This window comes from Dermacentor andersoni, chromosome 7 (assembly GCF_023375885.2).
Source record: "Dermacentor andersoni chromosome 7, qqDerAnde1_hic_scaffold, whole genome shotgun sequence".
Lineage (NCBI taxonomy): Eukaryota > Metazoa > Arthropoda > Arachnida > Ixodida > Ixodidae > Dermacentor > Dermacentor andersoni.
The window spans coordinates 41,272,291-41,678,442 of NC_092820.1; the positions used below are offsets into that span (position 1 = coordinate 41,272,291).

The window sequence follows — 406,152 nt, forward strand, 5'->3', positions numbered from 1 at the left end:
TAATTAAAGGTGCAAAATATAAGGGGAAGCTTCAAAATACGCTCTGTAGCACTGCAAAGTATAACATATATTGTATGTGTACAATAAATGTTCAAAAACACAATGCATCAATGTCCCATTTGCCTTCAAGTTTATTATCAAGTTCAAGTTTACTGAAGTTTATTATGATCATATGTACAACAGGAATCTACTGATACACCCACAGTCAAGGTGGCTGTTCGAGATGAGCTGGCTGCCTCAGTGTAAGAAAAAGAAATTGGGGGAATGTCGACACCAGTGCCACTGCTTCTTGCCTCTGACCTGCACGTGCCTTCGCGGCATCTTTGTGCACAAGAGTGCTGGCGTGGCGAGGCGTAGGAGTCATCCGAGAGAAAGAGTATCGTTTACATGGAGAAGTGGCTGTTCACATTGCCTGTCGCTTTCCCTCGAATGTTTCCTTGGCGACTAGGGTGACACACCCGCAGTCAAGGTGGCTGTTCGAGGTGTGCTGGCTGCCTAAACGAAAGAAAAGGAAAGAAATCGATGAATGTCGATACCAGTGCTATTGCTTCTTGCCTCTTACCTGCATTTGCCTCCACGGCCTCTTGGCTTGCGGAGTCTGTATGAGGGAACTGCTGTGGCTAGGCGAAGGCATTGTCAAAGGAAAAAGAAAAGGCCATTCAAATGGGGAATTATAGAAATAAATGCAGTTCTTATGTCTGTTTCTTGCACTGTTCTTGCCTAAAAGTTTTCAAAGACAGTGTCCAGAATACACCAGCACTTTGACTGCTTTTGCTGTTTACCTGCAAGTGTTGCTGTGAGATCCTTAGTATGGCTACGTGCAGCATTGTAACACTTAGTGGAGGCATTTGAAGTGGTTGCCAAAAATATAAAGAATCATCCTTGTCTGCATGAATGCTTTAAATTTCTAGATGCAGTGGTAACTATTACTATTGGTGCAAGGCCCCCCACATCTATGCGGCAAGTGCCATAGCTCGAAACTGAATTTTTCCTTAAGTGTTTCACAAGGTGTCTGATATGTCCACATTAGACGTGATCCGTTTCTTATTATTTATCCCAGTGTGGAGAGAGCATCATTAAATAGTTTTTTTTTTATTTTTGCATGGCTTGCTTTTTGGTTTGTTTCTGAATTTATCAAACAGTAGTCTCATGATGCTAAAGTGACTCATGATATGACAGTCATCAGCTTTAGTTTTTCAGAAAAACAACGCATTTCCTGACCCATTGTGTGCTATCCCATTACTCGCATAATTTCTCAGAGTATTCTACCTATACTGATTTGCTTGATTTCCACTAAAGAATCTTGCATCTTCAAATACCATTCCTTCCTTAAAATCATTCGACACTTCTCATAATTTCTGTACCTTGGGCTTCGATACTCTGTATTCACCATTTTTGCTTGTTTCCGACTAGAAATGTCTTCTTTAATTTCGAGCTTAAATTTTACCTTTGGAACACACGGAAGGCCTTGCCATTGCGTATCTGCATAAAAGGGAAACATGTTTCATGCGAAATCCAATTGAAGATTGATGAATGCAGCTTGCAGTGTGATATGACTGAATGATCCATAAAATTAACTCATCTCACTTGGTAAATTAAAGCACTTATTAGTGTGATGTACAAGATACGTTACACTAACGTGGTGGGTTCTCTTGCTTATACAGCAAAAGAATCGATGCGCGAGAAAAAAATGATTTTTGCATACCCCTTGTACACACTGATTTAAGGAAAATGAGCTGGAGCTGTCCACATAAGCTACTTATTTTACCTGCGAGTATGGTCAACAAAAATGTGTCCCAGCTGCTTAGTGGTATTTGAGATTATGTCAGTATTGCATATGTGCCTGTTGTCTAAAATAACTGAATTTTGAAAATGCTCGCAGGGATCTGATGTGCATATCTGCAGTTTATGGATACATGTAAAAGACTCAGCATCAAGTGCAAGTGAACGGACCTACAGGCCCGAAGTCGATCATGCAAATAGATTCGCTGCACAAATTTGTGACCAAAAAAGATATTCCACATGAAATGGCATGCAAGGAAGTGTTGAAAATATTGCACAGTTAATAAAACGCCTACGCTATTAATATGTGGGTTGATACACTCGTTATGCAAAACGGAGGTGAGGCGTGCAGACAGGACACAAGAATAGAGTATTTACAAGCAAACATGCAACACGAGCGCCGCCCACTTCTCTACTCTTGTGTCCTGTCTGCACGCCTCACCTCTGTTTTGCATAATGAATCCTTACCAACTAGCTCAGCTTTCTGTCGTTCTAAGTCTCGATGCACTCGATTTCGTCCGCATTAGGCACTCGCCTCTTGATTACTTCGTGGCACAGAAATACTCGGCATCAGGCTATTTTTCTGCTGTGGCCTTTGTAGAAGCATGATTGTTCAAAGTGCAACAATTAAACAGATTCTTTGAGTTACTTGTGGCTTCGCCAGTACAATTCCGGTGCGCTGGTCCGCCTGTCCAGCAATTTCCTACTGAAGGGAAACCTGTAAATAAAAACGCCGCTCCGCATGTAGAAAAATGCTCTACTGTGACGCTTCTCAAACGATTGTGATGCCCCACAAGAGCTGCCTACTCGCGTGATATTCTCAACAAGGAGATACATTCGTTTACTTACATGTGAAGGTATATGCCTGGGCACTTCGGGGCTTCGGTGTCACAGAAGGCACGAGTGTGCCATAGCGTCCGATGTCGACGCGCGATCGCATGTCAAACCTAATTTGTACGAAACTACTACGCGTCCAAAAAACAGATTCGAAACCGAAATTCGCGTCATCCTTTATTAAATGAATGCGTAGTTCGTGATTTACATAAGTCACGGACTTAGTGATCGCTTTCTGTAAACTCAATATTAACCCACCACCTTCATAAAACCTCAGGTATGCGTTTTTAGATGACAAAGCATACGGTGACCTGTACTTGTTTTCAGCTCTTTCAATAGTAATTGCGCTGGCCACATTGACCAGTAGCAACAGGGCGGCGCCCTAGAGGTTCCCACTTTTCCGGCCCAGCTTTTCCTCTAGAGTTGTTCTACTAACTCTATGAACCCAAGGCTGCGGCGACGCCTCTGCAGTGGAGCTCGATGGAACGGCGCTGCCATCTGGCGGCTGTCACAGAAGTGGCGACATCGGCTGTAGGCGCGCGGGCGCAGAGTTTTACAACTGAAGCTAGTCTAGTAACGTTGGGACGAATCGTCTAGCCATATACAGCTTCCCTGTAAAATGTTGTCATTTTCAAACTTAAATATATTGGCCTTCCAAACTTTATTGTGGATTGGGTTTCCGCTTACTTATTTAATCGCACACAGTTCGTTAATAAAAACGATTACTACCCATCCAAACTTCCGGTTACATCAGGTGTTCCTCAGGGAAGTGTTTTAGGACCTTTCCTTTTTTAATATATATTAATGACATTGTTCATGTCATCCCTGAACCTGTCGAAATAAGGCTATTCGCTGACGATTGCGTTATGTTTAAGGAAATAGATAGCGTAGACGATCTGGTGCTGCTAAATAATTGCATGAATAATGTTTATCAATGGTGCAACCAATGGGGTATGAAGCTAAACTCCGAAAGAACAGTGTGCATGAATGTAACTAGAAAGAAAAATTACTTCTCGTTTCCATATACGCTATCATCTAACATACTCAAAGAAGTCAGTGATTATAAGTACCTTGGCGTAACAATAACCAAGAATCTCAGTTGGAATAACCACGTATCTAACGCATGCGCATCCGCCTTCCGTAAGTTATGCTTCCTCAGATATAAACTTCGACAAGCCCCTCCATCCGTCAAGCTGTTGGCCTATATAATTCAATCATTAGACCTGCCCCCGAATCGGCATATATTATTTGCGACCCACACACTAAGAAAAACATTGATGCTCTAGCAATTATTCAACGTAAATTCATTCGGTTTATCTTTTCTCGATACCGCATGACGGACTCCCCAACCTTTATGATGCAACAAAATGATATCCAGGAACTTAACTACGTCGCAAAATTCTGAGATTAAAGTTTTTTTTTTTTGAACAACTATCTCGCATTAGACCCTGCTCCGTACATACAACCTCTGATGCCACGATTGACTCGACATCGTCATGCTGAATCGATAACACCATTTAGAACACGTACTAACACATTCAAGTTTTCATTTTTTCCACGAACGATTACAGACTGGAACGCTTTGCCGCTATGTATGCTTCAGAACAGTGACTCATTCGACGCATTAACGTCATAATGTGAAGCGCTTTTCTTTTGTTTTCTTATTCCAAAGGACTGTTTTTCCTAAAGTTGCAATGTTTATAATTGTTCTCACGGCCATAAGGTGCTAATTTATGTGTCATCTTTATGTATATATTATTTTTTTCCTCTCTCTCTTCATGATCTATGATGATTTCTGTTTGATGTTCTTACCAGTGCTTGTATAAACCTTTTTGATGCCTTTCCTGCATAGGCCCTAGCTTGGGCCTGCAGTATTTTGTAAATAAATAAATAAAACAATACCATTACGTTTAGTAAAACGAGCCTTCATTGCGAAAATGTCGCAATGCTTTCGCATTCATCGACGTAGGGACACCTAAATGCAATTGACTTTTTTAGTGTGACTGTGGATCCCTGTGAAGTAGTTAAGAGTGAGTCGTTTCAGAATGATCGACCACGATGATATGAAATATGATAGAAATTTGCTTGCTTTGGGAGAAATGTTCTTGTGAAATTTCAAGGTGGCATGTCTCCTGAGGCCACCGTAAGAAATTATTTTTCTCCTCATCGACGTACTTCTTGCCTGCAGGGCAAACTAAACTAAACCGTTCGCTACTTGATTATTTCTGCGCGCACCAAGATCGAACTTGGTATAATAAAAAGGTCAAATGGGCGCTGCAACGAACATACCGCCCATTCTCCAATATAGCGCAAGTCTTCACTCAGCTTTGCATGTCCGACTCTCGCCACGCCATCATTGTCGCGCCATTGTCGTCATACAGTCATTTCGTTGTCATATACGATCGTCGCGATCAATCCATCGTCTTCGCGGTCGTCACGCCGTCGTCGTCATGCACTCGGCGCCATGTCATTGCGTTCGTGCCGTTGTCATGCCACCGTTGTCAGTGTATCGTCACGATAAAGTCGTCGTCATGCATTTGTAGTCATACCGCCGTCGTTCCAACGTTGTCATTCGACCCTCGTCATGTCATCGAGGTCACGCCGTCATCATGACCCGGTCGTCGTCATACCATCGTCGTCATGCCTTCGTTTGTCAAAGTACTCGTCGTCACGATGTCGTCTGACCATCGTGACCACTTCAGAAAATCCAACCCGTTGCCGTCATGCCGCCGTCGTCTTAGCACGTTCGCAGCTCCATCGGCGTCAATTCTACGTTGTTATATCGTAATATTGTTTTCGACATTGAGACGCGATTATGCCGCCGTTGTGATGCCATCGTCATCACTGCGTCCTCGCCAGAAAGTCGCCGTCATAGATTCGTTGTCATAACGCGTCGTCGTCGTCGTTTCATCGTCGTCATCTGGTTGTCGTCGTGCCGTTGTCGTCGTGCGATCGTCGTAGCGCCATTTGTGATCATGTCAGATTCGTCATCTCATTTCCGTCATGCCGCTTTCGTCGTTCCATCGAAGCCATTTCTTGCTCGTCCCTTTATCGTTGTCGTGCAGTCGTCAGTGTTCGTGGGTGATCGTGACGAGCGAGCGCCATAGCAACGTGGGCCAATACCGGAGACAGTGCGTGTCGCATATAGCCGAAGCAACGGAAGATTTAGAATGACCGCTACAGTTTCTACATAAACGTGTCTTCAGCAATACGGCGAGTGGCTACATTGCTTCAATGATAATCGCATTACCTGCGACAGCCATCGTGAGGTGGATTCTGCAGTAATATTTTTTACCGCTCGGTGTGCCATACAGCAAACTGTGGTTAAATAAATGCGTCCGAGCTTTCTTCATGAAGAAGCTGCTGAAGTGGTCTGTGGAACTTATCGTCCGTAATTACGGGGTTTTAGTCTGTGGACTGGAATGTTTGCGTCCCGGCACCTCTTAGCACTGTCTTCGTGTGGCCACAACCGCAGCAGCAGCATCCACCGCAGACGCGGGAGCAGAGCACTTTGCGTCCCGAAAGAGTCTTCGGGTGCTGCAACCCAGACTCAGGCTACTGCAGGCGTAAGACCTACTCCCCATCCCCAACCCGAGTTCGATCTCCGGAGAGGGTATAGAGTACGACATCGGCTAGCTCCGGAGAGAGACTTCTTTCACCTTATTTGCACGTTTATACGCGGAAGAAAGCAGACACGACGAGACACACGCAGATGTTTCCAGCTTATGCTCGCATACGCTGCCATGGACAAGAGGGCTCGCAAGTATCTGCAACCGCCGGTGCATCTCGCGTTTGTTCGACTGAAGACGTGGTTCTACGCCAGCGTTGCTCTTGTTTTTTCCGGGCATGACGTGTAGACGTGTGCCGAAGCTGGAAAGCGAACGGTAACGACGGTTTGTAGCACCTTGTAATATAAGACGATTAGCAGCACGAAAATAAGATGAAAGTGGGAGCCAACGTTTAGACAGGTGGACTCGCCTTTTTCAAGGCGACATATTTCAAAAAGACAGGCCCCCTTGTCGAAACGTTGGCTCCCGCTTTCACCTTGTTCTCGTTTTGCTCATCGTCTTGAATTTCCATCTCCCGCCTTGCCCCTGTTTTCCCTTGTGATCTAACGCACTTGAAGCGTTCTCGCGCTAGAGTAATCCTTCTCTCCAAGCAAGAAAAGTAACAGAAATACTTGCACTGTAAACAGTTTAGCACCACAAAAGGTATCAGGGCACCGCACGGGCCGGTTTTACAGGTCCGGGCACTGCCCGAGCTCGCAAGTACCGCGCGTTGGCCCACCCGAGCCCGGGCCCATGATTTCAAACCTGGCCCGTGCCCGGTTTGGCCTGACCCGGCCCGGCTCATTTCTGTTCGACCCGTTAGACATTGAGCCTATGCAGCTAGGTCGAGTTCTCGGTTATTGTGGAAATAGCGTCATGTGATCAACGGGCTCCGGGTGGTCTTCAAGCTGCATAAAAGCAGCTTTTCTGCCTTGCTGACTACTTTAGCTGCGAGAAAAATAAACTTTTTATTTATTTATTTATTTATTTATTTATTTAGTTATTTATTTATTTATATAATCATACCCTCAAGGCCAGAGGCATTATAGAGGGGAGTGGTACAAAAAAAATGTGCTATATAGGAAGTAAACAAAACGCAGCGATTAATATGAACAAGACACAATGCTAGAATAAAAGAGATTTATTTCTATAGAATGCTAGCTGCTGTGTCACAAAAAAGAAATTCCTGGTTATGCAATGTTAGCTAAGGTTTCACGAAAACGGCTGTCATCAGTAATATTTACGATATCAGCGCGAAGGTGGTTCCAACGTACGCATGTGCGAGGGAAAAAAGACTGGGAAAAATGCTTTGTATGGCGTAGATAGGTCCCAACTTTACGACAGTGATCAACACGCTGTGATACATAATGGTGTCTTGTAAAGAATTGCGTGTGCACTGTACGATGATGATAAATGCTATGAAAGAGTGCTAGACGTACAATTCTACGTCGAACAGACAGCAAAGGAAGACTAAGATTACGTTTCATGGAAGAAATGCTCGCAATTCTAGTATAATTGATAAATATCAATAGAAGTGAGGTATTTTGGGCAACTTCTGAGGCCGTTTTCAGGTTACCCTGGCCTGGATCCCATACAGAAGTAGCGTATTCTAATTTAGCACGTATTGGAGTTTTGTAGAGTAGGTGTTTCAGGTTAGAAGATGAGCTAACACAGTTACGGTGCAAGTAGCCCAGCAAACGGTGAGCGTTGTTAATAACATATTCGGCATGAATTCACCATGACAGGTTTGTAGTTGCATGGACGCCTGGGTACTTGTAAGAGTTAACTGTTTCTAAAGCAATGCTGTTTAAATGGTTATAGTGGCATGTTGGCGAAAAGCACGAGACACATGTACTTTACATTTGTTAATATTTAGTTACATTAACCACAGTTTGCACCAGTTAGATATTGCGCCAATGTCGAGTTGCAACCTGTTAACGACAGTTTCATTGGTTATTTCACGAAAAATAACACAGTCATCAGCGAACAACTGTAAGTTAGAAGACAGTGAAGCAGGAAGGTCGTTAATATAAATGAGAAAAAGTAGAAGGCCCAGAACTGAACCTTGGGGTACCCCAGAACGTACATCGCTGAGAGAAGAATTAAACCCGTTAACTGTAACAGAGTGTGGTTTGTTAGAAAGAGCTTAATTCACGTGAGAAGGTTGGGATCTAGATTTAGTTTATTTAATTTGTACAAAAGAAGTCTGTGGCGAACCTTGTCAAACGCTTTAGAGAAATCTAAAAACATACAGTCGGCAAAAGAAGAACGATCCAAAATTTGATGTAGCTCGTGAGTGAATGAAGCCAGTTGTGTTTCACATGAGAAAGTTTTGCGAAAGCCGTGCTGAGCTCGGGTGAAAAATGAATTATACTAGAGGAATTTAACAAGGTTAGAAAACGTTATATGTTCAAGTAGTTTGCAACACGTACTAGTCAACGAAATGGGACGGTAGTAAATTGGTGAATTTTTGTTACTTGACTTGCGTAGGGGAACCACCTTCCCGATCGTCCATTCTTTAGGTAGTGTGGACGTATCTAGAGACTGCTGACAAAGCTTTGTAAGAATAAGCGAACTAGCAGCATTAGTACTTTTTAGGAATTTTATGTTGAGTCTTTGCCGGGAGAAGAGCTAATATCGAGAGAATTAATTACTTTTAGGACACCAGACGCTTCAGCAATAATTGGAGGGATTTGTATATAGTCATATTCACGTGTGGCAGGCAGAACACTTTTACATTTGGTGGCAAGGTTTTTGACAAAGGTATCGTTTAAGAGAGTAGCGCATTGCTCGTGTGGAAGACGGAAACCCGAAGAGTCGTCCAAGGCGATGTGGTCACTAGATGGGGCATTGATATTTCTCCAAAATCTTTTAACGTTATTTGTTGGCATTGATGGAAGAGTGGTAGACAAAAAGTTATGCTTAGCAACCTTTAATGCAGTTGTGTAAGTATCAACTGCTAATTTGTAAGTAGCCCACCTCGATTCGGTGGGTGAGCTTTTAGCCAAGCGAAAAAAACGTTTCTTTCGGTTGGCAAGCCGCTTGTATGGGGACCATACCAGGGCTCTTGTGGATTTAGAACAATCTTGCGAGTCGGTATATGCGTGTTGGTTAGTTCGTTTATTTTAGCAACGAACAAGTTCTATTTAGTTTGGACTGAATGGTCGTCAAAATTAGGGAGGAAGTCGTCTAGAAATGAAGTTAATTCTCTGTTAATTGCGTCAAAGTCGGCCATGTTGTAATCGCTTATAATCTTCCGTTGTTTAGTGGCTTTGGGACTAGTTGAGTTGAAAGCGAAATGAAGAAGACAATGATGTTTTGTGCCAAGTAAATGTGTGATTGAAGATATCAGGTCAGGATGAGAGGTTAGAATTAAGTCATGTGTATTTGCTACATTGGCAGAGGGTCGCGTAGGATCGGTAACGAGTTGTGAAAGCGAAAAAAAACAGAACGTGTCTGTAAAAACTCCTCAGCTTGTTGGGAAAAATGCGACAGCGAAGGTTGGTCATTGTTCCACGTAATATTTGAAAAATTGAAGTCGCCGGGGACTACTGTGGGCGATGAAGGAAAACGATTGCGTACATGGTAAATAGTCTCATGGAATTCATTGGCAAATAAAGATGACGTAGAGGGTGAGCGGTAGAACACACCTATTAATATGGTTTGGTGGCCAAGTGTTATCGAAGCCCAGACAGTTTCCGGGGCCCCGATAATGCTGATAGGAGATGAAGGTATGTCTTTTGATACTGCCAAGAGAACACCGCCTCCTCTGTGCGCAGTGCGATCACAACGGTATAAAATGTACTTCTGTGCGCAATGAAAAAGTTCAACGTCACTGACATGAGGTGGCAGCCATGTTTCGGTTAAGGCAACGATTTGGTAAACGTTGTTAAACAGGACTGATGTCGGAGGACGTGATGCCGGTAGACAGAAACTACCCTTAGCGTTTTCCTACGATGATACACGTGTCGTATGTGGTGAATGATTGTGAGCGTTGATTGTGTTGTCGCGATGTGTCACGAATTCTCGAACAGAGGCAGTAGTAGCGTTAAAAAAATAGCACTTTCCATTCAGATACAGCTTGGCGTGAGAAGCTTGAAAGGTTCAGAAGAGGAAGCCTGGCTTTTACCAAAATCGAAGAGCTTCTTTCTAGCGATGCGTGTAGCAGGCGATAAGTCTTCGCTTATAGTCACGCATTTTTGTTTAAACAGGTTCCGCATCGAAAGAAGCCTTTCTTTGGTTTTAAAAGTACTGAACTTCATAATTATTGGCCGACATTTATTTGGTGCAAAACGACCAATTCGATGTGCTCCCTCCATGAGATTGGAAGAAAATCATTCGAGGATCGAGGTAAAATTTGCAACTATTTTCTGTTCACGCTCATGCCAACTTTCCTTGGCGTCCGGTAGACCATAAATGATTAAATTGCCACGACGTGACGGGTCTTCATGTTGATTCACTCGAGGTTGTAACAGTTCATTTCTAGTGGTGAGCTGTTCTAGTGATTTTTGCATTGTTACGAGTTGTTCGTTGTAACCGAACACGCACAGACTATTATTCGAATATTTGGTATGAAAACACAGGCATAAAATAGACAGTTAGGAAAACAAGGAGGGATCAGGCTAGCAACAGCCACTGGGCATGGCACAACGTCTGCGTACATCTAAAGAGGAAGATATAGAAAAGTACATCCGTTGATCACCATACTCGTGCTTTAAAGTGTGATATGAACGGCCGTGCTACATTTTCTGAATAGTTGTGCGGCAATATACTATATATAGCGAAGGTATGTGAATACTCCCTCATATATCGGCGCGCGTTTGTTATTAATTTTGAATCTCATACAGTCATTGGGTTGTACAGTGATGGAACTCGAGCCAAAAAATTTGGAACGAATGTAAATTTATATACGCTGCTCTGTTGTCTTTGGGGATTTCCCTGTGCTAGTAATGCCCGCCTATTCGAATATTCCAGCTCAGAGACAATAATTATGCTATCTGCCACCGACAATTTATTAAAATTTCCGTAAAACTCAAAAGTGATTGCCTGCAGAACACCCGTCCTATAGGGTATTTGAAGAAGGCAGCACTGACTGTAAATTCAAAGTAACAATAATTGAAACCCTTATGCGTGTCAAGAGTTGACTGTGTACGCAGAGTTACGCCTCAGGTTTACACGGTCGCCCGTCTCCTCTACGCTGCAAGTGCGAGTACAAAGCTGCAGCCGCGCAACAACAAATCTCATACAGCCTGCACGGTATAGCTCGGGCGCTTCCTGACGGGAGATTAAGAAGAGGATAAAGCGGTCGAACACATCGCGCGCTCGTGCGAACGCGGAAGGAGAAGCGCGCTGTGCTTCTTCGCTGCTCGCTCTTTGCATCTGCGGGCTGGCGTTCGAAGCCTCTCGGCGATTAGCACGGGTCCTTCTCGAGAGCACCTTTCGAGTCGGCGAAAGAGTTCGAAAGAGAAAGAGCATCGTGACGGCCGCCGTCATGTCCGCGCCGAAGGAGCCGGGCAGCCGGCGCACACGGCAACGCGAGCCACGAGACTCCGCGCCGCCGACCGACTCGAGCGAGATTTCTGCGACGCCGGCCGCGCACCGCGCCGCTGGAGGCTCGGCGCCTGGGCGTCGTCGTCGGGCGTCGAGTCCCGTCGCGGCCACCAGGACGGCGCTGGCCGCCGCTGCATCCGGGGACTACGGCGTGGCCGCCGAAAGAGCCTCGCCACGACGGGCCGACCGGTCGACGCTCGGTGAGTGAAACTTTTACTCGCACTACATACAAGTCGCCCAAAAACGTGAAACTAAAGGCACGTCGGACGTCTGCCTCCAACTTTCTTTCCAGTTACGTTCGACGCAACTGGCAGTGTTTCATGGAAGTACGTCCGACGTTTCTTGTTGGCTTTGACACGATTCTGTGATATGGTGTCTCCCTCCCCATGTTAACTGCTTAATCATGTTGTGGTCTAGTTTGGCTAGATGGCGCATCTCTTTCGGTCACCTGTTTGGCTTCCACTAATGAGGTGGTGACATCTGGCAGGGAAGTCTTCGGGCATTAAACGGCCACTTGTCGGTCCAGTCCTTTGCGTGGTTTTTGCTCAAGAGCGGTCGTCTCTCCGCCTCCCTCGCTCGTGTCGGCGTTGCCGGCGCTCTCCGGACGCCGGGCCCCCGCCGCCTGCCGCTGCCGACACAACAGATTCACGTTATTGCACGTCGACCGTAAGCAAGCTGAACAGCTAAGCGCACGTTGTTACGTTTCGCCTACAACGCGCGGTAATGCCGGCGCGGATGCAACGGACGCCGGGGCTTTGTTCAAAACGGCGGACATTTTGGCCTGTTCGACGCCGCCGCAACGCCTACCCGCCAAGCGTGTCCAGGCGTGTTTCAGTGCCACGTGTCTTCGTGTGTGCGTGTGTGTGTGTGTGCCCTCGCTTGTCAAAGCGCGGCAGCCGGGGAGCGGAGTTCCCCGAATGAGGAGCCTGGACGTCTCTCGGCTCAACTGTTCGCGCCGTCGTGCGGGTGAGGGTTGGCGATGCGTCACTACACTCGGTTCAGCAGGTCTCTCGGCCCGACAGTTCGCGCCGTCGTGGGCTCCTGCTGCGCCGTCCCGTGACCTTCATCCCGTGACCTTCCCTCCTTCCCTTTTGGACCGCGACGCCGGGAGTATAAGAGCAGCTGCCCCCGGACGCCAAGAGAGAGGCTCCGATTTGTACTGTTGAGTTACGTGCTCTCCCGTCTCTCCACTTCGGTCGACCTGACCGGCCGCTCTTTTGCTATGTTAGAATAAACAAGTTGTTCTGTTACCAGTCTTCTCATGCTTTGCCGGGACCTTCGGATGCTTCCAGTGCCCCAGGCCGCCAGGCCAACGCTACCCTTGGGGCTTGCGACCCATTGGCAATAACGGGCGTCAGCACCGAGACCCCAACAACTCGGGCCAGCGGTGCGGTTCCAACATCTGGTTGCCAGCGGTGAGATCGCGACAACGGAGGCCAGCAGCGAAGAGATGCGGTTGACTGTATGCTGAGCAGCACAACGACCATCCGGGAGCAGCGCAACGAGCCCTGTGTGATGACTGGTTGCCTGCAGCGGAACGACTGCGCTGAAGTCTTGGCTGCAAGGTTTGGTGAGTGCGGGACTTTCTTCTTCTGAGTTTTGCCAGGCTTTTGTTAGTGTTAGAAACAGAGCTGGTAATTGTGGTTGTCGTTGCTGCCGGGTTAGTTTGCGGCAAGACAATAGTAGGCAGTAGAGAAAGCAGCATTCAGAGCAGCCATGGATTTGAAGTCGTTGCGCAAACCGAAATTGCTGGAGCTTGCGAGAGAGTTGGGTCTGGATGTCTCAGACAAACTCAGAAAACCAGAACTGCTAAGGGCTATTCTTGAGTTAGAAGCTGAGGATGACGAGCTGTCGGAATGCCTTGAGACCATTGAGGAGAGGGAGGCGCAAAAAGAGAAACAGGAGCGCGAACGTAAAGAGCAACAAGAGAAAGAAAGAGAGCGCGACCGTCAACACGCTTTGGAAATGAAGCGTCTCGAGTTAGAGATGGAACGCGCTCGTAATGGAAGTCAGGCACACGGTGCAGGAGAACGAGTATTGTTCAAAATGACTGACCTGATGCGGCCGTTTAAGCTTGGAGAGGACATTGGTTTGTTCCTGGTTAACTTTGAGCGAACGTGCGAGAAGCAGGGGTTCTCTCGGGAAACGTGGCCACAGCGCTTGCTCACTTTGCTACCCGGCGAGGCGGCCGACGTAGTCGCTCGCTTGGAGAGAGAGGAGGCAGAGGATTTCGACAAAGTGAAATCGAGTCTGCTAAAAAAGTACCGGCTGTCAGCGGAGGCGTTCCGTCGGAAGTTTCGGGAAAATGAGAAAGGCAGAAGTGAGTCATATACAGAGTTTGCGTACAGGCTTATGTCAAACATGCAGGAGTGGCTCAAAGAAGAGAAAGCGTTTGGTGACCACGAGAAAGTTCTGCAGTGTTTCGGGCTAGAACAGTTTTATAGTCGGTTACCTGAGAACGTGCGGTACTGGGTCTTGGATAGGCCAGACGTTAGTACGGTGGCTAGAGCCGCTGAGTTAGCCGAGGAGTTTGTGACGCGTCGGGCTCGTGGAGCTAAGGACGGTCAAAAGGGTGAATTTGGCTCCAAGTTTGAGAGGCCAAAGTTCACGCCCTTGAGAGCAAAGGGGGATACACGTAGTGCGGATGCGAGTGAAAGCAGTCCGACCGAACGTACGGAGACGGCGGCAACCGAAGCCGAACGCAGAAAGCGGTTCGAGATGAGGCAAGCGCGCGTTTGTTATACGTGCCAGAAGCCGGGTCACTTTTCGGCGCAGTGTCCGACCGAACGTAAGGAGACGGCGGCAGCCGAAGCCGAACGCAGAAAGCGGTTCGAGGCGAGGCAAGCGCGCCTGTGTTATACGTGCCAGAAGCCGGGTCACTTTTCGGCGCAGTGCCCAGAAACAAAACCAAAAGTCGTGTTTTTTTCATTAGGCAGCACTGACGAGAACATCAAGCTTCTCGAGCCTTACATGCGAGACCTCCTCGTGAACGGGAAAGAGTGCCGAGTGCTTCGCGATACCGCAGCTACAATGGATGTAGTTCACCCCTCTTACGTAGAACCCGATATGTTCACGGGCGAGTGCGCATGGATCAAGCAAGCAGTGGAAGCTCATAGCGTGTGTCTGCCGGTAGCAAAAGTGCTTATTGAAGGACCTTTCGGAGCACTTGAGACGGAGGCCGCAGTGTCATCTATGCTGCCCCCCCAGTACCCGTACCTATTTTCGAACAGGTCCGATCACCTCCTGCGCGAGAAGGGACTTTTGTTTGGTGAGGCTAGCGTTCAGGCCTTAACCAGATCGAAGGTTCGGGAGCTCGCTGCAAAGGCGGTAGTTGCGGGGCCGACGTTGTTGAACGATGAGAAAGGGTCGGAGGCGCAGCAAGCTAGTATTCAGAGCACGCCCGAACGGGATAAAATTGAGCCTGTAGCGTTAAAGGCACCAGATACTGGAGAGGAAATTCCCTATGCGGGAGAGTTAGAAGAGCTTCCGATCGAGCTTCCGGGACTAGGCTCAGTGACGAACAGGAAAGACACCGATCAAGTCATTAGTGACTTAATAAGTAAAGCATCGCTGTCGCCTGGGCAGAAAACCGAACTACACCAGCTCTTACAAGAGTTTCAAGGTCTGTTCTCTGAGAGGCCTGGTAGGACTTCTGTCCTTACTCATGACATAGAACTTACCTCCCCAGAGCCAGTACGATCCAAGGCGTACCGGGTGTCACCCCGCCAGAGCGATATTATGGAGGCTGAGGTAAAGAATATGCTACAGCTCGGTGTTATTGAAGCGGGTGAGAGTGATTATACCTCCCCTTTGATTTTGGTTGAGGTACCGGGCAAGGAACCTCGTCCTTGCGTCGACTACCGCAGGCTTAATTCCATCACTAAGGATCAAATTTATCCGATCCCTAACATCGAGGAGCGCCTTGAGAGAGTGAGTAGCGCTCAGTTTATTTCCACCCTAGATCTTGTCAGGGGTTATTGGCAGGTTCCACTTACAGAAGAGGCTAGTAGGTATGCGGCGTTCATTTCACCCATGGGGACATTCCGTCCTAAAGTTTTGAGTTTTGGTTTGAAGAACGCGCCATACTGCTTTTCAAGCCTCATGGATAAAGTGTTGCGGGGACAGCAAGAATTCGCTTTACCGTATCTAGACGACGTAGCGATATTCTCCGCATCCTGGCCGGAACATATGGCGCACTTGCGGGCAGTGCTAACCCGCCTGCGCGATGCGGGCTTGACAGTCAAGGCTCCCAAGTGCCAGTTAGCACAGGCCGAGGTTGTCTACCTCGGACACGTGATTGGTCGGGGTCGTCGCCGCCCCTCTGAAATAAAAGTGGCCGCTGTGCGAGACTTCCCGCAACCGCGCACGAAGACCGATATTCGGTCGTTCTTAGGTGTCGCCGGCTACTATCAGAGGTACATCCCCAGGTACTCTGATATCGCGGCTCCCTTGACGGATGCTCTAAGAAAGACAGAGCCGCAAACAGTCGTCTGGGATGAGACGAAGGAAAGAGCTTTTAGCGCCCTAAAGAGCGCCCTAACAAGCCAGCCTGTGCTACGATCGCCCGACTACACAAAAGGGTTCGTTGTTCAGTGTGATGCTAGTGAGCGAGGCATGGGCATTGTACTGTGCCAACGGGAAAATGGAGAAGTAGAACACCCCGTCCTGTATGCTAGTCGTAAGCTGACCAGTCGTGAGCAGGCGTATAGCGCCACCGAGAAAGAGTGTGCGTGTATCGTGTGGGCCGTTCAGAAATTGTCATGTTACCTAGCCGGCTCGAGGTTTATCATTGAAACGGATCACTGCCCTCTCCAATGGCTGCAGACCATCTCTCCCAAAAATGGCCGCCTCCTGCGCTGGAGCCTCGCTTTGCAACAATATTCCTTTGAGGTGCGTTACAAAAAGGGGAGTCTCAACGGTAACGCCGATGGCTTAAGTCGAAGCCCCTAACGTGGGAATCAGCCTCAAAATTGCTTGTTACTGATGTTTTTCTTCCTGAGGCAGGATTTTTTTTAACTTATTGCTTTTGTGTAGTGTTTCAAAGTGATGATGTGCTTTTTAGTGCAATTTTTCCGATTTGTGGACGCGTTCTGAGTGCTGCTAAACTACTGTAAGGAACTAGGCAGCAGTATAAAAGGGGAAAGAGCCTGGCAGGGCTTAGTGAGGGTTGTGCCGTGCTTGCTGACTGAGCGGTTGACTTTCAGGCGTGGTTCTAACGCTTGCCGGAAACGAGAACAAAAATGTCAACTCTCCCGAAGTCACTTTGCAGTGTCCTGTGTGCACCTGAACGTGAGAACGAGGGCTTCTCTGTGCGCTGCGCTCAAGAAACGCCCAAGGACGCCCAACTTCGGTTATGAGCATCATCGAGCGACATCCCTCCGGACAGCGGATGCAGTCCCCTGACCATCGGGATCTCCTTCCCCCGGCGGGGCGGTCTGTTACGTTTCGCCTACAACGCGCGGTAATGCCGGCGCGGATGCAACGGACGCCGGGGCTTTGTTCAAAACGGCGGACATTTTGGCCTGTTCGACGCCGCCGCAACGCCTACCCGCCAAGCGTGTCCAGGCGTGTTTCAGTGCCACGTGTCTTCGTGTGTGCGTGTGTGTGTGTGTGCCCTCGCTTGTCAAAGCGCGGCAGCCGGGGAGCGGAGTTCCCCGAATGAGGAGCCTGGACGTCTCTCGGCTCAACTGTTCGCGCCGTCGTGCGGGTGAGGGTTGGCGATGCGTCACTACACTCGGTTCAGCAGGTCTCTCGGCCCGACAGTTCGCGCCGTCGTGGGCTCCTGCTGCGCCGTCCCGTGACCTTCATCCCGTGACCTTCCCTCCTTCCCTTTTGGACCGCGACGCCGGGAGTATAAGAGCAGCTGCCCCCGGACGCCAAGAGAGAGGCTCCGATTTGTACTGTTGAGTTACGTGCTCTCCCGTCTCTCCACTTCGGTCGACCTGACCGGCCGCTCTTTTGCTATGTTAGAATAAACAAGTTGTTCTGTTACCAGTCTTCTCATGCTTTGCCGGGACCTTCGGATGCTTCCAGTGCCCCAGGCCGCCAGGCCAACGCTACCCTTGGGGCTTGCGACCCATTGGCAATAACGGGCGTCAGCACCGAGACCCCAACAACTCGGGCCAGCGGTGCGGTTCCAACAACGTTCTCCTCGCGTCAGAGCTCGTACTGCGTGCGCTGCGATGCAGCGGGCCTGTTTCGTCGCACCTTCTGCAAGTCTGCGTGCTCGTCATTGCCGTAACTGGCGCATCTGCTCACATAGCATTTATGGGGGATTTCACAGCAAGAAAAACGCATGCTATTCTGTGCCCTTCGACGCGATACTATGACAACGTGTGCTTATCGCAAATAGAGCAGTATACTACAATTACGCGTCGTTAGCGATCCACTGATCGGTGGAAATCCGTTCGTTGCAGCATTTCACAATTGCGCACATCTCCAAGTCGGAACTTCAATCCAAAAATGAACAGAATCGTTGACCAACGAAAGCACACAAGCGCAACTCTTCACCGTAGAGCTAGCTCCGCCGATCGCTCTTCAACAGATCTCGTTCGCGAGAAGGCGTGATGAACCGTTGTCCCACCGCTTGCTTTGTCGCTCAAGGCAGTTCCTTCTTGACGCTTCTTTGGGTAATTTCAGCGCTCGGCAGACGACTAATAAAAACTTAAAAATTGACATCGCGAGTTACGGCGTCGTATAGCACGTCGTGGTTCTGCATAAAGGAATTTTCGGCGACGTTAGACACACTTCTGCTTTGATGCTGCTTCGCGTACTCGCGCGCGTAGGAGTGAACGCTGTGTAGATGGGGTTCTGCGTAAACACGATCGAGAATATACGTACTGCAGCCGACTTGATTGCAATTAGTGCCAATGCGGCTGAAGGCTCGCTTTTGTACTAAACATGCAGTGGCTGTTTGTGTTCAATAAGCCATAGAATAAAGGTTATAGTACAACGTACGTAAAACGCACAAGAATTTGTTTTTAGAAACGCCCAAATCAATAAAAATCAAGCGGCTGAAAGCTGCACAGTTTGCAGTAACTTATTAACATTACAAGCACCGAAACTCTGGTAAGTCGGCCGTTTTGTGTGCCTTGCGGTAAGATCTCCGATTGCTACGCCGGGTACCTGACTTAGATGCCAATTCATTAAATTTGGTTCTTTCGTTTCGTTTTTGTCGGCGACAGTTTGCCCGACGTGGCGAAAGCCTTTTCTCCACTTACATCTGACAGGGCAAGACGACAGGAAGCAGTGACCACCGGGTGACACGTTTAAGTTTTTACGCCGTTTTTACATGCGCTACAAAGCACATGTGAAAACAGCGCAATAAACGTGCTTATACGTATCATCCAGTGGTGCATTGGGTATCGATGTCGAGTGGTCCTGAGAAGGCGTTGCTTGGTGTGCCCTGTCATTAGCACATATAATTGGCCAGAATGTTTTCGCTAAGTCAGAGACGCGGCTAAAAAAGAAAAGAAAGAGAACAGGAAACAAACAAAAGGAAGCTTACGATGGGAAATTAAACCCTGGACCTGGCGTCAGGCAAAGGCGTTACCTCAACGCAACTTCATTCCTTTTGTTGTTGTTTTTCACTACGTTACATCAATAGCACCGCTGAAAGTTGCTGATTTGCTTTTACAGTTGCATATTAACCACGGTTTCAAAATTGTTACGACCTTTGGCGTATTACTTTTGTTGATTACTGCGCTTCGAAGGCCTATTCTTGTGCGCCTTACGTAAGTGTATTGCGCTCTAACCTGCTGTCCTGACCCGCATTTAATACCGCTTCCAGACGCCTCGTTCGTTAGGATAGCGAGCCCTCTGCCGCGCTCTAGCACGGATTGCCGTCGAAATGCGCTACGTCACGCACTCCTCCCACTTGTTTGTGCAGGTTCTTAGCTCGCACGTGGGATGACGGGAAAGTATGCGTGTATGAGTATCAGCTCTATTTACTTTAACCACTGTGTGCTGAAGCTAGTGTGAGGTTTCGAAGAATGCCACTGTGGAAGAGCTTTCTCCTTGTGGATCCGCCACTCTATGGTAACATTAAGGTGACACGCCCGATTGTTCACGCGTACCTCCGACGTAGCTTTAGACACTTGGAGAAGTAAAAGCTGAGAGCCTCAAGCCGAAAGGGCAACATTTCAAGATATACGCGTCTATCCGAGGAATGGCGAGTCCTAGAGCGTCGTGAAAAATTGGAGGAAAACGAAATTAATTGGCCCTAGCTTGCAGCTGCTTCAATTTAACGTGTCCAAGTCTAATTTATTGGTTATTAGCGAAACGTGAAATACCTAATTGCAAATTGTAATTTATGGTGCGCGTATGCACTCCTTTTAATGTAATGCTGCAAGAATCACGCAACTGCGCCATCGTGCCAGCGGATTTTTTAAAAATTTTGTATATTCCAAGGAAAAAAAATGAAATTACATCGGTGTGAGGGCTTAATTAGTAGGCTACTGAGCGTGCTGGATCTGCGTGGTTATTGAAAGGTGTTGTCACCTATGTCACGGTTTCTTTAATTAACAAAATACTTACTGGTGCGCTCGGTGGCATTCGACATCTTAGGTCAAAATTATAGGTTGACGTTCTTTCGTCGCGATTACAGCTTGTCCTGCCTAGTTCCGCGCAGTTCTGGCAAATAAAGGAATGACAAACGTTTGATCGAACAAGCACGTACAAGCAACGTGTAGTTTCGGGAATCGAGCGCAAGACTTGGTCGACTCAGCGAGGCACGTCCGGCCACGTTCGTGTGCGGTCATAAAAACGAGCATTAACCAGCTTCAGCGAGACTTGCTGGGTTCGCTGCCGGGGAGATGTGGTCGTGCTCCGGCTTCGTGAAGCCGGAGACCACGGCAGGGAAGTCGCCATCGGGCGAGGTGCTACGGCGGTGAGCAGTCGCCACATCTTATATGTCCAGTGTCTTTCTCGGTGCCGCGTGCAGCTGCGATGTCCAGTTGCCGGGTGACGACGGCGTGCTTACGATCGAGTGCGAGCACGAGCTGGAACGGCAGTGGGAATTCTGGAGGGGCCACGCGCTCAAGCAAACACAATAGCGTCGGTGGCGACAGCAAACGCTGTGTGTGAGGTTCCACTGGCGACTCCCTGCGGCCTTATTAGAACCGGCAAATTGGCGAGGAGCTTGCCAAACCGGCTGTGGCAACAAGCGGGCAATGGCGGTGTAGGTTGTCATGTCGACAAGCTGGTGCAAACGGACGTCAGCTCCAAAGTTGTACAAGGGTAGCATACATGTGCACCAAAATTACGCCGTGGGCGACGTCGGCTCTGGTGAAAGGTATGCACTCCGTGATTGAGCGTCTGTGAGCACTCACCGTACGTTGCGGGGCGGGTGAGTAACCATGCTTTTAAACTAAGAAACGGCAAGGCACAGACCTCGTCATTCTCTGTATCGGTCAAGAAGTGGTATCTTGTGATTCGGCCGGCGATGTTCATCAGGTGGCTGTTGAGATGACCCGATCTAGTTATGTGGCTGTCCAGGACCGTGTGCACTCGAATAACGTATCTGATTATATCTGTAAACGCATCCATGGTTCACGCTCGCAGTCGTCCTTTGGAGAAGCTTGTACAATAATTTCAGCCAAAATTTTTGTAATTTCGGTTTTATTGCCGTGTCTTCATTCACTGTGCAGTACTTAAAATACAAAAGATCTACCACCCATTTCAATACAGTATGTTTGCACTTGTTATTTTGCTCTGTGCTTATTGGAATGTATGCTGCTGTTCCTGTAGTTTCTTTTCGTGACTGTTCGAGCGAAGTATAATGCAGTCGTTACAATAGTATGAATATGATGTACGCTGCTGCCACGCGTAGGAGGGCAGCCACCCCGTAACCTGCTGTACGCAGCAGCTTTTATGTGGCTGTTTCTTCTTTATCGCTGAAGGAAAATACACTGACTAACTGTTGTGCGTCGTCTCGGAAGGCACGACATCAGCAGACAAATTCGCGGCGCACTGTGGACCTCCATGATGTCTCCATGGTCTTGAGCTCATTTGAAGCGGAACGAGACAGAAATGGCGAGCGAAGGCATCGCCAACGAGGTCGTGAGAGAGGCGCAACAGTATAGCTGACTGCTGAGCATGGCGTGCTCCTCAACGAGGGGCAATCCCAAACTGTGGGCACCCACATCAGTGGCTTAGTGGGTATGGCGGCACATTAGTTGGTATGGTGTGTCGACCGGACCACCAAGTCAGGCCTCAGCCATGCCGGGACGTGTTACGTATGCGTAGTGGAGCACTCTGTCATCTTGAAGGGTTGTGCAGGTAATGACTGGCGTGGTCACCTTCGCTGGAAGCTCTTGCATTGTCCGTCTTTATTGGCTATTCGTGTGTTGCCGTTTTCGCGCTGTGGTCGTATTAGACTCTTTACAGATAAGCGAGGGATTATGGTCGGCTACACCACGGCGTCGACCAAGCGGCCTCCCATACGGCGTGAAAATTTCGTCGCTGTCGCGGTAGACTCTCCTCTACGTTGCGCCACAACGCATACCAAGCGCAAGAACCACGAGCCTCACTCTGGGAGACATCGTCACAACTGCCTAACGCGATGGTCAGCAGCCCGCCTACACCCGGTGGTATACCCCCGTTCTTCGCATCACGAGGCCATCACGGCGGTGATAATATGCGGGTTTAAGGATATTCGTATCCTTACCGCAATTGGTTTGAACAGAGAATAAAATTGCGACGGATCCAGCGCAGTTGTTGAAAATCTACGTAAAACAAACAAAATAGTGCGCGATCAGGTCAAATCTTCGCTCTTCTTGCTTCTGGTGCTGTGGTGGCGTTTAATATTACGCTTCTTTTTAAGAAATCGCACTCCTTTAAACGCGTACAGCAACAGTACGGGAACTTAGACAAATTAGTGGTTTATCATTGTTAATTTGGCCAGCTCGTGCGTACATATTCTTGATAATTACTCAAGTACTCTCTTCGACGAAAGCCAGTGCTTGTGTTGAGAACATACCTTATTTCTGTGTCCTTGTCTGTCTTAGCGATGTTGGTTTTCAAGCATGCATAGCATGGCGATTCTCTTTGCACACACATAATAATTTCATATTGTCGCGTTTATAACAAAATGTGTTGTTGAAAATGATCAAGTTGCAAAGTCGCAAAGCCGTTTGAAATCAAAAGGACGAAGTTTAAGTGAATTCATGTACTGCCTTTAATTTCCGTGCTGAACCGCCACACAAGCAGCTCCCGTGGAGAGCGCGGGTGATTCTTGTGGGAGGCGCCATGCTGCTCTTCGGTGGCGATGAGGAATGAATCTCGCGTTTCTGCTGGTGGGTCTTGTGGGTCGTCGCGTGAGAATTCCACGACGAATATGCGCGTGAGCAAAACTTGCAACTGCTGAGAAACGTTTTATTAGGGTGCCGCCCCCCCCCCCCCCCCGCCCCCATAGTGCGATAACGTTCTTAGCGTGCCATTTCCGAGTGTGCCGAGCGCCATGAAGCGTCCAATAATCGTGGGATCTTGAGCTGCTGTGATGTCGACTCGTGGTTTTTGTCACCGCTGGTCTCCAGCTGCGAGTCGCCGCCGACGCGCCGCTGCCGACGCTCCAGCCCGACCTGTGCCGGCAACCAGGAGGAGGAGGCTGCTGGCCGACCCGCCTCCAGCCGCCGAGCCAAGGACCGGAGGCACAGCGGTAAGCGATAGGAGGAGGATGCGCCTGCATGCGTAAACATAAGCAGTGAATACGTTACGCAGGTGTTTTCGAAAAACTCAGTGATTATTATTATTACAAGAGAAAAATTAACATCAAAGTTAATTTCTTTTTAACTTCGTGCTTAAATCCCAGAGCCGCTACGACAGTGAGAAGTAAGAGTTTTCTTAGAGAACTTTCGCCTATACGCCTTTGCGGCGCACTGAAATTCTCTAAACTTGCTGACTTTGGCGACAACGCAATACACCGAGTGCACCCTTAGTCATAAGAAAATCAGCTAGGCCCAAACAGACGCTGTCGATTTCCCTGACATCACGGCGAGCCAACGGGAACTAGAACGCGTCTTCCGTTTTGACGTCTTTTCTGGCTCACCGAACGTCCTTTCGCCGGGAGAGCGGCTCCTTCTTTTTCCGGTATTGAACAAGGGCTAAACTTTCATTTCTCTTTAGTGACCCTTCATTAAAGCGGAAACTTTGCCTCAGGAGCCCCTGGAATGGTACCTTTTCTAACAATAACCGAACCGCTAGTATAACTTCCCTGAGAGCTAACCTGTCCCTTCCTTCTCTAACACATCACCTGAAAGTTTCACGACTATGTTTACATTTCATAAGCTATGACATCATAGCACCCTTCACGATGCACTGATTACTCGCCAACAATATGCGTAGCACGGCATCCATCGTCAGTACAAAGTCGGAATTCAATCATGCAACACTAAGCATTTTTTTGTCTTTTGTTCGACGTACGTCCCTTGATTGGAACCACCTTCATTCAGAAATAGTGGCCATCTCTAACAAGAAACATTGTGGCGAAGCCTTCTCTAACATTGTATAACTAGGAGCAATATTGCTGTGTAACTACGAGACTCACTGTAGTCTGTTTATATTTGTCAAGTTTTGCACGACTACTCCCCTCTGTAATGCCATATTGCCTTGAGGGTACGTGAATAAATAAACAAACTAATTCGCTCATTAAGTAAACACATATAGGAACAGATAAATCGTATTACTCGCCTTCCACTGCACCGAAGTAGACGACGTTTATGTTTCATTCAGACCAAGAAGTTAAAATCTACTCCTGCGGCAAGTGGATATCTTATGGTATTGAAAACATTATTAAAAACATTATTATTATTTCTATTAATTTATCGTTTCTTTCTTTCATTCATTAAGCACAAGTAATTTCCCCTGTGTTTTCTGGTATCAGTGTTTCTTGGCTTCTTATGATATGACTGATAAAAAATCGGGCCCCTCGGTTATCCCCCTTTCCTCTCGTTTATTACATAACGAGGGTCCTGAATCCGGCAACACTGATGCCTTCAGGTAGCATGTGTGGGCTCATTGACCGGTTACCTTCACCCAAAAATATCATGCTCTCGTGACGCCTGCGGCAGAAAGGATGTTGCACAACCGCCGAAAAGCTCTGTGAGTCGTGGCACTGGCTAACACTCCCAGGTTTCTGCTAGGAAACATAAATACCCAAGAAAGTGGATGGGGAAACAGCGCTGGGGCCCGATCAGCTTTCCGAACCCCATATATATACATATATATATATTGCACTTGAAGAAACTTCGTGTGACCTCGAAGAATTAAGCGCTGAAGTGACGGCTTTATATGAGTATGTACAAGGCCTCATAGTAGGAGACAGTTCACTTTCACAGCCTGAGTCCTGTCGGTGGTGTAATCTTCCTTCTTGTAATTGTCGCATACTTGGCTATAACTAATACTGCTTCGCCTTTCATGCAAAACTGTAGCCTCTCTCTTTTTCTTCTTCACTGAGTCCGAATATAAGCACTGCTGCGCATCACTGCTGTTTATTCAGATGTCGACACAATCCGGCTACGGCTCATTTCGGTTAATGAGTGTATGATACAGTGTTCTTCAACTATCATGCACCAAGAGTTAAAAAAAGAGCAGCTGCGTTACTTGAAGAAAACCTAGTGCATATTGTTTCCAGTACAGTGGAGTAGCCGCCAGTAATTCTTTCGTTACTGAGATTTAATTCAGTAATTCCAATTATCTTACTCGATAAGTACTGTCCTAATTTTCAAAGTCTCAATGAGGCATTTGTAGGCACTCCAAAATGATATTGTTACGTGTTACGTGTTACACAAGAGCGAGGCACTCGCGCTCTGTGATTGAATAATTGCGCTCCGCGGGTGATAGAAGTCAGCTGGCATAGGCTGGCGTTGTGCTAGCGCTGCTCCTATGCCGTGACCACTGGCATCAGTTCGAACTTCCGTTGAGGCAGACGGGTCAAAGTGGGCCAAAATTGGAGGCGCGGTAAGAAGAGTAGTCAGCTGCAAAAAAGATGCGGCATGGTCAGGTCCCTGAGAAAATAGGGCGTCTTTCTTCAAGAGGTCGCTAAGGGACGTGCGATGGTCGCCAAATCCTTCACAAAGCGTCGGAAATAAGAGCACAGCCCTACGAAACTACGAACGTCCTTGGTAGACTTTGGGGCAGGAAAGTTCGTAATGGCGCGAATTTGGTCGGGGTCAGGTCGCACGCCTCTGGCGTCCACGAGGTGTCCAAGGACGGTGATTTGGCGGCGAGCGAAGTGACATTTTGACGAGTTCAACTGGAGACCGGCGCGGCGGAACATGTCAAGAATCGCTGAAAGGTGGTCTAGCTGGGTGTCGAATGTGGGCGAATAAACGATGACGCCGTCCAGTAGCACAGACAGGTGGACCACTTGAACCCCTGAAGCAAAGAGTCCATCATTCGTTCGAAGGTGGCGGGCGCGTTACAGAGACCGAAAGGCATCACCTTGAACTGATAAAGGCCGTCAGGGGTAACAAAGGCAGTCTTCTCTCTGTCCATGTCGTCGACGGATATCTGTCAGTAGCCGGACCGTAAGTCGATAGAAGAAAAATAGATGGCACCGTACAGGCAGTCTAGAGCGTCATCAATACGTGGCAAAGGGTACACGTCCTTTTTTGTGATTTTGTTCAGGTGGCGATAATCTACACAAAAGCGCCACGTTCCATCCTTCTTTTTGACAAGTACGACGGGAGATGCCCAGGGACTACAGGAAGGCTCGGTAATGTCCTTTGCAAGCATCTTTTTGACTTCCTGTTGGATAACAGCTCGCTCCGACGCAAAAACACGGTATGGACGTCGGTGAATAAGGCTCGCATCGCCAGTATTTATGCGATGGGTCACGACGGACGTTTGTCCTAAGGGTCGATTGTCAAAGTAAAAAAATGTCGCGATAGCCTTCAAGAACGCGGCAAAGAGCTTCAGCTTGAGCATGTGTAAGGTCAGAGGAAACCATCTTCTCAATGTCGACGTCATTACCGTGCGATGACGTCACGGTATGGGCTGAGCTGTGACGATCTTCCACTGTGAATGGCTCGATCTCATCATCCTGCAAAGCGCTAATTATAGCCAATGAAATCCCCTGAGGCAGAACTTGCGCGGTTAGCGCGAAATTGACAAGGGGAAGGCAGGTGCGGTTGCCAGTAATTGTCAGCACAGTGTGCGGCACGGTAACACCATGTGTAAGTATAACTGCCTGAATTGGTGCGACCACGTAATTGCCGTCAGGTACAGCTGGTGAAGACAACAAGTCGATGTGTGTCACAGAGTGAGGCGGTAGGCGAATAAAATCCATGCAGCTCAAACGGCTTGGAGGCGGGTCCACAGGGCCGGCAAGAAGAGGCAAGTCAAGGCGAAGGGAGCCGCCCGAACAGTCAATGAGGGCAGAATGATTGGCAAGGAAATCCAGACCGAGAATGAGTTCGTGAGAGCAATGCTCGATGACGGTGAAGAGAACGACGGTGTGTCTCTCAGCAATGCTGAGTCGGGCAGAGCACATGCCAACAATAGCGACAGTCCCTCCGTCGGCGACTTGTACAACTCGGTTCGGGGCGGGTGTCAGAACTTTCTTGATCCGACGGCGAAGAGCAGCACTCATAATGGACACATGCGCTCAGGAGTCAATCAACGAGCGCACAGGAACATTGTCGACGAGAACGTCCAAAAGATTCTTGTTCGTGGGTAAGGTCAAGCGAGGTTTTCGTGCTAATGTCGTCATTGCAGCTTCACCTTCAGACGCTGCACTGTCTAGTTTTCCGGTCCGGGGTGCGACGAGTAGGTCGGAGAAGGAGCACGGCGAGACGGGGGCGAACGAGATTGACGGCGGGAAGGAGAAGGCGAGCGGGAGTAGCGGGGTCGTGTCAAAGGGGTCGCAGGGTCAGATGATGGGGCGGGCATAGAAGGAGCGAAGGAAAAGGACGTGCTAGAGGGGCGAGGGTGGTAATCAGGAGAATAGCGTGTCGGAGAAGTCCAGCGGCTGCGGCAGTGGCGAGCGACATGTCCAATGCGTCGGCAGTTAAAACAGATCGGCTTGTCGTCCACGGTTCGCCATTCGGAGGGGTTGCGCTGTCCATAAGAGTAAGAGTGCATAAGAGTAAGAGTAAGAGTCCATAAGAGTGCGCGGTGGGGCCGTGCGTGGAGAGAGAGGTTCCGAGCATACGGAACGAATGGAGTGCAGGCCGACGTTGGACAACTCTTGACGGACGATGGCCTGGATCAAGAAGATTGCCACCGGAGAATAATGAAGGGGCCGCCGGTTGTGCCGCTTTAACCTCACGACGAATGATGCGGGTCAAGTTGTCACATCGCGACGGCTGGTGGAAGAGGCCGTCACAGGATGACGTAGCAGCTGTGTTGGGAAGTCGCGTGATGTGCTGGGATACCCGGCGGCTTTTAGCATGCTCGAGACGGCGGCACTCCTTGAGGATCGTATCGATGCTGGTGACGTTCGTAAACACCAGTAAATTGAAGGCGTCGTCAGCAATAACTTTGAGGACATGATTAACCTTATCGTCCTCAGACATGGTCGGGTCAGCCTTGGCACAAAGGGCCAAGACGTCGAGAATGTACGACACGTAGGACTCGGTCGACGTCTGTACACGTGTGGAAAGGGCTTTCTTGGCATTGACTTGGCGCCAGAACGGATTGCCAAAAAGGTCGCGGAGCTTCTCTTTGAAGAGATCCCAGCTCGATATCTCCTCTTCGTGAGTCTGGAACCATGCAAGTGGAGCTCCGTCGAGGTAAAAAACGTTCGCAAGCATAATAGTCGGATCCCACCTGTGATGGTGCTGTCACGTTCGTATAAGTGGAGCCAGTCGTCAAGATCAGGACTGCCGACTCCGTTGAAAACACCAGGATCCTGAGAGAGGGAAACGGCGACGTAGGTCGGGGCTGCAGGCGGAGACGCTTGCGTCGATGAAGTGCCGCCAGCAGCAGCCGAAGTTGCACTGTCGCCGTTGCGACCGCTGCGAAGCTCCATGACGGGTACGGGGAACGTCCACCTCCACCAAATTAATGTTACGTGTAGCTGAAGCCCAATGCTATATACACTTTATTTACAGGGACGCTAAGAGAAGGCCAAAATGGCGACGCTATATCAAGCGGGCCCACGTCGTCTTCCCTCCTCCTCAGTGCAGCCACACTGTGGCGGCTGTTCCATAGCAATATCTAACGGCGCTGTTTTCAGCGACGTACTAATAATTGCGTACAATTTTTTCCGACTGGCAAAGAAACCTCACGAAGTATGAAAAATAGCGCGTGAGCGCGCTCCCACCCCCATCATAAAGCAGCGCCATCAGATAAGCCGATTGAAAGCAACAGCATTGCCTGTCGCAAACTCGAAGAGACAGCGCATCACCTTCATAATGGTGCAGAAGGAGCACCAACAGCAGGTTTCGCGGCTTTGCAGCTGTTACTTCCTCTCATTTCTACGTCACACTTATTATCCGCCTCTCAAGGCCGACTGGTGGCATTGATAACAAAAGCCCCTTGATAAAGTGGCCGAAGCGCCGCTCTGACCACGTAGAACACGGGGGGAAATCCCAGCTTTCCTCGCACCGCATCGAAAGAGTGCGTGTGAAGCTATATTTCGCGCCAGGAACTTGCTTCGGACCAAAGCGAAATTAAAGTAACCGTTTTATTTTTCACTAAAGTGTATACGCGCCGCAAAAACAGGCTCGCGTCAAAAAATAAAAGCGAAATAAGCAGAGCGGGAATCAAACCACGTGTTGAAAAAAGGAAAAACCGATGCGTTCAACAACGTAAATAACCACTTCTAAATGAGCCGAATCGGCAATAGAGACGCCTGCACACGCACACACAAAAAAAGAAAGAACAATAAACAAAAAAGAAAAAAAGCATCAGGTTTCAGCGTGCCCTTTTTTTATGAATTCGCAAGCTCTGCTGAACACCAGCCTAGGGGACGTGTTCCAATAGGTCTCCTTTCGCAGCTACGTAGTACTGAGTCCGCTTTGTCACGTTTTCAGTGGCTTTTTCGATGACCGACGCCGAAACTCTACTGCAGGTATCCGTTATCCTTGCCTGGAACTAATCTGACGTCCGTCTCGATCATTTAGGCGCGGTCTTTCACATAAAAGAAAGAAATCGAGTGGAGAGAGGTCAGGTGACCTAGCCGGCCAAATTACAGGCCCGTGCCTTCCAATTTATTGCGCATGAAAAGTCGCATCCAGCCAGTTTTGTGCTCGGCTGCTGCTGTGCTGATACAACGGAAGTGGAAGACGTGACAGCGGGACTTCGCTGAGAAACTCATCCACCACTCCTTCAAGGATTTCGTTCACGTAACGCTGTCCAGTCAATGTGTGATCGAAGAAGATGGGACCGATTATGGCACCGGCGTAAATTCCGAACCACACATTGAGCGACCACTGGTACTGGTGCCGATTATGCTTAACCCAGTGTGGATTGGAATACCTGCAACAGTGTGCATTATGCAAATGTACCTAGACGTTTCTGCTAAAATTGGCTTCATCTGTGCACACGATGTTGCGTAAAAAGTCCGGTGGCTCATGGGCTTTTGTGAGAACCCAATTCGAGAAATCTCGGCGATTCTACGAGTCCCTATCTTCTAAGCATTGGTGCTGGTTTGGGTGGTACGGGTGAAAGGCCGTCATTTAGAATCCTCTAAACTGATGACTTGGAAACTGGTACCTGGGCGGCCACGTCCCGCACGCTGGCATGAGGGTTTGAGGCCATAAATGCTAGAACATCTGTTCGTGGCTGGGACTCAAAGATGGAGTCCTCCGCCGCTGTTTCTTGAAGCTGCCGGTTTGTGTCAGGTTTTCATAATTTCTGATGATAGTCGATGCGTTTGGTCTACCACCACACATCCATGGCCTATTTGCATATATTTGCGGCCTTCCTGTTGTTGCCATTTGCAGCTCTAAAGGTAGGGATCGTGTTTTCCTTCTGCTCATCACAGAAAGACATGGCGACTGGGACGAAACAAAACGCACCTTTTAAACCTTTGCACTGACGTTGCAAATTCGCTTTTCTGGTGATGGGTTTTGTGGCAAAAAAAAAAAAAAGACATCCATGCACTTTGTCTACGCTAAGACAACAGCTATCACAGCTTGTTTCCAACTAACACCAAACCCGACGTGTTACTTCCTGCGGGACGCGGCAGATAAGGCACCAGATCGATCACAATAATTTTCTTTATTTCCTTATTTCGTTCTGGATAACTCGGAGGGAGCCTGCGCGAGGGCGCTGCTTTATAATGCGTGTGGCAGCGCAGTCACGTGATATTCTCCATATTTCGCAGAGTTTATTTTTCAGTCGGAAAAAAAATTTGTACGCAATTAGTACGTCGCTGAAGATACCGCAGTTAGTTGTCCCTTGGCAGTGCCTTCAGATACCTCACCGACACTTTGATAATTAAGATAGTAGGCCTACAGTTAGATAATTAATTACAATTGCTTAATTAAAGCTCAGTAACGAAAAGATTACTGGCAGCTACTCCACTGTACCGTAAACAATATGCACTAGGTTTTCTTCGAGTAACGCATTGCTCTTTTTTAAAATCCTGATGCTTGATAATTAATTTGGCACCATGTATATATTTTTGACATTTGCATACAACTGACGGTGTTTCCATCTCTAATAAATATTGTAAATAATTAGAAATGTTTATTTTTTTCATAGTCGTTAGCACTGCTTACCGGAAAGAGAAGCAATACTGAGACGCAACATTCACGTGCATTTCACACGCCATTGACAAAAAACACTGCCCAAGGGGTCACTGAAGTCTATAGGGTTTTTGATGGTGAAGAAAGCACGCAAAGCAGTTTGAAGCGTTGTGAACATACAGCAACATATTGATTCTCTAGGCATAGGCTATCCATACCTTTAGAAATAATTTTTAAGTTGCAACCTCCATCTCTCAACCTCCATCTCCAACCTCCATTTTCAGAAGCATGCATCGCAGATATACCGCATACATTAATGTGAAGGGGAGAACAGAGGCTGTTTTTTTCTGCCACATGTTGCTCGCGCTAGCGAACATCCCATAGTGCTAAAATCACTCCATTTATCCATCTGTTTAAGAACTCGCCAATAAACTTTGTAATTTGTTTGATGGCACAAATATTGCTGTGGCAGAAACAAACCGGTAAGTACGTGTTCAAAGCACGCCCAATTGCAGCAAATCCTAAGTGTACTACATTGCCTTTAACGAAACTTGGCGCTTGGCCGCACTACTGTTTTCCGGTGTTCTGTAGATGCTCGCATTATAGTTGCAGAACCTGTTTACCAGCGCGTCCGTGAGAGACGAAGTTGAGGTTGCGAGTTTGTGCGCCGGGACCAAACTCGTCGGCTTCCTAATCTTCGCCCCCACGGCAGGTCGCTTCGTAGAATTTTTCGTGAAGTAGTTCCTCCGATCCGCGCAGGTAACAACGCCGTCCCAATGCGGCGACACCTTGGCGTCTCGGGCAGCTTCTAAAGTCAAGCGGGCCGCAGCGTCGTCGAAGTCGCCGCAGGCGGGTCCGGGTGCATCGTCTCGCCGGAGCGGGCCCCCCTCCGTCGAGGCTGCCAGCGAGAGCAGCACGGGCGCGGCACAGCTGCACGATGGCTCGCCGCGCCGTGCCTCCGTGTCCGCGGCACGGCGGCTACCTCGTGTTTCAAAACGTTAGTACGGCAGTTAGTCGTATAATCCGTCACCGGGCAGATGACTTCCGAGCCATGTTTAACGCCAGACGCTTACGCGCAGGAAGAAGGAAAAGAGAAATAAATAGTATCCAAACAGAGGAAAACGCATTCAGCGCCAAAAGTCAAGAAAGCATCGCGTTCGGTTCGATGGGATCTGCTGTTTTGGTAGGTCGAGTTGCTGCGCGTACTATACGTGGGTTTCTTTCTGTTTCGATCGCAAATGTTTTTCATAAACCCGTGAAAGCGACTCGAATCATGTCGCCACGTACAATTTATGTGCCCATGCACACATCGTCTGCAACTAAGACCAAATCAATCACTTGACCAATTAATACTATTAACAGTAATCGCCTTCTTAGTTTCAAACTTTACGGCACGCGGTTATATTGGAAAGTTGAAGGAAATCGTCATAAGCTCAGTTCTACGTATTAACGCTGACCTCGGTTTATTCGTCGAACGCACCTCATTTCGCACGCCGCACTTGGAAGCGTGGCTCGCGGTGCAACCGTCCTTCGACGGGGCAGCGCTCCGTCCTGCTGCATCCACTCGCGCGAGGTGCGACGCCCAGCTTCCTTTGTGCCCCGCTACGAGGCCCGCTCCGCGAGCTGTGCCTTGCACGGTCGTGCCCGTAGTCGGGTAAATTCAACAAATAACTTCACGCCGTATATTTCTGCTTACGTACACGGCGTTTTGAAATGTTGATGCACGGAACTAGGAGTCATCCGAGTGGAACCACCTACCGGCAGCTTTCCTTATATCTAGCACCATTGAGTAGTTAAAAAAAAAAAAAAAACGGTCGCGCGTCCATTTTGCAATAGATTAGTATATACGGGCTTTTTTATTATTCTTCACGATGTGATCCTGCATGACGATGCTGCTGATTTTGCACGTACATGCGCTATTCTTTTCTTAATAACATTTATATATTGTTCTTCCTAACTGTTTTGTCATTTGTTTGTAGTGTAGCTCTTGTGAATGTTTCTATATAAGTTTATACTTGTGATGCCGCATTTGTGTAGTTTTGATATTTGCCTTAACATCTTTATTGCGCACTGCGTACTTTTTTTTAATATTGTGTAATCTGAGTTTCCTTCACGATATATCCTGTATGAATCCTGTATACGTTGCAAAAATTTTTATCTTCACAAGTCAGATATTATTTTAAATAATCTTACGTAATATCCTTACGTTCCTCTTTGTAACCGCCCACTGCCCTCTCATTGCCCTTACATGGGCCATGAGGGTACTGCGAATAAATAAACAAACAATAACAATTTCGCTCAGCTTTACAAGCAATGGCACCAAGCATAGGATAGGGGTAGTTACTTGCAGTTGTTAAGTGAAAACAAAGAAATGAAAACTAATTGATTCTCAAAGTGGATGAAGAAACAACTGGCCGCAGTTGGGGTACGAACCCACGTCTTCGCATTACGCGCGCGGTGCTCTTGCCAGAACTCTTAACACTCCCAGAGTGACTTCTCGCAGACAAACATCCTGTAAAATGGATGGGAAAACAGCGCTGCAGTAGCTCAATTGGTAAGAGCATTGCCGAACTTTATATATAGTGGCTGAGGAAATCACGCTGGCCGAGGTAGTAAAATAAAGAAAAAGAGAATACGTTCCGGCTGGTGGACCAGCCTTTGTCCAAGTATATATATATATATAAACTAAGTCGCATTCCACTAAGTCATGTTGCTGGTCGTTTTTACCTTTTACCTAAAATACATGAGATGAACAACCCAGGTCGTCCCATCATTTCTGGTATAGGTACAGTCACAGAAAATTTGTCCAGCTACGTAGATTCCCTGATTAGTAATATCCCAGTTACGTTTGCCTCTTACGTAAGAGACATTACCCACTTCCTGTCAGATATAATCGATCTCATTATTCCTCAAGGTTCTCTTTTGGTCACACTTGATGTAGCATCTTTGTATACTAACATTCCACATTCTGATGGCATCATGGCAGTCGTCAATTGCTACGAATGTGTATCACCCGAGAAACTCATCGATAGCGACGCATTGGTAACTTTGCTAGCCCTTATTTTAGAACTAAATAACTTCGAATTTGAAGGACAGCACTATGTGCAAGTTAGTGGGACGTGTATGGGTACGCGAATTGGCCCCAACTACGCCAATATATTTATGGGTCAGGTAGACGATAAATTTTTGCTAACCAGGACGTTAAAACCTTTTTATTGCAAACGTTACATTGACGATGTTTTTCTGATTTGGCCTCATGGGGAACAGGAACTGCTTTCCTTCATATCTGACTTTAACAATGCCCATCCATCCATATAATTTTCTCACACGTATTCTGCATCTACTATTAACTTCCTTGACGTCAGCGTTTCAGTGCTGAACGATAAACTATCTACTGCCCTATACAAAAAGCCGACAGACAGATGTCAATATTTGCACTTCGATAGCAGTCACGTTAAACATTGCAAGACTAGCATTCTTTATAGCCAAGCGTTTTAAAAGAATTTGTTTTGAGCAATCAGAGTTTCAAAAAAATTGCGGTACCCTAAAAAACGCTTTAGCCAAACAAAATTACCCACCACAATTAATTGACGATGCAATAAAACGCGCTGACATGCATGACCGAAGGACGCTTCTTTGCATTACGAACAAACCGACTCCCTCACCCCAGACAAATCTTGTCCTAAGCCACACTGCGTCAGTCTCAAGTGTTTCGCATGTATTAAAGAAACACCACAATATTCTAATGCAAAGTGAACACCTCAAAAACATATTCTCTGATCCGCCTAAAGCAGTATACCATAAAGCTAGAAATATTCGAGATATACTAGCATCATCATCTAAGACTGACTGCCCTGATGCCATCGGATGCCATCCTTGTCGAAAACCGCGATGTAAAGTATGCCCCTACATGGTCACATCGCAACAGGTTACTAGTACGTCTTCAAACTTTTGTTTAAAAATCAAAGGCGATTTCGACTGCGACACAAAAAACGTAATATACATGCTTGAATGTACGCTGTGCAAGAAACGGTACATCGGACAAACAGAAGGGCCTTTCAGATTCCGCTTTAACAATCATAAGTCCCACGCTAACACGTTGCCCAACCTGCCCATCTCAAGATACGTGCATCTTCCTGACCACTCATTCGATAAACTTAGGGTCACGTTACTTGAATCTGGATTTCGTTCAAATGTATCAGCTGTCCTTTGAACGATTCAGATGGATTTTGTTCGCCCATTTTATTCGTTTTTCATGTAAACATATCTTCATTTGGTTGATATGCACATGTATATTAACTGTACTGACATTATGCAATGTATTCTGATGAAGGCCGGACCCCTGCCGAAACGTCAATAAACCGCTTCATACGCGCGTCTACTTCACTGTAAATATATATATATATATATATATATATATATATAGGGGTTTTCTTCAAAGTTCAGCACGCAGGACCCGACGTAACATACGCGGGAAAGAGACGACGAACTTTTTGGAAGACTTCTTTTACTTAACGTTTTCGGCTGGTGGACCAGCCTTCGTCAGAGTACAGTAACACATGCGTTACTGTACTCTGACGAAGGCTAAATATATATATAATGTTGGGAGCTAATAAACAATGACACTAAGTACAGTACAGGGGAAATTACTTTTACGTACTATTTGAATTCAAGAAATGATAAGTTAAAGGCAATGAAAGTGGATGAGAAACAACTTGCCGCAGGTAGGGAACGACCCACGTCTGCACATTGCACGTGCGCTGCTCTCTCTCGATATGCACATGGTATCGCAGCTAGCTTTAGCCAGAGTTTAGAAATATACAAGTGCAACGCAGCTGAATAGAATAAAGGTAATGTTGTTTGCCATCGCTTGGAGATACTCAATCTATTTTTCATTCCGCCTAATTAGATAATTAGTCTTATTCAATTAATTACAATTTGATGGAAAGTGCTAATGAGAAAATTGTACAGTGACAGGAAATACTCCCGATACAGCTTTCTGTTGCTCTATACGTGCTACATAAAGTGTTTTTTCAGAGCGTGAGAAAAGCCCGCAAATGCACACAAAATTGCTGCGCGACTGGCCGCTCGTGGCACTTTGTGTGTATTTGCGGGCTTCTCTCACGCTCGCAAAAACACTTTTATGTAGCAGGTATTGAGCAACAGAAAGCTTTATCGGGAGTTTATGATGTCGCTGTACTATTTTCTCATTTACACTTTTCATCTAATTATAATATTGCAGAAGTTCATTAAGACGTAACAATCTAACTATATGGAATGCAAAAATAATTTCAGTGTCTCCAAGCGACCGCAAACACTACCTTGGCTCTGTTCAGCTATACGCGTGGCATTTGTATATTTTTAAAATCTAGCGAAGGTTAGCTGGGACACCATATATATATATATATATATATATATATATATATATATATATATATATATATATATATATATATATATATATAAAATAAATATAAATATATATAAATATATATAAATATATATATATATATATATATATATATATATATATATATATAAAGAGAGAGAGCACGACGTTTCAATACAGGGACTGTGTTCATCACTGGCAAGTGAATGTTAATCATTGATGGGTTTGTCTGTTCACGATTTCCATTGAACCGCGTGAAATTCTCTCAAAGCGGAAAACATCTGCTGTACGTAAGTACGGAACGCGAATTCACTCTGGACAAAGCGGCAATCACGAGTTTTTACCGACGGCTTCCTTTTTTTTTAACGCGAAAGCGTAACATGACTGAGACCGTTATATGGGCTAATGACGCAGGCGGCGCCCCGGTCGAAACGAGTCGGAGTATCCTCACACACACCCCGAGGACACGGAGGGTTCTCGAGCCGTCCACGGCCCCGAAAGCTGCTCCGAGCGTCTCGGCTCGAGTCTCGTCCGCATTCCGCACCGCCATGGACGCCGTGTTCCACCGGAGACCGCCGGTCAACGGCGGGGCTCCGAATGGCGTGCCGCTGCTGCAGGCGAGCGCAACGCGCGTGCTGCCCAGACCTGCGGCGCCCAAGCCGGAAGACGAGTGCCCCGCGACACGTCGCTCCTCTGAACGCACCTTACTGCGACCTTCTGCTGAAGCAAACGAAGACGCGTTATATTCCCGTACTCTGCTCGTAGTCACCGGGAAACATACAAACCAACAACTTCCGGTCTCAGTGCATAATGCGCCCGTTACGACTGTTGCGCCCGTCGAAATTACACCGGGCGCCCATTTGCCCCGGGCGCCGCTCGAGTTCGTTCGGGGACCCGGGTTGTCGGCGGGTGCTCCCGGGCCGCGAATGGCGCCGCTTGCAGCGCCACAAATGTTTAGGGGCGCTGATCCGCGGATGCTCAATGACCCGAGCTTTTCGCAACGCCATCATTTCCCTCCACATGTGCCATTGACGGGTGCGGTCCTGAGCGCCTCACAGATGGGAATGTCCGTAACTCAAACAGACCCTTCACGCCTAGACCCTGCACAGAAAGTGAACCTAACGCATCTGACAGGGCCTGACGCGCTGAAGGTATCACAGCATCCGCCGACATCAGAAATGGCCCATGTTGCGCCGGAAGGTCATATACGGCCGACAATGCCTAACGTTATACCGGGAACATTCCTTTCACGCCCGGAAATGGTGGATGCAGCCACGGAAGTGAGCGAAGCACGATTGACAAGGCTGGGCGCGCTGCGAGTCAAAGCCGATCATGTGATGGTCACTGAAGCAACACAGACAATGCCTGAGATGCAGCAGAAAACATTTGAGCACCCACCATCTGCGGAAACGCTCAATACTGGCCCAGGAGTGCGTTACGCACAGCCTACTAACTGTAATGTGGTGCCGAATGAAGCCCAGCAATTAGGGTCTGTGGAAATCGCCACAGTACCTCCAGCAGTGAGCGGAACACTGCCCGCAAAGCCCAATACGTTGCCGATAACGAATAACACGGATAATATGTTGTCCAACGGAGTGCCACAGACGGGACAACTGGTCAGACCTAACGAGCTGCCAGTTAGACCCCAGCACGTGACGACTGCGGCAGTGAACAGCGTAGCGCCACAGGTGGGTCTACCAACAAGACCCGATGTGCCACTGGCGAGAAGTCAGCATCCGCCATCATCGGTAGTGGCTAACGCAGCGCCAAAGTGTCTCGAAGTGCAACCTATTAGGCCTAACGCACTACCGGTTAGACCTGAGCATATGCCGTCCGCGGCGTTGGTCAGTGAAACACCGGAACTGAGCAGGGCACAACTCCCGAAGCCTGACGCGCTGCCGGTAACAGTCCAGCACCCGTCGCCTAAAGAAGCAGACAAAGTTGTGGCACATCCGCCAGGCCTTGCCAACATCAATGATCATCCACTGACTGAAGATATACCGGCCACTTCAGCCGCGTCACTGCAAGAAGCTATGAAAACCTATTTAAACGTACCATCGGTGACGACGAACGATGTCGTAAAAGGGCCAGCACAGGCAACTGCTCAGCAAACTCCGACACATGCTTCCCAGATCCCAAAGCAAGCAAAGGAGGGTGGGAAACTGCTATACTCCCAAAGAGCAAGTATAAAGAGCATGGATATCGAGGATCTGGAGCAGAAGTTCGGGCAGCTTGGAATAATGTTCGCACATGCTATTGCAGATGTACTGCAATCGCCACCGGAAAGCGAGCACATGACTGCCCTTAAACAAAACGAGACAATTGGTTGTGCTTCGCCCGAGCACGGAGCCGGCACACAAGCCACCGACCTGCAACTGACAACGAAGCTGATGTCAACCAGCGAAAGTGACATAGATCGCGCGCACATTCACTGGTCAGCAAGCAATGCGGCTGCTGCCGCGAGGACATCGGCTGCAGAGAATCAGCACCAAATTCCACGCCGAGAAATAGGAGCTCCTTCATCGCACCTGCCAGAAGACGATGGAAAGCTGAAACAGCACTCGCAACAGAAGGAAGCTTTAGAAAAAGAAATTGGGCATGGAAATATTACTGCACCAACCGAGGCTAATACCAGAGCTACTGTCATGGTAAGCTCTGCTGTCCATGTTCCAGAATCGCGGCTTTCACTTGCTCAGCAGAGCCAACACACCTCAGCTGCCACCTCTCATGGCGATGACCGAAGTACACAAAGCCAACAAGCTGAAATTGTACAAACTGGGCTTTCTTCACAAGTAAGCCCCGACTCTGCTGGACCAAAGAGCTCTTGTGTTTCGCTGCCCCCAGAAATTGGTACACTTTCAGACATGATAAATACCGTAGTGTCCGAAATTCCGTGTGAGACAGGCACTGCACAAAATCATGCGAGTGCATCTCACTTGCCCTTGCACTCCAAAGAGCCGCGAAGGAACTCTTGTTTTTCGCTACTGGGAGCAATTGGTACAATTTACAACGTGATCAATGCCGTCGTTTCCGAAATTCCGCGTAATACCGACATAGCACAAGACGAGGCGAGCACGTCTGATTTGCCCGTGCACTCTAAGGAGCCATCATGGGGAAAGGAAGCGGATAAAGAGTTCCACTCTAAAGTCGCTTCAGCGCTCACCGCAACTGCTGCGGCACCTTCTCCCGCAGCACCATCAGCTGCCGCATGCAGGTTAGTGTTGGCGGCCGACAAACGGCATCCACCTGAAACACCCGTCACGACACACGGAGAGAAAGAGGCCCAGCAATCGAGTCCGACCGGAGCGAGCGACGAGCGAGACAAGAGTCGGCTGACCGCAGAGACTGCCTGTGAACCGATGGAATTGCCAACGTCAGACATTGCGCTTGCCCCGCGAAAGGAAGCCTCCGCAGAAGACCAAACTGTCTATGCACAGCCCGCAACGCGGCCGCTTGTCGCGTCCCAACATAAAGACAAAGGCCGGAGGAGCACAGGAGTTCTCTCACCAGCCTCGCCACTTGGAAAGCTTCCTGAGACGCGCGGTGCGAAAGCGCCGGTCCAGCAATTGAGTCCGACGGTAGCGAGCGGCGAGCCAGACAAGAGTCGGCTGGCCGGAGCGACTGTCTGTGATCCGATTAGAGTGTCGGCGTCAGACGCCTGCGTTGCGCTTGCCCCACAAAAAGAAGCCTCTAAGGAAGTATTAACCGCCTATGCAGAGCCTGAAACACGGGTGCTTGTCGCGTCCTACCATCAAGACAAAGGCCGAAGGAGCACAGGTGTTCTCTCACCAGCCTCGCCACCTGAAAAGCTTCCTGAGACGTACGATGCGAAAGCGCCGGTCCAGCAATTGAGTCCGACGGTAGCGAGCGGTGAGCCAGACAAGAGTCGGCTGGCCGGAGCGACTGTCTGTGATCCGATTAGAGTGTCGGCGTCAGACGCCTGCATTGCGCTTGCCCCACAAAAAGAAGCCTCTAAGGAAGTATTAAACGCCTATGCAGAGCCTGAAACGCGGGTGCTTGTCGCGTCCTATCAAGACAAAGGCCGAAGGAGCACAGGTGTTCTCTCACCAGCCTCGCCACCTGAAAGGCGCCCTACAGCCAGAGCTAAAGCGCCATCTGACAAGTCACCTGCAACAAGCCCAGTAACGTCATCAAAAGAGGGCGAAACTGACACGAATAGACCAAAGACGAAGGCGCGTGCTCTTCGACCCCTCCTAGCGTCATTTGGACACTGTGCCGGATCAGCGTCGAGGTCATTGTCGCGCGCAACGTCACCTAATTACGGTTCCTTCTCGCCGGGTATTGTTTCACCGGGATCATCATTTTCCCCAGCTTCAAACGAAGGAAGCGTTAAAACGAAACCACTGTATAGAGAACTGCTCGCCGCGGTAAGTCCTGACGCAGATGCAGGCCTCAAGATAGCGCAGTCCACGATGTCGCCAAGTTCTGGCATGCCCTTGGTAAATTCTCCTTATGCAGCCGCATTGTCACCAAATGTTCTGAGCGGCAGTTCTTCGCCACATGCATCGAGGGCTTATGCCACGAGTCTCCCCGGCAAAGTGCCCATTTACAGATCGTTAGTAGCTTCTGTAGGACGACCTCGTAGCACCACTACACCTGCTTCGTCCCCTCAATCACACGATCATGAACAATTTGTAACAGAGCGCCGCGAACTTCAGAGCCCTTCGTCGAAATCTGAGACCAAGGCAAACAACGTTAAGGAATCTTCGGTGAAAACATTGCAAGCGGAACTTGCTGATATGGGCAAGATTCAAACTAAGAAGACGTCTGGGAAATCTTCACCGGTAGGACACGCCAGTGAGAGCAAAACTACAGCCAAAGCTCCACCACCTAAGGAGTCTTCGGTCAAAGCAGTACCAGCAGGACCCACCAGTAAGAGTAAAACTGCACCTAAGGAACCTTCGGTGGAAGCAGTAGGGACAGGCCGCACCAGTACAAGTAAAACTCCACCACCTAAGGAGTCTTCGCCGAAAGCAACAGTAGCGGGACACACCATTGGAAACAAAACTCTGCCACCCAAAGAGTCTCCGGTGAAAGCAGTACCGGCAGGACTCGCCACTGCGAACAAAGCTCCACCTAAGGAGTCTTCAGTCGGACACACTAATGCGAATAAAGCGCACGACATTAACTTGTCGGAAATTCCAGGTCGCTCTGACAAATTCCCGGAGAAGCGACTGGCTACAGAAGAGTTGCAGAGCGTTGGAAACAAAACTCTTCCACACAAAGAGTCTCCGGTGAAAGCAGTACCGGCAGGAGTCGCCACTGCGAGCAAAACTCCACCTAAGGAGTCTTCGGTCGGACACACTAATGCGAATAAAGCGCACGACATTAACTTGTCGGAAATTCCAGGTCGCTCTGACAAATTCCCGGAGAAGCGACTGGCTACAGAAGAGGTGCAGAGCGGCGCTTACAAAGACGTCCCTGAGGAGCGCACCAGCATGTTAGAGACAACGCAGCAGAGTTGTAGGACGCGAACGAGCTTCGCTAGCGTCACCACTTACAGGACTACAGATAACAGCATGACTTCAACAAAGACTGAAAACGTAGATCCTACAACAACCTCGAAAAGTTACGATCAGAAAAGTGTGATTGAAGGCGAAGCAAAGCTTGCCAAGCACTTTTTGCCGAAAGACGTGGATCCTGCAAGGGCAGGCAGCGATACACCATGCTCAGCGCCAGTGCCTCACATGGAAGCACAGAAAGAGCAAAGGTCTTCATATAGAGAGAGTTCGGAGAAGGATGAAAAATGTCGCAAGCCATCAGCGGCGGAGCGTCCCGTGGACCCCAACATGGTGCTTGTGCCGAATTCCAAACCAGTTGCAGGAACGCAATTGTCGCAACAAGTGATTGGGAGGCCGCCCGGAAGGAAGGCCCAAAACATTTTTCTGTTTGCGGGGTTGGAAGGGGAAGCCAGGCTTCCTAAAGTATTTCCGGCAGAGGCAGTCTCCAAAGGGCAGGAAAACCAGAAACCCAGTTCACCACAAACCATCGGAAAACCACAAATCAAGCCTTCTGAAAAAGCACCAACGCCGGCATCCGTAACAACTGCGCACGGTGCTCAACCTCTGAAAGCGTCTGCACATTTGAGCCAGCCAGGGATGAGCGGGGCTGGTGAGGCATTGCCGCAACTAAAAAATAAGCATGGCGCGGCTGAGCCCTCGGCGGAAGCTTCTATGGTTAAGCTGTCTGAAATCCGAGAGGGCGACGACAATGAGTTCGAGTTTCCGGCGTACAGACAGTACACTGCAATGTTTCAATCCCCTCAACCCGCCGAAGTCATGTCGCCATCTGTGTCTTGGGAACAAGGCGAGCTCAAGAAAAAGAAAAAGCACAAATCGAAGAGGCACAAGGGCGCTGACGTTGCTGGAATGGGACCGGAAGGCAGAAAGACGGAAGAGCCGAGTCCACAGACGAATGCGGCGGGAGCTGTGGGTGCAGCACCGGAAGGGAACAGCCAGGCACCACACGCCATGGAGCACGACCAGGATTACGGTTACATGTCGTGCTGCCTGACGGTTCTGTTTGTGTTAGCCGTGATGCTTCTACTGCTAGGGCTCGCTCACGTGGTCGACATTACTTGGTCCACGGTTGCGCTGAATAACACCGTCACGGAGGCGACTGGGGCCAGTTCTGTGGCCGCCGCCGGCCTCTTGTTCTGCTCGTCCGAACTCTGCAACCGCGAAGCAGACTACATCAAATCCCTCTTGGAGGGCAGCACCGCGGGGCCGTGCGAGAATTTCTACGAACACGTGTGCGGGTCCTGGGCTACGGCGCACCCGCTGGGCAAGAACAAGGGCACCGGCGCTATGGTATCGACCGACACCATCATTCAAGATCAGCTGGTCGCAAGTCTTCTGGCGCTGCTGCCGTCGACCCAGGAGTCTGACGTCAGCTTGGCCGTGTCTCTATACAATGCGTGCGCTGATCGCAGCAAGGAATCCTCAGCGACTGCGTCCGTGACGCGTCTCCTCAGCTCTTGGGCGATAAAGCAGTGGCCGAGAGAAGCTGCTGCCACTACGCGAGAATCGTGGACCTTTGCCGGTCAAATTATGCGAGACCTAGGCTTAGCCACATTCCTTGATATGGTAAACGGCGCGGGTCCCGGTGAGGCTACTGTCGTCGAACTGAGCAAACCTAAGCACGTCTTCTCGTGCAACGACGCTTTAAGACCCTCTGTGGTGATGCAGTTCCGCGACGCTGTGAGCGACATCGCCTCCGCGTTTAGCGAAAGGCCAGACACAGCGCTTATCGACGAAATTATGACTGTGTTCATTCGTCTCGCTTCGAGCCCGCGAGAGCCTAGCGTCGCTGAACTAGAAGAGCTCAAGTACGGCGGCTACGTCGTGGTTAAACTTTCCGAAGTAGACGCGGCGATCACCGAATTCTTGCGCGTGGCGTTCGACGGTGCCTCTATGTTCGATACGACGACGACCGTGAAGCTAAAGTCATCCCGATACGTCCGGAACTACCTCCCCGCTGCGCTGCGCGAACTTCCTGCCAGGGCTGTTATGAACTACGAAGCTTTCCTCGCGCTCGTACGGTTAGCCCCCTTCCTGCCGGAAAAGCACTCAGCATTGCGCCAGCTGTTCTTCATGGATCTCCGTGGCAGGACGCTCGCCGATGCCGCGGACTCCAGTACGCTGTGCTTAATGGCTGTGGAGACCGTACTGCCTTCCTGCCTCGTCAAACTCTCGGCGAGCCTGTTCCGTACGGACGACGAGCGTGGGCTTATTGCAGACAGGCTGGCGCATTTGGAGAACGTCTTCAGCCGCCGCATTTCTAACCTGGCCTGGATCAGCGAGTACGAGGCGCTCGTCCACCGCTATCAGCTCAAGCGACGGCGAGTGGCACTCTTCGGACACGGGAACGAGTCTTGCGTAGACGCCTCTCCCGCAGCCGGCTACCCGGCGGAAAAGCCCGCTGAGTTCTACCACGCCGTCGCACGTTCCCAGCAGCGGGCGAAGCTACAAGCCAAGAGCACCAGCAGCCTTCCACCCACCCTGTTGTCTCCGATGCGTACGCATGCCAGCTACGACGCGTCGAGACGGCGCGTCCCTGTTCCCGTCGCACTGTTCAACGCATCGGTGCCCAGTAACGACAGCCTGTTCACGTTGCACCTGTCCCGCTACGCTGTGCGCTTCTACCACGCACTGGTGGAGAGGCTGTTTGACGCCGCCTACGAAAGCGATTCGCTAGGGTAAGTATGCGCCTATTTTAGAGCGGCACAATCGGCGCCTCGTTGCCGGTACTGTACGTCCTCTCATCTTTTTTTAAAACCATGTCTGTGTTCTTTACTGCGGACGTGAAATATTACCTCGTTCGTCCGACTGCGATCATTCCGACTGCGAGCACGCTCAAGGAACTACTGGTGAGGTACTCCTCGCTTAGAAAAGGCCTAAAGTGGGACAGTACTCGAACATTGTCTTGCGTGTATATAGTCGAAGGTTACTTAGACTTAGTTCCTTAGTTGCAGTATAGTACACGAGCCGGCTTTCAAACTGCTAAACGTGCCTTTGCACCATGGTTGAGCTCTTTCGTATAGTGTCCCTTGTGCTATACAGCTATTATAGTCGTATTACTTCGAGACACGTGGTTGCGTATACGAGTAGCTGCGTTCCGAGACGTGGAGGATCGTTCCTTTATGAACAAAAAGAAACGCGGACAGCCAGCGCGTGCATACTGACAAGTGCATACTGTCAGCGCGGCCAGTGACGGGAGAGTGAAAATATATTGGGTATTTCAATATAAGGGGTGGGTCCTTATCCCAGGCAGCCTTCTACCGTCTTGGCTCGGCCGAGCTTCTCGACCAGCAGGAGTTGATCTTCAGGAATGGAGCTGGGCAGCAGTATCTCGCACTGCTCCGTGAAATGGGAAGGAGGTGGTAGGTCTGGGTTGTTGAAACGTTCCTATGTTGTGTGTCTGAGATGCCTGGCTGATTGCAGTATTGCGCGTTGGATGGTCTGGGGAGTAGCATATGCATCCTGGCCTGTTAATCTGTGTCTTGATTAGTCTGTTGCCTTGCTCTTTGTGAGGTTTGGGTGCCGCGATTGGTGTGTTCTGTTGAGTTTGTACTCGAAGCAAAGAATACGACGACGAAAGACAACCTGATTTTTTGGTAGCTCGTGAAGGGTGGGAGTTCCAGTGTCTATTCCGTGGCCTGATGGGCGAGACATCGGGTCGTAAGATGGGCGCGTTCGTTCTCTCATGAAGTAGTGGACCGGGGTCCCCACGATGTGAACCGTTCCTGCCCGGTACCTTGTTTCGTGGGTTCCACCCAGCCTGATTGCGGCATGCCTCTTGTCAATCCGTGGCTATGGTGGATGTTCTGGTTGGCTTGAGGGCGAGAGCGATGGCAAGCTCTTCTGTGTCTTTTGCCGTAGCTCGCGGGATGGAAACGCGCTGGTCAGGTGCTCGCACCCGTCCGTCACCACGGCCACCCTGGCTCTTTTGCCGCTGTGGTGGCTGCGTTGGTGTACCTCGTTGTGGGGATTCGTGAGCACGCATTATTTGGTGCTTATGCTCTTGCCTCACTCTGACTCTCACTGTGGTTCGGGTGTATGTTTCGAGGGGTCGGGTGCACAATTACGTGTTGACGCCGCGATTTCGGTATCGCCTGCGGCTGAGGCTGGTCTCGCGGAACGTACTTAAGTTAGGTCAGCACTTTGCGGCCCGTTTGTGTTTGAGCTAGCCTTGCCCTTTCATTTGACAAGTAGCCTCCAATGAGTTCCTCCACGGTGTCATATGTAGCCACATATGGAGGAACTTGTCTGTGGATGCGCTCTTAGGTAATCCGAGTGGTTGTTTCAGTGTCTCGTGTATGAGCATTACCTTTTTTCATGCCTCTGTGTCGGGTCGTGATTCTGCAGGTTGTACACATGACTTGCTCGGAAGTATTTGTGAGTTGTTCCACCATTGCGTTGTTATTGCCGTCCGCCAGGGTGAGCACGCTCAGGATCTTGAGGGTCTTGCTTGGCTTAATGTCATGCCTTTCGAAGATAACCTTGATGTTGTCTACGTCCTCCTTGGTTGTGTGCCGCCTCACCAGTAGAAGCTTGGACTTCTGCGGTGAGCAGGACAGCTTGCAGCTATTTGGGCATTGATGCACCGTTGCGGCGGCGAGCTGGAGCGTGTCGGACAACCTCCATCAGCTCTATCCGGAACACGGTGATCCAGAACAACGAATACAGTGTGGGAGATACGGGGTTCTCCTCCGTACTCTTGGGACAAAGGAACGACAGTACATAGTAGTGCAAACAATCACAAGGGCATTTATTGCACCTTTCATAGATCAATGCCTGCTAGCCGAGTTGCTATCCCCAAAACATGCCGATGGGCGCGCGACAAATCTAGAAGTCCGACTTACCGCGACCGCATTGCGAGCGAATATGTCCGCCCCATGCTGGATCCCAACGCCTGGTCGTTCGCGTGTACGGTCACGCGAATGGTGTCCAAGGCGGCCACGTGAGACGGTCTCGCAGAAGCATGGGTCGGCGCGGCACGGCACGTCCGTACCGCTTCCTTCCCGAACCCAAAGAGACCAAGCGCCTTCCCTTCCGGCGCCCAAGTAACCCCGCAGCAGCGCGACAGTCGCGCCATCTCTCGCACCGCGCTTGTTTCTCTCGCACCGCGCTCCGACCGCCAGGCCACGCGAGCCGTGCGGGAAAACAGCATATCAGGGGATGCGCTATGCGGGAAAAACATCAGGGGACGCGCGAGAGTCGCGCATCCCCACAACAGATACACTCGATTATTACCATGCGCCTCCTGTATCCACAGTAACGCAGCTTCGCTTCAGTGTGGGAGTCGGAGGCTTCTCGGGCATCTCGCTCTTCAATGTTTGCTCTTTGACTCTGCCACCTCTCAATAAACCACACTGAATACCTACCTCAAAAGAAGCAAAGTGTAAGCGCACTTTAAAACAGCCTTGGAAAAGCATACAACCAGTTCACCACTGAAGCAACGAATGGCTACATTTATATTGTCCGTTATTGTCGACTTCTATTTGCCAGTAGCCAGACTTGAGGTCCATCGACGAGAAGTATTTAGCGTTGCAGAGCCGATCCAATGCGTCGCCTATCCGTGGAAGGGGGTATACGGCCTTCGTGATCTTGTTCAGACGACGATAATCGACGCGGAGGCGTAGGGTTCCATCCTTTTTCTTCACCAGGACTACAGGAGATGCCCACGGGCTTTTCGACGGCTGGATGATGTCGTCGCGCAGCATTTCGTCGACTTGTAGCCTAATAGCTTCAGGTTCTCGCGTCGAAACTCGGTAAGGGCTCTGGCGGAGTGGTCGAGCGCACTCTTCGGTTATTATGTGATTCTTTGCAACTGGTGTTTGTCGAATCCTCGATGACGTCGAAAAGCAGCCTTTGTATCGTCGGAGAAGACTTCTGATCTGTTGCTGCTTACTAATAGAAAGACTTGGATTTACGTCGAAGTCTGGTTCAGGGGCTATGCTCATCGGGGTAGATGCGGCAGAATCCGAGAGGACAAAGGCATTGCTGAATTCCACAATTTCCTTGATGTATGCGATTGTCGTGTCCTTGTTGATGTGCTTGAACTCTTGGCTGAAGTTGGTTAGCATAACTTCCGCTTTCCCTCCGTGGAGTCGAGCGATCCCTCTTGCGACGCAAATTTCACGGTCGAGCAGTAGATTTTGGTCGCCCTCGATGACGCTTTCTACGTCAGCGGGTGTTTCGGTGCCGACGGCAATAATAATGCTGGAGCGTGGCGGGATGCTCACTTGATCTTCGAGCACACTCAAGGCGTGGTGACTACGAGAGCTCTCGGCGGTATCGCTTGATCTTCCGACAACGTTATCGATTTTGACTTCAGGTCTATGGTTGCGTCGTGTTGGCTCAAGAAATCCATGCTAAGAATGACGTCTCGTGAACACTGTTGGAAAATAACGAAGGTGGCAGGGTAAGTCCGGTCATGAACGGTAATCCTTGCCGTGCAGATTCCAGTCGGCGTAATGAAGTGTCCTCCAGCGGTCCGAATTTGCGGGCCTTCCCATGTATAGTCTTAACTTTTTTCAACGGGGCGGCGATGTGTCCACTCATGACGGAGTAATCGGCCCGTGTATCGACTAAGGCGGTGACTGCGTGGCCGCCGAGAAGCACGTCAAGGTCGGTGGTTCTTTGTCTTGCATTGCAGTTCGGTCTTGGCGTCGGATCACGGCTGCGTCGCGTTGACCTGTGGCTGGTATGTGACGTCATCAGGTTGTCCGTCGTCGTATTCTTTGCTTCCAGACTTCGTCGGGACAGCGGCGTGTCGTTATGTCGTCGAGGTAGTTTCTTCGGCGTCTTCATCGGTGGCGGAGGATCTTAGTCAGTTCGACGAAGAGCAACCGCGCCTCCATCGGTTGCTGCTTTTAGTTTTCTGGATATGGGCTCGCTGACCGGCCCCGGGCTGGGCCAGTGTATGGTCGGCGCTGCGGCGACAGGTAGCGGCGACAGGTAGCGGCGACAGTGCCTGGTGATTGCGAACGCGACGGTCGTCGAGAGCTCCACTGAGTGGCGGCGAGGTAGTCGGCGATATCGCGAGGTCGTTCGCCAATCTGTGGTCGCGGCGCGTTAACGGCGAACCCTTGGAGTCCCATCTCCCGGTATGAGCATCGGCCGTAGATGTGCCCGGCTTCTCCGCAGTGACAGCAAAATGGACGGTGGTCGGGGGCGCGCCAAACGTCAGTCTTCCTTGGAATGCCGCGTGGGGTGACGGGTTGGCGTGCTGGCGGCGGGGGTGGTGGTGGACGACGGAACTGTGTCGTCACTGGGCCCTGCCGTGGGCGCGGAGGGGGAACATAACGGCGGGCTACAGCGGCGTATGTCATCGCTTGCGGCTGAGGCTGCGGCGATTCAGGAGCTACTCCGAGTTGTTGTTGGAGCTCCTCACGTACGGCGTCGGCAATCGAAGCCACTTGAGGCTGTGATGACAGGAACAGCTTCTGTAGCTCCTCCCGCACGACCACTCGAATAGTCTCGCGCAGGTCGTAAGTGTAGTGACTGAACTCCGGCGTCGAGTTAGTGCGGCGGTTGAATTGCCGGTTCCGCATTTCCAGTGTCTTCTCGATGCTAGTGGCCTCGCGAAGAAACTCGTCGACAGTCTTCGGTGGGCTTCGTACCATTCCAGCGAAAAGTTCCTCCTTTACACCACGCATCAATAGGCGGACTTCTCCTCGGACATATCCGGGTCGGCATCGTGGAACAGACGGCTCATTTCTTCCGTAAAGATGGCAACGTTCTCGTTAGGTAGCTACACTCGGGCGTCCAGCATAGCTTCGGCCCTTTCCTTGCGCACGACGCTCGTAAAGGTGCGCAGGAAGCCTCTACGGAACAGGTCCCATGTTGTCATGGTCGACTCCCGGTTCTCAAACCACGTTCTGGCTGCGCCTTCTAAGGCGCAGTATACATGCCGCAGCTTGTCGTCGGAGTCCCAGTTGTTGAAAGTCGCGATTCGTTCGTAGGTCTCCAGCCAGGATTCCGGGTCTTCAGTAGCTGCTCCATGAAAGGTCGGTGGGTCCCGAGGTTGTTGCAGGTAACGGGGAACGCTGAGGCAGCCATTGGGGTTGTCTTGGCCACGATCTTCTTTGTCGTCTCAGGTAGAAGTCCGTGCTCTGGGTGCAGTCCTTGCTGTCGGCAGCTAGCACGCTGGTCTTGGGCGATGTTGGTTTTGTCCTCGGGCTTCGGGCTTGGATCGCGGCTTTGCGGGGGCGTTCGGTACATGAACGCACAAGCACCTCCACCAGATGTCACGTGGTGGTGACGTTGAAGAACACAGTAGCAATACTGTGAAAGACTAACTTTTATTGGGCGAACCTGTGCCCACAAAAACAGGCTACACTTATAGCACAACGATAGCGGCGAACACGGTCCGCGATCGTCAAAAATCTGATCAGCTGGTCAAGCGCGTCGGCTTTTATACATCAGTCGTTGAATGTTCCAGAGTAATCGTTGGGACCCGCGTGCCATCCACAAAGTTCTACATCATTCGCGTCGCGCCCACATGCGATCAGATTACACAAGGGTCCGTCACACACAGCGGATGGAAGCAGCGATAACATTCCAGAAACTTCCGATACATGCAGGCGCGTCCTGCGCTGTGCGATAACATTTGTTAGGCGGTGAAACGTGTCTCCCGATAAAGATAAACAAGTACATGTGTCAATATGCGCAAAGTAGTCGCAGGGTGGCCGGATCATAAGAAATCTCCAGACAAACAAAATTGGGGTTAAAGTGCAAACTACATGCCTTCTTAAGTCACGGATCGCAGCGTATATACGAATATTCTTGGAATGAAAAACTGTAAGGTCAGTGCATTAAGCCAGTACTAGTATATAACCTGTACGTCCGAAACTCAAAATAAGACATACGTAATTGAAATAGCAAAGAAGCTAAAGATGGGACAACTACCGATGGAATGGCAGGAGAATGTGGGCAGCTGCGGCTGTATAACGTAAAACTATTCCATTCTGAGCTTATTCCAAAGTCCGGACGCCAAACTTCCGTAGCCACCGATACAAGCATCGGGTGGTGACCCGCAGCGTTGTTTGAATAGCCCAATCAATCGCTCTCTCCGCTTATAGGAGGCCACTTTCGTTTGCTTTCAAAGCGAATAGCATTGCCCACTTCGACAGATTTTTCTTTTTTTTTCCTTTTTTATCTAATTACCTGCCAAGATGAGAGGAGCGCACAGGAATGGAAAGAGCTGGTGCAGTGAAAGTAGATAACCGGACGAGGGAGATTGGTGCCGGCGTCTGTGACTGGTCCGGTTCCTCTTGCTTAGCTAGCGGACACCGGTCGAAAAAGGCGGCGGCGTGCAACGGAAAATTAAAACGCCGCTAAAACGGGTATGTGGCGAAACGTAGATGTCAGAGCGATGTTGCATATATTGCCATGCAAAAATGTGTATCATACGAAAAGGAATGCATTCCTGCCGGTGGCTCTAAGTAGCCAGTGCCAGAGCGATCGGTGGAGTGCTATCTTCTATTCCTTTCGCAAGGAAGCCCCACTGTCCGGTGATTCCGAAAAAGAAATATGAAGGTCTTGCTCGGCATAATAAGGCAACTTCAATGAGTACACGTCACTTTGACGTGGTGAGTTATTTTTGGTTCTGTGACATTGCGTTGCAAACAGACAACGTGGGGGCAGCCCGAAAAAAATATTAAGGAATAGCGGTGCACTAATGGCGAAAAAGTCATAGGATCGGAAAAAAATCTTCTGTTCTTTTGTTCAGCGTAATTTTGCATAATGAGTGTACGCGTCTTATTTGTCGTCTCGCAATTTTCACAATGCCGCGTGACAGACAGGCCAAGTGGTCCTGGCCAAAATTTTTTCCTCAGCCGTAGAGGGATATTAGAAAAAAATGCAATAGAGACAGATTATAATAGTGACGTTTAACACCACTGATTATATACTTGAGATTAGGCCGGACAGGATATGTAAGGAATGGAGCAGATAACCGGTATTCAAGCGTCGGAACGGGCGCTGAGGGAACAGAGGCACAGTCTGGGACGGCCAAGGATTGGATGTCTTAACGTCTTGAATTTGAATTTATTTGCTGCAAACTGCAACAAAAGCGTGGTGTGGGTGACCAGCAAGAAATGTTTAGAACTGCTTGATGGGACCTGATCACCACAACATTTGAGCAGCACACAGAGATTTGGTGATGAGTACAAAAAAATATCAATCTATACAATGCAATAGATTTCATCGAGCAGGTTCCGCAAATCAAACATGTGCCTACAAAAAGAACAAGTTCAAATCAGACATAAAATCGTAACGAAGCGCAATGAAGCAGCACGATATAAAGCAATACCCGAAAGCGTTCAAGGCTCCTCGCAAAATTGCATCACAGGCCGGAAGAACTTCAGTGAAGTGGTCTCTTATTCAAAAATATACTGCAGTTCACGTAATGATGAGTTCACTTTTGAAGAAATTAGGAAAAGGGATTGGGGGGAGTCGGCGGATGCATGCGAGAGAACTTCGTCCTGCTAGCAGGTACAAACGCGCACCGGTGCCTATATTGTAGATCAGCTCACCGATCACCCATCGGCTACTGTATATGTTGTACAACGGTGTTTGTGGTGTAAAGGCTATTGTGCTTCGACGGGTGATGCTTGCGTTTGGTACAAGGCCAGTATAGTTCGCTGTGTATCCTTCCATGCAGTAGCCCCATCGACGCAAACTTGCTAATGTGCAGAGCATTCTCGCTGTTTACCGACGCATATTGTGCCGATGTCCTGGGGAGGTGGCAGCTGGCCCTTCTGGGAATAATTACCGTGTTGATCTTTTTGCATCACCACGACTGGTCAACTGTTCGGAAGGACAATAAGTAAATGAGCTGCGCTGAACTAGCTTGCCGTCAGCGAAGTCCTTAAGCCAGAGAAGACGCAAGAACACAGGGTGGACTCGGAGTTCCCGCTCTAGCCCTTGGGTAAGCACAGCAGCTTCTCGGGGCAGCTTAATCGTGTACCAATAAAAAGGAACGCACGACATTTCAAAGAAATAAAAGTCCCAGCTCTACAAGTTCTGCAAATTTTAGGAAGAAAAAAAAGACCCGAATGTGCGGAAGCCCGTGACGTCATACTAACATGCTGTTGCTGCAGATCAAGCGTGAACTTCAAAAGCGAAAGAAATACTTTAGCCTTAATGTCCTGCGCTAAAGAGCGGTCTTTTCCATCTACATTAGTTGATATCGAGTCCTGAAAAAAAAAAAGATGGCTGGATCTCAAGTGCTGATATTCATGCTGGGGTGCAGTTCCGCAGACGACCTTCAGAGGCGCCTGGAGCTTCTCCTGAACTGCTTCGAGGAAGACCTCGGGCAGCTGCCGCGTAGCCTCCGACGCCCAACGCCACCGCCCGACCCTGCGCTGTCCAGGGGCGCAGTGCTTGAGCAGACGGTGGCACTGCAGATTGCATACGGCGCCTTCAAGGTGCGCTTCCCCGATAGAAGTTGCGACCGCGCCTTCTCTTAATCGTATCGTTGCCCTCCTTACGGCTGCAATGGTCATGCTCCAAATAAAAAAAAAATATTGCCCGTTGCACATGCAGCGGTAGTCTTTTGAGCCGCGTCAGCATTCTCAGTGTCATAAAACTTGAGAACTGTGTTCGTGCATGTCGGTTGGAAAAGTCACTATACGCCGTGGCTTGGCAAACAGCCTCGCGAGAAATCTGGATTACGGTCACGAGAGCAATTTCCAGTTTTAATGTCACTACTACGCGGTTCGCTTTAGGAGTGCACGCGCCCAGCCCTTGTATACGCGAGGAATTGGAATGCATCATGTAACCGCACAAAAACAAGGGACAAAGAAGGAACACACAAGACAGGCGCGGAACTTCAACTAAGATTTAATCCTGGAAATCTCACATTTATACAGGCATCGTAATCACACTTGCTAATCATCAGACAGCCATCACTCGACGTTGGCATGCGGGCGTGAGTGCCGCAAATTTGCTTGTAAATATTTGAACTCTTTATCGCTCAATGACACTGAAGAGCTGCTTACGCAGCTCCCAGATTGCATTTTTATACAGTAAGCTTCATAGATTTTTCGGCTCAGTTGTGACGCAAACATCTTCAAGACTTTAGTGTCGCGGAACCTAGGCGTGCAATTACGACAGTGGCGACAATGGTCAGCCAGTTTGCCACCCCCCGCCAATCCTTCTACTCCTGCGCGGTGCTCCTGCAGTCTGACGTTTAGGCACAAGAGAGAGGTATCTGATACACTACCCCTATTCTGCATGGGACGAACCTGTCGACGTGCTTGATATCACATTCATTTCTTTTGTTCTTACCCTGCACCATGTTGCACATGCCCGCCAGTTTTTGGGCGCCGTGAAAACCACCGGTACTTCACATTTTTCAGCCACCTTTTTGAGGCGGTGGGAGATTTGGTGGTAGTACGGGATGGCAACAGGTCTACGACGTTGCGGCTCTACGCTTGGGCGGAGCTCTGATGGGCCCCGCGCTTCCTTGGCGAGGGTTTCTAGCACCGAGGTGACCATATCATGCTGAAATCCTGTGCTGTGCAGTCTTTGCAACTGTAAGAACACGCTATGTTGCATTTCATGCTGGCAGGACTTTGTCCCTTGTTTTTGTGCGGTTACATGATGCATTCCAATAACGACCACCAACTAGCCCGCTTATCCCTGTTAAGTATACGCGAGGCCCCGTTGCGCACACATTCAGCAAAATTACACCCTCGAGGGTGAGTTGGACGTGGAAATACCATTTTTGCACCCTTACTTCCCTCACTATTCAAAAAGTTTGCACCCTTTGGGGCTTGTCCCACCACAATAATCGTCATCTGCCTTGCGCACCTTTCCTTGCCTTAACGCTCCGCGCCCAGTACTTCAGGCCATGAACTACATGCGCGTCATCAGCTTGACATAGCATTCTCGACAGGAAGGTAGCGAGCGCAGAATTTTGAAGAACGGAAACGCAAGCAATGCAGGTGACGAATATCGCTGTGGGACAAGATCGGCCCCAAAGGTGTAAACTATTTTTAGAATGCTGATTTTTTGGTGCACTTGTTAGCAGCACACCCGCCGTGGTTGCTCAGTGGCTATGGTGTTGGGCTGCTGAGCACGAGGTCGCGGGATCGAATCCCGGCCACGGCGGCCGCATTTCGATGGGGGCGAAATGCGAAAGCACCCGTGTACTAAGATTTAGGTGCACGTTAAAGAACCCCAGGTGGTCGAAATTTCCAGAATCCTCCACTACGGCGTGCCTCATAATCAGAAAGTGGTTTTGGCACGTAAAACCCCACAATTTAATTTTTTTTTGTTAGCAGCACAACCCTAGTGCACCCTTTCGTTAATTTGAGAGTGCTAAAATGGTGTTTCGTGCGAAACATACACCTTACAGAACTTAAGGGTGCTCGGGTAGTCAACATTTCTCAGCAGTTTGTGCCAAGTCATTGTTCGAGCACGTCATATTGGTCACAGTAGGCTATGGCTGTCAACCGGCTACATCACGTACAGAGTTCTGCATATTTCGCTTAACGTGTTCGAGAAAGGTTTTGCGCTTACCACTGCACTGTTCTTGCTGAAATTTAGCTGAAGAATCGCATTTCGGGGTCCACGTTGTTCAGTGTAACACTTGCCACAGTTAATTGCCTTTGTTTACCAAAAAAAGTGACAATTTGCCTTCGTTTATGGGGATGGGACACGCGGCACTCCTCCCTGAAACGCTGCTTTCTGCAGCTGCCGGCAGGCGGCGACACAAGTTTATGTTTGCGTCGTCATGGCAGCAACTCGCATATACCCATAAGCGAAGACATCTTTACACTTTTTTTTAATCAAAACCAGGCAATTTACTTTGGCAAATGTTACACTGAACCAGGTGGGCTCCAAAATGCTATCTTTCTGAAGAATTGGAGTAACAACACTGCAGTGGCCAGCGCAAAATCTTTTTTCGAACACGTTAAACGAAAAATATTTAGGACCCCGTATATGGCTTTCCCTATGGTGAAGTGTAAATATATACCAGTGGCTTCATTTAGGTTCTTCCATCTTGATGTTGTTTTATAGATGCCAATTGTCAGCGAATTATTGTGTCAGGCAATCATAGTTCTTCAGACCCGCGCTCCATCACCGACGCCGACACAATGTTCCCCGCAATGAGTCTTGCGCTATGTCATACGGTATTGGTTGGAACAAATAGTCACAGGTGCATGCGGAGCAGTGCTCTACCCGTAGGAACATTTGTGTAGAGATGGCACGCCCCGGGGCGTAGTGGAAAGACTACATTGTCCTCTTTTCCCCTTCCTTCCTTTAACGTCATACTCCTAGCCTTGCTTAACTTGTTCCACCATGGTTCTAATTCATAGACCAGCTCATCATAGATCTGCTCATCTAGTTGTGTCGCTGGAGCTGTCAAGAGGTAACACTTCTGAATATATCTAGTTTCACCGTTCGAATCCACGCTGGGCGGCTTGTTTCTTTAAAAGTTCTTTGCGAACCTCGCGGGGTTTTGGGGTCGTGGGTTCGGCGGCCTGGCTGTTCTCCTGCAGAATAGGAAAACCAATCACAGCGGCATACGCGCGTGGCGTATGCCGGAAAAAAACACTGTGAGCTACCACACCCAAGTTTTCTGATCCCCTATTGCGAACTCTGCTTTTGTACGTCTCCGTTATTTGTCGTTTCCCTACTTTTACTCCGCCAATCCTCCAATCGCCTCTCACTAATGCCTATTGCGGACATGTTTATTTTTCCACTGGTCCCGCTGAACCCAAGCGCTTCAAGGAGGCCAGTGGTGCCTAAATCGACCGCTGGGTAGACGTCTTTACATTCTACGACCCAACCATAACCAGCACCATCTGTAGGGCATGCGGGGAAGAGGACGAGATCATTGAACACTATAGTAGTGCTACGGTGCAAGAACCTCTCCGCTTTTCCGCCAGATGACGCCACCTGATCCCGCGTGTTGGCATTTCGACCAGCTGGCGATGCCACATCAGGCAACTGGGACGAAGTGCTGCTGGCTGCGGCGAGCGTGACGAAAAGACAGCTCTCCGAGTTGTGGACCCTAGTGCGCCGCTAATGAACCGGCTCTCTCTCTCCTTTTCTTTTTTACAACGTTGTCTTTTTCTTTCTTTCTTTTCACTTTTTTATTATTTTCCTTTCTTTTTGGCCTGAGTTGGTTGGAATACTGTTCACCCGTCACCAAGGGTGCTGCCACAAGTTAGTTAAGCGGTGGCGCCGGCCGTCGGGGCGAAAGCAAAAGAAACTATAAAGCTCGCTTTAGCGCATCCGGGGTTGCACGGTATTGAATAAGTAAATGCTTCTTGCGGATAAAATGGGTTCAAATTGCGCTACATACGTATGCGCATGCTGCATCTGAAACCATGACGCATGGCGTCCGTCGTACTCGCTAGAAATCAGCAACTCTGCTTAATAGTATAAACTCCATGCAATAAGCGATCTTGCGCGCGACAACGACAAGCAACGATGGCTGTCGCGTTCGCTCGTCGCCTACAAATCGTACCCCATGCGAGCGATGACTTCGAGCGTCGTCTCCCTGGTGTTGCCTATGAGGGCAGCAGTAGAGGCGCCGAAACTAGCGTGACGCGTGTTTTATTACCTTAAGTTGATGTGTTTTACTGTAAAAGGCAGCATAAAATATTTCTGAAGGTCTTCCAGTAGGTTCTTATCCTTGCACTATAATAATTCAATCGTTTTTTCGTTTTGTGCCACAGTCGATAGTACTTGAGTGATGTACATCCAGTTGCGGCTTCGCGCTATTGGCTAGTCTCTCATAGCACTTCCGGGCGACGAGCGACGAATTCCAGACTGGCAGAACCGAGCGATCACAAGACCGGGCGAACTGTTCAAGCGACGGCCCGATCCGCCGCACGAAGCCGTCCCTCGTCGCTGTCGCGCACAAGATCGCGCTCATGGGGTTAACAAAATGCTCGGTATGATTTGGGTGTGCCCGTGCTAGTGTGTTGCATGTATCGACATAATGGCGCTCAAGCTATTTCATTCTTATTCTTTTAACACGAAACTGCTCTTCTTCTGTAACCTCTCCAGGAACTGTTGGCGGTTCAGCGTTCTCAAGTCGCTGACCGCCGGTACGCCAAGCTCCCAGACATGTCGTCCGAGCGTCTCTTCCTGGTGTACTATGCTCTGGACAACTGCGAGAGTAGCGACGAGGACTACCTGGAGCACGAGGGACACTTGCTGCCCGCCGCATATCGCGTCAACCTGCCGCTGCGCCACCTGGTGGAGTTCGCGCACGTCTTCGGCTGCAGCGCGGACTCGGAGGGCATGACGCGGTTCCCGCTTGGCAGGCGCTCCTCCTGCGCCGTTGTCCTGCCCGACTCGTGGACTATGGGCGGCCATCGCCGCTAGGTGGAGCCACCGACGCGTTGCAGGGTAGTGCGGCCCGAACGTCGTCGCCACACACATGGGGCACGCATTATACACGGTCACAGAACCAGCGGCTGGACACTCGTAATACGATGCCGAGGGCTTGTGCTAATATGCTTACGAGACAAAACATTGCGGATATACTTTGAGGCTTTATTTCGACTCTGAACAGTCAGCCTGCTTTCTAATTGATATATTTCTCAACGCCTTTTTTTTTTTTTTTTCAGGCAGTTGTGTTTCCTGGTCGGTTGTGGTTGACACGCCATGCACATCTGGCCAGGGCCACCACTATTGCTACTCTTCAATCACTATAGTTGTGTATCTGTCACTTCGCGTCTCGTTAACGCCGTTCCAGCGCTTCTTCTCCCTTATAAGTTGTTTTAATCTTCTTCCCTGCCTCAAGAGGCATTGTGCGCTGCATTGCAGAACGATCACGCGCGAAGTTCGACTCGCGCGATCTGGTATAACAACGCCGCGAGGATGCGTTTCCCTGAGTGAGCATGGTGAACGCCGGCATGAATTGTATGGGACTGTTGCTGATATTCCTGATATTCTTGTTCTTTCAGCGTGTATGTTTTACTTTGTCTTTTTGCTGCCACTCTAATATAGCAAAACTACTTTCGGTCGTGCCTGCGGCCCCAAATGCTTGGGGTCAATGAATAAATAAACTTTATGATGCCGTCATAATCAGGTGCAGCTTTTTGCGTCTTTTTTCACTTCTGCCTCCTTTCGCTTCAGCAGTTCGAGCATGCAGTTTGAACATGCAGTCGACTTCGTTCATGGTCCCGTCACATCTGTAAATCGATTAGGTGCTTGTTAACCAAGTGCCTGACAATAATTTCGCTTCCGGAATGCGTCCAGATCTGACAATGCGTGCGCAACGCCCAACCAAGGACCCAAGGGTTGGGGGACGCAAACTCCCGTTGTTGGCAATTTTCACTCTTTTCGTGCTCGCTTTAGGCTCTCTTGTAGGCTCGGCGGTTCGCCTCCCAACGCTTGCGTCTTCTAGATTACCCACGGAGGAAGGAAACTCGGGAGAGGCCCTGATGTCACTCTTTGTGAAGTGAAAGTGAAGCCGGAAGTTGGCGTTGCTCATGGCGTTGCTCCGCCTATCGGGCCAGCTCTCCTCTCTTGTTTACATTTCTCGCCGCGAAACACGGAGGAAGGAAACTAAGGAGAGGCCCTGACGTCACTCTTTGCGAAGCAAAAGTGAAGCCGGAATTTGGCGTTGCTCATGGCGATGCTCCGCCTTTTGGGCCACCCTCCTCTCTTGTTTACGTCTTTCGCGAAACCACGCCGCGCTGCGCGTGGTGTCGCGCGCTCGCGCAACATCTGGCAGAGCAGGGTGCAGGTAACACAGCGCAACAAGACACGGTGACTAACGCAAACCCGCCCACTCAGCGCCTTTGCCACGGCCCGAAACCTACCAGAGCAACACGTGTGAGCGCTCAAAACCATAACAACGCCGCCATTGTGGCCCAAAAGGCGTGGCCAAACAACAAAAAAAATAAAAAAGCAGCAAAAAATGAGAACCTACTACGTCATTTCCGCCACACTTTTCTCCTAGCGCGCGGAGGGGGTAGGGCCTCTCCTTAGTTTCCTTCCTCCGTGCCGCGAAACCACGCCGCGCTGCGCGCAACCGTGCTGCTCGGACCTGCGCGCTCCGCAGCAATACTAAACAATCGTTAGCACGTTAGCATGATTCCGCCAAAGAGGGCAAAATTTCCCGCGGATATTCCTTCGTCCGTTGCCATTGCCGTAGCGCGGTACATTGCGTACAGCCTTGCATGCGCGTTCATTTCACGAACTTTAGTTCCTCCTGTCCCACCTGGCCATGGCAACATCCGGTAGAGCACCGTCCAGATAACGCAGCGCAACAAAACACGGAGACCAACGCAAACCTGCCCGCACGGCGCCATTGCCACGGTACGAAACCTACGGAGCAACCCGTGTGAGCGCACAGAACAATAACAAAGCCGCCATTGTGGCCCGAAAGGCGGGGCCACTACAGCAAAGAAATAAAAAAAAACAGCAAAACAAAGGAGAACCTACTACGTCATTTCCTCCACACTTTTCTCATTTTCACTTTTCAATTGCAATAGATCCCTTAACGTATATCATTTACTCTGGCCGTGCTTGGCCACAGAATTGGCAGACGGCAGAGGCAATGCGTGCTCTTTCACGTTTCCTAGGTGACACATGCCTGTGATACCAGTCGTGTAATGTGCCCTTCACCTCGTTGCTCCCATTATCATCCCCCATCGTGATCCTTTTTCTTCCCCTCTTCCCCTTCCCTTACGTAGAGTAGCAGGCCAGATGCTCCATTATCCGGTCGACCTCTCTACATTTTCCATTCATTAAAATACTTCTTCTGGCCGTGCTCGCAAGCTCACATAAACTACGAACAGGACAAGCGCAAGTTTGAAGAAGCAATCCGGAGCGAAGAACTCGCTCCCCAGCTCTGGGCCGTCCAGCAGGTCCACGACGCCGCCAGAAAACTCAACCTCCCGGTTCCTTCGTGGGAGACGCCCACTCCATGAGAGCCCAAACCTCTCGTGGCCTGCAGGACCTCGAATAAAGTTGATTTCCTTCCTTCCTTTCTCCTAGCTCGCGGAGGGGGTAGGGCCTCTCCTCAGTTTCCTTCCTCCATGAGATTACCTCTCCAATTGTCACCGATCTTGGGGGGCGTGCGCTCCGGAGATGGGAATGAGGGACACCGAGCGGCACAGCACGCATGATTTCCCAGCAAAAAGTGGCAAAAGAAAACGAAGACAAACAACACTCGATTAACCCCAATATATGTGAACAACCTTAAAACATGTTCTAAGCGAAACACAAACCTAATCATTAATTCTAAGGTTCTTCCCACCACATTAATTCTAGTCCTCGCTTGTCGCAGCAGTCTGACCACTTTGGGCTCTCTGTCTGCGTCGCTACAAATGTAACGTTCTTGCATTCAATCGAAGGTTTGTGTTGCCTGAAAGTCCGAGCTTGGTGGCAACTCGTCCGCGGTCGGTACACCCGATGATCTTGTAGATGTAGTCGCCTGAGTATCAGCCGGACAATCCGACTGTCTCCAATGTCTGTTTCCCAGTCGTCGTCGATGACGTGGCAACGAGACCTAGCCAATTAGGCCTAGCGACGGGTTCGAACATAGCTTACGTCCAGTGCCTTGCTCAAGTGGCGACGAGGCGCTCCGGGCACTGTCTGACGTGGCGTTGCTGGCCTGCCTTCAAATAGGGTTTGCATCTGGAGTGCCCGGGACTACCGTGGGAGGCTGCAGAAAGTCCGAGGAGCTTTGCTCAAACGTCGTCGAGGTCGACGGCCATGCCTCGGGATGCCAGCATTACGGCCTCTGGAATCGAGCACCCGCTGCTCGATCCCGTCGCCAGTGCGGTGCTGGCGAGGCAACCTCCTTTAGCCACGCAGACAATGACAGCTCAGCGCTGCTTTTCCCCGGCTCGGGTGACGCGCCTCGTCTCTCCGGAACTTTCTCCTCGTGCGCTCGTGCCATTTCGAGCCCTTTCCTCTCGCATGTCTCTTACACATGACACTAATAGCCCATTGCAAGTGGGAAGGGCTGATCTTTTCTAACATCGCACATAGGTGCATGACACTTGACGTATGACTCATGACGCATGACATAGGTGCATGACCCAAACTCTGGATTTTGGCAAATCTGCTCTTTGAAGATCCTAAAAAGCACAACATATTCATCTCAACTTTTGTGCGCTTCTACCAAACACCGGAAGGCGAGTGCTAGTTTCGGTTTCAAGAAACATGAGCGCTCCAAGCAGTTGCCGGACATCCTAAATTATTTTTTATTTCTCTTTTTGTGAATTTGAAATTGGGCGAAGCGCGGGAAGTGGTTGTCTTCGCGCGGCTGTCGAGCTTACCTCCGCTCACTCTTGCCACTCGCTCAGCAATATCGCAAGTCGGATCGCGCTTGGTCATCTGCTTCGGTTGTCATCCCAAGTATGAAGATGGGAAAGATAAGACAGAGGAGCTTGATCAGGTGTGCAACCAACGGAATACGCAGAAAACCAGGTCAACCAAGCATTGACGGCAAAAGGATGCACACACGTAATTTCTTGTTGCGTTTTGATGCACCATTACTAAGATATCGTACTGAAGAATGTTGAAGCTTTCTATTTTATTTCAATTTGGAGGACGGTGCCATACGCTCAGTCACCGTGCTTTAGGCTCAGCTTCGCTGTGTGCAAGTGTTTGAGCACCTGTATTATAGACGAGGTGCAATGTTATTTGTTTTTCCGGCAAAATGTATTTAATGATACCAGTAACACAAGTATAGAGTACTTAATGGTAACTAAGTACTAACTGGTAATTCCCCTTGCGATGAAGAGTGCTATTAAGTTTTTTTTACAATGGTTGGTTCCTTTCTTGCTGTTGTGTCAAAATAGTGTCCTAATACTCGTCGTGTTTTTCTGTATATGAATATGACGCAAAGAATGACGACATGCAGTTATATGCCTTTGTAAGCGCTATAGAAATAGACTCCTTCATTAGCCATGTGGTTCAAATAGTGAGAGCAATTTTAGTCTAATTCCTGTTCATGCATGCAGCCAGTTTAAAATTCTGTGAGTCCTTACTTCTCATACTGTCAATGAAATACATTTATTGTACTCTACCTACTTTCAGTAAGCCACAAAATGTGTCGCCGTCATAACTACCTGATAGTCAAGTTCCGTGTTACCAGTCCGTGATGGTTAATGTTGTCATTGGTTTGGATCTTCTGGAATCTATGTTCGCCCATTATGTACAAATTTCAGTTGTCAATTCAAATTGCTTCTGCAGATTGACACTCTCGCACTGCGTGGAGGTCAGTCTTTTTTCAGTGCGATATATGTGAATAAAAACAAAAACGTTCAACTTGTGTTTTGGCTGACTGAGAAATCGGCCAGCTTTAGTTGATCCAGTTCAGAAAACACGAACAAAATTAGCGATCGATGGTGCCAGGAAGCTATTTTTCTTTGTACTACCCCCCCACTATATCTATAGACTAGTTGAACTGTAGCCCTACACTTAACCACAAGTTAGAAGTAATTCCCGATGAAGACGACGAATTGTCCCTGCTAAGGTGGCTGCTCCTCGCTCCTGTGAAAAATCTCGCCGTCCGCGTAAATACGTTCCATACTTTGACAGATAAGACCTCAAGCCATCCGAGGACGCTCCGGACGCTCATGCGCAGTCTGCTTTCCTGGCATTCAGCGAGTGTCACTCTATTGGCTCTGCAGCTGAATTGGGCACCGGGACCAGGCCGAGTGCTTGCGGTGACGCGCTGGCGGCAGTCGATTCGCCGGCGGCGCTCGTCACGACGGCATTACCGGCTGCACAATTGACACCTGAACCTGGATCCCAGCTCCTGGTTCCTGCTCCAAGTCCTTCTGCTACAGCCCGCCCGCCGCCTTCCCAAAATGCACACCAGACCGCAAGTGTTCTGCCCTCAGGGCGGAGCCCGGCGTCTGCTTCCCAGTCACCGATTGGGAATGGGGCTCCAACTGTTGTGCACAACGAACCGAGTACGCCTGTGTACTTGTCTTCTGCGCTGCATGTCTGTGCCGTCGGTCCCCCGTGGTTTTCAGAAGCGTCCTTCGGAACAATCTGCACCAGATTCGTCTTCGGCCAACAGCGGAAGCCAAGCGTTCCTGTCTAACGACTGACCACCAAGGTGTGTCGACGTCGGGCTCGGTTTGCTATAAAGCAGGCATTGAAGCTCTGACCCCCACAAGCCTCACTGAGATTCCGAACAGGATTATTCAGGTGAATCTAGACGCTTGTCGTGGCACCACAGGCTTCCGCGGCTTCACGGCCAGGAAGTCAAATACCATCGCTGTGTGGCTCCCGACATTGGCTGCTGTCAAGCGTTTGCAAACACTTCAGCGTCTCTCGCTCACAAGCGAAGTCATCGTGCCGGTCTAGGTGTACCTGGTAGAGGGCTTGGAGTTACAGTGCTGTGTCGTTTACGACGTTGACGTTGGCGAGGACCACACTGCTCACCAGCGGGAGCTCTACTGTCCTACTCACTGTGTCATTCAAGCACGTTACATGGGAAAGGGGTGGTCTTGCATCGTCAACCTGCAGGGCCCACCAACTCCCTCAGCCCACCTGTACTACTGTGGCTGCATTCTACGACCTCGACCATATAAACCCAGTGTCGTCTATTGTTACAACTGCTTCCGACCTGGCCACATGCGCCGATCCTGTCCGTTTACAGCGCCAGATGAAGCTGTAATAGCTGGCACAGTGTCTTACCAATGTGGACTCTACAAGATCGACGACCACAAGATCACTTCTCCAACTTGTCCCACAACGCAAAAGGCCACGCAGAAGGTTCGTCGCGGGATTCGTAAGCAGTGACCTCAGAATGCTGCCACACAACCAGTGCCGAGATCTAAGAGGTTTGTGGTGCTCCAGTGGGATGATGACGAATGGCCGGAGCTTTCCGAGCCCGACCCGCCTGCATTCCATTGCCAACCGACTTACAGTGGCAAAGTTCGCAAAGACCGCCGTCGCCCGCTGGTTAGACAGAAGCAGAGCGTGCCGAAACATCCGCGTTATGATATGGCAGCAGTTGGCAATCAAACTGCCCGCGTTTTAGCGGAGTTTTCCAAGCTCCAACAACACCGCGAACTACTTGCGCGTCACCGACGTGCAATGCAATCTCACACCACTACAAATATTGATTCCGCTGCATCATTGTCTCTGTCACGTCCATGCTATATTGTTCGCTGAGCAGAAGATCTACCAGATCTTCTGCTCCATTGTCGGATAACTCTACGACATCCCTTCTGCAGTTCCCAGTATCCAACCTGACACCTGTGATTTTACAACGCCTGTACTCGTAATCAAAGTGGCGAGTACAGGTGTTTGTCGTGTGCTGCAGCGGAACTGTAGAGGCCTCTCCACGAAAGTGGGGGAGCTTAAATCCCGTCTTCGTGTGAACAAGCTGCAGGTGTGGGCCCTGTTACTACAGGAGACCAACGCCTTGCCTGCCATTCCGAGCTTCAGTGGCTACGTGTCTCCTTTGATGAGTGACCGTCGCGTGCACACAGCTGCCCTTCCAGAAAAGGCGGCAGTGTATGTTGATACGCACTACCGTCAGGTCTGCCTTTCTCTTGAAAACTGGTGTAACTCATATCAGGAGGTAGTGGTAGTAGCTGTGAAGTTACCCAACGCAATTGTTGTGGTAGTGTCATACTACGTAAGGTGGCTCTTCTTCACGCATTAATCTGGGCTGGTTATTGAGTGTCCGTCGACAATGCCCAGCGTGTCCTATTTAGTTGGTGGTGATTTCAACGCCACTCACCCAGATTGGCGGTACCGCGCTTCTTGCCCCCGAGGTATACGTGTGCGGGACGCCTTCGCGGATGCGTTGTTTGTACTACTGAACCATCCAGATTCAGCAACGCGGGCTGTGCCTCAAGCTCGATGTACAACATACGCACCTGATCTTACGTAATGGTCGGGTCCCGGCACTCCCACTTGGCACCTGGAGCCCGACAGCTGGGGTAGTGACCACCAACCTGTCATCATCGGCCTTTATTGAGTTTACTCCGCTCAGATGGAGACCGACGACACCCGCTCCCCTGACACGATGGACGCCGACGCTTCGTCCTGTCAGGCCGAGGACGACACCAACTGGTTTCTCGTCGCTCGGAAAAAGAAACGCTTAGCAGAAGCTACTGTGAACTTGCCACCTCCTCCGACACCCGAAGCACCGCGCAAGAGGAACGCGCGACTCCCGCCACTGCCTGTCGACGACTACAAGATTGTGTTCCGCCCGAGAGACGGCCTGAACCTCGGTGCGTGGCCTCATACTTCTGTTGCCCGAGCCATCGGCATAGCAGCGGGGCTGGACAGCGCCGTGCTCAACGAGCTCATCATTCGTATCCGCACTGAACAAAACCTTGCGGTGCTCAGCACACCGGACGAGAACCTCGCGGCACGGCTGCAGAAAGTTCGATTCATCTCCATGGGCGTCACTCAACACGCCGTCCAAGCGTACGTAGCCGCCCCAGACAACTCCTGCAAGGGTGTAGTCTCAGGCCTTGAGCCCAACACCACTACGACGACGCTGCTAGAAAACCTCCGCTGCTCAGAAGCCCCTGTCTTACACGCTCGCATGATGGGACCTACGAATACGGCCCTGATCACATTCTCCGGCACCCACGTACCCCGCTTCATCCGTATGTACGGAGCGGAACTCCGCTGTCACGTATACCGACCGCGCCAACAGGTGTGTAGCTTGTGCTTGTCGATGGGCCATCGGGCGGACGTCTGTCCCACGCCCGACAAACTCCGTTGCCCGGCTTGTGGCATCTCAAACCCACTGAAGGAGCATGAGTGCACACCTAAATGTATTCACTGCAACGGCGCTCATCCCGCTACTGACCCTCGCTGTCCATCGCGTCAACTGCCGCAACACAAGAAATCGCGTGTGCTTCGTGAAAAAAACAAACATAAGGACGAGCGCCCCCCGCCCGGATCAGCGCAAGGCCAGCCTGGGACGACGACTCAGCAGAGCGCTCAGGAAACTATGACCCAAGTAGCAACAACACCGGGGAACTCGGCGGAGAACCCCTGGACTAGAGGACGCAGCCGCAGTCGCGGATCACCCGGGGATCGCCGCCAGACTGACCGGAGTCGCTCCAAGGGCCACTCCAAGGGCCGGACTCCCAGTACCAGCCGTTCGAGGGACCGTGGCCATAAAGGAGATGGATCTGCCAAGAAGGAGCAAGCGGTAAGCTGGGCAGCGCAGTTCCCACCTCTGTCTCCCTCTCCACATCTCCACACCCCTTCAGTCACACAACACGTTAAACCTAAACCCACACCGCAACCCATGGTGACCGACAATGAGCCGCATCTTAATGACTCTGCACAAACCTCTCGCACGAACTACTGTACACAACAAGCACTGAACGAAATGGCCGTCTCTCTAAAGACAGAATTGGTTGCCATAATGCAGGCAGAAATGCAAAAAATGAAGCAGCTCATTATGGCTGAAGTCACAGCGCCGCTTCAACAGCTAATACAACAGGCCCTGCAACCTGCTGTCCAGCAGATCGTGGCCGATATTAAACAACAAATAGCGGCTTCACTTGGCCAACTTTCGATCCATCCGCCTTTATCCAAACGCTCCCTGTCCCCTTCACGTGAAACACAAAGACCACATCCTTACCTTCGTCCTGCCCGATTACCGTCACCGGACCGAAAGCCCGCCTCACAGGGCCCGGAACACTCACTTCCCGGTACCTCCCAGGCCGATGAGCCGCCACCCGGACAGTCCCCGGGTATAAAACACAAACAAATAATACTTGATCATGGCCAGCAACCGTAAAGGGACAAGCGCTACCCCCCAACCCCTAAGCGTGTGGCAATGGAATTGCAGGGGCTACCGCTGGAAACGCGGATCCCTTACGCAATTCATTGCCACACAGCCCCATCCCCCCGATGTAATAGCGTTGCAGGAAGTGCATTGTACTCCTACACTTCCCGGCTACAACACACACACAGACACAATAAATAGCAACACACCACACCTCACAGCCACTTTAGTGTCCAAACATTTGACCGTTATCGAACACACCCTCGAAAACTCCCCCATACCGCATGTGCTTCTCGAATTGGTCCCGTGCTCTCGCTCCCATAGCAGCCTGTTTGTGCTTAATATCTACAGCGCACCTAATGCGAGGAAGCATGAGTTCGGACATCTTTTTGCACATCTATGCAAGGTGGCTAAGCAGATGGTCATTGTAGGCGACTTCAATGCCCCGCACCCGGCCTGGGGGTACCAAACAGAAACACCGAAAGGACGCCGGCTTGCTCAAGTTCTTGCGTTACATCGCATGACTCTGCTTACAGAACCAGATCAGCCAACACGATTAGGCAACAGCGTAAGCAGACACGTGCCCTGATCTCACCATGGTCAGAGGGGTAGGTCAACACTCTTGGTGCAATCTCGTGGAGAACTTGGGCAGCGACCATTACATTCTAGCTACTGAACTGCAGGTACAACCAACACGCACTCCTGAACGTACTGTTAAGCTAATCAAATGGGATAAATTTAGGCGTAATCGGTCCTCCCTAGCTCCTCAGGACACCCTCTCCCTTCAGGAGTGGATCAAACAACTCCAAACTGATCTAAAAAGGGCAACTCAACACATCACTGCGACAACAGAGACACCCGATGTGGATCTCCATCTGCTTCATCTCTGGGAGGCCCGTAGAGGCCTGACCCGGCGGTGGCGCCGGCAAAAACATAATCGGAAACTTCGTCTGCGTATTGCCCGCCTAACTACGGAGGCAGATGACTACGCGAACACCCTCACTAATAACTTTTGGCATAGCCTTTGCGATCGCCTCAGCGGCACGCTAAGCACACCTCGGACCTGGTCGCTACTCCGCGCATTATTAAACCCTACGCAAACCAAAATACACACTAGCAACAGAGTCCGCACCATCCTCCACAAATCAGGCCTCGATGACACTACTCTACTTCACACTCTACAGCAACGCTACATTGCTACAGGCACCCGCCCCACCTACAGAGACTACCCACACATAGACGCCACCTCCCTAGACGCCGATATTACAGAAGCCGAGGTTAGGGCGGCCTTGCAGGGTATTAGGCGCAACACTGCACCCGGCGCTGATGGGATTCCATACACACTCCTACGTAACCTAGATGATGGGGCCATTAAAGACTTAACTGAATTCTACAATGACCACTGGAGGAATGGCACGCTTCCACAGGAATGGCACCATGCGGACATCATGCTAATTCCTAAGCAAGGCAAGCCACTGTCCCACCAGAATCTCCGACCTATATCCTTAACTTCATGTGTAGGTAAACTCTTCGAGCGCGTTGTACTTTCGCGGCTACAACCCTTCCTCGAAGACAGCCAATTCTTTCCGGATACACTCTTCGGCTACCGCCCTAACCTCTCTGCGCAAGACATTTTGCTGCAGCTTAAGGAGGACGTTGTGGATGGCCCCACTACGGCACAAACCAGAGCTATTCTGGCCCAGGACCTCAAAGGGGCTTTCGACAACGTCTCCCACGATCTAATTCTCGACAATCTGGCTTCTTCCCAATGCGGCACACGTACCTATAACTATGTCAGAGCTTTCCTGTCGGACCGCACAGCCACTATTGGCATAGGAGAGCTGCGGTCGGACGTCATCGCACTCACAGGTAGAGGAACACCACAGGGCTCGATCTTATCGCCCACCCTCTTCAACGTGGCTATGGCTAAGCTGCGCCCCTTACTAGACCAGATACCCACCATCCGGCACGCTCTCTATGCCGACGACGTTACGATCTGGGCAACCCAGGGATCCGACGGGGCCATCCAGGATGCTCTCCAGGAAGCTGTACGTGTCGTGCAGAACTATGCAGCCACAGGAGGCCTTTCCTGTGCAGCCGAAAAGTCCGAATTGCTCCTCGTGCACAGGCGGCACCGCAGAACCTACGAATCCCCTAATATCTCCCTGTTCTTACACGGCAGCCCCATCCCTCAGGTAACTAGACTCCGCATCTTGGGCCTCCACATTCAGTCGGATGGCAAAGCCTCGCACACTACGCACCTTTTGAGTCAGCAGATAGCACAAGTCACACATATGATAAACCGCATTACTAATCGTAGAAGAGGCCTTCGCGAGAAAGACGTCCTACACATAGTACAGGCTCTGATAATCAGCCGGCTCACATATCACCTCCCCTATCACAATCTCACCCTCACTCAAACTCAGAAGATGGACGCCCTTCTGCGGAAGGCAGTGAAAGCGGCTCTTGGGCTGCCTCCACATGCTTCCACAAAACGGCTTCTTCAGCTTGGTATCCACAACACCGTAGGCGAGCTTTTGGAGGCTCATCGCAATGGTCAGCTCCAACGTCTCAGACGCAGCCGTCAGGGCTGCGCTATACTTTCTCGCCTTGGCTACCCTGTCCCTGAGACACCCACACACGTCCCACAATATCGCCTCGCTCCCGCTCTACGCGCTAGCATACAAGTAGCTCCAATTCCCCGCAATATGCATCCCGAGCGACACGCCGGCCGTAGACGCACCCGAACTCAGGCCCTGGCACGCATTTTTGGAGACCGCACCACAATTACACCGGTTTTGTACACGGACGCGGCCCGCTACCCAGAGAGGCGGGCCATGTGTTTAGCTGTAACTGACAATACAGACGCGCTTAGGGTGTGTGCCACAGTTCTAACAACGCACAGCTGCTCAGCAGAGGAAGGGGCAATAGCCCTGGCCATTGTCCATGCCTCGACCCTCTCCGCACAAGACACCCCCATCACCATAGTGACAGACTCGCAGGCTGCCTGCCGGGCCTTCGCGCAAGGACTCGTGACTGCACACACACATCGCATTCTCTCCTCTGTCCCCCCTCCCACGTTACACAGGGTGCGTATCGTCTGGACTCCTGGACACACCTCTCTCCATGGTAATGAACGCGTTAATGCGGTAGCCCGAGGTCTGACAGGCCGGGCACCATCGGAAGAGCTGTCTAACCCAGACGACGCACCGCCAGAGCCCCTACAGTACACTGAGACGCTCGAGTACTACCGACAAAGTCGCCATAACTATCCCCCTCCTCATCCTTCGCTTACCCTCCTCATCCTTCGCTTAATAGAGCAGATGCCGCTGTCTGGTGGCAACTGCAGACCAATTCATTTCCTTGTCTCCACATGCTACATATCTTTCATCCCACCCTGTACCCTTCCTATTGTCCCCACTGTGGGGCCAAAACCACGGTGTATCACTCCATATGGGAATGCCCTAACCCTTCAGGTGTTCCTCCTATACCCAACCCTACCCTTTCCTCTTGGGAGTCTGCGCTGCTCAGCACAAGCCAGCAGGAACAGCAACGGCTGATCCAGCGGGCTCGCGAAGTCGCGCATGGCAATGGAGCCCTGGACTGAGGGCCCCACTCATCGAGGAAATTTTCTACTCGCTTTATGCAATAAATGTTTATTCTCTCTCTCTCGGCCTTTATTCGTCGCAGGCGCTCCGATTGCGCCGCAAGTGTACTGTGGTCAACGGGGACACCTTTCGCTCCGTTCTCCAGGACACCTCTGTGGACTCGTCACCCCTACTTGTTGACCGCATACAAAGCGTGCTCAATGAAGCTACAACCATCAGCTGGGTAGACGTCGATCGACCGGCACCGGATATCGGCCTGCTCAACTTGTGGGCTGCTCGCAGACAAGCTGAGCTAGCCGCATCCCGAGACCCCATTTCCGCACAAGCACGTACAAGACTGAATTTCGTTACTGCTAAGGCCCGAAGATATGAACGCGACCTCTCGCAGTGGCACTGGCATGCGCGGTGTGAGCTGTTTTCATCCAAGACATCGAATGCTTCTCTCTGGCGAACGTTCCGTGCCATGGAACACGGTTGCCGCCATCCAGACGTGGCGGCCACAGCCTGCTTCGCTGCTGGCTTGTCGCCGGATGATTTCGCCAGAGAAGCAGCCCGGAAATTTTCCCCCCAGTACGACGTGTTGTCTCAAACAACCAGTTGTGCTTCCTTGGCAGGCATTCCAACACATGTTGACAAGTTACCCTCTACAGCAAACTCCAAGGGAATTGAAAGCTGTTTCGCCATGCCTGAGTGGCTTGCAGCGATAGATAGTACCAGTCGCAAGACAACACGCGGTTCAGACTCAATTACTTATGAGGCTTACAAGAACCTGAGTTGCGCTGTGCTGCCTCAACTGCTCGACACCGTTAAGAAGGTATGGCTAGATGGCGTTGTCCCTCCGGGCTGTAAATCGGCTATTGTGATCCGGATTCCGAAACCAGGCAAGCCGCCGACCGACCTTGGCAACTTCCGACCCATTTCCTCTACGTCAACGTTGTGCAAGCTTGCTGAGAAAATGCTAGCCACACGACTGTCGTGGTGGCTAGAGCACCATGGTTTCTATCACCCTGCTCAATTTGGCTTCCGTCCATCCATAGGTACTGAAGATGGGCTGGCTGTCTTGGCATCCTCTGTTTTAAAATCAACTCGCAGCCACACTGTCCGTACTGTCCTCGCTATGGACGTCGAAAAGGCGTACGATAACATCAATCATGCTGCCATCTTGGCGTCAATTGACATGCTGCACTTTCCCCCTATGGTACGGAATTTTGTCAAATCTTTCCTTGAAGACCGACACTTTGCAATTCGCCTCAGTGGTGACGCCGTCGGCTCATTTGTCCCTCTTCGCCGCGTACCCCAGGGATCGGTATTGTCACCCACATTATTCAATATTTTCTTTCATACCGCTTGCATGCGCTTACACGATGTACCCCACATAAAGTTCTTGTACGCTGATGACATCACGGTTTGGAGCACTCATCGTGACCTGGAGACTCAAACCGCTTCCTTTCAATCAGCTTTACATATTACGTCGACTTACGCTTCTTCGGTTGGCTTGAGCTTTCCGTCAGCAAATCTGCTTACATGTCAGTCGCCAATCGCTGGGGCCGACGTAAACTCTCTGCAACTCCCATTCGTCTTCATCTATCGGTAACCCCACTTGAACGATGTTCAACTACAAAAATTCTGGGTTTGACGGTCTATGAGTCGGGAACCGGAACTGCTTGGCTCTCCATGACTAAAAAGCAGGCGATTCAGACGTTGGGTCTGATTAGGCGCATTGTTCCTAAAACGGGCGGCGCCCGCTCATATGTTGCGCGACAGTTGGTGAAGGCGGTAGTGCAACCACGCCTTCTTTATCAAGCCCAATTCCAGCATTTGACGAGGGCACAATGGTATCGCCTTGAGGCTGTTAATTGCGAGGAAATGAGGGTCATTACTTGCCTTCCTCGCATCACCCCGATCGTGGCTTTCCAAGAAAATGCACAGCTGAACACACTAGATGGCCGGTGCAGCAGCGACGTGATGCTCGCAGGCTTAAGGCCAGCCTTTCCCACGCAACGTGTGCTCTCAGGGCTTACGCTTTCTCGCACTCCCTTCTACCACCGCCACCGCCAGTTCTTCCTCCCTGGAGTTTTTTACAGCTGGGTGATAACAAGCCAACTGATATACGTCGCCCGACATCAACTCACGCGGCGGCGTCTCTTCATGACCGAAATGTAGCTCAAGACGCACACCTTCCGCTTCGCTCCATTGTGCTTTACGTTGATGGCGCTGAGCCGTGCTCCCGCATGGGTTGCAGAAAATAGCGCTAGCCTTTTCTCCTTCCCCACAAGAACCACCTCTCTCTCTGATACAAGCATTCGAGACTGTGAAACGACCACTGCACTTTATTGCCCTTGCGCACCTGCCCTTAATAAGACGTCCCGGTTTAAAATCTAAGAGCCTCCTTCCTCCTTTTGTGTTGATTTCCTTGCTGTTCGAGAGGCGTTGTGCTCTGTGGTCGCCTTTCCCATGGTCCCCATGGCCCGCATCGTCATCCGCACTGATACCCTCCAGGTGACGCGGCTTCTGCGACGCGTCAGTCGCAGCCTTGAAATATGTCAACAGATCCATCTTCTGGTGGCACGTATCCCACAGCCAATATCTATCGAGTGGATCCCACGCGACCTTCTGAGCTTCCAAAGCCGTGAGGATTCTGCGACCCGTTTACCGCCCTCTACATCGGCACTGCCTCAGATCCTTCACCTAGATGATGCCACCCTCCTTTTAACAAGAAAGGAGCACCTCCGGCGCCGTACACGTGCCCTCATACCTGCGTAGCGGTATCCCTCCCCCGCGGTCTTACCCGTGCAGAAGAGGTTGCGCTTCGGAGGATCCGGGTCGGGGTAATTGCCCTCACATCCTGCGGCGACTCGGAAGAGGCAGCACTTTCGCCAGTCATATGCTCGCCCTGGGTGTCCAGTCTGCAAGTCACGAAATGCTGAAGCCGACATCCACCACCTGTTGTGGGTTTGCCCTGCATTGAAACCGACCAGGCTCCGGCACCTCGCATAATCCTAGCGATTACACTGCGTGGGCGCAGGGACCACATTATCGATCCCTCTTGGACATCATTAGATCCGTAAATTTTTTTCATTAATTTAATCATCCTTATTCGCCCGCATCCCATACCCTTGTATGCCTTGAGGCATTTACCCTCGCATTAAAAAAAACACAAGTTAGGAATTTCAAAGCGACTACTTGCACGAAACGACGAAATTGCATATCACCTGCGAACATTGGTATTTAACGACGGTTTACTATATATATATTTTTCGTTATAATAGCTTGGCACTGGTGTGTACGAGCGCTGTCCCAGTGCCTTAAAAAATGGATAGAAGCTTCCAAGGTAAATGCGGCAGAAAAAAAAAGCGCCTCGTAAGCACGGCACACTTCAGCGGGTCCTGCTCCCCGATTTGGCCAATGTCGCCGCGCGGCCAGTGGGCCTGCCAGAGAACACGAACACAGCCTGCTTGCATGCGAAGTGGGAAGAGAGGGTTTCGCGGCAAGCCTCCTCCCGCCAGCGCGCCTTCTCCCTCCCCTTCTGACCGTATCTGTGACGTCATGAAGGCACTGCATTGTCTGTGGATTAGTCCCAGTTGGATACCCGCCATAGTGGTGGAAGCAGCGCTGCCGCCGCGTATCGGCATGGGACCAAGTGGCCCAAGGGAGGTATAGAGAGCTTCCGCGCCCTGCTTCTGCTTCAACCGGTTACCGTTTGCAATTCGGTCTGCCCATGAACACTTCCAGAAACAGATGTCATGCACATTACGAGGCATCAACAGGGTTGTCTGCCACATGGATTAAATCCTGATCTGGGGTTCTAACGAACATGAGCACAATGAGACACTCAGAAATGAGCTTCAGCTACTCGTCAAGGCAGGACGGACATTGCACGAAAGCAAATGCTTGTTTAATGTCCAACGCTTCACGTTCCTTGCAGAATGGCTATACCAACACGAAATACGACCCGACGAAAGGAAGTTTAAAGCCATTTTGAAAACGGAGAGCCCAAGAAACAGGACCGAGCTACAGATAATTATTGGAATGGTAACATACCTCGCCAGATTCGCTCCAAGTATCTGTGAAGTCCTATAACCACTTACTCTTTTGTTGTCAAAGAAGCAAGATTTTGCTTGGGATGCCTCACAACAGCAGGCCTTCAACAGATGAAAGTCGGTGCTCTCGTCTCACCCTGTCCCTCAAGTTTACGATCTATCAAGAGAAACAATCGTCAGTGCAGATGTATCGCCCTTCGGACATGGGGTATTAATTAGGCAGAAGCAAACGAATGGCAAGTTTTCTGTCACGCTCAAATCAAGAAAGAGGCTTTTGCTTTAGTGTGGGCATGTGACAAGTTCAGTGACTACCTTGTCGGCAAGCTGTTCAAGCTGGAGACGGATCATAAGGCGTTGGTTACCATCTTCGCTTCGAAGAGCCTTGACGACCTGACACCCAGATTGCAGAGGCTAAAAATAAGAATGATGCGATACCAGTACGGGATTGCCTACGTTGCAGGCAAAGTACTTCGGAGAGCGCCTTTACGGAAAGCAGAAAAAACAGAGCTCGAAGAAAGCGTCGAAGCTTTCGTATGCTTCTTGAAAACTTATTTTTTCATAAAGGAGAGGTAGAAGTAAGCATGGAAGTGAGAAGGTGTAGTGGTTTTCAAGGACGGAGGATACATTTCAATTACAGGCTTGGACGAGAAGTGGGCTGGCGACTTGCTGGTCGCGCGGTTGTGTGTTTGTGGGGCCCACGGGTGCTCAAAAGGCCAGAGTAGGTAGTAATGAAGAGGAAGTTCCCCTAGAGGAACCTAGAATAGCATCACCACCAACAATAGAAAAAGGAGGAACACAATAAAGAGAGCTCGCCATGCAATAGCCTACATAAACATGCAGGACGGCAGAAGAAAGAAAAAGTGGGTAGAGAATGAGGAGCAATGAAATAGAGAGCGAATAGAGGTGCATGCGGTTACAGAAACGCACCTTAGAAACTCGGAAGAGCTGCCAGTGACTGAGAATTATGTTTTGGAAGGCTGCAACAGAACTAAATCGGAAAGAAAGGGAGGGGGTGTCGGAATGTTCATCCATCTGGGAGCCAAATGGAAAAGAGTAAATTCAGAATGTCAAGAGCATCTTTGGTTATTATGCACAATGAGCCGAAAGAAAACTTTGCTGGGCGTAAAGTATTTGTGGTTCGAAAATAATTTCAGAGATAAGAATCAAGAGTTAGGGAATGCCTAAGTGCTGATATTGAAGGATGGTGGGCAGATTGTTCTACAAAAACTGGCCACCCTGTATACGCAATGTCTCATGACTTCGAGCGTACTACCGGAAACTTGGAAGAACGCTAACATAATCTTAATCCATAAGAAAGGGAACGACAAAGATCTGAACAATTATAGGCCGATCAGCTTACTGTCCGTTGCCTACAATGTATTTACTAAGGTAATCGCAAATAGAATCAGGAACACCTTAGACTTCTGCCAACCAAAGGACCAGGCAGGATTCCGTAAAGGCTACTCAACAATAGACCGTGTTCACACTATCAATCAGGTGATATAGAAATGTGGGGAATATAACCAACCCTTATATATAGCTTTCATTGATTACGCTAAAGCGTTTGATTCAGTCGAAACCTCAGCAGTCATCGATGCATTACGGAATCAGGGTGTAGACGAGCCGTATGTAAAAATACTGAAAGATATCTATAGCGGCTCCACAGCCACCGTAATCCTCCATAAAGAAAGCAACAAAATCCCAATAAAGAAAGGCGTCATGCAGGGAGATACGATCTCTCCAATGATATTCACAGCGCGTTTACAGAAGGTATTCAGAGACCTGGATTGGGAAGAATTGGGGATAAGAGTTAATGGAGAATAGCTTAGTAACTTGCGATTCGCTGATGATATTGCCTTGCTTAGTAACTCAGGGGACCAACTGCAATACATGCTCACTGACCTGGAGAGGCAAAGCAGAAGGGTGGGTCTAAAAATTAATCTGCAGAAAACTAAAGAATAGATATATGTTTAACAGTCTAGGAAGAGAACAGCAGTTTACGATAGATAGCGAGGCACGTGAAGTGGTAAGGGAATACATCTACTTAGGGCAGGTAGTGGATCAGACAGCGGATCCGGATCATGAGACTGAAATAATGAGAAGAATAAGAATGGGCTGGGGTGCGTTTGGCAGGTATTCTCAGATCATGAACAGCAGCTTGCCATTATCCCTTAAGAGAAAAAAGTGTATAATAGCTGTGTCTTACCGGTACTCACGTACGGGGCAGAAACCTCGAGGCTTACGAAAAGGGTTCTACTTAAATTGAGGACGACGCAACGAACTATGGAAAGAAGAATGATGGGTGTAACATTAAGGGATAAGAAAAGAGCAGATTGGGTAAGGAACAAACGCAAGTTAATGACATCATAGTGGAAATCAAGAACAAGAAGTGGGCATGGGCAGGACATGTAATGAGGAGGGAAGACAACCGATGGTCATTAAGGGTTACGGACTGGATTGCAAGGGAAGGGAAGCGTAGCAGAGGGCGGCAGAAAGTTAGGTGGGCAGATGAGATTAAGAAGTTTGCAGGGACAACATGGCCGCAATTAGTACATGATCGGGGTAGTTAGAGAAGTATGGAAGAGGCCTTTGCCCTACAGTGGGCGTAACCAGGCTGATGATGAAGTGCTGATATTAAGGTTTCCGGTAATGATGCCGAAATTATCCTATTAGGTGAGATGAATGCCCATATACAGGATCTATATGGCTATACGGACAAAAACGGGAAGTCAGTGCTAGATCTTTGTGAGCAACATAACCTCGTTATCGTGAATAAAGGCCTAAATGTGGTGGGTGGTTGTGGTAAAACTTTATTTCCCAAAGTTGGGGTCCTGAAGGACACTAGGCTAGGCGCCAGGGGTAGACGGCACCTGCCACGTCGGTACAGAGAGCCCGAAGCTCTCCGCCGCCGTGCGGGCCCCCTGGACAAGCTTGTCGTGCAGTGAAGCACTTTTTAGCATTTTGTCCCAATGTTCCTTGTTCTTGACGTCACTCGATGCACAACCACACAGCATATCGTTCAAGTCCACACGGTCACTGCAATGTTCACACGCATGTTGTCCGTCGTGTCTGGGTCGATGTGCTTCGTGCGCCAGGGATTGGGTTATGAGTTCGTTTGGAGCAAGCGTAACGGGACCGACTGGCTGCGCGTTAATTTCTTATCCGGGACAGTAAACTCTCGTCTGCCTAGATAAAAGTGCTTAGTGAGCTCGTTGTAAGTGAATAATTGATCCCTGTACTCGATATGTGGAGCAGCGGGGAAACGCGGAGGGACGCGGTCGATGAGTCCTCGCGCCGCTTCGTGTGTGATCTAGTTGAGATTCTGCAGGCCGCTCCCTAAGCTGCCCATGTGTGCCGGGAACCATACGATGGAGTGATCGGTGATGTTACGTCCGCCTAAAATTCGTAGCGTTGTCTTGTCTATCCCGCCCTTGGCGAAAGCTCGAGCGGCTGCTTTAGAGTCGCTGTATACAGTTGTGAAGCTCGAGTCTTTCAGAGCTAGTGCTATCGCTGCTTGTTCAGCTACCTCTGGCTTCTTGGTGTAAAGCGTGAGTGAGTTGCGCGTTCGCCGGTGTCCGCCGATTACTACTACCGAGTAGGCGTGCTTTTCCGGTATGTACGCTGCATCCACGAAAGCTGTCTGGTCGGGAAACCTTGCCACGTCTGCCGCGAGGGCTCTGGCGCGGGCGAGTTTTCTTCCTTGATTGTGGATCGGGTGTACGTTTCTCGGGAAGGGGAGCACTTTAATTGCTTCTAGCATGACTTTAGGTAACTGCAGGACGTTGTCCCTTTCTGCTATGGTGTTCAGACCGAGCTTAACGATAATCTCTCTGCCCGCTTTGGTGCTTGATAGGCGTGCGGTTTGTGCCGTGTGCTGAGCCTCGATGATTTCGGCAAGGGAATTTCGCACTCCTAGCTGAAAGAATAGATCAGTGGAGGCATTATCGGGGAGCCCCAACGCTGTCTTGAAAGCTCGGCGTATGTTTACTTCGAGCCTTTTCCGATGTTCTTTTTTTCCAGTTGAGCATCGCAGCCACGTATGTGATGTGACAGAGTACGAAAGCGTGGACCATTCTAATGGCGTTGTCCTCGCTCAGTCCCCTGTGCCTATTCATGATGCTCCGAAACATTCGGATCGCGTTCGCAATCTTGATCGTGATGCTGTCCAGCATCACCCAGTTGGAACCGTTACTTTTCATGATTAGTCCTAGAATTTGTATTTTGTCAACCGTAGGTATGCGATTTCCGTTCCTGTCGTGCAACTCTATGCATGGGGTGTGGTGTCTGCGCCAGTCGTTGGACGGGCGCCCTGGTCTTGGGGGGTGGTAGATGAGCAGCTCGGATTTTCTGGAAGAGCAGCGAAGTCCCATTAGGGTGAGATGGGCTTCGGTAACCGAGATGGCTTCTTGCATGCGAGCTTCCAATTCCGCATCGCTGCCACCGGTGCTCCAGATGGTGACATCGTCTGCGTATATGGTGTACTCCACATCGGCAATTTCACCCAGTGCGCGAGAGAGCTTTGTCATCGCCAAGTTAAATAAGAACGGCGAAAGTACTGAGCCTTGCGGTGCTCCCTTATCGCCCAGTTCAAAGCTCTCCCAGACGTGCTCGCCTATCCGGAGAGTGGCCGTTCGATCTTCCAGAAACACCTTGACGCAGCGGTAGAAGCGTGTTCCGAGATTGTGGTCAGACATGGCTTTGGGAATGGCTTGATGATGGATGTTGTCAAAAGCTCGTTCCACGTCGAGTCCTATATTAGCGCCTTGGTGTCTCGTATGGGGGTGATTTAGCAGACTTTTCTTCATTCGTAGTATAGCGTCATGCGTTGAGAGACCCGGCCTATAGCCGATCATATTGTAGGCGAAGTACTCCTTTTCTTCTACGTATTCGATAGTCGGCTCAGGATGACGTGTTCGGCTAACTTTCCTAGACAGGACGTTAGTGAGATCGGCCTCAGGTTTGGTAGCCCCAGCAGCTCGCCCGGTTTTGGGATGAGGACCCGGTGGCATGCTTCCACTCTGCAGGTAGGTGGCCGATTTTCCAGGCTTCATTGATTTGTTGCGTTAGGAACGTGACAGAGGTTTCCTCTAAATTTCGGAGAGCCCGATTTGCGATCTGCTGCAGAGTTATTGTTGAGTTCGTGAATTGCGAAGCGTACTTCACTTTCTGTGAAGTCCGTATCTAGCTCTGAGTTTGGGGCAGCATCATAGTTCTTCCTTTGTAAGGTAAGGTTGTAAGGTTGCCACGATTTAAGCGGTAAGTACCGTTTGGCAATATCTTCTACAAGTGCTTCGGTAGTACTGCTTTGCTTCGCGCGGTGTACTAATTAGCTTAGCCTGATCCGTTGCATAGTATTGGACTTCGTTCCATTTTTGTCGAAGAGGTGTTTTATGAGCCTCCACCCACTCTATTTGCGCATTTGCCCGTTCAGGGAGTTACAGACTTCGTCCCATTGTTGTCGGGAGAGATAGATAGAATAAACTTTAATGTCCAACGGAAAAGGTGATCTACCCACCCCCCGACACACAGTCGGGAGAGAACCACGCAGTATTCTTCAATGGTCTTGTTGAGTTCGGCGAGTTTCCTTCGTAGTCTTCTGTTGAAACGTTGAACCTTCCACTTGGCTAGTATAGAATGTTTGGTTTCGAGAAGACTGGCTAGCCGACTGTCCATTCTCTCTACCTTAACGTCCTTGGTAATCGTACGCAACGAGGCTACGATGTCTGCCTTGAGCTGCTCGGTCCAGCTCGTTATCGTGTGCTTTGTTTTTGCTCCTGATGAGTTGGATGGCTGCGTCAGTATTGAACGAAATTCGTCTCAATCAATTAGTTTGTACTCCCTTTGCTTCTTTCCCAGGAGCTCTGCATCAATTCGGAGAATATAGTGGTCACTGCCAGGTCTATGCTCGAGTCGTGCCAGGCACATTTCTCTAGGCCCCGGACGAAAGTGAGGTCCGGTGTGGTGTCTCGACATGTGGAAGTGCCACATCTTGTTGGGGTTTCCGGGTCTGTGATCAGGCGTGAAGTCGAGATCGGAGGCTGTCATGTGAAGACACTCTCCCTTGCTAGAGGGATACGCGTAGCCCCATGCCTGGTGTGGGGCGTTAAAATCTCCACCTACAATCAGCGGACTATCTTTGGCGATGTGCGCAATCTTGCCCAGAATGCCTCTGAACCCTTGCCTCGTATCCTTAGGGCTGCTGTACACATTTGCAAGGAAGATGCTTTGCTTGTTCCCTAGGTGGTCGTTCGGTATGATCTCTATAGTAAGGTGTTCTAGATAGCAGGCTGTGTGGCGGATTTCATGCCGAATGTACAGGATCTTCATTCCAATAAGTAAAGCGACGCCTCTGTCTTGCTCGTTTGTGTGGGCTTCGGCCTTATAGCCCGTAAGGGCCAATTCGGTTGTATTTCTTGTATCAGGACGACATGTGGCTTCTCGGTTTCGTTTCTGATTTAACCATATGTAGGTGGACCGCCTTTTTTGAGGCGATCCCCCTGCAGTTCCATTGCGAGATGTGGAGATTTCGTGTCTTATTTGTCACTTCCATGTTGACCGCTGTAGCCCCCCTCGCATGCAGTGAGGCCATCATGAGGCGGGCCTTGCGCACCCATGTGTTGTGAACTCATCCTCTCCATGGCCGATACTACCATGTTGTTTAGATACATTTACATTTTCTGTACTCGCGTGCTAAATATGCCCATTTTCTCGTTCATTCGCGCCATGCTCTTGTACATTAGGCTCATATTCTCGCTCATGGCGTCTATGGCATCCTTGACGTCTGATCGCACGGCCATTCGCGGTTGCGTTACAGCTCGCTTCTTAGGAGGCGGTCATTCTTAGCGTTCTTCTCCCTGCCTTTCTATCTCAACGTGTTGGGGAGTTTCGATGTCGGTCGGTGGTTCGGGAGTGCGCGTTGGCCTACTGCTGTTCGCTTTACGTAGTTCAGTTAATTCGAGTGTTAGCTTAGTATAAGCGGCTTCTAGCTCTCTTAGTTCCTGTTCTAACATAGCTATCCCTCTTTGTCTGGGTTGCGGGACTTCCTTTGGCGTGGTCATCGTAGCGCTTCTGACTTTGTCCGCCCACGTGCAGTCACCTCCGTTTTTCTTTCCCCCGAAGCGCACTTGTGACCTTGAACCACTCCTGCTTGCCCTCGCAGATGTGCGGCTCCTCGATCGAGAACGGGAGCGGCTGCGTGTCGGCGTCTTTGACGTAGATCGGCCTCGTTCCGCGTGTTGCTTTTCTTCTTCGACCAGCTGTGCCTTCTCTTGTTGCTCCAGTCGCGCTCGTTGTCATCGTGCGCGTACTACGTATGAAGTGAGACAGCGTTTCGTACACACCATGTCCGCCGTCGCGTGCAAGCCCCCGCACAGTATGCATTTCGGATCGCACACTCATGAGATGAGGTTCGGTTAGGAAGTCCACAGCCCCTGCATTCGGTGGAGCCCGGCTCGGGGCAAATGTCCGCACGATGTCCGAGTTTGCCGCATACGTAGCTTATGTCCACTTGTTTGCGATATAAGCAGCAGGGTACCAGTGTGGGTCCATATCTTACGAAGTTTGGGACGCGAAGTCCATCAAACACAATGATCACTGATCCTGAGTTCTTGATTCTTTTCGCCGCTAGTGCCAATGGGTCGCGGTCATTCACCAAACAAAGTGTGATGGGCAGATCACGTGGGAAGTGGAAAACCGGCAATCGACCATTGAATATGTCGAAAGAATTCATGATAAGTTGAGACAAATGGTCATTGGCGAGGAAGGGTATAGCAGCATATAGGGAGTGAACATAAAGAAATAGAGAGAGAGAAAACATTTATTTGTAATGAGATGGGGTGACTTCCTCGGAGGGTGGAGCCCGTAGCTAAGGGCCCCATTGGCTCGCGCCACTCCGCGTGCCCGCCGGATCAGCCGTCGCAGCTCTCGCGGGTCTCAGCTGGTCAGCGCAGTCTCCCAGGAGGAAGGTGAAGGAATCGGGGAGTAACCCGGAGGGTGTGGGCACTCCCTGGTGCAATGATATACTGTGGGCTTTGCCCCGCAGTTGGGACAGTATGAGGGATATTGTGTAGGGTGGAAGAGGTGAAGATAAAAGAGGCAGGGAAATGAATTATGGTTTGAAGCTGTCGCCACGCGACGGCATCTTCTCGGTTAATGGAATTGTGTGGTGGGGGAAGTGTCTCCTGCTACCTCTGTAATGTTGTAGCGTTTCAGTGTAGTTCAGTGGTTCTGTTGGTGCATCGTCTGGGTTGGACAGCTCTTCCAATGGCACCCAGTTAGCGAGCTCTCGGGCTACCGTATTAGCGCGCTCATAACCATGGAGAGAGACGTGTCCAGCTGTTCAGATGATACGCATCCTGTGTAACGCAGTGGGGTGTAATAATGTAAAGATGCGGTGTGTGTAGGATGTCACCCTCCCTTGTGCCAAAGTCCTACAGGCGGTCTGTGAAGCAGTGACCACTGTGATGGGTCCATCCGGTGCCGGTATGGTTGAAGCGTATACTATGGCTAGGGCGATAGCAGCCTCTTCCACCATGCCACTGTTCCCAGTGTTGAGCGTTGTCGAAGCCCTCAGAATGCCTGTACTATCTAGTACGACTAGACATAGTACACGTACGTCTCTGTGGATAGCGGGCCACGTCGGTGTATAGGACCGGTGTGTTCGATGTGTCATCGCCAAAGAGTCGAGCCAGGGCTGGTGCTTTTGCCTTTCTTCGGCCTTTATGACGGTCAGGGGAATCGGGGAATCGGGGCCGCGTGAGTTTTGTTGTGAAAGCTAAGCGCAAGAAGTGGGCGGTCTTCCTGTTGTGGTTTTCTTTGTGTTTGGTATCCTAGCCAGGATAGAACGAGGCACCCTTGCATTGGTCGTTGAAGACGTGGCAATTGGATGTTAAGATGACCTTCGACTAGTTCGCGGATGGTGCTGCAGGCACCCCGAGTCGTAGTAGGAGCTGCATGGAAGCATGTTGGGGTAGTCCCAGCGTTGCCTTTAGTGTTGTACGGAGGAGGGCGTCCATCTGATGCATCTCGGTCTGAGTCAGGTTATGATAGGGGAGGTGGTAGGTTAATCTGCTAGTTATGAGGGCTTGCACAATTCGGTGTACATCTTTTTCTTGAAGTCATTGTCGGCGGTTTGTAATGCGCTTTGTCATGTGCGTTACTTGGGTGATTTGTTGGCGGAGTATGTGTAGGGCATGTGTGGCCTTCCAGTTGTGTTGTATGTGAAGGCCTAGTACACGTATTCTGTCTACCCTTGGAATAACGTTGCCATTGAGATGCAATGGGATGGCTGGTGGAATATCAGCTTTATTGCGTTTTTGTAATACAAGCATGAGCTCCGACTCCTCAACTGCGCAGGTAAGCCCTCCGACTGTTGCATACTCTTGTACTATATTTACTGCTTCGTGTAGTGCGTCTTGAATGGCGCCGTCCGACCATGTGGTCACCCAGATTGTTATATCATCGTAACGCACCATTTTGAAAATGGAATATGCAGTTGAGAAAAACAGCAAGGAGCGCAAAATGGCCAGTTCAAGTTTGAGCACTGAAGAAATAGCAAATATAGTCACAAAAGTCGACGAAGAACTTGGCAAATGACCAATCAGTGAGTGGTAATACAGTGAGCTTGTAATTGTAATTACAACAGAAATGCGGAAAGAGAAGCGACATGCTCGTTGGAAAGGTAAAGAGAAACAGATCAAAAGCTGGTGGAACAGGGATATACGAGAACCGATCGCCGAGCGACGGAAAACATCCCGAGAGCACAGGCAGGCAAAAAAAGCGCAGTTGCCGCAGAATGAAGTAGCCAGAAAATTGGAATTATACTGGGGGAAAAAAGTTATGGCTCAAATACTGGTTCAAGCAAAGGTAAACGGTGAAAGTGAACGTTGGTCGCCAGAAATACATGAGAAAAAGAAGGCCGCACCTAGAATATTTGTGAACCACATAAACTTGTTAGGCAGTTAGGAAGTCTGGAACGATACAATATAACCTAGATGAGGATGGAAACAAACTGGAATGGGACGCGGCGGTAAATTGCATCCGAAAAATAATATCCGAATCTTTCCAAGGCAATGACGAGGTTGTATTTGAGGAAAAAAAGAGCATGAAAGAGAACCAGATAGAAAAGGAGCTGGTGCTTACAAATTTCAACTGGAAGAAAGGTGAAGAGAAAACTCCTAATCGCACAGCTACAGTGCTAGACGAGGTTCCCGTTAGGCTGATTAATGAACTGGGGCAATAAAGTAACGAAGCTCTGTTGAAAACAGCAGAAAAAACATCGAAAGATAGACGAATACCAGATAGTTAGTGACAAAGTAGAATGAATTTAACTTATAAAGGTAAGGAGGAGAAACATAGAATTCGCTCATGTAGACCGTTGAACATTACATCGGTAATATACAGGTTAGCAATGCAGGCGATTAAATTAAAGCTGCAAGCATGGACAGAGAATAATGTCATATTGGGAGAACTTCAGATCTGCTTTAGAATCGGTAGGCGTTTAGATAACTTATTTGATCTTACTCAGTGTATTGAAATATCAAGAGTAGAAAGCAGAACGTTATATGGGGCCTTTTTAGACATTACAGCAGCGTATGATAGCGTAGACCGCAACATCTTGTGGGATATATTCTGGAAGGCTTGGACCACGATTGTCTACAGCTTTTGAGAGAGATTTACCTACAAAGTACTCTTTGCGTTGAATGGGAAGGGATGAGGAGCGACGAGAAAGTAGATATCAACAAGGGACTGAGGCAGGGGTGCCCTTTATCCCCACTAGCTTCTGTTTACGGTGTACATGGTGAGGAGGGAACGGGTGCTACATGGAAGTATTATCGGATTGAATCTCTCATACAAACAGGCGGGCACCGTAGTAGATCAGCCAGTTCCAGGTTTGTTTTATGCGGACGACATTGTGTTGCTAGCTAACCAGCAAAGTGATGTGCAGCGTCTGGCTAATATCTCTGGAGAGGAAGGCGAGAATTCAGGTCTGAAATTTGGCGCTAATAAATCAGGTGTTATATGCTAGTCAATGAAGACAGTGGCCAACAGTGTCAATACAGGGCCATGATATACTCGCGTGAAAGGATATAAATACCTTGGTATACCTATAAACAAAGGCAATAGATATATGGAAACACAGGAACAAAACAATAACAGTAAAGGGGAAGAGAAATGCGGCCATAATGAAACACACAGAGCGCTATGGGAATACAATAGGTACGAGATGCTGCGGGGTGTGTGGAAAGGTGTAATGGTTCCAAGACTTGCATTTGAAAATGCGGTCGTTTCCTTGAAGACAGGGGTGCAGTCAGGGCTCGATGGCAACCAATGGTCAGTGGCACGCCTCGCATTGGGCGCTCATGGGAAGACCGCAAATGAAGCTGTGCATGGTGATGTGGTCTGGGCAAGTTTAGAAGTGAGGGAAGCTCACAGTAAAATTTATTATGAAGAATGACTGAGGAGTATGGAAGAAAGTTAATGGGCTGGTGGAGTGTTCAGTTGTTTATTTTGCACAGCTAGAAAGAACACTGGTTCGCAATGGAGGAAAGGAATTAGGAAGCTTACCAGCAATTGTAGTATGCGACATGCACAGTGAGCAACATGGCAACAAAGAACGTCAAACGGAAAATGAGAGAGGCTGAGATAATCTGACGGGTGGCGGCAATGGAAAAGTAACTATTTAAGAAAAAAAAAAAAACGAAATCATATGAAACAAACAATTTATGATACACTCAAAGGGAAGCTCATTACTTTTCGAAGCGAGATCAGGATGCCTTAGAACACGCACTTATAAAGTGAGATACAACAAAGAAGAAGATCGAAGCATGTGCTTGCTGCGGTAAAGCTTGGGAAACGATGGAGCATGTTTTATCAGAATGTGAAGATATCTGCCCAGCGTTCGATTTAGGCACCTCTGATCCCCTTGAAGCCCTTGGGTTCAGCGAGAGCAGGGGGAAAGTAGACATGTCCGCACTAGAGATTAGTAAGAGACAATTGGAAGATTGGTGGAAGAAAAGTAGCTAGGGAGACGACAAACAGAGGCGTACAAAAACAGTTCCCAGTAGGGGTTCAGAAAGCTTGGTGATGGGAATTCTTCGTGTTATTTCTTTCTTTATAACATAGGTAGGACATTAGACAACATAATAATAAGAGCTTTGTGGTGCAACCCTCTGCCCGTTCCAAAGGTTCCCTTTGGAACGGATGTTTTGGATGCTCATAGCATCCATCCAGCTTGCCGCAAAGTTACCTGTTAAATATGTTCAAAAACCCCGCGCTCATCTGCGAGAAAGAAAAAGATGGCTAGAGTAGTATTGTGATCATTACTGACAGATTTTGTCAATTTGCGTATAAAATTTATAGAAGAAATCTACAAATACAGTACCTTTATCCCCTCTCATAATGACGAGTGCTTAATTTTGCACATCTATATGCGCACTTGCGGGGGTCAAAGACATTACGCGCCACCCACCACCAAACTACAAGGATGTTGTTCGTGCTATCTATACACACAAATATACAGCCCAAGGCAACCAATAGTTCGCCAGTTTTCCCGCCAGGGTTGATCCATTTGATTCAGCAACCTACCATGAACCGACTCGTTCCTTCGGTCGTTCGATGGGTTCGGCTGTCGAAAGTTGTGGCAGGTTGTGGTTTGAGGTTGAAGTGGGCAGTGGATTTTAGAATGCTGTAGGTTTTGAGCGCTGTCTTTATGCCCTTAGCAGTGCTAACCCAACTTTTTAAGTGTTCTCATTCGCATAGTGGTGACAAAATCGAAATGGCGGTAAATGTTTTCGTTCGCATCTTCCCAAAGGCGGTAAAAGAACCGCAGTGACAAACTCTGTAAAGTGCCTGCCAATGAAGCCACTGCACACATCATGGAAGCAACGCAAGTCGACCACCCGTGCTGCCGTGTCGACACCACCTCGAAAGACTTCAGCATCTCAGATCAAAACGTACGTGAAGGCATGGGGCGTAGTTGCTAGTAGCTTTTCGTCGAGCATTGGCCAAGGTTCTGACTGTGTTGCAGAAGTGGCGGAGCGCATTTTTTGACGTGGGGTGCTTTTTTCGTCGCGACGATAGATTTTTTTTGTACAGCTACTGCTGGACGAGAGCACATGTGACCGGCGAGCGGAGGCCTCTGGAGAGCATAGCGCATGACTCCTACGTATAGCATATGTAGCCGCTGTGCGGATCGACATGCAGAAGGTGTTGTTAGATGTTCTAATTGTAGCATTGAGTGGAGTGTAACAAGTCGGAGGGACACATGGGTCGGAAAACAAGCGAGAAACGCTGTTGATTCTGAAAGTAGAGCTAAGCACTTCTCACTTTCCGGTGGACCGCGGTAGGAATTCGGCGTTACCACTTTGCCCGTCGATTTCTACCAGCTTCGATTATATATGCCTTTAAAAAGAGAGTTAAATTGAGCATGAATGCATGTTTGTAATTTACTTTTCGAAAAATAACGCGTCTGAAGGCGAGGTGAGTTCCCACAAACTTTTTAGCTTGTAACTTAGCTCGCATTTCGAACCACACTAAGAATTGAGAGATTTTATGTCCGTCCTTTGGTAGCAAATGGACACTCACCTGTTCACCGTTTAGTATCCCTGCTGTTTCATTTCCTTCTATTCTGCGAAACCTGCTGTATACAACTTTACAACAATGCAACAGTGTGCAGTGCACTCAGCGAGCATCTGCGGACACGAATCACGAATAAAATCTGATAATCTAATGGCAGTGTTGTAATTTCTACAAGATTGGAAAGTGAAAGGACCCACTCAAAAATGTTTTATTAGTACTTGCAAACAAATATGCAGCCTTAGAACAGCTAGATGTAGATGACATAGAAATAATGAATGAAATCGTAAATAGGCTGGCTTCAGAAGCAGGAATTGAAGAGGCAACGCACCAAGACAACCAGTAGGTAAGCTCTCCCAAGCAACGAAGGACCTAACAATAAAACGACAAAGAATGAAACAGTCCAACTCAAGAGATCAGATAGAATTGGCGGAATTGTCAAAACTGATCAACAAGGAGAAAATAAAGGATATTCGATATTATAATGTAAGAAAGACTGGTGAAGCAGTAACAAATGGATGCAGCATGGAATCAGAAGAAAACGTGGCACAGGACAAGCCAAAATGTATGCACTGAAAGATAAGTAGGGCAATATCATAAGCAATTTCGAACATATATTGAAAGCAGCAGAAGAATTCTATACTGACCTGCACAATACCAAGAGCAGCCAGAATACCTCCATTGAAAGTCTTAGTGAACAGGTTGCAGAGGTTCCTTCTGCTGGGACTCCCCTTCTCTTTCGTGGGTCTATCAAAGCTCGAGAGGGGCATTGTGATTGTTTAACAGTTGGCACACTGTCATACTGATTTGCCGATTTCGCACATCATGGCTTACAATCATGTTTGCAATTCTCAGTATTGTGAATGCATTTGCCCAAAATAATCATAGAGTCCTGTTAAGTTTTTGGCTTTCACATATACATAATCATAATTGCTCATTGTCTTCATCTGCCTCGTGTTCAGCTAGTCTTAAAGGTTGACTGTATAAAGCCATCCTTCTTCTAACAGGCATTGGAAGTAGGACAATGTTTGAACCTCTAAATATTTACGAATAGCAGTATACACAATTTCAATATCTGGAGTTCGGCTTACACTAAAAGAGGTAAGTACAAAGAAACTAGTAGCCCTTTTTAGTACAGTTCGGACCTTGTCTAATTATTGTGCTATAAGTAAATGCACAAAAAATGTACATTACGAGAATTCTTTTCCTTCAATTGTATTCATTTCATATCATCTGTTGTGCTGATTTTATAATGACACCACAGCTTTGTGTGAACCAATGACAATAAACAAAATAGTTGGAAAACATTGTTACATCTGGCCCCTGATGCCTGTTCACATTTCATAGTTCTGCTGATGCAGTTAAATCACACTGATGTGCATTTTTGGTGAATACTATGTGGCTAAGTGCATAAAAGAAAATAAAGGTAAAAGAGTTGGTTTATTCGGCGGAGCACTTTCTAAATTGCACTCGGTTCACTCAGTCTTGAGATGATGTTCATTGTGCTAAATTTAGAAGTTAAATATTTCATAGACATTTAATTCCTATGCATATGTTGCACTTAAAGTAAGCAATACCTGTGATAAGAAGCAGATGTTCAATGTTCCCTTGCATGCCTGCCAACTCATTAGAATTATTTGTAAAGTTTAAAATTCTGAGCTCAATTCTACTATTTTACAAATGTTACATCAAGTTTTACAAAATATAAATTCTGTTTGTGAAAACATTTTTAAGCTGTTAAAGGATGAAGTGGTGTAAGAAATAGTGATCGTATCGATATCGCGCTCTTATAGGCAGTGCACGATGCCTATGCCTTCAGGTACTTATTTCAAACAAGTTTATTCAGACAAGTTCCTGAAGTAGACGAAATTGACAACAGTAAAGCCACTGAAAAAGTCACTGTGATCTAAAAACAATGTGTTGCTTGTCACTCTCAACTGTTTCAAGCTTGCTGCTGCTATGTCTCAAGTTAAATCATTGTTGGTGAAGTGTGTATGTCTCCTACAAAAGGTGGGTGTGCTCGGAGCACACTTAAATGTGTGTTAACCCTGCGCCCCCCGCCCCCTTTTTCGTGTCTGCAGGATTTTTAAGAATTTCAAAGTTCACAGATTGGCAGGGATGTGTTTCTCGTAATGGAGTGAACTGCACTTGTGTTGAAAAACCTGTGCTCAACCAAAAGTAAAGGTCTTTGTACTAGTTGATCATTTCACAAAATAAGCAGCATCAGGATCAACAGCTTCTCTGTTTTCTGTTCCCTTTGATTACCCCTACCTCCTTCCTTTTTTGCTCTTTCTGAGCTGCGCTACAAGCCTAGAACAGTCATGACATACCAACTCGCCCAAACTGCCACGCTTTTGAGCTTCTCTAGAGTATTTGCTGGAGCACAAAAGGCAAGAACAAGTAAACAGTTGCCTGACGCTGTTATGTCTCAACTGTGCAGGCGCCTGCGCAAGCATGCCACATCAACACCCTGTCGGGCAGCACCCCTCGAGTCTGGCCTGTCGCCTATCACACATGCATTATCATCTGCAGGTTGGTGCACAAGCTTCTGTGCCTGTTTGCTTGTATTGTATGTTGCATGTTTAAGAAGAACATGTTGCTGGGATAGTTGTTGCATGGAAGCAAATTGCTAGCTTTAATTTCCAGTGAGGCTAACTTAGCAGGACTCTTTGAGGAACTATCAGGCATTGCTTACAATATCAGTGGCCTTAGTGAGGTTAGAAGAACTGGTGAGGCTTATACATTGCTCACTAACGGCCACATCCTCAGCTGTAGAGGTCTCCCAGATAGGAGGTTATACGGGGTAGGATTCCTAATACATAAGGACATAGCAGCCAACATAGTCGAATTCTACAGCATTAACGAGAGGGTAGCTGTAGTTGTAATAAAACTTAAGAGGTATAGATTAAAGGTGGTACAAGTCTATGCTCCGACCTCCAGTTATTCCTCCAGTTATTCCGACCTCTGCCCTCTGTTCACTTCGTGCTCAGTAGATCAGTTTTATGAAGATGTGGAATTAGCCATGAGAGAAGTGTAATCTCAATATAATGTAGTAATGGGCGAATTCACTACAAAAGTGCGGAAAAAGCATTTTGGTGAACAAGCAATTGGCAACTATGGTGTTGGTTCTAGAAACACTAGAGGAGAGATGATGGTAGAATTCGCAGAAAGGAATAAGCTACGAATAATGACACCTTCTTCCAAAAGCATAGCAACAAGAAGTGGAACTGGAAAAGCCCTAATGGTGAAACAAGGAATGAAATCGATTTCATACTTTCTGCGGATCTCAGCATAATGCAGGATGTAGAAGTGCTAGGTAGGGTAAAGGGCAGCGATCATAGTCTAGGATTCACCTGAATTTGAAGAGAGAAACTGTAAAATTGGTCAAGAAGAAACAGGCCGACCTAGATGCACCAAGGATAAAAGAGGACCAATTCAGGCTGGTATTTGCAAACAAATATACAGTCCTAGAACAGCGAGATGTAGGTGACATAGAGGTAATTAATGAAACCGTAACTAGGCTGGCTTCAGAAGCAGCAATAGAAGTGGGAGCTCTCCCAAGCAACGAAGGACCTAACAATAAAACGACAAAGAATGAAACAGTCCAAGTCAGGAGATCAGATAGAATTTGCGGAATTGTCAAAACTGATCCACAAGGAGAAAATAAAGGATATTTGAAATTATAACTTAAGAAAGACTGAGGAAACAGTAATAAATAGAAGCAGCATGGAATCGATGAGAAGAAAACTTGGCATAGGACAAGCCAAGACTTATGCACTGAAAAATAAGCAGGGTAATATTATCAGCAATTTCGAAGGTATATTAAAAGCAGAGGAAGAATTCTATACTGACCTGTACAATACCCAGAGCAGCCACGATACCTCCATTCTAAGTAGTAATGAACATGTTACAGAGGCTTTCTCTATAACTTGCGATAAAGTTAGAAAGGCCTTAGAAGACATGAGACGAGGAAAGGCGGCAGCAGAAGATGGAATAACAGCTTATTTAATTAAATATGGAGGAAACGTCATGCTTGAAAAGCTTATGGACCTTTATACAAAATGTCTCATGACTTCAAAGGTTCCAGAGAATTTAAATAATGCGAGCAGTATACTAATCCATAAAAACGGAGATGTTAAAGAATTGAAAAATTATAGGCCCATTAGCTTACTTCTAGTATTGTATGAAATATTCACCAAGATAATTTCCAATAGAATAAAGGCAACACTTCAGTCAACCAAGGGAACAGGCTGGCTTCAGGAAGGGATACTGTACAAATACTGTACAATGGATCACATCCATGTAATCAATCAGGTAATCGCGAAATCTGCAGAATACAGTCAGCCACTCTACATGGCTTTCATAGATTACGAAAAGCCATTTAATTCAGTAGAGATGCCAGCAGTCATAGAGGCATTACGTAATGGAGTAGAAGACGGTTAAGTCAATATCTTGGAAAATATCTACAAAGATTCCACAGCTACCTTAATTCTACACAAGAAAAGTAGGGAGATACTTATAAAGAAAGGTGTCAGACAAGGAGACACAATCTCTCCAATGTTGTTCACTTCGTGCTTGGAAGAAGTATTTAAACTATTAAATTGGGACGGCTTAGAAGTAAGGATGAACGGCGAATATCTTGGCAACCTTCGGTTTGCAGGTGACATTGTCCTGTTCAACAACACTGTGGATGAGTTACAACATATGATTGAGGACCTTAACAGAGAGAGTGTAAGAGTGGGGTTCAAGATTAATATGCAGAAAACAAAGGTAATGATCAATAGCCTGGCAAGGGAACAAGAGTTCAGGATCGCCATTCAGCCTCTAGAGTCTGCAAACGAATATGTTTACCTAGATCAATTACTAACAGGGGACCCTGATCATGAGAAGGAAATTTGCAGAAGAATAAAATTGGGTTGGCACGCATACGGCAGACATACTCAGATCCTTCCTGGAAGCTCCCCATTATCAATAAAAAGAAAGGTTATCAATCAGTGCACTCTACCGGTGGTAACATATGGGGCAGAAACTTGGAGACTGACGAAGAAGCTTGAAACAAGTTAAAGACAAAGAGCAATGGAACGAAGAATGATAGGTCTAATGTTAAGAGACAGTAAGAGAGAGCGGTGGGGATCAGAGAGCAAACGGGCATAGCGGATATGGAGCTAGGCAGGTCATGTAATGCGTAGGTTAGATAACCGGTGGACCATTAGGGTTGCAGAATGGGTGCCAAGAGAAAGGAAACGCAGTCAAGGATGGAAAAGGCTAGGTGAGGTGATGAAATTAAGAAATTTGCAGGTGAAAGTTGGAATCGGTTGGCGCAGCTCAGGGGTAATTGAAGATCAGAGGGAGAGGCCTTCATCCTGCCGTGAACTTAAACGTAGATTGATGATATTGATGATTATGGCGTGAAACGGATGACCACAAACCAAGAGACGCATACAGTAACGGAACAGGTGCTGTCTAACAACTTCTCATTCAAAACTGAGAGAAAAAACATGCAAATGTGCTCGCAAGCGCGTTATGCCGACAATTTTATCATTATCGTTTATGGCTAGTTCCACATGCATAACCGACATATTACTGCATTTCACTCCTGTGCTGTGATACCGATAGTATTAACACTTTTTCCTCGTCTATTTCTCTTTTTCTCTGTAATGCACTGTTGATACTGTCACATTTTTTTTCTTCATGTTTTCTGTAGTAGCTTTATTGCCAGTTTCATTTATGGTGCTGTTCAAGTCATTACGTTATCATTGCTACCACCGCCGATTATCATCATCAGCCTCTTTTAAGCCCATTTCCGAACAAAGGCCTCTCCCAAAGATGTTGAATTTCTGTTGTCCTGAATCTTCCACCACTTAATTATTTGCAACCTCTTCGCTTCACTCAGCGCCCTTCTTGTTTCTCTGAGAGACCACTGGTTGTTGGTGGCACTCATACGGTAAAGCTTTATTTGTTCGTCTTAAATTCACAAGAATACTTTAAACCTGCCTTTCATCCCTTAATCATGTTGCTGTCTTTTTCTTTCTCTTGTTTTTTAACGCTGTGATCTAATGTATTTTTAGCTCAAGTAGAAGAGGAACACAAATGGTTAAACCATCAACATTTTTATGCAATGGGTTCAGAGTTCAAAGCATTTCACTGACAATATCATGCAGACAGTGTTTCTCTTTTTGATTGTGACCGTACACCGTATTGTCCCTGTTATTGATTTGTAGCTTGGCACAAGAAGCACTTACTGTATCCAAAAATTTCTTGATGTTGTTGCGGATTCTGTAGTGAAGAGTGTGGTCTAATCAGATTGTGTGCACGATGCTAATGCTGTTGTACATTCTCGAATGTAAGTGAGCATGAGCGATTATCCTGGAACGTACTGTGAAACATATATACACAGCGGATGCACTTGCAAAAATTGTCCGTATTTTATTTCCTGGCATTGACGTCATATAATACCCCTGTCACATGGCAAATCAAATGTCTTTTCCAACGAATGACATTTGTTGAGGTTAATATCATTATCGCCACACGCTGTCACATGGTGAAAACTAATGTTATTTGAAAGTGATGACAAAGATGATAGTAAAAACAAAAGAGACAAAAATAGCATCAAACCCACTTTTGTCAAGTAATTATTTTCCATTAAGCTGAATTCTATTGCAATATGCGATCCTTCATTTCACACCATGCTTTTGGATCACTAACTTGTCAACACGGCCAACCAAGTCGAGTCAAGCCAGGCTGAAGGTCAGGCAAGCTACTTGGCGGAAAGCACAATCGGCGCGTCCGCTACCTCTGCTGAAGAAGAACAAGAACGGCAGGCGCACGTCACTGCCGTTCTGATGTGCATGCGGGCTCCTAATATTCACATCGTCGGCGCCTGCCATAAAAAAACCCGCATGCATATATTTCAAGTCAATTGAAGTGCCGTGGCCGATGTTCCAGTGAACAAACACGACTGTCACAGCCGAAGCAAAAGACGGCCATCTAATCACTGGCTTGAGAGTAGCATTCTGTAATTATGCACTGTGATGCACTTAAGTGTCATTAAAGTAATGATTAGGCAATGCAATCGACAGTACAATATTTATCTTTTGTTTAACAACAAAAGAGTATGTACTGCTTGCGAAGCTGACTGGTAGGCTCTTGGTGCCAAGGGTACACATTTAGTTTCAAAACGAATGTGAATGAGTTTGGTGAACTCATTTGTTTGGAAATGTCATTTTCAACGAATGTCATTACGTTTTGCTGTGTGACAGTAAACAAGTTTCCTTATGAGTGAATGTCATTCATGGTAATGACATTAGATTTGTCGTGTGACAGGGGTATAAGGGGCCATCACTAATCAAGACATACCAGTATTGATTCAATTCGTTGGTGAAAATCTGGTGGAACGTTGAGATGAGAAAATAAGTGCTGAACTCCCAGGATTGTCTGTCTGCACGGGGTGCCTTTCTGGCAAATTCAGGTTCTTAATGTTTAGTTGCCTATTGCAGCTTGTCATTAAAGTAAGTGGTTACATGTAATTGGTTACTGAAAAAAGGTAATTAAATTACAGTGAGCATTACTTACAGGAACGGAGTAAGTCTAAAAGCAGTGAAGAAGGAACTAGGAATAGGCAAGAATCAGATGTATGCGTCAAGAGACAAAGCCGGCAATATCATTACTAATATGGATGAGATAGTTGAAGTGGCTGAGAGTTCTATAGAGATTTGTACAGTACCAGTGGCACCCACGACGATAATGGAAGAGAGAATAGTCTAGAGGAATTTGAAATCCCACAAGTAATGCCAGAAGAAGTAAAGAAAGTCTTGGGAGCTATGCAAAGGGGGAACGCAGCTGGGGAGGATCAGGTAACAGCAGATTTGTTGAAGGATGGTGGGCAGATTGTTCTAGAAAAACTGGCCACCCTCTGTATGCAATGCCTCATGACTTCGAGCGTACCGGAATCTTGGAAGAACGCTAATGCTACTTCATAAGAACGCTACTTCATAAGAAAGGGGACGCCAAAGACATGAAAAATTATGGACCGATCAGCTTACTGTCCGTTGCCTACAAAGTATTTACTAAGGCAATCGCAAATAGAATCAGGAACACGTTGGACTTCTGTCAACCAAAGGACCAGGCAGGATTCCGTAAAGGCTACTTAACAAGGCAGGATTCCGTAAAGGCTACTCAACAATACACCATATTCACACTATCACTCAGGTGATAGAGAAATGTGCGAAATATAATCAACCCTTATATATAGCTTTCATTGATTACGAGAAAGCGTTTGATTCAGTCGAAACCTCAGTAGTCGTGGAGGCATTACGGAATCAGGGTTTAGACGAGCTGTATGTAAAGATACTGAAAGATATCAATAGCGGCTCCACAGCCACCGTAGTCCTCCATAAAGAAAGCAACAAAATCCCGATAAAGAAAGGCGTCAGGCAGGGAGATACGATCTCTCCAATGCTATTCACAGCGTGTTTACAGGAGGTATTCAGAGACCTGGATTGGGAAGAATTGGGGATAAAAGTTAATGGAGAATACCTTAGTAAAAGTTAATGGAGAATACCTTAGTAACTTGCGATTTGCTGATGGTATTGTCTTGCTTAGTAACTGAGGGGACCAATTGTAATGCATACTCACTGACCTGGAGAGGCAAAGCAGAAGGGTGGGTCTAAAAATTAATCTGCAGAAAACTAAAGTAATGTTTAACAGTCTCGGAAGAGAACAGCAGTTTACGATAGGTCGCAAGGCACTGGAAGTGGTAAGGGAATACATCTACTTAGGGCAGGTAGTGACTGCGGATCCGGATCATGAGACTGAAATAATCAGAAGAATAAGAATGGGCTGGGGTGCTTTTGGCAGGCATTGTCAAATCATGAACAGCAGCTTGCCATTGTCCCGCAAGAGAAAATTGTATAATAGCTGTGTCTTACCGGTACTCACGTTACGGGGCAGAAACCTGGAGGCTTACGAAAAGGGTTCTATTAAATTGAGGACGACGCAACAGGCTATGGAAAGAAGAATGATGGGTAAATAACGTTAAGGCATAAGAAAAGAGCAGATTGGGTGAGGGAACAAACGCGAGTTAATTGCATCTTAGTTGAAATCAAGAAAAAGAAATGGACATGGGCAGGACATGTAATGAGGAGGGAGGATAACCTATGGCCATTAAGGGTTACGGACTGGATTCCAAGGGAAGGGAAGCGTAGCAGGGGACGGCAGAAAGTTAGGTGGGCGGATGAGATTAATACCTGTGTCACACGGGCACATTTGGAAGGCCTTCCAGTCGACGGCCTTCGAAACGGCACAACTCTATCGACTCAAAGGAGTTGTCGCGCTGCTACACGGCACTTTTGAAAGGCCGTTGAGTGGTTCAGGCGTTTCTCGCAAAATTGTGTGGCGCTGCGGATCTTTATTTTCATTTTCATGTCACGAAAGATTAAACAACATTAAAAATACTTAAAAGCACTATAATTTCTTTTATGTTGGTTTATGCATTTAAAAAAATTGTTCATACATTGCCATACATATATGTTTAGTTTTTAAGTTCTTGAGTAGCGAAACCAAAAGTATCTAGTAGCGATGTAGCGAAACTGCGACAACGTTTACGTCGCTGTTGTAGAGAGTACGTGCAGTTCGCACATATCAAGTGGTAAAAATACTTTATTGAATAATTAATAACACTCATATATAGCATTTTAGAGCATTTTGGTTTGATTTATTCTTTCTAACCGTGCGTACGAGCCCACTGTGAACAAGAGGGCATGTTCGCGCTGTTTCCGTTTCCGTTGCTCAAAGGCCATCGAGATTTCGATAGAATTGTAAGGTGCTCTGTTGACTCGATAGACTATTGACTCGGCGGCCTTCAAAACCGCCCGTGTAGCAGCTCAAACTTGACCTTTGAGTCAACTGACTATCAGTTGGAAGGCCTTCCAAACGTCCGTGTGACACGGGTATAAGAAGTTTGCAGGGACAACATGGCCACAATTAGTACATGACTGGGGTAATTGGAGAAGTATGGGAGAGGCCTTTGCCCTGCAGTGGGTGTAACCAGGCTGCTGCTGCTGCTGCTGATGATGATGATGAGCATTATGAGTAAATAAAGTGATCATTAAGTTACAAAACTAAGAATAAAATTAATGGATTACCAGTAATTATTTACTATAATCTTTTACGTACAAGTTTGATAATGAGACTGTTCTGTCATGGGACTCTTTGGTGATAGTAACAGTAGTGTGTGCCTGGCCACTGATATATCAGAAAGGAGTGCATTGTCATTGGCGTGTTAACGTGTGGCACTTTTCTTAGTTTTTGAGGTTACGCCAATGTTTTAATTTGGCATACATTGTTCATTTGCAAAGCCTGAACAAACCATGCCCGCGTGTATTTTATGCACTCTTCTGAATTCTCCTGGCATATGACAGACTGGGAACTTCAATTAGCAAGGTTGTGCTCTTTATCATCACACACTACATGAAATGAGTGACATCAAGCAGGTTTTTGCTCAATGTGGTGTTTGCTCAAAAGGTGTTTGCTCAAGGTTTCAAAGTACTTGTACCAATCTCCTCTTTTCAAATGTATTGGAAGCTCTTGGGCTGTTGAAAGCCATAAAACCACACAGTGCTTCAAGAGCTGCAGTCTCCATTCCAAGGATGCGAAGCTCTTTTTCACAACAAGCTTGTTAAGCTGCAAACTGCTCCTTGAGGCATTCATTTCTGGCTTGTCTTACAGCAGCGCACTTCCTGCGCTCAATAGCCCACTGCTGCTCCATCCCGGCTCTCAACTCCGGCTTTTGCAGGCCCATGCTCTCTCCCTTCTTGACAAGCTCTTATAGACCCGCCATGTTTTCTGCCCTTTGCTGCGAGCTTGCGAACGGCCTCACCCAGTCGCGGATGTCGTCTGTTATCCTGTCACGAAGAATTCCATGACCTCATCCTATGGCCCACCGAGTATTCATAGATAAATAAATGTCACCGTCACAAAGCTATGTGACTTCACGTACAGGTTATTTTTAAAATAAAATATAAGCTGACAGAAATAATCAGAAAAGATGAAGCTGTTTGTAAAGCTACCCAGGTAACAAATTATATTCAGGGCACACAGGACTAGACAATAGAATATACACAAGAAAGAGAACTGAAGTGGTCACAGCAGGCTCCCACCTGGATCTAGGTGCACTTGATCAAGCCCCTCCCAATGTCTGTGGTTGGCGAATGGCGTAAGGGCATCAAACCTGGGCTGGGCTGGCGTCTTCCGTGTGTCAGCCAAGTTCAGGTCAGTGAGCCTCAACAGGTCATTTGGCTGCTGCCACCGCACGCCAGGTTCAATATTGTGCTGCCCTCAATGCCAGGAGGCGCTTTAATGTGCACTTTAGGCGCTTATTGCCCTGACTAATTGTGCCCACTTCTCTGGTGAACGATTCCCCTTGTGTACTTTGGACGCTTGCATTAACTTCAGCTCTCTTTCTTGTGTGTTTTTTAATGCGTTAGCATTGTTAGGGTGCTTTATGCACTTTTTGGAGGCTATGTATGTTTGTATCTATGTATCTAACCATTCTCCTGCTTATCTAGGTCACTGGGTAGTGCGCGGTTAATAGTTGTGCATCAGGCTGCTGTTCTGAGGTAGCAGGGTTTGAAACCAACCATCCGACCTACTGGAGTCACTAAATATGTGCCAATGTGTGCATACGTGCCACTCTTCAACTAACCTCTTTCACACTGACATGGGTCACTGTAGATGCGGGACTGGGTAATGCTCATGCTCACCGTCGACAGTCAGTGCGAGATGGGTTCTGCCGCAATTTTTCTTCTTTATTTATCGCCCTGCACAATTTTGCAAGCTCGCTTGGGGGGGGGGGGGGAAAGATCACCTTACTTCAGACTCTTTCGCCCGCATTCAAGATTGCGGGTGAAATGAACCTAAGGAATTATGGACATATTCCTTCTAGCATAGGACTGTAGAATAAATGTCTAATTTCTTACATTCCTGCAGTTTCACATAACTTGAAGAAAGGGGGTGAAAGGGCTGCGTTAAGGTGGTCTTTTCTACCTTAACACAAGTTTACCAGATAAGTTTGTGCAGGTACTTATGTTCATAAAGGGCCTCGTGGGACTGTAAACAGGAACGGAAGCCAATGTGGGGAAATTAATTATGCCTAATTGAAATTAGGAGTAATAAGTGAAATGAAATTCAGTGGATAATTAACTTGCTGCAGGTAGTGATGTAAGTGTTGAAAAAAAAAAAAAGGAAAATTTCGGAAAAAAACTGTTCTTTCTTATTTTTTTTCCATCCAGTATAAAACTTAAAAAAAAAAAAAAGCTTTTCCTCAAAATTCTTCTCTTACAATGCGACTCCTTCTGACATATCTAAATGTTTAGTCAAAAGAAGGGGTTTGGAGTGTGCAAAGCACCTGAATCCATCCACGTGATAGCAACGACTGCTTCAACCCACCCTTGAGCCCCCTCATCTGTCACATACTGCAGATTCCCCCTTCTGCGGCATGTGAAAGAAACTGGTCCGAGTTCGAGAACACGTGCTTGGTGTGCACATTTCCAAACATCAGTTTCCGGAAGGCTTTGTCCGCTGCACAGCGAAGCATTGACATGTCAAGTGGAAATGAATCCGACACAGATTAATACAAATGTTGGTCTTAAGGCTTTGATGTAAAATCAATGCATTGGCGTGAAATCGTGCTAAGATGTTGAACCCGGAAGCTCTGTTGGGACTTTTGTGATGCAATAATGTAACAGTTATATTCTTTTCAGTGTTAGAGAAATAAATGTGTCGGGTTTTTTATAGCTCTGTGTGAAATCGTCCTTTATTTTTTATTTTTCGTATTTTTTCTGAAAATACGTGAAAGAAACCAGTTTCTTTCACGGCCCTCAAAATTTCATGAAATTTTACATCTCTAGCCACAGATAGAAGCCATAGCCACATCCTTTGCACTATGTCTGCAGTGCTTTTCCCTATGCTTTTTCCTATGACTTCTCTGGCATCGTTCTACGTTTCCTATTATCGTGACTGACGAAAAATTGAGCCCCTCAGATTCCCTTACTCTTCTCAATCATAGGAATGCCTGGTACGTTTGTCATGAAATACATGACAGTAACGTGAAGTTATGTTGACATTCAAAGGTTCCCCCCTTTTTGTCCTTGCATTGACGTTACTCCCCGACATCACTTGTTCAAATGGATAAATCTTTCTATAAAAACTGCAGCATCCAGAGAAGCGGAAGGTGAAGACCCCCTGGACCTCGGTCAATGGGGCCTTCCAGCCGAGGTGGTGGCTGGTTATGCCCGCAGGGGCGTCCAGCGCATGTTTCCCTGGCAGCTCAAGTGTTTGCGCACAGGAAATGTGCTTGCTGGTGCTGGAAACCTCGTCTACTCTGCTCCGACAAGTGCTGGTAAAGGCATTCTTGTCACCTTGAGATTCTGAGGACTACTTTTATTAATGCATTAGCATTGTTAGAGTACTTCATGCACTTTCCGGGGACAACTATCTATCTATGTTTGTACCTAACCATTTTCCTGTCTACCTGGGCCACTGGGTAGCCTGTGGTCAAATGGGTAGCACATCGGGCTGCTGTGCTGAGGTAACAGGGTCCAAAGCCAACCATCAGACCTTCTTGGGTCACTAAGTATGTGGCAATCGGTACATATGTGCTGCTATTCAACGAACTTGCTGATGTGGGTCGCTGTAGATGCTAGAGTATAGCAGGAGCCTCTGTTTGAAGGAACTCTGACGCTCACTTGGAGCCCCGGGTATGTGCCTAGTCTATCTGAGCTTGTCTTCAATGAACCTCTTTGATGCCAATCTGGGTCACTGGGTAGGTGCCAGCACGTGTGTGTCGCTCAAGGAATGTATTTGGAGCCAACTTTGATGACTGTGTGATGTGTCATTGGGAAAGATCCCTTAAATTTCTCCTATGCTGCGTGAAATTGAACCCGCGTCACTAGGGTTCCTCGACGGCAGCAGCCCAATGCATTAGCAGGCTGTGCCACAAATGCACTGGGTATGTGTCACTTTTCAATAAATGCCTTTCAGGCCAACGCTTTAGCGAGCTGTGCCAAGAATGCATTGCGTATGTGCCTCTCTCCAATGAACCTGTCGCCAACTTGGGTCACTGAGTATCTGCCAGTGAGTGTGCGGCAAGCATGAGAATAATTTTCAGCGTTTGCAGGCAGCGGTGCACTGCATTCGGACTTCTCAGCAGTGCCACTAGATGCCGCAGCGTGTCCCGAAAGAAATTGCAAAAGAGGAGCCCAGTTGCCACTTGCTGCATCGGTGCAGCATGCACTTTGGGGCTGTGCACAGGCTTTGTGGCAGCAGCGCTAAATAGTGCCGAGTGTTCTTATGGAAGCGCAAAAGAGGAATCCCCCTGCTGTACACGTCTCGTACATTACTTGTCTTGATGGTGGCAATATGTTGTGTCGCTACAGTTGAGCCCGCTTATAACGAACCTGAGTGACACGCGGAATTCGTTTGTTGTATCCAGAAGTTCGTGATATGTGGGCCACACACAAAAATTCACATCAATCAAGACAGAAATTTATTGAGAAAAAAAATCGGTGATCGTTGTCTGGCTCTTCAGAGCACATCCAATGACGGCGGTTTCAAGCTTGATCAAAGCTGCGATGTGTTCGTCACCCAAGGCCTTAAAATACACAAGATTTCTAAGTGCCTCAGCATGGCTCACTGCTGTGGTCGCGCTTACGGGTGCTGGCTCCGATGGATCGCTGTCGTCGTTCGATGCTTCGGCGTCGCTTGATGTCCGCACTTCCCGGATGGCGGTCTCGTTGCAAGACGACTCCGCAACTTCAGCAGCATCGTCTACATCAACAAAATCTTGCCAATCAAGATTGCAGCCGGCCAGGTTAGCGTCGACAACGCGTCGCCACAAGTCGTTGTCAGGCTATCTTTGTTGCGTGTCTTCAATGCCCGTTTCAGGTGCGTCGGCGAAGCCGGCCTTGCGAAAACAATTCCGGATGTATTCAGGTGTCACTTCCATCCACGCCGCTTTGATCACTTCGACCGCCGAGTACAACAAGACATGCAGAGGCACATTGGCAGCGGGACACCACACTGACAACACTAGCATAACCAGCACAACCACAAGCAAGAAAAAGACAGTCGCGCAGTCATGTGAGGCGCAGCGCAGCCGCGTTAGGGGGGGGTGGGACAGAAGAGGGGGTATGAAAGCACGTGATCACGTGCTACGTTAATTGGTGGAAAACTTCGCCGCTGCGCTGACGACGACGATGGCCACTGGGGGTCCCATGGCGAATGAGCTGTCGCTTTCGCGTGTTCACGTGGCTCATGCGTGCTGGGCCGGCATTTTCTTTCTTTTTTTTTTTTCGTTTTCGCGGCGATCTCATCGCCGCTCCTCCCTGCCTCCGGCAAGACGCTGCGGGAAAGCCAATTCTCGAAGCGTGCATAGCACAGGGTCAGCGGCTCTCACCACGTGGAAGTGAGTGAGTTAGAACTTTATTTAGGTCCTGAGGCAAAATCAATCCGGCGGCTCCACCCAGGTCGGGGCCAGGTCGTGGAAAGTGGTCCGCGACACCAAGGCATTCGCTGTAGCCAATTGGCTAGGCTCACGGGCGTTCGTTGTTGCTGAGACCGAGCGCCATAGCCCTAATGTATATTTTGACGGTCACGCCGGACTTGTTCGTGATAAGCGAGTGTTCGTCTTAAGTGGGGCCGTTATAAGTTGACTCGGCTGTACATTGATTCAATGCTAAATGCATTACCGTCTACAGTCATCTTGAGATGGGCTCCACCGTATTTTTTGTATGGCCCATGTTTTGACCAAAGCGTTAGGGAAAGAAACGTGCTTCAGCTGTAGCACAGTGCCTCTCACCATGTTTGGGCTTGGCAAACGTATAAGTGTTTTGCATAGATCATATGCTGATCTCACTGCATGCTCAATATCTGAGCACTGTAGTGCTGACATATTTTTTGCCCCATCTGGCAACGATGGTTCTTTGTGTGAGATTTCAGCACAGTCTGGTAGCACATGGTTTTGAGGCTTCACTATTACAGAAACAGTGTGTTGTCATTGTTTGCTAAGCATCTAGGCTCAAGAGTGATCCTGAACATATGTGAGCCATTCTGATGTTGAAGTAATAAGGAATTTATTAGTAGTAATAATTGCCAATGAAAGCAGTGAGCACAGCTGACTATGTATGATTCCATGTCGTGCTACTGAGTGTCCTTTCTAGAGCATTATCAAATTTTCCAACCAAGAGTGTGGCTATGGCAATTCTGAAATGCTACACACGTTTGACCATTCCATAATGTGGCTCTCAGTGCCACAAGCTATGAAACGTCTGTGATCAGTGCTAAAATAACTTTGCAGCAGTTGGATAAAATCTTATGGGTGCCTTTGCAGCAGTTTCGTTCTCTTTTGCCAAGCTTTCTCTTTTTTTAAGTACATTGAAGAGTGTGAGTAAATCAACTGTCATGCTGGGCTTAATGGCTATAGCTTTCTGCTGTTGATGAGGAGTTCATGTGTCGATTTCTCAGCTGCATCAGCTGCATTCCGACGGACGCGGCAAGCAAAATCGTTTCTATACCACACTCGGGGTTTGCAACATTGTTCCAAAAGCCGGGTGTATTAATGACTGAAAGAATGGTTTACTCAGACTTCATATAACAAATAAACTACAAAAGGGTACAAACATTTCGCCACCTATGCAGGTGGCATCTTCAGTATAGACTGACGCAAATGAAGGGAGGTCCAGTCAAAGGTTTGCGTTTGAGACCATTACAATTGTTGACACATTGCCTTTCTTTCTTTCTTGCAGGCGTTCCAATTTTTTGTTATTGAAAAAAAAAAGACCACAGAAAGCATAGGTAGCTTTAAACACTGTTATCAATTTTCCTGATATCCTTCACAAGTTTTGTAAGTACAGTTAAGTTAAAGTTGGCTAATTAAACTTAATTACATAATTGCATGGAATGAAGCTATCTCATCATTAACATAATCAATGGCCATCAAAATTCAGTGGGCCTATTCCTGTAAAGCCCTTAATTACTTTTTAATTATTGGATACATTTAATTGGGACAACTGGTATTTATCTTGGGTTCTATAATGAAAAGAGCAGAAGAGCAGCACCATCCCTTCTGTGTCTTTCATCCCATCTTTCTACACTGCTTGTGGTCAGTTATCATTCGTGTTGTGATGTTTAGAAAGAATACATTGGGGCTTTCGAGGGAAGCCTTTCCCAATCGGCTCGTATACTGCAGGACAAAGCAGATGAACTGCTTTGAACTGTGCTGGCTGTGTGGGGCTTCAGTGCCTTCCCTTTCTCTTTGCACTCAGGCAAGACGCTGGTGGCCGAAATCTTGATGCTGAAGCGCATCCTCGAAACAAGGACCAAGGCCTTCCTCGTGCTCCCATTCGTGTCGCTCGCCCGTGAGAAGGAGCTAGTGCTGGCCGTAAGTGTTCATCACCCGTTTACTTGAAAGGCTGGATGACCTGTTCAAGTCATTTACGCGACGTATTGCCAGAAATAAGTATCACCACACTGGAACACTTGCTAGACGGAACATGCTCAGGGATGTCCTATCTACCTGAGATTTTCATACTCCATTCTTGGCACTTGTAATGTGTTATATGTATGATCAGCTTTGTTGTTAAACTGTTAAGGCGTCTCACTCCTGTTAAGGCATAATTTTGTTCCAGTACAATAGCTGGTGTTAAAAGTACACCAGGGTTACCCTAACCAATTCCTTTGTCTGCCCACTGTTTTGTATTGTTTGCCTGGTGAGCTGTTGCCAATAGAGGTCTGAGTTTTTTTGTGGCAGCAAGTATATGAACACATGAGGTGCATTTCTGTCGCCGCTGCGAGGTTCCGCATGAAGTCCAAGGGCGATAAACTTGTCGCTGTGTGCTGTGTGTTGTATGTGCGAGTGAAAGCGGGCGAGGGTGAGCCGGCGATGACGGCTCAGTCTCCCGGATGCAAAAGTGGGGAGGAAGTGCGCTGTCTTCCGTTGAGCGCGTGGCTCCGGAGGGAGCGGAGAAAGGGGGGACGCGCTTTACTCTGGTGGCTGCTGCGCAGCTGCTAGCGCGTGCCCGGGCTGCACTATCTTGAAAGCCACCTGCGACGGAGACAAAGTCCGCCACACGCTGTGTCTTCGCGGCTTAGTTCGCATTGGGGGGGATGCGAGACTCAGCACAGAGGTCAAGTGGCTCGCTTCTGCTGCCGCGCTTCCTTAGTCCAGCATTCTGACAGCGAGTTTCCACGGTCGTTGGCTCAGATGTGTTCATGTTTTCTTGTGCATGTGTGACACCATGCTAGTAATTTAGTTAGTATGCCTATGTTTACAAATTTATGTGGCTGATAAAACTACTATCCTTACTTCGTATAGCTGTCCACTAATTACTATTGCAATCGATGCCACGCCTTTTGGGCAGAACTACGACTTTTTTTGCCTTTCTTACCATTCACATATTGCACACCTTAATTTACTGTGGAATAAAGAACTCTGCTTTTGCTTTCCATTTCTGGTCATACACTGCACATTGGTTGTCTGAGGGCAACTAAATATATTAGTGTGCCAAAAGCATGGCCTCGGAGATTATGGTGCACCATACTGCATTAATAAGTGGTGTCCAAAACATTGCGGCCATGATGTATTTTCAGCTTCTGTAATACCTTTTGTTGCCTGCAGTAAGTAAAACCTTGGTAATTCGGATTTCATGGGACCGAAAGAAATGTTCAAATTGACCGAATGTCAATTTATCGAGGGTACCGAGAGAACAATGCCCAAATGCTTAATACACTAACACGTTTTTTTTTTTACCGAATGAGTTGGCAAATCCTGTTTCTATTTTGCACAAGAGCAGTCGGCAAGCTGCAATTCTAGTCTTCTCGTGACTGATTAGTACTCGCAACGGCAAAGACCTTGTGACGTCCTTGTCTTCATCTGAGATGTGCTTTTCACTACCGTGTGCCCATCCCGATCATTTTATTGCCAGTGGGCTGGTCGGCAACAAATCGTCCATCTATCACAATGTAGGTGGCAAATTTGACGCCAGCATGTGGGCTGTGGTATCGCCTATGGATTGCACCGAGTCAAAACGAAACTATTGCTCGCCGCATCTGCTGCGAATGCAAGTGCACTTGCCATCGATGCAATCATGGATGGATGGCGACTACACATTTCTGAAGGCACGCAGCCAACGTGCTCCGAGTCAAAACGAAACTGCTGCTTGCCGCATCAGCTGCCAACGAAACTGTGGTTGTCATCGGTGCTGTGATCGCGAATGCTGACCATGCAGTTCTGAAGGCATGCGCCTAACACACTCGCAGTCAAACCGAAACTACTGCTTGCCTCCACCACCGTAGATGAAAGCACAGTCACAATCGCTGCGATCACGAATGGTTGCTAAGCGGTTCTGAAAGGCACGCAGCCAACATGCGTACAGAGTCGAAAGGAAACGGCCTTTAGGCACTACCACTGCAGGCGGTATTGTGGTCACTATCGGCATGATCACGAATGGCGACTACACAGTTCTCAAGGAATACGCCCAACGTGGTGTAATGTGCACCACCAAATGCAAAGGATAAGGGCTATAAGGACAAATAAACGCGAACCATTCTGGCGTTCCTGTTGTTTTCCGCTGATAAATGGCAATGTGGACTTTGCTGCTTCGTTTTTGGTTGGACGCTAGTGCCGCTTTTGCTCTCTTACGCCGCGCTCCGAGGTTTGTCTGAATGAACTGGTGCGCGGCAAAATACATCCAAATAAACCAAAGTTTGATGTTATTAAATATTCCATACGCCTGCAGGGACCAGAGGACTAGTCCGAATGATCTGATCTTCTGCATTAAGGGGGGTTGAATTTACGAGGTTTTACTATACACAAAGGCATGGCCTTCTAGCTCAGTTTGTCACTTTGAGGGGATCGTCGTTCGGGGTTGTGATTTGGACGCCACGTGTAACAGAATATCGTGCAAGGCTGATGCATGTGCAGAAATTCATCACGGCATTATGTACTTGGAAAGTATTAGTATTTAATAAACACAGAGCAGTGCAATAGGACCCTGGTAATATTGTGATGGGGGGTCAGATAGATAAAAGCGAAGCACGATTTATAAACAGACTACAGTGGAACCCCGTTCATACGTTTTTCACCGGACCGGGAAAAAAAAACGTAACAGCCGGGAAAACGCAACAGTGAGGAAAGCTCCGAAAATGAATGAAAAAAGTGCAGCTTCAACTATAGACAATTTATTTCCACAGAGTGCGCTAAAGACTTAAAAAAGTCTAGAATAGTGGCTTGCCGTCTCTTTCGCTCGCTAGAAATCACCACGTTTCTCAATAGCCTGGAAGGCCGCATTGCTGTCAGCGTCGCTGTGAGGTGCGACGTACCTGCGGAGGAGGTCCAGAGCCGCGACGGCTTCTCCAAAGCTGGGATTTGGCAGCTCCCCGGCATCATGTAGCTCGTGCTCCACGTCGTCACCGCGCCACGGCAATGGACGAAGGAATATCCGCGGGAAATTTTGCCCTCTTTGGCGTAATCATGCTAACGTGCTAACGATTGTTTAGTATTGCTGCGGAGCGCGCGCGTCCGAGCAGCCCGGTTGCGCGCGGCGCGGCGTGGTTTCGTGAGAAATGTAAACAAGAGAGGAGAGCTGGCCCGATAGGCGGAGCAACGCCATGAGCAACAGCAACTTCCGGCTTCATTTTAGCTTCATAAAGAGTGACGTCAGGGCCTCTCCCGAGTTTCCTTCCTCCGTGGGTCGACCCATCCAAAAACCATACGGTGACCGTAATCACAGTGATGATAGTGAGAGCTTTTTTCACGAATGGCCACTTAGTGGCGGCCTCTCGAACTGGCGTGCGGCTTCTTGCAGCCAGTACTATAGCCAAGCCCGGCCAAAACTCGTCAAAAGCCAAAATGGTGGTTGGAGCGCGTTGCCTACTTTAGCCCAGGCGGGTTCGGGGTGCTAAGTTGCGACGTATCATGCGGGAACGTTTTCACGGCTACTACGTAACAGCGGGGTTCCTTATACATTGGATCCTATAGAAGCTATGCCGGGATCGGATGAAAACGACGTAGCAGCTGGGAAAACGCAGCAGTGAGGAACGTAACAGCGGGGTTGTACTGTATATACAGTACAGGGATGGCCAAGATGGCTGAACACGCGCAACGTCCCGGTCATTGTCATCTTCGTCATTAGTCCAAGGAGGTGGCTCCTAGCATCTAAACTTCCCGGTGGGCGGAGCGCCGTCTCGGCTCAGATTAATTGCACAAGGAGGCGTTGGAAAAGTATGGCTTCAACCGGGATGTGTGCACGACATCACAAGAGGACAACGTAGATGGTAAAGAACTGTCCAGTGGCGCGATCTCAGGTAATGTCACTAAATTGCCTTAAAACCTTGTAAGGTCCGGTGTAACGTGACAAAAGTTTTTTGGAATGACTTACACGATGGGATGGAGTCCAGAGAAGTACAAGAGATCCAGGAGAAAAGCAGATGTGTCAGTGGTTGTAATCATAGTGGTCCTTCTGAAACAATTTCAAGTCAGATTCATGAGCGTTCATGAGCGGTCTGACGTGCCAGTTGTGCTCGCATGGCAGCATCGCGGGGCATACTCTGTGCTATGTTGTTTGACAGCAGGAAGTAATGTGTCATAAAGCAATGCTGGGTGGCGGACAAGCAGTAGGTGAAATGGTGAAAAATTGGTGGTGTCATGATGGGATGAGCTGAATGCAAATGTGATGTATGTACATAATGTACATTATGTACATCGCCAACATATTCGTTAACGTGCGGTTCAGCCTCTCAGTGAGCCCGTTGGTTTGTGGGTGGTATGCAGTAGTGAGCTTGTGCTCCACAGAACAGGAACGAAGGAGGCCATCAACAAATTTGGACAAGAAGCAGCGGCCTCGGTCTGTGAGCAGTTGCCTAGGGGTGCCATGATGAAGGACAATGTCATGAAGTAGGAAATCGGTGACAGCAGTGGCGCACCTGGTCGGTAAAGCTTGTGTGATGGCATACCACGTAGCATACTAGTCGGTCGCAGCTACAACCCGCTTGTTCCCTGAAGTAGACGTAGGGAATGGGCCAAGGAGGTCGAGACCAATGCGGTAGAACGGCTCCAAGGGTATGTCAATGGGCTGTAGAAGGCCCGCAGGTAACGCCGAGGGCCATTTATGTCACTGGCAAAGGTCATGCGTAGCAACGTAGCATCGAACAGATCGGTACAGACCAGGTCGGAAAAGCTGACGCTGCACGTGACCGTATGTGTGGGTTACTCGAAGATGGCCAACGGTTGCGCCATCGTGGAGTTCCTTGAGAACAGTAGTACGAAGTTGCTTGAGGAGAACAAGCAGAAGCTCCAGGCTGTCGGGAGTGGTACTACGACAGTAAAGAATATCGTCGGGAAGCTTAAACGGAGCGACGGAGCAATGGGCTGGGCTCACGAGAGTGGAGGCTGCCTATTATAGATCGTAATGTGTCGTCGCTTTTCTGTTGAGTGCAGATGTTGGCCAGATCTGAAATAGCTGTCACGCTCGGTGGCATCAGGAGGGTTGACACAGTAGCGGGATAAAAAGTCAACATCTTGGTGCATCCGGCCACACTTGCACAGAACGTCAGAGGTGTACTTCTGTAACCATAAAGCCCAGCGACCAAGCCTTCCTGTAGGATCCTTCAGTGACGAGAGCCAGCAAAAGCCGTGGTGGCCCATGCCGACAGAAAACTTGAGGCCATATAATAAGTAAGGGCGGAATTTTGCCACAGCCCAGAATAAAGTGAAGCATTTGCGCTCAGTTATTGAAAAAATCCGCTCTGATGACAAGAGAAGGCGGCTGGCGAAAGCAATTACACATTCCCGGTCGTTCTGTCGTTGGGCGAGGACTGCACCTATGCCATGGCCACTAGCGTGGTGGGAACTTCTGTAGATGCCGAAAGGTCAAAATGTGCCCAAATAGGCAGTGATGTAAGTGAACTGACCAGGGTTGGGAATGCGGTTGCTTGGTCATGACCCCTAGTAAACGATATGTCCACCTTGGGTAGGTCAGTAAGTGGCTTGGCAATGTTGGCAAAATTTTTGACAAAGCGACGGAAGTAAGAGCACAATCCAACAAAGCTCCGGACATCTCTGACTGAGCGACAAACAGGAAAGTTTGGTCGGCACGCACCTTGTCTGGGTGAGGTTGGACATTACTAACACTAACAAGGTGACCAAGAATGGTGATGTGAGGCCGAGCGAAATGGCACTTAGTTGCAGGCCAGTGCAGCAAAACACATTGAGATTGGCTGACATGTGGGTCAGGTAGTTTTCAGGAGTAGGCAAAAAGACAACCACATCATCTGTATAGCGAAGACAAGTAGACCACCTATAGCCCCTAAGGAGAGAATCCATCATTCGCTTGAAGGTTGCAGGGACATTACACAATCCAAAAGGCATAACCTTGACACTGGCAAAGTCCATCTGGTGCGACAAACAGTCTTCTCGCGGTCCCTGGCATCAACAGTGATCTGTTAGTATCCAGAGTGCAGCTCGATAGAGGAAAAGTATGTGGCTCCGTGGAGGCAGTCCAAAGCATCATCGATTCGGGGCCGTGGTAAACATCCTTACGTGGGATGTTGTTCAAATGTCGGCAGTCAACACAAAAGCGCCTGCTGCCGTCTTTCTCTTTGACTAGCACCACAGGAGGTGCCCATGGACTAGAAGAAGTTTCTATAATGCCTTTTGTGAGCATTTTGTCAACTTCACCTTGGGTCACCCGACGTTCAGCGAAGGAGACATGATAGGGACAGTGGCAGATAGGGGTCACGTCCCCTGAGTCAATTCGATGCTAGACAACAGATGTTTGGCTCAAAGAATGAAAATGGGATGGTATGACTCCAGGAGATGGCGGAGGTTGGTAGCTTGAGCAGGAGAAAGGTCAGCAGGTATTATTCTGACAAAGGCATCGTGTGGCGAACTGGTTGTGGTACAAACGAAGGATGAACTGGAGTGACTGGTGGGATCTAACATGGGGTTGAACATGATTGCGTGACGTAATGCACACTCCATAAGTTGAGCAGCGTGGTGTGGTGACGTTTCTGACAGCTGAAGGTGTTTCCTAAAAAGAAATTACTCACCGTATTGCTGCCGTGTACGTTGAATGTGGTATTTCATTGGCCACTGTGAAGCGTTAGAGCAAACGGTTCAAAGAAGGGCGTGAAAGTTGCAAAGACGATCCAAGACAGGGCCAAAGCCACCGTGCAGTCAGCCCCAACAAAATTGCAAAGGCTGGTGGGTTGATGAGACAAGAACGGAGGATAAGCATCGCTGAACTGGCAGAGCGTGTGACCGTCAGTCACGGTTCCGTTCACGCCATAATTCATGAACATTTCGGTTATCGGCTCTTGTGTACGCAATGGTCACCCAACATTTTTAACCACCGCCAGAAGACGGAGAGGTTTGGCGCTGCCTTGACTTATCTGATCCGATATCGCAATGACGGTGATGACTTTTTGTCTTCAATTGTGTCTGGGGACGAATCATGGTGCCACTACTACGAGCCTGAAACACGACGACAAAGCTTACGGTGGAAACATTTGAATTCACCACCGCAAGGAAAGCAAAGGCAGTCGTTTCTGCCGGAAAGGTGTTGACTTTTTTTCGATCTTCAGGGGCCATTATTGATCAAATTTTCTAAACCTGGAGAGAATATCAATCGCTTCTGACATTGCTAAACGTTGGATCAGCTGCATGTCGCAACCAAAAACAAACGACGTAGAAAATTGAGGAATGTGGTCATCTTGCTCCACGACAATGCCTGTCCCCACGTCGGTGATGTGCTTAATACAAAACTGGTAAGGTTCAAGTGGGAAACGGTGCAACATCCGCCATACAGCTCAGACCTGTCGCCTTGCAACTTCCACATTTCGGAGCATTTGAAAAAAAGTTCAACAGAATTAGATTCGTGTCGGACAATGTCGTGAAAAAGTCAGTTAGTCTTTCTGAAACAGCAACCCAAGCAGTTTTATCAGGTGGGAATCACACGACTCGTTAGTCAGTGGGACAAATGTCTAAATGCTCATGGAGACTACTTTTGAATTAAGTACCCCGTTTGTCATATATTCGCATTGGCTCACTTTCATTTGACTCGCCCTTGTAGATTTTGCAGAACTCCTGCTTTTTATATGTGCTCTCTGTTGCGACTATAATTTTGGTGCAATTATACTCACAATACACGACCGGTGACAGCTGCTCTTGGGCAATACATTGTAACAAAAAATAGCGTCATTGAGATTTTTCCCAGGTCGTTGCATATGCACAAAAATGTAAACAAGGTTTTTGAATGACAGAGAGAGAGAAATGCAAATGAGAGAAAGACAGGGAGGTTAACAAAGTTTCTATAAAATATTTGTCCTCAACTTGGTCGTTTCATGGCCTTTACATTTTTCATATCAGTGGCACGCACTACTTTGCCAGTTTCAAACTGATGTAGTTATAAAGTTCGTGTGATGCTTTCTTTACTTATTAAAGAGACAGAAAACATGGAAGCATTGATATAAATTATTTTGGGCACAATCTTTGAGACATGCTAGTATACTTTTTTATGAAAAAAAAATATATTTTATGTGTCTTGAGACTGCGTAGCATTCAAGGATTCGTTTGCAGCATCTTTTGCAATGGCATTGCAGTTATTATTAATGTATTTGATCCCTCGATAAATTCTCTAAAGAGGAGGCCGAGCTGCAACGTGAGCCCCCCCCCCCCCCCCCAAACAAAATTTCTGGCTATGCCACTGGTGACTACCTTCTTGAGGCGACAACGAAGACCAGAGCTCATGACAGAAATATGAGCCTCGGTGTCGACAAGGGCAGAGATAATCATGCCATCAGCGTCAATGACCAGCATACAAAGCCAAGTCGGCAGATTAACTAGAGAGTTTTGGGGCAGAGTCGTGGATGCAGCTTTACCTCCGGGCGCTGCATCATCTAGGTTTCTGAAGTGAAGGAGCCACAGTTGCTCGGTGACATAGTGCGGTGAGGTGGCAGGGAGCTTGGGGTGGATGGCGAAAAGGTTGCATACGCGACTGGTGACCTCTAGGTGGTGGTGAGCGGCTGGACCATGTTGGGGCAGTGTCAGGGCTGTATGGGTGTGCCGCAAATGGTGGCTCAAAAGGGCCGCGATCAAGGCGGCAGGCATGGGCAAAGGATGGAGTGCGTTGCGGGAGCGACCAGCAGTTAAGTAGCGAGCAATGTGCCTGACACGGCGGCAGTTAAATCAGATAGGTAAGTCGATCGTCGTCCGTTCTCCAATCAGCATGGTTCTGAGATAGTGGAGTGAACCTTTGATAATGAGGAAATGATCTCGGGGTCCCAAATGTGGACATATGGCTGTCCACGGCACAAGCAACGGGAACTCCCAAATTCGCGAATTCGTGTTGCATGATGGCTTGGACGAGTGAAACCGCTGGTGTGTTCAAGTCGCCGGCATTAGAGTTGGCAAAGAGGCTAGCTGAAGCCATCGCTTCGAGTTCGCAACGGACAATCCTTGTCGATTCGGCCGAAGGTGGTGAAAGCTGAGATAGCAGGCACTTTGCACATGAAGACGTCACAGTGGTGTTGGGAAGCCGCGCATATAGTCGCTCAATACGGCGGCTCTTGGCCTGCTCGAAGTGCTGGCACTCCTCGATCGTGGCATTCACGGTCGCACAATTTCTGCACATGAGCGGATTGAATGTGTCATCCGCTATCCCTTTCAGGACGTGGCCAACCTTGTCAGACTCTGGCATGTCGCCATCAGCTTTATAGCACAGCGCCAGTACATCCTGTATGTACGACAGGTGGACGATTGGACTCGAGTTTGCAGCTGTTTCTTCACAGCGATTTTTCGACTGGAGGCCTTACCCAACACGTCACGGAGCTTTTGCTTAAATGTATCCCAGCTACCATCTTCGGCCTCATGATTGTCCTACCCCAACTTCGCCATTCCACTCAGGTAAAAGACCACATTGGCTACTAGCATGACCATCAGGCTCCAGAGATTGTGATTGTTCACCCGTTCTTATTGTGTCAGCCACTCCTCAACGTCGGTGTCATCGGTCCCGTTGAACGTGCCAGGGTTTAGAGGGTGGGCTAAAACACTTGTGGCTCGCGGCACAGACGAGATTCTGGCTGGTCTGCCGTGGTGGTTGCACCGCAGTGCTGAACGCTTCGGAACTCCATCGTGTGGCGAGAGTACCCTGCTGCTCCACCAATGAGTGACGGGGCGTCAAATAGATGAAAGGGAAGCACGATTTATAAACAGAGACTATTTACAGGAATGGCCAAGATGGCTGAACACTCCCAACGTCCCATCCATGGTCGTCTTCATCGTTAATCCAAGGAGGTGGCTTGTAATAATGCTTCTTAACGGACCGTGGAAAAAAAGCTTTACAGTAAGCAAGGGTGCAAATCACCACAGCGACCTCAGAAACGGGTCTGAATGTCTGCCAGTACAGTTATTACATGTCTCCGCACTTGTACTGACTCCGGCAATGGCACGTGCACACATGTATAATTAAGGGAAACACGCAGTGTTCTATGACAGGGGCTTCTTTCTATTCTGGATATGCTTCACAGCATAACACAGCTCTGTTGCAGTAAAGCTGACTAGAGAGAGATGGCGATTCTGCAACATAAAACCCTTGCAGGCCCCAAAATAAATGTCGCCCGGTGCTGGTCTGAGAACTAGCCTCCCCACCATTATAGTACTTTTTTGGAACTGCTGTGCCATCCCCCATTTTGATTTTTTTTTCACGCTACCCAGTTCTAACAATTATCGGTTATAACAATGGAATTTTCGTGGCACTTAAATATTGTTATAAGTGGGTTTGACTATTACAGAAAGGTGATGTATCAAATTGGAACATAATACGTGGGAGTCAATGGTATTTAGGTCGGGACCCCAAAAATATGGTGTAGCAGCCGAGAAAATGCGACAGCTAGGAATATGAATATCAATGAGTTTTCGCTGTATGTCAGTTCTTGACCTGTTCCGCTACCATGAGCAAGCTGGGATGCAGTGAACGCACGCATTTATTTTTTCCTCGTTTCAGTGTCATGTCCACTTTTGCTTGCATTATTCAAATGATGCCTAATGTCGATACAGAGGAGGTGTGGTTAGCTGGAGCGCCAGTTCTTAAATATACAGGTTGCCGGTTCAAAACCAGCTGATATGCATTGTTTTATTGTGATAGCAATTATGCGGACACTCCAAGTGCATTTATGCCGTCGCCGTGAGGTTCTGTATAAAGTCCAAGGACGACAACACTGTCACCGTGCGCCCTACTTTGTATGTGCGAGTGAAAGCGTTCGTAGGGCGCTGACGATCGTGGCTCAATCTCGCTAGTGGGAAAGGGACGAATGCGAAGTGGAAACACGCCGTCTTCTCTTGTGCACGAGGCACCCAACATTGCAAGGCGCTGGGGCGAGGGGAGGCGGCGTTCCCTCCGGCTGTGCACGTGGCGGCTGCGCGCAGTTGCGCGGCCGTACCTTGAGAGCACTCGGCATTGGGGGCAGAGTTCTACATACATTGGTGGCTCGTAGCTTTGTGCGTCCTGTGGGTCCTCGGTGCTTGCGATAGATAGCACGAATGTCCCTTCGCTCACAAGTTGCTGCCGCGTTTCGTCACGTTTTGACAGCGAGTGTCCACAGTCATCCAGTGTGATGTGTTCGTGCTTGCTGTGCATGCTGACACCACGCTTATTTAGTTAGCAAGTGAATGCTTACAAGTTGATACGGCCGATAAAAGTACTATGCTTATTTCGCATGGCTGTCTGCTAATTTTCTATCATAATCGATGCTTTGCCGTTTGGGCGGAACTGCGTCTTTTTTCCTTCCAAGCCTCTTTTGTTTTGCTATCACTTGCAAGAGCTGGCTGACAAATCACTTGCTCGCAGCTCCCGAGTTGGTGGTGTGTGGACTGGCGTGTCGTCGTGTAGGAAAAATACTTTATAAAAACTTCACAATAAATCTTTAGAAAAACATGCGACAATGGCTCAGTAGCCACATTCTGTTGGTGAGCATAAGGTTTGGGGTTCGACTTCTGATCGTGGCCAAGTGGGTGCAAGGCAAGACTGCTCGTGTATTGCGATGCCTTGGATGCACGTTAAGGAACTCCAGGTGGTCCTAATTAACTGGGAGCACTCCACGACAGCGCCTCTTGTAGCCTCTGTGAGTGTTGCTTTGGTACTTGTTTGGCACAGTGTGACACTGTGAATCAACCGTGCAGGAGCTGTTCGGAGGTTGTGGTGTGCGTGTGGGCGGCTTCCTAGGCCAGCGGAGACCACCGGGGGGCCTCTCTGCTGTGGACCTGGCAGTGTGCACCATAGAGCGTGCAAACAACCTGCTCAATGGGATGCTGCTTGACCAGGGGACCCTGGGGGAGTTGGGTGAGTTTGATGCTCCCTGCTTGGCCAGTGTGGGCAATGCCTCGTAGTGGATGATATCAGAATTTGGATGATACGAATGTGCCACTGGGTCATACTATAAGATATTTGTTGTGTCTGAAATTTCCATCATCTGGGGGCAATAACTAAAATTACCGTATCGACCAAGGAGGTCTTAAAAATAATTGCTGGAGTGAAGTGATGTCCCGAAGGTGAGGCCGCACCACAGCCATCTTAGGAGGGGCACGATAAAACATTAGCTTATGGTGAAGAAGCGCTTTGCTCACACTTCCCACAAGTTAATCTTGGCTTATTTTACCAAACAGATACTTATCTACATGTATCTCTGTATTACTGGTTTTAGTTATGAAACCCGAACATGCTGGCATATTTTATTAGAGATAACATCATCAATACTCAGATGAAGTCACTATTTTCATTGGGAACAACCAGCTTTTATTTTCTAATTAGCCTAGCACTACAATAACGGAGCCAAATTGCTTAATTTCTTAGTGAACATCACCCGACAAGGCTCTATTCCAGAGGGGAAGGGCAAGCGTTGGCTTCACTTTGCCTGGTAAGCAGCTACGGGAGCTTCCACTCCAGCAATTTCTTTTAAACCTCCTTGGTGTAGACTCGTGTAAGGGCCGGACTTTTTTTCCCACAATTTTGACGAGGTGCCGCCCTTACACAGGACTGAATCCTGGGGTCGAAATGGTGCCGGCACAGCCTTCACTTGTGCACGCCCTGGAGCCCCATTTGTGCTATGGTACAGTCCACTTATAGCAGTACCACATATAGTACATACCTGCCAACCCTCCCGATTCGCCCGGGAGACTCCAGATTTTTGACTGAACTTTGCGATTGTACGATCACTGTCTTATATCTCCCGAAAAGAGGTCTCTGTTCGCACAATAATGGTTCCTGCGAAACTGGCACCACGGAATCCACAGCCACATCATGATCATCAGCATCACCAACAACGGCTGCACTAGCACCATCGCTATCATAGACTAAGCAGCCGACTACGGTGCCTAATAAGCCGACCAAAGCCAGAACCAATGTAGCTCTTGCATTTTATGTATGCCTTCCTCCATGGTGCATTTTATGTATGCCTTCTTCCATGGTGCAGTTGTGGTCTGTACCATTGGGAAAGGCTGTTCATGTCACCAAAATTTTTTAGCACGTAACAAAATGGACTTTAGCTATGGAATTTATTAAAGGTACGCGATTACAAAATTCATGTTGAACATGGCGGTGCCAGTAAGAACCTACTGTGCAATAAAATTAGGTGAAAGCTACCTCTTACAGTTGATCATGAACATTGTCTTCTTTTCTTTTTTGTACCGTTCACACTTAGGCAATTACAAGGTTGGCTGACAGTTTAAAAATATAACATGCACCTCAGCCAAATAAGCAGAGCATAAACAAACAACCAAGTGTAGATAACGTTCCAGTCTAAAAACAACTTAATCAGAACTTATTTTGGGACCAGAGTTCGTTGGAATCTCAACCATGTAATACACTGTACATCATAGAAAATAGAACAGTAATAGAGCACAAAATCGAGTCACCAGAAGATGAGGCGAGTTGAGCGTGCAAACTTGCAGAAACTAGCAACTGCGCTGAGAGCAATAAAAGCAACTGTATATCTAAATTCAACAACGGTTCAATATTGTGAATTGTGGTTGTCTAATGAAAAAAATGGTGCAGTTACCACTCGTAAAGTTTGTTCAGAGTTGCAATGTAATGTAGCTTAATGGAGGAAATAACGACATTGTTACTGGGAGATCTGCTAAGAAGGGAGTTCATTTACAACATATTTTTTGGCCAGAAGCGGGGCCTTAATAAAGGTGGCAGATGATAGACACAACTTCGTCCTTCTCTTGCCCGCTATATAGCTCAGCATCTTTGAGATGTGCAGGATAACTGACTCATAACAGTACGTCTTGTGTTTTATAATAATTGTCCTACAAACAAATCACACCATTTTCGGTTGACTTTGCATTATTTGCAGCAGCACAAAGCTTTTAGTTCAGTTGAATATATTTGACTCGATTTGCATTTGCTAAAACGAAAAAAAAGTTAGCTTATAGCAAACAAAAAGAAAGAAGGGGCAAAGTTTCCTCGTCTAAATTTTAAGCCCGTACAGCAGTGCTGAGACATCGGACATCAGCAAGATGCCGTGGATTTCAGAGTACTTTTCACATGCGTGGGGCACCTATTGCCATCTGGTGGGGGAGCTACAACCCACATCGTGGGGTGGCCCGAGCTCGTGTGTGTGCTGCAGATGCCCAGCGGTCAGAGCTGGAAGATCATATCTCAGTTTTTTTTTTTGCAGTCCGAGTGCTTTTCTTGTAGGCTGCAGCTGAGTCTGGTAAACTCGCTAATTTGAGCCTTCGGCTCCTTTACAATGCAGTGTAATCCTTTATTATCTCAAAACTATTCGATGGTCTTGAGCAGGTGCTGTCCAAATTTCATGTCAGGGGAAGCTTGTGCAGAAACTTGAAGCATTTTTTCCCATCTTTTCTGGTATACCTAGGCTTTGCTTATGGTAAGACTGATACTATTTCTGGTATTGCAGAAATGTAATTTACTAATACAGTAGAGCCTAATTCATATGTTCTGGAAAAAGAAAATGTGAAAAAAGAATGTGCTGATCGGGAAAACCTACAGCCCGAAGTCAAAAAAAAAAGAAAAGGGCAGACTCAACTGTAGTTGACATCTAGTACATAGCGCGAAGCGTTGAAGCACGAAATGCCAATGCGATATGTGCCAAGCTGGAGAGGCTTGAGCTTGCATGAGACGCACATTTCCGTTTTTGCGGCTTCGCAAGCTTACGTTTGCACATTGCGAATTCGGCCTGGCTCGGCAGCTTTTTCGGGTAGGGTATTTTGGCGAGAATTTTTGCGTGCCCACTCAGTGAAAATCGTTAAGGCCCTAGATGACTACATGCTTTGTTATTTTACTATTGTGTAGTGTTTTAAGATGGCAACGAGAAATAAATGCAATTGAGCTGGTGTGCGATGCTGGAATATGATGCCGCCAGAGCAAAACATGATGCTTAGTTTGCGCTGCTTGCACCAGGGCATGGCGGGGCATTCGGCTTATCGTCTATTAAGAGCGTGCAGTATGCTTCCAATGGCACTACGATGCACGTGTTGTGAAACAGATAGGTGAACCTGCCCAACAATGCACAATACTAAGGGGAAGAAACTTGTCGCATAAGGGCTAGGGGCGAGATCTGTGTATTTGACGTGTGACAATCTGCGACGAGATTTGTTGATAGCGGAAGAGAAAACTGAGTGCGTGCTGGCATTTTCGCATGACATGGATGGGCGAGTACTGCAGAGAAGCTGCCATGGTGGCTGCCTACTGCTCTCAATCTCGCGTGCCTCGCGTCTTTTCTTGCTCACACGAGATCTAGTGGCCGAAGAGCGTATCATATGATCACACTTTGGCGATGTGCTGAATGTTAGTGCAGAAAAATTGCATCTTCCAGGAACGTATTAACTGGTCAAAAAGAAGCGTCACTGTATTTGGATATTTATTGTGTTGTCGATCGCGAATGTTGGCACTGGGAAATCATATCATGGAACCACCAAGCGCAGTTAAAAGCACAGGATTTTATTTGTACGTCCCTTCACTTGATCTACTTCGTCATTTCTAACTCCTCATCCTTCTTTTCAGCCGTACCCCACTACTCGTCTTTAGAATGTCGGCTGGCTCAACAGGGAACTGGTGATAAGCTTTCACAAGATTGATTTTCAAATATATTGTTGTGCCAGTTAAATAGACAACGCAATCCTGAATATTATGTAGCAGGTATCGGTTGGGAACAATGACCGCATTCAGTGCGCAATAACCACCACAGGGCTGCCAATCATTGTTCTTAGGCACCGTGTGTGGTGTTGACGACCACGAGCTTCATGACGGTTGAATGATCGTTAGTTACAACATATGCTCGAATTCATTGCGGGCAATTCGAAGTTTATCAGGACCGAGTCGGCGGGGGCGCTAGTGAATGGGCGGACCTGTGGTAACAATATAATGGGTTACAGTGTGTTAAGGGGTTTTATCCATTGTAGACTGTGTAGCAATCTCCGAAAACTTGTTGAGTGGATCTGCATATGATGAGGTAGTCAGTTTAATGAAAGTAAGGTTGAGAGCAGTAGCGTGTGCGACAGAAAACCATTGACTGACAGACTCTTAAAGTTATCCACAGGCGACAGCGGCTCATGTCCACGAGCAGATGAAAATGGCTCAATTAATCTGCCCCTAAGATCACGTAGCGGATGTCTGCTATCCAAAATAGCCATGGCAACCTTCTCTTAAGACGGAGATCGAGGGTAAGAGACGTCCGTCCGTAAGTTGCGATGACGGAAGAGTTCATAGCTTGTAGGGGGTTGACTTTGCGTGGAGACGCCGCTCAGCTTTTCACGCAGGAATTATACTGACCTCTACGCCCATGTCTATCAACAACTGAAGTTCTCTGGTTCGGTAGGTCATACAGTTGAACCTCGCAATAACGAAATCGGTGAGGAATGCGAAAAAATGCGCTTTCGTGAGAATTTTGTTGCTGCAAAACGAGACAGCACAGATAGGTAATGCGTCGCAGAATGAAAACTTACTGTCGAAATTCCACGAGGATATAGAACTGCATTGCCGGCAGTACAAAGTGCGCCGCATGCGTCGATCTGCAGTGGCAGCACTGCCAGGGAGCAACAGTGCTCCACGTATGCAGCAACATTTCTGCAGTGCATGCTGTTGCCCGTAGGCGCCGACGCATCTGGCGCCGAGCGCAAGGGTTGTCATATCTCGTATACCTGAAGGCAGCCAATCAAGATTACGGCCCCTTCGCGCAAATCTACGTCCGGCACCGAATCCGCACATGATGCCTGTCGGGTGGCACCAAAACCAGCGTTCTTGAAGCAAGGAATGCCTACTCGCGGACGATCACTCAATCATGGCTCGATGCGTGGCACTCCGTGCTGCAACCGCCATCTCAAGCGCCATAAACTATTTCACGTCTGTGGGATGTGGATTTTCTTATTTTTGCTGCATTTTTCTCGCCGAAGCACACATCACGCACTGCACTAGGTGAGCAAAAACTGTCATCACATGCCGGTAGCAAGATGCTGCCGCTTCAAGCAGGCGATCAACAAACAAGATGGCAGCCATGACGTGTTGTCAGTGCACGCGATCGCTTCCGACGCTTCGTTGTTCTTGTAACAAAAATGGCAGCGCCCGCACAAGTGTAGTGTGGTGATATTTCACGCAATTTTAGTGCAAAGCAATTGTATGAGCATATTTTAGAGCCTGCTATGCTTGCACGAGTAGGTAATATGCAGGGTTACGTTCCGGCAAATCTCGTTGATGCGGGATTGTAGTACGGCGACATTTCGTTGCCAAGGGGTACAAAATGCATTTATTCCATGGTGTTCGCCAGGGATACGAAAATATTTCGTTGTTGCGAGAAGTTTGCAGTCGCAGGATATTGTTATCGTGGGTTTCAACTGTATGAATAAGGCGGCTTGACCTATGGCCATGATCTCCCGCCACTGTTATTGACAACCGGCCTGAGTGTTTCCTGTGTGCCATGAACAGGGTGACACACATTGACGAGCCATGGCACAAAAATGTTGGTGGTAGTAGCACAGGCCTTGTGATGGAAAACTGTGCTCAGGTTGTTGAAACGGTCATTGCATGGAAGGTAGCGTGAGAGGCTGATGAGTTGGATAATCCAGGGTTGGTCATTGAAGTTGCGAGTGTTGTGCAATTCATGATGCAAGTTGGCGACTTGAGAAGTGAGCTCCTTTACTGTTTCCCAAAGGGAATCCGCTTCAGGAAGTGGAGAGCTACAGACAACTTTGATGACTGCCGGAGCGACGTCCATCATATTGTTACGTGTAGAAAGACACAGACAAAAGAGGCTATTTACAGACTATTTACACTAGAATGGAGCCAGAGCGCCAGGCCGACATTCACTCGCGCCAAGGGCACAGACCCACTTCGTCGTCGTTCTCACGGCGGCTCGTCTCTCGGGTATTTACCGATCATATCGTAATACTACCCCCCGGCGGCAAAAGCGCCGTCACGGTGCAGTTAAATATCGAAGGCACGTGGAGAGTTGTAGGGCTTGAGTCGGGCGACGTGGACAATGTCACTGGTTGTCACAGCAGAGGACGTAGTGGGCGTGGCGAGAACGATTTCGTAGGTGACATCTGTAACTTGGCGAAGCACGCGATATGGGCCGGTATAACAGGAAAGCAGTTTCTCACAAAGGCCAACTTTACGTGATGGTGACCAAAGTAACACGAGGGTGCCGGGGACAAAAGTGACATCACGCTGACGGAGGTCGTAGCGCTGCTTTTGTTTGTCTTGAGAGACTTGTAGACGAGCGCGCGCAAGTTGGCGAGCATGGTCAGCATGGGCGATAGCATCACGGGCATAAGCGCTAGTTGATGCTGTGTTGGACGGAAGCACAGTGTCCAGCGGTAGCGTCGGTTCACGGCCATACAAGAGGTAAAAAGGAGAAAAGCCAGCAGTGTCGAGACGGGAAGAGTTATACGCAAAGGTGATGTAAGGTAGAGCCTGGTCCCAGTCGCGGTGGTCGTCTGAAACGTATTTGGATAGCATGTCTGTAAGGGTGCGGTTCAAACGCTCAGTGAGGCCGTTCGTTTGAGGGTGGTAGGAGGTGGTAAACTTATGCTGTATTGCGCAGGCACGCATGATGTCGTCAATGACTTTGGCTAAGAACGTACGGCCACGGTCTGTTAGCAATTGACGCGGAGCACCATGAATCAAAATGATATCATGCAGGAGGAAGTCCGCAACATCAGTTGCGCAACTGGTCGGAAGAGCGCGTGTTACGGCATAGCGGGTCGCGTAGTCCGCCGCGACTGCAACCCACTTGTTTCCTGATGTAGATTCCGGAAATGGGCCGAGAAGGTCTAAGCCGACACGATGGAAGGGCTTGGCAGGGATGTCGAGCGGCTGCAGGTAACCAGCGGGGAGCTGGGAAGGCTTCTTGTGTCGTTGGCAAAGTTCACAGGCGGCGACGTAATGTCGCACGGAATGGGCAAGGCCCGGCCAGAAAAAACGGCGACGTACACGGTCATAGGTTCGAGATACGCCGAGGTGTCCTGCCGTTGGTGCGTCGTGAAGCTCTTCTAAAACGGTTGAGCGGAGGTGTTTAGGCACGACAAGTAGGAACTCAGAGCCGTCCGGATGAAGGTTACGACGGTACAGAGTACCATCGCGGAGGACGAAGAGGCGTAGTGTGGCGTCGGCCGGAGTGTGTTCAAAACGGTCGATGAGTGCTCTGATGTAGGCGTCACGACGTTGCTCGTCGGCGAAATGAAGCAGCTGCGACACAGAGAATATGCAAGCAGCACTGGTAATATTGGAGGAGTCAGGGTCGTCAACAGGGTAACGCGACAAGCTGTGAGAGTCTTGGTGCAGGCGGCCAGACTTGTACACCACGGAATATGAAAATTCTTGTAGCCTCAAAGCCCATCGACCAAGCCGGCCTGTAGGATCTCTTAGCGATGAGAGCCAGCAGAGAGCATGATGGTCAGTGACTACGGAAAAAGGGCGACCGTAAAGGTAAGGACGGAACTTCGCTACCGCCCAGACTACAGCAAGGCATTCTCGTTCCGTAATGGAGTAGTTGCGCTCCGGTGGTGTGAGGAGGCGGCTCGCATAAGCAATAACGCGATCCTGGCCACGCTGACGCTGGGCTAAGACGGCACCTACGCCATGACCGCTGGCATCTGTACGCAATTCTGTAGGGGCATCAGGGTCGAAGTGGGCGAGGATGGGTGGTGAGGAGAGAAGAGTAACGAGACGAGAGAAGGCGGCGGCTTCTGCAGTACCCCACGAGAACTGTACGCCTTTCTTCAAAAGATTAGTGAGGGGTCTAGCAATTGCCGCAAAATCTTGAATAAAACGACGAAAGTACGAGCATAGCCCTACAAAACTTCGAACGTCGGCGGCTGTCTTCGGAACCGGATAGTCTCGGACAGCGCGAGTTTTGTCAGGATCAGGCTGTACTCCGGAAGCGTCAACGAGATGGCCCAGAACAGTAATTTGGCGGCGGCCGAAACGACATTTGGACGAGTTAAGTTGCAGCTTCGCCTTTCGAAATACATCAAGTATAGCTGTGAGACGCTCAAGGTGAGTGTCGAACGTGGGTGAGAAGACGATGACGTCGTCGAGGTAGCAGAGACATGTGGATCATTTGAAGCCTCGGAGCAAGGAGTCCATCATACGCTCAAAGGTGGCAGGGGCGTTGCATAATCCAAACGGCATTACTTTAAATTGGTATAGGCCATCAGGTGTGATGAACGCAGTTTTTTCTCTGTCCATATCGTCAACAGCAATCTGCCAGTATCCAGAACGAAGATCAATAGAAGAGAAATAGCTGGAACCGTGGAGGCAGTCAAGGGCGCCGTCTGTACATGGGAGCGGGTAGACGTCTTTCTTAGTAATGTTGTTCAGATGACGGTAGTCTACACAGAAGCGCCACGTGCCATCCTTCTTCTTAACCAACACTACAGGTGACGCCCAGGGACTCGAAGAAGGCTCAATGATGTTTTTGTCTAGCATTTTGTTCACTTCGCTTTGAATAACTTGGCGTTCCGACGCAGAAACTCGGTACGGTCGTCGGTGAATAGGAGTAGCATCGTCAGTAAGAATCCGATGTTTGATCGCGAGCGTCTGGCCTAAAGGGCGATCGTCGAAGTCGAAAATATCTCTGTAGGCCGATAATACTCGATAAAGGTCTTCAGCCTGCGCAGAAGACAGGTCCGTCGCAACCATTTTCTGTATCTTGGGATCGGCGGCCGAGGCTGGCACGAGAGGCCTGCTAAGCTCGCAAGAAGGATCGGTTGATAAATTTGCCACGTGATGGTCGCCGAGACAATCAACGTTGGCAAGGCAAATGCCTTGTGGTAGAATTTGCTTCGCCAATCCAAAGTTAAAGATAGGCATGAAAGTGCCGTTCGCAGTAACAGTAAGTATACTGTGAGGCACGGTAACGTCATACTGTAGTGGAATGTCGCGCAGAGGAGTGACGAGGTACTCACCATCAGGGACTGGTGGGGAAGACAAGAGTTCAATATAGGCTATTGATTTTGGCGGCAGGCAAATAAAGCCAGTGGGGCGTAGGCGGCACTGGGGTGCGTCAGAAGGTTCTGCGAGAATCGGTAACTCAAGGCGAAGGGTACTGGCAGAGCAGTCAATAAGAGCAGAATGCGCGGAGAGAAAATCGAGGCCGAGAATGAGGTCGTGGGGGCAATGAGCAATCACGGTGAAGAGGACAGGAGTGTGGCGGCCGGCGATGCTAACACGTGCCGTACACATGCCGATGATAGGCACAGTACCACCATCCGCAACGCGGACGACGCGTGCCGACGCTGGGGTGAGGAGCTTGTTCAGTCGTCGTCGGAAGGCAGCACTCATAATAGAAAGATGTGCCCCTGTGTCGATGAGTGCCGTGACAGGATAGCCATCAACGTCAACGTCAAGAAGGTTTTGGTTCGTGTTTAACGTGAGCAGAGGATTTGAGGGCAGTGTCGACAACGCAGCTTCACCTCCAGAAGCTGCAGTGCCTAGTTTTCCGGCTGGGCCCGGGAGGTGATAGGCGGCGAAGAGAAGCGGCGGGGTTGGGGCGAACGGGACTGACGGCGTCGAGGTGAGGGCGAGCGGCTGTAGCGAAGGTTCGGAAGAGGAGCATCAGCGGCAGTGGGTTCACGGCGGGTGGCATAGGGAACAGAAGGTCCAAAGGTGCGGGAGTAAGTGGCGGCGTATGTCCGAGGAGGCGGAGGCCAATGGTTGCGGCAGTGACGAGCGACGTGGCCGATGCGACAGCAGTGAAAGCAGATTGGTCTGTCATCAGGGGTACGCCGATCGGACGGGTTGCGGCGAGATGTGGCGGAAAAGGACTGTCGGGGACGAGGAGGGCCGGTGGAGAACTGGGGAACGCTGGGTTGAGATGTTGAACACACGGAGTTCAGACCCATGTTCTCAAATTCTTGTCGGACTACGGCCTGAATCATGGCAATCGTGGTTGCTGGCGGATCGGGAGGCGTCGTGGAGAAAGCTGGCGAACAGGCGGCCTCAAGCTCGCGGCGAACAATACGGGTGACGTCGTCACAGGTGGTGGCCTGACGCGATCGACCCTCACAGGTCGACGTAGCAGCGGTGTTGGGTAGCCGCGTAATGTGGTGTGTGATACGACGGCTCTTGGCTTGTTCAAGGCGACGGCATTCTTTAATGATGTCGTCGATTGTCAAGACATTGCCGAAAACAAGCAAATTGAAAGCGTCGTCGGCGATGCCTTTTAGGACGGGTGACACTTTATCTGATTCAGACATAGCATCGTCAGCTTTGCGGCAGAGAGCCAAGACGTCGAAGATATAGGAAACGTACGGCTCTGTAGATGTTTGAACGTGAGACGCAAGAGCCTTTCTCGCGGCAACCTTGCGGCTAATGGGGTCGCCGAACAGTTCCTGTAGCTGTTCTTTGAAAGAGTCCCAACTGCTGATGTCTTCGTCATGCGTCTGGTACCACACGCGTGGCGTGCCGCCAAGATAAAAGATGACATTGGCGAGCATAATGGTTGGGTCCTACCTGTTATTAGCGCTGGCATGTTGATATAGCTTGAGCCATTCGTCAACGTCCTGTCCCTCCAGGCCAGAGAACACACCAGGGTCGCGATGTTGGGCAACCGTGACGACGGGAGCAGTCGGACCAGCCGAAGCCGTTGCAGAGGCGGGCTCATCACCGGGAGGCATGGTGACAAGCTCGACGTACCGACCACTCCGGAGTTCCGTGGCGAGGACGGGGATCGCTGACCTCCACCAGAATGTTACGTGTAGAAAGACACAGACAAAAGAGGCTATTTACAGACTATTTACACTAGAATGGAGCCAGAGCGCCAGGCCGACATTCACTCGCGCCAAGGGCACAGACCCACTTCGTCGTCGTTCTCACGGCGGCTCGTCTCTCGGGTATTTACCGATCATATCGTAATAATATCATCATCCAGTTTGGCGAGTTCTGACAAGGGCTTATGCTTAGCTGTGACGAGAGCCGTGCGTACATTGGCTGGAAGACGTTGAACAACTCGCATAATATGCCCGTGTCCAAGGAGTCTAGTTAGTCACAAATGAGGTGTTGCAGGTGACATAGAAACTGAGTTGGACGTCGGTCACTGAGGTCTTCATTGTTCAGAAGCTGCTGGGTGCGCCGAATTGCAGGCAGGACAAGAGTGCGAAGAAGAGCCTCTTTAATTGTTGTATATGGCATTTCCTGATGTGGGTGGACGAGGATGTCGCATTATAAGTATCTCGGCCATGGCTGGTAGCGGCAAAGCTTCAAGTGGGAGTTCGTATTTGCGAAACTTCGACGCGACATAATGACTGCGGAACTTGTTCTCAGTTCGTATGAACCATAACGTGGGATCAGCAAGCCATAGCTGCGGTAGCGTAATGGTAGCTGTAGTTCCTATAATGCCCATAGAAGGTACCTGACCGGTTGCAGAGGTGGTAGGTGTGTTTGAGGTTGTGTGAATTCTGTGTTTGATCCATTGAAGGTCGTGTTCATAGTCCGAGTCACCAGTAACTGTGGAACAACCAAGCAGAATTAGGAGCACAGGGTTTTATTTGTACGCCCCTTCACCTGATTTACTCCGTCGTTTATAACTCCTCTTCCTCCTCTTCAGCTGTACTCCACTACACGCTCATGTCTAAAGCCAGCGACATGCTAGAAGAAAAAGAAACATTTGCCACCGTACAAAACAGGATCTTATCAACGAGGTTCTACTGTACATCTTATCATTCATTTTAGTACCCCTTTAAATGAGAGTTATTTAGGTAGCTGTTGTGAAATATGCTGCACTTTATATTCTAACACTTGAACAAACAAAGGATTACCCTAAAAGATGGTCAGTGTAGGCATAGCCTGCCCACTTTGGTTGACGTGTTTCAGGGATCCTCGTGGTTGATGAACTCCACCTGGTTGGCGATGCTCATCGAGGATATCTGCTTGAACTGATGCTTACAAAGGTAGCCTATGCACAGAAGAGGTAAGCTGCCTGTATTTACACTATCTCTCTTTACTCTAACATCCCCTAATGTTTGCAATGACATTACCGCTGCACCAATTGCACCGAACTGTGCGATTTGCACCGCCCTGTTACATTCTGCTACATTACAGCAAAATATGCCCATCCAGTGCCATAAGAGTTGCTTGGGCTTTTGAAGAAAGAACTAAGTCCTCAAGCGCTGTTTCTCTGCACTATCGAAAGCGGCATGGTATGGACTAGCGGCTGCATTAGCTATGCTGTGGACAGAGTCAAGCCTGTCCATTTAAGCCTGGATCGTGCCGCTGTTTCTTCTGTGGGCTGTTGTCTATCTTCCAGGGCTGCGTGAATGGTAGATTTCGAATCAAATCAAGAAAGAACGCCAGATATCGAATTGAATATAGAATATAAGAAAACTTTTTCACAAAATTTAATGCCCATGAATTTCGGGCAGAAAAATATGGGGCTGCACAAGCTTGGGAGTCTCCTAGCATTGCACAGCAAGGATGTAGCAAGCTATCAGTAACTTAGGTAGATAGAAATCAAGATATGGTGTACGATCTACTGTTGTTAAAGGGAACACCAAATTAGTATGCCAGCACTGAGAACAGCTGAATTATAGCATATGAAAGTCTGTTGAATATTCTTTTTATCAATAGAATTTCTGTTAAGTAAGATCAAATGCTCTTTTTCTTCTGGTTATGTTCTGTTGTACTGAATACCAATGAGGTTCTCAGTTTAATACTGGACCTGTGCTTTGTAGCAGTCTTTTATTTATTGCATACAAAGTTTTCTTTCCAGTTCTCAAAAATTAACAATAGCTATCCCTACTTTACGGCAGGTGGGTTATCATAAGGCCAACTGCGTGACAAACGAAAGGACCGTGCATCATGTGACTCTATCGTCGCTTTGTGCGTAGCCAGTGCTGACACTACAGAGCAGGTGCCATCAGCTGCGTTTCATTGTGAGGTTCAGCGTTATTTGCCACTTGTCAAAAATTCTGAAATCTGGAGGGTCGCAGTGAATTTGTGCCACCGTCAATACCCCCCCCTTCCCCCCCCCCTTTTTTTATTCATCCACCGTTTACAGAAATGCATGCAACCAGGTCACCCGCTGCATAAATCTAAAGCTAGTCATTTGACAGCTTGCTTGAAGCTACAAAAAGAGGTAGATGTGCGTCTACAAGCGGCGTTGGAAGCGAGAGGTCACCGTATGGTGCATCGCAAGGATGGCTGCCGTGAATGACTTTGTTGCCATCCCTTGCACTCACTGTCATTTGCAAAGCGGTTTGCCGGCTTTCCGAGTGTCACGTGGCTGCTGCGAATAGATCTGCATCGATTCTGCACTGAACCGTAACTTTAGTCACTGATGGCTGATGAAGCAGCGTGGATTAGGCTTAATGGTCTAAGCAGCGTGACGAAAATTCGCCGATGACCCAAGTACATGGTAGTAACGGGCTACAAGCCATCGCAGATGCTTACGGCTAGCATGTTCGTACGGGTCGCTAATGAGTGACCGGTCCTGAGATCATGTGTGTGGGTCATATTGATGGCGGTTAAAGCGGCGTGAAGTTCGTCGCCGCGTATACAACACAATCTCTGTGCCTATCAGTGCCTAATCGCCATATCTTCGCACATGCTTTCGAACTTTAAGAAATATGAGCTGCTTTAGTTGCTGTTCCCTCTGTCCATGTTGCATCATTATTCTGACTGGTCCTCTCGACCCGGATGAACCTTGTACTAAAAAAGGCAGCACCAGCCGACATGGCGGCATTCTGTGAATTGTGCTGTTCGGGCGCTGTGTATGTGACCGCCGCATTGGCCTAATGTTGAGGAGTGCTCACAGTGACGGATCACTACCGGGTCACCCAAGGCAACCCATTCGCGGCACACTCAGTGCTCCTTTTGCATCAAAAATGAAGTGAAACGCTTACTTGGGTGGCATCGAGCATAAGAGGCTCTGCGGCGCACGGGACGTGTGGCACTGCACGATTATCTGCACCAAATATATCAAATATTGAACAAATGGAATAGCAGATATTTCATTTGTGAATCGAATTATTCCGGTGTGTGGGTTGCTTAGGCCGGCCACAAGTTAACCAGGCTGAGCCCAGCCTACTGGGCTCAGCCTGGTTAACCTCCCTGCCTTTCCTCTATGACTTCTCTCTCGTTCTCTCTCGGGCAACAAAACAGCGTTGCTTTTCAGGCGGCAATGAACGATCACACTGGTCCAGAGCCAGGCCTCGTGCCCCTCTCGTGTATGGTCAACGTAAAACAGTGACTGCAGTTTTGGATGCTATATGGTGTCTCGCTCTATTTTTGTAAAATAATGCGCACGATGTTGCAGACATGGTGGCCGAGAACAATCTTCTCGCTATTGAATTTGTTGCCTGTTCTACACTTTTGTAGGCAAGGTGTACAGGAATTACAGGACTTTCATCACACTTGTTTGTTGTGTCACGTGGTGAGGAAAAGGATGCAATAAAAGCAGTCGAACTTGTGATGACAACACAAATGGCATTTATGAAAACTACCACATACCAAACTACAACCACCCAGAATATTAGGACACGTCACGTGACACACTTACTAAGCTAGCAGTACAAAGACTGACATGAGTCCGCGACACAAATGGTTCAAAACAGCTCACTGTACCATGTACAGGAGACAAGAGGTTTCTGGAGTAGGGGTTGATGACATGCCGACGTAGAATCCACCTCGATATACGACGGTGAAGAGAAGATGGCTCTCGATAGATCGGGGACATCCACTCAGCAGTCAGCCTGCATCCAATTCGCAGTGCACATTGCAGGAATAGCCAGCCTGCCCGGCGGACGACTTGCATGCAAGCCGCAGTGCTTGGCGCACGTGCGAGCAATTAGCCAGGCCATGAACAATGCTTTGCCGAACGGCCGATCGAGGAGACGCTTTGTCCGCAATCCGCAATGCTCGCGGCAAGGAGTTGCACAGCAGGGCATGCCACGTTCCGAGCTGCGGTGCTCGTGCTGGCGAGTGCCTTGGCCAAGAGCAACGATCGGGCGGCAGCTCCATGGACGGATGCGTTCCCTGGAGCCTCGATCGCCGGCGTCCGACACTTCGGCCTGCTGTCTTCTGTCTCTCGCTGATTAGGTGCTTGCCTTGCTACGAAGCATTTCGCCACGTGCTTGCCATAAGTGGCCCAATTGTGGCACGACGTATCTTCGGAGTGTACATGGCCATTGCTCATTTGGCGAGATCACTCACGTGCGTGGTCCAATGGCAAAAGCAATCGTTTGCGTTTCATTGTCATCAACATCTTTTTCTTTCATTCATCACACAAGGCAATTTCATGGCTTTTAGAATGCCATACGGCTGCTACTATTTATTTTGGTTGACTCTGCACCAAACAGCAACTTTGCCACTGGATACTGACGAAGTGCAGCTGTTTAGGCCTAGGTGCATGGTACAGCTGTGACAAAAATTCGCTGCCTGCCAACATGGGGAAGGGGGGCAGGTCGTTGCGGCAAGGGGCCCGCCAATATGTCTGAACCAGTAAAATCAAAGGTCACGCACGACGCTCGTCAAGCTGCCTGATGAGCGAAAGTGAATTGCCCTCACAGTCTCGCTGTATTTAACCTATTGAGGCTCGATTTTTATCGACTTATGCGACCGCCCAGGGTCGATGTCTTTTATTGCAGATTTCAATTCTTAGGGACTTATTTCAAAAAAATTTCACCGCAGTTTTTCTAGGGTGACCGTAAAGCGAGAAAAAAATATTTTGCGTTGGTATATATGTACTCTTCATTCATGAATAACAACAATAAAAAACGAAATAAACTTATAAGGATAAAAAATTTGATGCATTTTTAAACACATAGTTAAAGGCCTTGAAAATGCGCACACGAGAATATTTAGCAAGACTCAAATCTTCCTGCTCTTACACTAATATCTAATATGTACATCCATAGCGTAATTGAACTGCATAGGTGCACGCACTCAAGAAAACTGTTTGGTTGTGTGCCCGTCAAAAAAGCAAAACGTGCGACAAACTTCCGCTAATCTTCATCTTATCGTCAACCAGAGGCAATTAGTTCTTGCGAGTGTCAAAAAAAAAAAAAAAAAGCAGCGGAAACGCATGCACGGCAGCATCCTTCCTACGCGCACCCCTGTGAGCACTGAACGAGCGAGAAAGAAGTGGTCGCCCTTTGAGCGATTAGTAACAAGATAGCCATCAGTTCTGCAAGCACAAGAAGCCGAAACCGTCCACAAAAACAAAACCCGAAGCGCCACCCGCCCGCGTGCTCACCAATGCCTGGGCGGTACTATATAGACGTGAACTAACGCTAAAACAAACCATGCAACTAAAACCGAGAGAGGGAGGTGCGCGAAAAAAATTCCCTGTATTCCCACGTAGTGGCAGCACATGACAGAAAAGAAAAAGTTAGGAAATGGGCGCGCTTTTTAAACGTACAGACGGCACCGTAAATATACGGCATCGACCATTTTCGGACTTGTTCGTGGCGCCGTATATTTACATCATTGACCTTCAAAGGGTTAAAGTAGATGGCATATCAGTGAAGTAGCAGCACAGAGCAAAATAAGTAAATTTTTTTATCCCATTCGCTTTTTAAAACCCAGTGAAATTAATTGTGCTGCTAAAGTTCATGCTTTTTAGGCTGCCTGTGTGTCATCTCAGTGATTTCTAATTTTAATTATTTGAGACACTTCAGTAACTCAACCTGTAACTAAACTTATGCTCTCATATCATATGTATAATCAAACCCATGCATTTTATACTGTACTTTACTACTCTTTCTATTTTTTTATGGTTTATTTTGAATTTCCTGCCCGGTCATCTCAGGTGGTGAACTGGAGGTGCTGTGTGAAAAGCAAAACAGTGTCACTTGATGCTCGTGCCACTAGTAACAGATCACCAATTCCATATGGGAGGCAGAAAGGGAGAGTGGGTCTATTACCATTAGCCTCTGCTGTATTATCAACACACCCTTTTTTCACAGAAAACTCAGTCTTAAGGGATACATTTCTAGCACTGAGATCACACTGAAGGTTCTCAAAAGGCTTCGCACATAGCACATCTAAGTTCTACTGTGCTTTTCTAAGCCACTGAAGTGCTTTTTAAGCAGATCTTAAGACACCACCGGTTCATTGCAGTCTACAGAGGACTGCGATGAAGGCGGAGGCGTGGGGGATCATTTTTAGTGTTCGGATTGAGTTTATCAACTAGTTGCCACTTACTGCTTTCTCATGGCTTGCCCACTGTAATATATAGTTTGATGTGTGGTGTAGTACAGTCGAACCCACTCATAATGATACTGGTTTTAACAATATATCGGTTGTAACAATAAGAAGCTGCTGCACCGTCAACTTTTGCATGTTTTCCATGGTGAAATAACCCGCTTACTACAATGCCCTGATGCCACATTATCGGTTATAACGATGAAGTCTGGCTGCTGGGTGTCCGAGTTTAAAAGTAGTGAAATGCGAAATTCTTGAAAAGAAAAACAAAACAAAACAAATTCGAGCCACTACATGTTGGCCCGCTGCATGATGGGCCGCTGCTTCAACAGCCGCCGCGCGCTCATTTTCCAGCCATCTCCGCGCACCTCTCACCCGTTGCCCTTTCACCCCTCCGAAGACGAACGGGCTGTGCTCATAGCTGTAAGCCGCGCCACCTTCCGAAACACGAATGTACCGTGCCAACTGCACTGCTCGCAGATTGCTCGCATGTTGCTCGCTGGCTCCTCATTCAGTGCAGTTCTGCAAACGGCTTAAATCACTCACGTTCGTCTTTGTTGGTTGCATTGAAATCGTTCCTGGCCACACGGTTTCTCAGCCTCGTTTGACCAACAGTTGGTTTGACTTGCCACCGAAACGGAAGATGGCTGATGCACCTATTGATCATCGGCTATGCACGACGCTGCTGGTGAAAAGAAAGCGCATGGCTATAGATTTGGAAACTAAATGCTTCTAACCGATGAGGCGATTGTTGCGAACATGCTTGCATCGGATAACGACGGTGACGACGCCAGCGATGACGCGGTAGGGCAGGCTGTCTCAACATTGTCCTCACAGAAGGCTGGGCAGATTATTCAGTACCTTTGGGGCTTCGTTTTCGCGAGGAACCTTCCGCTGCACTACGTGGAGCACTTGGCTGCCTTGGAGAAGGATGTCGGCAGGCTTCACGTTAAGCACGCAGGGCTGATCGACATAGGGCTTTCTCATGCAAGCCAGTGAGAAGTACATGACGAGATGCTTGTGGCGATCTCACCTCGGCGTTTCTTCTGGATTTCTCAAACTGACCCGCGGCAACTTTCTCGCATTTTTTAAAAGGCCCCTTTTGGAGCCACCAAAGCAATGCCTCGGTGGTGCTGACATATCGTTCGGCACCCGTGACGCCTCTTAAAATTTGCAGTTGTTATAGCAGTGCCAATCTTTAACACCGATAGCTGTGGCTTGCTGCACGCGATTGGAGTACCCAGCAAGCAGTTAAATGAGTGAACACAATCAGCAGTCGGATGGAGGAAAGTGGTGGGGAGGGGCACTGGCCTGCCCACCATTATAGTTTTCTCGCATCAACTCTGCCATCCCCCTATTTTGATTTTTTCATGCAACCTGGTTATAACTACCGGTTATAACAATGGAATTTTCGTAGCACTTGAATATTGTTATAAGTGGGTTCAACTGTGATATAGTTTGCAGTCGCTTTCATAAGCCTCCTCCAAAAGTCCATTTTACTGCTACAAAATGGATTTTTGCTTGCTCCAAAAGCTGCTCTGAACTGGCATGGGCCAGTAGCATCACTGTGTTTGGCTTACCTTCATGACACACATGCATGTCGGGAGCCAGTTAGGTTACACTCACAAGCAGCTTTCTGTGGCAATGAAGCGGAAGCTGGGGGGAGGAGCTTCTTCACATGTGTTACTGTGCCAAGCACTTCGGCAGTGTTTTACAGTTCCTTATGGTTTTGGGGAAAAGATATTGAATCAGCGTAGCTTCCACATGCGACGTATTTGCCCAAACGAAAAGAAAGGCAGAAAGATCAGTCAAATTTAACATTCAGTGACGTATCTTGTCTTATTTTGCTGCTGTAAATAAAATGTTTGTTTTCAAATCCTGAGCTTAAACAAACGGGGTTGGGTATGTGGGACTCTATTCAGGAGCTCTCTTGTGCGTACTTTGCCTCTGTAACTCTTGCTCCATTACCACAGAGTTAGTTGTCCTCAAGTATATAGGTTAACATTTTCTTGTCTGCAGGAAAATAGGCAGTATTTAGGTAGTCTAGTAAAAATTTTTACTGCTACAGCAAATGCTTGATATTAGAATGTGTGGTATCAGTTTTTAGAAGAATGTGCTTTCTAATGGTATTATTTTCAAGTGAACATTTATTAACAATTCCTTGAAAAAAATATTTAATAAAAAAAATTTGTTGCAAAAACGGGAAAACACTGTAAAGGCATGGGTTCTGCTTTGCACCAAGAGAACATTAAAAATTCCAAAATATACATTTTGATGAAAAAAACCTATACAACATTCCTGCAAGCTTTTGTATCTGCAGACGTTCTTTATGTACAAAGGAAAATGTTAGCCCTAGTGGCTATCGTGCTCAAGCGGCGGCTCTTACGAACCGGCGCGCAGTACTGCGGAGTGCAATAATTGCATAATGCTGAGGTCCACTCCCGCCCGCCTTCTTGCACAAAACTACTCCTTGCGCTGTCACTGGCAAGTGGTCCTGCTCAAACGGCGTTGACACCCTGCAGATAAGAACTATGTGCCTTTAGAACACACTGGATATCTTTAGAACTGAGTGTGGCAGCAACGAAATGGTTTGCAGTAGAAAATGAAACCGGTCTGCAGATACCTGTTGACGTTCCAGGGCTACTTGATGAACTTTTGCCGTCCGTGCTGAAGTCTGATGAATCAAAATCATTTTCTGAGTCTGTGCTGCTAGCACCATCAAAAAGTTCTGACGCAGATTCATTGAAAACCATTGAAATTTGCCATTTTCTAAGGGCATCTGCGCGCAACGTCGATGCCATGTTGGGAGTGACGCTTATCATGCCAGACTAAAAGGCACTTATAAATGCACCCGCAGTGAAAAAACAAACAAGTGAAACTAGAAAAATAGTTCCTCTTTTATGCTCTGGATGACTAGCTGTTCGAAAGGGCCCGAGTGCGGCAAAATTTTTAGTTGAAACCATCAATAACGGGCTATCAATGAGTACAGATGCAGACCGGAAAGTGTTAAGAGATGATGCAAGTGTTTTCACCTAACGACGTCGATAAATGAGTACAAGAGGAAGTTGCTTCCTGCTCTTGACTTTGGCATGTCAGTTTGCTCATCGGTGTACTGTGTGTAACTGACCTGCAAAATGCTTATCATTCAACTTTCGAGCGTAGCACCGAATAAATGAACACAATCACTTGTATGCATTTTGATTCACAAGCCCACACCTGCAAATGACCTAGGGCTTTGAAGCCCAACATAGGTAAACATTTGCTCAATATCTCTATATAAGGATATGAACATGTTCAATTCCTCAGTCTTGTACGGTGCCTTGACCTTGTGTTGTAAAGTGAATTTGAGACGTTTCCACACTGCATATAGCCCTGAATATTCACCTGCTCAACTGATAACACCACTGCAAAATCACCGTCAAGTGGATTCCTGGCCACAGTGCCATACCATGAAACCATGCCATTGACTTACTCTTCGAACAGGTTACAAATCAAAAAGACCCTAGTATGCTTAACAAAACATGCTGCAGGGCTAGTTGTTGATGTATTATAAGACGAAAACCTTAGATGGCTCATGGATTGAAAATTGGACCACTTGACATAATGGCACCGAAATTGGGGGTTGAACCCTCAACCTTTGGTGGGAGTAGAACCCATGACTTTTTTTTGTTAATTATGGTGAAGTGAATTTAGGCACAGTTCATTAAGGTAGAGTTAATTAGGGCACTCAAACCCACAACTTTTGTTGTTAATTAAGTCAAAGTTAATGAAGGGCAGTTAATTAAAATATTGTTATTTAAGGTACTTCTACCTCAGGACCTTTGTTGGGAGTTGAACTGCCTTGGAGATATGGGCGAACCGGCCTTACCTCCAGATTGGATTCCAATTGACATAGTGCAGGCTGAGAGTCAAACTCACTATCTTTGGTGTTAAGGCACATTTAATTAAGATTATTAAGGTAATATAACCCACAACCTTTGATGTTAATGAAGGCAACATTAATTAAGATACAGTTAATTAAGATAGTCTATTAAGGCATAACCCACTTAGAGATATGAACTGGCCATATTTCCAAGTTGGATTCCAACTGACATTGTGTATGTTGAGAGTCGGGCCCACTACCTTTGGTGTTAAGGTGAAGCATATTAAGGCACAGTTAATTAAGATATAGTTAATTAAGGCACTCGAACCCATGACCTTTGGTGGGTGTTGAACCCACTTGGGGATATAGGCAAACTGGCAATATCTCGAAGTTGGATTCCAATTGACATCGTGAAGGTCAAGAGTCGAACCCTCAACGTTTGGTGTTAGTTAATGTGAAGTTAATTAAGGTGCAGTCATTTAAGATAGAGTTCATTAAGGCTCTCCAATCCACAACCATTGGTGTGAATTAGGGCTAGGTTAAATAAGGTAGAGTTAAGCGTATGGTAAAGTGACTGTCAACTTTTTTTTCCTTAGGAAAGTAATCCAGCGCTACTTTTTTAGACGAGGACCTAGAAAGACATGAAAGGAAGGGGCCCCCATTCTGTCATGTCTTTCAGTGCCCTTGTCGTAAAAGCTAGTACTGGATTACTTTCTTAAGAAAGGGAAAAGTAAAACCCTAGCACATCCCCCTGTACTGCTGACCCTGGACTATACCTCCTAGCCCGTAGTCTACGTAGCTAGCGCATGACACCAGTTGCGCAAGCTATCCGATTAGCTACCCAGCTTGCATCATTGATCATTTTGCCAACTTTATGGTGAACAAATGTTGTTCATAGTAGTTGACATGTTTGTTAATTTGTTTCTATAAAACAGAGTAATAGAAAGAGAATACACGACAATTTATCACTACGCTCGAGCACTTCTGGCACAAGGCAAGTGTCTTCTGCTTGCATTACAACGTTCTCAGTGTTGACGCGAGCTGCACGGTCGGTGTTGGTCTCGAGGTTTTTTTATTTTTTTGCGAGGACCATGAGCTGCCGTTGTTGCATTATGGGCTGCAAACCTAGCTATTGGCAGCATGTCAAGCTGTGACATTGTGTACCTATGCAAGGCAACAGGCAAGCAGAGGGGCTGCAGTGCATTGGGCTGTTGGTAATCGATCGGCACTAGGGTCTATGTGTTTGCGGCTGTAACTTCATGCCGGAGGAGTACTACCACTATAGAGACTTCTGGCATGCCTAGTATTCTGGTAAATGCAGGCAGACTGGGCGCAGGGGCAAATGTGAGTAAGCTGCAGGGTGCAGCCACCTGGTGGCGCAGAGCTTAACCAGACACAGGGTTAACGTAGTCGAACCCGGATATATCGAGCTCGAAGGGTATTGCGAAATGGTTCGATATATCAATAATTCGATATATAAGATTACATTTTTGATACAAAATTCTTCAGGCAGATTTTGCAGCTGTTTGTTATACACAATAATTTGTTATATCAGGGTTTGATATACCTGGTTTCAACTGTATAGCAGTAACCAAGTGTCCATGTCTTTTTAAATAGTTAAGATGTTTTACATTTGGTTACAGCAGTAGCTCTGTGTTTGGCTGGTTAAGCTCTGCGTCACCAGGTGGCTGCATTGTCCAGACCACTCACGTTTACGCTAAAGCCCCCTTCATCATAGCAGTAATAATATGGGGGGGGGGGATTTAATTTCTTTCTACGCCCATCCGTCAAAGTGCCCAGCTCACCTGTGGTTACTGGAATACTGGACACACTTGGCGCTGCGACAGAACGCTTGCAACTTAAGCTGTTTGGATAGCTCTTGTGGGGAATCGACGGCCAGGCATCCAACGGAGAGGTTAGAGAGGCTTTGTGCACTGGCTCCAAGACGACTGGAAGTAGACAACACGACGCCACATTATTACGCCATTGAAGGCGGAGCTTAGCCTGGATCGCTCGGGGAACAAGGTGAGGGGGAAAAAAGCATAGCTAGGGAGGAGGGTAACTTGTAATCGCCCTTGGGTATATTTATTGTGATAGCAGTTATATGGACATTGCAGGTGAATTTCCACCATCGCCATCGGCGTTGCTCTGATGTTCTGTATAACGCCTAAGTGCGATAACATCGCCACCACCCGCTGTATGCTGTAGGTACGAGTGAAAGCTTGCGAGGGTGAGCCAAGAATGATGGTGGCTTGACGGGGCAGTGTCTTCGCGTGCTTGCAAGGGAGAAAGGTGGGGAGGGTGAGCACTGTCTTCTCATGTGGGCGAGGGGCGGAGCGGGAAGATGTGCGCATGCTGGGAAGGGGGCAGGTTAGTGTGCACCTCCTCTTCTACTCCAGTGGCAGTGGCCGAGCGCAATCAATTTGACCTACCTTGAAGGCAATCTGCACTGGGTTCGAATGCTAGCAGACTGAGATAGCTGATGGCTTTGTTACACTGTGTTCTCACTGTTTAGTTTGCATTAAAGCGAGAAGCAGCACAAAGGGGAATTCGCTCACTGCTGCTGCTGCTCTTCATCACACCAGCATTCTGCCAGTGAGTCTACAGTCATTGTGTTCATGTTTGCCTTTGCGCGTGTGACAACGTGATTGTTAATTTAGTTAGTAAGTGCATCTTTACAGCAGTTTATGCAGCTGATAAAATGACTATCCTTACTTCTTATAGCTGTCTAATAATTTGCTATTACAATCAGTGCTTTGCCTGTTGGGCTGTGACTTTTTTTGTTTCTTTGATGAATCTAGTTTTTTATATGCAGTGGTAAGGCAATCTTACTTTCTTGAAACATGGTTTAAAAAATAACTTGGTTCTCGTGGAGATTTCAAGAATTTCATTCACTTAGTTATATCCGATTTTGTTATAGTGAGGTTCAAGTGTATATCTAAAATATATTTTTTTTTTCCAGTGTAGCATACATTAGAACCCCGTTGACATGTTTTTAAAGGGATCATAGAAAAAAAATGTACCCGGAAAAACGTAACCGTGAGGAAGGGTGCAAATCGCTACAGCACATCAGAAACACACTGAGTGGCTGCCAGTGTAGTTATTAGATGTCTCGGTGCTTGTACTGTGACCAGGAATGGCAGATGCATGTGTCTGTAATTATGGGACACGTATGGCGTTCCGCGACAGTTGCCCCTACCACAATATTTTGTGTACACTTCACATGATAACACGGTTCTACTGTGCCGAAGCTGACTAAAGAGAACCGTCAATTGTGCAATGCAAATAAGACCCTTGCAGGCCTCGAAGTAAATGTAGCCCTGTATTTCGTAGAATTGGCCTTGTGTGCATGGTTCCTGGTAGGTTTTAATCAATGCTCACTTTTTCAGATGCTTCTCCAACTGTAGCTGTGCATGCTTTCCCAATGCTTCTGCAGTGCTTGGCTTATGCAACTTTGCTCGTTTATTGTAAACTTCAGTAGCTTGTTGCAATGCATTGACAGCTTGTTGTACCGAATTGGTCGCTTGTTGAAATGAATTTGTTGCTTCTTGCAACATGCAAGAGTCACTTTCTCCCTGCACCATTATATTTACATGGTGGCCACTTTCAAATGCAACTTAAGATTTGGGAACATTATAGAATGGGGCTGTGTCAAGTGGGAACATAATACATAGGAGTCAATAGGATTTAGATCGTGAACACGAAAACATGACGTAGCAGCCGGGCAAATGCAACACCAAAGAGCATATCAATGGGGTTCCACTGTATATAATGCCATGCTGTTGCCTTCTCACTTTTTCTCGTTTTATTTTTAATTTGGTAAATATTGCTATGTGCATAACAGGTGGCTGTGTTGTGGGTTTGCCACTTCTGTGGAAGCTGAGGATGTCGAAGTGAGCTGGGTGTCAACAGCGACGAAGACATGCTCTCAGTGAAGGTGTCGGGCTGAAACTGTGATACCTTTAGATTAAAGTTAATAGTTATTACTGCCATACATACTAACGTGACTATATGTATGCTTTTTGATCTTGCACAGCATGTCTACCAACCGGGAAGACCGGAAATTCTCAGGGATTTTGAATACTCTGGAAATACTCAGGGAAAACTCATGGAATTTGTGCTTCTGTCAGGAAAAATTAGCTGTAATTTTATTGAAATGGAATGAAAGTTGCACTAATGCTTGCTCGAGTAACAGAGAGGAATCGTAACGGATCGTCTTTGACACAATGTCGTGGGCTGGAGAAGTTGCCAGTGTACAGTCAACGATCGATTTTCCGGACATGCCCGATAATTCGAACGGCTTTGTGGCACCACCACGTACCCCACAGAGTCAATGTATAAGAAAGTCTGAAATTTCGGACACAAGAACCCTTCGTCATCTGATTTTTCAGACATTTTGCCTTAGTCGAATGCCCGAAAAGGCAATAATAAAAGCCACCACCACCGCCATTTTGTTTATCTTGCGGACTTGAACCGGTGCTCTCCCATGTAAAAACCCGCTGGCAGCCATAGCCATCACGGGAGCAACTCTAGGCCTAGCTGCTTCGACGTTCGCTATTAAGCTTCTTGCCATTCGGTGCCGGGTTTTTCATTGAAAGAATTCGCCGATATCAACAATGGCACCGATTCCGCCTTTGTAATCCTCGCGATTGGCTTCGAAACTCGGAAAGCACGACGCCTTGAATGATACCAGTTCCCGGAAGTTAGCTTCACCGCAATGCAGCAATGTTACACGGTGAAGCATACGCGAAGTATTGCGGTGAAGCTTAAGCGTAGGAAAAGGCAGTTGTCATGGACACAGTATGTATTACTTAATTACAGGGTGTCTACCAACCGGGAAAACCGGGAAAACCGGGAGTTCTCAGGGAATTTGAACAGTCTGGAAAAACTCGGGGAAAACTCGGGGAATTTGTGCTTCTATCAGGGAAAATTAGCTGTAACTTTATTGAAAGGGAACGAAAGTCGTGTTAATGCTGGCTCCAGTAACAGAGGAATGGCAACGAATCGTCATTGACTCCGTGTCATCGGCACGATGTATTGCCAGAGTAGTTAACGACCGATTTTCTAGACGCCCGATTTTCTAGACGCCCGATTTTTCGGACATGCCCGATAATTTGCACGGTTTTGCGGCACCACCACGTACTCCATATAGTCAATGTATATTGCCCTGACTGCAGGTCTGAAATGGCATTAATCAAAGCCGCCACCGCCGCTATTTTGATTATCTCGCCGCCTCGAACCGGCACTCTCGCAGGCAGATCCGCTGGCAGCCGTAACCACCACCGCGGCAACGTTAGGCCTAGCTGCTTCTATGTTCGCTATTAAGCTTCTTGCCGTGCGGTGCCGTGTTTTTCATTGAAAGAATTCGCCGCTATCACCAATGGCACCGACTCCGCCTTTGTAATCCTCGCGATTGGCTTTGAAGCTCGCAGAGCACAGCGCGTTGCGTAATGCCAGTCTCCGAAAGTTAGCTTCGCCTCACTACACTTGTGTTAGGCGGAGAAGCATAACAAGCGTGGGAAGGGGGCAATTGTCACGGGACACAGTATGTATTCCTTAATTACACATGCGTGCACCCCGTATCCTGTCACAGTACAAGCCCTGATATGCCTAATAAGCGTACTGGCAGGTCTTCAGAGCTTTTTCAGACGTGCCTGTGGTAATTTTATCCCTTAAAGGCAGTTAAAGACATGCATTAATGTTTTTCAGACTGCCCGTTTTTTTCAATTTTTTTGGCGGCCCCTCGGAAGTCCGAAAAATCAAATGTTGACTGTACAACTGACCAAGAGGATGCTTCAGATGATCCATGTGGTGAAAGCGTGTTAGAAGGAGGATGACAACAGAAAGGACCGACGCACTGAGGAATTAACGGGAAAGGAAGGGCGCCGCCACCTTTTTGAAGGAGCTTGAGCTAAAAAAAACTAAGTGTTGGCTGACGCTGAGACACAGGTGTCCCTCATCCAAACCAAAAGAAATTGTTTAAGCAGTGAAACCCAACACTGAGATGTTGTGTACGGGCTGAGAGTATGTCAGGACAGTTGAGGTTGACTTCCCAGCTGCTGAGAGAACCTTAGTTGTGACAAAGTTCAGGACCTCATACAGATGAGCTTGCTATCAGTTGATAGAAATAGCTGATATTAAAAAAATATTTACTTATGCATGCATTTCCTTTTCATTCGTATTTGAAAATGTTCGACTCAATTTGGAATGGGCTTTACCATTTCTTTTGCTGTGCATTTTACTAACACCTTCCTTCTGTTTTCTTTTTAAATAAAATAGATATTACTCCTTACTATTCAAACTGGATTAAGTCATTTTTTTGTTTCAGCATGATTACTAGAGAGTGACAGCATCGGGCAACGTGGTGTCAGCCTGTCTTGACACAAAACAAAGTTCTGGCTCATTCAGGGAATTTCGCAAAGGTGCTCAGGGAAAACCTGGAAAACTCAGGGAATTTGAAAATGTCAACTTGGTAGACACCCTGTAATTATACATGTGTGCACCCGCCGTCACTTGTGACTGTACGAGCACCGATATGCCTAATAAGTGTACTGGGAGGCCTTCATAGCTTTTTTTTTGGATGTGCCTGTGGCGATTTGAGTCTCTAAGGGCGCTAAAACACTTGCATTCATTTTTTCGGACTCCTTTGCGGACCCTAGGAAATCCGAAAAATAGGAGGATGACTGTACAACTGACCAAGATGATGCTTCAAATAGTCCGTGGGGCGAACGTGCGGCGGAAGGAGGACGAGAACAGAAAGGACTTGTGCTTTGAGGAATGAACGGGAAAAGAAGTGCGCTGCTGCTTCTTTTAAAGGGGTTGAGCTCAAAAAACAAAGTAGTGGCTGACGCCGAGATGCAGGTGTCCCTCACCCAAACCAAAATAAACTCTTTAAAGCTGTGAAACGCAGCACTGGTGCGTTGTGTGCGGGCTGAGAGCATGCCAGGACAGGCGAGTTTGACTTTCCAGCTGCTGAGAGAGAATCTCACTTGTGACAAAGTTCGGGCCTCATACCAATGAGCATGCTATCAGTTTATAGAAAGAGCTCGTATTGGAATATATTTGTTTCCGTATGCATCTCCTTTACATTCGTATTTGAAAATGTTCGATCGATTTGTAGGGGTATTACAATTTTTTTAGAAGATATTTTTTAGAAGCTGTGCATTTTACTAACCCCTCTTTTCCGTTTTCTTTTCGAATAATATAGACACTATTCCTTGCTATTCAAACTGGATTAAGTAGTTTTCTTTTACATTTTTTAACATGCTTACCAGAGAGCAACAGCATTTGGCGGCATGGTGCCAGCCCGTCTGGAGATTAAACAAACCTCTGTGTCACTCAGGAAATTTTGCAAAGGCACTCAGGGAAAACCTGTAAAACTCAAGGAATTTGGAAATATCAATTTGGCAGAAACCCTGTTGCGAGATTTGATGGTTTGGTTACTTGTAAGTGGAACTTCCATCTAATCAGCTGAACAGATTCTATAAATGTCAAATGAAGTGTAGTGCATAACACTGGTAAATGAATAGCAGTACATGCCCACCAGCCTCACTGTCGTAATTTGTGTTTCACAGAGGCCTGGTGGGACCACGGGGCATTCAAGTGGTGGCCATGAGTGCCACCCTTGCCAACCTGTCTGCCCTGGCAAAGTGGCTCAGTGCTGACCTCTACCAGACTGACTTTCGACCTGTGCCTTTGCGACAGCTGTTCAAGGTCTGCGTGTGTCTGTGTTTGCGTCTGTCTACATACTGAGCAAAGTGTATATCCCCAAAACTGTGCAATGGTCCTTTTTATTTATTTATTTATTTATTTATTATTTATTTATTATTTATTTATTTGAATACTCTCAGAGCCACTAGGGCGTTACAGAGAGGAGTTAGCACATGAATGACTATGCAGAAATGGCGGTCTTGAATGAAGACTCGTCGGGGTTGCTGACGATGGAGGTGGGGACCGGGTTCTACTCGGAGGCAGTCTTTGATATGAAGGGATTTGCACACTGGCGTGTGCGGCAGCTAGGCACATGGACTTTCAGATTGTCATCAATGCGGGAGAAAATGTATGAAGGGGCAGTGACGAGTTCACATTTTAGCTCTGGGATATGATAAAAGATTTCAGTTGAGCACCTTTCTGTCTACTTGCTAAGTCAAGTAGTTTGAGAGAATGCTTGATTGCTGACACGCTTGCATTGCAATCGTAGTTGTGCACAATAAAACGGCCACATCAATTTTTCGTTTATTCAGGGGAGGAAGATAAGGTAGAACAAGGATCCCAAATACATTAGGCGTATTCGAGTTTTGACCTGTCGAGAGTTTTATAGAGAGTTAGTTTTAGAGAGCTCAGAGTAGAAGAGAAATTACGACAAATAAAACCAAGGCTACAATTAGCATGAATAATTACGTAGTCAATGTGAATTTTCCATGAGACGCTATTCATAATATGGATACCAAGGTATTTATGCGAGTTAGCTAAATCTAGGGGTACATTGTTAAGCACATATGAGTAAAGATCTGAGAGGCCACCTGAGCGTGAAATTCTTATAGACTTGTGCTTATGAAAGATATAGGTGCACGTTAAAGAACCCCAGGTGGTCAAAATTTCCGGAGTCCCCCACTACGGCGTGCCTCATAATCAGAAAGTGGTTTTGGCACGTAAAACCACATAATTTTTTTAGAATATTGAGCATCATCAGCCACTTAGAACACCAATGCAAGACATTGTTATGATCGGTTTGAAGGAAGACGTTATCATCGGGATTGGCAACTTAGTGGTAAATAACATGGTCACCAGCATATAATCTTATGGGTGAGGAGACTTCATTAGACAAATCATTAATAAAAATAACAAATGGCAATGGTCCCAGGACCGAGCCCTGTGGTACTCCAGACGTGACAGAACAAATGGGTGAATTACAGTCATTAGCAGAGACAAATTGGGTTCGAGAGGCTAAAAAACTTTCGATCCATTTGAGCACATTTGAGTTGATGTTAAGTTGTATTAGCTTTAATAGGAGAAGGTGGTGCAAGACTGTGTCGAAAGCTTTGCAGAAGTCAAGATAAATGCAATCAGTAAAATAACTGCAGTCAGTGGCAGAAAACAAACCATTATTAAAGAGCAGAAGTTGTGTTTCACATGAGAAGTACTTCCTGAAGCTAGGCTGAGACATGGCAAAGAAGTTATTGTCCTCAAGAAATTAGATAAGAATGCAGTAAATTATGTGCTCCATCAGCTTACATGGAATACTAATAGGTAATAGGGCTGTGGCTGTCAGGGTTGCTTGAAATACCTTGTTTTGGAACAGGCACCACCTTCCTCACCTTCCAGTCGCTGGGCAGCTCTGAGCAGTGTAATGACTGTGAAGAAAGATCTGACAAGATAAGGGATAAGTAGGTGTTAGTGCTTTTCAAAAACTGAGCAGAAATACCATCAACACCTGGAGAGAATACTTTCAGCTTCTCAACGAGTCGAGATACGCCATTACAGTCAACAAACACCGGATCCATCTGAGAAAATCCAGGATTAGGGATTTTAGGCAGAGCATGGGAAACATTGCTCAAAAAAGAACCAGTAAAAATTTTCTGCAATGCAGCGCAACACTGACTGCTGGACATGACAACACTGGATTTGTTAAACAGTTCAATAGACTGTTTCCTGGGACCGTTAAGAATGTTCCAAAATTTACGCTGGTTGTTTCCTAGTAGTGAAGGCAGGATATCAGAAAGGAATGTGTTCTCCGCACAGTGCATTGCCCATTTATACTCTGAGAAAGCTGAATAATAAGCTGATCAGTGACCAGTCTTGATGGGCGAGGGCTTGTCGATACAGACGCTTTTTGTGTTCCGAAGTCTGTTTAGAGACGGCGTAAGCCACGAGGAATGAAAGGTTGTGTGGACATTGTCCAAAAGCACTTATTTTTCTATAAGTGATAGAACCAAGTTTTTGAATGCTGCCCAGTTATGGACACAGCGATGCGTGAAATTATTTAAGTAAACATTAGCGAATGCATCTAGTTCCACACTAATTGAGGCAAAATCTCCTCTTGCGTAGTCCCGAATGACTTTTTTGGGGTTGGCCTGTCGCAGGATGCATACATTACATACCAAGTGAAGAATGCAGTGATCGCTTAGTCCAGACAAATGAGTGAGTTAAGAAATAGTGCCAGGTGACGTGGTTAGTATGATTATGGTTAGTAGGCTCTAGGTGCAGTGCACGTGGGATTTTTAACTAGTTGAGTGAGATTAAAATTGGCACAGAGATGAATGAACTTGGCACTTTCAGACGAACCAGATGAAACTGCTTCGTATGGACTGGACCGCACAATATCAGCAAAGTTAAAATCGCCAAAAACATAAATAGTACAGTTAGGATGCAAAACGGCAATGCTGTGCAACATGTCATGGAATTTGTCACAGAATCCCCTGGGCGTATTTGGTGGTCAACAGCAGCTGCAGATTGTTACATCCTTATGAGCAAGGCACACACATGTGTAAGCAAGCTCTAAGGAGCACTGAACAGAGACAGCCTGTGACGATGAACTCGTAGATACTGCTATCAAAACGACCGCACCAGTCTGAGGCATGAAGTCACAGCGCTAAAAAACAAATCTACGTATTGGGACAGGGAAGAATTTCTTTGTTATGAACCGTTTGGGAAAGCTGTCTCAGTCAGCACAAAAAACGAAGGACGTCTCAGTCAGCACAACTAAAACAGCATCAGCATCATCAATCACTGACGTTTTATCACACTTGCTTAGCACAAATCTTATGTTCGTGAAAAGGAAGGCAAGCTGGTTGACTGGAGTTGGCGCAGGGCTTACAGTGCGGTAATACTACGTGGAAGCACCGTCTTCATTAGCAGAGGCATTAGAAGAGGTGGCAGTGGGTTGACCATTATTTGTTGTCGAGTGTTCGACGAAAACTCGTCTGGTGAGGAAACATATTGGTGCCAAAAAACATTCACTCGCCAAGAATAAAATAAAGATAAAAATCTTTAATTTTATTCTTGGCGAGTGCAAATTTTTTGGCACCACCATTATTTGTTGTTTTAGTTACATTGCAAACATTGTCTGTTTGAGGGCAGTACATGAAGCACTGTTTCTTTATAAATCGCTTGTTATGCCGCAATGTGAATTCACTACCGCTAGCCTTCCTCGAGTCAATCAGCTTTTGATGATTAATTTCTTGTTGCCTTGCAGAAGTCCTCGCTCATGGAGATTCCTGATCCTCTTAGCTTGCCTTTATTTTTTAATATTGCGTCTCTAACTTTGTAGGAGCAGAATTTAACTATCACAGGCTGGCACTATTTAACTACATGGTATCACAGCCTGTGTGCTCTGGAAATTGAGTCATCAGGAATTTGAATCACTAATGAGGAAGATACAAGAGACAAAATTTTATCTTCCAATTCTGCCCATGTTTCGGTTGCAATGTCTTTCACGCCAGAAAATAAGATATTGTCTTTTCTTGAGCGATCTTCAAATTCATTTAACTGATTGCGAAGTTCTGAGCATTCGCGGCGCGCACGATTGCTAACTAGTTTCTCAATTTCAGAGTTTTGTGACTGATCAAGCGAATTGATGCATTCTTCAAGTGCCGTGAGCCTGTTAATGAGGACAGAAATATTTAGGTCAAGTGCCGCTTGGTTTGATTTCACCTCAAGTGGCTTTACCAACTTGTTATGGCAAGTGTCAACGTGGGCGTTGATCGCGTTAACAACGTTTAAAAGCTCGGGCGTCAGTGTGGCAGAATTCTTGCCTGGACCAGGGTTTTGTTCGACATCTCATACTAACAAAAGTTTGACAACTGTGAAACGCTCCGATACAGACGTGTAAATCACACTTGGGCACGGAAAGAGCAGCAAAAATGGGTTATCGGATTTCTTAGAATGATGTGAAGGACTAGTACTAACCTGCACAAGAAAGCAGAATGGATTGATCAGCAACCGCATGACAGCTGCTCCTCCGTGCCCACTGAAGGCGGGGAAGGGTTGGCTGTCATTTATAAGCTTGATAGGGAGTGCTGGCATCGTCGCAGAATGGACGCTAATGAAGTACGCACCTACCATGGGCGAGGTCAAGAGCATGGTTCACTGTCTTGTGCAGCATTGATAGCAGCTGCATCAGGTTGGACAGAGAATGTCCCGTCGATACCTGGCGACGCTTGTAACGCCATGGTGCTCGGCAAATGTGACTTCAGTGTGATTCAAGTTTTCATAGCAAAATGCTGACGAAAATTTGCAAAGCATGACATATACATGAGGTGCAGAAATGTACGCTTTGAATTATAATTTGACCATATCGAGAAAATATAAATTTGCTCGGGGCAACTCTGAGATATCTATTCAAATACACGTAAAATGCAGACGTTCTCTTATAAGACAACTGCTGCACTGATTTGAATGAAATTGGTTGCATTTGAGGAAAAAGAATAAATTGTGTTGACTTTTAGAAACAGAATCTTGACCTAGTGCCTGGAATTGTTATGAATATTCCCGAAAACGGGTATGTCTAAAATGATATTGAAAACTAGTTTACAAATCTGTAACTCTGCACCAAAACAAGGCATTGCAGTTTTGTAAACTGCATGTGCTAGAGCATCTTAAGCGGACAAATTTGATTTGTACAGAATTCTTAGGTTACATGAAACTGCTATACTAATATGTTAACAGGGGTTTTGCAAAAGTCTATCACAAACTTGTGGTACATTTCAAAACGAACATCAATGTTGTCTGCTTTAGATGTCTTAATAGGTGCAGCTTACATAGTTGTGATATCAATGTTTATCACTGTTTGTTCATTGCATATTTTTTGCAATTTTCAGCAATTTTTGATAAAAATTACTGCCTAAAGAGAAAAAACTGCTGTCTAAAGTATATAGATGTGAAATTTTTCTTTTAAATGCAGCAAACTTCATCAAAATGTGTGCAGTGGTTGCTGAGAAAAATGATTTCTCTGTTTGCACGTATTTAGGTAAGAGCTCCGGAGCTAAATCTCCTTCTTAAGGCTATAGACCATTTTTTCATGGGCGCCACCATATTGCGTAGGCAGTGGCACCGTCTATGGACAGTCGGCATGCTGGTTTGGGCGAGTGCTTCGTGTGGTATGCCAGGTATACACTCAACGACAGTTTATGGTGGTTTATTTTTGTGCTTGTGCGGTCTATTTAGTAAGAGGTGACTTGTGGGAAACATTTCTCCATGATGTAGTCAAGTTAGCGTGGCCAGAGTTAGTGCAGTGTTGAGGCCAATGGGGAGCACCTAGTACAATGCGTGCATGCGTGTTTGAGCCTACATTCAGCCTCCGAGATCAGTTGAGTATTTCTGAAAATTCATTTAATTAATGTGATTTTACTGCAGCATTCTCAGTATTGTTTTAAGCTGTGGTTTAGCAGCAATGAGTAGTTAGGAAACGTGACAATCCTAACAGTGTGGTTACCATTTTTCTACAGAAGAAATTGTGCTCTTTACTTTGACAAGTGGTAAAATTGTTATCTGTAGACGCATTGTACGAGGTTTCCACCAACGAATGAAATAGTTTTGGTTAGTAATAAGCATCCAAAGCAGTGGTAGATGCTAGCTTATAGATATATTTTTTTCTGTACAGTGCATGGTTCAAGCATACGGCATGGTCATGCAAGCTGTTACTGTCGCATTAGCCATTTTTTTTTATGCGAGGGAAAACGATAACTACTTTTTTTTTTACTTTTCTTTTTGTCTTGTTCCCATTCTCTACAATGCACTCGGCTGTCTTAACGGGACCCTGAAACGATTTTGACCATTTTGTACAAATGTACTGAGTCGTTAGAGTTGGTCCTTCTGATCATCAATTGACGCATCTAAATGTTCCGCGTAAAGCGTGTGATTTTTCACAACGTATTAAAAATGTACATTGCTGCTGATCGCAGCACGCTGCTCGGCGGAATTTTCAGCTGCCCCTACCCATATGACGTAAATCACCCAATTGACATCAGTAGGGCAAGCTATCTGATTGGCTGCCCAGGGCACGTCATTGTTAATTCATGGTAAGGTTTGTAACAGCGCACCCAAGACAAGGACAACAGAAGGAATAAAACGACGACATGGCGCTGTTTATGCGTTCTGTTGTCCTTGTCTTGGGTGTGCTGTTACAAACCTTACCATGAATCCCAACCAACTGGCCCAACTTGCCATTCTGATGCATCATTGATAATTTTTCCACCTTTATGGTGAACAAGTGATGTTCGTAATAGTGAGAATGTTAGTTAATTTGTTTCTATAAAAAGAAAGTAACAGAAAGAGAATGCACCAGAGCAATTTCTTACAACACTTAAGCACTTCCGGCACACAGCAAGCGTCGTCTGCTTGTGTTACAACGTGCTCAATTTTAACGAGAGCTCCGTGGTCAGAGTTGGTCTCAGTATTTTCGGGAGCACAGTGCGCTCGTCTGCAAGGCAGCAGACGAGCGCACTGGCTGCAGCACATCGAGCTGCCGCTATCCGATCAACGCTAGGATTTGTGCGTTTGCGGCCGTCACTTTACACCGGAAGATTACTAACGTAATAGCATTTCGCAAGTCCGGTATTAGGGTAAACGCAAGCGCAAGGGGACATGGCCTGGCTGTTTGACCATGCCGTTTCACGGAATGAGCAGAGGCGCAAATGTGAATGGTCTGCACGATGAAGCTACCTGGTGGCACAGAGCTCAACCACACACAGTAGCAGTAACGAAACATATTTTTTTTTATGCTGGTGTACATTTTTCGTAGTAGCGTAATCGTTAACACATTGTTTTTGTAAATGTTTAAGATGTTTTACACTTGGTTAGAGCAATATTAGCTCTTTGTTTGGCTGGTTAAGCTCTGTGCCATAGGGCGGCTGGGCCGTAGAGATCGACCAGGCAGCTCATGTACGTCTACGCTAAAGTGCCTTCATCAGCTTGAGTTTATATATGCCTCCACCATTCCGTCGAAACGCCCAGCCCACCTGTAGTTACCGGAATACCAGACACGTTCGGCGCTGCGATAGAATTCTCTCAACGCACGCTGCTCCGATAGCTCTCACTTGGGGTCGACTGTCAAGCATCTGGTGGAGAGGTTGGAGAGGCTTGGCAAGCTCGCTTCGATAACCGGAAGTCGACGACACGATGTGCCATCATGATGCAGAGCCAGTGAAGGCGGAGCTTAGCGCCGATTAACTCGGCGAACGAGTTGAGGAGAAAATGCATGGCTATGGAGGAGGGTAGCTTGTAATCGTCTATAGCTCTCTTAATATGAGACGTTTCACCCAAATTGTGGTGCGAATGAATAACTTTAGCTGTACCCTACGCGCCTACAAAATTTGTCCGAACTGTTTCAGGGGCCCTTTAAGGAAACCCCTTAAGGAAACCCTTTAAGGCCGTTTAGATATTACTGTTTTAGAGGGCAAAAAGGCAATGCTGAAGCACTAAGCTTATATGTATCATGATGGTTTACCAACCGTAGTGATTGCTGTCTTGAGCAACGTCATTGGCCTCATACAGGAACCTAATGTAGACATAGCCTAGTTATTTCAAGTCTACTAGACTCTAAATCACAAGACTTGATCGTCAAAACAATGGAAACACCAAAACATATGGCTAATTTCAGGTCAACTAGACTTGAAATGTGTGAGGATGATGCCGGTGGCTGACGCATGTTTTATAACAATTGGCACTTAGATGTTTCAGGGTTGCATTGGGTTGGCTGTACTCGAGCATTCTTATGTTTCAGTTCCCACGCCAAGTAATCAGACAGTGAGAAGATTTTCCAATTTACACTGGCAATTTACAGACTCCAGTTCTCTTTGTTGAGTGAAAACCAATACAGCCAAAATAGTTCACAACATGGCTGATTATGTGTGTTGCATTTTTGTGCAGCCAGAAGAAATTTCCACATACTGCAGCGACTGCTGCACCTGAAGGGTACACAGTGGTTGTTTGATGACCTTGTATGAACTGACATCACGTAAATCATGGAGAACAAAGCTAAGACATCTCCAAATTGTTCAATCGCAACAAATTCAACCAGGGCTGTGCCAGCTCGCACATGCCAGAGAGGAGGAAAGGCTTGCTGCCCTTCCCTCCTCACTCGATGAAAAGGTCAATTGTAGCTGTACTGCAATTCTTGTGTTACCGAGTATGAAGCTCCTTTCCTCACCCAATCTATGGGATTCCCATTGTGCAAAAATGAGCCTTAATGTATTTGGCCACAACATGCCTTACCAAAATATGAGGCACTGTCAAAATATAATTCCAATTTGACAATAAACAAAGTTCAAATACAGTCACTTATCATTATTCAAACATAGCACAGACCACCTAAAATTCAGAATAAGCGGGAGTCCTGAATAACGGATTAACCAGAAAAATGACTGTCTTTGTTCTGTAAGTGCCCAGAAAGGCTTGTCAACATGCTGCTGCTCCAATTTACCCTTGCATGTGACCTGGCTCCTCTGTATTTTGACCATTGTCATACTGTCACTTCAGATAGTGAAAAGTGAGGTCATGCACAAATTCTCTATCCCCAAACAATTTGGACAGAGGTCGACTGCACTTTTGACAGCCACATAATCGTAAGTTTCTTTCCAACAGTAATTGTCCAGCATTTCCCCCGCATTACTGCTACCTTTGTATCAATCGTTATTGCAGCAAACGTATCAATCCTACTTGTGAAGAATTAAGGTGTATATCAAGGTTCCTTATGTCCTGGTTGAATTCCTATATTTTGTATGTATTATGAATGCTTCTGCAGCAAAGACTACTACAAGGAATTCACTTGCAGAACAAAGGGATCCGTGCATCCCCAAGAGCTGATTTGTTGCTACACAATGAGTGCACCTCAGCATGCCACCACTGAGCTGCAGTGGTTAACAGCACAACAAAGACCTCAAAAGAGGGTCAAGACTCCCCAGTAGCTACAGTAGTCTGAGAAAACAGACACTTCTTGGAAAGCCTGAGAGGCTGTGCATTTTTCGTACATAGCTCTGTAACATGTGCATAAGGCTAATGAATAATGTATAAATGCTGGGTTCACGAGGAATTTGAGGACATAATGACGACTTCACAAATAGCAAGGATATTTCAGACAATGATTGATATATTTGTTCAAAATCTTTTGACATTGTTTCTTCTATCTATGTTTTCTAAGGCTGTTGAACAAAAGCATCTTGAGCCTGAATTATTGACAGAATTCTGCATCAATAATGGCTGCATGTTCGGATCAGACAGTGAATGTCGGTTTTGGCCGATACTTTCATAATAAAGCCTCTAGCGAGTTTTTAGGATTTTGTTGCTGTTTGTTACTCTCCTTCTCAGTGATGCCCTGCATGCATAGCAGTGTAGCAGGTTTGTACATGAAATTAGGATGCTACATTGAGGGTACTGTGGCCGCAGAAGTTCAATCAGACAATCTTGGGTGGTGCAGTCCCTATGGGAGCAAGCAAATAAATTATACTTAAGAGGAAGCTTTAGCTCGGGCCCAACTCCGACGCGGCCTATTCAAATACATGTAAAAACGCAAAAACGTTTTTCTGAGATAACCCCTGGACCGATTTTAATGAAATTTGTTGCATTTGAGAGAGAAAGTTAAATTCTAGTGACTGTTGGAAGCGGAATTTTGATTTAGGGCTTTAATTTTGTTAAAAGGATTTTCAAAAATTCAGACGTTTGAAAAAAATAGAAGCACGAAGTTTACAAGCTAATAGCTCTGCATCAAGAACAGATATCGCGATTCTGTAAACGGCATCCACTAGACCATTCAAAGCGGACAAATTTGATGTGTCAGTTTGCATCTTACATGAATTTGTTACGTTGTTTACGAAGGTACTGCAAAAGTTGTAATTACACATTACTCCATTTTTTGATGTTCATGTGTAACATATCAGTTTTGTCCGCTTTAGATGTGCTATCAGGTACAATTCACAGAATTGCGATATCATTTTTTCTTGCTGAGTTACGGAGTTGTAAACTTGATAGTTTCGTTTTCTGAAAATTTGCGATTTTCGCCAAATTTTTATAAAAATTTGACGACCTAAATCGAAAATTCGAGACCAACAGTCACTAGATTTTAAGCTTTTCTTTTAAATGCAGCAAACCCCGTCAAATTTGGTGCACTGGTTGCCGAGAAAAACGAATTCTCCTTTTACATGTATTTAGATAGGAGCACCCGAGCTAAAGCTTCCTCTTAAGGGTGGCACCTGATGACATCATCATGCACAGAAAGTAGAGCTGCTTGCTTTACTACTTGGAGCTGCTCGGCAGGGGCCATAATTGCTTTTTCAAGGTTCTCACTCATAGTGGCCTGAACCTTGCTGGAAAAACACTGGCAGCACTTTCTTGCTTGTTCCTCTTTGTCTTTAAAAGGCAACTCCGGTATTTTTGTTAGCCATATTAAGATATTGTCATTTTCAAATGGCATTGACAGTCCTGTCACTGATAGGGTGGTACAATTTGCTTAGAAATTGATCAAAAATTTTAAATAACCAATAAACTAGATACTGAAACCGAAACGGGTGGCTGCTTCATGTGATGTCATGATGAGTCAATGACATCGGATCCTACACTACCATAATGTAAACACACAGTACACGTGGCGCTAACGCCAAAGAAGCTAAGCTGATGGTGTCTCCTAATGACACAGGAAGCTTAGTTTCCGAACTATACAGTGGCGATTTAGGTGACGATTTCAGTGGCAGTGGGGTGTAGTCTCTGACGTCTCAAACGCAGTGTGGCCAGCAGAAGGTCGTGTCGGGAACGCAGCCAATTTTTAAAATTCATTTTCAGGAAAACTAAATGACTTGCGGCCATACAGTTTGGCACAGATAATCACAGTGCAAAAGAGAACATATATCCAAAATATTGTTAAGCTGAGTGGACATCGAAAAATCACTGGAGTTGCCCTTTAATGACAATTGGCCGTAAACTGCTGTCTTACCCCCCCCCCAAGAAAAAAAAAGAAGGCTATGGAGGTGTTCACAAAGGTCTTGAAGTTGACACATAAGGCAACTCGGACAGCGTACGGATTCACTTTGTGTGTCCAACTGGAAGCATATTCTGGAATAAATGTGCTTGACAGGTGATAGAGGGGTTGCGAAAGATAAAGTGCCTAGGCAGATCGAATGAGAATGTCTATGGGGATTTGAAGCCATTCCTTCAGATATCTTTTGCACCTGGTAATTGGTAGCTGTAGGTAAGCTAACAAGATGCCTAACCTTACCAAAATCATAAATGCAAACACCTTTCATGAAAACCTGTCTTTGGTATATATTCATTGAACAAAGGAAAATGGGCTTCGGCCTTGCCTGTGTCTTTATTCTAGTGTAAGAAAGTTTGCTCAAAGGAGTTTCCATTGATCATTCTGGTGACTCAAAGAAAGGCCAAAGAAGTAACGGAATACAGTGGGAAAGTGAGTAAATGATTGGTGCAGACGCAGAAACATAGCCACACAGAAAAGTTTAAACGAAGGCGTTATATTTCACTGCCACATCACAGCGAAGTTGCCATGAAAAGTAGCACCGATAAGCTTCACTGTTCGTCAGAGGGTTCGGAAGAAGGAAACTCGGATGGCTACTGAAGCAGAACAGCAGTGCCACCGTGAACTATGAAATGTTTGCAGCTGGGCCAGCATTTGTGCGAAGGTCCTGACCTGCGACCTGTCCGGCGTCTGCCAGCCAGTTCATCAGATGACCCAGAGGGCCTCCTCGCATTGTGCCTGGAGACTTGGGCCGAAGGGCACGCACTGCTGGTCTTCTGCCCGACACGGCGCTGGTGCGAAGCATTGGCAGCCTCGCTGGCACGCACCGTGCAGCAGCTCGTCGCCGGCACTCGCAACCCAGGCAAGTCAGCGTCTCCTGCCCATTTTGAAGAGGCACTTGAAGCAAACAAGCAAGGAGTTGGTAAAAAAATATTGTTCAATTTGAAAGGCTACAAACTAATGCAGTTTAAGTTAAATTTTATTATAATTTTGGCAGATACAAGAGACCAGCATGTATGTTCTCAGCTGGGCTAATTGGTTTATGTTCAACTTGGCAAACAGTGCAGATGACGTGACGAGAGATAAAAACAGAATGATACGAACAAGCAATACAAAGACCATGCGTCTGTCTTGTTCGCATCTCTTGCACCGTTGTCTGTGCTGTCTTCCATGTTGAACTAGAGAAATGTTTCATCATCTGTACTGATGAGACAAATATCAGTTTTACATTAGGAAAATTCAGGAAGATTGCTCACCTAATGCAATTAGGTTGAAAAAAATAAAGAAATGAAATGCTGGTGTACCACAATTCTGTCGTGTTGCTACACTGAGTCTAGAAAGCTTTTGAGTAATTTTTGAGGTCGATCAGCTATGAGAGTGTAGCTTATGGATGCCTTGCCTACCTTGTGGACAACTCCATCTGATTGTGGAGATAGCTTCTGCTCATGTATAACTGCAAGAGTAGTTTGGCGAAGTTTGGTGCTGCTTTCTGTTCCTCTGAGCTTGTGTTGCTTGCTTACTCTTATAAAGGCAGTCACAGTGAAATTGTTAAAAGTGTTGAGCATTATTTGCTTTGTCAGTTTCAACAATCTTTCAGTTATGAAGTTTCTCATGAGCTTCTGATGGGATCTGAGCAGATCGGCCAAGCCGTGACAGATGGTCATCGTCCAGCTTTCGAAAAATGTAAAATGTGGCATTGCGTTTGTGTCGAAACCCAGATGAGTTACTTAAACAGTGCAATAAAATATTGATACTGCATGTGTCATAAACTACCGTGTCTCTAAGATTACATGCTATAGACAAGCTGTTCAGCATGACATCCCGAGCATGTGGCAGTGCTGCCGTCACATTCACTTCAGGCAAAAAAAATAAGTTTAGACAAGTTTTGATGATGGAAATTTTCTCTGAAGGGAATATTAATGTGTGTGGCTTAGCTTTCACAACTTCCTTGGCAAAGGTTATTGTTCAAACTGGTGAGCAGCATAGTAGAATGGCAGTGTCACTGCACTCGTATACCCTTATTGCTCATACAGTGCCCCTTTGTTTGCAAACGTGCATGCTGTCTATCATAAATAAAATGTATTCTAGAACTGGTACAGCGCAACATACAAAGGAAGAAACAAGCCGAGCTGGCTTGTTTCTTTTCAGGATCTTTTTCGTCGTTGCAGATCGGCACATTCAAAGTGGTACTTACCTAGTTACCCAAGTTGGTGTCAAAGATATTGAGTGAAGAGCGGCACACACCTACTGGCACCTACCCAGTGATCTAAGTTGGCATCAAAGAGGTTCAGTAAAGATGAGCACAGGTTGAGTGCCCCATACCCAATGCTCCGATTAGGCTTCAAAGAGTTTCTTCGAAGAGCTATTCCTACTCAGTCCTGCGTCTACAGTGACCCATGTCGGCATGAAAGAACTTTGTTGAAGAGGCATGCATGTACACATTGGCACATACTCCGTGACCCAAGTTGATCCTGTGGTTGGTTTCGAACACCGTTACTTCAGCATGGCAGCCCAATGTGCTAAACATTTGACCTTACATACAACATGCATACATACAAACATACAAAGCTACATACACAGACATGCACACACGCATGCACACGTGTGCACACACGTACACACACACAATGTATGTGTGTTTGTATGTGTGTGTGTGCAATGCTGCGACACGTGATTTGATAGTTAAAAATTCCCCTCCACACACACACATACACAAACAGACACACAGCCCCAGGAAAGTGTGTGAAGTACCTGGAGAATGCTAATGTATTAAAAGTAATGTCTGCCACCATAGCGTGGAGTGTGGTGGGGATGTAGAGTGGTGATTTGTTGTTTGCATTGAAGGTGACCCACGGCAGGAACTGACCGAAAAGCTGCAATCTCAAACATGCGCGGCAACGGGTCAGCGTCTGCTAGAGCAGCTGCGGTCCACACCAGGAGCGATGGATCCCGCTCTGGCCTCGTGCCTCTCTGTGCAAGTGGCATTCCACCATGCGGGTGAGTTCCCATCTCTGCACTTAAGGGGAAGGTATCACTGTTGCCATCTTGCGTGTAGTTCAGTTTCTCCCACCAGGCGATGCCACTCAGTCATGGGAAGGAAAAGGGGAAAGAAATCTGCTCCGTCGCAGCATGCTCGGATCTGTCCCTGTTGCGATGCTGCGACACGTGATCTGTTGTAGTTGAAAATTCCCTCTCTCCCCTTTTCAGGAAGAGTTGTGCCTGGCACCATTGTTGTTTTGTTGCAGCTGATCGTGGCCATAGGCATGGTAGCGGTTCGTCATTGTCACTTTTGACGCGGCGGTCATGTGAGTGCGGGCCGCTGCTTCGAAAACAGTCTTGATAGATGGCCTGCAGACTGCAATGCTCACTACCTCGACAGAACACAGCACTTGTAATAATAAAGACAAAGACTGAAATGGACGAAACCTTGAGTGATGTTGATCGTCAACTAGTCTGCCTTTTTTTTCTTTTTTTAGCATTCTGCAAAGTACGGGCCCACTAAAGGAAGGTTCTAGGCTCGAAATGGTAAATGTAGCTTTATGCGTATAAACACATAAAAGAAAGGGAAGGAAATTGGTATTGAGCGCAGTAACTGTCAAGCGGAGGAGGGGTGATGATAAAAGAGAATGCGTAAGGTTAGTTGAGAGTATAGAGTAAAAACAAAATATTTACGACAGAGCGCCTAAGCAAAAAGAAAAAAGACTGTTTGTGGAGTGACTTCCTCGAGAAAAATTGTCATCAGCACTGTCAGGTCACGTGGAACACAAAGGTGGCGAGGCCTGACTGCCTAAAGAAGTCGCAGTGCTATTGTAAGCTACCCTGGACCACGTGCATGTGCACAGAAATTACAGTTGTGTGCACCATTGAAACCAGTTTTGTTTCGACTGCATGTGCCACGTGACCTCATGCCTTATTCTCTGCGTTTAGAAGTCCCTCAGCAAGCTCCTTTCCATTACTTTGGCCCTTTTGGGTGCCTTGCAGTGCATCAAAAAGGGTGCTCTTTATATACATGCGTGTCAGAAAAGCTTTGCGTATAGCCAACTAAAGCACCACTTGCCTCATGCATCCCAAAACGGATGTCGTTTATGTAAGAGGTGCCGCATTTTTTTTTTTTAGTGCTGTTTGTAAATTGCATGAACATGAATGTGGATTTGGGTGGTGAACAAATTTTCCTAGGCCACTGGCTATGTCCTGGTGCATGGTGCCGGCTCCTATCGGCGAAGCTAAGCATCGTTGAGCTGAGCTAGTGCATGAGAGGGTGACCACTTGCTGGAACGCCGACTGATATTAGCTCCGCCTGCCATGGATTAGTTCAAATGTTCACCTTGTGCGACGCAGTTAAGGTAATGGTGGTGAAGGATGTCTCCTTCCCTCACATTATAACAATTCCTCATCACTAAAAGTGCATCAAAAGCTGAAGGAAGGTGAGCAGATGCTATCCACACAAAGGTTGTGGTAAGCGTCACAGCCGGACTCTATGCCTATGGCCTGCTTCCCTTCTTGTGTGCGCGGGACATTGCCTTCTCTCCCTTTCAAAAGACGCCGTGTTTCCTATTGTCTCACAAGCCGGCTGAATTGTTTTTTTGGCACTCGTCGCCATGTCGAAGCATGCGGACAAAGCCCTTGGAATGCTTGTCATCAGTATTTGCAGTGCTCGGGGGCCAGAATACAGATGTAATAAATAGCTGAGATTTTTGGTCTGTATGACCCATGGATGAAGCGCAGATGGCAGCACTCCCGGATATGAAGTTTTGTGAGACAAGGATTGTCTCATGCCTGTTTACCTCATGCAACAATCGTGCAGAATTATTTCCAGTTCCTTCGTCCATGTGTGTGTGTGCTTTTAGCTCACTACTGGTGTGGGATGGGTGGTGAGAGAAACCAAAGGATAGTATTTATATAGTCTAGTATAAACATGCAACAATTGCATTTGCATTCTTTCACACAGTCTCCATATTGATGCCCTGTGATGCACCTGCTTGATGCACTTAGCACAAATATGCGTCCTGCAGTTATGATATTACACAAAAATCATCTGCGTTTCATGTGCACCCACCGTCTAAGAAACTTACTTGTCAGGTTCACGAAGAATTCGACAAGCGAACACGTGAAGGAAGGAATGCAGGCCAAAGAATATTGCTTGCGTGTCACTGTATTCTCTGCAACTAAAAACAGGAATAAAAGAAAGCATTATGACTGAACTGACAAATGTCACTCAGTGGCATAATGAATGTGCATATGTGCGCACAAAAAAATGTTTATTATATGGGTTTGTTTCAACATTTGCCATTTGTCAATTGCTGATGTCCACTTGTTTACCCAAATATATTGCAGTAGTAGAACTCTATAGCGGGACAGTAGCTCTAAATTTGAAGATTGCAGGTGTACTGTGGAGATGTTTTCCAGAAATGATATTCTAGTAGAGGTGTGCGAAATCTGAATAGCATATATAATAATGGCCTCGAATCGAATAATCATTATTCAATTCGATTCATCGTTGGCAGTTTTCGATAGGTGCCAAAAGTTACTACAGTATTCGCACACCCCTACAAAATATATAGCATAGTACACGTGGTTAGGCTGTTTTATAGTGATAAAAATAACTCGCATGGCGCATGTGCCAGGCTGTCACGGGTGCACCCGCTAGAGAGCCCACGCACATGGCATTGGAGGTCGTGTCATTCGAGTTTCAGAACGGCGGTACAGCGAAATGGTAAAACAAGCGGTAGCACAGAACATTCACTTTAGGAAATGTACACACGCTCACCACTGCTAGCACTCACTGTGCAAGCATTACGATCACAATGACCATCGCAATCACTCGCACGTAGCTAATGAACCAAGTTTTCTTAGATTTGTTAACATCTGGCTCTCGTTTCAAGGTTTTATGCAAATCCCACAACCAATTTAACTATTCGCTTCGAAATTTTTCAATGCTTATTAGCATTCACTTCAGCTTTCCTTTGAACCAAAAAAAAATTATGTTTGCATGAGCCTAGTTTTTTCGCATTTTGGCTCCACCAGTGGCTTCTGCGGGGGGAACTAAAACATAAAAACCCTTTTAAACTATTTTTCGTTGGTGTCCTGGCACCTTCTATTTTGCTAGGTGTAGTGGTGAAGACAGCCAGCTCCACGTGAGGACATTGTGGCAGATGGAGTATACATCCTTTTGAGACCATTTGGAACATAAAACTGAAGTACAGTTAAACATTCATATAATAAAGTTCAATACTATAACGAAATTATAGATATAATAATGCATTTAACTTTCTTATAACCTTTTTTCCGTAGAACACTATGTATTTTCAACCTCAATACAGTAGACTTCCACTAATTCGACCCTGATGGGACCGACGAAATTGATCGATTTACGTTGTGGGTTGAATTAAACAAGGTGCAGAAAAAACGCGAAAACACACCTCTGCTTCATTTGGCAGCATTTTCCCGATTCTAATTTGCCCCAAATAAAATGTGCATCCACTCTTGTCCTGTCAAAAGCAGAAAAGTAACATACAAAGGACATGAAAGCTCCTATAAAAAAGTGGAAACCTAATGCGCACCCGATATTGAGCAAGAAAAATGGGCAAGGGTCTAATACGTATTGTACAAAGGGTGGTCGATTTCTTTGTAGTCTGCTTTGTTGCATAGGCTTTAAGGTCATCTTAGCCCCAAGACATCCATGTTTTGCGGTAAAGCATACCGTAATGAAGGCAGTTTTTGGTATTATGTCCTATTGCACTGCGCAGGCAATCTTCGGTGCAATTTTCCTAGAAGCATCAAATGAACGAAAAAAATCCGCCTCCATTGCTGCTTGTGAAAGTGGATGTACAGCGAAGCTGTTGCTGGCATTACGCACCACTACCACATGTGACGTACGTCACGCCCGCACGCACATGTCCAGAAGTGCAGCATGCGTCCTCATTCTTCTAGGCCCTCCGCCAAGCACAACTGCATTATTGAACTAAATGAATGTTTAAAAGCAAAATGCGCTGGAAAAATGCGTAAAGTACGACTTACGCACAAGCTGCAGACATGATTACTTTAGATTGTTATTTGAATAGGGGCGAAGCCGTTAGCACTGCATACCTCCTCAATCTTCTAGGCCCTCTGCCTAGCACAAATACGTTATTGAACTAGTTGAATTTGTTAAAGTAAAATACAACACGCTCAACCTGCAGACATGAGAGAATTGCATTTTCATACGAATAGGTGGTCAAACTGTTAGCACAGCATACATCCTCATCCTTGTAGGCCCTCCGCCTAATGCAAATACATTACTGAGCTGTTTGAATTTCTCAAAATTAAGTACGACTTGAACACAACCTGCAGACATGATAGCAGCAGATTGTAATATGAATATACGATTGTTACGCAGAAACTCAAACGCAAAGCCTTCCAGCTGCCCTTTGTTTTTGTGTGAGCAAAACCCTGCACGCAAGCATGAAAAAATTTGTCGGGCTGCAACATTTATATAGGGGTCGATTACCAGCAAAGCTGTTTAGGCTGCCTACATGGGCTGCATACATTATGAAATCATACATTTTTTTTCAGACGGTACCACACTGCACCGACACAAGCGCCGCCGCAGTCACTGCACCTCCCACACACATGCCGCAATCGCTGCTGCAGCCGCACCGGCATCTGAGACGTGCATGACGTTATAACCACAGAACCACAGGCCACATACACAGGCGCCGTCACCACACTCTTTCCCCTTTCCCTTACCCGACTACATTCCGATACAAGTGGAAGCAGCCCAGGGTGCCCCCCCCCCCCCCACGAGAACACATGCGGGGGTGTCATACGGGGGCTAGAGGTAAACAGCTTCGCTGTAAAACCCTGACCATCTAGAGACCTACAGCATCACTGTAAAAAGGCACATGTTAGAATTTGGTAACTACCGTGATCAGGCATTGCGATCTACGATTATTGCTTGAAAATATTCCTAGGCAGGAGCTGAAAATAGGCATTTTCGACAGATGACATGCCAAGGCAGACTCTACTACTAAAGAGGTTGCTATTGGGGTCACGCTATTGGTCAGATGCGTCTGTGCTGGCTGATCAAGTTCGCATTATCCTTAGAAGACCACTTTTAGGAAGCAAATAATGAGTTTGGGTTTGTAGAAATGCATGGACGCTGGCCGGGACCTTCGACCAGAATTGAATTAACTACAGTCGAATTAATGGAATTCTACTGTATAATAAAGTGTGTTTATGCACAATTTAAATATAATAAAATTTCACTACCACCGTGAAAGATTGTTGAGGCAATAACTTGGAACTGCCGCGGACGCAGATGGTAAAGCAGTTGAGTTATTGAGACTGCTTGCAACTGCATTTCTGAAGATAGCCCGCACTGCAACAGAGAGCAGCCACCGAAGCGTAGCAGCAAGACTCGCCATCACGTTCTTTATAAAGTCCAAATGCATTAAAGGGCAACTCTGGCAATTTTGTGACCATGTCAAGGTAACTTAAATTATAGGTTCGTGACACCCCACTGTCATGCGTCTGGTAGCAGAATAGTTCCACAAATTCGAAAATAATTTTAAATCAGCACAAAAAGCACAAAAACAAAACTGAAACCTAATGAGCAATCTCGCAAAACCTCTACGTGTGGCGTGAGAGGTAGCCCGGCACGGAATGCGTGCAAGTCATGCTGATCTTGCCTGCGGGGCGAACGAAACCACTGAATAGCAGACGCTCAGCTGATTTGTGACCGTACCAGACGTTTGAGTGACAATGTCAGCTGTATCAGCTCTTCGGATTTGTCATACAATGGCAGCTACAATTTTGATGAATTCAGTAGCCATGAATTGCCGTTCGCATACGACCCACCACCACGAGTCAATGCCCGCGTGCAACATGTCGCGCTGCTTGCTATTTTAGATGCTTTACCCCTTCGTACACTCACTCTAAGATGTAGAGCACGACTTTCCACATTTGTACGTCACAAGGACGCCGCTGAGTGTCCAAGGCACCAACCGGTGGATTTGTATTGGCAGGTACAGCAACCGCTCTTCGTTCGCTTGAGATATAATGCTAGCCGCTCATTGGTGACATCAGTTAATGTCAGAACATATTAAAACACACAGATTTTGTGCATGTCAGCACCATTACATCACTCTGAGTTCAGCTGATATGAGCAACCACAAACCTTCGAAAACAGCGAGTGGGAGACTGTAGTACGAGAGCATTGTTATGCTGTCTACTTATCATTCCTTGTATTCTTTTCATGCACGCACTTAATGTGTTCTGTAAAGCAGACATAGATTAGGACTTTGCCTGTATGACCGTTCATTTAGAGAATGCATAGTTTTCGTGTGGAAACGCTGATGCCAGTATTGACACCGTTGGCACCTGAACGAGGCAGTTGTTTACGATGCCGTATCAAAGGGGCCTCCACTTGCAACAGTACACCTTGGAAGCTAAATAATGAGGCCGTACAACAAAAATTTGGAGGACACTTATGCTTCACCTTTAAGTGTGGAACGTGATAGCATTCAAAGAATCCCTGACTGCTTCTCACGCTTCCTGGCAACTGCAGCTTATGTGGCCGTAATGTTTACCAGGAAACGCTGGCCGTGAACGCTACGCACGAAGGCCGGCTTTGTGGTAGAAACACGGCCTCTTGCGTGGGCTGATCTTCTGTTATTGTTTCGTACTTCTAATATTTCAGTCTGAGAAGATTTGAGAGATGAATATTTCAGTCTAAGAGATGAAATTTTGAATATATGTTCTCTTTTGCACTCTGATTATCTGTCCAAACAATATGACTGCAAGTCGTTTAGTTTTCCTGCAAATGAATTTTAAAGATTGGTCGCGTGTTCTCGACTCGTGACTTTTTAATGGCCACCCTCTGTTTTTGACGTCAGAAAATACACAGCCACTGTCACTGAAATCTTCGCTCAAATTTCCGCTGTCTAGTTCGAAGATCTGTAAAAGCTCCTTGTGTCTTCGGGAGACATCATCAGCTTCGCTTCTTTGATGTTAGCGCCTTGTGTACAGCATGTTTACATTATGGTCGTGTGGGATCCGACATCATGGACTCATTGTTACGTCACATGAAGCAGCTACCCGTTTCGGTTTGGGTATCCCGTTTATTGGTTATTTAAAACATTGATGTATTTCTAAGCAAATTGAGCCATCCTACCGGTGACAGGACTGTCAATGCCAGTTGAAAATGACAATATCCTAATATGTTTAAAAAAGAAATATTGCTAATAGGGTTAAAAATTCCGTCTTCTGGTTCGAGCGAAGGGAAATGGAGAGGATATGCGCAATCTTCTCAGCACAGCTGACATCGAACTACGGTCACCGACGCCAAAATGATTGTAGGAGTTTGTGTTGCGCATATCCGTAATAATATTGCCTCTGTCAGTGACTGTAATTTTTCACCTATTGAAAGCTCTACTGAACTTGACAAGAGCTTAAATCTATGTGTCGCTGTTCATTGCTTTGTATTTAAAAGCTATGCTGGCTGCAGTACTCATTGTGGCGATGTTGGATCACTAGAGCACGGTTGCTGACCTTTGCTCTCTCACACTTCGTCCCCTTCCTTTTGGCTCACCAAAGGTCTGACAATGGAGGAGCGTGACCTGCTGGAGTCAGCATTTCGGGAAGGCGCCATTCGCGCTCTAATAGCCACTACAACTCTTTCGTCTGGGGTGAATCTTCCAGCACGGCGGGTCATCATCCGGTCGGCCAACTTCCAGGGGCGCCCCATCGACTCCCTCTCCTACCACCAAATGGTGGGGCGCGCGGGACGTATGGGCCTCGACACACAGGGTGCGTTCATTAAAGGCTCATGAGTCTGTGCCTGTGCGGGCAGTAGGCATTCTTGAACATATGTTTACATTTGTTGGTCCTTGCCATGCTAGCAGAGGGGATATAGTGTTTTACTGTGCATGATGGGGTGGATTCGATTTCTGCCATGCTCCGATCAGAGTTGCCATACAAAGGCAATTGTGTATGAAGCTTTAGGTGCTCACAGAAAAACCACAGGTGGGTGTAATCAATCGGAAGACCTCCTGTGCAGCTCCTATCATGGCTGCTGTATTACTTTGTGTTGTTAAACACCATTAAGGGGGGACACTGCTATGCAAATAATGTTCATGATGTTTTCTATCAATATTCGTGACTTTCCATACTTGTTATGATTTTTGTGCTGATTTCAAATATGTAATTATTTTTCCAATAGACCATTTAGTTCTGAAGATAAATGAAATTCATTGTTCATCATTTGCAGAAACAATATAAAAAAGAAACAGCGCTACAAAAATTCATATTGATGCATGCATAGGTACTAGAAAACATAAGGCACACAATGGTAGGAATACTTTTTTGATACATCAAATATTAGTAATTTTATAGTAATTCAATCTTCACTGTTCCTACTGTGGGTACCCTACTGTCTGATCTAAAGCAGAATTGAAAAATTTTAAACCATAAATTCTAAAATCTGTTCTACCATTGTGTACTTTGCACACTCAGCTACAAGCCACAACAAAAATTATGGCTCTACCTGCCTTGAAGGCAGAGCTATCGCTGTGGCAAGTCAGCATGAAGTCAAAAGTCGGTGTATTGAAAAAACAAGAGAAAAGGAATGCATTCACTTTTAATCAAAAGTGCAGAAATAACTTCGCAATATTTTGCAGTGAAAGTGGCTAAAAGCCACCAGCAATGTAGTTGCTCTGACTACGGCCACTCAAATGTGGCAAAAACATCGCTTAGCACCGTTCGCCGATTCCCAGTGGCTTGCATCGCGCGCGCTGCAAGGTTGTCGTTCACGCGGGTCGAGCTCTAGCCGACGTGATATCGCCGCAGCACGTGCAACTGATAACGACCTTTATGGGGAGGCCTTATTACTGTTCGCTTTTGCCTACTGCAACGCTACCGCCGCACACCTTGCACTTGACAAACATCAGTGCGTTCACGGAGTCCTACTGACGATAGCGAAGCCTGCCTTGGCGTCGACTGGTGCAGCTGCAATGCCATCGGCGCGAGTAAGCAAATCCAACATCCGCTTTGTTGCTGCCGTTGACACAACTTGAAGTTTTTTTGAGCATTCATCACCCTCTGCAACAAATACGCACACTGCAACATTGCAGTGTCACACCGAACGCGGCCGCTGTCTGTAACGATTTTACTCATTTGTGAGCTGGCTAGGCCTACTTCGGCATCGTCCGCAGCTTCAGCATCATTTGCGGTTGGCGGCGAGCTATTCTCGATGCTTTCTGAAGGAATTGAGCGCTTCTGAAAGTTATTATCTGATTGCTTCTTCTTTTTGCCTAACTTGTGCCTCGTGGGAAACTTCCCCGGTGGATCGGACATAGTTGGGCACTTGTCACAAACCTACGACTGAGAACAACGAGACGCGCCATCGCGTCGCCTGCGGAGTGGAGCAGATGACGGGAACCTCGCGCGGCCAACCACAGCACGCGCTTTTGGTCATGTGCACTAGTCAACGAATCGGATCGCGCGTTCGGAGTTTTTTCTCCCCGGATTTCAATGTCACTGGCATACCGACAGAGTCACTTTTGGTGGGAAATTAAAGAAGGGAGGCTCTTCTTTCCAACGAGACCAAGATGGCTGCGATCGCATGCATAGAAAAAGAGCTGTGCACCGCGATAAAGAAGGGCCGTTTTTGGCAGAATTCTGCTCACAGTGGTGTTATGAATTGATATTGCGGACAAGATACTGTTCCGTGAGATTCGAAACTTGGTGAATTAAAGGAATATTAGCTGTAGATATCGAAAATTTCATTTTAAAAAGCTAGATTCTTTCGCGATTTTTCCGCCGAAAAGAGCTGTGTCCCCCCTTAATGAACCAAACTTGTTGGCACTTGTTGGCACTTTATGTGCATATGAAGAGACCTCTTGTTCAGATTCTATCAAACATATATAGGCAGGAATACATCTGAGGGTATCAATCAAGTGTACTTGCTGCATGCAGCTACTTGCTTTAATGCTATTTGCATTCTTTAGGAATTTCACCCAGTTTGCGATGTGTTTCTATGTATGTATGTACAGTCACTGACCGATAATTTGGACTCAAAGGCGACCGTCAGAAAGTCTGAATAAGTGGAAGTTAGAAATAACGCATTCAGCCAAAAATAGTGACTTTATATCGCAAGTAGCCAACAAAGGTGTGCTGTATGCTTGGATCATCACTCTAGGGGATACGTTCAATTTCACGTGACTAGCCCAAGATGAATTATGGCAAGATGAATCTATGGCAAGCACCGTCACCTCTCTGGACCTTGTCCTGTGTTGTCAGCCCACTACATACACAGAGGTGGCTGCCATGACTCCGGTTACAGTGCCTCCTACACCGTGTGCTATTGCAATACTGCCTTTACGCTACGCCCTTCTTCTCTGCAATACTATTTGCCCTATTGTCCTGAAAGACCAGCTTGTTTTTACTGTGGGATTCGTGGGCATATTGCACAAGTTTGCTGCTGGTGCCAGCAAGATGGACATTGTGGACACAATTCTTTAGAATGCAACAATCCTGCTACAACCGACTTAGTTGGCTAATAAATAATAATAAATAATTGAAAATAATATAAACTTTTTCGAATGCGAATCAAATACGAATACAGTCTACACTCGTTACAACTGACCCGTCTACAACATACTTTCGGATATAACGGACCACATTTCAACCTTAGTTTGTTTCAGCTATTTTATTAAGGCAACGAAGTTCACTTTTAATAGACCGCACTACAACGAACCATCAGCTACAGCGGATGAAATTAGCGGTAATTCGGTTTAAAATCAGGCTTCTAAAACATACTTTTGTCGTGTCACCACGGACTCACAAATGATTTGCGAGGGTCAGCCGACGATCGCGGCTTGATATCGCGCGCGTGAGATTAGGAAGGCGAGGTGGAAATGCGCCGTCTTCTTTTGTGCACGAGGCACTGGAGGAGGCAAGGGAGAGGGCGGTTCTACTTTGGTGGCTGCTGCTTATGGCGTGGCTGCGCGGGCACCGTATCATGAAAGCGATCCGCGATATGAACAAAGTGCACCCAGTGCCGTTAGCTTCATATGCCCTGTGCTTTCGACGTTTAGTTCACATGGAAGCGAGAGACAGCATGAAGGTCAATTCATTCGATGCTGCTGCCGCACTTCCTCACTGCAGTTTTGACGGCGACTTTCCGTGGTCATTGAGCGAGATAAAACTACTATCCTTACTTTCCATAGCTGTCTATTAATTTGCTATCGCAATCGATGTTTTGCCTTTCAAGCAAAACTGAGACTTTTTTTTTTTAGATGTCCATCACTCACCCTTTGTAATGATGATGATGACAAAATGTATTTACTAAAGGATGACGCGAAGGCCTATAATGGGGAATAGGAAGAGGAGGGGGGAGGCGTATTCAGAGCCGTCCTAGAAGCTGCGCGTCCTTGGCGAAAGCCAAGAGCGAGTCCAGAATGGCCCTGTCAGAATCCATCGAGCCAGTTGCCGGTCTGATCCACTCCTCGTAGGACGACACTCGCACCGCCCTCAGGTGGTGGTCCCGCTGTTGAGCGTGTCGCTGGCACTCCCAAAACAGATGGGCTGCGGATGGCCGCGTGGCCATGTCGCAGTCAGGGCACCTGTGTGGCGTCTGGAGCGCTTCTTGGTCCGCGGAGGCTGTGGGATGGCCGGGTTCCTGCGATGGAAGGGAGTTGGGAGACGGAGATGGAGGGCGTCTTTCCCGGCGTGGCCGGTACTGTCGCCACCGTTCCAGCACATCCGGTGTGAGGACGAAGCCGGAACGGAGCCTATGCAGCAGCACCTGCCCCGACCTGGGAAGACCCGCTGGAAGTGGGTCTGGGTCTGAGGGCACACTCGCACGGAGTTCCCTCTTGCGTCGGTTGGCTGCTGCTCTCAGAGCTCTGTCTGGGTCATAAGGGGCTCCATTTGTCGTGTTGCTTGTGCTGGTTGTGAGGGCTTCTGAAGGATCCCGGGAGACGACGCGGTTGGAAAGAAGGGCGCGCGCCGCCTCGTGGGCTCTCTCATTTCCCTCGATGCCCTGGTGACCAGGGATCCAATGAAGTGTTGCAGTGACCCCGTGGGCTTCCGCACGCCTGAAGGCCTGCTTGACGAGGAGTACTTCCGATGATGATGTGTGGCGCGACTTGCAGGCATGCAGCGCATACTGAGAGTCGGTGTATATATCGATGTGTTTTGCTTGCGTGGTGCTTGAAACTCTATCTAATGCCCAGACTATTGCGCGGAGTTCAAGTTCCATTGGGTCGTCAGCATCAGCAGTTGTAAAGGTAGAATGTGTCTCACAAGAACCCACTACGTGGTAGGCGACTGCTCCCTCGTTGGTGCGTGGGTCGAAAGCTGCGTCAGTGTACACTTGTTCATGGCTTGGCGGTGCGTCTGCCAATGTCTGCACATGACGCGCAGCGAATGCTGCCCGGCGGTGCGCATGTTGGGCACCCATGTTTCGGGGCGTTGGTGTAGTGTCGACGACAGCAATGTCATCCCACGGTGAGATGTCGGATGGCAGTTGTGGCAAATTTGATATATCCTTTCCCATGTAGGCCAGTAGAGTCCTGCCTTGTCTGGTGTGCTTCAGGCGTTCCTCGTGTCCTGCCTTCGATGCTTCGATGGTTGCACGGAGGGTAGGCAACTTCGCATAGCGATGTAGCTCCTCGACACGTGTGTGTTTCGGGAGCCCTGTGATAACACGGAGAGCTAATCTGTGGAGTACCTCTAGCTGTGTCCAGTGCCGAGCAAGCAGGTCATAACAGCGCGCTCCGTATATCGCTCGGGATGTCAGCAAAGCACTAACAAGCTTTCGGCATACGTCTGTACCAGCACCACCCATGCGGAAACAGATTCGTTTTATGAGGTGCAGAGTGTTGTGCCATGTCCGACGAAGGTCTGCGAGCCACGCATCCGCTGTGCCTGTGCGGTCAGTAGGTATCCCGAGAACGCGCACTGATTTTTCTGCTCGCTGCAGCGTTTTGCCTGCGAGAGTGAGCGTGAGGGCTGCTTCGTCCTGCGTTGAACCTCGGATCAACACATAGGTTGTCTTCTCTGGAGATGGCCGCATGCCAGTTTGTGGCAGGTAGTCGTCAATAACGTCAAGTTCCGCTTGCAGGGTCTCCTGCTGCTCATCAATCGGTCGTGATGCAGTCCATAATGTGATGTCATCTGCGTAAATTGTGAAGCCCAGTTCGGAAATAGCCTCCAGTCGCTCAGCCAGGCCTATCATAGTCAAATTAAATAGGAGGGGTGATAGTATGGAGCCTTGTGGGACTCCCACTATGTTTGGGTAAACCTTCCCGACGTCTCCGTCGATCCGTATGGAAAAAGTGCGATCTTGAAGGAAGGAACGCACAAAGTTGAGGGGGCGGCCCGTGATTCCGTGCCTCTCAGCGGCCCCAATGATTGCCTCATGCGTCACAGTGTCAAAAGCTTTACGGAGGTCCACCGCCACCAGGACGCTCGGGTGTCGCTTTGCGCGACCGACTGTCTTTCGACGCAGTACACCTTCCCTCACAAGTAGGAGGCTGTCATGAGTGCCAAGGTTTGGTCTAAACCCTGTCTGGGCTGGATGAAAGCGACCCTCTGTTTCTAGAAAGTGAGATATGCGTGTCAAGGCCATTCGCTCCGCCAGCTTACACGTAGTAAGTGTGAGAGATACAGGGCGCATGTTCGACAGTACATCTGGCTGTTTGTTTGGTTTCGGTATGGGTGTGACTATCGAATGCTTCCATCCTGCTGGGATTTCACCGTTGATCCACACTTCGTTAATCTCCTCGAGAAGTTGCTTTTTTGCGTATTCTTCCAGATTCCTCAGAGCCGCCCACGTCACGCCGTCATAGCCTGGCGCGCTGCGCGCGTTGATGGAAGAAAGTGCCTGTTCGAGCTCGAAGAGTGAGAATGGGGCCTGGATGCCCTCATCGGTTACTGGCGGCGTTTTCCGGTAAATGTCGACGTTCGGGGGCGTCGCCGGTTGGGGAAAAAACGTGTTCGCGGCATCATCTTGGAGTTGGCTGACTGACTGGCTAGTTTTGAGCAAGACATTTGAAATAGCACTGCATGTTTTACGCTGACCTGTCATAGCCTTGAACGTGTGCCACACCTTGTGGAGGCCAGTTCTTTCGTTGAATGATGAGCAGTGCTGGCTCCAACGTTCCCGATACAGGCGCTTGGCGTATCTTCTAGCGATGGCAGTGCGACGTCGAAGTCGCACACGGTCGCGATGCCGTCGGCCATTGGCTTCGTACGTCAACTGTGCTCGCTTGCGCGCATCCCAAAGGTTTAGCATATGTATGTCCGGCGCCGGAGCATCAGCTCTCACCTCAGTCTCAGTAGTGGCCTTGCGCAGGGCGCGTGACGCCCGCTCTCGTACGGATGAAGTCTTGGGTTCCTCCGCAAATGCTCTTCTGTAGGCATCCCATCTGATCGTGCGCACAGTGCGCCCGGCCGCACGCTTTTGTCCCACGTTCAAAGTAATCCACAGTGGATAGTGGTCGCTGCCCCAGGCGTTCGGATCGCATCGCCAGTCTTTCACGTAGGCTGGTGTGGATAACGTCAGGTCTGGGGTCGTGTTACGTTGTCCACTGTGCAGGGCGGCGCGGGTGGGGTAGTCGGTGTCATTTGCGAGCACTAAGTCAGCTGACTCCGTGGCATCTGCGAGCGCCATTCCGCGGGGCGTGTGATAGTCATAGCCCCACTGCGGATGCTTGGCGTTGAAATCGCCGCCTATCAGGAAGTCGTCGTTTGGGTAACGTCTCCGCAAAGCGTGAATCCACGTGAATGAACCGCGTGTACGGGAGCTAACTTCAGGGCGCATGTATACCGATACCAGCACTGCATTTCGCTTTGCAATCTTGCAGCGGACAGCCACCACCTCCTGCACGGCAGTCGAGTACTGAGAAGTGTCAATCTGCGTTTGTGGAATGTCTGTGCGGACAAAGACAGCCGCTTGTCCCCGTATTACAAATTCTTCGGCTGCACTGGCGATACCATTGTGCTGCGGGTTTCGGTGTCGTTTCCTGTTTCTATGCTCTATTGACGGTTGGTAATAACCATTGAACTGTCGTAGTGTCCGATCTGTGCCATTAGTTTCTTGAAGTAAAAGCGCAAGGGGGCGTCCGACACAGTCAAACAAGAGGTTCAGTTCTGTCGCACAAGTGCCGAGCCCTCGGCAGTTCCACTGTAAAACGTGTGGAGTGGGACTGTCGAGGGCTGTACGCGAAGCCGGGTGGCTATTGACGCGAGGCGAAGAGCTGTTGGAGCAAGCCATATTGTCGTTGGAAGTGCTTCTCCTGTGCTTGGAGGAGAGGGTGCAAAAGTTGTACCAGCAGAGCCAGGTCTGTCTGCTGTGTGGTAGTAGAGGTTGTTTCTTGCGTTTTAGTGAGCTCCTGCGGATTGCATGGCTGCTGCTGTCGCTTGGCACGAACACGTTCGAGCAGTACTGCATGCCTTTTTTCGTTCTCTTCTAGTTTCCGCCGCAGTTCGACGTTCTGTTGTGCGAGTTCCGCAATCTCAGCTTCTACACTCTCTTTCTATGTATCAACCAGCTGCGATGGTGAAGGCAGCATAGGTGTGGTATAAGGTAAAGAGTTCGCCGGTTTGTCTCCACTTGGTTGAGTTCGCTTGAGTGCTGCTGCGTAGTTGAGGTTGCAGCCGTTTCCTCCCGTTGTTGGTTGTGCGCAGTTCTTTGAAACAATCTCGTTCACTGCTTCCTTTATGGTACGTGGCTGCGTTGAGATGTTTTCACTTTCAAGTAGCTGCTGCGTCAATTTGACGTCATGGCACTGGACAGTTCTAGTACGGCTTCTCGATCGGTGTGCGCCGTGCCTTCTACGACGAGAGCGGGGCCTTGAGCGGAGTTTCTTAGCAATTTTTGTGTCGGACTTCAGTTTAGCTGGACACTTCGGGTCAGTCGCCGTGTGACCTTCTTCTTCACAGTTGCGGCATCTGGGCGTCGTCTGTTTGCATTCATTGCCAGTAGTACTACCTTCGTGTGTCTTGCCGCATGTAGGACATACCGCTTCGTGCGGGCAGACATCCTTCTTGTGACCAAAGCGATGACAACGATTACACACGATGCTTTTAGGTTCGTAAATTGAAACTCTGGTGATGCGGCCGTAATACATGACTCTGTTAGGGGGGTGGCGTCCTTCAAAAGTCAGTAGGCATGCCCCACGCTTTCCCATTGGGCGCGCGTCAAGGATACGTCGGTGCTCACAGGTCAAGGCTGCCCGGAGTTCAGCCTTTGTTTCATTGCAGTCAATGCTGTATATAACACCTCGACACATGTCTCGTCCGGGTGCCTGATACACTTGTACTGGTATCTGTCCGTGGTTCACGTCTAGGTGTGAAAGTTTGAGAAGCCCGTCTGCTTGCCTCTTGTCGTGAACGAGCAATCGTATGGTGTTAAATGCTGGTTGCAACGTGTACGTCAAAGGCTTGGTGTTGACGGCAGCGGGTGTGGCCATCACGAAGTTGCGCTGGAGGTCCTTGCCTGGTACAGTCGTGAGCGCCACGTTTACCCGTGGTTTCACGACTAGCACAAAAGTTTCTGGCGTTGTTTCCTTCTCGGGCCGGGTTTGGTTGTGCTTACGGCGTTGCACTTTCCACACTCCTTCGTCACCGTAATCTTCAAACGCGTCCTGGGAGAGGGCTCCGGCGTCTCGAATTGTCTCTAGCTTCTCAGTTGAGTTCTTGAGACGCGTGCAGTGCAGTCTCTGCTTGACGTGGCGTTGTCACATCAGACTGTAGGCTTGAGGATGTCGGTGGTGCTTGTGTTTGCATGTCGTCTTCGTCACTGGAAGGGGCGGACGCGTCTTCGTAGGTCGATGACGTGAAAGAGTCGTGCCGCGTTCGTTTCGATACCGCACTGGCCGTCGTTGACAGACTTGCAGAGCGGTCTCTATCACAACGGTGGCGGCTGCGGCTGCGTTCGTTCGGTTCCCTATTGTTCTTTCGTCTTTGGCGTTCGCGTCTATGTTGTTGGTCAGCGGTAGCATGCCCACAGCGTTCTTCATGCATCCCAGCAGAGCGTTCTGTGGTAGACTCTTCCGGAACGCCTTCGAGACGTGGCGTAGCCACTTCCTGACCCCAGTCTTGGGTAGACGTCATCAAAGCTGATCGTACCTGGCCTTGTTCATGGTCGTCAGATGGAGGTAGCTTCGATGACCCGGGCTCGGTCATCAACGCAGTCATGGCCATGCATTAGGCTTAGCAAGGCCGCCCGCTGGCGCGTAAAAGCGGCCGTAAAACGGCCAGAAAGCAACGCACCTTTCCGAGGCTTGTCTCGACGTGTGGCCGAAGCGACACCGATGAAGAGGATGTGCAACAGAAGATGGTGAGACGCGAACAGCGCGCGTAACTGTCGAAAAGAAACGGAGCGCCAGGAAAAGACGTGCGCTCGCATCCGAACCGGAAGTTGATCCCCCCCTTTGTAATAACATTGTTAGACATTGCAACCAAAGTTTCAGAAGTGAGGTGTTTTGGTATTACAGACTTTGGATAGAATGGACATTTTTTGTCGTATTATCAGGGTTTGTCGTAACGAGAGTCGACTATAGTAAGTACCGAATATTGAATCCAACACTGAATAGTCAAGCGTAAGTACAAATATTTACAGCAACAACATTGCTTGTACTGATTAGTGCATAAAGAACACCTAACTATTTGGGACAAAGAATCAGTTTTATGCACATCACCACTAATAGTCCTTAAAAATATGCACAAAAAGTCTTATAACAACTTTAGAGCCTGGTTGCAAACAAGGTTCTCAAGAATGAATGGCTGCTGTATGATCAGCTTTCCAAGAATTTGAAATAAATTGTTGGCAAAAAATTATCGGAAATTGTGGAAAAAAAAAATAAAGCTGGTCAAAGACTTATGCGCCATAGACATATGTAAAAGGGCCTGTTTCAATGTAAACAACACTGGTTGTAGCGTAAAATATTAAACTGCTATGTGGCTGGAATGCCAGAAACATTAAATGATGGACAACAAGCAAAAATACAATTTGTGATGTGGGCTTCCACCGGGAAACTGAAAACAAAGCTTGCATTACTCATTTCTATTTTACACTGGTTTGAAAACTTTTGTTGTTTCTTCTTTGATAATTTGTGATACATTGTTTAGTAAAAGAATAACAGTAATGAGACTACAACAGTGGGTTGTTGTTTAAACTTTCGTTAGTTTCAGTTATTCAAAATAGAGCATATATATAGTTCCTTTTCGAATATGAATATGAATGGTTAGTGTGTACTATTAAGGTAGGATTGAAAACTTCGAATGTTCATCCATTCTTGGATTAAATATAACAGATAAGTTCCCCTGTGCTTTCTCTTGCTTTGTCCGTATATTTCAGATGTAGCAAAAAATTCAGTCAGGAGGATTTTTTTACTGGATTTTTTTACTTATCTGTTATGTTTAATCCAAGAATGGATGAACATTCGAAGTTTTCAATCCTACCTTAATAGTACACACTAACCATTCATATTCATATTCGAAAAAGAACTATATATATGCTCTATTTTGAATAACTGAAACTAAGACTGGAAGCTTACCGTTATCATTGAAAAGGAAGGTATACAGTCAGTGCATTTTACCGGTGATAACATATGGGGCAGAGACTTAGAGACTGACAAAGAAGCCTGAGAACAAGTTAAGAACGGCACAAAGAGCGATGGAATGAAGAATGCTAGGCATAACTTTAAGAGACAGAGAGAGAGCGATTTGGATCAGAAAGCAAACGGGTATAGACGACATTCTAATTGACATGAAGAGAAAAAAATGGCACTGAGCAGGTCATGTAATGCGTAGAGTAGATAACCGTTGGACCATTAGGGTTACAGAATGGGTGCCAAGAGAAGGGAAGTGCAGTAGAGGATGCCAGAAGACTTGGTGGTGCGACGAAATTAGGAAATTTGCAGGTGCTAGTTGGAATAGGCTGGCGCAGGACAGGGGTAATTGGAGATCGCGGGGAGAGGCATTCGTCCTGCAGTGGACATAAAATAGGCTGATGATGATGAACAAAAAATCGAGATGCTTGATTCATGCTATAGTTGAAGCATGTGCATTGTGGTTATCACGTGCTTATTTGCAGAGTGCATTGTAGTTTTGTATCCAGAGGCTGTCATCAGTTTGAAATAAGCTTTACTCTAGGTAATTCTCATTCCTCTTGGAGTTTGAAATAATGAAATTCCACTGTATTTTCATCGACACTACAAAGCAGAATCTGAACAAGGAGACCTCTGGCATCAGTGTTTGTGTCTTGCTGGCTTAACTCCATAGCACACCGGAAGAGAAGTTTGATGAATCGAAATCGGATTGATCAAGTGGAAAAGCATGCTTCCAAACTTGTTTTAAGCAAACATGACTGCTTTTTACTACAAGTGTTGACTAGAATTTGTATATTGCTGGCGATTTAGTAATATTCCTTGTAGTGGAGCATAGACTTACCTTGGTTGCATTTGAGCTTCAATTTTCACTAGCTAGTTTACTTTTTTTGTTCATCTTGCCAGACATCTATATCATCTGTGCACCGGCGCACAAGTCCCTGGCGGGTGATCTGGTGGCTCATGCTGTTGCCCGAAGTCACATTCTCTGGACTAGCCCGCTGGGCTCCCACTGAACAAGTCAGTCGGGTGAAGGAGTACAGGACAAATACATGGAAATTCTCAGCCATTACAAGAACACAAGCAGACTACCCTCACTTCATCACTGCAGGCTAACAAGAGACGATGCAGTCATACTCGGAAGACTTCAAACAGGCACATTCCTGCACGGAACACTCCTACACGGCTTGCGTACGCAGCTGCATCTTTTGCAACGTGTCCAATACCACATGGTATTTGGGTGTGGGTTCAATCTGAGACTAAACAACCTTACAGCACTGACTGAAGAGCTATGGGAGGATTAGCTGATGTGTGTTGACCTTGAGGACCGGCAACGTGTGGTGTACAAGATCAGGCTGGCAATGCAGATCCACAGCTTCTCAGGCTAGGGAGGCCACCCACCTCGGCCGAAGAGCAGTGAGCTCAAATTGTTGAATAAAGTTTATTCTCTATGTCCTTGTCCACACTGTAGCATTCCTTGCTACAGAGTGGGATGAGGATACAGTGTCACCAAGAGCGTGCCTGAATTTCAGTGTGGTTGTGTAAGCGTGTTAGATTCGTGCATTGTTTGCTTTCCTGACGATGTGCATCGCTCAAGGAGAACGACGCTGGTGCATTTTCCGACAGGCGAGAGCATCCTGATGTGCCGTGACGTGGATCGACCTCTGGCACGGCGACTGAGTAGTGCAGAAGCGCAGCCCATCACTTCCTGCCTGTCGGGCAGCAGCACCAGCTTGCGCAGGGCATTGCTGGAGGTGTGTGCTGCTTTGACTTGTCTGTTCTGTTATGCTTGCTTGCTCATTCATTCATTCACGTACACACACACACACACACACGTGCACATGCACAGGCAGGAGTGGCACAAGTATAGTGTGCAGCAAAGTTGACGTTAAAGGGGTCCTAACCACCCCTGTCAATAGCACACGTTGCTACGAACATCTCAGCCAAATTTTGCAGTAGTGTGCAGCGTGTGGAGCTCGCAAGTGGAGCATGAAGTAACCTTTATCTCAAACGCTCTCTATTCAACAGAACCCTGCTCCTCACTCTTTTTTTTTATGCTTTATTTTGTAATGCTGCAGATTCCCATATGTGGCTGCTGTGGGCCAATAGCTGACATCAATCAAGAAGGGTGTTTGGATCAGTGTACTTTTCCTACTGTTACTGTGTGTATTTAGCGACGAAGATTAATAAAGAGGCTGAAGTAAGCGAAAATCTCCTTTCGAATTTCAATAATCATTACTTACTTCCGGAAGAAGCCTACTATTATCTGCTCACACTTTGCCACGGCCGCCTGCGTAAGAACTGAACTTTGGCCAGACTGCTTATCTGTGTCATAGCCGTTGTGTCTCGCTAATTTCAATTAGTTTTTAACACTAAACTAGCCTCAAACCGTGCAAACCTTAAGGTCAGATCACTCGCACACTTGCCAGAGCACGCGGACTCCTGGCTGTTCCTGGCTAGATGCCTGGGTAGACTTCACTTGGTATTGAGCTATTGAAAGCACTTCAATGTGCACAAGCTGGATGTGGATACTATCAGTCGGTCAAGCTGGCGCAGGACAAAGCCAGTCCGCACCACGTAGAACGGCCAGACGAGAGCATCTGAGCACGCGCGTGCACTCGGACGCTGTCGTGCACAAAGCAAATGCTGTGCATACGCACTGCAGTGGAGTGCCGCAATGAGTCCGCTGACTGAGCACAATGCGGCTCGCTGAGAACAACCACATTTGCCATGTTGTAGGTGCCAAAATCGTAAACAGTGGTGTCTATGTGTACATCCAAAATCCAATTAGTACTGCGCGCCACGGTGACGTTCAGTAAGTGGAGCGTTGTGGGCGCACGCCACTCTGCCTTAGCCTTCCAGCGCAAGGCATTGAAGGAGTGGAAGCACTGCAAATGGAATGTTTGATTGCGAATAACTCTGTTTATGCTGTACGGATGGAAGTACTTTTTGCAGCAAAGTATTTCTGAAATAGTCAAGTTTAACTTCAATCGCATTTCTCGACTTTGATTACAGGTGGTTCAAGACCCCAGTAAAGATATGACCATGAGGGCATGCATGTCATGTCATGCCTGCCCTCATTTTATATCCCGTTAAAGAAACACAGTGACGGCATTGTCACCACGAGCACAAACTTGTGGTCTAGGCTAGCAAACAACCTGGGTCACTAGATCGGAGTAAGAGACTAGGTAACTAGATAGACTCAATGTGGCTGGAGTAGGCAAAGAATCCTCTGCATTTAAAAAATTTGCATGCTATAGCTATTCATTCTTACTCTGGATGATCTTTAATTGTTGTTCACGGGCAGTCAGAAAGTGCCTTTTTACCATGCTGATATGGACTGCCTGCTTCATTTAGCCAAATGCTTCTTAATGTCATTATAACCGTGAATGCAGTTTTGTTCGTGTTTTTTTTTCCCTTCGAACTCATCAGGTGGTGGCCAGTGGTGTGGCAAACAAGCCAGAGGAACTCTGCGTCTACACTCAGTGCACTCTGCACCACCAACTTTGCGCTCATGATGGAGCAAAAGAAGATCTCGATGGGGCACTCCAGTTTTTGGTCGACCACCAGCTTGTCCACCTCCAGGGTGAGTGACCCATTGTCACTTGTTCAATCGAGTGATCGATGGACCTCGGAGCAAGGTCAGCTGTGAGGGGGCAGCGTAGTGGAAGACTCAATTAATTTTGTTTGCCTGGGGTTGTTAGCCAAGGCACAGCACATTCTGCTCCACAGACCTTGCCAATTCGATGTCAGTTTGTAAAGAATTGTGGGCAATAAGTAGAATTTCTGTGTTCTTGTAATTTTAATTGCTGGTGTGCCTTTGCCCAGATACTAACTCTTGAACTTGCGAAATAGACTGCGATACCCTTGGCATGACGTGGTGTCATGAAGAATGGGATGCCTTGGCACAACTGCTTAGTGCTAATGTCTGTCCGTGCCAGATTTCAGTGCAGATGCTTGAGCGGTGTACTGAGCTGAGGCGTCGTTATAGTAGTTCGTGTATGCCTGATCCTGCATGTCGCCTGGTTTCCTCATAAACACTGCACTGATGCAGATGTTGCACTTAGTTTTGCTAGCCAGCTTACACTTTGAAACAATTGTGCCTTTCATGGATGTTGTGAACCAGTTGCTTGCTGGTTTAGAAGTTATGTTCAAGTCTCCGTCAATTTATTTTTGTTGAGAGCATACTGCCAATCTCAATAAAGGTTATCACAGGTAGGGCATACACTACAATACAATGCGATCAGTCAGTAAAGTAGTTCCATAAGCATTCGGAAAGTCAACACTTGTAAACAGGTAAAAAGCAATGCCTGTGGTAGCTAGAACATAACGCAAACACTAGAAGTAAACAATTTATGCATCAGAACATAAAAGGTTACGAATATAAAGTTATACACCTACATATCTTAGTTTCTTTTCTAACAAAAAATGAAAAACAAAAAAAAGCATGACCTCAAACAAAGGAATTAGCACTCGGTATAAACATAATTACTAAATCAACAAAGAAAAGAGGAGGTTACTAGCCACAGGCATTTAAAAAAAATGTTTTACTCTAATGTGCCCTCAGGACCACAGGTATTACAGAGGGGAGCAGGTAAAAAGCAAACTCAGCAATAACAAAATAAGGCAGAAAGAGGTAAAGGTTAAGGTCAAATGAAGCCTAAAGCCTGGAATGAAAGACACATGACAGGCTCTAGTGTGGCACTGCAAACTACAAACCTTATAGCAAGATGAACGATGTGAGACCAACCATATGTTGAGGGTGAAAGAATGTTTTCATGCAGGTTGGGATTCTGGTATTAGTTTGTGAAATGGGGCAAAACGAAAGCACTTATTGACTTATGATTGTGAAGACTAAGTAATTTTCAAGTTGTGATCGGAAGGTGTCAAATGGTCTACTGGTAGTCATACTGGAATGTAGGCTGTTTCATTGTGTTATTGCTGGTGAAAAAAAAAGTAAAGTGCTGATGTCTCTAGATGAATATTATACTCTGTTTAATGCTTAGCAGACAACATTGCGGAAGCTGCGCAAGTAAGTTCAGGCATAGAGACCTCACTCCACGCCTTTTGCAGGGCAGTTGTTTTTTCATCTGCAATATCTTCTTCTGACCATTTACTACTGGAAACTGACCCTGGCACCTAGCCTAGCAGGACTCTTTCAGGAATTATCAGGCATTATTTCTGATATCATTGGTCTTTTACTGTTTACTCCTTACTTTTTACTCTTTATTGTTTCTGAAACCTGTTAAATTAACAGAATTTTATTTTTATTTACTTTTATTTTGTGCAGTCAAAAGTCTTTATACGATGATGTTTATGCTGTATAAAACAATTGATGTGAATCCTGCTGTAACTTTGTATGTTAGCTTCAAGTGATCCTTGCGTAAACTTGTTACAGTATTACTCACATGTTATAATTATGATCCAATATGCATATATGTGCTGTGAATGTCGCATGCTACCGATGTAAGGGTCTTCAAGGACTCAGTCAAGCTGCCTAAAGCAGCTTTTAGCCCTGAAGACCATCCAGAATTTTCTGGTGAAATAAACTTTGATTGATTGATTGATTTGATTAGTGAGGTTAGAACTGGTGAGGCTTATACAGTGCTGACAAATGGCCACGTCCTCTGCTATAGAGGACTTCTAGATAAAAAGCACTACGGAGTAGGATTCCTAATCCATAAGGACATAGCGGGCAACATTGATTAATTCTACAGCATTAATGAGAGGATAGCAGTAGTCGTAATAAAACTTCCTGAGAGGCATAGATTAAAGGTAGTAGAGTACATGCCTATACTCCAATCTCCAGTCATGATGATGATGAAGTAGATATGTTTTATGAAGACATTGAATTAGCAATGCGAAAAGTGCAAACTCACTATACTGTAGTCGTGGGCAACCTCTATGCAAAAGTGGGGGAAAAGCAGGCTGGTGAACAAGCAATTGGCAACTATGGTGTTGATTCTAGAAACACTAGAGGACATATGTTGGTAGAATTCGTGGAAAGGAATAAACTCTCAGTAATGAATATGTTCTTCAAGAAGCACAGCAACAGAAAGTGGACCTGGAAGAGCCCTAATGGAGAAACAAGAAATGAAATAGATTTAATACTTTCTGCCGATCCCAGCACATTGCAGGATGTAGAAGTGATAGGTAGGGTAAAGTGCAGTGATCATAGGTTAGTGAGGGCTAGGATTCACCTCAATTTGAAGAGACGAGTAAAATTGGCTAAGAAGAAACAGGTCAACCTAGAGGAAGTAAGGATAAAAGCAGACAAATTCAGCCTGGTACTTGCAAACAAATATGCAGCCTTAGAACAGAGATGAAAATGACATAGAGGTAATGAATGAAACCATAACTAGGCTGGCTTCAGAGACAGCAATTGAAGTGGGAGGCAAGGCACCAAGGCAACCAGTAGGCAAGCTTTCCCATATAACAAAGGGCCTAATAAAGAAATGACAAAGAATGAAACAGTCCAACTCAAGAGATCAGATAGAATTAGTGGAATTGTCAAAACTGATCAACAAGGAGAAAATAAAGGAGATTCGAAATTATAACGCAATAAAGACTCTGGAAGCAGTAAAAAATGGACGCAGCATGAAATCGGTGAGAAGGAAGCTTGGCATAGGACAAACTAAGATGTATGCGCTAAAAGATAAGCAGGGTAATATCATCAGCAATCTCGAAGATATAATAAAAGCAGCGGAAGAATTCTATACTGACCTGTACAGTACTCAGGGCAGCCATGATACCTCCATTATAAGTAGTAATGAACAGGTTACACAGGCTCCTTCTACAACTAGCGATGAAGTTAGAAGGGCCTTAGAAGACATGAAATGGGGAAAAGTGGCAGGAGAAGATGGAACAACAGTCAATTTAATCAAAGATGGAGGAGACATAATGCTTGATAAATTGGCGGCCCTTTATAGAAACTGGCTATTGACTGGATGGGTTCCAGAGAACTTTAAGAATGCCAACATTATACTAATCCACAAAAAGGGAGACGTTAAAGAATGGAAAAATTATCGGCCCATTAGCTTACTCCCAGTATTATATAAAATATTTACCAAATAATCTCCAATAAAATAAGGACAACACTGTACTTTAGTCAACCAAGGGAGCAGGCTGGCTTCAGGAAAGGTTACTCTACAATGGATCACATCCATGTCATTACCCAGGTTATCGAGAAATCCGCATAGTAGGATAAGCCTCTGTATATGGTTTTCATAGATTATGAAAAGGCATTTGATTCAGTAGAGATACCAGCAGTCATAGAGGAATTCTGTAATCAAGTACAGAATGCTTGCATAAATATCTTAGAAAATATCTACAGAGATTCCGCAGTTACCTTAATTCTACACAAGAAAAGCAGGAAGATACCTATAAAGAAAGGAGTCGGACAGGGAGACACAATCTCTCCAATGCTATTCACTGCGTGCTTGGAAGGAGTATTCAAGCCATTAAACTGGGAAGGCTTAGGTATAAGGATCGGTGAAGAATATCTCGGCAACCTTCGGTTTGCCGATGACATTGTTCTATTCAGCAACAATGCAGACGACCTTAACAGAGAGAGTGTAAGAGTGGAGTTGAAGATTAATACGCAGAAGACAAAGATAAGGATGAATAGCCGGGCAAATGAACAAGAGTTCGGGATCGCCAGTCAGCCTCTGGAGCCAGTGAAGGAGTACATTTGCCTAAGTCAATTACTCACAAGGAACCCTGATCATGAGAAGGAACTTTACAGAAGAATAAAAATAGGTTGGAGTACATATGGCAGACATTGTCAGACATTGACTGGAAACTTACCATTATCATTAAAAAGAAAGGTGTACAATGAGTGCATTCTACCGGTGCTAACATATGGGGCAGAAACTTGGAGGCTGACGAAGAAGCTTGAAAACAAGTTACGGACCACACAAAGAGCGATGGAATGAAAAATGCTAGGTGTAACATTAAAGGGAAGCTGAAGAGTCTGCCGAATTCAATAAGACACTCATATACGGATGCGGGAACCTTATAACCAATGCAGGTAAAATTTTGGGGGGATTTTTCTCTTAGCAACGTAATTGTCGGTTAAAATTGCGCTGTCGCTCCGCCTCCCGTCGAGCGCCGCACACTGCTGCTGGCACTGACGATGTGAGCGGAGACCGGAAACCGCGGCGTAGTGACGTCAGCATTGGTGTTCCGTTCCTTTGCAGTCTCCGCGACCATCCTGACCGTGTTTGTTTCATTTCATTTCATTGCATTTTTCATTTATTAATACTGTCAGCCTCATTGAGGGGCTATAACAGGAGTGGAAAAAACGGAACTGAACAGCAAAATAAGTAGTACAGAACATATTGAAAAACCATAGTTATACATTAGTTAAAGGAAAAAAAGATCATCTCGTGAAATGCACACGTAAACAAAATCAGAACAGCAATCTTATACAGCAGCAATCTGATCTCATCGCCCTATGCTAGTGCCATAGATGAAATTATCTAAGTGGCGTACGAATTCAGCCAATGATGTCGACCGAACAGCAGAATCTGGAAGAGAGTTCCAGTCTCTACAAGTTCGGGGAAAATAACTAAACTTAAAACAATTATTTTTTATAGTCGGTAATGGGATAAACTTACTATGACAATGCCTTGATGTTTCATTAGTTTTGATCTCAAAGTAATCTGATTTATTTATTTTAAGATGATTATTGATAATGAGGTAAAGAGTTTTTAGTCTTTCATATCTGGTTCTGGTTTCTAGCATAGGTAGTTGGGCTTGTTGGCAGAGTTCTGTTGAAGAATGGTTCCGGCGGTATTTATTAAAGATAAACCTTACAGCGAGTCACTGAATCCTATCAAGCTTGTGACGATTAGTTGCTGTGTGAGGATCCCATATTACTTTAGCATATTCGATTATCGGTCTGACTAGGGTTTTGTAAGCGAGGCACTTTACATCCGGAGTAGAAATCTGCATAGTGCGTCGCAGGTACCATGGTGTTTTAAAAGCTTTGGAAATGACAATTTCAATGTGGGTATTCCATCGTAGATCTGATGTAAATGTTATGCCTAGGTATTTATACTGGTCGACTCTTTCAAGCATATACCGTATTTATTCGCGTATAACCCGCACCAAAATGTGAAAAAACGCGTTTAAAAAGTGGGGGTGCGGGTTATCTGCGAATTTTTTCCTTGGGAGGGGGGGGGGGGGGGTCGGCTTCACCGCAATGTGCGGCGGCCTCCCCGTGTAGTCCGCCATCCCCATCGTCATCGACGCTTGTCAAGCCGATGAAGGGCTATGGTGGCTAGAACCATAGAAGGGCCAACGAAAGGCCAGCATTGTTGAGCCTCGCGTTAGGCGCTATTTAGTGTACTTACCCCAGTTTGCACTGTTTGCCTGCTTTGTTTTGGCATCATGAGTGCGACTCGACGGCAGTGTTTCACAGCGAAAGAGAAGCTAAAGATTATAGCCGCTGCCGAAGAAATCGGCAACAGAGCTGCTGCAAGACAGCATGACGTCGACGAGTCGTGCATTCGCGACTGGAGGAAGAAAAAAGAGAGTCTCGAAGCAACGAACCGGGACAGGCGAGCGTTTCGGGGTCCGAAGACTGGCGCGTACCCCCACCTCGAGACGCAGCTTGCGAAGTTCATTGAGGAGCAGAGAAGTCGTGGCCACGCTGTTTCGACTGAGATGGCGCAAATGGAAGCCCTGAAGTTGGCCCGGGAATTGAACATTCCACGTGAGTTTCGTGCAAGCCGTGGATGGCTTCAGCGCTTCATGCGAAGACATGGATTTTCTATGCGGCGGCGAACAACCATGTGCCAGCGGCTTCCTGAAGCCTACGAGGAAAAGTTGTTGAACTTTCAACGATATGTGATCGCACTTCGGAAGGAGCACAGCTATTTGCTGTCTCAGGTGGGAAATGCTGATCAAACACCTGTGTACTTTGAGATGCCGATGGACACGACCATGGAAAAAAAGGGCTCCAAATCAGTCAGCGTGCTGACCGGCGGAAATGCCAAGCTGCGCTGCACAGTCATGCTATGCGCTTTGGCTGACGGTACGAAACTGCGCCCGTATGTCATTTTCAAACGCAAGACGCTACCTAGCATTCCACTGCCCCCAGGAATCGTTGTGCGTGCGGAAGAAAATTCGTGGATGAACAGCGGCGTAGTCGGTGACTGGCTTCGAGTAATCTGGGAGCGAAGACCAGGTGCCTTGCTGGCACGCCGGTCGATGCTCGTACTAGATTCCTTCAGAGGCCACTGCACTGATGCGGTGAAGGCTCGCCTTGCCGAGGCCAGCACCGACCTCGTCATAATACCTGGCGGCATGACGTCCATGCTACAGCCACTCGACGTGTGCCTGAACAAGCCGTTCAAGGCACACGTGAAGCGGCTGTATGCCCAGTGGATGGCCGACGGCATTTACGCCCTCACACCGACGGGACGCGTGCGAAGGCCTGATATTCCATTGCTGTGCCAGTGGATCGTGGATGCGTGGAAAGCGATACCGGCCGATTTGGTGCGGAAAAGCTTTAAAAAATGTGCGATCAGTAATAGTTTGGATGGTTCCGAGGACGACTACGTCTTTGAGAGTGGCGATGAAGCCTCGGATGGCAGTAGTGAGAGCGGCGACGATTAAGAATCGGATAACCAGTGACGTGGTGGCGGTCGTTTGAATAAATGTTCTGAAAACGAAATGATCACTGAGTGTGAGTTGCATCTTTCTAGCGCTCATTTTTTTTTCAGGTAAACGTGCGGGTTATACGCGAGTTTTTTTTTTTTTTTTTCCGCCGAGTTCAAAGTTGGCAGCGTCTCGTGCAACGCGGTGCTCCCCAGACGACTCCACACAGAATCGACTCCTGCAACGCACGGAAGTGACGTCACTTTAATAAATTAAACTAAAAACAATTGAAATATATCAAATGTTACTAAACAATGCGTTTAACTTGCAAAGATATGAAAGAAAGTTGTCTTATGCGTTCATTAATGTACACATTTTGATTAAAGACATCAACGCAAAATGATTTCAACTATACTATCATGCGTTTCTCTATAATAATAGTCAGCGTTCAATATTACAAGGCAGAAAAATATTATGCTATCTATCAGGTGCCTGCAGAGATGGAAAGCAATTTTTTTGAGCGTCTCGTGCGTCACCCGAGAGCCCGAGGAATGTGGTGGGGCCGCAAGCACACGCACGCTTCTCCCCCGTTTCCTCTCTAGAGCAGCAGACGACAAGCGCTGCAAGCGTACATGCCCACGTTTACGTCGCCACACGCTGTGTTTACAGCAATCTCCGAACGCCGCAATATGGATTTATATACAGTGTGACAGATGCGTGAAACTGCAGTCTTAGCACTGTTACTCGAACGTTTCCTCAAAGGGTCGGGCCCATACGAGTTCTTTGCTAGCTGTCTACCACAAAAGTCCGTCACCACGATTCGTTTTCGAGATCGAAGCAACCAGTGAACCAGTTTTGACACCCCTTTTCCTGCAGCGCCGTGCGTCTTAATGTCATCATAGCTGCGCAAATATTACTGACTCGGATCGCGGAGAAACCGATGCGGCCGCATCAATTGTGCTCGATTCTAAACAGAAGCTTTCTTTTCTTGCGTTCCCGGGATTAGCCGCGTCCTCGTGCTTATCCTCGAGTAAATTGAGCGGATCCTTGAAAGAGTAATAGTAAACTGGGCCGGTCCCGAAGACCTTGAATATGTATTCAAGATAATGTATAATGAAAGGTACGGTGACCCAGTCGTGGTTGCTTGTTGAGCTTGGAAGGCTAAAACAGAAGCAAACCCATGCTTTGCCATTGGCCAATTATCAATTAAGGGGACACATTACGAGGTCAGGCAAAGAATGCACCTGGGGAGGGTGGGAGCTTCACATTTCGAACCTATTTCCTATAGTGATGCACATTATTAAGATTCTTTTATGTGAAATTGCTGAACGAAAACAAGTAAACTTCAAATATGCTCCACATTATAGCTATTATCATTCTGAGTTTAAAGCCTCCTTAAATTTCTGTAATAAGTCTGCCCCTGGCACTTGATGGAATTATACATACACAAGATATTAAAACACTTGCATCCTGAAACACTAATGATTCTTTAAATTATAAAACAAAATCTGTCATTTCAGGCATCTTTGTTCTGCATAAAAAAGAAAGCCATTGTAATTCCTCTTCTCAAGGAGCAAGATTAGGATCCATCTTTGGCAGCTAGCAACAGGTCTGTGATACCTACTGTAGCTGTCTATGCAAAGTCTTCGAGAAAATGATAGATCACATCATCTCCTACACTTTCTAGAAAGCTAAATAAGCCGTATCAATGCAGCTTTAGGGAGGGCAAGTTGACGATCAATGACAATCGGTATACACTGAGCCCATCAGGTTCTTTCTAACTACATAATTCCAGATATAAAAAAAATCTTGTTACACAACATGGCACTATGGAATCTTGTGAGGCTTACCTGAAATAAGCATCTGTGACATGCTGAGAATAACAAAACTATGTGAGCCCATCTCACCCCGCTATTGGTTTTTTCGTCACGTACAAGGCAGAAACGCCCAACTCACCATACTACTTGAATTGCATTGAAAGCCTCTCATGATGCCATCTATTCCATCTGTACAGCACCCCACATCATAATAGCGCAAGTCCCTCTCTATCATTTACAATAAAAGATTCTGTCACTTACTGCAGTGAAGCAGCTCAAACAAGTTACAGTTAAGAATGCTACAAATCTGTCAATAAATTCACAGACTCTACACTTCCTTGCATCTCAGTATTGAGGTGCACTGAGTACAAGGGCACAGATGGAATTGGTTCAACCATTTGGGCAGACCAATTGGCTCAATCAACTGCCTCATTTGTGACACCTAACTGAATTCCTCCACCTAACCTAACTGTAATCTCCATGCTCTTCACCACGCACTGGAATCTTGCCTCTGGTGGGACACGTATATATGTGCCTTACTTCCCCGATAAGTCTGCTCCTTGCCTGTGACCTTACCCGGACACAGGAGATATCTCTTCAGAGATTTTGTCCTGGAGCAGCCCTTAGACAATCCATCACTTGGGCTTAGGGATCATCTAAAGCTGACTAAGAAATGTGCCCCAAGTGCTCAACTCCTGTAGCAATGCCAGTGGCATATACAGAGGGGGGGGGGGGCACGAAGGACACATCCCCCTTCCCCAAGATGTCTGTATGTGGCTGGCAAAGCTCCGACTCCCCCCCCCCCCCACCTCCCCTCTACTCCCTCAACCTCTGCATCCCCAGTCAAGTGCGCCACTTAGTAGCCTCATGCTAACATTCACTCAGATTCTGAACACTGTTGCCACACTGTAATATATGGCATGTCAAATACTCTGAGCTATTTACATGGCCAACATGCAGACTTCCATTCACAATGCATGTTAAGAGCACTGTTGCCAGATCTTGGACAGATCGATCCTTGGAAATCGTTTAATGACCCATGCTAACCACTTCAACAGTAACAATGCAAAGAGTGCGACACCTCATTCCTTAAGCTTCCAAGCATGTGCTAGGTGTGCATATATGCAACTGCAATACTTAGAACTGAAATTGAAGTATACATGCTCAGAGTTCATCACTGACGCCTCAAAATCACAAGCAAGAGTATTGTTTGCAGCACTGGGACCTTCTTTTGTTGCATTTGAGGCTGTTAATCTGCAAACAAGCATCCTTACAAGCAAAGCACTAACAGTTATTTTCCCCATATTACAGGCACAAGCATTCATAAAGCTATATTACTACACATTGACTGCCTTAGCACAGTGAAAGTAATACAAACATATAAAAACCACAAAAACGTGGTCCTAAGCTAGTTACACAAGTATCTGTGCATGGCCTAATTGCATATGGTGCCTGCTCGCCGTGGCTTAGAATGAAATGAGCTTGCAGCACCGGCACAGTCCGAGTCCTGAGGGCCCAGGCTTCCCCTGAGAATGCTGGCATTTTAGCGCTCATAGTGTGCAGTGAGGTCCCCCTTCTCTTTTGCATATTTTGACTTGGGCCCTCCTGTAGAGGCTGCCTAGGATACATCTCTGGCTCACAGATTAGGAAGAAGCATCCATCACTTATAGAGGCCCTGAAAGTCGAGCTCACATTTCATTCACGGACCTAAAGCTTTTCTTGCGTAAAATGTTCAGAAGCAATTTGCAAGATACATGGAATATATAAAGGTCAGTAATGAATTACACACACTGCAGAATAACTGAAAGATGGGCAAGGGGGTGCAGATTTATAGCGATGTCTTGCTTGGCAGCACGATGTAACACAGACAAAAGAAGAGAGGTGAAGAAAGTAAAGACTTGGCACTGTATATGCAAGAAAAATATTTGTTTAAGGAAAACGCTAATATATACATAGATATATATATGTCCTGAAGCAACAGTATACACAACGAGAAAAATAAATGGCAAAAGTAGATTCACAAAGCCACGTGATAACAAAACAATGTTAGAGAATGGTATGGTAGACATGTACAAAAATAAATACGTAACAATAATTCATTTCACTCAGGACACACATCTAGATAATTGCATTTCTTGGTCACAAGGGTCACCATTTAAGCCTGGCTAATACATTTGTCTCGTAATTTGTTGATACATAATGTTTCAATTATTTCGCTCATTAATTTGTTACAATGATGGGAAAGCATAAGTGTGTCATTGAGCATGGGGTTACATCCACATGAGTGACAGTAACTGGGCAAATAGTAAGGCAGTCAAGACGAAGTGAATGGATGGTGGTGCTTCTGCACATTCGTGTTACGCCTCATCACAAGATAACGGGATCAGGTATACCAAGTCTAGGGAGCAGCATACACACTTGGACGCATGTTTTGTTTGGCAATCAGATTTTGCTTTTTCTGTTTTTACCTTTTTACACTTCGTGCAGCCTGATCCCAATGAAAAGACAAGCAAGGTGGCTGGAATTTGGAATGTGGAGAATACAAACGGATGGCATGTACACATTCTTACCTTCTGATGAGCAGCGAGTCATCAACATGCAACAAGTTTGGAGGGTCCACCTGTTCTCCATGTCTTTATGGAGAACAGGTAGTCTAACCATAAAGCATGTCTATAATATAGGCCTATCCATAAAACAGCATAACAACAATTTATTATTACATTATATATTTTTTATTTATTTATTTATTTGGCAAATACTATCAGCCTTGTATAGGCTGTGACAGGAAGTGCGATATAATGTGCACCTGTTTACCTTTCAGTACAGCCCTTTTCCTTGGCAACAATCTACTTTTCAATAACAAAACTCTCAGGTACTTTCCTCAGTGGTGTAGGTATGCTGGATATATATACAGTGTCTTCAAAGTCTTAAATCATAGCATTGCCTCCAGTTGAAGGCTTAAGCTGCAATGCTGCAGTGCACATGGAGTGCCAGCTTCCAAACCATTGTGCGTAAGGGCTCTGGAAAGGCGCAGAGTGCTTGGTAAAAGACCACACCAGTTCAAATGCTTTATCTTCTCATCTCCTCATGCATTTTAGCAAAGACAAACATCACTTATAGGCTTGTAATTTTAACAGCAGATATGTTTTACACTCCTATACAGCAAGTAATTTTAAGCCTGTATACAGCCAATATTAATTATTTATAGCAATCCATTTTTAAGTGTTAAATGTATCATGCAACATTCATGGCATTCTTTATAGTCATTCCAGGCCCTTGTACTATTAAACATCAGACATAATCAGACAAAAAGGGACCTCAGCATAAAAAGAATATGCATAAGGCTCTGACTTCCCTAAACTTGACCATGATTGCTACAGAAAGGTAGTTTTGGCAGTTTTAGGCACCTGGCAGCTGGAACTATGTGCCAGCTAACACTGCTTTAACCAGCACCATTGCCACTCCCACCACTGCATCTTAGGTTATATAATGACGTTTATATAATGACCAGTGTGACATTTTTAGAGGCATTCACCTGCCGTACATTGTGTTACCTGTGCACATTCACAGAGAACTAACAGTTAATTCTAGCACGTAAAGAAATAAAAACCTTCGTTAAAAATTATCTATGCCATAAGCTGCGCACATATGCTGTTAAATAAAAGAGCCACGTAAAGGTTATATTGATGCTTCTTTATTCCCATTAAAGCGAATAATGATTGCAGTGAACACACTATTATGAATAGGTATTAACCATAAGGCCAAAACTGCCTTTCTGTCACAATCATGGTCAAGTTTAGGCAAGTCAGAGCCTTGTGCATGTTCTTTTTACCCTAATGTCCCCTTTTCTTAGCACATTGCTATGTTCTTGTGAAGCTTTCATTTCTACCACCTGTAGTATTGTCCTTACAAACATAATAATGCAACTTGTTTTTAATTTACAATGTTGTTTCTTTATTTTGATTTTTATATCGCATTCATTTTCGTCAAAACTTCACATTTGAAGTGAATTGTAAAACTGATAATTTGTGATACAAGAACAATATTGCGCAAAGTTGTTGAATAGGTTAAGGTCTCAGAGTCCACCAAATTTCAACAGGCTCCACGGATTGGTATAGTTGATAAAAAACTGTAGATATAGCAACTTTTGAAAATTGTAGCAAATTAAGCAGTTATGCTAAAACACTTCTGTTTTGCACGGCTAGCTAGCCCTTCTTTACGTCTATGTTTTACAGACAAAAATATATTCTTTGTAGCTGTAATGTATTGTATTTCACATTGTTGCGAATTTCCGAGAATGCCTTGTGCATGAAATAGGTGCCTCCGCACTGAGGAATTTCCCAATTTTTTTTTTCCTCCTAAATATTCATTTGGCATAGAAGTCATGTTCACTTTCATGCTACTGAGTGATATGTGCATAAAATATAAAATATTCTATCGAATGTAAAATATAAATTTTTTGACCCGTGTTGACCTCTCGTGTGATCACGCAGCATGGAGACGATGGAAACTGACACAATTTAAACATCAGTACGTGAGACAGGTTTTCAAAGTTGTCTGCATTCCTGCATGCTTGACTGCAAAAGATGTCTAGATGTGTAAGCGTGGTGCTGCCACATCAGTACACAGCACAGACATTAGTGATGGCCAAGGCTTTACTAGCTATCGAAATAAAGCTTTACATGTTGCCTTAGATATGATGTGCATCTTATAAGTATGCAGCACTTTCCTGTGAAAATTGTTTTAAGAGAGCAAGATACCTTTTGCCAACAAATGAAGCAAAACAAGTAGCCTCAAGGCAGCTTTTGTAGGCTAAAATAGCTTCACTTGTTCAGGGAACATGCTGGTTTACCCACACAGGTACTAATGCAGCCTATACTTTCTAATAAAGCACATCTCATAGCAGCTGACATCCTTGCCTAACTTCTTTCTTTTCTCATCACAAAGCCATCACATATGAACCTCGAATATTCTCATAGTAATAAATGAGAGCACAAAAGTACACATTAGCCTGCCCGTAGTTTCCAGGCCTCAATTTTTCTTCTCTTCGATGCTGTCTAGAATCTTCGCCAACTTTCCTAGATGATTTAGTGTGGCAGGATCTGAGAGCATGCATAATTAATTAGTGTCTCACAGTCTTGAAATAAGCCTTTTCTTCGTGTCAAATGGACAGGTGTGTGCATATAAAAGAAAAATAATTTTTAATGCTGTAAATGGGGTGATGACGGTGATCCATCCTATGTTGCCCTGAAAATCATAGCCTGGGTAAATTGCACAGTGCCCTCTAGGCATCCTGATATCTCACGTATGAAATAGCTGCATAATTACTTCTCCTAAACATTATTCTTGTATTAGTGCTAATATAAGTACAGTGCCATACAGCAGGAGGTCAGAAAATGTCATTATCATGGGAGGATCTCTGTATAAATGAGAAGAGAGAACTGCAACTAATAGAGAGATAAGTTATCGTAGGTGTCTTACATGCTTGCACAGAATGACAACTTCCATAATTGGGCTAAGCTGGGCATGCAATTTACGCATTTGGATTGAGATAAGACTTGATTCAGTACCATTATTGCCCTCACTTCTCAGATGGTGAAATCTAGTATAGCCCACAGCTGAGCACTCGGTCAACGAAACTGTGCTTGATAGGTGATACATGGTGAAATTTAAAAAAACTTGCAAGTTGCTGTGTCACCTCAGTGGGAGCTCTACCAGCACTTGGTTGAATTCCGTATACTAAGTCCAAAGTCAAGGTCGATGACTTCCAGACTGGCCTAGGCTAGTTCAAGCCTGAACCAGAAAGATGAATTCCAAGGCTAAGGAGAGGTAGCTCATGAATTGTTAGCATGAGTGATGGGTTGATTCCTACCTCAAAGTCAGTTTTGAAGACTGACCTTACTTCTCCTTATCTTAATTGTTAGTAACATGAATGCAGCAGGACTTTCTTATATATAGTTGGGGACCAACAGTCTCTGCATATTCAGTGAGTATGTCAAGAGCATTTTGCAGCTGTTAAATTGCATATCAAGATTCCCATACGTTGATCAAATCGTCATGTCATCAGCATAAATAAAGAACTCAATGCTTGTGATGTCTTGAAGCCTCCATGCAGGACGAATGATGAACAGCAAGGGGGCCAGAACAGAGCCATGTGGCACACTGTGGTTTGAAGCACAGCTAGGACCCAATATGAAAACAATTTACATGCGCACTAATTCTTCTCAGACTCAAAAATATGAGTACCACTTTTGTTACCTGCTTTGGTAGACAAAAGTCTTCCATGTTTCAAAAATTACCTAAATTATGTTCTGCATTATTGCATGCATTGGTTGTATCAGTTGCCACCACCGTCCACAACTAGTGGCTGTGAGGGGAGACAAGCAGGACACCATCTGGCAGGAGAGACAGGCCATCCTCTGTGCCTAAGTACAATCTGAATTCAATCTGTGCTGCTGGGTACACTTAATTTTTATATTCAAGCTCCCATGTTTTTCAAGGTGCATACATGGCCATCATTAACTTCATTAACCAATTTATGTCTGCTTCAGCATTGAAAGCTTCAGTCATATCCTTGCTTTGAATTAGCTGACTCCATTCTAGGACAGTGCAGTTATGCTATCTCGAATTACACCTCCCAATCCTCTGCTGCACATTGCTGCCCTCCTTTCCTCTAGCACCAATTTTGGTACTCTTATAGATTATCAGTTAACTGTCTTGTATATTATATATGATAACTGATAATTTCTAGTATCATCTATTCCTTGTTAATATATAGGACATTATACATCATGCTGCAGATAAAATTGATATGTCCAGTAGCAACTATTATCAGTACAAATGTGGCAATGTATAAAAGACAGAGTGAACAGCAGCAATGCAAGGAAATTAAGTGATGGTTGATTGGCTGTGAAATGAGATGCATGCGGGGGCTAAACCACATTTTTTTAATAGAAAATTTGCCACATATATCGCGATTACAAGCCAATCTTGCAATTTCATAATAGGAGTGTGCAAATATTCAAAATTTTGAATATGAATCAAATAGTCTTTGCTATTCAATTCGTATTCGATTCGAGAATTCACTATTTGAAGTTGTCGAATAGTACATTTGTTTTGTTCGAATACTGTAAAAGACAACAACACTTCTTGCAGTCTACAAGGAGGAAGACTGATATAAATGAAGAATCGTTGAATGGTTATAGTGCAGGACAACTGTGATTGTTGCGCAGATGATCCAGTTTCTAAACAAAGATATGGAGGAGGTCATTTACATGCTATAGTTGAGTAAGCATGTCGTGCCTTAGGAAGACTTTGCATTTGCTCTGTCTAATTAGACAAAGCAATTTATGTTTGGTCAATCTCTCCATATGCTTGGATTCCTTCAAAATGATATGCAGGGCTGCAGTATTGCCCTTAACTCCTTCACTGAGCTGTATACTCTACTATACTCTACTACATGTGTCTGGGACATGCTGCTGATTTTCTTTTATTTGTGTCATGGTCATTGTGCACCAGATATGATTGTGCTTTCCTTTGCTTCTCATTTACAAGCTTCCTAGTTGACTTGACATCTAGTTGTTAATGGCACTATACGCATCCAAAAAGGCCAGCAAGTCTTTTTTTCCTTAACAGACTCTACGGCATTTTTCATTTCGTTATTTTAGAAATTGGGAATATTCAATATTTGATTCGATATTCAGAGGTAATTTTTCCTGAATATTGCTATCGATTCAATCAGCAAATTTCACTATCCAAGCATGCCTATTCAATATTAAAGCTGCAACAATAAAATGCTTAGGTTTAAGTGCATGAGAATAATGTCACTTATAATTGCTGAATGTTGTGGCTTACGTACTGTGTGCATAACTTCGCCGCTTATATTATAAGCAAGAAAGGCGCAAAAAGATTGCTTGGAGGCAGGGGACAGCTGAAAAGTGAAGCTTGCTTGACATCATGTCAAGCGTTGAGGGCCCCTAGGTGGTAGTGATGGCTGGCAGCCAGCTCAGGTATAAAATTGGTTTTGTCTTATTTTTTTCTCCTCAGTGGCTCTGACGAAGTGACATAGGAGCGCTGTGCCAAGAAGGCTGCAGCAGAGAGAGCTCACAGTGCTTTGCACAAAGGGAGTGACAGACTGTGCGGAGTTGAAAGATACTTCTTAATTTTGACAGCTGATGCTATCTTGGCATACATGCTATTATCTGAAAGTTGCACATATCTACTAGGAGTTCCTTGAGATTTTCAGTTTTTTTTATACATGCTGTGATTTGTGTGCAAAAAGGCATGGAATGTTTTCGTTCATCTTATGAATAAAAACACTTCCTATTGATTCACTATTTTTGTATTTTGACTAAGCATACAAGCCGTAGAATCCTTAAGTTTTGCAGTGACGTGCATAAGTGTTGATATAACTAATATTGCACTGCACAGCACTTCCTTCGTTTCAAGCAGCTATGCACAGACATGCGTGCAACGACAGAAATAATGTTTGCATTTACCGTCGGCGCTCAGCGTTGCCCATGTATTAATTAAGTTTACTAATACCTTAGCTACTTCTGCTGCAAGATTTATGGCAATGCTTGTGTAGTCTTGTTAAGCTTGACGGAGTTGTAACGACATCACCTGGTCTGCCTGAAAAAGACACATTGAGATGCAAACTTGTGCAGAGTGGCACAAAATGTTTTCACTTCACATCACGCGCAAAAGCGCCACCTGTGCTTTCATGGCATTTCATGCAGCCCTACTTCTGCCGTGGGTTTTACCGCAACGCTTGGCACTGCGGTGAAGTTCGACAAGTTTGTTATTATGTCGCACGATATGACCGAATTTCACGCTTTGAGACGGCATCTTGAGCGGAGGGGCAGCAAATGGTTACATTCACCTTAAGCACAAGCGCACTGTGGAGTCACTCGTTCGATTCCACGATATGTTTGCGTCTGCCGAGGGCTTTACCTCAACGCTTGGGCAGTGCGGTGAAGTTTGACAAGTTTGTTATTATGTCGCACGATATGACCGAATTTCACGCTTTGAGACGGCATCTTGAGCGGAGCGGCAGCAAATGGTTACATTCATCTTAAGCACAAGCGCACTGTGGAGTTACTCGTTCGATTCCACGATATGTTTGCGTCTGCCGAGGGCTTTACCTCAACGCTTGGGCAGTGCGGTGAAGTTTGACAAGTTTGTTATTATGTCGCACGATATGACCGAATTTCACGCTTTGAGACGGCATCTTGAGCGGAGCGGCAGCAAATGGTTACATTCATCTTAAGCACAAGCGCACTGTGGAGTTACTCGTTCGATTCCACGATATGTTTGCGTCTGGCGAGGGCTTTACCTCAACGCTTGGGCAGTGCGGTGAAGTTCGACAAGTTTGTTATTATGTCGCACGATATGACCGAATTTCACGCTTTGAGACGGCATCTTGAGCGGAGGGGCAGCAAATGGTTACATTCACCTTAAGCCCAAGCGCACTGTGGAGTCACTCGTTCGATTCCACGATATGTTTGCGTCTGCCGAGGGCTTTACCTCAACGCTTGGGCAGTGCGGTGAAGTTTGACAAGTTTGTTATTATGTCGCACGATATGACCGAATTTCACGCTTTGAGACGGCATCTTGAGCGGAGGGGCAGCAAATGGTTACATTCACCTTAAGCACAAGCGCACTGTGGAGTCATTCGTTCGATTCCACGATTTGTTTGCGTCTGTCGAGGGCTTTACCTCAACGCCTGTGTAGGGCTGTGAAGCTTCATAAATTCTAATAACATCGCATGGTCTGATAGAATTTCATGCACTAAAGCGTTTAATTATGTGTGGAGAGGCAATGAAACTTCATACTGAGCTCGCAGCTTCACAGGCATATGCTATTTTTTAGATCAATGATAAGGCTGTGCAGGTTTCTTTTGATGAATGAATAAGTGCTCTTTACGGAATGAATGGTAATCATGCTGTGAAGCGTGCAGCAGCAGTCATCAGCCATAGCCGGCGCTTTTTCGAATGTTTTATTATGCTTCTGTAAATTGAGCCTGTACGTTCGAGTTTACGCTTCACATAAGACTTGAGTGTGATTCTCTCACAGGAAAAGCGTTTAGCAGGCATGTGCGTTGAAAAGCCGTAAACAATGACTGACCTAGAGGGAACGTAATGTATTATACGCATTGGCGCTGTGCATCGTACGTAGCTGACCGAGCATTGGATATGCAAAGCGGGTAGCGATGTCGCAGAACTTTCGCTTGACACCGCTTCTAGCAGAACCGGCGCGTAATAATAAACAAATGAAATGCTGAAACCAGTGGTAACACCCACATTGTTCAGGTACGAAAGAGATCCGGGCAAGCATTGCAAGTCAATCCAATCCTCTTATGTCCTAGCGAATCGTAGTGTTCGTGAGTTCGCGTCTCTTATGCGCGTTGTTTAAATTTGAAGCGTGGCAGTCGCTTCTTAACGCTTTTCAACAATGATGAGTCTGACGGTGAGTTTTACGATGCGGTTACGAGTTTTACAATATTTGTATCTAAACAAGTGCGTCTGCTTTCGGCTTGCTGTAACTGTTCCGCGTCTGGATGGACAAGTAGCGCATTTTGCAAACATCATTTCTAGTGCGGGATTTGGTACTGCGTCCGAGAAAATTTGCACTTATTATGTAGTAACGAATAGTTATTGCTGCTCCTAAACAATGAGTCCACAGCGCCGCCACTGCAAACTAACATCGAATTTACGCGCGTTGGGTGTTCGCACTGAAATGTGTGCCGATGTGTGGTGCAAGGGAAGTCCCTGTACTCAGTTTAGTAGGAAACTCCACGCTCTTGCTGATGGCTGAGTTCTTTCATAGTATGGGGCATACCGCCCCAGATGGTGCAACGTGTTCAGTTCTAGTATCCGTAACCGGAGAACACCGAGGCAGCTTGCCCTAGACGCAGGTGCACTCGGCCGCTGTTTTTGCTCCATCGCCATGCAATCGAGTAATCCTTCGTTGAACCGTTTTCTTCTGTATCAAGCCACTTCCTCCTGCCCACAGTGGCACCATTTCATACAGCATGATGCAGCAACTCATTTCTCTGTTCTGCTTGCACTCAGCACCCTGTCATGTCTTTCCCAGTGAAAGCTGCATTAATTGATGCACTAGGCATGCTTGAACTCGGTTTTAGCTCTACTGAAACTTTGCTCAAGCAAAGTGGTATCGTAACTGTTCTACTACCATTCTTCCACTTCGCACCCTGCCATCCGTTCTGAAAGTGTTGTAGCGTTCCTAACTAGAACGGCAACAAAAATGACATAATCTAAGTGAGACGGGTGTCGTCCGCCATTTATTCCAACTTCTTCCTTCTCACTTCTCCCCTAGCCCATTCCTTCGTCTTCTTTCATGCGTCCAGCGCAGACCGCTTCACTCTTCCGGATTTCTTTTAATTACACCTCCTGGGGTAATACTTGAATACGTTTCCAACAGCGGTGCACTCCGTTTGGCCCGAGGCTCCGGCGTACCAGACATTCTTCAATATTCCATGCTGGCATGCAGTCTTAATAACTTGAAATGGTCCGCAAAATTTTGAATTTGAGGGCACAGCTCCTTTCCTTAAAAGGACATAGTCTGCAGGCTGTATGTCCGGTACCTTGCTACTGTGCCTTTTATCAAAGTTTCGCCTCATGCGGCGCTTGTAGACCTCCTGTTCTTTCACAGTTTTCCTTACTTCCGCAAGTTCGAGGTTCTCAAGGAGACCTAGCTCACGATCTGCAGGAAGTATGGGCACTGTACCCGAAGTTACAAAATGAGGGCTGCAGCCTAAACCCATGGTGTATGATCTGTTATGATGTTTCACAGCGGCCTCGAGACAGCACTTCCAGCCACCGGCAAAGTCTGGATACATCTTCAGATACTGTTTGATGTCTCGTATGGCACGTTCCGCTAGGCCGTTTGCTGCCGGGTGGTATGGAGAAGAATACTTTATCATTATGCTGTGCTCCTGTGCCCACTTTGATAATTTGGCACTCCGGAAAGCCGGCCCGTTGTCGCAGACGAGCGTCTTTGTGTGCTTAAAACATTCAGCTTTGAGGAGGTTTATTACGCTGTTTGCGTCTTCTTTGCCAGCTTTAGCCGCAATCGTCTTGTGCACTCATCTATGGAGAGCAAGAAAGCTTGCGTTCGCTTGACTCCTTCCCCCTTCTTTTTGAGCTCCGCAAAGTCCAAATGAATTACTTCGAACAGGACGCTTGAATATTCAGGGTTTGTCATAACGTCTGTCGATTGCTTGAATTTAGCTTTGTTCACCTGGCAGAGGTGGCATGTGCGGATGTAATGGCTGATGTCGTTTTTCATGCCCGGCCATGTGAATCTCATGAGCAATTTCTTATAAGTGCGCCCGAAGCCATCATGTCCACCCGATTCAGGGGTGTCGTGGTATAGATGAAGAATCCTTGGAATCATAGTTGGTGGTACGTGATACCTTCCATTGATAAACTGGAGCTCTTCTGTACCTTCCCATAGCTTAATATGATTGATTGTCTCTGGATTATTGCTTGATTCCTGTACAAGTAATCTTGATAGTGCATCAGCGTCAGTGAGGAGTGGGCCAGGACGGTGCGAAATTACGAAATCAAATTGTTGCAGATAGTTCACCCATCTAGCAATGAGGCCTCTCGGCTGGGCCATGCTCAGAAGTTGAGTCAGTGCTTGATGGTCCGTGAAAAGTATGAATTTGGCACCTTCCAGGTAAGTACGAAAGTACTGCACAGCTTTTAAGACGGCCAGAGCTTCCTTTTCTGTGGTACAGTAATTGATTTCGGCGGGTTTCAGGGTATAGCTGTAGTACCCCACGACGTAGTGTTTGGTTTGATCAGCTTGTTTGGATGGCTTCTGGTATAGAACTGCACCGGTAGCATAATGTGATGCGTTCGTGTTCAGCACGAAAGGCAAAGAAAAATCCAGTATTCGCAAGATGGGGTCCGACGATATTAGTTTTACAAGCTCACGATAGACAGCTTCGCACTTCTCGTCCCAATGAAAAGGCACGTCTTTCTGAGTTAAACGTGTGAGGCACCTTGTTCTCAGTGCGTAGTCTTTGATAAACGCCCGAAAGTGTCCTGCAAGGCCAAGAAAAACGTGCAGGGAGTGCACATCATAAGGCTTTACCAGCTTGGAGATTCTCTCTACCGATTCTTGCTTGGTGCTTTTAGTCTGTCCATCAAACACCCTGCCAAGAAATACTACGGTATCTTGAAAGAACGCACTTTTCTTGAAGTTGACTTTGAGTTGGGCAAGACGGAGGGTATGAAGAACTTTTGAAAGATGACTACGGTGTTCGTCCTTTGTCTTTGAGTAGATGATGATGTCGTCGATGTACACATTGCAAAATGTGCCCAGGTAAGGTTTCAGAATGTCCGTCATAATCTTCTGAAACCACGCAGGGGAGTTTTTCCAACCAAATGGTAGGCGGTTGTACTCAAACAAGTCAAATGGGGTTATGAACGCGGTGTACTTCTTCGTTTCTTCACTTAGTGGAATCTGCCAAAAGCCCTTGCAGAGATCTATTCGTGAAAAACAATGGCAACCACCGGTTTCGTCAATGATGTCGTCGATTCTCGGCATTGGATAAGGTATCAATTCTGTTTGACGATTGAGGGCTCGATAGTCTGTGCAGAGGCGGAATGTCCCGTCTTCTTTAGGTGCAATAGTTATAGGAGAAGCAAATGGGGATACAGAAGGCCGGATGATACCTGCGTCTAAAATTTCTTGCAACTCCTTTTTCAGCCACACCTTCTTATCTCTGGACATATTATAGGGCGTTCTACGAACCTTTGTTTTATCTGCGAGCTCGAAAGGAACGACATGGGATTTCATTGCTGGAAGGTAGCTTCCCATGCATATAAGCTCTGGGTACTTAGTCTTGATGTCTTCCTGGTGAAAAATTAGCCTTGATACACTAGGTTCTTCACCAGGATCTTCTGTTCTTATCATGTCTTCGGCCATTACCTCGTCATCCCAATAGAGGTTCATCTTAAGTTTTTTCATGTCTGGACGGGACAAAAGAAAATCATAGGTGACATTGGGAATTGCCAATACGTCACTGGTAATAGCATTTCCTCGAAATTCAATAGCCAGGGTTACCCATTCGCTATGCATGGTCACTGACCCATCGTAGGCTTGGACACGCAACGTTCTACCAGCGTGCAGACGACTGGCATCCACTCGAGTCTTGTTGATAATAGATACCGAAGCTCCACTGTCAATGAGACCCTTCACTTCAATGCCATCTACCTTAATGGGGGTGTACAATAAGCTTGACGACACCAAATACACTGTCTCACTGAAGCTCTTTTTCTGGGGCTTGTGATGCACGGTAGACAGATTATGTGGAAGTAGGTTGCCGTGAACTGCGGTAATTGGTTCTTCACCATCCTCACAGTCATGATTTACGCTTCCCAGAGATTTGTTTATGAAGCTGTGTTCACATTCAGTTGACGGCAACGACTCTAGATGCTCACTCAGCTCACGAGAATCAAGTTGCTCTGTTCTACCATCTGGCTGTCTTCTCGATTTAATTCTTGGCACTGAGGTCTGTAGAAAGTTCAGAAGGCCATCAAACGTTCTTGGACCTTTGAGCTGCACATGACTATGGATCTCGATACACAACCCTTGCGTTATCAAAGCTACAACAGCAGAAGACGACAGCTTCGGTTCTGCAGAATATAATAGGCGACCCTTTCTCAAGACAGTACTCAAGCAGAGAGCCACTTGTATAACTGAACCGTAGTGCCGCATCCCAGCTTTCTACTGCATTGCCTTCGAAAGCCCCTAAAAAGCTGCTTTTCCACTGTTCCCAACATGTTGTTCCATGATCCATGAGTTGCACGTCATACCATCTTCTGGCTATACCGCCCAAATAGCGGCGCATATTCCAAATCTTTGTATCGTCGGAGTGCCACATATTCTTGTCACAGGCGTACTCGAAAAACCACAGCCAGTAGTGAGCATTTTGCAAGTTTCCTTCAAAAACATCTGGTTCAACAATGCTTCGTGCTGACTGCTCTCGACTAAGCGCTTGGACGAAAGTTCTCATTATTTCGATCTGTTGTATAATGTTCCTTTGCAGTTCCATAACACTCAAGTCTAGGCTCACCTTCCCGGCAGGCGTTTCCTTTTTGAGGGTGCCACGTCGTATGGGTTCCAGAACGAGTTCTCTCAGTGTCCGCAGTTGTAGATTCACTGTCACCGATCCTGTTTGCACGAGGGCTTGGCGGCTGATTGCAGCTTGTTGCAGCACCATGTTGATCAGCGCGGTAGAACTAACTTCAAGAGGACGGTCCGTCGCTGGCTCACCGTGCACTTGGTATCGGGTGAACACAACAGACTCCGATGACGCCTGGTCGACGAAAAACATAACCCGCATGGCTGGTCTTCGAAAACTGTCGGCTGCGCCAAAATGTAGCGTTCCTAACTAGAACGGCAACAGAAATGACATAATCTAAGTGAGACGGGTGTCGTCCGCCATTTATTCCAACTTCCTTCTCACTTCTCCCCTAGCCCATTCCTTAGTCTTCTTTCATGCGTCCAGCGCAGACCGCTTCAGGTGTGACACCTGATTTAGTGTGAACACATTTTGATGAAGGAGTCTTTAATACATTGATGAATTAACAAGACCTTGCTCCACTAAGCTTGAGCAGGCTAAGCTGGGTGTGCCAGTCGAGTGAGCATGATTTCTTCTCTGCTCATAATGCCGACATACATGATTGGCAGACAGGTGAAAGGTTGGACTTAAAAAACATAGTGGTGTCACTTCTAGGTGCTTGACACATTAAGAGCATGACACATTAATGCATAATATAAACAGCTACAAGGACCCACTAATCGGATTTTACTGGGACAATGTTAGTTTATTACTTTGAATGTGATATCATTGTAGGTGAACTTCAACCGCTTTGAAGGATCTAGCAGAAAATGTCGCCTGATCCCAAAGGCAGTGCAGTCTAACACATCATCTCAAAGTACCAGCTGTCAAGAGGGAAGAATGCGAGAAACTGGCATGTTTTGCACGCACCAGATGTTTCAAAGAGTGACTTTGGCACAAGAGAAGTGTATGTGCAAGGATGTGTTAACGGTTAGAACACAGGAAGTAAAATATGGATAGAATTGAACATGCTCTCAGGAACGGAGGAAGCCTAAAAGCAGTGAAGAAGAAACTAGGAATTGGCAAGAATCAGATGTATGCGTTAAGAGACAAAGCCGGCAATATCATCACTAATATGCATGAGATAGTTCAAGTGGCTGAGGAGTTCTATAGAGATTTATACAGTACCAGTGGCACCTACGACGATAATGGAAGAGAAAATAGTCTAGAGGAATTCGAAATCCCACAGGTAACGCCGCAAGAAGTAAAGAAAGCCTTGGCAGATATGCAAAGGGGGAAGGCAGCTGGGGAGGATCAGGTAACAGCAGATTTGTTGAAGGATGGTGGGCAGATTGTTCTAGAGAAACTGGCCACCCTGTATACGCAATGCCTCATCACCTCGAGCGTACCGGAATCTTGTAAGAATGCTAACATAATCCTAATCCATAAGAAAGGGGACGCCAAAGACTTGAAAAATTATAGACCGATCAGCTTACTGTCAGTTGCCTACAAACTATTTACTAAGGTAATCGCAAATAGAATCAGAAACACCTTAGACTTCTGTCAACCAAAGGACTAGGCAGGATTCCGTAAAGGCTACTCAACAATAGACCATATTCACACTATCAATCAGGTGATAGAGGAATGTGCGGAATATGACCAACCCTTATATAGAGCTTTCATTGATTACGAGAAAGCGTTTGATTTTGTTGAAACCTCAGCAGTCATGGAGGCATTACGGAATCAGGGTGTAGACGAGCCGTATGTGAAAATACTGAAAGATATCTATAGCGGCTCAACAGCCACCGTAGTCGTCCATAAAGAAAGCAACAAAATCCCAATAAAGAAAGGCGTCAGGCAGGGAGATACGATCTCTCCAATGCTATTCACAGCGTGTTTACAGGAGGTATTCAGAGATCTGGATTGGGAAGAATTGGGGATAAAGGTTAATGGGGAATACCTCAGTAACTTGCGATTCGCTGATGATATTGCCTTGCTTAGTAACTCAGGGGACCAATTGCAATGCATGCTCACTGACCTGGAGAGGCAAAGCAGAAGAGTAGGTCTAAAAATTAATCTGCAGAAAACTAAAATAATGTTTAACAGTCTCGGAAGAGAACAGCAATTTACAATAGGTAGCAAGGCACTGGAAGTGGTAAGGGAATACATCTACTTAGGGCAGGTAGTGACGGCGGATCCGGATCATGAGACGGAAATAATCAGAAGAATAAGAATGGGCTGGGGTGCGTTTGGCAGGCATTCTCAGATCATGAACAGCAGGTTGCCATTATCCATCAAGAGAAAAGTGTATAATAGCTGTGTCTTACCGGTACTCACCTACGGGGCAGAAATCTGGAGGCTTACGAAAAGGGTTCTACTCAAATTGAGAACGACGCAACGAGCTATGGAAAGAAGAATGATGGGTGTAACGTTAAGGGATAAGAAATGAGCAGATTGGGTGAGGGAACAAACGCGAGTTAATGACATCTTAGTTGAAATCAAGAAAAAGAAATGGGCATGGGCAGGACACGTAATGAGGAGGGAAGATAACCGATGGTCACTAAGGGCTATGGAATGGATTCCAAGGGAAGGGAAGTGTAGCAGGGGGCGGCAGAAAGTTAGGTGGACGGATGAGATTAAGAAGTTTGCAGGGACGACATGGCCACAATTAGTACATGACCGGGGTTGTTGGGGAGTATGGGAGAAGCCTTTGCCCTGCAGTGGGCGTAACCAGGCTGATGATGATGATGATGGTTAGAACATTGGGCCATTTGCTAGAAGAAGGATTCAATCCCACCATCAGTCACACACTCCTTTATAGCCTTATGGATGTACTTCACCCACTTTGGAGGTGGGTTGAGTGTGTACGATTGTGTCACTGTGTGCATGAAATCACAAGTTTGTGGGAGGTACAAGTTATAGGAAGGTCACTTTGATAAATGAGTATGTGCAAGATTACACATGCATAGAAATGTCACAATCATCACAACCTATTGCATACTTATACAGTTAGCAGTGCTATGTTTTAGTCTAGTTTTTTTTTAATTTACTTATGCTCAATGGCTGGAGAAACATTAGCGCATGCAAAGAATCCTCGAAACAGAATTCTGTGACACTCTGCACATGACCTATGGGGTTAGGCACGGGGGAAAGGGGGTGGGTCAAGTGCATAGTTTCACCGCAGCATGGTAGGATGTTTAGTGGGGCAGTCAACGAATAAATTTTTGCGCTACGTGTATGTTAAGTGTGCTCTACGAACTCTGAAATGCCAAGGAAAGAAGTGTGTAGTAACTTTCACATGATTATTTACATTTCTGTCTTGGTGCAGAGAAAAGGCACTTTAAGCCATACGGGTTCATTTTATGGTGGAAGCCTTAGAGTACCTAGAACAGCTACACGTGACCTGAAGTATCCAAACAACAGGGTGATATGAATTTCAATGTGGCAAAGCATGCTGTGTAAGTCTTAGTTTTTATTGGTTAGCTCAGCCTGCAGCGAAATAATAAAAAGCCATAAATTTCTAGTCGCTTAATCACGAAATGCTTGAGTTGTGCATGTTTACGTGTTTTCTCCACACCACATTTTTTTGTAGCTTTTCCTCTAGATGTTTAATACAAATGAGCTTTCACTTTGCTACTTATTTAATTGAAAATTGTTGCATGCTCAACAGTGTTATAGTGTAGTGGAAGTCAGTATGTGAACAAAGAATGGGAAGGTTTATTTAGGTGAGTGCTCTACACCAAGTTGTACCAATTGTGAACTTGAAATTATTTTTATCCCTCAGATATGTCACCTTTTCATACCCATTTCATGTAGTGAAGCAGGTTCCCTTTATACAGCTCTTTTAATCAGCGCAGATTTCTCTGCTACATTAAAGTAACATTTAGATGGGCTACACTGTCGTACACCATAAAAATGTGCTGTATTCTTTCAGTCAAACAGACTAAGAATAACTTTGAAATAATATTGAGGCTGTTTTCAGGTAACATTCAAAATGCCCTTTTCTAGACGTTCACTGGACATCCATGTAATATGCACATGTCTTGCAGCGAAATGTCTATGGGATACCCAGAAAGTGTTCTAGAAAAAAAAAATGTATGCATAGTGCACGCAAAAATGTAATTTGGATGACTGAATTGTGTTACAATTCTTTAGGTACAGGGGCCCAATACTTGATCACCCATGCAACAGTGAAAGACAACCGAACAGTAAATGTGTGTTGTGTTTTTCAAGTTTATTGCAAAACAGTGTAATCTGGACTTGAGTGTTGGGTTGTTATAGAGTGCTGCCCTTTAGCATGAATTTTTTAAATGCTGTCTCTGTTCATTTGTGTTCATAACCAATAAAAATTGTAGACAAAGCTATACCTTGCCTCAATTTTGACAGTGACAAGCACCTGATCAAGGAGGAGTATTTAAAAAGACTCGCCTAGGAATTAATTGGCACATACTTAACGTAGTTAGTGCAAAAGGAAACGTGTGTAGGCTAGTTTGTTCTTCAACATGGAAGCCAAGTTGTGCTGCATAGCTGATGCAAAATATTACTAAATAAGAATGTGAAGGCACTCAAGATGGTGCACAATCATCTTCTGTGTTTCATATTAACTATGCAGTGCAAGTTGGTTTCATAGCAGGTGAGCGTTATGCATCTGCAAAAAAAAAAGTTATAGCTTATATGCTGCACTGGCCTGTTACATACACAATGCCAGCTTTGCAAGAAAAGAAATATGTATAATCAATCTTTTATTGGCAGAACCATTACAGCAAAATATACAAGTCTCATTTTCCACCTTAGACAATAGTGTAATATTTAGATAGAGGTACAGACGCTCCTGATGACTCGATGGTAGTGTGAATGCATGCAGCTGGTACATCAGTGGACCTGTACAAGAGGGAAAAAAACGCAGGTGAAGTACAAAGGATTAAAAAGAATCTGCAACTTGCACTCCGAGATGAACATGTCACTGTGACAACCCGAGTGCTGCTGTTGAGGATTTTCTTAGCCTGTTGGTCCGCGGGCACAAGTGCCTGTCTTGCATGAAGCTGCTTAGCGCAGCTTCATGACAAGAGTTTTCTCTATCCGCCACCCGAGAACGCGCTCTGTAGCGGTCAGGCTCCGCCGAGAGACTTGCGGCAACGGGAAGGTAATGGGGCAATGTCAGTACAGATTTCGGTTGCTAAAGCAGTACCAGACCGATGGCAAGCAAATTTTGTAACACAGTTGAATATCCAAAATACTTGCTACTACTTAGAAGCAGATTGATCAGGTTTTCAAATTGAATAATACAAAGTGAACCTGCCCACATTAAAGTTTCAACCACAAGAAACACATTCCTGACGGATTGTTGACGCCAGCTGCCATCGTCAAGAATGATGAGATGCTGGGGTTGATGCTCTAGATGCTGAATTGTGCCCACGTCAAATCAAATAGCCGGCCAAAAATATGTTGTAAACTTGTTCCTTGTGGTTGGGCCTAAGCAATCCCGATGCCGCAGGTAACCATAAAGCAGTTGCACAGCTGCTAATGGATCTAAGTTAATGCATTGATAATTAACAAATAAACCTCTTAACAGCATCGAAGTATACAGGCATATTGCTAACGGGGCTCTGGAACAATAAAAGTTTCACATCACCGGTTTGTGTCAGTGTTTACTGGTAGCTTGTGATACACTGAAACCCGATAATAACTGGCCTATGCACTAAAAATAGGTTCATTATATCAGGTAATTCTTCAAATCCAAATGCACCTATAACGAAAGGAAACAAACTTTTGTATTGTGTTTGTCCTACATGAATTTGTTGTCCTCAGTGGAAAAATTAAGTCAGAGTTACCTGCATTTTTGTAAACAAAACCATGCATAGTAGACAGCAATCTTTAGCCTTAAACAGCTTGCCAGTCACTCAAAATAGAGACTCGATAGGAGCTTGCTTGAAGTACACTGCTGGTATGTTTCCGAGTATTCTAACATTTAGGCAGTATTTTAAAAAAAAGTACGAAAAAAAAGGCCTCTGTTACAAGTGAGTGTTTTGCATGAGTATCAGTCAGGAAGTTTTGTGTGTGCAATATACAGGATAATTCACTTTATGCTGGCTTGTTATAGTCAGGTTTGGCTAAAGCCGTACAAAGAGAAAAATGCTACGTACTGCAAGTGTGGATTTTTTCCTTGGCACTAGCCAAACATGAGTTAGAGCACACAATTATTTTTTTATCCATATTATCTGGTAAAAGGCGAAGGCATTCCCTGTGAAAGGTTTTTGAACAGTATGCACAAGAAATGTCCAGTACTTTTCTGCCATACAGCGGTTGCCTGCATACACAATGCAACTCATAAATACAATCTTTTGGCCGCACACGAGTAGTGGGGGAGCTTGTGAGTGGAAAATCTTCCATGTTGCCTTTTTGTATGCATTTCAGCAAATGTCTGCGCAGCATACTCTGACTAAGGTTTAAATTTTCTGGTCTCCAATCTGATGCTAAATAATACATATTTGCAATTGCAAACAAGCCACAGTCAAGCGTGTTGCACTGGTTTTGTGCCCCTTTAGTGCAAATGGTCAGCGTTGGTGACTGCAATTTTAGCATGTGACAGATTTGCCTGATGGCATCAGAAGGAGTACCTTGGTCAATTGAGTCATATACAAAGACTGTGTTTTCATCAGCGTCAGCATTGGTTACCGTAAGCCAGTGATCGGGATTTCGGACATGCAAGATTTGAATAAAAGGGCTTTCTACTTTAGTAAATAGTAAACGATGGCCAAGTAGCACATCTTGAAAGCCATCCCAGTGAGGAAACTTTTTATGAATCAAGTATTGTGCTACGTTAATCACGCTGTCTGATATTGAGGTGCCCTGTACTAAAGCATTTAAATCGGCATCTGAAAGAGAGTAGCGTTTGCAGACATTTAACATGTCTGCTGTCACCATTGCAAGGCTTACCATTTGCTTTTGCGATGGCAAAAACTTACGCTTAACAGCTTTGACTTTCTTTGGCCGTCCTCTTCTTGCTTTTACCAAAGGTACATTATATTTTGTACTATTCGAATGCCTGCAACTGCTTGTAGCAGTCAACTGGGGTAATGGAGCTGGTGTACCTTGTAAGCTAACTGTAATTTGATTACTAGGAAAGGTGGTTAAGTTTCTGAAGAATGCCTCGCATGATGCAAGTTTTTCCATTAGCTCCTTCTCACCACAATTAGATAATACATTAGCCACAGTCTTGGACATTTCACAAAGCCTCTTGTAGGTGTAAGAATACTTTTCTTGAGCAGTGTCGAGCTTCACAGATGGCAGCAGCTGAATGCTGCTTGTCACCACTGGTGTGGCACTTGAGACCATGCAGCTGTCACTCAGGAAATGATCCTTACACCACCTGTCTGGTATGCATGCTTTGTCAAAAAGGTCTTGCTTGGCAAAATGGCGAGCTGCTATAATGTGTGCACAAGGCAAACTGTACTGATTATAAAAAGAACACATGCAACGCGTCAGGCATAATGAAACACTGTGCTCAGAACTTGCTGAAGCCACTACATAAGAATTACCAGTGGAAGTAACCAAATAACCTACTTCTTTAAACCGTTTATACTGCTCAAGTACTTTACTTGTGGCCTCAGAAGTGCAATTACGGGCCAAGTCTAGTTGAAATGGCTCACTGACATCATTTACATTTAAGTTCAGCTTCATTTCCTTAAACTTGGAAAATTTTAGAGATAAGAAATCCTTCTCAATATAACTTACTAACGCTTCTATTGCTTGAACCAAATGCATGCTTGAAGTGAGATAACTTTTAATTTTTTGATTGTGACACTCAATGCGATTATTCGTGTTATTACCAAATGTAGGAAGTTTCTGCCGATATGCATGTACCCACATTTCTTTACAGGAGTGCCAGTTCTGCATGCAATAAGAAATAAAATCTTTAGACGCCATAGCTTCGAGCTCAGCAAGCCTGTCTAAGTAGTCCTGCACAGTGAAGGAATAAACAATTTTTTTTAACAGAGGGAGTAACTGATCACGCTGCAGTCTAGCTTTCTCATTGACTTTTTGCTGAAAGCATTGCAGCACATGTCATGTACACAACAAAATTTCAGAATTAGGAAGAATCTTGGTCAAAATGCGTAGCTCGTTCATGTCTTTATCTATCATGACTACTCTGCAAGCAGATACAATGAACGGGTTAAACTCTGCAAACTTGGCAAACATAGCCTGCACAATTTCAGTCGTTTCATTCTGCAAAAAGGCATAACACACAGGTCTCCCACGACCTCCACCATCTTCAACCAATATAGAGTACAAGATATAGCCTTCAATGTTTACTTTATATGTTCCATCAATAAATAAAATCTCTGGGTACTTTTCCAAAATCTCACGCATGTGCGTTGTCTGAAGTAACACAAATTGCAGGTTATTACTTTGATTCTTTTCATAGTGAATGACCCAGTTTGGATTATTTGCTAACAAGGTGTCTATTTTTTCCAAAACCATTTCTCCGTGAGCCTGCTCGTTGCGAATAGGAATAGAAAACCTTTGCTTGTAATTGTTAACATCTTTTGTAGTTAATTTCTTGCCCGTTTTCTGTTCGACCAAACTTTTAAAATACTTTGGGCCAATATTACATTTGGCAAAATCAAAGAATTCTACCTTCTCTGCATCGTTTAGAAGCCTGCTTTGAGGATACAAGTCATAATACTTCGTGGCGTGATTATGCTTAGCTTGCAGCTTGGTTATTTTGTAGTGAAGAGTAGGTGATTTGCACAGGCTTACTGAAACTGCCATTTCACAACCAGTACCATTGTATGCTTGCTTGGGTCGCTTTCCTGTGCCTCTTGGTTTTATAGCACGACCATGAACACAGCTATATGAAATCCTAATATACTCAAACTCTTTAGATTCTGTTGCAAATGGACTTCTATGAGACCTACTTATTGTGACTATGTGCTTGCCCTCCCTGCACCATTCATCAAAGCTTTGCCTGAAAGAAATAAAATTATCAAATGTTGCATTTAAATAAACTTTGCTGCCTCCACCATGCAATAAAGTGACAGTGTTAGGAACTCTGGTTGTGTTAGCACCAGCTCCTTCACAAACAGCCTGGGCATCAGAGCTGGCAGGCCTGCAGCTGGATGTCAAAGCAGCCTCACAACACCTACGTCGCGTGGGAGCAATGTACGCAGCTTTGTCAAGGTCACCAGCCTCTGTGCCAGGATTGCTCGTCATCTGCCCTCCGTCTTGCATTGTTTCTGACCTACAGCATTTGCAGACAATGACCTCATTTGGAACACCATTTATGACAGGTCTGCACTCAGCCATAGCAACTACCAAGCAGTCTTTATTCTGCCTGCTAGCCACATGCTGCACCTTGCCAAAACTATCACAAATGGCGTCATGAGGGGCACTGGCTTGTCCTTCAAGCTTGCTACCAGAGACAGCAGAAGGAGCAGACTCAGACTTTATACTGTTAATGCATGTCTGTTTCTGGCTAACAACTGCTTTCAAAGGTGAAGCGAACTTCAAGAACTTGGCAGCTGTCACAGCAAGAACTTTGCCTTTCCTGTCTGCAGCCAGGTCACAGCTCCATTCTTGCTTGTGCAGTGCTGCAGCCTTCCGCCTCCTCCTCGATACTACCACTTTCCACTCCCTGTCGCCACAGTGGGAGACAGCCTCTGGCACAGCTGCTTCTTGAGCACTGGCCTCTCCTTCCCCCACAGGTGAGCACACAACAGGAGCACTCTCATGCTTTTGTGTGGCTCTCCTAGTTTTCCAGACACAAGTGGTGCTTGCACCTCGACCAGGGATCATTGGCTCAGCAGACCTCCCCTCGGCTTTTCCCCTACTTGGTACACTTGTGCCATGGAAAGTGGGGGAAGGCAGGCTGTCCCAGGTGAACCAAGCCTTGCTTCCCTTGCAACGGACACGGACACCGCCAACAAGTGAAAATCCAGCACCTTGAAGGGTTCTGGTAGGCTGGTTGGTGCCGTGCCTCTGCAAAGGAGCAGTGCTGGCTTTCCAGACAGGAGCTGGTGCTGTGGAAGGTCCACTTGCTGCATGCGAAGAAATTAAAATATGCAAACCAAGCGGGGGAAAGTCAGCCTCGGAGATGGCAGGGATGCTGTCCTGCCGAGTCCAACTGGTCCATGAAGAAGGTGCCTGGGTCTCCTTGTAGGACTGCTGGATGCGGCTTCTCTCCAGATGGATGGACAGGGTGCAGGCCCCCTGGTACAGGAAGTCTGCCAGCACCTTGTTACCAAAGCGGCTCGGGTGGACACCATCTCTGCTCAGGCAACTGGGCCAGTTGTCCACGAGACCACCCAGGAATGTGTAGCCGCACTCGTGGCAGTACTGCATCAGGGCACTGTTAATCCTTTTGTAGTTACCATTCAGGTCATGCAACCATGAGGACTGAGCTTCCCATGAGCTGTACTGATTCTGCCCCCGAGGAAGAATGGCAGAAAAAGCTACATGCACCATGGGATTTCTCTCAATGATCCCCTGAGCGAGCTGGCGATACTTGTCCATGCACACGCTGACACTGTCAACAGTGTTGTTAGTGCCAACGTGCACAATGACAACATCAAAACCAGCTAGCTTGTCAGCAATCATTGACAGCAAATGCTCAATCCTTACTCCTCTATGCGCGGCAACACTGACTGACAAACTACGACGCGATGGGAAATACTGGTCCGCGTATTTCACCATCGAGTCACCGGCAACCAAAACACGTGTCATGTTGCAAGCAGTGCAATCTAAAATGACACCTAGAAGAAAAAGAAAGACTGCGAGAAAATAAATCTGAGCTTTTTCACAAACGAAAGGATGCTACCTTCTAGTCAGCACTATATATACGTTGAATCAGGGAAATCCGCGCTAGGGTTGAACAAAGCAAGAGGTCGCGAACAAGGACAGCAAGATCGGCAAATACGCGACTAACACAATCAAAATACCATCAAAATACTTATTAGAATAGATATATATAACGCTAGCAAATATAAGATAACCCTGCAAAGCAGCTTTCGCGCATATAAAAGGATGATGTCAAAGGCTTGCGAGAATGCAGCAGAACCAGGCCTTGGGTCCAGCACCAGCGGCAGCAGAAAAGCACGACCCGCAAGCGCGGCTGACGGGATGCGTACTGAATGTCACGTGCGAACAAACAATCAAACCACGCGCCCTCGAAAAACGGAAATACGCGTGCATGTGACGTTGACATTTAGTGACGTCACTTCCGTGCGTTGCAGGAGTCGATTCTGTGTGGGGTCGTCTGGGGAGCACCGCGTTGCAGCAGTCTTTGCCTTCAAAGTTAGGGGTGCGGGTTATACGCAGGGGCGGGTTATACGCGGGTAAATACGGTAACCGTTGATTTGATAATTGTAATCAAGAACATTTTTCTTTCTAGTTACTGACATGAACACACTTTTTAAAGTTTAACTCCATCTGCCAGTCGTTACACCATTTCACTATTCTTTGCAGGTTTGAATTTAATTTAATCTGATCATCAACTGTATTTACGGTACTGTACATCACACAGTCGTCAGCAAAAAGTCTTAATGGAACATCAATGTTACTTTGTAAATCATTAATAAAGATCAAAAATAGGAGTGGGCCTAAGACGCTACCTTGCGGTACACCAGAAGCAACGGGAAGTATGTTTGACTGACAACCTCTAACAGTTACACACTGTTCACGGGAGGATATATACGCAGAAAACCATTGTGTGAGTGTTTGATTTTTAAAGACCGCATTAATCTTATATAACAATTTTTGGTGCGAAACTTTGTCGAATGCTTTTGCGAAGTCAAGGTAGATAATGTCTGTTTGACCACGTGAATTTATTGTTTCTGCGAGGTCATGAACTATTTCTATCAGTTGGGTAATCGTGGACAGCCCCTTTCGGAAGCCATGCTGACGATAATACAGGATATCATGCTGGTCGAGATAGCTGAGCAGGTGTTTGGATATGATGTGTTCAAGTAACTTCGAAACTGTACTAGTGAGCGAGATCGGGCGATAATTACTAACAGAATTATTTCCGCTTTTATGAACCGGTATAACTTTTGCTCGCTTCCAATCAGTTGGAAAGCATCCGCTACTAAAAGATGACTGAAAAATTTTGGACAAGTATTTAGATATCCATTCAGCGTACCTATATAAAAACTCATTAGGGATACGATCTGGACCTTGGCTTTTCTTAATGTCAATATGTAATAGCAGATTTAGAACACCTTGCTCGTCAATCTGTAAATCAGTAATAGGAGGTCTTTCAGTGTCAACATTAAAAGGAGGCAGTACATGTATACCATTATCATGTATGTATACTGCGTGCATGTCGTCGTAATCTGCTTCGCTTGACCCTGCATTCCTTTGTTTGTGTGTATGTTGAGTGGTAGTTGACGTGCGCAGCATTAGTTGAAGTGGTGGGCCGATCATGCCAGCGTTCTGTGCATCTACGGTTGCACGAACACCAGCGACCGCGATGATGTTCCGATGTTCCATTACTTCCTGCAAGACAAGAAGCTTCCAGCTAAGTGGGAGGCTGCTGTGAATCGAAAGAATTTCAAGCGCTCAAGAACAACAGTGCTGCTCTAACCACTTCTGTGACGACCATTACTACCAGAGTTTATCAATAATGCGTGAATGAGTGAGAGTATGAGTTGCTGCTAGCAGGCTTTCTAAACACAGCGCGAAAAGGTCGGGGCAACAAACACACAAAGACAGGACGGGTGTGGGTGGACGAATGGTAACTGACCTTGGAAGGCCTTATGAATACACGAACTTGTCCAAACCTCGATTTTGATTTACTGCTATTTCCTTCGTGTTAGCACGCTGAACGGAAGGAGCATGTTTATCTCCCACCCTTGGCGCAGGTTTCATCGCGAAATGTTGTTAATTTTCTATTCGCATGTGTGTTGTGAAACAGCATACATGCAGCTACCATAACGCAGTGCAAGTGTAAAGTTTGTATGTGTTTGAAGCACGCCAGGATGCTGCGCTTCTCCTCCTCTCACGCACAGAGAGAAACCAGCCGTCTCATGTAGCTAACGGAATTCACCGCCTTTACGGCTCCAGTTACGAGTAGCGTGCGGATGGCGCGCTGATGAAGGCCACTACACATGCTACAAGAGCCGGAAAACTTTTTCCACATGTAAACCGTCTGTGTAGATTGCAGACAGCTTTGGGGCAGCGCATGAATGCCGACGATCGCATCCCCACTTAAGTTCCATGAGGAGGCATGCAGGAACGTAACAGTGCAGTTGTTTGCGGAGAAACGATCTCACTGGATCGCTGAATGCGGCTTTGCAAAAAACACACTCATCAAAGAACATTTCTAACACGAAGAGATGCTAACACTTTGCTTTCGTTCCCGTCGAAAGCACTGCTTGCTACCAGCATCTTTTGCTTCTTGGAGAGGCCGACTCCTCGCAATCGGCTCGTACATGTAGGGAGCAATGCCAAACTCCTCAGAGAAACTCAAGCTCTTGAAATTTACTATTACCGTCTCGGCAAAACAACAGCGCCAAACCACCTGCACCCTGCTTCATGTGTAGCGGCAACGGTCGGTCTGGACGAACACCATTGTTGACATCACGAAGCGCCCAACCAATCACAGGCGGAAACGAGGTGCACACCCCAAGTCTGCTGCTGCACTTTTCGTCGAAATAAGATCTGTTTGCGCTTTCTTTCGCTCAATTTCAATACGATATTCGAATTCGGAGGGTTGAAAACCATTACGCACAGCTCTTCACTCATTTTTTTCTGGAAAACCCTTCAGCTTCCCTTTAAGAGACAGAAAGAGCAGTTTGGATCAGAGAGCAAACTGGTATAGCCGATATTCTAATTGACATTAAGAGAAATAAATGGAGCTTGGCAGTACATGTAATGTGTAGGTTAGATAACTGGTGGATAATTAGGGTTACAGAATGGGTGCCAAGAGAAGGGAAGCGCAGTCGAGGACGGCAGAAGACTAGATGGGGTGATGAAATTAAGAAATTCGCAGGTGCCAGTTGGAATCGGGTGGTGCAGGGCAGAGTTAATTGGAGATAACAAGGAGAGGCCTTCGTCCTGCAGTGGACATAAAATAGGTTGCTGCTGTTGCTGATGATGATATTACAACTTGTGGATGCAACTTTACGTCAAATCACATATTACTTGTGCACATTGGAGCTTTCAGTGAAGGGCAGCATACTGTATTTTGGTCGCAAGCACAGGTGATGTGCTGTGGCTGCTGGTCGTAGAAGCATGTCACACCGCTTGTTTGGGAGTGAATGGGTTCAGATCTCTGGTGCCTTTCATGTAATGAATACGTCATATTTTACTACATGTAAGTGTTGTGTCCGCGATGAGTTCGGGTTACGGTCTTTGGATGCGGACGGGTGCAGCCTGTGCCCTTTGCCATGCGCGCATCAACAGAGGCACAGATTGACAAGTACGTAGAAGATGGTATTTGGGAGCCAGTCCAACACTCAGACTGGGCTACACCGCTAGTATGGGTGCAGAAAAAAGACGGAAGCTTGTGCGCCTGTGGTGACTACCTCAGTACAGTGAATGAGGCTGCGAAAAAAGGCTTCATACCCCCTGCCCACAACAGAGGAAGTGTTCAGCACTTTGAAAGGTGGCCGGGTTTTCAGCACATTGGACTTGGCTCAAGCTTACACTCAACTTCATGTTACTCCAGCAACAGCACAGATTCTCACAGTAAACACTACAAAAGTGCTGTACAAGGTAAACAGGCTTCCATTTGGTGTTTCAGCCTCCCCAGCAATTTTCCAGCAGCTTATAGAGACTACCTTGAGCGGCTTGCCGGGAGTTTGTGTTTACTTGGACGATATTGACACATGTACTTATCTTTATCGGGCGACCACGTTTGGCCACCTAACAAATGTTATCGCGCAGCGCAGGACGCACCTGCATGTAAAAGAAGTTTCTGGAATGTTATCGATGGTTCCGTCCACTGTCTTTCACCGCAACTTGTGTAATCTGATTGCATGTATGCGCGATGCGAATAGTGTAGAACTTTGTGGAAGACACGCGGGTCCAATCGGTTAATCTGGAACATTCGACGACCGATCTATAAAAGCCGACGCGCTTGACCCGCTGATCAGATTTCCGACGATCGCCGACCGTGTTCGCCGCTATCGTTGTGCTATAAGTGTAGCCTGTTTTTGTGGGCACTGGTTCGCCCAATAAAAGCTAGTTTTGTATTCCACAGTATTGCTGCTTTCTTCACCGTCACTACCACGTGACATCTGGTGGAGGTGTGAGGACCCAGAAAGCTGGCTTGAGACGTATGAGAGAGTCGCTGCGTTTAACCACTGGAACAGCGACGACAAACTGCGACATGTCTTCTTCGCATTGGAAGACGCGGCCAGGACGTGGTTCGAGAACCGAGAAGCCACCTTAACGACCTGGGAACTTTTCCGTAGCTGCTTCCTGCAGACATTTGCAAGCGTCATGCGCCGAGAACGAGCCCAAGCGCTATTAGAAACCCGGGTGCAGCTACCTAATGAGAGAACCGCGATCTTCACGGAGGAAATGAGCCGTCTCTTCCGCCACGCTGACCCTGATATGCCCGAGGAGAAGAAAGTCCGCCTGCTCATGCGTGGTGTGAAGGAGGAACTTTTGCTGGAATGGTACGAAGCCCACCGAAGACCGTCAACGAGTTTCTTCGCGAGGCCACCAGCATCGAGAAGACACTCGAGATGCGAAACCGGCAATTCGACCGCCGCACGAACTCTACAAACTACGCTGAAGTACAGTCACTGGCCACCGATGACCTACGCGAGACTATCCGAGCTGTCGTGCGGGAGAAGCTGTTCTCATCACAGCCTTAAGTGGCTTCGATTGCCAACGCCGTACGTGAGCAGCTCCAACAACAACTCGGCGTAACCCCTGAATCGCCGCAACCTCAGCCGCAAGCGATGACCTACGCCGCCATCGCCCGCCGTCAGGGTCCCCCTCCACGACCGTGCCAGGGCCCCGTAATGCCGCAATTCCTGTCTGCCGCTGCGCCGCCAGCACGACCACCCGTCGCCCAGCGCACCTACGCGAGGAAGACGGACATTTGGCGCGCTCCTGACCACCACCCGCTCTGCTACCACTGCGGAGAAGCGGGTCACGTACACTGATGATGTCCATACTGGGAGATGGGACTGCGAGGTTACGCCGTGAACGCTCCGCGCCCGCAGCAAGGTGAACGCCCTCGCGATATCGCCGAATACCTCGGCGCTACTCAGTGGAGCTCTCGACGACCGTCGCGTTCACCATCACCAGGCCGCTACCTGTCGCCGCAGCGCCGACCATACACTGGCCCAGCCCGGGGCCGGTCAGCGAGCCCGTATCCGGAAAACTAAAAGCAGCAACCGAATGAGGTGCGGTTGCTGTTCGTCGAACTGACGAAGATCCTCCACCGCCGACGAAGACACCGAAGAAACTACCTTGACGACACAACGACACGCCGCCGTCCCGACGAAGTCTGGAAGCAAAGAATACGACGACGAAAGACGACCTGACGACGCGCCGTTCCAGCTTCAGTTCCACACGACACAGCCGCGATCCGACGCCGAGACCTAACTGCAACGCCAGACAAAGAACCGCCGACGTCGGCGTGCTTCTCCACAGTCACGCAGTTACCGCCTTAGTGGACACAGGGGCTGATTACTCCGTAATGAGTGGACATATCGCCGCCCAGTTGAAGAAAGTTAAAACTGCATGGGAAGGGCCTCAAATTCGAACCGCTGGAGGACACCTCATCATTTTGTTTATGTACTTTGGGTTTGGGTATGTGTTTGTCTGAAGTCGCCGAAACGCGACCTCTTGCATTTTATTGAGTTGCTTGGCCAGTGGTGGGAGCGCGTGACGCCTCAAGCGATACCTATGGGCTATTTCATAATAAGTCATGATTGACTGAAAGATCAGAGACTTGACTCAGAGATTTGTGACACCACATCATCTCCTCCTAGAAAGAAAGGAGAGACGTAGGATTGTATGCGTATAATACAAGAGTACATGACCGAATGATACAGAATTAATGGCACAGTTGCATTGGGAATATGATCGTTATACAGTGCGAAGGCACTGAACAGTTTTGGCATGCAATAAGACATGCGTAAGATTGACTAGTAAAAATACAATTGACTGCTATGGTGCAAAGTAACGATTTGATGCACAGCTATTAAGACCGTTGTAGACATTTGTGCAATATAAAAATAGCAGCCTTATACAATGGTTATCACAGGCATGACTGCAGGAGAAAATTCATTATTTATTACTATGGTGGGATGATTTCACATTGTGCGATGCCCTGAACAGAATTCAGGCTATAACTTGTACATGAAGTAAGGCAATGAGTACGCATATGACCCGTTTAAGTAGAATTTAACAAGCATGTATAAGAAATATGGTATTCAGGGAGACATCACATGGTGCTCCCTCGCACACTGGATTATAAAAGAAAAACATAGAGGTATTGCAGGTTATTGTAAAATAATGATATATGCAAGAAAGGTATATACATATATTAAGGTATATAGTCCTTAAAACGAGCCGGTCACTTTAGGCTACATTTGGGAGGAGAGCATGCAGGACGTACGGACGAACTTATCTTCACTGCTGGAGCCTTAACAGACTCGGAGACATCAGCAGAGTTTGAGCCTTGGGGCTCATCTAAGCGCTCTTCCGCAAAGTTTGAGAATGAACAATGTTCCGTATGTGAAGTAGTGGAGCATGACAGCTCAGATAAAAGCCCATCAGGCATGATTGAAGACGATGCATTGGGGCTGTGCACTTCAGCGATTTGTTGTGAAGGTACCTCGACTGAGCCAGTCTGCTCAGTTACACACTCTCGAGGGAACTTAAGGAGCGAAGCATGGGACCTGCACACTTCAGCCATTTGTTGTGAAGGTGCCTGTACTGAACTTTGTTCAGCTACACACTCCTGAGTGGGTTCAAGGAGTGAAGCATGTTGACTGGGCACATCACACATCAGCCGGTATCTGACAGTGTGCCTGATCTTCCCCCCCCCCCCTCAAAAGGAGATGATTTCTATCGCGACCCATGACGTTGTAGGCGCCGTTTGACGAACAAAGGGGCATGTTTGCGCAGAGCACTCGTAGGTGTAATCATACCGGGCTGCAAGTTGGGCAGGAACTGTTTTTAATAAACACAGCAGGTGTATATAAGGAGCTCCGTGACGTCATGCTACATGGTCACATGATCGGTAGAGGCACGTTGCACCTACCCCTTAAAAATCCAAAACGTTGACTGAGAGGTCGGAGACATGACTCAGAGCTTTGCGATACCACATTTTGAATACTCGTATCCAACAAAATATTTGCAAATTTTAAAATCCCTACTTTTCGATGAGAATCCGAATATGAAAAATATAGTATTAGATTGCATTAGTATATAGTATTCGATGGCATATAGTATTCGAATATTTGCACGCCCCTAAGGTAAAGTTGTTCCTGCTAAACCAACAAATGGCAATGAACAAACCTAACCGGCAGAAGTTTGGTCATATCACAACTTACATGCACCGGTGTCACGAAGCTAAGCAACTTCGTGTTAAATTAAAGAAAATAATAATGCAAGGGCCATCAGGAGAAATGAGGCCGTTTGTGCACGAACAACAAACACCATGTATTTAAAGAACGGGAAGAAAGATTACTCTAACAATGAAGTACAAAACACGGAAAACCAAAATATATAGCGGAGCTTGAGAGCATAGCTCGGAAGGGCAGTACATTTAAGTTGAGTTTCACTGGGTCATGGAGCAATGGCGTGGACCAATGGCATGGACCCTAAAAGATGGGCTGAAGAGCAGACGGCGACGGCTGACGATGGGGTAGCACCAAGTTGGCACTGAAGAAGTGCTACGATTGAAACCGCGGCTAGATGCAATTTCAGCATTTGTCAACCGTGATTTGGGAACGGCGCTGCGGACACTGAATCAACCTTGGTTGGATGCCCTTGTGACGTTCGGCAGCTGCGGGCTGCAGGATGGAGGTTGATGTGACGTCTGTGCCTGACGTCTGTGCCTGCAGTGGCCTTGGGCCACGAACACGGCAGGCCGCTACTCCTGCGCCCTGGATACCATCGTCTCTGTCTCGCCACGTCTCCTATGATCTCGTCCTCCTCAGAACCTCTTATTTGTCCTTCCCTTTGCCTTGCTGTGGAACTTGGTCGTTGGCGAAGAGTCTCTTTGCCTCGCACAACAGCTACACATTGTTTTCGTCTTTGACAAGTCTTGTTGGGAGTATTTCTGCCGCCACTCTGTGTTGTCTTCATCTGGTCGATAAACACTGTACCACCACACATCATGACAACTGGCTATTTAAGGCTCCATTCTGTGCAGCAGAGTCCACGCTTGCAAGGAACACCTGGCTGGTAATAAATCTAATACAACTTGAACACTTCTACTTCACTGAGATAAACACCTGTCCAGTGAGGCATTTGTTTATCAACATAGTCTACATACCCTGCATATCTGTTAGTCTTATACCCTTGTGCCATAGTTCAGTTGGTAGCCATATACTTACAGGCAAACCTCTTTAAGGCGAAGTTACATCCAATAACTTCAAGGTAGTTGTGATATCTTAAATTGGTTGTAAGCATATACAAAGATGTGTGTTTTTCCCTGCACATTGTAAAAAAATATATATATTTTGCGCTTACGCTGCTTTATTGCTCAAATTTCACACCAAGATAGTATTTTATGGTTCAGATTTTCTCTGTTAGGGGCAAGGATTGCGGAGTCGCCACCTGTCGGAAGTGCCTCTCTTGCATAGTAGTAAGGCGGAACTGCATCTTGCGATTTCAGGCGCGATTGACGCGCAGATGGTGGGACGCGCGCATCATTTTGATGCGTGCTCAGCGCGATCCATCACGAAATCACGCCGCCACGTGCTGCTGCTCGGAGTAGAAAAAAACGCCTCGCACGGTGCGTCTGCCAATAAGAGTTCAGGTAAGTCACGTGGCGTTCGGTCACGTGGCATTTTGGTTTTGCCACCAGATGGCCCTGCTCTCTGCGCATCTCAAGGGGCTTTACACATCTCAAAGGAACTTCTTTGGCATATTTTCTTTTTTCGGCAGAACTGGCCCGCGCGTCGAAGGAAACACGTGCGACCGCGATGCGGAATGTACATAGTCGCAGTTTCGCACACAGTTCTACAATCTTGCTGTTTGAAATGAAGCTTGATAAATACACTCGGAAAAAATGTCGCTGTCTAATTACCCGAGGACTGTTTTTATTGTAATGTTCTGCAAGTTTAAGGGTATATACTATATGGAGTAAAAAAAAAAAAAACAATTCATGTTGTTGGGAGTTAGGTTGTCTGGCAACCTGGAAAATGCGGCGTGAAAGCGCTGCTCCTTTTTTTCGTACGGGTGCTCGCGCGTCGGTGGCAACAGGGGTGTTTGCCGCGCGTCGCGTTTTTCGGGAGCGCCATGCGGTTTCAGCTTGAGGGATCATGCGCTGCGCTCCTCGTAGGTTTCGCTTACGGCGCTTAATAAAAACACCATGCGGCAGCTCTCCTGGAGATTTCTGTAAGTGCTCTCAAAAGGAGGGAAGCTTTTTACTGTCAAAATAATAATCTTGGGCAAACTGAAAGCGCAGAATCATTTACAGACGCTATCTCTTTACTGAATAGGTATAGTGAACGCAACTGCGTGCGGTCGCCGCGACGGAGTCTCCCGAACCGGCTTCTTGCGTGAAAGGTAGGCAAACGCTGAGAGTAAACAATGTGAAATATGTTCTTATAGGGGGCTGTCTGTATAACAGAATGGAGCATAACAGAATGAAGCCTCAAGGCAGCGATCGTGCAGGTTCGCAGCGAACGACTGCGTGTCTGCATGCATGTTCGCACACATTGTTTTGCTTTCGCTGCGAGCGCGTTTTCGCACCGTGCCATGAGCTTTAGGTCGCAGCATATGAGCATTTGACAGTTCACAAGTAACCATCATTGCGTGGGCGCTATCAGAGCTGTTCAAAAATATAGAGACTTCGACGCCTACGACGACCGTGATGTGCCGTCGCAACGATTCATTCTTTCTTTTTTCTTTTTTCTAAATTCTTGGATGTTTCAATATTATTTCTCAAGTTGCGTCGCACTGTATGTTTATTGGTCTTCTCGGCATGTGATTTCCCACCGCTTCTTTTTCATAATCCAGTACATTCATTCATAACACAAACATGACCATCTGCCATGTCTTTTCTTAATGTGCTTCTTACCACTCCCTTTCCATTCCAGTGAACTTGCCAGAATCTAGCATCAACATGTTTGTAGGCCAAAAGCGTCATTACATTAGCTGGGCAGTCGGTGTGGGCGAGCGTCTCAGTGCGCGTTTTCTGCTACTCACCGAACATCGCAGTCCTGACGCCATAGCAGAAATCTTCCTCACGTCTGTGCTTGCTGCATACCTGAGTTGCAGCCGATGGCCGTTTGCCGGTTGCATGTTTTGCGAGCCAAGCTTCACGCAGCTTCTTGTCCTGTGGCTACATGAGAACAAGGCTGACACCAGGCTCTGTTCCGTACATCCGACACTGCGGCACCGAGCTGTAGCCTACCGTGCTGCACGCCTCTAAAAGACACTACCTAATATAGTGCTTTCAGATGCTGTCAAGCAGATACCCAAGGTGGGAAAACTTCACCACTTAATCGGAACCGCAGCGCAGGTGGGACTTTCAACTTTTGTTTTCAGTTCGCTTCGGCGCTTTCAAAGCAGCCGACGCAGCCGCCGTGCCCACGCGATCCCTCGTGCCACGTCATGCCGATGGTGACGCCAACTTTTCCAGTGGTGGAGCTTGCCCCCAGTAACACTTGGTACTGTTACTTGTCTGGTTATTTAGAAAAAAAAAATCATTGACGATTACGATACTCCTAATGCAAAATTTGAGCGCAGCTCTATACGTGTTTTTATTTCGCGATTAGCTTGCGCAGACAATCTGAAGTATCCGGAAATCTGGAGCGCACAATAAGTGTGGCGTGACTGCTTCGCTAATCTGGAGATCGCAAGAGGCAGCACGTGGGTGATGTGTGGGTGCAATTCACAACAGCTGCCATAAACAGACCTCCCAGACGACGTGCGCTACTCTGGTGCCATCTCTCAGCCGTCATCGCCGCACTACGCTTTTCTTCTCGTGCTTTCCTCCTCTTATCTTTTGTCCGCTGCTGTGCCCTGCATATGCTCTTTCATCCTTCGCTGTGCTCGTTCGCTCGGTTACGCCGACGCTCGCCGCAGGAACAGGCACTTAAGAGCTGTGCTGTAAAATAACGCCAAGTTGCCTTCTTCTAGGCCTCTTGCCTTAAGCGGTGTCCAAAGTGTGCCAGCTATTACATGTGCCCGTCTTCGTTGTTTACTGTATGGTGAAGCATAGCTTGCATGATTATACTCTATCTCACAAGTAACTTGCAGCACTGTTGAAGGCATGAGGTGTACACAGAAAATATCTTTGTGCAGCAGAATATAGTGCTGGGTGTAACTGTCTGAATATTGGCAGTACTAGTGAGCTTTAGCTTCGTCAATCGGTACATGACACAGCACAATGTTATGTCATCTGTTAGGCCTTCTGCATATGCACGTCGCATTCCGTGAATTTTTGTGGTAATTAAGAGATCTCGTAGCAATGAGGCAGCGCGCATACGGGCCAGACTGTCTGATTCTATCTGACTTCGCACTTATTACTTGGTCTCCGCCCTGATAGGAAGAATAAATTGTAAAACTAGCCATTGTGTATTCTCATCTCATGTTGAGGACAACGCATTAGGTATGTTTTGCCATTATTATTGAGATCAGCTGTTCCTTTTGACGCTGCCACGACTACAAAGGTGATGTTGAGCCATAAAAGTGATTTTATTTTCGCTTCCCAGATGGTGCTGCAGCATTAGCGCTCGTGATGTGCTGACGATGCTGAATTCCCTGAACGCCTTTCACTGCATCATTAATTTACTACTCTGCCCTAGTACACTACAAGATGACAGTGGCGAGGAGGTGCCAGCTAGGTGCCAAGCAGACCATGCATAGTGGGTGAACATATTTAGAAGGGGCGTCTGCCCCTACTGTTCACTAAGGAAGCTGCAAGTAACTGCCACGAAAAAACATAGATGAAGCGAAGCCCCCCTGTTGGATTCATGTAAATGCGGCTTGTGGTTACAGCGCTAAAGCATTTGTTACGTCAACACGCCTACCGTGGAGCATGTGTCGACGGGATGGTGTGCTTACACAAAGCAGATGACGGTGTGTGACTGAACACATCTTGAGGGGCTCGCGCCTTTCGTATTGGCTAAGCAGTCTTGCATTCCACAGTGCTACAAGGAATTACTGAGATAAGAGTATAATTTGCAGTATACACGGGGGGGGGGGGGGGGGGTAATGAGTAACAGTGCAAAATGTTATACTGAATGATCCAAACTACAAAATTTGATCTTGCTGTGAAACTTCAACAAGAACAAAGCAATGGTAAGGGCAGTTACTTTTTTATTATGCGCAGGAAAAAAATTCATGTCTCTGCACAGTTACCGAATGATAATTCAGGCACCAATAATTTGGATGTACTTGATTATTCCGACACCGTTTCAGCCCTGCCACTGGCCTAATAGACACAAGGTATAAGCAGGGCCAAAATGTTGGCCATGTTACCCATGCCATTCAATATTTCAGACTCTGCCTTCACAACCGCGTGCTAATTAAACCTCTGAGTCAAGCAGAAACAGTGATATCTTTCTGGTGATACGATGCCATCATGGCCACCTTCGCCTCCCTGATGCTGAAACTAGCAAAACCTAGTCGATTCAGTAGTCTCGAACAGTGTTGCCGACTACACCCAAATCATGGGAGAAGCCAAGCTAAACCGCTAAATTGTGAAGGCTGCATTTGTGCTTTATCATGCGAGTTTCGTGTGACCAGCATTTAGTAACGCAGTTCTGGGCAACTTCTCTGATTCCTACGGATTATGAGTTTTTGTTGCTCAAAATCAACAAGGAGTTTCAAACAGCACCAAATCCATCGTCAACGTCAGCGCTGACAAGCGTAGTGAATTTCAGTGACCGTTGTGAAGAAACCCGTGATCATTTGGCTATCAAAACATGGTTTACCTGTTGCCAAGGGATGGAAATTTGGTGCACGCATTGAATGTGCTTTCGTCTATCTATAGCAACAGCATGGCAATGGTCAAAATACAAATTGACCAGGTCACGGGCAAGCATATGTAAGTGCAGTAACACATTGATGAGGTATTTTCAATCTTTATGGAATAATATCACTTACTTTCTTGGAATTTCTTGAGTTTATTTATAGTCTTGAATTTTTTTCGCTCGAATTAACAGGAGGCAAATTAACGAGTCTATTGTACAAGATAATTTGTTGTATCAATGTTTGTTATATCAAGGTTCCACTAAACTAAATAGGCGTTTCCATTAACAGTGACCACAGTGTAAATTTCACAGTGGCTATTGCCACGATCTTAAAAGGCATCATCATGAGCTATGTACTGCATAGAGGCACATCGAGCACAAGAACAGAAGCGGGCTAAGAACGTTCGCTGGCAACGAAAAACAGGCAAGGTGCTCGTGTCACTTGCAGTAGCCGTAGTAAAGGGGCTTACGATAATTCATTGAACCACCTTGTGATTTTCAAACGTCCACCTAAACAGGGGAAGGCGGGGATCTACGCTACCGTCCCAGCCAGCTGGGTCGTGCCGTGCTCGCATCGGGACTTTCACCCGATGACGCGCTGGCCATGGTTGGTGAGCTGGAGCGTGCCCGGCGCTGCCTGGCCCTCGACAGTGACTTGCACCTGGTGTACCTGGTCACACCTGGACACCTTGGTACACAGGTGAGTAGTGTGCAGAGATAGCTGCTGCTAGCGAATTTTAGTTGGCCAATCCATCATTCCTTATTATACAGACAGTACTAAAGTCCTTTGCCACGAACGCTGTGTTGCTAAATATATTGTCTCTTTGCTCTGCTATGTTCTGTAAACATAGTCATCTCTGAAATCTCCTGCGCTCCTTTGTGTGTCATGGAAAGAAAGGCCTTCCATCTGCTTTCATGTTGCCTTCAAGTTGGAGCATTGTGCCACAGTTGCACTTTGATTGCACCAAGCTCTGACTAAACTGATTTGCTTGTTACTGTGTTAGCAGACATGTAGTGTTTAAGCATTCATCTTGTTTGTTACTGTATTTCTACCAATACTATAATGTGAGGGGAGAAAACTGCCAGCTCGAAAAATACCAAAAAGAAAACTGTTGTGATTGTAGCACAAGGTAACGAGATGCAATGCAGCTCTGTCAGAAGGCTTGGGGTGAGGCCCTTTAGTGTAACACGATGCACGACGGCATGGGGTACCTGCTCGTGCAATATGTTTGCGCAGCCGTGGTGCATGGATGCATAATGTTGTTGTGGGTTGCGCCGTTTGATTCTCATTGTATTAGTAGTCTATTTTTGCTGCCCATACGTAGTACGGAATCTCATGGTAACTTGTGCACTTTTGCACCATAACCACCGTTTCCTGTTGTTGCACTGTCTCATTATTTGCAGACCTATGCCTCCTGTCAGTGATACGTTGAGCTTGGTTTTTTGGGAAAGCTTGACTGCTTAGCAATTGAGATTGCAACATTTTAATTGGGAAATTGGGAAAAAAGTGTTGATGTCCAAAATGTGGCAGCCACGATATGTTTGCAGGTCCTACAATTGCTTCCAGTGCCTTTTGTGTGCAAAAGCATGGTGTTTGAGATTGGTTTCCATTACTCTGAAGGTGCCATTGCTGGTTGTGTGCAATTTGGATACCACCTATTAGTATCTCATGCTGTGTTCAAAATAGTATCCACTATTTAGCTGGTACACGACTTAAAAGAGTGTGAAAAAGACATGTACTACAAGGATGGAACCAAACCCTCTGTCCTTCTCATCCATGTCTTTTAAGTTTTATGCTTCTTTAAGTCTTCGAGTTTTCATTTGGAGCATCATTTGGAATACAACTCAAGATGCCTCTTGAGGCTGGTAATTCAGCGAGAAAGATGTGCATGAAGCTAGTGTAAATATGGTGGGTAGCAGTTGCAACACAGTATATAGTCGAACCTCGATATATCGAACACAGTGGTGATTGTGACATAGTTCGATATAGCCATATACTGATATATAAGATAACATAAAAGATGCATCAGAAATTTCTGCAAATCAATCAATGAACCAAGGGCCCGATCGGGGATTGTTGCTTGAAGCGTGCCTTCAGTTGCACAGCGCACAATTGGCCTAGGCCATGCCGACTTCGTCAGCCGCATGAAGTCAGGGCGGTCTAGGCCAATCGTGTGCTCCGAACAACGATCCCTGATTGCGCTTCAATCGTGGCGCAGTAAATACTTACTTGAAGCTTCACACAAAGTATTTGTTTATTAGGCTGAAAGTACTGCAGCAGTGTTGCCTGCTTCTTACTGACAGCCGCGTGCTTAAACACAAAGTCCTCAACATAGTCTAAACAATCCACAAGGGATAGGCCAGTGCCCTCTGTTGCGCCACAGTAGCGGCGTAGAAGGGCCAATTCCGCTACAGCCTCAGTTGAAGCCGGGAGCGGGGCAACATCAGCGCCTGCAGGATCAACCTCGGCAGCGTCTTCATCTGGCCGCTAGTTCTGTTGCGATCTCCGTGAACCTCAATCGAGGCATTTTGAAACACTGTCAATAACAAAGTATTAAGTGGCGTCTGCCAAGGCATCTATGAGGGAGCCCAGCGAGCGCGCATTGTCGCGCGTCTTTTTGGATGCAAACTAGAGTCTACTAGACCCTAACGTAAACTGCTAGTTCTTGCGAGGGGTGGCAGGCGCAGAGTGCAGCACCGAGGAGGACTCTGTGTGGCAAATGCAATGCATTGTTGACGTTGTCGAACTAGCCAAACTGCTGCCTGTGTACATTGCTACGTTCAAATGGTGCCCTCGGCGCAATCGATGTGTGCAGCCATAGTGCGTAGCAGGCGGGAATGCCCATTGCTCCATCACTATCTTCGAGGGTGTTGTGGGAAAGCCCACCGCCTGTCGACAGAACACATGGTCTGGGATGGCGGAGTTCGATATATCCATTCTACATCTAACTCCATTCTAAATAAACAATCAAAAATGCACGCAGTTTTCCAGGTGATATAGAAATTGTTTGATATACGCAATAATTTGATGTATTTGATAGATCGAGGTTTGGCTGTATTTTCTTATGGCTTGGCTGCTGGGCAGTGGGAAGTGTTGTAACTGTATGACAACTTAGAATTGTCACTTAGGTTCAAGCAAGCTCCTTGCAGCTAGGCTCGCTGGACTGGGGCCGCTACCAGGAACTGTGGGAGCGGCTGTCGGCCGCACAACGCCGAGTCGCGGGCCTGGTGGGTGTCGACGAAGCGTGCATAGCGCGGGCGGCCGCTGGTCGAGCGCCACCCCCTGGTGGCCTCCTGAACGGGTGCCGCCGCTTTTACCTGGCACTTGCCCTGGAGCGACTGGCCTCCGAACGCCCCCTGGCGGAGGTGGCACGCATGTTCGCTTGCCCTCGTGGCCTGCTCCAGTCGCTACAGCAAGGAGCCGCCACCTTTGCCGGTACGCTTTTCGTACTATTGACACGTGTGCTTATTTATCCTTAGCTCGGGGACTGCATTTCGCCCACTAACAACTTAAAGTCAGCGCAAGACGTGCCTGCATGATTGGAACTTACAGGAATGTTATCCAAGATTCTATTCATTGTTTGTTGTCACCGAAGCTTCTGTAATCTAAATGTGTACGCGATGCGACATGCATGCAAAATTGCCGTGCAACTGGCTGCGCAAGGCTCTTTGTGTGTATTTGCAGGCTCCTTTCACGCTCTGAAAAACACTTTTATGTAGCATGTATTGAGCGATAGAAAGTTGTATTGGGAGTTTTTCATGTTGCTCTACAATTTTCTGATTGACCCTTTAATCTAACTATAATATTTAAGATGTTGATTAATTAAGGCTGATGTAATTAGGCAGAATGAAAAGAATAATTTGAGTATCTCCAAGCAATGGCAAACATTACCTTGGTTCTGTCCAGCTACAGGGCCTTCTTTTAAAATCTGGCTAAAGTAAGCTGGGACACCTTGTACAATATGTGTTCCCACACGCACACACATACAGTTAAACCTCAATATAACAAGCTTCAATATAATGAAATTCTCGATATAACAAAGTACTTAACTTTTTATAACTTCTTGTCCATAGAACACCATGTATTTAGAACCTCAATATAATGAAGTGCATTTATACACAATTTCAACATTAGGAAATTTCACTGCCACTGCTGAAGGAATACCAAGAAAATAAATAGAAACATCCACAGACGCAAATGGTCAAAGGGTTGAATTACAAGTGGCTGCTTGCAAAAGTACCTCTCAAATCATGCGCTACTCCACCAAGAGTGACTGATGAAGCGAAGCAGTATCGTGTTCCATATAAAATCCAAGTGTGATAAGATCCTATCGCGCCCCATGCGCTATATGCTTTGGGTGTGAGTGAAAGCTTGTGAGGGTGAGCCCAGAAGGATGGTTGCGATATCTTCTGATGATGAACGATATTGGATGAGCGATATCTTCCCGTGCGGGCAAGGGGAATGTGGGGAGGGGAGCTCGCTCGCAGTCGCGCGATCAAGCATGTGCGAGGAGGAGGGAGCAGGTTGCTGCACATCACTGTTTTTTTAGCGCGACCATGACTTTGCATGGCTATCAGCACCGCTGAGTGCATACACAGCCTGGGCTCCCTAGAGGTAATCTGCCACGTATGCAAAAAGTGGGCCTGTCAAGGTGGTGCATTTGTACTTCATATTACACGATCTCTAGTTTCGGAGGCATGTCGAAGTGGGATGCAGACGAAGCATTCGCTCCCCACTGCCAGGGCCTATCATGATAGCGTCGTCCCACGTAAAGCGACACTATTGGCCGCAGGAGCGGAGTGGACGTGAAAGCATGCTTCGCTTTGTACCATTGACATGAAGGTATTGTCGACACGGCTTGGAACCCTTTCTTTTATTGTTGACTCTCAAATTCAATAAAATTAATTTTTTTTCCCATTCAAGATTGCTTTTTTCCGATTGCCCGCTAGCTTGAAAAGCTTTGTGGCCCCTTCCGTGTAAGAAAAATTCGTCAGCGCTTTTACTTATTTGCATAAAAGGTTGAATTTCTATATAACAATATTTCGATATAATGAAGCAAATTGCCAAGTTTACTGACTTTGTTATATCGAGGTTTAACTGAATATACATACACTTCTAGGCTCTCCCATCCCCTCTCCACCTACATGCACATGTATACCATGTGACCGGCTTCCGACACTTCACACCCGTACCCTTTCTTGCACTTTGACACTTGTAATGCTAATGCATTAAAAGAAGTGCAAGGGGGCGTGTTTTTAACCACAAAGATGAAAATATTTCCTTCAATGCTGTTATCCAGATATTTCATGTAAAAGATGCAAGTTCAACATTTTTTTACAATGTCAGCAGTATGGCCAGCAGTATAGGAAATTTATTTAGACTTTTTGATCAGCGTTGTGGTTCAGTATATATACTTGAATTTTGTAGTTGCCGAGGCAGTGGGGGAATTTTGCATTTGCCTTTCACATGTCTTGATGTGTATCACATTGCATCGCAATTTCGTGATGTGCAGACATTGCATGCGACCTTGACTGCGCCAACTGCGTGACACTGACAGTTTAAGTGGCATTCTGTAAATTGAGCTCGATGCTTTAAATGTATGTGTGAGTTTAACTTATTCTGCGAACTAAGTGCACAGACCAACTTAATAGACACGCTGGCTGTGGTTTGTGGCTGATTGATTGCAGACCTGCACGCCCCTTCTGCGGCCCTCTCTATCCTGTGTGCATAATCTTGGGCAGGATCACTGATGAGCCACCTGATGAGCAACAAACTTCTTGTGGCAGTTCACACTCCACTCAAGCAAGTGGCCAATTTTTGTCAAGGCAACACTGCCTTGGCTGTTAGACCATATCAGTGGTGCTTCGCCGGGTGCTGGCAGCCAAAGTTGCAGTTTGGTTGTCGAGAAACCACATAGCCAATGACAACGAAAATGCAGAGGTCAACTTAAATGAGGCCATTTCTCTGCATTGGGTGCGTGAACCATGTACAACAAATTAAGTTACATCAGGCAAGATACCGTGCACAACCCGAAACTTCAATCTTCCGAAAAATCGGTTGATGGCATAACAGCTTCATCTTTCACTTGTCTTCGCTATGAGCCGTGTCAGTGGCAATGTCATTTGCTCATTGACACTGAAACTGTCCATTGTATGTTTATTATCTTTATTCCTTTGCTCCAAATAATTTGAAATTTACAAATACTGCACTTTGATTCAATGCGAATACTGAATTGTATGACATTCGATCAAATATTTAGAAATACAGTCGATCCCGGATATACCGAACCCGGATATACCGAATTATTGCCTATATCGAACAGTTGAAAAACCCCCTTGGGAATCCCATGCAAAAGTATAGTGCTATTGTTCGCATATATAGAACTCCCGTGCAGCGGCATATCGATGTATCGAACTCCGTGCTGAGCTGCGCCCCGGCAAGTGCGCTTCTCCCACCATAGCCCACCCCTGCAAGTGCGCTTCTCCCATCGCATCCCACCCCCGCAAGTGCGCTTCCCCTCATGAAGCTCTCGCGATGTTCCCGCGATCTCACGCGCGCCGCCCCGCACTCTGAGAAAGGGGCGTGTGGGTAAAAGGCACGTGACGAGGAGCACTTGGAGTGCGATTGGGTGTGAAAGGGAAGCGGGAGGGAGAAACCACGCTGACCACAGGCGCCCGTTTCCTGTGTTTTGGTTGGCTGACACCGCTGGCGCAGCGAGACGAACGAGGTCAGTACAGCTTGGGCTTGTGGTAGTGCAGAGACGCGAAGCAGTGCGGCTTTCAATTCGCTTTGTTTCTTTTATTCACAAGGCCAACGCGAAGGCTTGAGACTCGTGTGGTGCAATGCGTTTTCCTTTCCACTTTTGGCACGTGTTCCGGAGCCATGGCCGCGAAAAAACGCAAGAATTTGGATTTTTCAACAAAGGCGGACGTCATTCGAAGAGTGGAGGCTGGTGAGAAAAAGTCGTCGGTCGCCGCGGTGTTCGGAATTCCTCGCAACACCCTGAGTACGATCCTCAAGAACAAAGCCGATGTTAAGCTGAAGGCAGTACAGTCGCCCTGGAGCGTGTTGTGTGCGCGTCCCAACCTTTGACAAGGTCGAGAAGGCATTGTACGCCCAGTGTAGACGATGACGCTGGATGCCTGGTCAGCGAATTTCGTGAGCTCTCAGCGTTCTCAGGCGCCATCCCAGGCGGCGTTACAGCATGGATTTCGTCAGCGCTCAGGACGGCGTGCAAGCTGTAGCGGATTGCGCTGATGCGGAGATTGTAGCTGACATCATGGGTGACATCATGGGTGCATCAGCTTTCAGCCTCATTCGCCGCTGTTGTGGCACAATGGAAGGAGCTGGCCTTTCTCATTTGGACACTGTCAGCAAGCTTGAGGACAGCTTAATGAACTTGATGGTGCAGAAGAAAAAGCAAGCAAAGGTCACAGATTTTTATTCTTCCGAAATAAAATGCTCTGGTCATTGCACTGTGTTTTTGTTTTTTGCGCGCCTTGGAGGCACAGATCGGTAAGTTCTCGTTAGTCACGACATCTGGAAACTGTCTTGAGATGTGTGGTGTTGTTAGAGAAGCTTTTGACATGCATATATGATATTGCAAATTATCGATATATCGAACTATTTCACGATCCCCTTCGAGTTGGATATATCCGGGATCGACTGTATTTAATACAGTAGACATTCCTTTATTTGAATTTGGTTAATTTGATTTTTTCGGTTAATTCGATTCTGATTGAATGTGCCGGCCGGTGCCCATGCATTTCTATGGGCAAGGAGCTTTAATGTCATTTCTGGCTTTCTACATCAGATACATGGAAAACATGTGCAAGTTTGATTCGGGGGCATGTTGAAATCTGGCAAATACTGCCAAATGCATGGGCAACGTGTTATGGCATTTCTTTCTTCCCACTGAATAATTAGGTCAGTTTCATCACTCCCGTGGGGATGGAATTGACAGAAATCGACTGTACTTGCCCAAGCGTAACCAATTTGACTGATTGTGGCTTGTTTACAGTGACACAGTTATCGTGTGGTTTTCAATTACGGCACTAGAAATGATTGGTGGGCTGGATCAGTTTGTGATACCATGTAACCAGCACCCAGGGTTTCGATGACATATCCTGCCTCACGTCTAAAGTGACCCGTCATGGGGGTGCAGTAGCTTTGGCGCTGTGCTGCCGTGCACAAGGGTGCAGTTTCAGCTGCAGCGGCTGCATACTGACAAGGGCAAAGTGCAAAAACGCCTGCATATCATGCATTGGGTGCACACTAAAGAACCCCCAGATGATGAAAATTAATTCGGAGTCTCCTGCTACGGCGTGCCTCTTAATCAAATTGTGGTTTTGGCACGTAATACCCCAGAATATATTTTTGCGTCTAAAGCTACAATGTACTCACGAATTTTAAGTTAGTCACATTAGGAGGTGGTGAAATTAGTTATATGTAGCTCTCACAAATTTGAGAACTATAAGGGGTACTGAGTAATTAAGCTTTTCTTTAGTAACAGTGGCATGCAACCAACAAACAAAGTGAAGGAAAACATGGGGATATTTGCTGTTTTGGATGCAGTGCTGTTTCAGGACGTTCAAGCCCACTTTATCGTGAAGCATTTAGTGAAGCCCTACGGTATATTGGTCCTTCCCCAGGCATGGTGTGCGTGCTGTGCCAGCGACTGGGATGGCGCCACCTGCAACTGCTGGTGTCTGAGTTCCAGGCACGGCTGCACTTCGGCGTCCAGCCCGAGCTGTGCCCGTTGCTGGCCCTGCCTAGCCTCGATGGCCCACTGGCACGCGTAGTCTTTGACGCGGGCTTTGCCGATCCCGCTGCCCTCGCCCAGGTGGCGCCCCAGGAGCTTGACATCACGTTGCGCAACGCGGGACCTTTCCAGGGCAGGTGGGTGGCCGCAGGGCATGCCTTGTAAAAAAACAGATGCTCACGCTTGAGAACATTCCGAATGCATTCGTGCCTTGTTGGTTTATTTACAGCAGAACCTCGTTCATACCTTTTGGGAAAAAACGCAAGGGAAAACATACTAACCGGCTAAACTTACGATCTGAAGTGACTAAAAAGCTTCGCTTACTAACCAGTAATGGACATACAATAATGCTTGTTGCGCGAATCGTTGCAGCACGAGACACCGACATGCCCCAAGCTGGTGGAGCCCAAGTGGCCCGAGTTGTGTCTGGTCATTTTCCGAGTGTCTTAAAACGGCATTTCAAAACCGAAACTAAATCAAGCAGGTGGCCAGTGGCGGAATAGGATGTGTTTGCTCTATTGCCTGTTAAAATGTGTCCACTACGCTTCCAACGGCACTACGCCGCATGCATTGCGAAACAGATCGGTGAAGATGCTTATTGCAGTAGGTTTTGTGGCAACAGCTGTGAATGTGACGTGTGACAACCCTGGAGGAGAGGTGCTGGTATGGGAAGAGTGTGTGCCAGCATTGTAACACGACACAGGCGAGCGACTGTTCCGAGGAAGCTGTCGGGGTGGGCGCCTACTGCTCTAGATTGCATGTGCTCTACGCCTTTTCTTGGTCACATGGGATCTAGCGACCGGAAAACGTATCACATGATCGCAGTTTAATGATGTGCTGAACCTTGGTGCCAAAAGGTTGTGTTTTCTGGGAACTTATTAACCTGCAAAAAAGAAATGTAACTGTATTTGGTAATGTTTTTTGTTCCCAATAGCAAACATTGGTGCAGGAAAATCGTATGAAAGGAGGTCATATCAACGAGATTCTTCCAGTACTTATTTATTCATTAGTTACTGCCAGTACCGAGACCCTAAAGGGACACTTAATAGAAAAATTATTTGAGCTTTGTGAGTAAATTAGTCTAATACTACAATGCCACTAAAGTTACCGTATTTACTAGATTCTAATGTGTCCTCGCTTGTAACGCACACCTGTTTGCCATCACCTAAAAAAAAAGAAAAGTCCTTTACAGGACCGCGTACCTTGTTCTTCCATACAGAAATACAACTTTCTCTCATTTGGAAAAAACAAGATTTACTCCCAGTGCACTAAATTTGTGATAAATAAAGAAAGTTGCAGTTTCGCCTTAAAGGCGAAGCATCGATTACGACAGTAAATTAATCGACGGCTATACGAAAAGTAAGGATAGTAGTTTTAGTGGCCGTATAAACTTTTAAACATTCGCTTACTAACTAAATTAACAAGCATGATGTCACATGCGCACAAGCAAATGTGGACATGTCTCACTCAGTGGGCGTGGGAACTCTTTAAACGCTGGAGTGAGGAAGTGTGGTAGCAGGAGTGAGGGAATTTACCTTTGTGTGGCCTCTCACTTCGGCGCGAACTAGGCGACGAGAACACAGCGCAGTGCGCCTAGATGCGTAGACTCCATCTCCACCGCAGATTGCTTTGAAGATAGGGGCCGCGTGGCTACATCGTACGTAGCAGCTGCCGGTGGAGAACGCCTCTCCTGTTTGCGCCAGTCCCGCACGCAAGTTTCAGGAACTCCGAACGCCCGTGATGCAGCCCGATTTCCGTCCGTCTCCGCACACGTGATCGCTTTCCTTTTAATTAAGGCATCGTGATGAATTCGGCATGTCTTTGGAGTCAGCACTTCCATGCTGATAGAGCAAACGCAGAAAATGGGTAGACGGACGGTGCACTAACCTAAGCCAAAGGAAGCATTGCCTAAGCACACGTACTGCAGCACATGGAGAAAGCTACAGAAACTAGACTCAAAGTGCGTACAAGGTGGCCACTTCGAAATGCCAATGGCGATATAATAATGGAGATTTGGGGTCATACTCGATTCTAACGCGCTCGCAGTTTTGAGACCCTTTTTACTGGAAAAAAAGTGCATGTTAATTCGAGTAAATGCGATACTTTTTTCATGGGGAGAGGCTTGGTAAGTCCGAAAAGGTACAAGAACAAAAGATGTTTCAGCGCTGCCTCAGTGTTCCCGCATGAGCTTGCACTGGTGTCATGGATTTTGACAGCATCTGGTTGGGTCTAGCTAAAGGGGTACTGAAGTGACATTTTCAACTATTCATTTTTTGTTTTGAATGAAGTTCCTAGGCCTCTAAACTCTAGAAAATATAGTCACGAGCCTCAGAGTGCAGTAAGTAATTTTATACAATAGTTTTCTACAGACAGTTTCTGTTTCGTTTGCCAGGAGGATACTGTGTCATGACGTCATGACACAGTATGCGCTCACGTGAGAGCAGGACATTGCAACATTTTGGCACTTGCTTGGGCTCGCTCGCCTCATATGGTGATATAGGTACATTGTGGGGGCCAATGTAGCAGCATAGGTGATACCAGTGGATCCATCATGAAAAGCTAGCAGAAATAGGTGTTCTCGAACCAAAACTCAAAAGAACGATTCCACGACCAGAAATAACCAAATGGTATCCACTGGCTAAGCGCACTAACGGCTCGCTGAGGACAACCGCGTTTGGCTTCTGTTGAGCGGGTCGTAGGCACCAAAGGCGGAAGTTGTGGCACCTACATTAACAGCCAAAATGAAAGTTGAACTGCGCGTCACAGTGACATTTAGAAGGTGAAGCATTGTGGCCACACCCAACTGTGCCGTAGCGTTCACAGTGCAAGTTATTGAAGAAGGAACGGGAGCACAATGGAGGCCGTGTCTGATTGCCAATAACTCTGCTTCTTCTGAGCGCATTCAAGTACTTTTTGCAGTAAAGTATTTCTGAAATAGCCCATTTTCACTTCGAATGCCTTTCTCCACTTCGATAAAAAGGGGTTCAGGGCCCCTTTAAAGGGCTCATTGCTAATAAGAAAATGAGGCAATTACCCGCCCAGCGGCATTGCCAAGATTGCTGTGATTGCATATAGTACTGGTTTATAACAAATTTAGCGAAACTGAAATTTTATTGCCCTTGACCTTTATTCGAGCGATGCCCGATTTATTTTAGAATTGAGAAAAGATTTCGAACTTGGTGGTTTATTTGGCTTTTGCCCTTATATTAAGAAACTACGCTGGGAAACCTTATTGCACTGCGGCATTTCTCAAAATTGTCACAAATTCGCGACACTGTGCATTTGTTCCATCTTAGGCTAATGCTGAACATTTATTCAGGCAGGCACGTACCTAAATAGTGCCTGGTCTTAGGAAACGCTTTTTATCTCGGAGAACTTATAAATTTGGTCTTACTGGTCTCAAGTGCTGATGAACATTGAAGAAGGAGCTGTTGTGTTTATTGAGGCAGAGATGGACATTGCACTTGGAGCACATGAAAACCATCTCTTCTGTTTACCCTTTTCGTGAAGCAGTTTGCTCAAGAGAAACGAGATGACGCTTTCGGCAGCACGTTGCATGTTTCTTCAGCGAAAGTGCACGAATATGAAACCACAACCTCTTCGGCCCTGCTTCTGTGCAATCAGCTGTTGGAAGTGCAACTAGGTCTTTGCTAACGCACTGTGCTCCATTCATACTGCAAAATATGGAACAGTGGAATGAAGACGTGTGACTTGCGACTTGACTTGCGACTTGCAGAAATTGCGACTTGCATATTAAAGGGGCCCTGAACCACTTTTTATCGAAGTGGAAAAGGCATATGAAGTGAAATATAAGTGAAAATAGGCTATTCCAGAAATAATTTGCCACAAAAAGTACTTCATGCAGCAGAAGCAGAGTAATTGGCAATCAAACACGGCCTCTGTTGTGCTCCCATTCCTTCTTCAATAACTTGCATTCCGAACGCTACGGCACAGTGGGGTGTGCCCACAACACTCCGTCTTCCAAATGTCACCGTGACGCGCAGTTCAAATTTAATTGTGGCTGTTAATGTAGGTGCCACAACTTCCGCCTTTGGTGCCTACGACCTGCTCAACATAAGCCAAACGCGGTTGTCCTCAGCGAGCTGCAGTGTCTATGGCTTGTAGCCGACCGCAGCTTGATGTCAGCTATTGGCCAATAGCAGCCATCTAAGGGAATGACGAAATAAAGCGCCCAGGAGAGAGTGAGGAGAGGGCTTTCTGTTGAAAAGAGAGCGTTTGAGAGGAAGGTGACTTTGCAATCCGCTTGCGAGCTCTGCGCATCGCGTACGACAGCAAAATTTGACTAAGCTGTTCACAGCAGCGTATGCTATCCGCGGACTACGTTATTCCACGAAGCCCAAGGGGTGGTTCAGGGCCCCTTTAAGGAATGGAATTTTATTTTTTTTAGCCCAGCTTTTAGTACCATTTCTAGCCCAGCTTTTAGTACAAGCACAATATGGATGCGTTGCTCCCCCGGTTGGGCAAAGTGTAATGAGCTCCGAAAGCCTTTACATGGCCTTTGAAGCTTTAGCCAAAGCTTCGCTTGTCGTCCACCCAGTCACCGTCAACAATATCCTCCAAAACAAAGGATTGCAGAGCTGCATTGGCATCATGTACATTCATTGTGAACACAGAGGCAACGGAGGCAGCTGAGGCAGGCAATGGATGCGTCACCACGTGATCAGACATGGCAGTGCCCATGGGATTGCCGTGAAAAGGGTCATTACAGTTAGGTTGTTTGCACCTCTGCCACATGTCTTTATAAGAGGCCTAGTGCATGCTGCATGCTCATCCTGATGCCAGAAGTTTTAACTGGCTTCATGAGACCCCTCCTCTTTGCCATGCTAATAATGTTTTTGTTGGTGACGACAGCCTACCACTCAGCTTTGGAGTATTATCGTTCTCTTGTTATACAGTCTACTTCCGTTATTTTGACACTGACGGGACCAACGAAATTGGTCAAATTATCAGGTGGGTAGAATTAAACAAGACGGAAGGAACTAGTGTTGTGCAAGTGCCAAATGGTAGATTTCGGATCGAATATTGAATTAAATTTAAAGAAAAGAAAGCCACATATCGAATCGAATACTGAATATAAATGTTTTGCACAAACTGTCACGCTTCCAAATTTTGTGCAAGAAACACAGTGCTGCCCATGCTCAGGAGGCAAATCACATTACTTAAATAACAAGAATCATGCTAGCTATCAGTAACTTAGGTACCTATGAATCGAGATACATAATATGCTCTACTCATGTTAAAGGGAAGTTCAAACTAGTATGCCAGCACTGATAACAACTCAGTTCGTACTCAAACGTTTGGAAAATATTTTTTTGCAGTGGAATGTCTGACAAATAGGATTAAATGCTCCTTTTCCTCTGAAGCTGCAAAAATGGCAAAGTTGTCTTAAATACCAATGGGGGTTTCCAGTTTAATAGGGGGCCATACTGTGCTTAATGGCAGTCTTCTATTGCTTAGAAAGTATTCCATTCCAGTTTTTTTCCAGAAAACAGGAGAGTTTTCCCATCTTTATGGCAGGTGGTTTATGTGGGTTATCATCAGCTCGCTATAAGACCAGTCTGCGCAACAGACAAAAGCAGTGCTGAGCGCATCACGGCACTCAGCACTGCTTCGTGTGGTCATCAGCGCCACACATATAGACTGCAGTCGGTGCCAGCAATAAAAGGTTGTCGAATCAGGAGGTCCAGGTTCACCCACAGCCTTCAGCTGAGGTCGAATTAACCAAAATATCTAATTAACTGGAGTCAAATTAATGGAAGTATATGTACAACATGCTGCTCAAATGGAAAAACCTGAAATATTCAACTGGAATTTTCACCCTCTCACTCTCAGGTAGATCCTTGCCACTGCACCCTATCACATTTCTTAGTGCAAGATAATTTTGTTCATTACATGTTTTCAGTTTCAAAGAATCAAGCGTTTCGAGCAACTGCAGTTTTCGTCTTTCTGTGGTCCTCTTGATGTAAGGTGTAGTGCAATGGCACAACCACAACGAAGAGACGCAGAGAACATGTCACAGGCAATAATTGGAGACGTCTTGATGTATGTGTGCATATTCGTTGTCCTCTTCATTGCTGAGGCTTCTGCATCACTGTCTCCTTCCAGTCAAAAGACACGTTCTCAGTGGACTTTGTCCATCAAAAGGATACCTTCATTACGTAAAATGAGTTCGCCACCTTGAAATTAAATTAAATGATGGGGTTTTACATGTGAAAACCATGACCTGATTATGAGGCACGTCGTAGTGGGGGACTCTGGAGATTTGGAACACCTGGGTTTCTTTGGCATGCACCTAAATCTAAGTACATGGTTGTTTTCGCGTTTTGCCCCCACCGAAATGCGGATGCCATGGTTGGCATTCTATCCCGTGACCTGGTGCTTAGCAGCCCAACACCATAGCCAATATAAAGCCATGGCGAGCTTCACCACCTTGTAGTATGTTGAAGCCCTTCTCCAAGCCATACACTCACGCTCAAAATTAAAGCATGCGATCGTCATACACAGCCATACCCTGAGTGTTGCATTGCAGCAGAAGCTGTGATTTTGGGAATTCAGAGTACCACCAGTGTCACAACAACAGGTGTCAACGATCTGCCTGCTCACCTCATTTCACCAGTGCTGTTGAATCAGGTTCTTATTCCATTTGCTTACTTATTGCATGGTGCACTCCCACTTAATCGCGGAAGTACGAAATAAGGCACGACATAGCGACACTCCAGCCATTTCATGGCTAATCCACATTCCGTAGGGTTTACAGTAGTAAGAATAAATGTTGAATTGCAAGAGAACAAAAACCAATTTTATTGTACAACCATTCTCATATCATGTATCAGTAGAAAACTGCATAAAAACGCAAAATCGCACATGCTCGACTACAGCACAGTTGTCTCTGTGTGCGCGCGCGCTTCTCATTCAGATTATTGCCTGCAAATGGCAATCAAAAATTTATATGTAGGAGCCATCTATGGACAACACACAATGACCAAAACTAGCCTGTAATTTCTGTACATTAATGTGGAGGCGTGAATTATTCAGTATGTTGCAAATTCACAACACTGGGCATGTGGAAATAGGCTTGTACGAGGCTTAACCTCTGAGCGATGGTCAGGAAAGGGCTCAACGCTCCTCCACTCCATAGTGCACTATGGACACTATGTTAAGGTTTGTTGACTTGTTAATACAGTGCAGGGCTAGTTTCGAAGTCAGATCACCAACATAAACCAGTTCAAAAACCAAGGTATACCGCAGTATGATAGTACAACAGCTCTCGATGAGGAACTCATGATATAGTCATCTTTTTATATATAGTCGGTTGTTTATTTATTATTATTATGTCATTATTTTTTTGTGCTGCCCTACGCACCGTGATGCAGAGAGCGCTGACCATACGACTACCGCTCTAGGTGTCATACTCCATAAATCCAGGGAAAACACAGGAAAGGCGGGAGATGGAAATTCAAGACGATGAGCAAAATGAGAACAAGGTAAGAGCAGGAGCCAACGTTTTGACAAGTGGACTTGTCTTCTTGAAAGCGACTTACGCTTTCCTCGCCACAGTATATATAGGTGGGATTCTTCTAAAGGGGAGAGGGCGTAAGGCGGATGGATGCGGCAACGAGCGAAGGCATGTTAGTGGCGAGGGTGTCGAATTGAGAATAAAGGAGTGCTGTGTACAAGGCCAGGGACACGGTCATCTGTCAATCGCATGTCAATGCCCGTGTGTCAGCTGGCGTGTCAACGGCGTGCACAGCAGCTCTGTATTACCTGTTTCGCTGGTGGTTGTGGGCTATCGTGTCTCTGAAAGAGATAATAGAAGGAGCGGCAGAAACCAGTGCTCATGTAAAAAAAAAAAGAAAAAAAAGAAAAAGAAAGAAAAGTATGCTGAAATGGTATAAATAAATCAAAGGAAAAAAACAAAGAAGAAAGAAAAGGAAGAAAAAAGGAAAAAGAAGACAGTTAAGAAACCAAACTAAGTGTTGCTGCCTATGCTTGAAATTTAGCATAGCGAATAGATTCTAAAGCTCCCTTTGAAATATTTATGTCTATTGGTTGCAATGTCTTGAACTTATGGATAAGGTATGATTCTCTGTATTTTCTTTCTCATTCAGAACGGAAATTTGACTGTAAGATGTAGAGTTTAAGTTCATCAACGTTATGACCTGGTTGGTTGTAATGCTTGGCAATGGCTTTGGGAAGCTGTTTAGCTGTGTCCTCATGATGTCCATGTAATCTGGTGTTCATTGATTGTCCTGTTTCACCTATGTATTGTTTCTTACAGAAGGAACATTCAAACATATAAATCGCATTTGAACTTGTACAAGTGAAGCTAGATTTGACTTCGTGTGCATAACTATTTGTGGTGCTTTTAATTTTAATGTCACCTTGAAGGTGCCGGCAGGTTTTGCACCTGGGGCGACATGTTTTTATTACGGGGGAATGCTGTTGGCTGACTTTCGCGTGCACTAACATGTCTTCAAAGTTCCAGTTGCGGCGATAGGTAACCCTTGGTACCATGTACCAAGGGTAGCTTGGTACCCTTGGTACATGTTACGAACTGGGTTCAGGAGCGTGAATTAAAGCACTGAGCACCATTAGCCGGCAAGCTGCACAATGCACTGGAGCCCCGTTGATATGTCCTGCACTTTTTTTCCCTGGTTGCTTCGTCGTGTATTCGTGGTCCCTACCTAAGTCCCATTGACTCCCATGTATTATGTTCCCCTTCGATATGTTGCTGTTCTGTAATGTTCCTGCATGCTACATTGCATTTGAACGCTGCGGTACTGCAAATTTAGTCGTGCAGCCAGCCGATATGTTGCAATATGTGACCAACACATTGCAGCAAGTGGCCAGGATGTTACAATAAGTGGCTGAGTGTGCACAGGTATATCGGGAGAAAATTTCCACAAAGCATTTGGCGAAGCACGCAAAGTGCAATGATTAAATACTATTGGGAACTACGTACTTTTCGCCAGATCCTCGCAGCACAGGGCTGTATTTATTTTGGGCCGGCAAACGTCTTATGCTCATTGCATAATCGCTGATTCTCTTTAGTCAGCTTCGCTGCAAAAGAGCCATGTTATGCCATGAAGCATACGCAAGATATTGTGTTGAAGCATATGAAGAGCTGAAAGGGACCACTTTCACAGAACACTGTTCGTGTCGCTTAATTATGCACGCATGCACATGCCGTCCTCTGTCACAATAAAAGCGCTGAGATACCAACTGTACTGGCAGCCATTAAGAGCTGTTTGTGACGTTGCTGTGACGATTTGCTTGTTAAGTTTTGTTCCGTGGTACCTTGAAAAACGTATGAATGGGGTTCTACTGTACTAATGAAATGATATCTCAAATAACATCCCATTGTTTTTTTTTTTTCACAAATACACAGTAGAACCTTGTTGATACGATCTTGTTACATGCGATTTCCTGACGTCAATGTTCACGATTGAGAACACAAAAAGTTACTCAGTGCAGTTAAGCTCCTTTTTTACTTGGTAATACATTCCAGGAAACACAATCTTTCAGCACCAATGTTCAGTACATCGGCAAACTGCGATCATGTGATACGTCTTCTAGTCGCTAGATCCCACATAAATAAGAAAAGCCCCGAGGCACGTGCGAGCCTGAACTGTAGTCTTGTGCTTCCTGCAATACCCGCCCGCCCATCTTGCGTAATAACGCCGGTGCACACTCAGTTTCCTATTCTGGTAACAGCAAACCTCTTCCCAGGTCATCGCACGTCGCATTCACAGCTATTGCTGCCAACCCTATGCGATAAGCATCTTTGCCTATTGTGCTGACTCGTGTAAGGGCCACACCTCGAACTTGGCAGCCAAAAATTTGGAGAAAAAAGAATTTCATCAGAGAAACAATTGCGTTTGGTGCGCATTGGAAAATTTATGTGCACTACCCACTTCCACATGCCCCTACTAGACGGTGGGAGCTATACGTTGGCCTCTGATGCAATGGTACATTCGGGCATCCAAGGTGTACAGTAGTCGTCGGCTGTGCCAGCACCATTTTGACCAAAAGGTTTGGTCCAGTGTAAGGGCCGCACCTCTACAAAATTTTGAAAAAAAAGTGCGGCCCTTACACCAGTCTATACGGTATTTGCTTAACAGTGCACCAGACATAGTGATATTGGCAACATACTGCAGGCTTTTAATAGGCGATAATGTAAACATGCCGCCGTTGTCTGCTGCAGGCGGCACGAAGTGAATGTCATGTTTTGCTCTGGCAGCATCGTTGGGATTGTATCCTGGCATCGCCTACCAGTTCGATTTCATTTTGGTTTCCCGTCTCCATCTTAAAACCCTACGCAATAGGAAAACAACATCCGTCTCGGATCACTCGGGCCCCACCAAATCGTCAACGTCTCGTGCTGCAACGATTCGTGCCAAGTGGGCACATTAAAGCTTCCCACCAAAATGCCACGATTGGAGCTGCTGCTGACCGAAGCTGAATTTGAGTAGCGCAAACGTAAGCTTGCAAAAGCCGCAAAAGGGACAATGCACGTCCTAAACCCCAACAATTTGTTGTGTCGGCTTCTCATGCTCTAGCGATTCGTGCAACGCTTTGCAGTATGTAAATGTCAACTACAGTTAAGTACGTCAAATTTTTTAGTGACTTTTGATCGTACATTTTCCCAGTCAGTATGTTTTTCCTTACGTTCTTTTCCAAAATGCACGAACGAAGTTCTACTCTGCTTTCTATGGCAAGAAATAATGTCACTCTAAATTTTCTTGTTGTGGTACTACGTTTAGGCATTGCAGGGTTAAATCAGGGTGTCTACCAACCGGGAAAACCGGGAATTCTCAGGGAATTTGAACAGTCTGGAAAAACTCAGGGAAAACTCAGGGAATTTGTGCTTCTATCAGGGAAAATTAGCTGTAACTTTATTGAAAGGGAATGAAAGTCGTGGTAATACTGGCTCCAGTAACAGAGGAATCACAACGAATCGTCATTGACGCCGTGTCATCGGGACGATGTATTGCCAGAGTAGTTAATGACCGATTTTCTAGACGTCCGATTTTTCGGACATGCCCGATAATTTGCACGGCTTTGCGGCACCACCACGTACTCCATATAGTCAATGTATATTGCCCTGACTGCAGGTCAGAAATGGCATTAATCAAAGCCGCCACTGCCGCTATTTTGATTATCTCGCCGCCTCGAACCGGCACTCTCGCACGCAGATCCGCTGGCAGCCGTAACCACCACCGCGGCAACGTTAGGCCTAGCTGCTTCTATGTTCGCTATTAAGCTTCTTGCCGTGCGATGCCGTGTTTTTCATTGAAAGAATTCGTCGCTGTCAGCAATGGAACCGACTCTGCCTTTGTAATCCTCGCGATTGGCTTTGAAGCTCGCAGAGCACAGCGCGTTGCGTAATGCGAGTCTTTGAAAGTTAGCTTCGCCTCAGTACAGTAATGATAGGCGGTGAAGCACAAGCGTGGGAAGGGGCAATTGTCACGGGCCACAGTATGTATTCCTTAATTATACACACGTGCACCCCCATCTCCTGTCAGAGTACGAGCACCGATATGCCTAGTAGGTGTACTGGCAGGCCTTAAGAACTTTTTCGGGCGTGCCTGGGTCAATTTCAGCCCTTAATGGTAGTTAAAGACAGACATTCATTACTTTTGGACTGCCCGATTTTCGGATGTTTTTGCGGCCCCTAGGGAATCAGAAAAATCGGACGTTGACTGTACAACTGACCAAGAGGATGCTTCAAATGATCCATGTGGTGAAAGCGTGGTAGAAGGAGGATGAGAACAGAAAGGACCGACGCACTGAGGAATTAAATTAACGGGAACGGAAGCGTGCCGCCGCCTTTTTGAAGGAGCTTGAGCTACAAATATCTAAGTGTTGGTAGACGCCGAGATGCAGATGTCCCTCATCCAAACCAAAATAAACTGTTTTAAGCAGTGAAACGCAACACTGAGATGTTGTGTACGGGCAGAGAGTATGTCAGGACAGTTGAGGTTGACTTCCCAGCTGCTGAGAGAGAACCTTAGTTGTGACAAAGTTCAGGCCTCATACAGATGAGCTTGCTATCAGTTGATAGAAATAGCTCATATTAAAAAAAATATTTACTTATGTATGCATCTCCTTTTCATTAAAATGTTCGACTCAATTTGGAATGGGTTTTACCATTTCTTTCGCTGTGCATTTTACTAACACGTTCCTTATGTTTTCTTTTTAAATAAAATAGATATTACTCCTTACTATTCAAACTGGATTAGGTCATTTTTTTCAGCATGCTTACTAGAGAGTGACAACATCGGACAATGTGGTGTCAGCTTCTCTTGACGTAAAACAAAGTTCTGGCTCATTCAGGGAATTTTGCAAAGGTGCTCAGGGAAAACCTGGAAAACTCAGGGAATTTGAAAATGTCAACTTGGTAGACACCCTGTAAATGGTTTAGAGTAATAGCCTTTCTTGGCCCAGTTTCGGTTTCATATCCCAGGAGGTGTGGCTCACTCATTCATCTGCTGAGCTGCTGCTCATTGTGCAGCCTGATGCACATAGACTGATGCTACACCTAAACTGTTCTAGTGTTTTCCTTTATTGTTGTTTTAGTTTTCTTTACTGTTGCACCTGCCATCTTACCTTCTCTCGCTCATTGTGCAGTCCTTGGCTAGCCCTAGTACTCGGAACTTTTTGCTTGCCTAAGTGCACAGACCAGGGCGAGCTACCAGATGCTGCACTGACCCACATCTGCCTCACGTTTGGCTGCAGGGGGGAGTCTCGCTGTTGGCAGTTGTCCGTGCATGGCAGAGTGACGACCACGCAGCTGGCCGACATCCTGGTGCGCGAGGCAAGATCAGTGGTTGAAGGATCCCTGGGTGCGGCTGTGGCTTGGGCCGACAAGGTTGCTGCAGCTAGTGGATCAGCTTCAGTGAAGAATAGCCAAGCAGCTGGCACAAAGAAGGACGAGGAATTTCAAGAAACAGCGAAACCGAATATCTCTGCAGCTACTCAAATTGACAATTCGTCGAGCATAAGTCAGGGCAGCGGACTACACCAAGACACTACAGAAAATGGTGCAACTGTACGCTCACAGAATTTTAGCCCATCAATCTGCCCAGTTGTGTCGATGTCTCAAGTACACCAAGCTTTCGCATCTCAACAAGCTACACACACAAGGCAAGGGGAGGTAGAGTTACCCAGTGCGCTCTCCCCACCAAAAGAAGCAGCTGCTGTTGACTCTGAGCATAGCACTAAAGGACAGGACAATGCTCTTGACATGCAGGCTTCAATGTCAGTCCCGTGGCCATCTTTACAGCCAGGCGGAACCATTGCCATTCTTGAGTTAGAAGCGCACGATTCAGAAGACGAGGAGCGCCTCACACTAGACAAACTTTTTGGCAGTTTACCCACCGCATCAATGAGTTCACCGATGGAAGTGAGACAAGCTTCTGCGAACTCACCATCGTTGGCTAGGACTGTCGTTGAGTCAAACCTGGATGACGCCATTTTGTTTTGGGAGAATAACAGCTCACCACTGTCTTCATCGACAGTGAACTGTGTTAGCAAAGAGGTACAACCACTCCCGGGTACAACTAATCCCCGTGCCGCTTCACCAAAGGATGACGACTGTTGTATTCTAAGTGGCAGTCCTATGGCCAATACGCAGATGTTGAATGGTGAAAAAGAAAATCTACCGTCACCTTTAAAAAATGGCACACCTTGTAAGGCAACAGACCTCTTCCCGCAAGTTAGAATGTCTAATAAGAATAATGCACAGAAAACTACTCATGCAAGCCGCAAAACATTGCCACTCACTGCATTGCCTAACAGCAGAGTGTTGCGATCGCAGACTAGGGGATCTTGTCAGAACCAGAAGAAAATTCAGCACGATTCATCACCATGCCAGAGGGGCCTTTTAGCGAAGAGCGACTCCTTCAACTTTGGCGGCAGCTTTTTTCAGGACACTGTTGTTCCGAGGGCAAGTAAGCTCGAGAGCCCACCACCGACGCCGTTGAAGAGCAGACAAGGTGATAAATTATCCAAGTTCACGAGCCAAGCCACTGCTCCTTTTCCCAGGAGAGACTCCTACAGGCTTAGCGGGAGCTTTATCCTGGACAGCCAAACCATCAAAGCCATGGATGGGGTGACACTCGCTGAAGGCATCATAGAGAATGCTGCAGACGATATACATGACTGCAATGTTGCGAATGGCACTTCAGGTGACGGTCCACTAGGCTCTGCCCATCTGAAACCACTGCCGACAGACACCAGCTCGATCGAAATTTCTGGAGGCATTTGTTCTCTAGGAAGCTCCACGCTGTCCGAGCTCTTCGGCTCACCGGGCAATGTCGTCTTGAAGTCGGAGAACAGCAGCCCCGACAGCGAACGGAGCGGCAGGTCCTCAAAGTCTTCCAAAGGTCGCAAGAGGAGTGCTTCCGAAGGCGAGCTCTTCTCGTCGACGGATAACAGCAGCGATCACTCGCTGGACTCGCCGGCTGACCGAGTGCGTGAAGAGTTTGCCTGGGAGTATGTCAAGTCTGCGCGGGACTTTATGTGCCAGTGGAAGGAGCAGAAGGAGTTCGCAATGGCCCTGGCTGTGAGGAGCCATATGGAAGTGCAGCCATCCATTGGGCTGACAAGAAGTACGAGAGTCATTACAAAGTCCTCTGAGAATCCCTTTTTCCTTGACGGCAAGTGTGCCACGGGTGTTGCTGTCTGCTGGGGGAAGTACCAGGCACATTACTTCCAGTTAGGTTGGTGTCCTTGCTTCACCTTTCTTTCACGTAGCTTCCTTTTATGAAAAATTGTGTTGGCTCAAGTGCAATGTACTCAAGGATGTAGATATATTTCAGGGAATACAGTTTAGAGACTTCTTAAACTAAACTACTTTGAAGCTTGTAGCATATAGTGTGTGTATTCGATAATAATGCAAGGGTGCAGTCGGGGGACCCAAGAAAAAAAACTTAAGGATGCACACTAGTATAAGGCGATATGAGTATTGGGCGGATTATTCAGATTCGGCGGCGAGTGTCCCAAATACTGAATTACTAACATATCCAAAGCACAAAATGCTGACCATAAAATATGGTAGAAGGAAGCTTCAACATGCAGAGTGTGTAAATTATCTATGCATTTTGCCTTTAGGTGTAGCCTCACGGCAGCGCAAATCTCGTCTTTAACTGTGCATGCAATTGTGTACACCAAGATTGTGCATCAACAGCAAAAGCATTGATGAAAGTAATGTGTTTAAAATGCGTGTCATCCATCTTGAAACACTTCTGATTGGAATTGTACTGCAAGCTTGAATAAAATGTGCAAAATGCTTTAGTAAGACAAGTATGTTGTATGCAGTTGGTTTACTTCTACTATTGTTTTTCACCAGGCATAATTTTCAAGTGGCTGGATAGGCGCTTTTCAAGCCCGCTAGACATGAAATAGTTGTTATTTTGATATTTAATGTTCCTGTTGTAAATTTTTTCTGGAGTCCACATTCTGTAAACTTGACAAATCTCCCTGAAGAATTGCAAATTCTTCTTCTATTCTGCAGTTGTACGCTTTTTATGATCCTGAAGATGTAGAGTGCGGTGAAATGGGGTGAAATGGAGTTTTAAATCAACAAAATTAAGTGGTGCCTGAAAGGTTTAAAGGCGCATACACAGTAGTGGAAAAATGCACGCGGTGCACCAGCAGCGGCAAAACGCAGCTGTAGCAGAGCGACCACACCAACTGGTGGCGAGCCGCTGTGGCAGTCACATAACAGCATGAAAATTTGACTTCCTCTCATACTCTGCATATAGGTGCGAGTTGGCGCGTGCTTCTTTCTTCGTCTGCTGACAGATCAGCACTGTGTTTACGTTCTTAGTCCTTAATGGGAGTTATGTCTTATGTCGATGATGACGTCGTTGCCACTAATCATAATCACGTTGGTGTGCACCCTTCTGTTGTGCTTTTGCCCCTGTTCAAAAGGCACGGAGAATGAAGCTCTGGGTTTCGCCTCTGCGTCCTTGTATTCAGGGTACGTCTTGTCATACAGAATCTGATATCGCACACTGCCTCCAAAAACCTTTCCATCTGGATGTCTCGGTTTTAGAGTGATCATTGTAAAAGATAATCGCAAACCATGGCAATCAAAACAAGTGTGAGCGAGAGCTGACGCGAGGAGACGACAGTATGAAACAAGTGGTCCAGCTGACACCACATACAAGTACAAATTGAGCGGTTGGGTGGGTCCGCATGACACCTGTTGACTCCGCGCACGTCACTAAAGGGGCTGCTCTCATTGGTCTCAGGCATTCGCGGCTCGCCTTCCGCCGCGGGAAGCCACGAAAAATCGGTCCGCGGAACAAGAAAGCTGCCCCGAGGCAGCTTTTATGGCTCGTTTTTTTCGCTAGTGTAGGTGCCTTATATGTGACTTCACCGTGTCACGGTGCACGCTGCTATAAAGCCACACTATAAGACAAAATTTGTGCTGCCATGAAGTCACACTTAAAGGGACCCTGAAACGATTTTGATGATATTGTACAATCACTCCGAGTTGTTATGGTTGGCTCATCTGATCATCAAGTGACCCTTGTAAGTGACAAATTTAAGCATAGCACTCTGCGTGTAAAGCGTGTAATTTATTATAAAGTATTAAAAATGTGCATCGCTATTGATCGCAGTGGTGCTGCTCCTCCAAGTTTTCAGCTGCACCATCCCAATTGATGTACTATTTGGCCCAACTGACATTACTTGGGTGCGCTATCCCATTGGCTACCCGGGTCACATCATCAATAACTTTTCCAACTTTATGGTGAACAAATGTTGTTCATTTTAGCTAGAATGTTGCTTAATGTTTCAATAAAAGTTAACAGAAAGAAAATACACACTGACAATTTATCACATCACTCAAGCACTTTTGGCACATAGCAAGTGTCGTCTGCTCGTGTTACAACATTCATGTTGACGCAAGCTGTGGAGTCAGTGTTGGTCTTAAGCTTTCTTTTCGCAGGCACCATGGATTGTCCTTGTTAAGTTGTGGGCTCCAAATCTAGTGATCATCAATATGTCGAGCTGCAACTTTGTGTCCCTGTGCCAGGCAACATGCAAGAAGAGTGGCTGCAGCTTATCGAGCTGTTGGCATTCAGTCGGCACCAACATCTATGCATTTGTGGCCAACACTTCATGCCAAAGGATTACTACCACAATAGAGTTTAGCGTGTCTGGTATTTGGGTAAACGCAAGCGCTAGTGGACTTGGCATTTTACCAGATGTGCGGAGGCGCAAAAGGGAATGACCTGCATGGTACAGCCACCTGGTGGCACAGAGCTCAACCACACAGAGAGCTGTTATGGCAGTGACTATGTGTATTCTACTTTGCTGCTAGTGTAAATATTTGGCATTAGCGTAATCGTGAAAACATTCTCTTTTTAAATGTTTAAAATGCTACACTTCGTTACAGCAATATTAGCTCTGTGTTTGGCTGGTTAAGCTCTGTGCTGCCATGTGGCTGGACCGCGCAGGCCAATCAGGCCACTCACATTTACACTAAATCCACTCCTTGACAGTGATAGCAGTATGGAGGGGATTTAGTTCATGCCTCCAGCCATTTGTCAAAACACCCAGCTCGCCTGTGGTTACTGGAATACCAGACACGCTCGGTGCTGCGACAGAACGCTTCCAACACACGCTGCTCGGATAGCTGGGGATCGATGACCAGGCGGCTAGCGGAGAGGTTGGAGAGGTTTTACGTGCTGGCTCCAAGACAAGTGGAAGTAGATGTCACGACGTCACATCATGATGCAGAGCCAGTGAAGATGGAGCTTAACCCAGATCACTCGGCTAACGAGTTGAGGAGAAAAAGCATGTCTAGGGAAGAGGGTAACTTGCAGTCGTCCGTAACTCTTTTAATATGAGATGCTTCACTTATATGTGGCGTGAATGTTTTACTGTAGCTGAACCCTATGCGTCTACAAAATTTGTCCGAACTATTTCAGAGACCTTTTAAAGGCAAAACTCGTGTTTAAGGGGGGACGTGGCTTTGAAAATCAACTTCCTTATTTCTTCATGGATTTTGATGAAAATTGGCAAAAATGTTTAGGCTGTCTCCCTGATGCTTCCACAAAAGTTTCAGAGCGATATCTTGATAACATTTTAGTCAATTTCGTTGAGAAGAATTTTTCTCCCCCTTACTTTCTAGAGAGCCTGGGGAACTTAAAAAACGTGATAGAAGGCTTGTTAAGCATTGACTGCATAGCTAAATGCATGCTGAAGGTCGTGACATTCTTGCATTCTTTTTTTTTTTTTCGCAACACAGATTTTTTGGAGTGCCATATTTTATGTTACCTTCACATCAAGCACACTTTCAGGGTAGACGAATAGCCATATCGTAAACTTACAATGGGTCAAGATAAGAAAGCGAGAATGTCACGACCTGCACTGCAGCCCAAGGAACGTGACAAAAAAAAAAAAAACTGAGTCAGAATATGTTAAACTGTAACAAAGAAATCGGCTCCAGAAACTGAGCAAAAAGGCAGAAAAACAGTTTTGAGAAAACGGCTCTCCAAGTTTCACCTTCTCTTCAGTTCTCTAAAAGGCACCAAATTTGTAGTCTTTGGGGTGTTTTGTGATGTGGGGCTTCCTGTACATCTGGCCTCTGGTTTGGTGTGCTCCCCCCCCCCCCCCCCCCCTGTTTTCTTTTTATAGGGCATTCTTTGCTGCTGCTGCTCTACAAAGAGCATGGTGCCTAGGCTTCAAACCAAGTGACGTGCAGAACTCTGTGTGGGCATGAATATAGTTCCAGTGTACATTCAGGCAGCCTGTACCCGCAGGCTTGCCGATTGATAGCAATCTCCAGTATAATAAGTGAGACTTTTTTTGTAGAATTGGCTATGTTACTGAATGAAGGCTCTGAGTGTCAGCAGCCTCCCAAGTCATCTTTACTTGACAATGGCTGTAGAACTTAGGATCAGAGAGCCAGTTATAGATATGCAGGTGCTAGGTGCTTTCCAGAATTGTACTTTTGTATGATGCCTCGATCACTTCTGCAGCCAGGTGTGTGTGCCAGCCCTAGGGGCCTAGTGAACAGAGCTTATGATGAGGTTCTCTTTATGAAGAGGTGGTATGACAGATATTGCTACAAGCTATCGTGACAATAGAGTGAACGCGCAATATGCTTGGTTGCAGGTCCGAGATGACGACGCGCGAAATGCCTAGCCGCAGATACAAGGAGCCGACGCGCGATGTGCTTAGTCGCGCAGTTCGAGTTGCCGACGTGCGAAGTACCTAGCCACGCAGTCCGAGGTGCCGACGCCCAAAATGCCTAGTCGTGAGCTCGAGGAGTCGACACTCGATGCACTTATTCGCGCAAGTCGGAGGCGCCGATGCACAAAATGCTTAGGTGAAGGTCCGAGAGGTCCGCGCGCGATGTGCATGATCGCAGAGTCGGAGGCTCCCTATGCGCGAAATGTTTAGCCGTGTGCCCGAGCATTGTGTGCGCGATGTGCTTCGTCACGAATTCCGAAACACCGAGTGCTGAAAGGCTTAGCCGCATGTCCGAGGATTCCGCGCGTGAATCTTGGTCGCGAAGTCCGCGTCGCCGATGCTCGGAATGCTTAGCCGCAAGTCAAACATCCACATGCGTAGGGATCGGCCACGCTACTGCGATGTTCGCGTAGCACCCGTTTTGACACATCGAGATTACAGCGAGTGGAGACGTCCAGACTCGCGAGGTGCAAAGAGCCGAGCAGACGACGCGAGCGCCGGACCAATGGCGAACCGTGCTGGAGTCACGTGGCGGGCGCGGCCAATCGCAGACTCCGACACGACCTTCAATCATTTGCTTTTTGTGCGCTTGTTTCTGTATGGGGAACCAGCGCTGGATAGGTGGCGCGTTGAAAAGAGTGCGTTGCACGCCGCCCTGGCGACGAAACGCGGCATACTCCAGCCGCTCGACCAGACGACACATCCACGGCCGTCTCATAGTTCGCATGTTTCCGATTTCGCGCCGCTTCAAGTGGACAGTTTTCGTAAAGAAGCTAGCGCCATCAAGTGAAGAAATGACGAAAGAAACCTTTTAAGCTTTATATATTTTTCACAGTGTGTCGCGGCGAGCACGTGCGTTTATTTAACGGTTGCACCGTGTGCCGTTCCCATGCTTGTGTGGCAGCCTGCCTCGCAAATTTAGCAGCTACGGCGCCGGTCTTGCTGCGCTATGGTTTCGGAAGTATTAGTTGACCTGAAGACATTCCATACTTCCCTGGTTAGACATAAGAAATTCTGATGTTACTTCGCCACAGCAGTCAATGGAAAAGAAAGCTTTACTGCATCAGCTGACTCAGGCAAGCAAAGGTTTAAGTGTTCTGCTGCTTGATCCGTAACAACCCTGGCTTACATTTAGCACTAATTACATAAATTTACCGGATGCATCTCAGCGCTGAGTCCTCATGCGCATGCACATTTTCAAAAACACATAGGTGGCTTAGTCGCGCGTGCGCCGGGAGTATGCGCACACAACTCGTATTACAAGGCAGCTTCCCTGCCACGTAATTCTTGGCAATGAATGGAAACTATTTACCTTTTGTTTCGATCGCTTGGTGTGGTGGCATTGCAAGGAGCTTGGCGGTGGTATTGCGAAGGAAAAATGGTTGGTACATATGCTGGATGGTGCATGCTATTGCTCATTTTGTTTCCGACAAAATGCCGACTGCAGATTCTGCTGTTTGGTACTGGCTGCCACGGCTGACCGTCTTCCCTATCGAATAAACCAAGCACACACGCGAAATTCGATTTAGAAACCAGCCCGACACCGCTTGACAGGGCGGCAAGATGGGAACTTACTCCACTCGCCTGACTGCTTGGATCCAACGCCGCCTCCGTTCTTGTTCGTAGGGTTTAGATGGAAAGATGCTGAAGGATACATCCTCCCTCATTCCGACGTAGTTGTGACACTTGTATGCGCAACAGTACCGTCGGCGTCCTTTTGTTTTCCTGCGACTTTCAGCGCACGCAACGCCGCTACCAGTAGCAATTTTCGTCCGCGGGAGCGGCTGCATTGTGCACGTTCTGACCGCCAGTATGGCGCTGCAGGCGTCATGAAAACCCCAGCGCTAGTTCCCCTTAGAGGAGATCGCTGAAGCGGCAGATTTGAAGATGGAGAAACGCACTTTCCAATGAGACCAAGATGGCGGCGCTCGGTCGCTCCGTTCCGGAGTGAAACTTGAAAATCTTGGCTTGAAAAACGCTGTTCTTTCTTGATTTCCGCGAGATTTTTCGCCACCTTGGCTGATACAACGAATTTTTTAGAGCACTTCTAAGTGGTTTACAGTGGTGATACTTGGGTATCGGATAGAAAAAGGGTTACAGAAACTGAAAATGTGATTTTCAGAAGATAGATTTTCTGGCAATTTTTCGCGATGCGAAAGCCGCATCCCCCCTTAAGGCGGTGGATGACTTCGAGGTTAAGGAGTCTGGGGAAAAAACTTCCCCTTATATTCGAATAAATACAGTAAGTTTTCATTCATGCACGAATGGCAGTGAAAGTGCTGCCCATGTTTGAAATATATGTGTGATGACTTCTTTGCTGTTTGCCACATTTAACCTTTGCAAGGTAACGCTAGAAAATTTGTCCATTTGTGATAATTTTGCCTTCCAAGAAAACTTATGCCAGTAGAGTTTGCCAGATGTGGCAGCAGTGCTGCCTCTTCTTCGTGGCATCATGCTTCATAGTTTCTTATTAGAAAGACATCATCTTTCATGTTCTCGTTACGCATAGCTTTGTAGTTTCCTTAAGTAAGGAAGATGAAGCAGCTAATGGTCATTGTCGAAATTTCTTTCATGGCTGTATTTGCTGAAAGGGGCTTCGCTATGCAGATGGGGCGGCACCCGCTCAGGTGGACCAGCTGTCGCACCTCCTGGCAGCTGCCAAGCGAGTGGTTGTGCCAGATGTCTTGGAGACCCTGCGTTTTCTGGCCAGGCCATGCGGCCTTGACCCGTCTCAACTCTGCTGGGAGGAGCCCCGACTGGCCAACTGGCTCCTGGACCCCAACCAGGGCGAGGCTACATTTGCCAGCATGGTGGACCAGTGGGCACCTCACCTTCAACCACTGTTGGAAGGTGAGAAAGGTCACTACCAGGAGCTGCAACAAATCGCTACACTAAAAGCTTGTTAATTCAGATCTCGTGAGACCGAGAAAAATTTCCTAATTATCCGAATGCCAAATTAACAAATGAACAGGAAAAACAACATTAAAATCATGTTGGAGAAGCATACGTTTATTTACTGAAGTATACTGCAATAGTCGTCTGCTTTTTCGCACAGATTCCAGCTGACATCACAATTTTTCTTAACTCTTCCAAGTGGCCAACCGCCTGCAAACTGTCGGAAGTGCTCCAGCAAACGTCCTCCAATATCAAAAGCGCCTCCGTGACTACTCGTGAGGTGCGATGAGGTCGCGGCTGCACCTCCTCGCATGACTCTTTGTCTGAATCATGGTCTTCTCGGGCGCCCGTGCCATCATTAATAATTTCTTCGTCGGTCAAGAGACTAGTCGTGGCGACACAATCATCAATCGCGACGTAGTCCTGAAGGGTCACATGTGTGGGAAGGACAGCATCGAAGGTCAGGCAGCTGTCATCCGTGGACTCGGCTGACACCTCGTCGGCTACTGCCACATGCTCGAGCTTCACAAAACCGCTGTGCCAGAAACAGTTGGCGATGACTTGTGGAGGTGTATTTTTCTACACGTGGGCGATGATGTGCACTGTGCCAAGTAAGTCCACTTCATACAGCTTTCCAACTTCTGAGCATCCGCTGATCATTCGCTGTAGCACGTGCTTTCGGTACTTCGACTTCACGTAGTGAGTGATACCTTGGTCCATCCGCTGAAGCGCACATGTAGTGTTGGGCGGCAAAAAAACTACCTTGGCACTCTTCAGTTCGACTGTACAGTTATGTGCACTGCAGTTGTCAACAACCATAATTATCTTGCGGTCCTTAGACGTGAAGTGCCGGTCTGACTGCTGCAGCCAGCTTCGAAAAATGTCAGAGGTCATCCAAGCCTTCCTGTTCGCTCTGTACTCGACAGGAAGGCTTTTTATGTTTTTAAAACAATGTGGCTTATGCGCCTTCCCTATGACAACAAGTGGCAAGCACTTCGTGCCAGTCATGTTGGCGGCAAGAAGTACAGTTATCCTTTGCTTGCACTTATTGCCACCAATGCACGGGTCCCCTTTGAAAGTCACCGTCTTGTTGGGCAGAGCTCTGAAAAATAGAGCAGTGTCGTCTGCATTGAACACGTCACTTGGTTCATATGCAGCGATGTGCTCAAGCAGCTGCACATTTTTCCACTGGGTGGTCACGCTTTCGTCAACGCTGGCCTTTTCGCTGCACACACTTCTGAAGACGAGTTCGTGTCTCTCCCAAAACCTCGCGAACCACCCTTCTGAAGCTCTGAACGATTCAATGTTCATCATTGCAGCGTACTTCTCACCTTGTGCCATGATGAGAGGTCTGCTTAAAGGCAGATGCTTGTTGCGACCCACTGGAGCAAAGCTTCTTCAAGCTGGGGATGAACTGCGGTTCGCAGCTGCTTTCTTGATGCATGAAACTTCTCGCTTTCAAAGACTTGAAGATTCTGTTGTTAATTTTTCACGTACGTTCCCAGCGTGCTCTGCTTCACATTGTACTTGGTCATAACGTGCTGTCGCAATTCATCCTTCTTCAAAGCCTGCAAAATTTTCACCTTAGTCGCCAAGTTCTTGGCTTCGTACTTCTGCCACTTTGCCGGCGTTGCCATCACTGTAGCGCACGATGGTGGTGGCATGCAAAACACGGTCACAACGAAAAAAGAAAACTCCGCAAGAAGAGATGATGCCGACTCGACAACACAAGGGAAAATTGCGTCGAAGGTGCAGGGGAGCAAGGAAAGAAGACACCAACGTTCCGTGATGCTGCGATCGCCCCCACTAATTGATGACGATGGCAATGCCTCTCAGGTTACGGCTTCACTCCAGTGGTGCCAGCGCTGCTTTACCACATTTTCGTGTAGCGGCAGCCGTCAGCATTTGTCCAAATTAAGCAGTGCGGGGCCGAATTCTGACGAATTAACGAAAGTTTGGTCCCATAGACTAACATGCACTTTTCCGGGACCAATAGAGCCATACGAATTATCAGAATTTCATAATTAACGGGTGTCTAATTAACAAGCTTTTATTGGATTGCCGATGGGCTAGGGGCGAAGAACCCCTTTTGCACTACGAAACAGTGATCTGAGTTCTGTGATTGATCACTCGTGTCCTTTGCTGGCGCCATACCCATCAGTGTTCCAGTCGCATAGCTTCATTTTCTTGCTGCCTATAAATAAATTTTCCTTATTTCCTGGCTACAGTGAAACTTCGTTAAACCGTAGTTGACCAGAGCTTGGAAAAAATACGTACTAAACGGTAGTACTGCTTAACCGAAATAGCATGAGATCGCCCACTTACCTGTCAAAAACGAAACTCGGAGACAGTGCGATGAAAGGGGAAAAAACATGCAGTATTTATTCACTTCGCGCGACAAACTTGCCGCTGGCTCTTAATCATAGACGACGACGGCAGGATCCCAAATGCCTTCACAATTGTCACGTGGTCGTGACGTCAAAGAACACAGTAGCAATACTGTGAAACACAAAACTAACTTTTATTGGGCGAACCTGTGCCCACAAAAGAGGCTACACTTATAGCACAACAATAGCGGCGAACACGGTCGGCGATCGCCGAAAATCTGATCAGCGGGTCAAGCGCGTCGGCTTTTATGCATCAGTCGTCGAATGTTCCAGATTAACCGATGGGACCCGCGTGTCTTCCACAAAGTTCTACACTATTCGTGTCGCACATACATGCAATCAGATTACACAAGTTGCGGTGAAAGACAGTGGACGGAACCATCGATAACATTCCAGAAACTTCTTTTACATGCAGGCGCGTCCTGCGCAGCGCGATAACATTTGTTAGGCGGCCAAACGTGGTCACCCGATAACGATAAGTACACGTGTCACAATTTTGACTTAACCCTTCCTGAAGTCCAGCCTATAAAAAGCACGCCACTTTTCATCTAGAAACAGGCACTTTTGTTTAGCGCTCACGATTAACCAGCAGGCATATACCTCTTCTTTGTGGCTGTAGGGCTAAAGCTGTAGCTGTGGCTATGGCTCCTGTTGGCCACAAGCTTATCTAGGCAGCCAATCCAAGTAACCTTGGCCAATCCACTTCAAAGCTGAAATAGGGCCCATTATTGTGCGATTATGAATCGTGGTTCTCAATGTAAAAATATGCTACAAAGGTGCAGGTTGTACTTGGAAGTGATCACTATGACTGAGGGGACACAGGACGATGCCGTGGAATATGTATGTAGAACTGAAATGCACACTGCACTGAATTACGTTAAACTGAAGGGTGTTTGCATTGGGTTCAATGGCACTTCGGTGATCGATTTAAAAAGCTTCTACAACTTAATAGAGAAGAAAAGGGGTTAACCGAGGGGCCCGATTTTTATTAGTCATATCATAAGAAGCCAACAAACACTGACACCAAGGACAACATAGGAGAAAATACTTGTGCTTAATAAATGAAATAAGGAAACGATAAATTAATGGAAATTAAAGTGGATGAAAAAACAACTTGCCGCAGGTGGGAACCGAACCCACAACCTCCGCATTTTGCGTGCGATGCTCTACCAATTGAGCTACCGCGGCGCTGTTTTCCCATCCACTTTCTTGGGTATTTATGTGTCCTAGTAGAACCCTGGGAGTTTTAGCCAGCACCACCACTCACAGACCGTGGAGCGTCCTTTTTGCCGCAGGCGTCACGAGAACGTGATCTTTTTGGGTGAAGGCAACTGGTCAATAAAATGCGGAGGTTGCGGGTTCGAAATGCGAAATGCGGAGGTTGTGGGTTCGGTTCCCACCTGCGGCAAGTTGTTTTTTCATCCACTTTAATTTCCATTAATTTATCGTTTTTTTGTTTCATTTATTAAGCACAAGTAATTTCCCGTATGTTGTCCTTGGTGTCAGTGTTTGTTGGCTTCTTATGATATGACTAATAAAAATCGGGCCCCTTGGTTAACCCCCTTTCTTCTCATTGATTACATAGCGAGGGTCTCGAATCTGGCAACATTGATGCCTTCAGGTAGCATGTGGGTTAATTTACCAGTTGCCTTCACCCAAAAAGATCACGTTCTCGTGACGCCTGCAGCAAAAAGGATTCCTTTCTTTTGCAGCACGAAAATATTCCAGCATAGTTCAGAAAGCGAGAATTGACATAACGGAGAATTTTGGGGTGAAAACACTAGGTGCGTTCTTGGACAGGAATTGCAACATCTGTGCATAGGCGCTGTGACAGAACGGTGGTGTGCCGTCACATGGTTTGGAGCGCTTGCTCTTGATATTGGGCCTTTAAGGGCATGTCCTGCAAGCAGTTTATTAGAAACAGAATGCGGCGGATGTGAGAACAATGTTTCTAGCTGTACACGAGGTAGTTGCTTGATCAAGGAGGGGGAGTGCACAGCAGAAATTGCAGTGAGCCAACGCCACATTGCGGTGCGCATTGAGAATAAAAACAACGGGAAGGAATAGCCTATGCACTGTTGTCGACGCAGTCGAATTTTTTAACCCCTCTGTGCTGTCTCACTGTGAGATTATGGGTACGGCACGAGGAGTGTACGCTAGCACACTAGGTGAGCTCGGGGCTAAGTGATAAAAGAAGCGAAGCAATTCTTACAGAAAGGCATAGAGCTGTGGTTCACTTTCATTTGGGGGGAAAATGTACTTTTGTCCTGCCCGAAGAAGTATCACTAGAAAAAAAAAAAAAATGTTCAATGCGATTCAACCTCTTGTTGAAGTCTATTAAAGACAATGTTTTCTTGAGTCAGTTGGGGTTGAGAATGGGACGCAGTCACTGTGCCTGGCACTCCATTGCGTACTCCCTCACGTGAGAAGAATAGAAGGAGCGTCGGACTGCTTAAACTATTTTACTGCAATATCTTTGGGATCGGCCCACATCTTTAGACTGCACTACTTTCAATATCGACCTACATTTTTGAGGCGGCACGTACCGACGGGAATGGCCCACATTTTTAGAGTGCAGTGCCATTGGGATGGGCCCACATATTTAGACTAATATTTCTGGGATTGGCCCACGAAAAAGGCTTGCAACCCATGTACCCTGTACGGAAAAGTGAGGGGAACTTGCTAAGAAAGACTTGTTTTGAGAATGATAATGTCAGTACATGTCTGAAGTGACAACTTCTAGAGAAGCATGTACAGTGGAATCTTGATAAACAGAAGTCACTTAAATGGAACTGCCTCTTACACGGAACACCATCCTCATGATTGATTGGTTTTGTATTCATGCAATTGTATTCAGCTTTGTCTTTCAGTAAATGGAACTCCTGATAAACGGAACCAATTTCCCTGGCCCCTTGAGGTTCCGTTTAGAGAGAGTCCATTGTAGTTGTGACCTCCCGAGTGAAGGCATTAACCGTGATCTGACCACGCATTATGGTATAGGAACAATTCTTAAGTGGCTGGAGGCGCTGCTCCTATGTGCGCACTTGTCTCGTCTTTCAGTAACGGCACAGGAAACCATCTTATCAACACGTTTGTCCTATAACGTAAGTAGAACAAAATATCCCCATGTGAAATGGTTGCTTTCTACCACTGAGCACTTTAAAAATGTGTGCACTGGAACTGCAGGTGTCAACACCACGCGGCACAATTCAACCTCCGAGGTGGTGCCGGAGTGGAAACCCTGAACACAAATGTGTCGAATGTGACCTTGATTTGCCTCCAAGGAGACGCCTTGTAAACGTTCAACGAAACCGAAGAAAATCTTGTGCAGTCGGTTGGCCCTGTGCCTGGAATGCAATCTTCGCATTTCTGATAATGGATGTGAATAAAGTCGCTGTGAGAGGAACTTCTGGAGTAGAGAACGACAGATTGTGTAGTATAGGCACCGTTAGGTTAGAAATTCAATTGCATCGACAACAGTGCATAGACTATACCTTTTAGTAAAGCAATGAATGGGGCTAGTTGGTGGACGTTCATGATTATATTGTGCTTAGTGTTACACTGACAAACGTAAGGGACAAGACGCAGACGTACATAGCGAAATTATGTTGCACTACGTACATCCATGTCTTGTCCCTTATGTTTGCCAGTGTGTAACACTATGCGCAATATAATCATGAAAGACTATACCTTCCTGTAGTTGTCGTTAGCAATGCCCCACCGTTCTGTCACTATGGCCAGATTTTGCGATTCGTGTTCAAGAATGCATTGTTTTCACCTCAAAATTTTCATTTTTTCCAATCCTCGCTTTCCGAACCATCCTGGAGCATTTTCCTGTGCTAAAAGAAGGGAACCTTCAACTACGTACAAGCACTTGCGAACCCCGTATGTTGCAGCAGTGGTGCCGTTTATTTGGCCCCATTTCTCGCTTTGTAATTCCGTAACAAAAGAAATGATGGAACATGTTTTTCCAGGTTATATTAGTTCAAGTTAATAGGCTTCATTTAGGAAATCTTAAAGAAAATCGATGATGGCCTTCTTTCTTTTAATTTTTTAAAGTACTGCTAATTAACAATAGCCCTAAACTTGAGCACTTCTCTTGAATCTTTTGTGCTGCTTAAGGCAAAGATATGTCTTAGGTGCCAACTTCTTCCCTTCATAGCGGTTATACTCTGTAATAATTAATTAGAGTTGATGATATTGACACGTACTCGATCATTAAATATTTTTAGAGCTGTAGTCAGAAACCTAGCCAAAATGTGGATTTGGAAAAAGTCTCAAAATGCACTTTTGACTGACCGGGTACTATTTCCATATTTTATTATTAATTTTTTTTGTGGAGACTGACTTCTTTCTCGCAAAATGATTGACTTCGTCTTTCTTGGCACTCAGGCTGCAAAATATATTTCTTGTTAAAATAAGCATTAAGAATTATTGCTGGACTTGCCTGGTGGTACCTGCCATGGTGGCGTAGTGGCTTTGGTGTTGCGCTGTTAAGCCCAAGGTTGCAAGATCAAATCCCAGCCACAGCGGCAGCATTTACATTGGGGCGAAATTCAAAAACACCCGTCTGCTGTGCATTGGGTGCACGTTGAAGAACCCCAGCTGGTCGAAACTAATCTGCAGTCCCCCTACTATGGTTTGCCTTGTAATCAAAATGTAGTTTTGGCACGTAAAACCCCGGAATGTCATTTTTTAACACCCAGCAGTGTTCACGAAGGCACATCATTTAGATGTTTCGTTTGTCAGCATTTTTCAAAATGGCGTGTCTAATTGCAAAAGAAGAGTGAAAGGGTGAAGCAGCTCTTCGAAGCATTATTTGCATTTTGTAGAGTGCAAAAAGGCTGGCATACAAGCTCTTCCTGTGTCTGTCATGAGTGGGATGAGGGGGATATATGGACCCAAAGTTTCCCGGCAGCGGCAGTGGGCCCTGGGCCCATTGCCCCGCACGTAGTTGACGCCTATGCCTTAGAACACACACAAAAGTTCACAGTGCTGCAGCTGCTCATTGTTACATCTCAGTATCGTTAAAAGCGGTAATGCTACAAGTTGGTTCGACTGTACTTCTTTTTGTCTAATTAAAATCTTTGAATGTTTGTCCCCTCTGCTTTTTTTTCCGGCAACTTGGCTGTAACAATTATTGGTTATAACAAGGGGATTCTCTTGGTCCTTGAATATTGTTGGTGGGTTTGACTGTACATATTATTCACAGTAAGGTTGAGTGGTAGGCGCTAATTTATTTTGTTCATAGCTTTAAACTAGGTAATTATACAAAATAATCTTTATAATGATTTCCTTATTGCCAAGGTCCTAAGGCGCTGTAGACAAAGTTAAGAAGCATTGAGCTGTGATGTTTTCTGCTAAATACTATTTGCGTGTTTTCTTTTTTTGTTTTGCAAAAAATAAGCTTATTTTATAAAAAAGAAAGCTTGCAGAATATATGTATTTGGATAAGTCCACATTGAAAAGCACATCTATTTCGACGTTTCTGCTGGAGACTGGCTTTTAACTTGATAAGGGCCGGCAGAAATGTTGAAACGTATTTGTTATGTTTCTCAATGTGGACTTGCACATTGCTGCTGCGATCTCGTTTGAGAGCTCAGCAGCTGGGCAATGCAGGGTTACAAGGCAAATGGTTTAAACAATAAAGAAAGGAAGGTAAGGATAAAAATTCGCAATGTGAAAGGAACAAATGAAACTAGGCAGGAATAACAAGAAAAGAATGAAGCCAAACTTAATATATATTATGTTGTTAGTTTGCCCTTTGGCCTCAAAAATTTGCTATGCATGTTTGTGAAGCCCTGTCTCTTGCATAAGGCTTTAAAAAACTGAAAGGTGGGCAATACCATGTGATTGGCACATCCAACTGCACTAGGAAGTAACACCCGCAAATAGGATTGATCGATTGATTGATTGGTTGGCCGAACTGACATCTGCAGGTGTCAACAATTCCAGTGACGTTCTGGAGGAAGCCGCTGCCAGGTTGTCTGTGCTGGTGTTGCATCTCCAGAAGCCTCTGGTGTCGGCACTGAAGAGGGCCAACATGTACCCCCTCTACAAAGGTGTGTGCAAGTCGAATATGCGGCTGCATCTCATTCACCCTGTTAACTCTTGCCTAGCTTCGCCAGCTATGTGCCGCAGCGGGAGAGAAAAGTGCGATAGTGAGACGCTGCGTGTGCACGGCCATGCGTGGCGGTGAGAAAGACCAGTGTTGCTCGACGACGTATTCAATGTGGGAGTTTAACTACTGCGCCGAATTAATGCTGAACCTGGCAGAAAGTGATATGCTCCGAATGCAGCGGTCAGAATTGTTTGGTTTCTGAGATGAATTTAGTTTGTTATGTTGATTGGCAGGACGTTATTTTACTTCGTTAAAACAATGTTTAACGTACGTGGATCTCTAAGGGAACAGAGGGGCCCAGTTTTTTTATTAGTCATATCATAAGAAGCCAACAAACAATGAAACCAAGGACAACATAGGGGAAATTACTTGTACTTTACTAAATTAATTAAAGAAACGATAAATTAATGGAAGTGAAAATGGATGAAAAATCAACTGGCCACAGGTGGGGAACGATCCCATGTCTTTGCATTGCACATGCGATGCTCTTACTAATTGAGCTACCATGGCGCCGTTTTCCCATCAATTTTCTGGGGTATTTGTTTTTACTACTGGAACTAACCCTTGGAGTGTTATCCAGCACAACAACTCGCAAACCTTGGCACTGGTTGGGAGCAATCCTTCCTGCTGCAGGCGTCACGAGTACGCGATCGTCTTGGGTGAAGGCAACAGGTCAAGAAACCCACACATGCTTAAAGAAATTGTAAATTAATGGAAATGAAAATGGATGATAAAACTGGCCGCAAGTGGGGAACGATCTCGCGTCTCCGCATTACTCGTGCGATGCTCTTACCAGTTGACTTCGTAAGTGAATTTCAGGGGGAATCGCATTTACTTTGTTGTATTAATAATTTTGTTGTATCCTGTTTCTTTATGAAGAGGTTCAAGTGTAAAGCCCGAATGCCTATTGATGCGCATAAAGCCAGCCATATCTGCTATAGATATATACTATTTCAGTTAAAATTGAGACCATGTCTGATATACTGTAGATGTATGTTGGATGCTGCACCAAAAGTGCTTGTGGTTGTGCCAAATCAGATTTTTGTTTGTGTCAAGACCTGCACCAGAGGGCCAAATGGCTGTTCCACCACTACGTATATCCTTTGGCAGGACAGGCATACTGCCTCACATCTTGTGATTGTCTGTGAACAGCTAATATTGCAAAGATGACGACTGCAGATTGTCCAGAACGAGTTTCTTCGAGTGTTCAGCATTGTTGGAAGCTCTGTGTAAAGAGTGCTGTTTTTTAATTGAGAGATGGTGACGTGCTTACATGTTTTTGTTGAACCACTGCTCATGACATCACAGTTTGGCTCTCTTCTGCTTAGAGGCCAATTGCAACAACGAAATTTCACTTGGGCTAAATTGGTGATAAATGCGTAGCATATACTATCAAAGTAATCGTGGGAAAGCTTCGGGGCTGGTAACTGTCTCATTTTCTTATTAGCAACTCGCAAATAGCACCTAAACCGACGACACGAACACCTGGCGGTGAGTCTCAGAACCGCACACGACTGCTGTTCTCTCAGTTGCACATAGGCGCCCAAGCACATTGCTCGCTCAACATTTGGTGGTTAGTGGCCGTCTCTCTTGGCATACATAGGCGTACTTTCTCGTTGTGCACAGGATTTTAACTGTTGTGAGAATGTGACAGCCACTTTGCGTGGCTGTCGGGTGCTCGAACACGTACTCGAACACAAGCGATGGCTGTGCAGAGGAGGACAGAACACTATTTTTCCTAGTGAAAAAGTATCTTTCCCAAAATAAACTGTTGTGAGTAAGCGCTCATGTGTCCCCCTTCATTCTGTCCTTGTCAATTGTGCGCTCTAAATATTTCACTATGAATTCGTGCCAACTTGCCCAACTATCAGTTCTGCTGCACTATTGTTCCTGTCCCAGCTTTCGGAGCGCAAGCTTGCATCGAGTCACAGCAGGCAAAAGCATGTAATCTGCACTTTCAGAAGTTACACACGCTAATTTTCCCTAGCACAGTCACCAGGGTGTCTACCAACCGGGAAGACCAGGAATTCTCGGGGATTTTGAGTAGTCTGGAAGAACTCAGGGAAAACTCATGGAATTTGTGCTTCTGTCAGGAAAAATTAGCTGTAAATTTATTGAAAGGGTCGAAAGTCGTGGTAATGCTGGCTCGAGTACAGACAGGAATCGTAATGAATCGTCTTTGACGCCCTGTCGTCGGCTGAAGGAGTTGCCAGTGTACAGCCGAGGCCCGACTTTCCGGATTCCCGATAATTTGGACGGCTTCACGGCACCGCCACCACGTACCCCATAGAGTCAATGTATCAGAATGTCTGAAATTTTTGGACGCAAGAACTCTTCGCCGTCCGATTTTCTGGACGTTTTGCCGTCTGAAACGGCATTAATCAAAGCCACCACCGCTGCCATTTGATTACCTCGCTGCCTCGAACCGGCGCTCTTGCACAAAGATCCGCTGGCAGCCGTAGCCACCACTGTGGCAACGCTAGACCTAGCTGCTTCGACGTTCGCTATGAAGCTTCTTGCCCTTGGGTGCCGTGTTTTTTATTGAAAGAACTCGCTGCTGTCAGCAATGGCACGTGTTGTGTCGGCAGCGGCAGGCAAGTGGGGGCCCTCGGCCAGCGAACGCGCGGCGAGCGCCGACGCAGTGAAGGAGACTCGGAGCTAACTGCTCCCGATGAAAACCGGAACGAAGACTCAGCCGACTCGCGGCCGTTTATTACTAATAAAGACTTCATACGCCAGATGACACCTCCTGATTGGTCCAAGCTCGTCACATGACAGAACGGGGGGCGCCATCTAGCTAAACTACTATGAAACATAAATGTACGATAACACAGAGATCTGACAGGGGGCGACGCTATACTACATCCCCCCGCCCCCCCTGGAAACAAAGCAAGCATACAGTGAAACGCGCACACAAGATGTGCACTTAAGTCCAAAGGCAATTTCAGTTCGTTCCCCCCCACGTTCACACACGCGCACCAGTCGCACACAAAGCACGCACTTAAGTCCACAACAAATTCAGTCCGTCCCCGCCCAAGTTTACATACACGCACACCAGTCTTGGGCACCAAAACACAGGCAGTCAGTCAAAACAAAATCCGACAAAGAACACAGCACAAGACTCACTGCACCGCAACAAGGAACACATTTTATACCTGTGTGAACGAAAACTGAACTGTCTCCTAAATGTCACAGCGAGGCCCCTAGCCGTGGCATTTCGAAGACTGCAATACGCTCTAGATTCAAGAGACATAATCATCGAGCCATGGAGGCCGTTTTCTGTCACGCTGAGGACGCGTGCGTACCTCAGAAGAACTTTGGCGGTTGCGACGCGTATTGGTCGACTTTGAAGACCTAATCGTCCCACTACTATTTCCTTCCCCCTGGTTGGAAAACTGAATGTGGTTGTCGCTCAAAGCTGGAGAGGGTTGCCCAGGAAGCTCCTCTCGACGTCCCAACAAGTCGTGGGATGCTACCGATTCCCCCACGGAATCAGAAACGGTTGCTGACTGTGTAGACTCGGAAGTGATACAGTCAGATGAACTACTTAACTGATGCCTATGACTATGAAAGGACGGTGTCACGACAGACGAGTCATCGGAATGACTATCCAGGTTTGAATATGAGTACAAAAAATTTTTATCAGTTGTGGACAATGTACTATGTTTTGAATTATCTACTACTGTGGTTAACTTAGACGCATTCCACGTCTTCCCATCACTGAGTACAAAAGAGGATGGTCCTACCTGGGCCTTAACTGTACGAGGTTTACTGTACTTAAAAAATCCTTTCTTGGCAAGTTTTACTTTGACGGTGTCTCCCACCTTGATACAAGTTGCCTGAGCACCTCTACGTTTGTCTACATACTGTTTAGTTTGCCGCTGTTTCTGCGAGACTCTCTCGCGAACTTTACTGTTCTGAACCGCTGTGTGCTTATGCAACCTAATGTTGCTAATATCTATCTTCGAACGAGGTTGACGACCATGAAGTAGGAAAGCTGGGGAGAGACCCGTTGTAGCATGTGGCGTAATCCTATAGGACCACAAGAATTCTGAAATGCTTTTCGAAGCATCTCGACCTTCAAGCCTTGCTACCTGCAGATGTTCCTTAATGACTTGGTTGAACCTTTCTATTTGACCATTTCCCTGAGGATAATAGTTGGAGGAGAAAAAATGAGCGATTCCCTTTTCCTTTAGGTAATCTTTGAATTGTTTTGAAACAAACTGCGGACCATTGTCTGTAACTATAGAGTCTGGCAACCCTTCACGGCTGAAAGCCCAGTCAAGAAGCTTAATGACATCAACTGTGGAGATGGAATTAGTACCAAGTACTTCTGGCCACTTTGAGTAGTAATCAACTAGGGTAACTAGATACCTAGGGTAGGATGTGTTTAATGGACCAATGATGTCCATTCCCAATTTCTGCCAAGGCCCGTTCGGCCATTTGACTGGCTGCAATGGAGCTACATGAGGCTTTGCAGACTTGTCTGCCAGCTTACATACATGACAATGCTTTACATACTGTTCAACAGTGCTATCCATCTGGGGCCACCAATAGCGTTCGCGAAGAAGCTGCTTGGTACGTACTATGCCCTGATGATTTTCATGTGCCAGCTGTAGAAATGTCGGTATTAGAACACTGGGTATTACGACACGATCACCACGCATGAGTAATCCATCTACAAAGGACAGTTCTTCATTTACATGAAAGTAAGCTATTAAAGCATTGACTATGTTTTTCTTAGAAGGCCAACCCTCTGCTAGGCATTTACTGACCTTCTGAAGAGTTTCATCTGTTCTCGTAGCAAGTTGCACTGTTTCCTTGTCAACGACCGACGTGACTAAGGATACTATTTCTTCCTCCTGAACTACATTCTGCGAATCCTTTACAGGAAGTCTAGACAAGGCATCTGCTACTAGATTTTCTGATCCTTTGCAATATTCAATCTGAAAGTTGTAATACAGGAGCCTGGCTGACCATCTCAAAATGCGAAGAGGTCGACAACCTGAGTCGCCAGCGGACAGTAATGCAACTACTGCTTGATGGTCAGTTCGAAGAGTGAACCGTCTACCCCAGAGGTAAACATGCCATTTTTCACATGCCAACAGACATGCTAGCGCTTCACGCTCTCCTACAGAGTACTTTCGTTCAGCTACGGACAAAGTTCTAGATGCAAAGGTACAGTTTCTAGCTTAGAGCCATACGGTTGTTGTAACACAGCACCAACACCAACATCAGATGCATCAGTCGTGACTACCACAGGCAATTCAGGGTTGAAAATCTTAATGACAGGGGAACATGTAAGACGAGCTTTCAACTGATTGAAGCTGCGTTGTGCATCATCAGACCAAGCAAAATTTTGCCCTTGCCTGAGCATGAGGTGAAGCGGTTCTACAAGTTCTGCATAATGATCAATGAACTTGGCACTGTAACCAGCTAATCCTAAGAAGGATTGCAATGACTTATTATCTGTTGGAGCAGGCGCATTCAGGATTGCCTTTACCTTGCTCTCTGTAGGCGAAATGCCTTCAGCTGAAATTTTATGGCCCAGAAAAGTCAGTTCTCTCACAGAGAAGAGACATTTTTCATTCAGTTTCACACCACTGTTTGAAATGCAAAGCAAGACTTCTCTTAAGTTAGCATCATGCTCAGGTTTTGTCCGACCCCATACCAAAATGTCATCAAGGTAACAGACAACATTCTTACAACTCTGCAAGATTTGTGACATTTTCTGAAACACTGCTGGCGCGGATGCCAAGCCAAAACAGACACGCTTGAACCTAAATAAGCCTTCATGAGTTATAAATGTAGTGAGATCTCTACTACCTTCTTCCAGTAACAGCTGGTGGTAAGCCGATGCTAGATCCAGCTTAGAAAAATATGTGGCACCATGAAACATTTGTAATAACTCTTCTACATGCGGCAAAGGATACCCATCAATGACAATTGCCTTATTCGGTTCCCGTAGGTCTACACAGAGCCGGATGGCTCCATCCTTTTTGCGCACTACGAGTGGAGACACCCACTCAGAAGCCTCGACGCGCTCGATGACGTCGCAGTCCTCGAGACGTCGCAGTTCATTTGTAACCTGGTCACCGAGAGCCAGGGGTAGTCTGCGCAACTTTGAAGATACTGGTTTCATACCTTGCCGCCGATGTATTCGGTGCACGAAGTTTTTGACGAGTCCCAACTCGCCACTGAAGAGGTGATCAAAACCCGGAGGTACGCCTGTGGGGCTCTGTACTGGAGGAAGCGAAGCCAGGCAGCATGTCAGCGACGTACCGTCGATTTGTATCCCCAAGCGCTGGATGGCGTCAAGACCCAACAGGGATGTTCCTGTAGACGTTACGTGGAACGTGACTGAGCACGACCTTTGAAGAAACTGGACAGTGGCTTGGAAAAGGCCTTGAATGTCGATGCGTTGCTTGGAGAAATTCCTCAAGTCCACTGCTGTCTGTGCTGTCGACCAAAGTGCTTTCTAAAATCTTCGGCCGTCATCAATGAGACAGACGCTCCTGTGTCCACGAGCAGCCGCATGGCGACCCCGTTAACCACGACCGGGACTTGTAAATCCCTTTTAGCTTCCATAGTGCTCACCATCAAGACAGACGCGGACGGCTGTCCTGCGGAAGTTGAAGACAGTGTTTCTGCGGAAGAGACGTGCTGAACAGTACGGCTTTTTCGGCATACTGATGCAAAATGGCCCAACGTGTGGCAGGCGTTGCACCGCCGGTTCCTTGCTGGACAATTCCTGTACGTTGCAATATGTTTCGTGCTGCCACACCGGTCGCATGAACTACGGTCGAAATTAGGGTCCTTCTTCGCATCCTGTGCTTCATTGCTGGTCCCGGAGGAGCCTAGCGAAAAATGTCGCTCATCTGGGTGGCCTCCCGGAAGACGTCGGCCATCGTGGCTCGTCGACGGAGCGCCAAGTTGAGCTGCCTCGATTCTTTGGATTTTTTCGGAGTCGAACGCGCGGTTCGCTCGTTGCAGGGCTTCTAAAGAGCGTCCAATTTCTTCTGCCTTGTCCAGGGACAGGGTTTCGCCATGAGCTAACAGCTTTTCGCGAACGCTGACGTTCGCTACGCCATGTATTATTTGGTCTCGGACGCGCTCATTGTAGGTTGTGCCGAAGTTGCACAGTACCGCCTTCTCTTTCAGTGCAGTCACGAATTCCAGGAATCCTTCTCCCTCGAACTGCCTTCGACTGGTGAATTCGTGCCTCTCCGCCAGAACATTTGTTGACGCGGCGAACAGCCGGTCAAGCCGCTGCAAGAGTTTCTGGAACTCTGACGCTGGCGGTACCGCATCACTTGACGATGACGCTGCGCCGGTCGACTGCCTTGTTGCTTCGCTTGAGGCTGACGCTGCGCCGGTTAACTGCCTTGCTGCTTCCTGCTCCTCGTCTGCAAAGTACTTCCGTTGTCCCTCACGCCCAAGAGCGCTGACGAGCGCGGACGCTCGTCGCGCGTCCGTCCAGTCGCCACCGCCGGCCGCTTCGAGGTGGGCCTGAAAAATTTTTTTCCATCGATACCATGGAATTAACGGTGGCCCGGGCAATTCCAGAAAAACGGGAAGGTTCGCCGTAAAAGACGCCATGCCCGGTAGCGTGCAGCAGACAGTGCAGAAAACAAGCCGGAGCTCGCAGCAGGAATGGAGCAAGGAAGAACAAAGGGGGCGAGAAGGCCTAGGCTCGGAAGCGTCGCGACGCCAAGTGCGTCGGCGGCGTTTGCATGCCGTGCAGACACGGAAGGGTCGCTTCACTTACGAAGCTCGTTGGTTTCCCGGGGCTTCGGTCGGAACCGCTGCGGGAGCCCCATCCTCGTCGCCAAAAGATGTGTCGGCAGCGGCAGGCAAGTGGGGGCCCACGTCCAGCGAACGCGCGGCGAGCGCCGACGCAGAGAAGGAGACTCGGAGCTAACTGCTCCCGATGAAAACCGGAACGAAGACTCAGTCGACTCGCGGCCGTTTATTACTAATAAAGACTTCACACGCCAGATGACACCTCCTGATTGGTCCAAGCTCGTCACATGACAGAAGGGGGGGCGCCATCTAGCTAAACTACTATGAAACATAAATGTACGATAACACAGAGATCTGACAGGGGGCGACACTATACTACAGCACGCACACTCTGTGGTCCTCGCGATTGGCTTAGAAGCTTGGAAAGCACGGTGCGTTGCACAATGCCGGTTCCCGAAAGTCAGCTTCGCCTCGATACAGAAATGTTACTTGGTGAAGCAGCCGCAAAAGTATTGCAGTGAAGCATAACAAGCGTGGGAAGTGCCTATTGCCACGGGACACAGTATGTATTCCTTAATTATACAAGTGTGCACCCGGTATTTCCTGTCACAGTACGAGCACCGATATACCTAGTACGCGTACCTACAGGCCTTCAGAGCGTTTTCGAATGTGCCTGTGGTGGTTTGAACACCTAAGGGCAGTAAATGACATGCATTTATTTTTTCCCGCTCGCCGATTTTTCGGACGTTTTCGCGGCCCCTAGGGAGTTCGAAAAATCGGACGTGGACTGTGCAACTGACCAAGAAGATGCTTCAAATGGTCTATGGGGCGAACGAGTGGCGGAAGGAGGACAAGGACAGAAAGGACCTACGCATTGAGGAATGAACGGGAAAGAAAGTGTGCTGCCGCCGTTTTGAAGGAGCTTGAGCTCAAAAAACAAAGTGTTGGCTGATGCCGAGATGCAGGTGCCCCTCATCCAAACCAAAATAACTTCTTTAAAGCAGTGAAACACAGCACTAAGGCGTCGTGCCCAGGCTGCAAGTATGTCAGGACAGTTGAGGTTGACTTACGTACGAGCTGTTGAGAGAGAATCTCAATTGTGACAAAGTTCGGGCTTCATACCACTGAGCTTGCTATCAGCTGATAGAAATAGTTCATATTCGAAAATATTTGCTTTTGTAGCATCTTTTTATTCGTATTTGAGAATTTGTTTTTCATTTATTTATTTATATACAGAGTACTGCAGGCCAACTTGTGACCTAGGCAGCAGGAAATTCGTTCATACAGTAATGCAAATAAATACGTTCAAAGAAAAGAAGTGCATATGAAATATGAAATACATTGAATCATATGAGGTACATTGAAGGATGATATAAATACATAAAAAACACATTCTACAATCATACAATGCAAGGGATTGAATTGAAAGGAGAGAAATATTTACAGTACTAGTTTACACAGTGTTCTTTGTTTTTTCATGCTAACACGCATGAAAGTACTCATGCGGTCACACGTTTATTTGAAGTGCAGTTTATCAATGGCATGTAATATGTTATTGGACAGGAATACATCGGCCGACAGAGTTCCAATCATTTATTGTTCTAGGAAAGAAGGAATATTTAAAGCAATTTGTACTCGCGAAAATAGGGGTTATCTTGTCGGGGGTGATAATTTCTGGTAGCTCTAGCTGGTAGCGGCTGGAGACAGGGTGAATGACCAAGTTGTATTTCCCTTTTCCAAAGGCGGAAAAGCAATGTTAGGCGTGCTACCTTTCTTCAGAATTTTAGGGTGGCAATATTATTTTCATTAATCAATTGAGAGGGGGAGCCATAACGTCCATAACAATTATTTATGTAGCGGACGGCAAGCCTGTTTGTTTTCCAGTGTTTTAATATTTTTTTCGTTAAGGGGTCCCAGACTACGCAAGCATATTCTAATTGCGACCTTACGAGTGTGTTGAATGCCAATTGTTTCACGGATGGAGGAGAATGTTTCAGCTTGTGTCTCAGTAGGCCGAGTTTACGTCGAGCAGATGCACGAACGTTATCAATGTGTTGCGACCAGGTTAGACGATTGTTGATGGTTACACTTAAATATTTAAAGGAGTCTGTTTCAGAGACCGCCGATTTATAATAGTGTATTGATATGCTAGAGGGTGTTTTTTGTTGGTAATGCGCATAAAAAACGTTTTTTCTTCATTAAATTTCATTTCCCAGGTGTCGCACCAGTCAGAAATCGCAGTAAGACTTTTACTCAAGATCACTTGATCATTGCCATCTTTAATCTTTTTGTAAAGTAAGCAGTCGTCCGTGAACAATTTAATACTCACACTATCGTCTATGCAGGCTGTTATGTCGTCAATGTATACTAGGAAAAGTGGTCCGAGCACGCTTCTCTGCGGCACTCCCAAATTTACGGGTAGACATCCAGAGTAATGGCCCTCAACATCGACGAATTGTCTGTGCATGCTCAAATATGCACAGATCCAGTTTACAATGTTAGGTGGAAACCCATAGTTGCTTAGTTTTGTTATCAAACCAAAATGAGACCCTATCGAAGGCTTTGCTGAAATCGAGGAATGTAACATCAACCTTGCCGGCTTTATCAAGAACGGAGGCAAAAGCGTAGACGCTGGAGAGAAGCTGAGTAGTGGTAGACGGCCCCTTACAAAAGCAGTGTTGACACGGGGACAGAATACCACGTTTTTCAAGAAATTCCGTCATGTAATTTGAGATAATATGCTCTAAAAGCTTGCAAGATGTAACCATCAGTGATATAGGGTGATAGTTTGATAGTAATGTAAAGTCACCTTTCTTAAATACAGGCACAACACGAGCGACCCGCCAGTCTGATGGAACGATGCCACAAGATATGGACGAGCAAGAAATTACGAGAAGAAAATGTGAAAGCCACTCGGCATAGGGATGAAGAAAAGCATTAAAAATGCCGTCAGGACCGCATGTCCTTTTTGTGTTTAGATTTAAGAGCATAGAAAATATACCCTCGTATGTTATAAAATCAGAATTTACGTTTTCCACATCTTCAGCAATGACCGGAGAGCACTGATTAGACTCAGAGAAGATAGAATGGAAGTAATGATTAAATTTGGATGCCTGGTGTTGCTTATCTTGAATTATCTGACCATCAATGTTTAGGTGGTCAAGAGCTTGCCTCTTCTTATAGTTTAAATGTCGCCAAAATTTTTCAGGGTCAGTCTTAAAAAATTGGGTGGGCGTGTGAGAGCAGTAAAACTGCCTACCTGCTCTAGTTTTTTTGAGTGTTTGTTTTAGCTCGTCGAATACTGGGCCAAATTTTTTTGCCTTTAGAATCTTTTTACTTTTCTAACGAGGTGGATTATATCTCGATTGACCCAAGGATTTTTTCGGTGCACCTTCTTCATTTTACTAGGGATGAATTTATCAATACAGAAGTGGCAAATGGATTTCAGCTTTAGCCATAGGTAGTCAACATCATCGGCAGAGAAGTCTTCCAGTGCTAGTTCAAGGTAATCGATAACGGACTCGTCATTTGCTTTAGTATAGTTTTTGACGGATTTGCATTCTTTAAGCGTGTTATTGTTTGAACTATCTGTTCGAAATGTAAAGCACACAAGCCGACGATCTGATATGCCTTCCTCAACGGTTATTTCAACGTCTCGAAGAGATCTGCTGTGAAAAACCAGATCAAGAATAGAGGAAGCAGATCCCTGCACCCGTGTTGGAACGTGAACTGCTTGGTCGAGATCGCAAGCTAACATTGTGTCGAAGATAATTTGGTCCGCTAGAGTAGGTTTAATAGAGTCCAATTTATGCTGGGAAGGTTAAAATCGCCAGCCACTATTATGGTCTTTCTGCAATATTTAACAATATGTTCATGAAGTTTGTTTAGGAAATCCGACATGGCACACGGTGGACGGTACACTGCTACAAGGTTAACCCTTTCGCTGTCGGACGTTTCTGGCCGTGACGCACCCCCAGTGTCAGCTTGGTTTCAGGGAACGAGCATAACAGGGAATGAACATAGCAATTTATTTTTGATTATGATTGGTATACAAATAACATAGTCAATGCAATATGCACATTTCAGTGTTCTGCAGCTGTTGTTAGTAAACATCATCATCATCATCAGCCTGACTATAAAATCCGTTCAACATCCGAATCTGACGATGCGGAACCCTCTTCCTCTCATGCGACTTTGTCCGAGTCAGAATCCGAGCTCGGCTCGTATTCTGAATCGGAATTCAGCCACCGCTCCCATGAGCAGACGAAGGTCCGGCGCGCCGAGCCATCCGAAAGTAACCGCGCGCAGGGAGGATGCGCTTTCAGTCGCCCGCGCAACGGAGAGAAATGGGACGTTGCGGGATCAAGAAGACAGAGGGAGATGGAAAAGGCTAAACAAAGTTCGAAGGGCTTTACGTTTACTGCTGCAAGTCGGAAGCGAGGGTGCGGCGAGAGAGCGAAAGCAGCAATCGAGTCACCCTTTTTGCAGAGGCAACGGCACGTGCGCCTGAACTTGACGCGCCGTAGCAGGCACACCAACAGAAGAAAAATAAAAACCTTCAAACCAGCGGAGATTACAGAACAACCCTTGAACCCATAACCACACGCGCGCGACGCATGATCCAGCGAACGCGGAGCCACCGCGCCACTCAGCAAAGAGAAAGTGGGGAGTGGCAGTCGCACCGTACTCTTCAATACACGGACTAACACAGGTCGGAACGAATATACGAACTTGTAGAAAGAATCAACAGATGGCGTGGCCAATCCAGGAGCGCCTGCTTTGCGCTCAGGCGCGAAATTTTGAACTCACGATAGAGAACGTACCGGTACGTCAGTGACACCGTGGGGGGGAAGCGCGATGACGTACCGGTACGTCGGTGACAGCGAAAGGGTTAAACGAGAACCCGTACAAATTGATCTGTAGGAACAAACTTTAATGATTATCAATTTGTTCTAGTAACGATACAGACGTGTTTTTGCTCACAATAATGGCCACACCACCGCCACGGGAAGTTCGGTCCCTTCTGTATATATTGTAGGATCCAGGAGCCAAGTCCTCGTCTTTAATTTCTTCATGGAGCCATGTGTCGGTTAATACTACTATATGAGGGTCCTGACAAAGGAGTATAGTTTCTAGTTCTGCAGTTTTGTTAATTATACTTCGTACGTTTAAGTTTAAGAGGCGCAAATGCTGTGGCCGAGAAACACGTGGTTGTCAGTTGCTAACCCCATTGACGCATCTAGCAGGGAGCCTAGCACGTGTGTTTTTGTACTCGTCCCACACAAACGTGTCGTTGTCAATCCATAGTTTATCATTGACAAGATAGACTTTTTTTCCATTTGCCCTATCTCCCCTTGCACTCTCATACAGAAGCCGGCGCCTGCGCAGAGTGCGACGGGAATCATCATTCTCGATGAAGATACGTGTGCCTTTCAGTTTCTTAGCATTTTTTAGAATGCACTGCTTTTCATTGTAATCCTGCAGGTACAAAATAGCCGGCCGATTTTTATGACTATGACCAAGCCTATGAATTCTACCAACGGACGAACATTTCACCCCAAGCTTCTGTTCGAATATTTCATTTACAATTTTATTTTTTAGTTGATCTGCTGTTTCATCGGGCGCCTCAGGTACGCCGTAAACAACCAAGTTGGAACGACGGCTGCGGTCTTCGAGGTCGACCAATTTCTCGGACTGCTGAGTGACAGAACCGCGAAGTGAATCAATAGCACTATTAATGTCGTTAATTTGGTCTGTAGACTTTTTGACTTCTTGCAGAAGTTTATCAAGTTCCACTACTCTGGCACTGACTGCAACTAAAGCAGCCTGTGATGCCGTCAACTGGGATTTCAGTTTTGTAATAGCTTGAATTATTGCATTCTGGCCTGCCGCGAAGCCACTTAACTTGCTCTCGATATCAGGGCCAGGGTTTGACTCAACATCTCCGCAAACAAGGAGTTCGCAAACAAGAAAACATTTGTGCATGATATGCATAAGAGCGCTTGGGCATGGCACAACTACAAGAAATCTATTACTATATTTTACAGAAGAATGCGAGTAGCTAACCTGAATTACAAAAGGAAGACGAACGGTCAGCGTTGTTGACAACTTCATTTCGCCATGCCCACTGATCCAGAAGCATTGAAGTTCAGGCTTTATAGCTTCGGGAAGCTGTGACGTCACTGATCGCCGCGCCACGCTGATACGGACGGGTAGATAAACAGAAGAGCCAGCAAAACGGGTCGGGGAGAGATGGCATGCTGATGCGGGATCCAGGCATAGAACGGGCAGTGGTAGACCAGCAGAACCGGCGCACGCTCCCCCAAGAAGAAATGCCTGAATTACAAAAGGAAGACGAACGGTCAGCGTTGTCGACAACTTCATTTCGCCATTCCCACTGATGCAGGAGCATTGAAGTGCAGGCTTTATAGCTTCGGGAAGCTGTGACATCACTGATCGCCGCGCCACGCTGATACGGACGGGTAGATAAACAGAAGAGCCAGCAAAACGGGTCGGGGAGAGATGGCATGCGAATGCGGGATCCAGGCATAGAACGGGCAGTGGTAGACCAGCAGAACCGGCGCACGCTCCCCCAAGAAGAAATGCCTGAATTACAAAAAGAAGACGAACGGTCAGCGTTGTTGACAACTTCATTTCGCCATTCCCACTGATGCAGGAGCATTGAAGTTCAGGCTTTATAGCTTCGGGAAGCTGTGACATCACTGATCGCCACGCCACGCTGATACGGACGGGTAGATAAACAGAAGAGCCAGCAAAACGGGTCGGGGAGAGATGGCATGCTAATGCGGGATCCAGGCATAGAACGGGCAGTGGTAGACCAGCAGAACCGGCGCATGCTCCCCCAAGAAGAAATGCCTGAATTACAAAAGGAAGACGAACGGTCAGCGTTGTTGACAACTTCATTTCGCCATGCCCACTGAAAAATGTCCGACTCCGTTTGCAATTTTTTTCGAAGACATTGTATCTGCTGTGCATTTTTAAACCCCTTCCTTCTATTCTCTTTTTGAATAACATAAACACTACTCCTTAGTATTCAAACTGGATTAAATCGATTTTTTAAGAATATTTTTCATATGCTTATTAGAGAGTGACAGCATCGCGCGATATGGTTTCAGGCCATCTTGACATAACACGTAGTTCTGTATCACTCAGGGAATTGTGCAAAGGCACCAGGGAAAACCTGGAACACCCAGGGAATTTGGAAATGTCAACTTGGTAGACACCCTGGGAAAGCACGGCACGTTGCAGAATACCATGTCCCGAAAGTCAGCTTCACCTCAATGCAGCAATGTCACGCACTGAAGCATATGTGAAAGTATTGCACTGTAGCAAAATTAGCATGCGAAGGCGCAATTGTCATGGGACACAGTATGTATTCCTTAATTGTACACATGTCTACCCGCCATCTCCTGTCACAGTACGAGCACCGCTATGCCTAATAAGTGTACTGGCAGGCCTTTTCGTATGTGCCTGTGGTGATCTGAGCCCTTAGGGCAGTAAAAGTCACGCATTCATTTTCTCAGACTGCCCGATTTTTCTGGCGTTTTCGCGGCCCCTAGGGAGTCCGAAAAATCGGACTTTGACTGTAAAACCGACCAAGAGGATCCTTCAAATGGTCCATGGCACAGATGCGCGGTGGAAGGAGGACGTGAACAGATAGGACTTATGCATTGAGGAATGAACAGGAAAGGTAGCGTGCATCCGCTTCTTTCAAGGAGCTTGAGTGTTGACTGACGCTGAGATGCAGGTGTCCCTCATCCAAACCGAAATAAACTCTTTAAAGCAGTGAAACGCAACACTGAGGCATTGTGCGCGGGAAGAGAGTATGTTGGGACAGTTGAGGTTGACCCACCAGCTGTTCAGAGAGAATCTCACTTGCGACAAAGTTCTGGCCTCATACCAATAAGCTTGCTATCCACACACTGTCTACATTTCTGGACGTGGCTTATTTTTGTCATTTCTGGCAGTGGTAGCAAGGAATAGAGCACAGACATTAAGCTTATTGAACAATCTGATAACCTGAATTCCATTTTACTTCAAAGCGATATCTATCATTACAGAGTACTGCTTTGATGAAGGCACTACAGTGTTTTACGTGGCGTTTGATGTGGAGCATGTCGGCACCAACTTCAAAATATGTGTATTGTTTCTTTCTTGACATGCTTGAAGCCAATTAATAACTTGTGCATGTGATTCGAGCAGGAGATCTAATCATTTTTATGAAGAAACGTAGCATGACTGACTTTAAATTATTCAAATACTTAGTTACTGTGTAATTACAATGACTCGTAATAAAACGCTATAAGAGTCATTTTGTTCCTTTCAGTGGAGTCTCATGCAACATCTATGTTTCAGGCATGTGTTGACAGTCATTCATAATTCGTGACTGAAGGAGATATTTAAAAATATTTATTTCTACATGGATCTTCTTTTTATTCGTTTTTGATAATATTAAATTCGATCAGCAATGAGTCTTACTAACCTTTTAAAGGTATTTTTTTCGCTGTGCACTTTACTAACCTCTCCCTTCTGATTTCTTTTTGAATAAAATAAATGCTACTCCTTACTATTCAAACTGGATTAAGTCATTTTGTTTATCTTTTAGCATGATTACTAGAAAGTCACAGCATAAAACAAGGTTCTGTGTCAGTCAGGGAATTTTGCAAAGCCGCTCAGGGAAAACCTAGAGAACTCACGGAATTTGGAAATGTGAATTTGGTAGACACCCTGAGTCACTTACCCGTGCAAGATCTGCTTGCCAAATGCTTTCTTGCTATGCCTATAAGTACGCTTGGTTCCGTGAAACTGTATCGTTCCTTCTAGGATGCCACGCTCACGACAGATCATATTGCGAAAAATGTAAACAGATGCATTCATACTGCGTTTGTAGCACCCATTCATTAGAGGGCCTATTTGCACTGCTACTTTCCATTGGTCGCCAGTAAAATGGTAAAATAATAATAATCAAAACGAATTGGCAGACTCAAGTGTAGTTGACATCTACGTAATGAGAAGCATTGTGCGAATCAAGGCAGTACAAGATGTCAACATCTGCCGAGCTTGCGGGGCCCAACTGCCCGAGACACGCTTTGTTGTTTTGCTATTTCCTAGTGTTTTAAGGTCATTTAAGATTATAAGACTGCATGTGAAAAGCAAAGGTGAGTTGTATTCAGGGGTGATATTCTTAAGCAATTATTTCCACTGGTGCATCATGTTACGAGACATTTCGTGCGCCTACACGGGACACGTCGGTGTAGACTAACAAAATCCTTTCTGATGCAGTGGCCGAAGCATTATGAGGGGGAACCGCATGCTGCGTTTGTCGTGAAAGAGAACGCCATGCAGCAACCACGGTGTAGATGCGGCAGCAAACGATGCAAGAATGCAATGCCGTCAGCGAAACGGGCGAAACATTACACACACTTTGCAGCGAGTCTCTGCTGCTTCTGATCCTTTACCATAGATGGCAGCAGTTACCTGCTCGGTGTAAGGTAGCTAAAGTCCTTTAGCTTGGTCACCTTGGTCATCTCAATGTGCTCCTTGTCTTCGAGCGGAGACGGAATGCATCGAGGTGCTGCTTGTCGAACGTAGACGGCCAGATAGAGAAAACCGGCTTGACTCGAAAAAGAATGCTTCGCATTCAAGGAACATCATGGGCACACAGTGGTATGAGCACAGCGCACAAAGCAGCTAGCAGTGTACGAACTCTATGGCTAGCAGACACGAGGGACCTGTTCTCAGATACATTTGAGTGTTATAAGCAAGGAAAGCAGACAACCTGGGCACCGGTTCTCCACAGCCTAAGTCATGCTTCACTTCCAGTGAGTAGTAATAGTCGCATTATTTTCAGTTTTTGTGGAAAAAATATCGATTTATGTGGGCATTTTCTGATGCATTCACTCGCATTTCAAGCGTAAAATTTTGCAGAGAAGCTACTGTATGTCTAAATTATCTGAAATTGGCTTTTTGATGCAGTTGAAAATTTCGTTGCAGTTGGTCTTTAAGCATCTAGTAGCAATTTAGGAACTCAGAAATGGTATATTGCAAAATTGCCACTAGCGACTAGAGAAGGTTAAATGTTGCTCCACTCAACGTCAACCTACGCCTTTATTCCAGAAAGTGGAAGGCTGTGCTGCCTGCTGGCTGTGAAGTGGTCAGTCTGGTTTGGTAGCACTTTTCAGGCCATCTCAGCTCAGATACATTAACTAAGCACTTTTGGAGTCTGTTCAAAGGAACTGGCAGTGATCTACGATTCCCGAACAACCTTACATTGCAGTAATCACTGAGGAGCATTATTTATTTATTTTTTTTTATTTTATTTTATTTTTTTAAGTTGAACTGGAATTATTGGCAACAAGACAGTATCTTGCCAGTTTCTCCTCAATGTTAAATTGTTACAATGATTGGTGAAATGAAGCGTTTCAGCAGCTAAAAGTTATTGTTACTATATGGAAGTTTGCACCCCAATGCAAGACCGTCAATTGCAAATAAAAAATAACGGGAAAAAGATATGTGTCACATTCCTCGTAGTACGACGTATGGACTGTTATCGAACTCTCTATTATTCAGGCTTTTTTGGTGGTCCCCGTTGAGTATGATTTATCGGTTGGTGACTGTATCACAATGTATAAAAGCATACTGTCCTGTGGAATGGATGTTTAGTTGAAAGGTTTAGGTGGAAGGGATGCACGAAAGAGAAGAAAAGACAACGTAGGTTTATTGCCAATGAAGCCAATGATGAGAAGTCTAGTGTATACTTCTCTTTGAGAACATAATACTGCAGTCCTGAATTCCAAGGTTCAGAGGAGAAAAGAAAAACCCAGCTAAATTCACTTTTCCTCGAATTTTTTGTTTAGAAAAAATGTGCAGTCAGCTATACAAGCATTCAATTGAATTGCATGATTAGACAGGTATATAAAGTGGGACCAAGAAAAGGACAGCATACAAGTGTTAGCTTTGGCACCTATTCTTGTGGGCATGTTACACAAGTATAGAAGGCACCATTCAAAGGGTCCCTGAAACATTTTTTGTTGTTCGCCTAGACACTGGGGGTATCTCTCAAGGAATACTTTCTCGCAAGAATTTAGTGTCAGCACGCTGCAACACAGGTATGAGTGGTTAAACAATACCCTCCCCTCAAGCAGTGGTGTTTCCCCTCAACATTTTGCTGTGTGGCCATCGCTATGTCCCGTCTCCTTCATGCGGTGACGCAGGTGTTGTCTACTTTCGTTTCATTTGAACCGAGTGTGTTCCCACATCTCTTTTCTACACACTTTTCCTTGTTAAGCATAGGCTACACGGAGCAAAATTTCAAGATGAATTTCACGCAGCTGATGGAGACGCGGTGGCACTATGCACAAACGATCGCTGGCTTGTGCTACATGAAGCGAGAAGAGGCTGACGCTGTGATGGCATTTACCACATTGATGCGCACGTATATGCAATGTAAAAACTGCAAAGTAGCCGTTTTCGATTGTATTTCGGTTTGATAGTAGCCTGATAACATGCAAATACATATATAATAATATCTTTGTTTACGATTGCTCGTAAATGTTCTTTGTAGCTATCAGCGGCAAAAAGTAAGCCTTGTCGCTAACTTGTGAATGTGGTGAAATGGGCTATTTAAATGTTTGCTCTACCCTAGAATAAAGAAAAGAAGAAGAGAAATTACATCTACATTGCGCGAAAGGTGGAGACAGTACCATTACATTGAAGTCTAACTCAAGAGGGCGGATCTTTGACAGACGTTTTGACACGCTGTTAGGCATGTTCAGCTTCCTTTGCAATGCTTTTTTCCGGACGTCGGCTTGTTAGGATATGTTTTTGCTGCCATTCTGGGCGAATGTTGCGTAACACTTCACTCTCTGACAAATACGCAACCTGGGGCCACCACTAAAGATGCCTTTTCAAGACTGCGAGTTATTGCTTTGTTGACCACCAAGGCGGTTGATGTTGACATTGACGTGCAGCTCTTGCATCTCCTGCAGTGTGTCAGTCGCTGCACTTTACTCCCTGTGCACAGCTGCAGTGCAAGACAAGTGTAATACAGCGGTGGCACCATTTATGTTCCTGCCACCAAAGAAGGTATTGCTGCTCCTAGTTTCATGTGAGAATTCCTCTGCATCTTATTGGCTGCCCACAGCAAGGACTGCTAGCAGTCTATCTGCATGATCTTGCGGAAGTGGGCCATTGGTTTGAAGAAACATCTAGATTTATTAGATTTGCTTAGTTATTTTTAAGGGTACATAAATTAATATGCATATGTATGCTATTACATTCAGTTTCAGTTTATTATTTTTTAAATACAATGAATGGGTAAGAGACTATATACAGACGAGGGTCCCAAAGTCAAAGACTGCAACGGAACCCTCGGTTAATAATAACAATGGAGAGAGTTGTGAAAGATAAGCAATCTAAGTAAAAGAAACAAACACAATCATGAAAAATACAACATAGAAAAATTGAATAAACGAAAATAATTGTTAGTATACAAGCCTATAGTGCATAAAAAAAGCTGTCAATACAGACAAAGGGCAAATGTAGTGAAATGATTTATGTAAACTTAGTTATACATGTAAAAAAGGTGAAGGGCATGACTAAATGCATCAAAGGATGAAGATTTAATGGTATTGGGTAAACCATTCCGCAGTTTTATAGCGGAATGATGTCATTTTTTCATCGAATGAACCATTGGCAGTAGAAAATTGGAGTTATGTGCAAACCTTGTATTATTATTGATGAGGTACCTGGACTGGATGAATTCATATGAAAGCTGTATAGTAAGTGATCTATAAAACATAATTATTAGATGATAGTGGAACAAGTTCGTTACAAGGATGTTATTTTCACGAAGTAATAGAGTAGCACTTTTAGAAAAACCCACTGTTAGTGATAATGCGTATTTCTTGGTTTTGTTATTAATTAATAATTATTACATTATGGGCTTTTACATGCCAAAACCACGATCTAATTATGAGGCACGCCGTAGTGAGACACTGGAAATTTGGGCTGCCTGGGGTTCTTTAACCGGCACCTAAACCTAAGTACATGAATGTTTTCGCATTTCGCCCTCACTGAAATGTGGCCGCTGTGGCCGGGATTCGATCCCGTGACCTCGTGCTCAGCAGCCCAACACCGTATTCATTAAATAACCGCAACTGGTATGTATCATATTAAATATAAGCTGAATAAAATGGCATGTTTCAAGCATTCTTGATGACATGACGTGGGTAGCCAATTGGATCTCTCGCACAAGTGATATCACACTCCCACGCTACATAGCGTGGGAATTGACGGCTGAAAATGGAGGGAAGCGGTGGCACTGTGATCAGTAGCGATGCACATTTTTACAACCTTATAATTCATTACACACTTTACGCAGAGCGCTTAAATCTGCCTCCTAATGTCCCTATCGACTCAGTACGTTTATACACAGTCCTAAAATTCAAATATAGTTGATGACTGAATTGTTTACTCGCTGCTTCACTGCCATACCAACTTGTGGCCTCATGCAGAGCAAGAGGTGCGGCTGCTTGGTGTACTGTCCAAGATGGATCTCAATGGGATCGGCTACGACCCAGTTTGCATGCAGCAGACAGTGGCGCAAGTGGATGGTGCTCTGGAAGCACTCCAAAGGGAGGCCTGGGCTCTGGCAGGGCGTCAGTTTGCACTCGGCTCTTCCCGACAGGTGGACGCCACAATGAAGTCTAAGGTTTGCTTTGCTTTGTCCCATCCCTTTCCTAGCTTTACTTTCATGCTCTAAAGGGCCCCTCACGAGGTTTGCGCATTGCAAACAGGCGAGTATGGTGTATGGATCATGCATTGGTGATTGTGTCTGCAAAGTATCAGACCACTGTACGACACGAAAGCAGTTTTTTTTTTTTTTTTTTCAAACGAAAGTGCGCTGTTGCTGGTGCAGCCAGTGGGGATGCCGAGTGGCTAAACAAGGAGTGCCACCGACTGGGCAGTGCAGAGGCAGGAGAGCTTTAGAAGGACTCGTTTATTCAAGAAGACTGCTGTCTTTGTACAGCCACATTGATGTTGTAGGCATCGAGCATTGCAGAGACTGGTCACTAGGGGTGTTTGAAAGCTATCGCATCGAAACCAAAACTGGTTAGTTCAAGTGCATGACACATCAGTTATTAAGCGTTCTTGATGTATAGTCAATGCTGCTGTGAACATGCAAGCCATATATTATTGCACTGCATGCAAGCTTATTTTTTCTTGTCTTCGAAATTCACGTTATTAGTACAGGCAATCGCGGATATATCGAACTCGAAGGGGATCGTGAAATAGTTCGATATATCGATAATTCGATATATAAAATATGCATGTGAAAAGCTTTTCTAACAACTCCACACATCTCAAGGCAGTTTCCCTATGTTGTGACTAACGGGAACTTACCGATCTGTGCCTCCAAGGCGCATAAAAAAAACAGAAACACAGCGCGATGACCAGAGCACTTTATTTCGAAAGAAAAAAATCTGTGACCTTTGCTTGCTCTTTCTTCTGCACCATCAAGTTCATTAAGCTGTCCTCAAGCTTGTTGACAGTGTCCAAATGAGAAAGGCCAGCTCCTTCCATTGTGCCACAACAGCGGCGAATGACGCTGAAAGCTGATGCAAGTTCAGCTGCAGTGCATGGTGGTTGGTCCTCTTCGTCGGAACCTTTGCCACTGCTCGAGTCTGCGTCCTCGTCACCCATGATGTCAGCCACAATCTCCGCATCAGCGCGATCCGCTACAGCTTGCACGCCGTCGTCAGTGCTGACGAAATCATGTGCTGTAACGCCGCCTGGGATGGCACCTGGGAATGCCGAGAGCTCACGAAATTCGCTGACCAGGCATCCAGCGTCATCGTCTTCACTGTCAAGACATCCGTCGTCTGCAGCTACCACAAAGCCTGCTTTGCGGAACGCGCACACAACACGCTCCAGGGCGACTGGACTGTACTGCCTTCAGCTTAACATCGGCTTTGTTCTTGAGGATTGTACTCAGGGTGCTGCGAAAAATTCCGAACGCCGCGGCGACCGACGACTTTTTCTCGCCAGCCTCCACCCGTCGAATGATGTCCGCTTTTGTTGAAAAATGTAAATTCTTGCATTTTTTCGTGGCCATGGCTCCGGAACACACGCCAAAAGCAGAAAGAAAAATGCACTGCACCACACGAGTCTCAAGCCTTCGCATTGGCCTCGTGAATAAAAGGAACAAAGGGAATCGAAAGACGCACCATTCCGCGTCTGCGCAATACCACAAGCCTAAGCTGCACTGACCTCGTTCATCTCGCTGTGCCAGCGGTGTCAGCCAACCAAAACACAGGATACGGGCGCCTGCGGTCAACGTGGTATCTCCCTCCCGCTTCCCTTTCACACACAATCGCGCTCCAAGTACTCCTCGTCACGTGCCTTTTAACCACACGCCCCTTTCTCAGAGTGCGGGGTGGCACACGTGAGATCGCGGGAACATCGCGAGAGCTTCGTGAGGAGAAGCGCACTTTCAGTGGTGAGGTATGGTGGGATAAGCGCACTTGCCGGGGCGCAGCTCAGCACGGAGTTCGATACATCGATATGCCGGTGCATGGGAGTTCTATATACGCGAACAATAGTGCTATACTTTTGTATGGGATTCCCAAGGGGATTTTTCAACTGTTCGATATATCCGGGTTCGATATATCCGGGATCGACTGTATATTGTTACGTGTAGCTGTAGCCCAATGCTATATACAATTTATTTAGAGGAAGCTAACGGAAGGCCAAAATGGCAACGCTATATCAAGCGGGTCCACGTCGTCTTCCTACTCTTCAGTGCAGCCACACTGTGGCGGCTGTTCCGTAGCATCACCCCCGGCTGTAGAAGCACTGTCCCAGTGCTTAATCTACACATCCGCGGTGAAAGGTGTACGGTATGGCTTTAGTCTCGCCATGTGAACGATGTCACTTGCAGCCGACGATGACGCTGAGAGGTCGGCGGGGACGACTTCATACGTGACATCGGTCACTTGTCGCACCACGTGGTATGGGCCAGTGTAGCGCAACAGCAGCTTTTCTGAAAGGCCCACACGTTGAATGGGTGACCAGAGAAGCATCAGAGAAACCGGAGTAAAGTGCATATCGCGATGGTGGCAATCATAGAGGCGTCTCTGATGCTCCTGTGAGGCCTCGAGACGGGTGCGGGTGAGCTGGTCCGCGTGGTCGGCGTGTGCGCTCGCGTCGCGGGCGTATTCAGTAGTTGAACGTGTGGCCGAGGGCAACAAAGTGTCCAAGGGCAACGTGGGTTCTCGGCCATATAGGAGATAGAATGGTGAATAGCCGGCGGTGTCGTGATGCGATGAATTATACGCGAACATCACGTATGGTAACTGAAGATCCCAGTTGTGGTGGTCGGTCGCAACATACTTCGCTCCATTTTCCTTGGAGGGTGCGTTTCGCTCTGTTTGTCCCTAGCCAATGGCAATGCACACTATGTGAGAACTGCTATTTAAGTTCCGGGGATCACAGTAGCCGATACAGAGTCCATAATGGCGAAGCATACAAAAACAAATTTGCAGCAACGTGTCATTATTCATTTGTCTGTGACTGCAGAAGCTGCATCTACATGACCCCCCCTCTGCTGTACTCCAGGTTGCCGGGCGGGAACCCTCCATGTCAGGCCTGGCATTTTCCCCTTTGACTTCTGTAGAACATGTTCTTTTTCCCTATGCTTCGTTACAACTTAACTCTGTGGCCACAACAATTTCCTCCAGCAGCACACAGGCACTCTTGTGTCTACCCATTGTGTGTTTGCTCCATTTCCAGTCACCTTACTATGGTAAGAGAAAGTTGTACTTAGGAGGTTTCAGGCAGAGGTCGCCCTTTTATGCCGCCTGTCAGCTGTACTTGGAAGTGACCGCATTTTCTACTGGGTGTCCGTACTGTCCCCTTCCAGTAATGGAAGTGGATGCCTAGGACTTAGTGTGTGCTTGCTCCAGCTTGCAGGCATAGTGCTCTCGCCTCCTGCTGCAAGCCGGCTTATGCTACAGTGCCACGACCAGCTATGATCTCTGGCCACATGACACCAGATACCACAACACACCACTTGACTTCATTCACAACACAGGCTTTGCAGTGCACATGTAAATAGGCTAGATGTGTGCAAATACCGAATACTAATAGATTTCTAATTAAAATTCAAATCGAGTTAAGGAAAAGAAGCTGAATATCCTGGAATGGTGCTGTAGTCGTCAAGTCGTGGATGCCCCCACCCATCAGCTGTAAAGGGGCTGTAACAAGTGCAAACTTCATCGGTACGGAGCAGTCCAGCCAACTGAAAGCATCAGCAAGTGTTAATTGTTTTCTTCGAATCGTACAGGTAAATAAACTTGCCCCTTTTCACAGTAATCTACCAAATGTGCCTGGATCTCTCCGTGGCTGCTCTTTTAGTGCATTATTTGGCTGTTTGACCACTGCGAATAGTCTTTGATAATGACTGACAAGCCACCGACTATGATTAAGGAATTGGCAGAGTTGTTCACTGATCTATCGGGCACGGTTTACTCACATAGATGTACTCTGAGATGAGATGCAAGAGGTTAGGCAATTCCTTCATTTCCTCAACTCTCACTTTGAAAGTTTCAAGGCAATGATTGATGATATAAAGAAAGAACAAGTGCTACAAAAAAAAAAAAGAACTACAAAGTGAGCTTGACTGCACCTGCTGTGACATAATCAAGCTGAAGCGATTACACTGCAGCAAAATTTGGAAATTAAGGAACTTCTCTTAAAACAAAACAAAAACCTCGTCGAAGTGTTGACATCTGTTTGTCAAAAGCATAGCATTTCCGTTAGTGAAACAGACTGATGTGATTCGTCGTCGTATCGGAGAAATGTTGTAGTTAAGTGCATGTCTCATTCTATTCAAGAATGCATAATTAAAGGATTCAGGAAGAAAAAAACTAAGCCCTCAGGATTTTGGGTACGATGGCTCAACGAATGTATACATTAACGAGCATCTCTGTTCTGAAAGGAACACACTTTTAGGAAAAGCTATTGCCATGAAAAAGTCGAACAACTGGAAATTTGTCTGGGTTGAAAACAGGATTCTTGCCCGAAAGGCTGAGAATGCAAGGGTTGTCAATATTCATAATGAAAATGGCCTATCACTTATTTGTTGTTTTTTTTTTACATTACCATGGCTACCATAGTTCAGTCTGCTAATGATTTCGTGGACAGTTCCCCCTGTTACACTTTAATTCAATGTAATGTGCGTAGTTTACTAAAAAATATTGATAATCTTTGCTCTCTTCTGTCATTGCATACTTTCCCGTTCGATGTTATTGCTACCTCAGAAACATGGCTGCGTTCAGATGAATTGTACCATATACCCGAATATGCATTCTTTTCCACTCCTCGAAGTACGGTAAATAGAGGTGGTGGCGTTGCACTATTTGTGAGGTCTTCTATATCATGCTCAATTATTAAGGAGTACTCTTGCTTAGAGTGAATGAATTTGATGTGCTTGTTGTGAATTATCAATGCTTTGTTGCAGTGGTAATTTATCATGCTCCTAAGAAGAACAGATAAACTTTTATACAACATTTCGAACATCCATTAGTTTGTTTAACCAATTTAAATAAACAAATAATATGTGGAGGCTTTAATGTTGATGGTATAAAGGAACATGACAGTGAATATTTTAATGTTGTTAGATCATATGGATTCCATAATGTCATTAAAACCCCAACATGTATAACTTCATTGACATCCACACTGATCAATAATATCTTGTGCAGCTTTAACCCCAATTCAAGCTGGTATATTGTTTATGATTCGGCTGTAACGGATCATTCTGCTACCGCCATCTTTTTCCATCGAACCACTCATTTTCAGGGTCATTCTCATATTTCTCATTGAGTTAACTATCCAGTATTATGTGAGTGCCTCTGCTCTTTAAATATAAATCTGCAGAAAAATGCAAATAAGCAAACATAGTTTCAGCAAAGCGTTCTGCAATGCATTAGCCCAATCGTCAAACAGCATCGAAACAAGATATAGCACTCCTATCTGTCCTTGGATGATGAAAGGACTGTTAAAATTAAAGATGAAGACTTTTGGCACACTAAAGTAAAGTCACGTAGGGGTAACAAATATTATGAACAAAAATTTCGTTTGGCTCGAAATATAGTAACTAGCGCTATATGTATACGTAAAAAAGTGTATTACACAAATTTAATAGTCCGTAATTCTGGTAATTCAAATGCTGCATGGCACATTATCAACTCAGTAATCAAGCCATCGGTTAGAGAATATACAATGCCAGACTTGAAAATCTTGGGAAGATCTATGAAATCCTTAGTAACATCATTTGAACTCATACTTCTGTATCATTGGTCAAACAATATCTAATGATGTACTTCTTCTTTCATCTATTACTTAGCCGGAAAGGACGACAAACTAATTTGATTTTGTGGACATTACAGCGGAGGAGATAGTGTTCGTAGTTAACGGCATGCCATTTAAACATTCTACTGGTCACGATAAAGTATCCACAGTGACTTTAAAGCATTCTATTGATATACTGTGCAAGCCATTAGAAAAAATATTCAATCTTTCTGTACTGCTACCTATCCACTTATTAAAGATAACTAAGTTTATTCCTATTTACAAACATGGGGCCATAATTTGTTAAACAACTACTCTTATACCTGTCTTAAGTTGCCTAACACCGTCATTGAAAAACTTATCGCCCAACAAATCACTTGATTTCTCGAACGTGAATACATTTTGTCTTACTGTCAGCATGGTTTTCGAGCTAAATGATCAAGATATATAGCAGTATTAGCTTTGTGTGTCTACATAAATTCTAACTTGAACAACAACAAAAGTGTCCTAGGCATATTTCTAGATGTGAGAAAAGCATTTGACTCTGTGGATCATGACATACTGCTAAATAAGTTAGAATGCTATGGGTTTCGAGGTCTAACTCTTCAATTTTTCCACAGCTATCTCAATAACAGAAAACAACTAGTTGCCATTGCAGATACCAAATCTGACGTTTCTGACATTGTTACAGGTGTCCTACAAGGCTCAGTACTGGGGCCAATATTTTTTTCTTTATTTGTAAACGATCTTCCTGATGCCTTAGAAAACTTTGCTGCTATAATGTAGGTAGACGACACTGTTCTACTTTGTGCGCTAGACTCCTTGGACAAAACATTTCAAGTGGCTAATAATTAACTTCTCAGTGTTTACCAGTGGTTCGCGTCAAATAAGCTAATTCTGGATATAAAGAAAACTAAATATATTCTCTTTACTTCTTCGTGGAAAGCACCACTAAGAGATTGTCATTCGCTTTCTCTAAACCATAATATACTTGAGCGGGTGAATTCAATTATATACTTGGGTGTCACACTAGATCAGCATCTTCATTGGAAGCATCACATTGTATTGCTCTGTAAAAAGTTTAGCAAAGCTTGTTTTATTCTGTGCAAATGTCGTTATTACTTCGACACTGCCACTCTGAGAGCAATTTACTGTAGCGTATTCCATAGCCATCTATCCTAATCTATTGCATCTTGGGGTAGCACGTATGTTTCATATGTAGAACCTATTGTACTTCTTCAGAAAAGGGCCTTGCGATTTATGACTTTTTCGGATTACAATGCTAAATCAATGCCACTGTATCAAAGTTAAAATATACTGCCTTTTTAATTTATTACTGAATTCAGAACAGCACTAAGTACTCATAAGCACTAACTGCCCTTCAAGTTCATCAAATTTTTTATACTCCAGAAACAATACACGCAGCGCACTTAAGGGAAATTTTCTCTTGCCAAAAATGCATAATCTAAATGGAAGGAGGAGGCTAAACAGCACTAGAGCCCTCCTATGGAGCAGCTTACCATCGAAAGTAAGACAAGCCAAATTTTTTTCAATATCATTGAAACCCCATTATCACTCACTACTGTTATCTGCATAGGGTTTTCATCTCGCTGGTTTATTTATCTGTTGTTTTTTTTCTTCTTCATTTGCAGTGTATAGTTACTAAGTACAAGTTCCTTTCTGTAGGTTTCTCATAGCTATTACAAGTACCCTGCCTGGTGTTTATAAATGAATATTTATGTATATATGATTTATGTATGTATTATTTATTTAAAATTTGTCGTATTGCCTTGTGATTGTGAATAATAACTAGCATGCACCCCAATTAGCTTTGAGCTAGGGATTCAGATGTCTTGCACAATATTTTCTGTGTACGTTTCCTATTTTGAATAAACTTTCGTATTTCCTATTTCCTTCCAATATCGAATCAAATATCAGAAAATTTAACCCAACTTCTTGATGCTTACCAATTTTGTGCAAAATAAAGTGCGGGGCTGCAGATGCACAGGTGGCTACTCACAATACGTAAAAAGAATGTTGGTAGCTATCAGTAACTTAAGTACCTAGGAATTCAGATTTGTAACATACTCTACTTTTATTAACCCATTAAAACCCAAGAAAGATATACCAAGTAAATTTTGTTGACTTTCGATACTAGATGATCTTTTCGCACTCTAAATGTATTGTTAAAGTTTAACGAGTACTGCTTTATTTTTTGAAACGCTACGATGGCGTACTTTATGAAGTGCACTGGGCCTTTATGGGAGCAAACCATGATGCAGGTCATCAAATGTATGTGCTATATTTGTGAGCTTCCTGAAACCAAAAGGCTTGAAGTGAAGAGTCAAACAAAACTTTACGCAAGACCACATAACCTTCTGGCAGTAAAATTAGCCTTTTAGTGGAAAATATTCTTTATTAGGCAGGTGTTTTTACTAGTCAAGTGTGTAACATGGCTTCATCAAGTAATGCAGAAATGCTTTGGTGTGTCTTTCAGAGGCAAATGTGATGGAAATGTAATATTGATGCAGATCTAGATGTGATATCTTATGAAAAATGAAGGCATTCAAGATTAAAACATTCAGCATTTGTTTCAGTGGTAGTTGAAACATTCAACAGATTGGTGGCATCTCCATCCAATGAGAGTTGATTCTTGAATTACAGTCATGTTGTGTGACTTGCTGGGTGACATTTTCGTTTCAATTTTCTGACGTTTCAAGAGATGGGGTCTACATCTGGTTCCCCAGCCTAGGTGGCCCTACTTTTACTGCATAACTCATCTTGGTTGGCAGAGGAATATACACCGTCTTTGTTGTTTTTTGTTTCCTCCCACCTATTTTCCGATTCGTAGTAAAATGATACATAAATATCTGTATTTTTATATAATCTTGGTATGATATCGAAATCGTTTATTTATCTTAATTTACTGTGATGCTGCTTGCTATCTTATTGACTGAGAAGACAAGGGCATCGTTATCTTTGCATCGGCAGTAAGGTAGGAACCAGAAGTAAGAATAGTAATGTTGATCTAATTCTTACTTTTTTTATTACCTGCAACCATCGCTGAAGTATTTGTAGCCACGAAAAAAAAAATATTTTCATGGAATACAGGTAAAAAAGATATACTATTTGCTTTCAGAACAAGCATGACCTCTAGCATATGCACAGACCCAGCCTACTTTACAATGTACACCTGCATTCATCTTCTTTCGAGGCTACAAATATGAATTGTATACGGAATGTCTGCATTCATTGTTTACGCCATTCCATTCTAAAACTTGCACACCAACTTCAGCTTCGAGAAGCGCATGCTACGCTGTACCACTTTGTAATTTTTTGTCTGCTGCAGGATGCATTTGATCTATTCATCGCCAAACATAAAGAAGTGCTAAACATCTCAGGTGCTGCTGCATATGCAACTCATATTAAAGGAATGCTGCATGGCAGCATTGTTGAAACAACTGTGTTGTTGCATCTGGATATACAACTGGCGAGTGCACTTGGCTGGCTTGCTTGCTGGAACATGGAGGAGCTATCCCAAACAAGCCATAGATTGACGTAGTAGTTCTGTGGAAACCCGCAAGGTGGAGAAGTCATTGATAAAGGGAAAATCAGACATCCACCCGTTCGTAGCAATTGCTACAAAGGAAACCCAACCGGGTTCCTCAAAAGAAAAGCCTCAGAGTTGAAGAAAAATTTGTCGTGGTTTGGGACTCGAACTCGGGACCACCGCTTTTCCGGGGCAGCCGCTCCACCATCTGAGCTAACCAGGCGGCTAGCAGGTGGCAGGGCGAAGGTTGGGTTTCCTTTTTAGCAATTGCTACAAACAGGTGGATGTCTGATTTTCCCTTTATCAAGCCATAGATTGTCACACATTTTATTAGAGAAGACACTGCTTAGCAATGTGGCATAGAATGCACTGGCTTTCATTTCTAACTGCTATGACAAGCACTCAAAAAATTAATTAAAAGGGCAGATTAAAAAGAAATGTGCATTTATTTTGCCTTTTTTCTTTCTAGAAATTAAGATACGAGGAATGCCTGTGGCACATCTACCATTCTTGTTGAAGAAAATAGCTAAAGATGTTGCGTATTGTTTACTTATGTGTCAAAATTACCAGGTAATGTAATCTTTGTGATGACGAGTTAATTCGTCATCGGCACTTAATGGCTTAACATCCGGCAATTACAATTTGCTACCACAAGGATTACAACATACTGAAACCCTTGTAGTTCTTACAGCACTCTTTTTAGATCATTTTTCTGTTTCGTACAGCTTAGTGCAGGAAATGAAGTCAGAAGTAGTTTATTCAACTTGTACGTATTTGCTTTCCCGTATGCAATCATTGCTGTTTGAATTGCTTTTGTGCTGAGTTTGTGTGTTAGTCATTTGTTTCTATAGAATCATTTGTGTTCACACAAAGCGGACCTTTTTTCATATTTGACATTTGGCTGTTCTGGTTTTTATTGTATGAAGATCTATCATCCACGCTTGCAGTGCTGCACCTCTATTTCGATGCCTTGTATAAAGAACGAATTTGTTGGATGCAATAATTATGATTTATTTCTACTGGCTTTCAGTACGACAATTTTTTATAATAAGTGAAGCATCCCCGAATCCCTCAAAACTTGTAAATGTCACAGGCATTTGGGGCTCTCTCGGGCATTATTGAGTTGTATTTAAGTTGTGAGGTTTAATGCCCCAGAACTGCACAATGTATATTGAAGACCACTGTGGCAGAAGGCTCTGGATTAATTTTGACCACCAGCAGTACATCAACATGCACCTGTGACACATCGCACGAGCATTTTTGCATTCTGCCCCCGTTGGTGTCGAACCAGTGACCTTGTGCTCTTCAGCGCTGCCCCATAGTCACTAAGCTACCACGGGAGATGTCGCTCATCAGGCATTGTTTGTTTTAGTCCTAGTGACTTTGATGTGCGAATGTAAATAATCCGATCTAACGGCCTTCCAGGTGGCACCACTGGTTAAAGGCCCCTTGCTTCACGGCGCCCTAAGCAGCCGGGCGGTTCTGACCCGGCTTTCCGCGATGCACCCGCTGCCAGCCAAGGTGCTCGACTGGAAGAAGCTGCGCGGTGTCGTCGCTCTGGTGAGTCGGGTGTCAGCAAGAGGCACCACACAGACTACGGTAAAGGAAACTCGCTTGATCAAATACGTCCATTTATTTCGAGCGTCCTCCGGGTCAAATGACATTATAGAAGGCAATGAATAATACAAGACAATGTGTGAAAACAGTTTGTGGTGGAACAGAAATATTCATTACTACATGGAAATCTGCATCAAATTTAAAACAATTATTTCCTTGGTATACAACGTTAACTAGGGCATTCAAGAATATGGACGGTTGTCCACCATTGTTGCTACTAATGCTGGGAGGCGATGCTGTTCATTGAATGTGCATGGTAGGTAAGAATAAAAAAAGGGAGTAGTCTGAAAGTGTGGAATGTCAACTTTATAACTGTGATCTAGTCCGTGCGAAATGTACTGCAAGGGAAGAATTTAGGGGCGATTAGTGCAAGCTCTTGGGTCAGTTGGTGCATAATAAACTTGAAAAAGGGATGCCAGCAAAACACAAAGGGACGCGTGCACAAGGAAAGGGCGTTTACAGCGTTCTGTTGGCTTGTGATAAAGTATATGTAGGCCGGACAGGTAGGTGTGTTAATAACCGCCTGCAAGAACATAACACATCCTTATGCGGGCATCAGGGAAGCAGTTTGGCACTTTATTACTGCAGCTACAAGGAGTGCAAAAAAAAGTACGCCACTGTTTGGTCGTGTGACCATTTTAGCGAGGGGCAAGACTAGATACGAACGGGAAATCTTAGAAGCTTCTCACATTGGAAATGAGAAATAAAATTGTGTCAGTGAGTGTGTGAGTGTCAGTCTTCGTGTTTAACCAACAAGGAACGTGCTTACCTATCGGGTAGGTAAAAGCTGATTAAAAAACTGACATTGATGCACGGGTCTTGGGATGAGTACACTTTGTGTATGCGTCGGCTGTTTTCGTGCGGCAATGTACTTTTCGAGGTGTTATCAATGCACATATGTCTTGGTAGGAGTTGAAGATGCGCACGCATCGGAGGTTATGTGCGGCAATGTGAATTCCAATAAAGTACAGTTGGAAGTCCAGCGTCCGTCCGTGTCTCACGCCTTTTCCTTGTGTGCGTGTCCTTTGTGTATCGCTGGTATCCCTTTTTCAAGTTTAGTGGTGTGTGAATACCGAATAGTAGATTTCGAATCGAATCAAGTAAAAAATGCTGAATATGAAATTGAATATCAGAAAATTTAACACAAACATTTTTGCTTCCAAATTTTGCGCAAAAGACACGGTGCTGCACATGCTCAGGAGGCTAATCACATTACTTAACAAGAATCGTGCTAGCTATCATTAACTTATGTACCTATGAACCAAGATGTATAGTAGGCACTCTACTCTTATTAAACGGAGCATAAAATTAGCATGTGAGCTATGTTGAAGGGACATTAAAGGCAGAAACTAAGTCAAGTTAACGTGATAAATTAGTGCTCGAGAATCTTTAAGGTGTCAATATTACGCGAACAGAGCCTTAGTAATCGAGAAATCGAAGCAAATGCAGGACATGATTAGAGGCTCCCCTGGGACATTCAAGCACTTGCCCAATGGTGAAAGCACTCCTCAGTTAAATGCTGTCACTAGTACTCAACTACTCGTTGCAAAAAACATCCTTGTATCGTATAATAAGATGAAATGAAATGCTACTTGTCCAGGTCCGTTTCATGTTTAGAAAACGAACTCATTGAAAGTACCCTTGACAAGGATCCGGGCGGTCCAAAGGTTTCGTTTTCGCGCGACTCTGCACCGCCCATGCTTTCGCGTTTCAGTAGTTTCGTTATCGTGTAGTGCTGCGCTGGTTTTGCTGTCTCATGAAACTCGCACAAACTGCAAGTAGCAGAGAACTCAACTTCCACATCGTGTCGCAGGATGCCCGAACGGTCTGTGCCACTTGGCCAAAAAGCAGTTGCAGTGGCGAATCCGCCGCACTGTCTTGGCTCAATGCCGCTGTCTGTCGGGCACCGCTTTGCTCACCGACGGCAGTAAAGGGCAATGATGGTGTATGCAATGTTACCACTCCCCCGATTGGTTGGGGAGATTGGAATTTCGAAAAAGGTATTCGGACCCTTCAGACACAGTTTTCTCGCAAACTAAGTCTTTACTTGGCACGAAAGAAGCGTTGCAAGGTTTCTGGAAAGGTACTTAAACAGTCCACATCGACTTAGTATTTGCCTTTAGTATCCCTTTAAAAGGACTGACAACCGATTTCTAAGAACCTATATTTTTTATGGCGCAATGCAAAGCTCATCCTCGGTAATGTTTATAGCTGCAGCGGTTACTTCCAAAAGTGCATTGATGTTCTGTAAACAGAATTTTTCTATCTGAGCAGCCTCTAAAAATGTAAGAGTCCCTCCTCCAGCAACGCTGAGGAGTGAGAGTGATGTGGATAGCCCGCCTCGCAAATTGTGAAAGCCGCCTATCGTTCTGCTTTCACAGGAGTGGGTGTAACTGTGGTTAACCACCTACATTTTGACCTTTTCAACCACTTTTGAAAAGAAAAAGCTGGTGCAATAAGTTTACGTTTGTTGTACAGGCATTTCTTATATTTGTACTGCGTTTTTCCCCAAGTACACACCTACGTCATTGCTGGCTGGCCCTGTCTAAGTTCTGTCGCTAACTCATCGAAGACGAAGGCAGCACCACTTTTCCACTCGCTACAAACGAAGGCCTATCTGCACATTGTAAGTTAGAAAAAAGCGCAACACATTTCAGTACTAATAGAAAGACCAGGAAGGAGACTAGTAGGAGGTCATGCGAGAGGTAACCGGGAAAACCCGGGACCGGGAATTCTCAGGGATATTGAGTAGTCTAGAAAAATCCAGGGAAAACTCAGGGAATTTGTGCTTCTATCAGAAAATTAGCTGTAATTTTATTGAAAGGGAACGAAAGTCGTGGTAATGCTGGCTCGAGTAACAGACAGGAATCGTAATGAATCGTCTTTGATGCCCCATAATCGGCTGGAGGAGTTGCCAGTGTGCAGTGAACGACCGACTTTTCGGACGGCTTCGCGGTGCCACCACGTACCCCATAGAGTAAATGTATCAGAACGTCTGAAATTTCGGACGCAAGAACCCTTCGCCGTACGATTTTCCCGAGTTTCCTGCCGTGACCGCTGGTCCGAAACGGCATTAATCAAAGCCACCACCGCGGCCGTTTTGATTACCTTGCCGCCTCGAACGGGTGCTCTCGCATGCAGATCCTGCGGCAACGCTAGGCCTAGCTGCTTCGACGTTCGCTATTAAGCTTCTTGCTGTTGGGTGCAGTGTTTTTCATTGAATGAATCTGCCGCTATCATCCATGGCATCGACTCCGCATTTGTGGTCCTCACGATTGGCTTCGAAGCTCGGAAGGAACGATGCGTTGCATTATGCCAGTTCCAGAAAGTCAGCTTCGCCTCTGTACAGAAATGTTACTTCGTGAAGCATACGCACAAGTATTGCGGGGAAGCTTAACAAGCGTGTGAAGGGGCTATTGCCACGGGACACAGTATGTATTCCTTAATTATACACGCGTGCACCCGGTATCTCCTGTCACACTCCGAGCACCGATACGTCTAATACGTGTAGTGACTGGTCTTCAGAGCTTTTTCGAATGTGACCGTGGTGGTTTGAGTACTTTAAGGGCAGTAAAAGGCATGCATTCTTTTCCAACTGGCAGATTTTTCGGACGTTTTCTCGGCCCCTGAGGAGTTCGAAAAATCGGACGTTGACTGTACAACTGACCAAAAAAATCCTTGAAACGGTCCGTGGGGGCAAACGAGCGGCAGAAGGAGGACCAGAACAGAAAGGACCTACGCATTGAGGAATGAACAGGAAAGGAAGCGTGCTGCCACCGTTTTGAAGGAGCTTGAGCTCAAAAAACAAAGTGTTGGCTGATGCCGAAATGCAGTTGTCCCTCATCCACACCAAAATAAACTCTTTAAAGCAGTGAAACACAACACTGGGGCATCTTGCGCGGGCTGAGAGTATGTCAGGCCAGTTGAGGTTGACTTGCAAGCTGTTGAGAGAGAATCTCAATTGTGACAAAGTTCGGGCCCCATACCACTAAGCTTGCTATCAGTTGATCGAAATAGCTCATATTCGAAAATATTTACTTCTTTATGCATCTCCTTTTTATTCGTATTTGAGAATGTCCGACTCTATCTGCAATTTTTTTCGAAGACACTTTATTTGCTGTGCATTTTACTAATCCCTTCCTTCTATTCTCTTCTTGAATAACATAAACACTACTCCTTAGTATTCAAATTGGATTAAGTCGTTTTTAATTTTTTTTCACATGCTTACTAGAGAGTGACAGCATCGGGCGACATGGTTTCAGCCCTTCTCGACATAAAACATATTTCTGCGTCACTCTGAGAATTTTGCAGAGGCACTCAGGGAAAACCTGGAAAACTCAGGGAATTTGGAAATGTCAACTTGGTAGACACCCTGAGACACCTGAACTATGTCAAAGCGCAAGCGTGCGTAAACGATACCATCTTGAAAGGGCAAAGTGCGACCATGTGGCATCCCCACAAGTACGGAGGTGACATTTCACTGCTTGCATAGCTAGTACAGCCGCAGAAAGAAGTGCCAAAGAAAGAGGCGTGCGCAGAAAGAAGAGTGAAAAAAAAGGAAGAGACGCGTCTCTGTTGTTAGGCGACACTTTTCTGGGTGGAACATGCACTCGCAAAACCTGATGTGCTGGTGCCTCCACTCGCCCCCATTCTCTTTTTGTTGGGTGCTGTCCCACGTTTTCCGAACCCATGCACCGCAACGTCTGCTCTCTGCGCCTTGTCGTTTCAGCTGCCGTGAAGGATACACGGAAATCTAAGAATCCCCCGATTTTTTAATATTAGTTCGTAGTACTGAGGCATTGGTAACATCACAGGGAAACTGAATTATGATTTTTATTCGTAACAGTTAGGTATTCTGAAGTTCCTAGAAATGAAATATTTTTACATTGAGCTATAAGAAGTTAGCAGGGAATTTCTGAACAGTTTGTTAATCTGAAAAGTTCGTTAATGTGGTGTTCGTAGTAACGAGGTTTCACTGTAGCGTTTTCAGTTTAATATTGGGCCATATTGTGCTTAATGGCAATCTTCTATTGCGTAGAAAGTATTTCTTTCCAGTTTTCTTCCAGAAAACAGGAGTGTCTTTTTTTTCCATCTTTATGGCAGGTGGTTTCTGTGGATTATCGTCAAGCTTGTTAAGGCCAATCTGCACAACAGAAAAAAGTGGAGAATGCACAACACCATGTGTCTACCAACCGGGAAAACTGGGAATTATCAGGGAACTTGAATAGTCTGGAAATACTCAGGGAATTTGTGCTTCTATCAGGGAAAATTAGCTGCAATTTATTGAAAGGGAATGAATTTAGTGTTAATGCTGGCTCCAGTCAGAGGAATCGCAATGAATTGTCATTGACGCCATGTCGTCGGGCTGAGGCGTTGTCAGAGTACAGTTGAACGACTGATTTTTCAGACGCCCGATTTTTCGGACATGCATGATAATTGGCACGGCTTCGCTGCGCCACACATACCCTATAGAGTCAATTATAAGAATGTCTGAAATTTAGGACGCAAGAACACTTCGCCGTAAATATTTTGGACTTTTTGCCATGACTGCAGGTCCAAAATGGCAATAATCAAAGCCACCATCGCTGCCATTTTTGTTATTTCACCACCTCGAACCGGCGCTTTTGTACCCAGATGCGCTGGCTGCCTAGCCGCCACTGTGGCAACGCCAGGCCTAGCTGCTTCTACGTTCGCTATTAAGCTTCTTGCCATGCGGTGCCATGTTTTTCACTGAAAGAATTCGCCGCTGTTAGCAACGGCACAGACTCCACCTTTGTAATCTTCGCGATTGGCTTCCAAGCTTGGCAAGCAAAACGCATTTTCAAAATTCAGCTTCGCCTCAATACAAAAATGCTATGCGCTGAAGCATACGCAAAGTATTGCGATGAAGCTTAACAAGCGTGGGAAAGGGCAATTGTCACAGGATACAGTATGTATTCCTTAATTATACACAGGTCCACCCCCGTCTCCCCGTCTCGTGTCACAGTACGAGCACCGATGTGACTTATAAGTGTACTGGCAGGCCTGCAGGGTTTTTTCGGAAGTGCCTGTGGCAGTTAGAGCACTTAAGGGCAGTTAAAGATATGCATTCATTTTTTTCCGGACTGCCCGATTTTTAGGACGTTTTAGCGGCCCCTAGGGAGTCTGAAAAATCGGATGTTGATTGTACAACTGACCAAGAGGATGCTTCAAATAGTCCGTGGGACGAATTTGCGGCAGAAGGGGGACGAGAACGGAAAGGACAGACACATTAAGGAATGAACGGGAAAGGAAGCATGCTGCTGCCTTTTTGAAGGAGCTTGAGCTCAAAAAACTAAGTGTTGGCTGATGTCAAGGTGCAGGTGTCCCTCATCCAAACCAAAATAAACTCTTTAAAGCAGTGAAACCCAACACTCAGGTGCTGTGTACGGGCTGAGAGTATGTCAGGACAGCTGAGGTTGACTTTTGAGCTGCTCAGAGATAATCTTAATTGTGACAAAGCTCAGGCCTCATACCGATGAGCTTGCTATCAATTGATAGAAATAGCTCATATTTGAAAATATTTACATCTGTATGCATCTCCTTTTCATTTTTATTTGAGAATGTTCGACTCGATTTGGAATGGGCTTTACCATGTTTTTTTTTGCACATTTTATTCGCTGTGCCATTTACTACAGTCGAACCTCGCTACAAAAAAACTCGCGGGACGTGCGAAAAATTTCGTTGAAGCGAAAATTTCGTTGTGGCGAAATTTGCCCCAAAGCACTGTCAAATTTGGCTACACACCCACAAACTTCATTTATTTCCGAAAAAAGTCGGTCATCTTTGTTCGCCTCCATCCTTTGGTCGTCATAACCGTGGTGCGATGTTCGCACTCGGTCAGCAGCTGCATTGTGACATCGTCATCGTGGGCACCAATGAAATCACGTATGACGTCAAAAGCGTCCATTACATCCAGTGCACGAGGCGGGGCCGATGCATCTTGTGCATCACTTTCATCATCCGATGACGCGTCATTACGGCAGACCTCTTCAATGATGGACTCATCGTTCAACTCTTCATGAACAATTATGTCCGCGTCACCGGCGATGTACTCATCTATGCTGACGTCCGTTGGTACATTTCTGGTGTCTCGAAGGGCTGCCGCCGCCGCCGTAACTTCTGTAGAGGGTGGCTCCACTCCAAAACGATGGTCTTCCTCGTCCGTTGTCGAGTTGGCCGTCACTTCACCCTCAGGCTTAAAGCCGGCGTGCGCAAAGCAATTCTCAATTATGCTGCGCCTTGAAGCCTCGCTGATGGTTTGGACCTTCATCTCCAAGGAAAGAAACTTCCGCTTTGTCGCCATGCTGGCCGAGCGCCCAGCACAAATGAAAATCTGCATCGCCGTGTTGCACCAGCGGTCGCATGACCTAGGATGGATACGGATTCGCTGTGGCTTGCGCTTGGCAAAGTGGGCCGGCATCTTGTCGCAAGGCGGCTAGTCACATAGTCATCAGCACTAAACAATGAAGCCCCTCCATGAGTTTGTTTATTGGCGACGGTGCAGTGGGCGCACGTTTTCAGTGAACCTAAGCGGCGTGAGTGTTCGAAAAATCACAGACAATTGGGGTTATGTTTATTTTATCGCAAAACAAATTTTAACGCCCAGCTCAACCGAGCGAAAATTTCGTTGAAGCGAAAACAAGCCCAAAAAATTGTTCATTGTGGCAAGAACTTTTTTGCATTGACTTCTTGGCTAGCTGACGGGGAATTGGAAATATTTCGTTGAAGTGAAAATTTCGTTAAAGCGGCGTTCGCTGTAGCGAGGTTCGACTGTAACACCGTCCTTCTGTTTTCTTTTTCAATAAAATAAATACTACTCCTGACTATTCAAACTGGAGTAAGGATTTTTTGTTTCAACATGCTTACTAAAGAGTGATAGCATCGGGCAAGATGGTGTCAGCCCATCTTAACATAAAACAAAGTTCTGTTTCATTTGGGGAATTTGGCAAAGGCACTCGGGGAAAACCTGGAAAACTTGGGGAAATTGAAAATGTCAACTTGGTAGATGCCCTGAACACATCACTCGGCATCGCTCTGCTTTGTCATCGGCACCACACGGGTTGACCGCGGTCGGCACCGACGGTGAAGTGTAGCAAGTTTGCGGGGCATGTCTTCACCCCCCCTCCCCCTTCTTATTTTCCTATGCATCCATCTACCGTCTGCGTAAATTCGTCTGTCAGTGTCAGTGCTGCCACATAATATTTTCGAGCCTGCCATGAAGGGCCGCTTGAAGCTATGAAAAGAGCTCCTATACGAATGGCTTTCGTGGTGAGGGGTCACCGTATGGGATTTCACAAATTTTTTTTTTCCGGGAACAACAGTCATCTCCTGCACTCGCTTTCGTAGGCAAGGGGATTTGTTGCCTTTCTGAGGGTTGTGCAACCGCAGTGAATAGATCTGCATTGATTCAGCACGGAACCGTAACTTTTGTCGCCGACACCCGACGACATGTCTAGACAGTATGGCCAATGGTGGGGCCGTGACGAAAATTCGCCACTGGCCAATGTAGTAGCGAGCCACAAACCGTCGAGGAAAGCTTGTCGCCAATGTTCCTATGGGTGGATCATCAGTGATAGGTCGTGGGATCGCGCATACAGGTTAGATTGACTGCCTTTGAAGCGGCGTTCGGGTCCGCGGTTGACCATCCAGTAACTACCGTGGGCACGCATGCAAAGTTTGCCTGTGTGCTTGCATGTGGGTAGAAAGCTGCAGACTACACGAACCTGCTTGAACACTGAACTCGCGTAACCAATATGATCAGCTTACGTGCCTTCTGGTGGCTAATCGGCCCGATTAATCAATTCACACATGCTTTCGTGCTTCCCACATGTGCTTCCTTTGTTCTCTCCGTTCACATACCGGTAATTGTTTCGATTGGTCCGGTCGACTTGGTCGAACCTTGTACCAGTAGATACCGCACGTCGTGGGAACTTTGCATGCATAGAGGCACCAGCCATGGCCGGGTCATTCAGTGTGGGTACTATTTGAAAAATCAAATACTAGATATTCAATTTACGAATCAAGTTATTTGAAAGTTCACTATTCGATTCAAAATCAAATATTCGAGTATTCGCACCCTGCTAGAAGGATTCGCTGTTCATGTACATCGGGATGATAGTATTCCCATGAAAAAGACAAAGCTTTAGCTCGGGCCCAACTCCGATGCCGCCCATTCAAGTACAAGTAAAACGCAGAAACACTTTTCTCAGATAACCACTGGGCTAATTTCAATGAAGGTTGTTGCAGTTGAGAGAGAAAGTTAAATTCTAGTGACTGTTGGAAGCAGAATTTCGATTTGCGGTCTTCATTTTTATAAAGGAATTTTTAAAAATTGGTATGCTTGACATAAAATTAAGGCATGAAGTTTACAATTTTGTAGCTCTGCACCAAGAACAGATATCACAGTTCTGTAAACTGCATCCATTAGAACATCCAAAGCGGACAAATTTGATGTATCAGTTTATATCTTACGTGAATTTGGTGCATTGTTTGCAGGGATATTGCAAGTCCTACACACATATTAGTGTTCTAATTGAGAGCCACGTGTAATACATCAATTCTGCCCACTTTCAATGTACGATTTGATGCAATTTGCAGAAATGTGATATCGTTTTTCATTGCTGAGTTAGAGTTGTAAACTGAATCGTTTCATTTTCTGAAAATTTGTGATTTTCAACAAATTTTATATAAAAATTGATGGCCTAAATAAAAAATTTGCTACCAACAATCGCTGCTAGATTTTAAAATGTACGAATTAACTGTATGTCGAATTACCTAAGGTATCGGAAAAACAAATGCTTACTACATCAACACGCTCTTATTTACTGAGGGAATCGGCAAATCCTTTTCCATTTTGAATAAAAGCAGTTCAGACACTGCAATTCTTGTCATCTCGTGACTGATTAGCACTCACAGCGACGCAAGACCCACGCCTTTGTCCGGCACCTACCTCACGCACATCCCAATTATTTTTTTGCCAGTGAGCTGGTCGGCAACAAATTGTCTGTTCATCGCGATGTAGACAACGGATTTGATGTCAATGTAAGGGCCGCGTCAGAATTATTCTTCATCCTTGACAGCTGCCACCGTGTTTGCGATAATGTGTATGCGTTGCACTGAGTCACAACAAAGCTACTGCTCACTCCAACATCTGTGGACAAAACCGGGGTTGCTGTCCGCATGATCATGGACGGAAACCACGCAGTTCTGGAGGTACGCAGCGAATGCGGCGTCATGTGCGGTTGTAAACAAAGAATAAACGCTATAAATTCACAAATAGGCATGAACCACTCTGCTGTTATTGTCATTTTTGCACGGTTTCTGCTGAGGACTATAATGATGCAGACTGTCACTTTGTTGTTGCGGGTTGCTCGCACTACTTTTGCTCTTTTGCGTTGCACATTTGTGGCACTCTGCGCTCGCCATGCTCTGAGATTGCAACTTGATGTGGTCGCTCGCTTTGTGCTTGCGCATTGGTGAGGCGTAAATGCCATGACACTTGTCGATGTTTGCTAAAGGCATGACATTTGCGCTCTTTGTTAGTTTGTTTTGGAAGTTGTCTGGAATTCATTACAATGCAGAAAGTAACAGTGTCAGCAGGGTGTCTACCAACCGGGAAAACCGGGAAAACCGGGAATTCTCAGGGATTTTGAGTAGTCTGGAAAAAGTCAGGGAAAACTCAGGGAATTTGGGCCTCTATCAGGGAAAATTAGCGGCAATTTTATTGAAAGGGTCGAAAGTCGCGGTAATGCTGGCTCGAGTAGCAGACAGGAATCATAATGAATCGTCTTTGACGCCCTGTCGTCGGCAGGAGGAGTTGCCAGTGTACAGTCAACGAGCGACTTTCTGGATTCCCGATAATTTGGACGCCTTCGCGGCACCGCCACGTACCCCATAGAGTCAACGTATCAGAAAGTGTGAAATCTCCGACGCAAGAACTCTTTGCCGTCCGATTTTCCGGACGTTTTGCCGTGACCGCAGGTCCGAAACGGCAATAACCAAAGGCACCACCGCTGCCGTTTTGATTACTTCGCCACTTTGAACCGGCTCTCTCGCACGCAGATCCGCTGGCACCCGTTGCCACCACTGCGGCAACGCTAGGCCTAGCTGCTTAGACGTTCGCTATGAAGCTTCTTGCCGTTGGGTGCCGAGTTTTTTATTGAAAGAATTAGCTGCTGTCAGCAATGGCACGGACTCCACCTTAGTGGTCCTCGCGATTGGCTTAGAAACTTAGAAAACACGGTGCGCTGCATAATGCCGGTTCCTGAAAGTCAGCTTCGCCTCTGCACAGAAATGTTACTTGGTAAAGCTTACGGAAAAGTATTGCAGTGAAGCATAACAAGCGTGGGAAGGGGCTATTGCTACGGAACACAGTATGTATTCCTTAATTATACACCCGGGCACCCGGTATTTCCTGTCAGAGTACGAGCACCGGTATGCCTAATATGTGTACCGACAGGCCTTCACAGCGTTTTCGAACGTGCCTGTGGCGGTTTCAGCCCATAAGGGCAGTAAATCACACGCATTTATTTTTTTCCCACTGGCCGATTTTTCGGACGTTTTCGCGGCCCCTAGGGAGTTCGAAAAATCGGTCGTGGACTGTGCAATTGATCAAGATGCTTCAAATGGTCCTTGGGGCGAACGAGTGGCGGAAGGCGGACAAGAACAGAAGTGACCTACGCATTGAGGAATAAACGAGAAAAGATGCTTGCTGCTGCCGTTTTGAAGGAGCTTGAGCTCAAAACAAAGTTTTGGCTTATGCCGAGATGCAGGTGTCCCTCATCCAAACCAAAATAAACTGTTTAAAGCAGTGAAACACAACACTCGGGCGTCGTGCGCGGGCTGAGAGTATGTTAGGACTGTTGAGGTTGACTTACGAGCTGTTGAGAGAGAATCTCAATTGTGACAGAGTTCGGGCCTCATCCCACCGAGGTTGCTATCAGTTGATAGAAATAGCTCATATTAGAAAATATTTGCTTCTATATGCATCTCCTTTTTATTCGTATTTGATAATGTCCGACCCCATTTGCAATTTTTTTCGAAGACACTTTATTTGCTGTGCATTTTACTAACCCCTGCCTTCTATACTGTTTTTGAATAACATAAACACTGCTCCTTAGTATTCAAATTGGATTAAGTCCCTTTTTTATTTTTTTTCATGTGCTTACTAGAGAGTAACAGCCTCAGGCGGTATTGTTTCAGTCCATCTTGACATAAAACATAGTTCTGCATCACTCAGGGAAATTTGCAATGGCACTCAGGGAAAACCTGGAAAACTCAGGGAATTTGGAAATGTCAACTTGGTAGACACCCTGGTCAGCTTTTTGGATGTCTGAAAACAGTTATGCTCAACTGACAGGCTTCAAATATTACATTAGGATCCATTGTCTTGACTCTGTACCAAGCATGCTGTCTTTGCGCAGTGCCTGTAACAGCGCAGCTGTAAATGCCAATGTCTCCAGTCCCATGAAAGCAATCCATGTGAAAGTGACCGAAAATATTACTGGCGATATTTTGGAAAGGCTCCAGCTGGTCTATGTGTCACTAGTGGGTTTCTATTTTCATGATTTTGCTTATCTCAAAACCTTACTTCACACTAAATTTTTTCCACTCTCTTGAGCTTAGAATTAAGGTGGTTTACTGTGCTGGGACAGAGCTGTTGACAGTTGTGCTGATGGAGACTCCTTGCAACACTGTGCTCTACCGAATTTATATATTTATTTATGTATTTATTTATTTATTAACGCTTTATAAAAGTAAATAAATATACAGTCTGTTAAAGAACCAGAATTTAAATTGGCATGTAGGCCATTAGTGAAGAGGATAAGCTGAGTGTCACAGGAGAAGTTTTTACGGAATCCATGCTGCATAACTGAAAAGAAGTTGCTATTTTCAAGAAAATAACTAGATGCGTGTATATTATATGCTCCATAACATTACATGGTACAGTTGTAAGTGAAATAGGTCTATAGTTCTGTGGATCGTGGGTTGGTCCAGTTTTGTGAATGGGGATTACTTTGCCAATTTTCCAATCATACCGTAAGGTGCCAGAGTTGTAAGATTGCGAGTAAATACATTCTAGTATGATTGAACAGTATTGCGCTGTGTTTTGTAAGATGTAAATTGCATGGATCTCTGATTGCATTGTGCAACTTTCTGCTCTCACCTGCTGGCTCTAATATTTTCGTAGTGACACAAGCCTCCTCATTTCCATACTTTTCTCTGCCGAGATATGTCACACAACAGAAGAATCATTTAGCACATTCTGCTCACCATACGTCACCGCCAGAAAGGCTGTTCACATTTCTCTCCCATTATTCAACTGAATTGGTAATGCTAAAGCTTATACCGGGAGCCCTGCCTAAATACAAATGCTACTGCCTTATACACAACCCTTCCAGCTTAACAATGAGCTCATTGGTGCTGAAATTCTTCAGAGTTAGCATGTTATGATGGGTTCAGTTGAACCCTTTGCATACGCGTGCATTTACCCAATTTGTGGTTGTTCCATTCAGGCACCTTTTTGTATGTTTAGGCACCATGCAGCAAGAACACTCAGGTAAACAAATATAGCGAAGTGATTCGATTTGAAAAATGTAATTGTTCCTGAGGCTCTCAAAGGCACTTTAGCACACTGTGGTAGTGCTTGAAGTACTGTCCTTGGTGGGGGCCAGGACTTGCTTTGCAGATCTGTAGGCTCCCTCATTGTCACTTTCTTCTAAAGTTCTCTCGTTCGAGGACATTTGCTGACCATCTGAATGCAAGATACATTCATCTATGTAATTATGGTAATTTTCTGAACCACTGAACCCGCTTGAATTTTCTCCATGAAATGCACACGCAGAAAACGCTGCCATCCTGCCGGTGCTTCGTCGCACAAATCGTACGAAGATCCCTTCAAGCATGGAGGGAGGGGAAAAAAAAAAGTGCTGCCATCGTCCGGAGGCATTATGAAGTGCACTTGATAGTTGAAAAAATTTCCGAAAGCTAGCACTTCCAAACCAGATAACTAGTGCATGTGAGCAGGTGCGTGTGTTGGGCACTTTCCAATGTCTGATTAGAATGGATATTTTCACGTTTCAGGAGGGGCCTGACACATGACCGCGAATGGTTAATGCAGTGTTTGCATGCATTGCGGGCCTGTTTCATCTACAATAAATGCAAAGCGTGCATTGCCCACAGTGATGCTGCTCAATAATTGTTTTCAGTGCAGTGAAACAGTGGCACCATCTGCCCTTGCTATGGTGGAAGGCACCTTTCTTCTGTCATTCTTGTGAAGCCGTTAATCGGTGAAGAAAAGGCCAATGTTGGTCAATTGTTTCTTTAATCTGAAATTGTCTTCATAATTAGGAAATGGCACTGCCATCCTAATTTTGTGCATTGCTGTCTGGCTAACGAAACTCCTGTTCCCAATAGAAATGACTGTTTGGCACATACTGTAAAAAGTATAGTCTTTACTTATGGCAAATCCACTTGTTTTGGTTGAGCAACTAGAATCCTCGAGGAAACATCTAGATTGCACTTAGATTGCACAATTGAAAATTTGCTAGAGGAAAAACAATGGTTTATACTGTATGATAGTGAAAGTTAATACATGTAGGCATCAGAAGTTACAAAGAGTTCTCTGGAATGCCCTGTTCCATCCTAGCCTCTATTGTATAGCAAGCAGAGCAGTTTGCTGCACAGAAAGTTGATTTTAAACGACCGGTAGAAAACATGAAGCTACTCTGAATCGATAGAGGAAAGCAAATTTTCATCTGTGGAGTAAAAACTACGTGTCCAGGTAGGGGTATCGGAGGTCTTTGTTCGGAACAGAACGCGTTCGGTCGCTACAACATCACAAAGTGGGCGGTCTGCAAAATTTGTGTGAACGGCAAGGAGAGAACAGTCAGTCGGCAAGTGGTGAACTCCCCAGAAGTTTAAGTACCTCATTTGTCATCTTCTTGGGGACAATATACTACAAAACAAAATGTTTCTTGCCTTCTAATGAACAAAACTTTTATTTGAAAAAATGTATTTCTTTTTCTCAAGCTTAGACACATTCTCAAATAGTAATACGTATGACTACTACAGTTTATTACTCTTAATTTCCCTGCGTGGTCGCTAGGTGGTGTGGCGCACACCAAAAACTAACAAAAAAACTAGGAACAGTGGCGCGCTTTTCAAGGAGCAACAACATGTTGTCGCACTGCAATGTCTGACTGGGCCTGCAGAGTCTCGGTGCGTCAGAGGGAGCTGTTCAACGCACTGTTTATTTTTAGAAACAAAAGTGACGCCGGAATTCGCCTTCCACTATCTCTTCAAACACATTTTGCACCTCCAACTGCTCTGCTTCCTCCTCGAGCAATGCCAATGCAAAAACCGAAGCTCCCATTATGCTCCCATTCCAGCCTCCATTTTCTTGAATTCGACTATGGATTGGAATCCGAACGTGGCTTCCATAACCACAGCCCCTGTTTGGATCCAATACAATCCACCAGATGTGCCATGCAAAGCCAGTCTCATAACGAGCACGTGATTGTTTGAACGGAACACCCCGAGTCGTATTGTGCTCAGAGCAGACAAAGTTTTCGGTTTGAAAATGATTGCCAGGAGCGTGTCATTATTTTGACATCGCCGAAAAGATGGCCATGCCCTGTGGCTGATGATGTCGGCGCGGTCTAGGCCAGTCGCGGGAGGCGAAAGTGAATGTGCGTTCCGAACAACAATTTCTGATCGCACCCCAGATTGATTACGGGAATTCATCTTTCATGTCCTTTGGTGTTCTATTTTAACAGGGCCTTAAAGCACTTTTAAAAAATGGTAAGGAAACATTGCCGATCTGTTGTAGAGGCTGCCGGGAACATGTGAGCCCGATATTACTGCATTGCATGCAGCAAGTAATTTACAATCTAGTGTCAAAAACAGTGAAAAATATCTTGCTCTTGCCTCCAGAATGCTGTCAAGCAGCGTCATCAAAAGCAAATAGCCTACCCACGCCATTGGCTGACTTTGTGGTTGCGAGTGCATTCTCAGTAATACATAATTACGAATTTTGAGTTTTATGTGAACGAAAAATATGTATATGCTATCTCAAAAACAGGGGAAAATCATTTCATCTTTGCACTGCGTGTAACTGCACCTGCCTCGTGTGGTCTCTGAGAGGGCAGCGGCATACTGCGTAGCATAGTCCACTGTGGCCGCCATGAGGTGCGACAGCGAGCCGTTTCGCCACCGCAACGCTCAACTTGTGGCCGGGGCTTTGCCCTCTTGGTTTCTCTACTGTGTAGCTTCCAACTCGCTAGCAGAGACCAAGAGAGAGAGAAAGCCAGGTGTCAGTGCCTTAACTCCAGTTATAATTAGAGGATTTGAAACATTTTCGTGGCACGAGATTAACAAGAGACGTCCTTTAATAGTGAGGCCATTCTATGATTAGATGGAAAAGTGTTTCGGGGCTTCTTTGAGACAAGGGTGCTGCCATTGCAGAACCTGCGCCCACTGAGCCTCCTCAGGCAAAGACTGCAGGCAAGTGGTGGTCGACTGTCTCGAATCCGCCCATGGAGCCAACCCTGGACGGCCACAGGTCGAGTGATGGTCACTGAACCCAACCTGCAGGGCATTTTCAAAAGCTTCACTGTTTGCACTGAGTCACCGGTCAGCATCAGCGTTCGTGCAGCCTTCCGGCCTTTCCCAGGTACAGTCATACCTCATCATATGTGTACCAGAGCCAAATTTGTGTCCTTTATTTTGTTAGGAAGGGTCATATCTGCACATATAAAACACCATCACTGTTCTAATGCCACAGGAGAGCTTTGGTGACTGAAAGTTTATTTAACTTTTAATTATGTGATTATACATAGTGTGAATGAAAAATGATGGGAATAAATAAGACTGGTGTTAGTAAAGATGTGATGAGAGTGTGACGACAACTCTACTAGCAGACAACTTTCTGTGGCTATGAAAGGAAAGTATGGAGGCAAAGCGCGCATAAGTGAGAGTGCTTCTGAAAAGAGTCCCGTGTTTTCATCCGTGTTAGTTTAAGCTGGGGAAGAGAAAGCATAATCACCTTATTAGCAACAGTCAACTAAGGCACAACACACCACTGAATGTAAAAGTTAACTTATTTTGCGGCTTTTCCCTTCCGTGTCTGGGCAAATGCGAAACCGTCGCACGTGGAAGCTGCGTCGATTCAGTGCCTGTTCCGAGCAGCCAAAGGCACTGTCAAACGCTGGCAGACTACTTGGCATGAGTGATATGCATAGTGCACGACACGGTGCGGTGGTTGGAGAGGACAAGAAGCAGACGACAAGAACTGCGCGTGCCGAGGCAAATTCCGTGCTGGATGGAAAACGACAACATCGAAGAGCATCCGGCACGTGAACACGCGGCACAAGAAAAGAAACTAAAAGAAAAAAAGCCAATCCAACTAGAAGAAACCACGGAGCTTGAAGCAGTCAATGAGCAAATGACGAATCGGCCAGAGTGGCAGAAAAGTGAGGCGCGCTGGCTGGAGAGAGAGAGAGAGTTCCAGGAAGCGATGCCAGGAGAAGGTTGGCAACCGGACCGGGAGTTGAAGATGGGTCGTTGGGTTCCAGACTCGAGCCACCAGGAATTTACCCGACCAGGGCCTCCTGTCAACCTGTTCCTGTGTGTCGCCACTCTACCCGATCGTTAACTGCTGCCCGAGGCCAGCAAGCTTCTGTGCCCGTGGACAGAACGGGAGCAGTTGGGCTACGTGCTTGAGTTCTACGCCCAGCTGCCTGGCCAGAACGCTGCCGCCATCTGCTCGTGCCGCCAAGCCGCCTGCCTTCCCTCTCCAAGCCAGAGCTGCTGCGCCCTGGTTGCCCGGTCACTGGCCCAACACTTCGACCTTTGGTGAGACTGACACCACTTCTCTCATCATCCTGTCTTCGCTTCTCCACGTCAAGACTACTATGTGCCCTCACAGTCGTGGTCAGCCTGGATTCGCGTACTGTTAATACAATCCTAGCCCTAAGTGCATTTTTTGCCGTGATGTTTCTTTGAGTGTTTATTTTATGTTTTCTTTTATCCTCGTTCTAGTTTTATTAAAAGTTTGTGTGTGTTTTCTGAAATGAATGGCTTTGTCCTCAGTTGGGTTACTGGAGGCTTCACCTCAGAGAACTGTCTCAACCTTTAAACAAAAGAACCTGCATCACAGCATGGTAACACATGCAGAAGCTCTGCCCCCTTAGGTTTCGCTTCATAGCCACAGAAAGTTGTCCGCGTGTATAGATGTTTGACAAGTATACTTGACAAGTATATCTGTAAACAAATTTTTGCAATGAGACAAGACAGAAATCACATTCATTACGAGAGTTAGCAAATGTGTAAATTCTGAACTTGCTGCTACAGACTCTTCAGTTAAATTACAAGCTTGTCGGCTTGTTTTAACACGTCTGTCATACTTCACGTTACTTCTGTCTGGGGTTGTGTATTGCATCTTTTCTATAAATTTTTCTAATTTCATTAATCTGAAAGTACAGTGGTTGTCAGGACAACAGCAGACAGCAGGAGTATTGCATGTGTTATCAGTTTCACACCATGCGAAAAATGCTATTAACACTTAACATACCATGAACAAGCTACACTTATCGCATCAACCAATCATGGTCTCTTTTCATAATTCTCAAGCTAGCTTCCCAGTGAGACAGCCTACAAAGCTATGGTCATGTTGTCATTTTTGCATTCAATGCATCCCAGCTCAGTTCGCTTGTATTACGACACGAAAAATGTGGATATCGGTGCCACGAGTGAAACTATGTGGAAGAGACAAGCCCCAGCATTTGTACTCGTGTGTAGGGGCGCTCAGTACAAAGTAGTAGACTTGGAATCGAATATTGAATCGAACAAAGAAAAAGAAGGCCATATATCGAACTGACTATCAAATATAAAAAAATTTAATGCACACCTTTATGCTTCCAAATTTTGTGCAAAAAACATAGTGCTGCACATGCTCAGGAGGCTAAAAGCTCTTTGAAAATTACAGGCCCATCTTGCTAACAGCAATTTGCTGACCTGCCATGGTTGCTTAGTGGCTATGGTGTTGGGCTGCTAAGCACGAGGTCGCGGGATCGAATCCCGGCCACGGTGGCCGCATTTTGTTGGGGGTGAAATGCGCAAACACCCATGTATTTAGATTTAGATGCACGTACATGGGTGTTTTCGCATTTCGCCCAGGTGGTCCATATTTCTGGAGTCCCCCACTGCGGCTTGCCTCATAATCAGATAGTGGTTTTGGCACGTAAAACTCCATAGAGAGAGAAATAACATTTATTTATATTGCCGGCAGATTGGTGGGGGGGCCAACCCCGCCTAGATGGCGCCTAGAAGCCCTTGAGCACTAGCGGCATCCTCGGCCTGCTGGACAGCCAGAAGTTGGTCTTCGGGGGCCGAGCTGAGCAACACGGTCTCCCACTGCTTCCGATCCTGAATTTTTTGGCCCTGTCGGGGCGCCCGAGGGCAGGCCCAGATAATGTGATCCAGGTCCGCCCTTTCTTGACAAAATTTACAATTTGCCGAATATTGGTCTGGGTAATAATGATTATAAGTCACCGGATTTGGATATGTATTTGTTTGAAGGAGGCGCCATGCCACCGCCTGCTGCTTATTAAGTGATGAGTGTGCGAGAGGAAAACGCACCCTCCCCAATCTGTAATGATTAGTTATCTCCCTGTAGCCAACCATCCGGTCCCTTGTCAGCCCCAGCCGCGGCGCCCCGGTGGCTCGGCTTGTGAGTCCTCGAGCCACGGCGTCGGCCGCCTCATTGCCGGGGAGGGAGGAGTGCGCAGGCGCCCAGATGATATGGACAACTCGCTCACCGCGGAAGTTTGCCAGGATACATTGTGATTCCGGCGAAATGCGTCCCTTTGCGTAATTTAAAATGGCGGTTTTAGAATCACTGACTATTATCATGGCCAGTGTGGAAGCCATTGCAAGAGCAATGGCCGATTCCTCAGCCACCTCGGCTCTGTTGGTTTTAATAGATCCGCTGACTTTAGGCTCACCTTCTGAGTTCACTGCAACGATACTCATATTCTGATTAGTCGTGTACTCTGCCGCGTCGACGTACACCACGTCCTGAGAGCGTTGGAATCTCCTATGTATAGCCCTTGCCCTTTCCTCCCGCCTTTCCCTGTGGTGTTCGGGATGCATGTTTTTGGGTAGCGGTGGGATAATGAGCTTCTTCCTTATGTCGTGGGGAATGTCTACTTTAGTGCCATATTGTGATGCGTATGTTATTCTAAGCTTGTTAAGTATGTGTCTGCCAGTAGGTGTTTGCGAGAGTCTTTCATATTGTGCTATCGTATGGGCTTCTATGAGTTCTTCGAGCGTGTTGTGGACACCTAAGGCTAGGAGCCTGTCATTCTATGTGTTTATCGGCAAACCTATGGCTTGTTTGAATGATCGTCTAATGATGCCTTCGCTTTTTGTCTTTTCTGCTACTTGGAGATTTAGGTAAGGGGTTACATATACTATGCGGCTGATGACAAAAGCCTGGACTAGTCGTACCAGATTGTTCTCTTTCATCCCATAATGGCGATTAGCAATTCTCTTAATTAGTCTCATTGTTTGTTGTGCGCTGTTTTCTAGTATTCTGATTGTTTCCCCGTTGTGACCGTTCGCTGATACATGGAGGCCGAGGACTCTAATGCTGTCGACAATAGGTATTTGGTTGCCATTTACAAAAAGCGTGATGTTTGGTTTATCCGTAGAACTCTTACGGCCCCTGCATGTCGGTCGGTATAGAAGTAATTCTGATTTTTGCGGCGAGCATCTCAATCCTTTATCCACGACATATTTCTCAACCGTATGTATGGCTGTTTGGAGGATTTCCTCAATCTGCCCATCACTTCCACCTGTTACCCAAAGGGTGATATCATCGGCGTACAGGCTATGCTGTAATCCTTCTATATTTTCTAGTTCTGCTGGCAGGCCAATCATAGCTACATTGAAAAGAAAGGGAGATAAGACTGATCCTTGTGGTGTGCCCCGGCTTCCGAGTTCTATCTCTTTGGATTTCACTTCACCGATTGTGATTTGCGCAATACGGTCAGAGAGAAAGTCTTTAACATACGCATGGGTTCGTTGCCCCACTCCTAGGCCTTGTAAGTTTTCTAAAATAGCCCTGTGGGTGATATTATCAAAGGCCCTCGTAAGATCAAGACCAAGAATAGCTTTTGTATCTAGTGTCTGAGGTCCCGCGTCTATTATTTGGTGTTTGATTTGCAACATAATGTCTTGTGTGGACAGTTTTGGTCTAAACCCAATCATGGTGTGCGGGAAAAGGCCGTTGTCTTCCATGTAATTAGTTAGACGTGTGAGGATGACGTGCTCCATGAGCTTGCCAGCACACGACGTTAACGATATAGGCCTGAGATTCTCAAGTTGAAGTTTCTTTCCCGGCTTTGGAATGATTATAACCTGGGCGGTTTTCCATTGACGTGGAATATTACCCTGTTCCCAGCAGTTGTTAATATACTTGGTGAGGGCCGAGATGGATTCATCATCGAGATTTCTCAGGATCTTGTTGGTGATTCCATCCGGGCCTGGCGTGGATTTCGTGTTGAGCCTGATGAGTTCCGCTCGAACTTCAGCCTCGGTTATGGGGCTGTCAAGATACGGGTTTTCCTTACCAGTATATGGATGTTGTTGTTCTTTGGTTGTATTTCCTACGTATAGCCTTTGTAGTTCCTGTAAAAGTTCTTCTTCCGTGCCTTTGTATCTGTGAATTATTTTGTGCAGGCAGTGTCGTTGTGTGGACTTGCTGTTTTCTGGGTCTAAAAGATAACGCAGAAGATTCCAGGTTTTAGGTAGCCCTATCTGTCTCTCCATGGTGTTGCACGTGGCCTCCCAATTTTGACGGCTTAATCTATTCGCATAGTCCTCTATTTCCTTATTGAGCATGGTGATTTTCCTTCTCAGGTTTCTATTAAGTTTTTGCTGTCTCCAGCGTTTCTGCAGGCTGCTTTTTGCCTCCCACATATGTAGGAGTTTGCTGTCCGCCTCCTCTATCCCTGCTTTTTCCGGAATAGTCTTAGTGGCTCGTATCACACTTTGATTAAGTTTTTTAGTCCAAATCTCGATGTCATGTATGACTTCATCAGCTTCCTCCTCCCGGATTTTGCGGAAGGAGTCCCATTCGACAATCATTATTTTCCTGCCTTTCTTTCTTGATGGGCCTGCGTGTACTGTTGTTGCTGCAATGAAGTGATCACTACCCAGATTTTCTTGTGTGTTTATCCATTTTGCATCAGGTGTGTTCTTTGTAAAAGTTAGGTCTGGTGTGGTGTCATTGCTCACACTGTTACCCATCCTAGTGGGCGCCTGTGGATCCGTTACGAGAGTGAGACCCTCCTGCTGAGCGTCTAACCATAGATTACGACCCTTGACGTTCTCCAAACGGTATCCCCAAGCCGCGTGGGGTGCATTAAAGTCCCCTACAATTACCATTGCATGTCTTTCTGCTAAATTTAAGGATTTACGAAAGAGTGGGCCGAATCTTATCTTGTGTCGAGGGCTACTGTATACATTTAAGATGAAAAGGCTTCCTTCTCCCTTGCGCGTGGGAATGATTTCAATCAGGACGTGGTCTACACCGGTCACGCCAGTGTTGTGTTCTATGACCATAAGGTTTCTATGTACGAGAGTTGTAACGGACGCCTTCTCGTCGGAAGCACCGTATGCTTTGTAACTGGAAAATTTAGCCAGTCCCCCCGTTTCTTGCAGGGCGATGACGTCTGGGGCCTCCTTGCTACTTATGAACTGCTGTAGGTGTCCCCGTTTCCGGCGATACCCGCGACAGTTCCATTGCCATATTATGTATTTATTACGCGGAGCCATGTTTAATTGTTTGATTCTCCCCGGTGACTTTACTGGTTTCTGTCACTACGGGTCGATGATATGGTTTGGTGGTCACTTTTACCGGTCCCACTCCCGCAGGCCTCAAGTCTTCTTGCACGTTTTCAACAACTGTTAGTCGGGTTTCAATGCCTTCTATTCTTTGTAGCATTTCCACAAACTGTACCTGTAACCCGGCGAATTGTTGTTGTAGCGTCTTGGTTAACTCCACAAACATTCCCTCTACTTGCTTTCCTAACTGCGTTGAGAGGCTGCTTTGCGCGTCTGGCGCGTCTGCAGCTTTTCTTTTGTGGGGCGGCGTCCCTGTCATTTGCGCGAGATCGGGCGTTGACTCGCAGCTAGGCGTCTGTGCCGTACTGGCGGTAGGCGTGGGACTTGGCTCGTGTGTCCTATTCTGCTGAAGCCTAGCGTTTTCTTGCTTTAATTGTTTGATTTCCTCCCTCTGCTTAGCATTTTCACGAGTAATTTGCGCTAGTAATTTTCTAATTTGGATCATTTCTTGCTCCAGGGCGGACCCTTCTATTTTAGGTGTTATATTAGACTGAGAAGCATTTCCGGAGACCGTGTCTGCCCAGCTCACCTGCGTTTTGTTGCCGTTGTCCCTGCCAGAGCCCTCCGGGGTTCCGTGTAGTGGGGATCCTCTCGATCTCGATTCAGACCTGGGCCGGGACCTGGACCGAGACTTGGAGTTGGACCGGCCGCCACCGCCTTGGGAAGGAGCTAGAGCGGCTCCTGTCGCGGCGTCTGCTGCCGTGGCTGTTGGTCCATGCCGATCCCTTGTGCGATTCGATGCTGCCCGACCGCTCTCTGGACCGACTCGGGCGATTGTCCGCCATAGCTTTCTGCGCTTGCTGTTCATTCCGTTGTTGTTGTTGTTGTTGTTGTTGCTGCTGCTGCTGTTGTTGTTGTTGTCTCCACTGCCTCTTTCTGAGAATATATGGGGTCTTGAATCGTTCACGGCACTTTCTGTCTCCTGTGAGGTGTCCCTTCCCACACATGAAGCATCTTGGCTCGCACTGATGATCTTCGGGTGGATTGAGAGTTCCGCACCCGCGACATTTCTTGCTGTTCGGTGTCGGGCAGACATCTGCTCGGTGGCCGAGGCGGCCACAGGTGGTACATGTTTCGTACTGCTTACGATATAGTAGGCATCGGTATTCAGTTCCACGGTAGTACACGTAGTGTGGTACGTATGTACCTTCAAACACTATCACAACCGAATCGGTGCGTCCCATGCATCTTGCGTGTAGTATAGTCGGGTTTCTGCAGTTCACCAGGCTTTTTTCAACGTCTTCAGGCGTGTCGTATTCTGGAATACCGTGTATGACTCCCTTGGAGGTGTTCTCCGGCGCAGTAATGTAAGCGGCCATACTGTAGGTGTTCGATCCAAGTTGGATTTCCCGTATCTGGCTGTAGCGTTTCGCATTCTCAAGTTTCGGCGTGCTCATGATCATGGTGTTTTGTCTTGCATTGATTCGTAGCGTATCTTCTCCGGCATTTTCTGGTGTCAATGCGGCTGCCAGCAGAATGCCATCCTTTATGTACGCAATGCGTTGTTGCGCCATGTCGAGTCCACCTCTCGGGCGGATCACGACCTTGTAGTCATCCTCCGGTAGCTGCGGTTGCCTCGGGGCTATTGGTCGTTGTAGAATTCGTGCGTTCGTGGTTTTCCACGCCGTTGAAACCGGCGCGTCTCCGATGTTCTTGGATCGTTCATCGAGGTCTGGGCGTCTCTTGGCGTTACTACGGCGTTCGTGAGCCGCAATCCAGCCCTGGTCGTCATATTCTTCCGGGGAAATTGTCTCCCCTTCCAATTCTACGACGTCCATCCTCGCGTCTCGTGGCGAAGCGGGGGCCCGAGCGCACCCGAGACAGGCGTCGTTCCCGCCGAAGGGGTGGGAACAGTGGCGTCGCAGACTCAGCTAGTTAGGGTTAGCCAGGCCGCCGGCGTGGCAGTGTAATAGAACTGCCTTTGTGGCTCAGAAAAGCACCCACCTGGGATAATCCCGATGTCTTCGGTGTTCGTCTGCCTTCCGGTGTTAGGTGTGGTAGTTCTAGACTTGAGAACTGCCTTTTTCCGCCACAATCATGGAAAGCTTTCGGAGCCCATGTGAATCCCGTCTGTAAGCTATTTGAGCACATCATTTACAGTGAAATGGTCAAATACCTTACTTCAGTCAGTTTCTTCACACCATCCCAGCATAGTTTAAGAAATGGGCGCTTATGTATTATGCAGCTTGTCCAATTTACAGTACAGTCAACGGCCAGTTTTCCGCTTGCCCGATAATTCGGACGCCTTTGCGGCACCGCCACCTTCCCCATAGTCATTGAATCATCATCATCGTCAACAGCAGCAGCAGCCTATTTTATGTCCACTGCAGGATGAAGGCCTCTCCCTGGGATCTCCAATTACTCCATTCCAACTAGCACCCGCAAATTTCCTAATTTCGTCGCACCACCTAGTCTTCTGCCATCCTCTACTGCCCTTCCCTTCTCTTGGTACCCATTATGTCACCCTAATGGTCCAACGATTATCTAATCTGTGAATTGCACGACCTGCCCAGCGCCATTTCTTTCTCTTAATGTCTATTAGAATATTGTCTATACCCGTTTGCTCTCCGATCCAAACCGCTCTCTTTTTGTTTCTCAAGGTTATGCCTGGCATTCTTCATTCCATCACTCTTTGCGCGGTCCTTAACTTGTTCTCAAGTTTCTTTGTCAGTTTCCAAGTCTCTGCCCCCTATGTCAGCACCGGTAAAATGCACTGATTGTACATCTTCCTTTTAAATGATAACGATAAGCTCCCAGTCAGGAGCTCACGATGTTTGCTGTATGCAATCCAACCCATTTTTATGCTTCTGTGAATTTCCTTCTCATGGTGAGGGTTCCCTGTGATTAGTTGACCAAGGTAAACCTACTCACTCACAGACTCTAGAGGCTGACTTGCGGTCTTGAACTCTTGTTCCCATGTCCGGTTATTTATCATTACCTTTGTCTTCTGCATATTAATCTTCAACCCACTCTTACACTCTCCCTGTTAAGGTCCTCAATCATTTGTTGTAACCTATCTGCTGTGTTGCTGAATAGAACAATGTCATCGGCCAACCGAAGGTTGCTGAGGTATTCGCCATCAATCCTTACTCGTAAACCTTCCCAGTTTAATAGCTTGAATACTTCTTCCAAGCACGCAGTGAATAGCATAGGAGAGATTGTGTCTCCTTGTCTGACTCCTTTCTTTATAGGTATCTTCCTACTTGTGTAGAATAAAGGTGGCTGTGGAATCTCTGTAGATATTTTCCAGGGTATTTACGTAAGCGGTCTGTACTCCTTGATTACGCAATGCCTCTTGACCGCTGGTATATCTCTACTGAATCAAATGCGTTTTCGTAATCTATGAAAGCCATACAGAGAGGCTTATTGTACTCTGGATTTCTCGATAACCTGATTAATGACATAGATGTGATCCATTGTAGAGTATCCTTTCCTGAAGCCAGCCCGTTCCCTTGGTTGACTAAAGTTCAGTGTTGCCCTTATCCTATTGAAGATTATTTTGGCAAATGTTTTATATCATACTAGGAGTAAGCTAATGGGCCTATAATTTTTCAGTTCTTTACTGTCTCCCTTTTTGTGGATTAGTATACTGTTTGCATTCTTAGTTTTCTGGGACCTTTGTAGTCGATAGACACTTTGTATAGAGAGCCACCAGTTTTCCTAGCATTATGTCTCCTCCATCTTTGATTAAATCAACTGTTATTCCATCCTCTCCTGCTGCTTTTCCTCATTTCATGCCTTGCAAGGCCCTTCTGACCTCATCTCTAGTTATAGGAGGAGTTTCTGTATACTGTTCCTTATTGTTTCAAATAGGCGCTGAGTCCTCTGGGTAGTGTACAGGTCAGTATAGAATTTTTCAGCTGCTTTTATTACACCTTCAAGATTGCTGATATTACCTTGCTTATCTTTCAGTGCATACATCTTGGTTTGGTCCAATGCGAAGTTTCCTTCTCACTGATTTCAGGCTGCGTCCATTTTTTACAGCTTCTTTAGTATTTCTCACATTATAATTTCGAATATCACTTATTTTCGCTTTGTTGATCAGTTTTGACAGTTCCGTGAATTCTATCTTATCTTTTGCGTTGGACACTTTCATTCTTTGTTGTTTCTTTATTAGGTTCTTTGTTACTTGAGAGAACTTGCCTACTGGTTGCCTTGGTGCCTTGCCTCCCACTTCAATTGTTGCCTCTGAAGCCATGCTAGTTACGGTTTTGTTCATTACTTCTATGTCATTTTCATCTCTCTGTTCTAAGGCTGCATATCTGTTTGCAAGTACCAGGCTGAATTTGTCTGCTTTTACCCTTATGGCCTCTAGGTTGACCTGTTTCTTCTTAGCCAATTTTACTCGTCTCTTCAAATTGAGGTGAATCCTAGCCCTCACTAACCTATGATCGCTGCACTTTAACCTACCTATCACTTCTACATCCTGCACTATGCTGGGATCGGCAAAAAGTGTATCAATTTAATTTCTTGTTTCACCATTAGGGCTTTCCCAGGTCTACTTTCTGTTACTACATTTCATGAAAAAGGTGTTCATTATTCTCAGCTTACTCCCTTCTGCAAATTCTACCAGCATCTCTCCTCTAGCATTTGTAGAATTGACGCCGTAGTCGCCAATTGCCCGTTTGCCCGCCTGCTTTTTCCCTACTTTTGCATTGAAGTCACCCATTACTACTGTATACCGAGTTTGCACTTTTCTCATGGCTAATTCAACATCTTCATAAGACTGATCTACTTCCTCATCGTCGTGACTGGATGTTGGAGTGTAGGCTTGTACTGCTTTTAATCTATATCTCTTATTAAGTTTGGTTACGACTACTGCTACCCTCTCGTTAGTGCTGTAGAATTCGTCAATATTGCCTGCTATGTCCTTCTGGATTGGGAATCCTACCTCGTATTGCTTCTTATCAGGGAGACCTCTATAGCAGAGGACATGGCCGTTATTTAGCAATGTGTAAGCCTGACCTGTTCCTCTAACATCACTAAGGCCGATAGTATCCCAAACTGTGCCTGATAGTTCCTCGAAGAGCCCTGTTAAGCTAGCTTCACTCGTGAGGGTGCGGGTGTTAAACGTTGCAAGGGTCAGTTTCCATTGGCGGCCTGTCCGGACCCAAAGTTTCTTAGCACCCTCTGCTGCGTTACAGGTCTGACCGCCGCCTTGGTCAGGCGCTCCGCAGCTGTTGGGGACTGAGGACCATTGATTAGTTGAAGATATCAGGGAGGTTGTGGCTGAATACTGCACCAGGGAGGCCAATTCCTGTTCTGGTGAGGGTGTTTTTGTTCAGCTTAGTGGGAATTCCTAATTTGGTTGTAGCTGGATTAGTGTAGCCCCACTCGTTCTCAGCGTCTTTCGCCGGTGTCGGGCATCACTCCAAGCCTCCAGATGTAGTGCAATGAAAAAAAAAAACAAAAAAAAAAACGGGGGGGGGGGGGGGATTTGAGGTTCCGACTACCGCAACCGAGCATTCGACATAGCTCAGTAAGATAATCCCGCAGGCGGCCAGGCTATGTTTTCGCCGATAAGTATGGCCCAGAGGGCCCTACATGCCTGAGAGATCCGTTGATGCGTCCGCCCATTGCGGGTTTTGCTGATCGTCATAGGTTGCGCGACATAGTGTCATTTCTCGGTGGCCCTAGCCTCTTGTTACCCGATTCTCACGCATGCACGCGGTCTTAAACGCGCCTAGGTACATGATATATTTTTGCTGAATATGAACAGCACTTAACACTTGTGTGTAAAAATAAAAAAAGGGACAAGTTTGTATCAGTACGCCTGAAATTTCCGACGCAAGAACCCTTCGCCGTCTGATGTTCCGGGCTTTTGCCCGTGACTGCAAGTCTGAAACGGCGTTATCGAAGCCAACGCCGCCGCCATCTTTATTATCTCGCCGCGTCGAACAGGCACCCTTGCATGCATATCCGCTGGCAGCCGTAGCCACCACCGCGGCAACGTTAGGCCTAGCTGCTACGATGTTCGCTACCAAGCTCCCTGCTGTACTGTCCAGTGTTTTGCATTAAAACAATTCGCCGCTGTTAGCAATGGCACCCTCCGTCTTTGTAATCCTCGCAAATGTCTTCGATGCTCGGAAAGCACGACGCGTTGCATAAGGTTGTTTTCCGAAAGTCAGCTTTGGTTCTATACATCAGTGTTACGCGGTGAAGCATGTCAAGACTGGGAAGGGGCTATTTTCACTGGACGGATGGATGGATGGATGGATGCAAAACTTTAATGAAGGTCCTGAGGTACGCGACTCAGCGCGCTGCGGGCCGCTCCCACGTTGGGATAGTCAGGCCATGCCCGACCGCCGCATCGTGGGCCCTCTGGACAGCCCATAGTTGCGCCCCGGCATCGGGGCTCTTGATAGGGGAGAGCCACTTGTCCTCATTGATTTGTTCTGTGCCTCGTAACGAGGGGCAACGCCAGAGCATATGGTCTAGGCTAGCGATGGCATTGCAGTGCCTGCAAGAATCAGTGGCATACATGCGTGGGCATCCGCTGCCTCCTGTCACAGTACCAGCACCGATACGCCTAATAAGTGTGCTGGCAGGCCTTCAGAGCTATATCGGACGTGCCGGTGGTGACTTTAGCCCTTGGGGCCAGTAAAAGGCATGCATTCATTTTTTTGGGGCTGGCCCCTTTTTCGGACGTTTTCGCGGCCCCTAGGGAGTCTGAAAAATCGGACGTTGACTGTAGTTCTTGATTTCTGTAAGTCTTTCTACACCGCAACACACAACCTATTAAAATTGCAATACTTTTTGTACACATAAATAAAAATAAACTTGAAAGTTATTAATTGGATAAAAAGTTTTTTAAACAGTTGCCAACAAAGTGTAGTTCTTAATGGCTCAAAATCATCTATGGTAACCGTGATGTCTGGTGCACCACAAGGGAGTGTATTAGGACTGCTATTCTTAATTTACATTAATAGTGTCATTGAAGATATTACCTCCCCCATTAAGCTATTCGCAAGTGACTGCATAGTGTTTACAGTAATCAAATCACGAAGAGATACCGATTCCTTGCAGAGCGACCCAATATGGCTATCGTGTGAACTATGCAAAATGAGCCTGAACATCTGGACATGCTGCTGCATAGCATTCATGTGTCCATAAATTAAAGACAAGTTTCACCATTAACAATTCAATAATTAGCAATGAGTCTGACTATAAAGTCCTTGGTGTCTACGTTTCTGACAGCTTTAAGTGGAATAAGCACATCGTAGTTAGAAATAAGGGCGAGTAAAATGTCGTATTTTATATGGAGGAATTTTAAGCAGGCTTCACAAACCATAAAGCAAACACTTTGGTTTTTGTATGTAAGATCCATTCGAGATTATGCTTGTGTAATTGGGACCCTTATCAGCAGTACCTTATTGATAGACAGGAAAATGTGCAAAATCAAGCAGCTAGATTTGTAACTAATAAATATAATTCATTTTCAAATATTTCTGCAATAATATACATTGGGATGGGAGCTGTTAACAGTAAGAAGGCAGAAACCAGCTTAAATTCCTTCATACAATTTATTATATTAAGAATGCCATCAGTCCCCACAAATACCTTTCAGAACCGCCATACATCTAGTTTCGTCGAGATAATCTACAAATAATATTAAAGCACCTGTTCAAGACGCACACTTTCTGTAGTTTGTTCTTCATAAAAACAATACAAAAATGGAACCGGCCCCCAGACGACATTGTTAGCAAAACTAATAATGAACTTCTGTTGTGTTCCCTATGATAACATCGACATCAATGGAATTATTCTCCCGAAGTGTCTCTATTGTTTAAAATGTATGTTTGTAGTAATTTTTGTACATTTTATATAGTTTAGCATAATTTGCATGTTTTTGTTCTTTCTTATTATGTATTTTGTACAACGATCTATTGCTATTTGTGCTTTGTTGTGCCCCACGCAATGCCTTGTGGCAATGTAGGTGAAGTATAAATAACAAAAGAAATAAATCTGCGCAACAGACAAAAGCGGGGAATGTGCATCACATCATTCAGCACTGCTCCGCACGGTCATCGGCGCCGCACGCATTGACCGCGGTTGGCGCCAACAGTAAAGAGTTTTCAAATGGGGAGGCCCACGGCAAGTTCGGACGACTTTGCCTCTCCCCGTCCCCACCTTTCCGTTTGTTTTTTGTCGGCATCCATCCGCCGTTTGAGTAAATGCGTCTGCAGCCGAGGGTCAGCGCACTGTAGCATGATAATTTTGAGCCCGCCATGTAAACCCAAAGCTAGTCTTGTGATGGTTTGCTCCAAGCTATGGAAAGAGACTGTTGTGCGCCTATGAATGGCATTCAGAATGAGGGGCCGCCATAAGGTACTTCGCGAAGATGGCGACTGTGAACACGTAGCGGTTATCCCGTGCACTTGCATTCATTGACGAGGCGGTTTATCAGCTCTCTGAAGTTTGTGTGACCGCTGTGAATAGATCTGTGTTTTTGGTAACCGTAACTTTAGTCGCAGACACCCGATGCCACTGCTCTGATTAGACAATGTGGCTAATAGTGTGGCTATGACAAAAATTCGCCACTGGCTGATGTGATAGCGAGCCACAAACGGGCAAGAAAAGCTTGTCGCTAATATGCTCCTATGGGTGGCTCACTGCTGATCGGGTGCGAAATCCAACTTACAGGTTAGATTGATGGCCGTTGAAGCAGCGTTCAGGTTCGCAGTTGGGGTCCGCTCCAAAGTGTGCAAATTTGCATGCGTGAACAATGAACTCTCGTAACTGATGTGATCAGCGTGCCTCCCAGTAGCTAATCAGACCGATCTTTGCACAAGCTCTTGGAGGGCCATAACGGTTCGCTTGGAGAACCATAACGCACTGCTGTTATAGTTCCCTCTGTGTGCATTGCGTTAATTGTGTTGATTGGTGTCATTGACCTGGATGAACCTTACAATAGAGATCGGGTGCAGTGGGAACACAACCCGCCATGGTTGCTTAGTGGCTTTGGTATTGGGCTGTTAAACACGAGATTGCAGGATCAAGTTCTGGCCACAGCGGCTGCATTTCGATGCGAGCGAAATGCAAAAACACCAATGTGCTTAGATTTAGGTGCACGTTAAAGAACTCCAGGTGGTCCAGATTATTCCGGAGCCCCCACTACAGCAAGCCTCATGATCAGATTGTGATTTTGGCACATAAAACCCCATAATTAATAATGGGAACGCTGCATGTGTAAAGGCACCGAAGCTACCGATATACGAAAAATAAAATTTGAGAAATCGAATATTATATACTTGGTTTGCAAATAGAATTATGGGAAAACTCTCTATTCGATTCGAAATCGAATATTCAAGTATTTGCACACCCCTACTCATTTTAACCCTTTCGCTGTTGGATCTTTCTGGCCGTGACGTACCCCCAGTGTTGGCTTGGTTACAGGGAACGAGCATAACAGGGAATGAACATAGCAATTTATTTTTGATTATGATTGGTTATTCAAATAACATAGTCAATGCAATATGCACATTTCAGTGTTCAGCAGCTGTTGTTAATAAACATCATCATCAGCCTGACTATATTTATTTATTTGTTTATTTAGTTGGTTAGTTCAACATCCGAATCTGACAATGCGGAATTCCCCGCTTCCTCGCATGAGACGCTGTCAGAGTCCGAATCTGAGCTCGGCTCATATTCTGAATCGGAAGAGCCACCGCTCCAATGAGCAGACGAACGTCCCGCGCGCTCAGCCATCTGAAAGTAACCACGCGCAGGAAGGATGCGCTTTCAGTCGCCCGCACAACGGAGAGAAATGGGACGTTGTGTGATCAAGAAGACAGAGGGAGATGGAAAAAGGCTAAAACAAATTTCGAAGGGCTTTATGTTTACTACTGCAAGTCAGAAGCGAGGGTGCGGTGAGAGAGCGAAAGCAGCAATCTAGTCACTCTTTTCGGAGAGGCAACGGCGCAAGCCCCTGAACTTGACGTGCCGTAGCAGACACACCAACAGAAGAAAAATAAAAACCTTCAAACCAGCGGAGATGGCAGAACAACCCTAGATAGAACCCATAACCACACGCGCGCGACGCATGATATAGCAAACGCCGAGCCACTCAGCAAAGAGAGAGGGGTGAGTGGCAGTCGCACCGTACTCTTCAATACATGTACCAACACAGGTCGGGGCGAAAATATGAACTTGTAGGGAGTCAGCAGATGGCGTGGCCAGTCCAGGAGCACCAGCTTTGCGCTCAGGCGCAAAATTTTTAATGCACGATAGAGAACGTATCGGTACGTCAGTGACACAGTGTGGGAAGGGGGAGGGGGAAGCGCGAAGACGTACCGGTACGTCCGTGACAGCGAAAGGGTTAACTGTGAACGGTACCTCTAGATCTCCCAAAGTTCAATTTCGCAATGAAACGAAAGCTACATTGTGATCTGCATGTTGCTCTGCAGTGGGTATAGTAAAATGAGACATCCGTGTTATCTGTAGTTCGCATAAAATAGGCTGGTGATGATGATTTGTCCGGTCTCTTGAGGTTTCACACAGTGAGAGTACACTGTAAGCCGTGCTCGTATACAAGCCATGCCGTACCAACCGCTGCAGGTGCGGTTCTGCTGACTGCCGACTATTCCCAGTTGGAACTGCGGCTCCTTGCGCACCTCTCCCAAGATGAGCAGCTGTGCAAGGTCTTCCATGCTGGTGGCGACGTCTTCCGCCGCATGGCCGCCCTCTGGAGCCGCTGTGAGGAGGCAGCCGTTAGTGCTTCACTGCGGCAGAATACCAAACAGGCATGTTAACGAGTATAATTATACATGCAGTTATTTGTGTCATAGGAGATATGTGAGTGGGTGTTGCGTACTGGTGGTAAAAGGCTCTAGTTCGATTTGTGCCTGTGAGTGCTGTATAGAGAAGTCTCTACCCTACAGTGTTAAATTGTTTCTTACCAGCAACCACAAATATCCAATTTGGGCTGTGAGGTTTATAGTGTCATAAACAATCTTTGAGAAAAATCTCTGTCTTTCTAGAAGCCATAATATATAGGTTTTTCTTCCAGGCATTGCCACATTTTGCTGCACAAGTTCACTTAAACAACTTCCAGCCTCACAAATTTCCATGTAAATACTTTAGTTAAGTGAGGTTGCTGTTGGGCTAGTTGGTACGCGATTCCAAAAATGAAACGGTGCAAGGAATGGGGCAAGAAAGCGAGATCAACACAACTGAAGGTCTATTTTGGGTGATGCTAAATATATACTCTGAAAAGACCTGGGGGTTCAGACAAGCTGCAATGCCTACAGAAGGTGCTCTTCATCAGGAAGAAAAATAAAAGTTGGTGCCGCCTTGCCATTGGGAAGCTTGACAATTGAAATGGACGAAGCGACCACTTTACAGGGAATTTAGCTAAGGGACGCCCAAGCGCGCTAAGGAACGAGGTTAATGAGCGGGACTAAAATCCAAGGAAAAAAGAAAATGAAATAAGAACTACTGGAGAAAATATTCCATATCGTATAAAAAAAACATCAACGAATAAAATGAACTAAAACTACTTGTTCAAGTAGACAAACTCTTCTTGTGAGAGAAACACCGGCAGCTTGCTGACACGTGTGTCCCTCTCCCAGATAATTGCGTAGGCCTCGGTGCCGTGGTCTCCACTACGTTGGCACACAAAGAGCAGCTTCTCGGCCACACTGTGCAGGAGGTGGTCGGGAAAGCCAGGTGCCATCGACCACAGAACCCGTGCGTCGAAGCTCGCCCAAATCTCGGGGCAGCAGGACCTCGAGGTGGCACTCCCGAGTGCTGTAGCCACGATCCGCCGCTTCACGAGTTTATTCTGCAGGGACGTGTATAGCAGAAAGCCTCGTTCCACTCGAGGGGCACAGTGCCAACACAGCCACCCCTCGCACTCAATAACCAGGAGGTCGAGAAACCTAACGTGGCCGCACTCGGGGAATTCCACTGTTAAATAGAGCCGCTTCATTCGTGCTTGGAAGGTGCAAACAATCTGCCCCGAGCTGCAACCCAGTGAGAATACCCGTCTTAAAGATGACCAGGAAGTCGTCGATGTAGCAGAATGCGTTGACAATACAGTCGCCGACCGTTTATTCAGACCTTACGCGGACTGCAGAAATGTCCGAATAAACAGGTGTCCGAAAAAGCAGATAAAAAAAAAAATGAAATCCTTTATTTCCACGCACTTATTCGGGCTCGGCAGTAGGCTTGAAGAAATCGTGAATGCGCCGTTGCACGCTGTTCCGTTTACGCGCAATCAGATAAGCCTGAATCTTGGAGAGGGTCGTATGGGCACTATAGGTGGCTGAAAGCACAGTCACTGCTTGTGCACGCTCTGCATGCGACGGCAGCGTAGCACATGTTGCGTCATCTTCCCACTCGGAGTTATCGTCCGGCGGTGCAGCAGAAACCTGACGAATGATCTCGCTGTCGTTGAGCTCTGCGTGTGTCAGTACAGCAGTGTCAGCACCTGTGAAACTGTCAAATGAGACGGTGTCCGGAATCGCAATGCAACCACTGCACGGGTCTCGGCAGAACATTTTCCGCATCAGTAGGGAGCACATCGGAAGGCAACAAATCTTAGGCCTCCTGGCACCTGCTTGCCGGCATTCCCCAGTGCAGTCTGCGCGGGCACTGTCGGCACCATTAGACACTTGACGCGATGTTTCCGTATGCCGCGTTGGATCACTGAAACCTCGACACAGCACTCAAACCAAACACCAACGTGCCGACACCAGTCGCACAAATGAAAAATGTGGCCTGCTCGCAGCGTCGTGCGTGAAGAAACAAATCAGCTGCTGGATTGTCTTGACATGGCTTACTAATGGCGTTTTTCACTGGTCGATCTGGAGCGGCCGCCGAAATCCTCGAGCGAGTGCTCGGGTTTCACAAATCCAAATCGGCCAGCGGAGTGCAAAAATGCTCCGCAGGGGATCGCACAGGAAGTCTGCGGACACGTCGAACAAACCGGTTCCGGAAACCATGCCTGACTTCCGCTCTGTACGTTTCCACGGCAACCAAACTCGCCGCCCCCAGTGCGTAATTTGACTGAGGCAGTCGCAGAGTCCGTCATTTCCATGTCGCACCCGCAAGGATTGTGCATGGACAACGTGCATAGAATGCTTTGTACAGCACCTGCGTCACCTCGTAATCGCTGTCGTCCGAGCTCTCATCGCTAAATGCGACCTCTGCAGCAGCACCGAACGAAGCCATTTTGCGAAGCAACACAATGTTGTGTGGATCAATCGGGTACCGATTTCGCTTGAAGACGGAAGTGACGCGAGCTATTTCCGCCCGAATCCGCGCCTCGCCGGCGGAGCAAGTGAGAGCGATCCGGCGCGGAGCGAGTTGATCCGAAACGACCAGTGGAACGCGCGAACCCACTCTAGATCGACCAGTGAAATTCGGATTCCTTTGCCGCGGAGCAAGAAATCCTGCTCCGAATCGACCAGTGAAAAACAGCATAAGCTGAAACCGGAACTGCTATAGAGCCACTCTATCGAGCCAGGCAGAAACGATGATGATGAGCGGGGATTTCCAGTAGCGCCACTTTGTGAGGCCACAAGGAGGCTCCATGAGGCTCCGTTCAAAACAAAATTGCGTTCAGCAAGTCGAACTATGCACCGGTCAGAGTCGGTGCATGATGCTCTCGATCGAGTTGGCTCAAGGAGTGTCCGAAAAGTCAGACGAGAGGTTGCAAGGTGTCCGAACTTTCGGCAGTTAAACATTATGGTCTATGGGGAGAATGGCGGTGCCGCGAAGCTGACCGAATAATCAGGCATGTCCGAATTTTTGGAGTCTGGAAAATCAGTCTGCGACTGTACTCGTGCCGTAGGCAGCCTCTTTTGTCGACTACTTCCTGTCCAAAGTTGGCAACAGGCAGTCGCCGAGGAAAGGCGCAAGGCAAGAGCCAATTCAAACACCCTGCTTCTGCATAAAGAGTTCATTGTCAAATGTTGCAAAAGTGGACTGAGATAGAAGCAGAGCACCTCAAGAAAACTGGCGCTGTTGATGCCACAGTGGTTCTGAAAGTATGTTGTACCATACATGTTGATGGTGTCATTCACTAAATTGCAGAGGGTGACCCGAGGAAAAGAATAGTATAACTTCTTGATGTCTATGAAGAAGACGCCGGCATCGCTGAGCTGTTGCCGTTCCCGAAATTTGGACAGCCGCTGGGCTGCGGACGAGGAAAGGGTTATTGATGGCGAGAACTGACACGCTTCTCGTGAGAAACTTGCTGACCGCCAGGTGCCCTTTTTGGGAATGATGGCCCTGAATGGGCATTTCCTCTTCTGGGCCTCGGCCGAGAATTGATTGACAGGTTGGGGCTTTTCCTGACTCGGGTTTCTCTAGTGCAAGCTCCTCCCATTTCTTGATCGTCTGCTTCTTCAACTTGCCCAGTCGCTGCTTAGTTCGTCGAAATATCATCACCGGAATCCTGAGCCTCCTTAACCTGTGTTGTCGGATACTGAAAGTTGCGCTGTAAGAAGCCGCGAGCTTTTCCAACCCTATTAAAGACACTACTTACCTGTGCGGTCCATGTTCCTTTGTTGGAAAATACTGTCAAACCTGTTTATAAAGAACTCAATAGTTCCACGAAAAGGGGGCGTTATATCAGTAGTTTGTTATATATAGACTCGCCCTTTAAGATGCTCTAAAATTAACTGCACTGAAACCGGCATGAGCAGTTACAATTCGGCAGCACTTTGGCTCGAAAACCAGATTTTCAGTGTAATTTTTGTTCCTGGTGCGTTCTCGCTCCTAGCTGCAAACTTGCATTAGAAACATCCATCTAAAAAACGAAATGCAAGATCATGTAGCTCTTTCGAAACGGTGCCCGGCTCCAATCACCTGTCGTTTTGAAACTGCAAGCGTAGCCACTATTTTTTACTCGAGAGCTTGTGATATATTTTACTACCATCGGGATGTGACTGTATTCTGCACACGAGAGCGAAGCGTTGTATTTGGCTGGAAGCATAAACTTCGGTAACTATACTGCGGCGTGCCACCACTCTGCGAAAGTCTTGGACATCGTGGTCTCGGCCTTACGACTGTGCGTCAACCACATAAAGCCGTAAAATTATGTTATCTATGTCGCCTCACGCGAAATAAATGCGATGTTCGAAAGGCAAAACATCACCATGAACCGTTATCGGCATTTGGCAAATGCTTAAATGAAGTGCTGCCAAAGTGTGATCTCCCGATAACGGCGTAGTAACCGCCGACCCTTTGCAACATTGCATGGTAGCAGCGCGCGGTGCAGCATTCTCGCCAACTAGGGTCACGTTGGCAGAAATGTTTGAGCGGCTTTTGTTCCCATGGTGAAAAGACAAAGGGTCGCTCAAGTTGTTGAAACAGGCGTAATGCACACGGTGCTGCACGGATAAATGCGCAAAAATGAGAGTGACACCGGTATGCCATTCGAAGTAGCACCTGTACACGCGCCAGCGCACGCCTCACTGGTATGCGCGGCACACCTCTGCACTGTAGGCGTGCCTTGAAAACGCATAACCTTCTTTGCAGCTTTCGAAACCCACGCGAGGCAGTCGCTCGCTCATCTTGAAGCCCATATCGTCGTCGTGACTGGACTGGAGCACACGTTGCCGTGCACCCAGTTTGGCTGTGTTTCTGCGTTTGGCACTTTGCCTGTGCCCTCTTTTTACTGTGACCAGGTTCAAAGCATTCATTGTCGCGGTATGGCGATTAAACAAAAAATTTTTCGTTATACCTGGAACCAGTTTCCATAGGAACAAACGGGAAAGTGCCTAAACGTGAGACTACAGCAACATAATCATAAGGTACAAAAAGTGAGATCGTGCCCTGGTAAGCAGCTGAGGTCAGTTCTGCTTACCAGGGCACATTCCCTGCACTGGGATAGCAGGAGGGGGTAGACAACCCGCGCCTTTTGCCTTGTGCCGTTCAAAGGAGCTGTGCGCATTTTTCCCCCTCTCTGCAACCGCAGCCCTCCGATTCCAGGCTGCGGCAAGAGCTCCCTCACTTAGACGTGCGAGCATCCGACTCCACCTGCACATTGCCCGTGACGCACCCCTAGGAGGTGGGGAGAGCTCAGATTCAGAGGCCGTGACTCCACCGAAGTTGGATTACACGGACGCACAACCATCCGCATTGTTAAAGCACCTCTGGACCATGGATGGTCGTCGGACTTTCCCATGACCGACTTACGAGATATTCCGACTTCCGTACTGTGGCCTCCAGTAGACTGGGTGACAGGGGTGCGCAACCTACCCCCGGCCCTAACAGCACGGTTTTGAACTCTCACAAGGATGCCATTCCATGCCGAGGCCTCTGAAGCTGGATTACAGGGGTCCTCCAAGGCCCCCGGCCTTTTCGGTGTGGTCTGTGTTTACCACGGTATTGCCCTGGTGAACATTGCTGGTAACCTTCCTTGGATGTAAGCTGTATGAATAAGGGAACTGTCCGGCTACATTCGTGTGTGGAATGATCGATGCCTTGCCCCCAGGCAATAGGTTACAGAAGCTTGCCACAAGCCTCCGGCATGGTCCAGCCACGGCACTGTACAAAGCCACGCACTTCAAGTACATGTCATGCAAATGTCGTTCCCTCTTTGAAGAAACAGAAATAATAGCAAACAATGCGCAAGAAAACACTAGACTCATCATTGAGGCAGCGGCTATCGCAGAAGGCAACTGCATTAGCAGACCACCCCTAGCATTGACTGTTAAAGAATTGGCATACCTGGGGTCTGTTTGTGGGAGGCCGCATTAGGCCTTGACGCAGCCTGGGTGCGCTCTTGTTTATTTGTGATGGCCATGTTGACTTGCACGATTGTAACTGATTATGATCAAGTGCGCGAGATTATATATACATACCCTTTTGTAATAAACATCAATTGGAAGCTTGCGCTTGTTCTTGTCGCCTTATTAGTGTCCCGTGTCCACTCTAGCGCTAGTCACTTCAGCATTGTATATCAACTAGCCCGGTCTCACACCCTGCTCCATAGGGAGGGTAAGAAAATCATAAATCCAATGAAATGTGGTCGTTATAACCGATAGATTGTTATATCTGGGATCGTTAAAAGTGGTTTCTACTCCTAACCCTATAATACTGTGCCTTCTTTCATAATAGGTACTTATAATGTAGGGAGTGGTTAGTTTATTCACCCTTTTACTAAAATTTACGTGAATGCAGTTGTTAGTACTTAGAACCATGTTGTTTTTACGCCATGCGTCCATGCAACTGAGGTCGTCCTGGAGCTCTCTGGAACCTGTTTGATCTGACACATTCGAATACAGAACACAGTCATCGACTAGCATTGTGATCCTGCACTCAACTACATCTGCAATATTGTTTATAGAAACAACCTAAACAGGGCAAATTAGTCGACCCAGTACCCTTCAGTAGACCCCTGAAGCACTTTAGAATAAACACACTAAACAATGACAGGATCCATTTAGATGAACCTTTCGTTTTCTCAATCTCGAGAAATCCCACCACTAATCAATCTACAAATTGTTTTGTCGATGTTGAGATCTTCAAATTTCTTTGTTAAAACTGAATGTGAACTGTGCCAATGCTTTTTCAAAATCTAAAAACAGGTTATCAATTTGTTCCTTGTCATCTAAACCAATTGCTAATCACTTTGCTCACTGTAGTATTGGGGAAAATATGCGTGGCTATGCATGGCTTCCATGTGACTTGTGTGGGCAGCAACTTTCACTCAAGCTTTTCTGTTGTGACCAGCAATACCACAACAGCAAGGCGAACAGTTTTAAGAATTTCCACTTGTAAATGGGCTTGTATCATACTTGCACTAAGAGACATGAAAATGCTTTGTTCACCATATACAGTGCCTTTCATTCAACCTTTTGCTTAGTGTTTTTATAAATTAAGAAATATTATTCAGCATTCGATTCAGTATTTGTAAACACACAATTTCTTGAAATATTCACATTTGATTCTATTAGAAAGTTACTAGGTGTATGTGAATACTTGAATATCACTGAATTGAATAGTGAACAGTCGATTAATTGGATTTGTGAATTGAACATTTACTATTCGATTGTTCGAATATTCAATGTATTCAGCATAGAAACCCACCCACTGCAACACGTTGCGTGCGCCGCACAGCCCATTGGCTTGATGCCCGTCAAGCGAGCGTTTCACCTCGTTTTTGGCGCAAAAAGATAGCCAAGCGTGCCACGGACAGGCCGCCCGGGCTGGCATGGTAGCGGACTTTGCCACTGCGAGTGCTCTCCAATGTCGGCCTGATGCAGGGATCGCACAGAGCACCCTAACACCGCCATTTGCAGAACGGCGTTGTGTCGGCCGGGGCCTCCTCTGTCAGTACAAGGTTCGCCAAGGTTGACAGGACCGATAGAAATTATAATGCGACATGGCCAGACGGAATGGCAACAAAAGAAGTGCATATTTCCTAAACTGCAAAGATCAGGTCGATTATCCGTTGATAGGCACGCCAATTGTGTCAGATAATGCGGGGACGAACTTCACGTCGCTTCAGCAGTCGTCCATCACTGATGAACGACCCGAACGAATATAGTGGCAGCATTCTGCGACAGATTGCGGCACATTACTACATTGGCAAGCAGCGAATTTTGGTCACGAACATTAGGCCTGATCGGTGCTGTTTCATCAGGCGTTGGCGACTAAAGTTACGGTTTGATGCCGAATCAATGCAGATCTAATCGCAGCAGCCATACGACATTCGGAAAGCCGACAAGCAGCCTCGCAAACGAAATCGAGAGATGGCAGATAAACGAGGATGAAGGGGGTAGTGAGCGTCGCGCGAACTTGCCGTGACTCTCCAGATTTCAGATTCAAGATTCTTTGACAGGTGGCAAATCATGCCATATAAAACAGCATAGACGGTGCCTGCTGTTTGCTGTCAGTGCCTGCTACTAGCTAAGCGGTGATTGAGTCGTGATGTGTGGTCCTTTTGTCTGTCACTCAAATTGGCCTTGCGATAACCCAATTGGCATAAAGTTGGTTTAGCCCTTCTGCATGTAATTTAATAACTGGAAAGAAAAACTTTGTGTGCACTAAATAAAAGATTGCCACAAAACGCAGGTCCACTATTAAACTGAGAACCTCATTTGTATTCAGTACCACACAATGTCACTAATTCATTAGTTTCGGAGGGGAAATAAAAGTTGGTTTTATTCAACAGACTTTCTATTGATAAAAAAGAAATATTTTCCAGACCTTCATATATCAGAACTGTGCTGTAAGCAGTGCTGGTGAACTGATTAGCTGTTCCCTTTAATAAGAGTATACTGGGCTGTATGGCTTCATTTCTATGCACCCAAGTTACCGATACCTTGCTACATTCTCGTTGTGCAATGCTAGGAGACTCCCGAGCACGCGCAGCGCCATATTTTCTGGCCCGAAATGTGTAAACATTAGGTTTTCTGAAAACCTTTCTCATATTCGATATTCTATTCAATTTTCATCCTTTTATTCTTGATTTGATTCAATATTTGGTTCTAAATCTACTATTTGATTTTCGTACACCCCTAAAATTTATGCTTTTCGAACGCCCCTGTTGTTTACATCTTTTCTTATGTTGGGCTGCTTCTAAGGCCATCGCATCATTAATTATAGCTAATTTTGAGGCACCTACCATTATTTTGCACTGGCTTCATAAGGCTGTCAATTGTCATCCTCACTGTGCTCTACTGGGAGCAATGACATCCTCCTATTCCCATGGGAAGGGTCATTTACTCTGCTTTGATTTTACAGCATCTGTGGGGAATGCAAAGCCCGAGCCAAAGCTGGCTTCGAACTACCCAATGAAAAAAATTTTCAACATATACATATACAGCAGAACCTTGTTCATACGGTTTGGAAAAAACCATGAGAAAAATTTTACTAACGGGGAAAACATGCAATGCGGAGTCACTAAAAAATTTGCCAGACTCAACTGTAGTCGATATCTACGTAATTAATACACCCGCCGTGGTTGCTCAGTGGCTATGGTGTTGGGCAGCTGAGCACGAGGTCGCGGGATCGAATCCCGGCCACGGCGGCCGCATTTCGATGGGGGCGAAATGCGAAAACACCCGTGTACTTAGATTTAGGTGCACGTTAAAGAACCCCAGGTGGTCAAAATTTCCGGAGTCCTCCACTACGGCGTGCCTCATAATCAGAAAGTGGTTTTGGTACGTAAAACCCCATCATTTAATTAATCTACGTAATACGAAGTGCTGCGGTACGAGATGCAGACACGTGCTTACCTGGCAGGGCCCGAACGGCCCAAGACGTACATTGACGTTCTTGTGGCTTTGGCAAGCTTACGTTTGTGCTCGTCGAATCTGGTCCAAGTCAGCAGCTGCATTTTGCAGCGCATTTTGGCGGAAAGTTTTGACATACCCACTTGACAAGAATAGCTGAGGCACAAGATGCCGATGTGCACCAAGTTGGTTGTGCTCGAGTGGCTCGAGACACGCTTTGTTGTCTTCTTATTGCATAGTGCTCATGTTGGGCTGCTGAGCACGAGGTCGCGGGATCGAATCCCGGCCACGGCGGCCACATTTCGTTAGGGGCGAAATGCGAAAACAGCCGTGTACTTAGATTTAGGTGGACGTTAAAGAACCCCAGGTGGTCGAAATTTCCGGAGCCCTCCACTAAGGCGTGCCTCATAATCAGAAAGTGGTTTTGGCACGTAAAACCACATAATTAAATTTTTCTTTTTTGCATAGTGCTCAAATACAGCGATGGGAAATGGAAACGAAATTGAGCTGGGGGGTGACGCCAGAATATGATGTCACTAGCGCAAAACACGATGCTCACTTCGTGCTGCCTGTAGCAGGGAAAGGCGGCACCGGTTCGTGTTACCACCTATTAAAGCGTACCGTGAGCTTCCAGTGACGCTACGCCACGTATGCTGTGAAACAGATAGGTAAAGATGCTTATCATAATGGGAGTTTGGGACAATAACGGAATGCGAATATGCAACGCGGCTAGATCCGAGAAATTTGCTGCTACGGAAAGAGGAAATTGGGTGCATGCTGGCACTTTCACGTTGCATGGGCGGGTGAGTACTGCGGGGAAGCTGCCGCAGTGAGCGTCTACTGCTCTCAATTGCACGTGCCTCGTGGTTTTTCTTGTTCTCGTGGGATCTAGTGGCCGGAATTGGTATCATGCGATTGTAATTTGGCGATGTACTGAACCTTGGTGCCGAAGAGTTGGGCTTTCCGGGTGCATGTTAACCGGCAAAAAAAGATGTGCAACTGTATTGTGAATTCTTGTGTTCTTGATCGCGACCATTCGCGCCGGGAAACCTTACGAAATGGAATTGTGTCAATGAGGTTCTACTGTATGTACACAAAGAAGCAAGCGAAAATAGCCCACATGCATGTTCTGACACTGTTGGCCTCTGGCAAGCATTGGGTGACCTTTCACTGCTTTCAGTAATGAAACTTCTGGCTAGTATTTCCCTCCTACTTTAGCTTAGGCATTTGTCTTTCTTTATGCAGATCTGCTATGGCATCACCTATGGCCAAGGTGCACATTCTCTCGCTGAGCAACTTGGAGTAGAGCACTTGGAAGCAGAGGCCATGATTGCCCAGTTCCGACAGGCTTTCCCAGGTAGGTCTCCAAAGATGGTGGCAGGCATGAAATGACCATGCTAGATTTACGGTGGACCCCTGTGCCTGAAAAATTTTTCAAAATTCTCAATTGACTTTGATGAAACTTGCCGAGTTCATGTATTTCAATGTGCTAGTTTTTAATATACATCCAGTTTTCTTGCAGAGTAAGTAACTTTCTAGAAATTGAAGAAATTCAGCTTTATTGCATAATTTGCTTGGAGGTGAGCTATCTACCAAACTATATATGGCATAATAAATATTGACATATGAAACTGATGCGGAACTAACAGAGTGAAAATTAGCAAATATGGGGTTCTAACCTAATTTTATCTTAAATGAGAACATTGCAAAATTCAGTGAGAGAAATCCATCTAACTGCTAAGAAACGAAACATTTTTAATTTTTACTTATCTAATAAATGCAACAACATTATTTTATAAATTTGCACTCTATCAGGTTTGCCTTTCTGGTAAAAAAGAATTAGTGGCCCTAGTAGAAGCAGAGGTAATGCACCTCCAATACGGTGTCATCATCAAAATTGTGGTTTTGAGAAAAAAAAGAAAAACATTTTACAACTGATATATTGTAAAAAAAGTTTGAAAAAACGGCACCAAAAGCCATCAGTAGTCACTATAGTCGGATACAACTTTAGAAAAAAGGGGGCTTTTACTCCTCCGAGGCGGATGCACACGAACATCCACCAATGGGCGCGCACTCTGGACCGACGTCATGCGCCAGACGGCCGGTGACCCCGCCGTCGGAGAAGATGGCCGCCCGGGCTTCGAACTGGGCGAAGGCGCGTCAGCTGTGCGCGTCAATGCCTCGTCACAGTGAATTCCCAAACTGTTTGTGATTGTCTATTATGCCGGAAATATTACTGCGAGCTTACGATGCGGCATTTGTGCCGCGTGCGTTTATTCCAAGCCATGATCTGACGAAGAAACATTGAAGCGAGGATCGCTGACGCTGCACTACACTTTGCCTGAAAACAGGATCCCACGGCCACCGCTGCAAACATACATCCTGCTTGTTTGTTCCATGTCTGTTTTATTTCGCTCCCGAGTGAAGTTACGACGAGAAAAGTTTGCCAAAGTCTGGTGCCTACTGTTAGCGGCGGGTGTGTTCGTGTACCGTGTCGCTGCGTTTCTCGTAGGACGGGGTGAAGTGATGGAGCAAAACCATTCTCAGGAGAAATGAGAAAAGCGTGCGCGCATGAAACAAACCTACGAGCGTCTCAACAGAAAATATTTGCAAAAGAAGCCTCCAACGCAATGATTTGTCGCCGTCAACTTAGCGTGAACGATCATTTTCAGTAGTGAGATGGCCGAGCATCTAACAGCCGTGCTCGTGCGTTGTATGCACCGTCGATTGATTGCTTTCCACCAGTGCTCACCGCGCGCGCAAGCTGTGGAATGAGTGCTGTGGCACAATCACGCATAAGTTGTGTTGCCAGCGCTCGATATGGTTTCCCACAACATAGCTTCGCGCTGCTTTTCAATTCTTGTGATATGTTGCAATTAAAAATTCCCAAGACAGAGAACGGGTAAAAAAAAAGAACATACGAGAAGGTAGGCACAGCAGCTTGTGAACCCGCTCCTATAATACCTCTACCCAGGTCTGTTTGTAAATGTGTGTATGTTTTCTTGCGTTTGTCTTTTTTTTTATTTCCCATCATCATCATCATCATCATCAGCCTGGTTACGCCCACTGCAGGGCAAAGGCCTCTCCCATACTTCTCCAACAACCCCGGTCATGTACTAATTGCGGCCATGCCGTCCCTGCAAACTTCTTAATCTCATCCGCCCACCTAACTTTCTGCCGCCCCCTGCTACGCTTCCCTTCCCTTGGGATCCAGTCCGTAACCCTTAATGACCATCGGTTATCTTCCCTCCTCATTACATGTCCTGCCCATGCCCATTTCTTTTTCTTGATTTCAACTAAGATGTCATTAACTCGCGTTTGTTCCCTCACCCAATCTGCTCTTTTCTTATCCCTTAACGTTACACCTATCATTCTTCTTTCCATAGCTCGTTGCGTCGTCCTCAATTTGAGTAGAACCCTTTTCGTAAGCCTCCAGGTTTCTGCCCCGTAGGTGAGTACTGGTAAGACACAGCTATTATACACTTTTCTCTTGAGGGATAATGGCAACCTGCTGTTCATGATCTGAGAATGCCTGCCAAACGCACCCCAGCCCATTCTTATTCTTCTGGTTATTTCCGTCTCATGATCCGGATCCGCCGTCACTACCTGCCCTAAGTAGATGTATTCCCTTACGACTTCCAGTGCCTCGCTGCCTATTGTAAATTGCTGTTCTCTTCCGAGACTGTTAAACATTACTTTAGTTTTCTGCAGATTAATTTTTAGACCCACTCTTCTGCTTTGCCTCTCCAGGTCAGTGAGCATGCATTGCAATTGGTCCCCTGAGTTACTAAGCAAGGCAATATCATCAGCGAATCGCAAGTTACTAAGGTATTCTCCATTAATTTTTATCCCCAATTCTTCCCAATCCAGGTCTCTGAATACCTCCTGTAAACACGCTGTGAATAGCATTGGAGAGATCGTATCTCCCTGCCTGACGCCTTTCTTTATTGGGATTTTGTTGCTTTCTTTATGGAGGACTACGGTGGCTGTGGAGCCGCTATAGATATTTTTCAGTATTTTTACATACGGCTCGTCTACACCCTGATTCCTTAATGCCTCCATGACTGCTGAGGTTTCGACAGAATCAAACGCTTTCTCATAATCAATGAAAGCTATATATAAGGGTTGGTTATATTCCGCACATTTCTCTATCACCTGATTGATAGTGTGAATATGATCTATTGTTGAGTAGCCTTTACGGAATCCTGCCTGGTCCTTTGCTTGACAGAAGTCTAAGGTGTTCCTGATTCTATTTGCGATTACCTTAGTAAATATTTTGTAGGCAACGGACAGTAAGCTGATCGGTCTATAATTTTTCAAGTCTTTGGCGTCCCCTTTCTTATGGATTAGGATTATGTTAGCGTTCTTCCAAGATTCCGGTACGCTCGACGTCATGAGGCATTGCGTATACAGGGTGGCCAGTTTCTCTAGAACAATCTGCCCACCATCCTTCAACAAATCTGCTGTTACCTGATCCTCCCCAGCTGCCTTCCCCCTTTGCATTTCTCCCAAGGCTTTCTTTACTTCTTCCGGCGTTACCTTTGGGACTTCGAATTCCTCTAGACTATTTTCTCTTCCATTATCGTCGTGGGTGCCACTGGTACTGTATAAATTTCTATAGAACTCCTCAGCCACTTGAACTATCTCATCCATATTAGTAATGATATTGCCGGCTTTGTCTCTTAACGCATACATCTGATTCCTGCCAATTCCTAGTTTCTTCTTCACTGTTTTTAGGCTTCCGCCGTTCCTGAGAGCATGTTCAATTCTATCCATATTATACTTCCTTATGTCAGCTGTCTTACGCTTGTTGATTAACTTCGAAAGTTCTGCCAGTTCTTTATATTTGAGTTTTTCTTAGTTTTTACGTTCGTGTACCTGATTCCATGCATGTTTGCGCATACTCTTATTTCTGTCCTTTTATTTTATATTAGCATTTGTTTTTGCTAGTTTTCTTTCAGCAAAGTCTTTACACACTTTCATTAACGAATCTCATTCAAAGCACTAACTCCTGTACACTGCAGGGCTGGCCTCTTCCATCTCATTAAAACCTTTCTCACTAGTCTACCTCGTCTTCTCAATCTGCCTACTCGCTGTGTTTTCTGTCCTTCCTTCTTGTGTTGTTGCTTCACTGTGATTAACCAACTTGCTCAAAACAAATTTTGATCGCCTATGAAAACAAAGGTTTAAAGATACATTTTCTTAAAAGCGTCATGTGGGTTGCACAGCAACTTTGCCTCTTACCTCTGTTCATGTTTATGCATCAGTACATGTGGCAGCTCGCCAGAAGTGCACATGAAAAGCTGCATATTGCGAAGCAACATCTTTCTATGCTGTTGCATTTTTCATGCATTCAGTCTTAGTAAACAGACGGTTTCGCTGCCCATCACATATGATGGCAAAAATTTTCAACACAAATAACATTGTGCAGTGGGGTGTCATTTACTGTCTTACATATCATCGTTACAAAGACATTTTTTAGTGAATGGAGCCCAGCAAAGCAGTGCACTGAGAGGTTTTGCAACTTTCATCATTTATTACTTCACCAATGTCATTGTCTGAACCTGGCCGTCGATCGATATGCCGATGGCTTGTGAATGAGATAATTGCCTCAATAAAACACATTCAACTTCACTCAGCATTTTTTAGTACAAACAATGCTAGCAGAGCTATTCAGGGTGAATAATTGTGCTTACATTGGTGTTACTTGCCCGGTCAGATAAACAAATACAACAATGGCTGTGGCATGACTGTGATTTGATGTGCAGACTGCGAACGGTGCCTTTCAAGCGTGCCCTCGACTACTGCTATGAATAGTTACCCGAATGAGTATATTGGGCCTAACTAAGCTAATGATGTTTGATAATTGTTCTTATTCGCAAAACTTGCCTGGGCCAGGTAACCAAAATAAGCAATGCCACCACATGAACGTGTTTTTGCATGCAAGCTGCCAACAGTGGCTGTCATTTTCGCGTTGATTGCTGCCGTTTCACCAACAGTGGTGACAGCTTGACTGCGCTTTGACGTGCAGACTGCTAATGGTGCCTTTCAAGCGTGCCCTCGACTACTGTTATTAATAGTTACCCGAATGAGTATTTTGGGCCTAACTAAGCTAATGATGTTTGATAATTGTTCTCATTTGCAAAACTTGCCTGGGCCAGGTAACCAAAATAAGCAATGCCACCACATGAATGTGTTTTTGCATGCAAGCTGCCAACAGTGGCTGTCATTTTCGCGTTGATTGCTGCCGTTTCACCAACAGTGGTGACAGCTTGACTGCGCTTTGACGTGCAGACTGCTAATGGTGCCTTCCAAGCGTGCCCTCGACTGCTGCTATTAATAGTTACCCGAATGAGTATATTGGGCCTAACTAAGCTAATGATGTTTGATAATTGTTCTTATTTGCAAAACTTGCCTGGGCCAGGTAACCAAAATAAGCAATGCCACCACATGAATGTGTTTTTGCATGCAAGCTGCCAACAGTGGCTGTCATTTTCGCGTTGATTGCTGCCGTTTCACCAACAGTGGTGACAGCTTGACTGCGCTTTGACGTGCAGACTGCTAATGGTGCCTTCCAAGCGTGCCCTCGACTGCTGCTATTAATAGTTACCCGAATGAGTATATTGGGCCTAACTAAGCTAATGATGTTTGATAATTGTTCTCATTCGCAAAACTTGCCTGGGCCAGGTAACCAAAATAAGCAATGCCACCACATGAATGTGTTTTTGCATGCAAGCTGCCAACAGTGGCTGTCATTTTCGCGTTGATTGCTGCCGTTTCACCAACAGTGGTGACAGCTTGACTGCGCTTTGACGTGCAGACTGCTAATGGTGCCTTCCAAGCGTGCCCTCGACTGCTGCTATTAATAGTTACCCGAATGAGTATATTGGGCCTAACTAAGCTAATGATGTTTGATAATTGTTCTTATTTGCAAAACTTGCCTGGGCCAGGTAACCAATATAAGCAATGCCACCACATGAATGTGTTTTTGCATGCAAGCTGCCAACAGTGTCTGTCATTTTCGCGTGGATTACTGCCGTTTCCCCAACAGTGGTGACAGCTTGACTGCGCTTTGACGTGCAGACTGCTAATGGTGCCTTCCAAGCGTGCCCTCGACTACTGCTATTAATAGTTACCCGAATGAGAATTTGGGCCTCACTTAGCTAATGATGCTTGATAATTGTTGTCTTATTCACATTACTTGCCTGGGTCAGATAACCAGATTAAACAATTCCACCACATGAACGTGCTTTTTAATGCAAGCTGCCAACAGTGGCTTTCATTTTCGCATTGATTGCTGCCGTTTCACCAACAGTGGCGACGACATGACTGCGCTTTGACGTGCGGCTAATGGTGCCTTTCAAGCTTGCCCTCTAGTACTTCTATGAATGGCTACCCGAATGAGTATTTTGAGCCTCGCTAAGCTAATGATGCTTGATAATTTCATGTCTTATTTGCATTACTTGCCTGGATCAGATAACCAGGTTAAACAATGCCACCACATGAAGGTGCTTTTTCATGCAAGCTGCCAACAGTGGCTGTCATTTTTGCATTGATTGACGACATGACTGCGCTTTGACGTGCAGCTAATGGTGCCTTTCAAGCTTGCCCTCGAGTACTTTATGAATGGCTACCCGAATGAGTATTTTGGGCCTCGCTAAGCTAATGATGCTTGATAACTGTTGTCTTATTTGCATTACTTGCCTGGATCAGATAACCAGGTTAAACAATGCCACCACATGAAGGTGCTTTTTCATGCAAGCTGCCAACAGTGGCTGTCATTTTCGCGTTGATTGCTGCCGTTTCACCAACAGTGGCGACAGCATGACTGCGCTTTGATGTGCAGACTGCTAATGGTGCCTTTCAAGCGTGTCATCGACTACACTCTAAGAAAAGTTTACACCCTTTGGAGTGCCCCTTCTGCCACACAACAATAATCGTCATCTGCTTTGATGCGTTTCCTTTCTTTAACGCTGCGAGCTCGGTACTTTCCAGTAACGAACGGCATGCGCGTTATCAGCATGATAGCATTCCTGACAGGAAAGTAGCGGGCGCGGCGTTTTCAAGAAAGGAAACGCATCAAGGCAGATGACGATTATTGTTGTGTGGCAGAAGGGGCACTCCAAAGGGTGTAAACTTTTCTTAGAGTGTACTGCTATGAATGGCTACCCGAATGAGTATTTTGGGCCTCAGTAAGCTAATGATGCTTGATAATTGTTGTCTTCGCATTACTTGCCTGGGCCAGATAACGAAAATAAACAATGCAAACACTTGAATGCGCTTTCGCGTGCAGGCTGCTAAGAGTGGCTGTCAATTTCACGTTGACTACTGCTTTTTCGTGTGAAGCTGGATAATGGCTGCCCGAACAAGCATTTTGGGCCCCACATACTTATTCAGGGTTAATAATTGTATTTGCATTCAGATTTTCCAGCATTTCAGCACGTTTCCATGCCAATACTTATATTGAGCACGATCTGTGCAGGACATTGCTTTTTCAGAATTGAGCTTCCATTAAAAGGAATGTGTCACCAAAAGAACTGCTTATTTGAGAGGTCACGGGAGAATGCTTGGCTGCTGCGAACCCACCGGCAAAATTTGGGTAGCCCTAATAAGGGCTCTTCTTTCGGTAATAAGAAGCTGTTACTCTTCATTGAGTGGCTCAATGCCGGACAGCTCGTAGTCGGAGTCGCTTTCTTCACTGTATCTTCACCCAGCTGGATGATCATAGGTTGGATATGGTCACTCCCAGATGTATCAAGCCTGAACTTTGCCTCCAGATCCATCACGTGGTGAATGTTCTTCTTCCAGTCTTCCGCCGTTACATGCTTGATTTTTTCCCTCAAGACGTCTTCGACCGTGGATAGCATGAAATCTTTGTTGTCCGCAGCGATGCCATTTTTCACCTTTGCCCACACGAGCTCAATAGGATTAAATTCGCAGTGGTACGGTGGGAGCCTGAGTACAATGCAACCGGCCCTTTCAGCTGCATTGTCTACAATGTAGCTCAGAAAGCGTGGCTTTACAGATGCTACCAACTCAAGCAGCTGCTTTTTAACCATCCTTTCGCTGTAGGTGATGTTTTTGCTTTTGAGCCACTCCTGTATTTTTTCCTTCTTCCAAGCTGTCGTCGGTAATTTCTCTTCTCGCCGGGAATGATAAGGTGCATTGTCCAAAACAATGACGCTACCAGCAGGCAACTTCTGCAGAACGTTATTAAACCATCCCTCGAAGCGATTGCCGTCCATTTCTTTGTGGTAGTCGGCCGTTTTTTGGCCTCGGAATATATTTAAGCACCCGTCGACGAAGCTGTCCTCGCTGCCGATGTGCGTCACAATCAGGCACTGGCCTTTCCCAGAAGGTTGTTTCAAACCCGTCGACAGACCATTTGCTCGCGCATATAGGCGTCCGCGCTTTTGCACCACGATGTCTGTCCACACGATCGACCGAGTGTGTCCCGCCGTCACCCATGTCTCGTCCAGGAAAAAGATCTTTCGGCCTTCCGCCCGGTAGCGTTCCACATCACGAAGGTAGCGATTCCGCCATTCAGCTATGTCATCCCGGTCGATAAGCTCCTCTTCTCGTGCTTGAATCTGATCTCGACAAGCAGACGACGCACAGTACACCACTTCAGTGATGAGAGATCCATACGCTTCGAGAACTCGTTAGTTATATTCTCGACTGTCGGTATCTCGTTGCGGCGAAAGAAATCGTGCACACATGACCTCAGCGCGCACAATGTGAAGCTGTCATACTTCGTGCTGCGTCTTCTTTTCTCCGCATTTCGTGGACGCTTTCGGGAGGGCGTCAACAGTTTGCCACCCGAAATATGCGATGCTTTGTCCTCCCTCCTCACCTTGAACACTGTGCTTTCGCTGACACCGAGCATCTCGGCGACAAACTTGGTCGTGGCCTCCACGCTGTGTTCAGGCTCCCTGTTAGGCCAATACGTGTAGCAGTGGAGGATCATATTGCGTGAATCGCTGTTCAGGATGTGGCCACTCTTGTTATTGTTGAGGATCCTTGGTGGTGTGGACATCGAGGCTACACAAGACTCGTTTGGCAACGAAGAATCTCATTCCGATGTCACCTCGTTGGGCTCCATGTCGGAAAACTTGCATGGAATGCCTTGCGCAAACTGGCGAGATTTCAGGCTCGCAAAAAAAAAGGGAAAAAATTTGTGAAACACAAAACCAAAAAATATAAATTTTATGCTATTTAACACCATGAGTGTTTATTTAATACGATGAATGAAGCATTTTTGTACCTTTCCTCCCTCGAGTATTCACGCTCCAGGTTTGTAATGGTTGCGATAAATGCATTGTTTTATATAAGTACTTGTCCAATAGCAACTGATTCATTTTAAGCTAGGGAAAAGAGTAGTAAATGTGCCATGTACATGTAAACAAGCGCAAAAGCCATGCAGAGCTGCTCTTTCTACTTTTGTCACTTGCAATGAAGCGAAAGAGCAGACGACAGGAAGCATTGTGGAAGGCACGGGGTTATTTTTTTGTCGTGATCCGGCATGTGCTGTAGCACATGAGAGCTCTACTAAGCCAGTCATCAAAATACAAAAGTCTTTGTTTATACCGAGAATTGCGCGTTTCAGAAGCACGATTTTTTTTTGCGGGATTATTTTAGTCGCGGAGGCAATCTGCTGTCGCGCTTCGGTCGTCTGGGCGGGGCCAGCGGGGCCTCCCCTTTTTTCTAAAGTTGTATCCGACTATAGGTATAATTTATGGTTGTTTGGCCGTTGCCAGTTGACAACATAGCACATTTTTGGTGCCTCAATTCCCAACGAGCTCCATCCCGATGCAACTTCACCGCAGATCTCACAAACCACAGTCAGTTAAGTAGCAAGACCGTAATCCTGATTGCTCCACACCAGCTACGCAGAGCCACCGCAGGTATTGCGCGAGAAAACGCTGAGATTGTTCACTGCTGCAAGTCCGACAACAAAAAACGGAGCAGCGGGTTTCACGACTGAGGCTGGTGCACTATCGACGGTCGGATCTTCAACAAAATGCCGAATCTTTCGCTCCGTAGCCGTCGTAGATGCAATCTTGACAAGCGTAGCTTGTTATGTGCTCTTATTGTATCCATTTCCTCTTCAGTTATGACAGCCGTGTTCAATTCTTACGTGAGTGTAACCAGCGTGTGGATATGCGTGATCTGACAGAGCAGTTGAGGCGTCGACGTTTGGTGGCAGTAAGACTTCAGCAGCGAGCTGCTAGGTATCCTGTGCCGGCTGCGACGACGGAATTTCTTTCGGAAGTTTATTGCATCTTTCAAGTTCCCGGCTGTAACGATTCACAGAATGAAACTTTGTCGGACCTCCGGCATATCCAGCATCGCAGTCGCGAGACTAAGACAAAAGACAATGCCCTTATCCCTTCGACAATGCCCCTTAGACAATGCCCTTATCGTGTCTCAGCGGCGGAGCATCGTGTAATCAATGACGAAGTGAATGACATGCTCGAGCATGGCATCATTCAACCATCCTGGAGTCCGTGTTCTTCTCCAGTTGTACTAGTGCATAAAAAAGATGGTTCTATTTGATTCTGTGTCGATTACCGCCATCTCTACAAAGTAACACGAAAGGATGTTTACCCTTTACCCCAAATTGATGATGTACTTGATTGTTTGTAAGGCGCCGAGTACTTCTCGTCATTGGACCTGCGGTCTGGTTACTGGCCAGTTCTCATGGCTGCATGCGATCGTCCTAAGACAGCGTTTGTCACCCCTGACAGGCTATATGAATTTAAAATTATGCCATTTAGACTCTGCCGTGCAGCCGCAACTTTCGAGCGCGTGATGGATAACATACTTCGCGTTCTCAAATGGAACATTTGTCAGTGCTACGTTGATGACATTGTTGTGTTTTCTTCAGATTTCTCGGCGCACCTCTCTTGTCTCCACCAAGTTCTGACATGACATGTCTGAATGCTAGTTTAATATCAAGAAGAGTCGCTTTGCAGCTCGCAGCTTGACAATCTTGGGCCATGTTGGATCCAAAGACGGCAACCTCCCTGATAATGTGAAACTTAAGCTGTCGCCGAATCCCCTAAACTGATGTCACTGAAGAACATCCACATATACACCATCCTTAGTTGTTATTTTCGTCACTTTGTGCGCAATTTTGCGACCGTTATCGCTCCTTTGACGTGGCTTCTCACTGTTGGCACAGGCATGTCTAACTGGTCTCCTGAATGTGATGATGCATTCCAGACGCTATGCCAACTGTTCACATCTCCTCCGATACTCCGGCACTATGATCCCCGGGCGCCTACGGAAGTACGCACGGATGCTAGCGGCATTAGCCATGGTGCGATGCTCGCGAAACACAAGCGCGAGCACCACACCAAGGACATATGTGACGAGTATGTTGTCGCCTATGCGAGCCGAACCCTCACAAAGGCCGAGATCATAGAGTTTCGTGCAACTATAACTAGAGGGGAATCTGGCGCTGTGATCATTCAACCATCCTGGGAATGGTGGGAAGTACAGGCTACAGATTGGTATTCTGTTGACTGGCGAACTAGTCTACAGGTATTTTTTGGCAGTTTTGTTCTTGCTCCAAGCGCAATTGCTATAATCCGCAGTGGGACAGTGCAATGCAAAGCTCTCTACCTTTGTTCTGTTGCTCGAAGTGGCGATAGCGCACTGGGCCAGCGGCTGGGCCGATGTTGCGGGGTGGTGTCGAATCCCTGACGAGAAAGCGACGGCATCGTAAACCTTGAAAGAACGTCTTTTGGCCTTTTTTTACTTTGGTTTGTTAAGCAGGTTAGGTTGGCGCTGTAGCATTACGTGCTTTATGAAACTTCCGAAGAGCAAGGAAACTGATACAAGACATAGACAGTTGAACTTCTAGTGGCTTAACAATCAAATATGATTGAGGGCTTCGTTACGCCTTGCCCGTTTATGCGCTCATTGAAATGTGTGTTTCAGCACATTTGAGAACACCAACTTGTGGTAGGAAAGGTTGCTGCTTTCTGGCTGTAGTCTGCTGTCACAAAATGGGTAAGTGCAAAGCCATGCTACAACAGCTCCTGGCGGCTGCTTCAGAAGCGGTACGTCAATATAAAATGTAACAAAGCATACTCGTAGGAGACCACAAGCGTCCTAGCTAGCACTGCAGCAGATGTGCTTAAAAGTACTTGAAGACGTTCAGCAATCGTGACAGCCAACGCAGCCTTTCGACAGAGCGCGAGAGTTTGCAAATGCCTGTCGTCTGCGAGAAAAGTCTCGCGTTCACAGCAAGCAGGCGTCGTAGCAGCCGAGACTGTAGCATTCCTCTCAAAGACGCAACACTTTCTTCCACTACAAGATTTTATTTCCATAAATACTTGATGAATATTTTTATATAAGTACTTGTACGGTTGTTATTGCTGTTGTAAAAATTAATACATAATTATTCTCTGACACTAAATTGGGAACATAATTGCAGAAGAATGCATACCCTGGTGTGCCCTGATGGCATGGAGGAAGGAAAACTGAGGAGGGGCCCTGACGTCACTCTTTGTGAAGCTAAGTGAAGCCGGAACTTGGCGGTGCTCTGCCATCATCTCGAGCGAGTTCTTCCCTCTTGTTCACATTTCGCAAAACCACGCCATGCCGCGCGCAACCGGGCTGCTCGGAAGTGCTTGCTCCGCAGCAATACTAAACAAAAGGAGGTAATCGTGATGTATCATTGCATTATTGTTGCCGATGTCATGTTGAAAGAAGTTCATAATGAACTTTGCAAATTGGGCCGTGAGTTCAAATCGGCTACTTTTACTGGCTTTTATGAAAATAAACATGCTTTACAAGGCCAGCAAACTGAACTGTTCTCATCAACCGCAGGTGTTGGCCACTGCCCAGTTCTTGCACGTTTTTAAAGAAGGTCACCTTTATCGCTGCCTTCTGCTTGCTTTTCTTTGCTTGGGCTGCCTGGGGCTCTCAGACGGACATGCGAGCTACACGCCTGGTAATCCGAAAAAAATGCACACATTGTCACTTCACTGCAAGAATGCACTGGAGACATGTACGACCCACCGGCTCGTTTGCGATCCATTTAGAGTTTATGACCACAAACACGTATTCCCACTGTGGCTTGAGGAATCATCGTGCTTTATTGAACAAATTTCATGTGGCCGCGCATCACTACGACACCGCACCAGCGAGAAGGCAGGAGTCATTTCTGTCTCCACGTTTAGATTAATTGACTGCAGTCTGAGGTGCCTTCTTCCAACAGTAAGTGAAGCTTCACGGAACCAAAGTTTCGCGATAGCCGGCGCACTGTGCAGAACAGTACACGCGTAGAACCGGCCTACATGCGACCATGGAACAGCCGTTTGATGTGTTCGCAGGCGTACATTCTGTGGAGCCTTGCCAACTCTTGCAGCACATCCACTAACCTTCACTTCCCTGCACTTCTCACGCACACAGGTAAGATACGCCTGTGGTAGGGAGGATTGTTCCTTAAGTCAAAGCAGCCGCTTCTTTCCCATCTTCCCGAATGAAGCGTCGACTGGCCGCCGCACGGTGCCGAGGGTAGCAAAATGCGCATATCCTGCGTAACGCTCTATTAGCTCATGTATTGGGGTGCACCTGCACAGGTGTATATGAACCTCAAACGCGCTCTGCCTAACCGTCCGTGGCCGCCTGGCCCTCGAACAGTTCATTTTTCCGCAGTCAACACGGTTTCCGGAAAGGCTATTAAAAGACTTCGTGCTGTCGTGAATACTGCAAGAAACAAGCGACAGTGGAGCAAAATGTGTTTTAATATGCACAAAAGCAAGTACTTACTGAACACAAATGTTCTAAAACCGGGCCTATGCATTCTTGCATTACGTATGTTCTACGTGCTGCAAATGCACCATGCACTGTCAAAAGCAGGAATCACTGACCTGCAAGGCGTTCATTGTACAGATGCTGAAACGCATCGGTTTTGGCCTGCGATGGCACAGTAATTCCGCCGAAGAGGGCAAAAATTCCTGCGGATATTCCTTCGTCCGTTGCCATTGCCCTGGTGCAGTACATTGCATACAGTGTTGCATGTGCGTTCATGTCACGAACTTTAGTTCCTCCTGTCCCACCTGGCCACAGCAACATCCGGGAGAGCACGGTCCAGATGACACAGCACAACAAAACACCGAGACAAACGCAAAGCTGCCCGCACGGCGCCTTTGCCACGGTATAAAACCTACAGAGCAACACGTGTGAGCGCACAGAACCATAACAAAGCTGCCATTGTGGCCCGAAAGCATGGCCGCTACAGCAAAAGAAATATAAGACATTAAAAAAAAGCGAACCTATACATAATTTCCTCTACACTTTTCTCCTAGCACGTGGAGGGGGTAGGGCCTCTCCTCAGTTTTCCTTCCTCCATGCCTCATGGCAAACGGTGCTTCAATGTCAAAGTCACACAAAGTTTATGTAATGTGTTGCGCATTATATAAAACACTGCAGAAATAAAATTATATTTGAGGCGATGATATTTGAGTATAGCTTCGTTTACTGCACCGCAAGCAAATGTCAGTAACCTAAAGATCAAAGTCAATCTGAAGCCCGTACTTCCCATCATTCCCGTTTAGGTTGAGGCAATGCTCAGGAGAGCCCCCGTAAACACTAGCACCACATTTCCCTCTAGGGTACTTATTTAGAAACTCTATGGCCAAGACCAACTATTCAACCACTGAGGAGTGCCTGGCTATAGAGTGGGGCTCTTGGGAAGTTCCGACCCTACCTTTATGGCCGACCCTTTCGCGTCGTCGTGGACCGCCATGCTCTTTGCTGGTTGTCAACTTTGAAAGACCCCTCGGACCACCTCGGTCACTGGGCCCTGCACCTACAAGAATATGATATTTAAGTGGTGCACAGGTCTGGCTGCAAGCACTGCAACGCGGACGTCCTTTGTCGCTCTCCTCTACCCCGCAATACAGCGTCTCTCTTGGCACAGTACACTGCTAGCTCAGCACTCAAAGTCGAGTCCATACATTCGGAGCAACGGAAAGATCCATGGATTGTTGCCCTGCTCGACCTTCTGTCAGATTCTACCACCATCACGCCCTCCCATGCGCTCCACCGTCAAGTCCCTCACTTTACCGTGTGAGACAACCTGCTCTATAGCCGCAACTATATATCAGATGGTTGCAATTGGCTTCTCATAATACCTCGTCACATGCGCTCCGACATCTGTGCTGCTTTTCATGCCGACCCACAGAGTGCTCATGCAGGCAGGCTGAAAACTGTGGGGATGCGTGACTCTCACGCCTCCCCTGAGATCTAGTTTTCCCGCATAGCTCGTCTCCTGCGGGGCGGCTTCGCCCACGGCGGTCGGAGTGGTTGAGGCGCAGTGCGGGAGATGGCGCGAGTGTCACGCTGCTGCGGGGTTACTTGGGCGCCGGGAGACAGGCGCTTCGGGTCTTTCCCGGCGGGTCGGGCGACAGCGTGGACGTCCCGCGCGCCGCCGACCATGCTTCTGCGAGACCGCCTCGCGTGGCCGCCTTGGGAACGCGCCACCGTCCGCGTGACCGTACACGCGAATGACCAGGCGTTGGGATCCAGCATGGGGCGAACATATTCGCTCGCCATGCGGTCGCGGTAAGTCGGACTTCTAGATTTGTCGCGCGCCCATCGGCATGTTTTGGGGATAGCAACTCGGCTAGCAGGCATTGATCTATGAAAGGTGCAATAAATGCCCTTGTGACTGTTTGCACTACTGTGTTGTCGTTCCTTTGTCCCAAGAGTACGGAGGAGAACCCCCGTATCTCCCACAAAACTTATGCAAGGTTGCGCCAACGCTTCTACTGGCACGGTATGTACAGCTTTGTCTTCAAGTATGTCTGTGCTTGCGAAGCCTGCCAACAACGCAAGGTTCCTCCGCAACGCTCGACCGGCGCTCTTCAGCCCTTACCTTGCCCTGCGCGGCCTTTCGGTCACGTCGGCATCGACTTTTACGGCCCACTCCCGTGCACTATGTCTGGAAACCAATGGATAATCGTTGGTGTTGACCATCTCACCCGACGTGCTGAGACAGCCGCCCTTCCTGCCGCTACAGCATGTGAGGTAGCTCTCTTCATCCTGCGCAATTTCGTGCTTTGACATGGTGTTCCTTGAGAACCCCTCAGTGACAGAAGGCATTTCTTTCTTTCCCAAGTGGTTAAAGTCCTGCTTGCCAAGTGCCACATCATCCACCACACATCTACCACTTACAATCCTTAGACCAATGGATTAACTGAGCGCTTCAATAACACTTTTGGCGTCATACTCACTACATACGTTGCGTTAGACCACTCCAACTGGCACATGGTTCTTCCATTTGTAACCTACGCTTACAATACCGCGACTAAAGCGACCATAGGGTTTTCGCTGTTCGTTTTGTTGTATGTATGAGAACCCCTGTGCATGGCTCTATACAGTATTGCCACGCTAACCCAGCGCCTCCGAATTAAGGCCCATATCAGAAGTAGCGAAGCACGCTGAAGAATGCCGCCAACTTGCCCATACCTTCACGGTGGAGGGTCAAGCTCACCAGCAAAATCGACATGACAATGACCTGAGCACTACCACTTTCCTTGTCGGCTCCCTCGTTTGGTTATAGATTTTGCCTCACTACCCAGTCTTTCGTCTGATCTAGCTCAATACCACGGACCCTACCGGATCGTTGCCTGTACGTGGGCTGTAAACTGTGGTCGAACCTGTGATGCTGTCTGACGACCTGCAGCGTTGCGGTCGTGAGGCAGTGCATTTCAGCTGGGTTAAACGGTATTATGATCCCCTTATCATGTTGTCACCATGAGTCGCCAGGATGGCTACTTCTGTCTCGTGGGGCCGTTGGAATGACGATGATAGCAGAAGCTTTACTGCAGATGCATGGCTCCGGAAGACAAAGACCAAAGGGTCAGTGTAGCTGCTTTTGCTCGCTCTGGCGCTTGGCTGGAACTGCGCGGCTGCCATCTGCGCTGGGCATGACTGGGATTCCCACTAACTGTCAATGAACCTCATAGGAGGTGCATTAGTTTGAGCCTTAGTTCCTGTCTACGGTCACGTAGCAGATCACATCCTAAAGTGGCCTTCATTTCTGAAACGCTAGTGTACGGGCTGTAATAATTACAAACTTTACTGCTTGGTACTGTAGTTTTTTCCATTATATTATGAGATAATCTTAATGGGGATTCCATATTGCACAGGTGTAATAAAAGTATTGTCCTGACATGTAAAAAGTACAGAGTTTCCTCAACATTGTGCGTTGCCTGTGTGAAATTTCTTCTAATAAAATGTAGCATTCTACCAGCTTTTGCTATGAGAGAGTCCATCTGTTTATTCTAGATAAATGACTCGGTGAAATAGACTCCTAGGTACTTGTATTCGGACTGTTTGTAGATAAGCATGCCATTGATGTTATATCAGTGCGGTAATTTGGATAACATTCAGGAAAAACGTAGCAACTGCACTTCTTAATATTTAAATTCATGTTCAGTTTTTTCATACCAGTTTGCTATTTTATCTAAATCCATTTGCAAATCATCCAATTCATCTTCAGTTGTAATTTGTATATCCCACACTTTTCAGCAAATAGTTCTATGGGCGTTGTAATGTTTTTGGCAGTGTTGTTTATGTAGATTAAAAACAGTAAGGGCTACAGTATGCTTTCTTGGAGAATGCCTGAAGTAAAAGTTATTGATGAAGATTTGGCATTGTTTTAAACTAATAAATAAATAAACGTGGCATTTGGTGACAGGTGTGCAGCGCTATGCTGACCAGCTTCTGGAGCGTGCCCGTGTCACGAATGAAGTGCGCACACTACTGGGCAGGCGACGCCCCCTGGTGGGCCTGCACAGTGGGAGCAGCAAGGACAGGGCCAAGGCCGAGCGCCAGGTGCTGAGCACAGCTGTGCAGGGCTCGGCCGCGGACCTGCTCCGACGTGCTCTGCTCTCGCTCGACGGTGCCCTCGCACGACGCTTTCCCGACTCCAGGGGCCTGCTGCCAGAAGAGCCACCAACACAAGGTGCGTTCTGGAAAAAAGATAAGCAGGCTCATAAAGAAGCAGGAGCTGGCTTGTAGTTTTGTAACACTTTTTGTGACTGTCTTGGACTGCAAATTTCAGGCTCTGTCGGCTCAGGCAGAGGGTGTCACAACTCTACAGGAAGTCAGTTTCTGTTAACAATGAATGTACAAAGCAAAAGAAAGGAAGATATTGACAAGGAGCATGTTTTTCTTCTCGTCTTTGTTCTCTTTTACTGCACTAAGCAGTTAATAGCTAGGTGTCTTGTAACATCACAGCTTCTTGTAATGTCATGCTTGGAGTGACGAAAGACTGCGGTGTCATGTTGCTGTTTTGTGAAGGTCTCGCCATTGACTGCGCATCAGCCATGCAAGGCTGAGTGCACTGAAAGTTGTCAAGTTAAGTTCTTTACTGTTGCTTCGGCCAAGAAAAGTACTAAGTGTGAAAGGCAGAATGTCGTTGCAACCCACCATAGTAAAACTTCGTCAATTTGACCCTCCTTAATTTGGAAAATTAGATAATTCAGACTCGTCCTCTGGTCCCGGCAGACAAATGCATTATTTGATGCAATCAAACTCTTGCTAATTCGCACGTATTCGGGCGCACATCGGTAAATTCAGACAACTCTCGGAGCTCGGCGAGTGCGGAGCGCTGTAAATATGCGATACAAAAGTGCAAAAACAGCGCTAGTGCCCAACCGAAACAAAGTTGCTGAGTCCACAACGACATAGCCGTCAGTGAAAATCGTACATGAAATGGCGGCAACGCTGGAACGCCTCATGCTTATTTGTGTCTTTAAAGCCTTTATCCTTGCGTTTACTGCCACGCATAACACCGCGTTTGGCCTGCGCCTTCATAACTGCGTAGTTGCCATCCATGATCACGTCGATAGCCACCACGGTTTCGTCCACAGCGGTTATGACAAACATCTGCAGTTTCGTTTTGACTCTGTGTGCGTATCAGCCGCTTACCTTCAGAACTGCAAGGCCACCGTCCATGATCGTGTTTATAGCGGCCACGGTTCCTTCTGCAGTAAGTGCGGAGTAGTGACTCGGTATGCATGTCGACTGTGTGCCTTCATGACTGCATAGTCACCATTCACGATCGCATCAATAGCAACCACGGTTTCGTCCACAGCAGTTGCAGTAAACATTAGTAGTTTCATTCTGACTCGGTGAGTGCGTCGATTGTGTGCCTTCAAAACTGGAGAGTTGATATCCATGATTGTGTCGATAGCAGCCATGGTTCAGTCCATTACGGCAAACATTAGTTTTGTTTTGACTCAGTGCAAAGCTGTTCAGAATAAAGAGCACTGGCTATGTCGCTATAAATGGATGATGTGTTGGGGACCAGCTCACTGAAGAAAAAAACAATCAGGATATGCACACGGCAGCGATAAACAGGTCTCAGATGAAGACGCACACCACGGCCAAGCTGCGAAAGAAGTTGTGACACCTATGATGCAGCGAGCGATAATGAGTCACGAGACGATGAGAAGTGCAGATTCTACACTGATTTTGTGCAATATAGAAACAGGATTTGTTCATTAACCAGTAAATCATGTTGACATCATAATAATTTGTTTTCTTGATAGCCTCGATAATGAAACATTTAGTTATTTGGTCATTTTTTTCCCTTGAAATCCGAATTAACAATGTTTTACTGTATCATCAACAACACAGTGTCAACAAACTGAATGTTCAATAAAAGTTTAGCAATCCGCCTCTTTCATGGCGCGACGGCGCATGCGCCCTGCCCTAGCGGATTAGTCGCAAAACGTTTTGGAAGGGTCGCGCGCATGGCCGTGCGCCGGGAAGTCCCCCCCCAAAAAAGAAAAAAAAAAACAAAAAAAAAAATGCTCGGACTCGCACTGCTGCAAACACTCGTGCCGTGTAACACGTTGAAACTCAACTGGTAGCTCGACGTCGGTACGGTGCCGAAAATGTGCGTAGTGTAAGACCACAACTCCACTTTAAAAGAGAAAGCGGCCAGGGCATCGTCAGAGTTGTCTGGACTGCACTGTGAACCAGGTAGTTGCCGCCTTTCATGAATGGCTCGCTAATTTAACGAGAAACCTGTGCGTTACACTTGGGCGACACTCAAGTACATCATGTTGCTGACGAAGTCTTTTTGAAGCGTCGATCCTCACTTGCTGGTGGTGGCAGCGCGTTCCCGACTGCACGTACTCGTAAGGCCTGGCAACACTGGGTCGATACGAGACCGACAAGATGCTCACTCCAATGATTGACCGACTATTCTGCGACACTGAAACCTTTTTATCATACCAGGTCGACAACGACGCAACCGACGAGCGCGAGTTGTACTGCGGCAGGCTTCCTTGTCGAAGGCACCAGCAAAATCAGCGTGCCGACCATCGTTCGACCGAACCTCGCGCGATCGGTCGTCGAACCGACAACACAATAGCAACAGCGTCTTCGCTTGTAAATATAATTCATCGTGCTCAAAATGAGTCAAGCAAGCCTACCAAGTTGAAATGCATAAGCTTTAACCCTCTCAAGCCGTGCCCACGAAGGTTGAGCCAATGTCGATCCTGTTCTGCGAATGTTAACCTAGCACCGTCGAGTTCGTGCACTCGCTACTGGCGGACCTGAACTGAAATGTAAGCAGTTAGGTTGAACGAAACTGCTCTTATAGTTCAATTCTGGCCTTAGCGATTTGAAATCAGCTACACTTCGCACGGCGCATACACAATAAGCGGTAAGCGGCGACACAGCGATGTGCCAACATCTGTACGTCACCGTACCTGTAGGCTGTCGGCCGCATTCTCTACATATATGGGTGGGCCTGTACGTGTCGCTTTGCCGACACATTCTCAATTTTAGAGATGCACTGTTTGCCTCTGCGTCAAGCGGCAAACAAGAGACGGTGTATTCGGTATACAGCAGCAAAAACAACCACCTCACTCATTTTACCAACGCCGTGTGAGCGATGGCATCCACGCGTTTTCGTGAGAGAACAACATGACCTACAAATCAGCACTTATGCGTGCACAGGTTTTTCTAATAATGCTCTATGGCACACTAAAACTATAAGTATAATGGAGTTAAAGAAAAGCGAGAAGAAGTTAATTAACAGCTCGTAATATATGTATCTGGATCACAGTTGCCGTTGTTTAAGTGGTTCGGCCGCTCATATTGACTCGTCGCAGGGTGTAACAACATGGCACATATGCGCAGATTTGCATGTTTTGCTACATTTTGACACTATTTCATATCAGCGATGGACCTTTTCCACAATATTAGATGATAACAACGACCTGCGGCTGTAGATGTCGATGTAAGCAAGTGCATCGCTTTAATAAATCCGACGCAGAAGGCTGTGCTCGAAGACTTTTTGAATATGCGAAACGTCTAAATGATGTCTAAAAAGAATACAAAAAGTGATGTCCAAGTGCAGAAATCAGTGACACATTCCAAGGCAGCCGTGCTGCCAAACGGAACTCAGCGTGCCTTTATCAGCCGCACTGTTTACAGAACAGCGCACTCAGGCCTGCTCACCCAGTAGTCATTGAGTGCTACATGGCTTCAGGAACGACATGCTCTCCCGAAGAAACCAATAATAATGACTCGTGATCCACGAAACACACAACCGACGCTTACTCAACGTGGGCGCAGGTACACAGATCAACCGCCGAAAACCCCGGGACCCTTCCAAAACGTTTTTATCGGCGTGCGGCAGTGGGCAACACAGGAAAATGAAAAAGTAGGATTGCCCACCCGTTGCATGTTTCCATGGCAGCACCGAGTTGTGCCACAATTATGGTGACTCGGGCTGTGTTAATATCAAAAGCAACAATAGCAATCCCCGAGTGATCTGTATGCCCTCCAGGCTTGAATGGCCATTGTGCGGCTTCAGCATGCAATGCTTGCTCACCTGTGAGGTCACATCATCGTCGCTGCCAGACTGCGCTGAAGCGGGGTGCTTGTGCAGTTCAATTGTGATTTCGTGCTTCAGAAGGCCTATTTTGATACCCCCTTCAGGCATCGTTTATGTCCTGAAAATATAAATTTGCCACATTTCTTGTGTCTCCAGAATCCTGAAAAGCAGCAGAACGGATTAAACATTTTCAATTCTTCGGTGAGTTTCGTCAACTTTACAGAATGTGGACACCATGCAAGATATATCAACAGGAATGTGAGATTTGCCCTGCCGAGAATGTAATTCGAAGAAAGAAAAAAGGTGACTGAGGTAAACTGGGTGCGCAGCACGTCACGTATGGCCAGCTGTGAAACTTATTTGCATTGTTTCTTTTATATATTTCATCATTACAATGGCTGCAATGCATTAATATCCAGTTTTCGCACAGTAGTCATCTCGATACCACACAAACCGTGCACTACATTCTAATTCGATCATCGTTGTCCTACTCTATGATGCCATATTGGAAGTGTAAAATTGTGACAGTGATATGAGTGTAATGCAAGAAACTTGCTTGAATGTTGTTGCAAAGCCCCTTTAAGGCAGGTGTGATGCTTTCATTCTATCTTCCTCTTTCACCTTGTTGTCACTGTGCCTCCTCCGCTTTCTTGCAATTGCTTTTTATAATCTTGCAACAGACATTGGTGACATTGGTACACATTTTCTTTTCTTCTTTCATTCTTTTTGTTAGTGCAGTCTCGAATTACAGGCAGGAAATGAACTGCTTGCTGTTCATATGGTTTATTCGCTCTTGAAAGGGCTGACACGTGAAGACCTCTCACGTGCACTGCACATTCAAGCACCTATCAATGCGCAGTGCAAACAACTGGAATTAATTGATGTAAAGAGAAAGAGATGTATCAGTATTACAATCCCAACCGCCTTGACTGATAAAGCCATGTGACAGCGTCCTTGTCAAATGTATTGCAGTACAACCTCATTCATACATTTTAGAAAAAGAATCTGAGAGAAAGACATACTACCCGAGAAAATGTACAACGTGAAGTCAAAAAAAAATTTGGCAGACTCAACCATAGTTGACATTTACCGTATTTACACGGTTGTAAGCCGACTCAAATGTAAGTCAACCCCCCCATATCGCGTGTGACAAGAAAAAAAAAAGCATACCCGAGGGCGCATTCGATAACGAAAATTTATTGGTACTAGCTGGCGTGGTCACTGGACTACTCGTCTTCACTTGTGCCATTGTTCTCACTAGTTCTGCCGTCGTCATCGCTGCTACAATCCCACAGCGAGTCGTCGTCCGGCGAAATTCCACACTTGGCAAACGAACGCACCACAACATATTGTGGAACATGCAGCCCACGCCGAATGCACGCAACTACACGCAGCCATCAGGGAGGCTCTTTTGACAGGTCCGATTGGCGTAAGTTCGCGGTCTTCTGCTGCCAGCCACTCATACTCACTGCGGAGCAGGTCCTTAAAAGGTGAAGATCCGGGCTTGTTTCACGACCATGTCGCACTTCACTGACAGGGTCCGATCACACATTTCAGGGACGTACACTGCATAGCTCCGGAAAGCGTCCCAACTTTGGCCCGTGGGAAATTCTTCGCTTGCCGTCACAGGTGAAAGTTTTGCTTCGCTGCAGTTGCCACTCTCGCACCACCGTTCAGAAACATCGAACTTGCGGCCTGCTCCGCAGTGATTTGTTTCTTCGGCGTAAAGGACGGCAGCCCTCTTGAACGCTGCTGCGAATGAGTGCCGTATGTTTAGTGGGCCTGGAGCACTTGTGACGACTGAGGAAGCACGGAAGTAGCACGTAGCAGACAGTCGAGTCGAACGCGTCAAACAAGAGCTACAGGGAAAGAGAAACATCTGAGCGGTGTCTGCTCTTCCATGAACTATCGATACTCCCTGCAAGCGCTGCCGTTCTGGGAGTGCCGCCACTAATGGAACAGCGGCACTTCCATCAACTATCGATGCCCCACCCCCATAAGTGTTGTGTGCGCTGTACAACTCTGAAAAATGTTGAAAAACTCTTCCGAAAAGTGAACAAACGCGCGGGATAGCGAAAACTATAGGTAGGGCCATAGAGCAAACATAAAATTGTAGCTACATTGTAGCTCTCCTGATATCTCGTTGGTCTCGCTTTTTTGGCAGTGCCATGTTTCAGTTTCGATTGTAAGTCAACCCCCCCTCTTCAGATTTTCAAATTTTAAAAAATGTGTCGACTTACAATCGTGTAAATACGGTACATAATGCAAGCCGTTACACGAATGATTATGGCACGAGACCTCGACACACGCTGAGCTAGTGGGGCCCAAGGAGCCCATGACACACAATGTCATTCTTGTGACTTCGGCAAGCTTACATTGCGCTTCTCAAATTCAGCCTGGGTCAGCGGTTTCTTCGGGCAAGGCATTTCTTGGCAGCAAGATTGAACATGCTCACTTGGTGTGAATCGTTGTGGCACGGGACACGCATTGTCATTCTTGCGGTTTTGGCAAGCTTACGTGGGCGCTCCTCAAATTTGGTCTGGGTCAGTGGCTTCGGACAGGGCGTTTTGGGGGCAAGTTTGGCATGCTCACTTACTGTGAATCATGGCAAGAGACATCGACACGCACCCAGCTGGTGGGGCCCAGGCAGCCCAAGATGCACACTGACATCTTTGTGGCTTCAGCAAACTTACGTATGCGCTCCTCAAATGCAACCTGGGTCAGCGGCTTTTTCAAGCAGGGTGTTTTGGTGCCAAATTTTGACATGCTCACTCAGTGTGAATTCTTGTGGCACGAGACGCCGACGCGCGTAGCTTGGGGAGGCTTGAGCGACTCTACGTGTGCGTTGTCGTTTCTCTGTTGTGTAGTGTTGTCATGAGCCAATAAAGGAAGAAAGAAAGAAGGAAAAGCAGAAGATAAGAAGAAAACAAGAATACACAAGGAGTCGATGGCAGAAATAAAGAAAAAAGGAAAATAGAAAATAAGAGCGTGCGAATAAATATAATACTATATGAAAGCAGAAGAAGCCCAAAAGTGCATGCGCAGCTACGTGGCCAATGGGAGAAGGGACACCTAGCCGAAGAGAGCGGCCCAGCTACGCTCTGGGACGAAGGTGGGGAGAAGGGGCTGGAGGCCGAACTGGACGGGTGGATGGCAGAGACGGCGGCAACCCAGTGGAAGCAGTTCTTCAGCTGCTGCGGCCACGACCCACGAGCTGAGTGGACCTCCCACCAGAATCCACAGCTGCAGGCCGACGGTGCCGCTTCCTGGATTCCCTGTGGCTACAATTCGCAGCTTGCGGAGTTGACCGGACGATCCAGGCGCCTGGGTCACTCCACCCTCCCGAGCCCCTGACCAGGCCAACCGTGGACCGAACATCGGACACAGCGACGTCGAGTCTATGACGCATCGGCGGGCCCAACGACATGTCGTCGGAAGCAGCGACGACGAGGTGACGTGGCCACGTCAATAGACTTTATGTAAATATTTTCAACTTAATACATCGTGTGCGAGGACTTAAGACAATATTTTCAATTACCTAGCTTTGTATATAGTTTGTCGTAGGTTAGGGTTTTGCCATTGGGTTGGCAATGCGTGCTTTCTGGATATATGTATTTTTCTTATGCTTATGCCCCATAAAGGCTTTTAAACGTTCCTTGCATCATGTTTACCACCCTGAGACTGTGACAATTATATTTTGTCACGGTCCGCATCCAAAAATTACCGCCTCTTGGAAAAAAATTGCACTGCTGCGAAAACAAAAATAGAGTCCTCCTACTTCACGTCCGATGGCAAAGTGTGTCCATGAGTAGCGCAGTTGGTCTCAAAAGTGGCGTTCCAAACATTCGATAGCGGGCAGCCATTCTTGCTTCCTACTTTGATGATTGCGAAACACCGGAGCGTGTTCAAAAATCACCGCCTTGGGGGAAAGGAGCAAACTGCTTAGAAAATAGACATGGTTCTCCTCCTTCACATCCAATAGCGCAGTGTGTCCGTGAGTGGGGTGGAAGGTCTCTCAAGCGGCCTCTCAAACCCTCATTAGCAGGCACAATGGACGCGGTACTGAAAGAGTTAAAGGGCCCCTCACCAGGCCCTATAGCAAATTCTGGTTGTATCCTGGAATGTGTTACGTGTCCTCTAGGGAGCGTTCTGTTGAAAAATTTTTCATATCGGCTCATTAATAGCCGAGATAGAAACGTTTCAGTGTCGCAAACCCATGATTTCAAGAGGTGAGCTTCACCGCAAACACAGACGCTCTCTCCAATTGCTGTGTCTAGCCTCTGCAAGCGGAATTCCTTCCTTGCATTCTCCCATGCCAGACCTTGAGAATCGCGTGACAATTACGTCATGTTACATTACGCCCCGCCTTCATCTTTCTTTCCTTTTTTTTTTTTTTTTTTTTTTTTTGTGCAGCACACTTCTGACTAACAGCATCGCGCGCGAGCTATAGCAATTGTCTTATTTCGCGCGGTACACGATTTTGCACTCTGTGCACGAGGAAAGCTGACTAGCGGTATAATTCAGTGCTACACGAATACTAAGGCAGACACAAGCGGATCACAGAGTGTGATCCTGCGTTGGAACACAGTAGAAGTGTCTGTGCACGCGACTGCATTATGTGAGAACAAGCTGATGAATCGAAGTACACCTCTCTTTCTGCAGTGCGAAGTACAACAAAAACATGTAGACATTCGGTTTGTTTGTTTTATTATTTCTCTAAGCTTTAACTCATCTATTCAAGCAACATGTTACACAAATAAGAGATGTTGCCTCAAAGAATTCTCGAAGGTACGTGTCACCACGAGTGACGTCACAGTGCAAACACATGTACGTAGGCACGCTAGCACGTGTATGTCATCCTCCGGCTTGGAGCGCAGCAGCCACGAGGAGAAGGGATACGGCATTCGGCTTCAAATTTCAGACCTTTTCGTGGCACGTAGTGATGTAATACTTTGCAGACACCATCGTTATGATGCCATGCTCTGCGCTTGTCAGCTCAATATGGCCAGACCTGGTGAGGGGCCTTTTAAGACTACCGTAAAATCCCGAGAGATAACGCACTTCAAATTGAGAGAAAATCAAGTGAAGTGTGAGGTGAGATAACTTTCAATATGCAGTAAAAAAAAAAAAAAAAAAGCTGGAGAATGTATAGCAGCCAAAGAATGAACATGCGTTTATTAGCATTGCATTCATTCGTCGTCAAGACTGTCGAATGAACAGTCATTGTCACTTCCAGACGAAAGGTCGACAACCTTCTCGCACGGTCTTCGATGTGGTTGGCAGGGCAGCGGAAGGGGGGACTGCCAAAGCTAACCACTCATGAAGCTCTCCATCTTCTGATCCATACTATAAGAAATCTTAGAGCAGATAAGATACAAATGGCAGTGCCCAAGCACAGAAGGGACACAATCGGGCCTAGTATGCTGCTAGACCTAACTTGTACACCGCAAGTACAGTACAGCTTGTATGAAAAGCGATCCGGGACATTATAGGCAAGACAAGTTCGCCAAAACGTGTTTTCTATGAAAGTGAGTCAACGAGTGACATCGAGGTCGCAAACTTGTTTAACGAACACTTTATTAATTTGAGTGCTTCCCCAGATGACCGCGCTAAAATACCTTGCGAATATTTTGTGAAAACACAGTGTCAAAATACTATATTTATGTCATCCACTGATCAATATGAGATAACTGATGTCATATTGGCCTTAAAGAACGATTGCGCTGCTGGAGCTGATGATATTAAACCTAGACCACTGAAAGCTGTCGCAAAGATGATAAGCATCCCCCTTATGCACATTCTCAACCTTGTTCTTTCAACCACAGTGTTCCCAGACGCAATGAAGCTAGCCCGTGTGGCCGTAATACATAAAGGTGGTCCCATTAAAGACAAGAACAATTACAGACCAATCTCAGTGCTTCCTATCCTTGCAAAGATAGCGGAGAACATAATACATAAGAGACTTTCTGGCTTTCTGACGACAAACAATATACATAATAGTAAATGAACAATTCGGGTTTAGGAAAAATAAGTCGTCTGAAAGTGCACTTCTTGAAATAAAGGAGCACAAACTAGACAATATTGAAAGGAAAATAGTTACCCTGGGAATATTTCTGGATTTTAGAAAGGCTTTTGACTGTGTCCAACATGATGTGCTCTTAAAGAAATTGCTATCGTATGGAATACGCGGCAAAGCTTGGTCTTTGATAAAAAGCTACTTAACTTTGAGAGCTTAATTTACATGCATAAATGGCGTAAACTCTCACTTAAAATTTATCAAATTGGGGTACCACAGGGATCATTACTAGGACTGACGTTATTTTTATTATACATTAACGATATTGTAAACATTAACAAAAATACAAAGTTAATTTTATATGCAGATGATACGAATGTATTCTTCTCAGGTGCTCATGTAAGAGAGGTATTTCATCGAGCTAACGAATGGCCAGCAGGTTTGGATTTGTGGCTTCAATCTAATAGACTTCAATTAAACATCAGTAAAACGAAATACTTACTCTTCCGGCCGCGAGGAAACCACCCGACTGTAAACTTGGATTTAAAATTTCAATATGTTACCATGGAACAATCTGTATCAGTTAGATTTTTGGGGGTGACATTTCAAGAGAACCTTTCATGGACGCCTCACGTTGACAAGCTCCGAAGTGAGCTAGGGCGAGCTGCTGGAATCTTAAATAAAGTAAGATATTATATCCTGTCTGCAGTGAAAAGGCAGATATACTACGCGCTTATTCATTCCCGTGTATGTTACTGCTTTTTAGTATTGTCAACAAGAACTAAGACCAACCTAAACTGTCTTTTTTCCTTGCAAAAGCGAGTGGTGCGTACAATCAGAAATTTAGAACTTTCGGAAGACACTGCACCCTTTTTTAAATCGAATAACATACTGCCTAATCATAAATTATATAAATATAAACTGGCCCTAGCAATTTTGCATTAGCACCAAAGAACACCTTTCCAAACCAAATATCAAGTGAAATCTGGTCCGTACAGCCTACGAAAGAATTTAATACCCAGGTCACATTCCCGTACAAAATGTGGCAATCAAAAACTAAGTTTTATGATACCAGACCTACTAAACAATTATCCGGAAATAGTTGAAGCACTCGCTACCGCTATACAGCTACCTCGGTACAGACTTTCAGAAAAATGCTCAGAAACTTTTTTCTTAATACAGACTAAAATCATTATGGACTGATCCTAGTTGGTTTCCACTTACTCTGTGAGTCTTTGCTTTTTCATTGTGAAAGTCCGATATATTTTCTGTACCCGGACGACTGCTGCTTCGACATACCTGTATCTGTATTTATGTTATTGATGTCTAAGTTTTATCGTGTTTCAAATTGCGGCTGTTGTATTCTATACTATTTGTTATTAATTTATTTGCTTGTGTGACCACAGCTGCCAAGGGTGGCGAGGCCCAGTCAGGCACATTCAGTGCCTTTTGTCGCGTCCCCCAAGGCATTTCTGTAAGGAATGGCTTGAATAAATGAATAAAGAAAGAAAGAAAACATGGAACGGAAACAAGAAAAAGAAAGAGCGTGAATACCGAAAAAAAAAAAAGAATTGTAATAGTGAGCCAGCTAAATATTTTCTCAGTTTATAAATTACAAAAGTAAAAAAGTGCCTGTATGAATGGTATTGCACTTTAAAAAAAATGACATCTGGAATGCTGAGGGCGAACAACACCTTCGGAGGGATCTGGCCGGTTGGCTCTTTGAGGATTTTGAATGCCGGGAATGGTATTGTCAGGGGTCAGTTATCCATCGGTGTTTTTGAAAAACTAGAAAATTGTGCCAAAGACGGGTGGGTTATCTTTCGGGGGCGGGGCATCTCTCGGGATTCTACAGTAGCCTGCATAGCACAAGGGCACCACCATGAGAGCATACGCAAAGGGTTGTTTGTTGGATGCCATGGCCAGGGTAATGTAACAATTCTATTCCGGTTCTATTACTTTTCGCGCTTTGCCAGAGGTCCAGGTGGTGCTACACCTACATTATCAGAATGATTGGCTGGTCATGAACAGTGCATGACAAAAAGGAATAGAAGTGATTGAAAGGAATCCTTGCACCGCACCAACCCATGCTGATCTGCCTTGCAGGTGCCTTCTTGGTCCTCCAGATGCATGATGAGCTTCTGCTCGAGGTCTGTGAGGCGGACCTGGACACAGTGTCCAGCATGGTTCGCAACGCCATGGAGGGAGCAGCGGAGCTGTCCGTGCCTCTTGTAGTGCGGCTCCGCTCCGGACCCGACTGGGCTCATCTGGATGAAGTGTAGTGAGATGAGCGATGGATAGCAGGTTGAACTGGCATGTTGAAATTAGTGTCTTCGGTGGAGACATTCTTTGTGGCCGCTGCAACACTTGCTTTACTATGACTGCTACTGCGGCTAGTTTCAAACGACCAAGGCTAAAAGCGTTTTCTTTTTTGTGATCTATGATAATTTAATATATTTTGCAACCCCTACCACAGAAGTTATTGGAGTGAAAAAAATCGAAACTGTTCTATAGCCACTGCATCCGCCCTCAGATGGAAAAGCGCAGCAGATACTTCTTTGCACCAAGGAAGGAAGTAGTGCGGACACACCTTTTTTCATAGATTTGGCGCTCCGAAAACTTGTGTGGTCAACTGTACATAATGTGAAGCATTTGTTGTGGTTGTTACACTTTCGAGGTCTCTAGAAACATTGCTTTGTGATATGTTATTGTTACTGCTGTCTGTTCTTTGACTTGGAAAACGTACAGTACAACTACCTCTCGTACTAGGTGACATTGCAAGTGTAGTATTGTGTGCACAGTGTGGGACGATGGTCATGAACACACTAGATGCAGCAGTGTGTACACGTAAACATGTCTATGACCAAAGTTGGTGCCCCAACCTATTTCGTACTGTGTGTCACCATTGTCCTTGTTGAAAAGAACAATGCATGACATCTAAGCACTTTGGCAGCAGTAGTCCTTCACTGTTTCCTGTTTCAAATATATAACTCATTGTACGACATTATGTCGCAGCATATTCGTTGGCACAAAGCAGACTGGGAACAAAACATTCGCAGGCTACCTACCAAACGAGGTTTATGTAGATAATGCTTATAAGTACAGCCAATCGCACTTGGTAAATGGCACTCATCTTGCCATGTGTAGCTTAGTGGGTAGAGGTACTTAAAGATTTAAATGTACTCATATGTGATGCTCATATCATAGTCATCATGTTCTGTGTCTCCGTGTGTTCTGCACACCTTAAAATGCCCTGCAACAAGCATGACCAGCTAGCTGTAACCAACATTCTGCTCAAGTCATATGGTGCGCATTTAAATATGTTACCAAAAATCCCACTGATCTATGCGACATTCAATTATTTATGCAAATTTACATGACGCAATCGGCTGGGATTGGCTGATAAGCAACCAGGTTGCTACGTGACACGTATTTTGATAGGTAGCTGACATTTATTTATTACGGAAGAATGAAATCAAAGCCAGTGTTATAAATTAAAAGTTTAAAATGTCACTAAGAAGGAGCCATATCAGCGTAAACATTACTTTCTTGTTCCCACTGCCCGGTTGCCACCATATTTGCAACCACAGGAGATGGTTCAGTGTTTTAGCTTCTCAGTGTTACACCGAATACGTGAGAGCTTGTTTTATGTTCTTAATGTTATGTGTGCCCCATAAAGGTTCCTACCTTTACAAGGATCTTTCAGTGTGATTATAAATGAGTTTTTGATTTTATTTTCCTAATCTGCACCATGTATAGAATAAAAAATTTAATTCTGGTGTTTTACGTGCCAGAACCAGGATACGATTATGAGGCACACTGTAGTTGGGGGACTCTGGACTAACTTTGACCACCTGAGTTCCTGTGACGTGCACCAAATGCATGGTACATAGGCGTTTTTGTATTTAACCCCCATCGAAATGCGGCTGCGGCAACTGGGATTCAATCCTGTGTCCTCAGGTTTAGCAGCACAACACCACGTCGAGTCACGTATAAAGTAATATTATAGGGTTTGTTGTTATAATTATATCTCTTTAGTACTTCCTTAAATAAATTATTCTTAATTTTTTTATGTTATGCATTCACCACAAAATTTGTCTGTCTTTGCAGATTTGAGTTTACTGCTCATTAGACAATTTTATAGTCCACATCACATTACTTTAATCCTGCAGTGTTTTAGCATTACAGTAGAGCCTAGTTGATTCATTCCTGTTATGTTTTGTCAGCTCTTGCAGTGTGAAGCACTGGTCACATTTAGTTTCTGCACAGTCGTTTGTATTAGATTCCTATCTGTCATGTTTCTCTTCCATGGTTGTTACATCTGAAACCTGCTGCAGTGCACCACCGCTGTGGAACCATCTGTCGGCAGTGCCTGTGTTGATCATCGCACGTTGTTGCTGAAAATGGTCGCTTAGCAAAACGTGCAGTGTGGTTCAGAAAGATTGCCATCGCCGTCTTAAGATCATCACTGATCTCAACATGGCTCGCAAAGACAAAATTGGACGAAGGCACAAGGGTTCACTGTAGACCAACTTTCGCAGATGCTGTCTTGTGACCTTCGGCACCTTGCATGGTTACTTTCATGTAGAAGGCTGTGAGAAAACTGAAAAAGGGGCTGTGAGTGCTCTAAAAGAGGCTGTGCTCTAAAAGAGGCAACACAAGCGTTCGTCCTTGTGTTGCTCCTATTCTTCGTCCCTGTTTGTTCACGCACAAAAACTTGTAAGATGAATTCCTATTCAACTTCAAATAGGATCTTGTGTGAGAGTAGCTCTTTTTCTCATCAGTAGAGCCACTGTAAGAGTTATCGGAAGTGTTTTCCTGGATATTGTTCTTTTTACATGGTCCCCTAAAGAACATATCAATGGAATTTGACTGTATTTACCAAAACAGATTATCTTGCAGCATGCATCAGTCATGTTGAACTCACTGGTCTCTGCAGGGGAATTGCAGAGTTTTGTTTGCTGCTTATTTTGTTAAACATTCTCCCTGTGGTTATTTACTGCCACAAGGCTTTAGTACAAGTCCTTATTTACAAGCTTTTGAAGCCCATACAGTTGCTTACAATATGAAATTGGTGATGATGAAATTTTTCTATGCTGTTTATATTTTCACCGTAATGTGCTCCAAATCGTTTTTGCTATATTTCGTTGACATACTCAATTTTCCCATACTTACACAATTTTATGCATACGTAATATTGAATTTTTGTAGGCTTTCCTGCACTGTTTTCAGTGTATATTGGCTTAACTAGCAGGATGCATGCAGTTAATTATTTTCGCTCATTGTAAAGTACTCAACTCACATCTGATGCTTCCGGAATGAAATGTTTGTATACTAGTTTCACTTGTATGTAGAATGACTCCTCAACCTGTTATGAGTCTACAAATGTTTCACTGTTTTAAATAAACTTAATCTGATTACACTTTGGAACAATGACTTACTTTCTTTTGAGACTTATCAGTAATAAAGATTAAGGCCACTAGGGGCAGTTTAAGTTGTGATGCCCATACTTTCTCTAGTGACGCCAACGGGAACAGACATGCCCACTGGAAGTGCCTTCTGAGCACATCAGGAGCCAAAGTGATAACTATTTTAATTTATTTTTGACTCATTTGGTTGTTGGAAGTGTTAATGAACATATGTTTTTCATGCCTTTCAGTTTCTTGGTCTTTTCTATTAGATATAGATAGGTAACGAATAATTAATTTTCCTACAAGTAGCCTGTAATGTTATTTTTGTACGACGCATTGTGGTCTAGATAATGGTTGGTGGGAGGGACCAAAGCATGCATTGTTCAGAGTGTGAGTGTCCCTATGGACAAGAACGGCACCAAGAGCGGCGCTGCTGCGCCGGCGTTGAGAGCGGCGCATGCGAAGCAAAATTCTATTAGCGGGTGGTACTCTTCTCCCACCTCTCGTTCGCACCGCCTTGATTGCGTCTTGCACTGCGCATGCTTGGGCACGTTTCGTGCCGCACGCGGTGTGTGCCTACGTGTGTGCGCGTGGACATTTTATTCGAAGGGCGATGTACAGTCTGTTTCACATTTAGGGGAAAACTTGGAGCGTATTGCATCGTGATGCGGCGAGCGCTTCAGTCAGGCGGCGGCAGCAGCTCGCGCAGGTGCTCGAGGGGCGAGATCTTGGACGGCGTCGTCTGCTACGGCGGCGCGCGCTGGCCGCATTGTCGGGAAGCGTTCTACTGTCAGTTGCAGGGCGCTGATCTCATCATTACTGCGTGAAGTGAGCCAGTATTCTTTACTAAGCGTTGTGCGATGCCCACTGATACGCGTCGAAGGTAACTTGATCGTTGCAGGGCAGTCATAGACGACGAACTGATTCCATACATTCTTGACGGCCCGTTTCTGGAAGGCGACTATATATTCTAACGCGATAGGTCGCCGATCCATACTGCTCGTGTTGTGCAAGAACTGCTGGAAGAGCGCGCAGTCACTCTCTTGGAGTGGTCGCCTCAATCCCCGGGCGCCAACATCATTTAATATGTCTGGGGCTCGTTGAAAGTATCGCTGCCGCACCATCCCCTCTATCAGTCGCCCGAGGATAGGCTTCGATCCACCATCGTCAGCGACTGAGACGTGCTGCGAATGAACACATCCCTGATCAAGTCATTCTGCACTTCACTGCCTTCCAGGATGAGCGCTGTCATCGCTGCCGCTGGGGACATGACGCTATACTAACTGAAGTTCCGAGCGTGACGTGTCCATATCCCCGCCGGCGGGCAGGGTCTGTCTGGTATAGTGAATGATTGTCGAGAAAAATCACTTTCAGTTGATTGTCTTAACCTAAAACATTCCTTTAATTGTATCCGTTTGTTTCATCGTGTTTGACCCCCATAGTTATCATTGTTGAGTGCTTTGTTTTCCTTTCGAGTCAAACAAAGACTGAGCACATTGCGCGCACATCTTGGTGCGTCTTTTCGCTGCCTATTACGGTAGCACACACAGTAAAGAAATATACGTGCACGCTATCAGTATCCTGGCCTTTCGAAAGAACAAACGAAGCATGGTGTCAAAAGAAGTTTGTGGAACTCCATTATGGCCAATGAAGGCTCAGAGTTTGGCGACGCACAACGTTTAGTAAAGAATATCAGCTCAGTTTCTGCAGTACCGATGAAGTCGGTGCACTGCCCCTGACAGTAGCACGCTTCCCGACAATGCGGTCAGCGCGCGCCACCGTAGCAGACGACGCAGATCACGACTCCGCCCCTCGAGCGTCTGCGCCTGCTCTAGCTGCTGCCGCCGCACGACTCTATTGCTGGCCGCATCACGATGCAATACGTTCCGAGTTTTCCCCTAAGTGTGAAACAGACTGTACACGCTTCTATTTGCCTTTAAGAAGATTGGTACGCTTGACGATTATTTTTGTGGCTGCAGTGCGGCGAAAGGAGCGTCTGCTTAACCATGTAAGTGACGCTGAACAGGTGATTGGAAACATCGTATGTGCCGCCGGAAAAATCGTCAGCACATACATACGGCACATACGAGCTCAAGTCATTTTTGCAGTTTCTCACAATATGTTTGCTACAAATCCGTGTTGTCTCTGATGGCGACAACGGACTTCAATCGACACTGTGCGGAAATAAACAAAATATATCGCTGCATAGCACAAGTACGACATGCGCAGACAACTTTAACTAGTACGTCCCGTACAATATGGAATAGAGGCAGCAATATAGACAGCTTGGCCATTTTTTAACAGTGCTCAAGAGACGGAAGTTGAAAGTATTAGTAATCATTCCTGCTTCAGCAATGCCAGCGTGACCAAGACGCGGGCGTGTATCGTCCAGTAACTCGATCGATCGGTGCAGTGTTGAAGCGGGAATGAACTCGGGTCATGTTCAATGCATCGTGCACATATTCAATTTCTCGGCATGCGTGAACTTCGGCCACTGCTAGCGCATACAACAGAAGTGGTTTCCATTCTTGGGCAGCGCACACACAAACGAAACATGAGAAAGAAGACAGGACAAGCGCTCGTCGAACAACTTAAAGTTTTTATATGAATAACAGGATTATGTACCGAGTAATTATTAAATTCATGTGGGTTACATATAAAAACCGTCATACACTCAGGAGTGATCAATGAACGAGCTCGCTTCGTTTGCCAGTCGTTTACTTCGCTCGGCGCACCACACTAACCCGTGTCTGTCGTCTGCTTTTTTTCGTACCGTTTTCTTGTGAATCGGCAGAATTTCAATGTAGGCATCAAGCCTTTCGTGTTTAGATTGCTGTCGTGACAGTTACCAACACAATAATAATTTCCGGTCATCAGAAGAGGCGCCGTCGCAAACGAGACGTTTCGCCCACAGCGCGAACTGAACGCGAGCACGACCGTGAAGGGAACCGGCGGCGGAAACCTACACCCGTTGGAGATGAAATCGTTCCACCAGGGGAGAAACGAGCGCTGGCGTCTAGGATGAAACTTGGCGTGCGGTCGTCCATGCGTTGACAGAAACGCAGCTTGAGTTACTAGGCAAGGAAAATGGGGTGGATTTTACCTGTAAGATGTGCATGCAACAGTCGCGGCTAGGCCATCTATAGCAGGAGGTGGATAAGCTAGCTAAGCACGTTGGAAAGCTAGAAAAGGAACTCAAGAGCAAATAGAAGAAGAGGAAGGAAGTAGAAGTTCAGCTAGCCAACATAGAAATGAAGCTGAAGGCCACCATTCTGCAAAGCAATGGTGAATGCTTCGATGCGAGTGCTGTGAATGGGACTGGCTCTGAAGTGGGAACAGGTAAGGAAGTCGTAACTGCCACGTTGGAAAGCAGGGGCGGACAATGCAAGCAGGGGATGGTCACGAAGAGGCTGCGACTGACGTGCTATCTGCAGAAGAAGACAAATAATACAACATGGGGAAGGGCATCGCAGTCTCAGGCGCAGCTTTCGGTGGCAAGGAGGAGGAACAGTGTTGTCTTTGTTGGGGATTCCAACAAATCTCAAGTAGAACTTGTGATAAGAGAGAGAACAGGTTCAGGTTGGCGAGTCCAGATTAAGGCACCTCCAGGGAAACCAGTCAACTAAATGATAGCAAAGGCCAGGCAACACATGTGGGACACAATGAAATGGCACCTACTGGTGATAATGGGTGGAGTGACTGAAATACTGCAAGGACAGGAGGCAATGATCACGAAGCAAACAGCCAAAGGGGGTACAGATCTCCGGAATGTTATAAAGGAAGTGCCAATCACAGTGTGCATGGTGCCAGAAGTTGAAAGTCATGGCATGTGAAATGAAATTGAAAGGGCAGTGCTTACAGTAAACAGGCAAATTTGTATGCTAGGTAATGCAATCAATTTTAGTCATTGACATCAACCGAGAAGTGCACTGAGCAGGCTGCAAAGGCTCTTTTTTGCGTGACGGGATACATTTTAGCGATAGTGTAGCAACACCAGTTGTACATCGATTCCTGGTGCAGGTAGTAGATTTTGTAGGTGGGCCCCAGGCAGGCAGCAAGGTAGATTATTGAATGTAGCGACACACCAGCAAGGAGGAGAATTGAAGAAAAAGTTAGTTTGAAGAAATACACACAACGCTCACCTGAATACACTCACCTGGAAGGGGATTTGTTGGATATACTACTAATGGCAGTGGTTTTTCAGTGCTGAATCTGTGCGAGGAGCAGAGCCTTGTTATAGTTGAAGAAAGTAAATATCATAGACTGGTAATGTGGCTTTGTGGAAATAGTCATGTATCGACCACAGCTTAGTCTCAAACCTGGTTTAGGAATGACTAGACTAAATGACAATAGATGAACAAGGAGCAGATAGCCTAGGTAGCGATAGTAAACATCTAACTTTAAAATTTGAGAGAGATACTAATGCAAAACATGAACCAATAGACCTTTTTCTCGGTCATCCCATGGGCGCTGCCATGTTTGATCACATGGTTATGCATCCATTGTTTGCTTTAGCTGCCTCTGTTGCCTCTGTGTTTACTACAGATGTGCATGATGCCTGTCTCATCTCAACAAACCTCTGTTTTGGTGGACATTGTAGTTGGTGGCTGGCTGAACGACATGAAGCTTTGCCCACAGCTTTAAAGGACATGTTAGCACTTTTGGAGCTCATTACACCTTGTCCAAATGGCATGAGCGGCGTATAGGATGCTGAGAAAGTGGCACTAGAAATGTATTTCAAGCTGCCTAACCTTTCTGGTTATGACTGAAATCAAGATGAGTGTGTTTTGCTCTTTGTTATTTATTTAGGAAACACTGAACTAGCAGCTTGTCTTGTTTCTGACTCAGAATCCTCAGTACAGTAATTATCTGATTGCTTATTTTCTGCCTAATCACTCGTGGGTGTGCTCAGTTGCAATAGATTTGCTCTTGCTGCGCACCAAGTTTGGAACGTAGATGTTCTGTACTTTGTTATAGCTTGTAGCAAAGACACATTATTGCTAGTCACTCACTTACTCGGTGGACCATCGTGAAACTTTCAGTTTCGAACATTTGTGTGCTGTTGGTGTAGTCGGCATCACCCATGCTTCGGCACATTGATTCGAGTGAGTGCCCATTCACTTAGGGCACATTCACACCGGCGACTGACAGCGGTCGCGCGACCAAGTTGGTCGCAAAGCGACCAGTCGCAAATGGTCGCAAACGGTCGCCTTTCTTGAAAAGCGACCATTTTGGGCCAGTCGCTCTCTGTGCGATTTTTCAGTCGCGCGACCGTGGTCGCAAAACTGATAAACCAATCAGCGGCGCACCGGAAGTGATCTTTCGTGTGTCTACATCCGGCCTCCTCCGGCGTCGCGTTCGAATTCCGCGTAGATTCCGAGAGTTCTCGCTGAGAACGATAATCTCCGGGATTGCGACTTGCGGGTCGCGCTCAGCTGGGCTTGCCGGTGTGAGCATCAGTCGCCTTCGGTCGCTTTTTGATTGCGAGTCGCAAATGGTCGCGCGACCTCCTCAAGTCGCCGGTGTGAATGTGCCCTTATTCTTGATATATTGTCGATAAGGTAGGTATAAGTTTACATGTCAGTTGGGGTAGATGCATATAGGTAATGCATGAGAAACTTGCTACGCTAAGGAGCAGCGCTACTCCCTCTGTCACTGTAATGAGCAGTACTCATTCTTTTCATTGTTCTGAGGTTGAATGCTTTTCTTTGGAGGTTAGTCATAAAATGCCAGCAGGTGAGTGAATTACTTTGTCCACCAGGAAAGTTGTGCATCACAAAGAGCTGGCTAACAGGCAGTCCTTATGTAGCACTGGACCATGAATTTGGTCACACAGATTCATTCCATTTCTTAATATGCTAGTCACTATTTTTGCAGCCAGCTACTGCAGATGCCGCTTTTCTACCGTTGCAAAATTTGTAGCATGAATGTGCACAGTGTGTTAGCGATCACCCAGTTAGATTTCTGACAGCTGATTGCACATTATAGCAGGGCAGAAGCAGCAATGGCTTTGTATTAATGCACTTTTGCTTGAGGCAATGTGTAGCACACTGTTGAAAACACCATCTTGTTCCTCTAGAGCAAATGGCTGTGCAAAAAGGGTCTGTAGCAGCAGAATGCTTAAAAATAATAAAAAGCAAATAGCAAAGATCACAAGAAGCATAGAGAACAACATGGAGGCACTTCCTACAACAGTCTGGGAATATAAGGAACTTGCAGAAGCCATGCAGCAGGAGATAAGACAAACATGACAAAAAATATGTTGCAGTGGAACGGGCAAACCGTGTTAGTGGGGCAACAAGGAAGTAAAGCAAGCTAAGAAGAACCTAAGCAGGCGTCTAGGGTTTATCGAGAAGAAAAAAAGTTAAGATTGCGTGAAGAATTTTTGCCAACTTACAGTCACGTTGCCCAAAGTGTGGTGCGCAAGTCTACCTGGATGATGATCTCATTTTCGCACCAACATTTGATGAGTTTGCTAGACTATTTCACAAAGTACTTTATCTGCTCCACACCAGTGGATTCAAGGTTTTACTTGACAAATGCAAGTTTGCCTTGGAGTCAATCAAGTTTCATGGATTCATTGTGAACAAGAACGGCAAGCAACCTGACCCTGCCAAGGTAGATGCCATCCTGAAAATCCCACAGCCTACGAACAGGAAAGCAGTTTTGTCACGGCTCTAGACAGCCAACTTCTATTGCCGCTTTGTCAAGAATTTCTCTCTGGTTGCAGAACCTTCGCAGTCTCATTCGGTCGGAAGAGTTCACCTGGACGAGCGACTGCAATGAAGCTTTTCGACGAATCCGCACAGCATTAACAGAAACCTTCGTACTGGGCCATTTTGATCCAGACGCCCAAACACTGTCATAACAGATGCCTCGGCAACTGCAATTGGAGCTGTGCTCTCCCAGAAACAGTGTGGCAAAGAAACTTAGCGTATATACAAGTTGTGCACTCACTGTTAAGGTGAAGAAGCTGCACAATAATGTTTAGGAGTGTATTGAGTTGTCACTATCAAGTTACGCCACTACTTAGTTTGCAAGAAATTCTGCCTGTTGACTGACAACTGGACTGTTGTATGCTTGACAGCCAACATCAGGCCTTCATGTCGTTTTACAGCCATGATGATGAATTTTAGAGTTTGACTTTACAGTGTAGCACCATCCTGGTTGCCAAAACGTGGTTATTGACATGTCGAAATTTTCTGCAGCAGTCCTCCACCAGCCACAGTCACTCGCAGCTATGCAAGCAGAAGACAAAGAGTGTCAGGATCTTCGTCGCTTTTTGTGATCTTCCAAATCGTCAGACCATAACATTGCCACAATTGACATCCTGTGCCATACTGATGTGACTACAGATGCACAAACTATCGAAGTGCCAACAAAGATGGGCCAGGCTGTCCTGGAAGTCGTTCATGATGGTGGAGGTCACATGGATGTAACTAAGACACTGGCCAAAGTGAGAGAACGATGCTGGTGGCCGAACCTTGCACCCTCAGTGACCCGCTACGTCATGGCATGCCAGATCTGCCAAAGCAGCAACTGCCCAGTGTCCAAAAGTGTTGGCAAAATCGGTCTCATGCCAGTGTCAGACATTCCTTTTGCCTTAATAGCCATCGATCACATCACAATGCCAGCCGCTTCAGGAAAGAAGTACATTTTAAATGTCATTGACTTAGCCACATGTTCTATTGTCCAAGTGGCCATGCTTTCAGCATCAGCTAAAGAGGTTATAGCACATTTGCAGTCTGTGTTATGTAGGTTTTGTTGTCCTGATGATTGCATGTGTGATCATGGTGTAGCTTTTGAATCTCACCACTTTAAGCACTTCATGCGCATGCACGGTGCAGAGATTCACTACTCTGTTGTGTACCATGAAGCCAGCAACAGTCTTGTGGAAAGAAGCAACGGGACATTAGCCTCCATTTTTTGGAAGCTGTGTCCAAATGACCTGACCTCTTGGGACAACAAACTCGAAGAAGCCGCTTTTGTCATCAACACAAGCTGCAGCGCCAGCAGCCGTTTCTCTCTATTCGAATTACTTTATGGATACGTCCCCAAGCTCCCATATCAACGTCACCGTCCAGCTGCAGCCAGGACACTGCAAAACTGTCTCCTGACGTCTCAGAATCGGGCTACTGCAGCAGGCAATACTGAGGAAGCACAAAGGAAACGAAAGGCAGTGTATGATCAATTTCATAGGGATCACTCCTTTCAAGTTGGCCAGTTCATCTGGGTGCATTGCCAAGAGCCCGTAACAGATGGTACTGGAAAGTTGGCACCTAAATTCAAGGAAACATATTGACATGTACGTGTACTTTATCTTTTTCGGGTGACCGCTTTTCACCGCCTAACAAATGTTATCGCACAGCGCAGGACGCGCCTGCAGGTATTGGAAGTTTCTCAAATGCTATCGATGCTTCTATCCGCTGTGGTCATCGAACCTTGTGTAATCTCATTTCATGTGAGCGCAACCCGAATGGTGTAGAGCTTTCTGGAAGACACACGGGCACCAGCGATCACTCTGGAACCTTTGATGACTGATGTATAAAAGCCGACGCGCTTGACCCGCTGATCAGATTTTCGCCGATCGCCGACTGTGTTAGCCCCGGTCGTTGTTCTTTGAGTGTAACTTGGATTTAAGGGCACAGGTTCGCCCAATAAAACGCTTGTTTCGTCATTCACAGTTTTGCTGCCTTCTTTACCGTCACTATCACTTGACATCTGGTGGAGGTGCTAGTGCGTTCATGTACAGAACGCCCCTGCAAAGCCGTGATCCAGGCCCGAACCTGGAAGACAGCACCAGCGTCGCCCCGGACCATCGAGCAAGCCGCAGACTACAAAACTTGCCCCCGGAGCACGGTCTTCTACCCGAGCCGATCAGAAAAATCATCGTCAAGTCAACAACAATGGCAGCTTACCCCCATCGTGCTTCAACAACCCCAAGGAGCCACCTACCTTCCGTGGAACTTCGGCGGACGATCCAGAAACCTGGATCGAGACTTTTGAAAGGATTTCAGCCTTCTACAACTGGACCTCTGAAGATAAGCTGCACCATGTATACTTCTCCTTGAACGATGCCGCGAGAACATGGTTCGAGAATCGGGAGCCCACCCTTACAAAGTGGGACTTGTTCCGCAGTAACTTCTTAAGGATCTTCACAAACGTTGTCCGGAAAGAAAGGACCGAAGTTCTATTGGAAGCCCGAGTGCAGCTACCAAACGAGAGCGTTGTCATCTTCACAGAAGAAATCGACTATCTATTCTGCCACGTCGACCTGGAAATGTCCTAGGAGAAGAAAGTTCGCCTAGTCATGTGTGGTGTGAAGCAAGAACTTGGCCATGACTGGTGCAACCGAGGCGCAGCAGAGTAAAGGCGCCTTGAACGTTCACTTTCACCCATGACATCACGTCCGCTAAAACCCATGGTGTCAGATCCGCCTATTTGCTTGGCGTCTGTCTTTCGGGACCGGCTGCGCTACGAAGCGGTCCGTATTCCGTGCCCACTTACAGCGTGTCTAATGCATATTTCCACGCTGCTACATGTGTAATAAAAGCTTGGGGTTGTGAGCGGTTTGATGCGTTACTGTTAGGTACCTAGCTTGCGCGCATATTTTGCCTCCTGGCCGCGTCAAATTGCAGCCGGCCTGTGGAATGGGCCGTGGCATCCCATACAGAGCTGCTCATGAGAGCGGTATTGCCTCTGTCAGGATCATCAGTGCGTGCACAGAACCATTCAGTAGTCTGGTTCAGGGAAGGATTTGCGAAAAAATGAGGACGTAAGAAAACACTGGCGTGACGAGCTCTTCCGTCAGATCGTGTTACTTCGCGCTTTTACAGCGAAGCTGTTTGCGTCTACCAGCTAGCGATTATTTCATGGTGGTCCACAGAAAAAATCGGCTTTCTATCGACGATTTAGAAAAAACACGTACCTCACGCGCACACGGGCGGCATGATTTTACGCCAATGCGCACTCTCTGCGTGTTAACAATTGTACCATCAGTGACTCGCGTGTCGACCTAATGTTGGCAAAGAACGTGGCAACTGTCAAAACCGAAAACCTCAGTGTATACAACAGCGATCATAAAGCTGTCGTGAATGTCGTGCAATAAACGGTTATAGGCTGCATTTTATAGCGTACTCATATAATTCGTTAGACTAGAATAGGTTAAGCGGACGGTAACAGCAGATTGGGCCTTGAAATTGTTTTTCTAAGATCATCTCGCTCGAGCAAGATGGTGTTAGAACAGCATTACTACTGCTTATTTACAGATTTGCTGCAGCTGATTAATCATCACCTGCATTCTTTTAATAATCGCTGCGCGGAAGAGCGTCTCTTGATGTTTTCCAACAAGAGCCAGTGCCGCCGTGCCTGCTGCATACACGCTTACCTTTCCTGACGCAGTTAAGACACGGCATCAGCTCTGCTACTGGGTCACTATAATAAGAAAATTAAAAAGAACAAACAAAATTAATGCGGTAAGTGTGGTCAAATGTTGCGAAGCGTGATAAACGGACCTGCCTTGCAACATACGTTGAATAAATCGGCGTCCTGAAGTCGCTGTAGACTTGTGTTACGCGGTGAAGCACACCCAACAGTATTGCAGTGAAGCATATCAAAAGCAAAGAGGGGCCACAGTCACGAAACATATATACAATACAATACAATACAATCTTTATTGTGCATAAGGAAAACAGAGTACATATAGCAGGCCTACCAAAGCCTCAGAGGGCTTGACTGGCAGTGCCTGACAGTCAGGTCACAGAAAATTGCACAGGGTTAATAGCGGAGTTAGCTATTAGGGGGTCGGAGCAAAATGTCGAACAGTTATACTAAATGTTACATCAAACATCGACAATTCCAAGTTGTTGCTTAATCTCACGTCTTGTGTTTGCTTCTAACACAGGCGTAGGCAATTTATTAAATATGGCTGGAACATAGTATTGCCGCGTTCTCCTTCCGTACTTTGTCGCAGTCTTGGGGATGACGTAGGGTTCCTTCGGTCTTAAGGAGCGGACAGGCGTATATCGTGTTTTAAAATCATTATTCCAGAAGTGTTTAATGACAACACTTTCGATAATCAGAGAAGTGAAGTTTGGCAAATTCAACAACCTAAACACGTCTGTATCTTGCTTTGGACACAAATCGTAAGCCACTGTTGACAGCAGTGAACGTAAAATTGAATTAACTCTTGAGCTCCACCTGAGAGTACAATGACCATACACAGTCAAGCCATAACGTAGCACACTGTAGACTAAAGCATGCACAATAATTTTTCGAACGGAGATTGGCATAAGACATCGCATATTGTATAATACACAGGAGACCGCGCGCAGCCTTTTACAGATGTGGGATAATTGCGAGTTCCATAAAAGATCACAGTCAAAAAGCAACCCAAGATACTTAACAGAAGAGGCATTTTTAACAGGTTGACATGTACATCCAAAACAGTCTGATGTGTGCAAGAATAATGGTGTCGTAGGCAGGATTTTTTTCATGGGGTTATGGAAACAGACAAGTCGCGTTTTAGAAGGGTTGATGCTTATTAAATTAGCCGCAAACCAGTCCATAGCTTTAGTTGCCTCATTCTGTAAGGAGCTGATTGCATCAGAGTAATTAGTTGCACAAGATACAAGAACAGTATCATCGGCATATTGATATATATAATTACCTACTACATTGGACAAATCATTCACATAAATGTTAAAAAGCAGGGGGCTTAATATTGAGCCCTGAGGGACTCCAGAATGAATACTGGTAAAAACACTTAAACTATTTCCCACCTTTACACACTGTCGTCTATCCTGCAGAAAGTTAGCTAGTAAATTCAAGAATGACCCACGAAGGCCTAGGAGAGACAGTTTCTGCAACAAAATCTCATGACAAACACTGTCAAATGCCTTAGAGGCATCCATAAAGAGGGCACATGCTACCCGGTTGCGGTCTAGTGTCAAGTTTAAAAGATCAGAGAAAGCTTCTAACAGTGTTTGTGTACCCTTCCCCTGTACAAATCCATACTGATGTGATGACAATACATTATGCTTATCTAGAAACTGTGTTACCGTAAGAGCCACATGTTTTTCTAATATTTGAGCTATACAGGGAATTATCGAAATAGGTCTGTAATTTTCAATACTATTGCGTGCACCTTGCTTGTGAAGCGGAATTACAATTGCGGTTTTCATATCAACTGGAATCACACCACCATCCAAAACAAAGTTTAAAAGGGATAGCAATACATGTTTAATTGCGTCAAAATTTCTCTGAAGTTCACTGACAGAAATTTTGTCAAAGCCAGGTGATTTGTTTGTCTTGAGATTGAAGACAATGGACCTTAATTCTTCAAGCGATAGTAAAGGAAGATATGCGGAATCTAGCAAGCTATCTGTTAAAGTACACACCGATGGTCGCCGTGTCCTCGATCCCGAGACACTTGAAAAGAACTGATTAAATAAGTTTGCCACAGTTTCGTCATCTGCAGAAAAATAAGATGAAAGGCGCTGTTTAGGCGTTGAAATGTTGCCGCCTCTAAGGTTATTGATTAGGGACCATGTTTTCTTTATGTCAGATCGAGCTTCTTGAAATTTCTTTCTGAAATAAACGCGCTTCGCAAGTCTGATCATTGCATTCACTTTGTTTCTGGCACATTTGTATCTTAAGCGCGTGTCGTTGCAGTTTGACGACCGCTTGGCCTTGGTCCACAACAAGTCTTTTTCCTTTATAGCAGCTAGGATTTCGCTGGTCATCCATTTCTGGCTCAGGTTACGTTGCCTGATTTTGACAACGCGTGTTGCCGCCTGCCTAAAAGCATCAAACGCAGCTACAAATTCGCGGTACATGTTTTCCGGTGACACAGTGCATAAAAAATTATCCCAATCATTTTTCTGGACTAGTTTATCAAAAAGCCTTGGGTCAATTATGCAAATTTGTTTGACAGAGTTAATAGCCTCCGATAACAAAGGATTCACAGTCTGTTTCAGTGAACAGCAGACGAAGTAGTGGTCAGAAAGCTTAACCTGTGCAATGGTAGATTTTACTTCCAGATTATGGGCTCTAACATTTACGTGATCAATGCAGGATGAAACAAGACGTTGAGATAGGAATTCTTCGCGAGTTGGTGCATGGATTGTCATTTCAATTCCCCATTTAGATAGTGTATCTAAATAATCAGCAACTATTCCTACTGTTGGACGTAACGTATCTATATTAATGTCACCTGTGAGGCAAATACATTCATCGGTTCCTAAACGTGATAACGCGGAGTCGAGCTCAGCCAAAAAAAGACGCCTGTTCCCACATGGGGGACGATATACAGAAAGCAAGGCCAATGAAAATCGAGGATTAGATAAGCGGAGAGTAACATTTTCGGCATGGTCGAAAGGCAAGTGTAGTTCGGAGACTGACCAAGTGTTTTTTACGAAGACAGCCACGCCTCCACCCTTCCGGACCGGACGAAAAAAGGAGAATGACTGATAGTCCGGTAGCGCGAAACTAGAAAATAGACCTGGCGGGATATTTATCTCGGTGAGTACGATGACATCAAAAAGCAGTGGAACAGAAGATAGAATGGCTACTAAATGGTCCCAGTGCCTACGAATGCTTCTGATGTTTACGTGAGTAACATGGAAAGCGTCGTTACCCGGATAACAAAAAAACCGCGAAACTTCTAAAAGGTCATTGCAAACCTTGAAAGTAGTAGCCATGACTAGATAAGCCTCTCAATGTCCAATTTTCTATTAATTCGAACGAGTGGAGCGCCGTCTGCTTTCCTTGCAAACACCTTGCCATTTCTTGTCCAGACGTATTTGAAGGACATTTCCTTTGCTTTAGTGCGAGCTAGCCAGAACAGCTCACGATTAACCCCTGTGAGGTTGTCATTGAAATACAACCGTGGAAAATCATTCTGAACCAATCTTGGCAAGTTTTTACGTGATCGAAGCCATTGTTCCTTCGCTTCAACGGAACACATCTGGACAAGAATAGCTGGTGTAGTACTGTCCCTACTGGGTAGGCGGTGGATAGCAGAGACTTGAGTTGCCGCAAAGTTAGGTACCTCAAGTTGTTGCGCAAGATCACTGAGGAAGGATTGCAAGTTCTCCTTTGGCTTGCTGGGAAAACCGTGGATCTCGAAATTCTTTCTCCTACTATACTGCTCCATTTCATTCATTTGCTCACTTATTTTGTCGATCAGGTCTGACTGTAACTCGACGGTAGAAGACAGTGAGTCAACCTTGGAACGTAATTCCGCCACCTCCGTCTGATTTTTGTTGACTGTCTCCAAATAATAATATGTGTTCTTTAATTATGTGCGCGTGCACCCGCCATCTCCTGTTACATTACGTGCGCCGAGGCGCCTAATAAGTTTACTGGCCGGCCTGCAGAGCTATTTCGGACGTGGCTGTGGCGCTTTGAACCGTTGGTTTGTCGACCTCGCAAGCCAATGTTTACACGGTCATTTTTTCTGAACTGTTGATTTCTTCCGTAATAGCTACCTAATTTCGTAGTTTCCTGTCTTTGGTCTTAGGCAAGTCAAGGTTTTCTTTTTAGCCGAGTGAAGTTTTCTAAAGCAAAATGACGCTTTTGCACCAGTTGTGCCGTCGCCCATTTAGAACACAGTCAATCAAAGTCATTTTGTATGTCACTGGGAGACCACCGAACAGGGGGAGTTCACTCACACGCGTGGAACGGCAAAACTAGCCGTGAGATCAGCGTGCCTCTTAAGAAGCTGTTTTGCATCAAAGTCCAGGCTATGCTTCACTGCAAAACATTCTGTATGTCTAACCGCTTAACATATTTGTAATGCGGTGAAGCTAACCATACGAAACCGAATTTTGCAACGCTTCTTGGACTCCTGCCTCTCTACCAGCCACTATCAAATGCTTGTCGGTACGTCACTTGGTAAAGGTCTTACCAGCTAAATTTCCCTTTTTGGGAGTGGGGGATACTCGCATATACGAAAACTGCCAAGGAAAGCAGTTGTCCTGATGAAGGCAAGCTCCCAGCCTGTTCAACAACCGTTATCATCGCAGCATATTTGTGTGTTGCGGTGAAGCATGCCGATAGTGGAAAGGATTTAAGCGAATCAAGAATGTAAGGTTTCAGTCAGCGACGAACCTAACGTTCTAATGTTCAACAAAGCAGATTTTCGCGGCAGCATGATGTTTTGACAACTTTTGTTGGCTAAAGCCATACATGCTAGGTTAGCTCTTGTCACTATCAATACGCTTTACCGCAATACAGAAGAGGCCTCACTGCAGGACACGCCCGCCGTAGTTAGCCAAAACCTTACGTGACCCTTCACTGCAGAACACATCATATATTACGGTGAAACACACTAAAGCACATTTGTCAGTTTAGAATGTAAAGACTCTTGCCCTTCGCTTTTCTGATATTATGACACTCAGTTTAATGAGAACATGTATTCACTGCTAAAAACATCCACATTGAAATGGAGACATGAACACTGATGGCAGTCTGTGTGGTGTTTTATCCCTTTGCTTTGTTGTGTACCTGCCATGCTGCTATTATAAATTTTCTTGTACTTTGTAAGGGGCTGACGTACATAACATTACATCGCAAGGAGCCACTGCGTAATTAGTGTTCAAGGACCAGTGTGATGGCTTTTCTCAAGAAAAGTTGAGGTTATCTTGTTGTGAAGGTTTCTTTTTAGAGAGGCAGTTTTTTTAGAAGAAATCAGATGTCAGGAAATAGACTTCAGTGGCACAGCAATCTTGTCTGCCTTTTGCTCAAGCGTGCCTTAGACATAGTTGAGTGATTTCCACTTGCAACTGGACAGCAGTCTTAGCTTGGGAGACCAGTGGTAGGGCATATTTTATCAAATCATAGCATTACCAGTACGAGCAGGGACCTGTTTAAAGGTGTGTCACCTTTAACACCTAGATTTTTCGACCATGAATGCAGAAAAATATGTAGCACATTTAGATCCTAGATTTTAAATGCTGCACAAGTTATCTTCTTGTTCACTGCAGTTGCGCTCAGCCTCTGTCCAAATGGGAGTGCACTTCTACATAGCTTACTAGGGAACATTCTTATTTACATGCCTTTTTATTTATCTCGCCTACAATCAAGATCAAATGTTTATAGCACATTAATGTGCTGTGCATGAACCTAGCTTACACTGCCACGTTCAACAGCACAGTACATGTAGCTGGTATTGGTTCATTCAAGCTAAGCATTACTACAGCCTTTAACTGCAGGTATCATGGTATGAGAGCAGAGAAATGGATATGCAAAGACAGTTGGGCGCATTGAGACAACATCTTTTTTGTGTGTGAAAAGGTGACAGATACACAAAATGGGGCAGAACGCATGCACTTTCATATTTTCTCATACACGAAAAAAGCCGGAGGAATAATGTTTCTTCACTGTGCCATAGAAACTATATGTTTGCTCTCAAAGGTAATGCTGATTCATTGGATTTGCTTCTGTGCTGTGTTTATTTTCTTGAGTGTGCTTTAGTTTTTGCACGTAAATGTTTCAAACTAGTTTTTTATTTTCACAGATTGAACATCCCACGTCTTCGTTTGACTTCCTGGTACAGAATACTTGTATGTAGCATGGAGTGGTGAAGCAGAACGGTGTACTTTTAATAAATGCGCAGATTTTAGCAGTATAACAGCAGTTAATAAAAAAAATGTGGACTGAAAATAAAGTGTTCCTACCCACATTCCTAAGTGTTTAGTTATGCTTGTATTCCTGTATTCTCTTCAGCAAAACCACTTATATGGGGTTTTGATCATGATAAGTGCTCATGGGCATCTTAAAGAAGAGCCTTGAACCCTTCTGGTGCACTGGTAAAATGTAGATGCAGTGAAATTGAAACAGAAGGCAAAACAACAAACACCAATGCTTGATGCAGTATTTGTCAGACTTGTACGTCAGCGATTTTCCCATAAAACGATATTACTAAGACAGAGCAAACGAGCACTACAAAGCACCCATCTTTCATGTTTGGCATACATTACCACAAGCTCTTTAAAGGTAGTCACTAGAGAAATGCTGGCTTTAATGAGAAACTGTAGACGTTAAAGGCTGTCGTGAAAAATGTATTGAGAAACTATGCAATGCACAGCATTTACTCAGTTCAGAGAGCCCCGACAGCTTCCATAAGGCCTTGATAGCTGTGGATGAGGGAACAGTTGTAGCCCTATTTGGAGCATGAGAAATGAACATGAAAATTGAAACATGAGTAGCAATTCATATTGCAATTAAAAAACTTTGCTATACCTTTAAAAAAGAGACAGTGAAATGAAATTAGTGTCACGATTTCCTTTTCTTCTTACTTCATTTGGGTTGAATATACTGATCGTAGTAACACAAGAAAGCAGAGGGGGTGAAGCACATTAGAAAAATGCTAGTCTGTTTTTATATTCTGCCTTCTCTACATTTAAAGTTGCGTAAAGTTAACTTGGAAAGCTACAGTGAAGCCATTTTTTGAGCCTGTTTGGTGCATAACAGCGGCAATTGCCAACCTTTATAACTGCTTGGGTGCATTATTTGTACTGTATACCTTTTAAGTGCTGAGCTATTGGAAAATTAATTAAGGTGACCAACATGCTGAACAAGTAGTTTACTGAGTAAAATACATGGAGATGGGTGGAAAGATAGGACAGCACAGGGGGTGTGTTCCGTGTCCACCTAGTGGAAATGTCCATTTCATCTGCTGCTGAAGCTCCGATTGGCTGGGCTGGGGTATGAAAGGAGACAGGCTCCCCCAGCTAATTAGCACTTCAGCAGAAGATGATATGGACGTGTCCAATAGATGAATACTTAGAGAGCTATTTAATAGAGTACTTCTGTAACCAACATGCCTGCTATGCCATCCTTGCTTTCAATGTCTGTCTTAGCCAGTAAATCTGTGAAAGAACCAGGTTTGTGCATGAAAAGTTATCCTGTGTGTGTGTGCCTTGAAGACCGTAGTGGTAATCACAGGAAACGGGGGTGGATCCAGAGTAGCACCAAAGGGCAAGCCTTCATCGAAACAAACATGGAGGGAAGTGACTGCACGCTCAAACTTGTCAGCTCACACGTTTGCCAAGACCAAGTGATGTCAGAAGTTGATGAAGCCGACATGGTTGAAGTATAATTGCTTAGGCCAAAATTATTTAGGTACTGTATATGAGGACTACATATCTACTGGCAATCTCAAAATAATTATGTTAGCACAGAATACCTTCCACTAGTTGTGACGTCCTTGAACAAATGAAAATGTTTGAGTTGTACTTGTGTAGTGCATAAAGTTAAAAAAAAAACTCAACAATGGAAACAAAATGCAAAGAGTTGTACTCCAAATATATTACTACCTCTTTACAGCTAGATGAATTCAAATAATGATAATAAGCAGACGAAGATTGCATGCAAAAAATGATGTTTTGGCTCCCACACGAAAGCCTTGTTCACAACGATTGTGAACAAAGCTCCAGTTGAACCAGCTCTTATTTTTGATTTTTGTGGTTGGCGTCCAATTTCGAACTACTTACTGTGCCTCTTTTGACCAGATCAGACGGACTGCCGTCAAACTCTTCACTACTTCAATGTACATAATTGGAAGTTGGCAAATATCACATTTTTCTAATAGGAATAAAAGGTATCGATAAATCGAACACGGATACATACAGTTACAGCAGGCATATTTATCTTGGAATTAAGCACCATACTTGCATTGACTAGTAAAAGAAGAAGACAGCTATCGGGGAAGATCGGGATTATTTTTAAACACAAGTTTACTATTTGCAAAACGTGAACAAGGTGAATGCAGGAGCCAACGTTTCGACAAGTGGACTTGTCTTCTTCAAGGCGACGTACGCTTTCCTCGCCACAGTATATATAGGTGGGGCTCTTCTAAAGGGGAGAGGGTGTGAGGCGTGAGGGCGCGGAAAGGAGGGAAGGTGTGTTAGCGTGTCGAATTGAGAGTAAATGAACGCTGTGCACAAGGTCAAAGCCAGGGCCACCCCCATATGTACTCGGCAAGTACCTCTACAATCCTGAAGCATACTGAAGTTATGCCCTGTGGCAAACCAAGCGAATAAAGAAAACAAAGATCCTGAGGCATGATTAGATTTGCATTGTGTGGTAAGTACCAGTCTGCAACAGCTTCGACCTGCTTGCTATGCTGAGTAATTATACATCACATACTTGTAGCAGATGTAGTGCATCTCAAGAATCATGTCCAAACTGCACACACTAAAACATTAAGCAGGGATATTCAAAGAGACAAGTACGTGTTTTGCTCGCCATCTGGCTTTTAGTGTGCTGAATTATGTAAAGTTTGCTATTATATGATTAATGTAATTTGCTAATGCAAAGAAAGACAAGCCAGCATCTCTTGCTTCATATATATGTGCTGAATCAAGACAGTAATTAAGGAAGATGAACACCAGAAATAAACACAAATATTTGTGTACTTTCAGGCATAAAATAATTCTCATGGTAGCCAGGTAACATGCTTTCCAAAGCATCCCTTAACTTACCTTAACTTACAGCTGCATAACATGAAGGCACTTTCTAAGAACACACATGATTCATGACCATTTACTGTGTTAGTAACTGACTCCCACTGAAGTAGACTGAGAACATATATGGGCATTGCATTCAATAGCTGATGTAAAGTGAGAAGACACATGATTAACGTGAGAAGACACATTCGTACCTACAGGCTCGTAGGTACGAATGAACCAAATGAATAAGAAATATAGGTTCTCAAACTTCTAGTAGTAAGTGTGGCGGCATTCAAGAAAAACATGTTGCAACTAAAAATTGCAACATGTGATGAAATAACGGACATAGCTAGGGAAAGTTTAATAGACCAATAAACTGGAAACTGCAAATTCCCAACATTTCTGCATACTTTTCTTCACATGTTCTCACCTCGTAAACATGACTTCCCTTAATGCTCGCACCTCTGCCTTAATTTCATAATTCCCCATTCTTGCTGCTTTGCCCATGCTGATTGACATCTCGCACAAAGGTTAGGCAAAAGTAGCTGAGCATGTGCATGTGTTGTGAGGCAGGCTGCCCACATCTGGTAGCCACATGCCAATTTCTCAGAGTAGATGAAAGGGAAGCCTTGAGGGTAAACCATAAAGAAGACGGATACCTTGGTTCAATGATAACTGAAAATGCCAACATGGAAAAAATTGGACAGCCCACAGCCCACAGTCAAGCTGAAAGATTTTTACTGTCTAATAAAGTTATAATACAATACATGACCAGCAATATTGTATGGAACCTAAACAATTTTAATAAAGTCACCTAGAAGTCAGGATGAAGACGTGACTGAATTGAGGATGCTAAGGTGAATGAGGTGGAGGCAGATTGTGAAGACAGGTCTTAAAGAATTAACATCCAACACACACTTAAGTTGGCAAGGACATGCTTAGCTGTCCTCAGATTTCTTTCTTTAGTTGCCAAGCGGACGCATCATTGTCCACCGTTCACAGTCTTTAATCTGTCGTCATCATTGCATTGTCATTTCAAATTAGTTGTAATATCACGCCGTCGGATGCTGCTGCCTTCACGCTGTGTAGTAGATACACAGTCATTGCCATGCATGCATTTATCATCCCACAGTCGTTATGCCTCAATCGTGATGACTCCAGAATAGTAATCCCATCGTCGATCACGCTATCGCTGTCACACCCCACCAGCATCATGCTGTTGTCGGCATTCTACAGGTACATTACACAGATTAGCATTCTCTTTTAAGCTACCAGAACAGAATGCACGTGGTGATCTACTGAATTAATATTGCGAGAGACGCTCGGGCGGAACAATTGCTGGCCTCGATCGCCAAGTCAAACTTCCCTGCCACATCATGTATTTCAATCTCCACAATAATCCTAAATTGTGTCACAAAACTGCTACAACAAATGTCAATATGGTTGCCATACGACCTTCTCTCTCATGCAAAACTAAACTATTGTCATGTTCACTAACTTGATCTTTTCGCTTGAACTTGGTTCTTGCGATGAATGTATGCATTTAGCATTTTAAATTCCGATACTTTGTGCCACTGCCTCCTTCTCCTGAATAACCGAACGTAATAGTGATCCACATGCAATTACTAAAATTCACTGAATGCTTTCTTCGTGACCAAGCACAATTTGTATGTTAACAACTTCGATTTACAAATTTGTCTTTTGTCACTTCTGGCATGCCACAATGCTGAGTGTTTAGGCCCTTGATTTTTCCTATTTTAGGTCTCCCAAAGAACTTAACGTATAAAATTAAACTTTCTGTTGATGACGGTGTGTTTTTTCGTGAAACAACCAAACCCTAGCAAGTCTGTTTCAGTTTGAACAGACTAATGTCTCTCCGGAGTGTCATCACTAGTTAAAAACCTAACATCAGTAAAGGTAAAATGCACCTTGTACATAGGTATTCATATTACTAATAATCTTTCAATGCAAATGCATATCAACTTTGAGTATAATGCTAATAAATGGTGTTTAATAAGGTGCAAGGTGTTTAATAAGAACAGAGTGTTTAATTGTGTAGGTAAATGTGTTAAAAGGACTAGTTATATTGTGAAAATATCTTCATTTTACTTTTACCACCCCACCTTACCACCATTTTACCTTTACGTGTATATATATATATATATATATATACTATGGCACCCATTCCGTAACTCTAATGCTCAATTGGTTATCTGTCCTAAGCTCAATAAGATAGAAAATTAGGCAAGTTGTTGAAGCTTCATGGTAGCTACTGCATGACAGATGCCGACAAAAGTAATAGAACGGGACAGGGTACAGCACTATCGAATGAAGCTTATTGAAAGAAAACAACCAATATATAACACACATCACGTGACCAACACCCGGCCCCTAGCATATGCAGATACATACCAAAACAACATTCACATCACCGAATGCACATGTTTTGACGGCAACACACATGTCACGGCTGATTTATCAACGTAAAAAACAATTACTAAGGCACAATGCAACTCAGTGGCTTTACTTAAGATCTAACGCGGCAACCTCGCTATCTTGCAGCGAGGTGGATGGCTGGCTAACACACAGTGAGCCTTTCTTTCTAATGTAATAAGCCTCCATTAATTCATGCGAGAGCTTTTCACAGTATCTGAACAGCAGAATAGTACTTTCAAAAACTGGATGACACAGACAGTTGCAACACTGCACAGAAAAGTGTGAATGTGCAAAAACTCTTCAAAGGACTATGGTACTCGCTTAGTCGAATGTTCAAGCACCTTGCAGTCTGACTGATATATTTTGTAGGCTGCAAGAAAAAGAAATAGAATGAACAGCATTTCGTGTGCAAGAGACAAACTGCATGCTATGTTTCACTTTGCAGTCCCCCTCTTCAGACACCCCTTGTGAAGAATGTGCTTGTTTATTGCTTCACATATTCCCTTCAGCTTATTTTTGCACGAGAACCCAGTCCTGACCTGGAGCTTAGAAGCTACCTTTTTCAGCCTGTGCGACAATAGTTAGAGGGGATAATGGCAACTTTGTTCCGCTCTTGCTCCTTAAACGTCTTCCACCCTGGTTGCACTTTAAATTCCTTAATAACTTCTTACAAGATAAAGAAACCACTCAAACTGGATAACCTGCCTCATCAAGCATTGTCACCAGATTCCTTACACTTTCAAGCATAAGGTCAGGATAGCGCTTGATTTGGGCATCTCTAACTGCGTGAGTGGCAATACTGTACTTAATAAGATTTTAATGGCTAGACCTATAATCAAGAAGAGACTTAGAAGTTCTCGACTGATATCCTCAGCATATGTGACCCCTAATAAAAAGCCTGATATAAGAAGTTGCAGCGCCTTTTTTTTTTGAACTTCTAAAGCGAAGTTGAAACCTTGCTCTTGTTCTCTAAATAGCTTCAGTACTTCGTTGACAGCTCTGCGAAAGTTACTGTTTGCCCATGAAAATCAAATAATTATCCACATGTCTGAAAATTTTAAGAGCAAGTCCACTCAGGTTTTGATTAATTTGCTGGTCAACGTAACTTGAAAAAATATTGCTGAGCACTGGTGCAACACAGGAACCTATGCAGATGCCAGCATTCTGGACAAATATTTTAGCTTCCCACCAGACCAAAATTGACTTTAAATAGAAATCAAGAAGCTCCAGAAAGCTTGCAACCGGAATTTTACACCTTTCAGCAAATTTCAGCTAATCTGTGTGATCGTGTATGCAGTCCTTAACAAACTGCAGTAGACACACCTGCGACAAAGAATAGTACAGCTCTTCTACATCTATACTAAAGCCTGCACGTTTCTCCAGATTATGCTCCTGCAGGAAGTGTACAACACTCAGAAAGCTGGGAGCAAGGAATCGGTCCTTGATTCTCAGCCTATCATAGTGTGTCGGCAGAAATTCTGAAACAACATGAAGCCATGATTTATATTCCGACACAATGGTTCTAAACGGATTCCTTAGCTTGTGTGTTTTGCACTGAAGAAGGCGCATAAAAGAACACCTTTTTCCATCTTAACATCATTTGAGACCGTTGTCAAACCAAACTAATTCAACTCCACGACTGCTCAGCATATTATGTTAGCTAGATTGGCGTAAATTTTATTAAAATTTCTGTCAGTGGCCGACACACCCTCCTCCAGAAAAGTGCCTTCCAGCATGACAACAAAATGCCCTTCTTTGTTTCCAAAAACCTCCAAGTTTCTGTCCCATATGTTAGCATAGGTAGAATGCAATGATTGTATGCTTGATTGCACGCAATGATTATATATATATATATATATATAGTTATGGCTGAGGAAATTACGTTGGCCCCGGTAGTAAAAGAAAAAGAGTACGACGTACAGTATATTTGACTGATGTTTCGGCTGGTGTACCAGCCTTTGTCAAAGGCTGGTCCACCAGTGGAAACATCAGTCAAATATACTGTGCTTATTGAACGTACGTCGAAGTCTTTTTCTTCATATATATACAATTTTTGACCTTGTACATCTTGTTTTCACTGTACATGTCCCTCACCTCCATCCATGTTCCCAACATTTATATCTAAAAAGCTTGTCTATCACAACATACATGTACCTTGAAGGTACATGTATGTACCTTCAGAGGTTGAAGCATTTTCAACCTCTGCTTGCTTTTCTGGCATGGAATAAAACGGCCTTCTGTCTCTAAACCACTTCCTTTTAAACTATTCCATTTGGTTCATTTTTCTAACTTCTGCAGAGTTGCATTCACATCTGCCATAGTAAGACTGCTCCATTTTCTTTCTTGCTTCCCAAAATATGCCAACATGTCATGCTAATTTGGAAGGCCTTCTGTTAGTGATGGGTGTTGTATTTCAAGGCTATCAGGCAATGTTGCATGAAGAAAACTATTCTTGGAGTAAATTATTGTTCAGCTTGATATCATGGTACTGCCACATGGTTATTTACCTCGGCAAGAGACTGGTGTTGCCATCCTACCAAGAGTGTATTTCATGTGTATTATTCTCTTTGTTTTGACTTTAGTTTGTGAGGATCACGGATATCTATCTGTGTCAACCATAACACCTGACATGGTCTCCTAATTTTGTGCAACATACACTACATTTAATCAGATAAAAGGTGCATGTTTTGTCTCTTCGACCAGTTTGCTCAGTGGTAGGAGGTCAAGACCGCAATCGGGGATGGCTGGCCAAGATCTATGGTGTCTGTCCCGTGACAAGATTTCATGGTAGCAAGAAGACATGTCAGACATCATGTGATCTTTCTAATTTCGTCAGCCATGGGCACTGATACTCGGACATATTGTCTTGTAAAAATATTAGGTGCTGACTAAGACGTCCTCAGATTATCTAATGCGACAAGCAAGCGGATGTTGGGACGTGCTCAAATAAAGAAAAAAAACAATTGTTAGGCAGTTTCAGTTTAGTGTCATGGCGGCTTCCTGTTTGGCTTCTTTAAGTCGAAACACAGCCTCTGTGGTCGAAGCAACTCGGGTACCAAGCTTTCTTACGTTATTGTGCATGACACTGTGCTCATAAATATACGTCTGCATTACAAGTATACTGAGTACCATCTGGAAAATCAAGCATCGACATTTGCGATGCTTTTTCTATTCGTCATACCTGAAGG

The 406,152-nt window shown here is 46.2% G+C and overlaps 3 protein-coding genes and 1 non-coding gene across 8 annotated transcripts; 2 read left to right on the top strand and 2 right to left on the bottom strand.

Annotated features, from left to right (window-relative positions):
• Positions 1-40,335: 40,335 nt before the first annotated feature.
• On the top strand, positions 40,336-59,320 carry LOC126535387 (uncharacterized). Its single transcript, XM_055073103.2, has 3 exons — positions 40,336-44,955; positions 53,520-53,694; positions 58,295-59,320. Exons 1-3 carry the CDS (start codon positions 41,171-41,173, stop codon positions 58,613-58,615), a joined length of 4,281 nt encoding a protein of 1,426 aa, XP_054929078.1. The 5' UTR covers positions 40,336-41,170; the 3' UTR covers positions 58,616-59,320.
• Positions 59,321-88,218: 28,898 nt separating this feature from the next.
• PolQ (DNA polymerase theta) lies at positions 88,219-381,000 on the top strand. Its single transcript, XM_050182268.3, has 25 exons — positions 88,219-88,580; positions 91,643-91,734; positions 102,413-102,598; positions 106,521-106,636; positions 118,430-118,589; positions 130,581-130,677; positions 147,345-147,483; positions 159,374-159,593; positions 161,576-161,728; positions 169,304-169,516; positions 181,951-182,078; positions 183,757-183,910; positions 232,481-232,662; positions 235,113-235,398; positions 240,615-240,861; positions 253,484-255,468; positions 262,565-262,807; positions 271,179-271,301; positions 292,639-292,835; positions 303,453-303,587; positions 320,130-320,337; positions 337,131-337,315; positions 348,011-348,122; positions 365,487-365,753; positions 377,770-381,000. Exons 1-25 carry the CDS (start codon positions 88,483-88,485, stop codon positions 377,943-377,945), a joined length of 6,102 nt encoding a protein of 2,033 aa, XP_050038225.1. The 5' UTR covers positions 88,219-88,482; the 3' UTR covers positions 377,946-381,000.
• LOC126535302 (uncharacterized) lies at positions 212,573-219,111 on the bottom strand. 5 transcript variants are annotated; one of them, XR_008613396.1, is made up of 3 exons: positions 217,911-218,001; positions 215,099-215,216; positions 212,573-212,724 (listed from the first exon to the last, which is right to left on the bottom strand). XR_008613396.1 is itself a non-coding variant. In XM_055073102.2 (2 exons), exons 1-2 carry the CDS (start codon positions 218,106-218,108, stop codon positions 215,908-215,910), a joined length of 2,112 nt encoding a protein of 703 aa, XP_054929077.1. In that variant the 5' UTR covers positions 218,109-219,111; the 3' UTR covers positions 215,740-215,907. The 5 variants fall into 5 exon arrangements, 1 of the variants encoding a protein (XP_054929077.1); XR_008613397.1 differs by lacking the exon at positions 215,099-215,216 and adding an exon at positions 215,673-215,733 and having other exon boundaries at positions 217,911-217,998; XR_011895657.1 differs by having other exon boundaries at positions 212,573-215,216.
• TRNAL-CAA (transfer RNA leucine (anticodon CAA)) lies at positions 266,355-266,427 on the bottom strand. The gene has a single exon. It is a non-coding gene; the product is annotated as a tRNA-Leu (tRNA).
• Positions 381,001-406,152: the final 25,152 nt, after the last annotated feature.

What these genes read in the sequence shown, in the direction of transcription:
- LOC126535387 (XM_055073103.2), top strand. Translation starts at nt 41,171, where the DNA reads ATGTCGCCAAGTTCTGGCATGCCCTTGGTAAATTCTCCTTATGCAGCC. An exon ending in TACGAAAGCGATTCGCTAGG is followed by an intron (nt 44,956 to 53,519) that starts GTAAGTATGCGC and finishes GCTGGGGTGCAG; the next exon opens with TTCCGCAGACGACCTTCAGA. An exon ending in TTGCATACGGCGCCTTCAAG is followed by an intron (nt 53,695 to 58,294) that starts GTGCGCTTCCCC and finishes TAACCTCTCCAG; the next exon opens with GAACTGTTGGCGGTTCAGCG.
- PolQ (XM_050182268.3), top strand. Translation starts at nt 88,483, where the DNA reads ATGAAGCCACTGCACACATCATGGAAGCAACGCAAGTCGACCACCCGT. An exon ending in TCAGCATCTCAGATCAAAAC is followed by an intron (nt 88,581 to 91,642) that starts GTACGTGAAGGC and finishes TCAACTGTGCAG; the next exon opens with GCGCCTGCGCAAGCATGCCA. An exon ending in AGAAGAGCCACCAACACAAG is followed by an intron (nt 365,754 to 377,769) that starts GTGCGTTCTGGA and finishes TCTGCCTTGCAG; the next exon opens with GTGCCTTCTTGGTCCTCCAG.
- LOC126535302 (XM_055073102.2), bottom strand. Translation starts at nt 218,108, where the DNA reads ATGGTGTCCACCCGAGCCGCTTTGGTAACAAGGTGCTGGCAGACTTCC. An exon ending in GGCTGACTTTCCCCCGCTTG is followed by an intron (nt 217,822 to 217,910) that starts GTTTGCATATTT and finishes GCTCCTTTGCAG; the next exon opens with AGGCACGGCACCAACCAGCC.